Source organism: Tyto alba, unplaced genomic scaffold, assembly GCF_018691265.1.
Source record: "Tyto alba isolate M040663 unplaced genomic scaffold, T.alba_DEE_v4.0 Super-Scaffold_1000006, whole genome shotgun sequence".
NCBI classification, from domain to species: domain Eukaryota; kingdom Metazoa; phylum Chordata; class Aves; order Strigiformes; family Tytonidae; genus Tyto; species Tyto alba.
The window spans coordinates 10,236,753-10,772,763 of record NW_024881272.1 but is presented as its reverse complement, the minus strand read 5'-3'; the positions used below and the strand labels follow the sequence as shown (position 1 = coordinate 10,772,763).

Genomic DNA, 536,011 nt, shown 5'->3' with positions numbered 1-536,011 from the left:
TTATTTGGACATCTGCATTTCAGCTGCAATTGAATGCTGAAATTAATGTCACTTTTGAAAATATATAATATTGCACTAATCTTCACATATATTAAATGGTTCTAAATTGTAAGTTTAATGTCTTGCTAGCAGTTAATCCAACATATTGTTTCTGGCTATCATTTATCCATACAGTGTTATAGGCGTCATAGTAAAAACAAAAATATAGTATTCAAAGAAATAAGAATTAAATTTCTGTGGAAGCAATTTGATTTCATTGAGTAAAATTGCAGAGTGGCTTAAATTAGCAAGGTACCACACCACAACACCAGTTCCTAAAAGCAGTCATCAATGATAGTCAATCAAGCTACTGAGTTTTCATTTGGAGTAAATTCATTTTTGCCTCCAAATCATGTATTCTGTGTCAGAGTACTTCTCTGCCATATTTCTCACATTTGAGGTTTATATGGCTCCAATATCCCACTATATTTTACTTCTTTTATTGAGTTGTACCACATCCTAGATATTTTGGGCACTTACATACATAGAAATATAAAATTACATTCTGTGGTCTACAGCAGCAAACTTGCAGTTCTACAGGGGAGTGGAAATACTTTAATCAGTCAAGATGTGGGGTTTTTTAAGAAATTAAAAGTATTTAAGTTAGTGCAAAAATTCAGCTAAAAGCATGCAAAGATTAGAGGTTAATGAGACTAGATCAAGAAAATGTTATTTTAAAGAGCGTTAAAAAGAGACCCAGGACCCGATTTCCACAGTTTAGCCACTATTGTTTCAGATGAGTTACAGTATTTGACCACAAGCATCCTCTTATCCTATAGGAAAGAGGCAATTCAAGTAGCATCTCTCCCAAAGAAATAGAGAAAACTGAAGTCAAACTACTTTGCTAAAAGCAGGCACAGACACTTTCAGGGACAATACATAGCAATGTTTTAAGTCAGAGTAACCTTACAGAGTGGCCCAGCCAAAATTCTGCAGAAACATGGTTACTGGACTACCTTGCAAGATTTCTGAAAAGTTCAGATACCCTGTTGTCCCAAGAAGAAATATTCCATTCACCTGAGCTCAGGCGGCCTCTGGCAGAAATCTGAAAGTAGCTCATAAACACATTGCTAGCCTCCATCTCCTGAAAAGTAGGAGGAAGGAGTAGAAGTAGCCAGAGTATATCATGAGTGTATTGCTCAAATGTTTCTAAAGTTAGAATTATATATTGAAATGATAGGAAATAAATTAGCAATAAGGCAGAAACTTAGGGAAAAAGGTTCATTCTGCCAAAGAGAGGAACAAATGAAACCAACTTCCTTAATATTGATTCCTGAGTTTTAAACTTTTAAGGAAAAAAATCCTGAAATCTTTGTCCTAAACTTACCTTCCTCAAAACTATCATTTGGAATGTTATATCCAAAAGACCTTTTAAAACCTTGAGTAATTTTGATTTTTACTTCTTGTGAAATCCACTCTTACATCCCTGTCAGTACTCCAGTCTACCTGAAAAACCTTGGTGTGACAGCCCTACCATAACAGTCGCTTCATAACATGACTGGGTATTTCCAAAGTGACTGAAGAGGCTAGAATGTAGTCTAGCCCAGATGGAAGCTAGCACGGTGACACCAAAGATTAACTTGGCCCAGTTTTTTCCAGTTTCATCTGCGTTCTCTTGTATTTGCACTTTAACATGAAAATAATTTCAAGGGAGAAATATCCTATAGTATACCTGTTGGTTGCCAAGACCATAATTCTGAGAATTCTGTAATGAAAAGGAAATTGAGATCAATTCAAGAAGCAGTTTCTTATGGTAACTTTTATAGGTTTCAGTGCAGTAAAAAACAGCTTGGAAGCACTTAAAATCCATCTTTAAATTACATGCTGCATCTTTCCTTCCATGGCATTTCTCCTGCTTTGGGATGACTGGATAGATGTTCCAATGGAAGTTTGTTACACATCTTACTGCCGACAAGAGTCCCCTCGCAGTAAAGATTAGTCCTGTCTCCCCGAACCCCTATAAGTTTTTGTGATCAATGTCACTATCCACACTCTTCACCATGAATTATGTAAACTGACACCTTTCTCTTCTCCTATTTCCTTCTTTGGGAGGGGAACATTATACCACCCTGGGTCAAAACCTAGACTTCCTTCCAGGAACCCTTTTTCAAAACTCCCCACAGATTCCCAGAAGTGAGAATACAGGCAGGCTGGAATATAGTGCACAGATTTTCAAGAAAGGTTTAAGAAAGCTGCATCAGTACTGGAATCAGCAAAGTATTTATTGCAGGTTAATTCACCCGGTTTCTCAAAGAGCACTGGAAAGATTTAGTAGTTAATTATGTGTCGAGGCAGCACGCCCAGGGCACTGCACTGTGACAGGAGACAGAAGGACCCGTTCTGTGCTCTGTAGCTGATCTGCTTCCTAACCATGAGCCACTTTGCCTGCCTCTCCTCCCCCTGTGAATCTGTCTTGCTCATTAAGAGTGTAAGGTTTTTTCGGCAGGGAATGTTTTTCATCACAGGTAAAATCCTTGATGTGTTGCAGTCAACAGTAAAACTCCAAGCTCTAAGCATTCCAAGTTTTAATTCTATGCATTCATAAACTGTTCAGCACAGTGAGGGTCCTACTTCAGTTTCTAGGCGGCATACTGCAAACAAATTATAGTTATAAACCATCTTTTAAATTATAATTTTAAAGCAAAGCAATAGAATCTTTCATAGCAAGGAGGGTATCTTTTTTTATCCAAGTATTTGATTAAATCTCAAACCTTCCTTAGAGAGGAAAGCTATTTGTTAATCATAAAAGAAATACATGAAAAATAGCCAATTTTTTTCCTTATCCCTGACTAGATACACTTCAGATAGAACAACCTCCTATGTTGGAACCCAGACAATGTGAGGCTTTTGGAAGAGGGAGGAGAGACAAAAAGGGGAAAGGTTAGGAAAAAGGGAAAAATAAAAGCAGACCACAGGTTTGAAAGACATTTGAAGAGTTTGGAATTGCTTTGAATACACGAGTCTGAGCTGTTGAGGTATGACAAATTTGGGCTTTGTTTTAAACTGGTGTAACAGTAAGTGCTGTTTCTGAGAATGCTTTTAATATTTCAACTTAAAGATATCCTTTAGGATGACATATTGCAAACATGCTTTCTATTTTGTTTTCAATTTTTCTTTGTTGTTGGAGTTGCAATGTAAATATGCACCATATTTTCCTCTGCATCTTCCTCATTATATTCATTCTAAAATCTTCTCTATGAAGAATCTTCCTCCTAGCACCATAGCATAGGGGAATATATGTCAGTAGCCTGCCACTGTTGAGTTTGACAATTAAAATATTCTTAGTAGTTGAACTATACAAAGGCGGAAATTGTAAAGGTAGGCAGCAACATCTGAAACTCACCTGCAGACATCGAAGATGACTTCCTGAGCAGGCCACTGCAAAGTATGAAATAAGCAGACAATCTGCAGGGGTGGGGGCAGAGGGGAATAACTCCCATGTATGACAAAAGCAAAGGAAAAAATGCACATTTGTTGCTACGAAGAGGAATTTCCTACTTTTATTCCTGTCTTGCTTCACCGTGGCTCTGGTTCCTTCCATTCAAGCCTTTCCTTTTCCCCCTTTACTTAACATGAGAATTAAGAAACTCAGGATTTCTTTAACAACCTATTGCTCCATTTCACTCAACAGTCACTGCTGTCCATTTCAACAGGCTCAGTACCATGATACATGCTTCCAGGAAAGTTTTGCTTTCCTTATTTTTCATGAGTTCACTGTTCATTCATTCAGTCAGCACCAACCTGTGCTGTCCTATTTGAAATCCAAGGATGAATTAATGATTACTACATAAGCAGGTTGATGGCTACCACAAGCAAAAAACAGAAGAGTGCTCCCTAAGAAAGGAAACTTACATTATGTTGTTACGACATGTTTTCTAAATCATGCCTTTTAGACTGCAATATTCTTCAATAGTTATTATGTTACTATAGCAACTATGAGTACTTGCTGTGGACCACTGTGCAAGGGACTGTGCAGAACAGAAATTGTCCTCGCTGTAAATTCAAAAAAATTCTAAGAGGGGGATACAGATGCTTGGAAGAAAAAGTACAGATTATTGATCCGCAAAATAATATGTGATATCAATGTATCAGCAGACTCATAACTGGCAAATTTATTGTAGATATCACAGTAAAGGAGAGGTTTGAGGGAGGATGGAGCCTAAGGGCACAAAAGTGATTGTTTGAATATGGTGTCTGAACATGCATGTCAGGTTGTCAGAAGGCAGGATATGCCACTTTCAGTAATGAATAGGACTGATAGGATTCAACACTTTCCTAAAATTGCTGGCTAGTACTGAAAAAAAATGTTACTCCTGTTAAAATTTACCATCAGTTGTGGGTTTTTTCAATTTCATGCTTTAAGACAAAACTTTGTATCACCATGACCAAAAATTATATCAAAGAATTATTCTACCATATACCTTATACTTTGTATATATTAGACATTACATTGACTTTAGGTGTTGAAATTAGGTGTGTTATTTTTGTACTAGAGCACTTGTCATCTCTTTCCTGAATTTTAATTTGACTACAAAAAATCTGTCATTAAATTTTTAAACATGCTTAGATTATTAAATTTTGAAACAAAGCAAGAAGTGAATTAAGTGCTAGGGGGAAAAAAAAAAAAAAAACCAAACAAAAAAACCCACATTAACTCAATCTGTCAGAATCAGAATTGTCAAATGCATCACTAAACAGCACTGGGTTTGCTATTTTCCTGTTTGCCTTTAATACCTTCTTTGAATAATGTTCATCTACATTTTCTGCTTTGTTTTTCTAAGAGAACCAAACTCATCATTTTTTCTTGAATTTATGGGCACAAAACAAATCTTATTGTTCAGGTATGGTATAGGCAGAGGGGGGTTCTCAACATCCCACTAGTAAATACAGCAGATGACAATGCGTCACTTTTCCGATGCTGAAATACATTTTGGATACTTTTTTCTGTATTTTCTGGCACGATTCTACTACTATGTAGAGAGTAACCACACTCTCAGTTTTCTGAACGTTGTATTATAATAACCACTTTACCAATTCGTAAGAATTGATGCTATTTTTAGTATCTGAGTTCTGGAAGGTAAATGAGGTTTGCATTGAACAGATATGTTTGCAAACAAACGTCTTAAGCAGTTCTTCGGTTTGGTCAAGATTCCTGTTTTAAATTTTTTCTGAAGATTAAGGAAGCTAATCACCCACTACTAGTGGGTAATACATTTTTAGTTATAAAATCATTGGTTACACACATAATGTGGTGGGATTTTTTGTTGTAGTTGGGTTGGAGGTTTTTTTTTTTCCAAATATGAACATTTCAAGTATTGAAAGCACAAAGTTTTATCTAGATTTTGATTGTTGTCATATTTGAGCAACTGTTCAGATGTGCCAGTCAGTCTTTCTGATGAAAATTGGCCGCATTCTCCCACAGTTGTCATGTATTTATCATACTGAATCCAGCTAGAAAAAACATCAATTTGGAACCGCTCTTTTAGGAGATATGAGAATCCATAGTAGCAATGTCATTTGCAACATCAGAATAAGACTGGTTTTGTATTCAAATGTAAATATTAATATTTCAAAAGGAACAAGAAAGGCAAAGTAGTTTTTTATGGAAAATTAGCCCATTCATGAGTGCAGTGACACAACACAGACTGAGCTGCAAAATAGATCAGATAGGATTTAGATCCTTCAACAGCTTCCACATACCTTCCATCAAATCACAGTCGATAGATACAGTTTTCATGAACTGCCTTACATTCTTCCAATACATTATCTAGCAAAAAGGCATAAATAGAAGTCTATGATAAAGAATTACAGTCCAGAACAGTTTCTATATTCACTAATTCAATTTTTAAAGTAGAAGTTACTGCTAAAAGTCTTCCCAGTATTTGTCCTCTCAAATACCCATCCTCCCAATCAATGTGTATAGAAAACAGACAATTCTGTAAGCTGTTCATTCTTCCAGCACTTAAGGAAGATTCGTTTGGTTTTGCTAATAAGAAAAATCATGTATTTAAGAAATTGAATAGATAAGTTGACACAGGAATAAGACAAAATATAATTATCTCAAACCAGAGGATACACTGAATCATTTAAGAACTCTGGAGCAAAATTTGTTTCTTGGCAAACTGCTTAAGCATATTTCTACAACAGTGATTTGTCTTTTTTCTTTCCCTGGCACTTCAAGATGTGGATGGTAGATTTCTAGCATTTTTAAGTGTCTGTTTGTTGTGTTCCTTCATCATCACAATATGCACACTACGTGTGAAATACTTGCTTATACCATTTTCCTTCCATTTCTTTAATTGAAACGGTTCTTCACTGCAAGGTATTCTAATAATCCATTCTCACACCTATTCTGTGCATTATTCTACCCACTCTTTTTGAAGACTTCAGTGCAGCAAAACACCCAGGTTCCCTAAAACGCAACTCTGAATAACAATCTACTAAGAACTAGTACATATATTTAGTTATATACAATATGAAGCTGAAATTAACAGGCTGCTTTTTCATAGAAATTAATTTTGTGATGTCATTTGAAATTGAGAACCACCCAAAGTCTGATCAGTAATGGAACATGAATGTTATGGAAGTAGTTTGCATATGGTGTGAGGAAAAAAATTTAGATGGATTTAAAGCATTGAGCCATGTGAACAAAATGAGAATGAAAAACATTTAACAGCACATTGAGCAGACATAAACAAGACAGAATTGAAAGGGATATTGACACAATTAAATAATTTAAATATAAATTCCAGTTGTGTGAATGAATAGAAGAAGAGAAATCTCAACTAGTTATGAAAAATTATGCAAGATATGACTGTCACCTAGATGTGGGAATCACAAATGCTGATAACATGATTACTGCATAAATGACAGGCAAAGGTTAATTTTGTTCACAATGATTAAAAAGGAGGAAAGGAACAACATGATGAAAACAGTAGGGGCTTTGTTTTAGCTATCTTACATATGAACTAAAATCCCAAAAAACATCAGATCATGTCAGAATAGCTAAAGCTTTAGTTTGAATGGAGGGAAACAGGTGTGAAGATGAAAAAGTGAGAAGAGGGATCTGCATGTCATCTGCACAGCAGCAGTTCTTGAAGGACAGATTCCCTGGTTAATGGAAGGAGCTTAGAAAGCACAAAATCAAGGAGTCCAGGCAGAACAAGATTTAAAGGAAGGACACCTACCACTTTCAGAGGATAACACTACCAGTCATGAGATTTTGCTTGGATGAAGTAGAGGTTTTGGCAAGGTATTTCAATTACGGTTAAGGTATAGAAATGTACTGGAGAACAACTAGGGTGAAATAGGTATGTTGTCCTCATCTTTTCTGAAAAGAACAAACACCTATGGGTATCTTTCTGCAGAAGAAACTAATCATTCTCACTGGCTGTCTCTCACCTTCTGTTATCCCACAGCATTATATTGGAAGTTTGAGAACCCAAGACTGATTGTTGTTCAATCACACAATTTTGGAGTGCATTTACAATGAACACCGAAGTCTGTCTCTCAATTTGGCATTATTTTCAATGGGATCTGACTGTGTACAGATGTGACAAACCGTGCCATAAGACTTTTACTGCAGGTTTTAATTTCTAATACTATTCATGTGCTCATTTACAGGTCTAGACCTATAATGCTTTGTTAGCTTGAACAGCTGTGTTTTTATGGCTGGACTAGATTTGAATGGAAGTTTAAAGGCTTGTGTGTACTTATTGTATACATCCAATTAATCTTCACTCTGTAAGAACGAGGTTTTTCCCTTCTTTTTGCTACATCACAGTTCTTATGCTTGCTTTGGACTGCAAACCTGGCTCACACTTCAAGTTAAGAAGGCTGAGGTACTGCCCTAATAATCCCTAACATGTTTAAACAGATGTTTATAGCTGCTGGCATGCCTAAACTCTTGTTTTAATTCATGAAGTTACTTGTTAAACCTGAGTAAGACACAGGGTTTCCAGTGATAAAGTGTGTATTTTGCAATATTTGATTGCTGGTATATGAATGCCAACAGCTGAACTGTCTCAAATTGTTCAAAAGAAATGACTAGAATGGATATATGGGTTGTAAATCTCGTAGCAACATAGCAGAATAATTTTATCTTATTCATGTTATAATATGTCTAGAGAAGAGATCATGACTTCATTGTGCTGGCTACTGTATGCATTAGAAAAGGCATTTTCTTCTACATCAACAGACTAAACAGAAGACAAAAACAATGTCTCTTCCATTTTATGGGCAAGAAACTGAGACATAGACATGCTAAACAGTTTGCCCACAACCATGCAGCAGACCATAGCTGAGCAGACTGAACACAACTCTTCAGAGTGGCAGCAGGGCCTTAGCCTAGATCGGTCTGGTTTTCTGATACTTTGCTACATTCTCCCCATCACTTCTGATAGCACAATTTAGACCAGTAAACTTCAGATTTCAGATTCCTATCTTTGCTACTGCGTACTCATTATAGATGTTCACATAGTATAGGCCATGTGGTCAAAACGGACTACTTTATGTTGAAATGTAATACTACCACTTACCATAATTGACATGGGACAGAAGACTGGAAGATCAGGACTCCTCCTGTAAATTAAGTTCACAGTGGTATTTTTAAAATCTTATTTAAAATACTTTATGTGTACATATAAATGTGTACTCTCAAATTAGGACAAAACATCAAAAAGGAATATATAATCTGACCAAGATTGTCACTGTGTAGTAAACTATTTTGTGATAAATTTTGAGGGAGGCATGTTTAAAAATCCAGTTCTGGATTTATAAAATCCATATGAACCTGCTTATTCAAAAAGGGCCAACAGAAGTTTTTCGTAACTCATTTAATTCATCAGATTGCTCTGCAGATGGCGATAAAATTTATTTTCTATTTAAAGAGTGTCTCGCCTCATCATAATCAAGGAAATACACTTTCCAGCTTAACCAAAAACTTGGCAAGGAGAAAATGCTACACTAGCACCAAGTAATCCCATACAAAAAGCCTGTCTCCCATCTTACTTGTTTTGCTGTGCCAGAAATATTTTTAAAAGACCGCAAAGTAGACTTTTCATATTTTTCTGTGAAATATTCACACTCACTTTTAAACACACATGCTCTCAAGACTCCAACAATTGGCTCAGCCTGGCCTGCACCACATGAAATAGATGTTTCCCTTTCCCACAAACGGGTCCGTGGGAAGTTAGAGCATCTCTGGGCTGTCAGAAGAGGGGCAGAGAAGCATAGCTGGCTAATTGCCTGCTCAGGCCTTGTGGTGTGAAGGGGAAATGTCCTGGAAGTAAACCGAGGTCTTCCAGATCACATTCTCAAAGCTCAGATACAGCTGTTGAATCATTTTTCCACAAAGGAGAGAAAGGGAAGAGCTTTCCCAGAAGACTGGGAAATCAGAGCTCTCAGGTTAGGTGTCAAAGCATCCAAGGCCAAAGATGGGAAGATAAAAGGGGAGAAAGACTGCATCTAGCTCCAAGATGAGCACAGAGCCACTAGGACAAAGTACCCTCTTTCCAAAAGCAAGTGACAGTTGGTGAACAGCAAGTCTGAGACATTTCCATGGAGCCCTGGGACAGGAGTAGGCTGTAAACTGGGTGAAAGTCTGCATAAATGGCATTATCAGAAACCTAAGTTCTGTATTTTACTGCACTTCCACAGTAATATTTAACTGACTTTTCCTAAAAGCTCCTCTGGGAAAGAAAATGGCAAACAAGGAATATGCAGACGACACTCCAGCTTTGATAGTTTGCTGCTTAGCTGTGTTATCAGTGCCAAGTGGTTTGCAAAGGTGAACTTTTCTTTATTTGCACTTATATGCTATTCCTGTGACAGTGAATTCAGTAAAATTATCATTCAAATGTTTTAGCAAAGTGGTAACTCTCACTCAAGAACTGTCATCACTTGGACCAAAAGGGAACTACCACCACTCTTATTTGTGCAGCTCTCACTTTCTAAAAGAAATTTCTATAAAAACATTTTCAGAGTACAAATTAATAACAACTCCACATGCCTTCTCAAGATTGAGAATTTGCTAGCAAGCTAAGAAACAAAATCTTGGAAGACACTGAAACATTTCTGGTGACTCTCCAAAAGAATACTTAACTGTGTTAATTCCTCTGCTCAGCAGTTCAGCTATATATTTTCCTAATCAGGTGGTTCTTGCTTTTAAATGGATAATACCCACTTCGTTAAACAACAGAAGAAGTCTCAGAAATCATTTATGAAGTCATTTAAAAATACAGCTACAGATACGACAAATATTTCCTCACCACCAAAAATGGTTTAAAAGTATATTTACAATTGTAATATAGGAGAAAAATCTTTATCCTATAAGGTTTTCTAGCTGCAAACCTGCTGCTAGGAGTGAAACCCTCGAGATAGAATCAAGGCAGATCTTTGGGGAGCTAGCGGCAAGAGCGTATATTGAACCACTGGGAGGTATGGCATGAGTATGTATAGCCAAGTAAGGACAAATGACAAACAATGGCTTATTGAATGCAACTAAAATATATACATACATTTGGGTTTTCTTCAAGGTGCGAAACAATTTAAAGATACAAATCCTTTTATTAAAGTAAGTTTCATCTTGAATTTTCATATTTAATGTCCATAGATTTGAGGAATCTTTTCAGGTTTCGTTACTGCAGTGTGGTAGCATCTCCTATATTAATGGCAATGTGACTAATAGTTACAAAGGAAACATAAATGTATATTTTAAATGAAATTTAGTAGGTTTTACCATGTGAAAGGAAGGAAGGAATCTGCGGATAGCAGCATAGATCGTATGCTACTTTGAAATCTAATTGCTAAATAACTTTATAATGCACAAAATCTTTACTTAACCTGCACACTGAGTAATTATTTGCCAGTACCTGGCAGTTATTGGCAGAGCTCCTCTTATTCAGTTGCTAAACAAAATGCAAAATGATAACCCTTAAAACAAAACCAGGATTACAGATGAAACTACTCTTTTGTTAAAGTCTGTATAATTGTAACTCTACTTCGTTTAAAATATCTTGAGAGACCATAGATGCTTATGCCTGAGGCAGCAAAGAATAACAAACCTAAACACAAGTCCTTCCTGTAAGGGTACTACTGCAATACACCAGCTATGCTTCAGTGGGATTGTTTGTCATCAAATATACATGAAAGACCAAGCCCCCTACTTGACTAGACATGACAATTTAACATTGCCTCTTCCATTGCAGTGACACGATCATAAACATATTATCAAGTCCTGCAGTGTGATCAACAACAGATGTAAAATTAAGAGTTGACAAGTTTTAGCAGGTAGCTGAGCCTTACATATCTTCTGCCAAATTTAATTTTCACTTCCAAAAATCTTCCAGGCAACTCTTTTTTAAAGACTTCAGAAAGTACTCTTATTTTTCTTTTCTATTCTTGCAGTTAGTACCAGTGTTCTGAAAAATTAGTATTCAGATGTTGTTTCTTTCAGGACAATCTCCTTTTCTTTTTTTGTTTGCCTTTATTATTTTGCACAGAAAAGTATATCCAGGAAACAAATTGCCTTTTTTAAAAAAAATTCACAACCTAAATGGCAACACACTGCATGAATTGGGGCAAAAAATTAAATTAGTAAATGATGTATTTCAACCCTAATTGTTAGGAAATATATAAAAACAAAGACATACTCTAAGGGAACATTACAATCAAAATCCAGCAGCACAAGAAAGTGCAAAGGGAAAACCAAATATAAACATATCTAGTACTAAAGACGTGTCACACTAACTTAGTCATCAGCTAGTAACCAAGTAGTCTAATCCAGACTCTTACCAGACAGCCCACAATGCTGCATGAAGTTCCTGTATCTCATTTGGAGCAGTTCATTTGGTTTTACAACACTGAATGATCAAAAAATAAATTAAGCTACACCTGAGCATGAATTCAAACAGCCTCAAACACATGGCTATGCAAAAAAATGTATATCCTTACCAAACAAATGCCAATATGATCTCCCTTGGTATGACATACTACCAAGACAGAGCCCCAACAAAGTGAGGGGGATTGTGCACCGCTGTGGGCATGCCTGTCAGCAATTAAAGGCTTGTGTGCTGAAGGAAATCTTGGTGCATTCATTCTTCCAAATGATTCCTTCTTCACCTGTATCAGATGTTCATCATATTTAACTAGGTTCTTGACATTATAATCTAAAGATACAATTTTGTCTCCCAAGTTTAAGAGCACTTAAGATTCCAGTATTGTGTGTGTATAATTCCAATTCATATCAGATATACAAGAGTCTTATGAGGTTCAACAAGGACAGGCATAAGGTCTGGCACCTGGGAAAGCATAATCCAGAAGTGCTGCACAGGCTGGGACCTACCCAGCTGCAGAGCAGCTCTGTGGAAGGGGACCTGGGGGTCCTGGTGACAAGCAGCTCAATGTGAGTGAACAGGGGGCTGCACTGACAAAAAAAAAAGCCAAGGGGATGCTGTGGGCATCACCAGCAGAGTTAAACAAGTCATTATCCCACTCTGCAGAGCGCTCGTCAGGCCACACCTGGAATCCTGTGTTCATCTCTGGTCCCTGCTCTGCAAAATAGATGTGGGCAGGCTGGAGAGGATCCAGAGAAGGGCCCCGAATATGATCAGGGGACTGGGAAGCCTGGCATGTGAGAAAAGGCTGAGAGAATTGCATTTGTTCAGCCTTGAGAACAGAAGGCTTAGGGGAGACCTTATCATCATGTTCTGGTATTTGAAGGGTGGCTACAAAGATGGAGACTCCCTTTTTACAAGGAGTCACATGGAGAAGATGAGGGGTAATGGGTACAAGTTACTCCTGGGGAGATATCGATTGGACGCAAGAGCAAAATTTTTCACAATGAGAACAATCAGCCATTGGAATAATCTCCCCAGGGAAGTGGTGGATTGCCCAACATTGGACACGTTTAAGATCCAGCTGGACAGGGTGCCGGGCCATCTTGTATAGACTGTGCTTTTTCCAAGAAAGTTTGGACCAGATGATCCTTGAGGTCCCTTCCAAGATGGGATTCTATGATTCTAGATAATAATTAAGCAGTAAGCCATGACAGGCAATGCACCTATTATGTGATGGTTAACCCCCATGGCTTTATAAAGCATAAGTTTCCAATGAATGTGTGTGTCTATTCCCTTTGGGTATAATTATATTTCAAAAGCCACTTCCTGGAGTTGCTAGTATGCTTTCTCTTTGGATAAATATTTCTCTATGTTCCATGGTTTACACTGCCATTTTTCTTGAACTGTATGATATGATTGACAGGTGTTGATGTGAGGATTTAATTGTGCTATGTCAAGTTCAAAGTTTAGTGTTCAACCTATAATATAGCTTAACCGTGATAATATTATATTGAAGCATGAACACCAATCTTCTAAACCAAATTTTAGTCCCAAGACTAAGCATCATTCATACTTAATAGTTAAAACTTCCATGCTTAAGTTTCTGGTCATTAATTCCCCTACTGCAAGTTCACCGTAAAACTCATGTTAATATGCTAAGAACAATGTTGATATAATGATCACATTTATGTGACTTATTGAAGATCGTTAATCTATCCAGTACCACTGTTAACTATCTTTTTTTTCAGCCTAAAAAAGCCAAATCACAAAACAGCCATCTGCAGTGTGGGGAAAGGAAAGGAGAAGGGCAAGGAGAAAGGTTAAGACTTACTCCAAAATGTTGGGAACATTTAGCCTAGAACATTATTAAGGCCTAAAACACAATGGGAAGGTGAAACATGAACTACAGTGCCTGGATCCTGTAAGCTAAAATGGATATTTACCTTAACAAAGGAAATAAATATGTACTGTGGTTGCTGAGAAATAGCATCTTTAATGAAGTCACATTTCCTCTTAATTACACTGAATTCCTACATCATGGTATGGCCAAGAAGCAAGTAACAGAGCCATGCTGACAATGGATGGTCACGTCAGCCAGTTGAACCCAGAGTAGGACATGACTTCTTCTTTAAAGTATTTCACAGTCTTGCCCCTATTGCCCTAGAATCTTTATAGATAGAATTTTTTTTCTGCTTCAAATTGCAGAATTGTTTACAATTTTTTTAACTAGGATTCTTCCTTTAAATGTTCCCCTTCTTTGAAATTTCTATTTGCAACCTTGTACAAGTCACTCCCCCTATAAACCTTTATAAATCTAATTTTGAAATTTGAAAATACTTGGGTTTAACTACAGTTTACTAAGTGTTTGTAAGATGGGGTATAAAGAGTTCAATGAATGTTTAGGCCATTTAAATTAAAATTTTCAGGAGCTTGAATACAAAACTGAATTTCTTCATAAGGAAAAATAATTATGGTTGTGTTATAAAGTACGGGTAGTGAAGTACTAAAGCAGATCAAAAGGTTATGAAATCAACCCTTATAAAAAGGTAGTGATAACTATAGGCAACTAGGAGAGAATATTGGAATGAAAAGGTGATAATCCAGTTTAAGAAGCCTGGAACAAAACCTGAGAATTGCAATTAATGAATAAAACAGAATTGAGGGGAAGGGGGAAGGGATAACCATAAAAATCACATAAAATGAGTTTGTCATTTCCTCTAGTGAGTGATGGGGACCCAGACAAAAAATGTTAGGTTTGATCTGTTTTGCTATACTTTTTCTTCTGAAAAACAAAAACAGAAATCCTGCTGACAGATTCAGGGCACACTTCGCAGCAGTTAAAAGTGGTGATTGCTCTACTACTATTCCCTCCCATTTTGTTCTATTCGGTTATAACTTCCATGACCTCTGTCTACACCTCCAAAAAAAGGTTTCCAGGACACCTAACACAGGAAAGCAGTCCTAACCAAACTTATTATTTCCAGTTATTAAATAGCAGATCCACTAAAACTACCTCAAGATTTATTTTATTATTTCTCATATATTTTTATACTATATCAATTTGCTCCTTCATACCTTTATTTTTTAAATTAACCTCTTCTAACTGCCACTTGTTTGTTTTATTCTTCATTCATTTCTAAAATCTGGTATGATACCTCAATCATTGACTTTGACATCAGTAGGTCACAGAAGAAAGCTGTCAGTAATTCTCTATTAATTGGAGATTTTTCACTACTTATATTCTAAATTAATCTTTTGTGCTTCTTCATTCATTTGAAAGATTTGATACAAGGGAAGCCTACCAACATCTCCATGATACTTTTCTTTCTCTAACCATTTAGAGGCCTGAAAGTCACTCCCCAAAAAAATCTTCATTTCCATTAATACAAAACTATTTTTCTCTAAAAAAACTTTTAAATTTTTTCCACCTTTAGTTGTCAGATGTTGACTTCTTCAAAACATTTAATGTTACTTAAATGACATATTTGTCTCAGTTCACACTTTCTCCAAAACACAGAACTCTGATATGCCCATGTTTGGTAGAAGAGTATTACCAAATGGAATGAATCACAGATGAAAATGAAGTCAACTAATTTAATTGCTATTTTATCCTTACCATGTTTAGGTTTTTCCAATTGTTAGTAATTATGGAAAAGAATATACGGATCCCAGATCTCATGATCTGCCCATAGTTTTTATTTATAATTGTCAATCTCTATACAACATAAATAAACAGTACGTTTTGTACCTTAACTGAACATAAGTACTTCTGTGCATTAAATCAGTGTATGTGCAGATATCTTCTTTCAAGCAGCCTGTACACATTTACCTGAAAATTTTTCTAAACTGTAGAAAGGCATTCATATAATATAAATATTTTTACACATGTGAAACTTTTGCCAAGATTTGCACAGAACATGTAAAAAACTTTTGGAAAAATCTGTCCTTCTCAATACACTGCATCATTTTGGTTACACATTAGGGTATCAAAAACCCATTCTTTTCAGAATTGCTCCCTGGCATTACCCTGGTCAAACAACTTAGTTTGCTTCCCCAGTGACAGACTTAGCTGCCATGTGTATGTTTTGCTCCTTTCCCTGTTTGCCATGCCACAAACAGCAGTATTCTGTCACCCTACATTCCTTTTCCTTCCCTTCCTGCCCCTCCTTATTATCACAGGCCTTGCTACCTTCCCTGAACAAGACATATAGAGGATGTTGCTTTTTATGGAAAAATATATCATGCTATCATCATATAAAGCCAAGAGTTAGCCTTAGCTGTTTGGAAACTGCAAGGCTAAATTGCATAAAAATTTACTACCATCTCTTGTAGAACAGCTGGAGTTAGACATTGTCCTTTATGTCCATCTGGCTGGTACCAAATACTGAACATCAAAGTTCAGTACCTGAGTGTCCTGGTTCAGGCTGGAATAGAGTTCCTGTTTGTTTTAGTAGCGGGAGGAGCTGCAGCACCCTGAGACCCCAGGGGCTCCCCAGGTCCCAGTGCCCTCACCTGTGTGCGGGGGCGGGGGGGAGCACAGCTGGAGGGCTGGGCCCCGATTGGCTGATATTCCATGTCATGTGACATTATGCTCACCATATAAAGGCAGGAGTGGGCTGGGAGGGGCTGCCACTTGTGGGAGTGTGGCTGTGGGGCCTTGGTGTTCGGGATTGCTGGCCGGGAGCAGGTGGGTGTCGGTCAGCGGGTGGTGAGCAGCTGTATTGTACGTTACCTGCTGATATTGCTGTCAGTGTATTATTCTGTTACTATTATTAAACTGTTTTTATCTCCACCCATGAGTCTCCCTTTGCCCCTCCGATTCCCTCCCCATTCCCAAGTGGGGGGAGGGTGGGTGAGCGGCTGTGTGGCATTTAGCTGCTGAGTAGGCTCAAACCACAACACTGAGTACGGAAAGTTCTTGGGGCCGGGACTGCATTCCTTGATTTCCCTGCGGTGCTTGGACTGTTTGCTAAAGAGTAATATTTAATAATCAGAATAATGGGCTAGCACTTTTCTTCCTTGAGTGGATAATAGAAACTACCCTCGTGAATAAAGAATCTGCCACAGTTTGTTGTTACAAAAACCATTAGGAATCACAAAGGATTAATGGAATTTTAGTATTTGACATAAGTTCCCTAAGAAAGCAAGATTTATGTCATCTGCCTGCCCCCTCCTAGGAACTTTTGCATCCATTACCCAGCAGAGAAGTAGACTCTTTAATCTTGTTAATAATATGTAAATGTTTTAAAAATAGGTTGGTGAGTAGATGCCCCTTTGGTGGAAAAGGCAGTCATAGCACATCAGCTGTGATTAGAAACCAGTGCAATCCACACAGGAAAAAAAACGCTCCAGAAGTTTGGAGCGGTGCATTTATACTTCATTGCATGTCACAAGACAAATTCATGGAAAAAAAAAGGATTTGCTGGTTCTGCTCCTCGTTAAATTAATCGCAAGCTTAAGCTACCTGTTAATAAGTGTCTTTAGAGAGATTAGAGTATCGAAGTGCTGCATTACTTTTAGGTATTATTATTTTAGCCAATGCAGTAAAGATCATGCAGTGCAAGTAATACTAACATTTTATAGAATTATGCAATATCAACAATAAAACAACTGAAGTTAAATACATAGGCAAGAAATACACACTGAATGTCTACCTGGGAAGATTCAGCTCCCAGTAACAGGCTTCAGTCAGCACCTTTGGATCGACTGTGACTTTTGCAAGCCCCTAGCACTGCCACTGGATACTGGATTTATGTTTCTCCCACTTCTTTGCAAGTGAACTTCAGGTTAATATGAAGGCATTTATAATTAAATAGCCAATATTAATAGTTGGCAGTAGAATTCAATTTTCTTTGCAAGATCTGAGCCTAATTTCACCTATAGATAGCGCATATATGGAAAGTTTCACAGAATCATCTCAATATATGCACAAAAATTGTTTCTGTTAAGTCGATCAGTACTGCTTCACCTGTTGAAGGGGATTCACTCTAACCTCTGTGCATCCTCAGTGTTTCTACTATGCCTATGTGTCCGGTATATACAGCCTGCTTATCTATATTCCTAAATGTCTTATATCTTACCTTCATTCATATTCAATGAGAGTACAAGACTTATCAAAATGCACCAGCAATACATTATAAGTAAACAATAGCAATTCAGACATAGTGTCCTAATTAGGTGTAGGGTGTTTCCAACAAAAACTCAGAAATGTTCAAATAGTGCAGTCATACTTTATATAACCCATTCAATTCAAAATAATATAATAGGGTATAGATTATTTGATACATAATTTCAATTAGTTATGTTAACATGGTGATGTTGCATGCTATTGTGAACTTCAGTGCATATATCTCACTATTCCATATATTCTGTAACAATGGGCCTCAGACATTAAATATACATCATGTGTCAAAGCTAATATAACTTACTCTTTTAGTGTGTATTGTAGAAATTCTCTTTCTACCTACACTGCAATGTCTTACAACATAATGAAGAATTTTCAGGTTTTTTTTCTCCAAAGTGAGCAAAAAGTGGAAAACTTGACAGTCTGCAATGGTAACACTTTTCAAGTTTGAGTTCAGCTTGCACAATAGATGGTTCTCCAAGGTACTCTGCAATATAAAACCAGCTCCTTACAGGGGTATTTAAAAAAATTTACTAAGACATTGTTATGTCTTAGTATACAATATAAAGGGGGTGCCTTTTCAGCATTAAGTGTATTTTCTTAGAAATGTCAGTCAATAGTTTGCTGATTTCTTTTTTTTTAAATTTATTTAAAAATAATGCTTTTCCCATAAAAGCAGATAAATGTGTCAGATTCATAGTAGGAGAGTTTTCCTCCAGAAACTTTTCTCCCACTGAACTATCTAATTTAAACCTTTCTTGTGCCTGGAGCTGGATCTGTCTGGAAAAAGAAAATAGGATGAGAACAACAACAACAACAACAAAAAAAAAAAAAAAAAAAAAACCTAAACCAAACCAAAAAAACATGTGTTGGGCTTTATTGTCATACCACAAAAAACAGATGAGTAAAAATAGATTTTAAGCTTCCGATTACCAGTTCATCATGTACAACCATGGTCAGAATCTGATCTATTGTCTTACCATCTATTTCCTTCTGGCACCTCCATAAACCAAAGCCTGACTAAAATTTTCAGATTGAGTTTATGTGACAGGCATGATCTTTGTGATGTTATAACATGATCCAAAAACATATGATAAAGTGAAAACTAAAGTTTTGGAAACCTCCCCACATCTTGTCTGTTTCTACTGTTTGCATTCTGATGTCTCAGACATTATCTTTTGCTTACTGAGATTTCTCTATTGCCTCTAATTCCTTAGACATTTCACAGCTGCTGGTTAGATGCTTTTACCATGTGACATGTTCAACATTTTAAAAAAATATTTTACTTTGAAAGTTGAAAACTGTTAGAATGATGAATTCAAATGTTTATCACTGAGTTTTTCAGGCATAAAAATGCTGTCGAACTCTAAAATATACAACAAGTATAATAAAATTGCCCTTATTTTCAAGGTCTCACAAAAAGGATGGTAGGGTTTTTTTGGTTCTTTGCACAGTCCTGTGTAGCCTATCTGGAGGTGCTGTTTGCAGAATAACATTTTCAGCTTTTATCTGGCAGCCACATTTGAAATAAGCAACAGGTAACCACTGTGCTGTTACCTGCCATTCCCATTCATGTTTCTGTGGGAAAGAATGTCAGATCAGCTAAAGCTGGTGTCCAAGCCATACAGAAAGAACAGAAGGAGCTCAGACTAGGTAAGAAAAGATCCCCAAACCCCAGAGTGGGGAAGTCACACTCTGCAACAAGCATTTCTGTTGCAAGAGAGCCTGAGGAACTGCTCTGCACAGTGGAGGACACTGAGTGAAAGAAAAGTGGTACTTAAAAGGTTGTTTCCTCTCTTAGCTAGCCTACAGAAGTGCTGCAAGAAAACACATAAACAGCTTTAATTTAGTTACTAGTCTGAAGGAAGCTTGAAAAAACACAGAAGCTTATATTTCCACCAGCCACACCATGCTGAAAAGATGAGTGTTCACAGAGTCAGGCCTGGGCTTGAGGCGATCGTTCCCTCTACCATAGCCTCAAAGGCCCTCCATCACTTACCCCAGATGAGAAAAGTTCTGTTACAGCAAGATAACAAGTCTGTTCGGGTACAAGTAGACATGTGTGAGATGTGCAACAGTGGACCACCAATACTCAGATTAGATTATGGGAAGAGAACGAGCCATGCCTGAATTCTCTTCAATCTTGCATGGGTCCTTCAACTAACAAGGGCATTTCTAGGAATTTTACTATTGTTTTTCTATTTATCAAGTTAAAACAGCACTAACTTTCCCCTAACACCATTTTCAGGTGTCATACAGATGAGTTTTTTCAGCTTCTGGCATTGTGATTCTAAGGAGAGATAGCAGTAATGCCTTAGAAACCAAAACAAAGCTGTTTACCTTAAGTTTTTCCTTAAATCATGGCCCTTGCATCTCAATTAAAAGGGCCTTTCTGCTAACAGTAGTTTGAGACTGATAGTGAGTGTGATCGAGTTTAATAGTAAGTTTAGTAATTTAATTTGGCATCGGGTCTGACTCTGGGCCTTAGAAACTAGTAGTCGTCTAACATCTAGTATTGTTGCTGTAACAGGAGGATGTAGATACTGGAGAGATTTCCAGTTTTCCCAACTATAACAGCTATGTTCTATTGTCCAGAAAAAAAAATGGTTTGAGATGTATTCTTGCAAAGTGTTTGGATAGCTGCAAATCCTATAGAAATCACTAAGAAGAAAGATACTAAAGCTATATAGAATAAGGAACTGTGCTAAATATGCTTAGTGTTCTAATAAAAAATGCTTTTAGCCCTTCATACTTTCCATGTAATAGAGTAGCAAAACGATATTCTAACTGCTTATTCCATGTGATTTATTTGTATCTCCTAGTAAAGATTTTGAATAGGTTTGAGGGTTAAAATTATTTGATATAGTTCAAAATCTCTTTTTCTGAAATGAAAAAAGCAATCATTGCATCAAGCTGTAAACGCTCTATTACTTCTATGGTATTTAGGACACTAAAAGAAAAGAGCCCATAGAAAGGGGCCAGGGATTTTTAATGTCAGCACAAGAGAATGTCATCATTAGTTTCCTTTCAGTTAAAATCCTCAAAAAATAAAGAATAGCAAGCATTCATTGCTCTAACACCACCTTTTGTTTAAAAAAGGGAAAATCATTATATAGCTTCTCTGAAGTTATGCAAATATTATACGAAAACCATAAGTAAACCAACAGAAACAGCAGAGTGAGTTTCTATTTAACATTAGCTTAACATGTTCTTAAACCCTATTTACTTCAACTAGGTTCAATAAAAACTGGTTTTATGCTTCAAGTATGCATCCAACAAAATCTGGGCATGCAGCTAAGCCTGGGAATGTAAAGTTTTCAGGCCAGAAAATCTGAAATCCTACATGCAACTTCAAACTCAACAGTTAATTTCCCTAAAATTTAAATGCTGTTGATAAACAGAAAAAGCTTCCAACAATATTCTGATCATTCGTAGCATGAAATTGTAATTCCCTAAACAAAGATTAATGCTGCCCTTATCTAACCTGGCTAGAATCTCAAAATTTCACTCTAACTCTTGCCACAGTTGTCTTTCATTTAGGATAAGTTGAATAAGTTACTAAAATCTCCCAAGGAATAGTTTAGAACTGCCTATGATATTTAATACATTTATCTCTTTTGCCTCTTATTTTACTAACACTTAATGACACAGTTTTGTTTCTCCTGACCCCATACGTGCCCTTTCTAATATTTTTTACAAATTCAATATCAAAGTCTTTCTTCAGGAAAAAAGGAAAGTTGAATTTGGACCTTCAGATTGCTGAAGCAACAACAGATTGACAAGGAAGCAGGCATTGTCAAAACATACTTAAAGATAGAAATCTTCAGAGAGCTCTGTAAGAACAAAAAAGAAAAAATTACTTGATGTTACAGTACCCTGTGGGACTTGATTTTTGTTTTAAATCAGGAAGTACTGTTCCTGAAGAAACGGCATATTGATTTGTTAAATCCCTGATTTAAGAGTAGCTTTTATAAGTTGAAATGTAAATGGCATATTTTCTTTGTAAGTTGGGGAAGTCTTCAGAGAAAAGAATCTTCTAAGAGACTCTGCAAGCATCAGAACATGACTTATTTGTAAAATGCTTAGTCAAGAAACATTGGACAAGTTAGTAGGAATTAGTGCTTTCTGCCAGCACAAAATGCATAGCCATACCAAACCACATAAAACAATTTATGTGCAGTTTTGAAAGATGCACCAGGGCAACTGCATCAGACCATCTTGTAGTAAAAGGAAAGAAATACTAGAAGAGTCAAAGAACTACAAGAAAGCAACTAAAAACTTCAGCATAGGTGGTGTAGATCAAAAGCAAGCAGGAAGCTAGACCGTTTTTTCAGATTTTTTAATAAAAGGGAGACATTTTAAGCCAGAAGTAGTTCTTTCTTGAATCAGAACAGTTTTACTCAATACTTGAAGCAAGATCAGAACTTATTTTTAGTAACCATGACTCCCAAGGCCCAAAAATCTATTGTCTAGACAGTAAGCTTTGTTCCACTCTTGTTCATTATCACAGACTGTTCCCATATTTCTTTGGTGATCTCGCTGTAAGCATGTGAGTACTTGCTATGCCCACAGTGTGCATCTTTCTCTCCTAAATATGAATAACCAAGGTTCTGTCTGCTGGTTAATTTGCATTTGTAACCTCTATACGAATGACTAAGACTTAAGTATTTGGTTTGTAGTTGTCTCACCCTCTAGTGGCAGAGAAGCGTTAGTTCTCATGGGTGAAGAAATGGGAGATAGATTTTTTTTTTTCCTTCTAGTCAACTGTGCTTTATTGCCTATTTACAGCAAGCTGATAAAGAACTGAAATAGTTTTATTTTTTTGTAAAGCTGCAGATCATTGTCTTCAATATGTGTCCATCAATTCTAATGGAGCAATGCAAATACTCTGACCTGAAAGCACTGAAATTATTAAAAAGGTGCTAATGAAGGGTAGTTGTGTGCTCAGATGTACTCCTTCAGTTATGAGAAATGACTGCTATTAAAGCCTTCCTATGCCACCACAATTAGTAGCAGTACTATGCTACTGCCTGAAGACTAACAGAGATGGAAGCTCTATTAAACTCAAATTCCCTATTTTGATCCCCAGGAAAGACTTCAAATCATAAAGCTAAGTTTTTATGAAAAGTAGAATTCTGGCCAGATATTAGATGAAAATTTAATACATTTCCTTGGCTGCTCTTGGGAAAAAAAAAAAAAAAAAGTATTGAGTAGCTTTGTCTCTCACAGAAATTTATCTGGCACTTTACAGGATTAGACTCTTAGAAACAGAATTAATTCAACCCTGAATCATTTAAGTTGATGATAGTTTTGCTATAGCTATTATTATTCATTTGGACCAAAACATATCAGAGAATGCTTTATTCTTTGCAAAGAAAATATGTGGCATTGGCAATACTTACTCATAGGTAGCCACTGACTGAATGGAGAATTTGGGAGATACTAATAAACTAGCGATTAGTTCCAAACACAACTTGTTTTATTAAGAAGAAAGGCCTTGGGCCATATTTTAGAGAAGGATGTATAAAGTGCAACGCAAGGGAGCAGTACCTTACTTGCCAGTGTGCTAGCACATTTGTTAAAACAGTTTTACTATTCTTAAAAAGTTTTTTAAAATCACAGTTCTTACTTGTAAATATGTTGTTGCTGATGATCAGATAAAGTTCTACCATGTCACATGAAGCTGTGATTTTTCAATTGATTCCTAGTAAGTATAGGTTATGGTGCATCATTCTAATTGCTTACATTCCCCACTATGATGTTTTATTTTCTTACACTTTGGCCTCATGCAATTTGTCCAGACTTTGGACAACAGAACTTTTTTCCTTGTGCCAATACAAGAGAAATATTTCTGAAAATTAGGGCACAGAAAGCTACAGGATTTTTCTACATCCAAAAATCCTACTGGTATTTTAAATGAGAAATCCCCCAGTAAAGCATAGAAAAAATTGTATCGAACCACATTTATAGGATGGTGAATCATCTATAAGAAGCATGAAGCCTTTATGTTTGCTCCAAACAGCTGTATCATGGAGCAGCTACATAGGAATGTGAGCAACATTAAGATTCACTAAATCCAGAAATCCCAAATTGTAGAATTAGGATGAAAAATGGGTTTATCAGTCCATGCAACACACAGTGCCAACACTACTATTTTCATTCCAAGGATACAGTATCATTTTTGCAAGAATACTGGCACACATTTGCTCAGTCATTTTGTAGACAGAGTGATCAACGGGGTCTTCAGAAAGACTTCTGGAGAAAGCAAACCTTCAGAGAAAACAGCTGACAGTCACAGGGCCCAAGGTTTAGAGTCCAAAGTGAATCTGTTTTCTCTGGCTACAAAGTCAATGTTTAACCTATTACCACACAGCTGGATGCAGTCACTGCTGGATAAATCTAAAATTGTGCAGCTTCACTGTCACACCACATGATCCAGGGTGAAAATGCTGCCTTGGGTACAGCTAGTTCACTTAACCTACTGCCCTACTTGTTGAATAGTTTCTCAATTTTCTTGTGTAGTTTAGAAGTGTCTAATAAAAGCGTTTTACTTAATGTTTCCTCATATGTAGGTCTCAAAGCATAGATAATGGGAAACAGATTACATTAGTACACACAAGCAAACTCATTTTATAGATATACATAAATACGTGTGTATATATATATATATGAAGTAGCTTTCAGAAAAGAGATTGAATTCTTGTGAATGGGATGGGTTTAATCACATCACAGACTTTGATCCTGTTCACAATTCCAGTGTGAATTTGGGAAAAACTTCACTGAAGTGATACAATTACAGGCAAAGGTAAAATAAGAAAAAGTGTTTCGAGATTCAGAGCTGCAGCAGAACATCTCTAAGGAGATGCTATTAGAAAGGTGGTTAGAGTACATATGTCATACCTGTGTAGCAGCCTACCACCCTTATTTAACTGCAGAGTCTACCTAGTGAGTATTCTAGTCATGTAAGTCCATTAGAATACAGTAGTGCAATATCGGTGCACAGAGAAGAAACCATATAATAGTCTAATAATAACTTTGTGTATGTGTTACATTTGTCGTCAAACCAGGCATTTTTAAGAAACTTTGGATTCCTATTTCCCAGTGCTATATACTGGATTTCACTTTCACTAATGCCACATTAATGATAATACAGGTACTGCAGCAGTAGCACAGAAATACCTACATGCAGAAAAGTGTTCCCCGGGATCAGTGGGAGTACTGCCAACACACCTTGCTCTTAAGGGCAGCACATGGACACCTGGCTAGTGCCTATTGCATTCCCTTTGACAGGCTGCTGAACTTGAGGGTTGCTGGAAATAATGATGATTAATTCCAATCTTTTGCTCCATGTGTGTCATGATAAACACTCACCTATGATCCTATTTCCTTTTCAAACAAGATGTAATGCAAAATCAGGGCACATGAATGAGCATCACAGAGACTCTACAGTTTGGAGTCTATAGGTCTGCTTGTCTTGAAAGTTGCTCAAGTGTAATCATTGCCTAACTTGATTAAAGACAGGAGTGGCACTGGTATGTGTAAGGTCACAGTTAGCTGACATTCACCACAAAGGAATTTGCACACTGGACAACACTATCTTCTAAGCAGCTGAGCCCATGAACTCTTCAGTTCGTTACATACCATTATTTGCTTTTAAAAGTACAGCGTATAGCACTTCCTTCTGGAAAAGACATAGATATTTGCCTGTTCAGTCTCCTACTGCTATTTTCCATTTTGATATTAAATAATAGAAGATCAGTGTTTCCCTTGGATTATGGTCAGACTAAGTCTGCAGATGATTCAGACCACACATTCTGAATTTCATCTGTACATGGCACAGTGCAAAGAGAACATTACAAAATTATATCGTATATGCCCATAACAGTATTCTGTCTTCTGACATTAGTAACTGGTCAGTTATCCAAACAATGCTACTCAGGAATGAGAATAACAACAGCTTTCTGGAGGATCTGAAAAGAAACCTCTCTGAACAGGACTGCCATTAGCACTACAGGTGAAGAACCACCCTAGGACATACTCCCCTATTAGCCAGAGAGGAAATGGGAGCCTCTGTTCTGACACATGTCAGCATCAGCGCTGAGCAGGGGAGCAGCGATGTGGATACCAGCATGTGTTCCCACCACTGCGTTTTCTCTTACTGCATCTTACAGTCAGAGTCAATTGACCATCACGACACAAGGGGATTTATACTCTGGGCAAACTATTCTCCTACTGAGGTGACCATGTGGAACTGTGTGCTGAGGGTGGAACTGGGTTTTAAATGCTGTTAGCATGGATGTGAAGGCGTTTTTGGACTCTGCTTCCCTTTCCTCTTCAGGCTTTGGGTTGCTTGAATATTTTTACCTGAAGGGAAGGAGCATGAAACCACTTCCACTTGTAAGCAAGGAAATCAAGATTAAAAAAAAAAAGAAATATTGGCTTGAGTTTGAAACAACTTTTTTCCACAGCTTTCTAAAAGCTACCCAGGCTGCTTCTTGCTTATCCTCTTCGTGGCTCAGACACAAACTAAAACCCACAGTGTTTTGTATTTATACATTGGCAGTAAAAACCAAAATCTGGGCATGCTTTATTGCTATCTCTGTCTCTCATATAGCTACTTGAAAGTTATGCTGAATATTAAGTATCATAATTTGGAAGCACAGAAGAAATAACATCTGTTGTAACCTGAAATACCAAAAGTAGGCCTTTTCATTCCATGCCAGTCAGCAAATAAGTAACATATGTGCAGAGTGTATTTCATATATGGCAGTGACATATTTGCAAAATATTAAAATTATAGTTTCATCCTTTGACCATTTGTATTCTTGACCACTAATCCAACTGCTTCCATTCGTTCTGATGCTAATTCGTAAGAAAATATAAGCAACTGACAACAAACAAAGCAAAATTCAGCAGTTATAGGGATAGTCCTTTGCTAACATACCTGAAAATCTTTAAAGTCTTTTAGAAGGAAACAGAGTTGCTATAAATTATACACTAAACTCTGATTTTATTGGCTTATGCCTCCAGTTAAATCCAGTACTGCAAATAATTCCATTTAAATACATTTCAGTGGTATCACACAGGATAAGGAAGTTAAAGACATGCATAAATGTTTCCACAACCAGGATCGTAGCATATGGATGCAAGGTGGAAGTAGAAAGAGGAGCTTAAATTAGTTTTTCTTATCAGGGTTCTGTTGCCCATTAGCATTATAGTGTGTTGCATGGGACGGTGGGAGGCTAGAAGCCTTACGGAATTCCTGCAGCACACACGAGTCAGGCTCAGTACACATAAATGTGAGTATTTTTCCTTTTCATCTAACAGCTCTGAAGCTGTCTGGGGCACATTTGCCCCAGTTGCTGGGGTAGAGATTTCATCCTTTTCTCCACCCAAGATTTCCAGGCCTACACCTTCCCCTCCCCAAAAGTAGTTTCGGGCTGCCGGAGGGTGGGCTGCGTACAGGAGGGAAGGTGCCACCTCTTGCATGGCGGACAGACGAGCCCCACAGGCTATGGCCCGGCCTGCGCCTGACTGACCCAGCACCATGCCAGGGAGAGTAGCACAAAGGGTGAGCAGAACCTCAAGGGCCAGGATCCTGTTTCAGCTTTTGTTTTCTAAACAGCTTTAAGGGGCATCCCTAACTCTGTGCTGGGAGGAAGGGTAGAAGAACCCCAGCTGCAAAATGGAGCCATGAGGGGACAACAAATTGACCAAATCATGAAGTATTCCTTTTCTTACCAAACTCCCACCTTGCCCAAGGGTCCACAGGTGGCTTGGGAATGGCACCGAGCCATGTGGCAGTCCTGCTAGAGGAAAGGCTGGAGGCAGGCTGAGGTACAGCACAGCCCAGGGTGGGAAGGGGACCTCAGGGCTGAGCTTAAATGGCACCCCGGGCTGTGGGCCTTGAAGGCCTAGTGGGGCTGGTCAGGGCCCCTTAGTGCCCTCAGCCCAGCAGGCCTGTTGGCTGGTGCCATGCAGGCCAAAGAACTAATAAAAGGAATAAAAATTGCTTGTAAGGTATGTTCAGCTCTAGGATTTATACCCAGTGAAGGATCTCATAAACAAATGCAGCTTGTGCTAATAAGGCTGCCTGTGCGATCCTGCACGGATTGGTTTTACACAGGCAAAAATGATACGGAGGAATCACAAATGTTCAAAGATACTGAAGAAAAAAAAAAAAAAAAAAAAAAAAGTAGTAAAAGAAACTGGGGATTCAGCTTGCTTGAAGTTAGAGGTTTTGGTAGTGAAATGTTGTTTAATTTAATGGCAAAATTCTTCAGAAGCTGAAGGGAGAGGCCTTTGGAAACTCGCTAGTGGAGAGTCTGCTTTCAAAAAATGGTTTTCCCTGTTTCTTTTCTATTCTAAACAAAAACAAATAAGCCAACCCCCCCCCCCCCCCCAACCCTCAGGACATTTTTAGAACTATTCTGAACTGAATCTGCGTTCTGTAAAATTGTTTTTTCGCTGATGTTATGCATTACTTCATTTTTCAGTTTTGCTAAAGATCAGAAAGTCTAATAGCCCATTACAAGACTATTATTCTGTTTCAGGCAGATCCAAATGAGGAAATCAAGGAAATTTAATTTAAAAGCTCCAGATTTCACCAGAATTCAACAGTTCATTCTGGAAATATCATTAATTTAGACAGTTTAAATATATTCAAGGATACAACCATATTTATGAGTTCTCCATTTCTAATCTGTTTCTGTCATAATACAGTGGGGCAAAAGGATCTCAGTCTGAATGTTATTTATAAAAGATCTGAGCAGTCCAAGTCATACAGTCTTCTAATGCTACTGTTTCAGTGGTAAATTGTGATTTGGAGAACTTCTCGATTTGGATCTGTCCACAACAACAACAGTGATTTAAAACTAGTGGTTTGAACCACTAATTACTATGTATTTAGTATCATGTTAGTGCTGTTACATGTTAAATAGCAGAAGAAATTAATTGACTCAGGACAGTTCTAATATTGCTGAATGTAGAAAGCACTCCTTGACAGATAAATTATTTTTAATAGTTTGTAATGATAAGAAGCAGCTCTAACTTCTTAATTTGCTCCAGCCAAAAGACATATCTGTTCAAGGGTTTGATTATTAAGAAAAACTTTGGTAAAATGAAGTAGGAAATTACTTCAGCTAATGTAGTTACAGCTTATCTATGTAACCTTGTATACAAGAAGCAAAGTGTCTTCAAATAATAAAGCAGAAAGAAAGCAGTAGCTTCCTTAAGACTGATATTTGGAGCCTCAGTGCAGCAGCATTTTATATCAAATGTGCTAGCAGGCACGTAAAAGGCACACAGTCCCATTCGTGTACTTTACAGTGTCCATTTAACTTTCTTTTCTGCAGCCCACTTTTTCTTATAAAGTCAAAGAAATACTCTGTTGGACAGCTGGAAAAAAAAAAAAAAAAAAAAAAAAAAAGAGGTATTGTCTAACACTTGTGGCTTCAACCCGAGCAGTAATTATGCAACTATCCTTGCAGATGAAAAATATTCACCTCTAAGCTGCCAAGTTGGTTACTTTCTAAACTTGTCTTACTGTCTATACTGACAGTACATGCATAGCTCCTTGTTGTGATGGGATATGTATTTGTTTGGTGAAGTTAATTATCCTCTATGATTTAAACAAAAATCATGAACCTGAATATCTTTATGTCTTAAGATACAATAGTAATCAGTTCTCTCAGCTTTCCTGATGTTGCATTTGATTTTACTGATTTTGGGATATTGGGCAACATTTTATTTTTTTGTTAGATAATTATTCCTGAAAATTTCTTGTTACAGCTTGTTCTCTATTGCATCTCTGTTGTGGGATCAAAATGCATGTGGCAACAGCAAGCTACTTGATCGTCTACTCTCAGGTAAGTGCAAATTGCTCAAGGAAAATGGTGAAATAAGGATTCACAGGATGATAAATGGAAAACTACCACATCTCTCTCCTACTGACTGATTATATTTGCAGCCTCATAACCATTCCTTAGCTTGTTCTTTCCCTTATTTTTTTGCTGTATGCAGCAGTCTCACAGATTCAAAACACTGTGCATCTGTTCAGACTCAGAAATTTCTACTGAAGTGTGTAACTGAAGTGCAAAAGAGAAGCATATCTAACCTTAATTTTCCAGCAGTAAAATAATTATTACAGTACTTTTATCCCCTTTTAGAGTCCAATTTGAAAAGCTGGCAAACTGGAAAATAACACTGATTTTGTCAAGCTAGATCAGACCTTCTGTCTAGCCCTCTGCTCCTAGTACCAGAAATTTCAAAGGATGATAGCTCACAATCCCATTTCCAAAAACAGAAGCACACTTGAGCCAGAAATGAGTGCAGCTAAAAAGCTATCATTTCTAATACTACTCATATTAGTTAAAATTAGAATTGAATGTTTGATATAATGTTATGATAAAATCAATTTGTAGAGGCGAATATTCTTACAGGAACATGGAAGCCATGAATTCAATGATTGTATTAGATTTGTTTTTCTAGATATTACAGGAAAATCTGGAAAAATAATCTGTACATTTAGATATTTCAAGCACTACATTTTTTTTTGTCCAAAGCTATGAAAAAAAAATACAAAAGTACAAATTCATAACATTAAAAACTACGCCCGAAAAAATGTTTTACTGTAGAGGAGTAGCAAACCAACAATTATGACAACTGCCTTTGCTGAAATGTATAAGCATGGAGAGTTGCTTCCTATAGGTTTGAATGACTTAAATAGATATGAAAGTACTGGTTATCTGAAGGCAAGACAAGGATTTGTGTATAGGTATGTGTCAAGGTGAGTCTGTGTCAAGTAAGAAGCACAGAAGAATTGTTCAACATTGCAGAATAACTGAATGAAGTCTCCAACACTATAGTAGCTTCTGGAAATTCCAGTAGTATAATTTGTGTCCTGCATTTGGGTGAAGCAGGAAGAAATATTTTGAAGTCAATTTAATGCATGTGCCAGGTGCTTGGATTAGCAGCTCTGAAGAATGAAGTCCAAAGCACAGAGCGGCATGGCTGTCCTATATATTCTGTCTCATTCTGAAGGTTATGCTTTCTTTAGAGACAAGAGAGTAATTCAGTCTCTGTGTTCATTCAACTCCTGGCTCAAAGCCCACAGAATCGGGGAGAGAATAGTCACCAATTTCAGTGGGCTGTGGTGTCAGCCTTCTGTCATTTGACATGGTCCTGCAAGCCATTTCTCTGGTGAGTAATTTTGAGTAGGATGTTCCAGGACCACACAATTTGACTTCTTTTTCAAGACTAGGAATGCAGAGAAATGCTGCATCTAGACGAGGATATGTATCCACTAGAAAGACCCGCAATACGTTTCTCACTTGCAACAATCCTGAAAACCTAAATTTCTCTTGCATTCTCTCAAATCTTGTCTGAAATTATTCCTTCCTTTCTTGCTTTCTCATAGAACGCTACACTTTCAACATCTTTACTCTCTTAATGCAGGAGACAGTTCTTTATCTTTCAAAAAATTTGGATTGGCTAATGTTACTAGTCAGCTCGATCAGAGCACTATGTGTCTTTAATATAATATAGCTCTTTGCTTCTCCAAACAAAGAATAGTGTTGTTAAGAAAAACTATAATCAGGCACGGAGAAATAAAATTGTCCTCGTTTTACTTTAATCAGTGATGATTTTGCCATTGACTTCAGTAGAGCTAGTATTATACCGGGAGTATTTCATTAATTCATTTTTCTAATCTAAATCAGGTGAAAAAAGCATCACGCTGACAATAATTTAGACTAGAAATATGTCTGTAAGTATTAAATCGGGGGAGAAGGAATCCAACTTATTAAAGAATGCAGTGATTTACAAAAGAATAATTATAGTTCATAAGTTTTTTTCTTGGCCTTAAACAGCACCAAGTTCTTTACTGATTTGAATAACTAATGTTTGTAATATTTTCCTATGGACAACAGGGGGAAACCACATTATGGCTGTGACACGAATAATTGCTTTCCTACATTTACTTACTGTCTGCAGTAATAAATACGCATAAGGCTCAGTTTAAGAATTTCACAATATACTTAAATTTCTGATCAAGCTGATTTGAATTAAGTCCACCATGCTAACCTTTTTCAATAGAACTTTACAACATACTATAAAACTGTTGTTTAAACAATGCTTCCCATAATTGCCACCAATAAATGATACCTTTTTATTGCCGTTAGAACACTCTTGGTTACCGGTTTCCAGAGATCGCTGCAGTAATCTGTACATAACTTTGTGTTATGTTGTTAATAATTGTATGGTTTTCTTTTTAGAATTCAGAAACTGGAAAAGTTTAAGAAAACATGCAAAATGCTGAGGATACACGTAAGTGAAATATTTAATGTCCATCATTCATAAAAGTTACATTGTTTACATAGGGTTCATTAGTATATAATAAAAATGTCATCTTAATGAAAGATTTTCTGGCAAGTCTTTTATATGTTAATTTGTTTAACATACGCTTTGGCTATACAGCTAAATAGGAATATATTTTAAAAAATCTTTCTGCAAATAGTTGCTTAACAGTTACAAAACCTCCTTACTAAGAATTGGTTATTGTTACACTGGCTTGTTGGCTTGTAAAAATCATCTGTGATTTGGACTGGGAATCTTAGGACCAGCTTTTTGTAACATACTTGCTCATTGCATAGTGACCATGTAAACAGCTCAGGGATCCACAAATTATATCCTTGTACTCTAAAAGTCATTGAGGATTTTACATACTGCACTGCTTATGTTTTCTTATATTGATGAAGAATTTGGGGATTGTTTTATTGTTGATGCTGATGGGAATTCTTTTTAAAACATGTTAGTTTTATACAAGAAGTTAAAAAATTAAGAAGTTAACACCAAAAGAAATAATTGTACACTGTGCAACAGTATTGCTACCTCATTCTTTTTGATTTTGGATATATATAACATATTGGAACTGCACTGTACTGCTTCTTTTCAAAAGAAAAGTTTAAATTAGTTGGAACAATTAGCTATGTGTTTACATAAAGTTAACTATGTTTGCATCAAATAAAATGTTTATTAATGAAAGCTATTATACAAGAAACATCAAAGAGAAATTCATCATACAGAAATGTACACTATATGTGACAGATGGAAAAGTGCATGCAGATTTGTCTCATTTAAAAAAAAAAAAAAAAGAATTCAGAAACAAGAGTACTAAAGTTACTGGGTTTTGATTCCTATGATCTTGAATGAGTGAAAAGTTCTCTTTGAATTTACAAAAATCCATTTAACAGATATGACTAGTACACATTAGCAAGCAAGTGGAATGAATGCACTCAGATTTTATTTTACAAGTACTTGTGCTTGACAAATGTGATTTTTTTTAAAGAAAAGTTTTCTTCAAATATGGGCTGGGTAGATTGCTGCCAGGTTGCTCTGGTTTTATACATAGTTTCTCTAAATTTGTTTTTAATACCACACAATTTGTTGAAGCCTTCAGTTCTGTTAATTAGACACCATAAAATAACATATGTTTTGTTAACATTCAGGAAATGACATCAAGTCTTTTATTTTTATTTTTTGGCTCAATAGATTTTTAAATGTATGATTATCATAACCTAATATTGTCTTTGTCTTCACTGCAGTGGATTTCCGATCAAACTTTTCCCCTTCTTTTAATACTTTAGGGAATTTTCAAACGTCGGGATGTTTGGCTGTAATGCCCCATGATTTGTTCTCCCTGAAAGAAATCATAGTGACAATTTATTAAACTACAGAGCAACCTGGCTTTTCGGGGTCTGCAATTCTATTTTGTGTTCAATATACCTAGCATTAAATCTGGATTCATTTCATCATATTATTTAGGTTATATTTGTCATGCAATTACTTTAGCTGCTAGTTTTCTGGCTTTTTTAGAAGTCTAAGACAGGGTTTCAATATCAAATCAGTGGGGCATTACTTTGCATGTTCAAAAAAGGAGGTTAAAAGGCTAAAATCTAAATTGCACCAGCAGTAGCATATACATTGAATATGAAGAAATTGAAAACCTAAGAAGGAACCATATTTTTAAATATTTTAAAGGCTGTGTTTCCATGTTTAATACCAATTGTTCACAGGTACCGTAAAAGCAAAGAGACGCACTGGTACATGTAGACTTTAAATTAAAAAACAAAACAAAAGAAAACAAACAAACAAAAAAAAAAAACTGATGGGAAATAAAACTCCTTAGATTCAAAATGGTTTATTCACACAAATTTAATAGGATATATCACAATTGTTTGGTCCATAAATATTTAGGGGAAATAGTTTCTATACAATGCATTTATCAATAAACAAAGAAACATGGACAATTTTGCTAGACCACTTACTGTACTATAAACACGAAGCTCAATATATAAGATTATTGGATTTATCAACTATATCTGAAAGAGTGCACAACTGCTTTCTATGACATGTTTGTCCCCTCTAACAGGATACACCATAAAAAGAGTTTCAGAAATAAGAGGTAAAACAGTACAAAACTAGTGAGGTGTCAAAAGGGCTTAAAACAGTTAATTTAACAAACAACACATATATCCTGATTTTTCACAAACTTACTCCCAAGGTATATCATAAGGCACATAGTAGAACTGAGTTTTAATTAGTCTACTTAATAAAGTAGATCTCTAGTACCATATATTGTTCTGTCAAAGAACAAAATTTATAAGTATCAATATTTTTACCTGTAAAAGTGTATTAATAAAGATCTCAGCCTTACCAAGGTCGTTTGGTCTGGTTAGTGGTAAATGCCCATAAGGTAATAGAAATAGGAAAAGTCAAGATTTAATATCCGTAGAAGATGATAACCATACTTGCTAAATATATAATGGCAAACACACCTTTCTTCTATTACAGTGTTAACATCTCTTCCATCATCTTTTTTTAAAAATAAGCTACTTTTCTGTGCTAATTTTCTAAAAACCCTGAGCAAAAATTACAATAATGCACTTTAATGTGGGCAGTGAACTGTCAATATGTAACCACACATTTATACAGCCAAAAAGGACACCTTTAAAATATATTAAATAGCCACTTTGACCACCAAAAAAGAGATTTGATGGTGTCTAAAAAGTGGGGTATATGTGCAAAGTTATTCTTAACAATCCACTAAAAGCAAGACATAGATCTTGACTGGTTTTTGTTCGTTTTTGTTTCTGAGACTCTCCACAATCTAATTGGTGTTCAACTACAATAAAAGGATACAAATGAACATTCACCACTGCCCAGACCATTCAGACTTTTAGCTTAAATAAAATTAAAAAAAGAAAGATCACTATTGTAAACTAAGAAATGTATTCAGATCAGCATCCACAAGGCTTCTGAGTTTATCTGTTTTAAAATTATTCATTGCCAATTCCCATTTTTGTAAGAATTTTTGCTAAATTTTTTTCTTTTATACAAAGTTCACAAATTTAAAATATATGTTAAAGATATTAATGAACTAAGGATTTTAAGTTCATGTGTTAATCAAAATGTCTGATACAATCTCAGGAAACATCTAAAGTAAATTCAAAATAGTGATGAAGAAATTGTGCTGAAATCATTTACTTTAAACTTCTTAATAAATTATATTTTGCTTATTTCCATTTTCCCTGAAAAAAAAAAAAAAGGTTGATTTATCAAAAACTGATCTTAACAGTACACATGCATATGTCTTCTTGGAAATTATTTTTGTGCTCACTAAAGTAGCTGGGCAACCTTCTGTTTGCTTTGACAGTATGGCATCAAAGCCATGTAGCAAACTGAATTTATTTTTTTTTTAATTCCAAATCAGAGCTGCTTGACAGACAAAAATTAAAAACCCTCCCTATGCAATATTTCAGATCAGTAGGACTCCTCACTTGAGTTGTTATTCTGCTGTTATTACTTCAATAATATCCTTATAGGATTGAGCTCATTCTGGAGGGTGTTTTCCTCCAGATCTTGCCTCCTTAACGTACAGGACACAAATTTGGAGACCAACAGCCTGATCCTGCCATCCTCACCCACATGCACCCTCATCACTGGGTCTCTCTCTCCAAGCCCTCCATCCAGGCACGGCTTTCGGTGGTGGCCAAGGACGTCCCAGCTGGGTGAAGAACTGGCAGAGGAGCATTTAGCTATCCCAGTGAGACTCCCCAGTGCTCAGGGAGGATCAGGCTCGAGACTAATGCATTACAAAAAAGCACTGGCACTTCCAGTCTGACTATTTCAATGTGTAGTTTAATTAATTTTGTATTTATTTTTCGACATTTAAAATATAAATCATACAAAACTCTTAGATGCATTATAAAAATAAAATTAAATTTGAGGTTCTTAAATGCTCTAAGTGAACGTACAATCCTGAAGCAGCATTCTTTTGGCTGTAATTAAACTGATTTTTGTCTGGTTATCAAGGCAGGAAAAGAATCTTTTTTCTTTTTTGTGGCAGTAATAATTTTTTTCAAGGTTCTGGAAATAAGTAACATACAATTTTAAGAGGCACTTATTAGAATGATTCATAACCTTCTTTTCAGTTATTTGATGAATTTTAAAAACTTGTGCACAATTTAACAACAATAAATGTTCATTTATTGTAGCAACATATTACTTCAAACTCATTTGCCAAGTGGCTGCAGATGCTACACATCAAGCTGTTTATTTTCCCAAATATTTTGTGGGTTTGTTATTTAAAAAAAAAAAAAAAAAAAAAAAAAGGCTTGAAAATAATAAAAATAATAATTATAATAATAATAATAAAGAAGAAGAGTAAGAATTAAAAAAAAAAAAAATGAAATGTTAGAAAAGGTTCGTTAAGGTAGTTTGTGAGGGGCTCCCGGATTCGTGGCTGTCCAAGTTAGAGGTCACTGATGTCACTACAGTGATAGTGGGATTGGTCAGGTCTGTTAAAGTGGTCGCAGTGCCGGGTGGAGTGAGTGCGCCGCTGTCTGCTGAGGGCGGTGCCGGAAGTGAGGTGCCATCAGCTTTATCGACACCCCCATTCTCCTGCCGCAAAAGGTTCCTTCTGAATTTGGCTCTTGCGTTTTGAAACCAAACCTGCAAACCAATCCCAATTGATTTCTTTACCGATGCTTGCTTTGTTTTGCTTATTTTTGTCTTTGTTCTTGCTTTTCAGTCATTTTTTGATGTTTGTTTTTGTGTGGCAAATCGCCTGAGTCACTCTATAACTTCACTTGCTGCTGGTGGTACTGACTCTTTCCCAGGCGGGACCCTGCATACAAGGCCCAACGCTACAGGTGCTCACTGGAACGTTGCGGCCCAGTGTGCACACAGAGCAGCCTTAAGAAACATCTGCTCACTCACTCACACAAGGAAAGCAACTTTCTTGGTGGCCATGTAGCATATTCTTGGGTTGGGTAGGTTTGGGGTCAAGACACATGATGAAGATTGAGCCAAAGAGTGAATGAGCAGATTTTTGCTAAGGCTGAAAGTTTGCCATAATCATTTTAAAAGACTGAAGAGAAAGCAAGGGTAACTACACCATCCCTATCATACAGACTGTTGGTATGGGTCACCTCGTCTTTCTGTTCTGTCAGGTTCACTGAAAATGTTTTAGGTGACATGTAACATGGTCAAGGAATTGCTGCTAATAGATTCTCCTTCTACCTCAGATGCTGCCCTTCTTTGGCACTTTGCATATAATACACACCTCATTTTAACTCACTGAGCTAGTGCACACCATATTGGGATTCTTTTTAATGTAATTTGCTGGGCTGTCCTTCCCAGGGAAATTACTTTTTACTATGTAAGCCCTTAATGATAACAGTTGTCTAACAGGCACTGAGAGTGGGAGCCGGCTGGTCCTGAAGGATCATATTGATCAAAGCTTGCTTCCTACACATTGGGGGATCTGCTTGCTGAGGGGCCACATTAACTACTTCAGGGGAGCCCAAAGGCTTCACCCATTGTGTACAAAACCAGTAGATTTTCTACCTCTACCCTTAGCAGAGGTAGAGGTCTACCCTCTACCTCACCACAGAGAGACTACAAATCCCAGCATATCTACTGGGTTGGTAGACTCTGGAGACAGTTTCCTCATGTTGAGGATGCAACTAATTACAAATCACATTTTAGTGTTTGGCTGCCTTGGGGTGGTAGGACATAAATTCATCACTCCTGCCATATAATGACATACCTCTCTGCACACCCACTAGGGACACACCTAGCAAAAGTATTTCTACATGTATTGCTGTCGGTACACATAAGGGAAATGCTATTGACTGGTAGGGGTAGGGCAAAATTCTATCAAGCCTGTGATGTGGCTTCTTACCTGAAGAACTCTCTTGGTCAGGCCTGTTTTCTGGGCAAGCTGCTTGAGGTCCTTGGCATCTGGGTTGTGGTTGATAGCAAAGTAGGACTTCATGGTACGAAGCTGGTGGTGTTTGAAGGAGGTACGCATGCGCTTTGTCTTCTGGGATGGGGGATAAGGCTGCTGGTCTCTGTCCAGGTGATCTGCCTCATTCTCATTACAACCTGTTCAATAAGCAAAATGAAACAGGGAATTAGTGGCCATGCTTCACGTAGAATAAATGAATCGAGGCAAAAATCCTGAGTCACATGCTGTTTGGAAGGAAACAAGCAGGCAAGCAAGCAAGCAAGGAAGGAAGGAAGAAGGAAGGAGGGAAGGGCTAGATGGTGCAAGGATAAGTACAGATGTGGTAATTGAATGAGGCAAAAAAGATCCAAAAGCTGACCTTTTCCTATTCTTAAAACATGCTATGTCCCCTGGGCCTGTACCTACTAAGGGCAGACTTAGAAAGTTCTCTCTCTTTTGGCATTTATTTTCAAACAAGTATTTTGCCTGTGGTGATGGTTTTGCTTTGGGCATTCAAAGAGTCATTTGAAATCTCATTCAGATTTTGAAATTTCAGTCATAGAAACACTCTTAGCTTGAGAGAAGAAAAAAGGTCAAACCAGCATTTTGAATGCTCCTGAGTTTATCCCCCAAATCACAAGGACCTATAAAAAGAGATGTACAGCAGGACATTTTGTTATGACAGTTCATCAAGAAAGAATAAAATCTGGAGATTTTTGCTGAAATGCTTTTGGACTCTGCCTGGATGTTTATATGAACTGCTCAAAGACCTTTGTCTGTAAAACATGTCTAGAAAGTGGTTGCATCAAGACTTGATTCAGTCCCTCACTCTCTATCCCAGTCAGCAGTAGCTGTTAGTTGGAACTGATTTAGGATGTTTCTATAAGCCACCAACTAGTGGCTCAAAACTTTAAAAGAGTTTCCCTGCTTTCCCTGATTCAGGATTTTCAAAGTGTCTGTGAAAGATTAATTTGTTTCAGATTACACTTCTATGGGTGTGAATTGTACACAGGAATTGCAGCTGTTTGGGACCATGGCATCGCTACTTCATATTGGGGAAAGGAATAATAGTATTTGGGGAAAAAAAAAAAAAAGTCATACTTTTTTCTTTTCATCTTAAAAAAAAAAAAAAAAAAAAAAAGGGTTACCAATTTATGGGATCTCATTTTTTAAAGATAGCTCAGTCACACGGGAAAAAATGGTGTCATCATAGCAGGGTTTATTAATTAAAGAACAGCTAATTAAAAATGTTTCAGAATTCTGTAAACTAAACTGAGTTTCATTAGTTGCCCATTTGAATTTTTGAACTGCTTTCCAATAGTTACTGGATTATTTACCAGGCCTAGTTGATCCCTATTTCTCACACACACACACAAAAAAAAAAAAAAAAAAAAAAGAGAGAGAGAAGGAGAAAGAGGGAAAGCACACAATACAGAGAGACTGATGTTGACAGGGATAAAAACAGAGGCAAAGCAACTTGAAAACAGGAGAAAATAGAAAGCTTCTTGAAGGTGTTTTCTCTTGAATTATAAGACAAGTCAACATGAACAGATGCTAGTAAGATAACACTTTGACAGAAAATCAGGTGAATATTTAATTATAGCTAGATTTGCTTCTAGTGTTGGTAAGAAGTATATCTGCACTTTCAAACAAAGTAAGCTGACACTTCTGAAAATAGCAGGAGTTGAAAGTTGCCTTAAAAACAATTTCAGACCGGATTTTGATTGTATTTACTACTTGTTTTCACAAGTAATCTCACTGCCTTCAGTCAAACTACTTGGGCTGTAACTTACGAGCTGACATAAATCAGAGTACCAGAATTCAGTCCTCAGGTTTTACTTCAGAGAGTTGCAAGCTGGTTTTTTGTGGTTTTTTCCTTGGGTCACTCAAGTTTACAGCAGCAACATGAACTTCCTCAGGCTCCTCTGTCCTGCTTGCTGCCTTTGTTTCTTCATTCTACTTTTTTGTCTGTGATCTACTTTATTTTGGCTTTTATTTTCAAGAGAAAATGAAGAGAGAGCTCCAAGCATCCTCAGACAATCCTAGTTTATACAATGATTAGCTCACACTCTATTTTATGTGGGTGAAACAGCATTATGTGGTTTGGCCACATCATAGAGCAGAGTTTTACACTATCGCCTGGAGAAGTAAAAGGAAGCAAAAAATCAGGCAAGACGTTATTGCTCATTTCTTTGCAGCAGGATTGGGGGGTTGTTTAATTTTGCTTTGGAAAGAGCTAGAACAGTTTGCTTTTTACTGCCAAGAATTCTTCAAGTGAACTCTTCATAGTTTTTCACACACACACACACACACACACACACACATATATAATGAAATAAAGTAAACAGCTCTTTAAGCAACAGCTGTGTAAAATATTTTCCTAGGGAAATCTTCTTCACCATCTCATTTCTATATCCTGTGGGCTGTAAGTCAACACGGTTTCTCTCAAAATACATATTAATTCTATGATATAAGAGGTAATATAGAGAAAGCCTTGAATGTTTTAAGTACTTTTGAATAGTTTCTTCCATTTTTCACATTAATTCCAGACAGCTCGCAAGTATGAATGGCTTTTACCTCATAACATTTTGAGTTATTTATTGTTGTGTTTCCACTTTACAACCGAGGAGTTGAGAAACAGAAATTAAACTACCAAACAAAATACAGAATAGAAAACCTTGTTGTCGATCCGGCAGCAGAATCTGATTTTCCAGTCTGGCCCTGCGCTCAGCTCCCCCGAAACAAAACGTGCACACAGATTTGAGCCAGGTACTGCCGGGTCGCTTGTGAATACGCATAGTTTTCTGCTCAGCTGGTGAAGTTTTTAGCCGAATGAGAGCTAGTGCTCTGTTTCGGCTTTGGCTCCGATTCGTTTTCCATACCGGTGCCGACACCCGAGGGCACGGCCGTTTCGCTGGGGTAGCGGTTTGGTGCACCGCGGAACTCAAATTCCCGGTTCCCACCGAGGGCTGAGCGGCAGGAGGCAACTTTGGCTATGACTTCGCAGCTGTGCGCTCGGAGGCGGAGCGCCGGCTCCGGGCCCGGGGCTGCTCGGCGGCGGGCAGGCGATGGGCGCCCCCCCCCCCCCCCCGCCGAGCGCAGCGGCGCGGAGCGGAGCCGAGAGCCGCGCCGGCTCCGCGCAGGCCGGGCTGCCGCTGGCCGCCCTGCCCGGCAGAAAGGGCCCGCGGGGGGGGTCGTGCTCCACACCCCGCCCGTGTCCCGCCTCTCCCGCGGAAGGAGGCACTCCGGTGTCCACCATTTCATTTTCCGTAGGCTGGTTGCCCTTTGTAAATGAATACGTGCAAGAGCGCTTACTGAATCTCAGGGCAGGGAACGAAACACAATGCGTGGAGGAAAGTGGCTGCCAATTATATAGAGATTTTTTTTTTCTTTCTTTCTTTCGAGAAGCGGTTTCATCTACTGCAGCTCGTTTCGTAACTGTTAGAGATTCGTTTTCCTCTCCCTGGATCTGGAGCGCAGTGGGTCAATGGGCTGGAGTCGTTTGTACCGGATGCACACTTTGGCTGCAAACCGTATTTTCTCGAGCCCATGTGTCAACCCTGGACATCGCTAGATAATACTCAAAAAAAAAAAAAAATCACGGCGCTAACAGATCAAGTTTCTCAGCCATCTAGCCTGAGTCCAAAGCATCAGATTCAAGCGTTTGTTGGGTGGGGTTTTTTCTCGCTCCGGTGTCCGGAGGATTCTGTGAGATCTCAAGGCAGTGAGCTGTATTTTCCTAACAGGTAGGGCTTTTAAATCTTAGAGTCAATGGTACCTCTTCTATGCCCTGATGTTGTCAAGAAGGAGAGTTTTAAGACTAGCACCCGGAAACTATGACGGCGCTCGCAAATAATGCCTGTCTCGAGTCCTGACCTGAAGCCTAAAGGGTCTTTTATCATACCCACAAATTCTCATCTCTCCCTAATTTCTAGTGCTAATTCTAATGACAAACTCTGCCTCGCAGCATCTCCCCGCAGGGCCGGCGGCGCCGGGGAGCGCAGCCGGGCCAGCGGGTCCCCGCGGAGGCCGGGCCCGACCGCGTCCCGGCCGCGGAGCCTTTCAGCACTGATTGCAAACCGCTCCGGAGCCAGGGATTCCAATGTCATCTTCAATTATCAAGGAACAATTAGCGCAGTGATTACCCTGGCTCCGAGGTCTACGCATCAGAGGAGATGAAACAGCCTTGCACAGCTAACCAGTTCCCAGCTAAAGCCCAGTTTCACAAGCAGCCCCAGAGGAGGTGCTGGGGAGGGGTGCGGGGGGGGATTGCTTCGGAATCTCAATGGCGGCGGGCGGGACTCGGGTGGAGGGGAGAGAGCTCCGGGCCGAAAGCGGTGCACTTTTATCGCCCCGCGGTTGTGGAAGGGGCGGCCCAGAGCCTCTCCCAGCTCCCTGCCCCGCCCGGCCGGCTCCCCACTTCGCGGGGAAGCACCTTGCAGCACTCCTGCTTCCCACACCTTTCCTTCCTCGTTATCGTCCCGGGGAAGCTTCAATTTCGCTAAAATAACTTTTGGAGTCAGTGCCTTGTCAATTCGAAATTACCCTTTTTGCTTTCGTCTTCCAGCTAATGAAACGCCGCTTAGACTGCTTGTTCATACCTGAAAGTCTTTTACCTCTGGCCCCTAACACTGTGTGTTTAGACACGATTTGGGTACTTAAGTGACTGCAGCTAGGGAAGATATTTAACACAGGGCAACACTTGTTCCCTTCGTACCGTTGAGAGAGCAGAAACACTTTCCCTTAATTAATTTGTGAGGGCTTTGTTACAGGGAACAACATTTATTCGTTGGCCTCTTGTACAGTTTGATCGTTTATATGCCCATAAAACAGAAGTATTTAGCCTGAAGAATTAATTACTCTGAATTGAATGCCTATATCGAGTTTTGTGCAAACTGCATTGGCACCGAGAGCCATATACTATAACTTTTATCCTTTCTTTTTTTTTTTTTTTTTTTAATCCTGATCTGTTTGGTTATTTCTAATCTGAGGTCTAACTGATGAAGTGCTTTTTGCTAATAAAATACAAAAAATGATGACAGTATTTTTGAGGTTGCTATACAGAAAGAACTCTGGGTGTAGGGTTGGGATTTTTTTTTTTCCTTTTCCTTTTTTTTTGTCTTTACCCTGGGAAGTGTCTAAGTTTGGGTGTTTGACATTAATAGGCAAAGACAGCCTTTTCGAAGGACTGTTGTTAGCTTTCCTGCAAACGCTCCAACCCTCAGAGGGCTGTTTGTTTGATTTTCCAATGGTTAAGCAAGCTTTGGCCTGCCTGGGTTACCCGCGCACTGCCTAGCTGAGGGGAAGCCCGAGAACGCACTGTTCGGAGGAGCGGCGGGAGGGTCGGCGTGTGTTTCCCACCTGAGTTGTAGTTGACGATGTCCACTCCCAAGGCAGGGCTCTTTCGTTTCCTGGGCCTCCCCTTCTGGACTGTGCCCGTGCCGTTGAAGTAAGGCAGGGCCAGCCCTCCGCTCTTAGCAGCCAGCTCGGTGTAGCTCAGCTGAGGGGGATATTCTCCTTGCAAAAGGGACTCGAAGTGGGCCCTGCAGTAAACCAGGTTGTCCTTCATGCCAAAGTGATCGCCTGTGGTCAGAGTCTTGTTGCAGGTGGTGCAGGTGAAGCAGCTCAGGTGATAAACCGACTCCCTGGCTCTCATGACCATTTCAGAGGCTGAGATCCCAAGGTGGCAGCGGGCACATCTCTGCACGGAGAACCTTCTGAAGGAAACAGAGAAGTGGGCATCAACTAGCAAGGTAGAGGCAGACCTTGCCCCGGAGCCGCCCACCTTCCCCCCGGCCGCGGGAGGCCGGCGGGCAGCCTGTCCCCGCGGGGGTCGCGCCCTCCCCGGCCCCGGGACAGCCCTTGTCGCCCGCTGCGACCCCTGGCCCGCCTCCTGCGGGAGCTCCGGCTGGTCGGGAACACTGCTGGGGTCCCAGGGTACACGCCTTGCACTTTCTGTCACAAGCTGACCTGCTCGCTTAGGACTTTTGCAGAAGCCCCCCCCCCCTCGCCCCCCCCAGCTACCCGGGCGCACGAAGAAAGGCGGAGCGGGAGAGAAATCGGTCCCCGCTGCCCTGGCATTCGTGTAAAGACAAGAAGGGCCGCGGGGAGCTGAACCCCGGGAAAGCTGAGACCCGGGGATAAACGGTGCCGGCTCCTGGGGTCCGGCCGCCCGGCCCCCTCGGCAGGGCTGGGCAGGGGGCGGCGGGCTCCGCCGCTGCTCGCCGCCCCTCCCGGGTGAAAAGCGGGCAAGCTACGGGCAGAGGGAAACTTTTGTTGGATCTTACACTGGTATTTACGGAGGGGAAACCGCAGAGCAGCGGGAGACACGAGGTCGGCTCTCTCTCCTTCGCCTGTTTGAGTACCGCCACACATGCTCAGTCGGCGTGTCCCCTGTCGAGCCGTTCAGTTATTAAAAGTGCGAGACTTTTCGGGGGGGGACACACGTTTACAGGATTAAGGAATCGCTGACTGCGAAAAGCTACCTTTGAAAGCCCTTGTGGAGAAAAGAGCGTTTCGGCTCATAATGCCTTGTGAGGGGATGTGCTTTTGATTGCTGTACCTGTAGTAATCCTCCTTGCAGTAAATACTGCCGTCCTTGGCAAAGCAGGTGAGTTCTGACTCCAAAGCCAGTTTACATTCACAGCATTTAAGACACCTGAGGTGCCATTGTTTGTCAACAGCCAGCAGGTAATATCTGTCTGAGATCTTCCCTCCACAACCAGCACACAAAGCAGGCTTCTCGGGGCTCATGGGGGGCATGTTCTGCAAAACAACCACATCACAAGGGGATGAGAGAAGGAGAGACAGACAGGCAGGCAGGCCGGGTAGGAACGGGGTCCTGCCCAGGGCCCGGGGCTTGTACAAAGACACTTCTCTCTGGGACCGAGCTCCCGGAGGGAAGGTCGAGGGGGAGCCGGACCGTCCCCCTAGGAAAGTATTTACCGCGCCTCAGCTTTTGTGTTTATCCCATTAAACCTCTCCTAACGATCTAATGTCATTTCAATATGTGAAGGCAACTGATTAGGCCTCAGTAAGAAAAGCAGAGCCCGTTCTTTTCCGAGGTGCCGAAGTTGAACTCTGTAGCTTCCCCGCTACTTTGGCGTTTTCACTTTGGAGTGCTCCACAAGAACGGCATTTTAAAGTAGGGCAATACCGTTTTGCTGCACCGCAAGTTTATGGCAGAGGTTGCAGGCTTGACCCGCTTTTCCGGTAAATTTTCATCTGTGTATAGACCAGCTAAAACCCCATCTTTAAATAAAACCATGCCATTTGAAACAGAAGTGAGAGAAAGGAGACAGGTGAACGATGTAAAGAGCAGTGAGCACTAACACACACCACCCCGGCCAGGGACATGGGCAGAAAGATGGCACAGGCTAGTTTCAGCTAAAACTAGCATCTTTTCATCAGAAAACTTCTGCAAATTCCCATTAATCTGCTCCCCACGAGGAGGGTCGCTCGGGACAAAGGGAGACGGAGGGACGGCGGAGACAAAAGCTCAGCCGTGAAACTTGGGGCAGCGTTTGCTGATAAACTAACGGGGGAAAAAAAATCCCGAACATCTTGTTCTAAAGTCGCAACTGTTTTAAAGCGGCAACTCCGCATTCACTTTCCAATCTGAAGTTGTGTTCCTCGCCCCCTTTTTTTGCAGCATTTGAAAAGGCGAGTTGAATTTACATTGCAAATCCTCATATAACAAAGCGGGAGTTTATTTAAGAGAAGGGGGGAAGGACCCTATGGCTCAAAGCAGTTTTCCAGGCCGTTACTTTGTGTGCAGAGCCTTGAGGGCGATCGGCGGAAGCCCTACAAGTTGGAGAAAGGGAGATCTCGCATTGCACGAAACACAGCGTGACACTCGGTTTCTCTGCCATCCGTTAGTACATTTATGAAGACTTTGGTCCTTTGACTAAGAAAAGAGGAGATGTTACTGCTAAGCAAAGAGGTCGGCGGGCATAACATTCAGAGAGCGGTGCCTCTTTGTATCAATCCCCCACTTCAGACCAAAAATGGTTACGAAAAGTAAGCGGTCGCGGTTTGCGGTTTAATTTAAGAGGTGCCAGGAATGAAAAAAAAAAAAAAAAAAAGTACACCTCAGAAACTCCAGCTGCAGCCCTGCTCGGACGGGGCAGAGCGGCCGCAGCGAGTCGAGCAGGGGCACACGGGTGCTTGGCTGTAAAGACTGAAACCGCGTCCCTGATACGATTTAAACTATTTTCCCCCGTTACTCCAGGGAGCACACGCAACGACATCGATTAGACAGATGTGTAAGTGCGCCTGGCCAGCACAGCACCCAGAATTACGGGTGGGTGTAGAGGAAGCCTCGGGAGGGTTTCTACAAGCAAGGGGTGGCAGGGAAGAGGCAGGGGCGAGCAGCCTCTTTCTCTTCCCCGGAGCCAGTCTGTCCCAGTGCGGGTCCATGCTTGCAGGGATTCCCTTTCAAAAAGTGCCAGCTCCTTTCTTACCGTTTCTCGGCCGTTCATCTGTCCCCCTTTGGCCAGGCGGGACTCGGTCTTGGATCGCCTCTCCATCTCCTCCATGATTCCTTGGATATGGCCTCCGGAGATCCCGTGGAAAAGCATGGCTGGGGGACGGAAAGGACAAGTATTTTCTTCTGCTCTGCACCCCACTATTTCCATATACAGACCCCAGAGTCTTTAGATCATCCAAAATGTTTACACCGAGGCGCACAGCGCAGGGAGGGAGGTTGCAATAGGAGCTTCTCTTTGCACAAGCACCGAGGGCTTCCTGAAGATGTGCAGAAAACAAACAAGGGGGAGAAAATGTAATAATAATTAATTTTAAAAATAAAATAATAAAAGCGAACTAAAGGATCTGTTACTGTTCTGGAGAGCTGGGGCTCCTGACTGGAGAGACTTGGACCTGGGGCAGTAGAATCGGTCGGGAAAGGATATAGTTTTGAATGCAAAGAAAGCAAAAAGAAGTGCTATTTTCAGCAGTCCCTGGTTGCTTTAAAGTTCCCAGTGCCTGTAGGTTGGATTTGGGACTGCTGCTTTCCGGAGCTCTGTCCAATTTGTTAAGAGACTAAAGCCAGCCCATTTTTGATAATTTAGTAGGAGGAGTTCTCTCCCTTGAGCTGCCACTGATTTTTATTCAGACAACAAAGACCTGTCATACTCCTCTCAACCCCTAGTGATGGGCAAGCAGTGACAAACAGTACAGTCGGGGCTGTGGGTGGGGTGGGGTTTATTACCTCCCCCCAAACACGGAGTCCCGGGAGTCGGCGGCGGCGGCGCCTGGCGAGGGGCAGGGTGGCCCGGGGGCCCCGCTCCCCCCGGGGCCGCTCCGCACTGCTCCGCGCCGGGGGAGGCTCCGTTCCGCGGCCCCTCGGGCTGGCCCCGCCGCTCGCGGGGAGGGGAGAGGAGGGGGAGGAGAAGCGCCGGCCGTTGTGGGGCAGCCGAGGCGGGACGGAGGGGGCAGATCGATCCCGGCCGGCCGGGCGCGGAGGGGGTGGTCAGGCGGGCGGGGGCTCCAGGGGCAGGAGCGCGTCCCGGCTGGATCGAGCGCTTGCCGCGGCTCCCCCCGCCCAGCCGCCGCCGGGGAGCAGCCGCCCCGCGGGACCCCCGCCCGCAGCCGCGGTGGGACCGCCGGCACTCTCCGCGGGCAGCCTGCGGGGCCAGCCCCGGCCGCCGGCGGGGCGGGGGGGGGCGCGGAGCGGCCCGGGGACGCCGTCGCGGGGCTCTCCGCTCCCCGGCCGCGGGGGATCATTGTGTGCAGGGGACTGGGCGATGCATTCCTTCCCGGCTAATCTCTCTCTCTGCTCCCACTCCCCTCCTTCTCCCTTTTTTTCTACTTACTTTTCACACCGCTCTTCCTCGCCTTTCCCTGGAACAGCTGCCGGCTGTTTCCTGACACCTCGATCCCTACTGAAGGATCTTCCTGGCGGCAGTTCTGCACTCCCTGCTCCCTGGGGGACGCTCCACACCAAACCCGAGCGCCACTAGTGAAAGAAGTACCCCAGCCTCCACTTCCTTTCCAAAGCATCCCAGAGACATCCTCAGGGGCTCCTCGAGTCACCTCTTCCATGTAACCCAAGATTCAGCAGCCAGTTTCCTCCCTTCTCTTTCCCCCTAAGTAGCTAAAATTAATGTTATTTGCAGATTGAATGTTGCTACATTCCTCTGAGTGCCAGAATACAGCTCATAAAACAAAATTTCACACAAAGATGAAGTCAATCAAGTGAAATAAGCTGGGATTTTTTTTCACTGTTGGCACACTAGACCCTGGACAGCAGGGCTGCTATTTACTGTAAGTAATGTAATTAGCCCTTTTGGATGGAAATCAATGTGTTGTATGTGTGTGTGTGTTTTAATAAGAGAGTAATAGCTATAAAACCGACGAGACTCAAAGGGGTGAGGGAATCTCCCTTAAAACGGGTAGATCCCTCCACAACCCATAGTCTCCTGCAGAGCATTCCCGGCCTGGGGAAAAAAAAAAAAAAAAAAAAAAAAAAAAAAAAAGAGAGAGAAAAAAAAATCTGTGTGTGAGGAAGGAGGAGGGAGAGATAGGCTTTCCTTGGAGAAAACAAGTCAATTAGCACAACAAGCCATCAGGAAAAAAAATAAACAAGGTGATTCAATCCGGGATACCCGAGTTGTTTGCTCGGGATCCCCCTCCTCCCCGTCGTCCCTCCGCCGTGCCCCGGCTGCGCCGGGATGGGCGAGGTTGTTTCCTTCTCACCCCGAATCTCGCCGGCGGAGCGGGAGCGCAGGCGGCAGCCCACGCGGGGCTGCGTGGCCCGGGCGAGCCCCGTGACGGAGCCGCCTGAGGGGGGAGGCGGGGGGATGCGTGTGTACCTCTCGCAGGAGGGTTTGCTCCACGCACACCCCACACCCGCGGGACGCCACTGGCGTGCGACTACCTGGCGTGGGTGATTGCAGTGGTCGCTGGTGACAGAGGTGAAAAAACCTCACCTGAAGACGTGTTTCTTTCTAATAGTTGCAATGTACTCTTTCCACTCTTCTGGCACGTTCAGGGGTTGGTGGCTTTATTTTCCTTTGAACGCAATGTTCCTTTATTCCCGTCCGGGTGTTTTGGCAGGGGTAACTCACCCTGCCTCAGTTTCGTGTTGCGCCTGCTCTCTTGGAAGTGGTTCGCAACTCCCACGGAGCCCGCATTGCCACAGACACGCCGCGTGTGGCAGGCAGAGCCACCCATCCGCTCCGCGCCGACCCGCGGGCCGCTCGGAAGCGCCGCCGCCACCGCGGCCCTGCCGGGCTGAGCACGGCCAAACTCATCACACCCTCTGGGAGCGGGGAGAGGAGGAGGGCTTTGGGGGGACCCCCCGGCGAGGGGGGGCTGGACCCAGCTCCCTCCGGGCGGCCAGGATGGGGGTGCTGCGCCCCCCCGAGCGGGCTGTGCCCCTGCCTCGGGGGCTCCGGGTGCGGGCAGCGTTCCCCTCTCCTCCCGCTTCTCTGACATTTGCTGGCGTGGGTTCACCGAAATATTGTCTGCAGGTGCAGTGGCGAAGCATCGGTCCACGCCAGAGACACCCAAAATATTGTTTGTTAAATTCCCATTTCTACCTTAGCTCGACGGCGCCGTTAGGAATAATTGGGCAGACTCATAACAAAACTCAGAAATGACTGAACCTCCCCCGGTTGGGCACACTTAATTAATTAGAGGGCCCTTTCTTTCTGCTCCATCAGGTAAGATTAAGGATACGCTGCTAGCTACTGCTGCTCCAGTAAAGGAGGCCAGGGGTTTCCAAGTCGTTTTCTGATTAACATCCTAATGTTGATAGACTACTTCTTACCTAAAGGGACACTAAAAGTTTGTTGCTAGCATCAAACGTGACTTCTCTGTTTCCGAAAGGCCTGTAGGAGATCAAGGTAAATCTATTTCAATGCTCCTGCGATCTCACTCCCCGCTGCAAATTGAAACTCCGCTGCTCTAAGGCAGGCTGGTAGCGAGAGGTTGCCGTTATAGTGCGAGGGTCTCTATATAGTTTTGCTGGTTTGCTTGGGGAGGGGAGAGAAAAGCTCACAAAGAGCACGACAGGGAATCTAAACCCCGAATCTACCAGTTTATCCCTCATGAATCCATCTGCATTAGCACTTCGCCTCTGAACGCAGTTTCCCATCCCAGGGTGCTTTTATCTCCTTTCGCCGCAGCATTTTGGGAAGGCTATCTATGTGCACTAGTCAGAATATTTCAGTAACATGGCAGGCGCTCGGAGGTTTTTTCTCTCTGTAAGGCTGCACCCAGGCTCGCCCCGCTGACGAGGACGAGGGGCACACCTCGCTATGGGGATTCCCACAGGTGAAACCTTTGCCCGCGCCTCGGCTGCGGCCCCTGCCCGCAGCCATTTCCACCTTCGTAATTAGCATTTGCCCTGCAGATTTCAGCGTGCGGCCACTGGGATCCGCTTGGCTACTGAGCCCTCATTCTGCCTGGCCACGGGCTACAGTCTAAAGCCTGTTACAGCGTGAACGGTCTTGTGCTTAGTTCTGAGGATTTAGGACAAGCTCTACATGCAAATTAATAATTGACCGACAGTAATTAGAAGAAAGGGGAGGGTGTTCAGGCGGGGGGGTGGGGAAGAGGGGGAGCGATTGGAGCAGGACTGGTTTGGATTTGGTCTGTCCTAAGCGAGGCCACAGCCTGTCCGGGCTGCAGGCGCCGGGGCAGCCGCCGCACAAGGGCACCAAAACTTCACACCATCTCCGCCAGGTACCTGAACTTTTCAAGACATTTCCAGTTTAATCATTTCCAGAAATTTAAAGCGCGTAGTAATAGCAGCAACAGGATTACGATCCTGTTGCCTGCGAGTCGTGTGGTTAAAGCCAGGTCTATTTTTAAATCCTAACGCTATTTTCTGCTCTACGAGCTTGTGGTGGAGTACAGTGCTATTAATGATCAACCTCATCTCTTTGTGAAGTCGGCGGCTTGCACAAGCAATATAGACACAAAGAAGGAAAATCTGAATAGAGTTACATCTCTCGGCGGTGGCATCAAATGTAGCTAATGTCGTTTACAGCGTTTACATGGGTTACGTTTTTTTTAACAAGCCCGACATTGTTTAAAATTCCACTTCGGTGTCAGAAGCGACGTATTTTACCGCCACCATCTTTCGCCTGCCTCGAGTCGTCTCGAGTGCACCGTAGCCCCGCGTTCGGGTCACGGCGGTGCCCGGCAGCGCGGCCTCGGAGCCCAGCCCCGCTCCTCCCGCGCCGGGCGGGGCGCGGAACATCTCTAACCGCAACCACCACCGGAGCAAAACCCCCAAACCTCCGACGCGCCTGTACCTCCCGGTAAGCCGAAAACATGCAAATTAAGCCACGTATTCATTTGTTTAAGGAGATGATATTTAAATAACAAGCAATTAGGTGCTTTGCATAGTAATCCCAGACACACATCTCCATAGCCAAGCGCTGTGACTGACCACAAACAAGTGATCACACAGCCAGAAGAAAGCAGGAGAGGCGGATTATTGTCTAAAACGGAACTGTTCACCGCCAAAGACCTCAGCATTGTTAGCTTCTTACTTGTCTGATATTAACCGTAATTGTATTGGCACTCCAGTTGTAATTAAGCCATTGGAAATGATCATATTTTGTTGCTTTTCAAAAGGACTGCCTTACAAGCTAGATTCACAGACAGGTGAAAGAATCCATTTCATTAAAAAAAAAAAATTAAAAAAAAAAAAAAGAAAAAACCCCACGGACCGCCTTTTTTTTTTTTTTTTTTTTTTAATTGAGCTGAATGGCTCAGTCTTCCCAGGCTGCTATTTTTCTAGATTAAAACACAGATGCACCAAATGTTGTCTACGAATACACCTGGGGAAACGACCATTCTGTGTTGTTTAAAAAAAGAAACACCCCGCATATGACATCCGTGAGGTCTAAATAGCTGCATTGCTAGCAAAGACTCATGCAGGAGCTTACCTTGAGACCTTAGAAGCTTCTTCCAAAATTGTACCCTCCTTAATGAATGATGAGGTTTGGATGGAGAAAAGACGCAATGATCTAGCCAGTAGATGGAGGTTGTTCCTTGTTCCTAGCAGAGGATCCCTATGTTAATTAAAATAAACAAGCTGCTTGGTGGAAAGACTTCCCCCCCCTTCCCCTCTCTCTCTACATAGCCTCTAATATAGAATTGACGTGAATTTCTAACCTCTGACCTCTCACCAACGTACAGTTATACCTGCCTTTTATTTTCTGTTTGTTTCGAAATATTTTCCAAAACTAACTAACTAAATAAATAAGAATGAATTAAAGCAAAAATAAATCCCACCTCTCAATTTTGGCTGGTTTGCTGGATTTTCTTGATTAGCTGTCTCAGCTCCTCAGTAATCAGGTGAGGTGTTAATGGGGAGCTGGTTGTAAATAAAACTAATAAAGCAAAGAACATATTAGGAAATTAAAAAAAGGCGAGGACTGAGAGGCTGCTAAAAATATTGTAGCGAGCTGAGCGTTTCCCCATCATGTCGTTTTTTTCGTTCTGTGCTTATTCACAGCTGAGCAGCAAACCCCGTGTTGTTGCCATCTCTCCACATTTTTTTTTTTTTTCAAATCGCACTGAACCAGCCATGGACTGCATCAACCCTTCCCACTTTCATAAAAAGCCTCTCAAATGGAGTCGCTAAACAGCAAACTTCAGCCTGATCTGATGTGATATGATATACGGATTCATGGAGCAACCTCGCTTTGCCAAACCCGATGAAACTGTGAGTTGTCATGCAATACTACGCAGTCAAACCTGGGATAATTGTAAAAGTGAACCCAATTTAACCCATTAGAATAAAATCAGATGCCAAGATGAATCGGAATCATTGCTTCTTAGGTGACAGTACCGATGACAATTGATCCACCGGCTCAAAACAATAGAAAAATAGAGGCTGGGGAGTAATATCTCGTACTCGGAGTTTCCCTGCCGGGGGGTGCCCGGAGCCAGCTCCGGGGGGGCTGCGGCTGCGGGGCACGAAGGGGCTCGCCGCAAGGGCCCTGGGGCCGGGGAGCTGCTTCTGGAGCAGGAATACGAGATGACTTCTCGCTTTGGCTTTGTTTGCCTGTTTCTCTTAACTCCTGTGACAGTTTCAGTTCTTCTCCCCTGAGCCGCGTGACCCTTAGGTCTACGTGCCCAGCTTGGTAATCTATTTCAAAAAAAAAAAAAAAAAACAAAAACAAAAACAGGGGCAAACAAGGGATGCAAATGGTCTTCCTTGGAGTTCGTGAGGGAGCGGGGACCCGGCGGCGTGTGGTGGAGGAGGCAGGGCTCCGCTCCGCGCTGCGCCCCGGGGCAGGGCGGCCGCGTCCCGCTCCGCCTCGGCGCGGCCAGCCCGCGGGTGCCGGCGGGGCGGGAGCGGGGCGGCAGCCGGGGAACTGCACGGTGGCACTTGGCGGCCGCTCTGCCCGGCCTGGGCAGCGGGGGCGAGGCCCCCGCGGCAGCACCGCGCCCGCCCTCCCGCGGGCAGGGCGTGGGGAGCCCAGGGGTCCGCGGTCGACGTGAACGGGGAGGAAGGGGGGGGCGTGCAGCCGGGAGCACGTCCCACCTAACAGCAGCTCACCTGGAGAAACCATCCAGGGAGGTGTCGGAGCGAGGGAGGGGGAGCGCTTCTGGCGGAGAATTTAAAAGCCGAGGTATGTCCCCGCAGGAGTGGGGCTGGGGCAGGGGAGCGTGGGCTCTGAGCACGCAGAATTCGGTTTGCCGGCTCCGGAGCCATGCAAGTCCGTCCTACTCTAGTGGTCTGGATGGCGACAACTTTTAGAAGTAAGGTTTTCATTAAAGCCGCTGGCGACCAGGAAGTTTAAAGCCATCCCGGGCAAAAGCGGGAGCAGCCCTCGGGCGGGAGTAGCCGAACGCGTGAGGCTGTGCCCGCGCTGGGAGGCGGCTGATCCCGCGGGGAGAGGGGTGCTTTCCTGGGACTTACTCTCCCCTTAATCTCCCTGAGATAGCAACCGCCATCTGCGCCAAGGTACAACCATAACAATTATTATTATCGTAATCACCACTGTTGTTACTGCGGCGACTTTGAGGGCCGGGGCCTTGCAGGGCCCCTGGGCGCTGGGAGAAGCCTCAGCCCCGGCTCTTCCCGGCTCCTCCTCGGCTTACTCTTTAAAGCGCCTAAAGTATTTCCCTCCCCCCCCCCCCATAACTGGCGTTCTAATGGGAGCAGGAGGCAGAGGAATATGTAAGGCTTATAATAAGCCACCTGCTGCGTCGCGCCTAACTAATGTTATGCTTTATTTCATTATTATTGCCGCGGCGGCAACATCGCCGGACCTTGCCTTACAAATTCCCCCCCTAGCACGACAGCCGGGAGAGGAGGACCCCGCCACGCCGGCGGGGGAAGCGGTGGCTGGTGGCCCTTCAGTGACAGTGACCGATGCTCGGTTCCAGCGCACGGACCCAGGACCCGCGGGCGGGACTGCGCCGTGGGGCTGGCTTCAGCCCGCAGCTCCGGGGCGCTCAGCTCGCTGGATGCGTTTATAGCTGTCTTTCCCCGCAGTGACCCCTCTCTCCAGCTATTTGCATGCACACGCGAAGCTGTATAAACAGCAGTAATAGCCTCATACGTTAAATCACCATTTGTTAGCACAGGTATTCCAAGTAATTTCACATACTTGGTCTCAGTCTGTTCGACGCAGCTTCAACCTATTGACTTGCCAGACGAGATGTTCTCGTGGACCCAGTTGCTAAAACAATTAAAACAGACTTTAGCTCTAAACTGTGCTACTCTCCCATCTGACGGATGTTAACACACAAACGAAATCCATTTGGATGTGTTTTGTTACCAGAAGGCTGCGCTGACGTTCAAATGATCTAAGTCTTAGCATCTGGAAGCCTGTACAAGCATCTTCTTGGAATAGGTTTCAAGACGTTTCCTTCAACCAAAGCTGAGGAAGGACCAAAATGGGACACCGCGCAACTGACAATAGTTTCCCGTTTAAATGAACCGGGTTGCTTCATTTGAAAGCACGCAAATGGAAACCTGCTTTTCCATTTACTACAGCCCCTCCGGGTCACCCCGCTCCCTCCAGCCCAAGGTCCATCTCGGAGCTGCTGGGGAGCACCGGGATGTCCCCAAGGCCACCCCCCGCAGGTGCCCCCGCTGGCAGGGCGCTCCACCGCGCAGCCCCCCCGGGGCTCGGGCTCCGGGTGGGGTTGGTTTTCTGGGCGCAGCAATTCGTCGACGCTATGATAGGACGTACTATCCGAGCGCCATTCAAACTTAATGGAGAAGTCGTGCGAGACAATAAATACAATAGTCCGGATATCGATAACCTTAGCAGGAAATAAAGGAGGACTTTCGTGTTAATGAAACAAAGATGAAGGCGCTCTTGGCAAGGTTAACTCTAGCGTACAGGGATGCTCAGTACCTCCTGGGCGCTCATGAATACCTGTAGTGTGCTTTACACTTCATATTATGTTTGCAAACAGAATTCTTTTGTCTTTCAAAGGCTTTTACAAACTTGGACACCAAACAGACCGATGTTCAATCAAATACAAAGAATTTAAATTATTCAGGAACACAAGCGATTCTGTTGACCCTTTCTTTCTCCCATCCCCCATCTCAAGGCCGGGGATTTAATCCGGTAATGAGCATGTCAGGGAGCCTCCTCGGGCCCTGCCCCAAGGCGGCAGGATCAGCGCCTGGGGCCGGGGGGGCCGGGGGGGCCGGCGGCCGCGGCCGGAGACCCGCGGCGGAACCCCCGGCCCGGCCCGGCAGCGGCTTCCCCTGCCGCCCCTCGCGGGGGGGCCGGGGCCGGGCCCGGCTGCCGCGCTGCTTGGGTAGGCATCCCCGAGCTCCTCGTACAAAGGCGTCGGAGCATCCTCCGGAGCAGCCGAAGGGGACGGGCCCATCCCAGAGGGCGGATTTCCCCGGCTACGCGGCAAGAGAGCTGCCGGCCGCCCCGGGCACCCGCCTCTGCCGGGGGAGCAGCGCTCGACTGCAGCGGGGCTCACAGCAAACAGCACCCCAGCACCCAACAGCACCCAGCGCCACAGCACCCAACACAACGTCGTCCCTCCCTCCCAACAGCCGAAACTCCTGGGCGTACCACAACCATCAACAATTCTCGGACATCGCGGTGCACACAAAGGCAACGTTAAATAAAACCGTGGGATTTTAATGACTGCACATGCTCGCTTTCTTAGTTTCTTTTAAGGTGAAATTAATTGTATGATGGGATTGTAACCCCTTACTTGTAGCGCAAAAGAAAGGGAAAGGGGGATCAATAATGCGGCGTCTAAAACACACATGCACATATGGTTCAGTTTGTGTTTTATTACAATTAAAATGCATTCACTGGGAGCCAGGATCAGGTACAGCAAATGCCAGTATTCCAGCAGTGGAAGCCACAAAGAGCTGATGGGCTTCGTTTCGCAGCCGCCCTCGCAGACTGAAAGACGTTAATACTCAAACATAAAAAAAAAAAAAAAAATAAAAATAATAATTAAAAAAAGTAGTGGAAGCGCTTCTTTTTGAACTGGTCCTTCACGTTAACTTACTCATATGGACACTGCAGAAGAAATAAAACAAGTCGTTATTGCATTACTCAGTAATCAGTATGGAAAAGCCCAACCCTGCTTATAGTTAACAAGAATTGTTAATGATATATAAATCATTTGATCTATTGTGCCCTCCAGACTAAAAGGAAAATAATGGCAACCCCAAGCAAATGGTCCTAATTAGTGTCCAAGAAACCACTTCCTAAATGTATCCTTCCAACTCATTCCAGTTTGACTGTCCAGAATAATCTTTTGTTCTCAAACTTCTCTATTTTGTGTGTAACTGCAAAAATGCTCTGCATACCGGAGCTCCGAAAATAGCTCATCTAAGAGTACGGCACAGCACCAGGAGCAGAAGGGAGGACAAGATGATCCCAGTTTCTCAGCGTTGCCTGCAAATAGGTCCTGATCAGTTGAAACTTTATTTTCCCAAAGCCTTGCCTCCTGACAAGTCTCCTTAGAGAGGTACCAAAGGGGATTTCATCAAAAAAGCAAGTCTTTGCCACCACTCAGACAGCAACACAAACTTTAAAAAGGAAAAAGCTAAAAACGGACCCAGAACCAAGGCGTGCATATCCAAGCTGTCTGTCACATACTTTCACCCACTCTTTCCACCACTTTAAAGTGTGATCTTTAAGTTAAATACGCCGTGGGTATACCCATATACACCACACTGGATGTGGCACGCAGGTGAAGATTCAGGCACCAACTTCAGGAGTAACAAGAGCTTGGCCAGTGGGTGACTGGGGCCTTGATCTTGTCTCCACTGAAGGCAACAAAACTTTCGCTGCTTGCTCCCATAGGAGGCCCGTTTCTTGGATGTACAAGGTACAAACTGTTATTCCTCACTAGCTGGAGTACCAGATCCTGATGCTTCATGAAAATCACCCACCCTTCCACCGAATCCCACAGCTTTTGTCACTTCTCTATTCCACTCCAAAACATAATTCCTAAAGTTTTAAACATAGTGCTGAAAAACTGAACTACCTTGGAGACAAAACCCATCTTGGTCCCATCATTTTGTGTTTTTTGTTTTTTTTTTTTTTTTTTTTTTTTTTGTGGAGTTTTTTTTGGTGGTAGTCTTTTTTTTAAAAAAAAAAAGGAAAGCTTGCTGGAAACAGACTTTCTGGCATGTTGGTTCTCTTCCTAGACGTGATGGACTTGCCAAAGGGAACAGAACTTCTATAAAATGACAGTCAATTAAATAACTCCTGTGCAGTCCTCTTCATGCTGTTTCCAAGAGATAATGCTAATGGGAAATGCTGCAATATTCTATTTTAACTTTAAGAAAATTCATCAACGACCATGCCTGGACTTAAAACGTCCTTGACTCGTTTAAAGTCACGGTAAAACACATAAGATGGGTTGCCAACTCTTACTATCCCAGCACAAATGATTTTACAAAGTCACGGAGACAACACAAGCTGACGCCAAAAGGCAAGGCTTCATACTCACGTCTGCATGCAGAGCCACAGCATGTACCTCTCTGCAAGTGGGCAACTTCGGAGAGGACTAAATCACCAGTAACTGGATCCGCAGAGGTTTGCTGGCCAGCCTTAAAGCAAAACCAACCAACCTCAGCTCTGAGGAGTCTTCAGCTCTTTGAGCTTCTTATTGCAAGCGAGTTTGATATTACCCTCTTGTAACTGCTTAAATGAAACATGCTTGCTTGGTGATTCATGGTTATATGCGTTTATAAAGAAATTACAGTCTGTTATTCACAGAGACTTAGCAAGCATATAGATGCGGGCAAGTTACCGGGGTGAACGCGGCGTAATGCACAGCCACGGCTCAGCCCCGCCGCGCCCGCCCGGCCGCACTCAGGCACCGGCCGCGCCCCCGGGCGGGCTGGGCACGGGCTGGGGACGGGCTGGGGACGGGCTGGGGACAGGCTGGGGACAGGCTGGGGACAGGCTGGGCACGGGCTGGGGACAGGCTGGGGACGGGCTGGGGACTGGCTGGGGACGGGCTGGGGACGGGCTGGGGACGGGCTGGGGACGGGCTGGGCACGGGCTGGGGACGGGCTGGGGACAGGCTGGGGACGGGCTGGGCACGGGCTGGGGACGGGCTGGGGACGGGCTGGGGACGGGCTGGGGACAGGCTGGGGACAGGCTGGGGACGGGCTGGGGACAGGCTGGGGACAGGCTGGGGACAGGCTGGGCACGGGCTGGGGACAGGCTGGGGACGGGCTGGGCACGGGCTGGGGACAGGCTGTCGGCCCCGGGCGGGCTCGGCCCGGCGACGGCGGCTCCGCGGGAGAGCGTGGAGCGTTCGCGCTCCTTTCATTTCGGACGTTTTCCCTTTTACCACCATTTCCTCCGTCCTTTCCAATTGTCAGCCCCTCGAATTGTACTTGTAAAACATTTCACGCGGCTGTCAGAGAGCGTTAGACGTATTCCGCTGCTTTTCAGAGCTCCTTGACCAAAAGGAACCTTTGTCCCTCCAGCCTGCACGCCTTACAAGGTGCCCCGCGATCGCAAGCCCGGGGCCACCGCGCCCCTGCTTCCAGCGGGGGAGCAGCAAGAGGCGGCTCCAACACCCGCCCCTCGGCTGCGGGACAGCCCGGGGGGGCCCGGGCCGGGCCGGGCCGGGCCTTGGGGAGCGGGGAGCGGGCCCGGCCGCGCCGCGGGTGCCGAGTCACTTATCACATCTGCACGCCGCTGCCGGGCGATTATCAGGTCATTTCTTCCGTAATGCAAACCATGCGCTCACGCATTACAGCAATCCCGGGACTGGGAGCGGTACGTTTCGCCGCGGAGGTCAGCGGGCTGCGGCGAGCCGGGGCTCGGGGGAAGCGGCCGCGGGCAAAGTTTGCTGGGCGGCCCCGGCTCTCCCGCGTGAGCCGCTGCTCTTTCTCACCTCCTTCCCACACTCTACGGCCGAGGGGCTCTTTGCAGTCCCCTCCTCTCCCCCTCCGCCCTCGGGCTGGGCTGAGCGACACCCCCTCCCTCGCGGAGCCCACGCTCCGCTCCTCTCCCGGAGGATGCGCCAAAGCCTCCCCCCAAAGCCTCCCCCCAAACCCTGCCGCTCCCGCCGCCCCTTCCCCCGGGCCGTGCCGGCTGCGTGGGGCTCCCATGGCGGCGCGGCCGGCGAGGTTGCTCCTCCGGAGAGAAGCAGCAGCCCGGGGCGAAAGCCCCGGCTCGGCCGTGGCTTCTCTTGTGAGGGGCCGGTGTCGGTGTTTGGGGATCTGGGCGCTTCTTGGGATGGGGGTGATTAACGTAGCTGTGCTCCCCTGGGATGCTGAAGGGCGCACATCTGCTGGGGCCACCGCTAGCAAGGACTCCTTAGTCGGGGTGTGCCAGAAATAAGAGTCAGTGCAACTATGATTTATGCCTATATATTTTGATACCACTTTAAATTGAACGGTTACATAGTTTCTCTTTCCCTATACCTACCTCCTGAAACTATTTCTTCTGCGAGTCCAATGCTGGTTTTCAGCACAATCTCAAGTTGCACATGGTGTTTCTCAGGAGACATACTCCTACCTTTCAGACCTCCTCCTCAAGCCTTCAGCCTCGGTTCCATTCCCAACCATAACCCCTGTGATGAAGCATTTCTCCTTTTCCTGCCCCAGGATTCTCGATCTTGACCCCACAGGATCAGTTTCACACAGCCAGGCATCTCCAAAAGACCAGGGCAGGAACTGAGAGGCTCAGACTCGGGAGCCTTGGTGGAACTGAAGCCTTGTTGCTGGGCTGTTTCACTCGGGCCCGTGTCCCCAAATGTTTTGATCAGTCTTTTCTAGTTGCCAACGTGGATTTTGTCCTTTTTCTCAAGTCACGGCTTCAAGGTGACCCAGCTCCCTTTCTGGTTCCTCTCCTGTTGCCTGTTCCAGGGTAGTGATCACCTCTTTACTCCTTTATTAATATTAACAACAACAACAACAACAACAACAACAACAACAACAACAACAACAACAACAACAACAACAACAACAACAACAACAATAATAATAATAATAATAATAATAATAATAATAATAATAATATATTTTCCCCAAAACATTATGATTCTCAGGGAACACAGCTGCTCATCAGATGTCCCTTTACTCCTCCTCCATGCTGAGTGTTGGTTCGTTGCCTCAGCTGAAGTTTTCTCTGTTCTCTCCCACTGAAGTCCAACCCTTGCTGGTTATGTGTGTAAATCAGACACTTTCCTCTCCCACAAGCAATAAGGCTATCAGGGACTGCACACAGCACTGGAGAAAAGGCTTCATGTCTTCAGTTCCGGACCCCAGAACAGTCCATAAGAAAAAATGCAGATAAAATTGTGCTTCACCCTGAATCTGAGTGTTCCTACTGAAATGCAGTCATCAGAGAATTTAGCTGCATTTATTCAGCAGGTATAGCAGGTTATATGGGTACATGGAAGGCATGGTTTGTTACAGTTTATGACTTGGCCGAATTAGGATACATTTTCACTTATTTGGCAAAAGTCGCATTCCCAACACACAGAGCTCCTTAGCACACTCTCCCTGCCAAATATATTGCTGATCCAGAGCAGGGGACAGAAGCGTTGCTTAAAGTCATTGCAACTACTAATGTGAACACAGCATATTTTTTTCATAGACTTATCTACTCATAAAGAAGAAAAAAAGAAAAGGCTATATCTTTCTTGGCTAAAATTTTACAAAATATTTACCCTAAAGCAAAGAGGAGTTTGGAAAATAGGACCTTAATTTATTAAAAATGGCACAGTTCTAAGGAGCTGAAAGCAAGGGAGGTGCAGGGCAGCTTTACAGATAGCAAGATACTGGCTCCATCTATGAATTTATGAAAAGCATATTGTTCAGCAGCAGTGAATGGCTCTAAATAATTCTCTTTAGGATTGAGTAACTGCATCAAATTAGTTTAAAGCATTTAGTTTTATTTACAAATTCATATAATGTTCTGTGTGGTGCTTTGCGGGATCCAAAAATGTGTGCAAACGTGCCTCATCTGGAAGCTTATTTTCTTTCCTTGGACTGTCTTTGTTTGATGTATGCATCATCAGTCTAATTCATAATTCATATAAATTCTCCTTCCACTGGAGGTCACATTCCATAAAATTATTTCCTTATCACTGACCTCTAGAAAAATAATCAAGGAAATCAGCAGCTAAGCCAATGATATAATCTTAATTCACCTGACATTTACATCTTCATTTATAAATGACTGTGCAGGTTCCCTTGTGTTGTCACTGATTTTGCCTTTAAGTACCCAGTGACCTCACTGATGTAAATTCTGATGTACCACAATGGAAGACGTGACCCGGCTCACTGATGCCACAGCCCCACAGGAGTCCTTTGGAAATCCTGCACCGAACTTCAGTGCACACATCTAGTTCTTAACAGCCATAGGGACACAGGCCTTCAACTAACTTCAGATCTATACCTTATAAACCATATTATCGGAATGTATTTGAAAAAATAAAGTGTTATTCTACCTATTCAGGATCAGTATTGCAGCTGAGTTTGAATGATGAAGGGAAGATTGAGAAGGCATCTGGTACAGGGAATATAGATGGAGTGTTGATTGACAACTACTTATTTTATCCTTACAGATTGAGTTGGTAGATTAATCAGTTTAGCAACACTGACCATAACAACAAATAATGACTTAAGAAAATCTGTACATACTAAAATGTCAAAAACTGAAGATATGTTGGTTCCCCAGCTGAGTAGCCTGTTTTATAGGTGAGTCAGTTATATATTTCACTTAACTGAATGCAATAAAACTAGGCTCATTTTTGCATATGTTGGTCCAAGTTCCATAATCCTTGTAGGATTCAACTTCAGTAGCAGTTTGACAAATTCTCATTTTTCAATGATTTTTTTTTTTTTTTATATATAAATATGGAGCCAGTTGTATTCATTTATTCCAAACTACCAAACCTCTACTTTTTGAGAGAGTAAAAAAGAACTGGCAGGTAAGGCCTGTACTGGTCAATTTGACCATAAATGTCTGAAGGTGTGAGCAAATTGCTTATTTTCAGAGAATAACTGGTAACTACATTCCTTGAGATACAGAGCAGGATTCCACTGAGCAGTGCTGACTTTCCTCGTTACAGACAAGAGGCCCCAAACACGTGAAGGCAGAATATTCTATCACAGGCTTTAAGTGCTCCTTTGTAAAGATCGTGTGGAGGGCAGTGCTTCGATAAAAAGGATTTTAAAGCAGGTTCAGTGACTGAATTCAAGGTGGAGCATCATGATAAGAATCTGAACTCTTCATTTCAGTGGAAAGATGTTGCCAAAATTGGTTCTCATGTGGTCGTATCTTCCGTTAGGTTTGCATAGCTGCACATGATGAGGTATGATTTAGGGCATTGAAAATGGGCCCATATGAAAGGTCTTATTAGCTGCTGTATGTCTGGAGACTATCAGACAGTAAACTTTCTGTTGCAGTCTACTGAGTCCTCTGAGATGATGGGAATTTTTCAGGAGACTATGTGGAATTAAATCTTCAAAAATGTTGAGCTTCCTTAGATCTGTCCTAGAACACGCTACCTCTACAGCACAGTTTGGGAGTGGTGGGAGTGAGTGTCGCCTGTCAAGAAGAGTGTCCTTTGCATAGTCTCTATTGGGGCATATTCATGAAAATACATCTTCTTGCTTTACTACTTCGTAGCTCCACACACAATCCAGAAAACTGGCAACTGTAAGAGCAGTAAGTAATCCTGGGAAAGGTTTAGTAAATTCTTTCCACTATAGCCCAGGATGCTGTTATTTCTCAGTGCTGATAGTATGGGTTATGCAGTCACTAGGTGTGCAGTGTCATGCTGTGATTTTATGGGCTTTCTGTACATGTGACTTCTGAGCTATAGCACTAAACATTTTTACCTACTTTTCTCGTGGTCCAAATTGCTTTCCCCTTGTTTGGCAGCCCTTCCAACGCAGCAGTCCCTAAATAAGGACATGTTGACATGTTGCACATCATTCAGCCCTCTTCCCTGAATGCTAGGAGAGTTTCAGCCCTGAGTAATAGGAGCTCTTCCTACAGCTTTGCAATTTACTCAGTAGAGCCTGTTCCTTTCTAGTGACTGGCACTAATTTCCTTTTGTATTTTTTCCTGTGTTCTGTGGAACATAAATCAGTATTTCTTCAAATCATAGTTACAGACAGAAGGCCATCTGTGACAGACATTTGGAGAGTATGCAATATATCTTATTGAGCATCTTTTAATAGACTGCTTTTTGGTATGGACTAACCTTTCTTTGAAGAAAATAAGAAATGTTTGTGAAATGTTTGTTAGTGAACTTTCTTTCATTCTGTGCATTCTATGCTAGATACAGTCAGCTGTGAGTTTAGCAATGACATGTATTTTTAAATCCAGAAAGGAAAAGAGCCTTTCACTTTCTAAGTGCTGATATATTAAAAACCACATTATAATGCTAAACAGAGCATACCTACTTTTGGTAAAGAAGCTGTGTTGGTACATATACTACTACATGGCATGGTACCATCAGGACATCTGAGCACAGTAACAACAAAGTAATTAATGAGCATACAGTTGGTGTATACCTTAGCTTTGCTTAAGATTGATTATCTCTGCTACTATCTGACTCTGGTTTCTCTCCTGGTGTTCCTCGCATCACCACTGCACACTTAGACAGAGAAAAAAAAGAAAAAAACAGGCAGTTATGCAATTACAAGAACCTGATGCCTGCTAATGCTGCTTTACTTTATCATGATGCAAGGCAATCTTAGCAAAAATGAGAGCTAGGTCTTGAATATCATCTCAGGTCATCTAACTATATAGATGTAAATCCTCTGCACATCTTTTCATGAAAGATAGACTGTCCAGTGCCTACAACACATTTTGAGGTCAAGGAAACAGGGAAAGGGGAGCAGCCTGAAATGCTCATCAGTATGTGCGAGATCTCAGGGGACTAAAGAATTGTTGCAGTGTCAAATTCTCCTTATCAGTAACAACCACTGCGATTTCTACAGCGAGCAAGAAAAGGAAAGAGCATAATGGGGAGACTGCCATTAAATACATGATTATGTACTGCTGCGCCTTTTCCCTTTCCTTATTTTTTCTTGTGTTATGTAAGCTTATCTCCCTTGTCATTTAAATGAATGTACATTTATGGTACTTAACTGTTAATAGGAAAATAAAATTTTCAGATCAAAGAGTAGCTAATGAATCAGAAGCACTCGTTCAACAGTTGGTGATTGCAGTAATTTGCTGTTATGTATTGCACATGCAATCACCAACGTACAAAATTATAGTATCAATATCAACTAATTGAAATGCTGTATATGGTAGCATTTAATGTGAAAGGGTTGATTTGCTTTAGCCTGTATTTTTCCTGGTGTTTCATTGCTTTTTCTCTAGCACATATGGAGGGAGTCCATTGAAAGGACTAGCATTAGCAATTTTGTTTGTATAAAGAATACAGGAATGTAAAGGGCTCCACTTGGGAAGAGTGTCTCTTTCCTCTGTAAATTGGATGAAGATTATGTTCTCTCACAGAAAAAAAAAATCTCCTAAAACTATTGTTTTATGGATTGTAAGTAAAAACACAAATTAAATATTTGAGAGTACTTGTAGAAGACTTACAGTTATCACATAGTTTTAGCTCCAGTAAGGAAAAGATACAGCACCTCACAGGTTTCATAGTCTTTCCTAGAGCAAAAGAAATAAAGTTAATAATTTGAGCTAATAAAAAATTAAGTTAAAGGTAAGCTAATTCAGTTTACTTCAAGCTAGCATTGAACTTTTTGTTCTCTTTATCCATGATCTGAAGTAGCAGTCAGCATGTATTCATATAATACATGGGCAATAAAGAACAATACACTTGTATTTGTGATATAAGGGGATTCTTTTGGGACTGATTTCTGGCAAGCTGGAAAGACTATTTAGTGGTGTACATATTAGAGACATAATCCATGAAATCTAGGATCTGTTGGTTGAAGCCACCTTGCTGGTGCCTACAGAAACTGTATACGTGTTTGTCTAGGTAGGAGGATGGAATGTTCTATCATGCCTAAATTCACAGACTGAATGTTACCTTTCTTCTATTGGCACCCTATGGACACTGAGAAATATATTTGTATCAGTAGCACAGTTCAAGGGGTGATGGTACTAGTGGAAGCTCCAGTAAGAAAAGGAATTTCTACCATGTTTTTTTTTATCCCAAACCAATGATACAAACCACCTCAAATTACTATATAGCAGAAGTTCCCAATTATTTGGATGTAGGCATTTACTAAGCAAGGTGATGAATACTTTCCTTCAGGAGTGAATGCAGGTGGATTAGCTAGTTTCAACAATAGGAATGTGCTGGAGAAGGTGCCAAGAGGGTTTTATTCTGTGTGTGCACATATAACACATATATGCATCTTTCTCCTGTACGTGAATAAGGTAAAATATGCTCGACAGTCGGAAGGAGTAGAAGTAACTATCCAGTCCCTGAGGACACCAACAAGCCTTAATGTTCTGAGCAGCCCTAACTGGGCCCCCGCCCACACCCCACCCATGGGCCCTAGGGCTCTATTTAAGCTCAGCCTGGGGCTGGCAGTTTTTGGCCCAGCTGTGTGTAGGTGTGGGGGTCTTCAAAGCACCCCTGTTGCCCTCCTGTTTGGCTGTGGGGCGTGCTGATCCAAACACCGACTGGCTGATATCCCAGCTCTGTGGACCTGCTCCATCCCCAAGGCCCTGCCTGGCCGCAGCCTCCAGCCCACCTTGCTCCCTGGCTGGGAGACCCTGCCCTGCAGCAGCCAGGAGGGGCCCCTCAGTGCCTGAACAGGTATTGCTAGAAAGTGGGCATGTGTTTGCTTATGATCTTGAAAGCAGGTTATCTGTTGAATATACCTAATAGCTTGATTTTTTTTTTTTTTTTAGTAAGAAAGCAATTGAACTAATACTTCCTAAAGGAGCAACATCAAGATTGTCTTTATTAAGGATGTTACTGATTTCTTTCATTATTTCTGATGTGGGTGTGTTGTTTTTTGTTTTTTGTTTTCCTTATTTGGAGGAGTAGAATATGTGTATTGGTGGCCCTTTCCCAGGAGGGAAGGATTCCAGAGTAAAGTATTGTACAGCTGTATTTTATTTTCATAAATAACCAATTGAATCAAGAGTTGGCTTCTCCTGTAACAGGTGAAATGACAACCTACTGTCTCACAGCTGATGGGTGATTTATGCAAAAGAAGCTGGTAAACCTAGGCAAAAGTCATTATGGTTGGTACTTTAATCTCAGCAAAACTCTAAAACTTTTTCTCTGCTGCTGCCTCCAGCTGTAGGTTTGGATGGAGTAGCAGAGTTTGTGCATGTTTATTCAACACTGTATACAACATTCTGCTTTGAATGTGTGAGTACCCTAATTGATTGCAGGGATTTTGCTCTCTTAATGGGGTTTAGCTCCCTTACAAGATTGCCTTCCCTTTATTGTAACTCCAATGCCCTTATTTAAATTCTTAATCTCTGCTGGCACTAGGAAGGAAAAATAAAATAGCTTGGATGATATTTAAAATGGGACAGCTCTTATATATGAGCTGCTGCTGACTGTGGTTGGCACAGAGCTGTACTGAGGCTTGAGGCAGCTGTGCCTCTCACCGGGGAGGTATGGTGTGACACCCCTGTCCCAATGTGGGGCTACAGCTGCCAGCCCCCATTTAGGGCTGCATCTACTCTTGAGTAATCAATGCTCTAATACTTCTGTGCTTTAAAATAATGAGTAAGTAGGAATGGTTACCTTGAGATTATTATCAGGTATTTGATGATCATATGGTGATGATTAAGTTATTGATTTTTGGCTTCTGTGTGTTGTGTTTTTTTTTTTTTTTTTAACACATCTCTTTTCAGAGTGGAGGGTGTCACTCTGGAAGCTTTAGAAACTAGGAAAATAAGCACGGAGCCTTTCTTGTAGTTTTCTTTCTCAACACTACGTCAAACACCAGTCAAATGCCTGTCTGTGTACTGCAGGCTGTTGAACAGTTTCCCTTCAGTACTTGTTTGTTATGACTTAGCAGAGCACCATAAACAATCATCTTCATATGATCTAAATTGATTACTATAAACATTAACTAATTAAGATTTGTCTTGTTTGCACCTGGGAATAGTTTAATAAAGGAAAGTACAGCTTTCATTTATTTATTTATTTATTTTTTTAAAATTTAATTTACTCAAATTGAAAGAAGAACTTTAGAGGTTTGTTTTACTCTACTCTTCAGGGACCTAGAACCACTGTTGGTGTGAAGAGCTCTGTCTGTGGTTTAGAGATTCCTTTTACTATTTTGCAGTAGTGCTTCTAATGCTTTCCCATTTGTTCTTGTAGATAACTTGGGAGGTCTAGGATCTGAAATTTGCCTCCTTCCTGAATTCTGCCCATGTATGGCAAGACCTTTGCAGAACAGTTTAAAGAAATACATTAAATAATAATTAAAAAAGCTCTTAGCTTGGATAGCTACATGTCCTTTTTTTCCTAACTTATTCGGTCTATGTTCTGGATCCTTGTCTCTAGGCAGTTCTCCTTCTCATTGCCTACAGGATGATAAACCACCTACCTGACTGGATCAGTGAAATTCACTTAGTTCTTGCTCAGAGGGACCAATATTTGCCAGTACAGTATGGATTTCATGTGAATGCTGCCAGCTTGACACAGAATTTTTTTTTTTTAACTTGGTGTAGTGCTCCAGGGTAGTATGCATCATGAGTTCTCTTGCTGTGTATATGAAAAAACCCAATAGTTTTGTACAGCAATATTATTGTATAACAACAAAATAGGAAAGATATCTTTAACTGGAAAATGTATAATTTTCCCAAGAAGCACAAAGTCTTTTTCTGACCTTTTTCCTGTCTTTCCAAGTGCCTGTGCCTGTTGGTAGCTATTTAACAGAGACCCTTAGACTCTAGGGAAAGGTTTAAGACCTGGTTTGATTATCAAGGAGCAGTATTGCATTTATAACTAATCCGTGGCCTTTTTGGTTTTTGTTGTTTTGATTTTTTTTTTTTAATTAAAAAAAGGGCAACAAAATCGAATAAATAAGAATGTCACTTTATTTCTTATGGTGCAATGAAAAAACTGGTAGGGGTTAAGAAGATAATAGCTGTTTATTTCCATTTTCCCAGTCAATGAAAAATAAAGCACCTACTACCCTGTGTGACCTCTGTAAAATTCCCCTTATAGGGCCCAATTTAAAATCTTCAAAGGCATCATCCTCTTTGCCTTTAATGGGTTTGAGAGTAGCTTTGTGTGAGAAGGACAAGGCCAGGTACGGCACAGCAGCGTGCCAGGGCACCGAGGTTCTGATCTGGGGTTTCAAAGATTTCATGTGTGATTTTTTTGGATATGTCTTTCTCTGTCTTCTGGATTCTGCCTCTTCAGCTGTATGACAGCGCTACCTTTACATGACACAAGAAGTTACTGAAAAACAGAATTTTGGAGATCCACTTGACTTTTCACCTACCGCTTACTGTTCAGTAGCTAAGTACTGTTGTGTGGATAATGCTTTAATAACTCAGGATTGCTCATAAATGGTGAGATATGTATTTTATTTTTGCTTCTACATAGAGAATGTGCTTTTAAAATATCCCTGGAACATTTTAAAAATTATATCCAAAATGACTTCATGTATGTTGATAATAGTCCAATAGACAGCATACCAAAGCAGAGTTTGTAATAATAATGACTCTGGACATGCTTAAATATGTGAGAAACTGAACTCAGAAATTTTGGATTATGTAGGTGTTTTTGTATCCCTTACAGAAAGGGTAAATATATTTTACTCTTAAGTGGGAAGTTTGTTCTGCATTGTAATTATGGTCATAAGTATTAGCTGTGACTAAAACAGGTTAGTCAACGAACTATTTCAATGCCTTCCTTGATGTTGTGACTGGTCCATGTTTGTAGAGCAATGGCTTGGTTGATGTTCACTGGTTTGTGTGTTGCTAACTAAAGATAATTATGATTAAAAAAAAAAAAATTCATTTACATGGTGGAATGTGTTACTGTATTACACTGCTTGTAATGATAAGGGAAAATAACTCCAGTAGAAAAAAAATCTGATGTGTATGCATTTCAGGAGATTGAGGACCCGAGCTTGCTGACCTTCTGTCCCATGAGGGCTCTAGCACTCCCCACAGGCAAGTGCGGCTGAGATGAGCCAGCTTCACATTTTATGAGATTTTTTGGTTCCTGCTACACAGTGAATGGGGTGAAGGCTTAATAAAGCATTTCTAAAATCAGTTCCCTGAAGTCTTGAAATGTGTGAGCAAGCTAAGAGCTGGAAGCTCTTAACTAGTTCACTTGTTCCTGTGTAAACTGCAGGTCACCTCTGGTACAGAGTGCAGCCTTCTTATCAGGTGGGATGGGGTCTGTGTGGGTGGGTGAGGAGCATCAGGCTTCCACAGATATGGAAAGCAGAGGCTACTGCAGTGTGTCACCCAGCCTGCTGGGAGCTGGGGAGGACAGGAGCTTGACAGGCTTCGGTGCAACAAGATGGGAAGGCTGTTTTAAGAAGTCATCAATATAATATTTGCTCTGTCACAAAAGCAAAACTTTAGTTTCAGATTTAAATTTCACACTTGTTTGGTTGAAGACTTGGTGCAATTGCTATTGTATTGTAATGTGCCATAGTGATGTATTCACAGAAGGATTGGCTGAGGCCTACGCACTCCGACCTTGGGGCAGGGCCTCCAATTCTTCTCTTAATAAACTTAAATTATTATCACTTTAACACATGGTGGATTGATATGTACCCTACAGAGAGATCTCTGCATGTGCTTTTGAACTGTAACTGTCTCTGCAGTAAACCATGATTGCTGAAATACCAAAAGCACAACAGAATAATTATAGTAGTAGTCTTGGTCCCAGTTCAACTCAGATTACATGTGAAGTTGCAAGGGGGGAAGAAACAAACAAACAAAAAACCCACAAAAATCAACAGCCACCTGACTGATTTTCAGAGACGAAATATCGTTTCTGTGAAAAAAAAGCACTGTTGAGCTTGTGTTTTGTGAAAGGGGAGAAAAGGTTGATTGTCTTACAACATACGTGAGTGTTAGAGGTGAACGAAGACAGGAGAAACAGAATGTCTTTGGTTTAGGTTAGTTTGTTTGTTGTATATGCCAGTGATTTGACTGGAAGGGACTAACCTTCCTATGACATCCCTTCTCTTTCCAGGCAAAGTGAACCGTGGAGCCCATGGGGGCACTTGGAACAATGCACTTGAAGCTCTCTTCTGTTGAGGTTTGGGATGGAGTCAGTCATGGAGCTTTTTGACTGAATTTTAAATCCATGGCAGAAAGGTACTTAAGAATGTAAAAGATACAAATCATAAAGTTAGCTTATAAAAGGTTAAAAGAAATAGGGATCCCTCCATATGAAAGGTAATGATGAAAAACTTCCTAGAATTCCTTCAAAAACTCAGCTGTGTGTTTCACTACTACTCAGCTCCAGGAATATAAACTTGGAGGACTAGGTTAGCATTTGATTAGACCTAAGATTTGGAATACTTGTGTAGAATAACACTGGCAATTGCACATGATAAACTGACCCATAAAGAAAATGTTATTGCTCTCTGAAATAATTTCAAAATCCAGTCTTTGTTTTAAAGTTTCTAGAGCTAGCAGCAAAACTACTTAATTGGATAGAAACAGAATTGCGGCATTCAAACTGCATTTCATCTGAATTGCCAGTAAAAATACAATTCTTCTGGTAGACTGATATCTGGGAAAGGAAAAGATCTGATCTTTACAGCCATATCTAGACTTAATATGTAAGGAGTGTATTAACTAGTATAGTTCTAAGCAGGACCCTGTGGTCAGGGCAAGTGGTGTTTTAAAGCATCTGAGAAACTGGTTATATTCAAGCTTGTTCCCTTTGAGTGGGATGTGTGGGACTACTTATTCCATGTTTAGATACCTACACTGTAGATACCTGTACCTGATCTGTCAATTACTCTGTTTATAGTCAAGTTGTTGTATTATTTTCAAGTACAATTAATCTCTCTAAAACAACTCTCTTGCAATTAAGTTATGCTTTTGAAGTGCTTGTCTTTCCTCTGTGGACTATAGACTGATTCTGTCCCACTTCAGGTGTGGGTTTGAGATTTGTCATTCAGGGAGATGCAATTTTACCCACCTTGTCCCTCCTGTTTTGTGCAAAGTATACTGACAGCCTGCTAATTTAAGTGCGCCGGATGTTTCAAAATACCCTCCTTTGCTACTGTAATTATAGCTTAACATAAATACAATTGGTCCCCTGTGTTACTCGAGAACTGTTTGACAGCAATGTTTCAGCTGGACATTGAGCCCTGGAATGAAAATGTGAATTGTTTCCGAATAAGCAACAGCTCTTTAAGTAGGTGACATTCTCAACATGTAAGGTTACTCGGTTATTAGGTGTTCATTGGCTGAACTTGTTGTTTTTTTTTTTTTTTTTAATGTATCTGTACCTTGATAGTGGAAGTGCATCTGGAACACGGGTACAAAGCAGGAGCTCCTGAGCCTGATGGATGAGCTCACAAATGGCATGCTGTCCATGAAGTGTAGGTCTAGGAGCAATCTGTGGGAGAAGCACAGCAACGAGCATTCAAGGGTTGCATCATGAAGCAAGGAGGAAAAAATAAAGTAGAAAGGGAGGATTCATAATGGAAGAAGCAGTATGTTTCTTACCCTGTCAAAATTACCTTATAAGGAGTGATTTTTAAAATATAATGGCAATCACAACTGGCACAGCAAAGTATAAGATTGCTCACTCTGTGTGGGAGGTTTCCATGCTGTGTTGAAACACTTTGAGCTCCATGAAATTACAGCCTGTGTACTGTGTGTATGAAGGGGTTCCCTCAGGTAGTATTGATGGGACTGATATGAGATGGAGGAGGCATATACTGATTTAAATGTATACTCATTTCTGGGAGTCATAACCCAGCTTCTGAGCTGCATAACTAGGACTTTAGAATGGCTTGATGTTAATAGAAGGGAAAGACAAACCACAATTTAGCTCTAATTTATGCTAGTTTTACATTAGTAAGTCAGCTGACAGTAATAGAATTAGTTTTGAATTTTTGTGATGTAAGATCAGAACTAAGAACAGTTTGTGTGCTTGAAATTTGGGCTTCCATACTCCACTAATTTGTATCACAAAGGCTACATTATTCAAGCATGAGTTGTTTCATATTTAATATCATATTACATATGTCCCTTGATGAACAAAGGACTGTAATGTAATTGGGTTCAACCATCAGGTTAAACCCTCAAGAGAACAGAGTTCAAGCTGTTAATAAATTGCTGCAGAATCCCGACATAAAATTGAAGGTTGGGAATTCCATCTGTTGTTTTAATAGAGATAGAGAATGATTACTTAAATATTTTAGAAAGGCTTGGCTGAGTAATAGCCAGATAGATGTGGTAGGACAGTATTTACAAACCTCTGAGCTACTAAATCGCTGTGATGGCATGGTAAGACAAACAACAGGGAAATATTAAACCTTCAATTTTTCTTTTCTCAGTCAACTTTCAAGCTTCCCCCCAAATTCTTTATCCTGGAATGAGCCATAGGATTAAAAATTATGACGTTGACATGGCCTAAACTTCACTTATGGAGGTGTTATTGCTATAATATTGTGAGGTCCATCCTTGAGCTAAGCGTCTCTAGTCTGAAACATCTTGCTATGAAGAGTTATTCAACACTATTTTACTGGATCGTGTTGGAGTCATTGGCAATGAAGAAAATAAGTGATGACTGGCTTCTCTGAAGCTGAGTGCTAGGAGCTGGATAGAGAAAGGAGGAATCATTGGATGAGTAAGCAGAAGAACTTGTGGAATAAGAGAGAAGAAAATACTATTAATTAGAGGAAATGTAATTCGGGCATTTTTCTTATTCTCAGAAAGAACTAAAGACTAAATTTGTGCTCAATTCAGCTCTTAAAAAGAGTGTAGAATTGCTTGCAATACAGAAACTGGAGACGTATATGGAGTTGTAGATTGGGTAAGGACTCGGAGGCAGATGATATTTTTTTCTCCAGGACTTTTCTTTGTGAGATGCTGCCACTGAAGTGATCAAAATGCTCTGCCAGGGCAGTGGTGAATGCTGACCCCCTTTACTCGCGTTCAGATCTTCCTTTTGGTGACAGCACCAGCTGCTCAGCAGCATGGCCCAGAGATGGAAGAAATATTGGCTGTGGTGGTCAAAAGAAGTTTACCTTTTCAGCCACAACCAGACCACCTTTGCTTACTGCTGGATGAAAACTCAGGCAGGCAGAAGAGGATATTGCCCATCAAGACTTTGAGTGCTAGCTTCATTATGAAATATAAGCCTGATTCCTAGGTGAAAGGGTGTCAAGATTTCTTTCAATTAATATCAAATTCATGTTTCTGTGCCAGGATGTACAACATTTTTGCATAACAGAAGGCTTCTTTGTTGAAGTATATTCAAAGACTTAACAGTGTGAGGTTTAAAAATACATCATATTGAATTTTTTGAAACCATCACATTTTTCTAACTGGGTCATCTATCCATTAATTCATATCCCTTATTGCTGAGAGATATTAATATAAATATTTTGCCGTAGCATTAATCTCCTGTAATATGAATCTTTTTGCTTCTAAAATAAAACCCATTTAGCATTTGTTGGTTCATACAAAAATACAATAATCTGATAGCCTGATTAGATGTTATTTAATCTGATAATGGTGCACCAGTGGCTAGGGGAAGACTGTTAAACAAACATGGAGGAATTGCTCTATTAAATAACAATTAATTTATCTTCTTGAATATATCTGAAAACAGACCTCCCACTTCCTTGGCAGCATTTTTATGAACAGATTAATGAAATCTGGGGAATAATTTGCATATGCAAATGATACACATAATTACTTTTTTTTCTAGTCACAGCAGACATAGATGACAATACAACTGCATTCAAGTTTTTGCCAGATGTAAATGTATCCTGTTGCATTTGGTAAGATAATGCACGCATCTTCAGCCACCCATGTCCAGAGAGAATGAGCAAGGATGGCAAAGATACTCAGGAGAGAGCCAGTGCAGTTGGGGATCATGGTCCATAGGCAGACTTCCCCCACCTTGGCTGGTCATGTTGTTAGACTGTGAGCACACGACCTTTCTCCCTTGTGTGCTGATGGAGGTGCCCATACACCCAGATTCCACCTCTGAGTCCCAGGAGGCTGTAAACGTGGACCAAAAAGAGGTAGAGGAAAAACCTGCCATTAGTCCTGTCTATGCACTGGCTTAGAACAGGGAAGGCTGGGAAAGAGGTGGGAGGTGGAGCAGTGGGGGCTGATGTGAGGCAGGGCTGGCAGGGATGTCACACACCGCAGGGGCACGTCTGTCTGCAGCAGCAGTATGGAGGATCTCAAGGAGAAATGTTGCAGCTTTTTTTCCCATGCTGGAGAAGTGATCCTAAAACAGGAGCTCTGAGAGGTGTGTCCTGGGTTGAGTGAGTAGTGGGTTTTTTTGGTGGCAGGGGAGGGGGGCTATAGGGGTGGCCCCCTGTGAGAAGCTTATCGAAGCTCCCCCAGCTCCAAGTCAGCTCCACTTCTGTTTGGAAACTGAGCCCATCAGCTGCACCTCTGAGATAATGTATTTAAGAAGGGACGTGGTGACGGGCAGTGGGACTTGTGAGGAGGAGTTGCTGCAGCTGCGTGAACACCAAGGTCAGTGGAGGAATGGAGGAAGAAAGGAGGGGGGAGGTGTGCTGGAGCAGAGACCTCCCCTGTACCATGTGGCGAGATGTCAGGGTGGCCCCCCCTGCCACCCATGAAGATCTATGGTGGAGCAGACACTGATTTATGGCCTGTGGCTTCCACCTAGATGATCAAGGTGCTGCGTCCGAAGAAGGCCGAGGTCTTGTGGGAAAAGGTAGCCCCGCTGCTGTAATTCAGCACTGGGAGGATTGCAGCATGCGGGGGTGTCCCACGCCGGAGCAGCTCGGGAAGGGCTGCAGCCGTGGGAGGGAATCCAGTCAGAGAAAGTTAGTGACCCACAACGGAGCAGTGTGGGGAACGCTGCGGCCTGTGGGAGGAACTCATGTCAGAGAAAGTTTGTGGAGGACTGTCTCCTGTGAGGGGGCCATGATGGAGCAGGGGGAAGAAGTTCTAGAAGCTCCCCCCACTGAAGATAAAGTGGCAGCACTGACTGCACCCCCCATTCCCCACCCCTGCACCACTGGGGGAGGAGGTAGAGATATCGGGAGCAGAGCTGAGCCCGGGAAGAAGGGAGGGGTGGGGGGAAGGTGTTCTCAAGATGTGGCAATGCTTCTCACTGTCCTACTCTGTTAAGTGTTGTTAGTGTCTGTAATAAGCGTATGTTCTTTTTTTCTTCCCCTAACGAGCCTGCCTTTTGCTTGTGCCCATAAAGGGGGATTATTTTTTTCCCCCATCCCAGTCCTATCTTGAACCCCAAGCCTGGCTCTCTGTCCCTTCTTATTGCTGGAAGAGAAGGGAGAGAGAGTGGCTGCATGGTGGTTGGCTGCTGACCAGGCCCAAACCACGACAGGTGTCAGGGCAATTTTTGGTTACAGCTGTAATTTGCATGCCTTGCAGAGAGAAGTTGCTGCTTTGGAGGAGTGAGTTGGGATTGGTATTTGTCACCAAGGGTGGTATTATTCCTGTGATAAAGGTGGTGGTAAATTTTTTTCTACAGAAAACAGAGCCTGTGTGTCAGACACTGTGCAGTGCCATACCTTCACTGGTCCTTTGCTGGGACCAGCAATGCCCAGAACTGCAGTGTGTGCATCCTGCGCTACCTCTGCAGTAAATTGGATTTGCTTCAGTGGAGTTGCTCCAATTTATGGCTGAACAGAATTAGGCCTTCTACATGGTTTGGATTCAAATTATTGCTTGTCACAGCCACTGTGCAAAGTCATCTGATGTTAATTCATTGGAGTACTGTGGCTTGTCTGTGCTCTCATCTTGTCTTTTACTGTCAAAGAAATATCCCAAACTGAAATGTATCCAGAGTTCATACACAGCAGCTCCAGTCTCCTTTTCCTGCAACTCAGAAGAAAGGAAAAATCTTTTGTAGTATGTACAATGACCAGAAACTAGGTTGTAAATGGGGTATGAACTATAAGAATGTTAAAATAATTCTGTGCCAAAGAAATAGCTTATAAATGCTCCTTGTGAGGATTATGCATGCAACCAGTTAGCAGGAGTTACTGGGGTTTAGGCAGCTGGAAAGCATTCATATATATTAAACATTTTCAGTTGATTAAGTGCAGCCTGTCTGTAAATATCCATTTTTACCTTGCTTGCTGTAGTATTGTTACTTTTTACACTATACTATGGACTCTTCTTGCTCTTTGTCTGGCTTGATGTTTATTTTTATTTTTTCCCCTCCAGTCACTTGTGGGTGACTGAAAGTCTTGGAAAATGATAATAGACTGCTATTTGTTTTATAAATCTGGAAGAGCGCTCTATCAAAGGCAAGATGGGACCTGGAGTGGCGTTTGAGTTTAGGGATTACAGATCCTGTGTATGACCCCTGAATACAAATGTGGATCTCATTGAGTAGAATAAAAATGTGATTTTTTAAATGATTTTCCTCTTATTATATACTTTAAATAGCTTTTGTAAAAATTGAAGTATTAATCAATTGGAAAGATGGTTTTGGTGCTTTTTCTTCATTTCAGATGGTTTAATGCTAGATAGTGTTATACATGTTTGCAGACATAAGATCATGCTTTTAAAAGTTTAAAAATTCAAGAGAATTTTTATGTGTGAGTCTTTCAGACCTTGCTTCTGTTTGCATTATCATTCACATGCCCCTGGCATGCTTCAAGGGACAGTTGCTTGAATCTCGTAAGAATAAAATAATTTTAAATAGCAAAAGACACGTCAAAAAATATATTTTATTATTTCATAATGGAATAATTAGCCTGATCTGTGCAGGAATGAAAAATGTATTTACTTGAATACATTGTTAGTTAATGGAAAAAAGGTAAGTTTTTTGTATTATCTCAAAGTTGTAAGTCCTTCAGATCCAACAATTTTAGCATACTTTTCTCAGACAAGAAAATGGAGATTTCCTATAGCTTTATGTCCTTTTTGACCTTTATTTCATCAGTGGGGTCTTGTGGCTTGAGCAGGTAATTAAACCATGCCACTGATCTAGAGTAGTGATGAATTGAATGTCCTCTGGCAAGTAATTTTTTTAGAAAAAATGTAAGTTTTGTCTCTGAGAATTATCTGCATGCTAGGAATTGGAGTTCTCTGAAGGCTGACCAGGCTTTGTAAACAGCTTTCAGGTTCCTCAGTGTAGCACACTATAAAGATGCCTAGTGTTCAGCAAACAGCTCACAAAATCTGTGGTGTGATAATTTAGAAATTATGCTCTAAAAATGTGAACTTGAACTTTGTCATCACATGTGATGTGGAGAAGATACCAGCGGGGATCATTCATGCGATGAACCCTTATTTTATCTACTAAAGTTAAAACTTCTTTTAAAGATGTTGGCTGGTAGATCCTGTACATCTAAAGAAAGTAATAGTGAATAGGATCCCGTATTTTGGAAGTTAATGCTTATTTACAGCTTGTCTCATTCCTCATCCCATTGACTCTCACAAGCCATTCTGTCATTGATCTCTGGGATTTCACAGAGCAGTTACTCATCCAGAATTAACTGGCTCTGGTTTGCTTTTAGACTGAGGTAATGGTGCTGTGGTTGGATGTATTGGATTTCTTGAATCCCCACTAAAGTGCTCACAGAAGTGTTGCCACTGTTGGAAAAAGTGAGTCAAGAAGCTAAGCTCCACTTCATTTTTTGCTGGTCTCTGTGGATGTTTACTCTCTTCAGTAAACACTGAGCTTTAAGGACTGCAGTAATTACTTGAAATTATTGAATGTTCCAAGATTTGGAATATTTTGACTAGTGGAATTCAGGACTTGTCTCCAGTTCAACTCCAGCTACTCATCGCAGGAATGATCAAAGGTAGGGTAACTTTTGCTGCTGTACAAAGCCTTGGCCTAGGTGATCTTCCTACAAAGATGACTATCAAGGAAATGAGTGCTTTCAAAAGTATCCACACCTCTGTTTCTGTGCTTTCTAGAAGTGCTGAGCAATTCTGTGTATGTCTAGGCAGCCAAGTGCCTTGAGAAACCAAACGCTGCATGCCTGCCTGTGCTTTCGTTTTCCATCTGTACAATGAAAATAACCTAGTATTGTCAAATATCTAAAAGCCTGACAAAATCTGTTCAGCAGGCCTGGAACCGATGAGCTCTTAAGGTTTTTGAAGCACCTAAACTAACTTTTAAACTGTCAGGTGGGGGAAGACTGTCCATCAAGAGATGAGAGAGAACAGGGAGCTATGCCTTCTAGGTGGGTATTATAGGGCTGTGGTTGCTTTGGTCAGGAGAAGTAAATAAGGTCCAGACACCAGTATTCATTTAAAAGGTGATGTTCCCATACCATCTGGGATTAATACATGCTACAGAATGATTCATAAAACTGCACGGAAATGATGTATGTTTATCCAGTACCTTTGGCGCTTAGCACTATTCATAAAAATGTAAGTGCTCTGCTTCCTTTGAAATAGAGACTTGACAGTGTATAGGGTTCCCTGCTTCTTGTTAGCATCTCATCTAAGCTAGGAGTGGACAGGGAACCTTTTAATTTCTCCCGTGTCCCAGCGGAAGGGTAGATCAGTCTACCTCCCCATTATCCTGCCTACCAGTGGTCCTAGCTATAAAGTTATAAACAATGGTGATTTTGCTGCTAAAACTAATCTTGGATGAGTTGAAGATCAACTGTGCAACAAAGTTTAGTACTTACTATATAAAAATGTAGAACACCAGCACTAGAATTCTCCCTGGACTATTGTTAAGCCCTTTAAAACTACAACAAATGTTACTGAAACAAGGAACCGCAAAACAAACCCCAACATTTTAAGGCAAAACAAGCCCTGGGCGAAACTAAATAGAGCCTCGGCATTCATTATACATTACAGGATGCTTATTCCTATAGCTGCAGGTGATCTAGGTACTCCACAGCAACAACCTTGAAGCAATTTTATTAAATATTGTATCATTAAAAGTAATAGTTGCAGGAATTCTTCAAACACAATTTTAATATTTGTCAGACTACTAGAATTTTGGAAACAGAACTTTATTTTTAGTTACTCTCATGACAAAGATTTTTACCAGAAAACTTGTACTCAAAAACAAAACAAAACAAAAACAAAACAAAAAAACCCAAACCAAAACAAACAACCCCAAACCCCAACCCCAAAACAAAAAAACAAACCCAAACAACTTCCCAAGTGAAGGAGTGGGACTTCTTACAATGTTTTTCCATGCAAGTCTGATCCCAGATCCAACAGCTATCCTATACTCCTGACAGCTTTGAGCAGGGGCGGCCATGCCCTTAGCAGTGGGGGGAAATGGCTGCACAGCCTGCTGGTGCACTTGGGCCCTGATAAGAAAATTGAATGAGAACTTAACCAAAATTTGTCTGAATTAAGGATTTATATGGAAACTCCTATTCAAATCAGCATCTCAGTGACACAGTATTTTTTGAAAAATTTCTGCTTACCTTACTGTGAAATTAAAAAACACTTTATAGGATTAGTTGCACTTATAATGCAAGCTAAGTGGTATTGAACACCCTTTATTGATAGCCTCAGTAAAAGAGAAGTGGGAGGTTAGTCTACCATTTGCATTCAAGATCCGAAGTCATACACAGCCTGACATGACAGTTTTCTGGTACCCGGTGACAATCCAGAAACTGCCCTCAGGGTACCTCTGTGATCCTGAGCGGTTTGGTCAGTCATCTGGGGTGTAGGAAACTGACTGTGACATTTCTTCAGTGGAACAAAAATAGATGGAGTAACTTCAAAACCTCTCATGAAATAGAGTTATTTTCTGCTTTGCTATGTTATCTGCTAAACTTGTCCTCCTTCATTTGAAAAGCATGGACTGCTCTGCAGCTGGGGATTGAACTGAACCTGGCATGGGTCCATGCTGGAAGAGCACTGTATCCACCCTGGTAGCTGTGACAAGCACTCTTCCTTGTGAATTAATCTAGACTCAGGAGACTAATTTGGAGGCTCGGCACAAGTAATTGTGCATATGCAGAACAGCAAAGCTGTGGGCGGCTTGTTGCATTAGCACATGTTTGGCTTTAGTATATGTAAAATGATGCCGAAGCAAGTGAACATACCTCCAAGGCCAGAAATAAAATCCTGGCGCTGGGCTCTAAGATGGGCTGATGTAATATAATAACCCTAAGATGGGTGATATTAGTGAGGGGATGAAAAGTTTTTCTCCCCAAAAGCTAGATGTTTGGGAAGCAACTGCTGGAGCTGTGTTGCTTCTGAAAGTGCTGGGAGCACAAAACCTCAGTGGTGGTAGCCCTGGCCCATGAGGGTTGCCTCTGGCTTCCTCTGAAAAGAAGTGGCTCAGGTGAGCAGGGAAAACTCCCATTTAGAGCTGGTTTCTGTGATGGTGGAGATGGGGTTGCCTTTTTTTCTGACTCAACTACTATTCACTTCAATTCTCACCCTGTTTCAGCGCTAGTGTGCTGGGCAGGCAGGTAGAGATGCGAGCACAGATTTTAAGCGTATTGTATATGTACAGAATGGCATAGCAGCAGCTGCAGCGAGCAATGCCCAGAGCCCAGGCCACCAAACAGCGATCCAGAGCATCTGCTCTGTGCCTCCCCTGAGCACCAGCACTGCGCTGCTGCAGCACCGTCGTGTTGGGAACAAATGGTCCTTTTCATTGATTGAGGGGCTGATGCTTCCAGAAAGCCATGCCTGGCCTGGGGGGGGGACTGAAGTGGCCGCTGTAGGTCTGAAAGGGGATGTTTGTGCCAGTACCCGATCCCTCTCCTAAGTGTGTGCCCGCTTGCTTGTGGGCAGATGCTTTCCCTGTGCTCACACACCCTGTTTGGGAAACTGTTATGCAGTGTTTGTGTGGTGAAAGCAAAGGTCTGAGAATATTAAAATGACTGTAGTTCTTCCTCCAAGTGAGCACATCGAATGGACTATTAATTTCTAAAAGACTGTTTTTGTAGAACACAAAATAAAGTGCTCTTTAAACAGAAGTTCAATTGCTGCATCAGACAAATTAAAATTTAAATGTTTTATAATGAAGTCTCCATCTACTCTGCCATTCCTCTCAAGCCTGCAGTTCTTGGTAGCTGAGTTAAGGTCCCTTGTAGCTCCCCTGGAAAACTCTCCCTCACTTCAGAAGTGGAGTTGCTGGAGTGGCCCCTGGCCAAAGGTGATCCTGTTCTTCCTCTGCCGGCTCTGGAAATTGCCTCACCATCTGCAGGGCTGGTTCAGACCACTGAATTAGCAGAAAACGAACTCAGGAAACTTTTTTTAAGCTTCTTCCAGATGAGCATGCTCATTTACTGCTAGGAAAGGTATAATTTCCCTGTCCCTCGGGAGGGTGTGTGGCCTGACCAGGATGTGGGTGCCAGCACAAGGTGAATGCAAAACAGAGAATATGCCAAGACTCATCAAAATCATCTTTTTTTCTAAAACCAAGATGGGATTCCTTACTGAAGCAGTATATAAGGATGCTGAACTCCTATGTACACGTTGGTGTAATAAAAATCCTTGAGAATGACAGATGAAATCTGGGCATCTTTAAAATCAGGGGAAAAATCTGCTGAATGCATTTAAGGTATTTCACCATAAAAACTCGAGGTGTCCATTAAACCATCAGGCTGTTGATCTCTCAAGTCCATATGAGTTAACAGCAATTTGCCTGTGCAAATTTTTAATTTGTTTTCTGGAGGCCTGGAGAAATATCAAGCTGCATACGCTAGGTAGGTGCCTTTTTTTTAAATTTTAACTGAAGAGAAAACAAATGCTGAAATCTGCTTTCCCTGGCCAATAACAAAAGGAAGTGCTCTCTCGGCCGGTGATGCTTTAAAAGAGAAAGTAGATCAAGACTTAAAGAGAAAGATTAAGAGCATGTACTTATCAAATGACACAGAAATTTGCATCTTTGTGTTAGTTATTATAAACCCTGGTGCTCTTGCAAACCAGTACAATTTTTTCCCCCAAGTCAGAGGAGAGCCTGTACCTTGTTCTGTTAGACCATAGGATAAGACATGCTTGTCCACATGAGGTTTATATTTATTTGCCTATGTTGCAGCTTGGTGCCATCTAGAAAATGTGGTCATTGTTTCTAGTTTTTTGAGCCTAAAATCTAAAGCTGCACACTTTCAGTTGGATCGGCTGGCGTGCCGTAGAGCTGAAGGCACACTAGTCTCAGCTTTGTGGAGCCTGCAGTGACAATGCAAATGTGAAAACCTTTTGCAGGATTTGAAATGTTGATTATATTGGTATTATATAGGACATTGGGGACATAAGAGTCATTTGGCATTGACTTCATACTGGCATATTTATATTCACATTTTTCTATTTATGATTGTTTAGGAATAGGATCAGGAAATGGATATTGAAACATTACTTGCCAAAAGCAAAGATGACTGAAACAGATGACGTGATTCTTTAGAGTAATTTTGTACAATCAGGGAAAGAAAGGAGTAAAGGGGAAAAACAGTTTACATGTCAGTTCTGTAAACTTCAGGATAGAGAGGCCAGAAAGTACAGTGAGAAACAATCTGAAACAGTCAGCAGCATTACTTTATTGTGAGAAGTGATGATGATACACTTGGCTACAAAAAACAACACGAAATTCTGTGGTGTAAAAGATCACAGTCCAGAGTTACCAGGTTCACTGGACTGAAATCAGAACTGAAATTGGATGCCAGTAGAATCAGACACTTTGGCTCCACAGAAGAAAACTGGGCAAGAATAAAGATTTTTTCATCCAAATGCCATGGCTCCAGTCCCTGGCTCTGGGAAAAAACATGCACAAGAACTGGGTTATTGTTTTCCCTGAAGATGTATTGTACAACTTGATAAAGTGCAAGAAATTGCATTTACTTATTAGGGTATTTAGAATAGGGCAAAGCACTAGGCTAAAGATAGGAGCATGGGCTGTAGGTCTGGAATGACCTTTTCAGTTGCTGTTTTCTGCCCCGACCTGAGAAGCTACACTGCCATTATCCTTTCATAATTTACTGTAAAACTAGTTAGGTTTTTGCTTGCTCTGCCTCTATTAGTAGGTGGTTTCAAAATTTTTCTGAAAAGAAACCTTATTTCCTCTTTAAACCTCAATAAAGAATAATTTTTTAGCCCAGTTCCTTCTGGTGTTGGTATTATAACTTAGGCTACTAACTTTTGGTAGTAGCAACTTCAAGGATAGTTGGGAAATTGTGATCGACTGCCCTCACAGCCTCTGTTTTCCTAAACTAGATGAATCACTTGCGTCTTTCTCCTATAAATATCACACCTGGTGTGGGATACCCTTTTTACCCGCTTCTATGTCAGCCTTACAAATTTGTATCGGCTTCTGTGCTTATTCCTAAAATGCTTTTGGAAATGCTTATCATCTGACTACTTTTGAAGTCCTTTCCCTACAGTTTCTCCCACTTACCAGCTCCAGATAGCTTCAGCACACTTTAAGGAAATTCCAAGGCTCTTAAGTGTTCATATTCTTGACTTCTTCAGGAAAGTTTACTCAGTTTCCCTCCCTTAAATTTGCCCTTTTGAAATAATCATAGTTATAGACCAACATTTGTTTCTTTTTCCATTTAACTAAACTGGAAGCAAGTTCTGGTTACTTAATTCAAATTTATTTTGCATGTGCAACTCTCCTATAACATAATTTCTAAAAGTCTAAAATAGCTTTGTTTGTTGGTTCGATAATTATTGCAGAAAGAAATCTGTCAGCTGCCATGTTCAGGAATAACTGAACTTTAGTAGAAAACATTAGTAGAAAACACTGGTTTGTAAAAGCAAAATAAAACCTGCTCATTATAGAATTCCTGTTAGTGTTTTAGTGTTCAGCTTTCTGGTAAAAGGGTGGGTTTTAATAGTAGGTATTTGGGGTAGCCTCTCTAGAACCTCTCTTCTCCTGCTTCTTCCATATTTTAAACAAAACTTTTTATCTTTAACTATGCCGTCCTTGCTTATTTCATTAGTGTTTATTACGTCATTGATAAATAACTCTACCTCTCTGTAATATTTATCTTAAACACCTTTTCTTTCTTAAACAATAGTTGTAGGTACCTGGATTGGTGTTAGGGTGACTTGTTCCCTTGGTTTTGAATATCTGTATAATATCTGTGTTCAGTCGTACATTAGTAAGTTTATCTCTTCATTTTCCTGATCATGTTTCTTCTATTATACAAATGACAGTAAGAACAGGTATCCATTTTAAGCTACACAGAAACTTTATATATATAACTTGGATGTTTAATATCTGTTGAGCAGTTAAGTCCGATTGCCATGATTCTGGGGCTTTATACACTCATGTGGGTAAGTCAAATGCTTTGTGTCACTGAGTGCAAAATGCTTATGCATGGGCAAGAACTTATCTGTGCAAGTGAAGTAGTCAGATCAGGCCTCCAGCTAGCACAATTAATCTTGGAGTATGATCTGGGGTGGCCTCAAAATTAAAAAAATCTGTAATAGTTAACTGTCTTATAATACTGACTTTGTGGAAAAGCCCATTAAACAACTAAGAGTCTGCACAAGGATGGTTTGTTACCTAAGTTCTGTTGAATTGGAGGAAGCTGTTTTTCAGACAAAATATGCAATCTTTCATGATAGTGTTTGATCTGAAATATTGGGGCAGAAATGGCATTGACATGGTCTGTGGTTGCCAATATCTTGCTCAGTGCTACGCAGTGGATTGTTTAATCTTCCAGTTTTTAGTTCTCTGCCTAGGAAATAGAGAATAATATTTAGCTTTCTCATAATGGTAGCATGTTGGGATTAGTTTCTGTAGGCTGCTGAATTCAGCAGATGAGGAGCTTCATAAATCAGACAATCTAGATGTGAATTGCAATCTGGACTTCTCCTTTGGGACTCCTTTGGAAGGCAAGTACATTGAAACATTTTCTCTTGTATTGTTGTACAGCAAAACTGCTCTACAAATATCAGCCAGTTTAACTTTTTTAGCGTTTTCAGTATGTCCTGCCTCTTACAGGGCCTATTATTCCTGACAAGATGATCAGAAAGTTGGGGTTTGAAGTGTAGACTGTTTGTTCCTCATGATGGTTGTTCAGGGCTAGGCCTGGTTTGCTCACGTGATTGTGTACCCAGAAACCAGGTAGAGGTTGAAAGTGGAGCTGCTGTGCAGTGGTAGAAATCTTTTGGAAAATATCTGATATATTAGTTTATATCAAACCATGAGGACCATTATTTGTGCTGTTCCTAGTCGTCTTCTTCATGGCTGTCAGCTTGATATCCTTTCTAATCAGCTGGATAGAGAGGGTTTAAAGCCTGAGGCATACTTACAAAGCGGAGAAGGAAGCGCTCTGAGGCTGCCTGGCAAAAGCAGCCTTCTCTGTCAGTGGAGAGCAAGAGCGAGGGATGGAGATCACACTGAGGTTTTTAATTTTGTTGGGTTTTTTTCTTGGGGAGGGAAGAAAGGCAGTGGCGTAGCCTTTGCCTATGCTCCATTTAGCTTAATAAAGCTTTGCAAACCTGTAATATATCTCCTTGTCCAAAACTGTAAGAGCAAACTGAGAGGGCCCTAAACTTGCCCCTATGGACTTTTCGTGTCTGACTGTTATCACCCAGGTTCACTTCTAAGAAATAGTTTTAATAAGTGTGACTAATTGGAGCCAATATCTTGATGACCTAAGCTAGTGGATTCTTTTTAGCAAGTGTTGCCAACCACAAGAATCTGCCAGCCATCCCAAAAGCACATGAAGGGCTTTGGAAAAGAAAAAATAAAGCTAGTTGCTAAAGGTAAGATTTTAAATGTGCAGCTATTTAGATAAATGGGAATATTGGAAATATTCCTGATAATACTTATGCATATATTTAACCTTAAGCATACACATAATTCCATTAACTTCAGTGGGACTACATATACTTCTAAAGTGAACCACCTGTGTGTTTGAGAAGACCAAGCTATTAAGCTTCTTTGCATGCAGAATTTTATCCTGTGACTAAGTCTTTGTGTATCATACTGTAAATTTACCCTGAAGCTTGCCATAAAGTCAGTGCTTTTAAAGAGTATATTTGAAGAGCTTCAGTAGAGTCTCAAGGCAGTTATAATAGTGTGTATTTGATTTACAGCATGCCATTGAATTAGAAGGGTATTTGAAAGGGGATTTATGTTAAAATAATGTAGACAGTGATTTAGAGCATGGATTGTGGCCATAAGTATGGGCAAAACAGAAGAGTTTATTGCAGCAAACAGCTCATTGCCTTCTGCGGAAAAAAAAAAAAAAACAGAAGTAGAAAATTTGGAGATTGTCATCTTGGCTAAGTATATCTGTCAACTAAAAATACTGGTCAACACATGGCTTTTCAAAGTAAAGATGACTTTCAACAACATTTTGTGTAACCAGCACTGGATAGAATCATCAATGAGCTGGAACAGTGATTTGGAAAGGAGAACCATGAAATCAATAAACCAGCTGGGACAACGAGTCCAAGAAATACACATTTCTTGGAAAATGACAGAGCATTCTGGCAATAAGTGCTATAAACGAGAGTAGATTGGAGAATTTTGCCAAATTCTTCAACAATACTGTGATGGCTCCCGAATAGACACATGCCTTGACCTGATTAGTAAACATTTGGGTTTTATACAAAAATGCAGAAATGAAACCTTAAAATAATAACTCCAAAGATTTTTAATAACTCTCTAGATCACTCTCAGTATTGTTTTCATAATTTCTTATTTGAATCTTAAAATGCAAAGCCAAAGCATCAGCTGGCATAAATTACCTGACTTTTGTGAAGATGGACTGATGTTAATGATCTGGGGCATAGTCTGTCTACTTCAACATGCCTATTCCCTGCCTTTAAGCACAGTCTGTTATTCTGGATTTAAGTGGATTTTAAAAAACATGAGGCTGTTCTGAAAAATGGAAACATATTATCAACATAATGCTGAACTTTACCAATGGGTGTAAAAAATGTTCATGTATGCAAAGTGAAAACTATGAAAAAAACTAAGTATAAACTCGCACTGGGAGAGAGGTGAAGACCACAGTGACTCATTTGGTAACAAAGTGCATCTGAATGAGCACAAAATGAGCTTCCTGTTGCTGCGCAAAGGAGCACTCTTCTGTGTCTGAAGGTGCAGTAGATGGAAATGGGGTAACTGTATAACTTTTTGGTTTGGATTACTCTAAGTATTTCTGTTACAAATAGCTGATTTGAGGGTTGCAAAATCAGTTGACTTCTTAGTTTTGGTTTTTTTTTTAATGCTAACACATGGGCAACAAACCAGTAATGATCCCTGATGTGAACTTGGGCTGTGATTCCCTGCTGACAGAATCTGATCAGACAGATTCACCCATGAAAAAAAATCATAGATTCATTCTTGCAGCCTGAAGTCTCAGTGTTAAACCTTCTTGGATTCATTGGTAAAGGCAGTACTGCTTTCTGTAACAGCAGCCTCACATGTGAAGTTACTCACTCCCCAGGACTGTAAGGATACAGTGGATAAAAACTGATATGGGACAAATGCTGAGGACAGAAAGGTCTATGTAGTGAAACGATGCATGAAATATTAAGGGGGCGGGTGTTTAGCAGCTTCATTAGGAGGCCAGGGGAAGCATTCTGCACACCAGGAAAGGATGAAGGCATCTGTGTCTTGGAAACTTGACAAAGAGACCTTTGTGTTCCCCTCCCTTGTTTGGTTTAGCACCATCACACTCCTTTCTCTTCCTGGAAAATGCCCTCAGACAGAGCAGAGGACTCTGTGTTTCTGTTTGGGTGGGTGTACAGGTCTCCTTCAGTCCCTTACCCCTGACACTCTGAATCAGTCTCCTGCTGGATCCACATGGATTCACACAAACTATGGGAGTGGATGGAGGGAGCTCTCCTGCTTGTGTTTCATCAGGCTGTATATTCAGCCAGACATTTCAAGATCAATTATTCTCAAATTTGAGTTTATATACAAACTAGGGAACTAAAGACTTTGAAAGATTGAATGAAAGATTTTTTTTTTTTTTTTTTTTTAATGGGAAAACACAACTATATCCATGTGCTCAAGGATTTATCTGTTATCTGTCTCGGTCCAGCATGGAGAGAGTTGATGGAAGGAGCACAGGAGATGGAGCTGATAAGTAAGTGGCAGCAGAACTGCATAGAGCACTAGTAACTGAAGACAAGGAACTACCTGCAAAAAAGAAAGAATTTGACAACATAGGAATGTGGAGAAAAAAAAAAAGCATGGCAAGGAAAATTATTTTCACAATATTTGGGAAAATATCAGAAGGGACTAGGCTGTGCTGAATGTAGTCAGATCAAGATCCTTCCTTTGAACATGAAGATTTCTCAAAAGTTCTAGTAATATAAACTTTTTGCCCAAAAAATGATTGCAGAGAACATCAAGAAAATGTTCTTTGAAACATAAAATGCTAATTAACATTCTCAGGCTTACAGACAGAAAGAACATTTTCAAATTTTAAGTATTTCATAGATACAAATGAATAGGCAGTAAAATCTAAAGAAATGCTAAGGACAGAGAAAACCATTTTTAAGGTAAATTAATCATAATGCATTGAAGAAAATTTTTCTACTTCTCTGTATATGCCATTGTTGCTCCTTGTCACATAAAAGCATACTGTTTCATATGGAAAAAGAAAGTGCAACTTTTTTGTCAGAGAGCTTTGAGAAATGTTCTACCACTAGTACTTATCCTTTAGGATTCTTTGTCTTTTTCCCAAGCACCTGTTAGCTCCATGATGTTTCTGCAGAGGTAAATCCCCTAAATTAGATGAAGAAAACAGTAAATGAACAGCTAAGGAAGCAAAGCAGCACAGAGAAGATTCCCTTGCAGGTCCCAGGTCCACCAATGCCTGTCCCAGTTATTTAGGATCCTATTTGCTTTGCAATCCAGCTGCAGGACACGTTTTCAACATCATTTCTACCAAAGCTGTCAGGAGATGGTAGATTTTGGTTTTATGGTATCAAGACAAAGATTCTCTGTTGGCAGATATTTCCATGGCCTGGTTCTGCAAATGCTTTTTCTTAGATGTTGAACTGTGAACACAGTCACTAGGAAATAGGGGAGGGAATTGACTGAATACCCTTGCTTGTCCCTAGCAAATTCACTTGGTTTTAATATGGGTGGTTATGTTAGGTGCAGGATGAGTTTAGCAAAAGAGCAGCTATATTAGCAGAACCCCACACTGCCACACTTCAGTGGTTATTTTGAGTTACACATATTTCATGTGTAGTGTACAGCAGATGGACTGGCAGGATGCTGATTTGTTGTGTGCATTAAAGGTAGTTTGCACTGATTTTTCCGTTGCAGGGAGTGAAAGCCTACAAATATTTGGTTTAAGAAAGGCAGAGAGGTTGCTCTCTGTTTCTGAATGGGTCCAAAAAAATATAGGTTAGAGAAATATCTTTACATTACTGGCAGTGGATGACTATGTTCCTCTACCTTATAACTGTGTGATCAAAGAAGACTCGCTTTGTGGATAATGCCCAGATTTTCTGAAAATACCAGTTGACTTCTTCCACAGCCCAGAAATCATCTTACAATAAAGCATAACATGTTATTACTTTAGCAAATTATTTCTCTGGGTTATAGCTGTTACAAGTTAACGACCACATGATGAGAAATTTAACTTTTTCACTGGTAACATTTAACAGAGGCAGTCTTGCAAAAACAGCAGAGGGAATCACAAGCATTTAGATAAATTCATGGCCACTACAGTTAGACTGTTTTAAGCACCTCTTATCATGTCTGTTATGAAAACGACTTCTATGACATGAGTAGACTGATAGCACACTTTGTATTCCACATAATTTTAATACACTCTTTAGATTACAAAACTGAAAATAAATCATATCACATCATAATGACAGTATACCATGTCTGCAGGCTAAACTAGGAGATTATTAAGAGGTCCTACAGTGCAAAACAGGTTATTCACTTAACTAGTGCCTGGAAAGACCCTATAGTTTTACTGTGGAAAACAGATAAAGAAACTAATTATTTCTTTTTTTTTTTTTTTTTTTTTTACTTAACTGTACTGAGTGATGGATTAGACCTAATTGTCATCCCAAGTTTATAAACCGAAGAAAAAAATTTCCTTTGCAAGACTCTGACTGTATTTTGTAACACATTTGAGGAATTCTCATATGGATTAGATCTCCTGAATCTGCTAGTGGCTGACATATGTTCTGTGAAAAAGAAAAATGACATATTGTTTTGTAAAACTATTCCCTGTGTCTTCCCACTTGCCAAGCTTACTATACATTGAAGAAAAAAATGTGCAAAATATTTTGTAATTTACTAGGAAAAGTGGAACAAATGATTGCAATTGATTGTGTCAGTAATGAATGTACTTATGTGAAGTGTAAATGCTGGTACCAGGAATATTTATTAAGCTCTCAAAAATATTTTCACTTGGCAAATTTCAGATTGACTGGTTTGTACTCTGTGGAACAGGCCCAGCCTTGAGTAACATATAGAAATTGGATGTTAATAATCAATACCAGATGAGATGAGCAAACTGTGAAGAGCTGAATGATAACAGTTTTCACAGTGCTTTTTGAAATGCACATCAGTAACGCTTTGCCACAGAAGCCTGGAAACAAAATACCATGTTTAACAGCTGGCATCAAAGAAACCTAGGAGATAATAGAGCAGAAAGAACATGCCCTTAGACTATTTGGTATAGTGCAATTACATGGTAATGTGTAAAAGGTCCTTGAACGATATTTTTGCTTTGTTTTTCAGGGGATTGCAACAGAAATAAAGAACTTGATCCTTGGAAATAAGGATTTCAAGACGATTGTATTTCCATATAGTCTATCAGATCTCATGTGCTGCTAATGCCATTATTTGGATAGAAATATTCAGAGATTAACTGCTTCAAGAAGTGGTAGTGATGAGGAGGTAGTGATTCCTACTTCTTCAGGGTCAGCACCAAATTCAGGACTTACAATGATGCTCTCTTGCTTGATGTCTCGAGCTCTTGTCTTGGAGGCTCAGTCTCATAGTGTCAATCTACATTCTGTTGACTGCAGCTGCACCATAGTTCCCACTGTGCTTCCTGCTCAGGCTACAGCATGCATGATGAGGTTTTTCTTCACTGTCACACAATGTGTTTGCAGGGATACTTGTGTCTAAACATGTTGTATGTTGTATTTGAGTACCTCTTTACAGGCCCTGGCATTCATAGAGAACTTCAAACACTTTGACATCTGCTACAATTGTAACAGGACCCAGCACAACCAATCTAGGAGGCTTTTGGAGTGTACCGAAGACATTTTCTTGAAGCAGGTGATCAATGAATTGGTTAGGGGAGATGCTCTGCTGGACCTGTTACTCACAAACAAGGGAGAACTGGTTGAAAAGGTGAAGGTCAAGGGCAGCCTTGACTGCAATTACTGTCAGACTTAGAAAGTTCCCATGGAAGACAAACCTGGAGGTAAAAAGGGTCTGGGAGGTCAGGTCAGTCTTCAAGGACAACCTCCTTAGAGCATAAGAGTAGTCTACTGCAGTATGCAGAAGGTAAAGCAAACATAGCAGAATATCAGCATGGATGAAGAGGGCGCTCCTGACCGAGCTCAGATGCAGAAAGGAAGCACACCAAAGGAGAAAGCAGTGCCGGCTGCCCAGGAAGAATACAGAGACACAGCCTGAGCATGCAGAGAAGGAATTGCAAAATCCAAAACTCAGCTGGGTTGAAATCAGCAAACTCTGTGAAGGGCAACAAGAAGGGCTTCTTGTACATATGCCTGGAAACAGTGACCAGTGTCAGCCTTGGTCCAGTGACCACCCAGCAAGTCTGTCGTGATGAGGCAGGTTCAAGGTCAAGCCAGCAGGTCAGGGTCAGGGCCAGGATCAGGGAGGTACAAGACTGGGCACTGTCACAGCTGCAGCACAGCTGCAGTGTGGCTCAGGCAGAGGCCAAGCACAAGAGCCTCAGCTTGAAAGCAGCTCCCTAGGGACAGAGAGGCAGGCAGGCCTGTGCTGAGGCTGCCTCTAGCTTTCCTCCCAATGAGCAGCTCAGATCAGAAAACAGGCTGACCTTGAACTCAGTCAGCTAAACTCCTGAACCAGCCAAGGCCCTGATGCAATACAGGCTGGGGATTCACCGCCCAGAAAGCAGTACTGCAGAACAAAACCTGGGGGGACCTGGTGGACAACGAGCTGAACGTGAGTCAGCAACATGCCCTTGCAGCACAAAAAGGATGACTACATTCCAGGCTCTATTAGCAAAAGGACAGCCAGCTGCTAAAGGGAAATCATTAGTCCCTCTGTTTGCTTACTCTGTCCAATTTTGGGCTCCCCATCGCAAGAAAGACCCTGACATGCTGAAGCAAGTCCAGTGGTGGGCTGCCAAGATGTTGGGTGGCTGGAGCTTGTGATGAAGGAGGTGAGGCTGTGAGAACTGCGCTTGTTCAGCCCTAAGGAGAGGTGGCTTCAGGGGGAACCCCCCTGCTGTATGCAGCTACCAAGGGGAGGATGCAGAGAAGATGGAGCCAGACTTTTCTGAGAGGTGCACAGTGGAAAGACAAGAGGCAGTAAAGATGAGTTGGAACATGAGGAATTCTGACTTGATACAGTAATTTAGCTTTTGCTGCGAGGGTGGTCAAGCACTGGAGCGAGCAGGTTGCCCAGGGAGGCTGCAGTATCCTCCACCCCTGGAGATTCTCAGAACCAACCTGCACGAGGCCCCGAGCAGCCTGCTCGACCACAGCCTGCTCTGAGCGGGAAGCTGCATGAGGTGACTTCTGGAGGTCCCTTCCCACCTGTGTGATTTCCTGTGGCAGCAAGGTACTTTGGTGCAGTGGCAGAATGCAAGTCCTAGGACAGCACACGGAGGATTGTTCTTAGCAACACTCCTAATTCTCAGGAACACGTACGCATTATTCTGCTCCAACATCTGTTAATAATATAACAGAGTATGAAGCAAACCGACTTTCTAATGGAACTATTCAGAAAGGCAACAGATGGAGAATTCTGTGCAAAATAAGTAATATCAGTATGATTTAATTTTTGTGTTTGCCTGAGACTCTGAGAACAAAATGGCCTGATCCTGTGGCAGACTTACAGCAACATTTGAGAAGTGCCAAGTACCCTGTGTTCCCTTTTACACCAGTGAGGAGTGAAGCCCTGATATAAAATGGTGAGGTAGCTGCACAGGGTAGCTGTTGCCATCTTTCTGAACTCTCTGAAGCACATCCTCTCAAATGCCAAAGAGTTCAGTGTCCTACCATTCTTTTGGTCCTAAACTGGATCTACAGCTCTGGTGGTTGGGGTAGGCAGCTGGACTAGCTCCAGTAATTAATCAGCTGTGTAATGTGTGGCCGTAGTAGGGCTATACTGTCCCACGGATAGCCCATTGGCCTTGCTTTTCTTGAGCTGTCACTTCCTCCTTCCAATCTCATTCTAGCCAGATGTTAAACTCAGTAATTTCTTCAGTAGGCATACCAATAATTATGGCAGTTTACTGTATTAGTTAATTACTGAAGATTATGCTCACATCTGTTGTGTTTAGAATCTCTCAATCGGTTTAGTGCCTTCAGTATCTGATCCAGTGGTGAGTCAACAATGGCAAATACATATAGGGATCTAAAACCATCTGTCTGAACTGTTTGTAGTAATTTAGCACAAAAATTACTGGGTCAATTGTCCTAACACCTCTGACTGAAGAAACCTGCAGAAGATGTGTTTGATATTTCAGCGATTTATCTGTGATCCAATTGCATAACAAAGCATTATAGCAACAGAAGCATCGGAGCTATTTCTCAAAAAACTTGCTGTATACCTACATTAGGATTAATACATTGCACAGGGATATAATTTCTCCTTTACAGAAAAAATATTAATCAATTGATTTATATTAGAGGAAATTTGCCTTTGCCTAAGAAGAAAAGTTGGCTTTACTGAATTATCTGATGCAATTAATTATGAGCAAAACACCCACAACAAAACATGAAGACAAATCTCTGGCCAGAGAGGCTGGTGCTGTGGGCTCTCTGTCATGTTAGCTGCAATATTAGAATGCAGGTTAGGGATATTCTGCAGAATATTCTGATGGGGGAAATCATACAGTACTTTTTAATCTTTTTATGCAAGTAAATATAAAAAGGCACCATCTCTATTGGCTATTTGCAAATGAAATACTGTTTGTAGAGCTGAGAAACTGGCATTTTTTATAACTAATTTCCATACAAAACATCTGTCAGTATATACTCTTTCATAATGATGCCAGTGCATAGAGGGCCTTAATCCATGTCAAATAAACAGCTGGAAACCATTCTTTCAATATCTAGTATTGCTTGATATACTGTTTGGAATTATTCTGGTAGACACAGGAGACAGTTTCCAAAACAGCTTTTAGACTTTTAACACATCCTCATTTTAATAAAGTTCAGTTCCTAATTTTATGTATGTTTGGCCTCACCGCAAAAAGTCCACATTCAGAAGATTACAACAGTATGAAATCTTTATGGCTGATAACAAAAATCAGTTTCTTACTGCTTTGAATAGAATGTTTTTAAAAATTGTAAAATCTTTCAAATATGGCAAAAAAAAAAAAATCTTACTCTGTTTTAATGAGTACCAGAGTTATCAGGTAGCTTACAACCTGCAGCATTTAAATATACATTTGAGAAGTGTGAGGAGTATATCCTTGCCTAAACAGAAGAACTGAATTTATTCAGCAAGAAAGTGTTCAATCTGGTAAGAAACTTTTACTTGCAAATGACTTGAATGAGTGATTTCCTTCTACCTCATACATGCATACTGAAGGATGCCGCCTGACCCCACTGCTTCACTAAAAAATTCATCCTTGAGAAAACTATGTGCTGGGCTGAAAAAATCTCCACAATAATCACTAACTGTGGGAAAGAATTGGGTATATTCCCCTAGTGTTGCCATCAATGTTTCTCAAACCTATCTTGGAGAGGTTTTTGTTTTTGTTTTGTTTTTTTTTTTTTTTTTAATATGCAAAGAAGAGAACAGTTTCTTTCTTTAGTCTTTCATTTCTTTGAACTTCCTAACAGGGAGGCTGGTTGCAAGGTGTCTGACTCGCATCTAAACTGAAACTGGGCAAAGACCACTGCTTGTTTTCAAACAATCCTATGAATAATCAACATCTACCAGAAAGCACTTGGTATTCGCAGGCTGAAGGCTGGATTTGGGCAGTGGAGCTGAAAGGTGGTTTATTCTGCTGTTAGGTTCTGCCAGCTGTCATGTCTGAATAAATTAGAAATCCACCCAAATAATTTTCTATATTGTCTACGAATTGAGGTTAGTATGCATGAAAATACTCTTTATCTCTGATTTCTAAATTATTTTACATCCAAACCACTGATAAGACATTAGGACTACATAGGTAAGGAAAACATCTGGTTAAACCTTATGAAGGCTTGTAAATATTTACTAGATACATACTTCACGTCTTCTGTAGATTACGGTGCAAATCTAAGTAACAAAAAGTATTATGAATCGGAGTGTGAGGATTTGCAAATACTACCAGTAAACCAGACGCTGAGACAATACAGCCATATTGTAAACATTTAAACTTTTGAGTGTCTTAGCTTTTAAAACGCTAGTCTGAATTTATATTCATAAAAGTTCCCCCAGCTCCTTTGTTAAATGTGCAATTAAAGCTGACCTGATTAAGAAGACCTGCTTTCTCAGTCTTGTTGGTAGGACACATTGATTAGAAAGCCTGGGAATCCTCATTCCTGTCCAAGCAGTGATCTCTCCCTGGGAGATCACTGATTAATTAATGAGTGTGTTTACCTGTGCGTGCGTGTTTGGGCAGATTGGCCTCTGCATGTAGCATGGCTGAGGGACAATGACAGTTACTGGAATTATGCATCTTCGAACTTGAACGATAGCGTAGCATAACCTTCGCACAGAAGTCCTACCCAGTTATGTCTGTACCTTCTCAAGGTACATTGTCATTCATTTACATTTTGGGATGACTATGTGTAGGTTTCAAATGATTTGATAAAAAAATAACCTCCAATCCCATTAAAATGAACATCAAACTCTCAGTGAGGTTCTAAGAGATGCTTTGCAAGCCTGTGAGGTCTGACAAGGCGATGATGTTGTTAGGAGCTGTACTGATAGTTGCTGAGATAACATAAACGGACTGTAACTTATTGTAACGATTTGAAAGAAAGGGGACTAAAAGTGATCCCAGTACAACCAGACTCGGTGGCGAATGAAGAATTCTTGGTGCTGATCATATGAACGTGTTCTAAGAAATATTTTGCTACAACCATACAATGGGAAATTGCATCGTTTTTGATTTTGCCATTTTTGACAAACCTGTTGGTGTTCCCAGGGGAGAATATCTCTTTCAGCAAGCTCTGCTAACACTGTTTTGAAGGAAATCCCTTTACGGGTTTTACCAGCATTTAAGAGGAAGACTACTTTTATTAGTAGTATGTTTTACTATTAAATAAAATGTACCTGGCCAAGGAGAACTTTTGTGATGCTTAAGACCCCTTAATTCACAGTATGTGTTCTCCAGCTTACAGAGATGATGAGAGCTGTCTTTTACCTCAGAACTGGGCTGCAAAGAGAAAGAGCCTTGCTGGAGTCAGTTGGGGTGGGAGATTTAGACCTGTACAGAGGCGGATTCAGTCAGTGATCCTTAAAGCCCCTGGCATTTCATAGGGTCGCCTTTGTTTGTAGGGTATATTCTGTTTCCTGCGGTCCCTGTGAATCTCCTCGTGCAAAACGTGTGCCTGCACTTTGCATTGGGAGGATTCAAATTGCCCCATGCTAAATGCTTAACAGAATACTTCTTGTTGTCAGAGTCTTTGTGCTTTTCCTTTCTCTCTGTCCCTTTTACCTTTTCCCTGCCAAAAGAAAATCACTAGATGCGTGTACGTAATGGTTTCAACTTTAAAAAAGTAATTGGATTCTCACGGAACTTCTCTCCCTTGCTCCACCATCTCCAAGCGACATGATGTGTGGCCATTTCTTGTCTGTTTCTCATATCCCTTTTTGAGATCCTAACCCTGCTCTGCATCACTTTTATAGACCCAAACCCACATGGTTTTGATTTGGCAGAGAATGGCAGATTGCTCCATATTAGAAAGGATGTGGATGCTTGTTTTTGGATTTTGTTTGGTGTTACTCAACTACATCTCCTGTTGTTTCCATATTGAACTTGGCCATAAACTAAACAGTATGCTATATGTCTTATGTTGATCCCTAAGATGGAGCTGCCCTGACAGCACTTCTACCTTTGTCTTTTCTGATTCAGATGAAATAGACTTCTGGGTATTTTTCATGCAACCTCTTACTACAAAGCATTAATCAGTTTGAGAGAAAATTAGGACTTGTAGATTCAAGTACATTTACATTGGGACTTCTTTTACTGACAGCACATAAAAGCTGGACAGTGTCTATAAATACGTGTATCAGTTTTAAGGCTCCTTTACACTATTACAGTGCTACAAAGACGATTAGTCCCTGATGGGAAACTACTATTGAGTAAGAATCTTCAAATTGCCTGTTTTTTAGTTGCTCGTACCTATGAAATAAATGTTCATTCCCCACCCGCTGCAAATCCTCCTATATCAGTCCCTACGCGAACCTTTTAGAGAGAATTTAGGCAGAATTCAGCCATTTTCACGTTATGCAAAGCATAAAGAAAAATGCATCACGTCTTCTAGATTACCTGGTAGAACAATTGACTCTGAAAAGCCCAAGTATCCTTTGCTTCATGATTCTTATTTGGAAAGGAAAACTAAAGTGTAAAGGAAAGCAAAGTAGGCTTTCCCAGCTTCAAAATACACTAATCTGCTCTCTGCATACCTATTAAGATTTTCTTCCAGTTTCTCCTTCTGCCTCAGCCCATTCCCAGGTAAGGGCTGAAAACGAGACAGAAGCACGAGGTGGTTCTGAACACTAGCACCTTTCCTAAAACATCACGTTCCATTGAAAGCTGCTGTGGTTGCAAAACAGTCTTAAAAACGTGAACCAAGCGTAACCTGGGCATAGATGTCTGCTTAAGTTTTCACAGAGACTGAAATAATAGCTCTGAGAGATGTGAGCCTCGTCTCAACAGGGTTTTTTCTTGCATGCCCTCTATTTTTGATGTGAACTTTCCCCACCCTTCCCGCTCTTCCAGGCAGGCAAGGTCTAATCACTGTATCCAGTCAATTTACTCTAGTGACAAGGCACATATTTACTTTGGGAAAGAAACCTTACCTATTTTTTCTCCAGTTACGATAAAATAAATTCCAAGAGACCTTTTGGTTATATCTGCCAAGACAGACACCAGTCCAAGAGACTGGTTGGAATCACACAGTAGATCAGCCTGACGGGCTGCCAGAATACTCCTCTGCCTATAGAAGTGGCTAGCATCAGCAGCTTGAGAAGAGAGAAACAAACTCACAGTAGGCTTATAAAATATTGAATATAACCCAAAATACAGATTTACTGAAATCCTGAAACACAGCATTTTTTTTTCACTTTCTGGTACACTTCAAATGGAGTTTTTCCACAATTAAAATATCTCAATATTTGAATAATCACCCAATCCAAATCCAGTCTTGCTAAGTTATTTGCCCTATTTTGCAGCAAAGAGTTTCAAATTCCGTGTGCTTTACGGTACATACGGGGCGAAAGACGGCGGGCAGAGGGGAGGTAGAGACAGACGTACAGACAAGACTGTGATCGTCTCCCTGCCCAGGCCCTTTCCCGGCTGCTGCGGAGGCCGGCTCGGCCCTGGCGCAGCTCTGCGGGCAGGGTGCTGCCCCCAGGTCCCTGCCCTGCGCTTCCCGCCGGTCCCGGCTGACCCTACCAGCCCAGCCAAACGGAACAGCGGGCGGGTTAAGGCTGCCTGCTGCAAGGGCCTCCCGCGGTATACAAAAATACCTATTTGATGATTTTTTTCTAACAAAAAACCCAAACCCTGAGCTAGATGAAGCGCATAGTTATGTGTGAAGGATACTAAAGCCCCAAACAATTTCATTTACTTCAGTGGGAGTTGCAAATTCTGGCTGTTAAAACAGAGCCAAGAATTATTGCTAAATGAAGGCTGGGAAAGTAAGAACTTGAAAACTAAGAAAATCCCAAAGCCAAGGTTTCTGCCGCAACATTCAGTCGTTTTTGCTGCACATCTATATGTTTTATTATTATTTAATCTATATCCTGTGAGGTGTGTAGGATGTGTAATGAAGCCAAAACAATATTGCTTTGGAAAAGTTAGTATTTGTAATTTCCTGACTATTGAATATTTGGTTTTTCAGCCTCCGTAACGCAGTAACGCTGTTTTATGTGTTTAATATATAATTGGCTTGAAATTTTTTTTTCCTTCTTTTTAACTGTTGATATGATGATTAGTTTCTGGAAGAAGAGTGAAAAGAATGACGTTTTTTCTTTGGCCCAGTACCACAGAATCTATTTTACGCAGTTTTTCATTGCAGTGATACTATGCTGGTGAGGGAAACTTGGTGTAGGTGGGAATTTGGCTGCTCAGTGCCTCTCAGATGAATGAGACTTGGAAGCCTCTCAAGGACGGTGTTATTTTTTTCTTCCTTTCCAAACTCACTGGAAACACTCGAGGGTATAAAGCTTTTTATGTGTGTTTACAGGACGGTGCGTTTACTCCAGCGCCTTCCCCAGCTGCACCACCTCTAAAGCGGTTCAGGAGAGTGTTTGTTTAGCACTCGATAAAAATAAAAAGCTAAACAGATTACCGCAGGTTAAATTAACATTTATGACCCTTAGGAGGAAGAGCCCCAGTTGCCCGCCGCGCTGAAAGAACGTAAAAGGGATGTTAAGGTCTGTAAGTTCACGCACCCGCCGGACTCATCTCAGCTTATTTTGCCGCGGGCGGAGGAGCTGGTGAGGCGAAGCACGGCCGGGCCGGGCCGGGCCCGCCCTCCCTGCGCGGTCCCGGGCCGTCCCCCGCCCAGGGGCTGCAGCCCCGCGGTGCCCAGCGCACCTGCGGCGGAGGGGCCGGGGCTGCGCGAGGCCCCGCGGCCGCCCGCTCGCCGCCCGGCCCTCCCCCGCCGGGCTCAGGTGACACCGGCCCCGGCGGCTCCCCGGGCCGCCGCGGAGCTTCCTGGTTCCCAGAAGGTGCCGGAGCGCCTGCAACAGGAACTGAGAGGCGAGGGGAGGAGGCGGTGCCGCCGCTCCCGCTGCAGTCGCGGCCCGAGCCGGGGGAGCGGAGCAGCCATGGGCCGCCGCCCGCCGCCGCCGCCGCAGCGCTGAGCCGCCCGCGCCGCCGGCAGAGGGGCCGGCGCTGCCCCCTCGCCCCCGCCGGGCGGGGCGCTTCTCCCTGCGGGGCGCTGGAGCAGCCGCCGCGGCCCCGCGATGTGACCATGGACAGCAGGTTCAAGTGAGTGGGGGCTGCGGGCGAGGGGCCGCGGCGGGCCGAGCTCCGCGGCGGGCGAGCAGCTCGTAGGCCCCGGCCCGCCGGCAGGGAGGGAGGGAGAGGGAGGGAGGGAAGGGAGGCGGGGGAGCCCACCCGGCGGCAGCGTGCGAGGGGCCGGGCGCGCCGCGGCCGCTGAGTGACAGCGGGGCGGGCGGCGGCGGCGGGGCCGGGAGCGGGCGCCGCGCTGCGCTCCGCGCCGGGCCGCGCCGGGGCGAGGCGGGACCCGCGGCGCGGGGGGAGCGGGGCGGCGCCCCCCCGGCCCGGAGCGGGGGGAAGGAGGCGGCGGCCGCGGCCCCCCCCCCCCCCCGCGGCCGCTCCCCCGCCCCTCGCAGCGGCCCCGGCGCCCCCGCCCTGCCCTCGCCTTCCTCCGCCGCCGCCGCCGCGGGGCAGCGCGCTGCGGCAGCCGCCGGCCTCGCCGGGCCGCGCCGGCTCCCGGGCGGCGGTGTCGGGGCGCGGGGGCGGGCGGAGCGGCGCCCGCTGGCGGTCTGCCGCCGAGAGGGGAGCCCGAAATGGTGAAATGGTGGCGGCTCCTTCCCGAGGCGCCCGGCCGGCGTGGGGGCAGCGCGGCCGCCGGCCTCGGTAGCCAGAGCTCCCGAAGGCCCGGGCAGGGTCTGCGACATTCATCTCTGCAGTAACGACAAACCTTTTTTTTTTTTTTTTTTTTTTTTTTTTGCCATTATGGTATGGCAGGTGCAAAAGAGGTTTTTAGGAGTTTGGAACCACTGCTTTTCAGCCTCACCTGCCAGGAGCGACCGCCCGGTCTTGCTGGCACTGGAAAACCAACAAGCTGTTAAACACGGGTTTCAGGAATTGACAAAGATCTCTGTGTAAACATATGATGAATAAGCAGGCTGCTACCCGGCAGTTGTAAAGGAAATGAGAGACAGTCTGACAATTCTCAGACTAGTTTGACACATTTGTGTCACTTCTAAGTGTAGTGGGATGTGAGGAGTAAACTTAGAAACATTTTTCTGCAAGAGCAGATTTGGAGTGGAATAGTGAAAGACGGAAGGCAGTGCTACTTCAAAGAGCTTTCTTCATGAGGGTAAATCAGTTAGGAGTTGAGGAAGAAGCCTTCGTTTGGTGGTGTAACACTTCAACTGATTCACAGTAAAACTTCAGAGTTGTCTGGTCTGGGTTTTAGGAAGAAATGGAAGGGGCAAATGGCCTGAGCTGGAGAAGCATCATGGGGATATGTCAGGGTGTTTTAGAAGAAAGATTTTTGTGGTTCGCTTTTCTAGGTGGCTCAGTGAAGCCAAGCCTTATCAGTTTCATTCTGAACCTGCTTGCCAGCCAGAGGAACAATGAATGAACTTTAATACTAGAGTAAATCTCCAATATCCTAGATTTAGACTGTTGTAACTGAGAAGAATTTGATCTCCTACACACAGGATCAGTAGATACAGGATTTTCCCAACTAAATGTTTTAAAATATGATGCAAGGAAAGATTGTGACAGGGGTGGGTTATGTCTCCATAACCTGAATTAGACTATAATTGAATTACCTCAGTTGATGATGGTGCTGAGATCAGTGAAAGCATGTACCGAATCAGTTAATTTGTGACAGCTGAAATTTTCCCCAGTTCAGCCCTTGGGTTTAGTTCAAAACTTTCTTTAAAAAAACAGTGTAATAATTTGCTGCGTGCTTGATTTGAAGCATTCTAGAAACTTGGAACAAAGTCTTGGAATTTTTATTTGCCTAAAACTCGAGTTGACTTTGGTGGGAGTGTTACCCAAGAGCAGAGTTCAAGTGTGAGCCTTTTGTGTGGTTAAATAGATAATTGATACAGGTGCGGTTATACCACTTGTTTTTAATACAAATAGCAGTGTGCAGGGTAGGCAGAGAGAGGTGGGATGGTATAGTCATGGCATTTAGAACTGTTTTAATAAATATTTAGTTTGGGCTTAGGTTGAGTGCTAATTGCTGTTAGCATATGCAGTACGTTATTATCAGGTGTGTGTTTACCAGGGATGTGAAAGAGCCATTGGCCATCACACAGAGCTGACCATGATGGCTGCTGTAGATATGGAGGCCTTATCTTCCTGGCTAGCTTGGGATTGTGTCCATCCCTCGTTATTGCATGAATGTTTTCTGACTCACTGGATCATGCCTGAGATTCAGCCTTTAAAGTCAAAGTTGATGATCATTCTCTTGTGAAAGAGCCAACTTAGTGATTCTCAGCCAGGTGGTAATCATATGCATGTAAAGGGTAGTGGCTAAATTAGTGGAATTAAAATGGAAGTCGAATGATGGGATATTCCTATTAAGTCAAAATAAAACATAGATTTTTAAAAAAAGGCTGCCCACAACTCTGTTAATATATTTCATATTGATTGACAAGGATTTTAGTAGTGCATTTTTTCAGCTGTTAGGTGTGGTATGATGGCGTGACTTAAAAGCTATCTGATGTATAAAGCAGTGACGATGTCACTGAAATCACAGTTTAGCTTGTTTATCTTCCTTATTCTTTTTTTTTTTTTTTTTTTTTTTTTTTTTAAGGCTGCACTGGGAAATGGGGCTTTTTGGTTCTTCCTTAGAACTAACCAGATTTATAATTTTATTTTAATGAAAATTTAATTTTAGTCTGTACAAATATATATGGGAAAGATTTAACACAACAGAAACGGTATCTGAAACATATATATAATTAATCGTGTTTGCTTCTTCTAGGGAAAATCCAGAACGTACCTTTGATTTGGTACTGAAAGTAAAATGCCAAGCATCTGAAAATGAAGGTAATACACCGTGCCATGGTATTTATTTATAGAAATGAGAGGTAGAAGAAAAATAGTTTACATCCTGATCTAATGTCTTACGTTTTAAATTGCTGTTGGTTTTGGATTGTATTAGAAAGCGACTGTGGGTATTTTATTGCCTTTTAAAATCTATTTATGTGTTAATTCATAGCTGTCGTGGGGTTTCATTGTTGTATTTTCATTTTGGTTATTGTAAAAATGTTTTTGTTCAGAGAGAAGTACTTGCAAAGCTTGGACTTGAAATGCATCTTCTACAGTTCTTAAGACTTAAAATGTTGATTTTGTATAAGATTTCATTTCAGAAGAACAATTTACTTCTTTCAATCAGTGGAATGTTAGTTTTGATCAATGTGATAGGGAGAAAGTAAATCCTTCTCTGAAGGACGGAAAGAGACTTTCTTTCTAGCTTATGTTTGGCAGCTGCTTTGGTTTGATCCATGATACAAACAGCAGTGAGTGCTGACTTGAGTTTATAGTAGCCATCAGTTTCATGTCTATATAAACACATGGTAGAAGAGATGTGGTAGTGTAGGAGAGGCTTTTTTCCTCTTGGGTAAAAAGAAGGTGGGATTACCAGTGCTGAAATTAGAGAGACCTCTAGAAAGTCCATTGGGGGAACTCAGTTCATGTTCTTATCTGAGGTTGTTTGCCTTATAAAAACACAGGGAGAGAAGTCATCTTGATGGGGTTGTGTTGTAGTTGTGTTAGTCTGCGACAGCTGTGTCCTAATCACTATTGTAAAAACAATAAACTACATCTTAAAATTGAGTATATTTTTTATCCTACTGTGCTAATGGCTGCTGTTTCCAGAGTTTACTACTACAGTAGCAAGTTAGAAGCCTGTAGAAGTTTATAGCCCCAAACTATTGCTTGTTTTTAATTTCAATTAACATTTCTGTTAGTGGTGTTGTGGGTACATGCCCAAGATGTTTACAAAAACCATTTTTATTGAAGCTAAACAATTGTAGCTCTTTAGGTCTTTTCCTGACAATCCCAACAGGCTTTTCTCTACCTGTTGTATTATTTATTATCTATCATAGAGATCTCAAGTTCCTCTGCTCTTTTTTTTTTTTTTTTTTTTTCTTCTCCATAAGATTGTTCATTTAGTTGTGGAATGACATCTCAGTGATATCTCAGTCCTGGTGCAGTCCTTGGGTGTTTTCACTTTATTTGTGACCAGGCAGTGTCTTTCAGTTTATTGCCTGCTCTTTTGATTTGCTATTGGTACAGTCACAGTTTGGGGAATCGGGTGGGCTTTCCTAACTCTCTGATCTTTGTTGTGGCTTGCATCATTTTGCCTTCTATTCTCTCCCTTTGGCAGTTTTTATCCTAGTAATTCCATAGATGATGTCTGTGAACCCTGGTTCACTTGACTTGTGACCTGTTCCTCCTTGCATTGTGCACTTAGTCTCTGCCTCCACCTGACATCCCTTCCTGCAGGCCCGTTTGCTTAGGCCCAGCTTCAACCTGCAGATTTTATTCCCTTTCTTCCTTTTGCTCCTGAGAGCTAGGCTGTTGATAATCCTTTCAAGTCTTCATCTTGAAATCTTGAAAAACATGGGGTTTTTTCTTCTGTGATCAGAACATGGATCTATACCCTTTTAATTCCTTTTATCACTCTTTTGACTCCTGATTGTTTTGCATCTTTCTGCCTCTGCTGTCATAAGAAACCACTTCTCGTTACCTGCAGCTCTGTGAATGACTGACTGCGCCTGAATTCTGGTCGTAGTCACTTCCCCTGCCCCCCTCCATGGATGTTTCATGCTGTTCATTAGTTGTCCTCTGTGGAGAGTAGTGTCTTTAAGAAATCTGTGTGTCTCCTTGAACTGTGACCTGAGTTAACGTGGAGGCTGTCTTTGTGACCCTATTGTGGGTGCTCCCTCTATTATTCCACTTTTTGCTGTTACTGTTTATACCCCACATGGGCTCAGTTGCTGTTCGTCCGTGGGGTGGACAAAGGCAGGAAGGAGGTCGGATACTGGTAGCGTTGGAGTCAGGGGTGTGTGATCAGCAAGGGGTTTAGGGGTGTTTCAGCTGGCCTGGGGGTTGTATTGATTTCTGCATGAGTCTGCAGATCAGCACAACAGTAGTCCCCCTTTTACCAATCAGATTGTGCTGGCTGAATATTCCAGTTAACATCCGTACTTGGTGACCCATCTGGGATTTGTTTTAATTTCTTTCATATAATATCTAATTCGGATAACAAACTCGCTCCAGTGGGGGCTTGACATTATATTTACATATGGTGTTATGAGCACAGTGATGTATCAAATTATTATATCTGAATGTTCAAGTTATTTAAAGGAAATTCACAAGGGACAAAAGTGTATTGTCTTCACTACCACTTTAGAAATGGAACACAAGGCTTGTCATGCTAAACAGGGAGCTTTCAAGGTTGGTTTATTATAAGGCCTAACAAATTTGACAGTTACCCTGTATTGTAGGTCTTGCCTTTAAATAGATTTTCATGCTAGGATAATCTTTTGAATATATCATACTTGAAAACGTGATCCATTCACCTGTTTCTTTGCTCATGCCTCTTTCTTTCTTATGAAAGAGATTTGTGTTTAAATAGGGGCTTTCTTCCTCGCATCCCATCTGCTCCTTGTACTTGATCCTGAAGCTATGTCAGGGCTGAATTTGTGACATCACTGTCACCAGTGTTGCCGTGGAAATATCACAGCCACAAAATTATGATCTCCCTGCATCAGTGAGCAGCAGGAGAAGTTGACTTAGGAGAGAGGAAGACCTTAATGTGACCCGTGTATCTTTTAAGCTTTTTCTTTTCAAGCTTTGCTGCAGTGTGTATTCTCCCGCATTTTAATTTCCCTGTGCCAGCGTGCAACTGTTCTAACAAATAAAAACTGAGGTAGCTCTACTGCATGTGTAGCTATTAATAAGATGATGTTTTTATGAAGACGCTGTATGCCTGCAACAGTGTGACATGATGAAAAATTTTGCTGTTAAAATTATTACGCTTTTGGAAAAATATTTGTAGATAGCTTTCTAATTATAGCATAGCTTTCAAGGAATGTTATTTTTTTTTTCTGTCAATGTCCTAGGGCTCTTCCATCTATAAAGGGTCATACATACATGAAATGCAGCAAGGTTTATATGTATTATGAATTTTGTTCTTAAATCATTCCACTAATTATTCCCAACATTGTTTTCTGCTTAATATAAACACCTGAAAGGTTTCATGTAGGTTAATACAAATTTGTCACTTCATGTATGGTAGGTAGCTCCTGAATTGGTTACAGGCTCAGTTGTGCTAGCATGTCTTCAGTTATAGCTGGATCAAAATTTTGCTTTCCCATGAGATACCTGTTTTTTTGTGATTTAAGAGTAGCTTGTGTATTTGAATATTTATTTCTTAATACTGTGTTCTCCTTTTGGGCTGCTCTCTTTCTCTTTTTTAAACTACAGGAGTGCACCATAGTATTGCTGTAATAGTGATCTTCTAACCCTTTTCTCATTTTTGGGTCAGGAGGGAAAAAAGGGTACTCTTTACACAAATGTTCTTGTAATCGAGCACTCCATTGAACTAATAGCATGAATTGTAAAGTTTTTTGCTGCTTCTGACAAGCTTTGTGTACTCTTCACTTGAGTTATGTTAAAAAAAAAATCTTCTGTTTTATTCAGGTGGCATAATGTCTTCTCTTAGCACAAAACAGGATATGATTCCCTAAATAATTGAGAATATATTGCTTACTGTATTTTCAGAGTAAGTAATGTTTTTGTTATTATACTGCACCTAAGGCTTTGCCTTGAAAGTTGCATTTCAGCTGTGTTTAATTAGACAGTTGAGGCATATATTCCAAAGAGGAGAAAAAACCCTTTAGGACCAAAATCAGATTGCAGCCCATGTCATAACTTCCAGTCCTTTGCAGCACGGTCAAGATGGTAAACATGGATTAACATAGTATGTTGCAACATAGTAACTACTTAATGTGACAACTTTTTCTTGGGAAAATTCATAACCCCTTTCTCAGAGAACTTTGAGATTAATTAACTTCTGTTCACCAGAGTTTGAGAAGCAACTGTGAGATAAGTGCTAAGCTGTTCTAACAGCCCAATATTTGTTAATTGTGAATTTGGATTGCAGTGTCAGTAGCACCTTATAGCAAAAAGCTTTTATGTTGCCTCCTAGGCAGTTGCAGATATTTGTAATTCTTTCCTGTGTCACTCCTTGGTGAACAAGCAAGCAAAAGAAATAGCAAAATTGTGTGCCCATTTTAACATAATCGGCTGGCCTTCTGTATCAAATTTTCATTTACAGATCCAGGGGACAACTTGATAACAGACATTAATGTTGTTGAAACTGATGTGTTATTTTAAGGACAAGAATTGCTCTAGCTTTAGAGTAAAAAGATGCAAGCTTTTTGTGCTTCGAGCTGAATCACCCTTTCTAGGTATCGGGGGGTGTTACTGTTGTCCTGAGTGCATAGTCTCACATGGGGCTGTTGGTTCAAGAATGTATGACAGCTGTACTTACAGCAATTTTACTCTTTTCAGGCACTCTGTTGTCTCTTGAAAGTTACACTGCACCTAGTTCTGTAAGATATGCTTGGGCCTGGAAATTGGCTAACCAGAGCAATCTGCAGCTTTTTTTAAACTTCTTTTTATTTTTTAATATCCAGGTCCTTCCAGAATGAAAAGTAAACTAAATGTCCAAAATAATAATGCCAGTGTGATCTTTGTGAAGAGTGTATATTTATCTATGCATACACAAACATACACAATGTGTGCATACATACATGTGTGTCTGAACTTTAGATTTTGGTTAAATGTGCAAAGATGAAGTTGGTAATTTAACTAATTCTATAAACTGTACGTCTTACATTAATTTTATTAAGGCTGGATTGGAGAGGCCAGACACAAAAGTCAATGCAAATAGAACACCTAGTAGTAGACAGGCGATGTGCACCAACTTCTGTGAACGTAAGGTGTTCAGCATTTCTGTCCACAGTTTTCCAAGAAGATGATGACATGAATTGGTTTCAGTTTGAATGGCTAAGGGAGTGCTGTTTGCTACACTTTCATTTTCTTTGAATATAGCACATAGGAAAAGCAGCAAGAAGGCTCCATGGAGTGTGGAGGTAGATCCAGGAAATTCAGCCACTGAATGTTGTGGATTGGGTCTAGGACTGCTTTAGTCCTGACTGTTCAAGTTTCACTTGAAAATCCCTTTGAAATAGCAGTTCATTTTCTGTTCGAGCAAAGAATAAGTGTTTGAACAAAGCTTGAAATGTGATTGCTTTGTCTCTATTTCCTCTTTAAGTGCTAGGAAGCCTTCTATAGCTCTAGGGCTAGATATGTGATTTTCAGAGAAGGTGTTTAATAGGTTGTGTTGAATTGCATGAATAACTCCTGTAGTTTATCTTGTCTGTGCCAGAATGATAATAGATATTAGTGATGCATGATCTTTAAATTATTTTTCTCTAAAGAGTCTCCTTTTCATTAAATTTTAAAGGAGAAGCCATTGAAAACCAGTTTAATTGTGTATTGGTGAAGTTTAAGAACTATATGAATTAAGTCCAGGAATGAGGCCAGAAATGCAAAATTCTTTGTATGAGGTTTGACTGTGGTCTGTAAGGTACTAATGAGATGCATAGTTCCCGGAAGGTCCCAATTCTGAAAAAAAGTCTAATGCAGTTGGTAGCTCTGTCCATGGGTAATCTGTCTAGCTTTGGTAGTGTTTTTATGATTAAGTGTCTTCCAAAGCTGCTTTCAGGATTGTGGTCAGAGCAAGCACTGCTTTTTTTTTTTCTTCACTGTAGAGAGCTCTTTATTAACCACAGTCTCTGAGCCTGTGGGTGTAACAGGCTGATCAGATAACTTCTTTCCTCTGCTGTACTTTTTTTTTTTGCAGAACATCACTTTAACCTGATTAAAAAGATAATTCTCTCAGTGTAATACATGAAGAAGTCTGCAGGATATTTTTTTTAAGAGCAATTAAAACTTTCAGTATAATCTGTATATACTGCCAATCTTTTTCACTGTTGGTTTTAACTGGAAGGATACTAAATAAATACTGGCCTACAAAAGTTAGGTCTTCTCTTTAAAGCACTCTGGGTTCTTCAGATGATTACAAAGAGCAAAGATGTATTGCTATGAACTAGATAAGCTTTCTTACAAGTTTCATATTTATTTGTAAATTTTTAGTCTCAAATATTGTGTTACCATATTAGAATTTATTTTACACCAATAAAAAGTTAGAGATGCTTTTTCAGTTTGTACAATGCCATTTCAGAACATGGGCTGATTATAGTCTTAGATGTAATTTTTGTATATGAAAGTAAATCTTTCTTTCCATAGTCCCTCAGAGTTTTATGGAGCTTAATACACCCCCACCTCAACTCATTAACTCATGTTTTTATTTAGGTTAATGCTACTTCCCCATAACAGTTTCTTGGTTTTCCTTTTGAAATTTTCAAATGGCAGTACCTAAAAAGCTTGAAAGAAGACATTTAATCTAGCTTGGTTTCTCTACAGGATTATAAATTGATTAGGAGTATAATACTTTACAGTCCTTTGCTGAAGATTATGTAAATATTTTGAGGGCAAATGCAGTTAGTGGTGCTAGCTTGTGCATTGTTTTTGTCCTTTTTGACAAAACGAAGGAATATAAGCCAGAGTTTGGCTGAAGCTGCCTCGTGTATATGCACTAAGCATACCTGTAAATCCTTCATAAATTATAATCTTTTGTGTAATGTTAAACCCTCCAGTTGTATGTAAATTAATGTTTTCATTATATTCAAATGTCTTTAATTTAATTGGAAAGCTCCTCAGGGTATGAACAATGTCTTCCGTGTGTTTGGACTGTCACTAGCAAAGAGTGGGTGTTTGAGAATCATGAACAACAAAAACAATTAAGGCAACTATGATATTGCATCTAGGATAAAGATTGGCAGTTTAATGCTTTTTACCTTTTCCTTCCATGCTCCAGAGGCTGAGAAATGCGGAGGGTAGTCACTCCAGCATTTAGTTTCTCTTCACAGATGCAAAAATGTTGCTTTTCAGTGCCTCGTTTCCTACAGAGTAGTTTTTTTTTTTCACCAGCCTACAGAGATTCTTGGACGTATGTGTAATTTGGGGGTGGGTGCAGATATGTATGTGTAGGAGGGGGCAGGGTGAGAGCTGCTGCAGAAATAGGGCAAGGAAGCCCCTTCTCCTATCTCCTCTGCATTCTTCCCTGGGGAGAAGAGATCTTTGTGAGGAGGGATGACTCTACTCCCCAGCAGCCAGAGGACAGCCCTGGGGGGAGCGGCAGGCTCTGCTCTACTCCAGAGATTCCAGCTGTAGTAATACGGGGGCAGGCGCTGTGGTATCAATGCTGGTAGAGATGAATTACTCCCCTGCAGGCATTTGCCAGACTGTGTAATTTTTTCATGTAATGCCATATGCCACTTTCAGCAGTGTGATTGGGTTTTGGACAGTGAAGTTAAAAGGAAAAACTTGATGAGTTAACTAATACAAATATTAACTTGTTATAAAAAGTTTTGTATACAATTCAGTAGAATTAACATAGTAGTAGTAATATAACTAAATACAAGATGAAAACAGCAACCTGTATCATGTAGTGTAGTGAATCAGTATGAAAGTTGATGTTCCTGTGCTTTTTTCAAATTTAATTTTAGTTTCATTTTAGTACTTTAGTATTTGGGATGGCTGTCTGGGGCTTTTAAATTGCTTTCATTCAGAACTGTTAAGAGTTTGCATATTTGACTAAGCTAATGTCAGCATGCTTCTGCCCTCCCACACACTGAACAGTCCATCTTACACAGGTGTTTATCATTCTTTAAAGAGATGTTATGCTGCTAGATCTCTTCTTAAGAGCTTGTCTTCCATGTATGGAGGATTTAAAATCTGCTTAGAAAGCTTTGAAAACTGGTTAAACTGTGAAGGTTTCAAATGCTTTTTGCAAAGCCGTAAGATACTTCTCACTCTACCACTGACTTGAAGAGGCTCAAGTGTAGGGTTTCCTGTCTGGTTCACAGAAATAGCCTCTTTAACTCTTTTTCCTTTGCCACTGATGATATTATCTGGCAATGCAGATACATGTAGATGCATGTGCTCATCGTATAACTGTTGGGATAGGTACTTCTGTTTGTAAATAAAATAAAACACGATTGGGGCTACAAAGGAAAATGTTATATAACTTTTCATGGAGGGCTTAAAAAACCCTGAAGCCAAAATAAGTTTTCCCAGTAAAGTGCTATTGTTATTCCTTAAAATAATTTTGTGTAGTAAGACCCAGTTGAGCATAGCACCACTTTGCAACTAATGTGTTAAGAATCTGTATTTTTTGTGGTAGGCTGTTGTGTGCTAACTCCAAGATCCATGTGAAAACATGATATTTACGGGCACATACTTATGATGGAAGATTAGATGTGACTGACAAAGTACTAAAATGCTGAAAACATTAACTTTTTATATTTGCCTGTGACATTTTTCCATGTATCTTGGAACTGTAGTTCTACATTTAGAACTGAGTAATTTGGGTGGACAAAGACTTCTTATGTTTTGTGATTCTGGTTTAGGAGAAAAGATTAAAACTTAATACTGAACTTTATATGGAAAAGAGAAGAGAAAAAGCAGAAGTGGTGAGAGAAAAAAGGCCTGAGCAAGATTTTGGGTGTGGTATCAGTGCTTCCTGAGCTGGGAAAGCCAAGGCAGCAGTTCACAGTCATTCTGTCTTCCTTTGCAAAATTCTTAATCCTCATTTGGAAGATACTGTCCAAGTATTAAATCCTTAATTAGACATAAGGCTTGAGCAACACCCTTAGATTATGTTGCCTGGAGTTTGAATCTGGATCCGGTTTCTTTAGGCATTTGAGTGGGTATTCAGATGTAGATTAAAACCTAGCTAAAATTACAAACTTGTGACTGAAAATAGCATATTAGTAGGACATATTTTACAAACTTCCTTACTTAAAGCCAAGTTTTAATCATCATAGAGACGCAATCATCTTAACCAAGGTATTTTGCTGTAACTGGTTTACCATTGCATTTTTCCTTAAACTCAGAATAGGAAAGAGTGACACAAAGAATGATTAATACTTCTGCTTACCTTCTAATAGAGGAAGAGAAATTCCTATTCATCTGACTTTGGATGGTCTTCACATCAAGGGTTTTGTTTATTGTACCAGTTGAGCCTGTTTTAGAACACATCTAAATATCATGAAGTTACAGTCATTGTGTAGACCAAATCAAATGTTTGCTTTTGGGAGGAGACAGTTCTTTTGCTTTGTTACAGGACAAACTAAATGTGAAAATCTACTGTCTTTGTATTTAAATACTGGGTGCTGAATGTTGAATTCAACTGTGTGGTGAGAGTTACACTTGACACAGAGAAGCTGTGCTGATAATAGTTATAAGGCACAGCATCATTTCCCTCAGAAATTGCAAAAGAAAGCTTAACATTTTAAGGCAGCTGTTTCCAGGAATGGAGTTGCATTATTGAAGAATGATGATAATTTATATATCCATAGGTTAAGATGCAATATAATAAAAAGCAAATGTAAAAGAGTGTTTTGTGTTACAGTGAATATGTTCATGTTCTGTTTAAATGCAAAATGAAAAAAGTAACAGCATAGGGGTAAAAGGCAAGGATTATGTTACAGTTGTAAACTTACCTGCATTTGAAATCATGGAGTGAAACCACCGTGCCTTTAGGGTGATGAGAGGGAAACAGTTATTCTAACTTAGTCTTACTAGCAAGAGCTGATCATTCATGCCTCCTCTTCCTATCATTTGGAGGTCATTTGGCTCTTAAACTGTGTTGGCTGTTTGTGTTTTGCTTCAAATAGCTAGCACGGCTAAAAGCAGCATGTGAGGTAAGCATCCTTCCTGCTTCTGGCAGCACCTGGCAGGCTTGCTCTGCGGGTACGCTTCCCGTCAGCTCTGGGGCTGCTGCTGGAGCTGACAGGAAATGTTTCTCACGCAGGTCAGATAAGGAGGAACTGGTGGGATTTTCATGCCGTGCAATGTAGCATAGACTGTTTCATCTCTGAGGGTTAATTTCAAGTTTTTTTTGTGTTTGTTAAAATTAATGTGTGAGGAAACTGAAAACAGGGATGCCCTTATTCTCTCCTGCCATCTTCCTGATTGGCTTTTGGGCTTCTAGGGTGCTCTCAGAGTATTGGAATTGTGCTGGGGTTATGTTAAACTCTTGTCCTTTTTTTTGAGGAAATGGGTTCAACATCTTTGCTGGTGCCTTCCAGTTTTCTGTTCACATAGTAAAGTAAAAGTTAGCTCTTAAGATAAAAAAACAAATACTCAAAGTTAGTTCCCAATCACCCCTGGTCAATTTAAGGTATTGCACATTTGGAGATGGATTAAATTTTCATTTTGTGTAAACAAAATTCTGTCTGAGGAGCACAATTATGCTAGATTGGTATCATGCAATAATTCATATAACTGAAAATAGTTGGTGAGTATTGTTACACAGCATGGGAAATTCTGAAAAGCTTTGTGTCCAGGAAAGCGTTTTGCTGGTATTCATGTTCTAGGTATCTTTTCCTTTCTATGAATATTGCCAGATAAAAAGGACTTCAGTTCTGTAATGGCAGGTGAATCGCTGACTTCTTTAGCTGAAACTAATGAAATTTTCCCGTCATGTCACAGGTAGCTGTGACAACAGTGATTGTGTGGCAGAGCAGGTAAAGCTTTCTGACACTGGCAACTGAGTGAGGTGGGGTTCTGAGCATGCAGTTGCAGTTTCAGGCATTTTTAATTGATGCATCTGAGTAAACCCATTGTAGTTGCTGGGAATGGGCATGTCCCAGGCAATATAAGTACATGTTTACATCTGCTTTTACTTGAGGTCAGAGCCCTGTAGCATATTGCAAGGTCTAGTCTAAAAATGTTTATACAAGTATCAGCCAGGGGAAAAAAAAGTCAGATCAAACTAGCATGTCTATGTAATAAGTAAGCAATTTAAAAAGAGGATTCTTTTTTCTAAGTCTTGATATGATATGCTGTATTTTAGAAAGAATAATTTGAAATGTGTTCTTTTGCGTTTTGGTTGTGATCTTAGAAAATGCTATGGAACTGCATGACAAAAAAAATAAATGTGTGAGATAACTACTTCTAAAGTGCCTGGCTGAAAACATTTTTCACTGGCAGTAAAAGCTATAATAAATTAAAGCTTGCCTTATATTCTCTGGCAACTGGTGATGGTGACTATCTTCTTTTTAAATAAACAATTTTGTGTGACATTGCTGGATGCTGACAGATCTAGCAAACTGCTTTATCGTTGAGAATACTTGTCAGGCCTTGCAATCCTTGGAAGGAATTTGCATTGTGTTTTCAACAGTGAACAAACCAGGAATCCTTGCAGTTCATACTATTGGAGAGAATGATGAAGGACAGGATAAACCAGATCAAACAATAGCAATAAAAAATTAAACTAGCAGAACTTCCAGTGGAGGTGAAATAGGATGAAGGTTGGAAATAGCCAATGCCAATTCACCTACCTTTCTGTGAACAGCAGAGCTCTCAAAGCCAGTAATCCGTGAGGATGGGCAAAGCCTGAGTACTTGCTCTGTAAGTGTCTGGGGAACATGAACTTGGTCTGCTTGTGTGCAAGCTGCTTCGTGCATTTTATATATATGAGAAAGATCTGAAACTCCATCATGCTTTGAAGCTCTAGAAAAAGAAGACGTACGTTGCTTCTAGACCTAAATTGCCTCAGTTCAATCTGTGGGGTTCCCTGACTCTCCTAACATAGGATTGAAGGTGTTTTAGCTCTGAAGCACTGCTTTCCTCTGCATTTTCCAGGAAACAACTTGGTAACATCAATTGAACTCACAGAACCTATCTGTATGGCTTCTCCTACCCGGGTGTTTTGGTCAGTGATACTTTCAGTGATTGCTTGACTCATGTAAACTGAAAAATGCTCTGTGTGGTAATCTGTGTGGAAATGAAGATATCTTGTTACAAGGCTGTTATCTGCAAAAGGAGTACCTAGTAGAAATTTTGGCTTTCTGGTGAACAGTGGCTGTACTTCATATGCTGTCCAAGCTCCAAAATGCTCAATAGCCCATGTAAAGGGAGACAGAAGTATTCAGGATAAAAGTTTGTCTGTATGCTGTCACCTCAGTAAATTGCGTTCTGGGATTGCAGAATGATCTGTGCACTCACCAGTTAACATCATCATTAATATCTTTAGTAAAAACGAGTCTGAAATTAATTCAAATTAGGAGAGTTGCAGAAGCATTCATTATGGTTGTATTGTAACATGGATTTAGAGTCAATCTCTGTATAGTAAATACATACCCTTAGTGTATGCAGTTCTGGATTCCTCCTGGGAACATAACTGGGCTGTGTATGGAGCCAAATCAGGAGTGCTAACATAGTGTCTTAAAAACATAATGGGATTTTATAGTCTGGTACAAGTGCATTGTTTGCTTCATGTCTCATTGTGTACATTGCTCCTTATATCTTAATATAACAGGAGAACTTGATACGGATGTATGCTACTAGTCACTTCTGCTACTGGAGTTCTGCTCCTGTATTTTAACACTAGAAATTATTCATCTAAGCATGGCCAGTACGCTTTAATTGTCAGCACATCTTGAAATGTTAATCTTTCAGTAAAGTCTTGCTCAGACAAAGTGCCAGAAGAGCATAAACAATATTTGCAAACAAAGTGATGTTTCAGAGTGCTTTGTATGCAGTGAGACCAAAGTGATTTTGATGAGTGTTGGTTGTGTGGTTTGTTTTTTTTTTTTTTTTTTTTTAAGACTTGTAGGTAGTTAACGTTTCTTTAGATATGTGGAACAGTATATATTACTTAGCATACCAGTTACTATAGTAACTTTATAGTTGTGGATCAGAACACAATGCAAATCATGAAACAGATACAAATTGACTAATCTGAGATAAATGTTGAAACAGTTAAGTATTACAGAAAGTGAGAAAGTGCTTTTCTATTGATGGATATTCCAGAACCTCAATTTTTTCTAAGTCCCAGCAGTATATATTCAATTAATCTACTTAATGGCAATATTAGAAGTTATGTCATATATATATATAAACCAAAAAGAAATTATAGTGTATGCTGAGTGTTATCTTAAATTAATATTCTTGTAACAGAGCAGTACTGATCCATTACAATAAAATAATACATCTTAAAAACCAAAGAAATCCCATTTGAAGTATAAATCAATAGTTCGAAAGTTTAATTACCCCATCATATTCATACTTTGTTCACCAACATTTCTGGAGGATTTTGTTTAACTCTACAATATATCAACTAGACATACTGGAATGATGCGAGTATTGCAAATATGTAGGGTTAGGCAGAGACCCAGATTTTATTCTCCAATCTACTTTGAAAACCAATGGCTGAGAGATGAATTTGAAGTTAGTGTTTTAAATTTCATTAGATTCTTCTAAAGAAAGTGTTTACTATATAGCAGCGATGGAAAATGGCTGTTTGTTGAGATATGCTAATTGACTCCTCAAATCTGAAGTTCTCAGACATTATAATTTTTAATTATCTTCAAATAAAATATGTGAGCAGTGAAACAAGAATGCTTTTTCATATGTAGCCATGTTATGGGCATTGACAGAATGCACAGGTGTGTGGATCAAATCTGCTTTATGTATGATGAACTGCAGTTCTCCCCTCTAGAAATTCCTGTGCCCAGAGAACCTGTGCCCATCACATGTACTGAAGATATTGCGGTAGAAACCACAGTATCGTACAGAGTACCAACCAAGACTGGTTCTGAATGGAAGTAAGTCAAGAAGGAAAAGCATTTTATAAACAATAGATGAAATATCTTCTGAACTTGTGGCTAGGTGGCTCAGTAGTTATTAATAGGATACAAAATCTTTCAGCTCTGGAATATGTTTACAGAACTAGCTCTGACTTTTTTTTTTTAATTATTATTTTTTTTTCTTTTGAGTGTCCTGTTATTGTCTGCGCTTCCTCCTCTGCATGTGTGAGGTTTATGTTTTCATTTGATCTAGCAGCACTAAGGGAAAAGGATGAAAAAACACATTGTGAGGGCCAGACATAATCCTGGCTCCCTGTTGGACTTCACTGATGTTAAGCTTCAGCCAAACTGGGGGAAAAAAAATAGTTCCACAAAGGTAAAACACATACTCTATGTGCAAGCACCAGTTATCCCCAAAGGGGAGTGAAGAAAGCCAGGATCATGTCACTGAAAGCTGGAGTGATGCATTACTGTGGGCCACATCAATGAGCTCTGCTGCTAATAAGCATCCAGTAGGCAAGTTCTGCAAAAAAAGCCAAGTCTTTGAATAGCATTTTGCAGGAAATAGATGCTTTAAGTTTGAAATGAATGACTAATACTGAGCGTAGTGCATTTCTTGGTAGTGGTTTTCTGGTGCTAGTATTAAATGTTACTATCTTCTGTTCTACAGCCTCGCTTTCCGCAGGCAGCTAGGAGAAAGCAAAAGCTGTCTTAGTTACTGTGTGGCTGCACCGAAATTACGTTGGTGTAACTGAAGTAATAGTGAGCAAATGATCACTCCTGAAACTACCATGAAGAAAATGGCATGTATGTGCTGTTTCTCATTGCTGGAAATCTAGATAGAAGTGCATGATAGAGAAATGATATAATTTTCCTATGTGTTAGCTTTTCCTGTACCTGAAGTAAATACTTTTTGAAATACTATTTTTATAATATCATAAAATGACCTGAGTTTGCTTTTGTTCATTGGTGACTAAACCTTAATTAGCAATGTATTTGACTGTAGTTATAGCACGTTTTATGAGCTCCCCTTCAAGCAGGAGCTAGTGGGGGGTGAAGTCTATGGTTAAGCAAGACTTTCACATAAAATAATCTGAGTTTGATGGGTAAAACAATAGAGAAAACTTACCGTATAGCCTTAAAAATATATATAAGCAATAGAAAACCTTTTTTTTTTTTTTTAAAAAAAAAAACCCGCCCCCTCCCACCTCTTAGTAAGCTATTGCATCATGAAATATGAGGGGACTGTGACTGTGACCTCCTTGAAGTGCTGTAATATCTACTGTTTCAAAGATTAAACAAGACTATGTATTGTTACTACCTTTGCACCACAGCAGCACTTCTGTGAATATATGTGAAAGTTATAATTTCCTGCTGACCTGTAACTTCAAAATAAAAATTGTTCTAGGCTTTATTCAAGTAAGGGAATTTACCAAGAGCTTCATTAAAACATTGTTAATGTTGGCCGATGCAACAGCACATTTCCAAGACATTGTTTCAAGATGCTCAAAATCCAGGGAAATGAGTAAATTAATAGTTTAAAAACTATGTGCCATTTTAGCTGTAGCTCATCAAACATATCCTCAGATACTGACTGCCTTGCCACTCGTCGAGGAATAGCAGTTGTGAGAATGGTACCCACCCTGCTTTCTGTTTTCACCGTTAGGGCCTTGGGTGCCTTGCTGGGAGGCAGGTGTGGTTTGGCACCTCTTTCTTTTGATCCCCGTTGCGGCAAGGGGGGGAAGCTGGAAGGGCTCGTGTCACATCGCACCTATGGTCCCAATGTTGCTTTGCGTCTCTAAACTCGTTTCGTGTAGAAGCTGGCAAAGCAAAACTAGTAGATTTCTGTGACTGTTAACGGGTGGATGGCTCCCTGTAGCATACGGAGAGCAGCTAGGAAACACGGAATCCAATGAGCAGTGACTGGTTTAAGAGAGAGGGCAGGTTAGGATTCGGCTGGTGTGTAGCATCACTCTTCATGTCTTTGTTTTTAGAGGGGAGAATATTGCTGAGCTCTGTTCTTGGAGTTCAAGGTGCCACACAGATGTGTTACGTTTAAGATAACAGAATTTGATTTATTTCTTTTTATTCAGTAAAATCTAGGTTAAAGTACAGAGAGTAGTGAAGTAGACTATGAGGTATCGTTAGTTCAGGCTGAAACTTTTGCTACATTCATAATGCGTTTTTAGCATTTCAGAGCATTTGATGAATTGCTTCTGTTAATACCAAATCAGTATTGCTTTCTGTGTAAAACACAGAATTTTTAAAATAGATCAATATTTTTAAGAACTACAAAAATGGATGAATCTGCTATACTTTCTTTTTATCAAAGCTTTCCTGTATTTTTAGCAAAGAAATAACAAACACTGAAGTGATGTGGGTTTTTTTGAACTGCTGTAGAGTTTAATTCTAAAAGTAAAACAAATACGTGATGTATTCACTTACCCTTTATTAGAGCCTCTTTTTGGAAAAAAATGAACGTTTTGTAGTCAGAATTTTCCTAAGTAGTTTTCGGATATTACTGGAGGATTATATTCAGTAACATTTTTCTTTTCAAATTTAACTGCAGAGCTTTGTGATACTTGAACTGACTCACACGTTATACCATTGCTTAAAATGTTATCCCTTTGTACATATAGAACTATAACTCCCATTCTTTGAAGCAGTTTTAGTAACTGACTGATTGAGATGAAAATGATTAAAGAGCCCAAAAGCAATGGTAGATGAGTAAATTTCTGTATCTGTCGGTATCAAGAGGGATTTTAGATTTACATTTTTGTGTAGTTTACTTTCTTACATGTGGTGCTTCTAGGATGGTGCATGTTTAGATGTTAATTTGATTATATGCTTGTAGATCAGGAATGAAAAACAATTTAAATAATTTTGTCTCTAAGTATAAGAAAGAACAAGGTGATAACTAATAGCACATAGATGAAGAAGAGAACGGAGTAAGTCAAGTTATCTGTGCAGGGTGATTCTTAAACACGTTTTGTGTGTTTGGTTTACAACTGTCTATAAAAGAAATTTTTCTTAGCACATCAGAAATGAGATTTCAGTAGCTTAATGAAGTATCTCCTTAGTGCAGTTGGTTCCTCATTTTGCTGTCTTCTCATTTTTGGTTTTAATTTTGGGTGCAAGTGTATGTGAGAGGAAGTTGTGACTGAGGCTTTTCATTAAGGAGATGCTCTGTAATTTGAGGAACAACAGAAATGCATTCTTTAATTAGACTGCTGTGTTTGAAAATGTAACTTTCAGCAGTTCTGTGCAAACAAAGGATGTTGCTTATCATCATCAGGACAAGCAAAGATTTTGGGGTCTTTTTCATTGCAGATGGGTTATCTGTGCAGTCCTTGTTGTTTAATGCATATGTGATTTCTGTGTGAAGGCATGTGTCCCATTGGCATAACTGTTAAAACACCGGTTAATAAAACCAGCTGAAGTTAGCCACAGCAGGTGTTGCAGTTCAGTGCTTTGGTAATACTGGCCAGCATGACCTGAATCTAGCTGAATTATCCAGAAAATTTATTCTGAGATGTCTTAAACTCTGCTTTTCCAGATCTGGCAGTTTAGAATAGGTCTGATATTGCTGCAAGGAGCTCAGCATGCAGTCTTTGAAAACAAGGCTGCCTGCTTGGAACCAAACACTTGAACCCCCAGTCTAAAATACAAATCCTTTCCTGCACTGGATGTAACTTTTCTTGTGTGGATCCAGAACTAAACCATTACTCATTTCTGGTGGTCTCCAAAAGCATCAGGCCTCCTTTTGCAGTCTTCTTTCAATCATTTTTGGTCGTTGAGGAGAGATTGGTCAGAACTGCGTGAAATATCCAAGATGTCGTGGTGTTATGGATTTCTACAGCAGCAGAGCAATGATTCACAATTTTTTCCCCCCCCCCGTGCTTGGAAGCAAGTGTTTCATCACTTTCACTCATGGTGGAGAATTTGCTGTTTATTGTTTCTGCTCTTTCCCATAACAGGATTATAAATATATAGAGTTGTAAAAACAAACATCACCACCCCTAAACCACAACTTTTTGAGTTCCGTGTCTGTTTCTACGGCTTCAAATCAGTTGGTTGTCTGATCTCATGTAATGCAGTTTTTCAGAGTAATTTTTTCCCGATGCTATGGTACTAAATGTGCAGTCAGAGAAGAGAGTATAAAATGGACCAAAATGTATTTTCAAGATAGGAAGAAGAATTTTGGATTTTTACTTCTAGCCACAGGGGCAATTTTGAAGTGTTCTGATTTTTAAGTCTCCCATGTTTTTTTTTTTTTTTTTTCCCCTCTCAGAAACCTTGTTTAGAACTGAAAATAATAATGAACCATGAGAAAATAAATCAATTACTATTATCATACTCTTGTATTAATGCTCTGGATTTGTTCCTTCCTAGACTACATTTCTTCTCAGATGTTTTGTCTATCTGAAATCAGTTTACATATATTCTCTCAGGCAGGCTTACATATGTGTGAGAATGTTCATCTTGTTGAATCACACTCACAGTGAATAGCTATAAATACGCAAGTTCTTTGGTAACATGAGCAGGATTATAGTATTAGGTCCTCTGTTGTTTTCCTTCCCCGGTGGCTGTGTTGTTTTGGGGAGCTGACAGGTTCCTGTGTAGCAGTACTCAGCTTCAGAGAAAAATGGTTATTTTATAGTTTTGAATGTAATGCCCCTAAGTTCTCCTTTGAGAAATCTTTCTTGTAGTTACTGATTTGGCCAACATATTTAAAAGTATATTGAATGTTGAAATATCAAGTTGAACCTCCATTGCTGTCTTGCACTGAGAAAACCTTGTCTGCGGAGGAGGCAGAGTGCAGTGGACACAGAGCAGGTGTATCCGATCTGTGGTGTAGAAGGCAACCATTTTACTTTCCAATTTAGTTATAGTAAATTCCTCTTTATTACTAGTTCTTTGTATCAATTCTGGAGGCTAGTGATGATATGGTGGGGTTTAGGTATGATAACTCCAAGTAAAAGTAGTTCAGTACCAAACGGAGGGTGTTTGTGGTCGTGTTGCCGTGCAGCAGGCATTGCTGCTGGTGGCTCTAGTGTGCAGTACATGTCGTCTTGGTGAGGAGTCCAATGGTCGATCTTGGGAAAGATCACAGGGCCTAAAAAACGTCAGAGGTTGACTTAAGTATTTTATAGCTAAAGATATTAACATGTAACTATGTCTAGGTATGACAACAGCTATCCTGTGTGTGGGATTTTTTTTAAAAAAGGCATTACAAGGAATGTTAAAATACTTGGGCTTTCTAAGCATGACTGTCCTGTGTGGTAGAGGGAGATGGTAACATGTGCCTGATACTGGATATTTCATGAAGACAGAGAAGGTTATCTCCTGTGTTCTGCCTCCTTTGCAAAGCCAACCTTTTTCACCCGCTGAGAATTGAGTTTGCTGTTATTCTCGTCCCGGGGTGTTGCAGTTAGTTGTGTTTGTTTCCAGGTTCTCGAGCCCTGTTGTTTTCCACATACTGCTGCAGTGACCAGCTCCTGTGAGGTAGCTGGTAAAGGATAGATGTGTGGGTTTGTTGTTTTTCCTGTTATGACAAGGATGATTTCATACTTCATTGTTTCAGCACAGAACACACTAATAAACAAACAAAAACCCCCCAAACCAGGCAAACACCCTCATGTTCCCCCAGTCGATTAACCTATGTCAAACAGCAATTCATTTGCCTCTTATTTTGAGACTCACTGGCTCTCTTCAAAACAGATTGGTAAAATTGGTGAGAGAGAAAGATTTCCTCAGCCATGGATTATTCTACTAGCAAAGCCCTGGTAATTCTTTCCAAAATACACACTTGAGAAAGACTCTAAAAACTCCACAAAGATGCAAGCAAATATTTGTCTGCAATATTAAATTATTTTCAGTGATTAACAATATATAATATGCTTATTCAAACATGAAAATACCGTTCAGATCTAGGTGTGGTGTGGTTGATTTGTTGTTGTTGTTGTGGTTTTTTTTTTGTTTTTTTTTTTTTCCTGGCCTGCTTGTGGATTTTTTTCTCAAAATGAAAGAATATATTTTCATTTGTGTTAGTCCACTTCAGTAAACTTTCTTGCCACTGTGTATTATTTATGTTATAGAAATGCAAATGTTACAAAGAAACAAAATACAAGTCATTGCAGTGTGGGTTGTGATTTTTTTTTTTTTTTTTCTTCCCCTCCTCCAGAAAATCCCATGGTTTATTTGCACTCTATATGTACCCTTTCTTGCCTAGAGTTGTCCTTTTTTGGTGACAGGTGATTCTGAGCACTTACACATCTTGTTCCATACAGAAAAGCATAAAATATTTCTGTTGCCATACTTATTTTAATTGCTGAAGATAACTGGGGTAGTGGGTAGTACCAATGCTATACTTCGTTAATTCTGGAAGATACACTTCTTTTCCTATGTCTTGAGCTTTGCCTTAGTGTATCCTTAGTGAGTACAAAGTTAGGCTCTGTAGATATCCAGAATGCTAGGTGCTTGAGTATAATTTAATAATCTATGTATTATTTTAAAGACACACATAAGCAATAGCTGCTTGCTAATAAAATGCATTTACTGACCCATGAGTGAATTGATCCCTATGACTATTTAAAGCTTAGGGCTCTAAAAGTTTTTCTCTTATCTTTATGTTATACAATGGAAAGTTTTACCGTATGTTCAAATAACGTCTTCATCAGGTTCACAACAGGATACCATAGTTAATTTTCAGTTGAGTGCTTTACAGGATTTTCTTTTTGCTGGCTGGTTGGGTGACAGTCTAGACATTGAGAGACGAGGCGTTAGAGGGGCCTCACAATATAGTTATTGTGAATGGTAAGTAGGAGCAGCTTCCTCTGATGTACAGACTCCATGCCCAAACCAGTAGTACAAAGGCATAGCTTTTGTTCAAGGGGATAGGGGCTAATCCGAATGCTGCACACTGTGAAAAACCTTTTATGGAAGGGGGGTAAAACTTGCCTTGAAGGTGAGAGGTCAGCAGTTTAACCTCTGACCATAAAACAAGAGACTAGCGAAGAATGGGATGAACAAGGGGGAAAAATACTTCAAGTACTCAATTCTTTGTTTATCAAAAATGGGTCAAGCAAATGAGTGTCAGGAATGGTTACAAGAGTTCTGGTGGGATGCGAGGGAGTCTGAAGATGTGCTCTGGCTTAGCTGTGTGTTGCTACAACGTTTAGAGCTTGTGCAGTGCACTCTTCTCAGATGCTTGATAAGGAGATCCTCAAATGAAAATCTAATCCTTCAGCAATCCCTAAAAGCACAGTTACTCTGTTCATCTTACACCCACCCCCCCCGCCCAGATCAGGTTGTTCTTTAATTAAAAATTTTTAATCTAATCTTCCTTTGCACAGATTAATATCGTTTGGTCTTTTAACTGTTTCCACTGTTTGTGGGCTGTTTTTTGAAATTCATAAAGAAGCATCATGGTAATAACCTCCTCACACGCATTCAACAGTCAATGAGATGGGTATCTTAGTTAAAGGCGCAGATCTTTGGGTGGTCAGTGCTATTGTACAACAGCAGGGGAGAGCTGTTTCCAATCTTTGTGCAAAGGGAATATGGAGGCTTTTCCTTCTGATCTTGTTGTGGTATTATCAATGCTGCGAATTTAGTTGCAATCCAATTAGAAACGATGGAAGTTATGTTAACTAATAGTTAAGCCTCCCATATTCTCTGGTCCATCCGTTTGGACTAACTGGTTGTGCTACTCTTGACACAGGCTGGCAGAAGATACCAACAGTGATTAATATACTTGGTTTGTTAAAGCCCAGCTCCCTGCCCGGCATACAACCATTCCTTGTGCTTCACTACATCCAGCCCATGAGAAGCACTACTCTCCTCCTTCCCAGTCTCTCCCAGCATGCAAAAAAGCAAAGAAGACATAATGCCTTGCTTCTGCACCTCTGGAAGTTTTATACTTCACTGGACATAGATGTGTTTTATATACGAGGTAAATTCCTCTTCCTGCTTCACACAAAGGGATTAGAGCTAGGCTTTGTGGTTGACCCTCTTCACATGTCACATCTTCAAACATTGCTTATGACCTGGACAGCTTTAGGCCCCTTGCATTAAGCGATCAGTAACCACCAGCATTCCTCAGCCAGCCAGTAGCAGGGCTTCTCAGCACTCCGGGAAATACAGTCTGGTACATGCTTGATTTTATTTGTGCTGGGAAATGGCACAGCCTCAGACTTTGTGCTTTCTCTGACCCTTGGCTGAGCTTAATACTTCATTTCTCAATTTTGTACAAATCCATCATCTTTTTAGGTATATTAGGAGTGAATTTCTCAGAAAGATGGTACTAATACACTTCTGTGACCTGACACATTTTCAAATGAGAGAAAAGACTCTTCTTTCTCTTCACATTCCTCAGAAACACTTTTGGGTTCACTGATTTAAAAATAGTGTTGTAGTGGAGAGCTTGTCAAATATGCAGAATTGTCCAATAAATAAATTTTAAGTGAAAGTCTTAGGATTGTGGCTGTTGCTGGACAAACCTGTGGAGGTGATTTTTATGGTTACTAAGTGAAAATAAAATGAATAGTCTACTATACTCCATTTGATGAGTGGCGTTCCTCAGGGGTTGTTATTGGGACTGGTGCTGTTCAACATCTTTTCTGGTGACATGGACAGTGGGATCAAGTGCACCCTCAGCAAGTTTGCCAACAACACCAAGCTGTGTGGTGTGGTGACACACTGGAGGGCAGGGATGCCATCCAGAGGGACCCGGACAGGCTGGAGTGGGACCCGGTCAGACCTCGTGAAGTTCAACAAGGCCAAGTGCAAGGTCCTGCCCATGGGTCGGGGCAATCTCAAGCACAAATCCAGGCTTGGCAAGAAGTGTCTTGAGAGCAGCCCTGCAGAGAAGGACTTGGGGGTAGTAGTGGGTTGAAAACTGACTGTGAGCCAGCAATGTGCACTTGCAGCCCAGAAAACCAACCGTGTCCTGGGCTGCATCAAGAGCAGTGTGGCCAGCAGGTCGAGGGAGGGGATTCTCCCCCTCTTCTCCGCTCTCGTGAGACCCCACCTGCAGTGCTGGGTCCAGCTGTGGGGCCCCCAACGTAAGGAAGACATGGAGCTGCTTGAGCGGGTCCAGAGGAGGCCACGAAGATGCTGAGGGGGCTGGAGCAGCTCCCTTGAGAGGCCAGGCTGAGAGAGTTGGGGGTGTTCAGCCTGGAGAAGAGAAGGCTCTGGGGAGACTGGAGCCTTCCAGTACTTAAAGGGGGCTACAGGAAAGCTGGGGAGAGACTCTTTGTCAGGGAATGCAGGGATAGGACGAGAGGGAACGGTTTTAAACTGAAAGAGGGTAGATTTAGATTAGCTATAAGGAAGAAATTCTTCCCTGTGAGGGTGCTGAGGCGCTGGCCCAGGGTGCCCAGAGCAGCTGTGGCTGCCCCCTCCCTGGCAGGGTTCCAGGCCAGGTTGGACGGGGCTGGGAGCACCCTGGGCTGGGGGAAGGTGTCCCTGCCCGTGGCAGGGGGGTTGGAATTGGATGATCTTTAAGTTCCCTTCCAAACCAAACGATTTTATGATTTGCCTTGCTCTTAATGCGTTAGTTTTGCAGTGTTTTTTCAGTGGACAGGCTGCAATATGAATTGAGATTTTTTTAGGCTTTTGAAACTTGATGGGATAAGATGGTATTCTGAAGTGAAATAACTTACATTTTTGCCCTTAGGGGAAGCACAAGCAGTTAATAGATTTATGCATTTTAGAGTAGATGACCTTCCAGTATTTTGTATTTGAATTTGGAAAATGAGAGACAGTTTTTTTCCCCATAATTATCTCTTCTGCAATCTTTCCAACCAATCTAAGCCTCTTCTATCTCTTATGAAAGATGACTGATAATGTCATTGTGTTCTGGAATAACAGCACATGCAATATGTCCATATTTCAGGAAAAAAAATGGGCTAAAACTATAGGATGTAGCTTGTACTTCTTAATATTGTTAGTGTTTTTGTTATCCTGATAAATGACCAACAAGACAATTGTACTGTTTTCTTTGGGACCATCTGGTCATGACTTTAATTTGTGTGTAGAGCAGAAATTATTAGCCTTTAACATTGATTTCAACTGTGCACTGTTGCAGGCCTAGGTTTCACCTACATTTATAGAGCTTAACTGTTTCTCCTAGAGGTGAATTTCCTTCTGTTTTCAGAAACAAAAGTAATAATAAAGATGAAAGTGCCAGGTAGTAACCAAATTGTTGTCAGACTGTACTGATCATTCAGATCAGCCTTTTAAGAGTTCCTGTGGTGAATGTGCAGCCATGGCAGTAGTATTGTCTTGCTGATGGAGACAGAGAACATGCAGGAGGACAGAGTGTGGGTGTGAAAGGATGAGGAGGAGTGACTAGTGACGTGGGGCTTGTAGGTAACCTGAGGTTTGTGTAATGATCTACATCAAGGAAGAAGTTGGAGAAATAGATACAAAACGGATGCTAGAATCATATAGCCCTTCCAAAATGTAAAAGACATAATAGCATCTAGTCCTTCCATGGAAACACTGAACACAGAGAAATTCTGCAATGAGAGAAGGGCAGCAGTTGAGAGAAGGCCTCTTTATGAAAAATTTCTTACAGATTAATGTAATATAATATGTAATATTACATGCAGTGTCATATATTTCAGCTCCTTGTACATTCTGTGTTGACGGCTGTTATTGTTGTACAGGTTTCTAGGTGTATTCTGAAATATTAACATCAGATTTATTTCGTAAATTGATGATTTTAGATGAGATATAACGTTAATTTATGCTGGTGTTGATTTATTAATAAGTCATTCCTTGTTCTTTCACATCAATAATAATAATATTATTTTTCCCCTTGCTAATACTTTTGACTGCTGTACATCTGGTGCATACACATGCATTACTTCTGGTTTCCTTATCCTCATCTCACTTTTCTGCTGTGATGCTCTTTGGAAAGTAAAAGCAAGACCTTGGTTACTTAAGTAGCAGAAATACTCAGTTCGAACATACCGATGTCCTATCTTTCTGTAATACTCTCTTCCTTCCTGTAGTCCTTATCTGCCCATCCCCAAACACCCATTGCTCTGCTCTTTTGAGTGTGCGCAGGTCTCTTCTTTCTACCCTGCGTGGCAGTAACCGCTCTCTGGGCTGCAGTTTTGCCTCTGTGACCTCCAGCCTGGCTGGTGTACCCTGGCTTCCCAGTCAGCAAGGCAGCCAGGCCTGGGCTGGGTACCTTGCAGGGTGCCTTCGTTGAAGTAACTGCTTCTGACGTATGTTCTTGTACTTTCAGGACAGCTAGTTTGAGTGCAGACTGCTGAAATGGGAGAAGGTGGCTTCTGACCTTGCCTGCTGGAAAGGCTGTTTACAAAGGATGTGTTGAGTTCTGACCCCACATGGGCCATGCGAGTGCAGCATGTTGTTTTGAACTTCAGCTTTTCCTATTAGAGTGAAATATATTGTCTGCTATTATCACTTTCTTAAATGAATTTTCACTATTTTGTGCACAATTTATTTGAGACTCCACCGGACAAAGCAGGCATCATGCATTGAGGTTTGATAAGATAAAATAGTTTTGCACTCTAACCACATCACAGTTACTTTGTGATGGGATGTAAATTGAAATCATGCATCTACATCGCCCTCCTACTTTTCTATTCTGAATAAATAGTATTTTAAAAATCAGTAGAGAAACGCAACTCCTCTGTTTTATTGCTGAAATATGTAATATCAAGAAATGTCTTAGAGAGTTCCCTAGTTACTGAATGCACTTTGGGATTGCTAACTCACAGAGACTGGAACCCAGATCTCCTGACTCCAGGGCAGCAAGACACAATACCATTCTGATTACAGCCCCTCTATGTATATTGGGATGCCATTTACATCCCCTGTTTTGCTGACCTCACTCAGGCACATAATTGGGAATTTTGACCTGAGTAACTGTAAACACCTGTGAGAAAACCCTTTGACTTGCTTTCCCTTGTCTTATGTATGTATATGTGTGGCCTGTGCTTTAAAATTACTCAAGTTTGGCTTGCGTGGAAACATCCTTTTTTAAATGCCTGTAAATGTTCTTCTGAATCAAAAGAATTCATTTTCCCAAGATCTCATGATATTTGGGAACGTGAAATGACTTACTTGGAGTCACGCAGCAGGTGACTGGCAGGACTGAAAATCCATGTGTGTCTTCTAATTCCTGGCATGTTGAGCTGCTGGCTGGGTCCATGCTCTATGTCTGCTGAAGCAGAGGGACAAATACTCTTAATGAAGCTGAACAAAACAAAAAAAAAAAATAGAAATCTTGCTGTCCTCTATAACTATGTTGCTACTCTTCACGGTTTTGAAGCAGTTGTGGAGAGAAAGGTGCAGAGAGGTGCAGCTGTGTCAGAATTTGTTTTACTAAAAGTTCAATACATTTTTTTCAGTAAGAAAATGCCAAAGAAATAAGTTGCACAAGCCTTCTGCCATGTGTGTTCGTCCCCATTGAAAGGCTTAGTGAGGGAAAAGTGCTTGGTTTGGGAGCATCCCTGGGAGGGATGTGCCATGGAGCCTGTGCTCCTGTCCTGGGAGGTCCGTGTGGGGATCAGAGGGGTCTCTGTTCCCTGGGACATCAGGTGCCACATCCACGGGGCCTCTGCTGGGTCAGCCTGAGCCCCCTACTCTCCACATGCGTTGTGTGAGGTCTCTGGCTTGGAAACTGCTGGGAGACCCTTTCTTAATGTTTTCTTTGTTTTCTGTGGAAAAACCCCAAGGTTTGGTGATTCGGTGTTGGTGGTTTGGGAAGTGACTGGAATATCTTCATTAGCTGCACAGACTAGTACTAGATGGGACTCATAACATAAATGCTAGTGTAAAGGTTGTTTTCTGTATTTTTTTTTTTTTCCCTAAACATGGAAATTGAATTCTAAAACCTGGGTGCTTCATGGTAGAGTGAAGACCTCAGCTGATTAGATGTTTATTAGCTGTTGGAGTAACACTGATCTTTCTGTAAGCAACCTCTTAACCTGCTTTTCGTGTTTTGTTCTTATCAGAAGTTTGGTGTTGACTTTTAAGGATTGGCATGTGAAAAACGTCAAAACATTGATTTTCAGCTGCATGCTGCCTGCCATAGACAAATCAGGGTTGAATGCATGTGGCCCAGACTCTAAAATTTTTTTGTTGTTGATTCTTGCTCACATGGAATGCCCTTGGGACAGATGGCCCCTTGCTGTTGATGGTTCGATTACAGTGATCACCCACAGCTTCTGAGGAGTGCGAAGGAAAGAAATTGCTTTCTTTGTCAAGGTGTTTTCAATTCAATTCTCACCCATTAGCCCTGTTTGGTTAAGTTTTGAATTACTCCATCAGGTGACTGATGAGTTTATTTTTTCCCCCCAATGGTATTAAAATGGATTTGGTATAAGATGGAAAGCAAAGGCAAAAAAAGATTTGTGCTTATTGATCAGTGCTTATTCATCTTTATTCTGATTTAATGTATCATGAACAACCAAGATAAAAATGAACACTGAATCAGAATAGGCTAGAAAAAAGTAAATTTTAAAAAGATATTTTAATTATTTTAAATCTGTGAACTGTTTGCACATATAGCAAACTATGTATGTAGACTAATCAACATGGTTGTTACAGCTTTAGAACTTTGTGCAACTGAGACTGTTTATGATTGTTTTAATTTGTAGCAGATTGGTATGTATATAAAATAATTAAATGTCTGCTATAATTAAAGCTTGTGTAGTCAGATGTGTTTCAGTTGTGGTGCCCATAGATGTTCTAAGGATTAGGAAACAGTCAAGCCAGGTCCTGGTTGTCAGTGCTGCTATACTTCCATTAATTCCTATCACAGCCAGTAAGCAAAATATGAAAGATTTGAATTTCATATAGACTACGTTAATTATAATGGGAGAATGAAAACAAGATAAAGATAGAAAATTTGAAACTATGTTTTTGTAACATACAATTATGTTTATTCTATTTCACATATAAGCTGAGTATCAAGACACAATTTCCAGCCTTGTTTCACAGTGTAATCATAGAGATGGGGTGAATATACAGTACAGTAGTAGCTGTACTGCTATACTTTAAATGTCATAAATAATCTAGAATAAAAAAACGAACAGAGAATCTAACCCCTTCTCCCTGTAGCTGTCCTTGGTTGCGACATTGTCAGTGGGTTTGGCTCTGCAGAGCTCACCAAGCCCCAGAGAAGTAAGTTTGAGCTGATAGAGGGGAGGAAGCAGGCTGAGGACTGGGAAAGAAGTCATCCTGGTCTGGGTTTTCTTGTGAATATTTCCGTGAAGGTCGTCTGCCTTAGTACAGATGTATGCTATATTAGTGTTCACCAGGGCAGATGAAAAGCTCATGACGCTTGTGTGTATTATGCATTCAGAAGACACTGATGGAGTCTGTATCATGCTACAAGGTGAATGCTGAATCCTGAATAATCTTCAGTAAGAAGTGATGGTGATTTCACTGCTGATGAAAGTTCCCTAAATAACAGAGGAGGCCTATTTCAAGAATGATAGTCTCCCTCCTGCTGCAAATCAGAAGTGCTTGAATATGAAGTTAGTATTGAAGGCAGTAGTTTTCACACCTTTAAGCTTATCACTGCCCTCTGTTCCCACGCCTGCAAAGAGCTGTCGTCTGAGTTTACCTTCCTTCTCCCTTGCGCTTGGGGAGGCAGGGCCACTGGGAAGAGGAAACGAAACACAGGCCTGCCTGCGATGCCTGAAGAATTGCCGTGTTGCCAGCTTCAGTTCCAGCTTGTCTTGCAATAGTCTCATGGGAAATGAGGAATTGTGCTTCATGGGCAGACAGCCACATCCCACAGGCTGGTCGCTGCTGCATGTGCCGTGTCCAAACCTAGCAACCGCCTGGGATTTTGCCTAGCGACTCCAAAAAAGTGTTCCTCTGCCATGTGTCTGCCAAATAGAGAAGAACACTTAGATATCAAGTAGGGTAGGAAGCAAGGACAAAGGGAAGGAAATGCAGAGGACAACAGAATATTTTTCTATCTTCGTGTTTTCCATGTAGTAAATTTTATACACTTAAGTTTTGGGGCTATTTTCCCTGTTTGAGAGAAGTTTGTCTGAAGCATTTGGCTGGGAACAATATTAGTGGAGGATGTTTGAATGTGGCGTTTATCTACTGATGTACTAAATACATATCATAGAATCATAGAATGGTTTGGGTTGGAAGGGACCTTTAAAGATCATTCAGTCCAACCCCCTGTAATGATCAGGGACATCTTCAACTAGATCAGGTTGCTCAGAGCCCCATCCAGCCTGGCCTTGAATGTTTCCAGGGGTGGGGCATCTACCACCTCTTTGGGCAACCTGTTCCAGTGTTTCACCACCTTCATTGTAAAAGATGTCTTCCTTATATCTGGTCTGTCTATACAGTGCACTTTATAATTTGGATAATGATATTATGTCTTCCAAGGTAATGTTAATACATTCCATTATTACAGTGTGTTACTTATTCCAGTATTGTTCTGTCCTAAAAACCTGTTAGTTACTGAATCATCACATTTTACTGCTTGTGCTAGTTGATATTTAAGGCAAGGTGCATAATTTACAGGTAAGTCCTGCCCTCAGATATTAAACAGTTGGCCTGTGACCAGGATGTGATCCTCACCAGTGGGAAGTGGAAGGAATGTTGCTGCACTGTTCAGGCAAGAAGTGATGTAAATAGATAATCATTAGATCTTCTCTGGTAAAGAGGGAGCTTCCCTGCAACATTCATTTTTTTTTCTTGAAGAAACAAGGAGGCTGGACTAACTTCTGCTTTGAAAAACATTTACAGCAGCATTAAGTTTTTGGTCAAATTTTTAACTTAATTTTGTTTTATTTTTTTAGATATGTAAACTGTAACGTAAGATTTCTAATTTCATTATTTCTGAAAAATGTCTGTCAAAAATGGCTTGACTATTACTGTGCTTCCTGCAACCAAGCAGATTGCTTTACAGGGTCACATATATCCCTGGTTTAATGTCCAAGCTGATACCAAATTTGTATTTCTTGAAGGGAATTAGGAAGCAGTGACCTGGGCATCCATAAGATACTGAGATATAGGCCATCTCCAGTATGATTGGCTGTGCAGGAGGTTTGCTTCTTCCTAATTTACTTAGTATGTATTGTTTGGTAATAATGTACTTGAACTTTTCTAGATACTTCTTAAAATCAATCTTGCAGCATTAGTAGAGAAAAATATGATGTAGTCCACAATATTTTTTAAGAACTTTAAGTCCTGTACCTTCATTTAAAATAAAACAAAACACTGCACAATGTGTGTTTGCAAGGGGCTGTAGTGAGTTAATTTTTCATCCTTACAAGGCGGGATGTAACATTTTTATTTGCAAAGGTGAATGACCTTAATCTTACTGTTTTCAGTTATTGTTCATTTCATTAGATCTCTGCACAGCCTGTCTCATTTAAACTTCTTTGAATGAGAGACCCAGTGACAGCAGAAGTATTTTGTTTTGTAATCCTTCCTCAAACATTAGCAATGATTTAAGGCATAAATGGTGATAACTTGCTTGTTCTTTTGCTACCTTAACTCTTAGATCCTCATTCTCATGAGCTGTAATTCACTCACAATTACACGCTAAAAATAGGAAAAATAAAAATAAAACTGTGGCTCCAAAAAAAATACAGTTGTTGCCAGACTTTACAAGCTCATTCTTAAAGACTTAGCAGGTAAAAGAAGCTCCTGCTTATCTTGTGAAGAGACCAAATGAAGGCTGAACATATTCATTTTATCTGTGCAAGATCTGTGCAGTGAACTCTCACCCTGCTTAAGGTTTTATCCTGAGGCATGGCTAATAGCATTGCAGCAGAAAGGACCCTTTCTTTCTGTGCCTAGTTAGCTGAAATGACTTACTGCTCTGTCCTTCAGTGGTAACAAATTCTTGGGCAAAAAGGGATTGACCTGCAGCTCTGAAGGAGATGGCAAACTGTGCCTAGAAATTTTAACCATCTACTTGTTCATAAAAGGGAAAAAGTACTTATTTCTTAGTTTGAGTGCGTTACAGACAGGGAAATCGGAAAGATCAGAGGATCTTGTCAGGTCGAAAAACTGTAGTGCCATCAGACAAAGCCCCACATCTCTACAGTGCGGTAGGCTGAGCCTTGCACGTGGTTAGTTGGAGTTCAGTATTTGCACAGTTTTCACATCCTTGATTTTCGGAGTACTTTGAGGAACTGTTACCCCATAAGTTGAAAGTAGAAGTACTTGAAAATAGTTCTATGGTGAACTTTACAATCAGTGCATCTGTTGCACGGGTTTACAGTGTGATGTACACATGTCAGATTCACACATTTCAGTACGGGTTGTGAGCTGTGAATGCTTGTACGGGGTAGTCATGACCTGCATGTAAAAGCTATGGAGTTGCCGTGACATAGTTCTTGGGCATCTGACTGAGCTGAACCCAACTGACTTCAAATGCGAGTTGTGTTTGTGTGGAGTAGAGAAGAATGTGGCGTGTGTGTTTTTTTGTTTAAAGACTAAGTGACTCTTACAGTTGTGGATTGTGTCTTTGTTTTCCCATGTATTAGAAACAAATTTCTCAGTTTTCACAACTGTGGTGTGAGCACTGGTATCCTGAGACCATTTAGCAAGTTACATGTCTTTGAAAAGACGCAATTAAATTCTGAGCTGCTTTGTAAGTAATTTCGGTTACTTGTAATGTAGGGCATTTTTCAAGCAAGCGTCCTACAGAAATGATTTTAAACTATGGTTCAGTTTTCAGCTTGAAAGCCTGCCAAGCTTATTTTCAGCTACAGTTAAAAGCATTTTCATAAGGAAAAGCTTCCTCACACAAGGAAGATGTTTTCACCTTACCTGTGAGGAGTCAGTCTTTGTAATTATGTTTCTGAACCTGACTGAAAAGTCACTAATGTAAAAATCACACTTCTGATTTGCAAATGTGCAACCATGAAGATTTGCAGGCAACAGCTACTATGACTGTAACTGAGGCAGTCTACTAAAATGTTATTTTCCATTTTCCCTTTCTTAAAGGGCAGTATTTAGTGTATATTTGTTGACACTGTTGTCATTTAGTTCACACTTTGTGGTTTAACCCCAGCTGGCAACTCAGCCCCACAAAGCTGCTCGCTTACTCCCCCCTTGTGGGTTGGGGGGGAGAGAATCAGAAGGCTAAAAGTGAGAAAACTCACGGGTTGAGGTAAAGACAGTTTAACAGGTAAAGCAAAAGCCATGCACACAAGCAAAGCAAAACAAGGAATTCATCCCCCACTCCCCAGGGGCAGGCAGGGGCTCAGCCATGCCCAGGACAGCCGGGCTCCCTCACACGTAACGGTGATTTGGGAAGACAAACACCATCGCTGCGAACGTCCCCCCCTCGCTCCTCCTCCCCCCAGCTCCCTCCGCTGCGCACGATGCCGTACGGTGTGGGATGTCCCTGGGGTCAGTTGGGGTCGGCTGTCCCGGCTGTGTCCCCTCCCAGCTCCTTGTGCCCCCCAGCCCCTCGCTGGTGGGGTGGGGTGAGAGGCAGAAAAGGCCTTGGCTGGCTCTGTGTGAGCCCTGCTCGGCAGTGAGGAAAACAGCCCTGTGTTACCAACACTGTTTCCAGCACAAATCCAAAACACGGCCCCATAGGGCTGCTGGGAAGAATATTAACTCTAGTCCAGCCAAAATCAGCACAACTCTTTACTTTGCATAAGACAAGTTAAAAGGAAAAATATTGAAAATCACACATTCCAAATAGCTCATTTGATGTGAGTAAGGTACCTTCACTGCCTGAATAATTTTGCAAAATGGGGTATAAGCTTTGCAATCAGTTGAAGACAAGACAGTGGCCACTGGTGTGGGGAAGAGAAAGGGGACAGGAGACAGGGGATTCCTGTGTTGTGGCCATGTTGTGGCTTATTTTGGAAGGTGAGTCCAGGTTCAGTATCTTGCTCACATGTGCTGCTGAGCTTACTGTGTAAGCACCTAGAGACTCAGAAAAGTCTCAGTGCATTAATATATAGCAGGAACGGCTGGCAGATATAATTGCTGAAACTCGTTAATGTTTTTCTGTAGCTAACATGGTTGTAATGTGTCACTATTTAACTCTTAAAATTGTCAGTGGTCAAGCACTCAATATTACCCATCTTTGGCTGGAAGTAGTCAGCTTTCCAGGGGTACATACCTGTTTCGGTGCAGCGGATTTTTGACTTGTGTTCATTTGCTATTTGTGAAAGTAGCAACTGTTTGAAACTGTGGTGGCAATTTAGGAAGGCACATTAAGTGGGTAAAGTGTGAGTAAAGAAGTTGAAGGTGCTGAATTGTTAAGATTTGATAGAATTTTGTAAATACGTTTTCTTTTGCTTTTATGAAAAGACTAAAAATGTGGTTGCATTCTGCAGTAAGATTTCTGTGGAAGAGTTAGAATAAGAACAGATTTAAGGGTCCTGTAGAAGTTTCTTTTGGTATTCCTTTGATGAGCAAAAAAATGCGTGGGCTACACGATTTGCATAAAAGTGTACTTTCAAGTGTTTTCCACAGTGGTACCTTCATTTGCATATTGTCTTTAATCTGATGGATTTTAAGTGCCAGAGAAGTTAGCGAATGTTCCTTAGTTTCACTTTTTTTATGAAGTTGCTTCAATGTATTTTGTCCTTGTTCTTTCTTTTGATTACGGATGCTTGGAAAATACTGTAACACCCTTCTTCCCCCCCCCCCCCCCCCCCCCCCCTTTTCCACGGCATCTAGCTCTTCTTCCAGCTGCTGGCGGGTGCTCCACTTTGATCCCCCAAACCTGGGAGCTGAGGACCACTGTTGCACTCAGATCTTCCTGACAGCAGTGCCTCCCGTTCCTACTGCACCTCTGGCACTTCATGTATGAAACTGTTAACAAGCGGATTTTAATATGATGTACAGAAGTCTTTTTTTGAAAGAAGTAATCTTTTTATGTGAATGCTGTTTTTTTCATCAGATGATTTCATCTGTGAAAACACTTGGGTTGCATGTTATGGTTCATCTCCTATTTTGTTTCTGAATCACTGCTGTAGTAATAAGATACTATATTGATACAAAAGCATGATTATAATTACTGTTGCAGGTTTCTGTCAAATTACTTTAAGCTTGTAGCAGATTTTTGCCTTTGAAGAATAGCAATATTATAAACTTGGTTTAGAGAACTAATTTTTTATTGCTGAAAGCTACTTTAACAAAATCAATTCTGCTTATTGCTTAAATGCATGTTTATAAAGCTGTTCCTGAGATAATGATATATAATTTTAGGTTTATTAATGGCATTCTTGTGTTCACATAAGAAAAACAATCTGGAACTTCTTTTTTTTCCAGACAAGAAAGAACTGTCTGCCATAAACTTTGCTTTGCTGCCTTTCCTTTCCTCATCGTGTTCCTTCCCCACCCCCATAACTCCTGGCCCCAGTCTCTTTCTTTCCCCTCTGCACTGACAGTTTTTTTTTCCAATTTATATCTTTACGGCATCAGAGAAAATATAGCTGAAGGGATACTGAGCAGTTGTCTAGTCCGTTTCTCTGTCCCAAGACATGACCTACTCTGCTTGGCAGCCTTTTTGTCTGTCCTGCTCTGTAAAACTCACAGGGATGAAGGTTCCTCCTTTCCAGGCAGAATATTGGACTTCTTAATTAATCAGTTTCATTTTACCTTAGCTGAGTTTTTCTGTCTTAAATTATTCTGTGTTGCTATCAAGAGAATTACCTGATACAATGTTTCTCAGCATGTGTTTGTAATTTCTGTTCTGTTGCCAGATTGAATGTGGGCTAATCAGTTTATCCTGTTGTGTTTTTGGGTGACGTCTGTAATCTGCAACTTTAATGATTGTGAAGAGTATTTTTAGAGTATAATTAACTACTGAATTTTTGGGAAAGTTACCACTCAGAAAGATTTCTCTTTATTTTTTCATAATTCCGAGTGCACTGCTTCTCTAATCTATTCTGTCATGACAAATAGTGCTTTTATATTTTCTAAGATTTGTTAGAGAAGTTTGAATGTATTAGAAGCAGGTTTCCTAAAAATATGGGTGACATACTTCATGAAATTACCTCTATGGAAATAGATTTTTGGAGGGGAATTACTGTGAGGATATGCATATATTTTCTTCTTCTTTTAGTATGTATCATACTTGCCTGCATCTTTCTTGTGGAGCAGTTCTAGATTGCAACATTTTGAACACTTCTGTTTTTAAGCATTGTGCTTTGCTCTTTGTATGAAATACACTGTACGCTAAGTTTTGGTCCCTCAGCAAACATTTCTATGCTTGTCTGTCTTCTGACTTGTACCAGGAGTTGCGTTTGCTTCTAATTGTGGTCCTCAGGGGCTTAACTGGTTCTTTCTGAATCTTATTACAAAAAACTTTATTTAAAAATATGTATAGACAGACTTACATCATCACAAATGATGCAAAACCAGTCAAATAAATCAAATGTCACAAGTTATGTCTAACAATGTGTGCATGAGCTGCAGCCTCGCAGCGATGTGAGATTCACACCCGGGAGATGTACTTTCCAATGCTCTAGGCTACTTAGCAAAGGAATTTTCAGGCATTACTGGCACGTGCTAAGATGTACTTCTGTAAGACATGTCTGTCCTGGATGCAGTAGGCATAGGAAGGAGTGATACTTGTATGTGCATATATCTATTTACACATGCAACACACAAACTGTTTTATGTGTGCACTTACAATTTCCTCTTACTACTACATATACTTAAATTGGCACAAAACGTTTGTCCCAAAAAGTCTGTTAGAAAAAAGGAACAAGGAGGAGCTCAGTGGTTCCTCAACTGGCTATAGCAACAGCTATTTCTGAGTGATTCTCATCCTCTCACCCATAAAATCAGCATAAAATTGACCTAACATTGCCAGATCAGATGGGGTATCTGGAAAGTAATCCTCAGGGAAAAGAAAATTCAGTCTTTGTAAATCTGAAGATAAAGTGCATGAAGTTGCAGAATCAGATTATACTTTCTCTTTTTATTTCTAAATCAGTATCCTTTTGTTTCTTTCTTTGCAGCACTTGTGAGAAGTTACCACAAAGATGTGTCAGATGCTGCCTAAGTCTAGCTCCAAAAGCAGAAACAAACATAATCTTTTGAAAAAAGCTCTATCCCTGACTCAATTATCATAAAATCCCAAGGCTTTCTGTAGGTGTTAGGGTTTGGTTTCAGATAGTGAAGGCATAAAAAGAGTATAGTAACTTTTCTTTTTGAAGCACAAGTCACATCAAATTTTCTTTCTTAATAAATGTATGGCAAGTACCTACTAAAATAACCAGTTAAAAGCCAGTAATAACAACTGCAAAACCCAGCTCAAAGCAGTTGGATAAGTCTTAGAGGTGTGTAATTTTTGCTGAATGTAGCTCTGAATGTTTTTCTTGAATTGAGTTAGGAATATTTTTTTAAATGTTGGCTCTTTTTTGTTTTTCATGAAGGAGTATTAAGAGCATTATTCTGCCTGTTTAGATCATATGAATTCAATTATTCTTTCCTGATATAAATATTCTCTCATGATATAAATATCCTTTCATGAGATGAAAATAAATGTTGTTATACCTGTAGTTGAGTGAACTGGAATTTACACTTGTATTTATCATTTCAAGTGAGACCAGAGTAGTACGAGAGACCTCTAATATGAGGTAAAGATAGCAAGCTGAGCAGGACACTAAATTATATTTGCAGGTTTTATATCTGTTAGCATGTCAGGGCAGCAAAATAAGTTATTGAAGCTGTTGATCTTATTGCCAGTAGGCAACGGGGTGTTCCTGTGAAATGCTCTTCTGCTTCATTGGCACCTCACGGCGGTGTGAATTTTACCCATTTTTTGACCCCAAACCCCCAGTTACCTAGAGCCATGTTTTGCTTAATTCTGAGATTGTACTTTGCTCCTGATTGTGACCTTTTAAAATTATGCTTACAGGTTTTGCTATTCCGATCTGATTCCTTTTTTGAAGCCTGGCAGTTATACTTCCACTAAGAACAATGAAAGAAAGAAATGACCTTTCTGATTTAGAAGTTTATACATTAAATGTTACACAAAGTATCAGAAAGCCCTGCGACTTTGCTACCGCCTTGCTAAACTATTCAATATACTAAACGTTTCTCATGTAACTGTACTTCCCATCTGCCGGGTCGCATTGCCGGGAAGCGGGGAGCTGGCCGTGCCGGCTGCTCCCGGGCCGTGCCCCGCCGCGCTGCAGGGCGGGCGCGCACCGAGGCGCAGGCAGCAGCTCTCGAGTTTTGCAGTAGCAGCAACTGCAAGTGGTACAGTGAGACTTGGGAAGTCCTGAGCAAGAAGCTGGTGATCAGAAATGGAACTAGGGGCAGCTAGTATCCAGCTTGTATTTCATGAGGCCTAGCAGATGCTTAAGGCTGGATTGCTGCTGGGTGAAGCAATCCTGCTTTCTTCTCACCGCAGCTCCCCATTCCCTGTTTTTTCTTCCTTTTTTTTTTTTTTTTTTTTTTTTTCCTGGCACAAACCCAATGGTTTTGGGGAACTGATCTAGTTGACGCTGACCAGAAAAATTCCAGATGGATGGTTTGATCTTGGTCAGTTCTCTCACCTGGTTCAGTGTGTGGCTGTAAAAGCCTGCACCAGCAGGAGAGAGACGATGGTACAGGATCACCAACAAGTAGCTGGAAGTGGGAGTGCAGTGGAATTGCTGTTTTGCAGAGAAATTTATGCTTGAAATGTTTGTGGGCAATACAGCCTTAGATTTGCAAGGTCTTTTAAGGTATTTTTTTTGATTCTGCACAATTTCCAGTGTTTTTTTTAGCAAGTAATTTATGAATTACTTAACAATGAATCTTAGATATCTGCTACCATGCTTGCCGTGCCTTGAATTTATCAGAGATCACTGCTGATATGTAATTACTTTATTTTTCATGGTACTACATTGGAATAAAAATAAGAGATCCCTTACAGTATAGGCACTGAGATTTTTAAACTGCAATTGTATGTGGTCATTACACAGATGTGTTTGTGGTTTAAATATACACAAAATAGATGGGGGAAAAAAGGTCACAGTTTTAAGTAACCATATTTATTGGCTCTCACATTTTTATAAACATAGCATCTTCTCTCTTGTTTCATGTCTGTGTCCAAAAGTTCTTGCTCCCCATAGTAGATGGAAGAAGATTCCTTGTGCAAAATACATACAATCTCTTAAATAATAGTTCTAGAACCCCTACCCAGATGTTCTTAGGAGCAAAAATGTGCTTGTCTAGTAAGAGTCAAATGGCCACATTTTTGTCTAAAATCTCAGTTGGATTTGAATTAGATGAAAATTAGGTCTAAATTAGGTTGATTGACAAGTTGAACTTTGTAACATGCTTGAAATGTATGTTCCACTGTTGGTTTAACATCTGACCTAGGGTGAAGGAGGAATGCTGGCTTTGGTCTCCAGCTCCTTGTGAGCGGGCCAGCGGCAACTGTGGGTGTAGCAGCTGCCTGTTGAACGGTAGGATTTGAAATCAGCAGCTGGGAATGAAAATACTGGCAATGACGTTTCCATTCCATTAAAGCCTCGGTTTGCAGCAGCAAACATATGTGGGAGGATGAAGAAGAGTAGAAACCTCCGTACTTTGCCAAAGGTGGAGAACTCTTTGGTTCTGATGTAAAGCAGCAATGACAAGAAAGTTTTTGATTTATCAGACGGTGCTAGTGGTAGAAACTGAAGTGGAAATGCGAATACATTTCCCAGACCTTGGCTGTCCAGAAGACAGGAATCCCAGCAGCTCCCGAGGTAGCTGAGAGGTTTCAGTTCTCATCAGGCGGTGTCCCCCGGCGTGTTTCTCCATGCGTTTCACCCTCGCTGGCACCCGGAGCTGTCGGCGGCTGCGGCGGGCGGATCTGTCTGTCGTTGGCCGGGGCACAGGCAGGAGTTGGGGAGCCCTCCCCCTAGTCCAGGCTTTGGCACCGACCTGGGTCTCCCTTGCAGGAGGCCGGGCAATTTCACTTTTAGCACATGGGCAAATGGTGCCACTAATCTGTTGCACAGGAGCACTGTGAGGCTTCATGGGTGTTTGTGATACAGTTTAACAGTAGCGCCTCAGGAAGGTTTTGTATCACAGGAGATTAAAAGCTTTGGAGGGATGAAGTGTATAATTCGTTTTTTGTTGAAAGGTTATGGTTCAGGTCGTTGTGTTAGATGCCTTCAAAATAATGTTAATTGTAGACTAATATATAGCCTAAATAACACTGATTATTTAGGTAACTAAGAGTTTTTAATAGGTTAATGAAAGCTTTAAGGTATTACTGAAATGCTGATCTTAAGTGGCTCTGAACAGAAAATGTTCAAGTGTGCTAGCTCTTCTAAACTGCTTTGAGAGTGCTGGTTACATTGGTACTATCTTTAAAATCATAAATGACGTTTTTCTATACCTCATACAGATCTGTTTCCCTCTTCTTATCCTTCTACATCTTTTTTTCCTTGGATGGAAAGAGGTTTTATATCACTTTATTTCTTACATAAAATTAAAATGTGAAAATTGAACACGTGCTTAAAAAATGAAGTACTCAAAGGTTAAAAAGAAAGAGTTGAATATGAAGATAGTTCAGTACATTATAACCTGCTACCATATGTAAAACAATAAACATATAGTTTCATAAATATGAAATAAGTCTTTTTAATAAACCAGAATCTTCCTTAGTTTTTAGATACATTTTTACACTTGCCTCAAAGCTTGACGCTAAGCTGACCCTCTCTTTAATATTAATGTACTCTGACTGTAATACTCTGTTCCTTTGCCTCTGATTAATGCTGTCTGTCAATTATTTACAGATCCAGTGGTACTGTGGAAGTTCCCGGAGGACTTTGGAGACCAGGTTGGAAACATGAGATTGAACTTTTTTTTTATGTTAGAATAATAATAAAAAAGCTCTCCTATTCAGCTGTGGAAAGGCAGATGCTAATGATAGCAGGGAGGAAGTCTTCACCCAACTGGTGGCTCGGTGATTAGGATGCCTTTGTGACAGGAATATGCAATAGCAGTTGTAGAGCACTGTATATCATACTAATTCTCTGTATCACCTTATATTTGATACAGAGTATTTTATAAGCTCTTCCTGTTGGAAGTATTGGGTTTTCATCTGTTGTAGAATTGAAAATACGGAAAATTTATCAACGCAATTTTGCCAGATGCTGATGTTATAAATCGTGTTAAGAAAAACCACCAGAACAAAAAAGTTGAAGAGCTGCACATGTATGTCCTTTTACTGTCAGAACCTGCGCATCCCATTCCTTTTATCCTTTACAATGCAAAATTTTATATATTTATGTAATAATATTTTAGAGATACTCTAGTTATTTGCTTGGAAAAAAAGTAAGTAATCCTCACACCCTTATAAGAGACAATGATCTAAACTTACTGATTTTGAAAACATGAAAATCCTAGTTTCTAGCTATAATTAATCCTCAAAGGGAAGTTTATACATACAGAGCTGATGGATTATTTCACTGTTTATAGCAATAGCAAAGCTATTAATTAGTATGTTGTGTTTTTTTTTTTTTTTTTTTTTTTTTTTCCCCTGGACTATTTTAGTAAATTTATTAAAATTTAATGAAACTATTAAATTTTATTATTTCAGCAACTTCTAGATGAGTTTCTTCCATGGAAATATTTTTATTTTTCATAAATAAAAATACATAAAACCACTAAATAGAATAAATATCTCTGACTCAATGTCTTTCTTTGCTCTTCTTTTTAGACTGATACTGAGTCAAACATATTCTTCATTGGTAATATCACTACAGTGGATGATCTGTAAATATTTTTGTACAGTAGATCTTGATAAATCGTTGATTTTTTTTGAAATCAATAATACAAGATTCTATAAAGATGGCTGTAAGATGATTCATGATGAAAGGAATAAATAAACAAACTTAGAAGGTAGGATGTCTGGTTAGGGAATAGCATCAGTCAGAAACATGTGCAGCTTATAAGATAGTGATAAATGGTACATGAGCAAAGTGTGCTGTTATATGTTCTTAGCTAGACATCCAACAAGTTTTGATAATTTTCCTGGCTGCAGAACAGTCATCTGCATTGTCATTTAAATTCTCTTTTTCTGTTTTGTTTTGTTCCTTTTCTTTTCCCTAAGAAAGACTTGATCTTAAAAAAAAAAAAAAAGGAAGAAAGAAATTATGTATGAACAAAAATGGGAGCTTATTCAGTAAGTCGAAGGTTATTCAAAGAACAGCTGGTGCAGAAAAATGATTAGAAGATGAAGCTCACTAAAGACTGGAGGGGAATCATACAAAGATGCAATAGACATACCTAATCTATAAAAAACAGAGTCTTCAGGCAGATCTCTGCCTTTGGGCTCTGAAAAACCTATGCCTGCCCATTTGTGTCTCAGCAGTGTAGGGAATATAGGGTTTCAGGTAAATTGCTTGTGTTCCTGGAAAACAGTGTGCTTTAATCCTCATCCTTACAAGGGAAATTTTCCGACTAGAACCACTGGATTTGAACAGAGTATGTAGCAGCTTCTATAGCAAACCCCTGAGCCAAGTAGTCAAGTGAAATCATCCGAAGACTTCTGTGTGCATGTATATGTGCATGATGAACACAGTAGGTCTGGATTGGAGACTTGAATATCTACAAGATTTAATTTAAAAAAAAAAAATAAGAACTCACTAAAATTATCGAGGCTAATTTAAATGAAAGTTTGTGGGGAGAATATTTAAAAAAAAAAAAAAAAAAAAGGAAGAAAATAACGTTCTCCATCCTATTTTCCAGTCATTTCTATTTTAAATGTAAAATGTGTGAGTTAGTTTTTGGATGTATCCCAAAGAATCATCTCTCCTAAAATCTAAGGGCTGTCTGTTTGTACAGTGATATGATAACAGTGGGCAAAATATTTTCCTCTCTTCATGAATTTTTCTACAGTTTATCATGTCACCTTTTTGTTGCTTTCATAATGCAAAGAAAACTTGTCTAAGCCATTTTGATATATTCTTCCTCTTTCTCACATTCATCCTCTCAGTATGCCTGAACTTTCCAATGCTTACTCATTCCTAATCCTCTCTCTTATTCTTGTGGCCTGCCATTTTCTTTTATGTTGGGCAGTATTCTTCTTAGTCCCTTTTTATCTTAAATGTTGACTTTCCAAAATCTTGTTTTGCAAAACTCCCCATCTGTTTTGGATGGGATATAGAAACTACAGATGATCAGGAAAACAGAAAGATCAGTGATTTGTCATAATCACTATCTCACATGCAGTCCCTTAAGTAAAGGTAATATTAAGGCACAGTTTTGGTACCACAAAAGAAATTGCAAGATACATTGTTTATTTTCTTATCTGCCAAGAGTGCAGGGAAACCACTTATTTTCTATCTGGTAATTCTTCATATGCCAGAGTAAGAAGGAAAAGGGAAAAATGCAGATTGGAGAAAGGGGAAAAAAAAAGGTAATGCTTCAAGGCAGGAAATGAAAAATACCTTGCCAGGAGCGTTTCAGAAAGTTGTTCTTCCTTTTTTTTTTTTTTTTTTTTCATGATGGGAGCAATTAACTTTTTAGTGACTCTCAAAACTATCAATTAAGCAATGAACTCAGTGCTGGGTAGGATTCTAAGTACAAAGAACGACACTACCATTTCAAAGAACGTCTTAATTAAAAAGTAGTCCAAAAGCGAAAAGAACTATTCTGAGACATCACAGAGTTACAATTTACTGTTGTACTGGCATTAATTCTATAAACATGAGTTTGACAATGTTGAAAAAGTTCTGAATAATCTCGACACTCTAGACAAAATGTGAAGATTCCTAATTTGGGCATATATAGCTCTTTTGTGGTTATCCTCACAAGCTCACATTTGGATAAGGAATGAATTGCAGTCATCTAATGGAATATTTTTTTTTTTTTATTTAAAATATGCTTTGAATGTATATGCCTACAGGCTCTGTCTTGAGTACGTTCAAAACTCCTATTGTGCTCAAATGAAATTTTTACGATAAAAGATGCATATGTTTTTAATCTTGAAATTAATATTTTCTTTGTTCAGACTGGTTAGACTAGCGTTTGATTTCAGCCTTTCAAACGGAAGTCTATGCAGAGAGAATAGTAATGCTATGATATCTGGCAAAAAAAATCCAGTAGTTTTTAAAAATAAAGTATTTTTCAAGTGTTTTAGAGAAGCAGCTCAAATAAAAACACCACCTTTACTTCCAAATGAAATACTTCATTAACTGTTGAAAAAGAAAATGTGTATGTCACCCAGCAGAACCGAGATAGCCTGCTGGCAGTGGAGCCAGTGGCAAAGCCCTACTTATGTCATGTGTGTCCGGGTGTCTCCAGTATACCCCCGTCTGTAGCTGTTATTCTGGAAATAAAGCACTGGGGGTCCCACTCACTTCACGGGGTTGAAACGTTCCTGGGAAGAGGGGTGGTGTTGGCACAAGGAAGGGCGAGAGCCCAGTGCTGAAAGCACCAGCAGGTGTAAGTGGCTCTGCCAGAGGCAATGCTGCTTTCTGTGTTGTCTTAACCTTTAAGCATGTGAAGTCTAACATTTCTTACAAAGTTAGTAATTACAACTGTTTTGGATATTATTTTTAGCTGTGTAGAATTCAGTTGCTTTTTAATCTGGCTGCTTATTGGGTCAAAGTGATTTCCATCTGCAGTAGGTCCCAGAGTATATGGTGTACAGAAAAACTGATCCACTGAATAGTTCTTAGTCTTCTCCCTTCTAATCGTTTAATAATATAATTCTTTAGTCTGCTGGTGAAAAACATCTCACCAGAAGAAAGATACAAATAGGTAATGTGGCAAGAGACGGTCTTACCAGAAGCCACTTCAGTAATATGAAATATGACAAGAGCATGTTGACTGAAGATGTGGGTTAAGAAAGAATTGAGACTCTGCATTAGGTTGTTAGTTGTGTTACAGATTTCATCCGATCTTCTCTTGGTCTCAGCTTTCTAAGGCAAGCACACTAAATTTGCTTTTTCATGTCAGGCTGTTCCCAAACCCTATAGGTGAGTAACCAGTAAGGGATATGGCATCCCATGTGAGGAATCTCCACTTTTTCTATGAAGTTAGTGTATCGCCCTTTAAGTTATTACCTCATATTTTATATCATAGCATCTAGCTTTTATTTTTGATGTATCACATTATGCAGTAGTCACCAATGAATTGTGATCAGTAAACCTTACTCCTTATCCTGTAGTGACCCAACTACTGAAACCTGATATTATACATGTAAATTTATCAGATTCATGTGAAAATATTTGTATATGTAAAAAATATATAGATATGCGTGCATGTGTGTAAACATCAGTTGTTTAAGGGATAAATCCTATGAAGTACTAATATGTTAGCCTTCCCTCAGCAAAGCACTAATTGCACACTTTAGTTTCAATGTGTGTATTAACAATTGGAAGTTAAGCCTGGCTTGAATGAATGTCTGATTGAAGTCAAAGTGCTCGGTTTCTTGCAGGATGGAATATTTAATTGCATGGATGTGGCAGCAGTTATATAAATGAGATCAATATGAAAGAGGTTATATTATTTTTTTAAAGATGTTAATAATAGCACAAGTTTTATTACAAAAAAAAAAATCTCAAGAAGCAAGCTAAAGTCTATTGTCTGGGTCAAAATAATGTATGGAAACCAGTTGTGATGATTCTGTGTTCCTCGGTGCTCTCCTACGAGAGCAGCAGGAACCCAGGAGGTATGAGACTGTTTACACTTTTTCAAGGCTGCAGGCATGCTGTTAGGGGATGCATCACACTGGCTTTCTGCATTTGATGGCTTTGTTCTTTTATTCTGATGAGGCATTAAATACATGTTTCAAATGTTTATGCTAACTAGATAGGTGCTTGCTTTGGTGTTGTTGTTTTTATCAGTAAATCTTAAAAAGGTTTGGGGATTTTGTTGCTTATGCATTAATGTTTGATTAGTATTTGGGTACATTGCTACAAGAAAGAAGGAATCAATCTAATGATATTACTAATTTTCAAAAGTATTTTTCTCTAAATGTTACATATTTTGGAACTTGAATCCCTGTGTAACTTCGAGGAAAACAATTAACCTAGCTGAGATGATGGCAACTTCGTGCATTGCAAGTAGACTTTATCCAGTTAAGATAGTTTCCTGTGATTCACTGACACTGTGTTTGAAATACATATAGATTTTATTGAAGAACACTGTGTGTGTAAGGCAGCAATGCCTTCTGTCTATGCAAATCGCAGCTGATGGAGATCGGCAGAAAAACATTGAGGCATGTTTGTCATTGCTAACTGCACTTTGTAAACAGAAAATATCTGTCTGGCCCTGATGAATATTCTGTGAAACAACTGCCCACCTAGACATGCTGGGATCCCCCAGGTTCACCAAGACCCTTACATCATTCGAGATGCAAATATTCCAAGATGCATTCTGATTTTCTTTTCTTAAAATTAATTCCAACAGAGAGAGAATAAATCTTTGTGACTTTTATTTTTAAAATCGTAAGAGCCCAATATGAAAAGCTTGAAACTTTCTTGAAATTTTGAGGACAGGTGGCAATGTCAAGTATGCTTGTTTTCAGGATTGTGACAGTTTTGTTTTATAGAGATTTTAAGTAAAAAATGTTGAACTTGATCAGCATATGGTACTGGCTAGCCTCATCTCTACCAGCTCTTTTGTTATCTTGTTATTGTTGTAGGTCTTAATGACAGTTGTAAGCCATAGTTCTGGATGCAGGGGTTAGTCCACCCTGGGGAGGAGAGGGAGAAACACCAGTGTGGATTATGGAAATATGAATTGATCTAAAAAGCAGCTCTCTTGTAACAGAATGGGACTCAAAGAAAGACTGGGGAGAAGCTGGTGAAAAGACGATGGAATATGATGTGAAAATGATCATTTGAATGCTTTCCTTTTCATTCCCAGCTGCTGTGTTCTGGTGAAAAGGCATGCATTTGTATATCTTAAGGCTGGGTGAAAAAGGGCCAGATGAATAGAATTACTTGTTAGATATGTTTTCATTTTGAGTCAGATAAATTATGTGCATTTTAATAGACTGTATGCATATGTTAGCCATTTTTTTTTTATCATACAGCTGTGATATTGGGGAACTATATTTTGTAGAAATGTTCTTTTCTCTGTTTGCTAAAATAAGTACAGTATTAATATTTGTCTGTCCTTCAGATATTCTTTATCAGCCTACTGAAAATAACTGTTAGTGATTTGGCTTATTCCTACAGCCTTCAGCAATGTGCCAAACCAAAGAAGAAAAAAATTAACTGATGGCTGAAACAGTGATGACAATCATTTGGAACGTCTTCCAGAAAGACTGCCAAATTGTCATGTGTGATGTTGTTGTTGATTGACCTCAACTGCCCTCAGAATATTCCACTCTAGTGTCATCTGATTCCTTATTCCGTTCTACCTTATACTTTCTCATGGACTTGATTAGTACCCTCCATCCACTTCAGTCTTTGGTATATTGCCTCTGTTTTACTTTCAGCATTGCTCTTGTGTCTCAAGCTTCCTGCTGCTCTTTGAGGAATATCCTAAATAGCTCAGCCTCTTTTTATGTTAGGTACTGGATGTAATATTCCTGAATGCTGTACTTGGTTCTTGGCTCTTGCTCTGCCTTTCTTGATCATAGTTTTCTGCAGAACTGGGAGAGCATTTGAGGCATTGGGCCAATGCCAGACTCAGTGCATCAGTTCTTGAATTTTAGACTCAAGTTGGAAAGAGGGAAGACCTCTTCTAATTTATAGAGTAATCCTACTGTAGGAACAGGATTTTTATTAATTTTCAGTAAGTGCAGTGAATACTTTGATTAGATTTAAGAGAGTCTTCCCTGAGCATGGACAGTTTCATTCTTCTGGATCAAAATGAATCAGCTGAAAACCTTCCAGGCTGTAGCTGCTGGTGCTGCCTGGCTTGCTGGTGGAAGTTGCTTCCCTCTCCTTTTTAACTGTTCAGAGTTGGTTTACACTATGTTGAAGGACTAAGAGAAGCTGATGGGCTTTGTACTGAAGTGGCTGACGAATGCTCACATGCAGAAACACCAACCTATAATTGTTGCAGAGTAACCTCTAGTGACAGTACTGTAGCAGGGAGCCTAGAGGTCTGGACAGGCTCAACCATAGGCAAAGTGAATGTACATTGCATATCTCCTTGGGAAAACATACATCTAATTGTATGTCCAGTGCATTTTATTTTTTGTGATAGTCATCTGCCTGTATCTGGTAACAAAAAGGATAAGTTAGCACTTAAAAATTATGCTTGTTTGCTTCTTCCCTGTCCCTCTTAGGTCTTAGAGTTGTTTAATCTCTCTTCCATTTTTCAACACAGTTGATAATATCTGAATTTAGTACTGAAAAACTATTAAAAGTGTTTCTTGTTGAGCTATGTTATGGTAAGGCTTAGAATTTGACCTATGCTACCTGTAAAACAAGAAATAACTGTTTCCTTTATAAAAATATCACAAATAATTGTAATTATGAAATAATAATTCTAGCAGGTTCCTTAGAAGCTGATTTCCTTTCTCAGTTCCTTCTGGCTATAGATGCTTCTAGCTTAAGAAACTCAGCCCACACATGTAACTGGTTTCCCCGCCTTTTACAATGTGATGTGTTTCCCTGACTTCCCCTACTACTGACACAGCTGTGTGAGCCCGCATGCTTTCCCATAGGACTGCACATTTAGAAGTGGATATGCCCAGGCAAAGGTTTAGCTTTTGGACTGTCTCACCTTATTTATCTGCATAAGTCACTGTCTACTGCAGTTACTTTATCTTGGCATGGCACCCAAGTTATTCATTAACTTACACGATACTTCATTTATTAACTACTCTTAAGTTTCTGAGTTGTCAGCAAAATCAGGATTTCATCATGGCATATGTTGTACGGTCATTTTATGAAAAAATCAGTGGAGACTTCTGATTCTGGAAGAGCACCACCTTGCATTTTAAGACACAGTTTCACTCCTCAGCCCGAGCAGACTAATTCTTGTATATAAGCATTCCGTAGATCTGGTGCTGACCTTTGTGTGTACATCACTATTGGTCATTTAGTGGGCAGACAAATTGTTCAGTAGAAGCTTTCTAGGCAAGGAATGACATCCTACTATTTACAGACAGTTTCTGTTTCAGGACTTTTCTTTTAGGTAACTAATGCAGTACTTCTTATTTATACTTAGGATTTAGTTCATAAAAAGGAGCAATTTTGCGTGTCACGCTCAGGCTGCTGTTCCCAGTTTGACTGTTGTAGTCACAATGTTTGCTTGCTTGCTTCTGCTTCTGAAATACTCCTGGGTGAAAGTGTAATGGTTAGAAAACTGAGGGAGTCAGAAAGTGCAAAGTGGTATTTCAAGCAAGGTGGATATTTATGTTTTTTTTTTTACCTGTCAGCCTACAAAAACGTGTTCTATGGAAAATTCCAGACTTTTTAGTGGTGATGCTAAGACGAGACTTGAAATAATTTCAGTAGTTGTCAAAAATGCTTGCTGGTTGTACATCCAAAAGTCTGGCAACGTCTGATCACCTGTATTGAGAAGACACCATGGTGCTGTGTGCGGATAGAAACCATTATCTAATTTATAAATTAAATACATTTAGGTGGTCCTTCCTTCTGCCTCAAAACAATCTTCTTTTCTTGTCTTTGACCTTTCACTCTTGTTTCCTGGTTGCTGCGTGATGTGGGTCTTCTGCCTTGGCTACTTCCATCAAAATTACAGTTTCTTTTATTTTGTTAGTTTCTTTCATAATTAGTTTCTTTTATAATATATGTGTAGTTTGAAGTCTCCAGTGAAATAATAGAATTTGTGAAGGAAGAAAAATATTTGGAATATATCTGAAACAAAATATGGTTGATGTTGAAATGAGTCTGAAATGTATCAAGTGTCATCAAGAGTAGAGTTTGTCATGCTTGAAATTTTATGACTTTTTCAATATATTTTCTTATTATGGAATTGCAGCTGTTCATTATTTGTAGTATACTTTTATAGTTATTTTTCCTTTAAAAAATATATTTCCTTGATGAATGAGAAGAAAATCTTTCATATAAGATCCTTTTGACCTGAGTGTCAAATATGGTCTGTTTGTGGTATTCCTTGATACTCCTTTGCAATCATTTCTGAGGCTGCAAACTTCACTTTAAAGCAATATATTGAATAGGTGGAGTTGGGTATGTTGCAAAGAGGCTCATTTCTGTCCTGAGCTGTCACAAGTCTTTCAAGGTGGAATGAAAAAACTAACAGGTAAAACAAATAAATAGGGACCAATTTTAGTGTGTACTTTATTTTTTCACCACTGCAGAAACAGCATCTGAACAGGATGTGCAGGAGGTTCTCAGTGTTGCTTCCAAAGATGCATCTTAACTAGTGTTTTAAGCAGTGGGAAATCTTAAGACAATTTGGGTGAAACGAATAGTGCTGCCCTCTTAGCTATGTAGGATGAAACATGGATTTTAACCTGGCCTTCAAAGTCTACTTATTTGAATTTTGCAAGTGATGTCTACCTTACCTCTAGTTTAAGACAATTGCTCTGTTGAATTTCCAGATAATGTTAGAAATGCTGTAATTGAAACTGTATATTAATAAAAAGTCACTTTTTCTGTACTGCATGCTGATAGAAAATTGTGTGTCATGTTATGGTGTCTTTTTTTTTTTGTGCAAAATGTAATGAACTTTCTTGAAGATAATAAATATTATACTACCTTAGAAGTTAAATACTGCCCACATAGTAAGCCCAAGTGTGGAGATGGAAGAGTGTATTTCCTGTTTTCCTAGCTCTCTGTTACTGCCTCGGGAATAATGGTTTCCCTGACATGAGTCAGGGGAATAACGGGCAACTACTTATTGGTACATGGGATATAAATCCTATATGCTTGCTAGAGCTGTGTGGCTAAGTATTGGCAGTATCTATCTTGGTTTTGTTTGCCTTGCCTGTAATAGGGCCATATGGTAACATTTCAAGCTATGCTTACTCTAATGGGAACTTTCTTTGGGAAGAAGAGCATTGTCAATGTTTATGCTTTTATTATGAGTTCCAGTAAAGTTGTGTGTTTTTTTTTTTTAAGCAGGTAAATTAACCTGTGCTGAACTTCATATTGTGTTAACTATTCTGCTAGTTTTAACTGAGCTTGTTATTTTAAAGTGAACTTTGGGTCCCTGTATGCTATGCTGGACACAACTGTTTATATTTAACCAGTTTATTTTTAACTGGTTATATGATGAGATTCAGGAGCAATTAGACAAATGGAGACTTCAACATTTTATAACTTAGTAAAAAATTTTAAATTTACTCTGTGTTTTTTATTCTTCAGTCTTGCAGAATAGTGAGATTAACAATGCCTTTGAAAGTACTCCGAGTTAATTAATAAATTTGTTCTTTTCTCCTTTTAAGGTGCCTTTGAAAGATGCTCTAAAAGCAGTAAAATCTTTTGTATACTTCCTGGGATGACAGCCTTACTCTGCTGTACAGGACAAGAGCATCTGGTAGTGTGCCTCCAGTCGAAGTGTACAGCACACTGCCCATGTCACTGTTCCAGTCATTAGTTTTCTTTCTTTTATTTTTGTGTGTATTTAACATACTCTTAGTTTAACTGATATTGCAACAATCGTTCAGTAGCAGATACAGCTGACCTTCAGATCTCCACCGCTACCTCTGATAGCTACTTGTTTAGGTGATTTTGCTTCCATAGGATCTCAAAATCTTCTTGTTACCTTGTTGCCTAGAGTCTTCCCTGCTACCTCATCTGTCTTCATGATTTAACTGTGCCCTTACTGCTCTGCTAAGCACGGAGCAGCTAGACAGAGCTATCAAAAGTCTTCAGCTTCTTCTCTGGCAGGAGCAGGAGTAGGTCTTCCTTCCATCCTTCCTTGAGGCATATACCTGAGAGGTGGCCAAGTGGAGAAGAGATAGGGAACAGGATCAAGAGAAATTAACTCTGACTGGAATTCTATAAGCAATCTCCTCCTCACTTGCAGGTATTCAGTTCTTCGTTCAATTTAGACTAGAAATATTTCTCTGAATAAGCTTTAGAAAGATAAAAATGTGACAATTTTTAGAGAACAGATATTTTTCTAAAAGGCTTGGTGTTTAAGTGTTATGATCAACCTCATTCTTCCAAATGTCAGTCACAGGCTGTAGAGCCTCTCCAGTTGTAGTTTACATGTGAGCCAACTAATTGAGGATCAAAAATGGTTCTCAGCAGTGGAGTAAAATTTGTGTTCTGTGGGTCAAAACAATCTACAATTGTATAAATGCACACATAATTCAGTTTAGTGGAGTTTTAATCTTTCTTGAATCCATTAGTGACAACTGCTACATGGTCCAGAATTACCTTGCCCTTACTTTGTTTGTCAGGGTTGTATGAACTCTTCTGTGTCAGCTGTTCTGGGATAGAATTAGATGTCAGAAAACACAGCACTATCCACAATTTACTCTGAAAATTGTGAGATGAAAAGAGAAGGTCTATTTTGAGGGAGCTGCAATTGCACAGATTTTCTTTTCTATCTTCCAGGAATAGAAGTATTGCAACAGGTAGAGCTTAGAGGGCACATTTATGGGTTTGTCTTTTGCCACCCACACAGCACAAACTCCTGTGTCATGCAGTTTTGTTAGCCCCACCATTTTATGTCATGACTGCATTCATCCTGGGGTGTTATGCTGCAAATGAAATGGTGCTATGCGCACGTGACTTTCATGGGACTGCCCTGTAAATATGACTAGCAAGCGAATTAGTAATTGCTATTAAATATTAGTATTTCTCTGAAACAATTTCAGACAGTTCTTCATAATTTGCCTTTTGACTTAGAGAAAAATTTGAAATATCTGAAGGTGAAAACACAGAAACTTAACTAGTGGTTATATTCCTTTCCAGTGTACAAAGTGAGACTCAATGCAAAGTCTGGAAAACTTTCTGGTTTCAAATGTTTTATAAAGGTTGCAGAAAGGTGTTGCTTGCGTTGCAGAGAGCTTGTTAGAATCATGTTTGTACACTTCTGCTTTCCAGTCTCTTCTTCACAAGTAGCCTTGAACTCCTGAAAATTCTAAGTTATATGTACACTTTATCTAACAAATATGGAAATGATATCTAAAATACTTAAAATTGCAGATTTCTGACTTTGAAATAAAAGTGTTCAGAAAGCAGCTGATAATTTTTTTTTCTACCCTGCACAACTACTAGATAATCACTGAATGATGCGCTTTGGAGAGAGTCACGTAGAGGTTAAAAATAGTTGTGGATGTCTGATAATGACTTTCATACTTTAGACCTTTGTATTTCCATGAATGTAATCTAAGATTAAAATTTGCTATTATTCAAACCATTTGGGCCTTTCTTTATTGTAGCTACAATTTTCTGATGAGATTTTTATCAGAGGTAAGAGCTAAGTCTTTGAAATATAGCTGCTGCTGCTGACTTTGCATGGGTCCCTGCTGTGGGTGTGTGCAGCCTCAGAGGAAGGAGAAGGAAGAGTCAGTGGCGGGGACAGAGCTTGCCTTTTCATCGGCTGATTTATGTGGCAGCATTAGAATTTCACCTTTTGTTGAGCTACAATGATGAAGGGTTCGCCATTGGAAGATGCTAAGCAGCCTGACTTTGATTTAAGAATGAACCTAAATCTGTGCTTAACTGTAAGCATTTAAATATTCTCACTGAAGTCACTGGTTTGAGTCAGAAATACCTGTCATAACAGCCTTAAATCTCAAGCAGATCTCTTGTTTGTGTGTTTGGACTGGCACAAGGTGACTGAAAACTGTGGTAAGGAATGGTGAAATAGAGTCCCCTTCAAGGAAAGATCAGAGAGCAAGTTGGGTTAATGTTGAAGGAGAGACAACATTGGAGTTGGAGATCTGAGTAGAGAAAACTGGTAAGAACCAAAAGAGAGATCTGCAGTCAGGTGTTTCAAGAGGAGACATTTAAAGAGAGGTTAGTATGTAGAGGAAGTTCTAGCAGGAAGAAAACAAAAGTTGTGAAGGACAGTTAGATGAAATACTAAAATAGAATAGCGATGGGTTTCTGCTGCTGTGCTATAGGCATAAGGGAAATATTTTCTTAACCATTTCCATTTTTATTTAAGCTTTTTTCAAGGGAAGCAGCATGATGTAGTTAATGTGATACTATGTTTTTGATTTCCTTTCTCTTGGAGACTGTATAAAGAATGATATATCCTTTAATTTAGCAATTAAACTCAATGGTGTATGCAACTGTAGATGTTTATTTGGTGTTTGAAAGCAAATGGATAATCTTTTGCTTGTGTCTTTTACAACATCATTATCTTTTCCCCCCATATACAGTTTCTTTCCTTTATGACACAGTGACCATTCCTGAAAGTGCTAACACAGTGAGAACCAGAGGAGAAAATAGTCGTAGGACACATGAATCAAGGTTATTTTGCTTTCTGATGACTTGTACAACCTTTTGTCTTCAGAAATAAACACAAGCTTTTATGAAGCTATGAAAACAAAAGACAATAAATACATTATTTTTTCTGAGAGTGTGTGTGTTGACTCAAGAAGTAGTCCTGGCTGTGTTATGGATCTGTGAAAATGATGACCCATTAGGTGGCAGAGCTCAAATTTTATTCAATAGCGAGGTTACTGAAAGTATCAACTGTAATTGTACACGAATAGTGACTGTGTATGTGAATGTGTATATAATGTCATTTGCATTTTAAATTCGTCTAGGAGCATCTTGGGGGCATCTTGTTTTCTTCCAGTTAAAAAATATGAATAGCACCTGTAATTAAGGGAGAAAACTGAGCCCTGGAAGCTAGGTAGGACTTCCATCTATTGATCTGTGTAAACCCGGCTTATGCTGTCAGGGGAGCAGCAGTCAACTGCTGAGCTGCTTTGTCACTGACATAAGCTGAGAGAGGATTTTTTTTTTTTTTTTTTTTTTTTTTGTCTATACTGTTTATACACCAGTCTATAGACCTGCTGGCTGGTTGAATTTTAAAGAGTGCGGAGGTTTAAAGACTTGTCCCCCGAGGGATGCTCCTGCCAGTTGGGAAGCGAGCTGAGGCTGCTCTGCAGAAGTTGTGTGCACGTGTGCTGGCTGGGGGAGGGACGAGGTGGCGTGGGGGAAACGCCGTCCTGCAGCTCAGCCTGGAAAACGCTGCAAAACATACCCATAATTTTGCAGGTTGTTTAGTCAAAATATTGAGCTAATACCTTTGTTTTTTTTTTGTTTTTGTTTTCTTTTTCTCGTGTGATAATTTATTCTGAGAGAATACAATGGGGAACATAAATGAATACATTTCCATACCCAGTTTTGAGTCAGTGCTAAGCTTATCAGACAGTAATTAAAGTCTTTGGTAGCAAGGAGAAAATTGTTTCCTGTAGTGTGAGAATAGGTGCAGATTGAGAAAGAGAATTTAAGTAGAGTTTAAAATACTATTTCTTTAGAATGGGGAAAAAAGCTTTATGAGCCTGAAGTGAGACTCTTTGGAGATATTTAGGAAATTTCTGAGTTAAAAGTTTTTATTAGCCTGTTCTGATTGCTTTCTTTTGTTAGAGTTTATTATGACTACTACCAGCATTGTGTATGCTTATTTCCTGCCTACAGAAATTCAAATGTTTACCTGCCCTCTTTGTATGTTGATCCTCACCCTCCTGCAATGGCCACTCACAGCGGTCAGAAGGGTGCTTGAGCAGTTTCTTTTGGAGAGTATTATATGTACTGCTGTTGTTCATAATTAAGTTAATAACCTTTCCCAAAACACAACATGTGGCTTTCGTACCCTTCTTTATTTGTGCTGACAAAGTAAAAGTTCCAAAGACTTCGTGAACTCTCTTGGATGACTTAGAAATTCTAGAGAAGTTGACTTTTCCATTTTGTACTGTATGATGATTTACTGGGGCACATCATATAGATTTAAAATGTTGCAACTAACATAGCATGTTGTATTCAGAGGCATCTTTTTCCTGAACTATTCGTCCCTTGCTGATTAACTTGCATGGGTTCTTCATGTTGTACACTATTCACTGAGCCAGGCAAATGTTTAAAGTAAATAGTCATTGTGGTGTGTAGGAATTTAAATACATAATTTCCCCTAATGGGAGCTGACTGTTCAACATGAAGTAAACAGAGAATTCGGGCTGGAGAGTGCTGACATCTTAGATCAAGTCATTAAACCCCCATGTGCAGCTCTGGAAATTTGCAATCAATATGCATTTTTCTGAAAACACACACCTTGTCAGATAACTCATGTATACAGCAGTATATGTCTGGTCTGCTACAAAAAGGGAATTCTGTAGCTTTGACCAACTACATTGATGTCAACTGTCTCTTCTTAGCTTGAAGCATTTCACTGAAGGTTTGTTTTCCCAGTTGGGAACAAGAAAATAAAACAATAAAACCTGTTTTTCTGGGACCTTGTAAAGTCATTGTATAATGTTTGCTGCTAGCTGATCTGGTAATTCACTTTTTTTTTTTTAAGAAAAACGTTGACTAGTTTGAGAGAATTTTTATATTTTAATTAACACATTTTATTTGCCACTAAACAGCTTCTTAAATAAAATTCTGCAAGAAGGAGTGACATTATCCTTTCATATTATAGTACAAATGTAGATCCGGTGGATTTCTCCCCCCACCCCCTGCTTGCCTTTATTAATAGTGAGGCTTGCTTGTGAAACCCAAAGGGTTAATCATATAAATTTCTCCTTTGGACCAGCAGACGATTTCCATCATTTTTAGCTTTTGACTACAGAACATGTATAGAGTCGTTATACCTCTCTGTAATTCATTCTGCTGCCAACTTCATTCCCTTTTCTCTGCCTGCATTTTAATTGAAACAACATTTGTATTTTTGAGCCAGGATCTGTCAGAAGTCCCTGTGGCTAGTCTGTGGTACAAGTAGCAGCAGACGTGGCTTACCCATATGGTGTGGTGCTTCTTGTAAAATCCATATGGCCTTGTTGAAGGGAATCCCAGCGGGGATGTGAAGGGTGTTAATACCCTTCAGGCCAGGCCTTTCCCTCCTGGGGCTTCTATGGCATTGTCTTTGCAATCTGCCAAAGCACAAACTTAATTCCTTTTTAATAATCAATTATTTCAGTCCGGGAACGTGTGCTGTATTTTTTGCAATCATATATTCCTTGAACTTATTATTTGTTATGAGTATTTTTGGGTATTTTTTAAAAGCAACCTCTAGCTTGCTTTTAAAAGCCTTTCAAAAGCCTTTTCAAAAATCCTAACTTCATTTCTTTTACTTGTATTTACAGGAAGTGCTGAACAGCGTTCCAAAGTTCTGCTTTCCTTTTGACATTGAAAGGTATGTGGTATAGTTATTGTTTATTTTAAAATATTTTATAGAAAATGATATTTAGCATAATTGCAAGGAAAGATTTAAAGAAAAGTAAAACATATTGTACTCCCTGAATTTGCACCTGCAGATGAGAAGAACATGTTCTTTGTTGTTCAAGTAAGTATGAAATCACTTGTAGGAAATTATCACAGCAAAATGGAACCTTTACAGAATTTTAGGGATATGTCTTTCAAGGTGGAGCTACATTCCAGCGCCCAATTTTGACCATTATAATTGTAAATGCCATCTGTGTTAATATAAGGATATAACATAGTTTCCTTCAAACAGCAAGCACTGTAAAAAAATGTTATGGTGCACCAGGATATAAAAACTCGATGAGCAGTACCAAAACCATGTTGTTAGAGTTCAAAGAAATTAAGACTTTAATTGCATGGAAGTAAGTGACTATGCAATTGATTTTTCTCAGCAAAGAATCAAGACCATTATTTATAATTAATTAGCCCTTACCTTTCTGGTATCAGTTATAGTATGGCTTCCACGTAATGCTCTGCCAGTCATTTAAATTGTTCATATAAAATGTTTTTATTAATTAAAACATTTATTTAGGCTTGTCAAAATGATTAATGGTAATTAATTTAATAAATTGTACTCACTCAGTTTGGAAAACTCCTATTGTCCAAATCAACAAAGATCAAATTAAGAGCTTGCTTTGCCTAATTAATGAAATCTACACCCAGGTAGTGTGCAGGCAGAGCAGGTTTCAGAACAACTTTGGGATCAGTTGTAGTTGCTTCTCATCTTTGACTCTCCATCTATCAGACGCAAGAGGCTGCTGTCAGTGGAGTAAAAGATGGTGTGTGTATAGAGGAAAGAAGAGAGGCTTTGCAGAAAAACATAATGGCAAAATAAAGATCTTCATAAACACAACTTCCCAGAACTGGGTTCATTTAGTCTTTTATAGCTGAATCTAATTAAGTTGTTTGGGTTTTGAATGGGTTAAGCTCACTGTCCTTTAAGCTGTTTTAATGACTTAACTAATACGATTGACACTGTTGGCTTTAAAGCATTAAAGTCTTTAATGTGCTTAAGATATGTACAGAATTCTGTTTAAAATTGGTAATGAAGATGCATAATGGAAATAAAATTTGATCATAACAGAAAAAGGTGAGGTTCTGTTGCTGCCATCCAGTGGCAAGAAGATAAGCAGAGGCAGCAAATAATTATTTTCAAATAACTCATCTTATGTTAACTATTTCTGTTGAGCCATTCAGAAGAGACTTACTTGCTTGGATGAGATGGATAAACTTAATCAATAAACTGTGGGAATATGCGAATTTATAGCATAGCTACGTATATATTTTAGCTGAGTATCTGAAGGAAAAAATAAAAGACAGAGTTATGGGATGTTTGTTGTTTGCCTGTTAATACCCTCCCGTGCCCCCCTCCTCAGACAACCTTTTTGACTCTTGGCATCATACTTGACTGTAAAGCAGTGCTCTCAAAGGTGCAAAATTCCTTCAGATTTCACAATTGGCAGTTGGATGGAAGTAGGAGAGGTTCTTGGAAGCTGAGATATACTGATGAGGGGAACAAACCCGACATGGTCTGGCCTGCTGACTGCTCAGGCAGTACTGTCGTATCTTTAAAATCAACCATCACATTCGCAGCTTCTTGCATAGCTGGGAGCTGAGTTTTAGCGGATTTGTGGGAGAACCAAAGGCAATGAGGGATCACGAGGGTACAAAAGAGCATGGACAAGGAGGAGGGGCAGAGCTATTGTGGGGAAAAGGACAGAAGTACTGGAAACTCGTTCTGGAAAGCAGGCAACTTTACTGGCAAGCTATTTGTGTGAACATGTTACTGGCTGTGTGGTGTATTTACCATTCAGTAATCAGTCCAAACATTTTCTACGAAATAGACATACCTTACCACTTTTTTTTAAAGAAAACCAGTTGTCTTCTGCTACCTCAGTTTTATTTTTTGTTTTGAAATTTGGACTGATAAAGAAAAAGATTGAGAAAAACACTGCTGTAGCTCCTTTTTGTATGGCTTTTTTACAATGGACATGTAAGATGTTGCAAGTATTTTAGCTTTTGTCTAGTCATAAATGTGCTTTTCACTTGTCTGGTGGATATATATACACACACACACACACATAAGCTTTGATTTAAGTGAAATACAAAGTATCTGTTTCACTGATTGAGCATGTTTTACTTTAAAGAGCATACTTTCTCAACCTGCATTATGTGTACTGTTCATATATAAAGCACTTTGAGCAATATCTGCTCCTAGTAAGAGCTAGAAATTAGCAGTGCAAAAGTGGTAACTTCTGCTGATGCTCCTGATGCACATACTTAGAACAAAAAACGTGAGTCTAATCCATAGATTGTTTCTGGATTCCTCCTATATATCAGAGTTGGAGGGAATGTAGTGTCTTTTCTGTTAACTAGCTAAATAAAACTCATTAAAGTAGGAACTAAATTTTTCAGATTATGAAAATAGGAAAGTTAAAGCACTGATAACGCACAGAGTTAGATTATGGTCACCTGTTTTTTTTTTCCAACTCACCTGTATTAATGATGAATTAATTGAGAAGTGATTGAAATGAGAACATGTATTTGATTTTGTTTCATTCACTATGCTATGGTGATCATAGACAGAGATCCAGATTTAGTTCTCACTATTTGATGGTGCTTACATCATCTTATCAGATACACTTTATCTTTTATGCAGATGTTATGAGTAACTGTAAACTACTTGTTTTAATTATCAAAGTACATACTGTGAGCAGTGATTAAAAATCTAGAGGTAACTCCCATTAAAGTTAAACTGAAAGTCAAGCCAAAAAAGGCACAATGGTGTAATGTTTTGAACATGACTTTAAACTTTGCGTTCTATATATAATTTTTTATTGAAAGCAAGCACATGATTTCATTACTGCTGATTATGGCTTACATTTTATTTTGAAGGGGTTAAGAAATTAATTGTGCCATAGAAGTTCTTGAACATTGGCTTCAAGAACCTATGTCCTTTTTTTTTTCTGAATAAATTATTGTAGGCTTAAATGCCATAATTGTATAACATTCTAACAGTTCACTTGTAGGTATTTATGAATATGTTCCCTTTTCTCTGCTGCAGAATTCCTTTCTGTGTTTCTTTTCATAAGGAGTAGGAGGATTTAACATTTGAGAACACAGAGATTTTAATTTCCTTTTAATGTTTGCTAAACTAATATTAATACATCAGAAAAAGTACTTTGTCTTCCTCTCTCTTGTTCCTTGAATCCTTTATGCAAATTCTGCATGTTTTTCTTAACTTTTCTTTCTCCAGCAGTCTTCTGTATTTTCACTCTGAGCCCAAAACTCAGGTGTAACTTTGAAGAGAGCCCACACCTTGATCTCTTCATCTATCAGTTACTTAGCTGGATGATGCCTAGTGAGCATGCAACTAATCCTCTTGTTCCTTTTGGATCCATTTCAAATTCAGTCCTAAGTCACACTACCTCACTGTTTGACCCCTCAATTTTATCTGTGCTTTGAATCTCTCTCATTTGTCTCTGCAATAAATACTTCCCCTCTCTCCTTCTGTTCTTCCATCTTTTCCCTTTCAGGATGCATTTCTTCTGCTGAAGAAGAATGCTTCTGGCTTTTTAGCTAAGAGACTTTGGAAACTGCCTGTAGGATCATCATGGAGTCAGTGATATGTATGTCATTAATTTCCCCTGTGGTGCTCATCCGATAGCAGGGAAGTGTTATATTTTGGAGTGTAAGAAGTGGTGGTGGTGCTGCTGCTGTATGAGTTCTCGTTAGCAGTAGAATATTGGTCAAGTATGGGAATTACTGTGCATATTATTTAACTCATAGTCTGTTCAGGTCAGTGAGTAATGATGGCAGGAATGATGTGACTTCACTTTGCCATTCCTGGCTAATGCTGTTTCTGTTGGTATTTCTGGTAAATGTCTGTGTGCAGAAACACAGCTATGATCAAGACAAATGCAAAGCAATGGCTGTACAGATCATTGGATTTGCAGATCTTGTGAAAGGCAATTATAAGATATTTTGCACAAAAAATTTTGCCTTCAAAGTAGATATTTGAGAATGATAAGTGAATAATTGAGAATGTATTTCAAGCTGTACAGGTAAAGTTAAATAAGCTGTAGCATTCCTTGTATTCTTCAGCCATTCGAGTCAGTTTGCAAGATGGGTTGTGAACTCAAAAGCGTGGCAGCAGTTTTATACAATTGAGTTATTTCCATCCTTTATCTCATTTGATATGTGTGTGCGTAATATCAAATGTATATGTAAGACAGAAGTCTTTATAAGGACAGGTTGCAGCATACACTGTGCACTGTGGAAGAGTGTAATTACTGGTCTGAGAGGGAACCTGGGCACTCCGAGAGAGCTGCAGTGTGCTCCGATCAGCCCTCGGCCAGGTGTGATGGGCAGGGCCCTGGACAGAGCAGGCTCCTGTTGTGACTTAAATACACCTGGTGAGACTCTTTACCAGTTACTTGTGGTTTCTTTTAATGCTTCTCTTGTTTTGAAAACATAACCCCAATTATAAGCTAATTATGCTTTTTGTTTGTGGGAATTTTCTTACTTGGTGGTAGCTTTGTACATTTTCATATCTTTTGCATTTTTCTTCCTGTTCCTTTTCTTTCTGATGTGTAAGAGGTTGGGGTTTCTGGGGAGCAGAGCTCAAGTCAGGTAGCTCAGCTGGAACAGAGGAGCCCTCCACACAGGGAGCCCGAGCTGTGGAGTCATGGATCATGGAGGGGGCTTGGAAGTGGAGAACATAGTGCCCGAAGCTTAGATTTGGGGATAGCAATTAGTTGAAGGAGATGGCCCAACCTAGGGTTACTGTCTTCCCAGTGTCTCCATCAGCTTATACCACTACCTTAACATCTGGTTTTCAAATTCCTGCTTGAAATGGTTTCTAATCTGTTCTCTGATCTGGGGAGAATTAGAGTGAATGACTGGTGGGGTTTGCTTTTCAGCATCAGATTGGGAGATGAAATACATTGAAATTTTCAGGTTTAGGTAGCAGTCACCGAAGATTTAATTAAGAACTGTGTACTTTAGTTATTTTGGTCAAGTACATGTATGTGGCACCTTATAATTAACAAAAGCAGTAACTTTGTCGTCTTTTAAAAATAAGTCATCAAAATATGTATTCCCATGAATAGTCTTTTATTTTTTGAAACTCACTGAAAAAATGAACTCTGAAAAATCTCTCTGAAATTCAAAATCCTTTAAAAATTCCTAAAATTTGAAGAAAAAGTAATTTCAGAAATCATCTGTGTCCTAGACAGATTAATTTGGAAGAAGAGCAATTTTTTTTTTGAGAGTGAGGGATGAATTTAATGATTAGACATGCTGTTTTTCATTTGAATAGATTTAATTCCTGCCTTAATTAGCTCTCTCAATGAGGCCTTAAAACGAGGCCTGAAAAATACCTGTAGTATAAACAAAAATATTTAAAATTACTCTTTACCTACTCCATGGGTACTAAAGAGCCTTTTCTGCACTGTGTAGATATGTACTTAGAAAAATTTAAAAGCTACTTTTATTCCTATAGTGAACTGTAATTACTTTGAAAGAGCCTATTGTAGTCTGCAGGATTAATAAGTATTTACACACATTCTTTGCTTTTAGTGATTTATTGTTGTTAAACGAAGATTAAATGTAAGCATGCAGGGCAAGAGTTGAAAGTAGGTTGAAAGGAAGGCAGAGGAGTGAGTGAGGAGAAGGTCAGCGACAGTTGGGAGCGATTTGTGCCTGCTCTCCCCGTACAAGTGAGTAGATTATGCTCTCTTCAAATAGCCAGCTAGACCAACGTTTTGCAGCAGGTTTTTGAAGCTCAGTCTGTTGGTCCCGTGCTTCAATAGAAAGTATAGATAACATTTTGCGTAGGGAATTCTGGTACATAATAATACTGCATTTTACACGTGTTGATTTTCACGCTAAGGAAAACTTGAGAGGCAGCACTGCTGTGGTTCAGCAGCTGTGCCAGGAGTTGCTGCCTGCCTCTGGAGGTGAGGCTTGACTTCTGAGCAACCTGAATGTGCCACAGTGAAACAGAGAGGAACGAGCCCCAGCTCAGGTAGCCAACATTTGTCCACATTATGTTACATGCAACATATCTGTTAAAACTGTAGTGCTAGCACTTCTTGAATGTTTTGTGTGTCTGGTTTATACATCGTGGTTGTCTATTGATATACAGAAATCCCCAATCACCACTTGTTTGTTTCTGTAAGACTTACATATTGTCAGTTTTAGTTCTTCTGAAGAGGAGTAAAAAAATTCAGGCATCCTTGCTGCCCCCAGATCTTAAGTGGAGTTCTCAAATTAGAAACCCGGAATTAATTCAGTATTTTAAACTCTGATCAGAAAGCGTTGTCCAGATGGATGGTCACTGGCTTCTGCTAGCTGTTCCTTTGAAGCAAATGGGACCAAATGCAAACTTCTGGGATTTTTGTGGAGATTCAGTTTTAGACTAGGAGATTTTCTCAGTTTGAAAATCTGGAACATGCTGCTTATATCTTCTAAACTCTGTGGGAAGGAGTTTTCAAGCTGGGCCACTTTTACACTGACTGTCGAAACATGGAGTTATCTCTCTTAAAGAAGCAAAGGGAAGACATTGAGTTGGAGGTGGTGAGATGGCATTGGAATTACCTCCTGCTGAACTGTAATAACTTGCCTGGGATATTTTTAATAGAATCAATTTAAATCTCACTTTTAAAGTGTTCTTGGGTAGTGACATTTTTATGTGTGCTTTAATTGCAATACCAGTTATTTTTCCCATGTCATCTTCAGTTTTTGGAAAGGGAGGAGGCAAATAACTGAAAGCAAGAGATCCTTACTGATGTGAGTTTTTTGGGCTAAGGAATTGTTTTCAAGAAGTTATGGAATAGTCATCTGCCTGACATAAATGCACACAGTACATTAGAAGTGACGCCTGCATAGATGGGCATCTATTAATTGTTTTTTGTGAATTATCAGCGATCTCTTTGGGTTAAGATGGTGCATAGAGACTCCAGTCTAACCATGCCAGGTGTTTTGCAGTGAAAGAAAAAGCCAGTAATGGCTGCAGAAAGCTCCAAGCCTGACAGTGGAACGCAGGAGGCAGCCAGGGTTCCACATAGTGTGTTACCAGTGCTACCGACTGAGCAGCTACTGCTGAATTACTGTGTAAGCGCCTGGCCACAGTGTGCCCGGGGATACTGCGCCCATACTGCAGGTTTCAGTGGTGGTCTGCGCTCAGAAATGAAGAGGAAAATGCAAAGACGTGGAATAGAAAATTGCATCACTGTCAGGGGAGTAATAACACGTTGTTATTAATGGAGCTCTATTGTATCAGACATAATGTACAGGCAGCATGGTAGCTATGCAGAACCTGAAAAATGAAGGACTGAGTGAAAGCATTTGAGCATTTACTGGGTTTGGAGAGCACACTACGTTGTTCTAGTCTATTGAAGACAAATGAGGAAAATACTTGCCTAAATTATTTGAGTTTAATTACCTAACTAAAAAAAAGTCTATTAATTATCATGGGTTTCCAGTGGTTATATTGGACTAAATGTATCCAGTAATGTTGTATGTACAAAGCACAGATTTTTGTTTCAGGCTAGTCACTGGATGTTCACAGGGGACTAGACCAAATTGAAATGAGTGGGAGGCTACAGTCACGGTAGTGGTATCACTTAACTAATCTTTAAGCTTTGGTCATGCACATTTTAAGCAGTGTAATTTGTGTACGGCCAATGTAACTTCTCTTGCTCCTTGATCATCTGCTACTTCTTTCCTAGGGAAAAATTTTTCTATTTTATTTTGGTGGAGATTTAAAAAAAGCCCACAACATAAAAACCAAACCCATATCGCAGGGGATAAATTAAAAAAAAAACCACCTCTGTGTTCTTAGATTGGAAGACTGAGATCTCTGGCAGTTCTCAGCTTCTCTGGGAATTAATTTTTTGGCTTGGCATGTAAGGTTGAGCCACACGTGATACATGATAGTTATAGCACTTACTCGTTGGTGCTTAGCTATTATCCTGCAGAAGATCATGTAAGAATGGGAAAAGAGCAGCAGACAATAGAATTATAGGCAGAACTACTGAATTTTCTGTTTTCAAATCTCCATGTACTCCCCATCATAACTTTGTTTTCATTCGTTTTTAATTAAATCTTTAAAAGTCACTTCTAACCCAAACCATTCTGTGATTCATTCTATGCCACACATTACCTCTCCTGGCTGAAAATGCCAAGTCTACCTAAAGCTGATTTTCTTTTGGAGATTTTGGAAAAGTGCAATATGCGTTTCTGTGAATAAACTTCAGATACAGTTGTTTGGTGTTCTAAAATGCTTCCACTGAATGCATATTGCAATTTCTATGAAGATCACTGAAGTATGGCCACATAGTACGGCTGCCCCATGCTCTCAGTGATCCTCTGAAGCTGACAATTTGCACAAGAGAGAAAGGAGCCTGGCTTGAGAGCATAAAGGAGATGAGCCGTGTCATGGCAGTGAAGATGCCATTAATTCTTAGAAAGAAACTGGGGAGAAGTTCATACAGTCCAGCAGAAAGTGGGGGGTCAGGAATGGAGGTTGGGACTGGGACCTGGAGATGAGTACAAGGAGTCAGAGGTGACACTGGAAGGGAGGTAGAAACTGAGAACAAAACAATTACCCTGTACTGCTGAGGGAATGCTGAGCAGAGCTTGGGGATAAGAGGAGTTGGAACATCAGGCAGGGAAATTTTGCGTAAACTTGCTCTGTCTCAAGTGGGCATGTTTTGCTACAGTCTTGAACATATTATTACTTATTATTTTAATTCTTGTGATGTTCATTCTTGATTATTTTCTGGCTTTTGCATTTCCAGAATCAAAGAAGTTTGCGCTGAAAATGAACTTAACAAGTTCTTTGTTGGGCAATGTGTAGTACAAAAACAGGAGGAAGATGTGAGTGGGTGTGTGAGAAGGCTATGGGTTTAACCAATGAAGCTGTTCTGAAGGCAGGAAAAAAAAAAAAAAGGCAAGCTCGTTTTCTAATGGCTGTCTTAAGCCAGGCCTGCATTATGACATATAATAAATAATTTGTGGAAATGTCAACCTTTATTTTGGTTACCATTTTCCACCATTGAGGTGTTTTCAAAGACAGCAAGCTGTGGCAGGCTTGTAGTGGCTCTGGTTTAGGCCTTGCTTAGGGAAAGACCTTATGAGATACCCTGTCTGCTCAGTCTAGGGGCCAGAGGGCGCGGAGCACATCGGCTGGAGCGTGGGGCCGGGGCGGCAGCTGGAGGCACAGCGGGAGGAAGGAGCTGTGCTCTTCTGCACAGAGGGGAAGGAGAGGGGTGCGAGAGGCAGCCTGGATGGTGGGAAGGGAGAGAAGCACAGTGAGGCTTGAGCATGAAAATGCTGGAGACCAGTGACTTAAATGCTCACGTTTTATGTGATATAGTGGTTTTATGCTCTGTATCTAATTTTTCAGGGTGGCCCAGAACCAAGTAGGACAGCATTTTACCTTCGTGCTCACCGACATTGAAAGTAAGCAAAGGTTTGGATTTTGCCGTTTGACATCAGGTGGCAAGGTCTGCCTCTGTATTCTAAGGTAGGTTGATATAAGAAAAATAGAAGAAAAAATTACATTTTGAAAATTCTCTGCTAATGTGTTTTACTTCTCTATCGGGATATCATTTCCCTACAACAGTGTTACCATTGATTTCACATGAAGAGTGGTCCCAAGCCCCATATGATGGTATTCTTGTGTGAGGCTAAATAATTCTATTTAAATAACATGAAATTTCTGCTTAGAAGCAGACAACAATACACTGCAGCTTTAGAGGCTTTGAATGTTATGTGGATATTTTTACTTTCTAACGAGATCTTTGATTCAAACAACTTAACAATAAAGCTCACTGTTCTGTATTCCTCTTATTGGAAATAAGATTTTGGGGTGTATCTTCCATATTCTTTGGCCAGACTATATCTAATACAAGAAACAGCAGAGCCAGATAGTTCTCAATAAAGAGCATGCTGCTTTGTTGCGGATGAAACACTGATGATAGAGAAACTGACCCTGGTGAAATACTTTGTTTCTCCCTCTGCTTTTTCTTTCTTCTAATTTGGTAATGAGAAAAACAATTGTTTAACTGCCCTAAAACCCTTTTAATTAAATTAATTAAAAGTCAGAGTGCTGTAATTAAAGGCAAATTCGTAAATTGAGTCTAGCAGCCTGTAATGCCCATAGAGGAGAACATCCATTTCAGCAGCACATGAGAAGAACAAGATTGAAGTGTAATTGCCTTCAAAGTATGAATCCCCACACACAAGGTGGAAGAGGAGCCATGTGCTGCCAAAGAGCCAAACCCATTGGCAGCAGAGGTGCAACATGGAGAATTTTGGAGAGAAAGGTAGGAGGTTTATGGAGAAAAGCAGATTATTGGGTATTTGGACAACATGGAAACTAGGCAGTCATGGAAAGTGTCATTAGGATAGACCACATGAGTTCAGGAGATGAAACCCATTAACTTGTAAAAGAACACGCGGAGGGGAAGAAAAGACCAGACAATATAGAAACTCATAAAATAGTGCTTACAATTATTGAGAATATCACGTCAAGACTTTTGTGAGCTTTTAAACAGATTCCAAACTAATGTTGAGAGCCAGTATGCTGAAAGTTTTTGGGCAAATAATTTAAAAATAAGTATTTTTCTTTAAATGTTGCAAAAAATAGTAATTACTACCATACAATAAAAATAGTAGAAGGAAAAGATTTTATTCTGGAAAATAATTGACTTTTTGTGATCCTGACAAGACTTTTTTAATAATACTTCAGGAAGGTTTAATTCTTAGGATTTTGGTGTGTATAATGCTTAATCTTTTTTTCTGTGGTGCGATTTGTTGATATATCTTGTTAAGGCCCAGAGTGTGGATGTATGCATATGCTTTTAGCTCTTTTCTCTGAGTTAACCTTTTTTTTCCCCTCATCAGGCTAGAAACAAGATTTTTAACTTGTATTCCTAACATTTTCTGGATGCCTTCTAATGCTATAATAACAAATGTTGAATCAGTTACACACACTTAACTCACACATTTAAATACAGTATGTAATGCTGCAAAGCAAGGATGCAAATTCTCAGCTGGTGTAAACTTGGATATTTCTTTTAGCATTTCCCCACAGACATACATCAACTAAAGATTAGTCAATGGTCTGCTATTTGGTAGAAATAACTAGGAAAATGAAAAGTGGCAAGCTATAATTTTTCACTGAACCGCAATCAAAGCATTGCTTTTATTGCTTGTATTGTGACAATTTCAGATTTACAATGCATAGCTGAATGCGTAACAGCACTAGCTTCATAGCATTGTACTTTTAGCTTGGCAGTCAGTTTCTCTCCAATTTGTGTGTTTGTCGTGTTTAGCTCAGACAGAAAGAATGCATCAGTATTTGCATCCGATATATTCTAGCATCCAGTCTGGTTTCTGCTCTGAATCCAAGATTCATTAGAAGTGACCAAGTGAAAGAAGACTCACTAGCAGATTTCTTTTGGCATTTTATCTGGCTCTCCCTTTTACATGCTTGTTGGTCTTAAATTAACCAAAATCAAAGAAATCTTAACAAATTAATGCTGTCTTTATATATAGCATGTGTATGCCTGTTCACACTTGTTGTCTTCAATATAACAAAATAACATAAATTTACATTCACTGTGGGAATATACATGTTATGAGTCTGATGTGTGAGCAATTCAAATTACTTGTCTGTCTCAGATATGTACACAATCATCATAGACTTTTATATAAACACACAAAGGCAGGCATATATAAATACCATGTCTACATACATATGTACATATATGTATTTCACCTTAAAAAGAGGGATATGTTAAGATTGCTGACTTGGGCGTTAACAAAGGCAAACAGAGGTAGTCAAATACAGAAAAATTAACTAAATGAAATGGTCACAAATAACGAAAACCTAATAATCTCCAGGAAGAAAAGCAGGAGCAAGCTGTTCAAAGTGATGAGAAGGAAAGACTATAGAAATTTGATTAGGCTGATGAGTGGGGAACAGGACACAACTTCTCTTGCAAATGTCTTTTGTGGATGGTACTAGGCCATATGTTAACCTGTGCCAGGGCTGCTAAAGAAATAGGATTTGAACTGCAAAATGGGATCCTTCACCAAAAACTGAAGACTGCTTGTCCTCAGGTTTTACACCAACAACCTAAAGCTGCGTGTAAGATTAAAGTCTTGTTGTTTATGGGACTTCTTTCCATAATTCATTCTTCATCTGAAGCACTAATTAAAGGAAATCATCTCTGAATTTGCAGCTATGTGGTCCTGACTTGAACTGGATAGTTTGAAACAGAAGATATACTTGTACATATAAAATTATTCTATAATTTTTATGGAGTTTTTTGTGTTTTATATACACATGCATATGAATTGTGTAAACAGAATTTTTCCCCAAATCAGAATGTTTTTTTCAAGTTCGCTCTATGTTTATGCAGTGAAATAAAAATCCTTCAAGGTAGCTACTGCAGGCATTTTTGTTTGAAGAACTTAATTGTGATACAGTATTATCTAAAATGATCATGCAGAGCTTGACTGCAGTTGTCAAATTTGAAATGCCAGTAAGTGCAAAAACATATCAAGATAAGAAAATAAATCTTGGATTATTCTCCAGAAGTTTTATGTGATTCCTTTGCAAGTTTTGTTTTGGTTTGTTTTTTTCTTTAAACTGCATGACTGCTTTATGAAGCTCTTAGTGTGAATCCTGCTGTGTCACCTCCTCCCTCGCCACAAACTGTTGAGCTAATGCAGCCTCATAAGAATGAGAGGTACCACAGTAGGAATGTTGTAATATGCCTTGTTCTGCTCATAAACTATACTGGATCTTTTCTTCTAGTTTTACTTTTTATATTTTAATTTAAATAATAATTTTGCTAGTTGAGATTTGAAGTGGCACAGGAGAAACTTCAGTGTTCACTTTTGAATAATAGAAGGAGATTTAATTCTTCTGGGTATTGTTTCTAAATATCACTGCTGCTTGCAGTAGAAATAATACTTTCTGGGTTTACATTAAATTGGTTTTGAATTACCTGAACAGTTTTAGTACAAAGTTCAAATAATTTGACTGAAATTTGTTTTGTTAAAAATCTTGAAACTGTTGATGGACTTGGAGATTGACCTTACATATCCAGAAGAACACAAAATGCATCATTAAAACACCCAGTCTTACATTTCATTAATTTTATGACTGTAAAATTGTCACCTATGTTTCCAAATGAAATGCTCTAATAAGGAAGACAGGTTTATGTGGTAAGCCTTTGTAGTTCTTCAGTTCAGACCACGCTTGAAGCTTTTTCGCTCTTCCTTTAGGCAAATCCCTTAGAAGCAGAATGTTTTAATTTTACACATTTTGTGTCAATTTTCCAGACAGAAAAGTAGCCCCTAGACATTAGACATTTAGCTACGGAAAGGCAGTTTCCTTAGTTTTATTTGATTACTAGAAGTTAGATTCCTGCTGATAGTTCAGGACTGTTAGTGGTTACCTGACTATTTGACAGAAAACATTTCCTCTCCTTTATTTAACCTTTGACTCATGAATGTAAAAGTTTTATCAGAGCTAGAGTAGAAGCACCAGTGAGGTGGAAGTCTACTTACGGCAACAGGGGTTATGCGTGACTTTGAATAAAAGTCTGAGCTCCTGCCTTGTGCCTCATTTGGATTAAAAGAAAATGCTAAGTACGTTTTTAATTAACCATGAAATATCTTGGGCTCTTGCTTTAGTGACAGACAATGGCTGTACTTTTAAATAAAGACCACTGTATTCTCAACCACGGAATACATATCTATTAAAATAATACTGTGTATGCTTTGTTGTTTTTATTTACTATGGGAGAAATGTTTTGTGGCAACTTTAGAGAAATTGTTGTATGTTGTTGGAGGTTGTTGTATGTCTTGTATGTTTGTCTTGTGTGTTTGTTTCTCAGTTACTGATCATAATGTGGGGAATGCAAAGGCAATGTGTACAATTAAAGAAAAATAAATAAGAAACCAATAATGGTTTCATAGTTACAGAACCTAAATTATTTTTATTTCAAGTTTAGGCTTCTAGATACATTAAAATTGAAAATTAAAGTCCTGTTTTTTCTCTGTTTTATCTACTGTGTAGGGGTTTCAATGATAACCTTTTGACGTTTTTGTAAGACAGCTAATGAATTATGAAATATACTGCTCATAAATAATTTTATGAATACAAGTATGATGGTAAGGTCTCTCTAGTAATGGACTTTAGTTTTGATTTTATCTGTTGTTAAGATGCATATTAGTGTGATAGTTTTGAGTTAGGAGTAATGTTTTACAGGTCTTCTCTGTTAAATTTGGCCGTTTCAAAACTATTTTTTGCAGGCAGTGCATTTCTGTACTGACTTGAAAAAAAATTGTTACCCAACCTAACAGATGTTGATGGGCATGTGTGTGCTGGATGACTTTTCTCTGCATAGATTAGTACTACTGTGCTAAATGAAGATTAAATAATTTTGCAAGATTTGCTAACAGGACAAGCTAAGAAGATTCCTTTACCTGTGGTAGTGCTGTTTTTTATCTGTCATCCATACAAGTGCCATAGAAGCCAATGAGGCTCAGTGTGGGGTCCTGCACTTGGGTCACAACCACCCCACGCAACGCTACAGGCTTGGGGAAGAGTGGCTGGAAAGATGCCCTGTGGAAAAGGACCTGGGGGTGTTGGTTGACAGCTGGCTGAATATGAGCCAGCGGTGAGCCCAGGTGGCCAAGGCAGCCAACAGCATCCTGGCTTGTGTCAGAAATGGTGTGTCCAGCAGGACTAGGTCAGTGCTCATCCCCCTGTACTCGGCACTGGTGAGGCAGCACCTCGAATACTGCGTTCAGTTTTGGGGCCCCTCTCTACAGCAAAGACATTGCAGTGCTGGAGTGTGTCCAGAGAAGGGCAACAAAGCTGGTGAAGGGTCTAGAACACAACTGTGATGAGGAGAGACTGAGGAAACTGCGGTTGTTTAGCCTGGAGATAAGGAAGCTCAGGGGAGACCTTATCACTCACTACAGCTACCTGAAAGGAGGTTATAGTGAGGTGGGTGTCAGTCTCCTTTCCCAAGTAACAAGCGATAGGACAAGAGGAAATAACCTCAAGTTGCACTGGGGAGGTTTAAATTGGATTTTAGGAAAAAGATGTCTTCACTGAAAAGGTTGTCAAGCATCGGAACAGGCTGCCCAGGGAAGTGGTTGAGTCACCATCCCTGGAGGTATTTAAAAGACGTGTAGATGTGGTGCTTAGGGACATGGTTTCAAGGTGGACTTGGCAATGCTAGGTTAATGGTTGGAATCGATAATCTTAAAGGTCTTTTCCAACCTAAACAATTCTGTGATTCTATATACAGTGCTTTATCCAATACGATGTACTGGATAAAGATATAAAGCCATTATGTAAAGCAAACGCACATGCACTTGCAAAATCCTGCCTGTGATATAAGAGGACAAAAATGTTGCTTCAGTCACAAAATAAAAAGAGTTTAAACTTGTTCTTTGAATTAAGAATATAAAATACCACCTGATAGCTGTCTTTGTTATGAACAAACACAACCTGTGTTTATGTTTACTTGTGAATACAGAGATGCATTGTATATGCACACACACAAATGCATTTTATATTGCTTATGAAAACAAATGTAGCAATTCTTTATTATACTGAATTAATAGCAATTAGCAAATACATAAAAGAAAAATATGAAGGTAACATTTCTACTTTCCAATAGATCTTTGTAATATTTTGTTGCAGTGAGAACACTCTAAAAATATCAACAAAAACTTTTGTAATTAAACCGTGCTTTTGAAGAGCTGAAGATTATGTGGAAAAGAAACAGAGGACAGGTTTTGGTGGCCTTTGGTTTCGTGCCATATAATGTAATGGAGTACTTGTTTTGATTTGCTTAGTTTTACAGGTTTAAGCGACATGTTGAAATTATATTAACCTCGTGTCCGTGGCTGTAAGGCTTAAAACAATTATTTTTCCAGTCTTTCAGCTCAGAAATGAAACAGGCATTTTTAAACTATGTTCAAATAGTCTGTTTTTACAATGTTTTTCTTTATGGTTTTGTTACACAAAGACATGGAAGTGTATCATCAACCTGATTTTGCTAAGGGAAGAAATTACTGTGTGAATACTCTGGTCAGCATGTCTTGCCATATGAGAGAAAAGTCTCCCTTGGCTTTCTGCTAGGTTCATTAATTTCAAATGATGAATTTGACCTCTTTATGCATAGACTTAAAAATTGCATTTAATTTTTCTTTTCACAGTAAGAGGGAAGTTGAGATCATAGACACAAGAGAAAAATATGGTTAATATTTTATTGAAGTAGGAGCATTTATTTTTATAGAATTCTGTTCATAAATGTTCATTCTGAAAAAAGAATAATCAGATAAGGTTTTAGAGTATTCTACAGCAAAATATGCTGGGGTGATGTACACTGCTAATGCAGAGGTGATAGCAAAAGACTGGAAAGCTTTTAGATAATCTAACCCATTTGTGTGTCCAATGTTATAAATGCTTTGTGATTTATACTTGCCTTGTACCTTGACTTGGATAGTGTTCCATTCCCTGCTGTAAGTCTGGGCTGGTAAAACTGTTCGATAGCTCTGACATTTGCTGGTACTCCGAATGCTGTGTTGAACAATTTTGTTTGCCTATCTACATGGCGTTTCAGCGACATGTAAAATCAGGTTTATGTGATTTCAGAAGATAATAGAACAGGAGTCCTAGGTGGAAGGAAACTCAAAGATCAGATGTTTTAGGTGCTGTTTGGATGGGTGTTTTACAAGAGCGTGCAGCATTCATGCCTGTAAGCAGTGAGGGGGCTTACACAAGTGCAGTGAAGTAAATTTTATGATTATATAAGAATATATTGAAAACTAAATGCAGCAATGTCGCACCTTAGCTACTATCAACAATACCAAGCATTAAAAATGTCTGTGAGCATTAAGAAGTTGATGTAGCTTTGATTAATAGCCAGTGCAGTGTATGGTAAAGTGAGATAAAGACATTAAAACGTTGGCTCTGAAAGAAATCATTGCCTCTGTGTCTCTTTGGCTTGACAAGAATAAATTCATGATGGTTTTCTGTGTTGCCTTTTTTTTTTTTTGCTTGTTTGTTTGTTTTGTTTTTTTTTAAGAACTAGCAGTTAATCATTTATAATTATAACAAATAAGATTTCTGGAAAATGCATAACTGTAAATATGTTCAGATTTCTGCTCTTCTCTTCCTTTACCCTAAGAATTGGGATCTGTTTCTAAAGCCCTGCCAGCTGTGTACAGAGAACAGAGGTGTCACAAAGAAAACATAACCCTTCACTGGATTCACTGCAGAAAAGTAGACTTGACTTCTCTACCAGCTAGGGTTTCCCGCAACAGGTTTCCTATCAGGGAAAACATTTAGGTTATGCATACTGGGCTTTTTCAGTTGCAGTTAGCGTATTTCCTGAAATATATAAATTTGAAATTTTAAGGTCTGTCCACAGCACACACTAAAGCTTTTAAGAAATGCATTGGAAGTATTTCTGTGGATTTACACTGCACTGAATAACAAAGGATGTAGTACTGTTACATATGGGTATGAAATGTAGTAAAAATATTTCAGGCTTTATTTCCTTCCCAGGCCTCCTTCTTATCTCAACTAATATTAACTATACTGTTACCATTTTAGTAATATTCTTTGTGATAAAATTCCAGCAGACATGAGAAGATGTGTAATTTGTAAATAAGGAGTAATTTATACTGGTGCTATTTAGTTTACCAGACTTAGTACATCTGTATCATAGGCTTAAATAGTGATTATGGAAAGTTCTGTAGCATGAGGCCACTGTTGGTGTCACTGTTAAAGGTAACTGTTCTGTAGATGTCAGCAAAAATGGAACTGATGCCACTGTACTTTTGCTCATGCTCTTTAGTTACGTCTTACTTATCTTAGATTCTGTTTAACTCAGAGCATTTAATGCATATGGACTACAGACTTGTGTTGAAAGTATATTAAGTATTCATGTACTAATGTACGTTGTGTTTACAATATTGGTGAATGCTCTCTTATTTTTAGAAGTTAATTCTATCTATAGAATGACTTCATAGGAAGACCAATATTCTTACGTATAATACATTATTATACTGTAATGTATTATAGTATAATATATACTATAATATATTATTGCATAGCAATGCACCACTTGTCAAATACAGGGTGCTTGGCCTGACCAGATGAAATTGTTTTCCATTCTCCAGGGAAGCAACAGTTCTGACAGTCCACCAGGTACAACAGGATGTAGAATTTCAAAATTGCAAATAGCGTAACTACAGAAAGCAGTAGCAAGTAAAGATAATGGGAATGTGATTTGGCAATGTTTAATATGCTTTTTTGGTGCCTTTAAAATAATAAGAAGTGAAAGTACTAAGAGCTAATATGTGCTTACTGGAACTTCCAGCAACTTTGCTACTATCTATCAGTGATGTACCACTGAATTTGTGGGGAAGTTTTATATGCATTTTATTTATATGTGGAAATATTATCAAAATGTGCAATCCAGATAAATTGTAGTTGTATTTTATAAGCACTGGAAAAAATACATGTATATGTTATTAAAATGCTTTTTCCCCTCCTGTTTTAGTTACCTACCATGGTTTGAAGTATACTACAAGCTCCTAAATACCTTGGCAGATTATTTGTCTAAAGAACAGGTAATTTTAGATATTCTAGTTCTTTGTGTATAATATTTTCCTTGAAATAATAGTCAGCATTTGAAGTGCTATAAAGTGATTCTATACTGTTTAAAAGTTTAAGATTTTAATAGAATTTAGAAGCAAGTTTTTGCATTCATCGTATTGAAATTCAAAGAATCTGAACATACAGCTGCCACTGTCACTTGAATCCCACATTAATCTTAAAAAGCTGCTGAGAGTATACCTTTATAAAGTGTCAGTCTTAGCATAAACAAGTCCTGGGTGAAGTGTGAGCAAAGTGTCACATCACTGGAGATCTGTATGACATATTGATTGTAAACTGTAGATCTCTGGAACTATCTGATTATCAGTTACAAGCACTTCTTTTTTTCAGAACTGCATAAAATATGATGTACTGTTTCACCCTTCATATTAACTAAAAACTACCTCTCGTAATTCTGTCATCTCAACTAGCAAGACAAAATTACTTGCAGCATTTGGTGAAGAATCATGATAGTTTAGTTTGCATATTCATGAGCAATTAGCCATATTCCAGGATTAGGCAGGAAAGGAAATACTGGCATCTGTCTTTACTGAGAACATTAAAGCTATACCTTTTTCCTTTAACTATATTAGTGTACTAGATTATAATGTAAAAAAAAAAAAAAAAAAGCATCACTAGTCAGCCATATGCTGTAGACTGGAAGAGCTGACATTTCAAGAACGAATGAACTATAGAATAAGCAGTTATTGTGTATTATAGTAAATGGACTATAGAGAATGATGATATTTTATGTAAAAATAAAATGCAGTAGGAAAGTTTGTTGTGTTTAAGTAAAGTGTAGAATACATTTAAGTCTTATAAATGGTATAATGAGTCTTCGATTTCACTGTTATAGTAAAAACTGTTATTAAGGTGGTATTTGATGGAAGGGGTAAGGATTGTCTTTGCCTTTGTGTCTTGATCACTGGTTCTGATGTTGCAGCTATTACTGCAACTAATTTAAGTTGCTGGGATATAAGTTTGTTGTCCTGTATGCTGAGAAAACGGTATTGATGTATCAGAAAGTTTTGGCAGTGTACGGAAGTATTGCCTGGTGCCATAGCTGTTGCTGAGGAGGCTGCTAGAGGGCATTGCTCCCTCCTGGCCCAGGCACCGTTTGTCTCACCAAGAGCTAGACCCAAAGGCTTGCTCACTAGTATGAGATCCAGTAATATCATCATTCTTGCAGGGAGAGGTGGAAGCTTCCTGCAAACTCAAACAATACATTTAAAAGCTGGCCCTGGCCTGTCACTGAAATTTTTGGTTTTCCTTTGACAACAGAAGGAGTTTAATCTTTGTGATTAAAAATCCTAAACTGAATGAAAACACTAACAAAAACTCCAGCCACATCTCTTTCCCAAGTAAATGTCACTTCAAGAGATCAAGGTTGGGGTACCTTATTAACTGTTTTATGTGCTCTGATGAATTGTTTTTAAAGTATACAGTATAGCTATGAAGCTGCATATTTAGTAAAACTTTGAGTAGACTATGGTAAGATGCACAGAACAGCTAGACATGCTAACACTATTTTCAGTTGCAAATAAGGTAATTAACTACATGTAAGAGATTGACTTAACTTACAGATACAATCATTTTCTGACATAAAAAGTTGGCCTGAATTTTATATTTGATATTTAAATAGTTCACTGTGAATTGCAATTGTCTTTTTCATTAAATATATATATATATATCTATATCTATCTTTGTCAATATATAGTTTGGTGTGTAGTAAATGGTAAGTAGTCAGTTTTTTATACAATAATTAACTACCTTTTATAAAATATTCCCCATAGGAAAATGACTCAAATGATTTGTTAAAATCATTGTATAGCCATCCTGTGCCAAAGGCGAATGCTTTAGTCAGTTTAAGTGTGGTAAGTATTCTCTGTTTAACTCCTACTCCTGTTACTGACTATAAAATAGCAGGTAAGGTTGAATCAAGCAAACAGAAAACCAAAAACCCTATGTAAACAGTAAACTTATGTTGCTTCCCATCATTAACTGGCTTGGATAACCATTTTTTTTTTTTTTTCCTCTGTGCAGAATAGAGTTTGTCTCTGTCTCATGTTCTCTTAAAGCCATAGTCATAAAGAAGCAGAAATTTGAATTTTGCTCTGTGGATGAGAAAGTAAATTGCAGTGGGATCTGGCAGTGCTAGAACTACTTTTTTGTGCTTCCAGCTGTTTCACATAGATAATTTTGGTTTCTCCTGCTGTGAATTGGGAGACATTAACTCTGTTTTATTGCCTATGTCTGAGTAGGTAGACTTGGAGGATTGGACAAAAATCTGTGTGAGCTGGCTTCTTTCCCATCTTCCTTCCCCTTCTTCCTAGTTTTGCTTGATCACGCAGAAATGCTGTAGGAAAGATGGTAGAAGTGTACTGTATTACATGAAACTTTCAGCACATCTAGGTGAAAGAACGTGTTCATGCCTACCTTGAATTTGTGCTCTCACTTTTCGTGGTGTGGGACTGGACACTGATAGCATGGCAAGGTGATGTTGCTGCAGAAACATCAAAAAGTGAGCCTGTCACAGTTCCTGAAGTTTTTAACAGAAATAGCATATGGACACATGTTTAAATACATTTGTAGAGCCTGCATAAAATGTAAAGTCAATACAGAGCCTCTGCTGCCTCTGAGACTTGTTCACATTCACAGCATCTGTACAATTACTGCATGCATAAGTAACTGTGTACAAATAAATGTTTCTTGATTAAACTATCACAGTTAGTAGGGCACAGAAAGTGATTTTATAGACTTCTCTTACCACATACTGAAAAGCCATTAGATTATTTATCTCAACCTTATTTGTATAATTTCTCGTCACTTTTAGCTAATTTATTTTAGAAGTGAGTTCAGTACTTCAAGTAAAGTAAGGACAGACTCCAGAAAAGCATCTGGCCCTATTCTGAAGGCATACAGAAATGGAGAGTCTACCAGATCCATTCCAGTTGTTACTCACCTTTGCTGCTTAACATAATTCTACTGTTTTTTTTTTTAATTTGTCATATTTCAGATTCTTTGTTATGCTATTTTTCAGTAGGGTATAGAGGCCTAATATTTTTCCTCATTGAACAGGGCTAATCCACTGTATTTGGAAGTCCTTCCAGCCTTATGTGTTGTGTTTCACCAGAACAACGTGCTCCGTACCCATTTTTGAGGCTGCAGTTGGAATTGTTTCTGTTGCTAAATTTTTTCTTGGTTATCAGTGTAATATTTGCAAGTTGTTTTTCAGTTCGTAGTACCTTTGCCAAGAATACTTATGTATATCAGATAATATTTTACTATAATTAATTGCAGTATTATAACCAATTCTATTTTGGCAACCCTAAAATGCTTTATAAAGTCATTTAAAAATCCTACTGTGTTTCAGAGTGACATAGAGATGTTTTAAAGGTATTTTTCCTTTCATTTCTTGCAAAGTGTTACTGTCCATTGCTATCAGTGTTACATTTCATCTAGCATAGAAGTTCATCTTGCCTACTTCAAAATGAATGTTGTGTTGAACCTGGAAATGGATGTTGTGGTGAATACAGCTGGCAACACTGGGATGAAAAATTGCTTGCAATAAGGTTGATGCTTGCAGATTTTATTTTGTATTATCTGACTTTTGAAATTTATTTTTTTTTCCTCAACTGTCTTTTCTTCCCAGTAGCTTTTTACATCAAAGAGTTTTGTAATCTTTTTAGCTGAACAGTGATTATCTAAATGCAGGCCTCTTGCCAAATGCTTGGCAGTAGGTACAGTCGAGCAAATATTGTGAGTTCAGACAGGGCAGAGCAAGAAGGAATAGGTTAGCCTGAATCAGAATGCTTGTTGGATCTACAGGCATCTCTGTTCTTGCAATGCTCAGTGCTGCAGGGAGCTGGGAAGTGTTTATGGCTGCTTCCGACTCTAACTTTGTGTGCCTAGGCTTCTAAATTGATGTTCCTTTCTTGCTCTTCATATATTGTAAATAAGCTAGACTGGAACCATGACTAGTAATAAACTCAAAAAGAAGCTACAGTCTGAAAAATAAATGTAGAAATGACATCATGAGGTGGCTTTTCATTGTGTCAGGATGAGTAGTTCAAATTTCATGATGCAGAATTAAGAAGATCCTTCCCCCGTTTACTCAGGTATACTGCAGCGTGACATTCCTAGGCATTGAAGTGGGGTTTAGATGGCAAACCACAATGCTATTTAGGATTTCATATAGATAATCATGCATAAATTACGCCTAGTATATGGATATACGGTATTTCTTAGTAATACTTGGTCAGTAGGACATCAAAATGCCTTGGCCCAGTTCGGGACCAAGTTCTACCCTCACCTGTTGGTCCCAGTAACATATTCTACAGCTGAAATTTGTGAGCGGTGATCATTTGTTTTATGAAGCCTGAGTTTAAATATAATTTGGGTCACTTTTATCTGCAAAGGACTAATGGAAGTGATTTTTATTTTCTTCTTTTTTTTTAATTTTATTTTTTTGTTGGAAAAGCTAGCTAAGTTAAGTCTGAATTCAAATGGGGGAGGAATACAAAGAATAAAACATGTTTTCAGCCAGTATTTTAAACATGGAATATTACAAGCATTAGAGTCAGCTTTGGCCTTTTTGTTGGAAAACTAAAAAGTCAATTGTTCAATCTTTCTCTCATCTTGCATAAGAACCAAGAAATGATTTTTGCAAGTGAGCAAGTTTTGAAAAAACAGCCTTGTCTTGTATCGGTGAGTTTAAAAGGCACTGTCTAAAGACTATTATATTTAAAGAAATAATTCCTTGCTATAGGATACCTCTTTTGATTTCAGGCTTATTTATACCTGTCCTTTGGGAAATTCTACTGCTGTCTTTAGCCTAAAAGAGCAGTCTAATACCAATGTACCTATTCTGTTTAAATCAGTCTAACTTCAGACCTATGTGTGTGGGTCATTGTCCTTCGGTAAAAACCACAACCAAAATCAAACCCTATAACTAATCAACAAAACTTGCATTTTCTACTGTCCTTCCTAGAGAAAACTTTATACAGGACAGCAAATATTAATTTAGTATCTCTTCCAAGGTTGTACATCTTCCTAGGGGAGTTCACAAAGATGTGCAAGGACTCCATACCACATTAATTTTTGCTGCTTTATGACTCTTAATGACTGCAGTAATGGGTCTTTGCTTCTCACAGTTCTGACTTCCTTTTCTGTTTAATGTGCGAAATATTATTACTTTGTTAATTATATATAATTACTTCTCTAAGTTATTAACTTAATTACTCAGAAATCTTTTGATAAATATTCTGTGACCTTATTACATATAGGAAATAATTTTCTTTTCTCACTCTACTTCTGAAGGATGTAGGCATTCCATTAACCTGCATATTTTCCTGTTCTTGAATAGAGAAAAAAAAATCTTTGCTTTTTTTCTCTCTTGATGCAAAACAATAACCTAGGATATTTATTGTGCAAATGCTATGATGTTTATGGTATGCCTTTTTTAAGCCAATTTTTTTTTCTTAAATTTTTAACTATTGCCAAATGACCTAATTTGTGGGGAAAATTTTCTATAAAATGTATCAAGCTGGTTTAATAAGTCTCCTACACAGAGTTAATAGTATTAATATTTTTTTTTTTTCGCTTCAACACAAGACACTTTTAATATCTTACAGACTTCCTTTATGTTTTGGTATATCTTTTTCATGTTTGACTTAAAAACAAACTCTGTCTTTGTGTTGTTAATTATAATTTTAAAATATACTATAAAACCAAAGAAAGTCTATGAAAAATGTCAAAATTCCGTTAAAAACAAATAAAAGCTAAAAAGTCAATAATTATCGCATTTACTTAGTATGCACTTTAGGTTTTTCTGTCCTTCAAGATTTAGACTAATATGCAAAAATGCCTTAAAATTACTGAGCTAAATCCATGTCTGATAACCACTAAAAGCACTGGTTTAATGAGAATAATTTAAATTACATCTGGTTTTAGTTTAATCCATTTTATATTTACATCCTAGATGGTCTCAAACTAAGATGCATAAAATTGCTAATGTATTTCATAAATGATTGTGGAATCTCAAGCTGTCAGACCTTGCATTTCTGTCAGCACATTTTTGATTCAAAGATGTTTGGAAAGAGAAGATAATGTATATCAAGTAATAATATTTCTATTCTAATTAATTTTCTCATGTGAATGATCTTTCCTTTTCTAGTCTAAATTTACATTTGTCCTTTAGCATTTCATTTTTTTTTTGGTTGCAATTTTTAAACCAATGCTTAACTTAATCAATGCTGCTCTCAGGCTCCTGACATTTAAGCTGGCTTAATTTCAGTGTTATTTCAAAACTGCAGCCCAGCGTTTTGTTCCCTTGGTTTGTGTGCTGTGCTGAACCAGAGCTTGTCATTTCGTGTCGTGATCTGCTTAATTCTTTGTCTAGCAGTGGTAAGAATGCTATTGGAAAAATGGCTATTTGCTTAAACAAAGATGGGATTGGAAATCCTAAATGCTGGATTTTTTAAAAAAGGATTTTTTGTTTCTGTGTGCATAAATTATTAATTATTTTTCCCCATTAATTAGCACTCGTATTTCATTACTCCTGATATAACTGGATTGCCAACAATCCCTGAAAGCGTAAGTATGCAGTTTCTTTTTTAAATATTTAAGAGAAGTATCAACCTCATTCTGTGGGTAGGGCTGAACTCTGCTTTTATCAGTAGTAGATGTTTTTTTTTCCAAGACTGTTTTTAGAGTATGATTGATGTCTATTATTACAACCTTTAGCTAGCAGTTACTGTTGCATCCATCATTAACCCATTTTAAAGCATTAACAGGGCATTTTTGACCACTGCTATATCCACCCTTTGTTCATAATTACTTGGCTTTGTTGCATTTATTGGGATTATTTATGTAAAATACATTCTACGTCTGCATCTCAGGTTATTTGAATACCTGCCCTTTAAACGCTGCATTGCTAAGCTGCAAATTCAGCTATCAAGATGTGCAGTTATTTTTTGTGTAAGAAGACATTGTTTCAGGCTTTCTGAAAACATGCTGTACCTGCTTACGTTTGGATAGTAACCATGCACCAGGAATGTTTTGGTGTTTTGTTTTGTTTTGTTTTTTCACAAAGACTTGCACTCTGTAGATGCTAGATCCTTGACGGTGCTGTGGGTAGACTGCAAATTTGAGGTCTCGGATCGCATTCTCTACGGTGTGTTTAGCTGTATAACATCTAATAAAAGAACTTTGAAACTCTGCTTTCCCCTATCGCGTGCTTTCTGCTTTCCACTCTTGCATTTAAATCTGGACCTGAATATGGATGTATAGATGTGCTTTTCCACACTTTCAAATCATAACTTGCTCCTGAAAGTTAACCTCCTGGGGGGTTCACCCCCGCACGCGATGCCGCGGAGCTGGCTGCCGGCCGGCCGGTGTTGCGGTGGTCGCGGCGGGAGCGCGGCCGGGGCAGGCACGGAGCCTGTGGGGCGGGGAGCGGGCCGAGGGCAGGCCTGGGCCTACCTCTGCCGCGGTGGAGGGGACTCTGCGCCCGGCACCCGGAGGAGGTGGCGCGGCCCTTGCTGCAACCCGGGAAACTGCGGAAAGGTGCTGGAGAGAGGAGTAAGAGAGAGGACCCGTGTTGCAAGGGGTCTTCGGGCAGGGCAAGGCTTAGTTTTTAAAAGTTTATTTTCATCTGTTTCACCCTACGGGTTGAATTCTTCTATTTGAAAGAGTTCTTATGTGCTACCTTATTATTTGGGGTTCTAATAAAACATAGATTTGGAGGTTAGAAGGCATCTTATGTGTTCAACTTGAAGAAAATGTGGGGAAACTTCGCTCTGGGCCTCTGGTTGAGGGAGGATCTTGCCATGATGCCATCCTGCAGGTTAATTTTCTGATTCTGTGGGAGAAAGGGAAAGTAATTTTCCAGGTGCCTTTCTGTAATTATTTTTTGCTTCATTTATATAAGTCTCATCCTTCCAGTATGATTCAAAATAGTATGGTACTAATGGAGGGTTAGAACATGCAGGGAGTGAGGAGATGAGGTAATTAGAGTGAATTAGCAATAAAATGAATTTTCTTCCTCTTTGTTGAAAGATTCATACGTTTCAGGGCCAGTAGCTTTTCAGATGTAATGCAGAAATAACTGTGACTGTCTCCCAAAGATATATTGGTCGGCACAAGATTGCAAACTCTTTTTACCACAGCTTTTGCAAGACAGAATCAGCATACCATTACCAACTACAGTGTTAGAGGGTGCCTGAGGTAAATTGGACTCAAATTATCATGGCGCGTCAGCCTCTGACAACCAGATAAAAGTAGCACTTGAAAGCCCAGAGTTTCTTTCTAAATGGAGTGTTTGTAGCCTTAAAACTCTTGTTTTTATCTCTTTCAAAATTTTATGCAGCATGGACCGGGAATAACTCTATATTATGTGTCTTCGAATCAATAATGCATTTCTGAATTTATCTGAAACTGGATCGCTCATTGGATCTTTGTTTGTCTTTTCGATATCTTCTTTTTATTTAATATTGCAATATAACCCAAGAGGAGGTCAACCTTCTGATCATCATCCGGGCTTCAGCTAAAGTTAGCTTTTCGTACAGCAGAGGCTTTCAGGCGACAAACCAGGTGCTGGTGAGCAGCAGCTCTGCCCCATGCCGCGCTCCCTGGCTGCGGAGGGCCGTGAGCTGGCGAGGCCACAGCTGCCCGCCGTGGGCTGGCCCCTGCGGGGGGGTGCCAGGAGTTCAGGGGGGTCACCCCGCTCTCGAGCCTTTACCGCTTGTCTTTGTCCTTGCTGTTTTTTCAGGGGTGCATTACCTTGCTGCCATGCATTGGCCAGATCCAGTAGAGACTAACAGTTCCACTGTTCAGATTTCTATCCTTGGCGAGGGGCGTATAGCTGATAGACCTCCTACATTAATGTTCAGTCATATGTTGTTCCTGAGTAGCGATGAGTAAGAGTTCTGGTTGCAGATACAATAATGAATGTGTGAAATTAAATGTTTTGTATATTGTGGGGTGTATTAGTATATTTTCATACATATTCTCTAACATTTACAAAAATCTGCTGTTTTCCTAGGCATTTTTGCTGGTTGCTGTTTTAGCTTATTCAGAATTTGTGTGTCTTTGGCACTGTGCCATGCAAAAACACTGTTAAGTTCAGCTGGAACACAGAGATTCATCCCTTTCACCACCACCTTTTTCTCTTTTCCCCCCACTTTTGTTTTGTTTTAACTATAAATAAGAGGTGCTGGTGACTTTGCTTTTCATTAAAGCCCACAGTGGGGGGGATGACAGCGATGTTCTTAGGGGCGAAAAGGGTGGCTGCAGGAAGGACCAGAACCTTCCACCAGTGCTGCTGGACAGTTGATGTCCTGGCACGTACAGCTCAAGCAGAAGCTTGGTGTTTTTCAGCAAGCTGTTTTGCTGTACTTGAAGTAGAATAAGATGTGTTGATTTTGGGAGACCCTGGCAAAATAGCACAGTTTTATTATTGCAGCTATGACAGAACAGTTATTGCAGTGGTGGAAGATCTGTTTCTGGGTTGGAAGTAATGAATACCTCAATAGCATACGGTGCTATGGATATAGTACCCAAGTTCATATTTTCTCAAATGTGAAAAAAAAGGGCAAATCTAAATGCACAAGCATAATCAAATGAGCAAAATATTAATAACACCAAAGTTAATTTTTCATTGGCTTCAAACCCTAATCAATTATTCTTAAAGCATACAAATTTTAATGCAAAGGGATTTCTTTCATAATTTTGGGTTGCTTTTTTTTCCCACCTACTAATTAGACAAAAATATTTGTAAGTAATATATAAAATGTTCCACTTAACTAATACTGTTACTATATTGTTAACATCTTATTTATTTAAACAGAGAAACCTCACTGAATATTTTGTTGCTGTGGATGTGAACAACATGCTGCAACTTTATGCCAGTATGTTGCATGAGAGACGAATCATTATTACCTCTAGCAAACTAAGCACTGTAAGTACTTCACACATCTCCTTTTAAGTAGAATATATTGAACATTTCACAAAATGACCTGCAGACCTTTCTGGTTTTAGATATGTTCCATGTGTACTTATAAGACAATATCTACATAGTTTTCTGATATATGGTTTTAGTCTGGCTCTTGAAGTACAAAAGTCTGATTTATATAAGACCTACTCAGATACATTAAGTCAGGTTAATTATTTTTCTTATCAGGAGATGAGAGTTCTTTAACTCTCCTGAGTTCATTTCTGTGCCTTCTAACCTAAAAAGAATTCTTAAGGGCTATTATAAGATCTTTATTATTCACTTGTGGCTTATTCCATTGGAGCTACTTGAAAGAAATCAAGGGTCCATAATAATAGCTGCTATCCTAACCTGGTAATAGGTAGATTCATCTTTGTTAGAGTGGTTTGGGAGTGCATACTGTAATAGCTCTGATTTGGAGCAGTTCTTCAGGCTGATAATAATGTGCAAGTCAAAATAGCAATTTTTTTATTAAAGGTTTTAGGCTACAGCCCACATTAAAATGTTTGTTGTTTTTTTTTTTTTTTTCCTCTTACGCCTGCTTAGACTGCTTAATAAAAGAATGTTGTGTTTAATTTTGAAAGAATACCTTAAATTTTCAGATGTTATTTTGTTTTCACAGAATCTTACGAGTTTTTAAAATATCCTATATTAGTATATAGTATCCTACATTCATAGAAGACTGTCACTTTATAACCAACTTTCATCGTATATTTGTTATGCAGAATCTTGTCTGTTAAGCACAGTCATTGAAAATACCTTTTTTTTTTTTTTAACAGTATTGTATAAAACATTTAGTTTAATATGCTTTTTATGGTAGAAAATCAACTTTATGTTCCTGAACACTGCTAATTTTAGTACCAAATAAATGAACGATTATTTTCAACACATAGGTACAAGGTTGGATGTAGTACTAAAAATTAATATTTTCAAAGACTTGCAGGTGCTGATTTCCAATACACATGTGCATGTAAGGAGTGAGAATTTTTGTATTATAAATAGTGGATAAAACCCCTTTAAACTCTTTTGAGTCAAAAGTAGATCGAAGATAAAGAAGATTCAGAATCACCATAAAAGGCTGACAGGTTTTACAATTCTAGGTGATAGCAGTAATTATATAACTGCTTTATTTTTTTTTAAACACCACAGTGTTGGGTCCCTGAATCTGCAGTCACTGATGCAGTTAGAGGAATGCACAAAGGCAGCACTTTACCGGTGGAAATATATAAGCAGAGGCCACATGAACAACTGAAAACCAGAAAAATAAATAATGAATATAAGCAATCTTTAATAGTCTGTGGCATATTTTTTAACTACCAAAGGTTTGACTTTGTTTTAGGAAATTTCCATATTCTGTTACACTCTTCCCCTGCCACCCTCCCACCCCTCCATGTCTAGGGGAAGAATTGGGCATTATAACACGGGAATAAGACCACCCAAATGGGCAAAGAAGATCTGAAGGGAAAGCCCTTTCAAAGAACCTGGCTTAGTAGAAGTTCACATGATATAGCAAAACCATGGAATCAAAATTTTTTTTTATTTTTTCAGTTTGCCAGTCTGGGACCCAGCTTGCTATATTAAAAGAAAAAATACACCAAAAAAATCCTCATCTGCAATGATGCCCCAGTCAGACCTCTTTTACTGCTCCAGTAGAGAGGAGATAGGAATCATGATGGCAGCTCTGTGCCTGTGGAAGATTAATTCTGCAGGCGGCCACGTGTCCGTCTGCTTAACACGATTTAGAATCGTATTCTCAGCCTACGTTTGGATCCTCTTAAGACTTATTTTTGTGAGACTGAACTTCTCAGTTGATCTCCACTGCTGTGATAAGACAAGAGAAGAGGAGGTATCATAATCGCATTGTGCAGATCTAGACCACCTCATTTCTATGTTCAGGTTCCAAGCCCTTTGGAATTCATTATAGAACAACGGGTGTAATATGCTGTTTGTGAGAAACTTTAACTTTGTTTAAAATTCAGCTGTTTATTCCATAATAGTTGTCTTGATGGTGTCCTTACTTGAAAATAGTTTACATCACTTTTGTGGATAAGGATGTGTAGCAATAGCAGACATTTGTAATGGCATTTGGATGTCCTGAAGAATGTCCCCAAGCTGTGAATGTAAATAGTAGATTGCAGGTCAAGTCCAAAAAGAGATTGCACATCAATTTAACTTTCTTCTAGTTATTTTTTTCAGCATTACGTAAGTCATAGCTAGATGAAATTACTGCCACATCATGTTGGATCCACTTTTGATATAGGACTAAGTTAATTTTCACCTGCACCAGTGAGTTCTGATAAAACAGAAAAATAGACCTTGCTTATCAGGAGCTTCAGTGAGAACTGTTAGCTGCTAATCTCTTTCATAAACAGAACAGGACTGATGCGAGGCTTGCTTCTTTACAGAGCAATATAATTTAAAAAATAAATTAAACACTTCTCAGTATCTCCTGTAAGAATTGCCAAGAATGATTAAATGTGTTTTTGGCATAAAATAGTCCGTCTTTAAAATGTTGGATTGCTTAATATATTGCCAATAAGCAAATGGGAGTGTATTTGGGCATTAACATTTGCTAGCTTTGTGCTGTTTTACTATCGCGTACAAAACACAGCAGACTGGTACTTTGTGTTGTAAAGGTCATGTTTTAATATTCCTAAGTTACAGCTTGATACTTGAAAAAATTATTTGTTCAAAAACAGTGCTATCAAGTACAACTTTCTGTTAAGGGAGTTGTGCCTTATCTTTAGGGTTAACTGAATATCAAGTGTTTATGTCAGTTCATGAAGACTGGGTTGTGATGTCACCTTCAAGTTATCAGCTCTGTTTCGGTTCACTATCTCAGGGCAGTGACTGATAACAAAAGGCATAATTCAAGGCATTGCTCACCTTCTCCTTGCCCTTCTTGTGGGGGGCCAGGAATGGAAAACTATACTTACTTATGTAGAGGAATTCTTTGTCTAGCATATCTGCCCTATAAATTTTATTCTTTCATTATACTCAAGTAAAGGAAAAGTAGAAGGGAAAAAATGATACTGTATTTATAAAGAAGGCTTACTTTGGATGAAAAAAGAGAAAAGGAAAAGAAGGTTGCCTATTTTAAGCCGTTGAGTACAGCTTTTTAATTTGATCAAAAAAAAAAGAAGAAAAATATAAGTATCATTTTATCCTGAGGGCGTGTTTCAATTGTCAGTTTATATTTTATTACAGCCGAGCAGGATTTGTTTTATATGCATCTGCTGATTTTTGCAATTGTTACGTATTCTTTACATCTTTCTTCAAATTGACTTTCTGTGGTTTTACCCCATTTAAAAGCTCCTTTGGAGAACTTTGTCTACTTGCCCTACCAATTATTAGCAACATATAAGTGGAAACTTCCCACCACTCCTTTCTATTGTAGCTTCTGGGTCATTATTTGCCCTAACTGTTGATTCTTTTATTAGCTTGACTTTCCAACCACTTTAATAATGTGATTATCACCAACCTCACAGCTTGCTTCAGGCTTAGTGTTAGAGAGAGATGGATTCAGCTAGCCTGAGGATTATGTTCTGTAAGATCTGTTTGTAGCAAAATTACCATTTCTGGCTTTTGAACAGTAAACTATGAAAAACAAACAGATTACATGGTTTTGGATTAAATGAAAGAATGAATGAAACAAAGGAATTGATCTATACACAGAGGTGGCTGTCAGTTGTTTCACTTTAGCTGTAAAAGGAAGACCTTTCCTAAATGTCATGCTGTATGTTCTTACACAGCACTGTTTTCTCACACGTCACTGCATCTGCATGTATTCTTATTAGTTGCATGGAACTGCATGAGTTTCGGCACAAATTGTTTTTTAATTTGGTCTTTCTATAAATTATTAAAGTGCTGGGGATGGCGTTTCCAAGAAGGCTGAACTACAGCATTGATTTTATGCATGCTGGAGGCAGGCCCTAGATGTTTTGGCCCCAAGTGCACCTGCTGTGGTAGTCTACCAGAACATCATACCACACTCTCATGTATTCAAAGCAAAGGAATAAATCATGATTTTACAACAGTGCATCAGTTGACTTATTGCTGTTTTGTGACCGGAGGTAGGAAGGATTGCTGTTTAAAGCCATGTCATCGGTTCTCAAGTCACTCAAGCATGAAAGCTTGTCATATGCCTCTGTAATTGTACCTCACCAGTCTTTCCCTAACTAGTCAGCTGGGGCTGTGCGTTTTGTCTCAAACACCCGGCTGGCCAGTGTCTGACAGGAGCTTTCTCATCATCCTGTCAGTAATATGCTAACTAGAGTGTATCTTCTGTGGCCTACACTGGCAGGTGGAAAGTGTGCTACACTTTAAAGCAAATGTCTAAACGTTATCTCCATTTTGACCGGTATTTGTTTCAGGTAATACAAGTCAGATGTGTCTGAGAGCATGGTGGTTACAAAGTTCTGCTTTGTGCTGCCTGTAGGTTTCTTTGGTCTATAAAACAAATGTATATGTCAATAAAAGCTACAGATTTTATTTTTATTTTTTGTGGTGAAGGAGCACTGTATATAAATTTACACACAAACATACATTTGTGGAATCACTTTTACTGTTGCTTATATGCAAAGAGCTTTCTGCAGTTGCCTTCAGTTGCCACAGTGAGTTGGGCTGAGTGGTGGCTTCATGTCCCTTGCCTCGTTAGTCTCGTTCAGGTATGGTCACTCAGGTGCTGGGAAGGTGTGGAGACTCCTTGGAGAATTTAATACCAGCCGCTAGAGAAAGTGAATCCCCTAACTCTAAAAACGATATCTTTGTGAATCGCTTTGCTCCTCCTGCATCTGACTCTATGAAATTATTGAGTTTATTCCAAAATCCGTATGTCCCGAGGCAATAATATTGCCAACTGAATCAGTAAACAACTGTGGTGATTGTCTGTTTCTCTCACTTCACTTAAATCTCCCTGTGGTTTACGTGTTGGAGATTCGTGGGTATGGTTAAAAAAGCTGCCAAGCAGCACCTTGTGACTAGGCCATATCACTGACACATGGTTTTGGAGCACAGCGCATGTTAGTGTGGAGCCTGGAAAGGCAGAAAGCTCCTCTTGCATATTTTTGTGTTTCTGAGATCAGAGTTGGCTATTTATGGAACGACTTCTCTGGTGCAAACTAAGGATCCAAGACAGTAGAACTATTGGCTTCATACAGGCCTTCCATGCTAAAGAAAATAGTGGCACTGGGAGATGTCCTTCAGTTTAGTGACATCCTTGCATTGCCCTATGATAGGGTGATGCTCCCAGTTCCAATTAAATGAACTAAAACATCTAATTTATTTTATTTGTGCGCTGTAGTGAAGTCACAATTTTATCTAAATATGTATTTATGAAGTGTATGGCAGATCTGTTGTAAATAATAGGTTCAAATAATTTAAAAAATTATCAATTTAAAATTTAATTTGCATATCAAATTCCTGTGACATAGTACATAGTAGGCAGGAATGTACAAGGGCTAAATTTAGTTCTTGGAAAACAAGAGATGCATGGGAATTTATCATTAACTTGCAAGGCAGAACAGATATTCCGCTGATACTCACTGAGATCCCAGAAGCATAATTAGAATTCATTTTGGTGTATTAGGTCAATTAGACCATTTACTCTGGGAGTAGATGAGGAGTGGTGTTTAATAATTTTTTTTTTTATGGGTCAGGTGTAAGCAGTCTAAGAAAAACTGGCCAGAGGTGCGTGTCGTGGGTGTAGTTCACGTCCCATTGGGACACTCATAGGGAGTGTGCTTCTAGCAATGAAGCTACGGGATGTTAATATGGAATCAAAAAAGTTGCAGATTGAGATTACCTGGCATCTATGTAGAACATGAAGAACTGTATCACTGGCTTTTATTTAAAAAAATATCCCAAATCCCAAACAAAGAAGAAGAAAAAAAAAACACGCTGTAAAAGAAAAGCATGTAGACAGAAAGACAGATCTACAAATTCATTTCAAACTTAAATTTTTCACTTATTAGTACTTTCATAAAAAAGAACAAATCCAAGATTAAGATAATCTGTGGCAAAAATTGTTTCTTTTTCCAATTCATATAAACTTTGTCAATTCAGTAAAAACTGCCAGAAGAAAATGCTGTGTAGAGCCAGTGCAGGCACTGCTGTGGGCATATGCTATCTAATAGAAGCCTTTAGGTACTGAATCCTTTGTGGTTGGGCTGTGTGAGAACTGAAAGTGAGAGTCTGTATTCTGCTGACCAGGACTGCCTAACCCCCTAAAAAAAGCACCACTGAAGTCATTGTTCGTCGTGTGAAAGATATGAATACAAGTTACTGAAGGGTGTGTGCGTGTAATACCAGCTCTCTGTTCTGGTGTGCCATTAGGGCAAGGTTTCCCCTTTTTCACAGTCACTGCTGCTTTATCACTCTTTTTTTCCAAAATTCACCAATGATGAGATGAACTATAACGTAGTCAGTGGTTATCTCTACCCTTGCTTGCAGTAAGTAAGTTGTCTGTCAGCTAGTCACAAGGAAGCTGTTCCCTGCTGCTTCTTAATTAGTGTATGGCAGAACAACATACCATGGAGTTACTCTGGGGGAGGAAATGTTAATAAAAATTATTTTCCTGGAAACTCTCCTTTCAGAAGCGAGAAACATTTGCACAACTCCCTTGTTTTATGGGAGGGTAGCTCTTCCTCCATAGAGACAGGTCATAAAATAAAGGATTGGGGAGGAAAGGGGGAGTCAGGAGATGGTCAAGAAAAGGAACAAAAAGATATATATGTTTGTGTTCTTCTGTGTTTTTGTGAGAGAGGAAGAGATAAAGAAGTTAGGAAATGAATCTCAAAATGAGAATAAGCAAATTATCAAGAATGTACAGAGATGGAATGAAGAAATATGAGGAAATTGAAATTATTGAACAGATGACATAAGCATATTTAGTCTATTGTAGAATAAACTAATATTTTTATTTTTTATATATATATTTGTTTTTATTATAGAATAAACAAATATCAGAAGAGACCTGTTAGTTAACCTAATCTGTAATGTGGTAGGGATAAAAGCTGATGACTAACTTCCAGAAGTTTCATTTTCAACACATGAAAAATACTAAAAACCTTTGTGGAATGAAGCAATTGAGTAACTGAATCAAGTTACGTGGCTTTTTCTATGTCACCCATGCCTACTTTGTTACATAAATACCTCTGATATGTAGGTACCTATGATAAAAGCGCACATAGGTCCTTAGTATAGGCACAGTATGCCAGTGGTATTCCTTCTTGAGCACTCACCTGTCTACTACCACTTCAGTTTTATTTTCTGCTCAGCTTCCGTTACGGGGAAACATGTCACTCCTGGAGCCAGAGGCAAGGAACAAACCGTGTCTGCAGTCTTTTCCCTTCCAAACTAATGCACAAGAATGATGCCATAATGCTGCTTTGTGAATCAAGAATTGAAAGAAAAGAATGAAATTGATTGTATATGAAGTTCTGTCAAATTCATGAATAACACTCTTGTCTTCCCTTTCCTTCCTCCAGAAATAATGGTAAGAGGAAGTGAATAATATGAAAAAAAAACAAAAAAAACAAAAAAAAACCAACCCAAAAAACCTCCAAAAAAACAAAACAAAAACCGAAGGAAAAAAAAAAAAGACAATCCAGGAAACAATAAATTTTTATATTAGTGTTTTATTTTTCACCTTTAATTCTCACAATGGAAAAAGTTAAAATTTTCATCTGTGGACAAAAAATATAGTTCCCTTCCCCTCTCTTCCACTCTCTCCCATCTGTGAGAGAGGAGAGGTTGGGGGGGTCTCATCTTGCCAACAGGGGGAAAATGCTTTCATTATGGCTCATTTAAGGTCCTCCCTCTTTTTTTCTTAAAGATTCTGTGGATATCAGATGGAAAATGATTAGCCAGGAGCTAAATTAAAGAAATGCCTAAGAAGTGGCTGTGGATATGGTGTCTCAGTATATTCTGTTCTCCTTTGTTGCTAACTTTTTTTTTGTCAGTGACTTCTGACATCTCACCAATGCCAGCAGAATGGACTAAGTTTATGATTTAGTCTGTTTATTCTTTAGAGCTGGAAAGGCATTTATGCTCTGTTGCAAAATGATGAAAGCAAGGTTCCCTTCCCACTTTTACTCCCCAGCAGTCTTCCCCCACCCACTCAAGAAACGGATGGGAAGAGAGGTCTTAATAACTGTTAAGTATCTGTTATGGGTTCAGGCCTGATCTCATTCCCAGTCAAACAAGATTTAGATATGGATAACCCTCTAACAAAGCTGGTAGTCTTAGGAGTTGTAATAATGTAGAGGAGAGGCTTCCTTTCACCTATATGACTTTTCCCCTTTCAGGAAGCAGATAGTGGTTTCTCAGTAACTCTTGTGAACTGGGAGTATTGGGGTTATTGCAATAAGAGTTGGTCCAGGTGGATGGCAGCCACCAGAATTGTGGTAAAACGGTGAGCCATCCCCTACAACTTATTGCTATAGGTATTAATAAGTAAATGAGATAACAAAGCAGAATCTTTGGCATCTTTCAACATATGTGTGGTCAAGGCAGTGGGAGGGAAGCAGTTCTTTGGCCCAATGGGACTGTGAGGGAGGGGGGAGAGAGCACACCAGTACCCATTTCTGGACATGGTGTTGACAGAGATTGACAGTGTTTGAGGGTTTTCAGGAAATGGTTTTATCACAATAGTTCTTTAGTTGCTTACAGTAGATTTTGAAAGGTTGTATGGTATCACAGGTTGATTTTACTTTAGCATTTTGTCTAACTTCTGCTTCTGTTTTTGGCTTTCTGACAAGAGTCTGCTAATCAGTTTCTGTCTTTCTAGTTTGTGCATTGTGGTGTGTGCAAATCTTGCCACCTATGCTCTGCCTTTCTTTTTACCATTGTTTATAGAAAAGGCTTTGAAGAAAATAATTTCTATAGATAGAAAGTAACTGCTAGGTAAGTTTTGTGCAGGATAAAGAATAATTATTTTCACATTACTCTTTGAAATTATGTGAACAATAAGTATCAAATAAGCATAATATGTGAGTCTGCAGAAAATCTCTCAGCTGAAATAGTATGGCTTTAGATGTGTCACAGCATTTTAGCGAAAACTAAAATTAGGGGGGGAAAAAAAAAAGGAAAAGAAAAAGGGGCAAGTCCCTTTGAAATCCAGGGTAGAAAGGTTCATTGATAGAAGTGAGTATTGGAGTAGCAGAGACACACATCAGAATTACTGAATCCATGTGAGGGATAGGGAGGAGCTGCACTCTTCAGGTTCCCAGAAGCAGGTAAACCTGCTTTGATCAACTCTTGAACTAAAACTTTTTGTGACCATTCCTGTTCAGCAGTATGTAGATTTTGAACAACAGTCTTCCCAAGTGGCGGCTTATTGCCATAAGGTGGAAAGTAACTCATTATTCTCTCGAATTTGTGCGTTATTTCAGTCTTGTAGGGATTTGGTAGCAATCAATTTACTGTTGCCCAATAATGAATTTTGCTAACAAACTTTGTAACATGATCTCCCACTATTTGGAGAGACTGTATTATCACCAGACAGATAGTTCTAGCATTTCATTTTTTTTTTTTTCAGGAGACAAAGATAAAATTATTTTACCAGAATCACTACAAAACTCTGGAGAAATACCACATTCTTTCCTTGCAGAGTGATGAAAGCTTATATGGTCATGCTGAGTGCTGATCAGAAGAGATCAGAAACATACTGAAACTTTCATTTGTACTCAGTAAACTGCCTGCCCATTTTATTATGGATATGAAACACAAGTCTGGTAGGTCTTTTCCAGTGCAGTGGACTACAGAAGGATGTCACAACAACATTTTTTGCCTCCAAACACGTAATAAACTATCAGATTTGCAGTAACTAGGTTCTGCAGCACTATTCTGCTGTAAATTAAGATATTTTAGCAATCGGCAGAGTTGAGCAATGATACATGTGTGTTATGCATAAATATATAGCAAATTTTATTGGACAGATGCTCTCACCTTGTGTATACAAGCTTGTCTGTAAAGGGGCTCAGTTCACAGTTGATGTAACCTCCAGTTGTCGCTGTTGCAAAATAGGTAAGGTTGTACAGAGCCTTGAAGGCAACTTCAAGATAATTTAGGATAACAACTACCTGTCTTGAAAAAGAGATTTTCCTGATCTATGACATTTCTCTTTTTACTTTTTTTTTTTTTTTTAAAAAAGATGGATTTTGATTGTTCCTTTTGGAATAGATACCAATCAACAGACATGCTCCATACAAGTGTCTTTTTCCTTAAATAGTGTAAAGAATTGTTTTCTGCAAAAGATCTCACCACTTGGTCAAGCAACAGATGCTCATTTCTGTACCTCAGAGCTCGTGCTGCGCTCTCTGCTTTATTGTCTCCTCCTTCAGTGTTCAGCAGGCTGCCTGCCGGGGCTCTGGCTGGCCCCACTCCCAACCACAGGTGCTATCAGATGCACCCCCAAATCCAGTGTTGCCCTTCTAGACCTCTGAGTTCTTATGTAAGCAGTCAGGCACTACTTGGTCTCTGAATGCTTTTCAGATGTCTTCAGCTGTCTGGTTACTTAAGACATGCAGCATTATTCCAAAGTTTGCAGTAGTCCCCATTCAATTTAGAGTGAATATGTCAAAGAGGTAAGTTAAAGTACCTAATGCATTTGAGAAATGCAGTCACTCTTGCAGCAGTAAAAAAGGCGAAAAGAGAATTTTCCAGAAAGGGTGCAATTTTTAATATGAAATTCATAAGTATCAGTATTTGCTTAAAGGCAGAGTTGGCACAGTATTGAAATGTCACACAGTTTGAAGAGCAGCAGAATCCCATAGCTGCTTGTATTACAGGCTGTATACAACAGGAAACCTACTGCAGCAGCATAGATAGAAATATATAAGTAAGATGTTACATTAAGATGTTATTAAATAGAAAAGCAAGGACTAGTACAGCAAAACCTTGATGTGTGAGTAATCAGATCTTCATCTTCCCTGCTAGAAATGATAAAATTTAGTAAATTTTTTAAGATTCAAAAAGGTTATATAGATGCCAGTCTGAGTGCCACACCAAAATATAGATTGTAAAACAGTTAATAAAACTTCAAATGTTTTTAAGGAATTATCCACTTCCTCTGTTAAAGCGAGAACTAAAATATAACACAGACATAGGCATAATATAGGAAAAATATTTCTTTATGCAAATAGTATAGTCATCTTAATTTATAATTTAAGAATGCCTATTAAGAGGAGGAGGCGGCTGTATACATCCGGGGATATCCTGTATAACTGTATGCTTAGCTTTATTTCAATCTGTGATTGAAATATATGGAATGCTAATTTTTATATAGGTGGTTGCAGTTTGAAATTTATGTACTACGTACAATAGTATGTGGACATACTAATTAGTAATTCCATATCCATTTTGAGTAAAAGAGTAAAAAGCATGATGCTGAGCTTGACTGCGCTATCAGCAGTGTTAGTTAAGCTACAGAGAGAGATAATATGGAAATAAAACTCAAATCCCACTGTGTAGAAGAGGGATAAGATACTCATTTATTTCTTCCCCCAAATCAATTAATTCTTAGTACCAACACAGTGACTATTAAAAATAGCCATTATTGTAAGTCTGAAATGAGAGTAATTGCGGAGGTTTGATGTAAAACTAAGAAATGAGATGTTAATCTGAAACGAAGAGTTTAAATACGGAATTATGATATACTTGGCTTTCTGTAGTGTAGCTGTCAGGCTTGGGCAGTTCGCTGGTCAATAGTGACATTCTGTGTGTCAGTGAACAGAGTCTCCTGATACCTTAACCTGCAGTTCACACATTACTGAAGCTCCAACTGTCGAACATTCAAGTCCCTTGGTACTACTACAGCTTCCAGACTCTCCTGACTGGCTCATGTTTCATTCTTTGGCAATTTGCCCTAATGATATCCCTCAGGAGCTTTCAGACCTTCTTCTTTTCCATATTTAATCGTGTTATATTAATCTGAGTGCTAAGCAAACTATGCTGCACAAATTGTAATTGTCCGTGACTTTTGCTGCAATGGTCTTATAATTACTTTTTTAATTTTTAGTCTGAAAATACATGTATGAAATTGCAGTATAATTTTTATTTACAAGTCTAAATGTCTAAGACAGCCAGAGTGTGAAAGCTTTAACTGCTGATCTGTTCCACAAAGAGGTATTTTTTTTCCTGTAAAATCCATAATGTTTTAGCACTTGCTGTATGGACAGGATTTACATCTTATTTTTAGCTCTTCATTTTCTTACTGTAAAAGTACATGTCTCATAAACAGCACTATTATCAAGTTAACCTCAGATAGTAATTTTGTTGTGATATAAAACATTAGGACAGTCTTGTCTTTTTCCATAAGCTTGGTGTCTTCTATGTGGGGCATTCCCTTTTTACATTTTTTGGGGGGGGCAGTGATGCTTGTAGTGTTTTTATGTACTGGATATAGGCTACCTCATGTTTAACACAGTCTTGATGTTTTCTCATTCTGTTGTTAACTCAGTGGCTATGTAATAAAATGAATACATTTGAGTGACTCCCTGATAGCAACGTAGTATTTGATAGATCAAATTTGAATTCTTTATGTGTTGGAGATTATTTTGTTCTTTTGGGAGGTGAACTTGACCACATTTCTAATAAATTCCATAAATTTTTTGGGGGGAGGGAGTGAGTGTTTTTTACTTTTTGGTTTTCCTTTTTATTGCCTTATTTTTTTATTTTGAGTTTTTTTTAATTTGTTTGTTTGTTTCAAAGGAAAAAAAAAAAAAAAAAAAAGATGCCCATTTTGAATGGTAATCAGATCATAACACCTCCTTCCTTGGTTGAGGAGTCCTTCATTTTCTGGTGATGCTAGTGCCAGACTTTCCAGTCTCTGCTTTGGGAAGGGAGTTGTGGAAAACTGTAATAGAGTTGCTTTGCTGTCACAGTGGGTATTGACTTCAGATCTTTTTAAAGGTAGTTTGGAAATCAAGATAGTGACACAAATGGGAGTTAATCCTGCTCCCGAGTTCAGTGCTCTTCTGCAGCTTCATGCAGTTTCAGATCAATTCCAGTTGTTTCAAACAGCAGAAATGTGGGCCAAAAATAATCTCGGAGTCTTTCCTGCTCAGTGGATCCGAGTGCAGCTGGGGTGCACTCAAGTTCTGTCTGTTCATGGCAGTACCCACGTTTGACTGCGATAAACATTGAGTAGTGCATGTTTATTTTCCTTTTTTTCAAGGAAATAGATGAACAGGGCTAACTTTTAATTGTCTTGTTAGCCTAACTACTTGCATATGTTGTACCTGTATACTTATATCAGAGTTCTTCATAGATGTGTTTAACCAATTAGTAGTAATTAAAAAATGCTATAAAAGGTGGTTTGGGAAGGTTAAGATTCTTAAATGTCTGAAAGTTAATTTAAGATTTTATATTTTCTTTTTTACTCATATTTTTTTATTGCCAATTCTGTGTATTTTTATTTTTAGTTAACTGCTTGTGTTCATGCGTCAGCTGCATTATTATATCCAATGTATTGGCAACATATTTACATCCCAGTGCTTCCTCCACATCTTCTGGACTACTGCTGGTAAGACACCTAACCTGTTATCCCCATTTCTGAGATTCTTACCTGTCTTGTAATTCTGAGTAACTGATGACAACACTAACTACTTATGTGACTAAATATGCAGGATCCAGTTTATGAAAGCACTTGAGCCAATGCTTAAATGATGACCTGAATAGAGATATTTCAGCACATCTTCACACGGTGTTTGAATTGGTACCTTGAATTTCAGTGCTGATTACTATTAGTGCAGCATTTAGAATCATGTTTATAACTGTTCCTGTTTTATTGTTAGAGAATGCATTCAGTAATTAAATGTGACTGTGTTATGGTTTTCTTTTATTTGGAATTTACTTTAACTTGAGATAAATAATACTGATAGAAACATTCAGAAAAAAAACTCATCAGTTTTTCTGGAATCGAACATTAGTAGACATCAATGTTTCGCTTGGGTCTATACAGTAATTTAATACCTGTGTTCTAGACTCAGCCAGGTTCAGGATCCTATCCAACACCTTCCTGAAAGAGCTTAAAATCTCCTTTTGGTATTTCCAAAATTTTAATTTTAAGAATTTTGCTTCTCTTGATGTGTTTCTGTTCACGTGACAGACTTTGTGGGTTTGGCAAATTTTAAAGGAGAAAGAATCACTTTTTGAGTCACTTCCTTCAAAGGATGATGTTTCCACATGCCTGTGTTTCAAGATTTCAGGCTAAGAGGAGATCTACTTTCTTTTATTCGTAGTAGTGCCAGAGACACCAAATGAGAGTTTCCATTAAAGCCCCTAAAACAGGAGTATCCATCCCTGGAGACTTCACTTTAACTAGACCCTATGGATCTGTGGTGGAAAAATGAACCATTTAAAGCCATTTATTATATAAAAACCGAGTCCAAGTCATATGCCTACCAACATAAGTCTATGTTCTGTTATTAATGTTTTTCTTCAAGGAAATAAATTAGGCTTGTATCTTTGCTGGGCTTTATGTTTTGTTTTGTTTTGTTTTTCTGGAACCTCTATAAATATTGATGTTCCATTGAACTTCACCCAGTCTATTGAACTTGTTTTCAAAGAAATTCTCATTATGTTTCCTTCAGTCTCTTTGATAGTTTTTCCTCAAGTTTACAATATTTGCCCATGGTATATCTTTTTCTGGGGTAGTTCCTATGCTTCATATGTATATTATTTATTGTTTTTAAAAAGAAATAGAATATTCTTCTCCCACTCCTTCCTTTATTTTCAACTATAGCTAGCCTTTCATCTTTAATGATAGTTTTCTTTTGAAGAAACTCTGTCCTAATTGTTTTTCCTCCTAGCTTTGATAAATGCACCAAGATGCGGTAGAGCTTGGATGTATTTGTTTAGTTTTTGTATTACTTGAGCTTGCCACCAGAAGCTTTGTAATTCTTCAGTATCATCCATAAATGCTTTTTCTCAGAAGGCAGATGGACACCTTTATTCAAGCTGTACCCTGCAGAGTGCATCCTTAATACTAGAACATTTTTTTATTTCCCCTCCTAAGCACAGATAATGTTTCCAGAAATAATAATGTTAGATGCTGTACACAGATTCTTGTGATGATGATAATAGTTGAGATTCTAGGTCATTATGGCGTGACCTGTGAATTTTTTTTACTCATTAAAAAGAAGCATGGAGTTTCTTAAACTTGTAAAACTCATTTATATCCCTTTTTCTTTTTCACAGTAGTACAATAGAGTGGGGGGAAAAAAAAGTTTCCTCTTTTTAGATATGTTCAAATGGAAACATAAAGTTCATGAAAGGAAATGCACAATTGATGAATTTACCACAGTAACTATAATTCAGACCTTTTAACTCAGTTTTTTGTACATTTACATTTCTCTGGTCATGTTTGGTTTGAGAGGTTCTTTTGTGAGACAGATTGGAATAGTGTAATAAAAGCATATAAAATACTAACCTTTCCTCATGTTTTGGCATATTAAGTGTAAATAAATAAATATTCTTCTAATAGATATATAATATATCAAGTTAGAAAAACTTGATGAATTCATAAGGTCAAAGTTTATACTAGGCCAGACCTAGTGTGCAGTCCAAGAGGATCATGTCAATTTAAAATGAATAAAATAATTTTCTAATTATTTTTTATATTTTCATTTTTATGTCATTTTAATAGAGCAAAGTTCTTTGTATAAAAGTGCCTTTTTTCCTTTTAGCTTCACATGCGTTTTCATACCTAGAAACTACATTGTCATTGCTTCACTTAGACTTTGTTGGAATGTCTTCCATGAACTCTCATTTTCTTAGTGTATTCTGAACTGGTATTCAAATAAATGAAGTAGGGGATTATCAGTCTGATACTTTTCTTCTTTCCAAGGGACTAAGGCCATTTTTAAACAGAGAAAATACATTTAAATCTACTAGCTTAAATATAGGCCTGGATCCTGCAACTTCTTTTTGCACGTTAATCATCCAATATATTTTGAGAGAAATCCACAATTTTTTTTTAGTGAGTTCAAATATATACCGTCAAACTTTCTTAAAGGTAAGTGATGTAATTCTGTGGGGGTTAGAACTGATAAATTACATAAGCGCCTAGCTGGTACATTTTGTGAGCATGAAAAAAGAAAGATATATCTTTGAGTAAAACAGTTAGATATATTAAAAAAATATTTAAGTTCTTCCTTCTGCCTTTTTAATGAAAAAGCCTCTCAGGTTCTATCAGGCAACCTGATATACAGGCTGGTTTTTAGACATCATGTAACAGATGTTCTTGAAGTAGTCCAAACCCACCAGTACTGAGCATCAGCGTGGACTGTAATGCTGTCAGGATTGGACAGGTTATGAGGACTTGCAAAGTCCAATGTATGAACATGCTGAGTATTTATTTACTTCAGGATGGTTTTCTTCCCCTCACATAGCTTATCTCGGCCTTGAATTCCATTATGAGAACTCCAATGTGAGAATCCAAAAAAAGAAGAGATAGTAAATTTATTTTTCTAAAAGATAACAGAATATTAAGCAGTGAAAGTAATTTTTATTTTAGCTCTAGAAGAAGACAACACAGCAGCATTACTAAAAAATTGAGCTTTCTGAATATTTTTTTAAGAATTGATATCTTTTCTACATTTAAGTAAGCAAAAAGATACTGTTACACTCAGCCTAGTAGGCGGCTGGCTTTCAAGAAAGCTTTTACAAAAACTAAGTTTGAGCATTGATGTAGTAATTATGTTTGAATAAAATTAATTTTTGTAAAGGAAAAAACTAATCAAGTTTCTGTGTAATTTCTTGGCAAGCTAAGTCACTGATATAAGAATGTATGACAGTTTTGTCTGTGGATGATAAAGCATCTGTTCTACTGATGCTCTGTTAAGAATGTAATGCAATTAGAAAATTCAAGTTACAATTGCAACATGTCTTTTTATGAGATTTGGTCTCTTCTGAATTGGGATATATGCATGCCTGTTTTCGTGAGAATGGGACAATTATTTTCCAATTAACTTGCATGTTTTGCATAACATAGTAATTATTTTAGGCAACGATGCTGTAGATTAATAACATTTTTTGGTAATAACATGCATAAGCAAGAGAAAAACTATATAGCAGCTCCCAGTAGTATCATAGTAAGCAATTTCATGTACGTATTACAAACCTCTGCTGTTAAGGCTTCAGAATCCAACAGTAATAAAATAAATCCTGTGCTGAAAATTATCAAATTGACTTTCCATACTTGCAATTTTTATTTCATGCTTTTTCAAGATGTTTATCTAATTAGCTTTGTGCCTTTATTCTGTTAACTTCTCAAAATTGAAATGATGTAGCTGTTGCTTTGTTCTCTAGAAAAGAGCTACAAGCTACCGTTTTTAATGACAGATTTATTAATGGAGCAAATCATCGGCTATTTTAAGCCAGTACAGGCCTGGTGAAGCTGCTAGAACAGTGTGGGTGTACAAGAAAACAAGCGTGCATAAAATGCATACATGATATAGCACTCATTTTCACTGTAGTTTCTCCAGTCGTGTTACTTGTAGTGCTAAGATACTGTGATGTGATGAACCTGAGGATCTATTTTGCTGCACATTCAGCAGAAGAATCCTCAGTTACATGTCAGTCATTCTCATGGGCTTGGTTAAACATGCTATGTAGTATAAAGTGTTCTTAAAATTGTAGAGGGTTTTAAAGCTGTTTGATTCCTCTCTGAATATAAATGTGTCTGCTCTGAAGTGACACCCATTTACAGTTCCATGTAATTTGTGTTTAGTCCACGAAGGCATAAGGCCTTAGTCTTGATGAAGTCATGAGGAGGTACTAACATTTTTCAATACTGAGCTAAGAAAAATGTGTGTAGGGACACAGGGCTCTTCATTTCCCTTTTTGGAAGCCCCATTACCTAGAAACCTTCAGCTGTAACAGTTTGCAGTCTCTGCACGCCTTTATATTGACAGTATAAACATGATGAAAGCTTGTTTTGGCCTTGGTCAGTCTGGGTTTAGATTTTGGGGGCTTTTTCATGTTTTGTTTTGGTTTAGTTTTTTTTTTTTCTTTTTTTTTTTTTTTCTGTGTGTTGTTTGGATTTGGTTTTTTTTGTTTGTTTTTGTTTCTTCATGGATCCTCTCCTGTGGGACATTGTTAATGGGAGCAATTGACTAATCTGTAGTGTGTACAGATTTTTCTAAAACTGGCTGCAGTCAGAGGCAGGTGAGAATTGCCTCTTTTGCTCCCAGAGTTGGGACCAAATTGATGAGACCCCATGAACTGATGCAGTGAAGCCTCTCCCCGGCCCTCGGGAAGTCAGTTGCCAATCAGTCAGTGCCAGTGGCTCAGATCCGTGATCAGATTAGTACAATGGGAGAAATTATTGTATGTCACCTATATTGGTAACTTTGTTTAAGTAATTTTGCCTACCATTTATTTTTCAGAGATTGTTTTTGTTTAGATTTTTTTTTTTTTGTCTCTGGATCCTGAGTATTTAATTTCCCACTGACTTGCTTAAACCAATTTATTGCTCGCTTCTCTAGAGTGAGTATTTTTAGTAATCTTGCAGTACCCAAAAGTGTGATGATGACTGTTGGATGTTTTTTTCCTTTCAGCACTGGGTACTGAGTATATTCTTGGTCAGATGTTCCCAGAACACATTCACTAGAGGAAGAAACAGAAGATTATAGGAAACCATGATAAATTGGCCTGACTAATTCAGTGCCTTTGGTACTGCAAGAGGTCTCACTCCAGAGACTCGGTGTGGATATTTGTTTTATTTTGAGAATATAGTTCCTTGTCTTATTCAAATTGGAAATGAGAAGTTTACTGTATTGAGTTAAATAGTATATTATACAGTTTCTAAACGCCTACCAAGGAAGGGTTTCAGAAGCACATTCAGAACCAAAACTGGCAATACTGATGTTTGAGTTGCAGCATGGTGACCTTAACTAGTACCGTATTCTCCAGAATGATGTTTTTAGCCATTGTAGTTCTAGAGACAGACTGCTTTCAGAACACCCGCTAGGTTAGCTCTGCCATACAGTAGGGTTGGTTATTGAAACTAGGTATGGCAAGCTGGTACGGCAAGCCGACTACATGTCTTCTCGCTCATATTTCCCTAGTTAAGAACAGCGTTTTTTGTTTTGTGGTTGTCTTTACTGCAGAGGGTTTGTTTTTTTTTTTTTTAAAAAAGTAATTTCCTATGTCTAGTAAAAATATCAGTAGCAACCGTATTAATTGAATACAGCTTTAAACAGTGGATGTTAACTAGGGACTTTATGTGCTCAGATTTTAACTATTTTTTGCACCACAAATGTAGTAGTTGGTACTTAAAACTTGATCTTTTCCACCTTTTTTCTTCAGTGCACCGATGCCTTATCTAATTGGTGTCCACTTAAGCTTAATAGAGGTAAGTTTGCTATACGCTTCTGCGCACTGGTAAGCATGTGGTGTGTGTGCCATAAATGATAACTTTAATGGAAATGTTTCAGAAAGAATCCCTGGTTTTTTTGCTTACAGAATTACAAAATTGAAGCCTCACATACTTTATAAAGTAAAAAATATCTCTGAAATCTTACTTTTGAAGTGTTTTATGGAGACATGTAGACTCTACATAATGATTTGTTTCCGTGCCCATTTAATAGCTCAATAATAGCTTTTTTCCTGCCTTTTTTAGTGGTTCAGCAACAGACTTTCCCAATAATCAGAACAGTTAAAATTTATTTTGGTGTCATCATCAATCAGAATTCAGCATCATTCTGATTTCCCAGATAATTTACATTCTTGTCCCTGTGAAAAATCTGCGTCTAACGTTCATCCTGTGACATTCATAGCTGTTGATTTAGAAACGAGGGGGGTTTTTGCCAAAAAACAAGAGGTAGTCTTTTCAGTTTTGTACATACAGCAAAACAGTAGAACTTAACTGAGCAGTAAATAATATCTGGGTTGTAAACAGCTTTGCCTCTTTCCATAACCATTTGATGATACTGTTAAGTCTACGCTTATAGTCTGATTATCATGCAGAGTAGATAATTGATTTAGGAACTTTATTTGATTTACACTTCTGCTAAAGCAGTTTCTAAGGATCAGTTCACATTTACTAAGCTGATGAGGTAGATTCTACCCCCGTCTGAGCCACTAGCACTTTTGTGTTTCCAAAAAAGAGCCTTCTATCATGTAAGCTTCCTATCACTAGACATAGCCTTCTGTTCTCTCACATCAAGTTCATATGACCTGCATACGTTGATCATAATGTCTCGTCTACAATCTTTTTCCTTATTCCATCAGAAAATAATAGACCAGAAAGGCTTGCTCTGAAAAACAAGTCAGTCAGTTCCTTCTGGAATTATTTCCTGGTCCACACCATAATGTATTATTGTAGGACCGTATAGAAAAGAGCTCTATCATTTTTTCCTGAAAGGAACAAATTGTTTCATTCTTAGCTGCTAGTCAAGTCCATTGATGAAAGATTGTTTCATCCATTCTTCTGTAATGCTATTAGACATTACATGCCTGGGACTTACATAAATCTGCAAATAATTACTTAGTATTCTCTGGTTTTAATCTGATCATATGATTAACATCCAATTTGATTTTCAGAAATATGAGAAAATGAAATGTTGTTGTAAGATATGTATTGTTCCACTATATTTAACTGTGTTCTGTGTAAATTTTGGTTTTCAATAATTCATTTCTTGAATGGGCTTCTATTTCAGAGATTGTTAATATAACCTTACTGTTTGATGAAGAGGAAGTGTTTTTAAAAGCTACTCTGAATCCTGTGTCTAATGCACAAATCTTACATCTAAAGCTCAAAATGTTGTCTTTGCCATTACTGTCCTTTTTAAAATCATCATTTGTAATCTATCTAGCACATTATAATAAAAATGTACTTCAAGAGGATGCCATAGCAAAATGCTTTTCCACTGTTTTTTTTCCCTCTTAACAGAGAGTAAAAAATAGATCACTGGAGGATGTGGTTTTGCTAAATGTTGACACAAACACTCTAGAAACCCCTTTTAATGACCTGAATAACCTACCTGGTGAAGTGGTGAGTCTTACAGATATTTAATTCTTTCTTTCTTATATAGATGCTTGAATTACTAGTAGATATTTTTGCCTGGTTTTGCTAACTGCTATAAAATGAATAAGGGGGTGAAAAACACCAAGTGTAGACCCTGTATTTGAGATTTTTACCTTTTTGACAGTTGAGATGTTGAATGGAACATCATATTCCTTATTGTAAAAGTAGGATCATAATTATAAAGCTAGCTGCATTCATTAGGCATAGCTGCTTTAAACGCAAGAGTCTCTTCATCTCATCTTAATCATTATATTACAAAGTAGGCATTTCTGTCTGCCTAGTGGCATGTCTTGCAAAAGAACGAGGGAGTTTTTGAAGGCAAAAAGAAGAAGGGGGCCAATTATCGGCTCTGCTTCCCTGCCACCTGCCAGCGCTTTCCTTTTAATTAATGATCTGATGGCACTGGTCAATATAATAAGAAATGCTTGTACAGTTGGGGTCAGAAAATTCAAGCTTTGATCTTCTTCAACTTTCTGAAACATTTATTTGTTTTCTCTAAATTATTTCAGTTTTATTTTAATCTATTCTATCCTGCTGAGGGCTGCATGAATGAAAACCTATACTGTTTGTCATTTGCTTTGGCAGAGCAAAGACTGCTTACTTAGAATTCTATTTGTAAATTAAACTGCAAACCCAGTTTGTCATAAAAGACATCTAATCCTTTTGAAATGACGAAAACTGTCTTTTGTCTGTAAAGGACGATAAATTAAGTGCCAGTTCTTTCTGGACTTTGATCTTGCAGAGGGTGTCCCCCCCTTTTTTTTTCTTACTGCCTATAGGGGAACATGCTCTGTATATCATTTTAAATAGTCACAAAATTCACTTACCTTGTTTTTCCCAATAGAGCTCTAAAAGATTATCGTTGTGAAACCACTGTTTTGATTATTTAGTTCTAGATGCTCAAGCTATCACAAATGGTTGTCAAGACAAAGAATTTTATATCAAAATGTGAAATCAAAGAGTTACATTTTTTGAAATTGTAAATGATAAAAACAAACTGTCTTAGTCATAGTAAGGCAATGTAGTGACATACTGTCTTTTGTTTTTGTTGGTAATTTGTATGTATTTGGTACAATAGAAATCAAACTCTTGATGATTATATTAATGTCAGTCCCCTTTGATTTTAGTGATGTTAAAATCTAGACTTTTTATAGGGCATCTGGTCAGTCTATCTTTTGACTCGGTATCAACTGTAGTTTAGAAATGTAAAATACTGTATAAAAATTATTCTGCTGTTTCATGATTTTATGTTAGTGTATGAAGAAGTATGTGCACACACACACACAGAGGTATATACAATAATTTTGACCGTACTGTATTGCTTAGGAGTATAACAAGTTAAGTAAAAAATGAGTCATTTTCTGGTGTGTCAGTAATTGTAACTGACCTTGCATACAATGAGTAAGGTTGAGGTTATAATGTCATGGAGGTACATACCTCTTGTCAAATAATAGCTGGATGTAGAATTGAGAGTTAGACATAATTTTCCATAAAATATTGGAGTTGTAGCTGGAGGTCCTTCAAACAGTAAAAATTTATATTTGTTCAATGAGAGGCACTTCTCAGGTATTTTACAGATGCATATCAAAATGATCTCTAAATGAGTAGTCTAGCATGAAGAAAATAGAGATACAGATTTCTATACTTTTAGAAATACATTCTCCCCCAGGATATATGCATGTTGCTATTATTAATGTTAATGAAGGTTATCCAAGTGTACAGACTATACAGTACACTTAAAATATTTCATTATATATCTAATATAGAAGAAAACAGAACCGTGTTTTATGCAAAATATACTTGCATATTTTGAAGATTTTGTAATGAAGCTTTTAATTTTGAATATTCAGAGCCCTTCCTCTACTTCAATCTGTAAAGCAATTTAATTAAAATAATTTAATGGCAAGCATATACAATTATAGTTGGAAAACGTGGAAACAAAAGGCACAGACATTGTCCATGTTTGGCTCATAGAAAGGCAAAATGCTTGTCTTTCTTTTGCATTCATGAGGGACAGTGCAACTGCTAACATCTTGGTTAAAAAGTGTAAGATAAAGGAGTGGAGTCAAAATGGTGAGTTAGACTTAAAACAGTAAAGCAAATGTCAAAGATACATGTGTGAAGCATTTTAACCTATATAAATAAACCTTATAAGCATACATACAAAGGTAGTAAAACTTCTGATGAGAAAATATGAGTACCTCTGAAGGGTGTTAAAATGGAATGAAGAACTGAAAATATAAAAGAAGCTCTAGTCTTACTATCCCTTTCAGAAATTGATTCCAGGTTAGTTAACAGCCTAACAAAAGAAATGCAGTATTTTCAAAGAGTTTTCTAAAACTATTTCTTCTCTCTGAAGGAAATTAGGTAATTATTTTCTTGATCAATAAGCCTGATGATGTCCTCACAGCACAGGTATTTAATAGTATACCAATGTGTAAGTAATATGTCTATTAAAATGCCCTGATTGTGAATTTTTTCATGATAAATTTAAGATTGAAAAAAAAATTATTATATGGCATTGTCTAATAAACTGTATAATAAATTAACTGAGATTTAAAGGTATTTTAAAATCATTTACTTAAGCATTTAAATTATAGTTACAGGCTAGATGACTTTCTATGCATGTGAACTCTATTATTCTGTCAGACTGACCAGTAGTCTTGACTGTGCAAAGGTCAGTGGTCACAGTTGTCCTGAATTACCAGTCCTTTTTTCATGTGGACCCTCTGCTGCGTTGCATGCTGTAATCTTCTTAATGGCTTCATTCCAATATTCACACATAATATTTTAGATTTATTGACTGTTAGAAATACTACCATGCCAGTAGCAGTTCCGCTACTCCTAAGGTATTTAAAATTGGAAAAATAAATCAGTGCAAGGCTTTCAAGAATCCTTTGTTTTCTTAGAGGGGGGAAAAACCCTCTTTCTCCTCTCTTCGGACAAGAACACTTGTTTTTAAATTTCGTCATTTCACTGTGAATTTGTCTATTATTTTTTAATTAAAAAAAAAATGAAAATGAGTAGCTATTTCTGTGGGAGTAAATTTCCTAATACAATAATACGCAGATCACCACTTTAATAATGTAAGACGCTAGAAAAAGAACATTTGTGATGTATATAAATTAGCGGAGACCATAGACACAAATTTATAAACATTGGGCCTGATCCTGCAACACTATTTTGTTCAAATTTGAACACTCTCAGAAAAAGCTTGGAGAACTGAGGGCATCACTTTTAGCAACCAAGTCTTACGACTTCTCCATAGACTAAGCAAAACTTTTATAAATATGATCTTCAGAAAACAGTAGGCTTTATAGTTTTTTAACATCTTCTGTGGTCCTTAAATATTGCTAACCATAAAATCTGCAGAGCTGTTGAAAGATGTGTAGCCTTTGTAGTGTATGGTGTCTACACACTATGATGCAGTACAGAATCTAAACAACTTTTTAGAGTTCTAGTTTTGAAATTCCTAAAGTCACAGGATTTTAACACCATAAATTGGGTGTATGAACATTACTGTTCTAAAAGTAGCATTTGATAAGTAGGCTGTAATTCCCGTAGAAAATTAAATTTACTTTATAAAAACAATGGGAGTGCAAATTATTTCTGAAAATATAAGGATTAATAGTATTATAAAGAAGTTATCAACATTTTGCAGTGCAACTAAAATGATTTTTTGTAGAATTTAAATACCATAATTTACTATGTTTTCCCTTCAGAAAATAGCCAAAAATATTACTGATATATCTTAAAACTCAGAGCAGTCAGCAGTGTTTGCAGTGTTATGTTTTTTCTAAATGACTATTTGTGATTAAATGCTGGAGGGCTGAGATGCCTAAATTCTGTGTGTGTAGATAATATCAAATATGTAGAAGCCGTTTCATTAACTCATTAACAATACTGATTTAAATCATATCAGATTGCATTTTATTGTGAGGTTTTTGTTTTGTTTCTCTTTTCTGCCATCTTCTCTCACCTTCTTGCTGTTGATAGTGGGCTTACTTTTATAGTGACGTGATCTGATGGGAAACACCAAAAAAGTAGTTTAAAGCTTAACAACTGTCACTGATACCAGAGAAATAGCTTTTTTTCAGAGATCTGGTGGTCACTGGGAATCTCACTGCATGGTTCTGAATTTCTCAGGCAACAAACGTGTTGAATATTTTTGTATGTGCTTAAAGATATACATGTGCTTAAGTTTTTGCAGGAGCAAAGACTTTGATTAATAGTTACATTATTTTATTAATTTATTTTTTAACTTTACGTGCATTTCTATTCTTCTACTCACATAGATATGGAAGAGATATTAATCACGCTTTGATTCTGGTCAGATAGTTATATTTTAGGAATCTTAGGACATAGGGTGACTAAACAAAAAACTATGCTTTTTGTTTTAATGGACAACAGAATGTTTCTACATTTTAGATACACCTAATTACATATATGAAAGCAAAATCACATATCAATCTCATGACTTTCTAAATCTCTCAAAAACTATTCTATTGATTTAAACCTTTCTGAAGCTCTGATTGCTCTTCATTGGTAGTGTTCAGCAGTCCAATGAAGTCACCTTCCTATGAGAAGCTGTTGCTAGGAGAAGATAAAGACAGTTTGCTTCTAGTGTAAATTAATAATACCATTTCTGAAATGGATCACCGGTGTCTTCCAGGAATAAATTTTAACAGCATTCTAACCCCTGTGGTTTGTTTGTTTGCAGTTCTTTATTTTTAAACTTTGTAAAAGGCTATTTCTGCTTAAGATGTGCAAAGAAGGGGAAAAAAGAAAGTTTGGCATTCTTAATTATAGATAGGTAGAGGGATTAAAGCATATATGAGGAAAAGATTTTTATAAAGATGCTGTTTGGAGTTTTGGTAGCTTGGTGCCAGAACTGTGTATTTTCTTTGAAATCTGAAAGAGCTATTAATGATGTCAACCAAAGGGGTCTCACACTTCCTTGGTTTTAGGTTCATGGATCTGAGCATTCACAATCCTGCTGTGCACCAAATCCTTCAAAGTAGCTCAAAGCACTGAGTCTCTTACCTATACTTACTGTATTGACTGTAATAACTACTTTATCACTCTATCATTGATTAAACTGTGGATCTGGGAGAATTTGCTGGCAACATACCCAAATGCTTAGCTTGAGTTTGCCATCACTTGGTGGTGGGATAAGCCCTGAGAAAGCACTGTCCCTCTGCATGCCCATTTGCTGACCAGCTTGAACAAAACCTGGGTCTCAAGGGTGCTTCAAGCGTACTTCAACCAGGATTCCAGTTGGGACGACTGGGAAATCAGGGTTGTGGCCCACATTATCTCTGCTGGCTTTTCCCTAAGAGCACTGTGCTCCTAGTACTTCTGCAGAATAACCTAATAGAGCTCTTCCTGCCTTTCAGCATTGCCTCCTGAGAGAAGTAGAAGTTGGAGGAACTTCCTTTGAACTCCAGCATAGCCTTTCTGAGGCTTGAACTCCCTTCAGAATGGCTGCACACAAACATGCATCTGACTTAACCCATTTTTGTGCTGGAGAGCCTACCTCCAAACTGCCAGCCCATTGGGATGTTCTTAATATTGTTGAACTAATAACGTACCACTACTGCAGTGAAACAGGAGATTTGTTGCTTTCTGTTGTTCTTTACAGCATGTTTTTGCCTAAAGCATCCTTTTTATTGATTTATGTTAGAGTGTAGAGGGCCTGCCAGCACTGAGAAAATCAGAAAATACCATTTTCTTTCACATACCCTTCTTTGTCCTATAATTCCTCTGCTCTACAACATCTTTACCCCCTTTCTTCTCTGACCCTGTCTTATTGTCTGCCATAATTTCCCCAAAATCACGAGGTATAACCCAGAAGAATGTAGATTTAAAAGAATGTAGAGATTTTTCTATGTTTTCCCTCCCTTATATTTAGAAGATGCTTTGTCCATCATGACAAAAACAAAATTTTAAGGTTGACAGTTCTATTTTTGACCTCATGTTACTGCTTTTGTTTTAGTGAAACTGAGCTAATATTGATGGGTGGATTTCCCTTATACAAAGGATATATACATTTATTTTCCCTATAATTAAATAAACCTTATTTTTAGTAACTTTAAAATAATCATACAGTACAGAGCAAAACCAACCCAAACTGAAGACATGCATTTATTTTTTCAACCTTGAACTGCTTAACTGTTTTTTGTACTCAGACTTGTACTTTTTTTTTTGTTTTGAGGTGTAAGGAAAAAACATAAATGAGCCTTGGTGTATGCTTTCCATGAGCTAAAAGAATCGGGCTCTAAACTTTTATCTAGATCTATGGAGCGTGGATATAAATTGAAAAGATCACAGCTATTGGGAAAAGACCTATACTGTAAAGGCCTTTCTGCATACATTATGAACATCATAACTCAATAATTTTTTTTTTCAAAACTATAGTTATAATTGGACCCAATGGGGGTCTCTCTCTTTGATCAGATCACAGTAACTGTGACTTTACACTGGAAAATGTCACTACTGTGAAGGTTTATCACCTGTAGAGCTGGTCTTTTCTCTGATGCCATGTTCAGTTCTCATTAGCATTATTCAAAGTTTAGTTGTTAATTAGGTTGACACTTCAATTACAATCTTCATCTACAAGAGCAGTCAGGACTGCTTGCATAAAGAAACAAATACTCGTTCTTGCATATATTTCTAAAAGGATGAAGGATGTTTTGGTGATAGTTTACGTTCATAATGTTCTATTTAAAGACTAACCCAGTGTTATTTTGTATAGTAATTAGTGACTTAAATATTGTTTTATTGGGTGTATTGCGATACAAAGGGATGTAGAAACATGTATTGAATGTAATTGGAGTTGACTTAATTCTCCAAATGTCCCTCATGATGAAAATGAGGTGACTATAGCTATAACTGACCGCAGTTCCACATAACTTTAAAAAATACATTTTTCTCCAAGGTATCTCCAAGTAAGGGTAATCTAAATTAATATTTCTCTCTTTTTTTTTTTTTTTCCTACTGTATATATTCAGTGATTTCCATTTGCCAAGTAAAAAGAGATAGACTTCCTTAAAAAGAAAAATCAAGCACTAAAATAAGAATGGTCTTTTTTTTTAAGTCTGGGTGCCTCCTAAGTATTTTTCATATTTTTTTCCCTTTCTCATGTTTTACCTTCGAGGACAATTCTAAAAGCAATGTAGCACTGAATTTACACAAACTTTTCTCAACTATTTTACAGTGGTAGCAGCTACTCCCATGGTGCATGAGAAATGATATAAGATAGTAATTTGACTTTTAAAAAAAATAAACAAAAAACAAAGAAACAAAGCCAAACAAAAAACAAACCCAAACCTAGAACTGAATAGTAAGTGACCACTAAGAGTCCTTAAAAGTAAGCATTCATAGCATAAACAAAAAACATCCAACTCTCTCCTTTCAAAACAAGCAGGTACATGTTATGATTGAGAAAAAAAAATGTGCAGAAAAGTGGCTCACATGCATTTTACTGTAAAATAATTAAGATTATTTATGTCAAAAGGCCTTGGGAAAAAAAGAGAGCATAAACCAATTTACATTAGCACTCTACCATCATCCCCTGCTTTCATTTCAATTAACAGACCAGCAGGTGCTCTTTGCAGTTAAAAAGATAAGCTATCAAGAAGGAGTATGAATTTTTGGCTGACCTGTAGACACCATGGTTTGCCTGCTGATTGGGTTCATACCTCGCTGTACCAATTTCTGAGGTGTTAATTTAACTGTTCCACTCTGTCGTGCAGGTCTCGGCCTTGAAAAATAAACTGAAAAAGCAGTCTACAGCTACGGGTGATGGAGTAGCCAAGGCCTTTCTTCGGGCACAGGCAGCACTGTTTGGATCCTACAGAGATGCACTGAGATACAAACCAGTAAGGCCTCTTTACTTCCTTTTTTTTTTTCCTTAATTTATAAGAGCATGGTCTCATTCCTTGCAAGGGAAATATGAAATGTTTTATCCTAGTCTGAAACATTTAAAAGAAAATGTTTTAAATCTCATTCTGTGCTAAGGATACATCGGCCATTTAGAAGACACTACCACCTTCAGACAGTGAGTTACTGAAAAATAAATACTCATCCCAAGGCAGCTATTTTCTAATTTGTATCACTTTTATAATTTATTTAGTATAAAATCAGATTGTTTTAATGAAACTATTTACATGCAGCTCACCTGGTTTAATGTGGTGATGAGCCAAAGAGGCTGTGGCTTTCAGGCTCCATCATTTTTCACTTTACTGGTCTAGAGACTTGGCTGTGTTCGAGGGCAGAAGCTTTTTTGTTTCCTAGCAGAAGCCAGATACGAGTCGAACATGCATCTCTTCTATTATACACTTACCTTGGTTCCTCTGGGAAGTTAGGAGAACTGAAAACCCATTTCATCCCATCAGAACTTCAGAATTTGTATTCCTGATGTTGTGCTGGTACTCAGTAGATTGATGTGTTATGGGCTTTCATCCTTTCTGGTCTATGAGGGTGGCAAATATTGAGCCTATTAGAGATAAAATCACTTATCAGAAGTAACTTAGAAATTCATTACTGTCTGTCCAGATTCATTTGCTATGATATTTGCAAACTGCTGATAGTGGTTCCATTTGATAAAATGAATTGAGATGACATTGGCTGAATTGGATTTTGAGGATATGATGTTTGGTGATTTGATGGATTCAGATAAATATTGAGATTTGATAGGAGAAAATCATCCTCACTTGAGGCGTCGAGTTTCTAAAACTGCTGGGTGTATGGGTGGGTGTTTGGGGGCGAGGAGAGTGGTTGGGTAAGGAACTCTGTGGTATTCCTTGATAGAAATGGATAAGATAGTTATTACTTCTAGGTGAGGCCTTTTCCTGGAGGAAGCATCAAAATACAGTATGGTACAGTCTTCCTTATACCCGATTGGTTCTCTTACAAGTCATCTTTTTTGCTGTGAGTGTTTTACACACTAGCTGTCTGTGCCACAGATGGCTATTGTTATTGACATGAAAAGTAACCCATGCAAAACCAAAGAAATATTTAAAAGTTTAGTTTCAAGTATTTGTGTTTAGCAGTCATTATAGTTTTCTTATGAAATGGAAAGACAGTTTGCATATTATGTTGAAATTACTTTACCTGTTTTCAAAACTGCTAAACACTGTACTATTTTCATTAAAACAAATAATTTCAACAAAGCAGTTGTCATTTATTCCATCGTGCCATTACCTGATGTTGCTTCAGGAGAGGCTATCTAATTTGTCCCTTAGTCTAAAGGTGAGGACACTAGTCTGTGTCAACTCATGGCAGCTTGCAGTAAGAGCTGTTAGGTCAAAAAATGTCTTAATCTACATCAGATCTACGCAAACAGAATTATATCAGTCTGGTTGATGTCCTTACCTCTGTTCTGACCAAAATAGGCTTCAGTCAGTCCTTTGTTTTGGTAAGTTTGTTGAACTGAATGTTCAAGTTCTTTAGCATTCTGGTTAACGTCTTCGTTGAAATGAGCTCTCCTTTTAACTGATTTCCATTTTATTTTAGTTTATTTATTGACATATTTGAGATATCTACATTTGCACTGTATTGGAATTAGTGCACCATGCATCATTTCAACCAGCAGACATTTGTCTAAGTCACCTCTGGAGTCTGCATTTATTCCTTTTGTCTTTTTTTTTTTTTTTTCTCCACTGATCACATATCAGACAAGATAAATATGAAACCAGTGTGGCTTGATTTTTTTAAAGATATGTTATTTCAGAATATCTTCACAGGCAGAAATTTGCTGGCAAATACCAGCATATCTTGGATTGGCATCAACTTGTTCAAAGACAAAGCATATTTAAAAAAAGAAGTGTAGCTGTTATTTTGAGCTGTGTTCACATAGTTTTAATTTATTTAATGTTTTACAGTATGTTTATTGTGATAGAAAAATTTATTAGAAGCTGAATTTGCTCTGGATTAGTAGAAACTAAGAGGAGCTGTCCCATGATTGTTCATCTCATTTCACATGTGACTTTTGAACTCCATTTAATGGATAGTGAATTGGGAAGTTCGGAAAATCAAATCAGATTTGACTCTATGACCATTTTTCAGGAGGATCAAAACTTGTAAATTGTTATTGCAAAGAAAATAATAGCCTTTGTTTTGGAATCTGTGCTGCCACAGCTATGGACTTTATTTACATCCATTCAGGAGCTCAAGTAGTATTCGTGTAGAAAATTTGTAGAGGGTATTCTTAAATGGGAATATTTTCTTTATAGATTCTAAATACTTTTGCTATAAATAAGCTTCTAATATTTTCAAAATCAAGAATAAGGAGGTTTTGGGGTACCATTTTTAGGATTGCTCCTGATGAAAAATAAAATAATTTATTTGGATAGTTATCAATTGCTTCTAAGTTGAAATATATGTTTAAGTGAACTGTTTTCCTTGCAGCAGTGCGTTCTGCATGATTTTAACTTGAAACATGAAACAACTGTCATTAATATTCACTTTGAGTAAAGAACAGCTTTAATACTGTCTGTACTCATCCAACACTTCTCTTCACTCCAAACGCTGTTCATCACACTGAACATTCATTCTGTGCAACTGTTTGTTTTCAGCATAGGACAGATTCTCCTTGGTATAGCAATATGTCTTGAACAAACGTCTAGCAATTATTGAAAAAAAATGATTGGTGAAAGAGAAAATGGGAAGCTTCAGGGGTCTTGAAAGGAGTTCATGGGACTCCAAAAGACCATATGGAAAATTTGACTACTCTAATACAGACAGGAAATATGACATGTAATAGATAAATCATATTTTTTTTTGTGTAATAAATGATAATAAAAAACTTAATCCAGGAAAAGTTTCCAAGAAAAGTGGAAATAATTGTTTTTTTCTGATTTAATCATGATACTGAATTAAAGAAATTGGTCAAATTGCTGTAACTGTCAAAAGTATTTTTGTAATATGCTATACTTTACATATTATGCAATTGTTGCATAATAGCATTGGATCTGTAGAGCAAAACAGTACAGTTGGTGCTAAGGACCTGACCTCCACACAGTGTTCATTTCTAGCTTTACTGTGGTTCTTACTTTAGTCTGGTGTTGAATACTGAATACCCATGACTAGCTGAAGCTCATTTTCTGCTTTAGTTTAATCCAGAAGGAATCCAGTTCTTGCATGGTAGGTGGGGATGGTTGGAAAAAATTAATTCACTGTCATTGATAAATGACCGAAAAATAATACAGTGGACCAAAAAATACTGTCAGTGGAATGATGAATTTTGATGCTTTTGTATATGGTCTCATTCATGTAGAGGACTGCAGTCCATTTTGAGACGTTATGTGAGATGCCCTGACAGGGGAATGTACGCGTCCTTTGGGGGCAGTCTCCAGCAGTGGCAGGGAGGCCATTCAAACTGTTTGGCTCTAGGGAGCCCTGGAATATGGAAAGGCAAGTGGTCAGTGCATGGTGTACCCACCCAGCTAGCAGCTGCAGTGTGAGCCTTTGCGCGATCTGCAACATCAGTGACTGCGGTTTGGGTCACAAGAGTCTAACCCTGCTGAGGTATTGCAGTGAACAGAGTGTTATGACATAAATTCTTCTTGCGTCATGTAAATGCATATACAAATCCAAATTATGTTTACTTTGGGTTGTCACAACTTAGTCTTGAACCTTTTGTTGCTCCTATTTTCCTTAGGTAGTCGAGCATTTTGGAATTTATCATGGAATAATACTGCATGTTCTGTGTTTCAGAATTGCGTGCATAGCGGGGAGTTAGATACAGAGATTACAGTTGGGCAGTTTGTGTCATTTTTGTCACTCAGTGTATGTGCAATGTTGTGTGTTTTTCTAGGTATTTTACGCATTCTTTGTGGGTAATTTTTAGGCATCCTTCCTTATATCGGACAAGAGACACGTCAGTCAAACATTTTAACAACTCTGTGATGGCTAGGGAAAACTCCTCACACATGTACTTGTGCAAACCTTGCAGATGAAAGCAAAGACTAGTAAATTTTTTCCATTAATCATATGCAGTATGGTCAGTTAATAAAACACTATGTGATGTAAAGAATTCTTAAACAGACAGTATTCCCAGTCTATGTCTAGAGAGGGAGAGGTAGGTAAGAGAATGAGGAGGGAGCAGAAAAATAATGAATATAAAGGTATTCACTAAGATAGAGACTAATTTTAACATCATCAGGAGAACAAGCAAGGCAGAGGAGTTGTTTGCTCCTGAGCAGCAAACATTGGGAAGAAATACAGGTGTGTCATGGTTTGAACCCGGTCATCAGCCAAACAGGACACATTTTTATTTTTAAAAAAGGTAATTCATCATGGCAAGGTGAACACATTTCAAATCTATTTCAAACAAACAAATCCACTAACTTTATGACACACTGATTAAAATATTCTGAAATAAAGACTGAATGAAATAAAGAATGAAATAAATGTTTGTACTTCTTGTTTGAGTTAAGTATCACTAGATTTAGAAAGCACAAACATATCTCCTAATCTAGATTGTTTTTTCTTTTAAAATGATCATGCTGTTTTAGCTCGCTGTTTTCATTTTCCATTGAGGTCTGTATAAATAGCCTGCTTAAAATGTGAATGTAGCTTAGAGTAAGAAATTCCAGCTGTGTGTGGCAAGCTATGAAAGGGGAAGAAAATTCTATAGCAACTGTTGTTAAAAGGGCAGATATCTTGTTTGGGCATAGATTATTTGGTCTGAGTATTAGCTGTCTACTTTTCAGTATAGAGTCCCCACTGGGTTTTGATCGAACTTGTTTTGAAAGTACATTGTAGATCAATATGACAGGGGCCATTTGATGATCTAGTAGTTAAGTATCAGTGGAGCATTCCTCCAAAACTCAGTTTCTAAAGGCACCCAGTTATATTTGAAGAAATGAGAAAGTTATAAACTTTGTTAGAAAACTTTTAGAGGTCTTTTTGTTTATATTGATGCAATAATTTATTTTTAAATAGCACTTCAAAAGGCTTCGTGTTTACAGTAATAATCTGTAAAAGTTTTATTTGGAAAACAATTTTGTTTTTCAGAGCCTTGAACAAATATAAAAGCTAGGAATTAATTGTATTACTTATTACAATTTCAGTAAATCTACAGCAAATACCCTGAGAAAACTTAATTGTGGGATTTCTACAGGTTTCAACAGATTTTCTCATTTTCATGTGCTAAACAGCTAGGAGCTTTAAGTCTACTCAGATTTTTAAAGCAACCCTGCTATCAGTAGGTTCAAATAACAGATGACTTGGATGTGAACTCTTTATAGATCTTAAACAAATTTTCAGCTCAAGAATAACTTCGGTTATTCTGTCTCTGAACTGTACTGATAAGAGAACGGAAGCACCAATGCACGAGTTCTTACAAAGTATCTGAAGCATCCAATGATTAAAGGAAAGTATTTGGGAAAATATTACGGTCATGCACTACAAACATGCTGAACTACCATTTCCTGTCATTCTGTTACATGGCTCAGGCAGGAGAAGTGTCATCAAGTAAAAATATCAGACTGCTCTCTCTTCCCAGGCTGATGTGAAAGGGAGAGCAAACATGCTGGTTTTCTCTTCTGCTGGGAGATAACATCTCCTTTTTCATCTTTCCCAAGACAATTGGGAAAGTCGCAGCGGAGGCATAGCTTAGTTTTTATTTTTCAAAATAGTATATTTTGAAAATATTATTTTCTCTCTTTGGTCCTAAATTTAATGCATCATGGTATGTCATGATCCATCATCTAGTCAGTTCTGCACTCCCACAAAGCCTCAATATTTTCAGAAATAATTTATTTGTGTAACAACAACAACAACAAAATAATAATAAGGAGTTGTTATAATTTGCTGCCTTGAAATTTTTTGGAAGAATGACAGTACTGAGAAGAGAGTCTGCCCTCAGGAACACTATGTCTTGTATTACCATGTCTCACTGGAAACTATTCCATTTGTTCTGATTCACTTTGAATTTGCTAAGTAGCTTGGGGTCATCTTCTTAAGAGTCTTTAGGAGCTCAAGAATAGCTAACGCAAAGTGGGTCAGGAAGGCAGTGCTATTTAAAGCACCACAAACATTTTGAGCTATTTGGCAGATCCAGCATGTCCTACACGTGTACAGTGTTCACCAGTTATCTCAGGATAAGTAGTAGATGGAGTAACGCGGGTGCTTCTCCTGGAGACTTGATGGACACAGTGCTACGTATTGTACTGAGAGCGGTTTGCATATCACAGCGTTCCAGCTACCCTGCGAAAGGGGAAGAATTATCTCAGGTAAACATAGAGCTTTTAGCTCTTCTAGAAATCTTCTTCTAAAATGAGAGGTTCTATAAACAAGTCAGGATGTAAAACTTCAAAACAGGTTAAAAGTGAACGTGAGTACTTTGCTGAGTAAGATTGGACCTCGTAAAAGGGAGACCTAGAAAGAGGGAAGCTATTGATAGTGTAAGAATCAGATTTTAAAATGACACCACAGTGTTTTTACTGCAATATTTCCTTGGATCATACTTGAACTATTTAAAAACAAAGTGCAAGGTGTAAAGAGCAATTGGAAATGATTTAGAGCTACTCCACCAAACTCACCTAGGTCACATGCAGAAAATGTTTTGTGATACTCTGGAATCACGTAAGTGCAAAGTCAGCCAGAATGATAGGAAAATGGGTGAAGTAGCACATGCGGTTAAAGTTAAACAGGGTTAGGAGCAGAAAGCTGTGGTGATCATGGGCGTGAATAAATTTGTCTTTAAAGTGGCAAACAGTTGGGACAATTGTGAAGATCAATATAGCAGCTGTCTGACCTTTTTACTTTTGAACGGCTGAGGTGTCTTTTGTTCTGTTATGGGACCGCACAGTGTGTGTATATATATATATGTATGTAGGTATATGTAGGAGTAAAGCATTCTAGGTAGATTTAGGTATGGCATTTTGTTGGATTCCAGATTTTCTGTCCTTGAGACCTTTGGTGATTGTTTCTAACCTGCTAATTATTATGGTTGTATAAACTTGGGTGAGAGGCCTTTTGGCTTTATGATGAAATCAATTCATGTACCTTGATCACTACACAAGCTTTTTAATGTATCTGTTATTTATCCAGTTATGACAAACAGCTTCAAGTATGTATCACAGAGTATTGACAAGAATAATGTAGTTGGAAAGAATGCTCATCAGAAATGCCCAGTGGTCTGTGCACACTGAAGAGAACAAATTTTAAATTAAATTAGGGAATAACATAGGAATCAATTTGAGGGCTTATAAATAATCTTATTAGCACCTTTTATTTTTAAATGAGTGGTGTTTTCTGTAATATTTTTTTTAACAAACACTTAATTTTCAGTGATACTTGTTTATCATCTTTCATCATTGAAGTGTTTTGGTGCAGGGTTTTTGGTACCTATAGGCTATGTGCTTTTCCCATGTTGGGGAAATACATTTTATTGTACCAAATGTTAATCTTCTCTGTTCAGACTTTCTCCATAACAATGTTCGAAAAAGTTTGTAGCTTTTGTTTAGTGTAAAACAAAATAAATGTGTATTTCAATAATTTCCTGTTAAATCATCGGTATATTTATCAATCTTCTCATATTTTGGTAGAATAAATATAAAAATAGTTTGGTGCAGATATATATTTTTGGACTAAATTAGTGTTTTGTTTTACTAGTACTGCTGGTTTAGCATGCTGGGGAATCAGAGTAATCCTGAACAATAATGCATGTTAAATTATTTGAAGCAGTGGGACCTTATTTTCCTCAAAATTTGAACCACTTCCTTGAGCTTCAAGGCTAGGTTGGACGAGGCTTTGAGCAACCTGATATAGTGGAAGGTGTCCCTGATTTTTTTGTTGCTGTCCATGTCTGTTTAGTTGGATGCATGTTTATCAAGATTGTTTTAAAGGCAGTAATTGTATATATTAACTATTAATAAATAAATAAATTTGTAATGGAGAATGTTAAATAAATCAGCATTTTTGCATACTCTAGTTACCATCTAACTTTTTCTGTTTAAATTTTTTTAGGGAGAACCTATAACCTTCTGTGAGAATAGTTTTGTGAAGCATCGTTCCAGTACTACTAAGCAGTTCCTGGAAACTGCTGTTAATCTTCAACTGTTTAAACAGGTATGAGAGGGTAAATGACCCACGTTTACTGATTTTCTCTTAAAAAGTATCCATATTTAAATACATTTTAATTTCTGTCATCTTACAAAATATTGGGATAAAACATAAGAACAATTGCTTTGTGTACAGATGGTCATCCCAGTCTTCTATTTTTAAATCTTCAGTTATAGTTAGAAAGAGTGGTGGTGCTAGGAAAGTCAACAAAAAAATAACCCTAGGGTGCAGAGTCAGTGCAGCATCTCTTCAGAGCCAGTCAGCAACTCATCTAAACAAGAAAAATTGTGGATCTCCCAGCTTGATGGTTGAACTTCATTTTCAGCTCTGTTGGCTCATGACCAAAGAAGTTAAACAACATAGTGGTTACTTAAATTGGAATTCAGTGTCATTTTATTTAAAAACTGGATTCATATTGTAATTTCAGTTTTCATTGCTAGGGTTTTTGAAGTATGCACACACTGAAATTTACAAACCTGAGCCATAGAGGTGGCCTGAAGAATATGCTGGCTAATCTGTTAATGCAGATTTTGAACTAACGGAGAACAAATTGTTGAATGTCTGGTACAGCTCAGGAACAGTTTTATTAGTCTTGGAAGTTAATTTCTTTATTTTATTCTGTAACTCTTTTCTCCCTTTTCATCACATGATGCCATTGCATTAAAAGTGTTAAGACATTTATTAGTAGTTTTTTAGGAAAATAAAGGAAAACCTGAATGAAATCAGAAGACTCATAGAAGTGTATATATTTGCCTGCAAATATGTATAATGGTAGAGGCGTGGGAGTTCATGTTTAAATAATCTGGTGGGCTCCTTTGAAGATATACTGCCATGATAGATAAGGGAAATTCATTATGTGTAGAATCTTCTAATTTTAAAAAACAGACTAGTGTCTAAAGTAAAGATTTATGCAAGGATGATAGTTTGTAGATGTTTTGTGAGAATGTTTTTCCTAATTGTATAGAAGTTAAGGAAATACTGGTCATAGAATTGGATTCATTTAATAGTATTGTTTAATTTAAGCAAAATTTAAATAAAAATATGAAATAATAAGAAATCTGAAACTTTTTGAAGTATCTAGCACGTATGATTGAAATTGAAAGAAGTAACAGACCAAACAGTGTTTACAGTTTGTGTATGTCAGTGCAATAAACTAGCATGAAACTTTCTTAATAGAAAGTTTAACTCCATTGAAATGAATGGGCTTGTCAGTGTGGTTCTGTACTTACCCATTACATTTTAATATGTGTTCAATTAAATACAATCAGTTTACAGTTTGTTTATAGCTTGTTTTAATTTTATTTCAACTAAAGGAAATTATGTGTTTTAGAGGATTAGGAAATAGTAAGAACTTTGATGATCCGTGTGGTTTAATTAATAGTAGTAGTAGGTTTTTAAAATTTCTCTAGTTTCTCTTGTGAAGGTTACTCCTACTTTTTTAGCTAATTCTCAGCCCAGCTGCATCTTCTCCATTTTTTCCCACTGACAAATGACCTGTTTTCAAAGTTGTTTGTGTTCCAAAAAGTCTGAAATGTATTTTATTCTGTTCTGGAAAATTTTTTAAGCAAAAAGTAGTTCTTAGAAGCAGCCTTAAACCCAGACCAAGCAGAAAAATAGGTACTTTAGATGTTCCTTTTTTGTTGTAACTGACAAGTAATCTTTATTTGTGCCATTTTATAAAATCCTTCCTCTGTTCTTTTTTCTTTTTGTAGGTATTTAATCTTCTTCCCTTCTCTCTTACATTAAAACATCTTAATTCCTCTGATTTAACACTCTTAATTTTAGAAGCTGTTGGATCTTTTCACCGAAGTACCAGGAAATCACTGTTCAAATAAACTGTGGAAGTAATTCTTTGTGTTGTTCCCATTCATATTATTTGAATCTTCAACATCAGCTGTTTTTACTTTGTATTGCATTTTGATGTGCTCTTTATTAATATCATCCCCAAATGTATTAGCACATGCCAGTCTTTTGTACCAAAATCATTAACTAACCTATAAATAACATCAGTCCCAACATCCTTACATACCATGACTGGTGAAACTTCCAGCCCGACAGTTTTCCTTTTATTACAAGCTGTTATCTCCTTTTTTGGGCCAGTCCTCATCGAACCTAAAGTTCAGGTGTACTGTTCAGGCACTCTGCTTTTATTTCATTAAAACTAGTATTCTGAGGCATGTACAAGAGGCTTTTCTGTAATACAGATAAATTGCATTTCCGTTATCTAGAAAATTAATTGTCAAAGAATATGTGAGAAACCAGTATTTTGATAACTCATGTGTTACATCTTTTCATTTACTCATTTACCATTTCCTCCCCCCTAAAATCTATTTGTAAGCCTCATCAAATTGTTAAGGGCAAACTGACAGACCAGGAGTTATCACAGCCTTTGTACTGTTACTCTTCATTTCAACTATTTCCTTTTCCTTGATAGACTCATTAAATTTTTTTTTTTTACTTCCAGAGATGTGTGCTGGTTTCCTTAGAATCATGTAACAGGTGAATCTAGGGGTTTTTTGACTTGAGTTTTATTCCTCAGATATTATAATGTCCAGTCTGTATCTTATTTTCATTAAAACTTGTATTTTTGTTCCCTTATTCAACATCATAGTCTTTACTGAAAATTGTGACAGGATATTTTTGGCAGGGACCATGCGTAGATTATCTTTTAGCCTCAAACCATTCTTTCAGACTTACAAATTATGGAGATGTCTTTTACATCACGTTGATGACTTCACATTTTTGGAGGTTGAAAGTACTGTTTATATTGCTCTGAAACAGGATACAGCAAACTATTTATGCAAAACATATATTTTCCAGAAATGCATAGAAGTAATTTTTGATAAATATCCTGATATGGATCACAACTATAGGAGCATATGAAGTTCAGTTTGATGCAGTTTGCTGGCTACAGTTTTCTAGAGTTTTATTCTGCCCTGAATAGATTTAATTTAAAAAACCCTGGTTATGATTATTCTTAAACTATTAGGATATTTAATAATGTAAAAAAAATACTTTTCTTAAAAAGAAAATAACTATTATGTATATAGCAAATATTCTTATTTCCTGATTAAATATTCTGTCTATGACAGTTTTTCTTCAGATTATGTGTTTGTTTTCTTGGACTGTATACTTATGTTACTTTTTTTCTCACTTTTTTTTTCCACATGTTGGATATTTGTGCTATTATGTATGCTATCTGTTAGCTTTTTCTGAGCCTTAGAAACGTTCCCCTTTAATTAGGGTAAAATGGAAGGTAGCTAATCTTTATTTCAAGCTGCAAACAGAAATAATTAATAGTATAATTTTACATCTCAAATAGTTCTGATGAATGTGCAGGAAAAATAGGAATTCATTCTTAGAATTATCATGAAGCCTAATGCTAGACTATCTTGTTAAATAAGATAGTTATAGAAGTAATGTAATCTGCAACATATATTGGGATTTGTTCCTAAAATGGTGGAAAGTGCTAACCAGAAAAATACATGACGAATGCAAGATTAGGACTTGAAGAATCTTAAATCTTTAAAAATTATTAGTAATTTCAAATTTCATTTACAAGCTTTATGAATAGAGTCCTCTTCTTGCGAGCTATTGAGCTGTTACTTTGTGGAAATCACATTTATGTTGTTTTCTTTGCTTCAGCCAAATTTTTGTTTTCAATAATGGATAAATGGACTTGGAATTTTTACTGCTGCCTAAATAAATGATTTGGTTTACTTCACAAATATGATCTCCCCTCCCCCACCACCCACCCTTTATCACCAGTGCAATAACACTTTCTGAAGTGGAAATGGTCTATATTTTGTTCTCAGAAATAAAAATTATTTAAGGATTATGGTAGTTCTGTCTTTTGGCAGCTTAAAATCCAAGAGTAGCACTGGTATTAGTAGTTTTTAATTGAAAGCGATAGTTGGCCAAGGGCTCTCTGGATCTCAGAGTGAATGAATTTCTTGAAATAGCAGGCACAGGTTTTTTGAGAGAGTAAAGGTTTGAAAAATGGGAGGAGAAAACCATAAAGTTTAATTTCTTAAAGTTTAATGTGTAAATCCATATGCTGTTCTTTTCATGTAGCAATTTAAGTGCAACCATTGACAGTAAATTACTCAAAAGTAATAACTACTACTACTACTACCACTGTTAACACTTATCACTTCCTTTAAATAATGTCTCTCATATCTTTTTGCTAACAGTTCTGTTTGTCAGTATTTACATTAAATACTCAGTTGGAGTAATCCTCTGAAAACTAAAATTCAGTCAGTGTCTCAGCCTTCTGTTGATAGAATTTTACCAAATGATGAGTATGTCCATAAATCTTGTGTTAGTTTATAGTATGGAATGAATTCATAACTTTCCCAAAAGAGATAACATCTTACAGTTCAAAGGCTGGGGATGGGAGGGGGAGTGAAGGGTGGGGTTTTCCACAGCAGTAGCTCTTATCTCTTTTTCTTACTGTGAAATAATCCAGTGATCCCATAGTGGTCTGACCATGAACCAAACTATTTGGAAACAAGCCAGCTTAGAGTATAATGAAAAAATAAGAAGGAATTTAGAAAAGGAAGAGAAAGAAACGGTTATCTTCGTGCTTGCCTTATTCTTGCTGCTGGAATTTTTGTACTCTGAGAAAGTAACTTGTTTCACTAGTCTGTTTGCTGACAATCATCAGATTGTCACTAACCCCGTTTGGATAATCTGTGGTAAAATATGATGTAGCCAAATAATTAATTTTGGTTAGTTCCTATGTGCTGTTTAGTAGCAGTGAATAACTCCTAATTCTTGCTAGAAGATGAACCATATATAATTGGAAAAATGCTTTCTCACTTTATCTCTCAGACTTGAGTTAGTCTTTTCAAAACAAAAAGGGGAGGGTTGCTTCTTGAAAGAATTTTAAACCTTTAAGAGTGTGCTCGTTGTAGTTTGTTGTAGCCTGGTAATTATTGCAAAGAATATATTCATTCCTTCTGAGACATTTAATCATTAATGATCTTATTTTGACTTTTTCTGACGTATTTGGATCATTTCAGTCTTTGTATATACACTTACATGTAGATGCAAATCCACGTGCTCATGGCAGCTGTAACCTCTGCCTAAGGACAACTGTCACAATATGCATCTGTAGATGCACCTAAATGAGCGTAAGTGGTTAAAAAACAAAGCTAAACAAACAAACAACAAAAAAGGGGAAAACAGATGTCAGAGAACTTAAAAATACAGTGTTGTCAACCCTGAACTGTGCTCGGTCAGGTAGAGAGGGTCTTAGGGGTCTGCCTTGGCATCATGCCTCACTTTGTTTTGGCACTTTATGGCACGTTCCCATACTGTTAAATGTTAAATTCTTTGAGTGAGTTTGCACCCTGCCAGTCAGATCCAGCCTGCTGCTGCCACCATTGAATCCAAGCCACAGCCTTCCTCTACTGTTTCAATGGATGGTTCAGCTACAATTTCCCCTCACATACATAAAGACATTTTTCATGTAGAAAACATGCACTTTTAATGGACCTCAAGGAGACATCATAGCCCATTGTTTCTTTGAACTGGGTGTGGTGAAATATTTCCAGTTATTCTAAAGGTACGTTTTGTGTACAGCAAGTTCTACTTTGGACCTACTGATGCATACCAAGAAAGGGATACCGTAGAGAGGTTTATGTTATTTTGTTGATGGTACGAAGTAAACTTACAATTTCACAACAGAACATTAGGGAATGTCTCAGTGACCTTTATATGATTATGATTACAAATCCAAAGTTATAATTTGTAAGGAAATAAATTAATATATTTTCTTGCCATTAGAAAACCAAGAAAAGCTTCAAGAGCATTTAAAATATTTCTGAACAAAACTTTATAAATTTTGGATAATATCGATAATTCACTTGATCTATATAAAATACTCTGACGTTTCTGCTGCTCATAGTCGCAACTGTCCTTCCAAAATCCATCTAAAAGCAGTATATTATCCTTAGGCAGTATGTTGTCTTGAACATACATATTGCATTATAATGCACACATTTAAAACTATAACACTGTAAATCACTAGGAGGGCCAACAGTGTGTGACTTTTTTTTTTTTTTTTTCCCCCCTCAGTTTATTGATGGTCGGCTATCAAAATTAAATGCAGGAAGAGGGTTCTCTGATGTTTTTGAAGAAGAAATCACAGCCGGAGGCTTTTGTGGAGGTACAGAATTAATTTGAGTGTGCTCATTGACGCTTCTTCTTTGGGAGCTTTTCAACATGACAATATCCTCGTGATGTCCTGTAAATTTTAGAAGTCATTAATCTTGTTACTGCTTCATTGTTTCCATTCATTCTTGGAAAGGTTTTAGCTTTTAACAAATCACTGCTGGGACACATACTATTATGTATCTGGTTATATCAGTATATTAAATGAAGATATGATGGTTTAATACAGTAGAATAATACATTAAACTTCAGTATATGATGAAATACCACTATTTACATTTTTAACTGCACGTTTATATAATACAATACATAATGTAGACATTTGTGCTGTTGAACTTTTTCTAGGTAGTCATGTTTTCCATAAACACTTGTAACTTTTATTCACATCTAATTATTTCTGCTGTGAAGAAATCAGAGCGATTTCCTGAATTTTTAAAGAAATTTGCTTTCTCCAGCAAATGTGTTGCTCTAAAAAAAGGGAAAAAAATTTAACATTTATATAACATTTGAGAAGGGACAATGGAAGTTTACCTTCTTCATAAACAAAAAAATTAGTCCTTGTGTTGCTTCCCTCAGTTATGTCCACTGACAATTGCTTTGTTATGTCCACTTTTTACATTAGCTAGCTTATAAAGTTAACCCATATAGAAGATTGCATGCTGAATCCATACCTGATTATTACAGGATTATTGAATGGCTTCCTGTTAGACATTTAGTACAGCTCTATTGATATTTGAGGTATCACAGATGCTGTCAAAATATTGGGTCAAAATATGCATGACATAGCACAAATACTATTTTGTGGGCAATCTTGAAAGTAGTGTAGAAGTTTTCTCAGTAAACAGAGGTTATGTGATTTGAGCAAATTCACTGAGTTGCACATGGCAGCTTTAGATGGTCTTCCTTTGCAATACTACGCTTAAATGGGCATATGGAGATGAGGGGATTTGGTCCCCAGGGAGAAATCATCAAGTGGTGCAGAGCCATCTTCACCTCCTGCAAGATACCTTTTTATATACTTAGAATACATAAATCCTTTTGTTCAAGGTTTTCACTGCCTTCTCCTGCCCTCTGTGTCTTGTGCTGTGATCTAGAAAATAATTTGTGTGGGTTTTTTCTTGATTAAATTGTAGTTATACAGAGATTTGCTACTTTTCTGCATTTTTAGGGTAGCTTATTCTGCTCTGTAAACAGATTTTAGTCATTGAGCATCCATTATTCAGATAGGTGATGTCAGTATTCAGAGTTCGTTAGCTGACTGCAGTTAGGGGGTCAGGAGGCTGCAGTAAAACTGCAGTAGAAGTTAGATAAAGCTTATTTCTTGGCTGCGCTCTGGCAGCCTGTGAATCACGTCTCACCTGGCTCTGCTCAGGAGGGAATGCTTGGCTTTGCTAGCAGTTCTCGGTTAGATTGCACTGTGTGTGTACTTTTCAAGTCAGACAAGCTGTAGATTGCCAGGCTGTGGACAAATTGCTTAGGGCACATATTCAGTATTTACATAACTGCTGTCTCATTATCGTTATGAAGTGCAGGGCTAACAATATGTATACAATTGAAGGTGACATTTTGTGACGCTAATGGGGTAGAACTACGATCTCTTTGCAGAGTTAACTCCCATCAAATTTATCAGTAAGCCCAAGGTTTTAAAATGCAGGTGAAACCCAGCCTTCAGAAAAGTCACAGAAAGTTAGTGTAAGCTACAAGCTCTTAAAAGGATGGGTGTACATATTCTTAGCTATAGAGAGTATAATTTAAAAATTAGTGAATCAAATGGAAAGTGTTTAAGTCATCTCTTTTTAAATTTCCTTTTTTCCACATATGCAAGCAAAACTAAATCATCACAGAAAATTAAACTGGAAGTTGGAGAATAAAACTTAGATTTCTTTTTTTTTTTTTTTTTTTTTTCAGAAGAGTGGTCAAAATTTATTTCCCTGTGATTGTATGTGAAAAGAAATTTCTCAGCAATCTTCATTAGTTTGCATTTTATACTTAAAATTTTATTTTCTGTTACGTGTATTAGTTCTCAATAGTTTTATGTAGCTTTCAATACAAGAATATAGTGGTGATTGATTGGCTGAGCACTTGGATTTCTTGTAGAACATTTCCATTAAAGTAATTGGTAATCACATGAATTTTACTACAGCAGTCATTTTTTTGGAGTTCGTCTAATATCAGTGGTGGTAGTATAAGGAAAACTGAAAAAGTGAAAACCTTTGAACCTCTCTTTTAATAATAATTTATTTTAAGGAATCAGCATTTTCTTGCTAGAGTTACATGAGGTTCAACTCTAGCTGAGGGTATGCCATGTTAACATGGCCTTTTCTGTAGATGACTATCTGTTTTCTTTATTTCCTTCCCTGAAGTCTTTCTGTAGAACTAGAAGACAGTTAAAATTCTTGGTGGTTTTCGGTCATCTCATTCACTGTCTCTAGTAATTGCTTAAGTCATTGACAAAGAAAGCTCAGTTATGGAAAGAGTCACTGCTAAGGACTCCAGAAGCCAGATGACACATGAATATTATGGAAAAGAATTTGAAGTTATGAAATATCATGTTAGAGAAAGTACTTATGCTTCACTGAAGTTTCATTAACACACTAGCAGTGGTTAAATTTCACCTTATTACATGGTGTTTGTATACTACCTGCTCTGGTAGTTCTAAGGAGTCAGATCGAAGAAGTAAAAAATGAGTAATATTTGCTTTAAGATTGCTCTTTGACATGCTTAGAGGAGATAGGATCATAATGATCATCAGGTTATCTCCTTTCTAAGCAAGCATTGCTTTCACTTGTGGCATCATTCCTGAGAGTTTGCCTGCCTTAAAATTGTTTGTAAGGGATTTAGTGGAATGGGTGAAAGTGCCTGATAAAGGATATAAACAGCTGTTTTTTTACCTCATTGAGAAACTTGGGAATACCTTTTACAATGATCCAGTTAAGTTCTCAGCCATGTTCTAGGAGGAGGTTTTGGCTTTCCACTAGCCAATGCAATAATTCCACCCAGGCCTTTGTTAATTGATTATTGCAAAGCTTAAGAAGTTTTTAGATCCCCTTTTAAAAATCTGTAATGTGAATGATATATCAGTATGGTCCTTTCAGAATGGATAAACTCTGTTTGAGACTTCAGCATTCTTGTCTACGTGAATGTCTTCTCTGGGGTTAGTAACAGCTCACAGTGCTGGAGTGTTCAAGTGACTGATATACTCTAAAAATTTTTCAAGGATCAGGGACTCAGTCTTTGGTGTTTAGCTGAAGCACCTTTGGGAAATAGTATTCATTTTTTCATCAAGTGCTCAGTAGAATTTAACCCTGGCCTTCATGGCCAGCTTTGTGGCACAACAGTGCTCAGTAGTCCTACAGAAGCCAGTAGCTCTCACTTGGCTTTTAGAGGTTTTTGTTTGTGAGAGAAAGTAGATACAGTTAATAATTTAAAAGGATTTGTCCTGCACAGGAGTATACAGCTGTGCCATAAACCTTAGACTTTTCTCTTGTTCTTTTTCCTTGGGATGGTACCATCTGCAGTCCATGTCATTTTTGTACTTGAAAATTTGTCCAGTGGAATCATTATTCTTGAATGCAGTTCATTTTATGTTATTCTTTTCTTCAAGTTGGTGTTTTTAGACGTTTTAGCAGTATGTTACTTTATCATAGTTTTAATTTCTCTTTCTACCTCAATTGGAATTAAAAACTGTGTGGTGAAAAGATACGCTTTTACAAAGAAAATAGAAATCATGAAATAAAAGATACCTAGTTTTTTTCCTTAGTGTACACATATTCTTGTCTTTATAGTCCTTGTCTATCTGGGAAGAATGAAATTAATGTATAATCCTCATTAATTAGTGAGTGAGGAGGGGTGAAACATTTTAAATGTTGAATGTATGTTTGATTGTGTTACATTTCTATTTCAGGAAATTCAAGATCTTATCAGCAGTGGATGCATACAGTGAAGGTATAAACTTGGTTAAGTAATTATACCAACCATCCTGTTCTTTAAATCTTTGTCCTTTTCCTTACGTATATGTAACGGTAAAAGTTTGTTCATTTTCAAGGAACATTTAAGTACATTATACAATAAATAATGTGTCTATGGTATATGCAATAATTTTATGGGCTTTTTCTTGAAGATTTAAAAAAAAAAAAAAAAACCAAACCAAAAAACAAACAAACAAAAAAACCCACAAAACAAGTCCCATACACAAAACAAATGCCAAAACACACAAGGCTTTTCTGTCTGTATGGTCAGGAATTTTACTGCTTTCTGTATCATGTTACATTCCGTAACTGTGAATTAGATGTGACAGGACAATTTGATACAAGGTTTATCACTTCTATTAAATACCAATTTTGTTAATATGGATTTGTGCAGTTTGGCTAGCAAAAGACCCTTGGTATAACCTTGTTATTCTGCAGGATTATTAAAATACATTATTTTAGATTAAGAGAATTCTTGTGTGATTAAATGAGATAGTTCTTTCTGTCAGGTCAAAGTATTTTTAAGTTGCATAATAAATATAATTCGAACACATGAAAAATCACCATAACTTCTGAATTCATATTTGAAATGGTAACAATGAGTGAAGACTGAAAATACATCATTCTGTTAGAATGCATTGATAAATGTGTCAGCTATGATAATGACGTACTGTAACCCTTGTGTAGCTGTAGACAGCAGGTTGGGGAGGAAACACAGCTGTGGTTATTCTTACCAGTTTAAAATGAAGATTGTTATTTCTTTACAGCACACTTTTTTTGCCTTGATGTTGTCTTAAGGTTTGACTTGTGTTAAAATGTTACTAAGATACATTTTTTGTATATTTCAGAAAGGTGGTGCACTGATCAACACAGCAATGACCAAAGCCACTCCGGCTGTGAAAACAGCATATAAATTTGTAAGATCATCTATTTTAATTAAATAATACATAAAAATACCACGACTTCCTACAAACTCTCATCCTTCCTGAATACTTAAGAACCTAAGCATTTTATAAATGTATTGCAGAAAAAGGCTTCAGCCTGTAGAAAGTTTTTAGCTTCATTTGTTTTCTGATATTGCACTAGGATTTAGAGCTGAATCAGTCTTCCAGATAGCTTGTATGTAACAGTAGACATTTTCAAAGCATCACTTGGCTGTTTTTGTTTCAGTCATAATACATGCTAGAAGCTTATTTGAATATCACTTAGGTATTTGATACACAGCTGTAAACTTCCTGAGCTGGTGACAACATGATTAAAATAGGGACTCTGAAAATAGAAATTCTCATTTACACAAAGGTCCCATAACACAGAACAGGCATTGCAAAGTTAACATGAGTGTAAAACATTTTGTAAATGTTACATTTATATGCAATATAAATCGACTGTTATAATATATAGTTGCATAGTATATAGTGTTAACATGATGTAGAGATCTCTATTCAAAGAGATACATTTTATGCTGAACAAATGGAGTCCTGGCTTACACAGTTGCAATTTCACTTTGGCATTAAGTGCTGCATTACCGAAAAGATGTGGTAAAGCATCAGCAATGTGTGCAGCAAGTCTTTCCTATCGTCTGTTCTTTTAAAGATGATACTCACATTTAACTGGATTTAATGCTTATACTTTTGAGCTTAAAAAAATCTTGTTTTCAAAGACTGACTAACCAATAAAGCATGTGAAATTATGCAGTATTTTGCAATATGGAAAGCCAGCAGTAGTGTAAAATTAAGTGGGAAGTATTTTAAGGTTGCATTTTTAATATTTTGGAAAAGACTTTTTGCTTCCTTTTTGCTTTTCCAAATGTTTCGCTAGTTAGATGCATAATAAGTAGTCCTGAATAAATCCATACAGCAGTCTAAGCTGGTGTATTTTAAGTAAAGTTTTCAAGCAGAATTTTTAATTTTGCATCAGTTGAAAAGCACAGCAGTCATGGAGAGAAACAGGTAAATAAATTAAATATACCTCATATTCATGGACTCATTTATAATTTTAAAAATGGTTCATTAACAGGTTATCGGTAAATTATTCTTCAGTTTGCACTAGCTTAAACTGCCAGTTAAATGATCTTCTCCCAGTTTTGATAATTATGTCCTTGATAATAAAGGTTCTTCAGAGTGAACTTCTGTGTATGCCAAGAAACACTAGTAAATTTTGTGAGGATGTGCTTGTATAAGGTATTCATATTTATACCCCTTTTCTTATGCTGTTGCCCTTTATGGAGCCTAATACTGGAGAAATGAGATATGCATTTCTTGGTTGCTAGAAACCTGATTGGTAGCCTTGAGTAATGTGCTTGGTACCACCCCTCAGAGTTAGAACAAAGCACTCCAGAATTCATCCAAATGCTGTGAGCATGATCTGGAAAGTTTAAAGTGTTTCTCAGGTTAGCATCTGCTACATGGCACCCTATCGTGCTGTTATTGAGCTTACAGATGTATGATTTAAGGATCAAAAAGACTCTCTGACCTCTTGATTCAAAAAAAAGATTTTTTTTTCTTGAATTTCCATGTATAGAAAACTATAGAAAAATAGATTGTTTCTACATACTGATGCCCTTAAATATTTTTTTTAAAGTCCAGTTTTCAAGTCAACCTTGAGAACTTTTCCTATGTTTTTTTCCTATATTCATATAAGAAAGATAACTTTTCTTTTGTTAGAGTGAGGGTTTTGGTGTCATTCCCTCACCATCTTTTCTTTTTTTTCTACTCTCCCTTGTCCTCTCTCTCTCAAATGTTTTTTAATATAAGTGCATGGTATTCTGTATTGATAATTCATTTCTCTATAGAAAAACATTCTTGGCTGTTTTCTATGCATCTGTAATCCTTGACTGCCTATTTTAATACATACAGAATTCTCCTCTAAATAGCAGCACTATGCTGTTCAGCAACACTGGGCAAAATCTCCATCTGCATATGAAATCATTTCATTTCTCTTAAGATTGATGTTGCCCTGCAAGTTGCCCAACTGGAACACTGTAGCAGTCATCTTGAAAATCTTAACATTTTTCCAACATGCCTTACTGCTAAAATACCCTTTCAAATTTTAAGGACCATTTAAAATAAAAGAGTGATGTATAGAACCATTTTTAGCCTGTCCTTAGTTATATTGGAGAATTTTTGAGTATGTGTGTTTTCACAGCATTGGCATGCATGTACCGAAAAAAATCCTTTTACGGACAAAGCATGAATATATAAAATACACTGACAATGCATGTATGAAGTTTCTGATTAAGGTTATTGCCCTTCTTTAGATCACCGGGTGTCTAAAAAAAAGGTAAAATATGTATGGCATCATAAAGCATGTTCCATGACCACAAGCCAGTGTCTTGCAGAGCTACTTAAGTCCTTTTATTTTTCTAGGCAAAAAATCAGGCAAAGCAAGGAATAAAAGAAGTGAAGAGTAAGTTAAAACACAAGGTACGCAGTACACTTTTTACTTTCTTACATTGCTTCCTGTATCAGTTTGGAGCTTATACTTTACAAATCACATGAGATTTGTGTTTTTAATGACTTTTGAAATATGCTTAGCCCTTTGTTCAACAATACATTTTTCATAACGAGCCCTCTGGCAACTATCTGTCATTCTATGCATCCACTGAATAATCTCTTTATTGTTTGCATATTTTATCGTAGAACAACAGAGGTTTCAAAGATACATTAACAGGATGTATGTATTCATAAAGTTGATTGCTTTGATATCACAATTGAAGCCTTTGCTTCAAGCTGAGAATTTGAGATGGGAGAGTCTTGCAGTACAGTGTATTTCAAAAGGTGTAGTTGTCCGTTTTGGTTTCTTAAAGATATGTGAACAATGGCAATGTTTAAAAATGAAGGAATAGTTTTATTTTGCAAAAGCAACATTGCCAAAATATCAGAATATATGTTTTAGGCATTTTGCAGCTGCTTTTCCCGTTGAAAATTTTGTTTCCACATAAGATTTTTCTGTAGGGAGAAGGAACCAGTTTTTAGATATTTTTTATGCTATTTTAAGAAACCTTTCAAAAATATTTCCTAGACATTTGAACAATTCATCTTTTAAATGACAGTGTTGATAATTCAGCTTCTTGAAAAGCTATATTTGATTTTCTTACTACAGATGGTATTTTCATGACAGTAATAGATTGTGGCAAGATAATTTTGAATGCATTCTGCATGCATAATATGGAGGGTACGTTTGCAGATAATGGTTATAAATAAAGGAATTTAAATCTGGTTTGTTGCGTAGGAGAGTGAAGAAGAGTATGGAACTTGCAGTGCTAGTGCAGTACAGACTGCTCCTGTCTACACATTGCATTATGAGAAAAGAGCAAACTCGGAAAAACGGAGACTGGCACAGGTAAGACACCTGAAATTTCTGTTCTTATTCACATACATATGAGGAAAAATTTTTGCCACTTCTAGTAATGTGTCAGTGAATCTGTTTAAGACTATTTTAGTGTGTGTGTTTAGATAGTGTGATTAAAAGGCTGTGTTTATAGAAATACTGCTGTACTGCTTGAATGGAGGAAAAATGCTATTTGTATTTCATCCTAGTTGAGAGGGGAAAAATACAGGAAATTTATTAGTATGGATCTGAGATTTAATTATTAAATACTGTTTTCGATAAAGGCTTCTCAAAGCAAATAGATTCTGGTCTACTCACAGATCTGTGTTAAGCTATCTTTTTTAGTTCCTTATAGGGGGGCACATAAATTTTGTGTTTCTAATAAATTGATTTGTCAGTCATGTGACCTTTAACCTTGCTCAGATAGTTATGATTTATTATTTTATTAATAAGTCACCTAGTTAATATGGTGCCAATCTCTTGTCCCTTTGTTCTCTAATCTTTTCTAGTCTTGATTTGAAGTAACAGGTGTAGTGTCTCAACTTTGTCAAGTGTTTTAATGCCTTTGGATTCATTTTGACAGTTTTATTTCAAAGATATCAATTAAATAGTTTTTGTAACACTTTTTTTCTGGGAATAAATACCTGCATATGTACATATCTTAATGTGTGGGTATATATTTTTACATTATATTGTATGTTTTTAATACATTTAACGAATGTTTATATATGGACTTCTAATGCATGTATCTTCCTCATAGGAGAATTAAGTATAGAAATTCAGTCCAGCTGATCTAACAACATTTAGTTTTTACTTTTAGATATGACAGTGATAAAAATCTGATTTGTCTATTTAATTAATTTGTTTCTGAATTGGTTTTTAGCCATAACAAATATAAAGTTATGGAATTTAACATAGAACTGTTGCAAATTATTTGTAAATGATTTTGAAATTGTATATTAGTATTAAGTTATTATTTTTAGTGGGGTTATAAATAATACAAAGACTTTCTTCTTTAATTATTTAGGCAGGTTTTACTTTGTACATGTTTTCATGATCTCTTAAAGCCAGTGATAAAGTTTTAAACTATATCCTCACTATATTTTTATATACAGGCAGCTGTGGTGCCTGCATTCTTTCAGGAACTTGTGTACAGTGGATTTTTTTCACTGAGTATCAGAAGAGATCTATATTTCTAAATGTATGAGTATAGAGCCCTAATGTTAATAACATGAATGGTTCTTAAAATACTTGTTTCTAATCAATAACTGTCATTTTAATTTAAAGCAACTTCTCCCCCACCAAAATAATTTGATGATGTGAAGTACTAAGAAGCTTTTAATGCATTATAAACCAACATTCACAGATTAGTGTAGGTGAATCTACAATTGTATGTGTCTGTGTCAATACATAACACAAATATACCCTTTTAGACAGTGAAATTTTATAGGCTGCTTCTATTAAAGGAATCTGCAGTAATTTACAGATATGGTAGTGCTTCTTACTGTTAGGAATAGGAGTCTAGGGATACAAAGGAGTTTAATTTACCTTGGTACAATTAAACATTTCTTTTGAAGGCCTGTATTCAGACATAACAATTTAATTTCTGTATGGTTTTGTGTTCATACCGCTGTATACTGCTAAGGCCTTCAATGTCATTGTTGCAGTTCCAACCAGTCATCTTTTAGTTTTGAAAACAAGACAGAAGGAGTGCATGTCTGTCCATAATTTTGTTTACATATATGCATTTGCACATGTGTGTTTGTGTATGTGGATACACACATGGACATATATAGGGTTTGTTTACCAGCAAAGCTTGTGACCAGCAGCCCCACAGTTTTGCCCGGCTGCGAGCCAAAGGTCCCGTGTCTTCTCCCCAGCTCTGCTCCCAAACGTCACGTGAGCCCAGTGGGCAGGAAGGAGCAAATGCTGGTCGCTCCCCAGGAACTCTGCTCTCACACGGTTCCTCTGACTCACACTATTCCCACTTTTTCCTCCTCCCCCAAAGCAAGGCAACCAAAATATTTCTAAAAAATAATAGTCTGCTATTGCTATTCACGTTTTTATTTTTGTTCTTGGTATGTATTAGAATAAGATAATATAAATGCAAGTTCTTTATGAATGGATGGTGATTTTAAATTTCACATCCAAATAAATATTTGTATTCAAAAGTGCATGTGTATGAGAGAGACTATGTTTGATCTAGTACTGAATCTGCTGTTTAAAAGCAGTGAATTTCACAGATTGCTATTGTTGTTGGGTTTAATCCTTTTTCCTGTAACTCTTTATCCTGCAAATGAACCTCTCCACCTAGATTTCTGAAATGGTGCCCATGAGTATCTGTAGCGCTGTAAGGCAATTAATGCATTTTGATGTATATTTAACATAAGGACCGGGTATTAAGTTGCAATGTCAGTGTATTTGAATATCCCCCAAAACCCTAAACAAACAACAAACAGAAGAAAGAGATTGCTTTTAATGGTCGTCTTGCTTCCAAACAAGAGGCACCTCTGCACTTTATTACTGTCTCTTCCATACTGAAACAATTAGAAACTTGTAAATACAAAGAATTTGGTATTAGATTTTATGTGATGTTAGATGCATGCATTGAGCTTTTCATTCTCCACTTTTGGAAACTGTTAAACATAAATACTAACTAATAATTACCTGAGATGCTGTAAAACATATTTACTTCAAAACATTAGGTATGATATGAAAGTTTGCTTCACTGTGAAAGATCATCATTTTAATAATTGGTTCATAACAGGATTTGGGGGTCTGGGAGGACATTTCCTTTACAATAGGAAGTGAATCTGCTTTTACCCCAACAAATAGTAGTTTGTATGTGGGTCTGCTAATTAGTATGGTTATTTCCTGTTTTGTTGATGAGGCTTTAATAAATGTCAAGGGTACAGCCATGAAGATCTCCCAATTAGGCTTTGCGTTTGTAAAACCCAACCCCTTTGCTTTTGTGTGAAGATGACAGTTCCAACTGCAGCCTCAGCCTAACAGGGCTCAAGGGAAAGGATACTTCTCTGGTTTTATTGAAAACAAGGCCAGTTTGGCCCAGGGAGAATACCAGCACTGGTCACAGTGCAGAGCCGTTTTTAACAATGAATATTTACTAAGCTTTATCACTGCTGTCATAGTGGTTTTATTGTATTTTTTTTTTGCCAGATCAGCAATAGACTTTAAAAAAAAATAACAGTAAATCAAAACAACTTATAGCATGTAAAACAGCTGTCAAAACCTAATCAGAGGATAAATAATTAAATGTGTTATTGCAAACTGTAGTGATCAGCTTGCCGCCTCCTATAATTTGTTGTGAAAGTCTTTCCTAAAAAAAAAGAAAATAACGGGAGTGCATTCATACGTGCCTGTGTGCACGCGTGTGCGCGCACACACAATTAATCTTTGCCTAAGATGAATTGTTCTATCTCTGTAATATTCATTTGAGCTTACTCTTGCTTAGGTTAGCTCTTCTAGGCTTTTTATACGTGTGTGAGCTTAACTATATTGCAAGTCAACATTAACAGATGGATTGCCCTAAGCAAGGGAAAACCACAACAACAAAATCTAGTGAAAGTGGAGGATTGAAGCTTTTTATCGTTAAGCCTTATTAAAACCTTGGCATGTGCACTGCTGTTAACTGTTTCATGCCTAGATCTAATAATATGTCTCTGGTATGTTTTATCTCCTACATTAATTAGTTATGTAGAAGATAGAAGAAATTACCAGCTAAAATTTTTGAAATAAAAATTAATGCAAGCATGAGATTGCTTCAACTCTGTTTGCGGAATCTTGACAATGATATTGCTGAGATCCATTAACTATTGATGAGAAGGGTACAGCAGTGCATGTATTAGACTACTGTGTATTCAGCTTTTGCATAATCTATTTTAATTATGTTTCATTATGTGCTCCCAGGTAATGCAGATTTCTAGGTAGACAGGGGCCTAAATGCTGTGAGATTCTATAAAATGGTTCCAAATTAATATATAACTAAAAAGAGTGTGCGTTTATTATGAGCTGGGATAGAATTCCAGGAAGATCTGTTGGATTTCATTAATCTGATCTTGGTAATATATCAGGTGATAGGGTAGCTTATTAAAAATGGAGCATTTCAGGATGTCAATAGTCCCAGTGTATTTAGTGGCTAATAAAACATTCCTGAAGATTTGCAGAATACCAAATAAGAACAACCAGTTCACTTCATAATTAGTAAGTTAGCAATGCCCCTTGTTTCTAAGGAAATGTATGCAATGCCTGTACCTTTAGGCATGCACTACCTTGCGGCCGTAATGGAAATGGGCATTTGAATTCTAAGTGTGGATTTACCAAGAATGCCTGTGTGTCATCACTACCTTAAATGTTTTTATATCAAAGAAACCTATTGAACTACTTCCCATGACTTTGCAGGTTCTAAATACAGTTTCTAAGAAGGCTTTAAAACCACTTCTGCATAAAGTAATAAAAGACAAGTTAGACTAAACTTTTTTCTTGGTTTTCCTGAACAGAAGATAATTACCATTTTTTATTATTTTTTTCAAAAGCATATTACCAATGTAGTTTTTACACTTTTATTGAAGTATATCCTAGTACCTAGACAATATGTAATTCAACTTGCAGTAGGTCTACTTGGCTTCTTTTCAACAAAGATAGTAAGTGTCAGGCAGGAAGATGTGTTCAGAATAACCTTACCTTCAGGAGTGCCTCATTTATCAGTACCCCTACAATGGCCACTAAAATAAATGACATAATCATTAGCTACAAAGGGCTTCCAGTAACTGATTACCCTCCTAACCTGAAAAAGGTGGTGAGAGTGGGCTATTCTGAAGACTTTTTTTTTTCTGGGAACATAAAAGAGGAGAGGAAATGCTTGTGTTAATGCAGTGCTGAATATACATATTCTGTATAAGGTGACTGAACCCCTTAAAGGAAAAAGGAAAAAATAATCCTGCAGACAACCCCACAATAATTTCAGAAGCATAAAAGATCTGATTAAGGGTATTTACCTGTATTTGGATTCAGAAAATGTGCTTGAGATCATATCTACACCTAGCATCCACAGATAATACAGATATAGCTCGAGGTACTTTCTACTCTCATTTATTAAAATGTTACAAATTGACAGATGTCATAAACAGTAAAAGTTAGTTTTTAATGTAAATCCTCTTTTGTTTGTATAAAATATAGTTTTGAAGTAAGCTTCTGTTGATTAGTAGGTTCTGTTTCTTTGGCTAGTGTGTAATTTGAAAATATTTTAGATATCATTAACTTCCTTTAATTTGGAGAAAATCTTTTGTCTTGGTGTGTCAAGTAAGATCTCTTCATTCTGCAAAACAGTTGGATTTCCTTTTAATTAAAAATGAAAAAGCTATGCAGCAAAAATTCAAATTGTAGATTACGAGAGTGCCCTCTTGTGGCTCTGATATCTTCCCTAAGTATTACAGGCACACATGTATCCTTTCCCTTGTATAAACCGTGCTTTTTACAACAGGAGATCTCTTGGAAATCAAACAGTACTTCCTTTATTTTTTTAACTGAAAGATTGTCTGAATTTTGTGCAATTTAAACATTTAAATGCTTTCATGTATCATGCATAATTTTATTTTCAGGAATATGCACTACCAATCAGAGCTATAATTACGAGATTGTTCAAACACACCACACTCACCCCTCCCCCCCCAAAGATAGTAGGTACACCCTCTATACAGTGACAGTGACTGATTTTAATTTAGTGAACACATTTAAAGAAAAATAGTTGTGGTTTTTTTTATTTTATTTCAGTGTTTTTATTAGTGTGAGCTCTTTCCTCTTTTCTGCCCCAATCTCTTCTCACCATGGTTCTAAGTGAAGGACTGTTTTGAGTCTCTGCAGCAGAGTTCTGCCATTCATTCTGCACCCATAAACCAGTGTAAACTTTTTGGCTGCCTCTTCTTGTTTGAGTTTTGCAGTACATGTCACTTGAGAAATCTCTCCACTAATTACCATGAGTCCAGTTAAAAAAAAAAAATGGGAAGATAGGGAAATGGTCAGGAAATCACTGGAATTATTTGTTACCCTGTTGGCATTTAGTGGAATGCATGGATTTTCAGGGAGAAGTCATCAGCACATCTACTTCTGATTTATCCTACTGAGAGAGACGTTTAGACAAGCAAAAAGTCTGTAGATGCTTTTTCTGGCTGTTATTGTCACCTATTTTAGTATTCTAACAAATAGAAAGGCAGCCTTTCTGAGAGTCTTCTCCAAACAAACAAACCATACTCGTATGTCTACCAAGGTTTCTTTTTATTGAAGGATCTGAAAGAAAAATGCTATTTCACAAAGTACCTTCAAAACTGGATGAACCTTTCTGTCTTTAGTAGTTAACTGAAATAACAGGATTAATTTTTTCATCAGGAGAATTTATCGGCATCTTAATGTAACAGTGGTATCTTCTGTTTTCATTTGCTGTGTATCTTGTCTTCCACAGGTCACATTTTGGATTACCTAGCCCAAGCAGGGAGCCAGAAGAGCCATAAGCCAATAGTTGGGATCTACATCCCAACTTCCATGTTGCTTTTGCCTTCTGGCCTGAAAGTTTGGAGAGCACAACCTTGTCTAAAACTTCAGCTCTAGTACTATACGTTCCCTAACCTTTTCTTTCTCTATATAATCCTGTACCTAAGAATTAAAAAAATTAATAAAGAAGTTAAATTAAAGACTAAAATTTGACTGGGGGCAAAAGGAAGGAGTAGGAAAAACTACCCTGTGTTTCCTGCAGGGATCTCGGTGTCTCTGAATGTGAAAGCCCAAATTCAGCTACATTTTAGATACTACTGAAATGCTGAAGTTAACAGCAGTGCAACCCAGGGCTCTTTCCACAGTAAGTGGAGAAAGAAAGCATGACCAAAGGGCAACTCAGCCCACCTAGAATCTAGATTGCATCTTGATGATGCCTCTCTCCTGCTATTCATTGTCTAATTTAGTCCCTAAAATATCTGAAACTAGTAGATAGCATCTGAGTGCCATCCATGTAGAGAAAGACCTTCTTTGTTGAGCAGGAGACTCCTACTGCTGTCAAACAGGAGGAGGGACCCCTCCTTGTTAATGCTCCTGGTTTGAGAGCCTTAGACAGAAATGTGTTTGGAGTCACTAGTTCTATTTCTAAGGCACAGTCTTTTTTCCTTGCAAATTTGATTGACTCTGTCTGCTTTCAAGCCTCATACAGAGCTTCTCGCTAATAGGTTCTTCCACCGTCACTAGGTCTGATGGACAGAGTTCAGTGCTGCTCAGGTTTTATCTGTCTAAAGTTCTGTGACATTTAGTGTTTTGCATTTGATCTTGAAGTCTGGAGGTATATGATGTTTGTGTTTAGGATCACATCTACATTGTATGTTTTAATTTCAGTGGTTTTGGTAAATTTTCCTTTGAAAAAGTCACCCATGATCTACAAACAGTGCTTCCAGCAGTGATTTTTACCATGTGATAGTTCTGCTGATGTTGATGCAAATTTTAACTCAAAGATCAATTTAACCAGTAAACTCTGTTTTACCTGCTTAGGAATTGTATCAAATAGGTAGCATGTTCCAGGCAGATGAACTGGGTTTACAGCTGTTCTTATTCACTGAAGTCACACAATGTGCATCAGAGTTACTTCCAGGTCTCTTGACTTTCCTGTTACCTCAAAAACACATTCCCATCTCTGCCTTTGTTCATATGGACATTCTCATGCCTTTGTGCACATGGACACTGATTGGTTTTCCTTTTCTGACACACGTTCCCCCTTATCTTCTTGCTCCTATCTCCACTGTGACCACCCCAGCCCTTCATTCTGTCATTTCCCTTCCCTCTTATCATTGAATAAACCTACGGCATTAATAACCATCAAAAAGGGAAAATAAGTGACATTTTTCATTGTTTTAGTAACTGGAAATTCTGTCTGGTGAATCTGATTCTTAAAATCATTCACAAAAGAATTCCATAAGGAATACTTGTTTATAAAAGAGCTGCTCGCTTTAGTTGTTGAAAATGGCACTGAAAATTGCTATATACTGTTTTTAAAGACTAACACTTCTGCTTGTTGCCAATTAAAATGAAGCCAGGCTGCCTTCGGGTGGTGCACTCTTTGCAGCTAGAATGATGTGTGGCATGGTGCCACAGTGTGTCAGCTGAAAATGGTCGGTTTTGCTAGGAATAGCCTCTGTGCCTTTGAGAAGCACGAGCGATATCTGGCTCTTTGGAGGTAACACCTGAGTGTGGGCAGCGTGGGGCCTTGGTTGGATTTGGAGGGCTGGGAGATAGTGCAGGCTTCCCGAGGTAAAAACAGTCTGTGATTCTTCAGAGAAAACATAAGTTTATTTGTTGTTTTGGAGAAAAAAAAAAAAAAAAAAAAAAAGCCAATTTCTGTAAAATATTTGCAGAAGCATGATTAATCCTTAAAAATCAAAAGGAGTGTTACAAAATTCTCAGACATTATCTGTGTTCAGGACTACAGCGTGTATACATGCATACATAGAAGGTAGGAAGCTTAGAGTTTGTTAATTTTTCACCACAGTAGCTCAGAACATAAATAATTATAGTATGCTATCCATGACTAAGTATCTCAACAAATTTATCATCCTTACATACAATAAATCCTACCTCAGCACAGATGTAGCGTGTTTCCTTTAACTTCACAGGAGTTGGTGGAGGTCTATGCATTATAGATTGCTAGTGTTTTCAAAGTACTGTACCTATACTCTTATCTACACATTTCTGATTGTCAATGTTTCTAAACAGATTTTTGGGGTCTTTACTGCTCTTGCAGGCGCTGTATTGTCATAGAAAGGATTCCTTTCTGTCATTGTGAACCTACTTTTTTTGTGTATCTCTGTTTCCCTATCATACTAATTAACAGGATCTCAGAATTGATGACATTTTTTCTTGTTGCATACAGCTGTGGATGATTCCAACCACTTCATGTCCTTTCAAAAGCATCATCTATGTGTCCGAATCTGTTAAAGCAGAGAAGGTTTCTATCAGAGGAAGGATGGAGGTTTTTTTTTTTTTTATTTAACATTAATAGTTTATAAATTATCCATGATTCTTGTGTTATAACAATAATTTTCAAAAATTTGAAAAGCTAATATGGTATCTTAGATAATACCTATTTCATTTATATCCAGGACAACTTTTCTGATATCAGAGCGTTATTTTTATGAGACGTCATTATTTTGTGTTCCTTTCTGTGAGTAAAAGCATACAAGGAATTTTTTGAAGGCATAATTTCTAGAAATTAATCTAGAATTATTGTTTACATCTATCCTGGTCTAGGGTTCATGTAGCTAATTGGTATCCCTAGAACTACTTTAAGCTTGTGGTTGTTTGTACCACAAACAGAAGGACGTTGGAGAAGAGACAGTTAAGAGACTGTATGGGGTTTTTTTTCTCTCTTCTTTCCCTCTTACCCCATCAGTCTCAGCTCTGTGGAGTGTAATGTGAAGTATTTCCCCATGATTTCATTATCCATTGTTTTAGGTCATAGCCTAACCAGAAAGGAAGGCAACAGGTTGTGCTTAACTAGAAATTTTGATTGAGAGATCTTTCACTTCCCTACTGGAGGTGAAGCCATAATTGTGTCTGTGATTGCATTGTAGAGAATGATGGGTAAAATAAAATACTGATTCATAAATAATAGTGGAATTGCACTTATTTTGCTTTCTCATACTGAGTGAATAATCTTTACATTTTTAAGAAAAAGGGAACAGTACTTCATAGATTTAAACCATAGCAGATATTTTTCTTTTCTTGAAAATTTATATGTGTTGATGTATTGAGTAGCCAGTAAATGTGAAATTATATGTGTGCTGCCATTTATCAAAAGATTATTTGTTTCTCACTTTGAGGACAATTAATAGCAGCAGCCTTGTTAAACTTCCGGCCTTAGTATTGATCAATGAGCACTCATTCCGGAAGGCTGTGCTTCTGAAAGGTCCAGCATTAAATAAAAAGTTGACATTTCAAAGATTGACTTTCATGCCCGATCAAGAATATAACCATCTTACATTTAAATCCTTTAGCATTCATGTATTTTGTCTACATTTTTATTCCAAAGTAGTACATTTTATGAGGCTACCAGCAAGCAGAAAAGAATATTTTAGGACCTATTCTCACTTTGTTTGGTCCTGCTCATATTTATACTGTCAGCACCTTATTTTCCTGGTTTCAGTGATCAGCATTTACCGCAACTGTATAGGTAGCAGGCCACTTGCAGTATGAGATTTTAAAGTGGTGCAGAAACCAAAGAGGATGTATACAAGAAGGATATATATCCTCATGCCAGCTGCAGTTGTTGCTTTGCCATACTTTATGCACAGGCTTGGCGGTTCAACAATGGCTTTTGGGGAGCATGAGCTTGTTGTGTTTAAGTATATTGAATTCTTCTATATTTTGAGCAAGATGAGAGATGGGTTTTTGCAGTGTAGTATGCATAAAAATGAGAAGAATTTGAAATAGCAAAAGTTGAATCTCTGTTCATGTTTTGATATAAAGTAGATACAATAAGAAGAACTAGTTGGAAGAAGCAAAACAATTGAGCACTTTGAAGAAGTTTGTTGCTTTATTTTATAGAAAAAAAACATGACAGCAGTCTATTAAGACTTTATAAAGTTCTGGTGCAGCAAGAAAGGAGTGTTACCATATCATTTCTTGTTGTAATAAATTTAAATGGTCTGGTTGTTATTAGAATGCTGATCAGGAAGGAAACAGAAGTCTGTCCTTTTTTCATAAAAAGGTATAAAAAAGGTTACACACTTCAAAATGCAGAAAAGACAGAAATTAAAAGCTTAAATAACTGCAAACAGCAGGGTACGTCAGTAATGGAAGGACTTCTTAAATGACTTTGACAGCTTTTGCAGGTGCACGTAGTATGTCACTTTGCCTAGTGGAGCATTGAAAAAGATTTATGGTTCCCCTTTTGGAATTTATTAAGAGTTTCTTTCTTTCTTTTTCTTTCTTTGCGACGTAGTCTGGACATACCCCCTCCCTTGCAGTCGTTTTTATTACAGCTCCTAGAGGAAAGTCACCTATTCAAAAACATGTGTTGCTTGTTGTCTCTGTGGCTAGCTCACAGAGCTGTAAACTCTGGAGAATGTTGTTATTTACAGCCAGATATTTTCATTTCCTTCCCCTTTTGCTTTTTTTTCTTTGTATGTAAATCCAATTTATTTGTTTTAGTTCTTGAAAGTCTTCCTGTATAATTTTGTACCCCTCAACATTTAAATTGGTAACAGAAATGTTCTTTCAATGAAAAAGTCTAACCATCATAGACTAGAAGTTTTTGGTTTGGTTTCTTTTTTTTAGGTTTATCAACATATGCTCTGTTATATTCCTTTATATGATGTTACTCTTGCTTTCACTAACATGCTTTCATAATACTGTTTGTAGATGCTCTGAGGGTCCACTGCTATACCTGTGGTGTTTGCTGATGCTAATTAACCTTACTTTTTTTCTTTCTTTTTTTTTTTTTTTTTTTTAACTTGCCATCTACGTTCTTTGAAATATTATTTATTATTTTGACAAGTCAGCGAGTGTTATTTTGTGAGATTTTATTCCATTGACCAAGTTAATCTATTCACAGATGAACAAGTGTTGGTTTTGGTTTTGTTTTCTGAAATTTCTCCACATTTTTAAAGAACTTCCTTTCCTGCAAAATCTTGTCTTTATATTAGTAGAAGTAAATGTGATGGCAGCATTTAATTCTGGTGCAAATTCCAAGAAAGTGGGACAGAGACAGGGGTTTGCCCTCCAAGAGACAGTTCCAGGACTAGAGCTTTAATTACAATGAATGTCATATCAGAATTTTCTTGGGAAAGTAGTGAATTACCACTGTTATAGAAACAAAGCATTTTAACTGTCCTAGTGAAGATAACTACTGAAAGCAGCAACTTTAAAACCGAAAACAGTGACTGTAGTTGTGGTAGTAATCAGTAAAATAACCAACTAAAAATATCAATTAAGTCAGAGTAGTTAACCTCACTTTAGTTAAAAGCAGGGATATGATTGATTGCAACACTGATGGGAATGACATAAAGAACTCACAAAACTGGGAAAGGGTTAGAAATATCAAGTTTGTTCCCCTGTACTCCATCCTATAACTTGCTCAGTATGAAACTTACTTTGGGTTTTTCATAGTTTTTAAAACTCTAATAATTCTTTCATTTTCTATCAACTATTACTTGGTTTAACACATTAAGAACCAGGTTTCCTCTCTGTGGATGAAAAACTGTGGAAAGTGTTACCAAAACTTGCTGCTTAATTAAATCTTCTGTAAAGAGTGAACATTGAGATGATCCTGGCAATAATGGGGGGCAGGGAGGGGGAGTTACAGAGTGTGCTGGTACATGTAGAACAGTACACCTGTAATAGGTGACATACTGAAATCCTCACAGTGCAAGACTTCCAAGCTCCTTGTAGTCTGGAATTAAGGCCATATTTTTTCTCCATCAGGAGCTTGTTGTAGGTTTAGGCTTTCAGTGAACTGCAGGATGAGATGTGGGCAGTAGCACTTCTTTTTACTTGCGTGTGATTTTCTTTAAAATTAGCTAACACTGTTTCCCTTTGCACAAATTCTATCCATATGTCTTTAAATTATGGCCAGTTTTCCAAGGTTGAGTCCCTTCATCGGGTTGGTTGCCTGCATAGTTAATCTTTGCAGGTTTTTAATACAAAACAAATATGAGATCCGTGGACCTTAAGACAGTAATTTGTGAAGGACAAGTGACTAAATTTCTGGATTCAGATGTTCTGGTCAAGATAGAGACTTTTTCCTCAAGTATTGTAGAAATCTTAAGCCTGGTTCTGTTTTCTAAATAATTATGGGATATAACAGGTTAGTGAGTACTCAGTATGTTAGTGTGTGAATTTACAGCATGCCAGCTACTCTGCAAAAGCTCCCCATGGGATGCTCTGAGTGTACACTAGCTTTGAGTTAAGTGCAATTTGCAGTAAATTATCTTGCACAGAAGCATTTTTAGTGCACAGTTTTTGAGCTGGCATACTACTTACTCTGCAGTTCTCTTTAACATCCTAACAGAAATTAAAACTATGTAAAGAGACTCCTGACTTCTTTTGTATTTGCTACTTCAAAATTCCATTTTTCTTCATGCACAGTAGACCACATCAACTAAAACTTGGCAAATATTTCTATCAGAAAGTAGTAAGCCACAGTATTTTTTGTGATACAATTGCAAGAACGGGTAGGTAGTAGACTTAAGTGATGCTTTTCCTCCAATAGCCAGTCTTCTACTAACAAAGGCTTTGCATAAATATTAAGGACCTCCATAGGCCATGAAGAAAAACATTCTCTTGATCTTTAATTGGTGACTCTTGAGGACTTCACATCCTCTTATAACAGCCTTTAGAAGACTTGATCAGTATGTGGTTTTCCTCATCAAGTGCTCAGGAAGTCTTAATGAGTAAAGTGGCAGCTAGTCTCCAAATACGTAAATCTGAAATAGAAAAAATAAACAAAAATTAAAATGTTAATTTTCTGTCTTCCAGACTCGTTTCAACCAATGTCTCAGTAACCAGGATTTTGCCTTGGATGATGATGATGATGGTTATGAAATGGAGAGAACAAGCAAGTAAGAAGCCTGTTCGGATGTGTGTCTATGTATGGGAGAAAGGGTAACTAGTGTTATTCAGCAAGGTTGAGTTCAAGGGATGCATTTTTCTCCTGTTCCAGCTGCTAGCTTGGTTCTTTATCTAGATAATGTCAATTAGTTTAGGTTTAAATCTGCTTTTAAAGAGAGGGACGAGCTATTATATGTTTTAATTATTTATAGTGCCTATAAGAGCTTGACGTATAATCCTCAGTCTCCACAGACACAAAATGAAAAGGTAGACTACATACATAAAGAAGCAGCAAAATAATATTTGTCAACATGGTGGGCAGTGACCTCAGCTAATATGTTCTTTAAGTCTTGTGTTGTGGTCATGACCATGGAAAGTTTTCTGAAGGGTCTGAAAGAGAAATACTGTCATGTAAGTTTTATATCAAGGTCTTCCTATGTGTGAATTAAAGGAAGATTGTAAGTTGAGGCTTAAGCTGCATTAAGGCAGTCTCTGATTGAATTCAGGAGATGATTTTTGATAATGAACTTAGGATATAAGCCATGAAGGACCTTGAAAGCAAAGTCAAGCAGTTTAAGCCATGATGCAGTAGGGAAGAAGGAGCTACTGAAGTGTTCAAAAGGTATCATCAAAACAGCGATCCATGGAAATACCCTTTGTAGTAGTATTCTGGATAGGCAGAGATAGGGAAAGACTGCAGTAGTACGGGGGTCAGAGGTAAGGGTATTGCAATGGCTGAAAGAGAAAATAAGACAAAAGTACCAGTTCTCCTTGCAGATAAGCGGTACTCCAGTAAGTCTGCTCATATGACAGAAGAAGAGTTGCAGTATGAAAGTCCTGCCACTAAAATAAAGTATGTGGCTAGGTCATCTATAGAGGTGGAAAAACACTGACCTAAATATAAGGTGTAGACAAGGGAAAAGAGGAACCAATTTTGTAAAAACTGTAAAATTTGGAGGGAAGGTTTGGGAAGTCATATTAAGGGTGAATTGAAATAACAGTTACAGTGGTTGGGGAAGAGCCAGGAGGTAGCTAAACTAGCTAATGGTAACTGCAACTTCCATATTTAGGAAAATTCTCAAGTAGAAAGGAATTCTGGATATATGTTCCTTTTCAAAAGTCTTGGAATGCATTCTCCTACTTACTTTCAGAAGCGCCTGTAATAAAATAGCTTTTATGTTCCTAGATGATGCAAACATTTTTGTTTTCAGATTATCATCAGAAGACAGTGAGGAAGCTTCTGCTTACTTTTATGATAGTGATGATTCTGGTGAAGCTGGAATAACTCCTCAGCACCAAGGAGAAATGGACTTGCTTGGCGAGATTTTGGACACGCTGAGCACACACAGTTCGGATCAAGGAAAGCTCTCAGGAGCAAAAAGCCTGGATTTCTTTAGGTCAATGGATGACATTGATTACAAGACTGCGGTTAGTCTTCTGCTTTCATTTGAAAAACAACTCTAATACCTTCATAGTGGAATCCTGCATTTGTGGAATTGACAACACGCAGCTCAGACACTGCAGCATAGTCCTTAGAATTGCTAGTGTGTCTTCCTAGACCTACTTAACAGTACACCCATGCTGGCCACTGCACGATGGTTTTCCACCAGCCAAGAGATTGGTTACACCTTTGTCTAGTTTATCAAGTCATCTTGGAAACACTATTTTTCCTATATAACAGTAACCACATATTAGAGCTGTGAATAATGTAGTAATTTACTTAAATAGTTTAATATTACATCTAGCTGTTCAATTTGGTATTCCCAGAGCTGATTTTCTTCTTTTTTTAATGCAGTTTAGAAGATATTTATTTCCATTTTCACCATCCATCCTTAAACTAGTCATAGTGATATGATGATGTTTCCATCTTAAGTCTTGGGATCCATGTGGTAACTGCACCTGAAACACTACTAGAGTAGTACTCCAGAACTTTCTAAGAGGGCTCCTTGATCCGTTTTTAGGTAGAGCTGCACACGACCTGTAGTGTAAATAAACTGCTTGCCTACAACTTTAAAATCCTTACCAAGTCACTGCTGTGATGTTATCCAAAAAATTGTCAGTGTTTTTGAATTCCAGCTCATATCAGCTGTCCAACATTTACTTTTGCTGAAAGGGATCCTATGGTAGAAGATTGGTTACTGGAATAGCAAATTCTGATGCAAATGTTTAAAAAGCTTGTAAAATTTTATAACATGAGTGTCACACAGGGGTCACAATTATAAAATGCCCATTTTTGTTTGGCCAAAAAAATTTAATATTGAAAGTTGGTATAATTAATTACTGAAGCAAAGAGGAAATGCCATCTGGTTTTAGTTTTAGACCAGCTCCTTCTTGTATTATGGACACAAACCAGCAAAGTGTGACTTTGTTCACTCTCAAAACTGCTGTACAAAGGCAGAATGGACAGGGGAGACAGAAATCCTTCCTTTGTACAAAAGGTGATCCTTAGGATAAGAGATTGTTCTAGTGCAGAAGTGTAAAAACACTTGATCTTACAGTGTCTGGGATTGTTATTCTATAACATTGAATCCCAAAGGGGAGCCATGGTTTAGAAACACACAAAATCCATTAACGTAATTTTGTTTCAAAAGTGACAGTGTAAAGATGTTTCTTGTGACATTAATTATAAATCCATGTTCTTCCTTTCAGAACAAGTCAAATGCACCTAGTGAAAGCAACCTTACCCTGCTCTGCAGCAGTGCTAATGATCAAGCAGAGTGGAACCTTGGTCAGGATGACAGTATCCTCCATGGGAAGCAGCTCCCTCCATCACCAAGGAAACAAATTTCTTCTGGTGGCCATAGAGAATCTCTCTCAAAGCTGGAGGAAGAACGTAGTGACAAAGCCTTTATTACCAACAAGATGGACACCACTAGTATGACATCCCCATCTCCAGTACAATCAAGTGCCCAATTTGCTTCTCTAGAAAGTTTCAAAGCAGGCTGTTCTTCCTGTAAGTATGCAAAGCGGAACGAAACACTAACCAATACCTCAGCAGATCAGCTCCCATCAAGTCTTGCTCAACATCCATCCATTCTGGTCCCTTGGGAGAAAGATGGGAAGGAAGGAAATGAAACTCCGGAAGAGGGTGGGCTTCTTGAAGAAGTGGTGTCATTATGTAAACTGAGTTCTGCTTTTCACTATGGTTTAAATATTTCGAAGGATAGCTTATCCAGCAGTAGCAGTGGAAATAAAATGTAAGAAAACTATGAGAAGAGAAACTTGGCTCCCATCAGAAGTTAAAGGGAGACTACTCAGGACTCCATGTAACTCCATATAACATGATAACCAAAAGATGAACAAGGAATGAGATCTTCAATTATAAAAATAATTCTCTTCAGTTGAGTATGCATTTTCTGCCATTGGGACATCCGATTCTGTGTTTACTGAGTTCATTTGTTGGCTGTAGTTAGGTCCACAAAATGGAACTAAATATATGAATGCACTCTTAAATCAGGTACTAGTTAGTCTCTGTGTTAAAAATACAGCAGGTATATGGTGCTTCCTCTAAGCAGCAGGAAAGGTATCACCTAACAGGTAACCAGGTGTTGAAGGTACTATATTAATCCCATTTAGTATGAAATGAACCGAGCAATCTGATTTGTCAGAAATGTACAAATGTTAATATTTGTCATGAATAATAATTGCCTTAATCTTTTGAGAAGAGGTTTAACTATCTTAGAAGGTGAATGCAAATCTACAAAACAGCAATAATGATTTTCCATGGCAAGAATTTGCTTCAGCAAATGGGAGCAAAAACAAACCTTTTTTTTTAGACTGAGGAATTTCTTGTGAATATTGCTTGGAACTTACTCCAAACTAAAACTGTGGCCCTGTCTTCCAGACTTCGAAAAGGTAGCGCATGCTTTTCTCTCTTCTGTAAAGTACATGAAGTGCTGAAATATAATGTGATGTTTATTAACTTCTGTTTACAACTAAGACACTTTAAAGACATATTATCTGGTTTCCCTAGGTAGACTATTTCACCTAAAAATTTTCAGAAAGGAAAATGTAAGTGGAATTGATAGGTTTTATAAAGTTTAATAGTGATTGAAAACTGATTTGTGCCTCTTCGGAACTATTTTCTTTCAATTTTTAGTAGCTACCTTTTTGAAGGTAGATTGAATTACTGTTGCTTAGAAGTCCTATTTATTTAAATTGTTAGAGTAATGACTGAAAATTACTTGTAACACTAGAAAACTAAAATTACAGATTCAGCTTGAGACTGCATATAACCAACTCTCATTTTAGCCAAGTTGAACAATGAAAAATTTCTTTCTAGATTCAGTGAAAGAGAATAAATGGGCTTGATGTATATTCTATTTAGAACAAGCATTTTTCCTCCTCCTGGCAGTGTTCCTGAGGAATATTTAGATATTTAAAGTCTGAAAATTCTTGCTGCTAAATGGAGCATCTCTTTCCTTTTTTTTTTTTTTTTTTTTTTTTTAACTTTTTATATTTTCCTGTGCTTTTCTTTTTCCACCTCTCCACTTTACCATACTTACATTGTCCTCCACTATAGCTCAGGACAGAAAGTCATGAAGTAAGTTTCTGCAGATTGGAATTGTCAACTTTGAAGGATATTTGTGATGCAGTTGGTAGAAGTAACACGTGGGTATAAAATGAACTGTGCCTAAGAATGCTCTCCTGCTCTTCTAAACTCATGTCAGAAACCTTTTTTCTTTCTTTCTCTTTTTGGCATGAATAGTTAGTCTTAATCTCGGTATAGGACCGAGTGAGCATATTTATGAGGTCAGTATTTGGATCAGATTGTGCTTTTTTAGTAGTTTGTAGCAAAGTTTAATATCAGTTGCTACACTCCGGTTTATGAATTAATTTTCCTTCTAGATAACACAAGTGGAAATGGGTTTTTCGGTTGCTTTATTACAAGGCAGCTGACCTAAGAGAATGTATCCATATCATTACAGAGGCAATGTTTGATGCTTTACCAAAGAGATGCAGTAGAGTGAGACCTTGGCTTTGTTAATGCAAAAGTTTCAGTTTGTTCCAGATTGAGAGTGGCTGGGCCAGTACTTATCATTGACGATGAGCCTTCAGAATTATTTTTTTAGTAAGTGCAATAGAGATAAAAGGTTGTAAAAGTGCAAATCTTACAGACATGAACATTCCTGAGGGCATCTGCAATCTGTGTTGCTGGGGAATCTCAGTATTCCAGAGTTAGAGGTTGTATGGCCGGAGGTCTGTACTCCAAAGTATTTATTTATCCTTTGGTTTCCTCTTGTGTATCAGCATGGTATATTGTGGAATTTGTTTTATAACATAGAAATGTTATTTGGCAAAACATTTTGCAGTATTAAAAACCAAAAGTATCATAAAAATTACTTAAAATCTTCACTCTAAACTTTCCAGGTGGGTCAGACCAGCTGACTCAGATGCTGTTCAGGTGAGAAAGTTGCAGAGCAACCTTATGGATACTTGTTTGGAGGTGGTATTAATGACTCTGTGGAGGGCATTCTTCTCCTTTGCTGGTACTAAACATTACCCGAATGTAGTGCTGCTGAGTGTGTCTAAGAGAAGACTGGCAACACAAAGGTTTTTGTTCTTGTAGTGCTTCTCACTCGTTCTCATTCAAGCCCTTGCATTTTGTTGAGAATTTCAAGATTCACCTTTTCTTTTCCTCTGCATCTGACAGTGTTTCTGTCCATACTTCCATCTAAGATGATGTTTTGTTTTTTTCATTTATTAAAGATAATAAACAGTATTAATGTCTTAAGGAGGAAAACAGAAAATTCAGAAGTTATGGCCGCCATTACTTTCAAAACCACCAAACCCATAAGTTCAGGAATGCTGCCAGAAAAATGGTTTACAAAAATGCCTTTCTGATAGAATAAATCTTACTGGCTTTACATGAGAGTCGGGTACTGAACTCCTGTTATCATATAGATTGTCCCATTCTCACCTTTGTGGAAAAAATACGGAAGCCATGTGAGGCTGCTGATATTCTTATAGCTGGTACAAGGATCATAAAGTTGAAAGTTTGGTAGTAGACTCTTTCAAAATCGAGGCGTTGTAATAATCCACTGTTTCATTGAGTGAAAATGCAGGCTGAGAAGAAGTAAACATGAACTAAAAGGTGGCAGGTAAAATTCAACTTAGAATTAATTTTACTTCAGTCAAATGTTAGTTATTGTGCTTATGCCACATTGTTTCCTTGCTATTTATAAGCCCACTGAGTGTTTACAGTAATTTTTTGGTTTGGAACTTTGTATGGATGCAAAAATAACTCAGTCCTATATCTATGTTGAATTTAACTTAGGTACATTTTAAACTCTGTAATATTACTGAATCGTTTCCACTTACTATCAGTGATCTTTTATTTTAAAAGGCTAATATTTGTGCCTTATTTGAACAGAATTACCAGTTACCAAATAGATAAGAGTCCAAACTGATATTTCCGGTTCAACACTGTTGTTCTCTGTCCTTGTGATAATACAAAACTGTTTATTGGCTACATACACAGTATTTTTATTACCACATTAGGTTCTATATTAAGATAAATTGTCCAGGTCCAGTACTTTTTACAAGTTTTATACTTGTATGGTTTTTATTTGTGGAAATTCTTCTAGCGTCTTTGAAAATCATCAACATTCATCACCAGCTACTGGTGAGAACTGAATTCTGCTCAGTCAGAGGTCCCATGGTCTTCTTCAGAAGCATCTCTTTTCATCAGGATCTCAAAAATCTTCCCATTTCTCCTGTTTAAGGGAGATACCAGGTTATTTGATTAAGCTTTGTAATCTGTTACTTACACATAGGAACAGATTTCTGATGTAGTAAGTCAAACTAGGACTTGAATTTAATATCTCTGAGTTGTCTTGCATAGATGTCTGCCTGAAATGAGCCGTATCACTCATCTGGTTTGGGAGAAAATAAGTAAGGGCAGTAGAAAGAGAAAGGGATTCCTGGGTTGTTCCAGTGGGGTGTGGTGAAGCAGAGCCTGGGAGTTCTCAGGAGGGACAATAACTTTGAGGAAATCCAGATTTCAGGGTATTGTTTAATGTTCTAGCTCAGTTGTAGTGATTCCAACCCAGCCATGTAGGCAAAAGTAATATTGCCTATGGAATTAATCCCCTCTGTGATTTGCAGAATGGATAATATGTTGTCCTAGTCAAAGCCTTCCCATCCATGTGTTTAGAGGTGCAACATGTGAAAAACTGCAGATATTTGGGGAAGGACAGTACTGCGGATGCAGAGCTGATCCCTATCCACCCTCTATGCATGCAGAGGGCGGTCTGTGTAGAGTAGGCAGTGGTTTGCTCTTCCATCCCGCACATCTAGGCGTCACGTAGCTCCAAAAAATAGACTTGTTCTGAAGGAAAGATGTAATTGTAGAAGTTGTTATAGAACTTGTTGACTGAACCCTTCATTGTCATTTAGCATTTCAGTGATACTGCTGCCATTTGGTTGGGGTCATCAGAAACTCAGCACTGGCTGAAGTTCCCTCTCAGGCATTGTAACACAGACTTCAGCTGGAGTTTTAGACACATGCTGGGTGCTTTTGAAAATCCCACCAATCTATTTGAAGAGTGGTTTAGATCGCAGAAATCTGTTTTAGATGTCTTTTCAGGTCTTAGAATGAGCTGTTTTACAATCTTGTGTTCTTGTAAACGATGTAAAGTCTAGGCAAAAGAACAGTTAAGCTGGGTTTTTAAAACAGCTTCTATTTCTCAAACTACAATCAACCTATCCAGTTCTACAGAACAATCTTTCATTGGTGCAGCTGTCTAATGGAATTGCTAGGAGCATCTAAAAATCTTTTCTCTATGCATGTAATTAATTGAAGAAACATTTCATGCAATAATCGAAGTGCCAGCATGAGGCCCTTTTGCAAACGCACCCCCCTGTGTAATACTGACTGTCGTACCCAGTCCTGCAGAAAGGAGCCCCGTAACCGCTGACTGCCCTGACTCCGCAGGGAGAGATCAAGGGTGGTCTTTACTTCCAGGGGAGCTAGCATCTTCTGTCTTGGCACCAGGCTGTAGTCTAGGTGCTGTGAGACTCCAGCCAGCATGTTCCCAGCAGCCTGAAATTTCAGGCTGAACTAATGTGGCTAATAAAAGTATGCCCGAGGCAAGCAGCTTCCTTATTGCAAAGCTCAGGATGGTGAAGGCTCTGTTCCCATAGTATCACAGTAAGTCTTCAGAGAATGAATGTAGAAATAAATGCACCAGCAAAAACTGTATGAATGGTGATGTGACTTGTCTTCAGTAACTTCTTTGCTGCTATTAGATGTGTATGTCTTTGCCAAGTGTTGATTACTTGTTAGCAGAATCTGGACTGAATAGAATGCGTCTTCATCTTCACCCCAAGAGCATGGACCACAGCTGGTCTAGAATTCATGATCTTCAGGGTGATTGAAAATAAAGGAAATGAAAAGGGATAGTATAGATTTTTGTGCAAAACCTTCCTTGTTTTGCTTTATAATGTCTGTGTTACAGTTTTAGTCAGTGGCCAATTGAAAGTATTTGATAGGTCTTTCCTGGAAGCTGCTAAACTTCTAAATAGAGTTGCCTGATGAGTCCACAGCCACCTTAGTCTAGAGGGCCATCCATCATCCATGCAGTTGGCAGGGCCGCTGCCATCTTCTGCTGGGTTGGTATGAAGCAGGTAACACAGTTAGAAGGGACTCCAAGGTTTACTGTTGTAAGGGGTACTCAAATTAATTTTTACTATTACTTAGGTCAATACTAACAACATTTGTATTTAGAGTCCAGTAACAGTATTAGCATTTGAAAAATAAGTTGAATTCAAGTACGTTAACGTTTGTTATGACTCTGGGTGAATTGACATTCTGTTTCTGTTAAAAATAAGGGAGCTACTTGGTTGTAGGGAGGAAATGTGTTGACTTCCAAATCTTCAGTGAATTTTGTGCAATATTTCTCCTTGTTTCAGAGTAATTTAGTAGTGCACATCTGCTTTTCAAGCAGATCCTTGAAATGGTATTTTTCAAAAATGTGTAAAATTGCATGTAGCTATGAAATATGGTTGTATGATAAAAACATGAAGAATATATTCTAATGAGGCAAATGTATATTTCAAATGACTGAGAGTGATTATGGATGTCACATTCTATGGAAATAGTAAGGCCTAAGCCAATATTCGCATACCAGTGGTTCTAGGTAATTCTTAAAACTATAACATGGTTCAATTGAAGTAAGGTTAAATATTAGAATTTAAGATGTTTAGTTTATCATTTAATCATTTGTTTGTCATTGATAAAAAGATAAGGAGTTAAGCATTGCTTTTCGGTACCACCAATGAGGGGAGAGTTCATGGTGATGAGCATATGTATTAATTTAGTTTGTGACATCCCTAATAATCATAAGTCATTACTTAAAATATCTACTAAGGTTGCCAGTATCCTTTTAATTTTTTGTAAATTAATTTCTCTGTATATTGATGTACATTTTGTTTTAACCTTTGTTTTCTCTTGAGAACTGCTTTAAATTAATATACTTGAATGAGGCAATAAAGCACTGTGGAACAGCTAGTCTTGATGCAGCTTATGCACAAGCACATCACGTCTGTTACCTCATGATTATTGAGGAGGAAGAGAAATTTAATATGCTTACATGTTTAGCCAACTGACAATTTGTGTTATTTTTAGATCTGTGTCAGATACGATGAGAAATGCCTCAACATGGAACAAAGCAACATTACGTATCCCAGTGCTTCTAATTTTTTTTTTCGGAATGTTTTTTTAGTCACCTTTGAAAACCATTCCTGATAATGTCCTTGTTGGAGCCTTTAATACTTACAGGAAAGGCATGAAGTACAGGATGTTTTGAGGTTTTATTGATCATTTTAATAATTTCATAGATTAAAAAAAAAAAAAGGAAAGAAAAAAAAAAAAAAAAACCAAAAACCCCAAACATTATTGTCCTAACAGTTTTAAAAATTTAGTTAGTGACTGACCTTTAATAAAACTACTCCATGCTTTTGCACCCTCTGGACTACTGTTCAAAGTCATCTCAAGAACTGTAATTCAGACCTTAGACTACTGTCAGTAGTGCACTGTGTAGATGTAGTAAATGAGCTGTGATGTGTGGTGTGTCTTGTTTTTTTCATTTTCCTTCCAAGTTTGTGGCGTCAGTGGAAATTTTTGGTGAATTCCACATTACCATTAAGTGCCCAACACTGTACTATAAAATAAAACTTAACAATATGAAAATTCCTTGGGTGGTGCAGGTTCTTGTTTGATGGGTTGATCTGAATAGTATTTTCATGATTATCAGGCATAAAGGTTAAAATAATACAATGTTACTGTATTCTCTTGGAAGTTTTTCTCTTGAATGATCATTTCAGTATCTCAAATACAGAGAAAGCTGAATGTGTCTTCTTATTAATTTCTTCTTATACAGTACAAAAGTTAACTGCCGATGTCCTCTTGAATTCCAATGATATTTTCCTTCTTTTAAAAATCTTAGCTAGTCATGGCTTTTTTTTGGTATGTAGATCTTCAAGGTGTTACCAAAAAAATAGGTATATTACCTCATTTTACAGACTAAGAAATTGAGATATCAAGGGGAAGCTGCATACAGAAACTACAGTAGTAATAGCTGATGGGTGCTATGGTTTGAACCTTTAACACTGGAGATTAAAAAAATAATAATATCACCAAGTATTTTTGTACAGTTAAGCCAAGTATTGTAAGTATCAGAGAGGTCTTGAGGATACAGCTTATGAGGGAGGAGGGATGCCCAGCCTCCTGTAGTACCTGTAACTAGGTCTGACTGAAGGGCCACACTGTGGTGCTGGAGTCACTGGGACCTCACCTCCCCGCCCCAGCACGCGAGCTGGTCCTGCCGTCACCCCCCTGGCTCCGGCCCCTCCTGTGCCGGCCGCACGGCTGGGTGCTCACCTGCCTTCCTATCCCCCTTCTCGCTGCTGGTGGGAAGAGGCTGATGCACAAAGCACCTCTTGGATGCAGTGGTGATCAGGAACTAAGATGAGGCTGCGGTTTATTTGTGGCTTTGGCAGCTGCATAACATGTGCGTGGTGGGTTGGCGGTGTCTGGAGGCCAGGTGCCCACCAAAGCCACTCTATGACTCCCCTCCTCAGCGGGACAGGGGAGAGAAAATATAATGAAAGGCTCATGGGTTGAGACAAGGACGGGGAGAGATGACTTACCAACTGCCATCACAGGCAAAACAGAGTTGACTTGGAGAAATTTACTACCAATCAAATCAGAGCAGGATAATGAGAAATAAACCCAAGTTTTAAAACACCTTCCCCCCAACCCTCCCTTCTTCTTGGGATGCAGTTGCCCTCCCACCATTTGTTGTTTTGTTTTTTTTTGTTTGTTTGTTTGTTTTGGGTTTTTTTTGTTGTTGTTTGGTTGGTTGATTTTTTTTCCTTACATCTGTTATCCCAGAGGCGCTGCCACCATCGCTGATGGGCTGGGCCTTGGCCAGCGGCAGGTCTGGCTCAGAGCTGGCTGCCGTTGGCTCTGTTGGACACTGGCAAAGCTTCTGGCATCTTCTCACAGAAGCCACCTCTGCAGCCTCCCCACTACCATAGCATTGCCACACAAACACAATACATGAATCATCATGAATATGTTGTCATATATGGCTTAGCTTTTTGATGTAGTTGCTTTGATGAGTCATTTTGTGCAAGTGTATAACTATAATTCTGTTAGAATTTTACATTAAGTGGCTATGCACTGTAATCTGATCTGTGATTCACTCTTCTAAATTAAAGGCATTTTGGTTTCTTATGCAGACAAACCATAGAGACTGTGATTTCGATGTTGATATACTCAATCTACAACTGATGAAAAAATTACAAATCATGTTAATACAAAACGAGGGTGTGATTTTAACACTTGCTATTAGACTTGTACTAGCTTACTGTAGCCAGAAGAGTGATACAAGCTGTGAAGATTGATAGCACAGGGATCTTCACTGCTAGATTAAGCATAGCACATCTTGAAGTCATTTCTTCATTTTGACTGTAGACATGCCCACATTTATTCAGCTATTAAAAAGATAGCTATGACAATGAACTTCTTGTCATAGGTCCAGATTATGAGCCAATGGAGGCCATAATAAAAATGTAGAAGCCTTTAATTTTTGCAGAAGGAGTGAGAAAGTATGAAGATCAAGTCTTTCAGGTGAAGCTTGCCTGCTTTTCTTAGTTTGTTATCTCAGGGCACTGAGAGTGCAGTTACAACTTGCTTTCTATAGATGTTTCAGTTCAGCAACTTTTTTCAACCCTAAGCATGGGAAAGGATTGAAAAAGAGGAGGTAATAAGACATTAGTATAAGTTAAGTTGGCAAATTTTACACACATGGTAGGACAGGACTCTCTTCCTGTCGATAAAACTATACCAAGTGTTTGTGAAATAGGATTTCAGAGGAGTTTGGCATACCAGTTGCATGGAGGCACCCTGAGTATGAAAGCTGGCATATTTACTAAGAGTTGTGGCATTTGAGAGAAAAATGCAACTCAAAGCAGTGTCTTGCTGGGGACTTATTCAGGAGGAGAGATCATAAAGGCTCCTATTCATTAGTAGCTTCTTGGGTTTTTGTTCTTCGAAAGCAGCTGAGAATATTGCTTCTGCAAGATACTTTTACACAGTGCAGCTGCACCCATACCTGAATGATGGACAAAGCATTTCATTTTCTTCCAGAACTCACTGTGTGTTAACCTCGTGTTCACAAAAGGAAATGTAGCTTACCAAATTAATGGATTTAGATTTTTTATTTGATGTGACAAGCAATAACAACAAAAAAACCCAAAACAAAACAAAACAAAACCTAAGCAATGCCTGAGGTGATGTTGTGGGTTTGCTAGTATTCAGATAAAGTAGAGTCAGTCTGCAGATCTTCATCAGTCAGGAAAAATGCTAGCAGCTTCTTAAGCTTTAAAACCCCAGAGGTTGTCAATCCTGTTACAAATTCTGTATGAAATATAAACAATCACTAGTCCTAAAAGCAAAGTTTGGGAAGCACATTTGGAATATGCTATGGGCCATATCTCATTTCCTTTCTGTGGCTGCCTGTTTTACATACCTCCTGGAATTTGAAGGGCCAGGTTCCTGATGGTGTGCTGCTCCACTAGTTTTCTTTTTTCAGGTTTTCTATTTCCCTCAATTGTCACTGAAACATGGGGAACCAAACAGCAACAAAACCCAACACATAACAGTGCTGAAAAGGAAAGCTACACCATGAGCTACAAAAAAATATCTCAAACTTGGCTGCAAACCTTTTCCTTTTAGATCTGTTACCTGTTTTTAATTGCTAAGTCCTGCGAAATACTCAGTATCATGGATGAGACACAGTAAAGATGCACTCTGCCATGTAGAGCTTACACAAGACTCATTTACCTACAGAAGTTTGTTCTTCAGGTATGTATAGTTCTATGACTAGATCAACTAATCTACTTTCCAAGGTGAGTATTTTTATCCTGCTATAGAATCACTTAATTTGATTTAACTTCCTAAATGATAAGAACATTTCTGTGTTTTCAAGATGGGCTGAGGGTGCTTTTCTTAGCCTGGGTTTTAAGGTTTTAGCCTTGATATGCTCACCTTAATACTTCTGGATCCCAGTTTTTTAGAGTGGTTAAGCATTGGTGACTTAATTTAAATTATGTTAGATGACTTCTGAGATTCTGGGTCCCAGTGCCTTGAAATGTGCTTTAGAAGTCATAGATACAGCAGAAAGTTGTGGCTACCTGCTCCCACCATCCTCCCTGCAGATTTTTGTTCAGTTCCATACTAGCACTGGCTCCACATTCAGTAATATACCATTTTATAGTATCAGCAGTTTTCTATTCACTGTTCCTTTTAAGAAAATAACCTGTTAATATAATACCACCTGTTTAGCAATGAGAAGGATTATGTACTTAAAATGTTCAGCTGAATAATACATACAAACAGGTGACATTTGACCTGCTCTGAGAATAGGCGACGTGCTCATTTAACGATTTTGAAAATGTTAAAATGGTGAGGTAGAAATTAAAATGTCATTTAAAAATATTTGTATTTAACTTATCTGATTCAGTCCTTTTCTACATTTTCCCCTTGGCATATTCAAACTGGGGGTCACGGTAGCAGTCTGACACTGCGGATACTTTGAACGATACACTGAACATTGTTGGCATTTCAGCCTAATTAGTTGCATCCTATTTTGTGATTTGTCTTTGGTCCTTTGGGTTGCTGGCCCAGGATTTTTTTTTAACCTTTTTTTTTATGCTCATCATTGTCTCATTTTAAATGTCAACAGACCAGTACTTGTGTAATTGTTTTTTTCCCCTTACTTCTTTTCTCCCCAATGTCAGAAAATTTGACAAACGATTTCTACATCTCAAGCAGGCTACATGAGAAAAATATACCCCAAGACTGAGTGACGAATGGGCTAATTTGGTCTTGAGCACAGCCACATTTTTCTGGCCAGTGGTCACTGTTACCCACAGTTTTGGACTGGAACGATCTGTTCTTGGGCTGGTTTAATTGTTTGTGCCAGCACTGGGCCACCCCTGCAAGGCAGATCAGCATCTTCTGTTCTGGGCTTATATCTCGTGCAAAAACCTGATAGAGCCTCTGTCTCCCTGCAGTCAGGTTGAACATAGACAACTTGTCTGGAATCCCTCTGAAAGAAAGTGCTTTGACACTGGGCTAGTTCAACCAGACATTGAGGTTTTGTACATTTAAGAATGAAAGTGTCAACCTGCTGATTTACTTTCAACAACACTGACTGGACATAATGGTGTGCCCAAGGAAATATTTAAATACCTGGAAGAGCTGGGGTCACCGACACCTGAGAGTGCTCTGTCAGAAAACAAGGAGGAAAAGCAGTACAGCTGCATGCTCTTCTGGTTTGCTTTTTTTCTGCTCTGTCATTGGGGTCTGAGCCAAGGTGACTCCTGTGTATCTTTCTTGGTCATTGCATCCAAGGCTTGAAATGGTGTTAAAGCAGAAGTGCTGTAGGCAGCCTGGAAAGAGAGCCTTGTGCTTTTTTGCTCAGTACTGCCTGGGCTCCTGGCTGCGGTACACGCAGGGTGCCCTGTCACCACTGGATGCACATGGCTTGTTATTCGGGCATCGTTTGCCTGCTTGCTGAGATGATTAGAAGCATCTAAAGCTGCATTTAATTGTTGAAGTTGTTTTACACTTGGAGCATAAATATGTGGAAACACCCCACACATCTTGCCTGCAGACTGATGCTTTTCTAATCTGCCTAAAGATTGTGAAATTACTTAGGGGTAACACCTGAAGTTCTGTTAATATCTTATACTAGCTTCATGGAAGATACTAAGTTATTTATTTTGTGGGACAGAAAGCAGCTATTTAACCCGAGGCTTCCCTGTGCTGCGACTACTTGTACATTATAAACATGCTGCGATGCAAATAGCGGTTTGTACAGGTGAAAAAGGCTCACAGCCCAAACGGTCACAAATAATTAAGATTGCTGTGCAGAGCCTGCCCTTTCAGTTTGCTCTCACTCCTCCAGTGCCTACGTTGCTGTCAGTGTTTCTGAATTTCTACTGCCAAGTAAAGTTTAGCGCAGGTGCCAAATGAAACTAAGTGGGTTTAGATTGGAAACACACATTTTTGTCATCACTAGTTATTACAATACATGCCAATGAAAATTGTGCTTTTGCTGAAACTACAGGTGAAATCTGAAAGGTCATACACAATATTGAGCTGAGAAAAATGTCATGCTTTAAACGGTGCCTTGAAGAGCATAAAACCAGATGAAGGTCTGTGTAGTTTTTCTCTGATCAAAAAAGATGATTTCAAGTCATGATTTGGACATGTCAGTCTTGCTGGTATTTGACAATGTTATGTGAATTGCTGGTAAATTTAATTGCTTTGCCAAGTGATTTCAGGGAAAAAAATTGCAGCCTGATAAAAACAGAAATTAAAAGCAACTTTTGTGAAACAAGTCAAAATATATCAAAGTTGCTGAAATTGGTTGCAGTATAAAATCTCCAATACATTTTTATCCCATAAATATCATTTGAATGAACCTAAACCTAGAAAAATCACAACTGAACTGAGAATTCTGTTTGGCCTTCAGGACTCTACCTGTGCCATGATTCATAATTTATACTCCAGCTTTTCGATGTGTAAGAGGCCTTCACACTTCATGGCATGCATTATAGATGGAGGAGTTTAGGTTAAAACATGCTTTTACTGTGAGGCGTAGGGTATCACCTGGTCTCCACATCAAATTCATGTGTGCAATTTAAACAAGACCTTAGTCTGCTCCCAATAAATACACACCAGATGTATCTTTTATAAATGTTAGGTTTTGCAGCATCTTGACACATGCCAGTAGTTTGAAGCCTGTGCATGCTTCAGTGGGGCATGAAAGCCTCGTCCATTCATTCAACTGTGACGTTTTGAAATAGACAAAATTTTAGTGTTGTCAGCTACTTGCTGTTCAAATTTATTGATTTACAACATCTAATCTGATGCTCTTTGTTTGAATTGTTTTCAGAGGTGTCAGTTTTCTTTAGCTGAGACATGATTGAATAGCACAGGAAAAAGAATTTGGCCAAAATGCTCTGATCCATGATTCCTGACGTTATGTGACATTACACTTGTAAAGTTTGTCCTGCACTGAGACATGCAGGAGACTTGGGGCTTACGTTAAATAAAACATAGTAGAAAAATTTTTGGCTGGGAGAAAGACTTAGCTGTTTCTTATCTGGAGACAAGCTTTCTGCTGTGGGACTTTATTATGGCCATTAAAAAAAGTGTATCAACTATGTTCTTTATTTAATACTGTAATTTAGATGTTGTTTATTATTAACTAGCATCTGTTTGAACAATAATCTCTAGCCTGACTTCAGACACAGAAAATGGCAGTAAGTTATGGTTTAGCTTCTTATTGACCAGAAAGCTGGATGGGCTAGATGCTTTCTTGATTCCTCAAGCATCAGGAGACAGGCATGAGTTTTGAAGGCATTGGAATAGAGAGAATTCCCCATCTGAGAGCCCTCTGCTGAGAATGGCCCATTGCATCTGGAAAACTAACATGGCATCAAAGCTGTAGGTCATACATTATAAAAACTTAAAATCTCAGTTGTACTGAACAGGAAAGTTAATGGTATTTTGTTGGAAGAAGTAAGAATTCTTGAGCAGCAGAGGCTGCTGGTGGCTGAGTTTGGTTGGTTAGATGCCAATTTGCAGAGACCATAATTTCAGCCCCAAAAGATTGTGTTCACCTACTGTCCTAGTTGTACCATTTCTTCAAAAATGATCTGTTCTTGCTAAGAGAATTTGTAGCAACCTGATAACCTTCATGACAGTCTTTCAGAGGGCTGGGGTGAGCTTGGGTGGCTCTTCCAAGATGGTCAGAGGACAGAGGTGTGAGAAAGGCAAATCTCAGCTGGGAAAGAGAGTTTGTGCAGAGTATAGGATGTGACCAGAAGTGAGGCAGAATGGGCTGCTCTCCCTTGCCTCAAAGCAGCTTCTTCCTGTTGTAGCAGTTTCTTCTAAGTACTGCCACTTTAATGCTCATTTTGGGAAGTCAGCTGCTAAAGTGGCCATCAAGGCAGAGTTGGGCATTGCTCGAAGAAGGCATGTGAAAGTGAAGGAATAGTGTTTCGTTTGTCTTAAGTCTGTTTTACCTGGGGGTGTCCTGAGGATGCAGTCGTGGCAAGCCGGGCTGGAGGGGAGCTTGCAGCGCAACCGCAAGCATCAGTATAGCTGAACTTCTCCGAGGGGACCCTCTCAGTTACAACTAGCTGATGCCTTGGGGACAATAGGACTCATGGTTTCTGAGGTTGATCTTTATTGAAAAGTAACAGAGAGACTTTTCAAGTGAACAGAAGGCCCCTTGTGAAAATGGGACATATTAAGTGAAGAAAGTTCTTACTGCTCTGCCATTTTTCTGCCTGCACTCGTTCACAGTGCTGGAAAGACAGCAGTAATTTAAAAAACAGAGCCTGTGATTCTCATCTTGTATAAATTAGCTCCAGTGAAGCTGTATTGATTCATACCACCTGGCACAAAACATGTCCCTTTGGTGGGCACAGAACAATCAGTCAACATGGACATAGTCAGAGAGTGGTGCAGATTGTGATGCTGAGGCTGGCAGCACCAAACACTGCACAAAGCACATTCATCTCATTTCCAAGTATGGAAAATATTTCTTGATCACTTGACTCCAAATAGCTAATTTGACTTTCTAAACTGCAAATATAGTTCTGGCCTGGGGATAATTTCCTTTGTGAACACATGACGAAAAAATCCCATAAAACAAAAAAATATACGTTGCATGTAGCTCGATATAATCCTTATTTATTGGTCATTTTGATCCTGTACACAGCAAAATAGTAATACGAGTACACCACCTAAGCTATAAACATACTATGTATATACAGAGAAGGAACAGTTAATTTTACATAAAATGAAGAAGGCACATAATGCAGTGACACACTATGATCATTTTGAGCTGGGAAAATTTCACCTGCAATATTTCTATTCTGCCTAGTGTAAATATTCCTGGGACTCTGAAGGTATTCTTCACCGTTTCACAGGCTGAATGTTATCTCTTTCCAAGAAAAAATGGAATGGACTGTGAAAGGGGAGTAAGTTGCTTCCTCCTTCCCCTGCTTCTGAGTATCTCCAGAGGGATTTGGTGCAGAGCAGATCACGTGCTCTAACTCAGCACCTTCTCTTTCTTTGTAGAAGGCTGTTAGACATGAAGAGAAAGTTTAAATGTGTAAGGTCTGGGAGCATATTGTGCATTTGTTTCTTTAATGGATAGATTGAAAGTGATCATGAATAAATGCTTTTACTTTCAGCTTTTGAGTCAAATAGTGAGATAGATTAAACAAATGTAATTCTGAAGTATTTTAAGTCTTCTGCGTGGAGATACCTCCATAGTAATGGTTTATCAGTGCTTTTTGGGAAAACAAAAGCCAATATCAATATATTTTTCCTTACAGCAGCACAAATGCTCTCCACAACTCTTAGATGTTATTGCTCCTCCCTGAATGTCTGTGCTTCTGTACACATTTTACTATACCCCTGGGCTGAGAAGCAGTAAATAGCTTGACATCTGCTCTATCAGTCCTAATCTGTGGTTTAAATTTCAGTAAAGATGGTATTAGACACTCTTTATAATGTATTCTCTTTTGTTTTAACTGTTGTTCCCTGGTTGAGATATGGCCCGGGAGGGTCAGTCTTCCTAACCATATGTTTCACGGTCACTATAGCATGTTAATATAGTGGCGGCTTTGGGACTTCTTCTGCTTCTCCAGGCTGCCATTGAGCTTTTCCAGCTGCAGCATCTGCCTCCCTGTCTTCTTTGGATGTTGCTTTGTTAACTCAGCTTTTCAGAAAGTGTATTTAGAACTGACATTTGTGCCTTTGGGGCCTTTTCTTGTTTGTTTCTTACAAGATCATAGAGTTTTGATTTCACATTTTAATCCCTATTTGCTATAAAGCATGCTCCCTTTAAGTCATCTTACACAGATCTACTAAAGTAGGTAATTTTCATTCCTGATTTACCATCATCCTTCCTCCCTTTCCTATGGCCTCACTGCTATGAAAGGCCAGCTTCACCCTTGCTGCAATCCAGTGTTTGCCTCCCCCTTTCTCAAGTATTATCCAGTTTCATTTCACTTTCTTCTCTCACTTTTGCATAAATTTTCACCACTCTTATTTTTATCTTTTCTACTCTACCAAGACTGACAGCAATCACAACTTACTCTAATCGTAGTTTAAAGGTTTTTCCCCTGCCTTCTGTCTCTTTGACTTACCTTCTACAAACCACACTTATATTTCACTGTAAGACTTTTCTCTTTGTTGTGCTTTTATGGGTGTCTTTTTAATTCTGTAGGAGCATATTCCTCCAGAGCTCTCTTTAGTCTGTATGAAAACTCTCCAGGCTTTCATCTTCTCTGCCTCTTCCTTCTTCTGTACATGTTCCTGGGTATCTTGCTCAGCCCTATAGGTGCTCTGTGTGGCAACACTTTCTCAAATATTTTATTACCTCTGTACAGATTGTTCTTCTACTGTCGTCAAAATTTCATCCAGAAACTCAAACCACTGAGAAGAGCAGGATTACTTTCCAGCCACTTCCTTATTCTTGCTCTAACTTTCACCGTGAACAATAATGCTTTCATTCAAGTTAGTTCTCCATGCCAACTGCCTCCATCTTCAGATGCTTTCTCTCTTCTGTCCTTTTTCTTTGAATCATATTATAATTTAGTCTGGAAGGGACCTACGACTGTCATCTAGTCCAACCTCCTGCTCAAAGAAGGGTGAACTTAAGTTAGATCTTTATAACCATCATATTGCTATTTCTGAAATGACTTAATTTATGTTTTTCTTTCTCCATCTCTGCTATTCACAGGGATCTCTATCAATTTTATTTCTCTTTTTAGCTCATTGACCAGAAATCCAAGAACATAAAGCAGGTGTGTGGAAACATCTTCTTTCCAACCACTTCACTAGTTCAATGCTGTTTCTGCTAATTGTGCCCGGTTCTTCGTGCTTCTAGATTACCCCTGGTTTTCAGAGCTCTCTGTCCCCAAGCCCTTCCCACCCTGCAGCCTTACAGCTCTTCTCCTCCACATACTTACTTTACTGCTTGCCCTCTGGTTATCATGGGTTTCTGTGTCTTTGCCTCCCTTGCCACTTTCTAGGCAGAGATGGCCTTGCCTTTGGGTCTCTCACAGCTTTTTTTGGGTGAGGCTTAAGCAATGTGTATAAGAATCTGCACAGAATCACTCCTGCTTCACTTGTGGTCTCTCATCCTCACACACTGTTCTTTGCTCTCTCATTTGTTTCTTTTTTCCAATATTTATGTATCTTCTAGAAAAGATCACACCTAACGAACTTCATGGTATTCTTTATTATGCCTTAACAGTGTCTCATAGGGCAAATGCTGGGGCAAACCAAGAGTTTCAGTTAAAAGGTATTACATCTATAATTACATAATCCCATGATTTGAAAAGATCTGCTCTGAATCTCTGCTATTTCTTATCTCACATAATATTTTTGGTAACTTCTTTTTCCATTCTTAGTTGTTATTTGAACTCTCTGGATTTAGGCTGCAGCTGTAGAAAAACAATTGCATTCAAAATAATAAGCTTCAGCAGTAAAGCTGTGAATTAGGCTAGAATAAAATCTGTTGTGCATTTTCACTGTGACTACATTCTGCTCTTTTAACTCAGCTTGAACCTTACCATCCACTCACATTTTCTGAAGTGCCTTGTTTTGAAAGATACCGGTAAGGACTGCAAAAAATCCAGAACGCACTTACTATCATAGTTACTTCTAATCATCTGATACAAAAATAAATGTGGGTGACATTGATCTTCAGCAATCTCTTAAGGGGTTCACTCAAAATGAATTATGAATTGATCATAATTAAAAAGATGAGTTAAACTCTTGGATACTGAGTCTGCATACTCTATTATGCAACTCCTGGAATAATCATCTGGGGTTTGATGTGTATATCTGGGATGTTTCACAACTGCAGGAACATGTAAACTGAACTGCAGGAAGAAAAAAATGCCATCATGGACTTTCTACTCTGTTGCCTCTTTATTGTGGGTTCAATTTGTGTGAGAGTAATGTTTATGCTTTAATTTCTTAACTACATGTCTGCTAAATTTTGTCTTTACATTTCAAATCACTCATTTGACCTGCGTGTATTTTTGGCACATCTTTTCCTGCTGCAAGAATGATCATTAAATCTCCTGTAGATTTTCAAATGTCTGTTTCATTACAAGATTTCTTCAAAACTTCTCCTGTTGTTCCAGTACATTTTATGCATGTGTTTCTTTCTCAACAGTTGCACAGTTGCAATCCTTTTGTTGCTGAGGTTTACAAGGTAGTTAAATGGGATTATCCCTGTTTTAAAAGATGAAAATCAGGGCATAAAATTTTGTTTGCCCATGATCGTATGAGACGTCTGAGCTCCAGGAGAAGCAACAAGTCTGTCGTAATTATTTCCAAGCCAGTGCTTTACCTGTAGGCTGCTCCTGCCTCTTTCTTTGTATTTTCCATTAGCTTTGGGAAAAGTTTTTGAGCGTGCTTTTTGGCAGCCAATATATGTTTTTAATGTGAGAAGCAATAGTTTTCTAAAATGGACCATCAGGTAATATTGTAATAAGAAAATGGCAGTAATGTGGATGCACAGAATTTGTTTAGAATGTTTAGATTCCATGTCTCCTGAAGGTCAGATTGTGTCTGCTTGATATTTTACAGCACAGTCTTTTATACTCAGAGGAATATGTGCTTTTGTGAAAATTGAAATTCTTTTCAGGAGAATGTGGAGGGGCAGCAGGTAAAATGAGAGAACTGGAGGAAAGAACACCAATTAAATTTGAAGCATTTATTTTGGAGAGTTTTCGCACAGGTTCCTTTTAATCCCTGATTAACAGATGAAAGTAGATATGCTGAGACACAGGTCTAGTACTAAACCCTTTGATAACAGAATTACAATGTCTTTGTTGAACAGGCTTATTTGATTTGTTTGCATCATCTTCTGCAGCAGTGATTGCTAGGCAAAGGAAAACACAAGCGAGAAGCAGTTACTCGTGTTGCATCCAAGACAGGCACTTACATGTATCCCAGGAGCCTTTACTGTCTGTAATGCCTACTGCTGATTATCAAGGCTGGAGTTTCTAGTGCAAATAAAAATTGTCCTTGGAGAGGTTGGTCCAACACAATGATAAATGGCATTGATTCACTTAAATGTTAAGAGAATTTTATTGTTATTGAACTTAAAAAGAAAACACTGAAAATATTGAAAGCCCAAAGTCATTGCAATCTTTATAATGAGTATTCCTGGTATCGGAATGAAAATTAATGTATCTAACATATGTACACTGTCCCCTTTCGGCTGTATTCCAGGACAGAGGAGCGCTTTTTTTCTAAATCAGTCTTTCCATCGGTGGTGGCTGCACCATGTTCCACATCTCTACCCGGGACCCCTCCTTCTCCTGCCGGCTGGGGCTGTAGGTCCCTTGAGTTGCTCGTTTATTGGCAGTGATGACTGAAACCACAACTGCCAAGAAGAGGATCAATAACAAGGCCAGCGTTACTGAGCCAATGGAGGTGAATATGTTCGAGATCAAGTCAGTTGTCAACTGGAAGGATTGAAATAATTGCAATATAATTTACGTCAACAGAATACTGAGACACACTTGAACTACCATGGAAGGAAAACAAACCCGTCATATGGCTAGGGCTTTGCAATGACTAGCTACTGCAGAAGCACCGTTTTTTGGTAGAGAAGTACAATAACCCCTCCAGATTTTGTTCTTTGGACTCTTCAGAAAACTACACGCATGGTGCTGGATATTGGATATTTGATATAGAAGGCAAAGCTGGATGAATTTCACGCAATGGACCAATTCATGTGATGGCTTCCTTTCTGCTGAAAATAACCTGTGAGTTAATATGTCTGCAGACTGTAGTATTAATTCAGAAATTTTTTGTTTAATCACTTTAAATAATTATCCCTATTTTGGTTATGAACACATTTGGTTATTGCTAGTCTTTGTTACTGCAAATTAAACGAGCTATTTTGACTGGATAAATATTCACATTTTTGTTTCTCTTGCTCGAGGAGTCAAGCTTATGTGGATACTTGTACTTATATATAGAAAATGTGCTTACTGTAAATATTTTTATAAAATGTATTATTTCTACAAGCGTTTCTGCCAGTAAACTTTTCTACTGGCATGTTTTCGTGAAGTAAGTGTATAGAGGCTGCACCAGAGTGCAACTAAAATCTATTCAGTGAGAAACTAATCAGAATATTTTCACAAATATGTTTTAAAATATTCATCCAGCTCTTCTTCTACATAGAGGCTTTGTAGCTGCATCTACAGAAACACAAGCAGTACAGTACAGGATGAATGTACGGATGCTCTGATTTTTTTTTTTTTTTCTGTTTTCATGTGGCACTGGGAAATGTGATAATGTCAGAAGGCACAGTGTGCATAAACAAATCTGCCAGTTGAAAAGCTTTAGACCAGAGAAATTTTATAGCTGGTAGATGAATGTTTTATACACATCTATGTGCTTTTATGTGTAAAAAATGCTTATGGTGAGGTAAGCCAATGAAGTGATGTAGTTAGTGTCGAAGTGGTCACTGCGGACAGAATGACCCTAGCAGGAATTGAACTTCTGGGCAGATTCTGCCATCCATCATCTTTTGATTTGTATTATGAGTGACAGTTGAACTGCCACAGATAAATGTGTGCTTGAGGCTGAACTTTCAAATCCCAAAATATTTAGAAACAGAAAACAGCAGGTCAAAGCCCATTTGCCAGTTAGATACTGCATGTTACAGAATATTTTAGTGACCTGCTTACTCATCTTTTCTAAGGAAGTGCAATTACAGTCCTGAGAATGATGGCAGTTTTGCATTCAGCGATGGATGTACTGTAAGTGGATTCTATTGCTGTGCATACATTGCTTGGGCTCATGCTTTTGCAAAACAATGCCAGAGGGAAAATGTTGAAACAATCTTTCCTCTATTTTTTTCTCTCCACCTCCACCCTGATGTAAAATGTCCTACTGTAATAATAAAAGCCGGTTTGGCTCAGGGATTCTCTCTAGGGGGATGCATGACCAGCTAGGTTATTTTACTCTGTCCTTGACGGCTACATATATGGTTCCTATGATTTTAAAAACATTTTTTCCAATAGAATAATCTAGTGCAGGTAACAGACCACGTGACTGCAACCCTAAAACAAGGTGGCATGAAAAATGTTGATCCATTAAATTGGATTGGGAAAGTCATTTAATCTTTAGATGGTGTTACAGATATATTTGAGACCTTATTCTTCCTCTGTACTGTGTTAGACTATATGACCCTTGTTCCTCTTGTCTCAGAGAGGTTGAAAATTTTTAATGTAATTTTTATTCTCAGAAGCTGTCTTTTATTTCCATTGTCTGATCTGGGAAACCAAGCACTGAGATAGTCTAAGCAAACTCTTTCCCTGGGGTTGAACAGGACATTTGTGAAAGAAATTCACTACCATGGGCAAATGGATGCTGTTGCCTGGTCTCTGGTATGTGAAATTTCTGAACATATTCTCCTGTTTTCCAGTCCATGCACTTTCCACTCCTGTTGTAAGTATGCCTATATCTACGAAGACATTTTAATTTATGATAACTTTCAAATTGATTTTATTTCTTAAAGAAAAATTTTATGAAAAGGAATTGGGGAGAAAAAAACCCTGTAACTTCTTAAAATGCAGTCACATATCTAAACATCATTCTCAAGGTTAAATCATTATTGAAATCATCATCAGGGCTTTTTTTTTTTGTTCTGTAATAGTAACTAATTACAGAAATCTTACCCAAAGCACATCTTAGCAATTCACTGCACATTTTGCTCCAATTCTTGTTTCTGTTCAGTAAGTATTATTCATTCACTGGATTTGGTTTGGTTAACCAGTGACTTGAAAAAAATACTGAAAATTGCCCATATTGCCTGTATCTGTGTTGGACAAAACACTTCCTCTTGAGCCAGTATGTAAAAAAAGTTACCCACTGATTAAAATCTAAAGATCTGGATTTTTTACCATGATCAGATACTTTATTTCCGTGTTTATGTTGCTTCTAATTTCTAAATATGAAAAAAAAATTGCCTTTATGTCATCTTTTTGTGGAGGTTCTATTGATCAAAAAAAATTATCTACTCTTCAAGTGCTGTCCCTTGGTTTGTTAGTCCAGAGATCACTGCCTACATTTCCAATATAGGTAGCCCCCTTAGCAGTAGCACTGAACTGATATTAAAAGTTGCCAGAAGGCTCTGCAGTCTGGTCCCATCAAAATCAGCTACTTCTTTAGTGATTAATGGTTGAACAGCTAAATTAATTTGCAAATCAACTGCCTGATCTGGAAAAAAAAATGAAAAATCTAAAAAGTTCTGTCTCTCGTCATCTCACTCTGTTCATTGCAGTATTTGGTGATGATGATAGACTGAAATAATTGTAACTCGTAATCCTGAAAAGAAAAAAGACTGAGCAATATTTTAAGAAACATAGTGCTGCTGAGACAACGAAAAAAGAGGTTTTCTGTTACTGACCCTTCTGTGTATTTTGCATAATGGTAGGGAGTGGGCTTTAAAAAAACAGTTTGAACGTAAAGGCCCTATATCACGGCTTCAGGCTGTTCTGGTAAGCCCTTCCCTGTTGCTTCCACCATAGATGAATCTAGGCTATGAAGCTCACCCATGTTTTGAAGAGCAGAGCCACTCTGACCGCCGTAGGCCTGCTCATGCATGTAGCTGCTTATCTGGGCGTTCACAGCCACGTAGCAGATCACCCGTGGCTGCAAATCTGTGGGTGTCTGGAGGTGCTGGGTGGTGAGCAGTGCACAGCTGATGTCACCTTGATTAGACCACCACACTACAGCATCACTTTTTAGCTTCATATCACACAGGCTGCTATTTGCTTCCCCACGTTAGCTTGTTAAGATCTCATTATTGAATTGGCTGCTTGGGAGACGGCTACTTGCTATGAATGCATAATTTTTTGGTGTGTTTATCACAAAGCTATGGCAGAGTCCCACACAAGAGGTGTTCTGTGGCCTAGAGCTTCAAAAGCAGAAGGGGAAAGCTCTGGAAAGGAAAGGACAAAGCAAGGCATACTTCATTTTGTTTCAGCACAAACAGAAAAAGCCACAGGACAGCTGGAAATTTATGAAAAGAAACAAGTCGCTGAATTTTAAAATTTTAAAGACTGTTGTTGTCAGGGAAGCCTATGAGACCCCCATACACTGTGACAGCCTTTCAGAAATAATTCTTGCTAATAAATACCACGTGCTATAATAAATATCACAAGCTATTTCTGAATGTAACTTCAACACTGCTTATGAATAACTAAATAGATGTAGGATAACTGAAGGAGGGTTAATTTACTGACTGGGCAATACCTTCTAGATTTTCATTATGCTTTGAGCAGGAGCTTGGACTGGGAGGCTCTGAATTATTTTATGAGCCCGTTTAAAAGGTAGCCAGTGACAGAATAGTTGTGAGAGTTCCCCTGCCCCTAATATACAGTAGCTGTCAGTAAAAGCTGTATCCTTAATGGTAATGGATGCTGATGGCAAGATGATGTCATGTGCCATGGTAATACCAACAAAATGAAGTCTGCTAACATTAGAAGGCCAATCTGCTTCTTGCTAAGATATTTTATATAGCATGTTCTATTTATATGTCTTTGTATGTCAGCTGGAGCAAGATGAACTTATTTTGACAAAATTAAAAATAAAAGGAAGAATTAAAATATTCTTGAATTTAGTTTTCTTATAGTGAATAGCTTCATCTGCAAAGACAGGAGGAAACAAACAAACAAAAATTTTCTGCCTTTTTTAAAACAAACTCTTGGCTTTTCACAAGTGATTTCATTTCAAAGTCGATTAATATTTTAGTCTTTTAAAATTATTAAATAAATATAATTTATTGAAGTAAATTGACTGTTCTGCCTTGGTTCCTTGATTTGCTCTGCAGATGAACAGTTTGGATAAGGAAAGCCCAAATTCACAAGTCAAATCGCAGTAACATTTATCAATCCAGTATATGTATGCTTGTCTTTAAACAAGCCATCTTCCAAACAGTTGTTTTATGAGAAGAACATTAGGGATTTGCTATATATGAACATTTTCATGTGCGCCAAATATCAAAGGCAAGTGGAATATCACAAGGGAGTCAGCAAAATACATAGGGCCTCTTCCTCTTGTGTGTTTCACATCAGCATGACTTAGCTGATCTAGTCCTGCTTTATGTCAGTACGGGGGATGAGAATTATGGCCACAGGCACTAAGGGCTGAGCCAGATCAGGGAGAGAGAAGAGCAAGCTGCCACGCCAGCGGAGAAATCGCTGTAGGTGTAAGAGAAGTAACATGAGCTTCCTTAAGACACTACTACCCAGGCATGAGTTTTGTGTGGGAAAGTGGGGCCTGGACCAAGGGTGTGTGTCTCTGGGATGAGAAAGGTATAACATGCTCTGAAAGCAGAAGCACACCTCTGTTGCTGGGCATTAAGAACTAATCAGCCTTCATGTCAGCACTCGCATAGAAATGTGCCTGTTTCTGTATGCCTGGCAAGACAAAGACATCAACACAAGCTTTAAAACACAGGGATTGCCAAACCCCGGAGAATTCCCTTCTCTGCCACATGCGGGGCTTTCTGGGAATTCTGCAGCTGCTCATGTGCACTGGAGCTTTCGCTGGCAAAGTCTCTGGATCCCGAGTCCTGACACCACTCCCAAGGTTATCACTTCATTCATGGTAAGAACATATGATCCACACCATCCAGATTTACTGCCCCCAAATCAAAACCATTTGCTGTAGTAATGAGAGATGATTGGCTTGAGTGGTCCTAATCCATGTTAGAATTACTTTGAACGGTTTGGGGGCATAGAGGGATAATATTGAGCAGCCAAAGAAAAGCCATTAACTTGGTTAAAAAGCCCATAGATATGCTGAGTTTATTTCATTGGGGATTTACAACCATCTTATCAGAATTTTTTTCTGTTCAAGGTTGAATTCAAATAAGAATCCCAGTAGTTCAAGAAGAAATCCGGTCAGTCATACACACATCAATTATAGTGAGATACATTGATAACCTCAGCTTGTGGGACTACAGTTTATTTTCAACAGTAGTAAAGTGGCCATAAATCTATGGATTGACTTTGTTCCTATAAAAGTACCTTAAATGAGTGGCACATGAAGTCCCTTTTTCTTTGATTTTTTTTTTATTCACCTTCACAAGCAAGTACCTATTGTTCTCCCTCATGTCATCTGTAAAAATTAGCTGCCCTGCTTGTGATAAACACTGGCCACCAGGTCCCAAGGGCTGCATTGACCTAGATACTGGGCCACTGCATTGAACCAATATTCCATTTTGGACTCATTTAAAGAGAGAAGATTCATGTCCAGCTGAGCCAAACACTGCAGAGACCACTGGAAATGGCAAACTATTTTTAACATCCTATATACATCATCTATTTCCTTTAAGTGCTTTATCCTCTTTATGCTTTATCCTGGTTTCCTATTTCATGCTGTTGTCCATGTGGGCACTCATCTATGTTGAGTGTGTCTATACACAGTTACAGTTTTGGTACTTGAATAATTTATCCATTTCTACTTTGGTACCTGTGGCAACAAAGGAGGCAGCACTTAGTGTCTGTGGTGCACCTTAGCTGATTTTCCACCATTATAGCACCAGTGAGGCCACCAACTCCTTTGCCATCTGCACACCTTACAATTCCTCAATTTATCTTGTGGACTTCAAAAGTGCATTTTTTTATGGCAGTCACATTGCATATCCATTCTTGTCTCTGCGTGTGAAGGAAGTCATTCCTGAAAGGCGTGATATTTGCTGTTCTTTAAACCTGGTGAAAAACTGTTTGAATTCTCTGAAATTGAGAAGCAGAGAGCAAGAGGAAAAAAAATGGGCCTACAAAGATTGCTCTTTTTTCTCTCTCGTTTTGCTTCCTTAATGAACAAGAACAAGACCAGTTTGTAAGAGGAACAGATTCAGACTTAAAGTCCAGTACCTGATGAAGGTCTCCGTGGCCTAAAGATGTGACTGCTTCCCCCTGCAATCAGCCAGCCCATGGCTCCAGTTCAGGCTGGCCTGTAGTTGCCACATACTGGCTCTGGTGCTGGTCACAGCTAGCTTTGTCTCCTGCATGCCAGGTGACACCCCAAGGTAAGTGTGACTGTTTTTCTCTCCACATCTTGAGAACTTCTCCTTCTGACACCATGTCATCCTGTCGTCACTCTCCTATCTCTGTAGTCCTCTGAAAATCTATCTATACCACGTATAGAGTTGTAGATAATCTTAAATTTTCACCATTGCCATTGCTGCTTCTGCCATCAGCCTCCAAGGTGTTTTCCTAGAAAAAACAATCCTATTGCTGGAGAGCCTGAATGAGACCCTGCATCCTGTATGTACCTCTATGGACATTGAAGACAAAACTTAGGTGACTACTTCTGATGTGTGCAGAAGATACACAGTATAATATGTATATATAGGCAGCTCACCTTTAAAAAGAATGTTTGTAAGTAATCTGCTTTTTTTTTTTTATTTATTTCTCTATTTTCTGGTGGGCATTATTGTCTGAACATTGTCTTAAAATATCTCTGAAGAAATTACATTCACCTCTATCTAAGATGCTTTTTTTTTCATAAAATGTAGTTTGGATAGTTTGTCTTAGTTGAAATATGACAGTTTGAATGAATTTCTTCCTGGAAAATGTCAACTTTTAGTTGTCTGACAGTTCTTGAAATCAAAGCACAAATGTAGAGAGAATTAGTGTTAGCAGCTACAATGATAAATTGATCACCTGGTGGACCAGTTATAGATCAGAAAAATGCAGTCTTTACTACTAAGGAAGAATTACATGTCTGGTGTCCTGTGAAAAAATGAAGAAGGTGGAGATGATTGAAGTCTAGGATTTAACTGGGCCTGCAAAGAAAGTGCCTCATTAAGAAATTCTGACAGCCTCCCTCCTTACACATGAAGTCACACTGTTGTGACACTACAGAAGTTAAAGAGGAAGTTTGTTCTAATTACAGTGGAGCAAGACATTGGAGATTGGGGATAGAGCTCTGTGAATTGTTGCAACTAAATTGTAAAGCAGACTTCAGTTAAACAAGCGTGTTATTCACATTAGTCTTGATCTTCCACTCAGATCAGCATACAGAAACCTCCTCCTCCTCACATTAGGCTGCAGAACCATTCCTGGATCACTTGGAAACAGTACTGTGTTTAAATCAAAACAATTTGCCCCCTCTCAGTTTTAGTACTTGCAGTAATGTTCACCTTGGGTAGCCTTCTATTTACAATATTAGCCTTTTGGCCGAGTAGCTTTCCAGACTCAGAAACTCACTTTTAGAAAATAATCTTTAAAGACCATGCTACATACAATAACTATAACTTCTTTAACTACTTGTAGTACAGATGTCTGACTTATATTAACTCTTTAATGGAAGTGGCCAAGACATGAAAACAGTGGTATTTAGTGGGTATGAGACGGTCTGTGTAGGCAGAAGTAATATTTCTTGGGTTTGGCCACTGTGCTTTATGTGAGCTCAGCTATAGACCCAAAAAAGCCAGAAGTACATAAGAAGCCCCTTAAAATCTCCATCAGATATTTTGCTGGATCAGTATCTCCCAGGACAGAGTATTAAATGCCTTTTTTGTCAGACAGCAGAGAGTTGGTTATACACAGAGAAGTGATTTGGCTGGCAGTTTGGGAGGTAAGCTCTCATTAAGCTGTGGGCTTTGGGAAGACTCCTTGATAGTATTTCTGTAGCAACTGCCAGTTCTAATTTTGTAAGTGTGTTCCAGGTCTTTTTAAGATCATCTTGGTGGTACAGCACAGATTAAATGTGCAGCTCCAATGTGTTGTTATGAGATGCCTTTTAAAATTCTATTGACAGCCTCTGGTGTAGGAACTTCACCATCTGCTGCAATCTGAAAGGATAAGGGGGAAAATTTATAGCTGGTTCAAATACAGGCAAAACCATGCTGAGGAGGAGTTTGTCCCATAGCTGCTAAATCTCAGACTGGACAAATGTTTTAGTAAAGGTGTCAGTCTCTGGGGTATAACATCCCTTTCCAGTTTGGGAAATGCTTTGGGGTATCATATAGAATTATTTTTGTACATGGATAACAGTTCAGTGTATCAGGTGGTGTTTCTCCATAGGGGATAACGGCATTACAGCTTTGAGACAGCAGATTCTCTATGAATAAATCTAGGTGGTGGATAAAAGCCTTATCAGGCAAGCATCTTGCAGGATGGAATGGATGATATTTAAAAACAAAAGGCTATCGCTGTAAACAGTATCTTTCTGTCATTGCTCTGCATATAGCTGGGTTGAGTTTATTGTATCACAGTAGAAATGACTTTGGAAGAACATGCAGTAGGGACCTTTTGAGGAAGTCTCCTGTTGCTATGGAAGAGTGAAGTGGGTGGGAGAGGGTCAGCAGGTTAAACCCAAAAGCAGTAGAATAGGAAAAAATGCTAGTGCTGAATATGAGAGCAGGACAGTTCCCGAGGAAAAGAGGTGAAGAGAGACAGAGTGAAATAGTTAATAAGAACAATGAATTTCAAATCTGCTCTCTTCATTGATTGCATAGGTGTTGAGCAGACCAACATGTGAAGGATGATGTTATAGCATTCAAGATGGGGCTGATGGGAATGACAGTGTTTGGATAATAGAATGGGGTAGAAAGTGATAACATAGGCTGTCAACAGCTATGTCAGGGGTGAAACAAAAACATTTTTAATGCAAACTTCTGATTTTCTGAATTTTGCACATATTCTCTCTCTCTCTCTCATTATAGATTCCATTTTTTTCTGTATTAGGGGGGAAAAAAAGAGAAACTTTGCTGAGGTATTTGCAGTCTGGAAGCACAAAGCCCATCTAAGTGAATACCTGCATGTAGTTTCTCCTCACTAATCTATTTCCATGCGCATTGTTTTCACTAGGCATGATTCCCCCCCTGTTCTGCATTATCGATCTGAATTAACATTAATGGAGTTGGACAATCTGAATAGTGGGCACAGAACTGGTTGCTCAAAATTTCACTTTCCAGCACACAACTGTTGAGGTTAAAGATCTCTTCCTTAGTCAGTGATGCTAGTGGTAGATATTCTTTTATTTCTGTAATCAGATCTTGGTGAACAGCACTAAGTACCCAACAAAGACTAGCCTCACATACAGATGTAGCCACCTTTTGTGGGCTCTGCTCCCTGACTGTGATGTGAAGCAGGATTCTCTATCTCCCCTGGGTCTTGGTTCTCCACAAGAATTGGTGCAACCTGTGCTGAAACTGTCAGTCTTGCCTCTTCCCATTTTTTTTGGGGAAAAAGAAACTACTCTGTCCAGTGGTGTGTAGTGTGTAGGTCAGCGGTGTATGGTACAGCAGAGACAGAGTTATGATTCCTGTTTTGTTTTTTAATTGCCAGACACTTTCTAATCCTACTTCTCTGCTAATCAGCTAAGCTTACAATCTCAAAACTGTTCCATTAAATTCTTCTCCCTGTTTGCTGCTCAGCTCCTGCAAAACAGCCATGTGTTGCTACCTAGCATTAATATTATGCTGGCAAGCGGTGATGAAGTAAGCTATTTGCCTGTTTCACACTGTCAGACAACAAGGTATCAAGTCAACAGCTAGCCTTTGTTGGGTGCAGCACTTTGATTGCAGCCATCTCATGCTTCCAACTGTAAATATTAATGATATAAGATAGACCTTTATTGGCTACATAATACTTGCCTTAGCACGCTACATGGCACTGTCGTGTTACTTAGCTAATTGTACTACTTGATAAAAATTTTGAGTATGTTTTTATCCTACTGGCTTTTTTTCCTAGCAGAAAGTTGATTAGAGACAACAAACATCATTATGTTTCAGCCTCAGGAAAGACTTTGGAGGAGATCCATACATGAAAATTGTAAATGGAAAAAAAAGTCTCTAAAACTCTATGTCAATAATTGCTCCTTGAAACGTTTCATTCTTGATTTAGACCTTTGATTTGTTGGTGAAGTTATTTTTTCTTATGGCTTTTTTTTTTTTTTTTTTTAGTGTACATCCATCTTGTTGATATGAGCGTGTCTCTACCCGTGAACCTTACCTCTCTACTCAGGGATTCTTGGATCAAGTATTGCATACCTAATATAGTATCTAGTCATTCTATTAATATTGCTGGTATTCAAGAGGTTTGCATCTGAATGTGATTTGAATTAAACCAATTGCTTTTTGAATATCTGTTGAAGACACAAGTGGTTTATGAAGTCTCTTTTTTTGTTGTAGCCAGCACAGTACATGAGAAAATGTGCCTAAAAATACATTGGCAATTTCTCTTAACTTTCTACTCCATGCGTTTACCTTACTGCCACCTAAAGATAACTAACAGAAAGTACATTGTACTTCAGATTAGAGAGATTTAATCTAACATGCTATGAAGTAATGGCAGCCTTGTCAGTGTCTTTCTTTTAAGAAGATTTCCCACACATTTAGAAGACTTTCTTGAAGATCATAATTTGTAGAGATAGGAAGAAAAATCTGCTGCCTCAGCTCACTGAATTTATCTCTGGTCCTCCAAGGCAAGGCATATTGACTATGAGTGCAACTCAGTCCTGTTTCTAGCCAGATGATTAATTTAGATATGGGGGCTCTTCAATACAGGCTGAAAGTAGTATTTTCTACAGTGCATGGAGTCAGGTCAAAATTCACCTCTATCTGAAGGTGTAAGCTATTTCTGATACAACCCTCCTTTTGATTCCACCTTTCCCAGATACCAGAGTTTTCCTCTGTTGAACAGGCACCCTAAGCGGTTCTTCCTTCTCAGTTCCATCTTTGATGCCTTGATTCTTAAAGAGTATCTTTCAGTTTAGAGATCATCTTTAAAGCAGGCCAATATCCTTTTGTCAGAGAGGGAAACTGAAGTGTGAAATAAAGACACAATTAATTTATCATCAGTTAGGCAACGCATGGTGGAAACAGTAATTGAATTTAATCTTTTCATACTGCCTAAACACCGCCTGCACCAGTACCTGCGATCAGTCTCTAGTAGTTGTATCAGGTCAGGGCAGCCTTGCCCAGGCTCTAACACTCCAGTTGAGAATGAGGACTAGCAAGCTCTGGTTTAGGATTTACCCCTCAATCTCCATCTTTGGAAGTCTGTCACTTACTTGGTGTTTTTACCGTTGCTAGTACACTGAGGCATGAAGCCCTGGGCAAGAAAACTTGAGTCTGATGGGTAGTCTTTAATAGAAGTGTTGCAGTCAGGCCTTTTTGCTGTATGAGATTTCCTTTCTGGAGTGAAGTAGGGCATTCTCTACTGTTTAAACTGCAAGAATATGGCAATTACACTGGTAATAAATTATTTATATGCAGCTATTATGGGCTTACAGTCTGAATTTAAGCTAAATTTGCATGTCCACATCAACTGACCTGTTATGTATTGTCAGAGCATGAGGGCAGATGCTCTTCCCAGGCTGGCTGGTCAGTCACTTCTGTCAGGCAAATACCCTTGAGTGCAGTCCTCACTCCACTGTGCTGGTGCCCGAGGGCTCAGCTCCACTGCCTGTGGGACTATTATAGATTAAAGGCTGCTGAAGGGTCTTGCTTTGCTTTGATTTTGAATAGTGTCAGATACTGAAAGGATTTGGCTCCATCACTCTCATTACTTGTAATGCATCAAACCACTGATGACCCATTTTTTTAAGCACCTGGCTGAAGCTGTGTTGCAATGTTTGGAGATAGTTCATCCTCTGCCAAAAATGCCATTCTGAAGTCCCACCAACCTGACACTTGGCTTGTTCACTGTCTTTACTTTTTATACCACATATAAGCTACTTAATTGAACTAATAAGTTAAATAGTGATTTCCAAGATGTTTCTTGATGGCTCTGAGTAACTATTCTGACTGATACAGGCATGCTTCCTTAAAATATTCCCAATCTCATGCTTATTTCAAGAATGGTAAAGTAACCATGAAATCAAGCAAGTTATATATAATTTTGGCAGAAGTGTCATACATTAGTATTTTCTTCTGGAAGAATATTTCTGTTTCAACATTTCTTGGTGGTTTGGGGAGAAGATGAAAAAAGTGATCATAAGCTAGGAATTTTCAACTCAAAATTTTCTTGAGGTGAAATATGTTGTTTTGGGGTTCTGGTTCCAGGCCAGTTATACTCTGACCAGCCTGTGCATCAGGCCTGAGTGCTTCTTGGGGCTGGGGGTGTGTAACTGAGTACTGAAGGGAAATATCACTTCCATGCGATCTCCATGTAGATAACTTCACTGTTTTGGAGACTATTGCTTAGCAGTAGGTGATGCCAATAATGCTTTATTTTTTTTTAAGTGTCATGGTTAAAATACCCTGGGGTGGATTGTGGTGTCTCTCTCTCTCTCTCTGTTCAGTTCCTAGTAAAGGACAAGATAATAAAACTTCCGTACCTTACAGATGTGCCACAAGCATTCACTTAAAATAGTGAAGTCATTCTTACCAAGCTAAGGTACAGACCAGGTGTTCAGTATTCTTCCTACCTATATGACTTTTACAAATCCATTATACTTACAGTTTTCCTACTTGTGTCATTTAATTTCCCTCAGTTTCACTTTGTGCCTCCGAGATCTCCTTCAAAACCACCTTTTGATGGCTTCCAGGAATGATAGGCAACATTGACAGCACTGAGGTTTTCTTTGGGACTCATCTCTGCTCTGGCTTCTCCAGAGAGATCTTCAGCAACTACAGAGATTCCCTGACAATATCACATACTGAGAGGATGGGGAAAAGTTTGTATTGAGACAATAACTTCCAAAGATGAAGAAAGCGACAAAAGACACCACCTTTTACTAGTGAATTTAGGTCTACCATGAAGGATGCATTACATTTTGACATGTATAGAAACCAAGCATTTACTTTTGGCCTGAATGAGTTTTGTGTTTGATTAAAGGAAACAATAAAATAAGAAAAGACCAAACATAATTTTCTATGAGTCACAGCACAGTGTCTTGCATGACTCTTGTGTGCAATATGCTGCATCAGTTCACAAAATGGTAGGCTTTGGAATGAAGAAAGATAACAGTTAGATCACTATATAAATTGTGGAGGAGATGTATGCCTACACTGCCATTTCACTGAGAGATATGATTCAGCCCAGATAAGAGGACCAAATATTAGGCTTTAGCATTTGTGAATACTAGCAGCTCCCAGCTGTGCGCTAGGCTTACTGTGTTCAGACCACACATCTTTTTCCTGGATAACTGGCAAAAAGTCAATGAGGGAGAAAAAGTCTTGTCACAGGATGATCAGGAAAGCAACTGCACCTTTAATTTGACCCACAAAAGATTACTGTTTGGGGAAGAGGAAACGAAGGGTACCGTTCCTTGGGAGATAAGAAGAGTGCAGTGTGTGAGTGTTACCAGAGCTGCACCAGACAGAAACAGGTATTTCCATTTATTTCAGTAATGGATAAACTAGGCTCCAAATTATTTATATGCTTGAGAATCTCCAAAATCCCTACCCTAGCATTTCACAGGGTCCACCAACACCCAAAATTGTCCGCAGTGGTGCAAAATCTGATCATGCTAAGTAATAATACAGCTTTGCAAAGCTGCTCATTCTCCTGTCCTTTCCATTTAATTATAGTAGTATCACATTTTATTTTTTTTTAGTGCACTTATTCTTCTTGAAAAGCAAATAATCTTTTCTACCAAATATTATTTGAATAAATTTAAGGATTGTTGTGTTTTCTGCACGTTTATTTTGGTACAAAGCTCAGATATCTGTGTAACAAGCTTTGCCTCTCATTTAAGTGGCTCTATGTATCAAAACAGGTAAGTGTTCCTGGTTTTTTGAAACCAAAATATTTTTCAGATTCTCAGCAATAGGAACCCTTTTTATTGCTTTTTAGTGGAAAAAATATTCTATAAGACTAGTAAAGTATGCTTTTTTTTTTTTTTCAGATGTTATTAGGAATGGAATTTCATAACGAGAATTGAAAAATACTCTGCACAAGAAAGAACTTTGCAAGCAGAGTTCATCGAGATACGTAGGCAGATTAACTTGCCAACCTTGTTTTATCTGGAAACATCATGATTTCATGGACCTTTGCTAGTAATCTTGAGCATATGATTAGTTTCTAAGGCATTAACACTAGCCTACAGGAATTATTTGTTACGCTGAGCTAATATGTCGGTACTATTAAGGAGCTATAGCACTATCACAGTCTAAATAAAGTACTGGTTGGAATCGACAACCATAGTTCTCATCCAGGCATCCGAATAAATGTTGGTAGATTTTCTGAAGTTCTTAATCCGTAGTACCTGAGAAATCTCCATGTTTACTGGCATCCTTTATATATATATATTTATATACCTATATATATATATATAGGTGTAAATGTATCTAAGGTGTGGGTAACTTTTGGTCTTTCTAATTGTAATGATGGTTAATGAGCTTCCTTTGAGGCCACCTTGGTCCTAATATGGCAATAACTTCCATGTAAAGCCTCGTCAATTTTAGTGAAGAGGACAAACGTTGAATCCCAAGAGATTGCTGCCATCATGCACTCAGTATGAGTAAGTTATCTTTCCCTTCATAAACTTCTGCCTAATTCCTTTTTCTTTTCATAAGTACTCATGTGAAAGCCCAGACTACATTTTGCAGCTCAAAAGTGAGGTTGGAATTTTATTTTCTTTAGAAACTTTGATCAATTAAGGTATTTGGGATTTATGGAATAAAAACAGATTTATGGTCTCATTTCAGTCCGCGTTTGTCTAAGTTGCCCAGCAAATAAAAAGCATCTTACTGTGTAAAAGTGGAAGCCCATAGGTGACTAATACCTGCTGTTGGGGTATCACTGCTGTTTTACTATTTTCTAGGTAAATATCCATATATTTTTAAAGACAAATTTAAAAAAATCTACCACTGAACATAGCTTCATTTCCATTTTTGGTGGAAACAGACACCAAAATACAAACAAAAGACTTTTCAATACTTGCAACAAAATAATTTGCTCATCAATTGTATTTTAAGAAATAAAATAAATGGAAACGTGCAAAGTTTTGGCCTTAGATCATAGCAATAGCCAGAAATACCAGAATTATCAAAATGTTTGTTTGTGTTTGGGTAGTCCTTAGGATGAGATCAGTTGTGCTTTTTATCTACAGAGATAACTGAAGAGAGCAGTATTTGTCTTTATTTTTATATTTATGAGTTAATTGTTCTAAAGCAACTTTCAGAATACCTTCTCTCAGTGCTAAGCCTGCTGCATTATTTGGAGATAGGAAAAAATAGATAAAAGAGAAAAGAACATTAAGTCTCATGAACCATATAAGAAAAAAGATGTAAAATTTAGTATCAGAACAATGCAGGCATGGAGTGCATGAACATGTTATAAAATGAGCAACGACTGAAGTAAATGCCCATGTGATGTGAATGTGAGTCTACAGGGAAAACATCAGAAGGTGAGAAAAGGGAAAACAATGCCATTGCAACATAAAGGATGGTGTACAGACAAAATGTGATAGTCTGAATACTAAATGTGTTATGTGAATACTGTACTTGAGCCGATCCTATACTGCAGAGTGTTATGCTGTCATATGTCATCTGGGCTCCCTTTTCTACTTATATTTACCACGCACATTAAATATTCAACTGCTTTTCACTGATGCGTGCAGTAATGCTGGCCTTGTGAGGAGCTTTCTTGTCTTTCCTAGCTAAGACACATCAGATAACCTTATTGTCTTTGCATCCTAATGTTTTTGTACCTTATGTTATGACACATATTAAATGTGTTTCTTGCAATGTCCTTTTAGAAGTTTTAGTTAAATCCTGTGTTTTGAATGCAGACTAATAGAAAATAGCAAAGGATATTAAGGGGCTGTTCTGCTCTGAAAAACAACTGTCAAAAATGGCATTGTGACATTTCCAATGACTTCCAGAGAAGAGCTGCTCATTTTACAAATCTAAAGATGTTTCTTCTTACCCCACATTTGACCTGGCATGGGAATAAAGCTGGGCTCTCTCTGGCTCCCACCATCAACAGTAACGATTCTGCCATGATGGGTGATCTACAACCATGCGAATTATGTGAAAACAAATAAATCCCAGCTTTTTCCCTGATCTGTTATGCTGACTTTGCTAGGCTAATAAAAATAGTAAAAACTTACTTCCATCGATGAAATAATATTGCTTCAATAACTTATCATCAGACTGTAATAAGTTTACCTGTGCTGTACAGTCCTTTTCTCCAAATAGTTGACATGATGAGAGTTTTCTCAAAGTAAGGTACTACAGAGAATAAATCAGAAGTAGCAGGGAATACCCTTTATGCTTCCAGCAGCAGCCTTACACAATGTAGGTTATATAGACCAGACTGCTATTTCCTTCTAGCAGTCTACTCCCTGTCTAGATCCGAGGAGCATCAGGAAAGCTGATAGGTGAGAGTCGGCTTCTGCTCACTGATAGTTCTGCTAACCTGCAGCTTGCTGCCCGCTTGGGAAAGCAAGCCAGCAAGGACGTGTCACGGGCTGGCTACGCTGGCCATGGTTGAGGGAGGCTGAGAGCACCAGTTTGGAACAGGGGCCCAGTCCTCTTTCCTTTGGTCCTCAAGTACTGCTGGCTTCAGTATGATTTTAGGGCATGTAAATGAGTGGTTTTAAATATCTCTGACTTCATGAGCTTATATTATTGCAAGGTAAGGGCCTCAAATGCAGTGGAATTAGCTACACAGGGCAGGGAATTTCAGAAAAACGGCTTCATTTTTAAAATATTTTACTGTACATATTAGTCTTTCTCAACAGGCTGCAAGAGCACTGGAGACAAAAGTTACAGTAGATACAAACGTGATCAGTCTGATGGTCCCCAATGGCTTGGCCTGGAGTCGTGGGTTGTTCAGCCACACCATACGAGGCCAATCTGGAGCTGACCTCTACATATGGTGAGACCCTCTGTTCACTCTCTGCAGGTTATGACAGCTGGGATGAGCTTTTCAGTGGCCTGGGGCACCCACAGCTCCGCAGCTGGTGCTCTGGAGGAGCAGTAGGTGAGTGGCTTGTCTGAAAATCAGGGTGGTAGCACTTCCCATTTTCAGTTGTCTTCCCCAGCTTTACTTACTCATTTTACCACGCTCTTGAGGCTGGCAACTGAATATTATTGTCTTAGTCGGGTCAACACTGAACATTCAAACTTAGGCTAAGAAGAAGAACTATCAATTTTCTTTCAAATAATTATATTTGAATAAGAAAAATGTTTTTAAAAAATTCTGTGTTGTATTTTTGCCCTTCTATGGCTCTTAAAGTCCTCTCCACGCTTGTGAGGGTTAGCAACTTATCTGCTTTCATGGAGGCTGAAATCTAGGCATTGGAGCATGAATACCAGCCGTCTAGGGCAGAACTATTTTTTCAGATTGTAGGTGTTGAAAATATTGCTACCCTAGTTTCACAAATGAACAAACTCTGAAGTATGGAAGTGTCCTAACCATCTGCAGTAGGAAAGACTATAAATTCAGGATAAGAACAAATATATACTGATGACAAATAGACCAAAGTTCTTTCACTAATTACTCTCCCTTATGTGTGTGTAAATTATTTCCCCTTTAGGATTTTTTTTGTTTCTATTTTTTGCATTTGAAGAAGTAGAATGCTAATGCTGCTCTTGCACTATACTTCCTAATATTTGAGAAATTTTCTGCTGGAAAGAGGAGGTGAAACATTGCTTTTTTTCATTTCAAATAATGTCCTAAAACTCCTCTAAAATTTTTTGTGACCTCAAGACATAAACTGATGAGTACTGGCTCAGAACTGGTGCAGTGTGAAAACTAACCTGCTGTATTTCCCATGATGTATTGCTCTATAGCTCTTGAAAATAAAATATTTTTTATAGTTCCGTGATAATGGCAAGATAGAGGTATACAAGAGCAAGACAAACAGATAAAGCCAGAGTGAGACTGGGGGGAAATGGTGTAGTTGTTACATTCCTGATGTCCACATCTTTTAGTCAAATGATAATTAATAGCCTCATAAGTATAAATATGTAAATAGCTGTGGAATGCATTATTCATGGATCACCAGGCATTAATTATTGTAATTAAGTATCATTTGCTACGTTCATATTACTAACCTTTGCAATTAATGAATATCTTAGTTAATCGCTGTAGAGCAGATTCAATCAGAATTCTGTGTCTGTGCTATGGAAGCCTGAGAGAGTATTATTGAATTTAGATTTAATATTGAACATCTCTTACATGCTTATCAGTGTATTTTTAATGACATTAAATGAGAATCGTAACCTCCAGTGCACAATACTTGTCCTTGCACCCAGGAGGGTGTAATAGTACCAGCTGGAAGAGGATATGAAAGCATCAGTGGTGCATATCAGAGCACATAGCACTAGCTACCTTAAGCAGAACTTTAATTCTGGGACATGAAATCTACCACCACTTTCAAGTTTCATGTATATTCACATGTACAATAGAAGAGGGTGTGCTTTGTGAGGAAGTGCTGTCCCAAAGGTGCAGCTGATGATAGTGTTCAAGAAACAGTTTCGAAGTGCAGACTGGTCTGTTCACCTGTCGGTGCAGGGACACATCTGCCTTTTCCCAATGCAAGCAGAACACAGCCCTGGCAGGACGTGCTCCTGAGCCTGGTGGGGCCTCAGGGCACTCCTGAAACACAAAGTGAAATGAACAACCAAACTCTGCTCTTTTTTTACTTTCTGGAGATTTATTTCAGGTAATAGTAAGCTAAGTAACACAGAAAGAAGACTAGCTGGAGGCTTTTTGTTGCTTTTTTAGACTATAGTTCTTAGAACCAGGCTTTGTGGCTCTTAAAGTAGAAATTTTGAAGGATGTTTTACTGCAAACAAAGTTTTCCTTAGTTTTAGGGAGAATCACTATATAAATATAAGTTCAAGTACGAAAAGTTAATAGATACAAGTAAAGTGCCCTCTTGACTGAACTTTTGGCTGTCAGGACAGGAAAAATATTTGCAATGAAGGAACAAAACCTGATTTCATTGCTATCAGTTTGAAGCAGTTTTTTTTCCTATTTTTAGGTTCATTAATATACTGTAGTCACGTGCACTGAGTAAAATGATTATTTAATCTAGTTTCTTAAAAATTAAATGTTCTGGGAGTAAGAGAATCTAAGTAAGCATACAACAGCAAAGATATTTTCAAATTCACAAACATGGGCTTTTTGCAGTTAAAATTGCGATAGGATACTGCTGGCAGAGTCTGAATTGTATTAGAGCACCTGCAGAAGAGGGTCAGACAGAGCCTGTTTTTTAAGTTGACAGAAGTAAGATCTATGGTCCATAAAGCAAATCTGTCATTCCTTGTGTATACTTCTCAGTGAGCTACCTCTCATTTAGTTGCCAAACACATTAAAGAATACACTTTCATCCTACAGCTCATGCAAATCCCTTTGCTTTCCCTTCCAGTACCTCTATCCCTGCTGCCTTTCCCCTTTCTTTCAGAAATCTTACTTCTGTCTCAAGCCCTAACACTCTTACTTCTCATTACCCATATTTCTGAATGACAGTCGCTATCATCTGAAAAACAATTTGAATCTTAGTATCAAAATAGATGGATCCATTACAGATAGTATCGGTATTCAGCATGACAAGCCATACCTCCAAAAATCATGAGCTTCCTTGTTTTTCTTTCATTTGCATGTCTGGTATCCATCCTCTAATTCTGAGCATATTAAGATGATGGTTTTCCAAGCTCTTCTCAACACCCAAAGTGGTATGATGCTGTTTGGTTGATTTTTTTTTTTTTCACTTTTTTTTCTTTTTTAATGAATACTGAGATTTTCAAAAAAGCATGAACTTGTCTAGGAGTTTGTGTTCTAAATAAACAACCAAATATCATAAGATCTGAAATACAGTTGCAACACTGGAGATGTATAAAGATCTTGTTGTTATATATTGGATGTATTTACAAAAAAATTAGTGCTTAGTGTCATTATTCATCCAGCTGTTTTTTCATGTTTGATTCTATAGCTTTTTAATTAATCTGACATTTGTTTATTTATTTTTTAACCTTTTAAACTAGAAATATAGAGTCTGTTCTTCACTGGGTGTGTTGGAAGACCTGTGTGTGTGTCCTGGTTTGGGCTGAAATAGAGTTAATATTCCTTTTCAGGGACTAGATGAGTGCTGTGTTTTGGATTTAGCTTTGAGTTTGGTATGGGAAGAATGCTGATAGCACGCTGATGTTTTCAGCTGCTACCGAGACTCCAAGGACTCTCCGACTCCCCATGTTCTGCCGGTGCGCAAGGGCACAGGGAGCAGGGAGGGAGCACGGACAGAGCACCAGACCCAAATTGGCCAATGAAATATTCCATATCATGGAACGTCATGCTCACTATATAGAGGAGGGGTGGTTGGGAAGGAGCTCTCTCTCTTGCTTCCGGGATTGCGATTGCGGGATCTTGGTATCTCGGGGTCGGTAGCCGGGAACGGGCTGGGGATTGGTTAGCGGGTGGTGAGCAATTACTCTGTACATCGCCTGTTTATATATTTCTTTTTGTTTTCCCCCTATCATCGTCATTGTTCTCGTTTTATTGCCATTATTAAACTGTTCCTATCTCAGCCTGCGAGTCTCCCTTCACCCCTCTAATTCCCTCCCCCATTCCCAGGTGGGGAGGGGGAAGGGAGGGTGACCAGCTGCGGGGGTTGGCTGCCGACCAGGCTCAAACCACGACAGTGTGGGACAGGTCCAGCCTATGGGCTACGATAGCTCAATGGAAAGGGTGACACACCAATATGCCAACAGAAACCCTGCAACACTCAACAGTTTTCTATGTCTTGACAGTACACAAGGAGGAACCAAGTGATAAGATTCACTTTAAGCCATGCAGATAAAATCCCTTCCTCTCCGAACTGTTGGTGTGGGGGGCTTGTTTATCTGGTCGTGCTCTGTAAGGTACCCAGGGCTCCGCAGCAGAGGCTGTCACCTCGGTGGGTAACGCAGCGCTGGAGCGGCTGCAGCGCTCCGTGGGGAAGCACCCGCCTGGCCTGGGGAGCCCCGCGGGACCTTTGCCCTCCCTTGGTGTACCTGCCAAGTGTGAAAAACATTCAGAAAACATGGCACACTTAAAGCAAATGAATAGAGTAATTAGCAGAAAATGAAGAGAATAAAGAGACAAAGGCAGAAGGTTTATTTTGTGTATAAAGGTAGGAAAGTTATGTACACGTGCACAATGTAATTGAGAATAGAGAAGTACAAAGGGGAAAGGAGCAGTATTTTGGAAGTCAGGGGATGTTTCATGATGACAAGGCATTAGTGGAAGGGAAGAATTCAATTACAGGTGTGTATTCAGTTAAAGAGTGAACTGGTGCTCTGCTAATATATTCGAGATGAATAACTTGCATATTGTTGTAAATCCATATAAAAATTGTATTTAATACTGTATATACACTCATATAAACTTTCTAGCATTGAAGACAAAGTTTTGGAATCTCTATACAGATTTATTCTTTGTTTTTCATATTATACACATAGCTATTTTATGTCAGACGTACTGTTATTACATGTATTGCTTTCTAGCTTTCTTCAATATTAATACCAGAATGAAATTTTTGCTTACTGTAGTCTATCTTCTGGTGTATATTCTATAAAGTACACAGCAGTTCAAATTATGTGGGAGCTGAACTAAACCTGGTGAGGAAAAAACCCCAAACTTTATTGTGATTTTTCTCAATTTCAATTTAAAAAAAACAAACAAACAAACAACAAACTTGTAATGATGCTCTGAATGGTATTCAGAAAATAACAGACTTTGGGACATTTATGAAAGGTGGGAAATAAAAAATAGAGGTTTGATCCTCAGGCAGTGACTTCTGCTATATCCTGTTGTGGCAAAACAGTAACCATAACATCTCACTTATATGCATTTTAAGGTGTCTTAATGCAACTGTAAAATTAAAAGTGGGATTTGCTCTTCCTGAACACTCCAAGTCCAATCCACAGCAAGCTGGGTAGAACTAAAGAAATGGGGTCAGGTTTGAAGTGGGAAACTAATATCAGTGGGCTCAAGGACTTCTGCAGTAGATCAGCTGTTCTCTCTGGAGTCATAAAATCTTATGTGGTGTTAGTTAGTCTCTTCTATAACCCTGCTACATGCCATATCACTTAATAAAACACTACCTTATATATGCTTATTCTTTTGAATCATCACTCAAGGATGCTTTTTAAATGACTAAGAGGAGTACAGAATCTATACAAATGTAATCATGACTGCCCAAAGATACAGTTACACCATTCATAAATGGGTTTTGCCTTAAAGAATTGTTCGCAAACCCCAAAACTTGCTTTTCATTGCTGTTTTGTATTTAGCAATGTACTTCAGTTGTGTCTACACTCTCAAAGGCAACTACACAGATATTTTGTTATTGTAATTTTTTCTAAACCTCCTGGTATTCACAATTTTCAGGCCCCTTACTTTAATTCTTTAAAGAATCCATGGACATCCAATCACCTGAATTACCTTGATTGCTTCCTAAGAAGGAAATATCCCACATTTTTTCCGATGTCACTTGTATCTATTTATGGGGAACATAGGTTTACTTAAAGCTGTAGAAATCATTGAGTAAGCGACAAATCTATGATTTTAAAGTCTGGTGTACTTACTGGGCCTTTCTTGAAAGAGGAATCATTATGAAGATTAAGACAGCTGTATTTTATATCAGTATAATATATTGGAAGTATATAGGCTACCAGAGCAGAGGCTCAGAATTAGTGACATCACTGCAGGATTGCCACTAATTCAAATGGATGTGAGAGTGTCAGCATGTTGCCAGTTATCAATCCAAACCATTACCTAATTATCCAAAAACATCCTACATGATTTCATAGACGTGAGACCTCACTGTCAAAGAAGCAGCAATGAACATGGTATGTGATGCAAAGGTAGTGACCATCTGTCAGATTTAATGGTAAAATTAGCGTTATTGAAGGCAGTAGGTCTTTGCCACTTGTTGCAGTAGAGTTTGAATGCCACCATCAACAAATCTTATAGTTCTCATTAATATGTACTGCTTGTTGGTGTGTCCCCCTGTTGCACACTGTCAGTGTGTATGCAGTGAAACGCTTGGGTGGAGGTGGGATGAAACACCTTTTAAGACCTACTAGTATTTGTTCTGAATGTTCTGAAATTAAGTGAAAGAACAAAACCAGGTGAAAAGCGATTCAGAGAAAATAATTCAAAGAAATGTAAAACAAGTTTTAAAACTCTGATGTTTGTATTGCTTTGCTAAGCAGTTTGGTCAAGGCATCTTCTGCTGCATTAAGATACAAAAATTTAACGACTGTTTATTAATCTTCCTGTTCACCCCACTCCACTGCTGGATCATCATCCATTCGTAGAATGAGATAGGAGAGAAGCTGAAAGAGATTCTGCCACAACAGTAAAGAGACAAAAAAGGAGAGGTCGCTTACATCTACCTCACAGCGGTCTCCAGCATAGTTCACATCGCAGAGGCAGTGGAACTTGTTGAGTAGGTTCTGGCAGAGGCCCCCATTCAGACAGGGGTTGGAGCTGCACTCATCAACGTCCTTTTCACACCTAGGTGAAAGACTGCAGATAGTGAGCATCTGAAATCACAAATCAAATGCAGCAAACAGGCACATTTTTAATTCAGAATCTTTTGGGGGAAGGAAGGGGAGGAGGCTCTATTTGAAATCTGTGGTATATTTCCACACGTGTTTATGATTTTATTAACTACCTGATTAGCCACAGTCAAATCCTGAACTTCCTGTGTTATTTTCAAACACAGATAGTTAGGCCAGAAATTTCATCCCTGTAAAGCATTTCGTGGTTAATGGTGCTTAGCATTGTGAAAGTTTGTGCACAATTTTAGAGCTAAACTGGTGCAAGTCTTGCTGACAGCTTGCTTATCAGTTTTCATCGTTCCAGGGAGCTGAGGGCATATTTTCCTTCTCAGTAGTCAGGATGTAAGTCAAACAAATGTGTGATTTTCCCAGCTGAGTGCTCCTGGGAATATTCACCTGCTTTTTTTTTTTTTTTTTTTTTCTCAATTCGAAATGCCACTAGATCCCAGCAGAATCTCCTATCCAGTCTGCTGAGAATGGTAATAATGGTGCAGAACGGGGTTTTGCAAGTCTAAATATGTATCATTAAATGTTTTTGAGTTAATTCTGATGATAAAGGAAGTTTGATTTCTCATAATTTCTCAAGACAACCAATTCAACATTAATGAGGAATGTATGAGTTTGTCTGAAAACTAGTAATTATTAACTGATTTTTCTGTTCTGTCAATATTCCCTTTTAATTCCCTGCTCCTTTTTTTTTTTCATATAATGCTAACAGTTAACACTAATCTTTCCAGATAAAAACCCAGGTTTATTCTTGAAGAAGAATGTGAGAAACTCCCTTTGAATAAGGATTTGGTTTGTTCAATCATATTCAGAACCATGCAATAAATTTTTGGTGTTACATTAGAGAAGAGCAGTTCTTTATATTAAAGACTCATCTGAAATTCTTTATTGATCTCTAGAAATGTTTCAACAGTTCCCTTCAATGGTAAATTATATTCATATATTTCAAAAAGCTAAATTAATTTATTTATCCAATGTATAAAACTTGTATAGCTATGAATTTACCTATGCAAATAAAAAAAAAATCAGCCCCCCAAATATTCCAGGGACTTAGGCATTTGAGTCTATCTGAGTTTCAGGAACACTTAAAAACCGAACTCCCTTAGGTAATTTTGAAAATCCCAGACTGAATTGAATGAGAAATTTGTTTTCAAGAGACAGCTTCATCTCCTTTTACGAAGAGCAATCTTCACATTTCCCTTTCCACCTATTATTAAGTTCATTGAGCTTTTTTGTGATCCCAAATCAATTGACTGACATAGAAAGATACTATTTTCTCTATACTGCGAATCAATGGATTTCTGAGGGGTGAAATGTCTTAAAGGAAAATATCTGCTTTATCAATCTAATGCATAAATATATGTAGGTTTGGTTTTAATTTTCTTATTAACTGATATGTTAGAATTTATTCTAAGAAAAAGAAGGGGTGAAATTTTCTCATTTGATACACTAAGATCTGCAAGCATGGAAGTACTGCTGGTTTATAGTTTCAGAAACTGAAGGAGAAGAGGACAAATAGTCAATTTTAGACATTGGAGAAGAATGCCTTGCTGTGATAGTCAGTTAAAGCGCAGCACGCTTGGTACAAGGCTGCTGTTCAATATGAGAATCATGGGAACCATAAAATAGAGATTATTGCCAGCCAGTGGGATGGATGTAAGGAAGGCTCATTCCCTAAGCTGTAGTTAGCAAGTTACCTGGCAGGGGAAGGAAGAAGGTAAAAGTACTTTCCTTATACGTTGAAGTCCCAAGAAATATACACACCAAAGAAGCATCGAAGAATATGCTTTTACGTTTTTGCATTTTATTTTATTTGATTTTTTCACCTTTTTTTGAATATTGTGAGGTGGTACACAGACCTTCTCGCTGAGTTAAACAGTACAATGCAGATGTATCTGCCAACTACACTGCACACTGAGTGGGTGGAAATTCCTATTTCATCTATGTTTTATAGCTTACTGTACTGTTTCCACAAAATCAGTGGGTTAATAAATTTTTGAGAGAATGAAAACCTTTTGTTGAAAACTTCTTCATGTTTGCAGAGCCAGCATAGCTTGGTCCTGTTGAACTTTTGGGTATTATACTCTGATGTAATGCTAATTTCACTAAGAGCACATAATGGTATTTCTTTCCTCACTATTCAAAAAGGCTACCTTACCTCTTCAGACTTCAGATTATATTATGATGAGGACAATGTCTTCCTACGTTTTTACAGCACCTAATGACCTGAGGCTGTCAGGCCTCCCTGCTCCAGAGCTGTTTGAAGGACATTATCAAAAGGTAAGTGTGAATTGTGACAATACACTACAAGATACAAATTTTACTGTGAGGAAGGCCCCTCTGTTTCAGACTAAACTATAACACATAAGAAGTATTTTTAAAATTCTTTTTAAAATAACTCTGTTTTCATACTTCAGCATTCAGTAGGAAAGTAACAATACCACCAGGTATTTAATCTCATACCATCCCTGTCAAAGAATAGATTGTATATTCACAACACATAGATGTGAAAACTAAAGAGCTTTGCATATTCATGTGTCAGTGCATTGTAGATGATTTTTATATATGAGCAGGATATGTGTGTTTATGTGTCCCCCACTATGGAAAGATAACATTCTAGCTTGCCATATACAAAATTGGCATGGAAGCCAAAAACCAGACACATAGAAGCAAGTATACAGTGCTGTCTAAGAAATAATATCTTGCACTGGATTTAATGGTGCTATATTGGATTGAATCTTGCTGCATTAATTTGTGATTTTATTCTGAGTAAAACTGCTATACTTTCAGAACCTCAAAGTCATTCAAGCAAGGAACTACTGAACTTAAATAGCTGCTTTGTCTGTATTTCTGCAGAAGGGCAAAACCCCTGTGGCTGTTACCCTCTGGACCCTTCTGGAACAGCTTTTGTTACTCCACAAAGATCTGCTAGGCAAAGGATCTCACCGTTCTCCAGCAAATCCCGGCAGGCAAACACATGTCAACTCGCCGTTGAGGTTGGTGCAGTTGCCATAGTTGAAACATGTGAAGTTCCCCTCCTCATTCCCACAAACTTTATATGGTAATCTTCTGTATCTAGGTAAATAAGAAGGAAATGGCAGTTATTTGCACTTTCCTTGTTCCTGGATGTCTTGTGCTCTCTCAGCTTTTTGTTTGACTACTGCTTTAATAGAAAATATTGAGATCTACCTTGCAAATTTGTTATTTTAACAGTACTAGATTCTGCATTAGTCTCCAAATAGAAGGAGCAGTGCTCCTGCTGGCAAATGCTATTCCATACCAGTGGGAAAGGTATTACATTTTAGCTGTAAATGAACACACAGTTTCAGGGGCTGCACATACTTAGTGCCTCCTTAGTTTCCTCTTTGGAAAGGAAACCCCACATCTGTGTGCATTGACACGCCTGGTGCCTGGGGTGCTCAGGGTGCTCACAGTCAGCAGTAGACAGCAACTGAACTGGGACACAACTGCTGTTACTGGCTGGGTTATCGTCCAAAGGAAAGATGGCGGAAACTGAGATTTAAGACTCTCAAAATACGTTTTGCTTAACTTTTTAAATTTGCTGAATTTCCAAGTATTTACTGGCAAGTTAATGATTCATTCCTTAGTTAAAAAAAAAAAAAAAAAAAGACAACATTGTACCTACATTATTGATGGGGCTCTATGTGATACCTGGACAGCTTGATAAAAGAGTTCAAAAGAGAGACTTAGCAAACATGATAGACCATATTGGGCCGATATAAGGCATCCTCAGATCTCAGGATGTCCCCACGACTCAAAAAAAAGTCAACAAAAATTGACAATTGTATAATTATAGCCCAAAAGACTATGCTTGGGCAGCCTGAAGATAATTGTCTGTTTGCATCCTTTGGGCTGCAGCAGACTGGGTTTGTTGGAATCCTCTGGAGGAAGGAGAAGGATTTTGCCTTCTCTGAGAGCAACGAGACATGTTCAGAAGGGAGAAGTTTCTGGTGTGCAGAGAAGGGCAGTTAAATGAGACAGAGGCCAGGGAAGAGCCTGCAGCCTTTACAAAGGAGTGTCTGTGAAGAGTAGGAAACAGTCATGTGAGGAGCCTCAGAAGTGATGGGAAGAGTGGGCTGTGTGGTGTCTGCAGCCATCAGGCCTGCTTGGCTGAGAGAGCAAGCTTGGAGGAAAAGACTGACCTATCAAAGATGCTGTGGGTGGGGAGAACACCTTCTTTACAAGCCCTTCTTTTGTTATTTTCTCTTACCCACCAACTTTGAATTTCTCTACTTATAGTTCTAGACCTCTACTACTCTAATAAAATATATTTTTAGTGATTCAAAACCCTTAAAATCTTTTACTCTAAAAAAGATGTAACACATCTACTTCTGAACTCTGGTGGGATTGTAATCCTGTCACCAGAGAGCTCATAGGACCCAGGCCAGCAGCAGAGATGGGCAGCAGAGCTGTGCCTTGTTCCCTGTCTCCTTGCCTCATCAGTCTCTGCCTAAACTGATAGGTGTCCACTGCCTCGGTCCACATCTCATTGATCTGTACATCTTTCTGTACTGCAGCCTGTTTATACATTAATTCTGCAGCCATGATTAATATATAGATAGATGCATAACATCTGTATTTAAAATGGAGACATCGGTGATGTAATAACCCTTCAGAAGACACCTGACAAAATCATATGGATCTGCCTTGTTTATAGTACCTGCAAAATTTTCCGGTGAAGTTACCAGCACACAGGCAAGAATATCCGTTAATCCCATCAACGCAAGTGGCCCCATTTGCACACTGGTGGCCACGGCAGTTGTCTATGTCTTCTTCACAATTTACCCCTGTGTAACCAGGTTCACAACTGCACTCATAAGAGTTGATCCCATCAGTGCAGTTTCCATGAATGCAGGGGTTTGAAAAGCATTCATCGATGTTGACTTCGCAATGGGTGCCAGTCCATCCTTTGGGACATACACAATGGTAGGAAGTATAGAAGTCTTCACATATCCCCTCATGCATACAGGGATCTGAGCTGCAGATATCTACCTGCAAACAGCCAGTAAGAGCAGGGTTTGCAGAGATTTTGAGAAATTGCTCCTCTTGAGGTTTTTTAGTAGGGATGTCAGCATTCTCGAAGTATGAGAGATAAATGCCACTGATTTCTATGGTGCTCATACATCCTCGCAGGCCATCCAGACTGTCAAAAGCCTTGTCGGCCACATAGATGTCTGTCTCTTCTCTTAAAAAGTTGAGGCTTCCTGCAGCAGTTGTGCTAGTTGCAGTGTCTTTCTTGTTATCTATATCAATGTTCCATCTAGAGAACTGGGACCGAGGCTCTACCATAGAGACCATCACTTGATGCCATTTCCCATCACTCACAGGCAGTGAACTGGCAAGTGTCAGCTTATAAAAGCTGTTGCCACTTTGCAATTGAAAAAGTAATTTGGAGTTGTGAATTCTGATGGTAAAAAACTCTGGCTCCTTCTCCGCATACAGCAGTATCACGTCAGTGTCCCTAGTTCGAAAGCCAAATACGATATTGGTGAGGTCTCTGCTGATTTTTCCATTGCTTCTGTAAAATATCGCACTGCTTCGGCCACTAAACACTGCGTTAGCAAGACCTGTGCAAAGATAATAATTGAGAAACCAGGCCAACTTTAAACCAATACATGTGGAACAATGTGCTCCCTGTTGTGTAAGTCCTTTTAGGTTTGCTGAAAAACAATCAAATTCCACCAGTGTTTCAATTATCCTTGCCTGCCCCTTATGGCTATAGAAATTACGAGGCAGTGCCAACACCAGCTATATTGACATTGAAAGTGTGCTGCTTTGCATCATCTCAAGTTATTGTTCTAAACATATAATTCTACAGTAGTGTTATCTCTCTTCTTCTTCTTTAGACAAACAAGAGGCAATCATAATTGTATACCACTCAAACCCCAGGCTGAGAGGGTATTTCAAAATAAGATACATACTTCTCATTTCATGTTCATTCCCTAAATATGGGCAGCTAGTTATTCCCCATGACACATCTGGATGGGATGAACCTTTGTTCTCAATTCCTCTATTCTTAAGTACAGCACTAAAGAGATTTTAGAAAGTATTTGTTTGGATCCCAATTTATTCTCACTGATGCAGAAAGGATGAATTTAACTGAAGACAGTTGGCAAAGTGCCCCTTCAAAATCAATGCAAGAAGAGTTGTGCCTGTCATGTTTAGAGCCAGCTTCTTCTGCAGTGTATGTGCTGCCACAGCCCTATTGACAGCACCGAGCCTGCACTGGTGGGACTGGGAGAGCAGCACTGCTGTGAGTGAAAATTGATGGGCAACACTGGCAGTTTTATGGACATCTTCACAAAGGCATTTGACATCTTTCATTAGCATGGTTTCTACTAAAATGCACTAACTTGCTGGGCTGTAAATTTGCACGTTCTGAGATTTATGAGGATTATAGACAGGGAGGAGGGAGAGGAGGGAATGTCTTCTCTCTGTACTTCAGACAAATTTAGCTTTGCAAGATCCTAGCATTGAGATAAAGCAGGTTCCTGAACTATCTCTGGGCTCAGTAAATCTTGATAAAAAGAACTCCTGGGAGTCCCAGTACAAAATTATTGACTGTATATCCTGATACTAAGGCAGCAGAGGTGTAACTACATTGCCTGGCACATCAAATGTGGTGTCTTTCTCATAGGAAAAGTTTCCTCAGAGGAAACCATGCTGAAAACAAAAGTCAGAGCTTTTCAAAATTATGTCTGATTTTGTAAAATGTCTCATAAAGCTGAGTTTTTTAAGCTCATAAGGCTAAAATATTCCTTTAGAACTCTTATTAAGTCCTGAGAACAGCAAATCCCCTGGATGTGTTTTCACTCTCAGTTGTGACACTGGGTGTACAGTTTTGCTGTTACTTGATGTTCCCCACATCAGCTTCCTGTATTGGCTTTTTCTCTCATTTTGGAGGGCATGTTTTACTAAAGGGCTTGCTAATCATAGCCATTTAGATGAAACTATAGCCACATCCCCTGGAAAACAGCTCTTTTTCTGCCTTGGCTTAAAATGGTACCCGGAGCATGATGCAAGAGACTAGCTGAGAACTCACTGGACAGTGAAACTCATTTTTTTTTCATTACCCTGTGTTAGATAACAATAAGTCTATACTGTAGCTAAGAAAACAATGAGTTAAAAATACAGCTATGTAGTGCAGGAATTTTTGAATATCTGTTAAGGAAACTCCCTACTATTGCCACATAAATGAGCACAGAAATCTAAAGGTGATCTAACAGTGTAAATAACCTTGAATTTATCAAATGGAAACAGTTCAGATGCTTTTCACTTCTCATTCTGTGTGTGTTTATATTCTACCATAATATGCAATAGTAAAGTTTATGAGAGAAAGTATTTTAATGTTATCATTAAAGATGTCTATTAGAGAAGGTGCAATTATTTTAATTTCAGCTATAAATTTTAACAAGCGCTACAATGGTGATTCTAACAATCTCAACAAAAATAGCATCATATTGGTCTGTCAGCAATCTGTCTATGATAGAAATCTTTTGTTGACCAACCTTCTCATTCCTAAGAGTCAGCCACTCTAACAGCTTCCATCAGACTGTGTGTGTATTTATCTTCCTTCACAGCATCATTAGGGCTTTCTTTGATAGCAAAAAGAAAAAATATTGCTTCAAAATCCTTACTTGATGTTTAGATTCCACTCCAGGGTGGGAAGAAGGAAAGTGGAAAAGGAAAGAGATATGCAGGATGGCTAATGTTCTTAAGAAAGCTAATGTTTATCAATTTTCAAATAGACTGCTTGGCATGCAAGTGCTTCTTATGAAGATACTAGTTCAATAACGGTACTGCTGATATTAAGGTCATTTTCTTCAAATATATTTAACATTTAAGAAAATCAAGTGCTGCAATGTACGTCATGTATCTTGTCTTTTCAGGAGGATGGAGAACATCCTAAGGTTAATCCAACACTGGATATCCTCTTATCTCTTTGCAGTGGAAGTATGAAGGGTACACTCACACTCTGTCAATGTACTGGTCTGTTTTACAACCTCAACAAGTTGTGTTGAATGTCAAAATCAAAGGTCCTGTAAACATCAGTGTCTGTGTCAGGGGGTCTAGTAGAAAATTTCTGGGTTTAGTGGGGCGGACTCTTCCTGTTAATGTTACTTACAATTGACATTATTATTTTAATACAGAAATCACATTAGAATCAACTTTAGAGGCAGTGAATATTGAATTTTAAGGAAATGCTGATGAAAATATCTATCAGTTCTAATATCCAAAGATGATAGGAATAACTGAAATGAACTTACATTCAAATCCTTGGTGCACCAGCTGGCATTGTGCTTCATGAGGACAGGGGCCAAGCTCACACCACTTAACTTCCTCACATGCCTTCCCCACTGTGTTAGGGGGGCACGTGCAAGTGAAGTCATCCCATATTGAATAACACACACCACCGTTGTGGCAAGGGTTGGACTATGGGGAAAGAGAAGAGAGAACCTAAGTATGAATAAAAGCTGGTGCACTCCCAACTCTAAGGATGGGGGACCATTTAGCAAAAAACAAGAATTCTGTTTATTTCAGATGGAAAGTTATAAAGACCAGTACTAGGACAACACAGCATGTTCAATAACTGGTGAAAAATAGTATTTCAACCTCAAAATATTTTAATCCTCCCCTATGCAAATGCATTTTGCTGCTCATATTCATCATATGTAGCATAACACAACAAAATCTGCTCTTTCTAGCACTTTTACATATTTTCCTAAGATGTCACTATCATCAAATACTCTATGGGAACATACAAAAAAATTAAAAGAAATTCCTCATTATAAACATGTGAAAATCCCCTGAAAAATGGCACTCTTACCTTGCAGAGGTTGTCACCAGTGCAGCCTTGGGTGACATTGATCAGAGTTCGGTTGATAAGTGAATTCAGTGGATTGGAGATGGGGAAGAATTCCAGTGGCTGGTTATTTACTCTTACATCTTGGATGCAGCCTTTGAAATACCTGCCATTTCTATCAGTTTCTTTGTTATCTGGTAGGCCTCCAATGTAAAGAATATCCTTACTTTGAATGGTTAGTACTGGAGTAGAAATAAACCCTAGGTATTGAGAGGACTGGAACAATTCCATCTTATTCGGTTCTATTTTTAACGTTATTAAGTAAAAGTTGCCATCATTCATGGAGTATTTCCCTAATAACTTAATGGAATTTAGAACTAGCATTGTGAGTTTCCCACCTTCTAAGTAGACTCTCACATAGAGGCAAGTATTGTTTCTCAAAGCCAGTAACAAACCAGAAGATTTGCGTGTTCGGACAAACATTGATATGTTCAAATTTTCATTCTGAGTGGCATCAACAGAAAAAGCAGCATAGCCTGAGGAGCCCTCAGATCCAAACCGGCCTGCAATGTACTCTTGAGGTTAGCAATATGGGAAACAATTGGAAAAAAAAAAAAAAAAAAAAAAAAAAAAAAGAGAGAGAGAGAAGAAGGGAGAAAAATAAAATAGTTAGGGCTAAATGACAAGGGAACCAATGCAACGATCAAATAACTACTTCTGGTAATATGTACGTATGGTAGTAAGATGTGCTGGTATTTATGGATGAATAAAGACTTGATCCAGCTGCAAATAGCTTCTATTTCAAAACTCCTGTTGGCTTCCATGGCTGTAGCATTAAGCCCTGGTACCAGACCAGATGTTATATTATTTGGTATATTTTTCCCCTTTATCATGCTCTGTGTAATGCTGTGTTTTCAAATGGTTAAACAAGGACAGATTTCTACAGTTTCCTGGGTTGGTCCTCAGAAAGATAATTTTGAAAAGAACCTAGCTGCTTTGATCCTCTGATGACCATGGAAGTTAATGTAGTTCTGGAACTTTGTAATATTTTTGCACTGATTGCAATTGTGGAAATACCCAAAAGCTGCTTAGCAAACCTCTCCTGTATAAAACCTTCACCTATCTGGTAATGCATGGGCTCCCTAGTTCTCTGACAGACTTTCTGTTGCTGGGGCTCAACACATGCTTATATACACCAACTTGTATCCAGTTATGAATCCTGCTCAGTCCTGTGAGTGCCCGTAACGCTATGGTGTCGAGGGGGAAAAATGATCCAGGATCAAGTAAGCCTTTTTCTTTTTTTTTTGTGTGCTTATCAATTAAAATGATTAAACCAAAACCATCTGTCTCTCTCCCTTATTCTTTATTTTCAGTAATGATTTTCAGACTTGTAAGGATACAAAATATGTAGCCCAAACCGTATTTTATTCTGATGAATCATCTTGTTAAAGCACAACAAAGAGTTTCTATTTTTACACTTTAAGTTTTGTGATCTTGTCCTCAATATTATAGACTTCCTGCCCAAACACTTTCAAGAGCTATTTTTGATATACCAAATTCATCGAAAGAATAAACCAAGCTTTTTAAAAATGCTTACATAGCTAAAGAGTCAGTCCTCTTTTGTGCATTAAAACTCCTAGGGCAAGACCTCATAGGCCAAGTTTCTGCCTGCAGCACTACTTTTTTTATGACTACATTAAAAAACCCAATGAAAATGGGGGACTGACTGTGAAACCCCAACAGACCCTTAATAACCACACCGCACTACTACATGGCACGGTAATATTATTTAGCAACAGGAATAAATCCCTTACTTGTTCCTAAACAGATAATTTAATAAATAAATTAAATTTGAAATACTTTAATTCTATGAATAAGATTACCTATATACCTACGTCTGTTAAAACTATGGTATGTAGAAATAAATATTTGTTGAAATGGGTGTTTTGAGGCATTAAATCTCTTTAAGTTATATTTTCTCTGTGAGGTGGTACTGAGACATTTTTCCATGACAGTAAAAAGAAAATTTCTGCTGGAATGAGGATTATACATTTGCATTATTAGAAGGAAGCATTAATCTTCAAAAGGTATTTAATGTTTACAATTACTTTGTTACATTTCTCTCTATTTATAAATATACATATATATATCATCAATCTGATCTTCTGTTTGATGAGATGGCTAGCATCACCCTGGTCAATATTAACCTCTTGGGTCACAACATCTGGATGTTGATCAAAATGAGTCAACATCTGTTTGTTATTTTGTGTATGTAGAGAAAATATTGCCTCTTGTCAACTAAATAGTTGGCAGCAACTTTTCTTCAAAAAGACACTAGCTTTTCTTATGTTATCCTTTACCACAAGTCTCCCCCACTCTGCCTTTTAAAAAAACCTGCCACAGTCTTTTAAATATGGCATATATCTAGGACCTATGTATCAAAATGGCATTGTGCCATGATTTGCAAAGAATATTGTGGTCAGCAGGAAAAAAAATAAATGCATGCTTTCTAATCATTCTCAACAGTTCTAATGCCAGTATAAGCCTCTCCTGGCCCTGACTGGTTTTAATTTTGCTTCATATAAGGAGGCAAACATATTTACCAGATGTTGTCCTATACTCCAAAGTTGCTTTCCAAATCTTTGGATAAATTACAGCTAGACTTCAAAGAAGTCTGTTACAATTACCTCTCGGACTTTGTCATTTTGCAATAAAACCAAAAAGAAAAACTATTGAAAAGTATTGATAACTATTAAGTATAGCATACAAAATGAAATTGTATTTAAACATTTTGAAATGTAATTCAAGTTACAGCTTTCTGCAGCAATGCATTCATCAAAACCCCTGGGGCCAGTTGTTCAGCTGATGTAAATCAATGTAGCTTCACTGGCAGCAGTGCAACCACACCAGTTTACACCAGTTTCGGATCTGTCCATTCCAATCTGACCATGGCTTTGCTGTTGAGCTTCATTTTTTCCAGTCCACTTGGCAAATATATATACATAAATATATGTGTGTATGTATTTTTTCCTCCCTAAACCCTGCTATGATTGACCACGTGCGAATGGTTAGTAAGGGGACCAAGAGGGAAGCAGGGGCAAGGGCGCTGTGTGGAAGATGCACTCCTGTATGATTTTCTTAAATAGAACTGCTCGTTTGAAATCTCTGAAACTTCTGCTGAGGATGGATTTCAGAGTCCACCCCAAAATGTTCCTGAGGGGTACTCTATTTACAGCTCCAGAGGGTTTCAGACACCAGATGCAGTGTAGCAGGGCGCTGGGCAGGAACCTCTTGTTCTCTTTCCACCTTTCCTCACCCTGTGCATGGAAAGATCATTTGTAGCAGGGAAAGTGATAGGGGCATCTTCAGCCTTTGTATTCCTGCTCGTCACCGCCAAAGAGGCTGTTTGCTGGGATGTGCTCTTCTGTTTGCTGAGACATGGACAAGCTTCCCTCTGGTCACCAGGAAGCTCTGGTAACACAGAGATTGTCCAGAGCTGCCCTGGGGCCAGCGGAGAGATGAATGGGCCCTGTTTCCAGCCCCTGAAGCCATGCCTTCTCCATTGGGCTAATCAGATTAAGTTAATAGTATAATCTTGTTCATTTTTTAAAATTGGAATCTGTCTTTTTTTAACTTGCAGTACTTTTCTTTGCCTTTCATTGCCTTAAATGAGTTTCTTTATAAAAGTCTAGAGAGCTTGAGGATAAACTTTTCAAGGAATGCTTTGAAAGTAAGTCTTAAACTCCAAGTGACTTGGTTGCTTTCTAAATTTTACTCAGGGCACATAACCTCCAGTGAACTACAGTTTTCCAGAGTTTATGGTGTGCTAAGAGCACTAAGAAGATTTTAAAACTGGATGAGTGGAATCCACCAGTTTAGCCTGACTTTTTTTTTTTGTCAGTCTGAAAAGCAGCCTTCCTGAAAAGCAGCTAGAAAATAACAAAGGCGTGCTACTACTAACCTCTTGTGCTTTCTTACCAGTTGACATTAAGCTCCAGAGATCCTAGGGGTCACGCTGTTTCATCATCAGATAAATAGGATTGTTTATGAGCATGTTTTCAGCAACTGCTTGAAACACAAATGACAACAGCATTCCCTTACCTGCTGCGCAGCTTGGCCCGGTGTACGGCCGGTAACAATCACAGTGGTAGCTCAGCCACAGGTTGGTACAGCGTCCCCTGTTCTGACAAGGGTGTGTTTCACACCAGTCCTCTTTAGTACATCCTGTCCTGACATTTAAAGATGATTCAGGTGACACATTTTCTGGAGTAATAACATTCAAGTCTATTTCAATGTCCTGAAGACAGCCTACAAATGAAGGTGCAGAATGTATATTATAGATGCTAAGCAGAGAGTTGCCGCTAATGTTCCCCACTGGTAAGCCGCCCAAAAACGTGCTCTGAAATGCAAGCATCACGTGATCGTTATCTATCATAGCAGATGTTTTATTGAGACACGATTCTACACAAGAGCTGTCAAGCAAACTAAGAGTAACAGCTCTTGCCAAGGTTACCTCCACTGAATGCCATTCTCCATCACTGACATTACGTGAAATATGCAAAAGAGCCTGTGGCTGGTTATTGACTTCCACGGATAAGTGTAAGTAGCCATTCAGTAACTCCAACTTTGCAAATGTATTTTTCTCCCCTCGGTAAAACAGAAAAGCTGTAGGTTGTACAGTTTGAAACCTCAGGTTTATATTATAGAAAAATTCCTTTTGAGGGGTCAGGGGATTCTTCAAGAAAAGGAAACTGTTTCCTTGGAAAGAAAACGTGGTTATGGTTTCACAGTGTGTTCCAGTGTACCCAGGTGAACATATGCAGCTGAATCCATGTTTGTAATTTTTTAAATGTGGGATACATATTCCATTGTTTTGGCATTGCTGATCAGTACAGCCATGGAGAACTTCTGTACAGTTCCAGCCACCATAATAAATCCCCTCCTTGTCTGCAGGTGGGCAATGGCATGTGTAATTCCCAGGAAAATTCTCACAGATTCCACCATTTTGGCAAGGGTTCATGTGACATTCGTTGATGTCTTCATCACAGTGAGTACCTAAAGCATAAACAAAGAATTAGACATTCTGTACTGGTAACTGGAGCCCACAATGACATTTTTAATAGCATGTGTTTTATTAAATTATCCTTAATTAGAGGGGAATATCTTCATAAATAGATGATTGACTCACAAGTCTAAAATACATTAAACATAAAAATACCATTCACATGCCATGGTATTCTTGTGCAAAGTATTATATAAACACTTCAGCAATAATCACATTTTGGAGAAAAGAATCAAACAAATTGACGGTTTTGATGTGGATAATGTGATGAAATTGGGATAAACATCACCTCCAAAAAATGTGATCAAGTAATTGTTTCCTGACTATTCTGTGGTAGAAATCTAGAATGCTTTCAGAGGAACTGAATTATTTATCACATATAAAAAGCCAAGAATTGTTGCTTAATTCATATTCATAATACAGAACATTGATGAGCTGGAGTACAATCTACTCATCTTTCCTTCTCTTTCACACTCTTTCAAACAGTAGAAGAATTACAGACTAGTATTCCTGGTCCCATATGAAACATCTTGGAGCAACAGTCTTCAAGTGAGAGCCACAGGACTTATAAGTACTGTATGATATCGTGGGACAGACTGACAAGTAGGTGAACATCCCTGCAAAATGCATGTACAGCGAGCTGGCTATATCAAGAATGAAATTCACGGAGTAAGCAGGGAGCTGCACAGTGTGCCTATAAGAAATCCTAAACAGAGCTTAAACCTACATCCTATCGATGGTCTGGGCAAGACGCAGTGAGATGCATCCTGTCCACAGTGAGTGATCAGTTGCCACATTTCAGGGTTAGGTGCGTACTGTAGTTGTTTACAAATGAGCAACAGATCTCTGTTCTTCTAAAATTAAGGCATCAGTGAGTTCTGGCCTGTCAGCCATGGTCATGCTGTGAGGAGAGTTCACCTGGGCTGTAAGGATCTGAGAGAAGCTGTTCAAGGGGTTTGAACCTGTATGTCCCAGCAGAATATTCCTGGTACCTTATATCTACAGTGGAACTTTCTTTACCTCTGCTATATACAAAATATAAAGCAAGAAAATATGAAAGGAATACATTCTCAAATGTCTCAGAGCTTGGTGTTGAGACCACTTCCATAGAAAATGCACAATACAGACTCATATTTCCTCTTCTTCCATATAATGCTTGGCATCTGGTATGTTGGGTAAAAGGAGAGCTCCTCACTTCAACTTCACTGTAATTTGATAGAAATGACCTAACTATGTCTACTGGATCAGAGTTCACAAAGAAAACCAAATATGTTCCTCTTGTAAAACTAATCTGTTTATCCCTTTGCACTGTTGTTCATCTGTAAAGTAGTAATTATAGTAACTTCTCCCTTGAGTAATCAAGTGACCAATGTATATGCAATGGATCAGGGAAAATCTGTTTCTTATCTCCCTTGGAAGCAGTCAAAATATCCAAATAATTTTTTGAAAACTCATGCTAAATGGAACTCCTAATATTTCCACTTCCCATCATAGTTATTCTAGAGAAAAATAAGAAGTATTTTGCAGTTAGTTTTCAAACTAGGATCACCAGCACAAATTAGTTAATAGACATAATTATGCTTGTCCCTACAGTACAGCTGGTGCCTGTAAATTAGATAATGAGGTATGCTGAGACTTACAGAGTTGCAGCTAGGTACCAGGTACCACACATAGCTTTACATACAAATTCACATCGAGCTTTGTTTTTACAGCAAAACACATCCATTTTTCATGGAAAATTACAGAGCAGCATTCAGCCACAATGAATTGCTTCAAATAGCAGCAGATAAATGTAGTTAGGCTAATTCCTTGCCTGTCCACTTTATTCAATCACAGTTGTAACTAGTCACATCTTGGAGAGCAGTAAGTTACAGGAGAGCCAGAAGGGAACTGAGAATTGGTTGAGATTTGTTTGAAAGATTAGCCAGAGTGAAGTGGTCATAGCATGTATAAAAAAAGCTCTCTCTGCAGTGATCCTTCTCACTCATCAGTCTTCAATTATAGCATATAGTTTCCACTTGAAACTTCAGGTTATCAGATGCAGCTAGTGTTATATCCCTGGCCTGGCAGTGGGGTTTTGCAGCAGCAGTCTCTCTCTGTTTTCCAGCCAGGCTCATATTTATTCCACTGTGAGATGTCTATGTATACCTTAATGTGTAGTGGCATCTGGCAGAAACATGACTCGTTGGGACTGACTTTCTCAAAGTGAAGTGGACCGCCCAAACCGTTACTGACTGGGGGCCAGAACAATGTCTGCTTTGCCCAGTTTGTGGCAGTTTCTGTGTTAGCCACTTGTCCTGCTTTTGCCATTCTAGTATATGAAAAGTGAAGTTACCGTGAGCTGTTTCCTGTTTTGGTCAATATTTTAGTACATCTCCTTCCTGATATTGCTCCCTTCCCTGCTTTGACATCGAGAACAATGTGTCCACAGGTCCTGCATACAACTCAGTCTTAACATGACAGCTGTAGAAATGCAGGTCTCTCTGGGTTTTTGTGTCAGAGATAAAAAATAGTGCAGCCTAGAAGCAGTAGGATCAGGGATGTACTTAGCTTTGTCATAGGGCATCAGAGTGGTCAGGGCACGCTTAAGGATTTATAGACTGGGAGCCCCTATAAAACCTTCCATAGAAAAAAATCAGCATAATGAATGGCTAGATACTTAGTTTCTGAATTTTCAGTAATGCTTGATGACTCTGTATATATTATTTTATTAAACCACGGCACCTGCAAGGCATCACCTTTGCCTTGTGGCTTGTGCTCCGAATCACAACTTGCAATAGTGTCTTGTCTCTGGAAAGGATGAAACAGATGCATAAACTGAACCCACATTTACAATAATGTTTAGTGTCTGTGTTGTTCTCCACATCGTCAAAGTAGATGTAAATTTAGTGAAATTATTTCATGAGAATGATAAACTTTGGAAATCATATATGCTTCTACCCTTAAATTTAGATAACACATTTGATAACAAAAGCATCAATGTCTAGCAAAGAAATAAAATTAGTTTTATGAGGAGGTACACATATTATTGTTAGTGTATTCCTTGCCTATAGAAAATTAAATCATCAGTTATTAAATGAAAAGTGACTATCATAGAACCACTTAAATATGTGTAATTTCATAAACATTTCAGTGTCTGAATACAATGCTTATTTTTTAAGTGATGATGCTAATATGTTGTAAAATAATTATTTTGCAGGGTGTATATATATATATGTATATATATGTATATATATATACACACACATGTATACACTTACATCTATATGCCTACTATTTCATAATAAGATTAGCACAAACATAAATATAGGTCACCCCAAAAGATAAATAATGTGCTGTTTTTTTCATATAAAAAATAAATACACCAGCTGTTCTTACAAGTGGTGTAGATATTGCTTGTTATCTGCCAATTGTTATACAAGCAAAGACCACTGTCACTCAAGATAAAAGCACTCTAGATAAAAGGATTAGTCAATATTTATAGAACTGTATAAGCAGTTCAAATAGCTCAGGCTGGAGGAGAAGTTCAGCATGTAAAATAAGTATTCTCAAAAGATGTAAGACATACCAAAAGCAAGTGCAAGGGGAACTATTATTTTATTTTCAGTGGTTACATGTGTTAGCTCACCTAAACATATTTGTGTTTTTAAAGTAAAAAGTAGAATAAAAAGTAAAGCAAAATCATTCAGCATTTTCTCTTCTAATTACACACCTACCTAAAATTTCAGATAAGATGAATATTTTTATCATATTTTTATAGATAATTATTACTTTTTCCTCCTATGAAGTTTCACTCAAAACAGAAATGAAACAGCTCCTTTGACTCAGTTTGATCACACTACTCGTAACTGTCTCTTTTTTTCACTTACAGATTAGTATTATAGGGTAGCTATTTTCTTACTGTTAACGTCTTAATTAAACTATCTGTTTCAAATTTAGCAGCAAAAGTTTCCAGCAGAATCAGGATGACAAAAGCAATTATTCAAGCCTAATTCTGCTGAACACCACTAATTTTATTTTTGATTAAACAATTATAGAAATTTTATCTAAGTTACACTTTTGATACACATCTTTGATTAGAAATCTGTTTACAGTCATTTGCCTTTCCTCAACACTATATAAATATCAAGCAAGTACAAGCAAGCAGTCTGGGTAGATATTACATGTCAGTCTAAGTGCATATATAATTTCACAAAAAGAAAATATTTACCTGTAAACATTGTCATTAAAATGATGTAAACCTGTATCCTAGTTGCAAACATCTTTTTCCGGAGGAAAAAGATTATTTAGCACTTAAGCAGTCCACAAAGTAAGTTTCTGTAAAATTCAAACCAGTTCTTAGATAAAAGCTTCCTTTCCAAGATTAGCGTGCTCCACTTCTGTACCTGCTGATATAGTCTGATGGTGTATTTTGCCCAAGCCAGATAAACAAGGCTTAAAGTAAAACTCATTAAACTGCTTACGCAATATATACGTATTCTATTTAAATTCTTTTTTAGCATGTTCTGCCCAAGTATGCTCACTCTAAACTTTGATTATTTTTCACAGAAAGGTATATTTTTAGGATCCATTAAAAATTGATTTGCCACTTTTTGTTGTTTTACAAGGTGTTGTTTTTTAAGGCCATATTTTCTTTCCTTTTCAAGAGGTTTGTTAATCCAGATCAACACTTTTGTGGTCACCGTCATTCAGAGAAACTGTACATCTCGATAATCAGATAGAAAAGATATAAAATTGTATCTTTTTTCTTTATTTTATAAAGTACTTTTATTCCATTGGCTTTCATTGTACTACTTACTGGAAATCTATGGCTGTAGATTTGTGAGTGTGCTAAAGACAGGAAAAAATTTACTGAAATATTTTCTTCCTTCAGCTTTTGAACATTTTGATTTGGATCTAATTTAATCAGAGGAAAATAGAGTTCACAAGATTGAACTACTTATTTCTGTGATCATTTAAGCAGCAGACTTTTTTTTTATTTTCATTATACTTTACTCACATGATGAATTGCTTAAAATATTGTTAGAGCAATATCTCTTTGTGTATTTAGTGAAATAATTATAAAGCAAGAGAGTCTTTCCCCAGGTTGATATTTATAACATCCAACCAGCATATGGCAAACTGTGGATTCAGATCTTCGTTTTGGCAGTTTCCCATTTTAAAATTTCAACAATCCATCCTGAAGTCTGCCTCAGCCTATCCCTAAGAAAATGTTGATTTTTGGCAAATGTGTTTTTCAGTTCATTCTTCTCTCTCAATACATTTATTTATTAAATAGGAAATTTCTAACCTTGTGTCAAATTCATTTCTAGGTTCACGAAAAGACTTGTATGCAGGATCTAATTTTGGATTAATTTGATCTACAGTTCACAATTGTTTTTATGGTGATGCTCAGAAAATGGCTTCTCCTTCCAGACTCTGATACAAGCATTGAGTGATTTTTCCTATAATGAATTCAAATACCATGGGGTAAGAATGACATCCAGACTCTTTAAAAGGTAAGTAAAGAAACTTTAAACAAAATAAAGTCCTTGTTCATAAGTTAGTATGGATGTATTTTATTATTATTGCTCATTGGATGTCTTGTGGTACAGCTTGAAGTTTAATATGCATTTTTATTTTGAAAATAACAAGGAAAAGTTGGAGGTCTTCAGTAACTGTCAGTCCTTTAGCAATATGACCCTGCTAAATATTCTGAGGTAAGATTATGAATGTATATTCTATCAATAAATTGGGATAGGCATATGCTATTACAGCTTAGTGAAAAGACGGAGTTGATGACACTTCAAGACAGAGGAACTTCATAGCAGGATATTTAGCAAACTGCCTGAAGCCACGTCAGAACTGCTGGTGGATGTTTTGAACAAACCTGTGAAGAACAAGTGGGTTACTGAAGGTGGTAGTTACTCTAATTACATTAAATGTTTGATATTTTCTTTAATAACATTTTCATATATAAACCAAGGAGAAAACTCTACATGAAATCACCATAAAGTGGGTATAAAACTTATGTAATCCTGCCCAGAAAGTAATTTGTCAGAAGTTCCCTGTCAAACTGGGAGGCATTATTGATCATGTTTTGGAATTGTTCTAGGTTTGCTCTGGTTGGTGTTTTCAAAAGAGATGTGGATGATGGTATAGAAAGTTTGCTTATTAAGTTGTCTGATAAAGCAGGGTTAAGTGAAACTTTTAAATGTGTTAAAGACAAAAATTACCTTTATAGGTGAACATAAGGAATTGGAGAAATGGTCTGAAAAATATTATATACGATTCTGGAAGGACTCATTCAGTATCTATAGTCTCAGGCCAGAATAACCAGCAATCAGGTGGAACAGTAGTCCCAGATTACAAAGACTTGGTCACACCTTATCAGGAATACTGAGTCCACTTTTAGTTCTGCACCACAAGGAAGATTTGGATCAATTGGGAAGAATTCAGAGGAGAGCAATGAGAATAATAAAAGGCCTAGAAAATATGGCTTGTGAGGAATGTCTAAAAAAGTAGGGATCTTTAGTCAAAAGACAAGCAGAGGAAACAGGACACAGCAACAGTCTGTCAATACAAAAAAGAGACCACGCTGTTCCCTGAGACCACAGTAAAAAAAGTGAAGAAGTCATGGGTTTGACCTGCACCAAGGAAGATCCAAGTCACAGTTTAGGAAAATATTTCTGATGATAATAAGGCAACAAAGCCTTGGCATAAGATACCTGCTGGGAGCTATAAGGTTTGCTTTGGATCCTTAAAAATAGGTTAGAGACAAAAGTTCAGTGTGACACAAGTCAGTAAATCCTACCTTAGACACATAGGTAGCCCAAATGATACCTGCATGTCTGTCCCTTCCAATTCTATTTTTACCATGTTTCTGTGACTTCCTTGAGTAAAATAATTCTCAGCAACTGAGCTGTAGATGTGTCAAACTATACATGCACCTATATGTACCCATTCGCATAGAAGTATAAAATGCAAGTAGGAGTAAACCTTGGAGAAACTAAAATTGTAACATAGTCTTTAGAATATGCTTTATGGAAGATGAAAACAAAGAGTTTGCAATAATGCTTCCTACACCTATATTTTACAGTTTTGGAAATATCTGTTACAAAATCCTACCTCAGGCAGAAACAACTTTTTTCAAGGGACTCATTAATCCTGAGGCCAGCGGAAAGATCTGGCAGAGCATATATTCTTCAGGGCTCCAGGTTTTAGCAGACAATCATAAAAATTCTGACTTTGCCACATCTGTGCTGATAATTGCAAAGAGATAATTGCTCTTTGCTGGAAGGAGGAAATGCATGTTCATGAATGAGTAAGCGCAAGGAAATAAATTGACCATCTCTATGTCACTGTAATTAAAACTCATGCTTCTGGGCATAAATCAGTTGTCACTGAGGTCAGGAAGGAGGTTTTGCTCTTATGTACATCAGTGTACATCAAGTGAGAGGTATTTCAATAGATTTTATCCTATTTTTCTTCAGTAAAGAACTGGCTTATATTGGATACTGAACTTAATGTGACCAGTGACCTGATCTAGTGTGGCAATTTTTGTTGCTGCCTTAGCAGGAAAAGTTCGTGTAAAGTGAAGGACAGAATATAGGACAGAGCTGGAGCACATGGAAAATTGGATACTTTAAAATTGTAGGATAATAAGCATTTGCTAACACTGAGATAATTTGTGCATGATACCTTTCACACAGAACTCTGATTTTGTAAAGTTGTAAGACCTTGCTAGTTATTCCTTTATTGCAGACAAATTCACTATTCTTCTATTTTTCCTCTTGCCTTTTGAAATGTACATATAAAGTTAATACTGGCCAGGAAAAAAAATTAAAATAGAAATAGAGTTGAGTGACTTGGCTTAATCATTAAATATGTCACTCTAGCTGAGGGATATGGAATTCATAATGTGCTACATTCAGAATGGCATGCTGTAACTCAATCTTTTTAAATGTTTCTGGCCTGAAGCTTCATAGACTAGTGTGCGTTTTCAGTAAAAATGGATTTTTTTAAAGTAGTAAAAACCTCCAATCCCTTAATCTCTTCAATCATTAAACGTTTCTGAGAGCAAAAATACTTGGAAGTGGTTTTCCACTTGTTTCACATGTTTTGTCACACCTAAAATAGTTTTCATTTGAAAAAAAAAAAAAAAAAAAGAAAAAAGAAGAAAATCATGTACATGCTGTAGGTGATTAGTTGTTTAGTGAGATCTGGTGTGTTTATTTTATTTTATAAATATTGGAAACAGCCGACTGAGTTAAACATTGGCTTCAGCTTCCGGATAGATCAGCCAGCCTTTTTCATGAGCCTGCTCTGCAGACCGTGAGCACTCCTCAGGCAAAGCTGTGTGAGCAGCGCAGCCAGAGGTCAGACCCGTATAGCCTGTGAATGGCAAGGGGCCATGTCCTAGAAGGGCAGCACGGCAAAACTGTTGCTTGTAGCCTACACCTTCGTCCCATATTTCGATTAACACAGCCAGCCATGTGGATCCAATTGTAGGATTAGGGTCTGAATCTGGAGTAAAGAAAAACTTGGTGAAGAAATATGTCCCTGCATGGCACTCATTTTCCTTTCATTTCCCTACTTATAGAGTCAGCGTTATATATAGGTAAAAGAGGCAGCTGCTGTTGCATTTGACTGATGGAGGTAAGAAAGAAAATGAAACGGCGGCAGCCCAGTTTTCCCAGGCAGCATCCTTCTTGAGTGGGTTTTCTGGCTGCATGAAGGTGTCTGTAGCTATGGCCGCATCACTGATATGAGCTAGGAAGGGTCAATGAGAGGAGGGAGAGCACAATTACAGGGTGTCACAGGTTAAAATGGAGGAAGGTGGTTTATGAAGGATGCCACTAAGAAAGAAGAGACAATAGCAGGTAAGATTTTGGAGATGAAACAGATGAAAAGGTAGAGAAAAAGGTGAATGGGAAAAGGAAATGGAAATACAGGAATCAACAGTATCCCCAAAGATACTTGTGTTGGCATTTGAGACAGTGTTCTTGTTAGACACACAAGCATTTATGAGTAGTAAGAGGAGTGAACGTATATGTGTATGACCATTAAGCTACATAGAAAACATGAGGGATGCTTGGAAATACTGCAGGTTGGAGATAAAGTCTACTCAAAGGTCTGAGCTAAAATTGAGAATGGAGAAAGGAGACCACAAGGGCAATACCAAAGACAAAAGACTAAAAAACATTTAGAAAAAAACAGTCATAGATTTTTTTGTAATTCAATATAATCATGTGCACTGGAGCAGAGAAATCAAATCACAAAATGTAAATAATTAAGATAGAATCATAGAAAAATTTAGATTGAAAGGGACCTTTGAAGGTTATCATCTGGTCCAATGCTCCACTTAAAGGGTCAGGACATCATCCAGAGAAGAAATTGTAATAGTGGGTTTCAGAGAATTTGATTAGTTTATACCCAATTATGGACCAGATATTTGGAAGCCAAAGAACGATATTTGATGTTCTGCTTTCAATATGTTTCCTGTGTGTTTCTCTAAGTTCTAAAAAGATTATATATAATTCAGGAATTTTTCATGTTGTACCTTTTAGAAAACTGTGGTAAGACTGTCAAATTCAAAGCATTAATGATCTGATTTGCATTTTTTGTAGATTTATGAGCTTGTACATACAGATGATGTGTGTGCATTTGAACTAAAGCATATCCAGAGGGATCTTAAAACAACCAATACCTTTGAGTTGTTTAATTAGATCATACAAGGTCATGTTTCATTGACTTGAAAATCTGTTTGGAGCATATGATTCACTTTGGAATTGGAAAACAAATTAATTTTCAGTCCTACAAACACTTAAGGGCTTTAAAAGAGTGCTTGCTGTTGATGAACACATCCGTTGAGAAATGTATGCTGTGTCTAGTCTCCCCTAAAAGGGATTTTCTAACTTGTCTCTTGTTGGCTGCTTCCTATTTGTTGTACCTGAGGTAGGCAAGCACAGCCACAGTGCTGTCTAGTGTGAGACGGCTTCTGCCATGGAAATGGTGCTTTGAAAAATTTCAGTCATTTGCAAGGTTTTCTCATTTTGTTAAAATCAGAGTGAATCTCTGCAACATACAAAAGTGACTGTATTTACATGACTTCATTGTCAGTCCATATTGTAACAAACTGAAAAAGCCAGTAGGCTAGAAAATCATAGTTTTAATAGGGCCTATAGAACTTAACTGAGAATGGAGACATGAGAATAGAAAAATATAGATTATGAATGTGTGAACATACATAAGATGTTTGTGCTGTGTATATTTTGAGCTGTGCATAGCATAACTGTATAAATAGCATGAATATGATCTGTATTAATGCTGTGTATAGCTACGCTTCTCTATTCCTACAGTATGTCTACATAATTTATTATCACTTAAAATCCAGAAAACCAAGCCTTTTACTCTGAACTATCCACTTCTGCATTTTTTTTTGTAAAGCAATTACTCTGCCTGATGTATGTTGTCTTTCCTGTGTAAATAGTTGTGACTTGCTATAGAGCAGATGTAGATACAGAAGACCTCAGACTTTGGATTGTGATCTTTCAGTCCAGTTCTGTGTCAGGGGAATGGCAGAAGATCATACCTTTTCTCACTTCAGTAGCAGTGTTCATTTCTTTCATTCCCTGCAACGTTAGTTCTTTTGCAGTGTGAAAATTCATCTAAACAATGTGTTCATCCAAGGTTTCATATGCTTCATGCATCTTGAAGCTGGGAAGTGTGAGACCCAAATTAGCTCCACTTTTGCTAGGTCACATAACAATCCCAATTGCAGTGGGATAGCATAAACTTCATCTGAGACTGTGCATGCTTGTTATGGTCTGCTGGTTGTCTCGCTGGGGGATTTCCTGGGTCATACTACGGGTATGTGATTTAGCTAGATTAAATCTAGGTTTTTTATGTCTTTACATACTACAGTTAACTTCTGTAGCTGGGCAGACATGTTCACAGTAGAGCATGTAAATAGTTTTCTTATTTGTTACTATAGGTAGTGATTTACCATGATGTTCTGGCCTCACAAACAGGCCTAATAACAGATTCTGAACCCTCTTTGTTAAGAAAAAATAGTGCTCATAGGACAAGCCATACTTGTATTGACCATTATGATTCTCTGTGATAGCGTCATGTTGTTAACACAGCCAGACTTGAAGAATTACAGCAGTGGGAAAGCAATCTGAATTAGATCCACTGAATCTGTTTCTAGCAGTTAATTATTAGCATAAATTAGCTGTCTATACTAGGCTTCTTTCCTTCTCTCTAAGACTGTTTATTGAAGTGCAAAGTTCATTGTCAGCCACGGAAAGAGCATATTTTCCGTAATCCGGTTCTCCCTACAGAATCAGTAGAAGTCCTTTTCTAAATTAATTCAAATATATTTTTTTTAAAGGGATCAGCACCCAGGTGATCAATAAGAGGCTAGCTTAACTTCTTTGAAATTCTCCTTGTACCGAAAAAATTCAGTCCGGGTACCTAAACAGAAGCAGGTTGTGCCTTGCTATTGCCACCTCAGCATTTATTTCAAACAGTGCAAATGAGCAGACATAAAAATACTAGGCTTTATCACTTGTTACTCCTATTAGCAAACACCAAATAATTAAGAGCTAAATGCTACTGGGAACAATTAATGTAAGAGCTTTTATGTAGTATATCACATAAAATTAATTTTGGTGCTCACTTTACCAGCTTATTTTTATTACTCAGCACCCAAATGTACTCTTTATGTCATTGAGAAGACCTTAGACCTGGGACGTATCAGTGATAATTAATTGCCAGCAAACTATAAAACTCCTGAGTCCAATCCAAGAAAAGTATTTAAGTGATTTTTTTTTTTTTTTTTTATTTAGTAACAATCAAAATTGGAATTGTATACATATATACGTATGTGTATACAAAATTGGGAAGAATTATTTATATGCCAGAGAGTTGTGCTGCCATTCTGAGGGACATCCACGGGCTGAGAAACAGTCGATCTTCATGAACCCCACGAAATTCTGCAAAGGGATTTGCAAAGCCTTGCATGTGGGGACAAATAACCCCACCCACCAGTCCATGCTGGGAGCCAGCTGGCTGGAAAGCCACTTTACCATGCTGGTGACCGAGTTGGAAAGGAGCCAGCAGTGTGCCCTTGCAGCAAAGAGGGCCAACAGCCTCCTGGGCTGTATGAGGAAGCATGCTGCCAGCAGGTCAAGGGAGGTGGCTCTTCATCCCTACTCAGCACTGGCGAGGCCACATTAAGTCCAGGTCTGGGCTCCCCAGGTACAAGAAAGAAGCAGACATACTGGAGCAGGTCCGGCAAAGGGCCCTGAAGATGATTAAGGGATTGGAAGATGTACTGTGAGGAGAGGCTGGTAGAGCTGGGCTTGCTCAGAAGTTGAAAGTAAATTTTAAAGGCAGGAGATAACATTTCAAAGAAAAAACATTTAAACGTCTCCCCAATTCACCCGATCCTTCCCCTTGAAGAACTACATATTGCCTGATCTTGTAAACATGATTGCTCTCATGCACACAATTCTTTTTAAGATCTGATCACATAAGTGTGAGGCTCAGCTGCATAGATATCTTGCTCTTAAATTTAAAATGCTGCACATTGCTAAATAATCCATTATAACAGGTACAGGTGGGAAATCTGAGACATACTTGTACTGTAAAAGTTAAGAATATTTGGATTCTTTACTCTGTTCCCCCTGTATATAGCCTTGGCACCATTAACTCGGGAAGGTTTAGAAGATTATGTGGACATGACAGCCCTGAGGATTTCCATCATTGTGATTTTCCTTCCAACTCTTCTTTTTTTTTGAAGAGCATAATGACCTATGACAACTAAGCTTTATTCTCTGTGGAGTCTGACATTGCTTCTGTTTAATGGATCAGACAGTTTGTGATACATCGGTACAAGACACTTTCTTCCCCACGTCAACCTAGGGTACCTCTTCAATATTTCCCATCTGTGCTGACCTGCGTGATCAAGAGGTCGTGTCCTGAAGTCAAACCCAGAATCGAAACACTCACTTCTTCCATGGGCCAGACTATTAATGTAACCCATTTAATTTACATCGAGTTAGAACTTGACATTCAATTTCTCAGTCCAGAAACAATTATTTTTAAAGGAACATGCCAACAATATTGCTTGGCTTAGAATAGGGAAAGTTCAAAAGGGTAAAAAACGTTTCACACCATAAATAAAGAATTGATTATACTTGAAAACAAAGTTTGTAATTACTACTGACATTTCTGAGCCTAGATGAGGTGCCTTTTATGCTTTAAAAACTGATGTCATTTATGCCACTGGCATTATGGGAACCTTATGTAAGGGTCTGAAATAGTCCTTTGCTGGTATTTTAAGGATCAAGAGGAAAAGATGAATATTTTGCACAATGCTTGGGTCAAACAGATTTTTTGCCAAGCAAGGGTGCAAAATTCATTGTGGGTGCTTAACCTTTAGCAGGACTCTGCCTCCTTTCACCCCAATAGCTCCATCAGCAGGACCACTGTCACAATTTGTAAAACCCAGTACTTTGGGATGGAAAATTATATTATTATTCTTGTGTGAAAGCCAAGCCTCCAAGGTGCTAACAGATTTTAACTAGGAATAGCCCTGATCTGGGTCATCAAATTACTTTTCTGTACTTAAAACCCTAGTGCTTGTTTTTTTCCACAGCTCTTACAGCCCTGAGTGGGCTTTGCATGACTGGCTGAAAACCAATATCCCTGAACTTCATGTGGAAGATTCTGCTAATCAAAATGTGTAGTGCAAAAGCTAAAAACTGATGTTAAGAATTTGGAATAGCAAACGGTGTTCATCACAAAGCCTTCGAGAAATAGCATCTTTCAGATCAGGCTCTAATGACTGTGTTGAAATATCAGCTAAAACTAGATTTTGCTAATGTGTAGCACATGCTACACATAGCCAGTATTTCATGCTCCCTCTACCGGCTGATAGGCACAGACAGAATACAGAGAATTCAGTTCTTTAAGAGTTCTTAGATCTCTCAGAGTTCTGCTGATATCAAAATGTTGATGCTAGTTCAAACAAATTGCATGTTTTCAGATATTATGGCAGAGCATACTTTATTTGGGGGAGGAATATACATAGCAGTTTACCAAGTAAAGCCCTTTACCAAGACTGAATGAGAATGCCATCCCACTGCTGTGGGTTATTTGGGGATGTTTATATGTGAGAAATGGTATTTCAAAGGCATGTAAAGTTCTGTGAGCATGTAAACAGAGTAGCTAAGATACATAAAAACTGTAACCTCTACAAGAACAAAGTGATGAATGGCATTATACCATTTATATTTGATGCCATAGCAAAATAACAGCAGCCTGCATACTGTAATCTTAAATAAGTTTACTCATGCATCTTGACTTTTTGTCTGAATACAGGCCAGTGTTGCTTTCATAACAAATATATATGTTTGGCATGCAAACATCACACACTTCCCACTTTCAGAAGCCATGCAATTTAAATAATTTAACAGTAATGAAGACCAACATAAACTCTGCTTATTAACAAACATATGCATGGCATGCTGCAAATCTTGCAGAAAGAATGAAGACAAATTGCAGAATGGTTTGGGTTGGAAGGGACCTTAAAGATCACCTAGTTCCAACCCCCCTGCCATGGGAGGGTAAGAATCTATCATTCTTACCACAAAACAATCCAGCAAGAACACTGTGCACTTCAAAACAGAAAAGATGAAAGTTGTGGACCATTTTAATTAGTGATCAAAGAAAGGCTTTCTATAAGCAGAGCAATAAAGTACTCTGAAGCAGCTATTATGTATGTGCTTACATATATATGTATATATGTGTGTTAGCGCACACATGTATGTAAGTGCATTTATACATACATTCTTACGGTTCAGAACTTCTTGCCCATGTGCTATTTCTGACTGAACTCCTTCAGCTTCTCCAGTGTCACTCCTGAGTTCCTCCATTATGGGGGGAAAAGTAATGCCTCTTAAATGTTTGGTTGTATAATTTACTGTATTTCCAATAAACTGGATTTTAATGGGGTTCACAATGGTGAGATTATTAAGGCCGTTTTCAAAATCATCCATTGAGAAAAACATTGAACTATTAAATTGGGTCATTTTGTTTATCACTTGACATTTGACCTCCAATATTCCATAAATTAGAATGTATTGAGGAAGTAAAATACATTAGTCCCATAGCATAGGTCCTCTCTTTACTGTCTACTTGTTAAGCACTTTCTCAAGCTTAGTGAAAACTGTGTGATGTGTAGATTTAAAGAAAGTTCATTTCTGTTTGGGAAAAAGTTGTGCATCCGCTTGACTTTGCAATTGTTATTTGACCAGAACAATGTAGGCTGATACAATGCAATGCTAAAAAGCATATGCTGTAAAGTAGCTCCTGAGATGGAGAAATTCATGAGAAGATAAGCAAAATTCTTCTGTCAGTTTAGTATGTGCCATACCTTTGATTTCATCAGGCTTTGTGCGTGGTTATCGCTTAGACCAACTTTAAACTTTTGTTAGTGGTTGACTTTGCTATTGGATGTATATGCAAGAAACACCTCTCTTTAGGAAACTTATAGGATTATCTGTAATGCCAGGGTGTTCTAGACACACAGAACTAGCATAAGGATGTGTATCAGGAGATACACAGCGGTTTCTGTTTATATTAGGGAACTGAAGACTACTGGTTTTTCAACCACAGGAAGAGTAGGGCAAAATGAGTCTTGTGTCTGGTTCCAGGCTGCATTGCATGTTGCTTGGGGGGGGAAAGAGCAAGCAAGAACTGAAAACTCCAGAGAGATTGTTCAATAGGGAGAGATGAAACTGTGCGGGTTCATAAACTCAGCCAAGAGGTGGCAGAACTAGATTGTAGGAGACTATAAATATCTGAGATATGCCAATTAAAAAGGCTAGGAAAGGTTTATTCACAGTATTAAGAAAGAAATCAAAAAGGTAAGTAGGCAGAGCCTGAAGAAGGCCCCAGAAGGAAAATTCTTACTGGATATTTAGTCTAGTTTTAACAAGTAGTCAATCATATGATGGAATGACCTACAGGAATGAGTGGCAGAAAAATAATAGGTGCTTGAAAAGCATTATTCCTGCTGCCAAATAATATACAACTGCCTTTTTTTTTTTTTTCTCCTTTTTTTGTCTTTTTTTTTTTTTTTTTTTTTCTGCCAGGTACCTGACCTATAGATTCCTTAAATCTAAGGACATTCTTTGTCTGTGTGTTGCAAGATCTGGGCGCTTATGGATTAAAAGCCATTCAACCCCTACTCCTTCCCTTTAAGGAAAAACGCTTTTAATGTTAAAAAGTGTTTATGTGCAACACTCTTTAACAGAGAGAGATGTGCCAGATTCAAAATATCCACTGCTTGCAGGCTCTGTCAATCACGTCGAACTACATTATACAACTTAACATATCAGTGTAACTAGAGAAAATAGATCACAGTAATGATGGGTCAGCTGTCGCATTTTAAAGCACAAAACTCTATACGTGTTCTGAAAATAATATTGGTAGATGCTTCCTAGTGTTTTATATTTCATATATTTTTAACTCAAAAAAAAAACCAAAACACAAAACAAACAAAAACCCAAACATCCTGACATTTGTGCATTCTTTTGGTGCTGAATAATGTAGAAGTGATGGTTGTGATCTCTTTGCATTTCCAGTGTAACTTGCAACAAAAAGAGGAGTTATATTCCTCATGTATTACATATTTTGCATGAAAAATTATACATAGGTATATTAGGGCCCTAAATATCATTCTCAGAGTTGCAAACAAATTGTCAGGTCTGGGGGCTAATTCTGTAAAGCGTTGTCACGAAAAGCTCAAGGGCTTTTTTCTTAATGATCATGGTTCAGCTTTTACAAAATTTTAACATAGAGTGTCATTGCCAGCAAAAATACTCTTCTGTCAAAAGGTTCCCTTGTACAATAGGAATAATAGGGACAAGCTGAAGTTTTCAATAACGCTGAATTTTATTTCATTAAAAGGAGTCTGCATAGTTAGTGCCCATGCTAGGTTTGTATTTTGTACCTTGGATCTGAAACTATTTCAGTCTCTACTTGGAGCACATTAAATATGGTAACTGGTACAAATACATCCTTCCTGGGCTGCTGTGAGACTCCACTGTTCATAAGGTAATGCCATATCTTATGATCATATTGGACCTTAGGTTTTTTTTCTGTTTCTCTGAAGTGGGAATAATACTTATGTATGTCACAGTAATAATATATCACTGAATTTGGTTGTATTCATGAAATGTTCAGATTTTAGTGAGGTGAAACCCAAGCTGCAGAGTACTGTGGTAAATACAGAAAGATTATCATGTGGTGTCAATATCACTTAGAGATACATGCTGCTGTTTTCTGAAGCATCTCCCACTAAATTGGAACTCTAAGCAGTGATAAACACAAGGTAACCATTACAACTAGAGTCGGTGCATTTAAACAATCGCACTCGCAGTCTGCTGATATGCAAGGGGGCAAATTAAATCACAAGATTAATTTTTGTAAAAAATGCTATTAGGCTTTCACAAAGTATCTCAAGACATAAGGCTGTTAAGGAAAGAGCCGTCATGAATAACACAAGTCAGTCTTAGCTGTTGTGGTGATTTATATGGCTGAAGAATGTAAAAATGACACTTTCTTACACTAACTGTTATCTCTTACAGTTGTTGAAGAGAAGCACTACCTGCCGTGGAAATGAAATAGAAACGTCCCATGATTTCTGTAATGGAAACTGATAAAGAAATGGCAAATTCATAAATGCCTCCACATAGCCTAACTTCAGTGCTGCCACCAATGTTCTGAGATATGCTTCCTTCCTATGGCCATTACAGTACAGAGTGTGCAAATTGTGGGTTCAACCTCAGCTTTTCTTCTGGGGGACTATCCACAGAAAGACCAATTAGACTAACCTAACAATGAGTTTGGTCTGGGAGCTAAGCATGTGAGAAATGGTTAGTGCTTATTGCAAAGAAAGCAGTTTGATAATAGTGAATAAAGAAACAAGCAAGAAACTAGTGATCATGCTGCATTCTCAGTCTGAAACCATTTGCAGAGCTGTCTGCTTCTTTACTTGGCATAGTCCACAGGCCAGGGATAAAGGATACACTCTGTCATGCAAAGAGAATATCCTGACCAGTTTCAAAAATTAAGAAAAAAAGAGGAGAAGGAAGAACTGTGTGACAAAATTAGAGGAGAAAGGGAAAACTGAGAAGGAACCAATTCTGATGACAATTGGAACATGTCCTTACCAGGATGCTACTGACTGAAGAAATATTAAATAGTATCAGCAATTAGAATCATTAAAAGCATGTCCAAATGTTCTTTCAAGATCAGAGGCTTTAGTAGAGATGGAAAAATACTTTACAGTGCTAATTTTTTTTGTGTGTAGGGTTTTACAGGCAGTAAGTTCCTGCCAGGCCCTGAGGGCATCCTGTGTTGGTACAGCCCTTGCCTACACTGGTCTTGTAATACTGGAGCTGCTAGAGGCTGGCTGGGAGCAGAGAGAGAAGGTCCTCCTCCTCCTTCGCCCCTGTACTTTTGAACACAGGAATACGTGGAGATCACAGAGTCTGGAATGGAGATAGGGCAGCACTGTGGAAATATCTCTAGGAAAGCAGTAACTTCTTTCCTACGCTTAGAATATAGCAAATTTTTTTCATATTTTGCTGCAAAAGTGCCTGGCTCCACAAAGTTGTTTTTGTAATGGAACCTTTCACAGCAGTCTAACAGTATAAAAGGGACCCTGTACTGAAATGCTCAAACCATGACAACTGATTGTGAATCAAATTTAGGCCGAAAAGATGTGTGTTTGCATCCCCGTTACAGCCTCACTGCAGTTCCAGAGTTGTAAGAAGCCTATATAGACATCAAGCCCTCGTTCTGTTTTTCAGTGATTCACATTTATAGTACTTGTATTTTGAATTTCTCCTGAAACCAGCTAACCTTGAATGGGTGTCTGATAGTATCAACATTTTCCTTCTTGAACCTTTGATTTTACGGAAATAACAATTAGCTAACTGTACCTCCAGACCAGTTAATTTTGATCTTGAGCGTCTGCCTTGCCTGTGGGAGAAGTCTGAGTCGCACTGAAAATATAAGCAGTGCTATTGAAACCTTCTTAATTTAAAAGTTGTCTCTTTTTTTTTATGTATCTCCTCCTTTTTTATCCTCATTCTTTCCTTGAACAGTCTCATCTTCTTCTAAGGTCTCAGAATCAAGAAAAAATAACCTTTTAAATTGCGATGATGGGCCATGAAATAAAGTGAATTAACCTGGTGCAATGGAGGAATGATTGACTACCTTGGCATGAACAGCTGAAGGACAGACAAGGAAATAAAGGAAAAAATAAAATTTGTAGTTTAGAGACAAGGTGAGAACTCTGCTATTCATCTGCCTGATTTCATTTTTGTAAGATTCACATCATTTTATATATAAGAAAGATGGTAGCTCTGTGTTCGTTGTACTGATGGTTAAGAAGGGGATTTAAAACATAAAGAATCCAGAAATACATGTATGTATTTTAAGCTTCCCAAGTTAGTGATAATGTGCCTACTATCCCACCCATTACTCATAAGCAATATTTATGTCTGTATAATACTGTCATAGGCCAGGAGAGTGGAGTATGGCTGGATGAGACAGTGTCTATCCTGTCATCTGCTGGGTGGTCTGCCTATAGCAGCATCTAAAGATGTGCAGGGAATGGAAGCCTGATGCCCTGTGTGCTTCTGTGTTTCTTTCACCCTGGCTTAAGTGCAGAATGAAAGTCCAGATGATTCAGTTTTTAAGCACTTGTCCCATGATATTCACAGTTCAGTATCTGAGCTGAGGTTTTCTTTAGTTTGTGGAGTGTTCACTACTCTCCCATACTGGCCATTTATCTGCCTCATCTTCTGGCTCCAGGAGGCAGTTTCTTTCCCCCATGCATATGCCAGGAATTCAATACGCATACGACACCAGTCTGATCATATCATTTTCTCTTGCAGTAGTCCAACAGACTGGGAAAAGGGCCAAGGAAATTTAAAAGGGAAAAACAGAAAACAAGACAAATAAACGAAAAGGCCAAAAACCACTTAGGAATTCATGATGCCAAAGCAAGTAGCAGTGCTGGTGGCACAGCTGGCACATAGCAGAGAACAAGACACCAGAAGTGGTAACGTCCTCAGCAGCCAGCGCTCGTCTGTGTGGCAGCAGGCAGCAGGCACCCTGCCTCCAAACGTGTTAGCAGGCTCTGTTCCTCTTGTACTCATCCTGCTGAAGCAAAATGGACGGTCTTCATCCCTGCTCGCAGCCACGTCCCACCCACCCAGGACCCGGGGCAGCACGGCGTTCGAGGCTTGGGGAGCAGCACCCGCCTGCCGCGCACGCTCACTGCTCCTCGGGCTCAGTTCAACACTGGAATGTGTCACTTGATAGACCTTGCAAGTTCAGAAACTCCTTAATTTTGACATGGTGTTAAGTTTATTACAATCTGGTGAAATAAGTCACTACCAAATCCATAGCTCTGCCCTCCTCCTTTCCCATATGTTTTCATGAGCAAAGTGAAAAGTTTAACCTTTCACATAACAGTCCTTTTAAAAAATGTGCAGTGCTAGAGCAATACAATATGTCCATGGTATGAAAGGACACAGTTCTAGGGTAACTGTTGCCTTTAGCTAGCAGTAACAAATCACAAGCCCTTTAAACGAAAGCCCAATCTATTAAAAGTACTGTTGTGCTAGGGGGCCAGCAGACCAAGGTAATATAAAAAATCTAGGGTTTGCTACTGCAGAAGTACTGAGACCTCTTGAAATCTGAGTATCCCTGAACCCTTTGATTTAAAAAGGAGCCTGAGAAGTTTAACCCTTCATAGAACCTGTGCAGAAATTTTCTATCTTGGATCTGGGATAAGGCATATACCCAATGGCCTCAAAGAGTTTCTAGCTGGGTTAAAGTCTCCAGACCGGGACTTTTAATTTTGAATTTTAAGAATCACATTGTATAAATAATTTTGTTTGCAGGTTTGTTCTTTCCAAGGCTTTTAGTAGTAGTCATCTGAACAATCACTATCTATAAGAAGATACTGCCAAATAATATTTATTCCTTTCTACAGCTGGGTGGGGATATATTTTATCCTGACATAGGCATGTGTTTAGGCTCCATTATCTCCTGCCCTTGTGGCTAAAACTATAGTCCAAAAGGTAGATATTCTCAGATTTTCAGTTGAAGTACAGTAATTCGTTTGCAATCTTATCCACTAAATTCAAAGACACCTTTTTCTGCTTGTTACAAAATTGGCAACCATCCTCAATTTAATGACACCCTTCCATTGATTTCAATGGCTTTTGGATCAGGCCCTCGCAATGCAGGGTATGTGGATTATTATTTTTTCACATTACCCTGAACAGTGAAGTATGATTACAATGTTCTGTGAGTGCTTTAGTGAGGAAAGAGGCATAATAAAATACTGAATGTGATTTATTAAAGAAAATCTTTGTCCTGTTTTAATAGGAATCTGAGGTTTTATACCTAAAGCACATAAAACTATTCAGGTGTTAAGGCTGGAAGAACTCCTGACCCACAGTCACAGAAATGTAGGACTTTGGCTGTCAATGAAATGTACTGATAACCAGATGAAAGGATCTGACCTTTTTTCCAGATGACTGTTAGTTCATATGCATTAGACAAGCACCCATATACTGAGTGATCCTGATCAGGGATTCATCTGCTACCTTGAATCATACTACTGCTATCAACTCTAATCCTAGATCTTCTTTAATTCCCATTAAAATATGTGATTTATTTATTATGAATTTGGCTATAATTGGAGAAATTACTTATCACTGTCAGAAGTGAATGTTTCTACTCTACCCTATAGGCTTTTTGTATCAATGCTTTTGACATACATGGCTGAGGCTCATTTTGAGCACTTGTTACTTCCAGATTACCTGGGGGAAGGAAAAGGGCCAGAGAGAAATTTTGCAGTGCTACTGGGTGGGTGGGGGAGCGGGGAGGTTGGCTGCATTGTAGTTAAGGGCTGTCAGAGCAAAGCCTGGGAGCCTAGGATGCTGGGTGCCAGTTAGAGCAATCCTGCTGTTTTCTCAATAAATATGTAAATTGCTTGGCAATGTTTTATCTCGCAGAGGCCAGGAAAAAAAAAAAAAAAAGTTTAAAATTTAGGCCCTGCTGAAAAACAGGCAGGGAAGGAGCTGACAAGATTAACAAGATTAACCTGGTTTTGCCACTATTTTACAGCATGTTATTGAATGACATTTCACACGCAGCTTTTACAACCATCCCCGTTAAAGATTATGTTCTCACTGCCTCCAGTTGTCTGGGCACATTGTTTGGTAAGAATAACTATTTTGTTTTTTTCCAATGAAAGTTAGATATAGTATCCAACAGGGTACATGGATAACTAAACTTAGATAAGGTTTTAAAAAATGTGATGTAATTTGCATATGAAGTCAGCAGAAATTTCAGAGTCTCCAGAACTTCTCCCAGTCATGCTTTGGAGAGTCCTACAATGTGAATGAGGAGCTTATCAATTAAAAAAAGTGATTTAAGATTAATAGATTCAAATAGACACTGACATTCTTTTTTCAGACCATTTAGAATCTACCTGCACTCCCTGGGGAGTAAGAGTCCTCCATGTGAATGAAACCAGAAGAATCACCACCCAAATCAGGCAAACAAGCCAGGTGAAGGCAATTGATAAGGAAATGAGAGGAAAAAGGATGTTGATTAAAAACCAAAACACCTTCTGGGTTGTCTCACGGAACTCAGAAGTTTTTAAATTAGGGAAAGAGAGGAGGAAAAGAAACGTGAGAGCTGGACATCACTGGGAGGAAGCAAAGAGAAAGAAGTGGCATGAGAAGAGGTAAGGGTGCTTAGGACAGGCTGGGGGATATCACTGTCCTTAGTAGAAGCCTCATAATATACTCTCATAGGCAGAACAAAAGAACAACAGCAACACTTAGTGACGGGATAGGGAAGGACAGTTAAAGGGAAGGGATAGAAGAAAAGCAAACAAGTCCCAATGGTGTCTTGAAGAAAAAATAAATTGGAAATTCAGAAATTTGTGTTCTCCACATACTTTTGTAGCTGCTATGTTGGAGACAGCAGTCAGGCAGCTCGCTGGGAGACACAGGAATGGCTCTAAGCTTCTCAGATGAATGGGATGAGAAATTGAAGGCTGGTTAAATTAATCCAGCTATTAACTATTTTTTCCTTCGAAAGGAACAAGAGAATGTAGTTGATAGAAAAATACTGTAGACCCAAAAGTGTACAATCCAAAACCAACTTGTTTGTGTCTGTGCTAAATAGTGCAGGCTGTGTTAAATGCAAATCTTAACACATCTTTTTTAGGATTATGGTTATCTGTAATTTTGATAGGGTTTTTTTGTTTTGCTTTGGGTTTTTTTTTTGTTTTTCCTCAAGAACACAGCTATGCACACAACTTGAGATAATTTTTCATTCACCAACACACTAGACCACCAAGTTTATACAAAATGTTGCCTTGTGCTCAGATGAAGTGTCCCTGCCAGTCCCTAGTGCTGCGATGTAGAATGATGCAAACAGCATATAGACAGAAACTCTGAAAGCCTGGGAGTGTTGTTTCATGGCTGTTTTACAAAAATACTCTCCCATTCGTGATCTGCTGTTTCCATTCTTGCAATGTAATACCTCTGCACGGTGAATTTCACCCTGGTGATCAGACACCTGCTAACTGGCGCTTACGGCATAATACAAGTGAATGCGGCCGTGGATGGCGAAGCTTTGCTGACACGGGGCCACGGCGGTCCCGCAGCCCCACGCCCCCACTTGGGCACCCCCCGGTCCCCCCCACGTCCACGCCGATCCCCGCTGAACCGCGAGCGCGGTGGCCGCCAGAGGGACCCTCTGCACTGTGGCACCTTAACCCACCTCAGCTAAAAATTTAGTTAAGCCGGGCCTAAACAGCAGGATGCTGCGGCACATCGTTTCCTCAGCTTTCGCCGAGGCGAGCTTACCGGTGAAGCCCGGCTTACAGCTGCAGATGTAGCCCTCGGCCGTGTCGTAGCGGAAGGTGGGTGGCAGGCCGGGGACGCTGCCGTAGCGGCCGGCCCAGGAGCGTTCCACGCAGTCCCCACCCGAGAGGCAGGGGCTGCTGCCACACTCCCCGATGTCTTCCTCGCAGCGGGACCCCGCGTAGCCTGCGGAGAGCGCAGAGGAGAAGGCGTTCAACCGACCGGCTAGTCGTTCGTTCCAGACCCGACAGTGCTGTTGTGACTATATGCTGTGACTACTAAGATGCGCTTGGTTTCAGACTCTTGTCAGCTGCTAAAAGATTCCCTCTGCTGCTCAGAGGTGTGAGCGTTTCCTTGCAGTTCTCTGCCGGGGCTCAGCAGTAGGGTATTGCTGTGGCGGTTCTGCATTAGCTAGCTGAGCTGAGCTATGCTGTACAGACTCGGGGTTTTTTAGGAAGTAATGTGGAGATGTGTGTGGATAATGAGGGGCGCTGCGTTGTGGTGTAGGTATGCTCTCAGGTTCTATGAAGGTTTCTGTTTCTTTTGCACCACTTCTCTGCAACAGAGCAGGGCAGGGAGTATAAATTGGGTTTGTAAAGGGCTTTATCTGGAGCTTGAAGTGCCACAAAACTTGATTTCTGGAAAATGCTGAGGGTTCTGTGCAGTTTTTCCATTTCTAATGCAGCAAGAACCATATAGTCCAACACCACTGTGGCACTTACTCCTCACCGTGCTCTGTGCTTCTGCATCCTCAGTAAGGACACGGACGTTAAACTCTCTAGAGAGACATCTGTAGTTAGGCCGCGTGCTGAAAGATTCACAAAGTCTCTCGAGAACGCGGGGTCTGTGTCCCCAGTGGGGCTGTGGGAGCCTTTTCACAAACGGCTGGATAGGCAAGTATTGCTGGTGGAGGAGAGCCCAGCCCAGAGTGTTCCACCCTATGCTGCCAGGCAGAAGAAGTTACACTGGTGATGTTAAGGAGACCAGTTTCCCAATGTAACACCTAGCTTAATTTTTATTCATAAGCAGGCAACATTTTGCAATGAAAAGTAAGTTTTTTTAGATGATCTAAAGGTCATGCTAATGAAAACTAAAAAAGTCAGCTGCAGTAGTGATTCACGTATCATATGGGTTGAAGGATTAAGCAACTGGGAGACAGATCCCAGCTTTGACTTATCTCCTGTCTTGACCCCATAATACTGGCACTTTTGGTTTTGCCTGCTTCTGCTGTACAGGGAAATCAATCCTTAGCTGCAAAAGGAGAGCAACTTGCCCATAAGGCTCTGGCTCATGGTGAGTGAAGCCCATCTAAACACAAGTCCATAGAATATTTTTAAGGTGGTGTAGCTTCAACCTTTTATTGTATCAGCAAAAAAAAATAGGACATCTCTAATATACAAGGAAAGAGAGTGTTTGTAGGAGAATTCAGAGCTTACCTGGCCAACAGTGGCATATGTAATTGTTTGCGTTATCCTCACAAGTGCCATTATTGTAGCATGGTTGTGACCAACATAAGGGAGTTAGGGTCTCACAGTGTAGGCCCATAAATCCAGTACCAGTACAGTTGCAGCTGTACCTGCAATACAGAATGCAATGTTCACTCTAGCTGGAAGTCAGGAGATCTGGGCTTTGTTCCCAAATCTGCGCAGGCTTCTTGCATAGCCTTGGCTAGCAGCTTGCACGGTTGAGTCCAGGCTCAAGACCACCATCTGGTGCTCTAGGAGAAACCATAGAAATTGGGAACCAACAACAAGATTTTTCCTGAAATATGTGTGTTTTGTCTGGGGAAAAATATGCTTGTGAAATTAAATTGGTTTTGACAGACCATTTCTTCTAAGTATTACTGAACTTCTTTTTTCTTCCTATTTTATTTTTTGGAGAAAAAGGTTTCTGTCATTTCTAATGCAGTTCTTGTAGGTTTAACATTATTCACAAAATGAAAAGGCGAGAGGCAGTAAGTATGTTAGTATCCCTTTCTCTCAGACTGGTGGAAATTGAATTGGCAAAAAATAAGAAAATTTCTGTTCCTTGACTAAGTGATACATTCTCTTTTATGAAACACAATATTTTACTGTCAGGTTGGAAAAAAAATGTCAATTGCTTGTATAGTTCCAGTAATAATTATCAGAAACAAACATTTATTCTTATAGTATTTTATTTTACATTAAAATGATACACTCCTTATTGTACAATTGAAATCATGGGGAATCTTGCTGAACAAGACATAATTATACTTATGTGATAATTTCTGTGCTTACTATCTAAGTCTTAGACTTGGAGTAAATACATGGAGAGAAAGTGCAATTGTTGAACGTGAGGGAACATCAGAGAACAACTGGCTCCTGCAGTCTAACAGACAAAAAAGTGTAAACTTTTTACTACACTATTTAAGTGTACATAAGCAGAAACTTCTGGCAGGCCAGTTTATTACTAGTATATGGATTATTCTTAAATCAAAATCAGAGATGACTTAGACCAGCTGGCATTTGAATTTAGGATATAAAAAGTAATGAGGAAGATGTGAATCAGAAAAATAATTTTCATTCTGAGGTATGTTTTCAAAGCAGAAGTTTCTTTCTTCTGCTGTATTTTTCACACATTTCCTCCATGTGCCTTCAGTTTGGTGCTGTTCAGCTTTGTGGTGAGGTTTTTTTTTTTTTTCCCTGCTTTAGTCCATGTTCCTTTTACCCTTTGGTCCAGAATCACAGAGCAGTGAGGAATATTTACAGCTTGCTGTTTAATGTGAAACCCCACCCATGTGCCTTTTTTCTCAGGTATCTTTGTGTTTGACATTGCTGTCGACCTTCAGGAATTCTGGAGGGTGCCCTGCTTGTGGGCAGGCTATGACTAAGCAGGCAAATGGCTTTTTCTATTAACAGTGATACTCTTAGATAGTCTACCTAACATTATTTTTGGGGCTTCTTGTTTGATGGTCTCACAATATGCAGAAAGTAATACGTGCAAATACGCTTTCCTATACAATCAAAAGAGCATCTTCCTATGGAAGAAAGGCTTGGAGCATGCAGAGGTATCCTCTGTGACTGAGAACACCAGGTTTTGTAGGTCCAACTAAGGCACCTTTGTAAGTTGCTGAGTTGAAATAAGGGATGTGCGATAATGTGAAACTGTTTGGTTTTGTTGTTGTGGGGATTTTTTTTAAGAGATCAAGTTCTACTTTGCTGCCTTCATGAAACATCACTGGAAGATCAGTCTGAAATTTGGGAGAGAATTTGGTTCGGTGTTTGTGTTTACGGCTTTTAATGATATATCTGTCACCTTGCACATTTCTGTGAGAGCTGGTGGCACACACAAAAGCCTCAGCTGTACTGTAGCATTAGTCAGAAACAGAAAACTAGTGTTAAAAGGCTACAATTCTTCATTTAACCCAAAAAATACACAAAAGAAAGGAAATTGCTAGACACCCTTCTGTTTTGAATTGCTTTGTTGTCCAACACTTTTCATCATGTAACAAATGTGGTAAGAGTTCCAATCGTTCTCCAGATACCCTGCTGTATTACAAGCCAATTAAAATTGCTCTTACATGTACCTCGGCTTTAAAAGCTAGGAGAAAAATGAGTAGGATTAAGTCTGGCCTGAATGAGCATCCCAGTTTCTCACCTCATGCATTATCCTCAAAAGGCTTGCAGGTTACTAAGTGGCTCTGCTGTGAACTAGTCAGGTGCAAGGTGACCTCCCTCTCCCCGCTGCCCTGCTGTAGCTGCACTGGGAAACAGTAAATCGCTTTGTCCTGTTCAGAGTTATTCAGCACTGCTGAAAAGGAGCACCACAAGGTTGGTGCCATGTCACCACGCTGTACAAAACCTCATTCCCAGAACATGATCTCTTCCCCCTCTCATTCAAAGCAAGCATGCCTTTTGCTGACATTCATTTTGGACTGATTTTTGGGGCACTACAATCTTCAAAATTGGTTTATAAAAACTGGAAAATACACAATAGAGGACAAATCTTATATTGGTGAGAGGAGCACTGTATGAATACACTTACAGACTTTCAGACTGAGTTTATACATACATATTTTCAGTTTGGGAATCTCATACTGAGTATGCAAAGCCGGTATCGGTGAATGACTACCAGAGCTCTGGCTGCCAGGGCTGCGCTTGGACCTCTGTATGGGGCTATTAACAGCAAGTGGAGCAGCTCAGTTTTCTGTTGCCTCATATTCTATTTATTTATTTAGTTTTGCCCATGGACTGAAGGAGCAGTTGTCCTATAAGTCTGTAAAGTTCCTGACACATTTCCTAATAATACCTATTACTACGGTTACTGTTATTACAGTTTGCCTCTATTTTCTAATGCTTCTGCCTATTGGTGTGGGCAGCTGCTGTTGGCAAATTCAATTTTATACACACACATATCTTCTGGAAACTAAAGTCTGATAAGTGTTAGAAATAGAATTTATTTCTAAATGACAATCCTCAGGGCCAGATACACAACATGTTGTAAATATTTAAAGTACAAGCATGAAAAATTTACTTCTTGGTCAGTCTTTGCCATAAATATTTTGTTGTCCTATTGGCTCTGAAACCAGACTTGCATTCTTTAATCCTTTTCAAATTTAAACTGAAATCATTGCAGGATCAAGGAGTGATAACCACAATTTGAAATGAAATCAGCTACCTGGCAGCCCAGGCTCTTGTAGCGTTCCCATCTGCAAACAGGAGCTAATAGCACCTCCCAGCAGAGTTACCCAGCTGGAGAAGACGTACCTGTTGGCATCGTCCGTGCACTGTCCCCCGTTGAGGCACGGCCGGCTGGCGCACTCGTCGAAGTTGGTTTCACAGAGGTGGCCGAGGAAGCCGGGCGCGCAGGAGCAGGAGAAGCTCCCCAGGGAATCGCGGCAGGTCGCGCCGTTCAGGCATGGCTGTGACCAGCACTCATCTATTTCCAGCTCGCAGTTTGTACCTTCAAAATCCGAGGAAACAAGCAAACCCCAAACTTAGGAGGTGGTTACTTCTGGAGATCTCAGCAAAGACTGCTTTAAGTATAATATTCACATAATTTTTTTTTTTTTTTTTTTTAAGCAATTGCCTAGTTTTAAAAGGTATTTCCTCATCAATGTGCATTGCAAATCTAGGTTTTTTTCAAGGCTTGGGAGAACTTACAAAAGAACAAATCAGCTGTTATTCACAAGAATGGGTAGAATAATAACTTCTTCTGTTAGCTTGAACATGGAAACCGAATTAACTAATTTTCAGATTATTCAAACTATGCCACTATCTTATTTATATAATACAGAAGTGACTAGTAATCTAATGACTTCAGAAGAGTCCATGTAAAGCTGCACAGTTAACTGAATTAATTGGGAAGCTGTCTGTTTAGCTATGTTTTATGGATTTCTTTTTTTTTTTTTTTTTTTTTTTTTGAAGGTTTAGCAATATGTAAATAAATCGGCCTATGATGCCATGTTTGCAACAGGTCAGGATCTTGGAGCTGCTCTTCAGAGGTAATTGATGGAACTAAATCACTTCTAATATTAGTTTACAGCTATTTAGGATAGTTGGCAGGTTGAATATACACTCCTTTTTCTTATCTCTAGCACAGTCCAGAAAACACTAAGAAAATTACATAATTAATGCCTTGCAGCTCCTGCTTCGATTATTTCAGGGGTTTGTATGCTTATGCATTTATTTAGTATTTGGAGTAATAGAATTTTATTTTTTAAAAATAATTTTCACCTGCCAAGCCAATTTGTTTTAACAGCTACAGAACTGGCCATAAAACAGATGCAAAATGGCAAATTATAATGAAGAACCTGCTTTTAAGTGGAGTTCCCTATATTTTTTTTTGGCTCAACAAAGTATCAGTAGTATTATAAATAGTTTTCGGAGGAATTTCCTACTTAAAAGAGAATCTGCAGCCCTGAGAATGGGTTCCGTTTCTTTGGAGAGATGAAGTTTTCAGTACAGGATGATGGGGCAGGCTTTCACAAGATGGGAACAAACACATTTTGAAGATAGATATTATCTTAGCAATTTATTTAGGAGCTCTCCTCTAGTTCTTTCTGTTATGTTGTTCTTACCAGCTCTGTCCTGCTGTGAAATTTTTACGTTCTAACTCAGAACACCCTTCTCGAAACACTGAGATTCCTAATATTTAGCGCTGTTACTTGATCATTAATTTATTTTGACCCCTGTGAATGTAACATCTTAAAAAAAAAAAAAAAAAAAATCCATGTTACGGATAAATACCTGGAAATATCTTAAAATGCCAAAACAAAATTTGAGGATGTTAGCTCATAACTACTTTTAATTGTATTTAAACATTAAAGTGCAAGTTCATCTTTCCCGTAGTTCAAAACCATTACTGCTGTAATTTGAGAGAATATATTTTTTTATAGTTCCTTGAGACCACATATAGAACACTGGATGGGTGAGGCTGCCTGTCCCGTGCCTCCACTTTGAGTCACTGCCAGCTAGCCACTCCTTTCAGCAGGAGCCTGCTGCGAGACCCTAGCACAGGAACCGCTCTCTTATGGCTTTATGGTAATGTACATTACATCCAGATATAGTGAGCAATCCCTCCGTGGTCATTGCCCTGTGAATTCGCTGTAATTGTAAACAATGTGTTTGCAGAAGTATGTCTAGTGACCGTAAATCTGCCAAAGCTTGTTAACAGCTTACTGCGAACACTAAAAATCATGTGACAAAACAAGCCCTGTGCAACTGATCCTCAGTTCAGCCAAATCTAAAACTACAGGCCTGAGAACAGCCTGACGATTAACATGAGAACATAGCGTTGTTGTTTTGGTTCATGTCTTTAATCTATCAAGCCCAGTAACCTGCCTTCGGCAATGTTGCCTCAGAAGAAAACTTCTTTCTGTATAATGCATCCAGCCAATGCGATATGCCACGCAAATGGGGGGAATTCCTTCCTAGCCTCTGCTGAATCTGCTGTCAGGCTTTCTTATATGTGAAGGAGAGATGAAAAGATTAGATCTGCATTTGCACCTCAATCTAACATTCTGTCATAAATATGCTGTATGCCAAATATCATATGCCAGAAAGGAAAAAAAGTACCAACAAACCCTGCTGCAGTTATTTCATGGGGCTACACCATCAAGAGCAAAGGCATCCTGTCTGAGAGCAGGCAGGGTGTTTCAGCAGATACCAAACCGCACAAGTGGCTTGAATTGAGAGACTGGAGAGGTCAATATAAGTGATATTTATAACTTTTGCAGTTTCTTTGAAGAACTAAGATTATTTCTTATACTGCTTGCTTTTCAAATGAGTCCTACTGTGCACTTCTTTGTACAGCCCCAGTCAATAAAAAGTAAATGCAGGTGAGGATGAAGGAAACACAGCCAACATTTTCAAACTTGCCTGCCTACAGATATATTGTAAAAATCTCCTTCTGGTCAAAGACACTAGGGGTTTGCAGGCCCAGCATAGTTCCAGGAGGACCTGCAAGTTCTTAGTACGGCTGGAAATTGGCACGCACGTCACCCTTTCTGCTCTCCTACACTGTAGTGCTGTGCTCGGACAAGGCAGGTACAGAGGACTGTCCCCAAATTTCTCAATCTGTATATAGAAAACTTAAGTGCCACCGTCTGAATAGAGTGTCAGATAGCTATTTTCTAGGCACCAGCTTTGAAGGGACAAGAAGAGGGTTCATCAAAAATTAGAGGGAAAGGTTCAGTTTCTTGGAGCAAGGCTCATCCTTTCTGCACACAGGTCTGTACTAACCACCTGCATGCACACACAGATGTAAGTTGTTACGGGTGTTACAACACTGCACTATGCAGACACAATTGGAGGAGAACAGTGGGGCTAAATCAAATCAAAGGTTTCAGCACTGTGAAGTTATGAACTGCAACAAGCAAACTTTGGATGTATGGGCTCTCTGCTAGCTAACCTTTGTTTTGAAAACCCTTTGACGTGTGGCCAGTGCTGCTAGGCTCCTCTCAAGTCAGTCTTGTGCTTAGGAATCTCAGCAGAGCTGAGAATCTGGGCTGAAGCCTCTGATCAGGCTGGCTTGGGCGCAAGGTCGGGAGAGCTGGTTTGCAACTTGAAAGCTAAGGAAGGAAACAGGCTTTCCACTTTGGCAATTGCTGTTGGATGGACAATGTTGTTTGTTACCGATATCCACGGTGATACTGCCATGAGTTTGTTGGCACACGACATCTGTACTTGAGGTGCTTTGTCCCATGGCAGAGGCTGCTGTGCCTCTGTTTGCCGTTAAGTGCTTAAGACTTATGATGCATCTACTCTAAATATTTCCATGGTGTATACATTATTGATAAAAATACTGCATAAGAATTGAAAGATCTGTCAGGATTGATTTCCTCATATTGTACAGAGTTCATCCCAGCTATGGTTACTTCATAATAAAAGCTATTGCACAAATGAACCTAGCTCATTGCACCTATTTCATCTGTCACTGAAACACTTTCTCTTGCTGTTGTCTTGGGCTAAGACTGGGATTTGTAACTGCTGTGCACCACTGATAGTTCACACTAAAATGTTCACTGGCAAGGAAGGGCTGGCTTCAGCTGTGTCCAGCAAGGTAATTAATGCACCTAGCTGTGGGTAATAACAGGCTCTTAGACCATGCTCTGTTGGGGTGAATTAAAAGCCAGTGTAATTAGTGCAACGGAGGAAAAAATGCATTTGATTTAGGTAGCCAGCAAAACTTCAACAAACTGATTGAGCTTCATTATTTAACAGCTGCGTGACACATGTCTTGTAAATAATTTCACACATGCAGAACATTATCATAGAAACTGCAGATTTCATGCTAAATTTTCCAGTCTTTGGCTCTTAGTGCGTTCTAACCTCTTCCATTTGTGTAAGAATTATGTGTGACATTTCTCAGCTATTTTAAGAAGTGCTGCAGCATACCAATCATACAAAATAGCAGTCATAGTCCATGAAACAAGTAGCAACTGCATCCAGTAACTCAAGCATTTGGTTAACATTACTGCTGTAGATTTACTGTACGTTCTCTACCTACATATCAAGAGATAAAACCTTTTTAACATCTTAGGGAAATGAGATGAGGCTGGATGACTTCCTACAGTAATTCATGGTGTCAGGCCAGGATAATAATGGTTGGCAAGATCCCCTGACAGAGTAAATGAGGGTTTTTATTACCAGTGGGTACACCTCAGGGCTTTCATCCAGTAATCCCTCTGGCTTGTGCATTTAGCACAACTCACAGCAAGGTGCAGAAAACAACAAAAAAGAATGCTTCTGATAAATCATTTTGTTAAGTAGCCTTTAAAAACTGGTGTTTTACTGCTGAAGGAACAGTCTGCTGCTACTCTATAGAATTATTATGATTAGTCTCTTTGCTGCTGGAAGCAGTGTCGGAGCTGTATGTCAAAACACTGCAGCCTCTTCTGCTTTGTGTTTTAGACTACTTCTCCTTTCTTGGTTTTCTCCTCATTTCTTAACTCCACTTGTGCTGAGTGTGGAGCACTTGGTGGCATTGTTAGATTTTTGGTGAGAACAGAGAGCATCAGCCTGAGAAACAGCAGAATTTCGTGATGAAAGTGGAGCAACGCCAGCAGAGCGAGTTCCCCTCAGCAGTTTGTGTTGATCTAAATCTTAATTTATTTTATTTTGTTTGGGCTTTATTATTTTATTATGTTTTCTCTCTCTTTGTCTCTAAGGTGTATATTCTATGTCTTTCAAACCGGGTTCTTGGGCTATGGATCCAGGCCTGGACCTGACTAACAGTGCCAGTTAAACAAATACAGTTTCCTGAATACAACAGGAGGTCTGGGCTAAGTCTGATCATTGCAGAGTAACCATGCTGGCTGTTAATAGGTTTTTCCTTCCTTCTGCTCTTCGGCTTTTCCCCGGTTGTGCAGTTTTCTCCTTGGCTGGCCTGGGCTTAGACACCCGCTGGCAGCAGCGGGGTGGCAGGAAGGTAACAAGCTTCCTTCAAATAACATTCTCTGTGCTCATGAGGGATATTAACCGAGGGCTGGCTTCCAACAAGTGCTATGTCAGACACAGGAAAGCTGCTTTTTACCTCTGACTTCCCCTCCTGCATGGGGATTTGGGGATGGAGCTGTAAACCACATCTCTTATTTCTTATTTATTTGAATCACTTGAAGCAATAGCTGCTTTTTTTCCCTCCGTATGACTCTTTTCTTGTTTGGTTGGGTTTTTTTTTTTGTTTGTTTTTGGTTTTTTTTTTTTTTTTTCTTTCCTTAGCTTACCTGGCTAGCAATCTATCACTAAAATGTCTCCCCTTTTCTTCTTTTAATGATTCAGTGTGCTAGCTCTTGCAGTCTTACCCCTGAATACAGCTTTGAAATTTGAAGGGAGCTGTCTCCCACAAGGATTACATGCTCTCCAGTAGAGGAAGTAGGCAAGAAAAAACACACTTGCACCTTAAAAATGGAGCCACATAAAATGGGATTATCAAAAAATGGGCAGTTTGGGAACCTGATAGTACTTTTCTATTTAACTTACATGAAGTTTTAGTTGCAAATGAGTCCTCTGTTTCTGGGAAGGGCAGAGGAGAGGAAGTTAACGTGAAATGTCTCTAGGTTTAAGAGTACAGTTTATCATGATTAGCAGATCAAGGAAGTCTAATTAGATCTAATTTTTAACCCTGTCAAATGTAGGTTTTGTCTGAGGACAAAAAACTATGTATAGCACTCTGAGGATATGCATTTTGAGAATGTTTCTTTTAAAAGAAAGGAGCGTTAACCTAGCCCTGTGGCATAGCTTGACATTCACAAAACCTGCTCTGTAGTTTTCGGTAAATGTGAGATTTCTTTAATCCTTCTCTATCTGATATCTGTAGTTCACAATGATAAGGTAACCTGTAATGCACCAGCAGTCACTGGTGCTGAAGCTGAAGGTAAAGTGATAATACAGATATGACTAAATAAATTTTGGGGTGGGGGAGTTGAACTTGGAAATATGAGTGATGATGGTTCTCCACAATGCAAAGAAAAAGTTGTTTTAATAGTGCTTACCTGTGTACCCAAGTGGACAGATGCAGCCATACTGTCCTATCTGGTTGAGACACGTTGCCCCATTCAGGCATGGATCTGATGCACATTCGTTCACTTCCAGGTCACAGTGCTTGCCTTGGTAGCCTGGGACGCAGTAGCAGGAGTATTCATCAACCCCATCCCTGCACACCGCTCCATTGTGGCACGGTTCGGAAATGCATTCATCAAAATCCGTTTCACAGAGTGTACCTGTGTATCCTGCACTACAAAGGCAGGTGGGCCCAGCCAGGTCAATTTGGCAGGTGCCTCCATGCTCACAAGGGTTTGTGTCACACATGCTGATGGCTGTTTCGCAGGTAGGTCCATTATACCCAGCAGGGCACTCACAAGAAAAGCTGAGGTTTCCAGCAGAGCTTAAACAGGTAGCATTTTGAAGACAAGGGTTTGAGGAGCAAGGATCAGAGGTTTTATTGCAGAGTTCTTCCACACTGTCCAGTGATTCATCTGTACAATGGCAAGTATCATCTTTACGACCAACAATGCATGTAGAGTTCTTTTGGCAAGAGTTTGACAGGCACCTGGAATCATTCCTCATGCAAAGTGACTCTAGAAAAGAAACACATAACATCCTGAGGATTTCCACAGCACTGGGAGTAACCAAGAGTAAAAGAAGTGCCACTCTTAAGACAACTGTGCTCCAAACCCAACAGTTCCAGTTGTTGGCTCTTGAGAAGAAAACAGGGCTGGTAACTGTGTGCTGCATATTAGTAGACTAATAAATGTAAATTGAAAACAATTATGAAAATTTGAGTAGGTTGTAATTTCCTGTTCTCACCTCTTCCAACAACCATGGCCTGGAGTGTCAGGATTGGTTAACAATATATTAAGAGTACAGTTGCAGTAATATTAGTGGTTGACAAGAGATATCCAACAATATGGAATTCATTTAGGTATATTTAAGACAAGGATGGGGTGGTTTTTTGGTTTTGTTCCTTTTTTTACTAGAGAAAGGAGTTGAACCACATTTTTCAGTTCAATACCACTTTGTATTCTTTTGGGTGGAAGTTTTTTTGTATTACATTTCAACAAAGCTAATGGCTTTGTTGATGACTTGGATGCAGTTATAGCTCAAGTGGTTCAAACCATCATGCACTTTGATCTTGACTTCCTGATTATAAGTAGCAATTTGACAGCTCTATAGCATTTCCACCACAAAGAATCTCCCAAACACCTGAGATCCAAAATAGCACTTTGAGAGCCTTCCAGCCTGTGAGGATGGGAGGACATGGTGAACATGGTGTAAACATGTTCTTTACCCTCTAGGAACTGAGATCCTGGCAGTAATTAAAAGCCACTTGTAGTTGCCTTGCTGCTGTAAAGACTGACAACAGCAATAGCTACTTCTCACTTCCCAATCAAGGAGGAACGAGCTGTTACCAGCATTGCTCCTAACCAACACTGAGAAACACTGCTAGAGTGAAAGTAGTGAAGGATGTTTTTTCTAGTAAAAGAAATTGAGAATTTTGCAAAGAAACTGTATAATTTTTAAAGTCATGATTAATTGTCTCCATAACAAAATAAAAGCCTGTATTCAGATAAGCATAGCATACATATACAGGTATCTACCTGCTGCCTTAAAATCAGTGTTAGACATGCTAAGCAATAGCAACAAGGTGCCAGATACTGAGTGTCTGAGGTAGGTGTGTTGACCTGGGCTGAATCCTCACAGCTTCACTGCCAAAAATATTAAGTAAGCTAGACTGAAGCTTTTGTACATTTATGTGTGCTATAATGGTATCTCCCACATACAGCACAGACATAGGTAAAGCGTGCAATGGGGTTCTATTGATCACTAAATTAAACTCATAATATCATGTTGCTTCTGTCATGACTTGCCATTGTTTTAGTATGGGTAGTGGAAACGGTGTTAATCATCAGCACACATCCTGCAGCATTTGGGAATTTTGTTACTCACACATAAACTGAGTCAAGACTGTGGAGAGGGTAACAAGCAAAGGAATGACTGCAAATGGGGTGTTTGCTCTAGACCTCTATCTTGGTCTAAAGGTCAAGCTTTTGAATGCTGAGGAGAATCTAGTGGAAGAAATCCTGGAGTTGCCTCCAAATCCTGTGCTAGTAAAGTGAAACAATAGCAGATCAAACCTGATAGTGATTAATGGAGAGAAGAAAAACAAGTAGTTATTTACTGACATAAACCACCTAGAAAACAGAAAACATAAATACTGACCTAAAAAGCCACATGCATGTATAGTATTTTAATTCCTGCTAATCAAACTGGAAAATCTGATCTGGAGTTTAATAAGAAGAGTTCTATCCAGTACAATTTTTTCTTTTGCAAACAATTTTCACCATAAGAAATCCTCTGCTGTATAGTGAACATCTGAATACCATCAGACTTCTAATGTGATTACAATGCAACATTCCTCAAAACATGAGGGTGAAATTGTAAACAAATACTTTGCATATTGCTAGAGAAAAAAAAAAAAAAACCACAAACCTATTTGTATCATGAGAGGGAAAGAAAGCAGTCATATCTTGGCCCAAAATCTATGAAATAAAGCTGCATGTTCTTTTTTGGAGAGAAGGTGGTGATTCAGAAGGGAAAGGCTAGTGGGCTGGAAAATGAAGGTTCCATGAAACAATCTATATGGGAGTCCTGTAAACATCCTTGTTTTTTCTTTCAGTTTATACTTTTATTCTGGAGTCTTGTTTGCAAATACAAAGGGTATGTGCCTTCTACAGCTGTTATTGAAAATGAATGGCAGAACTGTATGTTTGTGCAAACAGGGTGTTGTGGATGAGCTGAACTTCTTGGAGGAATTCAGACCTACTGACCATCAGTCTCTAATTTCTTCCTGGTTCTTGGAACTGAGATTCAGGAGGGTGGAGACAACAGAGAAGGAGATGGGGCATTGAAAGAGAAGCAGCATGTAGAGATGCTGATCAACAACTGGGGCTAGACTAATACTGGTAAAGTCCTGGAACAGATCCCTGGCTGGCTGGGAAAGTGAGAGGCTAGCAGGATAACAACCAAGCATGGGGGATTGTTAGAGAATACAAACTGACTGATGAGGGTGCATTTTCATAATGGGTATTTTAATACATATTGTAATTTAAACTGTTTTTTTTGCCAGGAAGAGGAAGTGAAGAAAGACAGCCTCAGAAGGCTTCATCAGCTTGGGAAATACAGCTTATGCAGATATGACACTATGATAATAAATGGTGAGGTTGGAAAAGTTATCTGTGCTTTACTGTTGTGTCTTCTGACTTGAGGTGTACACAGGAGCAGCAGTGCCTCTGAGAATAAAAAGCACAAATCTGAATGAACTTGATGCTCATAAATAGGAACATTTACTGAGTCAAATACCTAATTAATACTTGTTTGGACAAGAATAATACAGATTTATGTAGTAACATTGATAGAAACAGTGACATGATTTAAAAGAAACTAACAGTGGTTTTAAGGATTACATAGAAATAGTTTTTCAGTTGTTTATTTTGAGGTGTTGCATGTATAAAATTTGAGAAATGTTGTTAGAACTGTTTTTAGCTGTTGTCATGCTCATATACATCAGACATGCAGAGGAGAAATATTTAGAAAAGGTATGGTCTTTTCTTGGTAAAGATTATCTCTATTTAATGCAGGCTGAAATAATCTGATTAAGAAAGCAAGCTAAACATTTATTAGTAGGAGGAGAACTGGAGATTTACCTCCTGTTCTTTGAAAGAAAACAGGACAAAAATAGTACCTCTGATTTAGCTTGCCTTTAAAATAGCGTCCTCAAACCTGTTAACATCGTTTTGCACTGGCAGCAGATATTTCATCCTAACGTGGTGTCAGCTGTACTTCCCCCAGCTCACATCTCTCAATGAATGCAAATTTCAAGACATTGGCCATGGTGTACTGACTTGCTCCATAGTCAGCAGTATCACAAACCTTTCTCCTCCTCAACACACCCTCATGTATGCTTTGATGTCCTAGTTTGCATCATTTTTTATATTACCCATGCATTTAATTTATTTTCTTTAGCCTGGATAATAAAGAGCTTACTTCAATCTATTAATTACAGCTAAAATGGGCAAAACTGCATTCCTTAGGAACTTTTGCATCTCACATTTTTTGTAAGATTGCATAACTTTAAAGAGCTTTTCTTTCAATCTGCCTACCTACTTAAAATTCATTAAAAGTGCATATTTGAAGAGACATTGCAGATTTGAAGAAATTAACTATGATTAAATTACAATGTTATCTAACTATTGTACTGTGTAAACTACAAGAGGTGAGGTCAATCATTCAAGTGCTTCTTAAGTAGGACCACTGTGACAGGAGAAGCAATTTAGTTAATTATTACTACTTTTCCAGTGATAATTTGCATGCAACAACTCAATTTGTTGTAATGACTGTGTGAGAGAAACTGAAGCATAGCCAGTCTGCAGTTTTGATAGCAACATAGTGGCTTTGAGCACTGGTTAAAAAGCTTCTTACCTCTCTGAGGCAGTAATAGTGGATGGAAAATGAGAGAAGAGGAAAGCAAGCCCTAAAAGCACAGTCTGTAGTGAAGGCAACCAATTTGTCTCCAAGGCGACACCACAATGGGAAAAACATGAAACAGAAAACCTTTCCTGGATTTTTTAAACTAGTATCTTAATTTCAACTCCCATGGCTTTTATAAAACAAATTTATTATGCAGAAATTGTCAACAGACAATTCAATAAATCCAATCCTCCCTAGAGGATGCTTTTGTCCCATTTTTACTACAAGTTTACAGTGAAGCAATAAAGTTTTTGGAGTCTTATCTTCATTCTAATGTTCTGTGCCATGTTTTTTATTATTTAAGTAGTTCTTGAGAAGCACAAGAATTCTGAAGGTCTTAGCAGAGATGTAATCACTGCTGAGTTTTAGCTTACTTGTGATTTAAAGGCTAGGACCAAGAGTTTTTGTTAGGGATGCTATACAGTAGTTTTACCCCAGCAGGAAAACTGTGTCTCAAAAAGGTGATCATCAACTATCATACTGTGGTTATCAAATGGTATGCAGCTCACCGGGACATTCCTATGATTTTTAAAGACAAATCATATTCCTAAATGATGTGAGTGCTTCAGGAAATCCTTGGATCCCGGATCACTAGTTAGAGCACAGTTTTCCACCTATTTTAGACAAGTTATTTACACTACTTCCCTTCCTGCTCTATGGAAACAGTTTCCCTGCTGCTCTGGGGTGATGTGTAGGGATGCATTTGGGAACCTGTTGAGTTGTTGAGAGCTATATGGAAATGAGAGAGGAAGAAGATCCTAGCATGTGGAAGCTAAACTCCCCCATGCTCTGCAATGTGTTGTGGCAGAGTATGATGGTGTCTGATGCTAAGGCTGGCTCAGTTTGAGATGATGGCTAAACAATATTCTCTACTACATTTGCAGAAAGAGCTCTAAGGGATGGAAATATTTTGGTATTTTGGGGAGCTTGATTTTTGAGAAGGTTGCAGAGGGATGACTTGGAAAGGCCTCATGCTCTAGCTCAGATATGCAGAGGAGTCGTCTTCATTCTTAAGCAATTAAGGTCACTTTAGCAGTGCCTTGTTCTGACAGAGTCCTAAAACTTGTATGTAACATTAGAAAAATGGAAACAAAATGCTGATCACTTTGGATTTACACTGACTGACACTTGAAGTAATTATCAGTCTCTTTATAAACATTGGTACATTAATCTAATTACGACAGGAATTAGTGCCAAGCATTTTACCCCATGGTTAAATCCTTTTGATGCAGATGAGATGTTTAGCAGTAAAATTCTTTACAGTAAAGCTTGCCATCTACTGTCAAATCGTCGGTACTACCAGAAACATGCATCTTTCACAAGAACTGGTACAAACTATTAAAGACAAGAAATGCCAAGCAAAAGACAGTATTTTTTTCATCTTGGATAAGTTTATTTAAATTCATTAAAGCGATCTTGTTAGTGTATGAATAATTGAACTTATATAGCTAATCAACACTGAAAATGCATGATTTTAACTGGTAAAAACTTCTGAGGAATCAGAAACCACTGCAGTGATACAAACCAATTTTTAGTATGTTAGAAATACATGACAAAAAGCATAGGAGGGCAAAATTCAATTAGTGGGAAAGTTAAGTTAAAAAGGGCAGGAGTTTTGAAAGGGCCAAAGTAATTGGTACAGATCTTCTGACTCCTGCCAAGGAAACTAATGTTCTTCAGTAAAGCAGGTAATTTTGAAGAGCTCATCCATGTATCTTTCCTGACAATTTGGAGGTTTTTATCTTAGATCCTATTTGAATCAGAGACCTGCAGAGTTTGTGTGCTTTTCAAAATATTCTGCTATCTTAAGTTGATAAAATCAAAAGCAAAATGAGTTGATGGTCCCAAATTCTGAGAATCTGATTAACAATCTCAGCCATTTCAAAGCCCACAATGAAACCCGTAGGAAACTGCATTGGGTTGTTTCTGTCAGAAATGTCTTTCAGCAAAGTCTTGGTCTTTCAGGACATGACTCTTCCTACAAGTTGGTGAAATACTTTAATCAGCAACAGAATTTAAAATCAAATTTCAGTCACTGCTAATCACATTGTTATGGACTGGAGTTCACTTGGCTGTGGTCATGCCTGCACTTTGCTAATCATCTTATCGTGCCTGGAGGCTGCTTGCAATTTGCAATGCTGTTCTTCAAGCATGACTCCTTCCCCTGAAGGAGGATTCTGAGTGTCACAGAAGCCCTCATCACTAACAGCTTCAGACTCTTACCTATGCTGCAGAGATTTTCTGACCTTAGCAGAGCCAGTTTATTTGCTAGAAAAAAGCCTAAAAATCTATGAGAAGATAGAGAACTTCTTGATACCCTTACAGTCATCAATGTTGGTGAGTTTACTGTGCTTTGAGTAGGACTTCTTTATTTTTTTCTTTACCTTATTTTTTTTTTAACAAAGAGTTATTACTTCACATGTTTGAATTAAAACTAGGAAGCAACACGCTAATGAAGATAAAGCAGTTCACTGCAAAATCTGATGTTTTATTAACTCATACATTCTGGAAAAAATTGATAGCAAAAAAACAATATGCTGGTCTATGAGTTGAGAAATTAAACTTTAAAAATACTCCTACGGAAAAAAAATATTGAATTACAGTAGCAAAAAAAATGTTTTTTTGTTTGTTTGTCTTAAAAAACAACAAAAAACCAAAGAAAATACATGTTGGGGTTTTTTTGTTTGTTTGTTTCTAATTTGCTAAAATAGCTTATGTAATTGACAACTTGGTTGTGGTCAGTCACTAGGAAGACAAAATTTCATTGGGTTAAATAAAGCAACCATTGCTTCTCTTAGTGCTCTTACTTCAATCTGTATTCTGTTGAATCAAATCCAGTGTACAGCATTTGCTAACAACAGAAGGCTTACCTGGTGACCAAATAAGCTCACTAAAGAAGTCATGGGGTAACATGATGGTAGAAAGGGTTTAGATAGCCCAGTGACTGGAGTTAGAAATAAGAACCTTCAATGCTTGTGTTCGTTTCTTGTTTAAAACTTGCCCCTGGGATTTTAAAACAAGTGTGTGAATCTGTGTCACTGAAATATCAAGCTCTGTGACTTTAGTGAGATTTTGCAATAATTAGCATTTAACTGGAAATATTAAAATCTTGCCCAAGGCATTTAGTGCTTCATTGAAGAGTGCTTGGCACTGGTATAACTAAGCATATCTCCGTTTATCTGCAGTGCACCATGACATAGAAAATACAGTTCATCACCATGACAATAACTTCTTTGCAAAGACAGCCTTAAAAAGTTGTGGGTGTGCATATACATTCAATCTTGATTTACCTTGAAGAACGAGGGGAGGGATGAGCACAGCTGCATAATCGACAGTGACAGAGATTGGGATCAGATACTGTCACCATGGACTGAAAGGCAGAGATGCCATTCATGGATCAGCAGTTGGCAGATGGGGAAGAAAACGACAGGTAACCATGCCATTCTGGATAAAACAGAGTCAGGTAAGGGGCTGTTTTAGCCCTCAGAATAGCTTTTCCATCAAGATTTTCTGTGAATAGACCATTTCAGTTTTTCCACACAGTTCTGATTTCCAGACTAAAGTCTCAAACTTCTTCAACATCACACTATTTTACCCCTTCCCTTCCCATTTCCCAATATGCTGTTATACTATCTTAATTATTTATTGTAATGAGCAGCTTATAGTAACCGTGGTGCCATTTCTCCTTTGTGAGATTCACCTTGAAGGAAAGTGCCAGCCCCAGGACCTGACCTGTTCTATCCACAGCTGGAATTATTACACAGTCAGCTCAATGAAAAAGCGTACCTTGGGAAGAAGGTATGAACAAACTTTTGCCAAACAAGCAAGCACTTGTCGTTGTGTCTACAAATAATGTGGACATTAAGGGTTAATCCTGAGTCCTTAACTTCAGTTGTGTCCAAAACATCCTAGCATGTTGTTATAGAAACCACTTTAAGGCTTTAAATCTTGAATCACGAATATTACCATAGTAACCACCACCGCACGGGTGGAGAAGAAAAAAGGCGGTTACACAGATATTCCACTTCTATCAAAAAAGACAATTTTGTTTTCAAATACATTGTTATCAGCAAAACCAAGGAAAGTAAATTAACAATTTATATTTTGAATCAAAAGCATTGTATATTAGTGTAAGATTAACAACTGAATAGCATTGAAATTTTAAAATGTTGTTCAGGAAGCACTTTAAAGTTATCTGTGATTCGAATTACACAACTGGTTATTAAATCAATGTCTCCATTCTTCTCCAAATATTTCTGCAAGGTCACGCTAATTTGCTGCTGCTCCCCAAGAATGAAGGCTGTGGCAGCTGTCAGTCGTTTTCCTTCGCTTTTTACCTTTGTGCTGTCCCAGACTTCCTTACCCTGTGAGCACTTCAGCGGCCGCAGTCCTCACAGCTGATTATATTAAACAGAGCAACAATTTGACAGGCTTTCCTACAGAGCAGCCACACAGTGACTGTTTTATCATGCCGCAGTGAGGTGTGCTATTTCAAAGGCACTCGCTTGGTGTGCGCACACACACGGCTACTTTCTGGCTAGTGCAAGAGTGCTGGAGAAATGGGGGGAGTGGGTGCAGGTCATGAGCTTGTGAGTTGTTTTGTCAGCAGTGGACAAATAAAGATGAGATAAATGCTTGCTTTGCTTCTAAAGGTAAATATTTTTGGGCTCTCACTTTGTATTGCCTCATACCCTAGTGTCTGTTACAGGAACAGGAGAATCAGGCTGAGGAGCTCAACAAGGCTCCTACAGATTGAATTTGGAGAATTTTTGGTTCAATTAGACATCAAGGCATGGTGCTACTAGCAATGCAAACAGATTGGTTTCTAATGCGATTAAAAGGGTTTATCCACTGCTTTTTTACCTTTATGTTTAGCACTACAGCACTGCAGTTTGAGTTGCTAGTGCATAGTAATCGTTGCACTTTTACTATGCACGGATATTTTCGCTTGTATAAGATGCAGGACAGTGGCTGATCAGGCCCAGAAGGTAGCTGATATCCATTACAGTAAATGGTGCAGATACTGATGTAGAAACGGAACTTATTTCTGCTGTGCAATCCCCACTACTATAAACACTCTATCCAAATATAACTTTCTTCTTTAATAGTTTCACATTATGTCTCCACATTCCTATCTCCTACGTCTGCAGAACATTAAGGATGAGAGTGTAATAAGGTGTTCTTTTTTCCTTTAGAAATTTCTTTTTAGTTGAATTCAAAGAGCAGAAGTTATTCTTAATACTACAGAACAGGATTCCTCCACAAAGGGACATGGGAGATAAACAGGCAGGTGAGCAACAGCCATGATGCATGGTGGTAGGAACCTGAGGGCTAGCTTCAAGTTTGCTTTTCTATCAGCTCTTCAGAGGCAAAGAACACGGAAAATTTATTGTGCTCAAAATCCAAAATAATTTTATTTAGGTAATAAACTTGATTGCTTGTAGGAATGAATTGGTGATTCTGCAGGTTAAATGTCTTTGTCCCAATGATTCAACCAATATCTTTCCTGCCTGCACTGCTCTTAGGGCTTCATTAAAGCTGGGGACATCCTCAGCATATAACTCAGGATACAGAGCTCTGCATGTAAATATATCTCCTGTGAGATTAAAGGTTTTGCAGAAATAAAGAGAGAAATAAGGAGAGAAAACCTAGGTGGTTTAGTTAGGGGTGTGAATTATGTCTTACACTTTAAAATGTTATCCTGTATTGCTTGCCCTTAGCGAAGTTTCTCAGCATGCTTAAATGAAACTGTTTGGATGGGTGGATTTGTAATCTTTTTGTGAAAGGTGTTGCTCCTGCCTTGCTCCCAGGAGGTACAGACATGGCAGCATCAAGCCTTTTAAAATTAATGGAAGCATAATCTGGTGTTTCCAAGCCTTATATTAGAGATGAATGAGGGGTGCTAGTGGTGCTGGGAAGTGGAAAAATGAAAGCAATCCTTGCAGTTGGAAAGAGACCACCTGTATGCACGGCTATGCTAAGGAGGAAGGCTAAAATGTACACCTTGGAAGCAGACACATGGCACAATAATGAGGGAAATAGTGCCAGAGCTGAAAAGGGTTGCTAAAGGCCAAAGCATTGTATCACTACTACTCTGCATCAGTGGGTGGATTTTCAGGAATACAGAGGGAGTAACACAGCATAAAACTGTCAGTTTGTGAATTTGGGTGAAATCCAGTTGCTCCTGGTTCTGTTTGAATTCCAAACAGTGGAAAATAGGGAGCAAAGGAGCTGTTGCCTCTTGAAGAGGCCAAATCTCACCTCGAGAGACACAAGGTCTCACAGCTTCTCTAGAGTCTGAAAAGCATTTATGGCACTTTGCCTTTGTGTAAGACAGGCTCCCAGCTCCCATCAAGCACTGGGCTCCTGCTGAATTTGGCCTCAGCAAGTTGCTGGCGGCTTGGCTGAGCTGGGAGATGCTGCCCCTCACGCAGACCAGCTACCACTGACTTGCAGTGCTGAGATTTCATTTAGGTCAGAACGCGCAAGCAGCCGTGCTGCCATGGTGCTCAACTATTAACAGCGGAAAGGAAAAGCAGTCAGAAACACTGCCAGTCGCTGCTGAATCTTTGAGCTACTGAGCTTGGAGTAGAGGGGCTAAAAATTTAGTACAAAATTGACTTCAGGTCCAAATTCTGCATCCATGTATTGTTTGCTTTTGAAAGCCGTTAGAAGGCAGCCTCTTCAATCTCTTTTATCTGTGGTTCTGTCCTCCAATTCATTACCTCTTTCCTTAATATGAAACCAGCATACAGCAGTGATTCTGATGTACGATAGCACATAAAGGTGCTATGATTTTAAAACATAGCCTCAGATGTCTGTAACACTGACTCAGGCTTAAAGCCCTTATTGTTAGAAATGCATCACAGCAATCTGTAACATGGGGCAATAATTTCTCTTCTGGTGAGGGATATTTTCACCTCCACTTTTCAAGTCAAAGATTTCAGAAAATTAGATTTCCCTGTAAGTCACACTTAAAATTTGGCTTCAGGAAAATATGTATGTGCTCATCAGTCAAATGTACTACACTTATAGGGAATAATATGGAAAATGCCATCTTTACGTGTATCACAGGTATGTTCACAGCCAGGTTTTGATGACTCCCAATGCAACATAGTCTCCATAAGCAATTGTTTTTATGGCATTCGGATAACCAGAAGATACCATCAAGGCACATCATATCAGATGTACCATATCTCTTTCTGCACAGCCAAATCTCCAGCACCAAAATGCACATTCAGAAGATTATATTTTTTAACATATTAAAACTGAGGCAAAAACCATTACAAGACACATAAGGGTTTTTATAGATTCCTTTTCCCAGGTGGCTTACTTTGTTCTGCTCTGAAGTCTGTAAGGAAGTTAATGTTTTAAAGTTTCTAGGTGCAAAACTGCATACTGATGTGTGCAGATGTTGAGATTGCATCCAGTAGGTTGTCAGTAACACAGCTGAGAACTAAATGTTGCTGAAGCCAACAAATGCAACAGCACAATCAGCTCCAACTTCAGACTAGCATCACACTGATATCCATAGCCACTGGCGTGCATGCTGTCCCTCTACATTTGCTGAACGCATAGTTCTTTTCTCGCACAATTTCAGTTTCATACTATGTAGCATTACTCTCATATCAAAATCATGATGCAGCTTTTCTTGTCTCCCTAGACTTTAAAAAAGTAATCAGCCCTGTGTCAGATCAGCATTATGTTGCTGGAAATACAGTGCACTGTGATTTAAATGCTGCAGGAATCAGAAGAAAGCTTCACTGCAGACACAATGGCACAGTGAGTACAGAGAAAGCAAGGTTATTCTTTTCCAGCATGAACTTTGTAGAGCAGTTCACATTCCAGCCCTTTCTATTATTTACTAAATTATTTTCAATAGAAATCACCTACAATTAGGTCTCCATGAGCTAGTTACCAATTGGGATTTAGAGACCGCTCGGGAAAAGTTGCAGCTCCTGTATTTTAGGGCAGGCTAGACTCTAACAGGGAGAACTGGTACAACTAGAGTTTCTGTCTGCTCTCACGCTGAGCTCCTGTGCTGAGAGCAGCTACCAACAGGGCCAAAGTTATAACACTGAGATTGGTGAAAAACAATTATGTGATTATGATCTGCACAAGTTACCCTCACTCACCTCATACAGACAAAAATCAGTCACAGGCCCAACAGAAGGATGCTGTAATGTGAACTTTTGCAGAGGGCTAGTCTTTTGAACGCTAGTTTCATGTAACGGTGAAACTCCATCATGATCATGACTCAGACACATCTGTGGTAGCTTTTCTGACCTGCAAACAAACTGTATTGTAGCATCCTAAAAAAATCTTCTAACTTGTAACAGAGGAAGAATGAATTAGTTTCATGGATTTACGACATTTTATTTACAGAGTAATCTCAGAAGCAGATCCTAATAAGGGTCTAAGCTACTTGATATAAAATAACTAGTCTGTCCACAGACCATCATGAGTTCCTCTCCCCTGGTTTCAAGAACTGTTTGCTGATTAATGTCAAAACTCTGTGTCCAGCCCCAACACACTATAGCATGAAGAGATATTGTTCTGCCAGATCCACCTTTCCCCAAGAGCCACCACCCTCTCCTTGTCTATACTACAATCCTAGAGAGGACTGGCCAAGCCCTTGATTGATGATGTCCCAGAACCCGATTGTGTCTGACAGCAATGCAGTGTAATCAAATGAAAGAATGAAAGTTAAATAAAAGCCAAGAGAATAGCAGCTGCAGGTCATGTTGTCTTCTCTGTCAAATGAGAATTTGGACTGAACCAAGAAACTATTTCTGTGAGAGGTATTAATGAAGTTTTGGACGTTACTATGAAAATCAGAATTCTTACTCTACTGGTATCTACAAAGCAAGTCCTCAGTTTGACATTTACAGTTCTGTTTAGATAAGGAGCTGGTTCTATCACGTGGTTATGTATGCAACTCATTTGGCTGCCTTTCACTTTGACGCAGAACACAATGACTAGTCTGGGTAGTGGCAATCACAGTAAACTGCACTGAGCTTGTGACACTGCCAGGCCAAGCAGGGCTGGTAGACCTGCTCTCATCAGCCCTGGCATATTTTTATGTCATAGCACTTGTCTGGCTGACTGAGTCACTTGATGACTTTTTCAGAGAGTTCAAGGCTATATATGTCATACTAATCCAGATGCTCTACTGAGGTGACAATTTTCCTTCCCTGTCTCCTACATAACAATAATAGAAAAAAACCTTTGAACTATAGATTATTCACAAACCCCTTTTTATGCCTGATTTTTGGAAATTTTAACAAATACTCAGCTCAGTAATGGTACATCATCCCTAGAAGTGACAGATCATTTAGAAGTATAGCCATAGCCAAAATTGTTTCTAAGGCAGCTTATGTCTCTACAACACTAAAGTCTCTGTTCTAACTCAAAGCATCAGGAACCTTTCCTCACAGAAAATCAGAATGTCAAACTGGCCTTTTATCCTGAAGTTCACTCAAGGTGATGGATCACAAGCTCATCTTTGTTTTTTTTATGGTTACCTACAACTCATGTACAGGATTTTATTGAAAGTTGTTGCTGCCAGGCCCAGAGCGTGTCCCCTCTCCTGGGGGTTTGGCTGCCAGGGCTCAGGGCTGACACTGATAGCACAGCTCCATGGCTTTAGGAAGCCTTAGAAAGGACCTGACCCATTTTTGCTTGGAAGTTACTTTTAAGGTCACCCTTGGTGCCTGTCTGGCCATGTACTCCACTGATCCAGTCCTGGATCCTGACCTGGGCTTGACCTCACTATGGACCTGTCTGGTGATCACTGGATGACAGCTTGACCCTGCTTACTGTCCCCCAGAACTGATCCTGATCCTGACTTGCTGACTGCAGCATCACTATAGACTTGTCTGTTAGACTGTGCCTAACCCCGGCTGCCATCACCTGCTCTGCCTGCCTTGCTCAGGTCCAATAGGACCGATTGCTCCAAGGTACGGCCACTGCCCTGACTGCTCTGCTGTCATCCCCAGCTCTCGGATTCCCGTCCCTTGTAGAGCAGCCCACACTTGCTGCTCCCTGGCCACACCTTTCAGACTGAGACGGGTTTCTTAGCTTAAGATAAGAAAATCCCAAGCTGCAAACCTACATGTACCGGACATAGATGAGGAGGACCTGGTTTGGGGGTTTTTTGTTGTTTTTTTTATTTTTTTAAATAAATGTTACACTGAAGTGTTAGGGCTTTCAAAGCACTTTCCATGCTCAAAGCATTGTGCAAGCATCCTGTAATTCAAGGGAATTACATCAACTGTTCTAGCATGAGCCATTCAGAGTCAGAGATCTCACAGGGAATCTCTTAGTCTCGCAGCAACAATCCCAGTCTCTGGTGTGCATGTCCTTTGAGGAGGAGCGACTGACCCAAAGGAGGAGCAAGAGTAGGTATTGAAAGCCAACTCTATAATTAGGGATGCCTTTCTCCAAAATGTTTGTAAGATGATTCATTGTAGAAGCAAAGCAAAACCAAAATATTCACCAGCATCAGGGTATGTCCAGGAGCGTTCCTTGGAGAACACGCTAATAATCCCCTCCTATTAGAGGAATATTACTAAAAGTCATATTGTTTCTATAAGCCTAATGTGGTGATGTGTTTTAGAATAAAGACACTTGCCACTAGTGCATTAAATACCTACTATAATTGAAGAGGTACACAGCAAGCCTTCATCAAAATTAGATTAGTAAGATTTTTGCCAGTAAAATGATACAAAATTTAAAACCATGAATAAACAAAGACTATGCAGTAGCCATCAGTATAGTGGTGTAATTTCTTGGAGGTTTTTAAAATTATTTTATTTCCCTGTTAGTAGATCTGACTCCTTGTCTCTCCTTCCTTTCCTAGTTCTTACTTTTCTGCCTTAGATTTTTTCCATGCGTTCTTCTCTTCTTCCTCTGAGGCCTGAGCCAAAGCAGACTTGGATTTACAGGGTGGGAAGTTATAGTAACTTTGTGTGGCTGGTAAGTGAGCCTGCAATAATTGTAGCCCCAGGACACAAGGTCACTCATGGCACCAGCTCGACAGGGTAAGACAGATGCCTCCGGAGCTGTGTTGAAGTGCTCACACTCCACAGAATGATCTGGAGGGCAATAAAGATGCTCTGGCCTGCTATTCCCCTGGATATAAGCTTTAGCCATCCCTGTTGCAGTGACAGTGGAGTTTTGTGTCATGAAAATTGGCTCTTAAGACACAGGGAGAACTCGGGATGTTGGTGGTGTAGTGGCTGGGGAGTGGAAGATAAGATTAGCACAGTGGGGGAGACAACTAAAGCCTCCACAGCTTGACATTGAGAAGCTTTTGCTGAAGAAACTTCGGTGCCATACAATGATGAAAAAACAGAAAGAATACCCTATTTTGGGGGAAGGGACCTTCCTCACAGTCCAGACTTACCAGTACAGAGCACATTATAAGGTAGCATCCTGACCCTGCTTTGTATTAAATTATGCTATATAAATTAATGAGATCTGTGCAATAGTAAAGGTCTGGCCAGGAAAAAATTAAGTAAGATTTGACAGCAAAAATGAATACATGATAAATATCTAGTCACTATCTTGCTGGGAGCGTTTTTGCAGAGAGGTCTATGATGGGGCTTGTTTTATGATCCCAAAGGGCATCATACAACATACTGTGCTGAGAGACGGCAGAACAGATTGGGATGTAATTCTCAGTACTTGATACCTGGGGATTCTCAAAAGCAATTTTCTCTTAGGATCACATTTCCTTTGATCGTTGGGATTATTAATTATAGATAGCCTTGAATAGAACAAGGCACTGGTACTGTACCCCTCAGAGTCTGATTTAAAAGGAACAAAGTATCTTACTTAATTAGAGGTTCAGCTGTGGTGTCTTTTCAAGACACTTTTGTATTGATTTGACTGTGGTAGCCTACTGTAGCAAATATTATTCCATTAATAATCAAGGGATATTGTAGGCATAACAGTGTAGGAAGGAAGTGCCAAAATGTTTGTCATTCAGCTTGCCAGGGCAGTTGGAATATCACCATCCAATGCAGCATTTACACTATGGATTATAGTCTATAGTTCAAAAGTAGTTGCACTTATGTGGAGCCCTCTCCTTTGTGCCATTTTTCTTAATTGGATCCAGCTTATGTTTTATCAAGTGATTTCAGGAAGATGCATTTAAAACTTAATTTTCTCTCTGGATAAATGGAAGTGTATTGGTTTTGCTAATAATTCTTTAGGCTAATTTTGCCTCTGTTCTGTTCTGCCTCTGTCAATCTTACCTGTGACTTACTAATCATGATTACAAATATTAAATTAGCCAAACAAAATTAACCAAACATCAGTTTGTGTATGTGCATGCTCAGTTTACTCTTAACATCATGTGTTCATTATTAGATATGTTGATTCATTCTTGTCATCAACAAATTACATTCACTGAGAGGTTTATTTCTCTAAATTCTGATGTCGCAAGAAGCTTTTACTAAAGTTCTCTTCACCCTGCAATTTTAAATACGTGTAGTAGAGATGCATGCAGGGTTTACTGTATTATCCATGTATTAGATTTATGGATTATATCTAAGAAGGCAGAAATTTTAGTTCCCCAGCAATGTGGGTCAGATTACTGTTGGGGTGGATACTCAGAGACAGGTGCAGGTCTATCAGCAGACTACAAATTAGCACCTCCAGCGCCTTGACCCTCCTTGGGGAGATAATGTGAATGGAGGGGGGATGGACTAATATTCCTTACAGCTCTGGAGCAAAAGTCTGTGCCACATCGTTTGGGTGTCTGTTGCCAGGCTAGCCCTGCAGTTTGGGAGAGGGTGGGGAAGAGCCTATGTTGTGTGAGGAGCAGTTCAGTGCCTGGCCCCCAGACCTGCTGTCCCTAGGGTCTATGAGAAAGGGTTGGGGCTCTGCAGCAAAGGGAACAAGCTTCAGGCCATCTTCCCTCCCTAAATAACTTAGGCAGAGGAAAGCAAGCTTCAGTGATGGGGCAGGAGAGGGACAACTATGCTTCTTCTGGAGCACCAGTGCTTGCCTGATCTGTAGGGAACACTACGTGTCACCTACAGAGCAACGTAGCCTGCCCTACTGATGCGCTCTGTTCTGCTTCGCAGTGTATGCTCTTTCATTTTGCTTTTCAGGTAAGATGTGGATTGTATGCATGTAAACATAATATAAAGTAGTTTTTTAAAGTAAATTTTGTATTACCTAGGTATTTCTGTAAGTAGAATGAATTTGGATTAGCATCAAAACTGTATATATGCAGGGTTTTATTTTCTGAAAAGAAAAAGAAAACAAAACAATACACACACCCCTCCCCCCCCCAGGAATCCTGATAATTAGAATTCCTACTCAAATCAGTAGTGATTTTGTCAAATTGTTGAATCACAAAGCTATGTCCTACTATTTCAAAATAGTTAAGTTGCTCAGAAGTTTAATTAAACCAGAGGAACACTTAACAGTCACTAAACTTACCCCATTCATGCTAGATTTTTTGCCTTTTATCACAATACACAGCATTTGTTAATTGATTGCTATGGAGCAATGCTTTCTTTCTAGGCTACTCTCTTCTATGTTGTGAACCAACAAAATGAAATTCTGTTTTATTATTAGCAAAGGGAACTAACACTCCAGTTAACCTGTTGCAATATTCTTCCTCCTCTGTCACCTTTGTTTCCTGGTTGCCCCCCAAAAGGGTTCCCAGTCTGAACAGCATGCTTAGGAGAAAGTGTAGCTGGAGAGGTCCTGGAGTCAGCATTTCACAGTAATCCAGCATGCCCCACTCCTGAGGAGGTGAGCTGAAGTAGCTCTCATAAAGAACCTGAACTCACAGCAGTAAGAGAAATTGTCATTTAGGAACATCTGAATTTTGGGTACAGAATCCATAACTGCCAACTGACTTCTTTGAGGTGGCTTTTGCCAGCCTTGGCTGAAGTTTTTATAGAGCAGTTTCTAATAAAAACTCACTAGGAATATGGTTTTGAAAAAGCACGATCTTGTTTTCACTAGTCTGTAATTCTTCACAGTTCCTTTACGATTTTCATAACACTTTTCCTTTTTCTTCTCCACATTGTCATGGCTGTTTGCTGCAGTGATTGAGTTTTCATAACTGTCAGAACAATGTTAAGACAATGTGAAGACAGTGTCAAGGCAAATACAGAACGGTGACAGTGTGAATGAGGGAAAAAGAGCTGTCAGTATTCAGAGTGCTCCATCGAGAAAATATTTCAATGATAAAACCATTGTCACCATACACTGAGCAAGAAAGAGAGAGGATAAAGTGGAGCTATTTAAGTTACTGCACTGTGAATGTATCTGGATGACAACTTGGAGTTAAAGGACTTAAGCAACTTGCAAGGATGTCTCTTTTCCCTAATTCTTGTCCAATATTATCTTCTAGAGCATGTTTCAGTACCTAATACCCTATCGATAGGGCACCATTCTGATTTAACCTTCTGGCGTATTAGTTTGTAACAAGCACACTTTTGAGAAAGCCAGAGAACAGGGATTCAAAAAAGCTTTTTTTCCTCTTTCTACACAGCATACCTCAGCATGGAAAGATATTCCAGTGCCCACCTGCAGGAAGGTGGAGAGTTTTCCCACTTGACTCAATCCCAAGATACTTTCTTGTGTGTCATGAGCCAAGACCTCCGCTTGTGGCACACCATGACTGTGGTAGCAGTCTAGAGCATGATCTAATCGTACACAGAGTTCAGCACTGCAAAGTGCTGATCATCCTGCTTCCACTTAGGTGCAGAATTAAGGTACATACTTAATTCAGCCCCACAGTGTGTTTTGTTTTGTTTTGTTTTTTTCCTGAAATATCCTTGGAAAGGAGACACATTCTCATAAGGGCAAATAAGCAACAGATGTACAGCTCATATGGGGCTAAATTCTGGCGCTAAAGCTTTGTATGGCAGTACTTCTGCTCTACTGAAGGCTCAGGCAGAGCGAGGCGCTACTCACCTTTACAGCAATTTTCAGGATTTAAAATTAAGTACTGGTCTTTCAGCGAGTCTCTGATTTGCTCTTTGTGCGTATGTCTCATGATTTCCTCCTCAACCTTAGAAGTGGGGAGAATGAAGGGTTTTCTTACTATTTACGTCCCGTTTCTGAACATCAGGATAATCAGATATAAGAAGGTTTAGATGGACATTTATCAACATCATTGCAATTCTGGAAAAATAAATACCCCACTGTTAGTGACTTCAAAATGACTTTTTTCTTAAACTTCTTCAGTGGGATTTATAATGAACACCTAAATAGTTTCCATGGAATAAAGTACCATAAACTCCTCAAAATAATTCAGGGGTAGTATTTTCAGATATAGGAATCAGGTGTTAACTATTTGAAATGGAAAAGGCTGAGTGTTTTCTATATATTGCATTTACATATTTATTATCATTTATTTTAAGGACGTAGGTTGAATAGTTAACATATTTTCTTACTTGTTGCCTATGAAATAACTGAAAATAACCATAGAAATGCTTGCTACTCTCTCATTATCCTGTTCTGGTATTAAGTCTATTTGCAATTCATGACAGCATTAAATCTAAAAGCATCAAATCTGCATGACCTTTTAAGATGAACTGCAAATTTTATCCATAGTTGCAGCAGCAATGTTCTAAGTTGTTTGAACTGATTGTAGTCTAAGTTATATACCGCTGAAGGTTATCTTTTCCCCCTTGCCCGGTTAAGTTTTGTTAACCTGAAAACAGTCTGCCATTTTGAATTGAGCATCAGCTGGAGAAGAGTGTGTTTCTTGCCTGGGGCTCAGATGTCTCCTCCCATTAGTGTTTACACCTCATCCATCATGTGCCTCTAGTAATCACTGAATCTCACCAATCCTCACAAAGGAAAGTCTATAAGATGGTAAGTTAGTGACTGCAATTAGTTTATTGATCCCTTCAGAAAAGGTGGCTAAGAGTTATCAAATACAAGAAGTGATATACAGAGGAAATTCTTACAGTTAGCAATGGAAATCACAAATACAAGGACTGCCTACATTTATGGTAAGAGTGAATAAATATTTAATCATTTTATCTGTAAAATACAACAACAACAACAAAAAAACCCAACTTCCTATATTATGGATCTCTTGGGTTCAATAAAAATCTGGATAAGTGTGTGTCCCATCCCCCCAATATACATATTTATATATGTGTATAAGATATGAAGTGAGAAACATGAGATCTAAATTTAGTGGTTTGAGCAGGGAGATCATTTGGATTGTATTCACAGGTCTTTCACTGCAATCTTGCCCTTCTCACCTATAAAATTGAGATGCTGCCTGCTTCCAGGCTACGAGGGTCAATCTGCTTATGTTTTGAAAAACATGCAATACACCTTATGAGAAAAAGCTGAAAATACTTTTATGAGGAGAAGAAAAAAAGTTTCTCTGCACATTTGCAAGGAAGAGAAATATTTTAAAAGAAGCCTGTTTCTCCACGCTTGCATGACTGTTGGCTTTGGGTGCAATCACACATTTAACAATAATTTTAAAGTCAGTAAAAGCCTTTGAAAGAGTCTAAACTGATGTCTAAATTTAAACTCAATGTACAAGTATAAGTACTAGGAGGACACATGAGTTTTTCAAAGTGAAATTCTGGACTAACCTTGAACATGAAAGCAAAGCCCTCTCTATTAGCACAGAAAAATGTTAAGATTCCAAGACTTCGTTTGAGAAGCAGAACTAATTAGAGAAGATTAACAGAAATGAGGCATGCAATAGCTAGAATAGGGCATGTCTGCAGTATGAAAGGCTGAATTGCTGGACCTCTCATTGAGGTCAAGATCTTAAAAACACTAGAATTTTTTTAAAGGCAAGTGACAAGTTTTGCAGATGTTCCTGTGTCAGCTGAACATTCATTATAACATTCAAGCTCTGTTCTGCACATAGGAGTTTCCCCTGTGCTAAGACTGTTTTCAGACTTGATGTCAGGATACATTTCTGAGCATGGGGTCTTATTCGGGACCATGTTCACATTCCTATTACTGTGCAGGGGGTCTTGAAGAGATAGTCACTAAGTCAGCACTAGTGTGGTAACACAGTGGAGATTTTAGACTCTTTTTATGAAGCTAGTAACTATTTTTCTGTCCATTTTTTTTATTTTTTTTCAGATGGAGTCTGAAATATACTTTTCAGTCTTCTTCCTCATACTTTCTACTTCCCAATTTTTCCTGTCACTAACCAGCTTCACACAATCTCTAATGATCTTTTGATTACTGAATGGTAATAAATGTTCCAGAATTGTCTGGACAGTACTACCTGAAATGAATGCTTTACCAGCACTGTAGTAATGGGCTCAGCTAAACTGAAAATGGTTTGCATAATAGTTCTCATTGAATAGGTGGGGTTGAAAGGCACCTCTGGAGATCATCTAGTCCAAGCCACTTGCTCAAAACTGCATCAACTGGAGCAGAAAGCTCAGCACCTATTACCTATGATATGTCTACTTCTCAGAAATTTCCATAATGATTTCATAAAAATTCCTTATTTTTGGGAAGCCAGGTTTATTGTAAGCATGTGTAACCACATGTCTGTGGTTAATGGAAATGTTGGTGCTCATCATTGACTGAAGAAAAGAAGCAATCACCCATGAAGACCCAGAATTCTTCAGGCTGATTCAGAGCCATGGCATAAAAGACGTGCAAGCTTAAAAGATGACAAGAAAATCAGTCCCTTGGCTCTCTGGCTGTTTGCAGTTATGCTAATAAAAGTAAGGAAGGGGTTCCTCTGTCTGTAGAAAACACAGCATATTTGAAACTGAGGCACAATTAAATGGCATTGGCAAATTGTTGTGTGTGTTTCCTCTAGAACAACATGTTTCTATGCTAGCCTGAAGAAGAAATGATGCAATTCAGGATGCAAACACAGTTCTGATTGCTGTTTATCTGTTACATAAAAATCCCTGTAAAGTGTAATAACAGTCTCTATTTGCTCTTAGTAGTATGAAGAATGCATTTCCTTCAGAGATTAATTAAAGAGCTGGGATATAATGAGCAGAGGTCATTGTTGCCGGCCAATCAAATTCTTGAAGTAAGATTAAAGAATGTAGTCCTACTTCTGGTGCACCCTGAGTATCTCAAAAGGCATCATTCTCCATCTACTTAAAACAAAACCACTCTTGATTAACAACCACAAACTTCCTGGTAATGTAAAGCTGGTCCTGACTGGACATAGCACAGCAGCATCTTCACTGAAGCAAGTAGACTTATGAAGTTAAACCAAAATAAATAAAACTGAAATCTACTCCTCTGAATGCTACTCATGTAATATCAGAAATACCTACAACATATATATCTCTTACTGCAGCAAACCATTGTTAGCTTGGAGATGATGGTTGTGGGCACAGCAGGTCCACTGTAAGCTATTTTCCTCAGCCACTGGGCAGGGAGAATGCTTACAGAGGTCTGTGGGAACGGAAAGTCCCCATAGGATTCTGTGAACTGGCAGGCACTTCCCCAAACAAAATGCAGTATCTGAAGGACTGTTTATGGATTTTGGCTATAGGAGAAGTGATGTAGTAGAAATAGATCTGGTTTTGCCCTGCTGCATGCACAGAACTGAATCTTCTTCCTTCTATCACTTGTCAGATCATTAGGTCAGTCTGTTTGCTGGAAAGATTTTTATTCAGGTTCTTCAAAGGTGTGCAGTGCCCATCCTTCATTCTCCTGTTTAATCCCATGAAGTTTTTGCTCCAAACACTCCTCAGCCTTGTCACTTCACTACCATGGACAGTGGTGGAATTCTGAGTTGTCTACTTGTTCTTCAGGAAATCCAGTGTTCTTTGGAAACAGAATTTTGAATGTGAAAATGGCAGTTGATTTTTAGTCACTTGACTCTTCTCACACTTTTCCATGCACTCCAAAATGTGTACATGTTAGACTAAATTGAATCAGACATTTCAGACATACTCAAGAGAGAAAAGAACACATAGTTCTTGTTATATCAAGCAGAGGGTGTTTTTACATGGACTGAGGCTTTCAAAATGTTCAGTACCATTAGTAGTGACTAAAGAATTATGAATGTCAGGTGTGTTGCGTGAAAGAAGGGATGGGTTTAGCTAGAAAGTCTGAATTGATGGATCCTACAAAATGTTGGCCAGGTATTTTCTTTTTGCAGTTGTATTGTAGAGGCACCTATTTGCATTCTGCTGTCATGATATAAACTGCTCCAAATACATATACAGATAGTGATCAAAGAGGCTTGGATTATCATTCCCATAAACACATTTTTCAGATTTTCCTACATTTTAAGGTAAGTAATCAAAATGGAGCTTTACTTTCAACATTATTTTAACTCGTGTTGTTTAGATTGAACAGGGACAGGAAGAGCCTACAAGGGCCTTACACATTTTCATCCCATTCAATAGCTCTGATGTAGTCTCTGATATATCATTGTCATTCTCTGTCTTCTTCTCTCACTGTCATTGCACATTTCTTTGGTTATTCAGCCTCAGTTTGCTTATTTTACAAGATTGGTGCCTTCTCTCTCTGTACCTTATCCATGAGGCTGTAGAAGGAAGGTAAGGGGCTGCTGGAGAACAGCAGGTACAATTAGGATTTCTTTACACTGTGTCAGACTTCAGCAGTGGTTTTGCACTTCTTGCAGCTCTTGGAGTCAGCAGACTCAAATATGCGGCTGTACCTTGGCCATTGTAATTGAATTGCATCTCATGTGGCCCATAATTAACACTTCCAGAACTCTATGTAATTCTCAGCTCCACTTTACTCTTCCACTCCACAAAAATGGTATTACCAGCAGATTGCTGTGGTATATTTAGCATTGCTTGCTTGCATTTAAGAGCAAGACCCTGGAAAGGTGCCTGTATAAATAACAAGGTGTAGGTAGATGGGTGCAGACAGAACTCCTTGTTGTGTGCTTTGAGCCAGCTCTAATCCAGGTGCCATTTAGTGGTATTAGCATGGCACAATGCCTGATCTAACATGCTCTGCTTCTCAGCACGAGCTTGGATTCAGCATGGTGCTAACACAACTACACCATTTCTGCACCAGAGGTGGCGGGTGTCCAAGCAGCAGCAAGGCAACATGTATTAGTTCAGACATATGCTCAGAGGCTCTCTTTCCAGCTGTTAGGAAGTTGTTGAGTTATACTCACAGACTTTTCGCTGATAACAGAGCCTGGTCTCCTCATTCAGCTGTGTGGACACTTGACTATGTTCAGATTCATGGATGGTTAACCATAGCAGGAGTGGTGCCACAGCTGCTTTTTAAGTACCTACAAATTGCCACAAAGCTTAGCAAAATGCATCTGAAGCTGCTGCTATATCCAGATGTCTTTTCAAGGCTATGTTCTTAGTGAGAGTTTTGGATTCCCTGCTGTGAGTAATCCATCAGTGCAGGTTACTTAAATTGCAGTTGCTTGGATCCTTGCAGACTGATGACTCTGTCCCCTTCTAAGTCCTTGTTTTGGATTCCTGACAAATTATGTCGTTTTCAAAGTCCTCTAGCTCACACTCAAAGAAAGGAAGGAATGTGTCAGTCAAATTCAGAGATAGGGCTCTCCTTGTGGAACAAGGAGATAATGAAGTACTCTGTACCATCCCTGTTAGAAACTCCCAAAAGGGAGAACAGGAACTGTCAAGGGAAGAGTGTGACCAGTGTATGCTGCCTTTCACCTACTCCTATAGCTCCCCTGGCAATCTGAATGTGAATTAGAGCAGCTCTGGGCTTAACTACTTTAGAAGGCAGTCAACCTTTGGTGGTCCCACAATACAGGAACATAGATGTACCTTTCAGAAACTGTCAGCAAAGGAAATGTCAGGCCACTGTGTCCATGGCCAAGTTCTTAACTTGGGGTACTCAGGTTAGTTTGTTTACCCTCAATTTTGTTCTCCATCACTGTGACTGAGGGCACTTTGGAGGAATGCATCCTGTCTGCAGACGGCCTGACTAATGCAATTAGAGATGCTTTGCCTGTCTTGTTATTCAAGGAAAGGTTAAGGGAACAGGATTCCAGTGTGCTCAGCCTTGGGCAGGGAAGCAAGATCAGTAAAAAGAAGCAAGGAGTTTCTCCCCTCGAGCATTACCCAGGCCACAATTATTCAGGCACAGCGTTTCCCAGCACTGAATGATGCACCAGGCAAGTGCCCTGATCTTTAGTTGCTGTAGTGGGGACACTGTATATAATGGGCTAGCAGCCCATGCCCCTTTTCTACTCACTGAAATATTTAGCCCTAGAAATATTTTGATTTCTGTCCCCGCTGAGAAGATTGCAGGCAGGCAGAAGCTTCCCTAACCCTGAAGTTGCAGCAGCAACTGCAGCTTTGCTTTGTTGATGCCTGGAGAGGAACGTGTTTTGCTCAGCCTGGAGGAGTCCTTTGGAGCTCCAGTGGCAGCTGTGTGGTGTGTGTCACCGCGTGTCAGGCTGCCTGCGGAGGAGCGTTGTCAATTGGAGTATTTGTCTAAAGACAGAAGCAATTTTCTGCTGACCCACTTTATGGGTGAATAAAGTATAATCAATATAAAATAAACATAAGAATCTAATTGGAAAAAGATGTATTTGGGTTGGGCTTTTTTTTTTGCTATTTGCTGGTGTGAGAGGGCTTTCATATGTTATGCCACTGTGAATGGCTGAGGAAACAGAAAAGTACAGTGAGAAATGATGAAACATGTCAGTCTCTAAAACCAACAAATTAGTCTGTAATATCATTCTATAAAATAATATGTATTATTTACCTACTTGCTGCCTACTGTCTGAGACTCTAGATGAGTCAATTAGGTTTAAAGTCTTCCTTTAGAAAATGTAAATATCAGGACCTTTTTTGCTTTTTGAGCCACCACAAAGAGCAAATGGAATAATCAGGGTTGCCTAGAGATTGAGGCATTGTCTAAATGATTTTTCTTAATGCTGAGATGTGAATTATAAAAAAAAACAAAACAAAACAAAACCAAAGTAGAAGTATCCTTGAGAGGTCCTTGGCTGCAAAGCCCTGTAGGAAGGATCAAAGGCACTTGGATTTCTGTTTCTCTAACTTATTTATTAGAGGGAATGCACTGACTATCAAGAGTGAAGGAAAATGGACTAATGCATATCCTTTTATTTCTTGGTATCTAGCAGGATACATAATTTTTTTTAATCTTAATTCTTTATAAATAAGTGATTTTTATTATCATAAAAATAAAATGTTAAACTTCTCTTAGATGAAGCATCAGAGTGAAGACTCCTAGAACAATGTTAATTTGTTGTGGCATGTCTAGAAAGGCCACTTAAGATTTTCCTAGGAATTTCTTGATACTCATTTTGGTGCAGTAGGTTCTGGTCTTACACTGCCTTTTTATATGGAGTGAGAAGCTGGGTGTAGGTTCAGCAGGCAAACCATGTTTTCCATTCATTTTCAGGTTTTTTGACCATGAAAACGATACTATTAATTATCAATACATTAACAATATTTTCTTGCATTGTACTGCCAATATATCAAGTATGCTCAAACTGCAAATAAAAAGATAAGTGATTTGTCTCCAAAATCTGGAAATAAAGCTATATGATCTCTAGCATGGGGGTACTACCTTTCCTCATTGTAATGAGTGCCTTCAATAGCTGAAGTGCTTATTTAAAGTCTAGGGTAACAAAAAATTAAGAGTAGGCACTTGATGCCTCAAAGAATGAGAGTAAACTATTTTCTACACTGAAATTTAGGCAACAATGTTGTTAATGCAACAAATGGGGCTGGGTTCAGGGCTGCCTTTGTTTTGAACAGTCAATTAAACCCAGTTGTGGTGCAGGAGGGAAGGGAGCCATTGGTTTGCCCAGCCCAGGAGCTGTGCCTGAGCTGTCCTGGAGCCTCAGTGCCACCACAGCCCTTGGGGCAAGTAGGGATCTGTGCTTCTCTGGGTCTCCATCACCTGAGATCTTCACAGATCACCCCCAAGGTGGTGCTGACTGCCCTACATCTGTGTAACACCAACTGTGAAACAGCAGTCTAGACAATCTCTGACAGATATTTATCGAACCTGTTCATTAAAAAGTTCTGATATAGAGATTTAATTATCATTCAGTTGGGAAAATTCACTCAAATCTTCCCTGCTGCATGTGGAATCTATTATTTTGCAGAGCCTGCCCCTCCAAAGGTCACAGGGAGCAACAAATCTCATCATCTTTCTTGATTGCCATCCTATTTTGTCTAGGTAAGACTGTAATCATGCCCTCCCTCAGGCTTCTCTTCCCGTGACCCTTTCTCATAGGGCACATCTTTTTAAATGTCTTCCTATTTTTGCTGTCCCTTTCCAGCATTTTCCTAATTGCCTCCTTCTTGCTCACAGCAGCACTCAAAACCAGATATAGCCAGCACTGAATACTGGATTGATTACTTTGCCGTGTCTTGCATGTCATTTTCCTGTCCACATATAACAGCAAAATATTTGCCTTTCCACATAGCTTTTCAATAGAGAAGTACTCCATTTGGCCATTAAGATTTGAGCATTGTCTAAACAGTACTATTTTTTTTTCCTGAGTTTCCTCCTGCAGAGAGGAAAAGGTGTAGAGCATTGCGCTGGGACAGGACTCCCTAGGTGTCCTAGGTTCATCAAAAGTAACACAGGGGAAAAAATCTGTGGATAGATAGATACAGATGTAATCTCTGAGTGGAGATACCTTTAAACGGTTTATGTATGTATTAAAACATTAGGTTTTTGTCCTGTGCTTGTATGACATGCTTTAACAGTTCAGCACTGGTTTCTCCAGTACATTATCACTGATGCTGCACAGTATTTCCGTGTTTCAAGATCCGTGCAAGGTCTGTGCTGCTGGTTCAACACGAGTGATAAAACACCCTTTTGTCTAACCTCCTTTCCCATCAGACTCTTTCCTAATAGGTCATTAGTCACAAACAACACCCGCTTACAGAGATTGATCAGTGTCCTTGCATCAGAACTCCCTTTCTGTTCCTTGACTGTGAATACATAATTCAGTGTTTTATTTTCAAAATTAATGTCATTTGAGGGCTAAATTTTCAAAGATGCTGATTTCTTGTATTGTAATTTCTGGATGACTAATATGAGATGTCTGGAAATGTTTAACCTCCAGAGATTCTGCCTGCCAGCAGAGAAATTCTGCCCCTGGGTGGGTGTACAGTCCTCACACCTTCACCAGCAGCACCTCTTCACCTCAGGCATATGACAGCAGCAAATATCAGAGAAACCTGATGGATGCTCTTGCCCTGAGGCAGGCCAGTGTGCAATCAAGGAGGCATCAATAGCTCTCCAACAGGCTACTTTTTTTGTGTGTTGAGAGAGGACTAAGCCCACAATCTTTTTGGAAATGTAACACTGAAGGATGAAACTATACCTGTTCTTTTTTTATCACGTACATGTATTTCTGAGCACCCATATACATATTTGTACAGGTGTTGCACCTGACAGCATCAAATATCAGTTTGGGCTCCAATCGACTAAATTAATTACAAATGGTCTTTCCAAAAGCATTTTATACAATTGAAATCAATAAAAAAAAAAAAAAAAAAAGTTGTTTGTAGGAAAGCTACGATTTACAGGTTGAAATCCGTTTCTGTACAGTTCGATGCTAACTGTTCTTACCAGTGATAATAAAGGTAAAATATAATTTTTACTTATCCCGGGGATTCAAAAGGAACCACAAATGACAGGACCACACTCTTTAATATCTTAAATCTTCTATAAAGCTGAAGACTATGTGCAGTCATAAGACTTTAATAAAAGTTTAGCATCTATTCAACACTTATTGTTGTATAGGTATTAAAGAATAGTATCTCAAAGTATATTCCAAAGTACACATTAGCTATGTTACAAATAAGAGGGCACAGAGTTATTTTAATAATGTTAAACAACTTTGAATTTCATTTAATGTTCAACATATTAATTTTATGCTATATTAGAATATTTTGTTTTCATGTAGCAACATTCCTGAAAAATGCTTTAATTGCATTGCAACTGTTACTAGAACACCTACTGTTTGTATGGGACACTTCTCAATGTATGCATACCTCTCTTCACCTCAGGAAAATGGATGAGCTGAAAAGAAGCTATATGCAGATATGTCCTTAGGAACACTTGGCTTCTAAATACTATTTATTTCCCAAGTTGTTTAGAAAAGGTAAATATAAGGAAGACATTAAGCAGAACGTAAGATGAGAATCCTTAAGGGGAAGGCAAGTCAAGTAAATTGATTTAAAAAATACAATGGCTGATGTAACTTTTATAAATATCAGCAATCATCTCTGTTCTATTTTATCCTCAGCTTTTCTATCTTGGTCTTTCTCAGCTTTAAGTAAGGAAGTAATTGCAGTCAATTCTTCTGCTTCTATTTCTGTTTCATCTGTTCACAGTTATGCTTTTATTAATAGAAATTGTTACCAGTTTCAAACAGTGTACAAACGTTCTCGAGAGAAAAGACCTACTGAGATCATTAAATACACTGCATCAGTAGATACAGATATGGTCCTGAGACTGATTCTGTCTCCCACTGTAGCTGCTCCATGCTGGTATATCAATTTGTATCGCAACAGTTGGCAACGGCCACAAATCTACCTGAGAAGGAGAGTCTTGCAAGACTGAAAAGCCTCTGGCTTGAGACTGGCCATATGGCCATAACCCAAAGAAAACTCATGCCACATTTGAAACGTCACCCCAGCCAACCATGCTAAGGAAAAGGCACAAAATGACATACAACTACTTTTCCCTCTTCTGGTATCCTGCGTTGAGCAGCTCACCCAAAGTCAAAGCCAAAACCTGTGTTTATCGTCTTTTTCTAACTGATTCTTGGGGGGCTTTTTTCTTGTTTACATTCTAGCAATGTTTTCTTTGTGCATGATGGTTTTAATGTGACCTTTTTAATTTTTTAATGCACTTAACTTTTTATTCTCTTTCCCAAAGCTTTTATATTTTGTTCTAATTTGCCTGCCTCATGTATAAATGAAATTCTCTTAACTAACACCATTCCAGTTACTCTCTTTTAGTTAGATAGCAGACTCTCTCAGACACTTTCTGGTTGTGAATTCTACAGTATACAAACTTTTAAAAATTGTTTTCTGAAAGTGGAAGATCCAGTCTCTCTTTTCTCAGGATATGTTCTGTTGTGAGTTCATTTAAAAGAACACTTTGGCTACCCCAATTCACATCAGTACATCCCCATGAAGAAAACTACTAGGATTAAATGATGTTTCTATGACATTCTGTATTTTTTTCCTGTATCTTAAAGTCTGGGTTTGTTGTTGTTGTTTTTTTTTTTTTTTTTTTTTTTTTTTGTTGTTTTTTTGTTTTTTTTGGTTTTTTTTTTTTTTTAGTGCTGGTTGATCCAACTGCATCTGTTTGCTTTTCAGTCTTTAATTTATGTTGGGCTGTAAACTGTCCAAGTAACAATTTGAGTGATGCAGTAACAGAAGGTGACCCAGATTACACAACACTGTACGCTAATGCCAAGTCTTCTTGTTTAATGGCAGCTGCTCAAAGCTTTGTCTTATTGCGATTCACATTCAACAGACACAAATCAAGCAGCCTCCTCAGACAAACACACATCCTGCCTGTCTTCATTTTAAACATGTTCAAGAGCTACTGCTTTTCATACACATATATCAGCCTCACCAGCTGAGGCCATTTAGCTTCCTTGGCTTGTATTTACTCTCAACCATCTGACACAATTATCCAGGAAACCCATTGTGACTTCCAGTGTTTTACATACTTCTATTTATGTGGAAGTTTGCTGAGAATATTTTTCTCTATAAAAATAGTTGGACTTTTATCCTCCCTCATAATGGAGATATTTAGAACACTAAATATATCCCAGTCATTTAACAACTCATTTCTCTAGAGGCTGTAATTAAAAAAGCATATATAATAAAGTAGTGAATGCTATTAAAATACAAAACATGAACAGCTTTAGCAAAGGATAAATTAGTCTAGATTTTAATCAGATATGTTTGAATTTACTGGATGAATGGCATCAAAATGCAGACTTTAAAGTATAGGTACAGTTTTAATGGAACATTTTATTGCTGTACTTTCAATGTGAAACAACGTATTAAAAATGTTTTCATTCCTCATTTTAAAAAAAGTTTAAGCATGAAGAGCAGGAAAACTATCACACATTGAGTTCATACAAATTAGTTTCATGGACCAAATCTTTCTGGCATCTCCATCAAATTTTTAAAGCCTTCTGACAACACAAGCTTCCTGCTAGAAGTGCATGTCTAGCCATCTACCCAGAGGACATGTCAGAACAGTAAGAAAAAGTGCAAATCTTACTTTTTAAATGGATGAGCAGCAAAAAACTGAGGTAGAAGATGAGTAGAGAGTTAATTCTTGAATGAGCCATATTCATCTTGATAGGACATTCTCTGTGGAGTTGTTTGTTGTCCAAAGGGCTGGTGCTGATCCTCACTGCTTTCTCATCTCTGAAACTAAGGTAGTAGCCAAGGCACCCAGTTCCCTACAAGCCATCTTTGCCTGTGCCCCTCATCAGGCTGTTCACTGCAAACCTACGGACTTTGATTCAAAAGGCAGTTGTGCTTGTTAAGGTTTTACTTCAGCAGGTCTGAGTGATTTTTCAAACCTGGTGCAGATTTGTCTGTGAGCTGGACTGGAGTCTTTTCCCAGCTTTCTGCTGCAGAACTGTGCTGTGCATGATGCGCTCTGCCTGGCTGACACCACACAGCAGATATGGCACAGCGCTCTTAAAGTCTTTTGAAATATATCACTCATTATCTTCTACTAAACCTCCATTACATCACACTCCTCTTGATTCACAGTATAAACACTTCATGCTTTCTTTCATAAAGTCAGCTCACAAACCCTTTCTGCTTTCTGCATTTTTTATGTATCTTACCTCATTAGCACATGAAGTAAAAAAGTGAAACATCTGTGCTCTCAGTCTTTTTTGTAGTTAGATATTAGTCTGTTCCACAATATTTTTTGGTTTTGTTATTGTTTATACTGGATTTAAATGTTTCTGCCACCACTAAAAAACAATAATTGGGAGCTGGCACAAGTCCTCTGAGCTTCATCGGGTTGTGTTGTAATTTTGAACTGCTCATAGAGGAACCAGTCACTTCAGGAGATGACAAAGTAAGATCAATAAGAGCAGGGGATGGGGGCAGGGGATGGACTCCGTTTCTCTTTAGCCAGAGCTGGCCTTAGACAACTCCGGCTGGTGCAAGTGCAGTGAGTCTGCCCGTACTGGAAGGAGCCTTCCCCCGCTGCCACGGCAGCGCAGTGCTGTGCCTCTTCACTGCTGCAAGGCACAGGCAATGCCCTCGTTCTGCCCAAAGTTGTCTCGCTGTCTAAAGCCTCAGCCATTGATTACAACTTTGTTCACAGATATTAAAGCATTGGCCTGGGCTAGCAGAAGGGGAAGAGAAGGAAGACAGCAACAGCCCCAGCAGCCATATGCAGATACTACAATACTCATACAAACTTTGGCCTTCTGGCACCTTACAAACCCAGGCATTAGGTTTGTATGTTTACTAGGGATAAGCTATACCATAACAATAATTGCTGTGACATGACTTGGGCTCTGAGGCTAAGAAAGAGGTGAGCTGCCTGTTTGGCAGTGAATCTCTCATCTTCATTTGTACCAGCTGGTCTTGCCCTTGGCCCTCAGGGCTTCGCACTTGCTCTCCCTGCCACAGTGCAGAGACCAGGCGTTCCCAAGCCCAGGAACAACCCTGGAAAATCTCCTTGGCCATTCCTATGTTATATTACTGTAAAATTGATAACATTCAATAATTTCAGTATTGTCTTTTGTTCTCTCCAATCCAGTGGAATCTTAATCCTCAGTTCAGGAAGCCTTTGATAATGCATTTAACTTCACGTGTACACTTAACTGAACTAAGCACAGACTTAAAGTCAAGCATATGCTTAAGGCCTCAGGTGAGCTGGGAGCAGACTGTTGATGTCAACATGAATTTAAGAAAGTTGTTTATAATGGCTGTAGGTACTTTCACATCCAGCTCAGTGAACTGAATAATTTAAAAATTTCTCCTGCTGCAAGGCCCTTCCTTCTTTCCAACCTCATTCACATGCAACTGCACTTCACCCACCCTGTAGCCCATCTTTTCAGACCCTCTCTTTCTCCTCCTGTCACCAGCAGCTCTTTCCTCTTTCTCCTCTGCTCCTCAGGAGACCCTGGCCCGCCCGCAGGCTGTGCCCCCGGCTCCGCTGAGCCTCCCTGCCCACCCGCCCTTCTGCAGGGGGCTTCCAGGGGCTCTGGTCTCTCGCGTGGCAACCCCAGCCAGATTTCCTGGTCAAACGTCATGATCCATGAACATTATGATGAACTGGGTTCCTAACGGAAAGGACTTAGATGACTATAAAGTTAAATATAACAAAATGGCTAATTGTATTTTTCAGCTCTTTCTCTTTTAGTAATCCCCTTTGTTTTATATGTACATTTATAGTTGTTTGTATGTTTTCTTCTCCTTGCCATCTGTCTATTTAGTTTGTGTTTGAGATTATCTGGTAAAATATATAAGCATTACAACATGAACATGAAAATACTATTCTGCCGTCTGGGAATTCTTCTGTTGGGCTGAATTATGCACTTGAGCTCAGTGCTGATCGCCTCCTTTAAGTGCATTATTGTTTAAGTTTGTTACTATATAACTTAGAACAACAATTTCCATTGTCATTTTGAACAATTTTTAAATTGTTTTTGTGGAAATAGTCTCTATTAACAGGAATTTGGTACATCATCTTACGGTGGTTATAACTGCTGATTAAAATAATTTCACGTTTACTAGGGTAACACAGTGTACTAATGTAGAAGTTTAAGGAAGAAGGCATACTTCCAACAATTGTTAGAATATATTTGGTCTGATTCAATATACCAGTCGATTTAAAAAAGGAAATCCTCTGAATATTCAGAAATAAAGAGCCAATTTTTTTTATAAGTAAAGATGAGGTTTCCAGTTCTGAGGAATATATGATAAGTACTGAAAGGAAGCAGTCAAATCTATTAAATCTGGATGTTTTTATGAAAGTTATGAAAGTATGTGTAAAACCTGTGCTCTAAGCAAACTTATCAGTCCTCAGACATGAAGATATGTCACTGATCTGAGAACATCCCTACAGTGTGTAAAAGCATGTGTTGACATTTGAATTAAAAAATCAGCCATGTACCTCTGTGGTTATTACAAGCCCTATAGCAAGTGTATGAACAAATCTCAGGTCTTTTGAAAGCTATTAAAATGTAATTGCTTTCAGGATAGCCAAAACAGCTGCTTTTTCACCCTGTTTGAAACTCAACTCTGCATTTCTTAGTGCCTCTTTCAAATGTTTCTTCTTCTTCATGAGCTATTCATATCCTATAATGTATTGGGGAGCAAACTAAATTAACTTAGCACTGTCTCAATTCCTTCAAGTTGCCTACAGAAGAGGGTTCAAATTTCTGCAGTGCTGGTACTTTATGAACATAATTTGTACATAGTGAATCATAACATCTAAATGTAATTTCCATACTTTCTCAGTACAGCCTATCTTTGATGAGATTCTGCAGTCCTATAAGTCAGAGGATACGCCATTTTCTCAGGGAAAAAAGGTTTGTGTTGCCATTTTCTTTCACTTAAGTGCTGCCCTTTTCCATTCTGATTGCTTCTTTGCAATAACTACGGTGCAGTGTGGTACCAGACTATACTTGTCAGTGTCATGTTTTCTAAAATATTTTACTGCAACTCTAGCCAACAAACTTCATCATCTAACATCTTTTGTTACCTGATATAAGCACTGTTTTCAACTTTCAGATGACAACAGTACTAATTAATTGTGTATCTTTGGTTTCTCACTGCTAGGCATGTTGTTTTCTGATTGTTCAGTGTTGCTCCAATTTAAAGTTCAATTTTTATTGATGCCATCCTGTGCCTTCTAGGTCAAATACATTTATAGGCGATTTTCTTAAGTAATTAGTACTTTTTTTCCAGTCTGTAAAATGCTAGGTAGTTTTAATCTAAACTACAAAATGAACAGAAATTAGAACAGTTAAATAATTCAGATGAAGAGTAAAATTCCCTTGCAAGTAGAAGATGGGAGTTTACAATATGCTTGTTGCTGACTAATGAGAAGATTTTATTAAATCCTTTTTGTTCACTGGCAATTAAAACACTGGTAATTAGTCAGGAGCAGGTGGGTGATTTCATAGTACAGTGGAAGAGTGACTGAGCTAAAGATAATATTGCTTGGAGAGGTTTCAGATATGTAAAACTCAGCTGGACAAAGTCCTGGGCAATCTGCTGAAACTAGACCTGCTTTGAGCAGGTGGTTGGACTAGAGACTACTGGAGGTCCCTTCCCACCCATATGATTCCTGTGATTCTCTGAATATAGCATTAGATTTTCTGCACAAGCTCCAGGCTATAAATGCTCAGTCCCCCAGTTTTGTATACCTAATGCAGAAAGCTTCTGCTTTATAAAACAGTACTTGTTTTTTCTTAGGATCTTTGGCTTTTCTTGCTAGCATTCAGCAGTGCTTCTTGTTTATACCTTCTGTTAAGTTTTTGCCCAGTTTCATCACAGATATGTGCCACTGTTCACCATTGGGAGGACTTGATGTTATGAAAAACTGTGGGGAATGAGAGCATGAAGTCACTCTGGTCTGACATCATGGTTTGGGTATTAAAATACATTCTGAAGTATTTGTTGAAAACTCAGGACAATGGAGTTTGCTAGAACAATGGACCTGACCAGATCATATTCCTGTTCATAGTACTTGTACCCTCTTTTGGAAACAGTTCATAGATAGCATAATTTTTTTAGCTTGTAGCTATTTGGGTAATTATGAATGAACAAACCAACAGGCAACGGACAAACCAATGTAGATAAGGGCTGGCTAAGAAGGTCTTGTGGATAGAGAGTTGTATTGTAACAGGACGTTGTTTACCTTATTAACAAAATTGATATAGGTTGTATTTTCATTTTAATTAGGCGCCTTGCAACAAGAACAACTACGTGTATTGATTTCCCACAACACTTGCAAAGTTAACTCCCTTGGCCCATGCTTTTCCACTGATAAATATTTTATGACTATATTTAACTTCTTATATTAGTCTGCAAATATTACTTCTTTTGAGCTTCTTTTTCATTGTTCTTAGGGTATACAAGTATTTTTTTCCCCTTGAACTCTTGCTTTTCTCTTTTTATTCCTTCCTCAGCCTGAAGAGCACTTCAAAGCAGAACGTTCTCTTTCAGAAGACCCAGCAGAGCACAAGCTTCCAGTTCTGCCAATTTGCAGAATATAAATGTTTGTATGAAACTTAAGTGGTTTATCTGAAAATATAAAATTATTTGGCAAGATATGCCAAGCCTATTGCTTCCTTAAGTGTAATATATTTTTTGAAATTATAATTACTTTTTTGCTTCTCCACGTAGCCATTTTCCTACTAAGTAATGAGGGATTTCTACCTGCTAACCTATATTATAAATTTAACCAATGATTACAGAAGTGTCAAGTCAATTCACTCAGATATATCTCATTTTGCACAATAGAAATGGTGGGGGAAATAACCCAGCCACTTCCAACTGTATTTTCAACTACATGAATTTCAAATAATATTTGCTAGCACCTTGTAATTGCTCATGGTCAGGTATTTGTTAAGGTGCATGCTGTTCAAATTATTGCATTTCTGACAAGGAGTTTAAGCCGTTTGGTTTTTCAAATGAAGTCTCTCCTGACTATTTTACACTTAGGTAGGCAAAACAAAGTGACTCTGTAAGGTATGACAGGATTCCCCTGGGACCTGTAGAACTCAATAGCGTGTGATTCACTTATCCTCATCTTCGATGAATTCTTGTAAAATAACATGTTTTTATTGTATTGTGTGTGGCTGATATCACCAGGGAAGCAATTCCACTGTCAGATGAATGCTATGTCAGGCCTTGTCAATGCAGATGAAAATTTGCAATTAGTATTCTGTACCTTGCTGCTAATGAGCCATCTAATCAGGAAGTTTCTGCCTGTACCAATAATCTTCCTGTGAGTGTCAAGGTTATAGGAGAGCTTAACAAAATGAGGCAAATAATGTTTTTACAAAACCACTGATATATTAAGTGCTAAATGGGTTGTAAACTTACTTTTTACCTCTATGCTTTTCACTTCAGCAGAGTAGACATGCTAAGACTTGCAAATCCTCTTACTCTCTTTTTTCTTTCCTTCAGAGTGAGTTACCTCATACAACAAACCAGAAAGTCATAAAACTGTAAGTACTGGAATTAAATTGAAATGCCTATTTGTTTCAAAGGAGATGGCTGTACAGGCAAGTAATGGTTTCAAAGGCATTTGGTATGAGTATAGTTTCACCTGATAGATACTAAGTGGTTTCACAAGGAATTCAGACCCAAAAACTCCAGCAGGCAACAGTGGAGGAAAAAGAGCACAAATTAGGAAGGCAGGATTTATAACCAAGGTTGCTTGATTTTAACACACACTATATATGCAAACACTTTACTTTTTGTTAAATACTGTAATTGTCCTAGGGACAGGGCAGGATGATAATTACAGTCATATGGAGAGGCTGGGAAGGAGGAGATGGTTCTAAAACTGTTGTTTGAATTTTGGTCTTTGCAAACAGAGAAAGCCGAAAACCAGCTTGGTTTCACAGGCCAGGCACTGGGCTGGGGCCCAGGAAACCAATTCTTTCACCAGTTTTGTCTCACTGTGCTCGCAGGTGACATGAGCAACATTTGTTTTCAGTGATAAATCATTTTGAGGTACTGTAATTTGAAATGGAAATGCAAAACATGGTACTCATCAAAAAGTAATAAAGAAGCTTCTTAATTTTTCCTGATCTCTAATATGCCTTAGAATTATTTTTTTTTTTCATGATATTTATTCAGTCATTGTATTGACTGTTTGTGACAAGGTTTTGAAAAGCATCTGACAATTTGGAGCTCTTTGATTTGCAGGCTTCCAGTTGAAGGATGTGACTTCCAGAAAGTGCAAAGCAAAATTTCCCTGCAGACATCGCTGAAGTGTCTCAGTGTGGGTCCTGGCAAGTACTGAATTCCTCTTGGAAATCTTGGCCTCTGTGTTAAAGTATTAGATAATATTATGGGAACAATAGGTAACAGTAAGCGCCCCAAAGGGATATCAAGTTCCCACTAAGTACTGGTTAAGACAGCATTCATCTTAATGCCAATGCATTTCTCGAAGGCTTCAGTTTTATACCAAATTAGATCCTCAAAGTTTGTCAGTTTTAATGATACTGTTCACAAGATAAAATGAAATATTCTGGCTTCCAAACTTGTGTTGATTCAGAACATTTCACACCTATTTTAATCACTGGCAGTGATACTGACCTCCATGAAAATGACATATATGATGTCACTATGTTCCCATGCCAGTGAAAGGAAAATGTTCCCTAGATGGAGATGGCACAGCTTGATCTCTAAGCGTCATGTTGGATATGAGAGGGGGTTAGAGTGGACATCACTACTGTAATCAATTTATATTGTTAGTATCCATAAGGCCCCTTAAATCATCAGGTGGATTGGTGCTGAATTCAGTTGCTGAACTGCATCTTAAATTTTGTGTGGGCATGCTAAGATCTTTGCATAGGCTAAATTTCACAGAGTGCCTTCCATTTGCCTGTGCATCAAGACTTTTTGACTTTTTTTTAGTAAAATATGGCATTTTTATAGTAACTTCCTCCAATACAGTGAAAGCCTGGGTGAATATGATTGTTGTAGTCAGCTGCTGAGAGGTCTTGTCATAGCAGCCAGATTTGGACTTTAGCACCAACATTCACAAAACATAGTTTTGTGGGACTCTAAATTCTAAATCTGAGAACCTGAGTTTCTGGGTTACAAAAATTTGTAAGCCAGCACTTCTAAAGTAGTTACCACAGTCAGAGAAATACCATTTTGCTATCAGAAACTGCGCTTTCAATACCTTGACTACAAGCAAGCTGTTTTGTCCCATACAGAAGCGCCTACAGGAAAATGTGTGATTGGAGTAGCAAACAAGAAGTCCTCACAGCAACCACCATCTGAACACCTGTGCATGTTGCAGGAGCTCCTCATGCCAGCAGGGTAAGATTTCCTCTTAGCTTTCAGCTGCACTCAGAATTGATGACATTAACCACTGGTGTGACAGAGTGAGGAGAAACTCCACATCCCCACAGGACTTTTGAAAGACTTCTGCCTCAGGTCCTCAGCTAACCTATGGGAACAACTCACATGCCTGAAGAATAGCAAACACTGAACTCTTTCAAAAATGTAGCCCTGAATATTGCTAAGTGGTAGAAATTAACTGTAGTCTAAAGACACAGCTCATTCTTCTTAAATAAGATTCATCAGAGTGAATTAAACAGTCTCTGGCAGCATCTGACTACTGAAGAACAGATAAAACACAACCCACGTTAACTGTGACCTCCTCCACTCCTGTAGCAGCAGTCAGACTTCAGTATTAATTTAATGAAGTAGAATAATATAAAATATCCTTATATAACACTGTCTTTAAATAAGGTGGGAAACCAGTAACCACAAAGTAAGTAATTACATCAAATTTCATTATGACTTGGTAATCACAATCAGCTAATTGGTCAAGAAATGGAATTAACTTTTTGAAGGCTGGGCATGCAGAACTTACTGTATTTGCTGTTTGTTACATTAGAAGCTATTGAAATAACTACTCTAGTAGACTGCACTATTTGTGGTCGCTTAATGTTACTTGCTAACAACTTGGCATTTCTCTTGGACCATGTCCTTCTATGTGTCAGAAGACACGCTGATTCTGAAGATAGGTGTTGCATTTGTAATTCAAGACAGGAAGAAAAATGTTTATATCTGGTCAACCTTGATGCAAATCTGACATGTTTTCCAGCAATAATGAGACACAAACTTATCCACTCACATTTATCATGAGCAAAAGTAAGCACAATTGTTTTGGACTGTGTGCCACTGTAAATGTGACAGCTGTTTTCCAAAACCTGAGCAGGAATACCAAGTTAGATGGTGGTCTCTTTTAACCACCCAGTATTTGAAGTGGATCTGGCTGGGAATTTTTGGAACCCTGTAGGAGAAAGAAGGTGGGTTTTTGTGGTTAGTTTTTTTTGTGTGTGTTTTATTGTGTTTGGGGTTTGTTTGGTTTTTTTTTTTTTTTTTTTTTTTTTAAACTTTTTTTTTTTAAATTGCTGAAAAAAATGTTTTGGCAATTTAAAAATGTATAACCTTCTTGCCTTTTTTTTTTTTTTCCTTTGGACAAGTAAAATAATTTTAAAGTGTTTTCAAAAGTTTGAAACACAAAGATTCCTTTAACCAAACCTTTCAACTAATCCAAGACACTTCTCATATCAAATATTTTCAAGGTAATAAGCAAATATTAAAGATTTCAATCTGTGGTTTAGTTTGGCAAATGGAAAGTATTTTCAGAGGAGAGGAAAGCATTCTCACTCCCAGATTTTCTTTGAAGTCTCTTCTTCCTATCTTGATTCAAATAAAATGCACTAGTGTAAGCAGAACTTAAAAAACACTCATAAGAGGAAAAGCAATAGTGGATCTTTAGCATGTAAAGGCACCCAAGAATCTGTCAGCCCTTTCAGCACTGAACCCAGAAGTTCTTGGAGCATCTGTGGTCACTGTGGTCGAGACTGGCAAAGCTGCTCTACTGTTAGTAAATGGATGTGTGGCACAAAATTCAGCTATAGAAAGGCATATGAGCAAGCGTAACTCCTTCAGAAAAAAAGCTGCTAGCCTTTTGTTTAGAAGTGTTACAGTGCTCTATCATTTTTGCTTAATAAAGGGGAATTAAGAACTGATCCTCTCCTTCAGAAAGAAAGCTGCTAGCCTTTTGTTTAGAAGTGTTACAGTGCTCTATCAATTTTGCTTAATAAAGGGGAATTAAGAACTGATCCTCCCCTTCAGTTATTTTTACTGGAAAACCATGCTTCTTTCTAAAGGTAAATGACGTTAATCTTGGTATAACAAATAACCGCACTGAGACACATGTTCAACTGATCGTAACATTGTATTGAAATTCACTGAAATGGGCTTAGCTCCAGTGAAACCCCAGGCAGCAAGTTGGTTTTGTTCATTTTTTTCATTTGGGAAGGTCATTGTTACAAGGTTATTGTTACAGGACTATTTCATAGTAAGTTACGCTTACTTTGGAATGATGACAAGGCAATCTTAACCTGCTATTGCATTTATACAGACATTTTACTAAGCTGTCATTTAATTGTTGTTATGTTTTTTATTTTGGCTAGTATGAATTTTTAAAATAACTTTCCTGCAGAGATTTCTTGTACAACCTTCTTTGCGGGCTGTTTATGCGCAGAATGAATCCTGTATTTTCAGTTTTATTTGGTTAAACATTTTTCTTCTGTGCTGTGTGCTTGCACAGTGCATGTTCTAACTACTGCTTTTTTGACCAGGAGCAAGTTTGTCTTGCTCCAGGTTCTTAATAGTGGTCTCAAAGCACAATTAATTTACTTCTAATCTGCCTCTTGATATTAGAATCTAGTTGTATTTTCTTGGGAGAATGTTGTATTTACTATTCAAATATAATTAAGAAATCAGATAATGAATGCCACCTAAAATAAATGACAGTCCTGAAATTCTCACTTGCACTATAGTGATGCTTCAGAAACAGATATAATGCTTTCATTATGTAGTGTTTCTTTTTATAGTGAGCGGAGTTATACAAGACATAAGCTTCGTAACTGCAGCCTTTCGTCCTGACTGTATGTATACTGGCAATACATCATAGAATGCGTAAATTGGGCTCAGGCAAATGAACAATGACAGATAAAAACGCTCATATAACCCTAAAATATCCTTCAGTTTTGACAACTGGGTGTCTTTGGAAAAAAGTGTATTGTAGATTACACGTACCTTTAGATTTATAAAAAAAAAAAAAAAAAAAAAAAGCATCTACAAATTATATAGATAGTGATTAAGGAGGGTACAGAACAGCATTTTAATCTCCTCCTACACCTTGAAGCACCCTACCTCTCTAACAGAGAGATTAATTTTGATTGCCTGACAACTGTAACCATGTGAAGGCTCATCACAAAGGGAATGAGAAGAGTTCTGGAAAGCCTCGATAAACACTGAGCTGGTAGGCCTATCTGACTGCTTCTAGCAGTCCTTATAACTAGTGGATATTGTTTGAGGACGCAAAGGTTTAAAAGCTGCTGGTAATTTTTCAGCTTCATGCACTAACCTTCCCATAAAACACCATTGTTGGCCTTCTAATTTTTTACCTCATTCAGAAACTTCTATGCATTATACTTCTGAAAATGTCTTCAGCAGCAAGTGTTTTTTTTCTCTTAAATAAGAATTACTGAGCAGATTGTACACAAATGTTTCAGTATGCTTATATAGCTATATGTTAACCTGTGCACCAAATTCTGCTTTCTACTGGGCAATGTAAGCGTTCTGCAAGCACATGACTGTACGGTTCAAATGCGACAGCGTCTGTCACACCCAGCTCAAGCAGTCGCAAGATGGCTCTGACTGCGTGAACAGGGGTGCTAAAAGTGTTGCAGAGATCTCCTCTGACTTGGCAAAGGAATTGCAGGTCACTGGGATGGACAGGCACATGACAGAGCTACATTGTGGAAAGACTCAGGAGTTGACTCTTCCTGGCAACACACCTTCTTGAATTACATATGAAACAGAACTGTTTATGTCCGGACATAAATAATCTGGTTGCATTGTGCCATACCCTAAACAAGCTAGGCTGGGTAACACCTGCAGGGCATTTAGCTCATGTGAAACTTTGTGTTAACGTAGCTGGACTGCTTATAATATTAAAGAAGCTTTTAAAGTTGGTAATTTAAATGAGCTAGCTAGTTCAGTACCTCTCCCTTGTGTCATCGCAAGCAATTAATTCCTTAAGACCTAAGAGGGCCATGACTAAATGCTAACCTGAACAAAAATGGACCTTGGCACGCTCAGTGCCTCATTTCTTAAGCTCCAAACAGTCCATAGAGTAAACTAGGCAACTCCTCAGTCTAAGATTATGTCAAACATGCTCTCAAGTTTCAAAGTAGTATAAATTGAAAACTTTCTATATCCTTGCAAGAGTACTACATAAAAGACCTGGGATCTTAAGTATAAATCAGTACAAAGACTCCACTTGAGGCCTTTCACAGCAGAATTCCTAACTTCATGTTCTCTATAAACTGGAAAAGGTAGAATGACCTTCAGGTTCCTATTATGACAGAGAATACGTATTAAAAGATTAGTATTTTTTATGTAAAATGCAACTACTTTACTTAGGGGTAAAAAATCATTAATATCTATGGAAAGGATGGAGAAAGAGAGAGAGAGACCAGAACAGCTCTTACTCATATCCTGTGGCCCAACAAACAGCACCAGGTCTGACCGTAACAAAGCCCCAATTACCTAACTCTAGGGGAGGATAGCTGGCATTTCCCTCTACCCGGTGATTTAATTGGGCCTGTCAGCCAGGGATAATTGGTTTCTGGTTGACTGAAAAAAGTGACAGTGACATCAGCTCTCTGCTACCCTTCGTTATTGAAATTCTTGTTGTCTTGTAACAGGGCCTCAGCACACAGAGCGCCCCGGCAGCTTTTACAGGTCTCTCGTTGTGCAGTGCAATGGAAATGCAGCAATGTAAGACACAGAAAAACTTTTTCAAGCTGTTTACCCCATATGTTTTCATAATACATTTTTGAGAACCAATGTTATTTCTGTACAGGAAGGTCTGATTTTGCTTGTTTTACTGGAAATTTGATAATATTGTTGTAGTCATGATGGTCTAAGGCTATAAACAAGTCAAGATTTTTTGGGAGAGGCAATACCTTTTACTTATTGAGCTGATACGGCTGGAAAAATAAAGATGATTTGGGGAATGTGAAGCCTTCTTGAGGTGATGGTCTGGTTTTAGTTTAGATGGTCACATACACCAACTGAACTAATAAAAGATAATGCATTTCTCCCTGATTCTTGCCTTGCTTATAGGAAAATACCTTTTTGATGTTAGTAGTGTATTATTGCAAAAGGTTTGTTTTGTTGAAAGTATGGCCCAAAACAACAGAAAAGAATTATGTAAATCCTTGTTTCTTCTTTACACAGCTTCAGGCAGGGAGTACAGATTTAATTTACAGTGATTTTGTAACACTGCTTGAGACATACAACAGTAGAGGGGCAGAGCAGATATTTCTTCCATTTTTTTTTCTTTCATTCAGCTTTGCTCTCTCCCTGCTTTCCCCTGGGCTGCCAAGCACTAGCGGATCGGGTGGAGCAGGCATGGATGACAGCACCGCAAGCACCAGCAGGACTGTACGTGTGCAATTTCTCTCTACCCAAGGACTTCTCCAGCGGCAATCTTTTTCGAAGTGCAAAGGGAATGCAGTGCACCTATGGACCTATCTGTAGAGCAAACCTAGTACTGAGTTCAGACTTAACAAAACTTCTTCTACATTATTGTGACAGTATTGAGTGTCTTGTTCCAGGCCTCTCTTACTTTCACCTCAGGGCTGCACTGGAGTAGCGTTCCAGGAGGAAATCTGGTCTGTGGAGTCCGTAGCTGTACATCTCTCTGTAACTTCAACGCTGCATTAATCCCCCAGAAAAAGATGGCAAGGGCCAAGATCATTGTTATTCAATCCATACCCGCTGCTAGAACACTGGAGAGAACGGAGCCCAAGCAGAGGCACAGTTCCCGCCCTTCCCCACATAAAGCTTCTCAGATGGAGTGAGGCAGGCTGATACAGTGTGGACCTGACCTCCTTCTCTACACATTACACTTGCTGCACCTTAGAGAGGAGACAAGAGGAGAAGCCTGATCAACAGGATTCACATGTCAAACATCCATAATAGTACAACAAGCCTCCCGTTGATTAATGCCCCAGAGAGACCTGAATTGAGAGACTGGGGTGGTCTTTTCATGGCCTAGTTGAAAGAATTTCTTGGCAGTGCTTCCAGCAATGGACTTTATTCAGCACTGTTGGCTAGAAAACTTGTTGGGAGTCTCTAGACAATCTTATAACCCTTTCACTTCACAGCCTAATTTAAAACATTTGTGTATATGTGGTGACTGCCAATAAAATACAGAAAAATCTCAGACCAGAGGAAGTACAGGCTTTGTGGGTTCCTCCCTAGGTCCCACCCATCACTGACACATCTGGGATGCAAAAAGGATGACAGCATGGGTCATGTTTCAGTGCCATGCACCATGCACCCAAACCAAGTTAGTTCTAAAATTCCTAGAGAGATAGACATTTACCATCAGTAAATGTCATTGCCGAATTGAGGGTGGCTGTTTAGAAAGGGATGTGAATGTTTATGCTACTAGATTTATAACTGGGTACTTACAGTGAACAGCTGTTAAAGAATATATTGGGAATAAACTGAAATTACTCAGCCAAGTCTTAAAACTTGCATGCTATTTTTATGTAATTTTATTTCTGTCTGGTTGGCAGTTAAGTGCTTAACATCAGACTTGATTCCCTATCTGCTTATTGCTTAAATTGTATTTGATTCAAATACCTAGAAGTGAAGATTTGAGCTGGAGAACAGGTATTTCAAGATGAAACTACATCCCCCAACACCAAACCCTCTTGCACAAATCTACTTCTTAAATTCCAACAATTCAAGAATATCATACTGTTTTCTTGGATGAAGCTAAACAGCTCCACTTGCAAATTATGTACAGTCTCACATAGGTGAGCAAGTGCTTATTCTTAGACTGATGCTGTCTCTAATCAACACAAAAGTCAGCTTTTATATCTATGTGAGATTTTCTATTAACTGACAAAAAAATGTAGCATGAGTAAGCATTGGAACAAATGGGATTAATATAGTTAAATTTTGCCTGTACCACTTTAACTATAAAAGAATTAATGCTGAAAGAACCATAATGACCCGAGAGTTCAAGGACATTTTGTTTCCAGACCGTAATTATTGTAGCAATGCCAGCTGTGGATGCCAACCCTGGTATTGGATCACTTAGCATTGTATAATTTTTCTTTGAACTAAATCCTTCATGTAACATAAAACAGCAAAAGAGAAAAAGTGTTACCTAGGCTTGTGCTAAGTCAAAATTCCTGCTAACTTGTAGACTCTGGCAATTAGGGCAGATGTATATGATTTATAGACTGGCAAGAAACCATATAGTACTCAACACAGTAAATATCAGTAAGAAAATCAGGTAGTTATCTAGGGAGGAAAACAACAAACAAAACCAAACCAAAACAAAAACCCCCAACCAACTGAAGCCCAACATCACAGAAGAAACAAAAGGCACGGTCAAAAACAATGAACTTCTTAAAGTGCAACAGGAAGAAAAATAAAACTGGGCCAAAGTCCATGCTGTAATGCAGACATGTAACTTCTACTTTCTTTGCAGGGAGACTGGATGCCAACTCTGAATTATGCTGGTGGAAGCAATTATGCCCAGAATATTTTTGTTTGGCCATAATTCTTCACTTATTTACATCTAAGGAAGGCACTATATTTGTTTTTAAACGGGAATAAATGGCTTCTATTGTCAATTCAACCTTCTGCATTTGAAGCATCTCCCAAGTACATGCAGAAATATAAAGTCTCAGAAAAAAAAATTAGCATGTGGAATATCTGTTTTAATTTTTCCATTCCAGGTACCAGGTATGGAAATTCTGGTCCATGGCAATCTAGTAGTTACAGACTGAAAAACACCTGAATCCCACTACAGTACAGTGACAACTAAGCAAGTCTCAGGCCTGCTCCACAGAACAGTTTCGTAGCTTGGTTATGCTTGCTGGCAAAATAGTTCTCATCAAGGTTGCATTTTCCTTATATATTTAACTTATGAAAACTCATAAAGCATGTATTTGTACTTCCAAACTGATTACATTTGCTATGGAAACAGTAAGACCCAAGAAGCCAGTTACCTGCTAAATGATGTTTTTATGTACTTGCTATTCAGATTAGAGTGAAATATAAGGCTCAGCTTAAAACTTAGTGCCTTGCTCTCAAAACTTCCTGCTTTCCATGCAAAATCAAACTAGAGAAACTTATTTTTACAGTTTATGTACAACTTAACTATGACCATAGAAATGAAAGTCGGGTGTGCACAAGCAACATCCTAAAAGAGCGGATGCCCCAAAGATAATTAATTTTTTCTTCAGTGCAAGAAAAACATAATACTGATTGCTCTATTATTACTTATTGATGACATCGTTTCACCTCAGTAGTCATAACTGAAAGAACTGATACTTTTTAAACTATTTGAAATAATTGAATAGTAAATTATAATTGGATTTCATGTACTATTACAGTGGAAAAATGAAGCTAAATGATTGTAGACTTCAGTTAAAATGCACAGGACTACAGCAGAGCAGCGATCAGGAGGTAACAAATGCTTTGGGAATTTTCAGTATTTTTATCAAAAAATGCAACACCTGAAAGTCACACCGTGTTTATTGTGCAAAGTGATGACCAGTATCAATTTGCAAATCATGTAATTACAGAACACATGCCATGGAACAAAGCTTAATCCTGCGTTAACATTATAGTTCTTTGAAGGTCTGAGAAAAACACTGTCGCTAGGAATCAGCTATCCTCGGAAAGCTGAAAAGGTAGTAGAAGGATTTATGTCCTCCGATACGCTGAGGAACTGCACCCCCAAGCGGAACCTCGCCCGAGCCGCGGGGCACTCGTGGGCTTGCTCTTTCTGCCATCCGGGAAGCGCGGAAACTGGAAATTTCACAAGGACGCCTGCGAAGCGCTTCAAAATACTCAGGTAAAAGACAAATGCGAAGTAGTGTTATTGAGGAAAACCATTGGCAGCTTGAGAATTCCGAGTTACGTGTCACGGGCTGCTGTTTCAGCAATTCGTTCCTCGTTTTCGCGCAGTTATTTAAGCGCCTGGCGGCACCAAGCCCACCCGCCTCGCCGCCCACCCCGAACCCCTACGGAAGCCACGGGTGCCGGGCGCTCAGAGTCGGCGGTCACTGTCGCGAGTGGCTCCCCCTCCGGCAGCCGCGCGGCGCTTCCCGCCCACGGCGATTTCCCAGCGCCACCCCGTCCCCGCCGGCGGCCACCCGACAGCGGAGGGGGACGGGGACACGGCGGAGGACGGCCCGTGGCGCGGAGCTGCGTGGCGAGACCCTGGCGCGCGCCGCCCGCGCATGCCCAGCAGCGCCACCGCCGCCGCCGCCCTCTCCCGCCGGCGCGGGGAGCGAGGCTGCGCGCGGCGCCGGGACCCGGAAGCGGCGGAAGCGGGTGCGGAGCGCAGCGCAGCGCAGCGGCGTTTGGCGGCCGAGCGGGCCCCGGGGAGCGCCCGGCGCCGCGCAGGTCAGTCGGTCGGTCTGCCTGTCTGTGGGTGGGTGGCGGGGACGGGACGCGACCGGCGGCGGGCTGGGGGCGAGGCCATTTTATGTCCCTCTCGGCAGGGGCGGGTCTGTGGGCGCCCACTCTGCCCCCGCGCTCGGGGCCGCAGGGCTTCCCTCAGGCCGGCACTCGGCCCCGCGGCGACCGGCCGGCGCTGGGACAAAGGCACTGTCCCCGGGCCGGGCCGAGGGAGCTCGGCCGCGGGTTTGGCACTCGGCGGTGACAGGCGCGGGGGGAGGGCGGCCCGGGCAGCTCCCCCGGCTCGGCGGGCGCCGGGCGCGTCTCCGAGCGGGCCCGGGGGGACGGGCCACCGGCGGGAAGAGCAGGAGGATTGGCTTGTCGCCTTGGGCTTAAAGGAAAAGCGAATGCGCCTCGGTGTCATAAACGTAACCGCAGTGTACGCCCATCCCGTATTGCCCAGGCTGTATGCGTCTGGGAGGCGAGCAAAACCCGCTCCAGCCGCCTCTTTAGATCTAATAATAGGCAGTGTCGGTTCCCTCACTCAGAGGTCTGGAATGGGAGGCGATGAGATTTTGGTAATTTAATAATAACGGTTTAAGGTAGGCAGGGTGGATAAAACTAAGAGTGAAACGTAGAAAGCGCTGATAAGAGGTGAAGTTATGGTTAAATGCTAAGAGTAATTTTTATCACAATTCTTTTGCAGATTATGAAATTACTGTTAGGTGTTTTCTCAAGGTCTGGAGCAGAACCAAGTCTTCACAAGAATTTCTTGCCAATCACCTATGAAGCTCCTGATTTTGAAGTTGCACTTCTGCAATGAAGAAAAGGAGACGGCTCGCTGCAAATCTAAACGAAAAGGTTCATCTTGGCCATGAGAAAGATACTTCAGAACAGATTCTTGTAGTAGACTGTGCACAAGAAATTGTCTCTGCAGAAACAGCTCCTGCAGATCAGCTTGAATCTTCCCAAGCACTTTCACCATCATCAGAACAAAGAAAACTCTTAAGCTCCTTGCAGTATAACAAAAATCTACTTAAGTACTTAAATGACGATAGACAGAAACATCCATCATTTTGTGATTTACTCATAATCGTAGAAGGAAAAGAATTTAGTGCTCACAAAGTTGTAGTGGCTGTCGGGAGTAGTTATTTTCATGCCTGTTTGAGCAAAAACCCAAGCACCGATGTCGTCACGTTAGATCATGTAACACATTCTGTCTTTCAGCATTTGCTTGAGTTTCTCTACACCTCTGAGTTTTTTGTGTATAAAAATGAAATTCCGTTAGTGCTGGAGGCGGCAAAATTTTTAGATATCATAGATGCAGTGAAGTTACTAAATAATGAAAGTGTTTCTAACGTACAGACTGACGTGGTAACTGATGCACCTACACCGGTAGAAACACTCAGTGAACTGACAGGTAAACTATTAAATAGTCATCAGTGCACTTTTTGTGGTCGAAGTTTCTGTTACAAGAAGTCCTTAGAAAATCATTTGGCTAAAGCCCACAGATCCTTTTCACTGGAAAGAAAACATGGGCTAAAAATGCTTGAGAAGGCCAACTTTTCCACTAGACGTTCTACGAGAAATCGTAAATGTCCAGCTAAATTTGAGAACAGTGACAATGAAAGTGGTGATGCCTCTGACAGCAATTTGGAAAAAGTCAGTTCTGACAAGGAAACATCTGATAGAAGCGAATTTGAAGACAGTGAAAGTGAATGCAATGCTGATGAAGAGGGACAGGAAGAGGAGATGTCAGGTGAAGATTCAGAGTCTGAAGAACAAAGTGAAAAAGAACAGAATGATACTGAAGAGGGTTCAGAGACAGTTGATTCAGTGGGAAATATTCCTGAAGGCTTAGCTCCAGTCGTCATTCATAGCAGTAGCAAAAAACTACTGCAGTGTCCCAAGTGTGACAAAAAGTTTGATCGAATAGGTAAGAGCAAGTTAGGCTGATCTCTTTCCTTTTTACCATACGGTGGTGCTATTTGTATGGGAAATAAACAGCTTTTTCTCTGTCCTAGAGTATGAAGATCAGAATTTCTGGATCATCTCACAGATCCAGTATGCTGCTAGTTTTTCTACATGTATTAAATTGGGATGTCTGTGGTACAAAGCAGTTTCAATAAATAAACTGAGTGCATTTTTACAAATACTAAATTTATTTCTGTTTCACTGCTCTGGATTCTGGTTGCTAGCATGGTATGTAAAAGCAGCCTTGAAAAATGAGGGAAATACAGCGAGATATTAAACAATAAATTGCATGAAGTCTGACACCTGTACTGTATTTTCTGCCAAATTAATTTTAATCTAAAAAGCTGTCATTATTGCTGTAGTAAAGCAGTACCATTGTCAAACAGCCTGAAATTATTCCAACCTACATGATGTGTCCTAGTCTTTCTGACTTCTAGCTTGATATTTCTGGTCTATAGTTAGCACCAAGTAATACTTTGTCAGCTTATTCTGTTTTGTTAGCATCACTTATGTTACTATACATCTAGATTTGACTGTTACCTAGGATATTGGAAGACTTAAAATTCCAGTCCTGACCCATCCAATGCTTTCCCATCCTCCTTTCCCACGTTAATAGTAAATTACTACTGTACTCCACAATTTTTGTGTTCTTTTGGCTGGAGTACGTGAATTATGGTCACGTAAGGTACTGACTTCCTTTCAGTCATGGAAGTTAAGGAGGAAACCATTCCTCATAGTCTTAGGTATTTTTTGGGTCTTCTTAAAATAGATGCATTGTGTCATTTGTAATTTTGAAATTTTTGGAGTTTATGAAAATGAGGTGGGGCTGGTGTGTGCGTTAATTCCTATTCGCACAAAATGTGTAGCTTGCTAAGGTGAAATGAATTTTCCAAGGTCACAAATTCCATCATAAAAGCTATTTAAGATTAAAAATGGGGACTTAACTGTACTCGTAATGCCATATCTTAAAGTAACACAGGAAGTTTTCTGAATTTGAGAGCTTTGTTACTGATATTGAAAGGCTACTGTGCAAAAATAAATGGCCTGTGAATATTTAGGGTTGTAATGGTATGTTTTGGTTTTGCACAGATTGAAAGCCCTTTTCTCTCTGCGCTTTCATAACTTAGAATTATAGTTTTGTGCTCAAAAAATACATGAGAAATAGCTTGAAAATAAGTGATAAATAATTTATAAGTTTGTATTATGCTATACAATTGACTTGTATTTTAAATTTATGAGCTATAGTACTTTTTTTTTCCTTTATCTAACTCCCAGAAGTATGATGCATATTCTACAGAGAAAAAAAATTATCTAGTACACTGCAGAGAGCCTGCTATTGACTTGAGGTAGGTTGATCCTTGGTGTAGGACAGAATTCTATCCTCAGAAAAAAACTGCAAAGGGAATGCAAACACTGTGAAAGGAATGGGAGAGTAGTATTTTTGTTTATGGTAATATCTTGGGCCCCAAATATAATTTGCAGGGGTCTGTATCATTCATTCTATGTTTTGTTATTTAAAAGTACCTTGAAAATACCAGTTTGTTGCAGGGCTGTTCCCCATTCTGAAAATGTACTTCACAATCAGTGTAATGAAACAGTAATAGTATAACTTTCCGTACTTAAGAACAGAGTATGCTGTAGGGTTGAACGAGGGGGACTCATAACACTTGCACAAATTTAACAGTAATACAGAGCCCTTTTATTTTTACTCTTTATCTTAACAAAAATTAAGATGGAAGGGTATGGAGGAACCTTGGATCCAACCCATATGTGATCACTGTGCAGTTTTCAGTGGTGTAAACCAGTAGAAATCTTTAGGTGTATGTGGAGGGTACTTAGATCTTGACCACATTCGAGAGAGGTATTATAGAACAAAACCCAAATGTGTATATTGTGGGGGATACCTGTTACATTGCACGCTAAGAGATTTTTTTGTTGTTCTGCAGGCAAATATGAGAGCCATACACGTGTACACACGGGTGAGAAGCCTTTTGAGTGTGATATATGTCATCAGCGCTACTCAACAAAGTCCAACCTGACAGTGCACAGAAAGAAACACTCTAGTGATACTGACTTCCATAAAAAAGAACACAAATGTCCCTACTGCAATAAGCTGCATGCAAGCAAAAAGACTTTAGCGAAGCATGTGAAGAGGCAAGTATGAGCAAATTTGTATTGCGTTTCTGAAGAATCGTTTTTTTTCAGTTCAAAAGTGAAGATAAATGTTTGTATGCACACAGCATATTCTGCATTATTTCTATAACTGTTTTTTCAAATAAGTATCTTTTCAAAGGACATGGGGATTAGTGGTATGAACTGACCTGCCATAAGTAGTACATAGGGACTGACTAAATAGCAATAGCGGTGCTGTGGGAGTTCTGCCATATGTTTTTACTATAAATTTTAGAATGCTCAGATTGGCTAGCACAGTCAATCAGAACACAAGTCTTAATAATTACCTGTGTTGCTTTTAATTTGGAGGAATAATAAAATACATCTGGGTTTAGATGTTGATGCTATACTGTTGATGATAATAGATGGATAAACCATTTCCATGCAGATTCTTTTAGGTGAATAATTTTTTTATGACAGGTCTAATTATAAGGTATTATTTGCATACCACTTTTTTTTCTTTTTCTTTGTAAATACCTGTAAGGCATTATAATTGAAACAGTCCTCTATCTTACCAGTTGTCATATGAGATTCTGCGGGAGTCTACAGTCAACACTGCTTTCCAGTTACTTGTGCCTTTAGAATTGTTTAATTATCAGTACTCTGTTCTGCTGGTTTGGTGACACATCACGTTTAGACATGGATATTTAGTATTTGGGTGATCTTCATCTTAGAAAGTTATAACTACTTTCAGCTTCTGTATTTTCTCCTAGGTTTCATCCAGAGAATGTACAAGAATTTCTTTCTATCAAGAAGACAAAGAGTGAAGGTTGGAAATGTGATGTAAGTAATACTTAAGTACTTCTGTTTTTTTCATACAGATACTATGTTTTGTGACTTGAATACTTAAGTGAAAATGTGGTATGTGTTTCTGTGAAATCTCAGTAAGCTTTATAAGTGATGATAGAAATTTCCTCTTTATATGTTGATTTAAAGACTGAATGTTAGCTGTATGTACAGCTTGTGACCAGGTAGGTAATACCAAATTGAATTCTAAAATAGCTGAAGGCAATATTTTTTAATATGATCAGTTATTACTATTGTTAAAATGCATCAGTTTGCAGATTATTAGACTTGAGTGTTATGAATACTTTAAAAGCAGAGTATTTGCTCTCCCATTAATTGTGCATATCAATTGCTGACCATAAAGTATACTTTTTTTGGAAGGCTTTCTCAATAGTGAGGAAAATATATGTTAAATATGAAATACTTTCACATTTAGTTGCATATGCACATCAACAGAGTTGTAAATTTATGCTAAATATCTCTAGTTGTAAAATCATAGAATCCTTTCCTTTGTATGTGAAACTACATCTGCTGTAAAAAGGATTTTGTAGGAGTTTCCATTCTCTATCTGTCTGCTGCCAAATAATGTTTTAAGGTTTCAGATGTGGGGTTTTGTTGTGGTTTCATTTTTAAGGGAATCCGTTTACTTTTTTTTTTCCTTCTTCAGGGCAGCTCTTTTATTTATGCCAACTGCTATATGCCACTCTATGTCTGTAACATTAAGTGCCGTAACATAATTACTAAACCTGCTTTGTTTATGAACTTTCACTTATAAACATATAGTAGTAAGTAGAGGTATCAGCTGTAGGAATTTGTAGTGTTCATTCTGCTGGTACCATGGTTGAAGGTATTACATTGTTGACCAAAGGTTGTTATCTTCCAGATGAAGTTATATTGTGTGAATGTATTACAGATTCTGTTTGTTACTAGATAAGAAACTTTTTAATACTGGGACTCAATGGTACAACATTGTTGATGTTCATGTCTTGGAAAGTACTCTTACAGATGAACGATTTGGTAAACTCCACTTTGTGGTTTGTGGGGATATTTTTTTGATTGTTTTTTTCCTTGAGAATTTTAAATTTGTGAGTTGCTGCTTTTGTACTGCTCATGTGCATTGAAAATGAACTTGAATTGAAAGCAGGGGTAGAATTTTAGCTTTTATATCAGTTGGAGAATGAGCAGAACCCTTAGGAGCTGTGACACTGTTTTCAGGTTGCTTAGTATGTTCTGAGGGCTCAGGTGCCACAGATGCAGGTTTTCTTCAGGTTGTTGGTTTATGCCATAGTCCATGTGCGAACACCAGAATTTGGTGACCATACTTTAATCATTGAGGCATATGAGCAAATTCACAGAAACAGTAGAGTATTAATAGTACAGAAAAGCAAGAAGGCTATTATACTTTTTACAAATATGGGATTTTTTTACTCTTATATTTAACACTAATGATTATTTAAACAAATAAAGTTGTTACTCCTGGTTTCTTGATGCTAAAAGACTTATTTGGGTGTGCTCTGAGAAACTGGTTGTGCAATTTAGTGTATGGGAGTTAGCTAATACTAAATTCAGCTATTACAAACAGTGGCAACAGTTTCCTAGAGAAATCAGTGAGCACCGTGTTGATTTATGTTAAAGCATAGGACACTGATGTTAAATTGTAATACCTGGTTTAAATCCCTAAATTTGACCTGTGGCTTCACTTCTGTAATTGAACTGCATACTTACTTTAATGACTGCTAATAATTCTTGTACGTTTAGGTTTTCATTAATCTGAAAACAGTACTAAAAAACTCACATAATTTTAACATTGCAAAAGTTCTGTATCTCTAAAAGATACTTTGAGCTATATTTCTTTGTTGGTATTGGCATATTCTTTTTAATACATGCTGTCAGAGAATTTCACAGAGGAAATAAAGGAACAGGTGTGACTAGTCCTACAGTAGCTTATACTACAACAGCTTTTACCACAGGCCAGCAGGGCTCTTTCAGCATCTAAAACTCAAGCCAAAGCTATTTGCATTTTTTCAGTTGAGTTATTTTATGCTGAGTTACTGCGTTGAAACTGTAGGAAAAGCGTCTGTCAGGTGCTGGAGTCAGTAGAAAGAATTGGGGGTGGAACATGTAAATGTGTGCAGGAGTTGCCAGTGGTTTGATTTCAGCTGCCATGGATCAGCATCCTAATTTATATAGTGCAATACGCTAGAATTTATGTAGAACACCAATTTTTTTACGTTGACTGCAAGGCTTTACAAGTTGGGATAGAGTATGCTTTTGAAAAATACATGTTTAATCTTACATTGCTGCAGAGAGCAGATGAACTAAACTGCTAGAGCTCATGAATAGGAAAAAAATCTGGCTATAACTGATGTGTCTTTGACAAAGTATGTTATCATTTTAGATTTGTAAGAAATCCTTCACTCGAAGACCTCATTTAGAAGAGCATATGATCCTTCACTCTCAGGATAAACCCTTTAAGTGCACCTACTGTGAAGAGCACTTTAAATCCCGATTTGCAAGACTGAAACATCAAGAAAAATTTCATCTCGGTATAGAAACCTCCTTCTGACATGTAAACAATAGATTTAAAGTAAAACCTTCCTCCACCATTGTATCTCCTGATCAGTCTGGTTTCTGTCCCACCTCCTTTTCCAGTTCTTTCCAGTTTTATGGGAGAGTTGGGTTTTCGTTTTTTGTTGGGTGTTTTTTCACTTTTCTGTTCAGCTGTCTTTTGGAGGCATTGTATTGTACTGAAATAAAAGCAAAATTGGGGGGGGGGGGGGGAAAGAATTAAGGTTAGTTTTGTGTTAAAACTTTTTTGCATGAAATTGGTTCTGAACTGTGGAGTCAAATTCTTCCTGAAGTTTTCCAAGGACCTGCTTCTTTCCTCCTGAAGTATTCCAAAGACATTTATTACTACTAATTATTTCTGCCAGGTAGGAACTAGATTGGTGATAGTAATGGGAATCTAGTTTTTCAAACAGTCTAAGTGGGTTTAAGTACTTTTGACTATTAATGCTACATTTTTGCTTTACAGTCATGAAACTTGCCAAAATACCAGATACTAGAAATAGCTTATCTGAGCAGAAAGTGCACAAAGTCTAAGTATGCTATACTAAATATTAATCATTTGTTAGACCAATGTTAGACAAAACTTCTGCTTTGTAAATTGATCAGAGTTTTCACAGGTAACCAGTCTGCATCCTGTTTCATTTAACTGACAATTAATAGTACTACATGTGTCTGTCTCCTTGTAGGGCCTTTTCCTTGTGATATTTGTGGCCGCCAGTTTAATGATACAGGAAATCTGAAACGCCATATAGAATGTACTCATGGAGGAAAGAGAAAATGGACATGTTTCATCTGTGGAAAATCTGTTAGGGAACGGTAAGGAGTTGTGTGACTACTTGAACTTCAGCAGAACAGAGAAATATTTATTGTGCTTTGTTTGATTCTGAATATGTTTTAGTTTTGAGTTTTTAACATAAATGAGACCACTTCAGAGTGATAGTGTATTGAAATGTAACATCGAAGCCATGGGTAGCATGTGATTTTCTGATGACCTCTCAAATTAAGGGTGATAACTGTAGGTAATTAGTTATGAGCTGGAACTATATTAAGGAAGTGTTACTTCTAATTCACTTCACTTAGGATTCCAGTGTTGTGCAAGAACATCTTGCATTTATTTGGGAAAGAGTTTTCTGCCATATATATTTTGGTAAATATACTAATGAGGATAGGATGATCAGGAACACTGATGAGAATGACTAAGAAGAAATTGGACTTCTACAAACACAGTTTCATGGAAGATAGAATAATACTGTACAGCCTTTGCTGCTGCTTCTCTAAATGGTGGGAAAAAAAATTAATTTAGCACTTTGAAAAGTGGAAGCTCTAAAAGTTGGCTCATAAATTCTAGTATATAGAAAAAGAACATAGGAAAGAAATAAGATTCTCCCCCCCGCATTTCAATTTTATACATCAGGGGAAAAAAAATGAGAATTTTAAAGTTATTAAAATGGCTTCAGTGCAGATGTCTTGCACTGCTGTATAAAGGAGATCTTTTAAGTTTTCCAAATGTTGATTTATGTTTAGGTTCTGAAACAATAAGCCTTATAGTTATTTTTTATTTTGACAGAATACCGTTTCATCTCAATAATTGTGCCTAAGATTCTACTTATGTTCTATTTGGGGAATATGAAAAGATCTGAGTTTCTGTACTGCAGTATGTTTTTTATTTTCTCTTCCAATGACTGGAAAAGACTTCCGAAAGTATTGTAAGAGGAAGATTTGTCCCTAATGAGCTTTGTTGGTGGTGTGTATTTTCTAGTAGCTTGGTCAGTAGGGTATGCACGTGTTAAAAGAAAATGTACTAGTGGAATAATGCAATAGTAAGCAAATGAGCTAGCTATAAGCACAGATAGTCTTCCAGTTCTATAAAGATCACTTTGAACTGCAACAAGAATTTCTGTTTAAAAAAAGTCAGTATGTTTACACACTTGGTGTGTATTTAACCTGGCAGGCAACTAAAGACCGCACAGTACTTGCTCACTGCCCCCACACAGTGGGATGGAGGAGAGGACTGGGGGGAGAAAAGATAAAATTTGTGGGTTGAGATAAAGACAATTTATTAGGACAGAAAAGGGAAAATAATAATAACAATAGTAATAACAATAATATGATAAAGGAATTAGCATATACAAACCAAGTGATGCACAAAGCAATTGCTTGCCACTCACTGATTGATGCCCAGCCAGTTCCTGAGCAGCAGCCCCCAGTCAGCTTTCCCCCAGCTCCCTCCGCTGCGCACGATGCCGTACGGTGTGGGATGTCCCTGGGGTCAGTTGGGGTCGGCTGTCCCGGCTGTGTCCCCTCCCAGCTCCTTGTGCCCCCCAGCCACTCGCTGGTGGGGTGGGGTGAGAGGCAGAAAAGGCCTTGGCTGGCTCTGTGTGAGCCCTGCTCGGCAGTGAGGAAAACAGCCCTGTGTTACCAACATCTTTCACATCCTAAATTCAAAACACAGCACTCTGGTAGCTACTAGGAAGAAAATTAACTCTATCCCAGCTGAAACCAGGACAACATTTCAAGTTTCACTTCCGTAATGTAAGGCAGTTGAATATTTAAATGTTGTTGCTCTCGTTAGAAAAGATAATTTTTTTATGCATAGCATAAAAAATATCTTTGAAAAATAATACTTATAATAAGTACTGGAAGGAGATCAAAGAATTTTCTCTTGTTTAGTTAACACACTTAGCAGCTGTGTATATAGAAAATTTTACTGTCCTATTCCTTTGCTTGACAGAAATTTTCACCTGCATGCACTTTTTTTTTTTACATTGGTAAGGCAATAGTAAAATTAGACCTACATATTTATATGTATATAGGTGTGCATAAATATATATATAAATAAGCTCTGTGCTGAGTTAAGTTAAATTAACATCAGTGGTCTAGATTTCCTTCCAAGGCTGACTTTAAAGCTTTGGATTAGATACATGTATAGTAACAAGGAAATTATTACACAGAAAATAGTGTTGAAATTAATATTTTCTTTAATGTATGTTGTCCAAATGTATGTTGGGACAATGTTTTGTTTCTTAGCTTATATTGTTTCTAGACCCAGATGGTTCAGTGGTTGCCATAGTGCTTTTGAATGTATGTATATGTGTGTGTATCTGAATAAATTGATGCAGTTATTGGATATATTGTGATCCACCAGAGTTAAAGAAATTGAGAAAATTATAGTCTGTTTCACTTTAAAGTGGCAATGACATTGCTTAGAATAAAATTTTACGGCCTTTGTTGAACAGAACAACTTTGAAAGAACATCTGAGAATTCACAGTGGAGAGAAGCCTCATCTCTGCAGTATTTGTGGGCAGAGTTTTCGTCATGGAAGCTCTTACAGGTACAGATTTGTATTAAATAAGATGCCAAACTGTCTCGCCTATTTGGTGACACATACACATTAATTCTAACGTAATTCTTTGTAGTGCATGTGTTTATTTATTCCAACTCTGAGAGCATTAGTAAATGCTTTAAATGTGCTTAAATATTGAAAATATATTAATAATCTGTGAGAAGTAATTTAATTTTTAATACGTTAGTGGTTTAAACACAGACAGAATCCCATACAAATCTTGTATCAAAGTTGACTTTCTTGCACATCTAAAACTTTTGCATCTTTGTTATACAGAGAAAATAACCAGAGGACTAAAATATCCTACTAAATTAACATCAGAGTTTATCTCTCTTCCCTCTTGCTTTCTAAAGAGCAGATTAATTATACCTGAACTGAAAGCTATTTCCTGATATTTTTGTGAAGCGTTAAAGACTCTGTTTTCTGGTATTTTGCATTGAATTAGCAGTACAGATGATGTTAACAAAATTGCATTTTATGGTTATATTTATGACTATAAATATGCAGACTTCATCTCAGAGTCCACCATGATGACAAGAGATATGAATGTGAAGAATGTGGGAAAACATTTATTCGGCATGACCATCTGACAAAACACAAAAAAATACACTCAGGTATGCATTTTCTTTGAAAACTGGCTTCGATATTACTATTTAAAATAAGATCAAATGAAAAATTAATTATGGAGTTTTTTTCCATACGTGAAATGTTTTAGGCCTGATAGAAGTTCCTCACTATTTTTAAGGACTACTAAAGTAGGGTTGATCTCACATGTTTTGAAGGTTTAAGCGCCAAGTGTTTCCTCCATGTTAACATAGAAAGCCGAGGGACAGTCAAAAATATGTAACAGTGAATTGCTTTAAAAATATTAATTAAAAAAAAGCAAAAGTGAAAAAGGAGGATTTTTTAATGAGTTCAGATTTCTTTTTTTTAATAGCAATTGTGTGAAACGTTATTACCACAACACAGAAGAAGCTGTCACAGTCTCTGTCAAAGTTTGTACACTGATCACTTTAATGTAAGAACATCAAAGAGGTGTTTCTGAAGTCTCTGTTACGGGGAAGAGGGAAGGAAGGAAGGTGGTGGGAGTCAACCCTGAGAACAGCCAGATGGGGATGATCAGGAGGAAGAAAAATAATCTGTTGCACTGAGAGCAGAAAGGTTATCAAATGTATAGGAAGAGCGAAGATTTACTGGAGACTTTCCTTTTTCAGAACAGGATCCAAAGGGAGTGTGGCCGTCTAGGAGGCAAAATACTTTGTAGGCAGCATGAAAATACAAAAGTGATCAGAGTCTAAACTTCCCGAGCCTTTATTTTGAAGGACAGCTTCTTTTTTTGGTGTTTGAAATCATAATGTCTGCTATAAAATAAAGAAATCTTTGAAAACTCAACTACCAAAAAAAAAAATCCTCTTTTCTACTCTATTTGCTTCTCCCCCCTCTAGAAAGTTACATTCTTTGACTGTCCACACTCCTCCTACTTACATGAGAAGAAATATTCTGCCACTTTGTGGAAGATCTCAAGATGACTAAAAAGAATCAAGATACTTTTAAACAGCATCATAAAAGAAAAAGGTAACTATATAAATCAGGATAATTAAAAAAGATAATACTGTGATGTAATTTTAAGTTCTAAAAAGTAGTAGCTGGAAACAATTGGTATGTTTAAGTAAGTTTCAAAGATACCACATTTTGGGCCACAGTGAAGAGAGTAGATTCCTAGTCATTCACTTGTACCTCTCATGCAGTGGGTGTTTGGGGGAGTGTCTCTTACCTCATGAACGTGCATTTCTTTGTAGAAATGACAAATGGTCGGTAATAGTCACATATAACAAGTGGTAAAAGTCCTTACTCTGATAGAACCAGCCTACTTCCTGAATTTTATACTTTGATAACAGAGAATCCTTCTCTGAGTAAGGTATGGAAGAACCTGATTGGATGGACTTTGTGAACATGGATCGATCTACTGTATGGTTTACAATTACAGCTCTTAGACATTTACTAAATTCCAGAAGATTTAACCAAAATGTATTGAATTTTGCCCTTGTAGGTGAAAAAGCACATCAGTGTGAGGAATGTGGAAAATGTTTTGGCCGTAGAGATCACCTTACTGTTCATTATAAAAGTGTTCATTTAGGAGAAAAAGTTTGGCAGAAGTAAGTGTGGGTTTCTTACAACTGTGAGATATTTCTGTACTGTAACTCATTTTGTTGGGACTTGCATGTTCCTGCAGAATTCTAGTGGTCTGTGTGTTTGTCGTGCCCGTTACCTTAGTCTTGATAGAGACTTGAAGTAGATGTCAGAAAATTGCCTTCACAATTTAAGCATGATGTTTTCTTTGTGGCATAATTAAGTAAATAAAATAAAAACATAAAAAGGATCAAATTTTAATCTGTCGATTAGCTGTCTCAATGTTGTTCTAAATTGATGGTTTGCTGTAATACTGTCATTGCAGGCTAGTTAAGACTGAATTATTAGACAACATTTAAGCACTGTAAGAACTATCCCACACAGGTATTTTAGAAGCTGGTAGCAGATTAGCGGCTCTGAAAGTAGGTAGAAACTTTGAATCCTGAGTTAGGTCTATAAATTGAAAATGCAACAGGGTTTTTAAATTCTTAAGCTCCAAAAATAAGCCTTTCAGAGATCTCAAATAAACTGAGACCTAGTTGTTTTTCAAATTATATGTTTTAACTGCTTGTACTCATTGGCATTGTGTAGAAGCTGTTATAGATGTGTCTGTGTTAAAAGTATAGTACATTGTCTGCTTATTCTGTTTGTTTTTTCTTGGTAGCCAGTAGCCTAAACCATTCCTAGTACTTTATTTATGGCATAATTTTGCCAAAGTGAAAGCCTCTTGTGTATGTTGGGCAAATACTGTTACTTAAGGATATTTTTGGTGTCAGAAAATAAGTTTTTGTGGCTTTTGCTCTTTGAATACTAAGTGCCAATCCCAACAGAGAATAAGATTGAATATCGAAAAGAATCTAATTGACCTTATTGGTATGTAGATGTCAGGAAATATGAACATAAGTGAGCAAATTTGGAAACTTTGATATCCTGCTATTTTGCAGTTAAAAGATTTCAGAACAGATCGCGCACATAGCTTTATTGTTAGTTGTTTTTTTTTTAAAAAAAGTATGTAACATGAAATTTCTTTTTTTAAAGATATAAAGCAACATTTCACCAGTGTGAAGTCTGTAAGAAAGTTTTTAAGGGGAAATCAAGTTTGGAAATGCATTTTAGGACACATTCAGGTAAAAATAAAATAAACCTCAACAAAACCACAAAACATGCAGGAATGTATTTTTATGCATTAACATGGATGGAATTATTTAATTTATTACAGTTGATAAGCATTCAGGTCAAGAGTAGCAGGAGGCGTCAAGCCTTTTTATTCTTTTTCATATGTTGGTCATTCCTGAATACTGCTTTCTGAATGTATCAGTTGAAATATTGATAATCCTCAACACAGGTTTGTGATATGCTCTCTGTGCCTCTTCCTCTAGCTTACTGGTGTATGTTCTCACCAAATTTACCCAGACCTTCTAATAATTTTTGTGGTCCAGAAAACACTACATTTCAAGTGGTAATCTAAACAAGGATTTGAAATCCCTTTGGAAATGTTTATGTCCTTATCTGTTTGACTTGGTTTTTCCCGCTTTATGTTTAGGAAAATCATTGTCCTTTCAAAATGTATAGAAGTACAAATTGAGCTCATCTAATACCAGTAGCTTAACAGTTTAAAGACTGTTCTTTTTTATTTGGTTTATATTCTGATTATCTTTGTGTGTAGCTGACAGAAATCCCAAGTACTGAGAGAACTGTATCTAAGGAGAAGAGTATGCTAATATAATTACGAAACAAACTTCTAATGGCTCCCTCGATTCCAAAATTGATGCTAAACGTATGTTCTTTGTTTTCAGTAAAATTGTTTTATACTAGGTCTCTATGCCATAATCCATGTGTTTATATGCATGTTTATGTGTGACATGGTATTACTCAGAATAACTAATTCTTACTTATCTCTTCACAGGAGAGAAACCCTACAAATGTCAAATCTGTAATCAGTCTTTTAGAATTAAGAAGACATTAACAAAACACATGGTTATTCATTCAGATGCTCGACCTTTTAATTGCCAACACTGCAATGCAACATTTAAACGAAAAGACAAGCTGAAATACCATATTGATCATGTTCATGGATCAAAGGCTGCAGAAGAGGCATTGACATCTTCTTCAGAGGAAAAGCTAGTCCCTTTACCAGTGCAGTACAGCTCTGATGACAAAGTTTACCAAACTGAGGCTAAACAATATGTGGAACACTCCAAAGCATATCAATCAGAAGCCAAAACTTTGCTACAGAATGTATCTACGGAAGTATGTGTGCCTGTGACTCTGGTACCAGTTCAGATGTCTGATCCGCAAGCTGATCTAGTACAGCATACTACTCAGTCACATGGCATTCTTCCTCCACAACCTGAGCAGACAGATTATCAACGAGCAACAGATCTGTCGTTTCTAGAGAAATACACTCTTACTCCACAACCTGCAAATATTGTTCATCCTGTAAGGCCTGAGCAAATGTTGGATCCTAGAGACCAGTCATATCTTGGAACCTTACTGGGGCTAGATACAGCTCCTACTGTACAGAATATTTCAAACAATGAACATTCATGATCAGACCATAACATTCCACCTGATTTACTAAGCCATTAGCCAAGAGAAGGCTGATATGGCAGTTAAGATTTATATTTTATATTTTATTTGGACTCATGAGTCTTCTGCATAGTTTTGGAAAAACAGGTTTGTTTACATAATATTTGAACATTTAGGCACATTTTGATGCATACTGAAAGAGTGTTTCTTGTGATTTTAAGAGTTTTTAAAAATCTTATAGATGGTCTTTTAAAAATTACGCTCTGAAGTATCTTTTAAGGATAGTGGCTGAAAAATGTAATTACATATCTGGCTAATAATTTAAAAAAAAATATTTGCCTTTCTGCATCTGACTTTGAGTTAGTGTTTTAAGTATAATATAAAACATTCTGGAAGAATAAGGACTATATCAAATTTATTGGAAGTCATAAGGACAGGCAGGAATATAAAACACAAACTGAACTATGTTTCACACAGAAATTAAAATACAATTTTACTTAAACCCTCAGGCATTTTTGGAGGGTTTTAAAGTCTGCTGGACTCTGGAGCCTAGCCAATGGACACAGGAACTAGATTCTTCTGAAAACTGATTCAGATATTTTATGAAAACACTAAACAGGGTGTTTGGTGACCCCCCTGTGTATAAGTAGGCTGCCTAAATTTGGCCTTTTAATCTCCTTGATCTCTAATATTGAATTATGTGGGAAGATGTAGACGATGGTATTGTCTCATTTTCTACCATCCTATATCATTTTAAATTAATTTTTTCTTGCTTTTTTCAGTCTTGTTTGTGTTCTAAAGTGTGCCCCACACTCTAACTTTGAAAGAAATGGGAGAACTTGCAAGGTTATTTTAATCTATGAACAGTCATAAAGGATTGTCATGGTTTATCCTTGTTAGAGCATAAGTTATACCAGGGTTTCTCATTAGCATGCTCATTTTCAGGTTATCTGTGATAAAGAAATTTAATGGCTATTATTTCCAGAAGAGTCCTCAACTTCTATTTAAAAAAAAGAAATAATCAGTAATTTTAAATCTCTTGTGAGTTGCTAATGAAATTGTTTTGTTTCTCACTTTCTTGTACTGTGTTTATAAAACAAAGTCAAACTCTTGAGAGTATTTTATGTCTTTAATTATTTTTAGCTTTTTCTTTACTAGACATATGTTTTTTTTCCAAAAGAACCATTTTGAACTACAAGTCTAGTGTAACTCATTGTGAAATCTAGTAAAATATAACCTCATCAAGCTTTCTATTTTAAGCCTACTTTAAAAATAATTATTCTGTGTTTGTTTGGTGAATATTATGCCAAAGAAAGTATCTAAAGTAATTTTATAATCTTAATTATTCCTCACAAGAATTACATATTAAGGCAAAATTTTTCCCAGTTTTCCCTATACGTAAATTATTATCTTAAATTTTAAAATGGGAAACTGGACATATGTGTATTGTTGTAACTGTTAAGTTTATCCAGTGACCTGAGCACAAGCGATCTGTGGTGAAAAGCTCTTTTACATTGCAGTTCTATAAACTCTTAAGTGGCATGGATCATTTTAAATCCTATTCAAATACTTCCCATCTACTTCAGTGTTGAGCAGTTTGCAGGAGAGGGGCCAGAGATGCCTGAATGTTCATATTTTGAAGCTTGTACCCTAATGGATTCTTAACCTAAACACACCAAAGATTTCTGTTAGCTGTTAAATAGTGGCAGAGTTATAGAATTTTACATGTTACCAATATTTAAATAGGACTTAGCCAAAGAAGCACAATAGAAGTCCTAAACTTTAAAAAGTTCCGTTTCTAAAACAGGACTACATATGTTTAACTGTTCTATGTTTGTATCTCTAAAGTAAAATTTAGAGCTGTGCTCTGGGAATGTTCAGACTGTCATGCTGTAAATATATCTGGTAAGAAGCTGAATACTAGCAAATATACAGCAATAACGAGGCCGTTGCCACCTTCTGAAAGGACACTATCAAGTACTGCCCCTCCTGCTTTCTAACTCCACCTTCATCTCCTTTCAAAATAAAACTGTTTCTGTCATCTTTATACTCCATGGCTTGAAAACGGCTGTTTTATTTGTAGTTTTCAAGTTGACATGTATGCATCATATTCATATGACCACATGTGGACATGAAACATGATTTGCAGCATTTGTAATTGTACTGTTAAAAATAACCCTACATAAGTGGTGCCAGTGCAGTTCTCAGACTAAAAATCCTAATTCCATTATTTCTTCTCTTTTCTGTCCTACAGTAGAAAAAAGTATTGTAGGATATTGAGAAAACAGTGGCTTAAGAATAGTTGGTAACAATTTTTTTCTTTTAAAATCTAGTCTGTTCAGAAGGCACTCTAGGAAAGTACTCTAAATGGAATTTGGAGCATATTTACTTGATAATGTCCTTTTAAAAATTCTTTCATGATTGTGCCTTTTATATATATTCTGAATAATGGCTTTTTCTCTGCTTCATTTGATTATTCAGAAAGCATTAAGGTCAATATCTTCCAAAGGGCTTCATGTTTTTGGGTGCCCAGCAAGAAACAGACTATAAAAGGACTCGTTTTTCAGAAAAATGAGTGCTATCTTTCCTGTTTGGGTGACCAGAATTACTAGTCATTCCTGGAAAAAAATACCTACTAGTTCTTTGGTGTTCTTTTGTTTGCAGATAATTCTACTAGTTAGTGTTTTTACCTGCTGGTCAGGCTGGATCATTGCCAGTTGACGGTGAAAGAAAATAGGAAAGCTTATGTGCTAGATACATAGTTTTTATTTTTTTAATATCATGAGCTATAGTTCTTATGGCTTTACTTCTATTTAAAATTCGTATATGAGCAAAGTAAATTTTCATGGACTGGTACTTCATTTGATAGGTGGAAGTAGCTGGTCTCTGCTTGATGGAGGACAGTTCCTCTTAAGAGGACTGAAGTTGAAGGGCAGAGATTGGCATCTCAGCTGCATGGGTTGAAACTCCTTAGGTGTCTGGTACCTCCATTTGTGGATGTATATGTACTCACCCAAGAGTGCATGTCCTGTTGATCCAGAGGGCGTTTTTACAGTAAAGGCTATGTTTTATCTGGCAGTCATTGAGTCAGTTGACCGTTTGTTGCCAAAGAAGGAAGAAGCAGGTCTCTCAAAAATATCTCTAAAGAATGATCAGTGGCACATTGTAAAAAGTAGATCTTTTCCACATGCTGACCTTCGGGGAAAAGAGTGGAACCCGTGCTGGTACTCAAAATTTCTTCATGGTTCTGAGAACTTACTGCACTCATTCTGTTTAAACATTAAATTCTGTATTTTTTCCTAAACAAATTTCTGGTTGTTGACTGGGTTACTGCCCTTAATTCTTTAGGTGGATTTTATGTTCAGTTTGTTTATTTATATTGGAACTTCTTCTTTAAGCACTGACACTTTTCCTACAGAGGTATGGCTCTCATGGGTTCTTTTTATGCTGAACATCAGTAATTATAATGGTGATTATATATCTTCTGTAAGGCTGTAGTTTCCTTAAAAATATAGTGCTACTTTAGTTTGGATTATAATTTGGGTAGTTGTTTTTAAAGATGGGTTATGCCAGAATACAATGACAAAAGATTTATTTGGTATCATCAAAGAGCTAAGCTTATTTCCCTAGTAACGAATGTGAAAAAGCATCCAGAACTCTGAAGAATGCTTCAAAGGGATCACCTCATAACATGTTGTGGAGTGCTAAGGAATAAATGACCCTCAGGGTTTTCAATTTAAAATAATTTCTGTGTAGAAGTTAATGAATGTAGAATTATGAATGAATTCTGAGAAGACTGTTGTAGATGAAGAGGGTTTTTTTTTCCCTGAAAATAATAAAAAAGATGTGACTTTTTTCTATATTGAGTATACATGCATAGCTAATCCAGATTGCATGTTCTCTGTATGACTGAAGTTTAAGGGAAACAGAGTGCATTTATCTGTAGGCCTTTGTGACTGCTGTCGCATGTGATCTTCTACAAAATCATCTCACAGTGATTTGGTTGTTTCATTGTATGCTTTGAAGAATGACACTGGCAGAATATAAAGCAGGGCAGCCACTTTGCTTAAGACCATAAAGATATTTTTTGTGGTTCATGAGAAATGTTTTGGTTTAAAAGGATTTGATGGATTAAAGGTAGCAATGGCAAATTTTTTTAATCCCCTGTCACCGTTTGGATCATGTTTAAATGTTGGTCCTTTTATATGAGAGAATAAGGTGAAATAAACTCAATATTTTGTCACTGTTATATGAGATAATGTGTTTTAAATGTGATCTGTATAGGTTGGTATTTTAGATGGAAGTCTTTAAGTAAAGTCGTCTTTTTAGGGGAAATTCTTTGCTGTAAGGAGAAGTTAGGAAGTGTACTGTAAATGTAGAAGTACTCAGTCCTATGTGTAATTTTGTTATGGAAAAGTAAAGTTCTTTTGTCTTAACATTGCTCGCTTCACAGGATTTCTTGCAGGGGTGCTTGTGTGAAGTTTTGATTTCCGCCCCCTTTTTTTTTATAAACAGCATGGAAACACAGTATTCTGTATGTCTTTCAGTTCTAAAGCTCACGAAAGATAAACAGATGAGGCAATTTTTTTCATCAAACTTGTGCGCCTCATTCTACTTTTTAAACTATTTTATAAATTAATTTATTTAGAAAAACACTTGGCTTCGATTTTTTATTTCTTAATATGGGAAGAGCTTTTTAGCAAACTTCCGTACTCTGTCCATCTTTTGTTTTGTTTTGTTTAATTTTGAGGCCGGCCTGCAGCCTACCCCGAGGCGGAGCCGGAGGCCGAGGCCCAGGCCCCTGCGTGGGGGCGGGGCCAGCGCCTGCGGCCCCGCCGAGGTCGGGCCGTTTAAACCAAACGCCCAGCGCTAATTGGCGGAGGCGCGAGGGGGCGGGGCCGGGCCGCGCGCGGATTGGCGGGGGCGCCGGGTTTGAACGGGCGGGCGGAGGTGTGGCGGTTGTTGCGGTGGCGGGGCGTTGAGCGTGTGGGGAGCTGGAGCCCATCCCGCCCGGGGGTCCGGGCCCGGCCATGGCTGCGGCGGTAGGGGAGCCGAGCTCCGCCGCCAGCCCGAGGCGGCGGCGATGGGCCGCGCGGCGGGGCGAGGAGGAGGAGGCGGAGGAAGCCGCCGCCGTGCTGGTGCTGAGCCACTTCTCCCGGCCGCCGTTCCTCAGCTTCGGCAGCGTGCGCGTTGGCGCCTCCCGCACGCGCCTCCTGGGCGTCGAGAACCCCAACGCGGAGGACACTGAGGTGGCCGTCGACCGCTTCCCGGCGTCTGCCCGGGGCTTCAGCATCGAGCGTCGCCGCTTTTTTGTGCAGGTACCGGGCGGGGGGCCGCGAAGCTGCGGCGGGGAGCGTGGGTGGGTGGTCGGCCCGGTGTGTGTGAAGGTGGGACGCGCGAGGGGACGCTGAGGGCGGGAGGCGAAGTGGGGGGCCGGGCCGCTCCCCGCTGCAGCTGCTCGCTCGGCGGCGGCAGGGAGAGGCCCTCCGCCGGCCGGGGGGGAGTCTCGGTGCCGCCGCTTTGCAGCCTAACCCTCCCCAGGGAGAAGTTACGCGTCACCTGGCCGCGTAAAACTACGTTTTTGGGTAGCCGGTACCCCGGGAGCTGCTCCCCCGTCGTAGGTGGGTTTGTGGGTGCTGTGTTCGCGTCTCGCGTTCGTGTTAGAGGGGAAGAGCTGGAGCTTTCGGTGGCGGGGTTAGACCTACCGGCGCCTGGGGGCTGTCACAGGATATGAAGGCAGTAAGTCCTGGCTCTGCACGGGGATTCTTGGCAGCAAGGTGCAAAAAGGAAAAAAAAAAAAAATGTTCTCTGGGGATGTGGCTTTAAAGACAGAGGCAGAAGAACTGTTCAAAACGTGACTTCAAAAAGTTGGAGGGCATCTGTTTAGTAAAAAGGATGAGGGAATTTGTTGTGAAGAGGATACTAATTCACTGTTGTGCATGTTAATTAACAGTACAATAGAGACTAAATCAGGCTTAATCTAGGAATAAATCTTTATGATTGCCAAGGAAATATAAACTGGTTAATCCAGTAGATGCCGATTTTTAAAAGGACAATTTAGATAAATGTGTATGGTCATCTAGGCTCTACAGAGGCCTTGTGGGAGTGGAAGAAACTCTCTGGGGAGCTCTTGGAACAATGTGCTTGTAAAAACAGACAGAAGTCTCACTGTGAAGTATTTGAATAACAAGTTCTTGTAGTACTTAATGAATACTAACCATTGTTGACCGGCATTGCTATATAAGCACATATTGAATTAGTTTGTATGTTTTCATTAAGTGCATCACCCCGAGGAGGTGAAGTCCTAATTCAAATGTTCAAGAGATTGGTTATTTTCACACTCTCTGATTTTTGTCCAAGGTACTACTATCCTTTGATCTGTTAGTATTGACATCAGCAGAGCACCAAAATGAGTCAGTAGAGGTCACTGTTCATGAAGAACCTTTACACAGATCATATGTAGCTTCACAACTTCTTGTTTATTTTCAGTGTCTTCATTTTTGTTCACTGAACTTGTGTGTCACATCTCATCTCTGCAGGTCATTTGACACTTACTTAGCTAAGGTCCTAAAAATTAACCTCTGATTGTTAGTCCAAATGTAGTTCTCTCGAAATTACTTCAGAGGACTTATTTGGTTAATATGTAAAAAAAAAAAAAAAAAAAAAAAAAAAAAGTAATTTCTTCAATTTACTTTTACTCAAATCTTGACCTTGCTACTATGTTATATCTATATGTGTTCCTTCTTGCTTTCCATTATTATTTCATTAAGAGGTATATGCACTTTAAGAGTTACATGCCCTTTTAGTAAGACATTTTTGATAAAGGTTGCTTAAATTCGATGTCAGAAGGGAAAATGACATTTAAACATTTAGCAATTGTTTATCATTTCATGTTGTCAGAATATATGTTACTTCTGTATACCACTTCTCATTTGAATTGATTACTCTATCTTTGATGTTACGTAAGTGTAGCAAAGTGCTAGATCTTAAACATTTATTTTTCTCCAATAGTCAGGACAAAGAGTCTTTGTTTCTGTAACATGGACACCGTTAGAAGAAGGAAAAGTCAGAGAACTGGTAACTTTTATTATCAATGGCGTTGTAAAGCATCAAGCTGTGCTCCTGGGTGTTGCTGAGCAGCCTCTGAAGAAAAAAGTGAGTGTATGTTTATTATGTGTCTTAATTCTATTACTTTGGTATAGCCGAGACAGATACTGTTTTTATTAGTAGAAAAATCAGTGATAAATGATGCTGTCTGTGGGAGTGGCCATTGTCTTCAAAGTTTTTCAACTGGGTTAGAAAGTAGATAACTGGTGCATTGCAGCTTAGAGAATAAAACTAAAGCATGAGCAGAAAAGCGGTTTTCAAGTCTAGAAATAATTTATGGTGAATTTTGGACTCTGTTCTATTTATAGCACTTTTAGACTTCAGTAATATTTACTTGTACACCTAAAAGTATGTAGAAAGTCATCATACTAACTTTTATTTATGGTTCTTTTTCAGAAGAGTCTTTGGGATACTATAAAAAAGAAAAACTCCTCAGAAAGAAATGCTTCAATAAAAGTTAAAAAAAGTACTTCAAAAGTTAAAAACATTAATAAAACCTTTCAAGTTTCCCAGAAGGTGGATAGACTTAGAAGCCCACTGCAGCCATGTGAAAATCGGAACTCAGTGCAAAATAGTATATCCCCAGAAAATGAGTCTCTTGTTGGATTGGAAAATAAATTGCCTATATCTCCTATTGCATTGATGCCAGAGGAACATCATAATACTGTTTGCACACCACTTGCAATGAGAAGATCTACTACGTTCTCAGATATTGCTGCCACTGTAGGTGAGCAGTTCTTACCTGAAATAGACAGCTGTAATGTCAAGAAATTTGTTAATGAGCACATTGAATTAAAATCTGAACGTGCATACAGTTCTACTGGATTAGCACAACTGCCAATTTCAAACAATGAAGTAATTCTTAATTGTACACTCTCACCAGTTTGCACTCCAGAGCACTCGGCATCTGTGCCTGTTCTAAGTACAAGGAGAATTTTAAGTCCAGATTCTTTTGTAAATGACAGTTATCAAGCGGACATAGATATAATAGAGCAGCCTGTTCCAATTCTGTCACCTGATCAGTTTGTGAAAGACAACTTGTCAGATAAGCAGTTAAAGACTCCTAAACTTGAGGCAGCTTTAGTATCATCTACTGCAGAGACTACTGTTGTAAAGAACTTCCTACCCTCAAAATGGAAAAAAAGTAGAGATGTAGAGGAAAAACCACATGTTCATATACAACACAACTTAAATGAAGTCTTTGAGATGCATAATTTGGAATCACAGGTACTGCATTATGACAAACCCAAAGAAAATCACATCAGTTTTCCTTCCACAGAGGAACTTCGGATTCAGAATTCTTCCAGGAGAGAGCAACCAAAAAAACATCCAGTTCTTTCTGCCACTGTCATAAAAAATAAGCCTGATGCCGCTGAAGAAAAAAGAATGGAAACCCTTCAGCCAAAATCTAAAAAATGCCTTAGTAAAGCAATAATGGAATGTGCTAATGTGGTGCCTGTACATACAAAAGCAGAAATATCTAAATACCTTCCAGTTATAGGTCCCATTTCATCTGAAAATAAGTGTCACAACGACAAAGTAAATTCATTTCCTACTGGATCAACTTCTTTGTGTCGTAAGAGGAAAAGTGAAATATACGTAGAAAACAGTAGAGTTACAGCTCCAGTGTATGTGGAAGAAGTGGAAAGAAAAAGAACTCTTACATTTAGTGTGGACAATAAAACACATACTGCTATGAAACCATCAGTGTTCAAACCCACCAATCAAGAGAGAGTAGGGCAGAGAAAGAAAACTGGTGAGCAGTATTTTCTTCATTTACCACTTTCTGAAAGATGGCTCTGATTATGAAATTTTTGTAGCAAACTGAACTGTCTAGAACAGGTTGGAATATTTCACATCTCTGAAATGTGGGCCTTTGCAATTTGTTAGATATGTACATTTTAAAAATTTGAAAACTAGGTCAGAGTTTTGGTTATGTAATTGGCCTCAAATTTATTTTATTCTTTTGTAAACCTTGTTAATGACAGTAGCAGGAAAAGTATCTGGTAGCTCTTGAGCAGAGCCCTTGTTATGTAATTCAAATTTACTAGAAACTTAATGCATGAGATTTCAGTCATATGTACACTTATCATTGTAAATATTTGACTTGGTTGCTGTTGTCACCTGTTTTCAAATGTGTAGTTCCCAAGTCTTGTTCACTCTGTCTGCTTTTTACTGTCTGTAATTAGCTTGTTGTCAGCCCTGTGTAGATTTTTCTACATTTATAGTTTGCTAGTACTTTGTTGCCTGAAGATCAGAAGAAGTTGACTTCTTGTATATCAGTGTATTTTGTGGGGTTTTTTAAATGTTCCATTCCTAAATATGCTCTGGAATGAAGGTCTGTAACTGAAAGAAACATTTAATTTGCAGAATCTTCTTGCATTCCCTGAAATTTAACAGGCAAAATTCATCATGGCTTTCAGATCAAAATAACATATGCTGGTTTTCGTCAGTTCGAATGACCTGTTCTGTGATCTAGATTTGATTTGGGGCTTTCAGAAATGCAATTTGATTGCAGGCTTCTTAAGATAGTCTCCATAAAAACATAACACATTAACGGTGTTAGTGTGCAGCATGAAAAGCTGTGTTATCTACCAGGTTATTTCTATTCATCATCAGGGTAACGTTATGGACTGGACAATGAAGTATTCCATGAGCCCCAAATTACTTTTGTGTGTCTTAATCCTAGTTGTAAAACACAACATAACAAAATGATTGCACTAAAAGTGTGTATTTTTGTGTCGAGAGTTCAGAAAGCCTAGATGTGAGTTTTTTCCTTGGGTTTTATTTAAGTCCTCCTACTGCTGCGTGGTGGATAGTATTTATTACCTAGTGCCTTGATGCCTAAACTAAACACAAGTCAGGCTGCTCTGAGATAAGTAACAATGTAGTATGCAATCCAGCTGTGGGAAGAGGTAGGTCACACCCTAGATTTCATACCTCTTGCCCCAGATGTTTATAGAATATCCACTTTCACATGTTCTAATGAATGTTTTTACCCATTAGCGTAGTGTTTCTAGCCATATAATAATGAATTGTAAACAGTATTCCTTAGTGTACGGAAGAACTGTGAAATAAGACTTATTTACTCTTAACTATTTTTCTCTTTTAATCGCAAACTGGTTTGCTTAACTTTTTCCATCAATAAAAGATTATTGGTATTTTGTATCAGTTCATGGGGAATTAGTCTATTTTCATGCTTTATAAGTGATATGAACATTAATCTATTAACTTGCACTGATGTATTTGTTGTTGATATTTGTGTGTTAATGCTTGTAGGTTCTTCACTTCAGAAAGCATCTAAAACTACCAACAGAATTAGTAAACCTATCCCTGGATTGGCCCAGTCTCACCTGATATTTGTGAAACCACTGAAAACAGGTAGGCAGACTTCTGGTATTTAGTAAAACAGTATACACTGAACTGAATGTCACAATTGTTATACTGGTAGTGATTGGTAAGACCCAACTGGTTAGAGTTCAGATGAAATAGAAGATTGTACCTACAGTGAATCACTATCTAGTAGAAAAATATATATAACCTTTTGTGTTCCATTTTGACTACTCATAAATAAGAAAATTGATTGCAACACATGTCCAGCTGAAGGTAAATATTATTTTCCTCCAGTTTTTCCTGTAAGTGTAAAAGCTACATTACAGATTTTTTCCCAGCTGATGGGTATCAGTGAAATGCCTCTTCTATATCTGATAACATTTTAATACAACAGAATACCTAACAAGGGAAAACTTTCTACCAAAAAGATACTAATTTTGCAGAGCTAATAATACTAAGTTGATCTGATCAGAAAAATGTGTCTATAAAATGATTCTTCCTGGATGTTGTAATCCAGCTCAATTTGGTTTTGCCCCAAGATGTAAATAGCGAATGGCCTGGGTTCTAGAAATCTTGTCTTTGTTCTAGTGCTTTAATAACTTAATCCATGTTTGGTGGCTGAAATTTATTTAATGGTGGCTGATCTGCAAGTCACTGAAGATTCTAACAATCTGCTTTTTTCTGCTGTAGTGCTAAATGGAATGTGAAGTGTTAAACTTGTCTGCAATGAAATGTATATTGGTTATCAAACATTTCAAGAACTGCAGGAACTTACTTTTTCTTTTTTCTTTTTTTAAAGTCATCCCTAGGCACCCAATGCCTTTTGCTGCTAAAAACATGTTTTATGATGAACGTTGGAAGGAGAAGCAGCAACGAGGTTTCACCTGGTGGCTAAATTTTGTACTTACCCCTGATGACTTCAGTGTAAAAACAAACACCTCACAAGGTAAGAGTGCAAGAATTTTCACTTTGTTTTTTAATGTTCTTAAACGTTATATAATGTACTTATTAATGAATAGTAGTACTACCTTGACACTAGTCCCAGCTCATTACTTTAGTTTGTGTAACATTAAGCACTTAGATAAGAGTAGATTTTTGAGTTTTAATTTTTATGTGTCACCCGTGTTTTCCTTTTCAGCCTTTGACTCAATACTGTGATAACCATAAACCAAATATTTGGTAATGTGTTTCAGTGGCTGTTATGCTAGAAAATATGGAATCTACTAAACCAAAAGCAGTTCTTGCCTTGGAGATGGTGCTGTCCATTGCAGCAGAATTTTATAATCATCTAACCCTGTTCAGAGTCACATTTTCCACTTGTGATAAGTGTGGATACCACACTTGCTCACCCCAGGCACAGCATACTACATACCTGAATGGGGCGTATGCTCTGCAACAAGAAATACATGTTAGAATGTGGCTGTGGCACTCCTTAGTGGGTGTTGAGTGGGGAATCCCCACCTGCTGAAAAATATGATAGCTGTCACTTTACTAAAATGCTAAAAGTACCTTTTCCATACCTTGGCTTCAATCTAAAAAATTGAAGATGGTACAGTTGATCTTAAAACTGAATTCCTAGCACTACTCACTTAGGAAAAAAGCGCTGTTATATTAAATATTTGACTAATATGCATGTACTTGCCGATATATGTTTAGTGCAACAGCTGATAAGCTTCCTGAGGGATAAAATCATTAGTCAGAAGGAAAATAACAAAATGGAACTAAGAGAGGAAAAAAAATGAGGTGTCAAAAAGCTACCTTTATTTGAGGTGTAAATTGTGTACGTTTTGTGTGTGTTTAAACAGTAAATGCAGCTGCTCTTATCTTGGGAGAAGAGAACCATCATAAAGCCAGTGTTCCTAAAGCACCAACGAAAGATGAAGCATCTCTAAAAGCTTATACAGCTCGTCGTAAGCTAAATAAGTTACGACGTGATGCTTGCCGTTTGTTTACATCTGAAACAATGGTTAAAGCTATTAAGAAGCTGGAAGTTGAGATTGAAACTAGTCGTTTGCTAGTTCGTAAAGACAGACACCTCTGGAAAGACGTAGGTAAGAATACTAAAACTTTGAATCCAGTCTCTCCTTGTAAGCAGAAAAGGATTATTCACACACTGAATTGATTTAATCTAAAATTGGTTGATAGAAATTTTTGCTATAATATGAAGTGTTTAGTGGATGTAATATTACAAGATGCTCTCTTGCAGGAGAGAGGCAGAAAGTCCTTAATTGGCTTTTATCTTACAACCCTCTGTGGCTGCGTATAGGTCTGGAGGTAAGTGCAGAATTTATGGCCTATAATCAAAGTTTAAAGGGCATAGCAATTGTGGTTTTGTTTTTTTTTTTTTTTTGTGTGTGTTTTTTTGTTTTCGTAGGGGATGTTTTGGGCTTCTTTTTTTCTAATTCAGATAGGTTCATTTCAGTTATAGCATGTTTACATCTCTTTCAAATTATTACAATTAACTTGCTTTAAAAAAGTTCTTACCTCATTAAAAAGGCAAATATTAAATCAAAGAAAGTAGAAGTTAACTCCCTGACCATTAATACATGTGCAGTTTCCCATCAGTTTCACTCTTCACTAAACTGGTTGCTTCTTCAGATGCAGATGATCATACAGATTTTAAAATGAGACTGGATTTTCTTAAGTTTTCTTTGGTTTTATCCTTCAGTGACTGATTTGAAAAATTGATTTTTTGGAGCTTAATTACCATGTACTACTTCACAATTTCAGTCATGTACGTTATTCAAAAAAACCTTTAGAGTATTTAAGGTAATTTTTAATGGTTCTACTTTTTTCCCCTCCTTTCATATTAGACTGTCTATGGAGAACTGATAGCTTTGGAGAGTAATAGTGATGTTACGGGTTTAGCAATATTTATCCTTAATCGCTTGCTTTGGAACCCTGACATTGCAGCTGAATACAGACACCCCACTGTGCCTCACCTTTACCGAGAAGGTAACTAGTATTTCCAAAAATATGTTATTTTTAGCACTTAGTTTTTGAATTATTACTTAATGGGTTCTACCTTTCTAGGTCATGAAGAAGCTTTGTCAAAATACACACTGAAAAAATTGCTGTTGTTAGTTTGCTTTCTGGATTGTGCCAAACAGTCCAGAATGATTGACCATGACCCTTGCCTCTTTTGTAAGGATGCTGAGTTCAAGGTGAGAGAGCTGTGATTTGATGTCTCACTCCAATATTGTCCTAAGACTCAATGTAGAAACATTAATTTATTTTTTTTTAATCTGACCATGTACTTGTCTTTAACAAGTCTTGATTGTTCAGCCTTTGGCATGAACATTCTCAACACATCCTCTTATGTTGATGTAAAGGAATTCCCAAGAGAATTTTGAGATATTCATGCTGTAAGGAGGACTCTCTCCCTAAAGCTAAGCTTCTGCATTATTTTTAAATATCACTCTAGTGTACTGTAGCTGATCCTAAACTGCAAGTCAGTTTGACGGGCTTTTCTGCTTGTTTTTTCTGTTACTTTGCTGTGATAAAAAAGACTATACAACATCTGTCGTACAAAGCCTTTGATTAACAAACACATTTTTTTCAAATAAGATCACTTTTGGGGTTTGTACTGTGTGGACAGGCAGACTGAGAAGAAAGCATTCCTTAATTTGGTGGTGCTTTCAGTGACACTGTAGCCAGGTACAATGAAAATTAAAGCTGTGTGAACTGGCTAAAAATAAATAAATAAATAAACACTTTACGTATTAGGCAAGGAAATATGTAATACAATTTGAGGGACAAGGGATGAAAATTGTATTCTGCTTGACAAATATTGTAGTGTTAAGATTATCTTCCTTTTTTCTTTAGGCTAGCAAAGACCTTCTGCTTGCATTTTCTCGGGACTTCCTGAGTGGTGAAGGTGACCTCTCCCGCCATCTAGGTTTCTTAGGACTACCTGTCAGTCATATTCAAACTCCACTTGATGAATTTGATTTTGCTGTAACAAATCTGGCTGTGGACTTACAGTGTGGCATTCGGCTTGTGTGCGTTGATACAGAATTATTTTGAACTCTTTATTTTCTTTTGCATAATACTTTAATGCCTTAGCTGAGCTCATATTAACTGTGAAATTCCCTTTGTTAGGAGAACAATGGAACTTCTCACCAAAAACTGGAATCTTTCAAAACAACTGAGAGTTCCTGCAGTAAGTCGTCTACAGAAGATGCATAATGTTGATATTGCTCTTAATGTCCTTAAAGAGCGAGGAATTCACTTAAAAGATGAAACTGGTAAGGTCTAGAAATCAGGGTGATTCTAAGTGCATCAGAGGAATAGCGCATACTTTAATTCTTTGTTTTATTTGATAGGTGCTTCAATTGACTCCAGGGATATTGTGGATAGACACAGAGAACGAACGTTAGCACTCCTGTGGAAAATTGTCTTTGCCTTCCAGGTACTATTCAATTACTTACTTTGTTTTGTTTTTTTTGTTACTAATTACAAATGAGCAATAATGAAAACATCAGTCTTACGGGAATATTTGTTGTCTCTGAAAGCCTCTACTAAACAAATTTTAGACTGTGTAATGATCTGCTTTGTACATTCAAAGTGTCACGCAAACTTTACCTAAATCTGCTAACTGTTCCCTAACAATACAGTTTAGATAACATTTTAACTGTGCTTTTTCTTATATACATTCATACAAGTTTTTGGAAACAACTTAACTTTTGAGTTTTTGCTGTATGACAACAGAATTGATAATTACAAATAAAATAATGTTGGTTTCAGAACGCTGGTAAGCTCTTACTGAAAAGACCATTTTGAGGTTACAATGATAGATAATTAGAGAGTAATCTCTGAAGCTGTAGCTCTTCTTTTTTCTATTTGTCCGAAAAAGTCAATTTGAAGAAACATTCTTGAAATAAGAATGAAGATTGCTGAGACATTACTGCAATAGTGTTTCAAAGTCACTGGAAAAAATTAATAAAGGAAGCAAAATAGTTCATAAGACTGTTTTAAGAGTTGAGTCAAATAGCCTTTTGAAAAAGGTGTCCAGCTGACAAATCCAGTTGGAAGGAACATAAAGTATGAAAGGTAAAAATAAGATACAAGTTGAGGTGTAATTTCACTCCTAAATAGTCAGGAATACAAGTATTATTAACTAAATCTAACACAAGACTTTCAAAGACCATAGCCACAGAACTATCAGAGCCAGAATAACATAATAAAATTCAAATGTAACTATTTTCTTTCTTAACTACTGTTAGAGTATTGAGTAGTTACTGACTTGCAGTTAGTTCTCTTGATGCACATGTCAAAGCCGCATTGCTTTTAATTAAATAATTTCAGTGACCAGTGGCTTATTCAAGACCTGTGGATATGCTACTTGTTCTCTAAATCTTCTCACACCATCACAGCAGCAGTTCAAGTCCTCTCACAATCCCTTAAGTAAGGAGTTGGTGGTACATGGACTCAGTAGAAATACAGGCGAGACTCTGAAATTGCTGTTTCCTCTGAAAGTGTGGTGAAATTACACAGGCTGTTTCTGGGAATTTTGCTGTTTCCTCCAACTGTTAACTAAATAAAGTAATCATTTTACACCAAACAGTGGGAGTGTAGGTTTAGATTGTTTTATCCGAAGCAGTTGCCCTTAGAGGGCACTGACATCTATGCTGGCAAGTCCAGATTATTCACTACAGATTCAGTGTGGCAGGTACTGCTGAGTAGTGAGAGTAGTTTCTCTTTAAAATGCCATATCTAAAGCCTCTGCATCCAGCTGCTATAATGGATGACATGTCAGACTGTTCATGACATAAATAATATTTGTTTTTTTGTCTTCCTAATAGGTGGATATTTTTCTTAATGTGGAACAGTTAAAAGAAGAAATTGAGTTTTTAAAGAATGCACACAAGAGGAAAATGCAATTGGGCGCTCTCAAGGCTTTTCCAAATTGTTGTAGAGTACAAGAAGATAAAAGTAGTAACTCCTCACCTCAGAGTTACAGTGAAAATGTGAAGCTGCTTATGGCATGGGTTAATGCTGTTTGTGGATTTTACAATATCAAGGTAAATAGTTTTGTGGACATTTCAGCAAATACATCCTTTGCGGTCATAAGAATGATTATTCTTTACAGAGCAAAATTCTTCAAACTATCAAATATATATTAGCAGCCAGTGGTAGTTTTAAATATCCTTCTGGACTTTATTTAATGTGATCAGAAATAGCCATCTTTCTGTGCGTTTAGCTGCAGCGCTCTGTTTAAACAAAATTGAGCAAAAGGATCTCACATTCCAGTTAGTCTTACGCATAAGAGTGCCTTTTAAAAATAGAACAGTTTTTCTGGAATATATTATTTGTCTTTTTCAAATGAGCATTCCACCTAAAAGTGTTTCTGCATAAAATTTTCACCATTTATAGGAACTGTGAGAATTAAACTAACATTTGGGATAAGGGGAATTCCTCTCTTCAGAGGTGTTTGTTTAGAAAGGACGTGTTGTGTTTGTTCCTTCCAAGAGAAGCCCTGTTCAGAGACTTGTCTCTGGCCGGAATACAGTCACACCTGCTAGTTTTTCTGAAGGGTAAAATAGAGCGCTTAAGACTGATGCAAGTTCAGAATTTGTTTTTGCACTGAATACCTAGTGTAAAGGTATCTGTAGAAGTTTCTTTGAGATCCTTCTGTAGAAAGATTGCTTACTTTTTTGGTTTCTTAAATGTTTCCCTTGGAGATTCACAGTATAGTGATTCACACCTCTGTGGTTTCTCACAGCTGAATGTCACTGTACAGTGAATGTTCAAATGAAGAACTAGTTAGATACTATACAATTTGCACTTGGTCACTTTCAAAAGTACACGATAACAAATTCTATATCCAGTTTATAACAATTAACTAGTAACAAAAATTCCAGAAACTTTTATCTTACTGTATTTTATTTAACAGGTGGAAAACTTCACAGTGTGTTTCTCAGATGGTAGAGTATTATGTCATTTGATTCATCACTATCATCCGTGTTACATGCCTTTGGAAGCTGTGTGCCAACGTACAACTCAAACAGTAGAATGCTCAAGAACCCGTACAGTGGGACTAAACTCTTCCTCCTCATCCTCTTCAGAGTCTGATACTTCTCTAAATGTTACAGAAGGAATGTTTGACCAAAGTAGGTTATCTGATTCACAGAAGTTCATGCTAAACCTATTTCTTTTATGCACAATTTGATTTGACATTTTCTCTTTGGAAAAGCTCTACCTGCTTCAGTCCTATACAAGGAACTCTTGGACAATGAAAGGAGAAACTTCCAGCTGATCAATGCTGCAGTTTCTGACCTAGGTGGAATACCAGCAATGATCCATCACTCAGACATGTCAAATACAATTCCTGATGAGAAGGTAAGATGCCTTTAGAGTTGATGTAAACATGTTCTGCTCTCCTGTGAACGTGTCCTGCTCTTCTGTATAGCTCTTAACTTAATGTGTTCTGTGTTTATATAGGTTGTTATTACCTACCTATCGTTTCTGTGTTCACGGCTTCTAGATCTTCGGCAAGAAACTCGAGCTGCACAGTTAATTCAGTCTGCTTGGAGGAATTATAGGCTGAAAAAGGAACTGAGACTTTCTCAGGTACTCTCTGCCTGTGCAATATTCATAGCTCCTTTGAGAAATACTAAATAAAGAATATAAATTCACTGTTTGGAGTATACAGGCTTATTAGAATAGTATTGGCATTTAAATTAAGGAGTACAATTTTTATTATTAAAATGTACAACCTTCTTCGTGGTGTAATCTACTAAAACACCCTTTTCCTTAAGACTATTCTGAAGTGATTACATTTGCTTAAAGGGTACTGTTCTTTCTTTTGTGTTCTGATTAGATCATGTCACCCTGTAAGCCCTTTTCCCAATATTTCAAATATAAAATTGCTGCACCACATCCTTAAAACAAAAAGGGAGTAGCTAATTTTTAATTTGTATTAATGTCTACAAGATGAAAAGAGTAATTAAACTCCTGCATGGATTTAATGTTTTTCTTCAGGAGCTAGACTTCACCAGTGTTTTGAGTTGAATCTTGTGAGTTCTGATATTTTGCTTTTCTGGTAGTCATACCAGAATTTGTGATGGTTTTAAAACTATGACACCATTAAGGTTGATAAATGCCACCGGTATGTCTAACCGAGACACGTAGTATTTGGCATTTGAACAATGCTGAAGTGAAATATTCTAAGAATCTGTGGTATAGAAGGGGGCAGAGATTATATTTACATAGTTTTTTTCATCTCCAGTTTCTTTACTTTATAAAAACTACACAACCTTAATGATGATGACAAAGCGTTCCCTTTATAACTGTTTTTAGGTAATGAATAGTAAAGATGCTGGTACAGGGAAGGGGAATCAAAACCAAAACCCTATGCATTGCGGGCATTTTTTAATTTTTTTTTTTTATTTAGTCTTACAATGTGTGCATATGTACTTCGCCCTATAGTAGGATAGGCAAGTAGTAGGGTTCTGATGTACATCAGTTTTACTGTGGTCTCTGGGTTACTATAAAAACACTGTTTGGTATGTGCAAACAAAACTCTGAGCTAGATGGACATGAGTTGGCATAACTGTCTTTAAAGTCTTATTCAAATATATCTGAAAAGCATTCTAGTGTGCTCCGTTAGTAAGGGTATCTTAAACTCTTATGAATGAGAACTAAAACTGAGGCTTAAAAATGGGTTACTTAGGAGTGCTTAAAAATTGAGTATCAAAGAGGAAGAATTATGAAGACAGGAGGATGCAGATTTAAGTGATACAACCCTTTTACAAAGAACTTGGTGCTGAAATAAATATTTCAGAAGAGTTCTTTTACTAGAATAAAGAAAAGCTCTGGTATCAACAAGCCTAATTTTTATGAGATCGTTTTAGGTAGTTATTTTAATACATCAAAAAACTGAGTGACAGTTCCAGTCCTAACTGTTCAGTGGAAATTCACTCTTTTGTAGGAAAGAGACAGAGCTGCTCGGATAATTCAAAAATCTGCAATAAACTTCATGTCTCGTCAACGCATCCTGAAGAAAGTGAATGCAGCAGTTTTCATCCAGAAGCACTGGAGAAGATATTTAGCCAGGATGGTTTTCTTAAATCTGAAAAAGACAAAATTGGAGGAAGCCAGAAGTAAATCTGCCACAGTCATTCAGGTAATATGTGAGAGGGAACCCGCTGAAACATGTAAGAACAAGGTTTGCTCAGGGTCATTTTTTCTGCTTGCAGCAATTGGTGTCTTCATGAAATGTAATACCTTTTTTATTAATTTATTATTTTCTCCTTTTTTCCCCTTTTGAGATGTTTTGGTAACTTTCTCTTGTCAGAGAGGAATGGTAATGTGCTATTAAATCTACAAGTGTTCCTTCTTAGTGAATATTTTGGTATACCGTAAACATTAAAACACTGGGCCTCAAACCAGTCAATGTAAAGGACTGATCAGATTATGTTGGCTTGCCTCTTTGCAGCTGCTGAACATTACTTAAAGAAGCTTTAAAAAAAATAAGTGTTTACTCTTCTAATGTTATGACACCTGCAGCGAGCACATTCAGAATGCCAGAGAGTAGTTACCAGTTGATAGTCGGGCAGTTAATTGTTTCTCAAGATACTTTCCCCACTACTACCCAAAGCTAAATATTACATTCTTAAGACTTTTTGGAATGGAGATTAAAGAATCACTGATTTATCAAATACTTTAAAAGTGAACCTTATGTTGCCATGGCAAATTTAGCTTTGTGCTAGCAATGTTTCAAGCATTTGGCTTTTTTTTTTACACAGATATCTGGGCTTATTTTCCTAGGGATTAAGTAGGAATAAAGAAATCGTAAAAAGTCGGTGGTTGGTAGGCCTCAAATTTAGACATAACTTGAATTACCATGACGAAAATACTACAGTTTTTGTTTTTCTTCCCGCAGGCTTATTGGAGGAGATACTCTGCTAGGAGAAGATATTTACAGCTAAGACACTATGTTATTTTTGTACAAGCAAGGATAAGGATGGTGAAGTCTGTTGCTGCATATAAACGAATTATTTGGGCTACTGTTACAATTCAGCGTCATCTGCGTGCATCTAAATTGGCAAAAAAAGATCGGCAAAGATATGAAATCTTAAAGTCTTCAGCACTTACTATTCAGTCTGCATTCAGAAGATGGAGAAAATACAGAATTCAGCAGAAAATTAAAGCCACTTTAGTGCTTCAGACTTATTTCCGAAAATGGCAATCTTCCAAACTGGCTAAAAGAAAGAGGGCTGCCCTTGTCATACAGTCTTGGTATAGGATGCACCGAGATCTGAAGCAGTATCTACGTATTAAGGAAAGCGTTATCAAGATTCAGGCTTGGTACAGATGTCAGCTGGCTAGACATATTTACCAGGAACACAGGGCAAAAATAGTGACAATTCAGCAGTACTACAGAGCTTATAAACTAGGAAAAATGGAAAGAGGGTACTATTTGCAAAAGCGTGCAGCAGTGATAGTTCTCCAAGCTGCTTTTAGAGGCATGAAGGCACGTAAATTATACAGACAAATAAAAGCAGTTTGTGTTGTTCAATCACTGTGGAGAATGAGAAAAGAGAAACTCAGATTTCTACAACTAAAAAAATCTGTTACTACATTACAATCACATGTGAGAAAATACCAACAAGTAAAAAGATACAAAGAGATTAAAAATGCCGCTTCTGTAATTCAAACTTGGTATAGGGCACGTATCACTTACAAAAAAGAATCAGCTTCTTTCCAGAGGATGCATCTGGCTGCTATTGTCCTACAGTCTGCCTACAGAGGAATGCAAGCCAGAAAAGAGGCTCGCATATTGAGATCTGTGATAAAAATTCAGTCAAGTTACCGTGCTCACATTGCCCGGAAGAGATTTAAAAACTTGAAAGGTGCAACAGTGAAGATTCAAGCTTTTGTAAAGATGAGGCAAGCACAGAAACATTATTGTGCCTTAAGGGAGGCAACACTTTATATCCAGCGAAGGTATCGGTCTCATAGGTATGCTCTTCAAGTTAAAGAAGATTATAGGAATTTGAAGGAAGCTTGCATAAGAATTCAAGCTGTAGTTCGAGGCTATCTTGTCAGGAAAAAAATACAAAGGTGGAAGGAGACAGCAATATTTCTTCAGGCATGCTACAGAATGAGAAGGGATAGGCAACGTTATTTAAGCATCTATAGTGCTGCCATTGTCATTCAAAAACATTATCATGCATACAAAAAGCAACAGTGTCAGAGAGAGGAGTTCTTGCAAGTTAAAAAAGCAGCTGTGTGCTTACAGGCGGCCTACAGGGGTTATAAAGCACGCAAAAAGCTGAAACTTGAATACAGAGCTGCTGTTAAAATTCAGACTGCTTTTAGAGCTCACGCTGCAAGAATGAAATACAGGGTAATGATTCAGGCCTGCATTGTGATTCAGAGGTGGTACAGAACTTCTAAGACTGGTAACCAGCAAAGACTGAACTACTTGATGACAAGAGCAGCAGTGCATTCTTTGCAAGCAGCTTTTCGTGGCTGGAAGGTACGAAAGCAGATTCGAAGACAGTGTGTTGCTGCTACCAAGATACAGTCTGCCTTCAGAAAATTCATGGCTCTGAAAAAATTCAGAATTATGAACCACGCTGTGATAACTATCCAAAAACATTACAGAGCCAGTGTCATAGGCCGGAAACAACGGCAAGACTATCTTCAGCTGCGTAACTCTGCAGTGTGTCTTCAGGCAATGTGGAGGGGGAGAACTGTGAGAAAAACAATTCAAAAGAAACATAATCTTGCAACAGTTATTCAGTCCTATTACAGAATGCATGTAAGTCAACTAAAATATAAAAAACTAAGACAAGCCACTCTAGTGATTCAGAAATACTTCAGAGCTTACTGTATGAAAAAAAAACAACGTGCAATTTACCTAAAAACAAAGGCAGCTGTGTTAGTCTTGCAGTCTGCTTACCGTGGAATGGCTGTGAGGAAACAACTAAACAAAGCTGCTACAACTATACAAGCTGCCTTCAAATCTTACTTGGTCAGAAAGGACTATGAAAGACTTAGATCTGCAGTGATAGTAGTTCAAAGGCGTTATCGTGCAGTCATTCATGCAAAATCTCAAAAAGAGAAATATTTGTCTTTAAAAAAAGCCACCATCAAAATGCAAGCAATTTATAGAGGTGTAAGAGTTAGACAACAAGTTCACTGTATGCATCAAGCAGCTATCTGTATCCAAGCCACGTTTAAGATGCATCGCATGAACATAAAATACCAGGCAATGAGAATGGCAGCAATTATAATTCAAAGACAATATAGAGCGTTTTGTTTAGGCAAAGTACAGCGTAAAAAGTACTTGGAACTAAAGAAGTCTGTCCTTATCCTCCAGGCTGCCTGTAGGGGTATGAAGGTCCGACAAGACTTAAAAACTATGCATCAGTCAGCAGCAATAATACAGTCTTATTATCGAATGCACAAACAACAGAGGCATTTCAGGAAATTGCTGCTGGCAGCTAGGCGGATTCAGCAGTGGTACCGTGCTTGTAAGGAGCGAAATACACAAGTTCACAACTATATGCTTTTGAAAAATGCTGCGCTTTGTATCCAGGCTTCATTCCGTGGTATGAAAACAAGAAGACTTATAAGAACTATGAGTGAATCAGCTGAGCTTATTCAAAGAAGGTTTAGAACTTTTCTCAAAAGAAAACATTTTCTTTCCATTAAGACAGCTGCTATTGTAATTCAGAGAAAATACAGAGCAACACAACTAGCAAAAATTCAACGTCAAAAATATCTCTCTTTCCTTAATGCTGCTGTTATGATACAGTCTGCTTATAGAGGCTTTGTGGTAAGGAAAAAAATGCAGCAGATGCACCAAGCTGCTGCAGTTATTCAAGCAACATTAAGAATGCGTAAAATTTACATTTCTTATCAAGCTGTCAAGCTTGCTTCAGTAACCATACAGCAACGTTATCGTGCCTATAGGGAAGGGAAGCGTGTGAGAGAAACATACTTAAAACTGTACAATTCTGTTGTAGTTCTTCAGGCTGCCTATAGAGGAATGAAAGCAAGATGCTTCTTGAAGAAAAGACATGAGGCAGCACTTACAATACAGAGAAACTACCGAATGTATAGGCAGTACTGCCATTACAGAAAAATTCAGTGGGCAACCCAGATAATACAGAAGAGATACAGAGCCAATAACCTGAAGAAAATTGCAATGCAACATTACTCTTCAATAAAGAAAGCAGCAACTTGTATTCAAAAGGCTTTTCGAGCCATGCAAGCAAAAAAACGTCATCGAGAAATGCACTGTGCTGCTGTTGTTCTTCAGAAAAATTTTAAAGCTTTCAGAAAACGTCGAAGATATCTCTCTCTTAAAGCAGCTACTCTTGTCTTTCAGAGGCGATACAGAGCTTTGATTCTGTCAAGACAGCATACTTTGGAATATCTTTCTCTCCGCAGAGCAGCAATTCATGTGCAGGCTGTGTACAGAGGTTTCAGGGTGCGGAAGAGTATTGAGCGTATGCATTTAGCTGCTAGTAGAATACAGTTAGCCTATAAAATGCACAGAAATAGAAGGTCCTTTAAAAATATGAGAATTGCCGCTATTGTTATACAGAACTACTATCGATCCTACATTAAAGGAAAGAATCAACGAAATAAATATCTGACAATGAAGAATTCTGCTCTTGTTATTCAAGCATCATATAGAGGCATGAAGGAACGACAGAAACTGAAAATCATGCATGTTTCAGCAATTGTAATACAGTCTTGTTATCGCATGTACCTACAACGTAAATATTATAAACAGTTGTGCTGGGCTGTCAGAGTTACACAGCAAAGGTTCAGAGCCAAAATGGCAAAAGAAGTGGACATGGAAAACTATGCAAAAATAAAAAAGGCTGTCATTTGCCTTCAATCCTCTTATCGTGCTAAAAAAGCTAGGCAGTTGTATAAAACCATTGTTGCTGCGCATTGCATACAATCGTTCTTACAAATGCGAGTAGAGAGGAGGCGTTTTCTTGAAAAGAAGGCAGCAGCAATAATGATCCAGTCTATGTTCCGATGCCAAAGAACAAGGACTCGCTATAAAATGATTCAGAGTTCAACAGTTGCTATTCAGAGGTGGTACAGAGCATGTCGCAGGGCTCACTTACAAAAAGCGGAGTATTCTGCTCAAAGACAAGCAATAGTAATTATTCAGTCTGCCTTCCGTGGTATGAAAGCAAGAAAAACAGCAAGACAAATACGAGCTGCAAGAAAGATTCAGTCTTTTCTTCAGGTGGCTGTGCAGCGTAGAAAATTTGTTCAACTTAGAACAGCAGCTATTACGTTGCAAGCCTATTACTTAATGCATAAAACTAAATCACAGTATAGAAGCTATAAAAAAGCAGCAGTTGTTTTACAGCGATGCTACCGATCCTACTTGATGGTGAAACGCCAAAGAATGACTTACTTACAAACCCGGAGGAGCATTGTCATTGTGCAGGCTAGAGTCAGAGGATTCCTTGAAAAGAAGAGGTTTCACAAAATTAAAGAAAGCACAATAAAAATTCAGGTACTTCTGAACATATAGTGGCGGGGTTTGGGTCAATACCATGCAAGTGGTGAAATATTCCAAGAATATGTCTTTTTCTTTTAAGGCGTTTTTCCGTGGATTTATTCAGAGACAGAAATACCTTCAGTGCAAGTTTGCTGCTCTATTAATACAGCAGCATTACAGAGCCCATCAGATGCGAAATATTGAGCAACAAAGATACTACCAAATGAAAAGAGCTGCCATTAGAATTCAGGTAATCTCAGAGGGTGTTATTTGTTGTTTTGGTTTTTTTTTTTGTGATCGCTCTTATTTGTTTCTTCATAATTATTTTTGCAGACATTAAAGAGAGTGACATTTGTGGTATTTCCCTGAATGCATTTCACTTGCTTTAGGAACCATCTAGACAAGAGAAATTAGGTATTTCTAATACTGTAGAGATAGGAATCCTAAAAGTCTTTTGTACTAACATGACTTTTTTCCTTTTGATTTTGTTCGTTCCAGTAAATGAAAAAAAAAAAATCAAGTTTTGAATTTTTTTTTTCTTTTTATATACTTAATAGGCATCATATAGAGGATATAAAGCCAGGCAGTGGGTTAACAAAATGAAAGCAGCACAAGTAATTCAAGCCTGGTTTCGAGGCTGCAGAGCACGAAAGGAATATGCATCTGTGGTAAAAGCTATACGTGTTATTCAGAGTCACTTCAAAACAAAACGGCAGCGAACCCGGTAATACTGATTTTGATATAAATTTCTCTACTTTTCAAAGCTTTTACTATGTAATTATTTAGTACTGGTTTGCATTCTGGCAAATGCCTGTAAATTCTCAGGCTCTGGCCCTGCAGCATGCCTGTAACACGCATGAATGTAATCCTGTTGATGCAGGTGGGATTATTCTTTTGCACAAGCTTTTTCTTCTGTTACTGAAAAAATATTTTTCATTTTTTTCTGGACTGGAGGCTGCCTCACAAGCTTAAATTTTGCATATTGGAGATCTAGAAGGAGTAGGCCTTGACCATTTTTCACTTACCTTTCTTTACAGGAAAGATGTTCTAGATATTGTTAAAATTCCATCGTAGAGCTGATAGGACAAAAAGCTATTTTGTTATAATACATAATGGAATAGTTAAACTAGTTTGTTTTATTTTGCTGAGGTTTTACAATAAATGCTCTACTAGATCAGCCTGATACCTCATCTTATTCAGAACTATGTCCTCTTCCAGTAGCAGTAGAAGATGCTGTTTAGGGCGAGTACGTTACCCTGACCACTTTCTAAGGTTTTCCCTCAGCATCCATGCTTGTTGGGTTATGGATTATAGAAATTACATCTTCGCCCATTCCCTTTATTAGCCTTTTATGGACCTGTTGTATGTCAATCTGTCTAATACCTTTTAAATTGCTGTGTTACTCCCCAAAGTCCATTAGCAGCAAGTCCTGGAACTACCTACTGTGGGAAAACAACGTATCTTCTATTTTAAACCAGTCTTTCTGACAACATTGCTAGCTATCCCCTTGTTATAGTGTTCCAAAATCTCGTTGATAACAGCTCTACTTTCACAATATCCACCTTAATAATTTTGTAAAGCGTCTCTTTTTTCTTACTTGAAAAATGCAAGTGTTCTCAACCTTTGGAATAAAACTAAAATGCATTTTCATGTTAGGTTTTTGAAAATGAAGTTCTGTGCACTTGCCATTCAAAGAAGATGGAGAGCAACTCTTATTGCACAAAAGATTCAACAAGAGTTTCTGGCAACTAAGAATGCTGCAGTTAAGATTCAGTTGGCGTATAGACAGTACAGCGCTAGAAGACTTTTAAGAAAGGTATGTTTTCACTTGTGCTCTGTCATGTCTGTTTCAAAAGTTTTCAGTCAGCAACATGCAGAAGTATAGAAAAGAAAAAAGGTGGAGCCATAACAAAGATTGTTCAAATCAAAACTGTTCAGTCTTCAAAATACTAAACTTCCTTTTTGCTTTAAGCTATGAGGTTGATTCTTGGTTTTGAACAGTTCCAATTTTTTAATTACCCCTGTCTATACAGATAACAAGATAAAATGTAGCATTTTCTGCTGGCTTTATTGCTCACAAACAATTAAGTTAAATTGCCTGTATTTTGATCCCATTTAGGGTAAGGGAAAAGACCTTCCAAATTGTGAAAAAGTGCTTTTATGTAAACTAGTTTTTATTTAAACTAGTACTACATGAGTTTGCTTGTGTTTCCTGTTTTATTTTTCTTCTTATGATGGAAAAAAAAAATCTAGAACTAAAATATAAATGTATATTGATTGTGACAGGAACGAATAAAAGTTTAATTATCAATGCATTCTTTAAAATCTTTTTCAGAAGCTTCAAGCTGCATGTTTGATCCAAAAAACATACAGAGGTTTCAAGGCAAGAAGGAAATTTGTTCAACAAAAAACTGCTGCTGTAATTATCCAGAAACATTTGAGGGCTTGGCAGGAAGGCAGGCTTCAGTTTATGAAATACAATGAAACTAGAAGAGCTGTCATTAAACTGCAAGCATTTATACGGGGTTATTTAGTTAGAAAAAAGGTTGGTAAACTTCAAATTAAAACTATACTTTTGATGTAAAGTATCTCTAGAGCTGTTTTAGCATTAATTCTGGCTTTCAAGAAAAGGAAAACCTGATCATTTGTTGTTGAACTCAAATTCTTGTTAACTGCTTTGAGAATCGGGTGGGTCAGAATAGATCAAAATGCAGTTTGACCATTTTCTCATAATCCTTTAGTACTAAAATTGGTTTTCATTATTGGATGCTTTTTTTAGTTTGAGATTTTTGTGGCTTACCTATAACTGACAGTTCTGCACACATGCTTATAATGAAACTGTTCTCTGCTATATATTAATGGTGTTGCTTACAATCACTTCTCTGTGTTATCGTTTAGAGACCTAGTACTGAAGAAAGGTAGCTTACTTTAGTTCTGAGGTAGCAAATTCGGAGGCATTTCTTCAGCATCTAATAGTATACTGCTGTGTACTATGTTCTTTGCACAGATGATTAGCTACCTCTGAGTATGAAAATGAATGATGTTCCTTGTTTTGCTTTTCTTCTACAGATTTCAGAACAGAAACGAAAGAAGAGACTACTTTATTTTACAGCAGCTGCATATCATCATATCTCTGCAATTAAAATTCAAAGGGCCTATAGGATTCACCTTATCTTAAAACTTGCACAAAAACAGATCTCATCTGTTCTTGTAATACAGGTTGGTCTAAGGACGAATGATTTTGTGTAACATAAGTCTAATTTCTGTCAGCAAAGCTGTAGCACTAAGACACTAGTTCTTTCATCTGCAAAAATAAAGTTAAATTATGGAGACTATGATTTATTAAATAATGCTGCTTATACCCAGCTAAGCATAATAGAGTGGATCTCAGCAGGCTCTGGAGGCTTAAGCACTTTCAAGCTGAAGATGGATGGGAAAGTTTGTTTCCTTCAGACCCTCAAGCTTGCTAAAGGAATCCGAATGCTGTCTTAGCCTATTTCTTTATATCCTACTGGAAGTAGGAAAGATCAGACACAACAACTTGTAAGGCTTGTGAAATGAAGGAACATCTCCTTACACAAACAATCCCCTGGGATGCGGTGATTTATTTGGTCACGTTTCTAACCTGTCAGTAGCATCAAAGCCTGTCTAAATTGCAGCATTTTTGATATAACATTGTTTTACTTCTCTAAAAGCAAGATCAGAAATCAGGTCTGTATTGCAGCACTGTCTAATAATAACAATTATATTTAGGTCTCCAAACTGACCATTGGCTTAGTCCCAATAATAGAAAGTCAGAATTAGATAAATTGAGAGGCTGAAACAGGAACCTTGAAATAGCTGTTCTGTAGTCAAGGATGTTATGGCAAGCTTTGCTCTACTATTCCTCCATATATACAAATCTGTTCTTTCCCCCCTAAGTTATATTTTTCCCTTAAGGCAGGAGTGAACAGGTGGAAGAGGCTTTTTTTGCTCACATTTGGCATACAGTGTGTTTCCCCTTTCTCTGTATATAGAGGGGAAGAAACAGAGCTGGGAAATGAGAAAATTGGAGTGGTGTTCTCCTTAAAAGCCAGACAAGAGAAAGAAAACTCCTAGGATGGAGTCATGTCAGACACAAGTATAAATTGGGAGAGGAGTGGCTGGCTAGCAGACCTGCAGGAAGGGATCTGGGGTGCTGGGTGACAGCAGGCTCAGTATGAGTCAGCAGCGTGTCCTGGCAGCCGAGAGGGCAAAGCAAACCGCACCCTGGGGTGCTCAAACACAGCATAACCAGCTGGGTAAAGGCAGTGATTATCCAGCTGTATCTAGCCTTGGTGTGGCCTCACCTTGAGTGCTGTGTGCAGTTCTGGGCCCTGCAATTTAAGAAGGATGTTCAGGTCCTTGAAGACATCCAGAGGAGGGCAACAGAGCTGGTGAAAGGAGTAGGAGTAATGTTCTCTGAGGAGCTGCTGTGTGGACTTTGTGTAGAGAAAAGGAGGCGTAGGGGCAGTCTTACTGCTCTACAGCTTCCTGCAGAGGGGAAGTGGAGAGGGAGACGTTGAGCCTTTCTCCCTGGGATCCAGTGGCAGGACACGTGGGAATGGTTCAAAGCTGCTCATGGGGGAGGTTTACACTGGACATTAGGAAGCATTTCCTTACCAAGGGTGGTCAAACACGGGAACAGGCTTCCTAGAAAGGTGATTGATGCCCCAAGCCTGTCAGTGTTTAAGAGGTATTTAGACAATGCACTTAGTAACATGTTTCATCCTGTGGTTGTGCAGGTGTACTAGGTGATCATTGTAGGTCACTTCCAACTGCAAATGGTCTGGTCTGGGCTACTCTATGCAGAATGCTTCCCTAACTGTTCCTAGTTATGATTTCATTTAACAGCCTTGCTTTCCCCTACCCCAAGATCAGAGCTGTGTGATGGTGGTTGTATGAGTGCTCATGATGTTTATAATGCCTGTATCTGTCAAAGCTCATGTTAAAATAATTCTTTGGTTTTTATCAATGGAGAAGTCTTAAATAAATAAATAATTATAAAGGTTCTTTAATTTTATACAGAGATGGTTCCGAGCAAAAATGCAACAGAAGAGGTTTCTCAGAGATTATCGAAAAATCATTCAATTACAGCATGTGATTCGAGGCTGGCTAAATCGCAGAAATGATGCAGCGGCCATAATCCAGCGAAATGTACGAAGATTCCTTGCCTGCACACGTAGGAAAAAATTTACAGTTGGAATAATTAAATTTCAGGTAAATACCTCTTGTAAGAAAACAACTTTTTTGTTTGGTTGGTTTTTTAATTTTTATTTTTTCATTTTTCTGTCATGGATTTTCAGGGAGAGGAAAGATGTTTGCTTTAGTTGGTGAGTTTATCAGTTAAATTGCAAGCCAAGTCAGCTTCAGTTCAGACATCAAAGTTAAATGCAAACAGATCATGAAGTAGTATTAAGCAGATACTGGTTGAGGTGACTTATGTGGGAGAGTGTGTGGAGTGTACATGCATGTTTGTTTTGGTCTTTTGTCTTGATAAACCAGTATTTGGAAGATTAAACACTGAGTGGTAATTACTTTAACAACCAAGGTAATTAAATACTTTGTTAAACTTGTATAAAATTAATTTGGAATGGTAATGAAAGTTTTATTGTCTCTTGTTCACAACTTTTTTCTCTTTGTGAAATTCCTTTTCCGTAGGCATTGTGGAGAGGATATTCTTGGAGAAAGAATAATGACACAGCAAAAACTAAAGCTTTAAGGCGTAGTTTATTAAAGGCTAATGAACAGAGCAGAGAAGAAAACAAACTGTGCAACAGAACTGCAGTTGCGATTGAGTATCTTCTAAAATACAAACATCTCTCTTACATTCTTGCAGCATTAAAGCATCTTGGTCAGTATTTTGTTTTAAAAGTGATCAATTCCAGTCTGATAGGAACTGGGATTTTTCTGCTGAGAAGAGTTCATAATGATATTTAGGCTTTCTGTATGATTGTAAAATGTGAATGTGTTAGTATAATGGATTGGGATTTTTCCAGGCTAAAATTAGATTATCAATTTAAGAACAGTGTTAAAATGATTGCGGAGAGAAAGGAAATCCTGTATGATTGCTCTGATTTCCTGGCTGTCCTAGTAATACCATGCTTTATGTAAGTCAGTTACATTTACTATCAGTACATGTTCTCTGTGGATTGTTTTGTCTGCTTAATTTTTAGTCTGGAATATTAAAACTACTGATTTAGAAATACTTGTTGAAATCAATAATTGTGGTTTTGACTTCCTTGCACTTCTACTTAACAGAAAAGCCTGGTTTGCAATTAAATTGGTTAAGCTTCAGAGTTTTCTGTTTTTTTTTTTTTGTTGTTTTGTTTTGGTTTTTTTGTTTGTTTGTTGTTTTTTTTTTTTGTTTTGTTTTGTTTTTATTTTAATTATCACAGAGGTGGCTACCAGGCTGTCCCCGCTCTGTTGTGAAAATATGGCCCAGAGCAGAGCAGTCTTCACTATTTTTGTGCTGATCCGAAGTTGCAACCGGAGTGTTCCATGCATGGATGTGATCAGCTATTCAATTCAGGTTCTACTTAATGTTGCAAAGGTAACTTTAATATTTTCTTTTGCAGGTTTATAAGATGTAGACTACTTTATTTATATTGTTTTTACTACTTTTACTTTATATTGTATTTCTTTGTCCCCAAAATTTCTAAATAAGTTTGAAACAACAAAAGTAATAGTTTTGAGTAATAAAACAATTTCTGAATTTTAACTGTTATTTTGAAACCAATTATCTACTTTGTAATAACTATGATTTAATTTTCCTTTTGGCAAAAGAAAATCATAAGCTTAAGGTAATAATTTTACTTTTAATTGATTACAATGCAGGGTATCCTAAGTATTGCATGAAACTGTGTAGAAATGCAAAACTGTAGTAGTTAGGATAAACTATGAAGTTTTTTTAAGATAGAAATGTATATTTGCAGAAGACAGGCTACTTTTTCAAAGTCGCATCATAGAATAGACTATACTTTTTGACTTCTTGCAAAACTGATTATTTTCATAAATACTTATGTAAACTACTTCAATACTGTAGTTATTGGCTACAGATTGATTGCTGTAGAGTTTTTTTTACTTTGAAATTCAAGATATTTGCTAAACATAGTTTTTGATCGTATATCCATCCTATGGGCGTTTACATTCAAATTCTTTTATTTTTATTTCGGGGAAAAAAAAAAAAAAAAAAAAAAACGAAAAAATTAGGCTAAACTTAGTCTTATTTATTCTTCTATTTTAAACATAAAATCAGATTCTATGGGTTTCTAAACAAGGGGAGAGGCACAAGGGGTAGCTTTTTGTAACCTGTTAGGATGGTGTAACATTTAGAAGTGTGTTTTATCACTTGGATGCCAGATCAACAAACTTAATTTAGAGGAGAATATGGACTTGCCTTTTTTCCTCTAACCTGAGAGATATTTTAAAGATCTGTCTATATAACCTCTCTTGTCTCTTTCTTGTATAACAGTATGAAAGAACTACTCAAGCAGTTTATGAAGTAGCAAATTCTATAGATACATTACTAGACCTACTGCAAATGTACAGAGGGAAAGCTGGGGACAAAATTTCAGAGAAAGGAGGAAGCATTTTCACAAAGACCTGTTGTTTGTTGGCCATCCTTTCAAAGGACTCAGAAAGAGCTTTGGTAAGACTTAAATGTTTTGAGTTTAATTATTTGATTGAACATGCTTTTCTAGAATGTTTGGTGGTGTTTGTAATTTATTTTTTTTTCCCCCTCCCTCTGTACCATACCTATTATGGCTGCAATATTAATTATGACTAAATTCTGATTAAAAAAAAAAAAGGCATTTCCAAGTTGGTGAAAACACTATTTTGTGCTTTGTATGCCCTGGTCACCCAGAGCTATTCAATAAGACATTGAGGTTCTGATCCTGCAATCCTTGCAAGATTATGATATTGCAATGCATACTTTCCGCAGGGTTTTGATGACTTTCTATCAATTGCTTAGCACTAGAGAGAGTTTAGTTGTCAATTAACTTTATTCCATTTCTGAAAGTTTACTGTTACTTCTCAGATAAAATTAAGATCTTTACTGTTAGTAACAACTGGCAATATAGTTGTCCATGACTTTGTGTTGACATACTGTATTGTAACAGAGACCTAGCTTGTTTCTGGAAGAAATTTCCTTTGTTCATGCCTACTGCTAGAATCCCTAGTAAGTGTATTAGGGTAGTTTGGGTTCCATGCTGCAAATTCACTAGCTCTTTATCCATCAGATACAAGCGCTTAAGATATCCAGTCCATTATGACCATTGCATTATTCTTTTATAGCTATGAAGGTGGGTACAAACACTAATTTGTCTCTCTGTACCAATTATTGAAGATGTATGCCAATGACATATGTGAAAATTGTTTTTAACGAGAAATTAGTAAAATCTGACTTCTAAGAGCTTGAATTTTCTGAGATCTCAAGTTGCACACCAGTTAAGTATTTTGAAAGCATTAGACCAGTGACTTGTATACATGTGCTGGCTTTGAAATGGTTTCAGTGTACTTGTGGGTTGAAGTTCTGCTTAAATTATAATCATTCCCTTTTCATTGAATGAAACAGATTTCTTGATTTGTTAAGTTGCTTTTGAACTTACGGTATTAACTGTGTACTGTTTTCACCTTTTCTCAGGAAATCCAAAGCCTACCGAGAGCTGTTACTTGCATTCAAAGCCTATATAAACTTACAGCTCGTAAACACAAAATGGATGCAGAGAGGACACTTGTGAAGCAGAAAACAAACAATTTAAGTGGAACTTCCTTTGTTCCAATAACTCCTCTAAGAATAAAAACAGTTTCAAGGTAAGAGCTTAAAAATTAGTCTGCTGTTTTTGCTGTGGCAATATAATATTTGAATGACAAGCCGCTAATATTTTCACAGAATTAAACCAGACTGGGTTTTGAGGAAAGATAACATGCAAGAAATTGTGGATCCTCTACAAGCAATTCTGATGGTGATGGATACACTTGGCATTGCCTGCTACTGAAATGTAAATGTTGTATATGAAAATGTGTTTGTACAGCATGTATGTAGAATACAGCTAAATGATTTTGAAAGAAAGCAATTAAGTGTCAAGCTACCCTTAAAAATATTCTTTTCAAATTGCAATTAACATTTCTGTAACTTTTTTGTATTGTATGCAAGTTTTGAAATACTATTTTGTACTATTACCAAAAGCAATTGTACAATAAAAATCATAAGCCCTGGAAATTTCACTAGTGCAGTAACGTATTGTTATTATATAACTGTGAATCTTACAAATATCCTGGTATTCCTCACTGATGAAATATTGTAGAATTCTATTAAAAACAGTTGTTTGTGTGGGACAGTTATGTTGGCTTGTCTGACCTGGAGATGTACAGGTAGGAAGGGAGGTATAGTCTGTGAATTTCAAAACTGGCTACTGTTTTTTGGGAGCTTGCATTTACTTTCTAGTAAGGGATCATATGTGACTGTAGGAAAAAAAAAGTTATATTTTCTTTTTTTTTTTTTTTTTTTTAATACTACAAGATTAAGGAGCAATGGGATGTTGTGAATTTAGAAATTTTGACCTGATAGTTTTAGGGAGGTGACTTGTGAGTGCTTTCTTCCTATCAAGTGAGCAGTACATACAAGCACGCATCTCATCCAGTTGAATAGATGGTGTTCAGCACAGCATCTCCCTTAAATTCTATTATTCTCTTGTGCCTTGGAATTGCATTTTCTTAGAGCAAAGCCAAGAAAATGAAAACTGTAAAATTATACCTTCCTACCCCCAAACTTAAAGATTATGCCTCCCAAGGGTGGAACATGATGCTAAGTCAACTGGTAGCCATTAGTGTCAGGTGATAATGCATTGTAAATGAGGGGCTATTTTTGTTTGTTTAGAGGTTTTTTTAAAAAAGACTACAAAGGGGTTAGGTGTATACAGCAAAACCCTACAGACAGATAATAGTAGTGACTATGTTCTTCATGTAAGAGCCTTCAGAAGGAATAATATATAGAATGCAACTGATTGGCTATAATGGGAGTAGGCTGGAGAAGGGGGGGGGAATTCCCTATTTCCTCTTATTTTCAGCCAAGGTAAATAATCTGATAATGGAATGCCCTTTAAACCTGGAACTCTGGAGGTTCTAAGGGGAACAGTGTTCAATTAGTTTAAATTGTTCCACAAGCTTGTTGCCTGGTTTCACTGTAAAATGATAAATCTTGTCCTCTTTACTGATGTAAAGTATGCCAAATGGAAGTAGAATTCTGCAAGTCCAGTGTTAGAATATTTGGAGAACTAAAATAAATGTGTTTTCATTAGTTGCAAAATACCACGGGCACTAAGGCATTTGTGAATACTTTTGAAAAATCCAGTTAATTATTTACAAAAGTAATACTTGGGGAGTTTCTACAGATGGTGGAAACTGTTGATGGAGACAGTAATGAAGATGAGATTTAAAAGCTATTTTTTCTTCTTAGTTATGATGTATTCAGGCAAACTCTTTGCAGAAGGTAAAAACACTGAATTCTGTTTTTAATAAATGTACGTTTAATCTAGAACATGCAGTCTGGGTAACTTAAGTGCAGTGCCTTTAATATCTTTACCAAGAGTAAGCACTGCTTTTTAAATGCAATTTTGTTGCGAAATGGCTGACAATCGGCTGTTGCTGTAGCTCAGGGCTACCGATTCATATGTAATCTTTGAAGCTGTAGTATTGGTCAGACTTTTATACAGAAAAAGTTTATTTTGAAATGTATTTGAGTGGTTTTGAGGCACCTATTAAATTTTGTATTATTAAAACATTTTATATATTGAAGTGTCTTGGTGATTGAAGTATTTTGGCTTTACCACAAAACAAAAGAGGGGAAGTTAAATGGGACCTGCAGAAGCTAGTCTGGGGTGGATCCTCATTTCCGCTCCCCATTTGCATCATTCCTTGACATTCCTGGGTTTATATAGTTCACCCACTGCTTGAACTGCAAGTTCACAAAGCTGTGGACTGTATATGAGGACATGCCTCTGTTAATGGGAAAGGTCTCCCTTTCTTTGCATTTAATTTTGTACCATCTGCTAGTGTATATTTAACTCCAGCATATTTGTCGCAGCTACCTCTGTCTTTACTAGAGTTTTGTCCTTATGCAAAACAGTTGAAATTACACTAATACCCTTTGGACAGTTAAAAGGTATGAAGGTATCAACCATTTCTGTCTTTCAATTACTTAAAAATGTTAATTCCCCTTAGGTTTGTTTTTTTTTTTTTTAAATTTATTTAGATGTGATGCAGTGGCTGTGTGAGGAAGGGAATTATTAAAAAACCCCTTATCTTGGCAATTACTAAAGATACTAGATACGCAGAAAACTTTAATAAATGCAATAAATTCTAGTGACATTGAGTGAAGGAACGATAGTTTCATATTTTGGTTCTAATAAGTATAGGGTGAATGCTGTAGTACCAACTTGTGGGAAAATTCTGCCCGATTATAACAAGATTCATAGGTGGCAATTCAGTTTTTAAAACTTGTTTCTTAAGGTTAGATCACCTTATGATGCCATGGAGAGCATTTTTGAGACTGAAAGGATAATTTTGTAAGAAATCCAGACAAGTATTGCTTTTCGGGTTGGTACTTTTAATGACTTAATGGCATATTCAGCAAAACTCCTTTTAAAGGATTTCTGTTACTGAATTGTTTGGGTTTTTTAACTGCAGTTCTGCTTGTTCTTCCCTTTAACTCTATTTCTTCTTTCTTTTCAGTAGCCTCTGTTCTTAATTTCACTTTCTTCAGCAAGTTTAACTCCTATATTGCCTCCTGGCAGTATTGTTCTGATAACATTTGCTGAATTAAGGAGCTATGGCATTAGCTAATCTTGATGCTGTTGCCACCGGATTTTAGAGCAGGCATCTGTATGCTTATGTTGCAAAGGGTGCTCATGCTTGCATCTTCTGGACTAAATAGTCAGGTAAATGTGTGCTGCGTCGATTTTACCCAGTTCACATTATGAAGTTTCATTCCACCCACAGCTGATATTACTGGGAATCTAAAGAACAAAAGCTGATGCGTTTGTAATGTATCTTAATTTCAGTGAGTCTTACAAGACTCTTCATGCTTGTAAGTGTTCAGAATTTCATTCACCTTGTTTGAAAGCCTGAATCAATCCAACTGATAGTAAATAAATTAATGCAAAGCAAGTTAAAGTGAGAAATATATTTATCTTTTTGCAGATAAATCTTGTGATTTGCCACATATAGAAAATGGAAAGATTGCCCAGTACTATTATAATTTCAAAAGTTACTATTTCCCTATGCGCAAGGAAAAAAAACTTTCTTACTCTTGTATGGTTGGTTATACCACTGAAGCTGGGACTCAAGATGGAAGAATAACTTGTACAGCAGAAGGATGGTCTCCAGTGCCACGATGCTACAGTGAGTTAGGTTTATTAATCTCATCACTGCTTCTAGCAGGAAACTTGTAGCTGGATTTCCTGGAACATGCAGGAACAGAAGTTTTATAACAGGAGCGGTGAAATGTGCAAGTTAGGACAAGGTGAAATCAATCCTTTATGTATACAAACTACGTATGTTTATATATGGAATAGTTTTACAATAATGCATATTTTAAGGGCTTTTACCACCATGTTTTTGTAAGAACAGCAAGAAAGGTGCCCAGTTTCCTTATTTGGGGAAAACTAATAGATAGTTTCCCCTCAGATGTATAACCTCTAGAGCTTCCCTAGCTCTAGATTCCTTGGTTGTCATGTTCCATGTTATTACCATCAGTTTGATGTATTTTTTTGATGATTATGGTGGAGTTTCTTCAGTAGGTCAAGTAAACAGGATTAGATCAAGACAACTAAAACCCCCCATTTTTTGCTTATTGGAGAACAAAAATATTTCATTAATTCTTTCTTTCTAACGAAGCTGTCTCCTTTCACTTAGAAAAATGTAACAAGCCTCTTCTGGAAAATGGCTTTTTTTATGGTACAGAAACATACTTCAAAATACATGATAAACTGCAATACAAATGTAATTCGGGCTACCACACTCCAAGCGGTGGTACTGAAGATACAGTACAATGTCAGCCAGAAGGATGGTCCTCCCAACCAAGCTGTACTAAAAAACTTGGTAGGATTCTGCATTTTTCTCCTTTATAATCTGTCTTATGTGTATAATTCTACGGTCCTTGCTGTATGTGTGGGGCCAGATTGCCTATGTCAGGTTATAATTTGAGTCTTCCTAAAGCAGCTTCTCAGTTGTACCTCATGGGAAGAAGTTGTTAGTTTTCACATGCTGCTAGTTTTCTGAATTTGGATAGATAAAATTATATATAGCAGGAAACAGTATAGATGAAATTGCATTGTTTCAAATAATTTCATTGCTATCCAAACCTTCTTCCCAAATGACGACTGGAAAATTTGTGTAAACTACTGCATTTTTAATTATTATTTGCAAAGATTTTTGCCTTGGATATGGCCACTTTTAAGGTGTATCTAAGGAAAATTTTAGATTAATAACTTGAAATGAAAAGAGCAATTAATATTATGTATTTGCTTTATTTAAGAGTCATGTCAAGTACCCAATTTACATCACGGCAGCTACCTCACAGCCCAACAAGAGCTTCGGCTGAATGAAACACTGCTCTACAAATGTGATGAGGGATATCGTACGGCAGGAGGAGATACTAGAGAAGTAGCAGTGTGTCTAGCACACGGATGGTCCCTTACTCCAAACTGCACTAGTATGTAATGTGCTGGAAAATTTATTCTACAGCTAAACAAAATTTGCAAAAAGGCTTGTTTTGTAAGCTGTTGGTGGGCGGGGAAGCCTTCCTCAACTGATTTTCACTACTGTATGATTTTTTTCCTAGAAATAACTTGTTCCTCTTTGAGTGAAATAGCACATGGAGGTTTCTATCCTGTGAAGAAAATCTATGAAGAGGGAGATGTAGTTCACTTTTTCTGTGAGGAAAAATATTCTGTCAGTGAATTTGACCTAATTCAATGTTATTATTTTGGATGGCATCCAGACCCTCCAGTGTGTGAAGGTACCTTATTTTTATAGTTTTATTATGTCAAATTCTTAGTGAAAGATTAGCACCTTCTTTCATGAAATGCTTTATGAATACAAAATAAAAATATGCTTTTTGGATCAGTTCATAGCCTAAATGGAAATCAAGTGTTAGCTGAAGGGCATGGAGCCAGAGTAGCAGCAAGGGAAGCAATGATAATTGGAGTAAGTTTTTGGTGGACTCTCACACCAGAACAGATACTGTCTCTTACTGTTGTTCCTCTGCACAATGTATCCTGGAGAAGCAGGAATCAACAATTACAGGGAATTGTTCAGCTCCTGAAGCTCACATTAAACCGTCTTCAGATTACATGGAGGTTTAATCAAACATGCTTAATCCTTGTGAGGTGGGAACATTCCTCTTGAGAGGCATTAAAAATAAAACCTGTAACGAATTCCTCCTGAGCTTGGGGACTGTACTACTTTTCAGAGTTCTATAACCTCACCAAACTGTACATGTTTTCAACAGAATTAACTAGAAATATCACCCTGAGGACAGAAACACACCTTTAGCAATTACTGTCACTTCCCCTGGGAATTATCCCACTGAGGCATAATGGAGATTCTCAAAAAAGAAACTTTCAGAAGAATGAAAGGTCTAGTGAACCAGACAAGATACAGTATACAGCAGAAAACAGTACAAATCAGTATTTAGGCTGGCTGAGAACTTATAATATTGTTCAACATACCTCGGTAGCTGCGGATCATTGTCTTATCTGGATATTGTCCCCTTTATGAGGATTACTTCTGAGTTTTAGGAGATGTCACTTCCTCATGGTAAAAAATTCCTTGCCTTATATACAAGTGATGCCAGGTGTTGATGCCAGAGAATATGACAATGTCTTTTTTTGTTTGTTTGTTTAAGCTAAATCTATGGTATTTTTTTCTGATATTGTTTGACAGGATTTTTCTCCTGTGAAGTATGTTTTCTAAAGCAAATTTAATAATTGTGTGGGGTCCTTGACATAAAAAAAAAAAAAAATTATTTAGCCTTTAAAAATTATAGATGTTTTAAGCAGAGTTTTCAGCAAAATTAGTGTTTTGGAATTCCTTTATAGCTAATCTTGTAGGACACTCTGGTCAAGTACAAAGATTAAATTAATTTTCCTTTCCAAGAAGATAGAGTAGCATTTAAAATGCAGTAGAATCTCTCCATTAAACTGCATGTGTTAGGACCCCAGCCCTGTATTTATTCTGATGACACAGCAGGAATTTCTCTTGAGTGAGCACAGAGAAGGTGCGGTGCTCAGGAGAATGAAAACAAGGCTGAAATCTAGGTTTGAGGATACAGTAATAGAAAACTTAATTTGGGAATAGGAATGGTATATGGTTATCACTGCTTCTGTAGCATTAGGATTTATACATAAACTGCTTTAAATATTGCATCAATGGAAGTAAGAGGAAATCTCTATTTCCTGAAGTCCTTTAAACAACATTTTATTAAGTCTATGTGGTGAAATTACAAATTTATTTATAGCAGTGCAATAGCATGCCTCTATTTTATATTTGATTAATGTAAAATCACGTTTTCAGTCTTAACAAAATGGGAGCAAGCAATTACTCTGGATCAACCAAAAATGTCTTTTGAGTGACAGGCTTGCATGCACTGTAGTAAAATTAATTGTGTACATGAGTTTGATTAGTGAGAAAACAACATGCATTTTTTATTTTCAGATGTAAAAAATAAATGTCCTCCACCACCACTTCCTCCTCATGCCTATATCATTACAGTTAGAAGAACATATCATAATGGAGACAAAGTTCGTATTCAGTGTCAAAGTACCTTTGAAATAAAAGGATCTGAGGAAATCCAGTGTGAAAAGGGAAAATGGGCATCACCCCCTGTTTGTATTGGTTAGTACTTTTGTGATGACTGACAACTGAACAGAAACGATTCTTCAAACAATGTCTTAATTGTCTGGAAATCCCCAGTTTCTATATGTGCAGAACTCTTTATGTCCTCTGTTAAAATGCTTGAGAGGTAAAGTGCTGCATAATTTGAAGGCAGTCCATTGTTCACAGATTAAAGAGGAAAGATGAGCTAGGTGAATTCAACTGACATCTGTGTTGTGTAGTTTCCCCCTGGAATATTGATTTTATTACATCTTGCAATGCATCAGTGTCTGTCTATTTTGGTATTTGAAAATGAGTTGTTTGTGAGAAAACTGGTTCTAAGTTTCTGCTGTGGTTATAGGAACTACGGATAAACAGGAATCTGAGGCACTACCATCACTCGAGGCAGATGCAGCAGTGAGGGCAAACAAAACACATCACAATGAAGATATGAGTAGGTGAACATTTCTTTTCTATTTAAAAAGGACTTCAATACTCTCCAATACTATTATAGGCATTTTATGACTACTCTTCCCCTTCTATTGCTATAGTACAGTTCCTTACTCTTGAAAATGTTTGCATGTGCTACAGATGCTAATGTGGCAATCTGACTGAATGAAAGGCCATTGCTGCTTGTTTCTACGGATTATAAACTACACCTATAAACCTGTTCTGTATTTTTAATTTCATTTCATACATTAGCATTTATTTTCAGTCATTTTGTACCTTTTCTCTTAATGTAGTCTGAACGTGCAAATTCATGAGTATTTTTCTGATCCTTTGATTAATGGTTCCAGTGAGGTTTCTTTTGTTTATCTTGAACCACACATGGGCGAAACATTTCAAGTAACAAATAAAGACCATCTCATCACAGAAAAAGAACCAATCTACAAGTTTCTGAAAACAAAATTTGAAAAGGAAATTATATTGGTTTACACTTTATTTGTATGTAAATTTTTTGCTCAGTCTATTATTAGCCTGATACTTTTGCATTAACGTTGATCTAATTACCTATCTCCCTACCTTGTATTAGAAATGCAGCAAGACTGTACCTCTCCACCTTTGATTAAAAACGGTGTTTTTCTTGGTCCATTATTGACAAGCTACAAAAATGGTTCCTCAGTAGAATATGGTTGTCAGCGTTACTATTTTCTGGATGGACCTCATACTCTTTACTGCGAACAAGGAAACTGGACAGAAAAACCAACTTGCATAGGTAAGTCTTGTAAGAAAAATAAAGTTTTGTCATACATAATATAGAAAGATAATACAGGAAGGGACCTCTACATAATCCTTTCATGACCACCTTTTCTCTTTGATTTGAGTTAATAAAGATTTCAGAAACATAAGGATGAACCATAATCAAATATACCTTGGCCACTCTTGCTAGGTGTCCTCTGGCCTGTTCTTATGAACACCTAATTAAATAGATTCTTCTGTTTTCCTGAGTGAGCTATTCTAGAACATAGCTATCCCTGTTACCTAGGAGGATTCTCTAATTTCTTTCTCCCATATTCTCCATTCAGTGAATTTCCTCCTGTCCTTCAATAGATATTTAGAAGGAATGACTGCAGCCATTACCAAAATGGCTGGTAGATATGATTAGCCAGGAATGCAATGATTTCTTGGACTTTCATTTTTAAATCTTCGGCCTTTGTGTTTATTACATGACTTTATAATTTCATTCTGGACTTCCTAATTTTTCCATGTTCCTCTTATGTATGCTGTTCAAAACAATGTCTAGAACTCCTGTTAGGATTTTATCAACACTAGCAGGAATACTACTTCTGATAATCTACAAGAGTTGTTTATCTTTCCTTCCTTCCTTTAATGAAAGAATTCTGTTTTACTAGCATCTTTCGTTAAATTGTCTCACTTTAAGTCTGTAATCTACTGTGAAAATGCCAATAAATAACCAGTTCAGTTTTAATTACTTATTTCCAAATGAATAAAATGTACCTCATTTGGATTAAAAGGTCCAGATCAGCATTCTTGGACCTAAATACACAAATTTAACAAATCCTTTGAAATATAAAAGCTCATTTCCTATGAGCGTGTTGTGGATGAAAGTATCTCACATAGTTATGATTCACCAGCAATTTAAGATTAGTGGTGTGAGGTGACTCAGAAGGCTGAATTCTAGCAATAGTTAATGATTGACCAATTTAAAGATTAACAAGGTGATTTGGTGGAGTATATTATGATAAAAATAGTGACTTAATGACAGATTCAAGAATGACAAGATTCATACTAACTTACTATAAGACATTCTAAATCAAAGAGTGTGCCTGTATATATATATATGTATAAACACAAAACATACACACACACACAGAGGCAGCATGGAAATACTTAGATATCTGGTGAAATACATAGACATCCACACTCATGAAGGCAAATGTGCATATTTAAGCACATAGATCGGTAAAGAGGTGGATGGAAGAGGCTAACTTGTAGCTAAGATTTCCATCTTGAGTTTGGAGCAAATGCAACGCATCAATATTTCTCAATGGATGATAATTGAGATTCAGGAAGAAGTCTGACTTCACCCTGGCCTTCTGTTGGCTTTGTGGGCTGACAGTCTTCAAACCTCGAGAACTGTGAGCCTGGGAGGTGTCCCAGCTCAGGGGAGAGATGCTGGTCACAGCCTGCTGTGATCCAGGAGAGCTCAAAGGATCTCGCTTAGAATTGCTATTTATTGGGCCTGAGATAATTGACTTTCATTGGGCACTTTTACATTTCAGCCCAACTCAGATAATAGAATATTCTGGTACTTTCTATCAGTTGTGCAAGCCCGGAACTTGCTAGATCTTGGAGTTTTAGTATCACCCCCTTTTGAGCCACAACCCAAGTGTGGATGTACTGAGTTGTGAGGAGACATCGATAGTTACTGTTTTTCTTAAGCGATAAGAAAGGGGGGCAGAAACCAAGTAGGCTAAGGGGGTTCCTTAACACTCTGGTTTCCTGCCTTTCCTAACCCATTTGACCTGACACGTAGTCCGTTCCCAAGCGATGGGAAAGATGGGAGCCAGGGGCGTTAAGGGAGGTGCCTTTATGCAGAAATTGCACTAAGCACTGAGCTGCCCAAGAGAAGGGGGGGCGGGGGGGTGGGGCAGGGGAGTTGTACCGCCACAGAGAATTATGTCTCTTAAGCATCCAAATAACCCCATCATCCTTTCCATGTTTTCTGAGATTTCTTCTCAACCCTCACCTAATCAGACCAGAAAGAGCACATACTGCAGTTAGTTTCAGGAAAGTATCCATACCAACTGGTTGTTATGGTGCTGTCATCAGAATGCATAATAACCATTTCCCCTTGCCTTTCCCTCAGCAAAGCAGTAATAAGGGCCTCTACCAGGCAATGATTCTTGTGGAACTTGTAGAAATTTATTTTTATAACTGTACCCCTGTCAGGCTTTATTGACATTGAACAGTAGTTTCAAAAGTTAAATCAGGTTAGTTGTCTAATGGAAAGCTAGGCTACCTGCTGTGATCCTGGCATCACATTTTAAGAAACCTGTCAGATACCAACCAAAACAATACTGACCTTGAATAACCTGAAAAAACCCGAAGAACACAAAACCTCCAAAAGGTTCTTGGAAGATCTCTAAATTCTCTTAACGGTGACAAAACAAAGAAAAAATCAAAGAAAAAGGATTTTCAAAACATTTCTTTAGGTTAACAGTTTAAATTTTCTGTGTATTAACTACTACTATCCTCGAAGGGCTTACCAAGCCATTCATCCAAATCTGACAGGTTAATTTTGATGGATGACTATTTTCATTACAAAAAAGTCCTTTCAAGTTACAGTAAAGAAGTTCTGTTCTTCTTCAGTAGTAAACCCAGGCTGTTTATAAATACTTGTAGAAACCAGGTTTTGTCAGAAGTGTTTTCTGTGATTTACTGTTCCCAGTTTAGGATATTTTTTGCATGTTATTTCAGCCCATTTCTTTACATCAGTGTTCTTTTTTAAATGCATCTATAGTACTTTTTCTTTCAAGATTCAAAAACATTTTAGAACTACTAATTTAGACTTATCTTTCTAAACTCCTACAAAAGGGAGCTAAGAAATCATTTAAGGTTTCTTTTTACTCAAGTATGCTTTTTTTTCCTAGAACCATGCACTCTTAGTGTAACTGATATGAACAGCAACAACATAGAGTTGAAATGGAGACAGGAAGAATTAATTTTCCTACATGGTGATCTCATAGAGTTTGAATGTAAGCAGGGATACAGTTTTCTCCAGACTACCATTCCATCTCCTGGGAGGACGCAGTGTAACCATGGCAGACTGAAATATCCTAAATGCATTATGCAAGGTAAAACAACACTTTTTTTCATTGCCTTTTTAATTAATCAGTCTCAGACTTATTTAGAAACAATTTGCTTTGGCAGTGCAGGCCTAGAATCTGTTGTGAATAATAGATGTTTAGGATTCAACAGTACAGATATGCACAGATATCATTGCAAATGACAGCTGTATTTGTTAAATATATCCAAGCATGGAAAAACAGTGCACCTTCCTTTGACATGGAGGAGCTCTTCTCCAAGCCTGGGGAACTCAAAGCTGTGTAGAAAGACAGCAGTAAGCAATTAAATGCACACAAGGGTTTTCTTACGGTTCGAATTAAGCAGGAGACTGCATTCTGATCTGAGATATAATTAAGTAGTAACAAGATACACTATCTAAGAGTTGATAGATATCTAGTGTTAATGGACATTTAAAGCTGCTTAATTACTTTAAGCTGAATGTTTCTCAAATGTTTTCCATGTTATTCCAGCTCCTACAGAAAAATGTGACCCTCCACCTTCTATTGCGAATGGAGCTCTTACTCTCCCACCTCTGACCCAGTATGACAGTGGTTCTTCTGTTCAGTACAGTTGCTCTGAATATCATTTTTTGCAAGGATCTGAGAGAATCTACTGTTCTGAAGGACAGTGGACTTCACCACCGGTTTGTATAGGTAGGTGTGATAATATAAATAAGCACTTGTTTCTCTCTATAATTCATAGTATCATGGAATAGTTAGGAAGGGACCTTTAAAGGTCATCTTGTCCAACCCCCTGCAATGATCAGGGACATCTTCAACTAGATCAGGTTGCTCAGAGCCCTGACCAACCTGACCTCGAATGTGTCCAGGGATGGAGCATCAACCACTGCTCTGGGCAATCTGTTCCAGAGTTTCAACATCCTCACTGTAAAAAACTTCTTCCTTATTTCTAGTCTGAATCTACCTTCTTTTAGTTTAAAACCATTGCCCCTTGACCTATCACTACAAGCCTTTCTAAAAAGTCCATCCCCGTCTTTTTTATGAGCCCCCTTTAAGTGTTGAGAGGCCACAATAAAGTCTCTCCAGAGCCTTCTCCTCTACAAGGCTGAACAACCCCAACTCTCTAAATTCAGACACTTAGAATTTATAAATTGAGTATTGTCAACTAGAACTTTAAGTTCTCAGTTTCAGGTTTTTTTCAGTTAGAGATGAGTTTTAACAGAAGCAAGTGTAAGCTTGTCTGGCTTTTTTTTTTTTTTTTCTTCAATATGACATGCGTGCAGTATCCAAAAATACAGTAATTTCTTGTATAATTTATTAAGAGAATGGGAATAATCTACAGTTTTAGTGTAGACTAGTCAACATGATGCTATTTCAAAACCAATCAATTTATTAACATTCTTTTTTAGAGCCCTGTACTTTGTCAAAAAATGAAATGGACAAAAATAATGTGCTGCTGCAAGGGTTCTATGAGAATCAAGTCTACTTTTACCATGGGGATTATGTTGGATTTTACTGTAAACAGAACTATTCTGGAGCAGAATCTGGTACAACTTTATTTCAAGTGCAGTGTAAGAGAGGACAGCTGACATATCCAAGGTGTGTTGAGAGAGGAGAATAAGGATGGACTTCAGGAAAGCCTATAGGAAAGGTATGTACATGTTCTTTACTATTAACAGCTGAATTAAGGTGGCCTCATTTTCAAGATCACTAGAGTCAGCTTTGAGAAATGAGTGTTCAGTGGCATTGCTAGGTCTGAGCTGAAAGGTGAGGGAACTGAAAGTGCTTTGGGGTATGAGTGGGAAGGCATCAGAAGGATGCAATATTGGCATACGTGTGGAAAATTGAGGATGAAGGAATTTTGTAAGGCTTACAGTGATAAACTTGAGAATGCAGCACAATCTGGAGGTCTTGAGCAAAGCGCCACAAAGAGAATATGCTGAGCAAATAGTGCCCTTTGTGAGGATATTGGTGGTTTTAATAGCGTGAGTGCTTTTGTGACTACAGCATATAGCTAAATTGATATCTAATTTCTTGCCCTTCAAATGGATGTTAAACTGTAATTTTACAGTGAGAATGGAGAGGCCTATTGTTTTGTACATCTTAACAGCATCCATGTCTCCTTTCACAGGTAAGAAGCCTCTAAAGGACAAGTAAAAAAAAGCAAGTATTAAAAAAAAAAAAAAATTGTGTTTAAGGGATCTATGAAACCATTTAAAACCTAAAAATATGTAAATTCTACTGAGTAGTTAATTATTACTCTTAAAAGAAAGTCAAACAAGCATATTTGTTTTGATAATTGAGAGCATTTAAATTATCCAAATATTTAGTCCAACTAATTTTCATTATTTCCTATGACACTTAAACAGCAGTACTCTTGGGGCTCTGCCTGTGAACATGTTGTGTGACTAAAGATACGAAGAAAATTCAGGAATATGGACAATGTTTGCCTCATCCACTTTAGTATGTTTTAATAAAAATTCACTGTAAGGATCTCTTCTTTATCTCTAAGCTCCATCTTTCTGTGATATCATTGCATGTATGCTGTTCTGTCTGGTTTTCCAAGGCTTTTGTGAATGCTACATGAATAAATAAAACAAAAAAGAAATTAAAGCATTCAAGAAATAGACAAATTCTGTTTGTTTAATTAAAACCCAGTCAATCATTTGGTGGGAAAAAAAGGTTGATAAAAATCGCATTTTGCATGCATTCCAAAATGCTTTCAGAAGATTAAAAAGTCATTGCTTTGTAAAGTGGTATTTGAAAATGAAGACAAACGACGAGATTCAGCAATTTAACATCATGAACTTTTGATGTGTGACATGTAGATCTGAACTAGATGTTCACCTTAGTTTTTATTTCTAGGTCATGTTATGAATAATGACTGTGATGTGAATTGGTGAGTTTTTCTCAGTTAAGAAATAATGTAAGAACTCAATTAAACAACATTGGTGATAAGTTTTTAACCAGTAACTTTTGGTGTATTTTGCATCTTAATAGCTGACATCTAGGCTTGCTATGCATCCAGAAACTATTTGTGCTGAGGCCCAAATACACAGAAATCTACCTCAGTCTATGAGATTTTACATCCTAACCATTCCTGTTGCCTATGAAAGACAGAAGAAAAAACCTCTATTTCCCTTGAATGTGAAGGGTGTTTACAAGATGGACTAAATCTGCAAGCAAAATTTTGCAAGGCAACTAGTACATCTATGACCGTATCAGTACCACCACACAAGGTCAATATTACCTAGGTATCAGTATCAGAAAAGCCAAATTTGAATACTGATGTAATCAGACTGGGACGAATGGGGAAAAAGTAATTTGGGGCAGGTTGTTTATTTGGAAGGAGATCAAGGGGGGAAAGAGAAGTACAAACATGGTGAAAAGATCAATAAACAAGAAAAAGCGTAAAAAGGTGGTATGCACATGGTGTCATTGAGACTCTCCAGGGATACCGGTCAAGCAGCTCTGGGTTTGATCATCTTAGCTTAGATCAGGCTAAAACCCCAAATCTGCAGTCTTGACCGTACCACAGAGATCAAACCTGTTTCCATACTCTGGAAGACCTGTTCAGGGCAGGGAGGGAGGGCACATTCTCTAGCTAGAAGGGAGAAACAGATTGGAGTATCCACGTATCACCGTATTGGTGCCCATTCCAGGCCTGATGGCATCTTACCAGTTGCTTCCTAACACCAGCCTGTGCTGGTGTATTTAATTCTCTTGCTCTTGTTTGGTTTTGTTGTTTTTGCAGCATGTTCAGGACAGAATCCAGGTATTTTCTCTGGTAAAGAGAATGTGGATTACTTTCATTTTCCCCTTTTAAATTTTTTTTGCATGAATTATTTGAAAACAAACTGCAATTTGAAATCTCGAGCGATGTTATTTCTGTTAATTAGCACAGCAGAATTAACTGAAAGGAAATGAGCACTACAGCTTGAGTTTCAAAATCTGAAAAAGGTCAGAAATCTGTCTGAAATCTTGAAAGATTTACAACATGAACATTACAAACCCAACAGAACACAATTCTTACAAAAGTTAATGAAGACACAGGAAGCGATCAAGTTGCTTTTTGGAAGGTAAGGAAACTTTGTTAATGACTCCTTTCCACTAGCTTAATTTTCAGGTGGGATGCTGAAAGAATGTATATCAAAACACTGTGCTTTAGTGTATGTGGAACTGTGAAAATGTGGCTCAGTGACATACAAGCCCAGGAGTGTTTCTGACCTCCTAAGTGTATTCGGAAGTAGAGAATTAATTTTTATCTTTGCCGTTATTTGCTTAGACTTACCAAACTGTGGTGCTAGAAGAACTTTTAAAATAACCATCAACATACCAAAGACCTCAATTTAACCCTTTGACAGTTCTGAACTTTTGCTGGCTTTTTGCATAGTTAGGCACAGAATTGCTAAAGAAGAACCAGGTTGCTCAGGTCCCTGTCTGGCTGAGTTTTTAATATCTCCAAGGAGGTACTTTCTAACTTTTCTGGACCACCTGTTCCAAGGTCTGTCTACTGTCATGGTGAATAGTTTTTCCTAATATTTAACTGGAACTTCTTTTGCTGCAGATTTGCATCTGTTCTCTTTCATCCCATCACTGTGCTTCTCTGAGAACAGTATGGCTCCATCTTTCCTGTACTCTTTCACTCGGAAGCCAAAACCAGAAATAAGGTCTTTTCCTTGCCTTCTCTTCTTAAGAAACATTCAGAAAAGAATGAGGTGTTTCTTGGTTGTGTGAGGCATGATAAAAATAATCATTTTCTGGTTCTGCTGGTGCCTTTCCTTGTATAGCAGGAAAGGCACTTTCCAATAGCATCAGAATGGCAATAAATCTCAGATTGGTTGTTTCACAGTGATAGTGTTGGCTTGGGAGTAGGTAGATAATATAATAATATTTCTGCACCAACTTTGGCTTGTGCAAATTTTTTCAAGATCAGTCTTTTATTTATTATCAGAGAATCCCAGAATGGTTTGGGTTGGAAGGGACCTTAAAGATTACCTAGTTCCAACACCTCTGCCCCAGGCAGGGGACCCCTTCCCCCAGCCCAGGGTGCTCCCAGCCCCGTCCAACCTGGCCTGGAACCCTGCCAGGGAGGGGGCAGCCACAGCTTCTCTGGGCACCCTGGGACAGTGCCTCAGCACCCTCACAATGAAGAATTTCTTCCTTATATCCAATCTAAATTTACTCTCTTTCAGTTTAAAACGCTTGTTCTACAATGAGAGGCCTTTCCTCTTGGATAACAACTTTGCGCTTATGCATTTTTTCGCAAACATCAGCTAAAAAGTCATTCAGATTTCTTTATAGATTGTAATTTCTATTTTCCAGTTAAGTTCTTGCCTCCATGATACATAATTGAGGAAACTGAGTTTTATCTGGACATAAACTCACAGATCAGGGCAATTCTCATAACAGTCAAAGCTTTGAGTGGTGTGTGTCCTGATTCAGACTGGCCTGTTTTAACCAAGTGTGTTGTGTTTGCCTGGCAAGGTTTTGGTAGTGGGGGGAGCTACAGAAGTGGCTTCTGTGAGAAGCTGCCAGAACCTTCCCCTATGTTGGACAGAGCCAATGTCAGCCGGATCCAAGACGGACCTGCTCCTGGCCAAGGCCGAGCCCATCAGCGACAGTGGCAGTGACTCTGGGATAATGTGTTTAAGAAAAGAAAAAAAGAAATACTATGGGAGGGCAACTGCAGCTGGAGAGAGGAGAAAGAATATGAGAGAGAAACAACTCTGCAGCCACCAAGGTCAGTGAAGAAGGAGGAGAAGAAGGTGCTCCAGGCACTGGAGCAGAGATTCCCCTGCAGCCCGTTGGGAAGACCACGGTGAGGCAGGCTGTGCCCTGCAGCCCATGGAGGTCTACAGTGGAGCAGATCCCCACCTGCAGCCCATGGGGGACCCCACACCACAGCAGGGAGATGCCCGAAGGAGGCTGTGACCCCGTGGGAAGCCCACGCTGGAGCAGGCTCCTGGCAGGAGCTGTGGACTCATGGAGAGAGGAGCCCACTCTGGAGCAGGTTTGGTGGCAGGACGTGGGAGCCCGTGGGGGACCCACGCTGGAGCAGTCTGCTCCTGAAGGGCTGCACCCCGGGGGAGGGACCCACACTGGAGCAATTCGTGAAGAGCTACAGCCCGTGGGAAGGACTCACAATGGAGAATTTTGTGGAGGACTGTCTCCCATGGGAGGGAGCCCATGCTGGAGCAAGGGAAGAGTGTGAGGAGTCCCCTGAAGAGGAAGAAGCAGCAGAGCCACCGTGTGTTGAACTGACCGCAACCCCCATCCCCTGTGCTGCTGTGGGGAAAGGAGGGAGAGGAATTGGGAGCAAAGCTGGGAAGAACTGAGGGATGTTGTGTAATAGAAATTATGCAATTGTTTGGAGCTCATGTATTGGAAGCAGCTGCCTGACCCGCAATTGCTATTTAGAAAAGGTAACTCGGTGTTTTCCAGTGACTGAGTTACGAATGAGGCCAAAAGTTAGTGACCTTTATCAATCTATAAAAGTTAATGACCTATAAAAAGGGGCAGGAATGGTGGCAGATAAGGTAGAAATTAATTTTCTTTTAGTTGACCTTTTTTGTTCTTCTTAGTGCTATACTAAAGGAAAAATTCCTGAGAGACTAGTCTTTCTGAAACACGGAAGGATTAGAAGGTGAGGAAGGAGCGAACCAGAAAGATTGGACTCAGTAAAATCCATGAAACTTTGTTATATACTGTTTGTGGGGTTCCTTGTTTTATATTGCAAACCTGCCAGGACTTCATAAACAACAGTTAGTGCTTAGGGTCATGTTGGACTAGTATGTAACAATCTAAAACACAAATAAATGCCATGTGTCTCTAGAAAAATTATTGGAGTATTTATATTCCTGGTTTTCTCTATAGAATGTGCTTAGTTCCTTAAAAAAAGGGTTAATATAGCTTTTAATATTGGACATTTGTCACTAAGACTTCTGTGGACTTTCAGAAAAACACCTTTCTGCGAGGTGTTTTGAAGTTCTGACAGTTGTATGAAGTGGCACATCAATGATGATGAAATTAATTTAGTGTATATAGTAATAGCAATATCTGTTAGTCCTCAGATGAATGTTATCATTCAGTAAACAAAACAATGCCATGGGTGTTTTTGAAGGGAGAAAAAACAACTCAAAGTCAACTGCTACGTTAGTTGATCCTGTGTTTCACAATAGTTCCTAGCAACAAGGGTGCTGGAAGAAGAAAATTAGAATGTCCTTAAAAAAGAAGACTGTATAAGAAACTCCACAGAAAACAACCTTGAAAATAATCTTGGAGCTCAGTACAGTCAATGTTGTCCCACTGGTGTAGCCCAGTAAATATAATTTTTGTCAATGCTAATAAAAGAACACAGGCTCTGCGTTGACTTGACAGTGCAGAATTCCTAGGCCTGGCTGGGCTTGTCTTGAGCTGATTTTAGCTTGTTTAGCTGTGATAGCAGTTGTTTGGCAATCACCTCATCAGCTGCCTAAATGTGTTTTAGTTAACTCTAGTTCATAGGGGTAACAAGCAGTTACTGAAGTATCTATGACTGTAGACTAAAATGTGGTGTGGAAAAGGAGAATGTGGGACAACATGAGGATGAACAGAGGTCAAAGATTGTAAAAACAAGCTACAGTGGTCAAGCAACAGAAGTGCAACTCGGTCTTGACCGGGTAAACCCAATTTTAGTGAACAGAGACACTGAATAACTGGCATCTAAAAAAGTGGACGGTATTAAGAAAATACATCCATGTAAACACAAGGAGACCTCAGTACTTAGGAGGAAGGGACTCCTGCTACTTGCACTGAACTCTTTGCAATAAAAATCATCACACACTAATGATTCACCATGGCATTCCCCTCCTGCCTTGCTAGCCTCCTTGTAAAAGACTGGTGCTGTCAACCAGAGGAGCCAAGGAAGGATGAACGTAACACCAGAGGAAGTGGTTAGATGCTAGGACAGTTTTTTTTCTGTAAAACGCTTTAAAAAAACCCAAACAAACAACAAAATTGCATTACTGAGGCTTTCTTTCATTAATTTGGACTATGAACGTTAGCATTATTGGAAGCGGACTAACATTAACCTAGTATTATTCTTAAACTGCTAAGATTTTAGTCAGACTGATATTAAATTATGGGCTCCAGATATAGGGTGGTTTTGCCCATTACAAAATTTTAAGTTTGAAAAACTAAGTGCACTATATTGTACATTATAAACAAACTGTGTGGTTTTGGTTATGGATTTCATAATGTTTCTTTGTCAAATTCAGTCTGAAAAGTTTTGTGAAAAAACTGTTGAAGCCTTTTTGCAACAATTGCATAACTTGTACAGATTGACTCCTGTGTTGCAAGAAAAGTGGGGGAGGAGATTGCAAGGACAGCCTCAGGAATCATGGGAATGAATATAAGTACATGAAATTTGGAGTACAGAAAATAGTAACTCTGTTGCAGAGGACATCTTTAAATTCTAAAGCTTGGAAATGACACTGCTGAGCCACACCATGGTGCTTCTGCTGTGGATGAGCTGTACTGCATGTAAAGGTAAGTTATTAAATGGAAAATTATGCTTTTAAATGACGTAGCTGTTGACAATCAAGAAAAATTAACTGAAAAAAAATATAAACAATACCATTTACTATTTATAGAATTCCTGTCAGAAGTTTGGCATGAGAGTTATAATCTAGGACAATGCATTTGAGAATTTTTGCTTTATATTTTCTTGTATGAGCTTGCTTCTTTGCCTTGGGCCTAAACTTAATGACTCGCTTAAAATACATTAATCCATACAAATTCATTTGTATTTCACTTTAGTTACTACTAAAAATGCAGAATAATGGGTTGATTTTTAAAACATTGTACAACCCTTAAAAAATATAGGTACTTTGTTATTTCAAGAAGTTGTATGGTAAGAAAAACTTGCTGCCTGAAGGAGGTCTTTAATGAATATATATCTTTGTTAAAATAACCAGTTTTACACTCTGTGATTGGTCCATTTAAATCTGTTCATCATATCAAGATCATTCTCCTCCCTCTGCCTTTAAAAGTGCTTTCTTGTATATACCTTATACTTTCAAAGAATGATCCAACTTCTTTCTTTTTTGAAATGATGGAACTAATTTTAGGAATCTGGGCCAAATAGGTTTATTTGTAGAAAAGAAAATTGAGAAACATAACAGCATATGTAAAACTTTACTCCAGTTCTGGAAACTCTATTCCAGTTCTCGAAAACAGAAACTACTCTGAGAAATTCAGAAGTTTATTAAGATTTTCAATTAAAATGGTTTTAGTCTAGTTTTTTCAATACAAAGACTGTGAAAATAGTAAAGATGACAACAATTTCTTAGAGCAAGGAGATAATGCTGTTTATAAGTACAGTATATTCCCAGATGGAGGGATGTAGGTCATCCGAATATTATTTAATTCCCATGTAGTGCCATTATTTGCAGCTGTCTGCACTGTCCTGAATCTATCAATTAACAAGAACTTGTGTCCGTTTCTGCTGGAACAGCATGCAAACACCCACCTATCACTGATTTTGAAGAAATTGCTAGTAGCAGGATAAGAAGAAAATGGCAGTGTGCAGTCAAATAACAAGAATCCATGCACAGCTTCTGCAGGAGCAGTCTGTGAAGACCCACCTCTCGTTGACTTTGGAGAAATTGTTAGTGGGCATAAATTGGGATATAAGGAAAATGACAGAGTGCAGTATACGTGCAACCCTGGATACACTTTATCGGGATCAGAATGGGTAACGTGCCATGAAAAGATCTGGACACCTAGACCACCACAATGTTTGGGTAAGTGTAACTTCTATTTCTGGTTGACGTCGTACTGGTAGACAATTCTAATAATTCTTAAAGTAGGAGTTTCAGAATTGCGTTTACATTTGTTGCTTGACTACCAAGTCTGTAATGGACCAAAATGAATCCCTGGATTCAATACTTAGTAACTTGTGGATCTTAGTGTCCCAAAATCGTTTACACTCAACTGTGGTTTTTATTCTGAGAATTTTGAAGCTGTCTGGAAGGTTACAAGCTGTTAAACATTTTACCTGTACTTTCAAGAACTTGTGCAATAAGGTACAGATACTGACAGTGGTGTCAGCCTCTTTCCCCCAGCGATTGCATTTGCTAAGACATCCTTTCATGTAGTTTCCTAACTGTCCCTTATATGTGGGAGGAGCGTTGCCGTGGTAAACTGCTTTGCTATCTTCAATTTCCTCCTTAGAGCTCTTTGTTGGGAGTCTTTTAAAAATAATTTTTAATGCTATCCTAGGTAATGGAAACACAATAGGGGTAAAATTAGACTTACTCCCACTGATGTCATTAATTCATTAGATCAAGGACTACGGTCCCCTGAAATCAGTACCTCTTGAGATCATCACTGCTGTTTGCAAAGTCTGTAAAGTTGTCTTTTACACGTATGAATAAAAATACGTTTGGAAGTTGTGCCATATCATTGGTGAACTACCTAAAACTAAACATCCCGAATTAATTGTGTTAGAGACCAAGTGTTTAAGTCTGCATTCTTACTTTTAAAAATCACTGCTGAGAACCAAGCTGGTTTTTCACTATCTTTTCCGAGGAGATGCTTCACATGGTAAAAGCCAACAAAGGTTCATACTCTACCATTTTTAATTTTTCTTGTTTCCCCTAGCACCATGTACCATTACAAAACAGCAACTGGAGGCCCAAAACCTACTTCTCTCCAGTGGACAAAGACGCACATTTTTGATTCAAAGTGGTCAGTGGCAAAAATTTATGTGCGTAACAGGATTTAAACTCACAGCTTCTTCTATCGAGCAGTGTTTTAATGGGCACATCAAGCTTCCTTCCTGTATTGCAGGTAAATATACACTATACTCGAATAATTTTGATCTATCAAATACATCTTCTGTGTAATTTTGCAGTTGTTCATGTAAATGAACTGCACCTGCCTGTACTATCAGACAATGCTTATTCAACAGGCAATTGGCTTTCCCACAACAAATACACTTGCTGATGGTAAGGGAGCGTGTAAATCTAGGGCAGAGGGCAATTAACCAGAATTAAAGGTGCATGATGTGGGACAATCTCTCCCTTCCTTTTATACTTAAACCAAAAGAAAAATTTGCATTTCAGATTCACATGACATCTGATCAATTGTAGATATCTATATTTAAGGAGAAAAGTAAGTCCTGCAGTTACCTGTTTCTCTCTGCTTCCTGTGAAAGTACTCTTTCATGTTTGGCTAGGATGTAGATGTCTGAGTTGATAAATTGAATACGGTGCCACCCTGATTCAGAAAATTGTTTCAGACATAATTCTTCATAACAGATGTTTTAACAGACTTTTAACCTTGGCTTATATTACTAGAACTCAACAAGAGATATAGATGCCTGGTGAGAGAGTATGTAAGGAAAATATATATAGGAAGTACGTTATAATAGTTTGTAAATTCTGTTCTCTCTGTTTCATCATGTCATCACAAAACCCCTCAGGACATTGGTAGAACTTGATTAAGAGTGGAAAAATTTAATAGCTAATATTCTAGAAACTCACTTTCAGTATCACAAAACAAGATAATGTCTCTTTTATTTCTCTGCCTATTAAATTTTCCATGTTCTTGATGACAAGCAGTAACTGGTATGTAATTTCTTAGGTATGAACTGGAAAATGGCTTTAATGTGGTCCAAAGGAAAAGAGAGAAACTTCATGTAGGAGAGAAAGGAAAAGAAAGAAGTTTTGCTTTGTGTATCCTATATATTTCTTCATCTTCCTTTCAAGCAATTTACTTTATGTTTGGATTAATTTTTTGTTTCTTTTCCGTTTTAGACAGCATATGCCATTGCAATATTAATTGCTTGCATTATTGTTTACCTGTGTTTTCTGTATTTTTTTAGAAAGTCTGTGTTTGCCACCACAACCCGTAGAATGTGCTGAAGTTCTTAGGCTGGAAAATCAAAGCTTACAAATTAAAAAGGAAGGGAAAACATATTATCTGGCTGGTACTAGATTTAAGTATGTTTCTCGTTCTGGATACATGCTAGATGGACCATCAGAGATAACTTGTTCTATGGGAAACTGGACTTCGGCTCCTGCGTGCTTGGGTAATATCAGAAAATACCTTTTTTTGAAGTGCCTTAAGCAATGAAATCGAAAGAAATTTAAACTGGAGGTTGGCTAGTAAGAGCCAGCAACTCCCTGTTTTGCTGTGGAATCTTACCACCCCTCATGGATGTGTTCAGAGCAATCCTGACTGGATGCGAGACTGCCTTTCTGAATGCAGTTTAGTTTTGAAAGATTCCCCTGTGTTCTTGCATTTTTGTCCAGTTCCTCTCTCTGCCGGGTGAGTCCTGGGCACATGCTCATAACCCAAGGGTCTGTCTTCTACAGAGCCCACCAGCGACTAGGAGTTGCTTTGGTGCTTTAGTGATGGAAAGCACTTTGGTGTAGTAAGGGACAGAAGCCTTTATTAATATTTTCAGGCATGGTTAGGAACAGGATCTAAATATCTTCCAGTGACGGCAGTCCACGCCTATGTAGGGGAATGGCTTCTTCCATCTTCTGTATGCCGCCTTGCATATAAACCTGCACTGCCAGCGGATGACTATGCCAATGTTAGAAGCTAGAAGCAGCTCTCTAAAGCATCTGTTTGGTGGAAACAGTGCGCTCAGTCTACGTGCATCACGCTAGCACAAGCGTCAGCTTTCTGTATCTTTTCAGAAATGCCGTGTGGAAGTATTCCAAAAGTTGCCAATGCTCAAACTGAAGGCAGAAACAAGGAAATTTATGAGCCTGGTGAAACAATTCGCTACCAGTGTGATGCAGGCTTCCTGATTGTTGGTCCCCCCGAAATTATTTGCAGAGAAGGAAACTGGACAGCACCGCCCATCTGTGAAGGTATAGGGTCTACTTCTAAGAAGTCTATGGTCCTTCTTAGCCTTTCCGGTTGTGAATTAAAATAATGTCAACTCAGGCATGCAGGTGAGTCAGGCCAATAGAGCCAACGGGTGACTTGCTTTGAATGGGCTGCTACAAGCCCTGATTTTCTGGCTCCTGAGAAACAAGCAGCAGGGTAGATCAGCAAAGAAACCGTTTCCCCCGTGGGCCGAAACTAGGAGCTAAAACTTAGCTCTCTGCTGGCATCAAGCAGGCAGAGGGTTATGGAGGAATGGGTGCTGGCTGCAGAGGAGGAGATAACTGGCAGGACAATGTAGCTGCTTTTCACATCACAAGGAATGTTGTTGCCGAAAGTTACCTTCAAATAGCAGAGGAATCACTTCATTCTCCAGCCCGTTGGCACACAATGCTGTTCACCACCGATCCGCACGTTTGGCCGATCTCTGCCACTCCTGTTCTCTTTTTAGTCGCTTCACGAAAAAATAATATTGTGTGGTGAAGCGTCGCAGGGTGAAGACCGTATCATCTTCCTCTCCTACCTGTAGAAAAGGATCTGCGTTTCGCAAAGCATTTTTGGTGCTCCGGAATGCAATGTTCTGTGACTGTCGTATCGCTGCGCTACCGTTCTTAAACGCCCCTCTCTCTCCAGACGTCAGCTGTGGAGCCGCACCTGAAATTCCCAATGCCCGTATGACAAGCACTCAAGAGGAGAGGTACCTGCCCGGTGCCAGACTGCAGTATGAATGTGAAAGCAATTTTCAAATGACGGGTGGAAATTACGTCACTTGTACAAATGGAGAATGGACACAAGCGCCAACCTGCAGAGGTAGGAACGTGTGCTTTCATCTTGCCTCTTTGCACAGAGGGGACTGTTTGATTGCCGACACGCTCTAACAACTTTACCTTTTTCACTTCTGGTTCCTTCGTGTAACCCGACTTTGTGCTCACTATCGCTTCCTTGCACAGCACTTTTAATTTAGCTTGATGCTTCGAGAAATACCAGGGGTATGCTCATCGACAGCAAAAGCGTCTTGAAGAAGCAGGGCCTGAGAAGTGCTGCTCTGTCATTCTGCGGTATAATACCGGTGTTTCCCCAGAGTCTGCCACCTCAGTGACACGTAAGGGCTCCTCTGCTTTGTTCAAACCTGTCCGGGGGTGTCTTGACTGGCAGGAGCCGTAGGGGACACAAACAGCTGTTCTTCTCCAGGGCTCCGCTCTGACCGCTGCAGATCCCAGCAGAGACTCAGCTCCAGAGCGTGTAGGATGCGCTGGGGCCGTGAAGTGGGAAGAGCGTTCGTGTGACGAGGAACTGGCAGGAGCCGTGCTCCTGCCTCCTGCCCAAATCCGTGGCTGCAGGGTGAACAAGCGCTCCTTGGCTGTCACACACCTCCAGGGAGCTGACTGCACTTCCCCATCCCTGAGCAGTGCAGGCTGACAAGCTCCTCCAGCGCTGCCGGGCCTCCGGAGCGCTGCAGCCACCCCTGTGGCTCCCGGGAATGCCAGGGCTCCCTGGGCAGGGACGCGGGCTCGCAGGAAGGCCGGGGTGGCTTCTTGTGCCGTGAGGTGTGGCTATGGAAACGCCGGCTTTTTCTAGAAGCTCTCCTGGGCCCTGCCATCTCCCGAGAGCCCCAGAAAGAGTGTTCTGCCGCCTCTGTCGCACCTCATTGCTTTCTCCATGGTGAACTCTTGGAGCTGTGACCCACCTGAGGCAGAAACGCTGGACAGAAATCATAGCAAGGTTGATGCCTTTAGCTGTCGGTTGTAGAGGGGCACACCGCAACGGCTGCAGTCATGACTGCAGCAGCGTCTCTTTTTCAGATGTGACGTGTGAACCTCCTCCAGAAATTGCTGGCGGCAAAGTAGAAGGTGTTAAAAAGTCAAGGTACTTGCCTGGGGAGAGTGCTCGCTACCAGTGCTGGAAAGGTTTTGAGATGACCGGGGCTTCCAACATAGCGTGTCAGAATGGGACCTGGACAGAGCTGCCAAAGTGCAAAGGTAATTTCTCTCTCTGTTCATACAGTCGCCTGTCAGTGAGACTACCACGAAGCTGACTTAGTGGCATTTACGTCTCCAACTTTCAGTCTCACTGTGCAGAAATACCACGTAGCTGGTGCACTCGGGAAAAAGCCATTTTCCCAGGTATTTATTCCGATGAGCTTACCAGCTGAGTCACCCAGGCAGCATCACTCGAAAGGGCCACACCTGGACAACCACCCCGAGGCCGAGAGCAGTTGCTGGCCAGGTCTAATTTTGAGACGCAGCCCCTTGGACTTCTTAGCATCTGCTTTCTGGGCCTGCCTGATGAGGAGGTAGTGAGAAATTCTATCGTCACTGTTGGAGAACAGAGCCCACAGCTCCCCTACTAGTTGATATCCCGATAGTGCAGATGACACATTGCTTTATTGAATGCCACGGAGTCAAATCAGCTGTTAAATCAACCGAGAGTAGAACTGGACGTGTGAGCCAGTACCTAGGTACGGTGCTGGTGCCTGCTAGGATCTCATGAGCACAGTGAATTACCTCGTTTGTTTTCATTAGACATACAGAAAGTTTCAGCACAGGACCCAGCGCAGCAGCGTTTGACTCAAACAGCACCCAGCTGGGAGCTGAAGCGGTGCATCGACAGCAGATGAATTAGCACCAGGCTCCCCGTTCTGACTCCAGAACACGGTGCCAAGCACAAAGAGGCTTGCTGCTGGTACCAAGGGATCCGGGTCTTCTCTGAAGCTTCCCCAGTGCAAGGGCCATTGGAGGGCAGCGGTGTGGTGCTTGAATACCTGTAAAAGTCTGCGAGGCAGCAGTGCTTCGGGAATGGCACGTGTGAGCTCCCCAGTAAGAGGCCCGCAGAGCCCAAGGGCTATCCCCTTAGTGATTGCAGTGGTGCGGTTTGGTGACAGTCGTTACTGTCTGCAGTTGAATCCGCTTTTCTCGCTGCTCTGACAGTACAGGGAGGTGGTGGGTGTCAGGCTCCTCTGCAGAAAGAGCTGTGACAAATGCTACACCGTTACGCGGGACGAGAGGAGGTCCTGCACACAGCTGCAAGCACTTCAGCCGTGGAAAACGGGGTGCACTGGCACTTGGGAGTCCCCGCACTGGAGAAATGAGAAACTCTTGTTCTTTTTTACCTGCCAGGTATTTGGTTTTCTCTCTGCCTTCCCGCAGGTCTCTCAGAGTTGTACCAACGTACTGTCTGGTAGTACTCGTGGCCAGGCCTCCGTTGCAATTAAACTCTCGTGGCTTTCTCTCTGATTGGGAATTTTCTTCCAGGGAAAGGTGGGAAATGTGGCCCACCTCCAGTTATTGAAAACGGAGACCTCCTTTCCTTCCCCATGCAAGAATATCCACAAGGTACAATTCTGGAATACAAATGCCCAAGTCTCTACGTCCTGGAAGGCTCCCAGTATATCACTTGTACGGATGGGCAGTGGACAAGCCCCCCAGTTTGCCTGGGTAGGTTGAAGCACGTGCTGTGTGGCCAAAGGCTGTGGGACTGCTCCCGTTGTCGTCTTCTCAGCTCCGGGGGGCATCGCCTGTGCAGCAGCACCTGTGCTGGCGCCAGCCTGGCAGAACAGCGACGAGTCCCTGTTTTGCCCAGAAGGAGTTTCTTCGTGAAGTTAGCTCGTGTAGTCTCCTCTGCTGCCCGCTGTCTCTCGCCACCACAGTGGGGTCGGGAGGACGCAGTTTGGCTGAAGCCCACAGTGCGAGGGGGATCTCGATCACTGTGCCGGGCCCCCAGCTGCTCCCGAGTTAGGGTCCCTGCTGTGGTCAGCAGGCTGTGAGGGGGGAGGATGGTCTGAGTGCTTGGCAGTGTTGGGGAAATACAGGGTGTATCTGTGACGTGGCTGTGAGGAAACTAATCGAGAGAAGTGCCGAGCTGAAGGGAAGGAGGCATCTCCAAAAAGACACGGGGAGGTTCATTGGTGCCTGCTGACTTCCCCACCCGTGCTTCGATCCTCTCTGTGTGACTGTCAGCGTGAAAAGACTTCTCCATAGCTCTGTGTGGCGGTGTGGGGTCTCAGCCACGGTCTTTCTGCCATTTAGCTTGGGTGTGAATGTCTCCCTTGTTGCAGGTAACAGAGGGTCAGAGCAAATAGCCGGGGGTATTTTTTGAAGCGAAGACCTTCTGTAGGCTCTGGAGGGGAAAAAAGCTACCCGTGGTGTGTCTGTATGAAGTGACAACACTCTCTTCTTGCCTTTTTCAAGTGGCCTGTACAGCATCTGAAGAAGACATGAGCAGAAACAATATTGAGCCGAAATGGATAATAGGAAGAAAGTTGTATGCCAGCTCGGGTGACTTCATTGAATTTCGGTGTAAGAGAGGCTACATGGAGCACCCAGCATCTCCCCCTTTCAGAGCACAGTGTATGGATGGGACGATACAATATCCACAGTGTAGTGCAGGAGGTAAGTCACCTCCACTTTGGCCACAGCTTAGCTGCTGTGTTGTTGCTTTTTTAGTGCTGAATCTGAGGGAAATGCCTGTAGGTTTCCTGGGGGAGTGCCTGGGGAGGAGCCAGGGTGTGGGAGCATCCCATCCGTAAGCTGCAGGCGGGGAGGGGCAGTGCCCCAGGATGCCGTTGAGCAGCGTACCTGAGCGGGAAAGTCTGCTGGGGAAACACCTCTCGGGGGCTCATGCCAGGGTTACTTGTGCTGTGACTGCCTGGCCACCTGTAGGCAGGAACGGAGCTTATCAGTGCCCTGAAAGTAAATTCCATGATTGTGAAACACGCTGTTTTCCTGACCATATTATGTCTGCACAGCAGGAGACAATCTGCAGACTTTCCCAAACCTGCCTGTTTAGGCAGGGCTTTCCCAGAGCCAGTTTGTGTCCTGGTTCTCTTTTGCAGCCATGGCTGTGCCTTCTTTGCGCCTCTGGCCCTCCAAACTTGTCTCTGATTCTGGCATGTGCAGACATGTGTGGAGGCAACAGCTGTTGCCTGTTGGACTGAATCCCTCTGAGGGGATCTCCACCACTGTGCAGGGTTCCTGCACTGGGTACTGTGCTACAGTCACCAGGATGTGAGCGGGGAAGTGTCGCGGGTGGAGTCCAGCACTTCTCTGTAAGGAGAAGCAATGATATACTTTATTGATATAAAGTGATGAGTTAACAAAGTTCAATGGTAAATGAATGGGTTTAATAAGATACGATGGCTAGGTATAGTTGATTATTTACTGCACAGAGGACAGGGTCAGCCAAAATTGTCAGGCAGACCCTCCTACTGAGTCTTGAGGTTCAGAAAGGACCTGCTTACTTTCTAAACTCTTCCTCAGAGAGGACTCCAGGTGCAGATGGATCCACTCCTAGTCCCAGATTTGGTCAATGGTTTATGTATAAAGGATTATATGTGTCCAATCAATCCTTTATATCACGTCACTAAGATTTCAAAGTTTAGCAAGCTACTGAGAATCTTCTGTGGCAAGAAATCTCTCTAACCTCCATGATTAATCTTGAGCAGCATCACTATTCAGGGAGTGGTCCCTGCACACTACTCACTGCTGTGCAGGAGAGCTCAGTGGACCAGGGGCTGTCTGCGAATTATAGCTTGAGATGATTGATTTATAGTCATATTTGCATACCAGCAAGACGTCTGGGTCACCATTCCAGACAGCTTTTGGCTACCATGTTGCCATCTGTTCCCCAAAGTCCAGAGTAAGCTGGATGCAGCCATCACAGCCCACACTGGTGGTTATGGCTTAAGCAGGTAGGGAAAGAAGCACAATGCTGAGGAGGATGGATCTAAGTGCTTGGCAGTGTTGGGGAAATACAGGGTGTATCTGTGACGTGGCTGTGAGGAAACTAATCGAGAGAAGTGCCGAGCTGAAGGGAAGGAGGCATCTCCAAAAAGACACGGGGAGGTTCATTGGTGCCTGCTGACTTCCCCGTGCTTCAATCCTCTCTGTGTGACTGTCAGCGTGAAAAGACTTCTCCATAGCTCTGTGTGGCGGCGTGGGGTCTCAGCCACGGTCTTTCTGCCATTTAGCTTGGGTGTGAATGTCTCCCTTGTTGCAGGTAACAGAGGGTCAGAGCAAATAGCCGGGGGTATTTTTTGAAGCGAAGACCTTCTGTAGGCTCCGGAGGGGAAAAAAGCTACCCGTGGTGTGTCTGTATGAAGTGACAACACTCTCTTCTTGCCTTTTTCAAGTGGCCTGTACAGCATCTGAAGAAGACATGAGCAGAAACAATATTGAGCCGAAATGGATAATAGGAAGAAAGTTGTATGCCAGCTCGGGTGACTTCATTGAATTTCGGTGTAAGAGAGGCTACATGGAGCACCCAGCATCTCCCCCTTTCAGAGCACAGTGTGTAGAGGGGACATTAGAATACCCACACTGCAAGCCGGGAAGTAAGTCACCTCCACTTTGGCCACAGCTTAGCTACTGTGTTGTTGCTTTTTTAGTGCTGAATCTGAGGGAAATGCCTGTAGGTTTCCTGGGGGAGTGCCTGGGGAGGAGCCAGGGTGTGGGAGCATCCCATCCGTAAGCTGCAGGCGGGGAGGGGCAGTGCCCCAGGATGCCATTGAGCAGCGTACCTGAGCGGGAAAGTCTGCTGGGGAAACACCTCTCGGGGGCTCTCAGCTGCTACCAACAGTTTTAGAGCATCAGATTTCCAGTGTGAGGTTTACAGGCAAATAATGGAAGTGCTTTTTGCAGAGAACTGTATGGTGCGTGAGAGGATTATGGAAAGGAACCATATCCAACTACAGTCATCAAGCCAGTCGAGCACTTCCTATCGCACTGGGGATTATATTTTATTTGAATGCAAATGGTGGTACCGTCAAGTTTCACGCCCTGAGAAATTTAGAGCACAGTGCCTGGATGGAGCAATTGTGTATCCTATGTGTGAACGTAAGTGCTCGGTGCCGAGGACACGGCAGGCTGTAGAAGGCAGCTTTGCTGAAATTGCCTGTCCACCGCTCTGAGGAACCGCTGCGATGTGTCAGGCTTGGCCTTCACACCTTTTCCCCTTTTTCTCTTTACACTGCAGGGATCGTTTGATAATTGGAAATGGCATGAAGGATCCCAGCTGTGGAAATGAAAGACCCCTCAACCGACCTGTGATCTGAGCTCAGTTTTTCCTGGCATTTCCCGTTTCACTGTGCTTTGTTTGCAGCTTAGCCAATGTTCTGTCATGCAATTTGTCACTGGTTTTTCTTTTTATTTTTGGATGATTGTGTTTACATTTTATCTGGTTTTGTAAATGTGTTTACATTTTATCCCTCTGAATGGTTGTGCTTGCATTTTATCCATTCTATATTGATCTCCCTGTTATTTCGATTAAGAATTGTGTGCTGAAATAGGCTGGCTTTGGTAGCATACTGAGACAAGAATTAAAGCCCGCAGGTAATTTGATCAACAGCAAGCAGAGTGTGTTTGGCCTTGTCTGCTCCTAGCTTCTTCTCCATGCACTTGCCTGGAGGCTGCCCTGGGGCCACGGCAGAGGTGAGCATCCTGGCGGCCTGATCAGGATGAGCAAGTGAGTGGAGTCTCCTTTAAACAACTCCAGGAAGTCTCTAGATCAGAGACCCGGTTCTTATGGGGAACTTGAGCCTTGTCTTGAGAGGAAGGTGTTGGGATGCAAGTAACAGGGATTTCTGGGCGGAGGTGGGGACGCCTTCTTGGTCCAGGTCCTGGATGGGCTGGTCTGCGCAGCGCACAGCTCCATCTGCTGTTCATCTACAAGGAAGAACTGTGTGAGGTTGTGGAAATCAATGGCAGCCTTGGGTGTGGTGACCGTGCACTAACCTGATTCAGAGGGGAGAGAGAAAGACAAGTAGCAGACTAGAAATCGTGCACCTTAGGAGGCAGATTTGGGCTTGCTTAGGAAACCAGCAGGTGGGATTTTTTGGGACAGAGTCGTCCAGAAAATCTTAAAAGTCCTGAAGGACAGTCTCTTCCAAGCACAAGAACAATCAATTTTGGTGGTCAGGAGGAAAAACACATTCACCAACACTTTGGCTCGACTAAGAAAGGACTTCATGTAGATCTCTGAAGCAGAAAATAAATCATTGCAATTAGGAGAGCGGGGCAAAAAAAGACTAAAAAGTGACCTGTCCATGAAATTGACTTGGCATTTATGGACAGTATTAGGAAAGCTGAAGTTCACCTAGTGTGACTGTTGCAAGGGACATCAAAGGTCAGAAGAAGATACTCTATTTCTGCACTACAATTGAAAGAATAGAATAGAAAAATGTGGCCTGCCACTCATTTAGCATTAGGAGCTGTCCTGGTTTGAGCTGAAATATAGTTAATGTTCCTTTTCAGGGACTAGATGAGTGCTGTGTTTTGGATTTAGCTTTGGGTTTGGTATGGGAAGAATGCTGATAGCACACTGATGTTTTCAGCTGCTACCGAGACTCCAAGGACTCTCCGACTCCCCATGTTCTGCCGGTGTGCAAGGGCACAGGGAGCAGGGAGGGAGCACGGACAGAGCACCAGACCCAAATTGGCCAATGAAATATTCCATATCATGGAACATCATGCTCACTATATAGAGGAGGGGTGGTTGGGAAGGAGCTCTCTCTCTTGCTTCCGGGATTGCGATTGCGGGATCTTGGTATCTCGGGGTCGGTAGCCGGGAACGGGCTGGGGATTGGTTAGCGGGTGGTGAGCAATTACTCTGTACATTGCCTGTTTATATATTTCTTTTTGTTTTCCCCCTACCATCGTCATTGTTCTCGTTTTATTGCCATTATTAAACCGTTCCTATCTCACCCTGAGAGTCTCCCTTCACCCCTCTAATTCCCTCCCCCATTCCCAGGTGGGGAGGGGGAAGGGAGGGTGACCAGCTGCGGGGGTTGGCTGCCGACCAGGCTCAAACCAGGACAGGAGCCCCACATGAAACTGACGTAGTCAATGCATGCTTTGTTTCGATGTTTATCAACAAGATGCTGTCTTCATTTCTTTAATCCACCACACCCTCTCTGCTCACAGAGAAATGTCCACTGTTATGCGTGCATCCAGAGGAAGTGGGGCAAGCACTAAAGGACCTCAAAGGCTTGGCCACACTCTTCGAGAGCTACTGGGCAATGCAATGCTGGGGATGTAATGTTCATAGGGAAAGCAACCTCAGGCCCTAGAGTAAGGATCAGCATTTGCCTTCTCTGAAATTTCTTTCAGCTAACTGTTGTTTCTCTCTGTTTCTAGTGAGGATGTATGTCAAATAAGCAGAGGTAAAAAAAAAAAAAATAATATTTAAGTTACCTCTTCTTCTGTGGCAATAGAATTAAGAATTAGATTGCCAAATCATAATCAAGGCCAAGCCTTAAGTAGTAGGTCTCTCCACCTGCAAGCATTTTATCCGACAATATTATTTTTCTTAATTTCACAGAAATATACATATTCATATCACAGAATGGTTTGGTTTCAAAGGGACCTTAAAGCTCATCTAGTTCCAACCCCCCTGCCATGGGCAGGGACACCTTCCACCAGCCCAGATTGCTCCCAGCCCCGTCCAACCTGGCCTGGAACCCTGCCAGGGAGGGGGCAGCCACAGCTGCTCTGGGTACCCTGGGCCAGCGACTCACCATGGTCACAGTGAAGAATTTCTTCCTTGTAGTTAATCTAAATCTCTTTCAGTTTAAAACGGTTTCCCCTCCTCCTATCCCTACACTCCCTGATAAAGAGTCCCTCCCTAGCTTTCATGTAGCCCGCTTTAAGTACTGGAAGGCCACTATAAGGTCCCCAGAGCCTTCTCTTCTCCAGACTGAACAATCCCATGTCACAACCAATGAAGGTGTCTGTGCACAAAGGACGCCAGGACCCCATGGGAAGGAGCAGCCCCCACTGTTGTAGTTTGGTGCTGGGATTGCAGCATGCTGTGGTGTCCCACGCTGGAACAGAGAGGGAACCACTGCAGCCCATGGGAGGGACTCAAGTTGGAGAAAAGTTGTGGAGGACAGATGCTTGTGAGAGGGAGACCATGCTGGAGCAGGGGGAAATTCCATAGGTTTCCCCCTCCTCAAGATGGGAGAAGCAGCAGCAGTGACTGCACCCCCCATTCCCTACCCCCTGCGCCACTGGGGGGAGGAGGTAGAGATATCGGGAGCAGAGCTGAGCTGGGGAAGAAAGGAGGGGTGGGGGGAAGGTGTTTTCAAGATGTGATAATGCTTCTCACTGTCCTACTCTGCCTGATAAGTGTTGTTGTTGTCTGTATTAAATTTATGGGTTTTTTTTCTTCCCCTAATGAGTCTCTTTTGCCTGTGACCATATTGGGTGATTAATTCCTTCTTGTCTTATCTCAAATCCCAAGCCTTTGTTTATTTTCTCCTTTTCAGTGGTGGAGGGAAGGGAGAGTGAGCGGCTGTGTGGTGCTTATCTACCCTCTGAGCTCAAACCACGACATTAGTGAAACCATGTTGGCTGTCACCAGTCACCTCCTTATTTTCCATGTGCCCTAGCACAGCTTCCAGGAGAATCCACTCCATGATCTTACTGGACACAGAGGTGAGACTGACTGGCCTGTAGGTCCCTTGGTCTTCCTTTTTTCCCCCTCTTTAAAAACGGGGGTTATGTTTTACCTTTTTCAGGCAGCAGGAACTTCACTGGACTGCCACAACTTCTCACATACGATGGCTAGTGGCTTACCCACTTCATTGCCCAGTGCCCTCAGGACCTATGGATGCATTTCATTAGGTCCCATGGGCTTGTGCACCTTCAGGTTCAAACTTGATGGTCTCAAACTTGATCTTCTCCTATAGTGGTCAGTTCTTCCATCTCCCAGTCCCTGCCTTTACCTTCTGCGTCTTGGGCAGTGTGGCTGGAGCACTTGCCTGTGAAGACTGAGGCAAAGAAGTCATTGAGTGCATCAGACTTCTCCATATCCTGGGTAATAAGGTCTCCTGTTTCATTCCAGAGAGGGCCCACATTTTCTCTAGTCTTCCTTTTATCACTGACATACCTGTAAAAACTTTTTTTGTTGCCCTTGACATGCCTGGCCAGATTTAATTCTACCAGGGCTTTGGCCTTCCTAACCTGATCCCTGGCTACCCAGACAGTTTCTGTGTATTCCTCCCAGGCTACTTGTCCTTGCTTCCACCCTGTGCAGGCTTCCTTTTTGTGTTTGAGCTTGTCCAGGACCTCTTTGTTCATCCATGCAGGCCTCCTGGCATTCTTACCCGACTTCTTCTTTGTTGGAATACGTCGCTCCTGAGCTTGGATCAGGTGATCCTTGAATATCAACCAGCTTTCTTGGGCCCCTCTTCTTTCCAGGGCTTTATCCCACGCTACTCTGCCAAGCAGATCCCTGGAGAGGCTGAGTCTGCTCTCCTGAAGTCCAGGGTAGTGAGGGTGCTGTGTGCCCTCCTCACTGCCTTCAGGGTCATGAACTCCACCATTTCATGGTCCGTGCAGTCAAGGCTGCCCTTAGCTTCACACTCCCCACCTGCCCCTCCTTGCTGGTGGGAATGAGGCCCAACATTGTACCTCTCCTCCTTGGCTCCTCTATCACTTGGAGAAGGAATTTATCATCCAAGCATTCCAGGAACCTCCTGGATTGCTTATTCCCTGCTGTGTTGTCTTTCCAACAGATATCAGGGTGCTTGAATTCCCCCATGAAGACCGGGGCTTGTGAACATGAGGCTGCTCCTATCTGTCTATAGAGGGTCTCATCTGCTTGGTCTTCCTGGCTGGGTGGCCTGTAGCAGACCCCCACTGTAACATCTCCTGTCCCTGCCTTCTCTCTAATCCTGCCCGATAAGCTCTTGACTGGGTTGTCATCCATCCCAGGCAGGGCTTCATGCACTCCAGCTAGTCACTGACGTAGAGGGTGACACCCCCACCTCATCTCCCCAGCCTGTCCTTCCTGAAGAGCCTGTACCCTTCCATTCCAGCACTCCAGCCACAGGAGCCATCCCTCCACATCTCCATGATGCCAACAAGATCATAGCCCTGCAGGTGTGTGCACATCTCTAGCTCCTCTTGTTTATTCCCTGTGCTATGTGCGTTTATATAGAAGCATTTAAATTGGGCCCCCAATGAAGCTGACTTACTGGCTGGAATTCCTTTGTGCTGCTCTTCAGGTGCTCTCCTGCTGACCTGTGACCCCTCTCCAGGCTCTGGGCATCTATTGCTGGCACTGGCATCAAGCTGGTAGCAGTGGAATGGATTGAGGTTCTCCTCCCCTGTCAACTTTAGTTTAGAACCCTCTTCACCAGCTTGGGAAGCCTATGACCAAAGATGCACCTCCTCTTCTCTGACAGATTGACCCCATCAGCCCCCAGTAGACCAGGTTTCACAAAGCGAGTCCCATGGTCTAAGTAGCTGAACCCCTGCCTGTGACTCCAGTCCTGTAACCAATTGTTGATTTGGCAGATTTGACTGGTCCTTTCAAATCCCTTCCCTTTGATTGGAAGGAGTGATGATATGCTTGCACTCCAGAGTCTCTTACCACCACCTTATCCTTCCTGATACTTCTCAGACCGCTCCTGGCTGTACCACTGGTGCTCAAGTGAAACAACAGCAGTCACTAATTGTCAGTGGACTGTATGAGGCTTGGTAATCTCTTGGTGATATGCATGACATAAGTCCCTGGTAAGCAGCACACCTTCCTAGAGAGCTTGTCAGGTCAGCAGATGTTGGCTCTGTACCTCTCAGAAGAGAGTCACCTACTACTGTCACCCGTTGACTTTTCTTAGTTGTGCTGGTTGTGGTATGGGGAACAGATCAGGCTTCCTTGCTCAGCTCCAGTGTCGCTCCTGCTGTGATGGGTCTTTCCTCTTCAGTCTGCAGAGCGGTGAAGCTGTTCTTCCACTGTTGAAGTTGTGTATATTCTTTCAAGGAGAAGATAGTGATATTTATTGCCATTATCAAAAGGAGGCAGCAGTCCCCATTTCCCTGATGGTGGAAGAATAGCTGTGTTCAAGAAAATCAGCATCGTGCAAATAACCTCAAATTTATACCCAAAGAGTAGTTACAATTGTTTAATAATCATGATAAATCAGGAAAGGCTTTTGCAAGTTTGGAGGTAGTATTTCTATCTGATAGTTTGATGGAGGATTTGATCTTTTCTTGATTGTTATTTCGTTGATTGTCTGGCAGGGTCACTGATGCCAGCAAGGAGCTCTTTGCTTTGTGATCACCTTCACTTAGTTATTTTATCCAGGACCAGAGCAGGTGAATTAAATGTTTATCTGCATGTTTCAAGTATGTTTGACATATACAAGTATATTTACAGTATTGCTAGGATCATTTTGTTGACACGTACAGATGGATTCCTTGAAAACACCTGAATTAAACAGGATTTATACCCATGATACTTGCAGAAATAAACTGTAAGTCCACAATGAAGTAGCTGTAGCAGAACTGCTAGCCAGTCTAAACCAGGTAAAACAGACCCTATTTGCATCAGACTTTATCCAGTGGTCTGCACTCCTCCTGGGCCCAATCTTGTCATTTTACTGCATCACAATATTTACTCTATTCTAATATATATTCCCCTTACATTTTCATATATATCACACTGAGCAAAACCTTTCATGGACTCTGCTTACAGGCTTCTCATGCACAGGGCTGTCTGATTACTACTTATAATTTTGAACCAGGAATTCCTCTTCAGGAGGCCAGAGAATTTTGACTGAAGTGTATGAAAAATGTTCTTTATCTAGAAGCAGTTACTTTGAATCTGTGTATCTTTTAATTCCTTTATTTGCTGTATCTTTGGAAATACAATAACTACCTTGACTGAAGAATGTTTTTCTCTGCTTATTTGATCATAGAGCCTTCAATCTTCCTCTAGCAATAAATCTTTCTAAAGACTCAAACCTTTCATTACATAGGCTAGAATTCTTTATTCATTTGGCCACACAAATGATCTTAAAAATATGCAATGAGCTTTTTTATGATGTACTTAACATTTTAAAGATGTGAGATCATCTCACAGTTCCTTTAAAAAATCTCTTTGTTTTTTATAGCAAAATATCTTCAATATGCCAAAACTATTTTGAAAGTAAAAATTAGCACAAATTTTGAACAAAATCTAAACGTAGACAACTTTTAAGCTGGAAATGATGCTGTATTAAATAATAAGAATAAATGCATAGAAATGAGATGTTTTCATCAGGCAAAACAAAAGCTGAATTTGCATGGCATTTTGCTAACTATTAACTTTTCTCCCCATCAGAAGTTACACAGTTGTGTTGTGTTCTTGTGAGGGTGGTGGGGATTTTGGTAGCAGGGGGGTGAGTATAGTGTTGACTCCATCAGAAGCTTATTGAAATTCCTCCAGCACCAAGTTGGGTCCACGTCAGGCCAAGGCTGAGCCAACTCGTGATGCAGGCTGCACCTCTGTGAGAATGTATATAAGTGGAACCTGGGACGAGGAAGTGGAATTGTGAGGCAGGCAATCCCACCTGCTGGTTTCCTAAGCAAGCCCAAATCTGCCTCCTAAGGTGCACGATTTCTAGTCTGCTACTTGTCTTTCTCTCTCCCCTCTGAATCAGGTTAGTGCACGGTCACCACACCCAAGGCTGCCATTGATTTCCACAACCTCACACAGTTCTTCCTTGTAGATGAACAGCAGATGGAGCTGTGCGCTGCGCAGACCAGCCCATCCAGGACCTGGACCAAGAAGGCGTCCCCACCTCCGCCCAGAAATCCCTGTTACTTGCATCCCAACACCTTCCTCTCAAGACAAGGCTCAAGTTCCCCATAAGAACCGGGTCTCTGATCTAGAGACTTCCTGGAGTTGTTTAAAGGAGACTCCACTCACTTGCTCATCCTGATCAGGCCGCCAGGATGCTCACCTCTGCCGTGGCCCCAGGGCAGCCTCCAGGCAAGTGCATGGAGAAGAAGCTAGGAGCAGACAAGGCCAAACACACTCTGCTTGCTGTTGATCAAATTACCTGCGGGCTTTAATTCTTGTCTCAGTATGCTACCAAAGCCAGCCTATTTCAGCACACAATTCTTAATCGAAATAACAGGGAGATCAATATAGAATGGATAAAATGCAAGCACAACCATTCAGAGGGATAAAATGTAAACACATTTACAAAACCAGATAAAATGTAAACACAATCATCCAAAAATAAAAAGAAAAACCAGTGACAAATTGCATGACAGAACATTGGCTAAGCTGCAAACAAAGCACAGTGAAACGGGAAATGCCAGGAAAAACTGAGCTCAGATCACAGGTCGGTTGAGGGGTCTTTCATTTCCACAGCTGGGATCCTTCATGCCATTTCCAATTATCAAACGATCCCTGCAGTGTAAAGAGAAAAAGGGGAAAAGGTGTGAAGGCCAAGCCTGACACATCGCAGCGGTTCCTCAGAGCGGTGGACAGGCAATTTCAGCAAAGCTGCCTTCTACAGCCTGCCGTGTCCTCGGCACCGAGCACTTACGTTCACACATAGGATACACAATTGCTCCATCCAGGCACTGTGCTCTAAATTTCTCAGGGCGTGAAACTTGACGGTACCACCATTTGCATTCAAATAAAATATAATCCCCAGTGCGATAGGAAGTGCTCGACTGGCTTGATGACTGTAGTTGGATATGGTTCCTTTCCATAATCCTCTCACGCACCATACAGTTCTCTGCAAAAAGCACTTCCATTATTTGCCTGTAAACCTCACACTGGAAATCTGATGCTCTAAAACTGTTGGTAGCAGCTGAGAGCCCCCGAGAGGTGTTTCCCCAGCAGACTTTCCCGCTCAGGTACGCTGCTCAATGGCATCCTGGGGCACTGCCCCTCCCCGCCTGCAGCTTACGGATGGGATGCTCCCACACCCTGGCTCCTCCCCAGGCACTCCCCCAGGAAACCTACAGGCATTTCCCTCAGATTCAGCACTAAAAAAGCAACAACACAGTAGCTAAGCTGTGGCCAAAGTGGAGGTGACTTACTTCCCGGCTTGCAGTGTGGGTATTCTAATGTCCCCTCTACACACTGTGCTCTGAAAGGGGGAGATGCTGGGTGCTCCATGTAGCCTCTCTTACACCGAAATTCAATGAAGTCACCCGAGCTGGCATACAACTTTCTTCCTATTATCCATTTCAGCTCAATATTGTTTCTGCTCATGTCTTCTTCAGATGCTGTACAGGCCACTTGAAAAAGGCAAGAAGAGAGTGTTGTCACTTCATACAGACACACCACGGGTAGCTTTTTTCCCCTCCGGAGCCTACAGAAGGTCTTCGCTTCAAAAAATACCCCCGGCTATTTGCTCTGACCCTCTGTTACCTGCAACAAGGGAGACATTCACACCCAAGCTAAATGGCAGAAAGACCGTGGCTGAGACCCCACACCGCCACACAGAGCTATGGAGAAGTCTTTTCACGCTGACAGTCACACAGAGAGGATCGAAGCACGGGTGGGGAAGTCAGCAGGCACCAATGAACCTCCCCGTGTCTTTTTGGAGATGCCTCCTTCCCTTCAGCTCGGCACTTCTCTCGATTAGTTTCCTCACAGCCACGTCACAGATACACCCTGTATTTCCCCAACACTGCCAAGCACTCAGACCATCCTCCCCCCTCACAGCCTGCTGACCACAGCAGGGACCCTAACTCGGGAGCAGCTGGGGGCCCGGCACAGTGATCGAGATCCCCCTCGCACTGTGGGCTTCAGCCAAACTGCGTCCTCCCGACCCCACTGTGGTGGCGAGAGACAGCGGGCAGCAGAGGAGACTACACGAGCTAACTTCACGAAGAAACTCCTTCTGGGCAAAACAGGGACTCGTCGCTGTTCTGCCAGGCTGGCGCCAGCACAGGTGCTGCTGCACAGGCGATGCCCCCCGGAGCTGAGAAGACGACAACGGGAGCAGTCCCACAGCCTTTGGCCACACAGCACGTGCTTCAACCTACCCAGGCAAACTGGGGGGCTTGTCCACTGCCCATCCGTACAAGTGATATACTGGGAGCCTTCCAGGACGTAGAGACTTGGGCATTTGTATTCCAGAATTGTACCTTGTGGATATTCTTGCATGGGGAAGGAAAGGAGGTCTCCGTTTTCAATAACTGGAGGTGGGCCACATTTCCCACCTTTCCCTGGAAGAAAATTCCCAATCAGAGAGAAAGCCACGAGAGTTTAATTGCAACGGAGGCCTGGCCACGAGTACTACCAGACAGTACGTTGGTACAACTCTGAGAGACCTGCGGGAAGGCAGAGAGAAAACCAAATACCTGGCAGGTGAAAAAGAACAAGAGTTTCTCATTTCTCCAGTGCGGGGACTCCCAAGTGCCAGTGCACCCCGTTTTCCATGGCTGAAGTGCTTGCAGCTGTGTGCAGGACCTCCTCTCGTCCCGCGTAACGGTGTAGCATTTGTCACAGCTCTTTCTGCAGAGGAGCCTGACACCCACCACCTCCCTGTACTGTCAGAGCAGCGAGAAAAGCGGATTCAACTGCAGACAGTAACGACTGTCACCAAACCGCACCACTGCAATCACTAAGGGGATAGCCCTTGGGCTCTGCGGGCCTCTTACTGGGGAGCTCACACGTGCCATTCCCGAAGCACTGCTGCCTCGCAGACTTTTACAGGTATTCAAGCACCACACCGCTGCCCTCCAATGGCCCTTGCACTGGGGAAGCTTCAGAGAAGACCCGGATCCCTTGGTACCAGCAGCAAGCCTCTTTGTGCTTGGCACCGTGTTCTGGAGTCAGAACGGGGAGCCTGGTGCTAATTCATCTGCTGTCGATGCACCGCTTCAGCTCCCAGCTGGGTGCTGTTTGAGTCAAACGCTGCTGCGCTGGGTCCTGTGCTGAAACTTTCTGTATGTCTAATGAAAACAAACGAGGTAATTCACTGTGCTCATGAGATCCTAGCAGGCACCAGCACCGTACCTAGGTACTGGCTCACACGTCCAGTTCTACTCTCGGTTGATTTAACAGCTGATTTGACTCCGTGGCATTCAATAAAGCAATGTGTCATCTGCACTATCGGGATATCAACTAGTAGGGGAGCTGTGGGCTCTGTTCTCCAACAGTGACGATAGAATTTCTCACTACCTCCTCATCAGGCAGGCCCAGAAAGCAGATGCTAAGAAGTCCAAGGGGCTGCGTCTCAAAATTAGACCTGGCCAGCAACTGCTCTCGGCCTCGGGGTGGTTGTCCAGGTGTGGCCCTTTCGAGTGATGCTGCCTGGGTGACTCAGCTGGTAAGCTCATCGGAATAAATACCTGGGAAAATGGCTTTTTCCCGAGTGCACCAGCTACGTGGTATTTCTGCACAGTGAGACTGAAAGTTGGAGACGTAAATGCCACTAAGTCAGCTTCGTGGTAGTCTCACTGACAGGCGACTGTATGAACAGAGAGAGAAATTACCTTTGCACTTTGGCAGCTCTGTCCAGGTCCCATTCTGACACGCTATGTTGGAAGCCCCGGTCATCTCAAAACCTTTCCAGCACTGGTAGCGAGCACTCTCCCCAGGCAAGTACCTTGACTTTTTAACACCTTCTACTTTGCCGCCAGCAATTTCTGGAGGAGGTTCACACGTCACATCTGAAAAAGAGACGCTGCTGCAGTCATGACTGCAGCCGTTGCGGTGTGCCCCTCTACAACCGACAGCTAAAGGCATCAACCTTGCTATGATTTCTGTCCAGCGTTTCTGCCTCAGGTGGGTCACAGCTCCAAGAGTTCACCATGGAGAAAGCAATGAGGTGCGACAGAGGCGGCAGAACACTCTTTCTGGGGCTCTCGGGAGATGGCAGGGCCCAGGAGAGCTTCTAGAAAAAGCCGGCGTTTCCATAGCCACACCTCACGGCACAAGAAGCCACCCCGGCCTTCCTGCGAGCCCGCGTCCCTGCCCAGGGAGCCCTGGCATTCCCGGGAGCCACAGGGGTGGCTGCAGCGCTCCGGAGGCCCGGCAGCGCTGGAGGAGCTTGTCAGCCTGCACTGCTCAGGGATGGGGAAGTGCAGTCAGCTCCCTGGAGGTGTGTGACAGCCAAGGAGCGCTTGTTCACCCTGCAGCCACGGATTTGGGCAGGAGGCAGGAGCACGGCTCCTGCCAGTTCCTCGTCACACGAACGCTCTTCCCACTTCACGGCCCCAGCGCATCCTACACGCTCTGGAGCTGAGTCTCTGCTGGGATCTGCAGCGGTCAGAGCGGAGCCCTGGAGAAGAACAGCTGTTTGTGTCCCCTACGGCTCCTGCCAGTCAAGACACCCCCGGACAGGTTTGAACAGAGCAGAGGAGCCCTTACGTGTCACTGAGGTGGCAGACTCTGGGGAAACACCGGTATTATACCGCAGAATGACAGAGCAGCACTTCTCAGGCCCTGCTTCTTCAAGACACTTTTGCTGTCGATGAGCATACCCCTGGTATTTCTCGAAGCATCAAGCTAAATTAAAAGTGCTGTGCAAGGAAGCGATAGCGAGCACAAAGTCGGGTTACACGAAGGAACCAGAAGTGAAAAAGGTAAAGTCGTTAGAGCGTGTCGGCAATCAAACAGTCCCCTCTGTGCAAAGAGGCAAGATGAAAGCACACGTTCCTACCTCTGCAGGTTGGCGCTTGTGTCCATTCTCCATTTGTACAAGTGACGTAATTTCCACCCGTCATTTGAAAATTGCTTTCACATTCATACTGCAGTCTGGCACCGGGCAGGTACCTCTCCTCTTGAGTGCTTGTCATACGGGCATTGGGAATTTCAGGTGCGGCTCCACAGCTGACGTCTGGAGAGAGAGGGGCGTTTAAGAACAGTAGCGCAGCGATACGACAGTCACAGAACATTGCATTCCGGAGCACCAAAAATGCTTTGCAAAACGCAGATCCTTTTCTACAGGTAGGAGAGGAAGATGATACGGTCTTCACCCTGCAACGCTTCACCACACAATATTATTTTTTCGTGAAGCGACTAAAAAGAGAACAGGAGTGGCAGAGATCGGCCAAACGTGCGGATCGGTGGTGAACAGCATTGTGTGCCAACGGGCTGGAGAGTGAAGTGATTCCTCTGCTATTTGAAGGTAACTTTCGGCAACAACATTCCTTGTGATGTGAAAAGCAGCTACATTGTCCTGCCAGTTATCTCCTCCTCTGCAGCCAGCACCCATTCCTCCATAACCCTCTGCCTGCTTGATGCCAGCAGAGAGCTAAGTTTTAGCTCCTAGTTTCGGCCCACGGGGGAAACGGTTTCTTTGCTGATCTACCCTGCTGCTTGTTTCTCAGGAGCCAGAAAATCAGGGCTTGTAGCAGCCCATTCAAAGCAAGTCACCCGTTGGCTCTATTGGCCTGACTCACCTGCATGCCTGAGTTGACATTATTTTAATTCACAACTGGAAAGGCTAAGAAGGACCATAGACTTCTTAGAAGTAGACCCTATACCTTCACAGATGGGCGGTGCTGTCCAGTTTCCTTCTCTGCAAATAATTTCGGGGGGACCAACAATCAGGAAGCCTGCATCACACTGGTAGCGAATTGTTTCACCAGGCTCATAAATTTCCTTGTTTCTGCCTTCAGTTTGAGCATTGGCAACTTTTGGAATACTTCCACACGGCATTTCTGAAAAGATACAGAAAGCTGACGCTTGTGCTAGTGTGATGCACGTAGACTGAGCGCACTGTTTCCACCAAACAGATGCTTTAGAGAGCTGCTTCTAGCTTCTAACATTGGCATAGTCATCCGCTGGCAGTGCAGGTTTATATGCAAGGCGGCATACAGAAGATGGAAGAAGCCATTCCCCTACATAGGCGTGGACTGCCGTCACTGGAAGATATTTAGATCCTGTTCCTAACCATGCCTGAAAATATTAATAAAGGCTTCTGTCCCTTACTACACCAAAGTGCTTTCCATCACTAAAGCACCAAAGCAACTCCTAGTCGCTGGTGGGCTCTGTAGAAGACAGACCCTTGGGTTATGAGCATGTGCCCAGGACTCACCCGGCAGAGAGAGGAACTGGACAAAAATGCAAGAACACAGGGGAATCTTTCAAAACTAAACTGCATTCAGAAAGGCAGTCTCGCATCCAGTCAGGATTGCTCTGAACACATCCATGAGGGGTGGTAAGATTCCACAGCAAAATAGGGAGTTGCTGGCCCTTACTAGCCAACCTCCAGTTTAAATTTCTTTCGATTTCATTGCTTAAGGCACTTCAAAAAAAGGTATTTTCTGATATTACCCAAGCACGCAGGAGCCGAAGTCCAGTTTCCCATAGAACAAGTTATCTCTGATGGTCCATCTAGCATGTATCCAGAACGAGAAACATACTTAAATCTAGTACCAGCCAGATAATATGTTTTCCCTTCCTTTTTAATTTGTAAGCTTTGATTTTCCAGCCTAAGAACATCAGCACATTCTACGGGTTGTGGTGGCAAACACAGACTTTCTAAAAAAATACAGAAAACACAGGTAAACAATAATGCAAGCAATTAATATTGCAATGGCATATGCTGTCTAAAACGGAAAAGAAACAAAAAATTAATCCAAACATAAAGTAAATTGCTTGAAAGGAAGATGAAGAAATATATAGGATACACAAAGCAAAACTTCTTTCTTTCCCTTTATACTAATTTTTTTTTTTTTTGTTATTATTATTTTCTATGTCTGCCACTTATCAGCAGAAATTTAGACTCACAAGTAACGCAGAATAGAAATCCCATAGGATCAGAATTTTGTACCTTAAAAATATAGATTTGGTTGGCATGATTTGCACATGAGTCACCAGCTGGCACCTCATTTATCCTGTGCTCAGCTTCCACCTATTAATTTCTGATAACACTTTATTCAATCTCTGAATGAACTTCTGGTTACAAGGTATCACCTGCATTGGTAATATTTTAGCAATTGGATTACAGATTCCTCAGCATTTCTTAGAGCAGATGGCCTGAGTTATGCCATATCATTTATACCTCTATTACAGGAAGAACCAACAAAAAGAAAAGGCGAAAAGTCAAAGAAGAATAAAAATTAAGAAACCCAAAGATTGCCAGTACTACAACTAAAAAACAAAGAATACTGTTTTTTTTTTTCACCAGGATACTATTAAAGACCCCTAGTCAAATCTGATTTGCCATTCTGCAATATACTAAACAAGCAAATAAACACACAGCTCTTGTGAACTACCTGAAAGTTTCATATGCCATCTTAGATAAGTCTGTGTAAATAAAAAGACCTACTGTCCCGCAGCTGGTTAACTGCACTTTCTTTAGCAACTTACTTGCTATTGCTTTTCTGCAGTTGCCTGTTCATGATAATCTTAACATAAATAATATGATCATCCTGCTAACGACAACTGCAAATGCATAACACAGAAATTAATAATAAAATAAACAAATAATCCACTACTGACCTCTGCAGTAAGGTGGTGATTGCCATTTCCCTTCTATACATGTTATTTCATTCATACCGATGAGCTGGAAACTCTTCAGACACGAAAAAGCTATTTTACTGCCATGCTTGTAATTTCTTCCAACTGTTATCTGTTGAGCACCAGGCAGCTGAGGTGGAGGTGGGCATGTACTCTCCTCGGCTAAGGACACATACTCATGTTATAATAGAACATAAGATAAAGTGCAGCAGTTCATCACAAATTACAACACAAACAACCAAGAAAACACAGGCATTAGAAAATTATTCGGTTGCTACCTCAAGCTTTAATTAATATAATGATCATTTTGTTCTGCTTCAGAACCACCAGAGCTGCCTTCAGATGCTTATACACTTTAAAACTCATAGAAAAGGCAGTCACAGTTGCCTACACCAATCTAAGATGGAGCCTCTTGTAGTTTCTCCTTTCCCATACAGCTGCACACTCTTGTAGGCTTTCCCCGTTCCTCTCTCTCTATGGTGAACTACTTTAGGAGAACTGGACCAACTTCTGGGATTGTTGTTTTGTTGTTGTTTTTCATTCAGACTTAGCTGGTAACAGAGCTAAATGAGGATCACAAAAGGAAACAAAGAAATAAACTTCAATTTTGCCACTCAAGGAACAAAGGGCTGCTCCTGGCAAAGGGAATAAAAAGGGAGGGAAGGAGGTAGATCTAGGAAGGAGGACACCTCCAGAGCTTGATACGTTGATTCTAGTGGTTCCAGAAAGCTGAAAAGGTAGGGACACTTGATTTTGACATCAAAAGCTCCCGGAAGTGATTGCCACTCTGTACTTCTCCCACTTCCGTGCATTTTTGCCTATGAATCTGCCATAAAACAGGCAATGAGGTGATGACTGGTTTACAATCATGCCTTCTACAGGCAATGCATCCTGCTCTGCTGTACATAAAGGCAGTCCTGCAGGTATCCAGTCTTTGGTGTGTATTACATAAGGGCGGTCTCCTCTAGGTCTGTGCTTTTGAATTGGACAACTCAACCTTTTTCTTGTTATTTCACCAGGAAGCAATTTGAAAAAAATAGAAGGGAAAAAAAAAAAAAAGTCAGGAATAGAAAAGCTTTGAATGTTTACAGGAAATCAAGGAACTTTGGCTGGAGGTTGAGCTATGTCTACTCATTTGCACCAGGTCAAAGCCCCTTTGAAGAACCGAGCTTAAATTTATCATTGCATCTTTTCTCACATCAGAAGTGACAGTGAAAACTGTTTCAATTGTCAGAGTAGAGATTATTAAGTCTGTCTCACTAAAATAGTGCATCACTAAATGCAGTTAACTGTTGAAATGATTCCCATAACTATTCATGACTATACTTTAACATATAATTGAGTAAGCATATATATATATATAACTATGTAAGCATTTGTATTTCAGACTAGTGACACAGTGATGCTAAGAAGCTTTAATAATGAGCATTTATCATTCTTACATAATAAGAAGAAATTGTATGCAAATCTAAAAACATACTTAAACATTCAATCTCTGGTGACCATTTTCCAGACACACAAGTTGCCTGTTTAATAATTTTGTCAGCCAATGTACATATATAACGTATAACTCTATGGAACCCAGTCTCCTTTTTTGGCTTGTGAAGTCGACCATTGCGCACAAGCTCAACATTCACTGGAGGCACACACTGAGGAGATGGATCTGAAAAAAATCAACAAAGGAGCTGAAAAATAGATTTAGTTCAGATGATACGTACATAGACATTCACTGATGAAGTCATCGGTTTCCTAATGCATGTCCACATGAAAGTGGTTTTTTATTTACTGTTTGAAGTAACCCTTAAGATTTCTAGATTACAGAAACAGAATGACTTTTTGTTCCAGCTATCTAAAGCAGAGACTGTTGTCACTCACAAAGCAATTATTTTTATCATGACAGGATCCCTTTTGCTGAGTGCAGTAAATATTATAAAAACTAAGCATTCTTTTCTTCCATACAACTATAAAAAAGGTAGCAAGATGAGCAAGAAGATAAATCTTCTTTTGCTCGTAGAAACAGGAGCATAAAGGAAGTACTACTCCATACTGAGTATGTATCAGGCATCAGTCTACTCTGGCAGGGTCTTGTGTCTCTGACTGCTGATTCTGACAGTCACAACACAAGCTACTTGTGAAAGCTAAGCACTCTGTTTTGTGCCAGATTCAATCTGCAATGTAATTGTAAATAAAGGTACAGTGTACTCAAATCACTGATGAATATAAAATCACTTCTGAAGAAAGGGGGAACCAAGAATTGGCTGTAACATAAACTGTATTCTGTTAAAGATAAGTGAAATGCTGGAGTAATTTATCTCAGACAAGACTCCTTCTTGCTCAGTGTCACTTTTTTCTTAAATTACTGACTACAATGTATTTTTTTTTCTTTTTCTTAGGAAAAGGCTTTGTTTTATATCTTTTTAAAAGACTACTTTAATTCAATTTATCCACTGCAAAACTAAATGGGAAGATGAGAAAAATGAAAAAAATACACTGATCAGAAATGAAAAGGGCTAATCCACATAAAAATGATGAGGATGAAATAAGCCTAGCACATTGTGGCTATTAGTATTATTTTTAATTCCCTGTAGGACTTTAAAGAAGCAAAGTAGTATACAGAGACATAGAGCTACAAGTAATTACAGCAACAGGCGTGCTACTTCATTGCAGGTATGTCCCAAGGCTTTTCAAGAGTCATTACCGGGGAGGAACGCTTGAAAATGGGTAAAAGCCACCGTATACCAAAGACATACTGCCATACTTGATCGCACCTACTGTGCAACTGTTCATTTCCTTCCCCAAACCTACTCAGAGTGTTTACAAAGTTGTAGGTGCAGAGTCTTTCCAGGATGGAGGACATGTTCACATTTAAAAGAGGAGTAAATAAAAAAAACTTAGTTGAGATGGATGAAACTGTATTATCTCTGGCTATATATTGATTGCTGAAGTCCTTGAAATTTTAAATAGAACTATGTTACACTCACACCTGAAATATTATGGAAATAGATTACCAGCACAAAGAGGTAAAGGCTTCCATTCCCCATTTAGACATTTTATTTTCATTTCCTTAGAATTGCCAGAGCCTTGTTTACATCCACATATTACTTCATCACCATGTGAAAACTGGGTCCTGTCCTCCTGATGAAGAACAACATTTGGAATAGAGGAAGGTGATCCACATGGCATTTTGTCTTCTGTTGAAAAGAGCAGAAGTATTCCACAATAATATTGACATCACATATGAATAGCTGAAACAACTTAAATAAAAATAACTATATTTGTATTTTGTGAGTCAAACCTACTCCCATTAATTGTAACAACTAAACTTCAACACAGCTGGGGTATGTGTATCTTTTAGCCAGTTTGCTAAACCCTTCTCCTGTCTTTTCCCTTCCCTTTCCATCACTGTGGTAACTGCAGCATGTAGAGTAGTTTCTGAAACTGAATCAATTAGTTTCAGCTAACATTAATTTCCCAAACTGTTTTTCATTGGTACATAAACCCTAAAGTGTAAGAAAACCTTCTATTAATCCAACTCACCTGGATCCCTGAGTGGGATCAATCCAGCTCACCTGGTGTAAGAACACCTTCAAGTAACCCAACTCACCTGGATCCCTGAGTAGGATCAATCCAGCTCACCTGCTGTAAGAAAACCTTCAATTAACCCAACTCACCTGGATCCCTGATTCTGATCAGTTAAAATTATCTTTGATTATACACGTACACATTTGTAATGTGCACTTTCAGTTAGTATTATTACAAGAACCGAAACCCATTGCAACGTCACTTAGAGTGCTGCAGCGCTATCACCTATGTGTGATAACAGCAGTTCCTGCTCTGGGCTGTCACTGTTGCAATGGAAGTGACAGCAAAGGATAATGTCTTGCACAGATGAGTGCAGCATGTGAGTAGGTTTTTTTGAAGGATGCAAAAGGCATGTAAAAGGAATAACGGTATACAGCCTGCCCTTAATGTGGGAGAGGGAAGACTTATGTTAAAATAAAAAATTGAATTTGAACAACCCTGTGCTCAAGTTTGGACCACCCTTCTTTCAAGCCTGTGCACCAAAACTATTCTCACTGGATCAAGGATTGAAAAGATGCAGGCTCCATGGTGTACAATTTTAAACCATCAGTGTTGCTCCTGTAAGACGTGTCAGAATGTGTATGTATAGGGACAGAATAAATCAGTCCATAAAACCCCACTATTTATTGGTTCTGCTATTAGACCATCCTGCGCCATAAGAATGCCCTGAATTATTTTCTGTATTTGCAGCTTTTCAGCTTAAATATTCCATTCTACTTCAATTCTGAGACACTGTCTTAACAAACAAATAGTAGTTTTGCATAAGCAATTTTTAAGTCCTGTCATTGACATTTATACTCTCAGGTTTGAGGTACACTACCTAATGACACATGTAAAAGTTGAGTGCTTTTGCTTAGGCAGGATAATTGACTGTAGAACCATTCACTGTTTCAATATCAGGACTATAAAAAAACCTGTTTGACATGTCTGACTCTAGCCTAGGGAAGACAGCAGCATATGTAATACATTCATAATCATCGTGTTCATAGCCCTGTGCCCCAGTAACACTGCTAGAGAGGCAACAGAGTTTGTACTGAGCTTGCAAGGCCTCAGGATGGAGGCTTATCAGGCTTACTTCGCTAGAAGCTGTCCTGACCTGCCCGGAGGCTTGGTTTTGCTTATTTTAGCTGTAACAACAATTTTTCTAGTGATCAGACTAATGCTAATTTGTTCTACTTTCAGTTACCTCTGTATGGCACAACCATAGTTTTATATAGATAGTAGTAACAAGTATTTTAGTAGTATTTTAGTCTCTGTAGAGTGTGTAATCATGACTCTAATATCATGATGTGGGTGAATACAGGGCTGGTATGATAACAGAGTCCTTGAGAAGTAGGAGCAAAGGTTGGGTGTGGCAGAGGCACAGGATGGTAAGAGACAGGGCATAGCCTGGCACTCCAAGGCTATGGATAGCTCACAAAAGGCCAGCTTAGACCTGGAGCTGATCAAAACTGGTTTTAGGGGGTAACACAAAGAAAAAGTATCTAACATATTTAAACATGTAAATTAGATATAAACATATCTAATTCAGAACTTGCAAACCAGTGAAAAAGGACAAGGCATAAAAGCATGTTAGCAAACCTAAAAATTACCCCAAACAGATCCTGTAAGGAGGAAGAGGAAATCATCAGCATTGACATCTTATTCCTTCCAGTGAATGACTTAAGATACTGATAATGTGCTGTAACTTCCCTCCAAAACACACCAGACTGAAGCCATTGACTTTAGGACCCAAGGGGGCAGTGGAAGGGTGAGCAGAAAACCAGAAAAAGAGGTAAATAAGAGAAAGTGTGTGTATAACAATTGTAGTTAGATATTTTAAATGGTTTGTATTACTTAGATAGTCTGTATTATTTATAATTTTATAATTATTCCTTATATATTATGTATTTCTTTTCTTTCTCTTTCTATAGTCATTTGATCTGGACTCACAACAATTCATTGATTGGACTGTTAAGATTTCAATTACACTACTAACAAAGCTTCGGCTTTACATATAATGTGTGATAACCTTTCAACCATAACATGATTTTGAACGTAGCATATTATACCTGCAAATACATAATTTTAATTAAGAAAATACTGGTGAAATATTAGCTTACAGTGAATTATAGACTTCTCACAAGTAAGAGTTACATAGATTACCAATGCAAGAAGGAGGCGATGACCACTGTCCATCAACACATTCTATTTCCTTTGATCCAACCAATTTAAATTCGACGTTGCATTCATATTGCTTTCTGTCCCCATGTTGATACTGGTCCACAGAGCCACCAGCAATACTTCCATTGGTAATCTCAGGTGGAGGTCCACAGGTACTGACATTCACTGAAATCAAGAGATCAAATCTATGCTCTGAACTCAGTAATTTTAGCATGGTTATATGTTAAGTGCAACATAAAATAAATTTAATTTGTTGTTTAATGTTAAGAAAAATCAACAGAGCAGGTTAAACAGGTCATTGGTTAATGAATATCTGGATTCATGTTGGGCTGCAGATCACAAACAGGTATGTGTGACCCTGACGCTCGCTACTCTCTTACTTTCATGCACTGTCAGTTGCCTGCGATGATGAAAGAAGTGGTTGATAAAACCAACCCAGTTTTAAGAGAAAAAAAGTGTTACATGGATGACAGCTTCAGTATTCTTTAAAAAAAAAGGTGAAAATTCTGCAAGTAATAATAACTTATGTTATAAAAATCAAACAAGTGATATGTACTGTATATTAAATGAATTAATTTCTGATGGAACTTCTGATAAGGGAGCTTAAAGTGTTGCTGATCTTAAGAGCCAACTATATGAAATAGACTTGTTTTTAAATGCAAAAGAGAGTGAGCAAAAAAAAGGATGAGAGCATGAAAGGCAACAAGGAAATTGATTGAGTGGGAAGAAAGGGAGATGAGAACTATGAGATCCTTTCATCCTCTCAAGCTTCCTCACAAAAGGGCATAGCACCATCAAAAGAAACTCTTCAGATGCCAGTAAGTTGTGCTCTGTCTTAAAAAGGTTGAGAAGAATAGGGGCATATGTTTTCCCTGCTGCACAAGTTTGTTTATCCTACTGGATGAAGCTGAGGAATTTCACAAAGAAAACCCTTCATTGAGTTTCTTTTGCTTAGGTCCAGCTCTGTGTCATCTCCAAAACAGTTTTTTTCCTTCAGTATCATGCGATCAGAAAAAGGAACATAGAGTACACTATCTGATGGGTCTTAACATTAGGCAGTGGCAAAAATTTAGGACATTTAGGATACAGTAAGAGAGGACATTACTTAAATTAATCACTCCTGGCTGCCATATTGCACATTATTTATGCCTTTTTGAATAATAAATAATTTTTCATACATTACAGCGAATGAAATTTCATACATTACCTGAATGAAATTTTGCACAAGTCATTTATCAGTTCACTTTCAGTTATTTCAGAACTCTAACTGACACAACGAAAGCTAACAAACTTCAACACTGAAAGTTAACTGTTCAGAATCTTTCACATAAAATAGCAAAACACTATAAAATGATTCAAAGAGGATCAGTTCCTGCCCTTTTAAAGACGGAGATGGGATAATTGTTCTTGGGGCAAGACTTACTTATAGAAGGTATCTGCAGAAGTCTTCAGGACCCAGGCATTTAAATCTATTTCCTACTACAATAAAGTTAACAGAAGAATTACCTTTACACACTGGTGGTGGTGGAAACCATCCAAAGTAATAGCACTGAGCAGAGGCAGGTCCCACTCTTAAGTAATTGTTTGCACAGGTAAATTTTACAACATCTCCATTGTGGTATTTACCCTCCTTGGGAGAAAAATCTCCATTGGGCAGTGTCAGCAGTTCGCATTCTATTGCTACAAAGACAAAATATTTTAACACACAGTGTACACCCTACAAAAAATACATTAAATGCTACTGATTATAATAAAACCAAAGAAAGTCTTAAAGAAAAAAGCTTCACAAAGTGTATACAGAGTTACACTGATTAGCAAACACAACAATATTCACCAAGACACTGGGGTGTTGGACTCCATTCACCATTTATGCCACACCTTGTGATACCAGTTGGCATATTATTTGCAGTTTGATATCCCTCCAAACATGCATATTCTATTGTATCTTCAGGCATGAACATAGTTTTAGCTGAGTGGTAATTCAAAATGTCCAAATGAGGTCTTTCACATGACTCTGTAGAATAAAACAAAGTTAGTCCATTTTGTGATCCAGAAACACTGCCCTTTGTAAGCATCAGTTCTGTAGGTGCTTTAATGTGTGCTAGTCTACTGAACTACTCAGTATATTTGAAACTAAAAATTCTGCATTGCCGGAATATGAATGTAGAATATCATATGTAGCATATTTGCATAATATCTGTTGCATTAATCTTCAGCAATATGTGTCTAGAAGTAATATCTAGCATAAATATTTCTTCCTTAGATTCACTTCCTTTCCTTCTAACTACATGTTATTATTATTGGTGTCACAGCAAACAGTTTGTACTCTTGTTCCCTGTGGTCATTTGTGAGGGGATCCGAAAAAAAGCCGCAAAATCCTAGGTAAAGGCAGTCTGAAATAAAAATATAAGATAAAATAACAGCTAAAGTTGGTCAATATTACAAGTCTTGGTATCATACACTGAAAGATTAAGTCTCTTCTTTTATTATACTATATGCCTGTTCAGGAGAGGAAGGAACTTCTAAGAGGAGAAAGGCAACAACAGGATGGAGATATTTTCAGGAAAAAGCACTCCAGTGTTTTCCACAAATGTATTTTTTAACACCAGGGCAGACATATGCATAGTGCTTTTTATGCATAGTGATAACCTTTCCAGTAATAAATCCCATTTTTCTCTAGCTGGTCATATTTAAAGTTCTTGGCAAAATCCCTTGGATCACAAGCATTTCTTCATAAATCTTCCTTCACATGTGTGAAAGGTGAGAGAACTGGGAGTAAACTTAGGCATAGGCACCTCGTATCAAGTAAGAATCACTGCAGAGGTCAGTGATTTCCATCTACTTCGTGCTACAGAGGTCCAAAAAGATAGCTCATCTAGAAGACAGTAAAAATTTTCCCAGCTTACTTTATATTTTCTCTATTTCTTGGAGCTCATGAAAAGTTAATCTCTGGAGAATCACTCCTCTATTTTAGTCCCCCTCTGCCCAGTAAGAAAGCTCTAACAATCTGGATGTCAAAACTCTGAGTACATAGGACATCACGTCTGTGCCAGCCACAACAACAGGGAGCTCTGAAGCCTTTATCCTACTCACTGATGCACTTTGCAGGTGGAGTCCAGCCATTTTCTTGACACTGTACCAATCCTGTTTCTTGTCCTTCTGGAGTTACAAAGCCAGTATGACAACGATAGGTGACATTCTCCTGTAAATTAAATGTTTTCTTTCCTGAGGTGAAGTAACCATTGTCAAAATTGATATTCTGGCATTTTTCTGAAAGAGATAGACAGAATTTCTTCCAAGTAAAACATTGCTAAACTACATGCTTATAATACACAGAAGAAGGAGGAGAAATGAAGCAGCAGTAGGATTTAGAACATTTTTAAGAGCACATGAATTTTTGCTTCTGCATTGAGCTCTCTTCCTGAGGAACAACTGGAAAGTGAATAGTCAAGGTTAGCAGTTACCAACTCGTGCAGCACAAACAGGGATGGACAGGGGTTTTATTTGCAGCTATCCTACAAGCTTCCAAAATTGTATGTCTCTATCTTGTCTTCACTAGAAACGAAATTCATGTTGGGCATGTACAGCACTGTGCATGCATAAAGAGGACTTTCTGTCCATATTGCAAGGGAGGGGGGGCACACCAGAGATCACCATGGTGTGCAGGTACCACCTGAGTTCTACCAAAGAGAAATCATTCAGAGTGCACATACTGCAGGACTAAAGCAAATTTGCACCAAAGGACCCCTTCTTGCACACTGAAACACTGGTGCAGACAGACCCAATGTTGCAATTGATTTCACATCACTTGGAATACATTGTTTAAGCCAGTCTAAATGGATGGAAATCAGTTGTCTTGGTTGGATGTTATGGTCTTGTATTCTGAAAGAAAACTTCCCTAGTATGATAAATTCTTTACTAGTAAATCTATCTGTGAAGGAGTTTATCTATTTTAAGAAATTAACACTACAATAAATAGCAACATTTGTGCATTACAGAGTCAAGTAAATAAAGATACGATTAAAAAAAAACACTTTGAGGAACACTAGAGGATGTATTTGAATGTTGGGAACAGAGTTAATGATCCTTTAGTGCAACAGCTTCAAAAGTTTAAATTTCACATCAAATTTTTCAGCATTTATATCAGTGATGCCTGTGATCACTTAACACTACGAATTGTAAAATTTATTTTGTTTGCTCATTGCTATGTCAAAATCTCAGCAGGTGGTGGTCCAAAACATTCTGTGGTTGGTGTCTCTATCAGGGTGGAACTGTTTCCTAAAAAAATATTTTTACAGTCCAAGAAAACTTAGGTTGAATTATTTCTTTTGTCCATATGAAATCATTATCTAAAGAAATTAAAGTTCCTGTGAGACATTCTAGCAATTTCAGGCTTCGTGCAAGTCAGGAACAAAAGCTGGAAACAAAGTTAGGAGAATTAATCTCCATATTCCTCCCCACTTACAGTATGATGCCAGCTGGAAAGGAAGCAAGAGAAACAAGGATCAGGTGGCATATCAAGAGGCTGAAAGGAGACAAATTACAGATAGGCTGTGCAGGGGGAATGATTACTATTATATTACTGCACAGCTATGTTATAACAAGATTTCACTACTGAAGACAAAGAGTCTATGACTCCTATACCAGAACTTACATTCTAGATCTGAATGAGCCATGTGCAGATGTTTGACAGGGTTACATTCTGAATGTTTGTATAGTGACGGACCTGAGCAGCATACAGGGACACGAGAGCTGCATGAGACAGTTCAGAGAATCACAGTATCGTGTTTCAGTCAGTTGTAGAGCACCTAGACTTAGAGTTACTAAGCAGTGGTGATGGATTCATGTAGGTGGTGTGATTTACTGTTTTTTAGCTAGAAACCTCAACAAAATACAAGCAAACTCACTTTTACGGATACATCTTGGAGGAGGTGACCAGTCATCCTTTGTGCATGTGACTTCCCCATCTTCATGTTCAGTCTGATAGTCAGCATTGCAGGCATATTTAATTCTTTCACCTTCCTTGTAAACATTCTTCTGTATATTTGAGAAATAACCATTTTCCAGATGTCTGACATGACATTTTTCTAAAGAAAGAAGGTTAAGTGTATTAAACCACAGTGATGTGTACAGCTAGAACTGAGGTAATTTAATTCTTAGGAAGACAGTTACTAGATTGGGTCTCCAATCACCTTTCTGTAGCTTTCTATCTCCCAAAGACATTCATGTTCAAAGCTGAGTGAAAGCATGTTTTGTTTCACTGCCCTAAGAGTAACAAATGGCATGAACAAGAGTGCGAGTCACTATATAAAATGTTAAGAAGTGGTCTAGTAAACAATACCACTTACCTAGTGTTCATAAGCACATTTGGCTAACTTCAGTGCATCCAGCATCATGTACATCAGCTCTGCTTCAGTCTGCTATGTCGCTAAAATGTTGGCTGTACAACATCCTCTGACCCCAAGAGACAAGGAAGATGGCTGAGGAATGCTATAGCTATGTTACTTGAGTAATTGGTCCTTTTCTCCAGGCAGGACTCCACTCGTTTCCTGCACTAAGCACCACTCCACCGAGTGCAACACGGAAAGATCAACCTTTTGTAATCTACTTCCAAGGTCTACCAGTAGGTAGGAACTTTACTGTGACCGAAGGTGTGTGTTAGGAAAGGAGGCCTCAGCTCACTGCTTTAAATCTATTTAAAATTTAACTTATTTTAAATCTAAGTCAGTGTATCTGGATCTTTTGCTGATGCAATGTGCACTTGCAGCTTACTGCAAGAGTGTGCCACCTTTCTCAGCTCCAAATCTTATCCGAAGAGACTATGCAATGGATCTCAGAGGAACCTCTAGACAAAGTGCCCAAGCCACAGAAGGAAGAATATATTTACATAGAGTAGAAACACTCTGTTTGTATGTGCAGTTGTGTGTGCAGATGAAAGCAGATGCATGCATGTGACCCAGAAGCTGGAGTAGAGAAACTTTTCCTATGTCTTTCTTAATCTCATTAATAGTTTCAGGAGTAAAGAATCGCCAAAATCCAAGAGCACTGTTTCAGCTTTACTCATTTCAAAGTGTCACTTATACAGCAGACAGTTTGAGCTCTGTAGATAGAATGACAGTGTGGATGCAAGTTCTAGGGGTCAACTAAAGCAGTTCTAATTTAACAAACTGTTCTTTGTTCCATCTTGTGCTCCGTCAGCACAATTTCTGCTGCACAGATCTTGGATAATTATAACAGAATTAAGCACATAGTGGAAATGTACTTACTGAGGCATTTTGGCTCTGGAGACCAGCCCCTTTCAGTACAGACCATTCGAACCCAGTAGTCTCCACTTGGGGTTGAATAACCATTAACACAGTGGTAATCAGCATGCTGCCCAAACTTCATTGGAAAGTAATAGTTTCTGTAGTCCTCCAGTGATTTAGTTAATCTGCCATTTTCTACAGCTGGATAGTCACATGGTTTCTCTTGAAATAGAATTTAACAGCAACAATATCAACACATGCATGACAAAAAGCTCGGGTCACAATTAATTCAGATTGAGCCTCATTGTCTGAGCGCTTTCGGAACCTGACAGAATCAGGACACTTTGGCAGATCCTAAGGAGTGCAGGAACCATCACGCTCTGCTTCTGGTGTTTTTGTCAGTGCTAATACCTATGTTGCTTCGCTCTGATTCTGTTGCAACCAGTAGAAATCCAGTCAATATGCTCACTGGACTTCAATGGCTGATTCAGGAGACCAAATGTAAGTATTTATTCTACGGTGAGATGACACTGCCTTTGCCTTGACTAATTTTACTACACTGACCATGATGGGAGCCCAGACAGCTAGCTTAGATATAGACACCGAACTGTGGACTCTTAAAATTGAGATGACTCCTGTCACCACTTGCATTTGTAACTTTTGGGATACTGTACCAAAAACTCTTCCTAGCTCTTCTCATTTTTACTTTAAAACTGTAGTGGTTTTCTTTTGTTCTCTCAGTTCCTCAAAATAACAGACTCTTTACAGGGACTAGTCAAAGATAGAAGGAGGAGAACCACAGAAGCTTTTATTCAAGTTTACGCAGGGTGTCTACCTGGTCATGGCAGGTAGGTTCCTCTTGAGTGCTCTGACCTAGAGTCTACATGCTAGGGCAGGGGAGATCACCCACTGGATAGACCATTCAGTAATGAGTCAAGTGATCTCAGAATGATATCTGGAATTTAGAACCCACACATGTTTAGAGAAAAAAATTAATGCAGATATTAACAGTACACTTTTTGGGAATAGTTTGACTCATCTTATCCAAAGGTTCATTTACAAGACTGATTTCATCAGGGTTTTGCTCACATTCTGTTTTGCAAGTTTTTCTTTTATTTTCAGTGACCAAACATCAAAGAGTGATAAATTATGAAATTAATTGCTAATTTATTTATTTATTTGATAATATTGTGCCTACTGGGCAAAACTATCATTATAGTTATGGGAAGTTTAAGCCAAGAAAGAACTCATCAGCAATCAAGAATATCTTATTTTGTTATTTGACAGGTTAAAATAGGTAGAATAAAACTGTGATTGTTCATAATATACCAACATACAACTGTAAGTCCAAATCTAAAGCTGAGGTAACTACAATGAAAGACACCTTCCAACCATTACCTATGGTTTGGATACTTTAACACTCATTATGTCCTCTTGACTGGCATGCTACTCCTCAGGTGGACCACAACCCTTCCTGATAGGGAGCTGACTATAATGCATTTTAACACATACTTCCACAAATACAGTAACAGATAACAACGTAAATGTAGATTATACCATTGTTTTTTCCAAAACACTAAATCAAGCTTTACATCAGCAAGAAACACAGTGAACAAGCAACTCTTATTTTTCATGCTGCTTAAGTTTTTCTCTTGACCTCTTTTTCACCAAGATATTTCCAACAACTCTACACGTCGTGTCTTTATTAATGAGAGCTACTTACGTATACAACCTGGATCAGGCACCCAGCCATTCTTGGTGCATTCAGATGTACTTTTGCCAGTCAATACTTTAAAATTATATCCAGTATTACACTGTATTGTGATTATATCACCTACTACGTAGTTGTCTTCCTGAGGTCTAAAGTTCCCATTGGGAATTATTGGAGGAGAGCATACAATTTCTAAATGAAAAGAGAAAAATGAGATGGTAATTTCAAGAATATGTTTATATTTATTACATAAGTTCTTATTTTTATAGTATATTGACCATAAATACATAAAATTGTTAAAAATATGTTTCTTAGGGTAAAGAAAAGGTTACATTTCTCTCACACTCTTAGAAATGTACAGTTCTGTAAGAGGAGAGTGACAGCTGCTACTGATGTCATTCTAATTAGAAGATTAAAACTTAATTGCAGAGAGAATGGTTCGAGCAAGAACTAGAGGTGAACAAACTGAATTAGACTAATCTTTTCCAGTAGGTCACTTAACAGCTGGAGCTCACCTATTCTGTTCTCTCTCACAGCTCTCTGAAGTTGGTTTATGAACACTTATGGAGGTCAGGTTCCTGTCAGGTCCTGAATGGAGGAATAACTACATTGGACCGAGAACTGATCATTCAAAGACTCTGTGATTAAGATCAGGGTCTTGCACTGACACTGGAAGTATTTCAACAACTGAGAAAGGACAAGAATGCTATTCTAAAATGCTCATTCTATCTTTATGCTCAGAAAAGCCAGGCAAACATATTATTTGTAAACTGGAGCCTGTCATTTGGGCTTTTTTGTATTCTACTTCCAGCTCATAAAATATCACCAACACAGTTACGGCTGGGAGGGGATGACTATAAAGTAGCTACAGGTTGGTTCTGCTGTGAAGTGAAGATAGGCAAATCAGCTGTATGCATGTACTGCTGAATCATCTAGGTTCAGTGATAAGTCAAGTAGGATCCAGAACAATTTTTTGGGGTATTTGAATATGCCCCAAATATCAGGGCCTAGCATATCAGTGCCTGAAAAAATATTTTGTTTGGCACTTCTCAAAAGCAGTATATTGCTAAACTTTAGGCAGTGCACATTAACTAGTATCATTACTAGTCTTGAAGCAGAAAGGTCAAGAATTGAGTGGGCACTAAGACTGACTACTCTTTACTTCTAAAAGAGTCTTTCTGGAAGAGGTCCCAGGAAGGTGCGTGGTACATAACACCCTACAACATTGCCCTGTTGACCACATTTTTTTCCAGTTTCAGGTGTTTGGCAACTTCTTGAAGACAATTCAAGGCACTAATGGTTTCCCCCAAATTTACATCAAACTATTTCAATTGGGACATAACATGCATATTTCTGTTTGTGGGATTTAGAGATTAAATACAATCTTTAAGCACTGTAGTTGAATGAAACTAAAGCAAAATCCATGACCCAGAGGGCTGATGTCAAACAGGACTAGCCTCAGAAATTATGGATTTGTCATCTTAACTGCTCAGAATGCATTTGGGAGTTCTGATGGGAAGTTTGGACATCATGGATAACGTGGTTGTGGAAATATAGTTCTGATGACATTAAACAAATTGCTGACTTCATCCTAGACTAAGGGTCATGGACAATGGGAGGATTCATGCACACCATGTTACTTCAGTCTCTGTTTATACATCATTTTGTGTCTGTGGTTCCTGGGGTTAGTGAACTTCAAATCTATGCTGTACACAATTCTTGACATAAAAGGTGTGTAGAAAGTACTATTATTTTCAGCTTTATATATAATCCAGCACTGCAATTCCATTGTAATTTTCAGATTACACATTTCTGTCCCTCAATGGACTACTTATCCTTCTGAAATTGAACTACTTCACATTTGCTCAAACTCCTTTGGAAATGGCCATGTCAACTTCAACTTGTTCTTCCTACAACACTATCTTACTATTTCAGAAGAAATCTTGAAAGGCATCTTACAAACTTAAGTCAGAATTTTGATTTGAAAGATACTTTGAAAGATACTTTTGTAATTTCCAGTAATTTCTGAAAGGTTGCACAGTACACTATCAATTTCCTACTGAAGTTCCATCAGTAAAATAGGGATCATTTTTTAACTGTTCCTCTTTAGTTGGAACTGGCTGATCAGAGCTAGTAGTCTGGAAATTTAAAGAATGGATATAATGACTAGCAACCAGGTGCTTAGTCTGCTTGAGCTACAATAAGTTTCATCAGGACAAAATGCAGAGGCCAGTGCAGTAGGTCAAACAAACTTCTATTGTCTCAAATATTCATACAGGGTGAGATGTAAAGCAATAATTTACTCAGTTTTTAGTCCTATGATTAGAGTCTTGGCAGTGGTGACTGAACATGACTAAGCCACTGAACATGGAAGACCTGAAGATGCATTAACCTGTATTTCCCCCTCAAAGAACTGCTTGTGATTCATAAGTAGATCATCAAACTAAGACTACTAGCTTTCCCCAATTTTATTGATACTGCTGCAATTTGTATGGTATCAAACAAATATTTCTTTACCCAGTCTTCTGACATTTAGCACAGCCACTGACTTGTACCAGTTATGTTCATGCAAAACATGATTAAAAAGGTATCAAGACTTGATGTAAAGACAATAGGACTTAAAAAAACATACCACTTCTCTAGGAAGTTGGTTTCAAATGTTAATTTTCCCATGCCATTATAAATTTCAGATTCCTTTTGTAGGTTGAATTTCTCTGTTACAAATACTTTTTTTTTTTTCCCCCCCCCGCTGGCTTGCTTGCTTAAATATTCTTTTTAGTATCTGATTTTTTCATTCCTTGGATTAAATATTTTCATCATATTTTGTAGAAGGTAAAGAGATTCAGCTTTATACTTCCTATGTGTCCAGATTAGGATTTTTTTTCTAACCCAAGAAATCTGTTTCCTATTTTCTCCCCACTAATTAATTAATCATATTTAAAAAAAGAATAAAATAACATCAGCTACTAATGCTGCATGAAGTATTTTAGCATCAGTTTCATTTACATAGTATACTGGAACAACTGTTGCTTCATGGACCTATTTAACTACACTCAACTAATAAAACACTAAATTAAATGGTTTTGCTACTGCTCTTCATGGAAAACTCTTATCCAGTTGTTTGGTCCCTTTAACATTTAATTATTCCAGATTTTCATGGGATATTGGTCAGATGTGGATGGATTTCTTTTGTTATTAATAAATTAACTTTTGCCATTACTAATCTCTGAAATTGCTTCAAAATACAATAAATGTGCAAAATAACTTTAGGCAAGGCTAACCAGTGCAATAGGGGGTTGGATTCCATCCTGATTCAGTACATTGTACATCTGCTCTTTCACCGTATCTGTATCCTTCATCACAGGTGAACTGTAGTTGTTCAGATTCCTTGTACGACCTCTTTGGAGAATGTACATATCCATGCAGAATTTTTGGCACATCACAGATAACCTCTGAAATTGAGAAAGACAAAATTCATAAGTTTTTGTTTATTTTCATTTGCTAAGAGTAAATGTCTATTGGAATAAAATGTAGGTTTTTTTTTTTTCACTTGACTTGACAAAAACATTTGCATATGGAAACTCTTTGAAATTTATTTGAGAATTTTTCAGTGACCTGATTGTGGGTAACAGGCAGAAACTGTGGTGTAGCACAGCATCAATAGCAAATTGGTTCATGAGAGATTTTAGGGCTTTGCTTTGGATTTCATGGGATCTCAGAATCAGCATATAAGGCAGGGGACATTCAAACATAAGAAACTAGGCTACATGAATTTTAGGATTTCCATTTTTCAGAAAATTTAATTTCCTTGTAATTTCCAGCAAACTTAAAGCTCTCTCATAGCCACTAAATGATTAGTTAAATCATGTCATCAACAGGAAAAAATGATTTAAACTATCTGGAAAACTGATACTAGAATGCTTAACTATTTATAAAAGAACATCAGCATCCCCAGATCCTTGCCAAACCCAGTAAAACCACAGAGATCTTGAAGTTGCCAAAAACTGCATTCATAAAGCCAGAAAATATTTAAGGCTTTGTTTCCCAGGCCACAGAACACGACACAAAAGAGTTCTCTAGGATTCCTTTGCTGGATTTACTTTGTATTTAGGATGAAGTATAGCTCAGTGGAACTGTCACTGTTTAATAAAATTCACTATGTTCTGAAAATGTTGCGAGCACATGTGTTTAATCCCACTTTATACTGTTCAAATTATAATAACCAAGGGTTTCAAAGCAGCAAAATGCAATGCTGAAATTGTGAACAAACCATACATGTATCTGACATCCTGACATACATACTCTGGTCTTTTGAACACATATTTCCCGATCAGATAACATTTAAATAATCTAAGAAACTTGATGGACTGAAAATTTAACTGTGACTGTTACCATGAGCGTCCTAGAATTCATTCTTACGTACTGACAATCCAATCCCATATGATCTCTATTTGCAAAGTGGAGGAATAACTCCATCCACCAGTACAAGCTGTGGGTGGGGCAGGATGGGGTCAACTAGCTGAAAAGTAGTTTAGCAGAAAAAAAAGTTGGCAGTACTGATGGACAAGTTGAATGGTGGCCAGCAACATGCATTTTCAGCAAACAAACAAAACAGCACCCTGGGCTCCATTGAGAAGAGTGTTGCCAGCAGCTCAAAAAAGGTGATCCTTCCCATCTACTCAGCACTGGTGAGACCACATCTGGATTGCTGTGTCCAGGTCTGAGCTCCCCAATACTGGAAAGACATGGACATACTGGACCAGGACCAGTGAAGGGACATGAGGGCAATTAAGGAATTGGAAAAACTGACAGATAAAAAGAGGCTTAAGAGAGTCCAGAAAAAAGAAGGCTGGGGGGTGAGGAAGGATATTTTTTATATGTATAAATTCCTGACTGTGATGGGGCAGTCAGAAGTAAAGATGGTGGAGCCAGACACTTCTTACTGGCACCCAGTGACAAGGTGAGAAGCAATGGACACAAATTGAAGTACATAAAATGCCACTTAAACATAAGAAAAGACATTTTTACTTAAGAGTGGTCAAACACGGGAATGGGTTACCCAGAGAAGCTGTGGAGTCTCCATCATTGGAGATGTTCAAAAGCCAACTGGACATGGTCTTGAGGAACCTGCTCTAGCTGACTGCTTTGAGGGACCTTCAGAGGTCCCTTCCAACCTCACCTATTTTGTGATGCTGTGGTTTTGTAAAAACTAAACATGAATTAACTTTCTAACTTGTCAAAACACATTAGTCTGAAGAAAGAAAAATCCATCATGATTTCTTTGTATTTTATATACCCTAAGCACAAGTGAATTAAAATCATACTTGTTTTTTAAACTTGGTTCACATAGATTCAAAATTGTTTGCAATTAGTTTGGTTAAATCAACACTGAAGTGATTGTATCTTATGTAGACATACCAAAGCTAGTTTCAAAGAAATCGATTGCAGCCTGGCAAAACATACAGTTTGTAGTGAAAATATGGAACAAACAGATGGTCCATTATGATTATATTAGCATCCAATATTCTCTGATTTCTCTTTCTTATCCTACTTCTGCATATATGCAATGGAGACTGTTTACAGACAAACTATGCTTAATTGCTACAGAATAAAGTGGAAGCTTTGTAGTTTCCCATATGGTAACCAGTCCTTAGAGAAGTCTGTGAGAATAAAGCTTCATAATTACAGATAATAAATAGTGTCATTTTTACCTTGGCACTGAGGTACATCACTATTCCATTTTCCGCTTGAAGAGCACATTATTTCTTTAGATCCAACAAGCTTGTATTTTGCATTACATTCAAAATTTACAACCTGGCCAAAGGAATATTCTCGGCCTAGCTCATATGCACCAGTCATAATGATTCTTCCATTTTCTGGTGCTTGTACAGGTAAACACTTTGCCACTGGAAAATAAAACAAAACAAAACAAATGGAATGAAAAAAAAAAAAAAGCAAAAGTAATTTTGAGATCTATTCTGTAAAATAAATCGACAAAAAAGTTAAAATACAGAAAACTCACTGTAATTTCCTTACACATTTTAAAAATAAACACTTGTGTTATGGATTCAGATACCATTTACAACAGATACAATATAAAACCCTAAGCATAAAGACAGACTGACATAGGAAGAAGCTTGTAGACTAGCTCTCACGATTCTCTTCTTTGCCCTTGAAGGCTAAAAACCCACTGAACTAGATGATGTCCTGAGGTCTCACCCAATTCAAATCATCCTATGATCCTATGAATTCTATGGATGGTTAGGTGAGCCTTGACTGATACAGAGGGCCATTAAACTTTGTCAAAATAGGTTAATTTTCTTTTGAGCTATGCCAAACTGAATTTGCTATAGACAAATATCTGGAAAAGTGCTGTATTACAGACTTACTACAACAATTCAGTTACCAGCTGAAAATCCTAGTTAAGGCTATCAGAACAATTATACTACTAAAGTAAACGAACACAGTGTCAGCCATTAATTTAGATCTCCTGTATTTCCTAACTGCAGAAAAAGGGAGAATTAATATCTATCATTGGATATTTCTTATCGAGGGGGACTATCAAAGCTCATTCTTAAATGTTCATGTAGATATCACTGAACATGTAGAAAAGTGGCTGGTATTTGGCTCCCACTTATCTCTGACAACATTCTCAGTCTTATAAACCATCTCCCTTTTCTTAAGTTTACATTCTATCTCCTAGGTTCCTCACAACTTGGACATTATACAAATACTTTTTTTCATAGGCAATCATAATTCAGCCTAATGAAAACTCCTCAATCATGAAAGAAAAATCTTATGAGGACTTTGAAATTGCAGTATGTTGATGACATATGACAAAAAATGATGGAAGCCATTGCTTTATACTGTGTGGAGACCTGCATGCCTAAAATTGAGGACACTCAAAATCCAGTAAACTAAATGTGAAATATCCACCAAGGATATGTCAAAACACAGACAAACTCTAGACAAGAGAAAGATATCTACTTTAATTTGTGTTTCTTTACTTAGAGACCCTTTCCTGACATTAGATGCTTAACCTAAAGTGAAATTTCACTTCTGCACACATATGTTAAAGTAGACCAGTTAAAATTTATCTTTGGGAAGAAAGGAAGCTTATTTTCATAATCATACAAGTTTGAAACTGTTGAAAAGGTTTCTAAAATCAGGGAATTTTCATCTGAGCCATCCAGTCTATTAAATTTTGAGGTCTAAGTCTCTCTTGCTCTCATTTTTACTTACTGAAGTTCTTCTGCAGTATGCTAATAGGTAGAAGAACTTTTAACAAAATCTTAATGGCTAGGATATTCACAAGGGTGGAGGAGGAAACTAGCTAAAACCACACACTTTCACATACATCTGAAATGCCTCATATTCAGCTGTCTTTTGTAACCATGTTTTGCAGGCATCTACTCTATCAGGGCCTTCAGGTGAGGCAGAGCTTTAAGCCAGTCTGGGGGTGACAAAACTCCATTTTGTGAATGCTTTTTAACAAAAGCTTGAGTGCTTATTGGACTAAAATGGCTGAGCAGTCATTGTAAGAGTTTCACTGCTGCATAACTTGAATTTAAACATATGTGAATTAATACCAGTAGAGAGATCACAAACTATTTCTATAATATCATACAGATATAAAATCAATCTGATAAAGAATTAAATGTCAAACTTCATTTACCTTCACAGTGAGGGATGTCATTGCTCCATCCATCTGCCTGACACTCACGGTAGTTTCTTTGGCTGAGCATCCAGTATCTTACCAAATGAAAAGCAAACAGTGCTAAAATACAGTCTCATTATGTGACAGGAACAGCAGCGCTGCTGTTTTTGAAGCAAAGGAAGTAGGTTTCATATGTTCTAGCATAGACTAACCAAAATATGACATAACTGAGTTTTTTGACCTGCATCTTCCCTATTTTGTTTCTTTTAATTGCATATGGCAAAAAAAAAAAAAAAAAAAAAAAAAGAAAAAATGAAAAAAAAGTCAGAAAGTAGGAAGTAATCAGTAAGATGGCTTCTTCATTACAGAGAGAGCTAGCTTTGGCTACATAACAAATAACCTAGCGGTAATTTACACAATCAGTAGGAAGCAGAGTAAAACTCCTGTTGCCTGTGCTCTAAAAGTCATGTGACAGCATCAAAATACGACTTAATCCAAACCATATATATCTCATGTTTTGTTGAGCTAGTATTATCTTAGGTTTGAGGGCTAGGGCTACATGGCCACAATGCCATGGCTACTGCTTTGTCTGAAATGCAGTCATAGGAAGTACAGATAGTCTGAAATGACAGTGAAGAACTGTCTGAATTTAAGGGAATAAGGAGAATATTGATTTTTTAATTCATTTTGTGAAATTCAGACAAGATTCCAGCAATACAAAGATTGCAAAAGCATGGCTAAACCACTGTACCATGCTTACAGCTGATTTGCATTTCAAGAGGAAAGAATTCAGTCATAGGCGTACCTAACTAAGCATGATACTTTGTATTTACTTTGCTGCAGTTTTCATTGAAGAAGATCAATAGAGGAGGAATAGAGAAGAATTTCTTCTAAGCAGTCAATGAAAACATGTTAGTGAGTTTACCAGAATGTCTTCCTTCAAACATTTTTTACAATACATTTTACTTCATAATGCACAAAAATTATTTAAGCAGGACTGATGAGTTGTAGTTCTGAATAGGAGACTCTGTTGTATGGCCTAATGACTTTGCTAGCATAACTGCATCATGACTGCCTACTAAGAGCACTAATTCCAGCATACAAAGCTGCATTTCCATCTAAACTGACTGGCAGTCATGTGGCAGTTTTTCAGACAGATCACTATTTTTGTTTTCTTCTTGGATAGCCATAATTTCAAGTTAGCTAGAGCCTTATGCATTTTAGACACTTTGGATGACAGCTTCAGGTGCATGAGTTCAGTTACTCCGACAGCACCAGACATAAGAAAGAGTTATCTTCAGTATTACTGTAATTGCAGAAATGTATATTAAACAATAACCAAGCATTAAGTATTAGTAAGTTGCAGCTGCATTACAGACAACAAAACTATAACTGACACTTCTTTTAAGACCTTATGTTAACTCCCATATATTGAATTAAATAAGTATTACCCATCATTACATCTGTACTCAACCCTGGCACCAAATACAAATTCACTTCCACTGGTAAGTTCAAAGGAACCAAACTCAATATCTCCAGGATGTCCACAAGGCTTATCTGGTAAAAAAAAAAAAAAAAAAAAAAGAAGAAAAAGAATTACTTACACCATACATAAGAATGTGAAAGTATGAAAGATACCACTTTTCTAGTAATCAGTAGCAACTACAGGACTTTCAAAAATTCAGAAATACTCAGCATTAGCTTGATTAACTCCTCCCATTTTTAATCACTATCCTCAATAAGAACATAAAGATCTGCTGATTTTCTAAAAAAAAAAAAAAAAGAATAACAAATATGCAGGTTTTATTTCTTTACAAAGGCTGAACTCATCTTAAGTTTTATGACAAATTTAATTGCAGAATGTAACTTCAGCTTTTCCTAAAACTTGTGACAAACTGGTCCAAAACTACCACTACAGAATACGTCCATGATTGGAATGAAATGTCCTCAATCTGATGGAGATTGTGCTGAGTAAAGAGGGATGATCTAAGGTCACAGGTGTCTTTTGGTCCTTAGCCCTTTCTGCTCAAAGTTCCCCAAAGGACTTTTTTTGTGGTCTGGCCCTAACTAGATGCCCTAGATTATCAAAAGAATTGCAAAGATGAACACACCATCCCTCTAATTCATTCACTTTTGATGTTAAAATATCGACTGCAGAATAAACTGCATAGTTAAAACCTATTAGGCCTCCTCTGAACAAAACTTTCCTGGTGCTTGTAGACCTAGGCAATTTCATTCCTTGGAGCATAACAATATCCTTGTTTTTTTCCAAGGAAGAGGTGTTTGAGTAGGCCCTAATCCTGCTCTAGTGTGACTCAGAGAAGATGGACAACTTTGTGATTAATTTTGCTGTCTAGTGAGGCCTATCCTGAAAAGGCAACGGGGTCACTTAACCTGTTCTCCTTCCACCTGCACCTTACCAGTGTCAGTATCTATTCACTGGGTGGCAGTATTTACTAAAAAATGTTACTAAAAAGCAACATCAAATGCTGTATAATTTGAAATATCCATGTTCACTGAGTAGTTATACAAATATGTATAAAAACTGAGAAGGTGACTAAATAGAAAATGTAAAAGAAACTAGTAACAACTTTATTAATTAATTTTTACTCATTATATGTATTCATCTCTGTTTGAATGACACCTGGGACTTAATTTTATATTTTATATTTTATACTTTTATTAGTAAAAATTTTGTATGTTAGATAGGTAAGAAAAAAAGCTCATGTGTCTAACATTTCTTTATGTTTCAAACTCATTTATTACAGAAAAGAAGTATCTGCTGACTAACAATAATAAACTCTAATGTCTTCACTAATGAATTCTGTATGAGGGTATGAGATACTTCTAAATTCTTAACACAGTATACTAGAGATAATAAATAGCAGCTCTCATCCTAATAATGAATTTTCCTTTATGGATTAAAAGAGAAGGAAGGAAAAAATAATTTCCCACTTCCAAGAAATTTTATCTTTCATAGAACAAGTTGAATAAACCGAGAAGAAGACAATACTCTCTTGACTTGCATTCAGAAGCTAGATTGGTGCTTTATTCTGCTCAGACTGTATATTTCATCCACAGTAGACTTTGTCTAAAATTTTGGAAGCAAGCTCCTAGCAACTTAACTTATCATAAATTGGGCTAATAAGGCTGGCCTAGAGTAAGATCTTTTCCTCTACAGGAAAAGAATTATAATCCTTTGATCTGGAGAAAAAGAACTTCCAAAAATGTGTCCTTATGCATACATACTTTTTAGGATGATATTTTAAAGTATGCTGAAATAAGTAAGTTACAGGAAAAGATACAACGGCAATTTCACATTGACATCACTGGCAAGGAATGCGATCTGTCAGATCAAATGTTTGCACACATTTTGCTTAAATACTTGCTTCTGCATTCTGTTGCTGGGAGGTGTTGCTTCCATGCTCCGTCAGTACACTCAAACACAATTCGTCCAAGTTTTATATATCCAGGCCGACATCTGTATGTTACTTGAGTACCATGTGGATAGGGAGGTTTGTCCCATCTATCAGTAGGCACTTCTTTAACCCTCCTAGGAGGAGGTTCTTTACAAGCTAAAAATTGTAAATAAAAATATTGGTGACTGAAGCATATGTCACAAATGCAAAAATAATTTTACAATAGGAAATGTAGCAAGAAATTCTGGGGATATTTGTGATCAAACGAGCACGTTTTCTACTTAATCATCACAAAATAGGAAACTGCCAAGAATCCACATTTTGTAGGAATACAAATAGACATTTAGAAGGATGTAAGAATAGTCAAGCAAGTGCCAAGAAACCACACAGGACAGTTGTAATTCATGAAATAGATTTTAGTTACAAAGACTGAAATGAGATTAGTGCCCTGGTTCTAACCACAGACATCTCTTACCCTTCCATCTGCAGGAGCTCCTCTGTGCCTGCCCTTCCATTATCACAGAGAACAATTCTGCACTCTGCAGTTTTCTTTCGAACTGAGATTAACTTCATGTGTCACTTGATCAATTTCTGTCAAATCTCCCCTCCCTTTTACATTGCCTAAATTTTCTCTCTGGGCTGAGATTACCTGATATTCCAAAACTTATTTTCTACTGTCTGTGAGATTACTTCTTATGACAAGTTCCTTCCTACACGTTGTAATTAATTCTGGGTATTCACTCAGACCTTTGTTAGCTTCAAAGCGTTTTGACTCAATCTGAGGGGCGGATCGCGGTGTCTGATATTTTCATTAGCTCAATATTATACGGTCCTTCCCGTGCCTCTTCAGTGTCCATGAAATATGCAGCCAAGCACATATGAATTACAAGAAATAAGCCTGAATTAATTTTATTAATAATTTCCTCAACAGCTTGAGAATGAGAAAAATCAGACTAAAGGGGAAAGAAACAAACGTTGGGAAGCTGTTAATGAAAGACCATATGGTCTTTGTCAAGAAACATTTCTTTTTATAATAATTGACCTAATTTCAGTGATGAGTTCTTTGTGCTTGGGTGACTGAAATGTACTTATTTTAAAGGCTGAAGCTTTACCCAGAGTAACAGAGTCTGGACTGTCTAGCTAATTAAGTGTAAAGAAAGCTGTTTTACATCTGAACATGAAAGGTGACAATTCATCAAGAACAAATAAAACAGCCTCTAAGAAATGAAGCCTTGGAAAAGAAAATAAACCTCTGTATAGAAAATAATTGGTAGAGGAAATATTCATCAGGGAAGGAAATTTTTTGTTGAGTAGATTCATTATTCAGTAGAGAGCTGTCACACAAGCCCTCACGCTAGTTTAGCTGTAAGGCCACGGGTTTGAGAAAGCAGCAATACTCTCACTGAAGCTTTCCTAGTTTGTCCAGACACTGCCTGAAAGTGGGACTACAGGAAAAATATTTGGGAACTTTCCTCATGCGAGGGATGTGAAGTTATGGCTTGCTGAACTAAGCTGTGGAGATCACAACCACAGATTAAGTAGCTGTGATTTCTAATACAAAGTGAGCAGATTAAAAACTAATTCTTCCACATCAAAGTATGGAATGTGAATCTTACTTTAGTTGTACAAAGACATACGCTTGAACACTCACTTGTTTTTATTTCAGTCAGTAGAGTATCTACCAAATTAGAGGCATAATTTTAGAAAATTGTTTAAAAATCTGGAAAAAAGATTTGTTACAAGAAAAAAAACCTGTATAATTTAGTGTTCTTTAGCTATGGCATTTTGAAAATATAAAGAAAAGAATGTTAATTGTGAGATCTAATAACTTTATTTTGGCTCTCTTAAGTATCCAGAAGAAGGAGACAAGCTTTGACAATACTGCTGAGGTCCTAAAGGAAGAGTATGCCCACACATTCAGGTTTTTTCCAACAACTTTAGTAAGTACGGTCCCTCTTATGAATGATTATATCTGAGTAAAAACTACTGCTTCTGTCCACTGGAGGGTACTACCCTACTATCAAGAAAGGTAGTAGGGACTTCTCAGCAAGATTAAGACAAGTTCACTTAACAAAGGTTTTGCAAAATGCAAAAAATAAGTGAAATGAACAAGACTCCTTTAGCTGGTACAGTCTTTTAAGTATGTTAAATGTTTCCTTATTCTTTCATTAGAGCTTGTTAAAAGTATTGCTTTCAGTTTGAAAGCTGAGAAAGCACATTCTGAATTCTATGATTGAAAAAGTAAGCTGTTTAGCACAGGAAGAGTTTCTCTGATCTATTCCTCCCTTACTTCTACTTATATTTTATTGTCTGTTGAACAGAATGCAGCCTCTTAACTTCTCCTTGCTTACATTAAAAAAAAGCCCAAACCCACCACAAAAGATAATCTCCTGATAGTCTTTTCATCGTTACTAAGACATGCTTCTTTCTGGGTTTTCTTTTAGCTGATTGTTCTTTACCACTCCCGCCCTGATGTCGAACTATGTGTCACAGTATGTACATGTGTATGTATTTCTGACTACAGCTAATTCTTTTTTTTTAAATGCAGTTTCTTAGTAGCTTAAAAAATGTGCTGACAGGATATACTTCACAACTATATTAATTACATCATGCACTCACCATGTGTACTCACCAAAACTTGGAGGGTTTTATTTTTATATTAGAAAGCATGCACTAAGTGCATACCTTCAAATCCCTTAGTGAGACACCAGGGGAGCTGGAATTAATCATTTAGTATTTATAAGTGACTTAACTCAGTTAGAAATAGCTCTAGCTGCTTTCTTGCTGTCATTATGCTGGTAGAGACTTCCATAAAGTCAAGCACAAACTATGAATTCGGGTAGAAGTATTTTTCAGGCCTTGCGCAAAAACCCAGCTCTTGAACAACTCACATGGACTTTCAATACGAAGCTTAAACTAAAAACCCTGCATGACCCACGGTAATAGTTGTCCCAGGTAGATCAAATATTTCAACATTCACATTCCTTTGCAATCTCTCTGATCTAAAGAAAGCATTTTAAAAAGGAAGTGCAAATTCGGGCAAACATTCTTTTCAAATGCCAGGACTTTTCTGGACTTCTTTGCAAACAAATTAGACTTTATTAGTTGCTTTGGAACAGTATTTATTATAAAAAAATAATAATAAAAAGATAATAAATTTCATTAGTGTCCTGATTTTTCAGTTTTTCAAAGTAAAATCTATCAGATTGTTTTGATTAATAAAATCTTCATAATCTTCACCTAAAATTAAAAACAACCTGAACCAAGGAAAGACACACTAGCTTAAAACCACATAGCACCCTTTATGCAAGCCTATATAAAGAAACCCAGGCAGAAAGCAAAAGAATTAAATTGCTAAACATACATTAAACAATATAAATATAATAGAAAAATAAATTGAACAGAGAAGCAGAAAACATCAGGGGCTTCTGAGCAGATACCCAGAATACTACCTACCTCTTTAAACACATAAAAAAGCATACATGTACACATTTATCTCATTCAGTGGATTAACATCAGTCTGTCAGTCAACAGATATTTTGTAAGCTTTTCAGTCAATTTAGTAATCATTCTTCTTTCTCAGATTATCTCACAGATTATTCCACAGAAAGAAATTAACATTTATTCACTATTTTCTATTTTAATCTACCAGCTGTTTACAAGTTTTAGATGTTAGAATAATTAACAAACATAACCAATAGCAAATGAGTTGTCTCACTCTACTTCATAAGGATACTAACCATTACAGTTGTGCAACAGATTAATAACAGCATTAGTTATCCAAATAAATAGGTGAAATAATACCTCTGACAGGATATTAAATACTAAAGGTGCTAAATACTGACAGAAGAAATCTCAATTATTGTTGTCAGAGGTTAATTAAATAGGCTATAATGCAAACATTTTATTATGTATTATTTTAGTTACAATCTTCACATACATTTTAAGAAAGGGTATTTTTCTCACATTAAATCTTACCTCTTTCTGCAGTACAATATATCCAACATAATAGCAAAGCTGTATAGCCCAGGAATGACATCCTAGAGATTCAGAAACTCAGCAAACACATTTAGTATCGTAGCCTACTTTTTTTTATTATTATTATTATTTTGTGTTATTTCCATGCAGATTTTGATCACTAACTGCTCCAGGGACTGACCTTGCAAAGCATTTATACTCTGATTTCAGTAGTCACTTCCCCTAATTCTCTTGCAACACACAAGTGTTTCTTTTTTTTTTTTTTTCTCCTCTCCAAACTTTACTAAATGACTAAATAAATAAATCTCTGGCAATTTTGGTTGACACAGTCTTTCCCTGTGCTCTGCTTGTTTTTACATCATACCAATTTTTTTTCATATTAATCCCTTTCATACGCAGATAATCTTATTTCTTTTGGTATCCAAAATAAGTTGTACAAATAAATGATTTTGTGATTCCTTGTGTCTTATATACTTAGTTAAAAAACAGAAATTCACATTAAATGTGTGTGAGAACGAACTTCTCTACTATATGCTTATGATTCAAGATGTATGTTGAAAACAGTTGAAATACAAAGCAGACAAAAATATGAAGTGACTTACTAACCCATCTGTTCTTGTATAAGATAACCAACTACCCAGAGCAAAGGAAAAGTATTTGAACAAATACTTGATGAAATAAACCTAGGTGATGTTGAAGCACTTGTTTCAGTGTCACATGAGAAATGATAAGATGAAGATGTGAATAAATTGTAAAATGGATAATGAACTATCCAAAGAAAAATAATACAGATTGTGCTATAAAAAGAACTATATGGCAGACTGGGCTAACAGAGGAACTCCTTGTGGATTAATGTAAGCAAGAGTCTCATTAATATTTTCATTAAGTGTCTTGGCTTTTTAAGAAGTGCAGTCCAGTGAAAATGTAGATCATATGAAGAAAATTATTTGGTACTGAGAATTAGGGAAAAAAGCATAAGAGTACAAAGTGCTCTGAGGAGATGGACACAAAAGAGCTGCACACCAGATACCCCATAGTATTGATGTCTGACTGGCATGGAGTATACACAGATCGATCTTGTATATGCTCCCAAAGACCACATAACATACCCTTGAAATCACTGGCTTAGTTAGCCTACTGACATAGAATAAAAAATAGTGTGCTTAGAGAAGAGATCTCGAATCAAACCTGAATTCCCAAGCAGTTGAAACTTTTTTTCTTGACAAAATGCAGCTGGAATAATTTTTTTTTGGTCTTTTTTCTATTTTTCTTTTTTTTTTTTACCTGGGTTATGTTTTCAGTTACCATTCTAAGGAATGGTCTTAGTGAAAACTGGTATTCAGCTGTTTCACCTACAAGAACTCTTCCAGACAGCATAACATCTCTTCCTTTCCTTCCTCCTTTCTCTTGCCAAGCAACTCAAATGTGGAGAATGAACTCTCACTCTGCTCCATGACCCTGTGATGATCGGTCTACATCCATTTTGCAGTTACTGGTACATAACTAATCAGTAAGAAGATTTTTTTTTTTTGCACCTGCCTGAGTTCCAAGAAACAGCTTTACTTCCTCTTATTCTGTGGTAGAGAACTGTGTGCTGCTGCACACAGCAGTGCATCAAGTCAGTCCCGCTTATCTTCTCTGCACCAATCTTACTGCATTACCATATGTGTGTGCATTTACATGTTTCTGTACCAGTGGGCAGCTAGGTGCAAAAATGCACCTTGTAGTGGTGAGGAATTTAGGATGGTTTAACCTTCTCTGTCACAGCAGTGGTACTAACTGCTTTTCAAATGTTGCAGTGACACTGCTGCTTTCCAATTCCTTAACCACTGCGGGAAGCTCAGAAGGTGGGAAAAACATTGAGGCAGAGTGCTAGGAGGCATTCAGATCCCAACCCAAAGACAGTGGCTCAACCCAATTAGCTGTAAAAATCTGTGCTGCAGGCATGGTTTCTATAATTTCTCGAATTTTAATTCTTGTATCTTCTGATGTCATAAAGCTCAAAGCGGTTCAGATTTTATCAAACTGCTTTGGGGTTATTAAACCACTTGTGTAATCATTACAGGCTTGAAACAAGTCAGAGATACTTTCAGCTACACCTGAACCAAAAATGGAACTGAATTGACAGTTTACCATTAGTTTCATGACTGCTTACTATGAATACAGGCAATGTTAAAACTATTAAAGCTAAAAGTTAACATACAAGAGCAGATAGGTATGAATTTCCTGTGAATAAATTTTAGCTGAAAATTAGAACGCTCACCTAAGTAGTGAGGCTTTGAAGTAATCTTTGTGTAGGCATAATGTAGACCTATACAAAAAAATAATCTTCAGTCACAAAGCAAGGGACCAGATTCAGTCCTTTCCAGTCTTGTATTTGTGGTCTTCTTAATTCATTGATTAAACTTACCCTAACCAAGCAGAAATAAAGTCAGGAACTTAATAGTTATTTTGTTCCTCACCTCTTCCACGGACTATCAATTGATTCAAAACTAATGTCTTTTATCATGTCTGACTGTCATCTCAAGCCTCTCACAAAACAGAGCGCATAAGCAAACCATGCCTCAGGATCTCTAGGGCAGACAGAAAATTTAATCTCTAGAGTACCCATACCTCACCTTGATAAGAAAACTGGAAACATTTAAGTAGTTATGCAAGTGAAGGCAGCTGGATTTTACCTATGGAAGCACAGCTATTGCTTTTAAAACTGGTGTGACCACACTCAAACATTGCTGTGGGCAAAGCCAGACAGCCAAAATATCACCACATATTTGCTGTACTAGCAAAACTGCATGTCAAGATGTAGAATCATAGGAAAGTTCAGGTTGGAAGGGACCTCCAGAAGTTATCTTGTCCAAAACTTCTGCACAAAGTAATGACATTTATGAGGTGAGACCAAGTTACTCAATACTTTAATAACTCCCTACTCAAAGTTGGGGTTTAACATAAAAATTCAGAGTGTTTGTTCAAACCTGAATAATTTTGAGAACAGTATTTGGAAGCCATTTTCTGTTAGGAAGACAGATCTGAGAAAGTTTGTGTATTAGTCACTGCTGGAATAGCATCTCTGACCAGTATAATTTCAGCATGTTCTACCAGCATGCTTGTTGTCACACTTTAATTTAATGTTACCATTAGAGCACACAGAATTCTAGAACCAGTCGCTGTTTTGCCCAAAAACCTTCACATAAGTGTCCTACTAAATTAATACTGAGATTAACTTTTCATTGTCAATAGTTGTCTATCCCTCCCACTAGCAGATAACTTCTCTAACTCATAACTACATTACACATCATGTAATATCTACAAGTACAATCCAATGGCATGACAGGAAAAAACTGCGTCGTTCACTCAGTTTAAACTGAATCACAATCAACCTTGTTTATTGATTTATTAATAGCAGATAATTAACTGGCAATCAGTAAAATATACATTCAGGTTCAGTATTGGCAATATAAGAGCTAAAACACTGTTAATAGACAAAATGCTAATAAACATGTAACAAATTTCAAAATGACCTTTCTTCACTATTCCCCCAAAGTTCTAATCATAGAATCATAGAATCATTTAGGTTGGAAAAGTCCTTTAAAATCATCAAGTCCAACCATTAACCTAGCATTGCCAAGTCCACCATGAAACCATGTCCCTAAGCACCACATCTACACGTCTTTTAAATACTTCCAGGGGTCGTCATTCAACCACTTCCCTGGGTAGCCTGTTCCAATGCTTGACAACACTTTCAGTGAAGAAATTTTTCATAATATCCAATTTAAACCTCCCCTGGAACAACCTGAGGCCATTTCCTCTTGTCCTATCACTTCCTTTCAGGTAGTTGTAGAGAGTGATAAGGTCTCCCCTGAGCATCCTAGTCTCCAGGCTAAAAACTCCAGTTCCCTCAGTCTCTCCTCATCAGACTTGTGTTCCAGACCCTTCACCAGCTTCATTGCCCTTCTTTGAACATGCTCCAGCACCTCAATGTGTTTCTTTCCTGTAGTGAGGGGCCCAAAACTGAACACAGTATTCAAGGTGCTGCCTCACCAGTGCCGAGTACAGGGGGATGATCACTCCCCTAGTCCTGCTGGACACACCATTTTTGACACAAGCCAGGATGCTGTTGACTGCCTTGGCCACCTGGGCTCACTGCTGGTTCATATTCATCCGGCTGTCAACCAACAGCCCCAGGTCCTTTTCCATGGGGCATCTTTCCAGCCACTCTTCCCCAATCCTGTAGCAATGCATGGGGTGGTTGTGACCCAAGTGCAGGACCTGGCACTCAGCCTTGTTGAACTCATACAGTTGGCCTTGCCCCATTGATCCAGCCTGTCCAGATCCCTCTGAAGAGCCTTCCTACCCTCAAGAAGATCAACACTCCCGCCCAACTTGGTGTCATCTGCAAACTTACTGGGGGTGCACTCAGTCCCCTCATCCAGATCATTGATAAAGATATTAAACAGAACTGGCCCCAATAATGAGCCCTGGAGAACACCACTTGTGACTGGCCACTGAATGGATTTAACTCCATTCACCACAACACTTTGGGACTGGCCATCCAGCCAGTTTTTTACCCAGTGAAGAGTACACTCGTCCAAGCCATGAGCAGCCACTTTCTTCAGGAGAATGCTGTGGGAAACAGAATCAAAGACTTTAAGAAAGTCTAGTTATTTAACACCAACAGCCTTTCCCTCATCCACTAAGTAGGTCACCTTGTCATAGAAGATCAGGTTAGTCCAGCAAGACCTGTCTTTCATAAACCCATGCTGACTGGGCCTGACCACCTAGTTGTCCTGTATGTGCCATGTGATGTCACTCAAGATGATCTGCTCCACAACCTTCCCTGTTACTGAGGTTAGGCTGACAGGTGTGCAGTTCCCTGTATCCTCCATCTGGCCCTTCTTGTAGATGAGCATCACATTTGCTGACTTCCTGTCAACTGAGACCTGATAAAGGATGAAGAAAAGGCTGAGGTACTTAATGCCTTCTTTGCCTCAGTCTTTAATAATAAAATTCAGTTAGCCAGGACTGCTGGTAAATGAGTGGAATTGGCTTGGTGAGCACTTCTGCCAGCTCCCTCACCACCCTTGAGTGGATCCCATCCGGCTCCATAGACTTGTGTGTGGCTAAGCAGCGTAACATGTTGCTAAACATTTCCCCTTGGATTATGGGGGCTTGATTCTGTTCCCCATCCCCTTATTCTATCTCAGGGGGCTGAGTACCCAGAGAACAACTGGTTTTATTATTAAAGACTGAGGCAAAGAAGGCATTAATTACGTCAGCCTTTTCCTCATCTTTTGTCACTATGTCTCCTCCTGCATCCAGTAAAGGATGGAGATTCTCCTTAGCCCTCCTTTTGTTGCTAATGTATTTATAGAAACATTTTTTTATAGTCTTTTATGGCAGTAGCCAGGTTAAGTTCTAGTTGGGCTTTGGCCCTTCCAATTTCCTCCTTGCATAACCTCACGACATCCTTGTTCTCCTGAGTTGCCTGCCCCTTCTTCCAAAGGTCATAAACTCTCATTTTTTTCTGGAGTTCCAGCCAAGGCTCTCTGTTCACCCAGGCCGGTCATCTCCCCACTAGCTCATCTTTTGGCACATGGGAACAGCCTACTGATGTATGAATGAAGAGGCATTAACCAGATGGTTTCTCAAGAAAACATTAACTAGATAACTACCTTGCGAATGAATGAGAGAAAAACAGGATGAGCCCACCATTGTCCTTGAGATAAGGAAGGAACTACTGAGCCACCAAGATAAAGGAGCTGCAAGTTAGCAACAAACCGTATCCAACAAGGCCTGAAGAACAAGATGTGTGTAACTACAGAACTGAGTCTGTGCAAAAGCAAGGGTCAACTAGCGAACACAGTGAAGTCTATGAGTCTTCATCAGAAGACCCCTGCCCACAACCACCAAGAGATATTGCGCAGGCGTGATGGGGAGGGACTTGGGGCGGGGGATATGTTAATTATTTCCCAGAATTAATTGTAATATTCCCTCCCTATTCCTGGAATTATAATGCATATGTATTAGGACTGATGAATATGTAACTTTGGCATCATAAAAGGGGGGCTGCTTTTGGCTCCAGGTCACGCATGCTGTGGAGGAGCGATCCCCCGTGCGTCCAGCGCTGAATAAACATACCTACTTTATAACCTTACTGGTTGTAAAGTCGTCTTTCCGCACGTCACTACTACTGCACCTTTCAGATTTCCTTCTTGAATAATGTCCACCTTCTTGGACTCCTTTGCCCTTCAGGACTGCTTCCCAAGAGACTCTGTCAACCAGTCTCCTAAACAGGCCAAAGTCTGTCTCCAGAAGTCCAAGGTAGCCATTCTGCTGACCCTCCTTACTTCTCTGAGAATCAAAGTCTATCATTTTATGACTGCTGTGCCCAAGACAGCCTCCAACCATCACATCACCCACAAGTCCATTTCTGCTCACAAACAACAGGTTCAGTGGGGCACCTTCCCTAGTTATCTCACTCACCAGCTGTGTCAGGAAGTCATCTTCCACACACTCCAGGAACTTCCTGGACTGTTTCTTCTCTGTTGTTTTGTATTTCCAGCAGACATCTGCTAAGTTGAAGTTCTCCATGAGAACAAGGGCCAGCAATTGTGAGACTTCTCCCAGCTGTTTATAGAATATTTCACCTGCTTCTTCATCCTGGTTGGGTGGTCTATAACAGACTCCTACCATGATATCTAACATGTTGGCCTTCCCCCTGATTCTTACCCAGGAACACTCAACCCTATTGTCACCATCATTAAGCTCTAGACAATCAAAACACTCTCTAATGAACAGGGCTACCCCACTGCCTCTCCTTCCCTGCCTATCCCTTCTGAAGAGTTTATAGCCATCTATTTCAACACTCCAGTGGTGCAAGTCATCCTACCATGTTCCCATTACGTCAACTATATCACAGTTTTCCTGCTGCACAGTGCCTTCCAGCTCCTCCCGTTTGCTCTCCATGCTGTGTGCACTAGTGTAGATGCAGCTCAGTTGGGCTATTGATCCCACCAACTTTTTCAGGGAGAAGTCCTAATTCTTACATGACCATCCTCAGATGCTTCCGTGGTTTCTAACACATCAATAAGCCTTGCAACTTTGCTGCTGCATGGATCTCCATCCTCTACCTCCACTGGGACAGCAGACCGAAGGACCTCACTAGCACACCGTCCTTCAAACATCAGCGTGCTGCCCCCAGGCTTCTCTCTAGAACGCCTCGTTTTATCCCTTTCCCCCCTTCAAATCTAGTTTAAAGCTCTTTCAGTGAGCTTTGCTAACTCCTGTGCAAAGATCTTTTTCCCGCCTTATAACAGGTATACTCCATCTGTTGCCAGCAGGCCTGGTGTTGTGTTGTGTACCCACACACCCATGGTTATACACACAGTCCCCCTCTCACACACACCTTCTGTAGGAGATGTGTGTGCTCAATATGTACCTGTGCTGCACCACACAACCTGCTAATGCATGCACTAGGAAGAAAGCACCACACAAGGTCACACACACACGCCCAGTTGCCAGTCACTACCTGTTGCACCCTGCACTGTCACTGCCCAAGCTGCACGAAGGCTGCAGGCCGAGTCAGATAGGGAGGATGCTCTGCCTGGCCCAGACAGAGGTTTTGATGCCAGTGGGTGAACAGTGTCAAACCCAACTCCGCTGGTTTTGTCCACCTGCTCTGTTCCCACTGTTCTCCCTACTGTTACAAAGTTTTATTTGTCCCTTACATTTCTTTCCAAACTGGCACCTACCTCATTTCAAAACTTACTCTGTAACTTCCTAGTTACTGTTTAATCTGGCTGATGGTTGTCATCCCCCTTAATATGATCAGCTGTAGCATATGCACTCTCAGACAGTTTTGGATGCTTGAACTCACATTCCTACTTAACAGCTGTTGTTGTTCAGGCCATTTTACCAAAGATGGGCCATGTGAGCACCCTTGCAAACAGGAAAAGAATATTAGGAATTCTTTGAATATTACTTCAGCTTCTTCTAATACAAATCAGATAACAGCACATGTTCAGGCAGAATTTTGCAGCAATGACAGGAGACATGTGATGTCCAATTCTGCAAGTGTTTTGTAGCACGCTTCTGATTACTCTTATTTAAGTACCATTTCACTCTCCTGCCTTGGTGCTCTGTACTCAAAAGCAAAGAGAAAATTACTTGTAAAGGTGTTCTTTGCAAAAAAAAAAAAAAAAAAAAAAGATGCTTTCCTATGTAAAAGCAGCTGTCAGTATCTCTAGTTTTAAATGAAGTCCTCCTACTCACAGCCAAGTGGAGATTTACTGGAAGGCAATTCAGAGGTTATCACCATTTCTTACCAGCTCACTCTCCCCTGCTGCAGTGCTGCTATTCCTCTTGTTCCTATAGTTTCTTTCCAGGTCACCACAGATGTCATAGGACTGTGATGCACCATGATCTTGGGGAGCCCTGAAGCAGATGCTGCTCCGTTTGGGATTTGCACTATGATGGTTTAGTATGTAAAAATATAAAGATCAGGTCATATTGTGTGCCCTGTGTCTGAAACAGTCTTATAAGGATCACACTTGCAGTACGGAGTCATGCTCACGGAAAACATGCCCTCTACCTACCAAGATATCAGTTTGATTAGAAACATGAAAAAACCCAAATGATCTCTGATTTCTTTTTAATCCTTTCAGAGGAATTATCAAATTGGAAATTCATCATATTTCTCCTTCTGCCCTAGCTTTGCAGCTTTACAGTGACCTTAAAACTGTTCTCACATTGGGCTATTTCAGTCCGTTACTGTTTCTGAATCACCATCAAACCTTTTGTGCCAGCAGAACAGTCTGATATTGCACAGCCATTTACAAAATAGGCACCAGGTGGAATGATAGGAAGACTCCAAGAACATTTTTTCCCTGAAGTTTAAATAATTCCAAACATTGCAGCATTGTACTCTGGAAAGTGTATCAGACAGCAAAATGAAGAGATATGAAAAATCAAAATGCAAAATACAGAACAAAAAGTAAATAGGATCATTAAAGATTTAAAGTTATGTAAGAATAGCAAGATTTGTGTAGAAATAAATACTTCTTTTGGAAAAAACACATGGATCAGTCTGGAGATTGTGCTGCTACTTGTAGAAAATTATGATTACCAGTTTTTTTAAAGTTTCATTATGCACTGGTAGTATTTGCCCAGTGGCTGTGCTTTATTAAAGGACAATTAAAATTATCATCAACTATTCCTATTAATTGTCCAGCGCACAACCCAGCTACCTAGCAATGAGGTGACATAAGCATTAATTTCTGCAGAAACACTGCAGAAACTTACCGGACAACATAATTATTATTTGTGCTATGGTGGTACTCAGACTTCCCCCTGCAACTGTACTGTAAGATTCAGAATGAACCACAATTGGGTCTTATCCCTAACAGCCAAGAATCTAGTAAGCTGTAACAAATGTAAACTAACAAACAAACAAAAAAAGGGTGAAACTGATATGCTCATGTTAACTCACTAGCAAGTTCTTTTTAAGAAAAGGATGTGAAAGAGAAGAGTGCCATTGCAGTGTCAACTCCTTTGCAGCAAGGGAGAAGTAAGAAAATGATGATGCTTTCAAATTATGTGTGGGAACAGAGAGTATTAGGGTATTAGGGAAAGATGCAAGACAGAAGTAATGAGCTGAGTAGGAAATGACACAAAAGAATAAGGCAAAGCTCAGGCAATCCTCGGAATGGAAATGGAAAGAAATGGTTGTTCTTTGATCTATCAGATATGGTGCTATGGTCACATCACACTGATGTAGCTCTTAATCATATACTCCACATCACTAAATAACTATTTTGTATCCTGGTAGGCAAAAAGGGAGAGTCCTCAAAATACACCTCTCACCAGTTTTTGCTATTGGTTTGATTTAGCCTCTCAGATCCATTCAGATAGCAGGATGCTGTGACTCTCAGTCCAGTACGCCTAACTTTAGTCTTATAAGGCATCTAAGTCCTGCACTTCAGATTTGAGATTGCTTTTGGAGTTGATGGTCTGAAAAATAGGTTAAAAAAAAAAAAAACAAACAAAACCCTAAACCAAAAACTATTATTAGATTTCTTTAAAAAATAAAAAAAAATGCTGTGTTCTAACTTAAGAATATATATTTTTCAATGCTGAAACTCTATTTTCTGAGATAAACAGTATTTACCAGCAAGGGCTCCTCATTACAGAATTTTATCTAGGCACAGTTTAACAGATAGTGTCATTATGCTTTTTTCTACAGAAGACACCACCTTTGCAGGCTATTTTGGAAGTGAAATTACAGCTAAAGCAAATCAAATCTTGTTTAAGTACAGTTTAGTAATCTAATCCTCAAATCATTTTGTGAACTGTGAATGCTGAGTATCTAAATATTCTGTTCAGCTGGCAAAACTGCAGAACTGTCTCGCTTTCCAGTGCTGTCAGTACTTGAGTCTCCAGTTAGTCTTAAACCCAAAACCACACAGACATACTCCAGTCAGAACTGATGAACTTGCAGAAATGTGAGAGTTCCAAAAGCTCTCATCAGTGACATAAACGTCCAGACACTTTTTAATTAGTGGGGGGGAAGTGAGCACATGGGAAAAAGCCTCAAAATGAGCTGGAGTTTTATCAGTTTATTTTCCAGTCAGTTTTTCAGACGATCTAACCCTTTACTAGCACCAATACACAAATAGCAGAAAGCATGTACACTGTGCAAAGAAGGCATTTCCACTTACTGTTTTTCACTGCAGCCTAGTCTACTCCTTAAGTGTCTTGTGTATGCCTGCTTAGTGAGTAAACTGAATCCCATTCAGACAATATTAGACTATCTTCCTTGAAAAGACAGTATGTACAAGTTACATTACGGACTGTTTGAAAGGATTTAGCATGCATTTGCTTCATAAATGCTTCATCCTTCTTCACCTTCTGTTTTAAAAGTTTTTTACCAGTGTTCTTTCTTACCCCAACCACAATGTCATAACAATTCAGGAGAATAAAAACAATAGTTTGGATAATAAACTTATCAGCTGGGGAAGACAACTCTGAGTCATGATATACAACTGACCAGCAATGGAGGGAACAGGAGTAAGAACTGTGCCTGGTAACACTATTGCAGCACCACAGTGCAGGGGACCATCAACACTTCAAGAGGGTGAAATTCATCGAGATTCTTCTCTAACTCCTTGCAGCCAGGTCTGGCTTCGGTTTACTTGAGTAACTTCAGGTATCCATACCAATAGTAAAAAAAGTTCCAGTGAGTGCCAACAATTAAACTGATTAATAATAAAGAAAAGCGTGTAAGATTTTTAAGCAGAATATAAAAAACTAACCCAATAATCTGATTTATTACAGTAGAATGCATAACACAGATTTAGATAGAGGGAAAGAACATCTTGAATTAAGAACAGTATTGATAACTATGTATACCTTCATATACACTGCAACTGTCTAAGTAGTCCAGAAACCATTTGCATTGTGCCAGCCTGTTTTGACTATACACCATCAAAAATATAAGTAACCTAAAAAGGCAACCTAAATACTTATTTTGTTCTTTCTGTACCTCAGTATGATCTAAGATTTGTATCCAATCACTAGCAATAAACTCAGTAACAGAGTTCTTAATCCCCCTCTCTCTTCCCAACTTTGGATTTAAGTACTCGGAAAGAGTTACCCACCTGTATGTAGCGAGTTTAAAAAAAAACAAACAAACAAAACAAAACAACCAACCAACCAAACAAACAAAAAAAACAAAAACAAAAAACAAACCCCAAAACAAACCGAGATTCATTAAAGTCTATTTTCAGTCCCTAAGTCAGGGCCACAGATGCTTCTGACACTTCTCAGGGACAGAATCAACCTGAGAGTACAAACCTACATTTGTTTCTCAAAAGACCTGAGTGTGGCTCACAGTTGGCTTTAACACACCAACACGGCAGAAGGAATGCCTAGCTCGAGCATAGTGACCCAGTATAATAGTTCATATATAACAGCATCTGTCTCCAAGCAGATGATTCAGTGCCTCCTCAGCTTGATGACATACATTTCCCATGTGTTTTGAGTTGCTATTCAAAATATTAGGTTTAGCTAACTAAAATCCCATCTCTGTCCAACTTTATATACTTAGAGCTTTTCAGAGTGACCAGCCCTCATATTGTCAAACATGTAAAAAACCAGCTAATTTTATATTACAAAGTTTCTATTACTTAGGAGCACAAAATGAAGATTCTGTATAAAGTGCATGAGTATAGTCTCAGTGATGAGTTTGCTTTCTATTAGCTCTGCTCAACTATTTACAGGTTGCTAGTTTACCAGTCAACTATTACCATTCTGAAATGCATTTCCGTGGTAGAAAAAGTGCAAAAGCTTCTACTGCTACTTGGCTCCTCAAGTATGAAAACAAATGTTAAATTATTCAATTAAGGTGGAAAAAATAATGAGGCTGCTAGAAGATACGGTAGAAACACCATTAATTTCCCAACTGATCTGATTCATAGTCTTCAGAAAAGGACTACAGTTAGCCTAACTACTTTTATAACAAACCAATATAAAATGTACAGGCTCCACCCCACCTCAAGTTTCCCAAGATGAAAAAATATCCATGCAGAGAGAAGAAACAATGTTTTCTTAGAAGAGACAGCCTGTTCAACCAGAGAAGCAGCAAAGAAACAAAAAAATCGGATGCACATAACAGATACTCTACCAAAGAAAGATCCTGGACTTTTTTTTTTTTTTTTTTTTTTACATTAGACATTTAGAGAGCTCTGACCTCAGAATGCAGCATGATAAAACTGGCAAGAATGTGGCAGTGGGGTAATTCACTATTTTATTTATTTCCCATATCAGGAAAAGCAAAGAGTGAGTTACCTTTGAACTCTTGCCACATATGTGCATCTGTTTTGCTTCACCTAACAAAGCTTTCTGAGAAGCACATCATAAAGACTGAATGCAGCAAGCTGTGAAAAAGGGTAAGCATCATACCCCAGTGATCCCAACATTTTACAGGACCTGGGATACAACACTGCATCTCTCGCTAAAGAAACAGCAATCAGAGAAGCTACGCTTAAGGACTGTGCTGAAGAAGCAAAACCAGATGCATTGCCTGTAACAGCAGAGATAATCCAAGTCCTGAATTGAACTACCTGTTGGTTACCTGTAGAAATTGTTCTATCACAGCATGAAGCTCAGACCTGGGTTCTCAGCAGGGAACATTGTTATGTGATACACTTCAGGCTGCCATACTTAACCTGATACTGTATCAGCTTTTA

At 38.9% G+C, this 536,011-nt stretch overlaps 8 protein-coding genes, 3 long non-coding RNA genes and 1 pseudogene across 28 annotated transcripts; 8 read left to right on the top strand and 4 right to left on the bottom strand.

Moving 5' to 3' along the window:
• Positions 1–32,320: 32,320 nt before the first annotated feature.
• LHX9 (LIM homeobox 9) lies at positions 32,321–53,462 on the bottom strand. Of its 10 annotated transcripts, none has more exons than XM_033000665.2 (7): positions 52,544–53,462; positions 52,195–52,320; positions 46,753–46,871; positions 44,853–45,055; positions 43,652–44,007; positions 38,246–38,448; positions 32,321–37,011 (listed from the first exon to the last, which is right to left on the bottom strand). In XM_033000665.2, the coding sequence occupies exons 3-7, from the start codon at positions 46,867–46,869 to the stop codon at positions 36,754–36,756; spliced, it is 1,137 nt and encodes a 378-aa protein (XP_032856556.1). In that variant the 5' UTR covers positions 46,870–46,871; positions 52,195–52,320; positions 52,544–53,462; the 3' UTR covers positions 32,321–36,753. The 10 variants fall into 10 exon arrangements, with proteins under 10 accessions (XP_032856556.1, XP_032856553.1, XP_032856554.1 ...); XM_033000662.2 differs by having other exon boundaries at positions 46,753–47,035; positions 52,544–53,461; XM_033000663.2 differs by having other exon boundaries at positions 46,753–47,035; positions 52,195–52,306; positions 52,544–53,461.
• A 47,454-nt stretch (positions 53,463–100,916) lies between these two features.
• On the top strand, positions 100,917–263,874 carry DENND1B (DENN domain containing 1B). 3 transcript variants are annotated; one of them, XM_042804385.1, is made up of 23 exons: positions 100,917–101,048; positions 103,756–103,820; positions 143,305–143,348; positions 159,684–159,733; positions 169,214–169,333; positions 178,419–178,488; positions 180,307–180,387; positions 183,161–183,220; positions 185,054–185,107; positions 188,361–188,471; positions 201,929–202,029; positions 207,819–207,864; positions 209,404–209,505; positions 217,293–217,418; positions 225,517–225,618; positions 231,694–231,784; positions 235,694–235,734; positions 236,606–236,674; positions 239,123–239,179; positions 239,988–240,098; positions 253,611–253,693; positions 254,894–255,110; positions 256,332–263,874. In XM_042804385.1, exons 1-23 carry the CDS (start codon positions 101,032–101,034, stop codon positions 256,881–256,883), a joined length of 2,370 nt encoding a protein of 789 aa, XP_042660319.1. In that variant the 5' UTR covers positions 100,917–101,031; the 3' UTR covers positions 256,884–263,874. The 3 variants fall into 3 exon arrangements, with proteins under 3 accessions (XP_042660319.1, XP_042660313.1, XP_042660318.1); XM_042804379.1 differs by lacking the exon at positions 183,161–183,220; XM_042804384.1 differs by lacking the exons at positions 183,161–183,220; positions 185,054–185,107.
• CRB1 (crumbs cell polarity complex component 1) lies at positions 253,396–381,659 on the bottom strand. Of its 7 annotated transcripts, none has more exons than XM_042804365.1 (12): positions 381,350–381,658; positions 349,597–350,181; positions 343,370–343,565; positions 340,079–340,218; positions 338,646–338,828; positions 313,719–314,672; positions 309,642–310,192; positions 309,082–309,247; positions 305,475–306,381; positions 303,740–303,868; positions 300,614–300,740; positions 253,396–253,558 (listed from the first exon to the last, which is right to left on the bottom strand). In XM_042804365.1, exons 1-12 carry the CDS (start codon positions 381,423–381,425, stop codon positions 253,538–253,540), a joined length of 4,035 nt encoding a protein of 1,344 aa, XP_042660299.1. In that variant the 5' UTR covers positions 381,426–381,658; the 3' UTR covers positions 253,396–253,537. The 7 variants fall into 7 exon arrangements, with proteins under 7 accessions (XP_042660299.1, XP_032856543.1, XP_032856542.1 ...); XM_033000652.2 differs by lacking the exon at positions 253,396–253,558 and adding an exon at positions 271,964–276,770 and having other exon boundaries at positions 300,620–300,740; positions 381,350–381,659; XM_033000651.2 differs by lacking the exon at positions 253,396–253,558 and adding an exon at positions 271,964–276,770.
• LOC116963526 lies at positions 319,950–336,384 on the top strand. The gene is made up of 4 exons (XR_004408256.2): positions 319,950–320,177; positions 332,322–332,506; positions 333,846–334,027; positions 334,641–336,384. It is a non-coding gene; the product is annotated as an uncharacterized LOC116963526 (long non-coding RNA).
• LOC116963527 lies at positions 357,440–388,078 on the top strand. The gene is made up of 5 exons (XR_004408257.1): positions 357,440–357,593; positions 384,568–384,638; positions 386,244–386,332; positions 387,247–387,287; positions 387,994–388,078. It is a non-coding gene; the product is annotated as an uncharacterized LOC116963527 (long non-coding RNA).
• Positions 388,079–389,018: 940 nt separating this feature from the next.
• LOC116963532 lies at positions 389,019–395,421 on the top strand. The gene is made up of 2 exons (XR_004408262.2): positions 389,019–389,118; positions 394,245–395,421. It is a non-coding gene; the product is annotated as an uncharacterized LOC116963532 (long non-coding RNA).
• Positions 395,422–398,220: 2,799 nt separating this feature from the next.
• Positions 398,221–418,269, top strand: ZBTB41 (zinc finger and BTB domain containing 41). The gene is made up of 11 exons (XM_042808320.1): positions 398,221–398,334; positions 399,035–400,264; positions 402,249–402,456; positions 403,188–403,257; positions 405,659–405,806; positions 406,515–406,644; positions 409,065–409,160; positions 409,680–409,786; positions 411,223–411,328; positions 412,341–412,429; positions 413,209–418,269. The coding sequence occupies exons 2-11, from the start codon at positions 399,148–399,150 to the stop codon at positions 413,850–413,852; spliced, it is 2,715 nt and encodes a 904-aa protein (XP_042664254.1). The 5' UTR covers positions 398,221–398,334; positions 399,035–399,147; the 3' UTR covers positions 413,853–418,269.
• Positions 418,270–418,790: 521 nt separating this feature from the next.
• On the top strand, positions 418,791–448,289 carry ASPM (assembly factor for spindle microtubules). The gene is made up of 29 exons (XM_042808091.1): positions 418,791–419,149; positions 420,843–420,986; positions 421,335–422,694; positions 424,218–424,319; positions 425,071–425,217; positions 426,077–426,322; positions 426,478–426,545; positions 427,085–427,226; positions 427,305–427,435; positions 428,097–428,272; positions 428,373–428,518; positions 428,597–428,682; positions 430,076–430,294; positions 431,167–431,383; positions 431,467–431,612; positions 431,715–431,843; positions 433,204–433,398; positions 434,158–438,774; positions 438,860–439,009; positions 439,317–439,483; positions 440,416–440,575; positions 441,095–441,304; positions 441,829–441,978; positions 443,806–443,997; positions 444,439–444,631; positions 445,176–445,330; positions 446,252–446,428; positions 447,425–447,594; positions 447,674–448,289. Exons 1-29 carry the CDS (start codon positions 418,862–418,864, stop codon positions 447,777–447,779), a joined length of 10,389 nt encoding a protein of 3,462 aa, XP_042664025.1. The 5' UTR covers positions 418,791–418,861; the 3' UTR covers positions 447,780–448,289.
• Positions 448,290–448,384: 95 nt separating this feature from the next.
• Positions 448,385–461,486, top strand: LOC104367922 (coagulation factor XIII B chain). The gene is made up of 12 exons (XM_042808096.1): positions 448,385–449,272; positions 450,982–451,182; positions 451,696–451,881; positions 452,318–452,494; positions 452,624–452,800; positions 454,498–454,677; positions 455,018–455,110; positions 455,690–455,872; positions 458,772–458,975; positions 459,438–459,620; positions 460,337–460,578; positions 461,059–461,486. Exons 1-11 carry the CDS (start codon positions 449,191–449,193, stop codon positions 460,546–460,548), a joined length of 1,878 nt encoding a protein of 625 aa, XP_042664030.1. The 5' UTR covers positions 448,385–449,190; the 3' UTR covers positions 460,549–460,578; positions 461,059–461,486.
• A 5,866-nt stretch (positions 461,487–467,352) lies between these two features.
• LOC116962896 (complement factor H-like) lies at positions 467,353–479,156 on the top strand. Its single transcript, XM_042808094.1, has 12 exons — positions 467,353–467,456; positions 468,524–468,712; positions 469,572–469,760; positions 470,797–471,003; positions 471,620–471,796; positions 472,446–472,622; positions 473,615–473,791; positions 475,064–475,246; positions 476,000–476,200; positions 477,940–478,140; positions 478,448–478,642; positions 478,782–479,156. The coding sequence occupies exons 1-12, from the start codon at positions 467,396–467,398 to the stop codon at positions 478,790–478,792; spliced, it is 1,968 nt and encodes a 655-aa protein (XP_042664028.1). The 5' UTR covers positions 467,353–467,395; the 3' UTR covers positions 478,793–479,156.
• Positions 479,157–486,614: 7,458 nt separating this feature from the next.
• On the bottom strand, positions 486,615–522,923 carry CFH (complement factor H). The gene is made up of 24 exons (XM_042785946.1): positions 522,771–522,923; positions 518,763–518,948; positions 516,825–516,930; positions 515,392–515,468; positions 513,428–513,622; positions 510,998–511,168; positions 507,729–507,908; positions 506,027–506,227; positions 504,668–504,847; positions 502,854–503,030; positions 501,595–501,774; positions 501,267–501,440; positions 499,743–499,925; positions 497,024–497,206; positions 495,496–495,678; positions 493,998–494,177; positions 492,828–493,034; positions 492,035–492,211; positions 491,209–491,385; positions 490,040–490,216; positions 488,585–488,767; positions 487,631–487,831; positions 487,129–487,323; positions 486,615–486,989 (listed from the first exon to the last, which is right to left on the bottom strand). Exons 1-24 carry the CDS (start codon positions 522,829–522,831, stop codon positions 486,979–486,981), a joined length of 3,945 nt encoding a protein of 1,314 aa, XP_042641880.1. The 5' UTR covers positions 522,832–522,923; the 3' UTR covers positions 486,615–486,978.
• Positions 522,924–525,782: 2,859 nt separating this feature from the next.
• LOC116963088 lies at positions 525,783–529,951 on the bottom strand (annotated as a pseudogene).
• Between the last annotated feature and the right edge of the window lie 6,060 nt (positions 529,952–536,011).

What these genes read in the sequence shown, in the direction of transcription:
- LHX9 (XM_033000657.2), bottom strand. Translation starts at nt 48,334, where the DNA reads ATGGAAGAGGTGACTCGAGGAGCCCCTGAGGATGTCTCTGGGATGCTT. An exon ending in CCTGCGCTGTGCGCCTCGGT is followed by an intron (nt 46,872 to 46,966) that starts GTAAACATTTTG and finishes TCCGTCCCCCAG; the next exon opens with CCATGCTTTTCCACGGGATC. An exon ending in TGCAAGGAGGATTACTACAG is followed by an intron (nt 44,008 to 44,852) that starts GTACAGCAATCA and finishes TGTTTCCTTCAG; the next exon opens with AAGGTTCTCCGTGCAGAGAT.
- DENND1B (XM_042804385.1), top strand. An exon ending in TGCCAACAATCCCTGAAAGC is followed by an intron (nt 185,108 to 188,360) that starts GTAAGTATGCAG and finishes TTATTTAAACAG; the next exon opens with AGAAACCTCACTGAATATTT. An exon ending in ATGCACTGAGATACAAACCA is followed by an intron (nt 217,419 to 225,516) that starts GTAAGGCCTCTT and finishes AAATTTTTTTAG; the next exon opens with GGAGAACCTATAACCTTCTG.
- CRB1 (XM_033000651.2), bottom strand. Translation starts at nt 381,425, where the DNA reads ATGAATATGGCTCATTCAAGAATTAACTCTCTACTCATCTTCTACCTC. An exon ending in GCTGCTCATCCATTTAAAAA is followed by an intron (nt 350,182 to 381,349) that starts GTAAGATTTGCA and finishes TTTCTTTTCTAG; the next exon opens with AGTCACTTTGCATGAGGAAT. An exon ending in TGCACGGACGATGCCAACAG is followed by an intron (nt 340,219 to 343,369) that starts GTACGTCTTCTC and finishes TCTGTATTGCAG; the next exon opens with GTACAGCTGCAACTGTACTG.
- ZBTB41 (XM_042808320.1), top strand. Translation starts at nt 399,148, where the DNA reads ATGAAGAAAAGGAGACGGCTCGCTGCAAATCTAAACGAAAAGGTTCAT. An exon ending in ACACAAAAAAATACACTCAG is followed by an intron (nt 409,787 to 411,222) that starts GTATGCATTTTC and finishes TTGCCCTTGTAG; the next exon opens with GTGAAAAAGCACATCAGTGT. An exon ending in GCATTTTAGGACACATTCAG is followed by an intron (nt 412,430 to 413,208) that starts GTAAAAATAAAA and finishes ATCTCTTCACAG; the next exon opens with GAGAGAAACCCTACAAATGT.
- ASPM (XM_042808091.1), top strand. Translation starts at nt 418,862, where the DNA reads ATGGCTGCGGCGGTAGGGGAGCCGAGCTCCGCCGCCAGCCCGAGGCGG. An exon ending in AAATTGTCTTTGCCTTCCAG is followed by an intron (nt 428,683 to 430,075) that starts GTACTATTCAAT and finishes TCTTCCTAATAG; the next exon opens with GTGGATATTTTTCTTAATGT. An exon ending in ATACAATTCCTGATGAGAAG is followed by an intron (nt 431,613 to 431,714) that starts GTAAGATGCCTT and finishes GTGTTTATATAG; the next exon opens with GTTGTTATTACCTACCTATC.
- LOC104367922 (XM_042808096.1), top strand. Translation starts at nt 449,191, where the DNA reads ATGGAGACAGTAATGAAGATGAGATTTAAAAGCTATTTTTTCTTCTTA. An exon ending in AAGCTGTACTAAAAAACTTG is followed by an intron (nt 451,882 to 452,317) that starts GTAGGATTCTGC and finishes GCTTTATTTAAG; the next exon opens with AGTCATGTCAAGTACCCAAT. An exon ending in CCTTACTCCAAACTGCACTA is followed by an intron (nt 452,495 to 452,623) that starts GTATGTAATGTG and finishes TTTTTTTCCTAG; the next exon opens with AAATAACTTGTTCCTCTTTG.
- LOC116962896 (XM_042808094.1), top strand. Translation starts at nt 467,396, where the DNA reads ATGACACTGCTGAGCCACACCATGGTGCTTCTGCTGTGGATGAGCTGT. An exon ending in TTCGGCTCCTGCGTGCTTGG is followed by an intron (nt 471,004 to 471,619) that starts GTAATATCAGAA and finishes GTATCTTTTCAG; the next exon opens with AAATGCCGTGTGGAAGTATT. An exon ending in AAGCCCCCCAGTTTGCCTGG is followed by an intron (nt 475,247 to 475,999) that starts GTAGGTTGAAGC and finishes GCCTTTTTCAAG; the next exon opens with TGGCCTGTACAGCATCTGAA.
- CFH (XM_042785946.1), bottom strand. Translation starts at nt 522,831, where the DNA reads ATGTCATTCCTGGGCTATACAGCTTTGCTATTATGTTGGATATATTGT. An exon ending in TGACATCCCTCACTGTGAAG is followed by an intron (nt 513,623 to 515,391) that starts GTAAATGAAGTT and finishes TTTATTTTCCAG; the next exon opens with TGGCAAAGTGTTTACCTGTA. An exon ending in ATCGCCTCCTTCTTGCATTG is followed by an intron (nt 497,207 to 499,742) that starts GTAATCTATGTA and finishes TCTTTTCAACAG; the next exon opens with AAGACAAAATGCCATGTGGA.